Here is a 576,716-nt window from a genome sequence, read left to right as displayed (position 1 = left end):
TTCAGCCCTCGATATGCCTTACTGAAGTTGGTCACGTTCAGCTGGGGTTTAGTCTGGCCACAGTGCTCATGGGCTGGAGAAGGAAGACAATGAAGACAAAGCATGGCATTCTTACCGTGGCAAGGTTGAGGTAGCGCATTTGTTAGTTGAGGCTAAAACGACCTTTGCTACAAAAGTGTGCCACTTTGACTAAAATCATTCTGGAATGGTTCTTGATAATTAAATTGATGTCAGCCTCTGGTATGAACAATTTAATTTCATATGCTAAGACCAAAAGCAATCCATAAGAAGACCGCACAGGTCAGGATTCTTTATGATTGTTGTAATTGTCGTAATATAGTTCTGAATGTAAATTTGAAATCCAGGCTCTTTACTGCTGTCAGAATGACTGCCTGGGTCATCTTTTCTCTCTGACCTGGAATGTCCTGTCTGACGCTATGTTCTGCAGATTCAAGGACGTATCAAGGACTCAGCAGCAGTTGTTTTTTCATTGCTTTTTGGCTTTGGTGGGCAAAGCTGTAAGTTCTGTAAAGAGAAGTGAGAAGCATAACAGAAGGGCAGTGACCATTTAAGCATCCCCCAGCTGCACCGGGCACTTCATTCCCACTTCCACGCTGGGTTGCCTGCAGAAGCAATTTGAGTTAGAAACGATGTATCAAGAAAGACAGTTTGTTTCAATCTGGATCAGTTGGTAAGTCTGGTCCATTGCAGCATCACACACATAGATGCCTCAAAGGAGTGGGGGCACGGATGAGCAGGGAGTTGGAGCAACGGAATTGACACTGACACCAAAAGAAATGCGATATTACATCAATATCAAAGCCATATATATAATCAACAGATAACTGATTTTACATTTTGGGCCTTCACAGTGGTCTTTTATATACATATATTATTTAGCAATAGGGTTAATTACCTTGGTGTGTTTCAATCATAATCTTATGGAACACTTACGCAGCTTTCTTGTTTAAAATTTCATAGCTTCTCATGGCATAAGCAAAGACAGAAAAAGGGATGTGCTACTTATGCTGTTTGTAAATTTATTTTTAATTAGAATTCAGACATTTGAAGACAATAAAGATTAGACTGACAACAAAAAGGACTGATATTCTATTTGAAATAGTACTGATATTTAACAATCTTTATTTGTTTATGCATTACAGACATGATCCCAATCTTGCCATCTTGACTGATGTTTAAATATTTGTTCTGTGATTATTCTTTCTCATCTTAGGGCCATTTGGTGTACTATGTGTATATATATACCTCTTTTCATCCCATTCCACACCTATATTTCCTAAACACTTAGGAATGGTGAAATATAACTTTTAGGTTAAAGAAAAGCCTTTATTCAAATTATTTCTGCAATGCTCTAAATGTTATTTATATGAAGAAAATGATATTTCATAGGTACTTTATTATGCCAGAAATGGTTCCCACTGAATTCTTAGCTAAGAGATGTCCAGTAAATGTATCCTAACACAACACTTAATGAAGCTCACTGTTAGTGAAGCTCTGTTTTTCTTCACTTGCACAACCTGACATATTTGATGACTACATCTTTGTCTCCTTAAAGACTGCATGCTTATAATTATTATCATAGGTTATAAATCCTTATTGGGTACATGAACCTCGAAGAGATAGAATCACCATAAAATAATTGCTCTACAGATCTCCTTGTGGACCGCTCAGGTTTTAGCTGTACATTAACCTCCTCCACTCTTTCTCTGCCTGTAAAGCAACAGAAGAACCGATAGAGTGGTCACAGGAAACTGCAGTCAGCACACAGATGCTGTTTTCACAAGTAGTTTTGTAAGCATGATGAAAGTCAGAAGTAGCCAATACCATCATGCTGCAACAGAATCCTGATCTGTCCGAAATGGAGAACAAATTAGGCAAGAAGTATGCTGTAATGAGTGTAAAGTACTTTCATGAATACAAAATATAAGACTAATAATGTGTTTTACCTATTATTTTTTAAAAAACTGCTAGTAATGCAATAAATAAATGCATTTTGCTTGGCTTACAAATAGAAATAACACACCCTAAAAAAGGCAAATATTGAACAACAGCTTTGTAAATTGGGTTTTTCCCAAATGTATATAGGTTTTGTAAAAATATTGCTATAAGGTTGTAAGTATTTAGTTGTATTTCCTTTCCTAAACTACTTTAAGATGGAAGTAAGACTGAGTGACTCTATCATTAGTATAAGAGCAAATTACTGATTCTTTTATTCTTATTTTCTTCTACTGCCCATCACTAGAACCTCTGAAAATCAATCCTGCCTGCATTAGTGCCGTGCTAAGGGACCACCTTGACTTCTGGGGGTTATAGAAGCCAGAAGTACAGGAAGGAACAGCCTTGAAAGGTCTCAGGTATGGCTTAGTGACAAGTTTGGCCTAACAATTGTGAGGCTTTGCAGTACCTCAGCTACCTCAACACTGCCCAGTGTCATGAATAACAGGATGCCTTTGTTTGGAAGGCTTGGAAGTGATTATTGTTGAAGGGAGTATCAATTACAAATCTGGTTGCATTTTTTAAAATATCATTATTTTTATTTTCTTGGGTTTGTAATGATTTGATTTTGGATAATAACTTGCAGCAATGCTACATTATTTTACACTGCAAAGCAGAGTTATACAGTATGAAATAAAACATTTCAGTGTGGGTTTTTTTGTGGCTTGGGATTTTTTCTACTTTTTTAGACACAGTAGTCAGAAATCTAACTTTAGGGATACTAAGCAGGAATCACAAGCATTACGCTACTTTCTGCTACATCCTGTAGTTTGGAAGGAAGGGTACTTACTGATGCGCCAATACACTCCAAAGTAAACCAGAGTACACTGTAGGTTGTTTACGACAGGGGAGAATATTATTTTGTTGTTGTTGGTAGACAGTTGTAAATGACAGTGAACAGCAAGAATGTAGAATAAAAAAATCAAAAGTAAAAGCAACTGAATAAGTGGAGCTCACTAGCTACAAAGTAGAGGTATCTGGGAGCTATAAAGAGAAGGAAGAGATATCAGTGAAAAATAATTGAATGCAATAGTTTTTGGTATTACTGGAGATTATCAGGCTATTCACAGTGACAGCACTTTTGTATTTCTTTCATGTCAGGAGTTCTAAGTTCTTAGTCTACCAGTAACACACATAAGTGGCTAAAGCAATATATTCTTCCTGAAATCTATTTCATCAAATGCCAGCTCAACTGATCCATATCCTTGTTGATGCTGTTTTGCCAGCTGGCTTATTTATAAACTGTTTTTTATCATTCTATTTATCTGCCACTTTTGCACATTTCAGGAGGTTTCAATCACCATTAAGTAGGAAAAATATATTTTACTAAAGTATTTGAGAAGATAAATGGAGATATTTATAAAACAATTTCTCAAAAAACTCTGAGGAAACTGCCAGTGAAATGATATCTAGTTTAATTTGGAAAATGATGTTAGAAATGGGCACTAGATGTTTCTGATCTGTCATATTTTTATGAGGTGGATATTACTTGCTCTTTTTTCCTTTTTTTCATTTCTGGAAAGAACAGCTCTGCAAATTCAACCTTGTCTCAAAGCCAAGTTGTATTGTCTAAGATTCATTGTCACGAAGAGTTGTGCGATCACTGAGTTCAAATGTTTTTCTCCCATCTGTGTGTTTTTATACATAGCCCCACACTGATGTCTTAGAGTGGTATTTTGGGGGTTACATTTTTATACAGTGGTAGAACCACTCAAGATTTACACAAAGATTTCCTCCATAACATTGTGCCTAGCAAACAAAAAGAAGCAGACTTCTTCCTCTCACAGCATCTGTTGAGCAATACATTTTCACTGTGTTACAAGCATCTCTTTGTGAGGTTAATTTTAGTATGATTTTTAATATGATTTTGGTATGGTGTGCATGATCTATGTGTCTTTTATAAAAACCAGTTATACTACTAAAAAGGGGAATTGTATAAGTATCTGAAGTATTACACAATTTCTGAAGTAAAGGGGAAGGAGAGTAGAATGCTATCGGTCTAGTTGTAGTCTTTTGTTTGGTTCACTGCTGATAGCGTCAACAAACGTATTTCTTAACCACAAATGGGTAGTTAAATTACTTACTCTGGAACTTGCTGATTTTCCTTCAGTTGCGTATAGTGCCCTCCTGTGGCTCTTTCCTTTTCCTAATGCAGCTGACAAAAATGATAAGTAATGTTTTAACAGTTCTGTGCACTCAACTTTGTTACTGCACTTCTGTAACACATAATGTCTTTGATATTTGACGCATATAAACTGAAGTATGAAAACTGCCGTCAATAGCTTATTTACTACAGCAAGCTTCAAGCGTGGTTTTATACTCAAATTAAAACCTTGAGAGCAAAATCCCAATTATTAATTCCAATGCAGCCAGGTAATGACCCAGCCAGGACTCCTCCATTTTCAGCGAATGAGGAAATATGTCATTTAAGAGTTTCATTAGAAGCCCTTTTATTCAAGTTTGCTTAAACTAGCAACATGATAAATAGGAACGCTGAAACCTCTCAAATGCCAGATTACTTGATTGTTAGTAAATTATTATATTTAATTCCACTCAGTCTGTACCAAGTAAGTACCTGACCTGTCTGTATATAATACAATCTCTGAATAGCCTTGTAATGGAACAAATGAAAGGTCCAAACGTTTTTACAATTTATGAGCTATTTTCAAACTGAAAAGTCCTCCAAGTAGAATAATTTAGATTCAGAGTTGCTGCATTATAGAAGTTTTACAACTCAATGATCCTTAAATAGAGGTTGCAAATGTGATTTTACTCATCGATAATGTTACAGAACAAATATTTTTAGCAATAAATTTTGGGCAAAAAATAAAGGAAAGGAAAATTATCCAGGGCTGCCCATACATGCAGATGATTTACCTGCTTAACTAAAATGACACTTAAATAAGTTGGTGCCATTTTTTAATAATAAAGGAAAATACCACATTTGTAACTTTTTCTCAAGTGATCTCAGGTCCTGGGGAAGGACAGAACAAATCTGGGAGCTGAACTCAGCAGTTGATGGGTAACTAATAAATGTTTTTTGGGAAAGCTCAGCCTCTGTGTATTTTCCTATTTAATGAATAAAAAAGGTGTAGATTTAGTCCTAGTGTAAGTTGTGCAAGTTTAGTGTTAAGACTGTTATTTCGCATGTATTCAGCCTGCCATCTAGTGGACGTTACTGCAGTGACCGTTCATTTACCAGGAATAAGGGATATAAATGGGAAAAAAACCCCACACATTTTAAATTCTTCATAAACTTAAAAAAATCAAAGCTACAAGAATAATACTTTATTACTGTGGATATCTATAACCACAAAAGGTACGGTCGATCTATGCTTATATTTTGTACACCATCATATGAAGGACAAATGCCTCAATAAGAGTCTACATTAAAAACAGCTGTAATGAAATAAAGGTTCATTCCCAATTTCTTTTTTTTTTTGAGAAAAACATTATTTTAAAATTATTTTGATATTATATGCACCAATAATGCAGACTGAGTAACTCATTTAGTGAAAATTTAATATAACATGAATAATCCAGCATAAACCTTGTGCACAAACTAAAGAATGTGGTTGCAAGGGAAGGAGAGGCAGGTAACTTGTTCAGAATTTAGCAAATATTCTCTTTTCTACCTGAAAAAAAGGCTACAGGATCTGTTAATGTAAAAATGGGATTTGAAATTTGAAGGCAAAAAGAGCAGACAGTAACATGGAAGACATCTACAAATGCAAAGGTGGTAGTTAGGGATGCGGACTATTAACTGTCAGTTCAGATTGCAGTCTATTAAACAGCTTTTAAATAAAGCAGTAGAACACATAGTGGCATATTTCATATAGCGTTTATGTTCCCATGAGCCTGTGGGATTCCTAGTTTTGAACTGGAGTAATACAGTGTTAGATGTAGCATAAGCATAAACAAAAGAGATAGCTCCTGCCAAAAGGGTTTATTATGCAAGAGAAAACAAGTTAATATGAACAGACAGAGAAATGGAAGCATCAGACAGGAGAAAACAAATGCATATAAACAAAAGGGGAATTTCAGGAAATACTGTAATACTTGTTAGAATGATGAACAGACTTGATAGCGGATGTATTCATAGAAACACTAAATTTGTATACATGGTATGGCAAAGTTTTAAGGTGGCATACGTGCATACTACAAATTAACCTGTGTAGCTCACTACTGTAATCAAGAACTAATAAGAAATTGGTAGGAGTTTACTGAGAAGTTGACTTCTCCATAGGATCATTCTATGAACATTTCCAGAGTTTTCGTCTGTGTCCCCCATCTGTGACTCCACCAGCTACCACTGCCGAAAGGTAACACTCAGCTCAGGGTAAGAAGGATTCAAAATAGGTCTGGACATTTGCTGTCATCGAGAAATGTAGCAAGACATGGCTAAGGTTACTGAACACTCCATTAATTGACTAAGCTTTGTCAGACAGCAACTTCCTTAGCTGATATTCTTGGTCATGTCTGCCCAGCAGGCTTTATTCACCTTATGAACATCTGGGCTTCGGCAAGTAAGAGCCACCCCACTGCAGAGCTAACACTGAATTAATCTCTGATGCTTAAATCATGTATCCACTCATGTAACACATTGGTGTGTACACAGGTTTTCATGTTGTTCTGAGGGGATACATTAAAATTATCTCTTAATGGACTGTGGGAGAACCTCCCTCTTAGAGCCTCTTCTTTTAGATATGGAGGCAGTGCTATGGGAGTGATGGGTTGATTTTAGCCGCACATGCAGTAGAGCTCGCAACTTGCTCATCTCAGACACCTGCAATACTCCACTGCGTATTTTCAGGTGGTAATTCTCCTACCAGTCTTGACAGAGACTTGATGAAAACAGCATCCAGATTTTACAAAGTTTTGGGACTAAGGCATTGTTATTTCCCAAGTATATTTAAATCCGAGAACATTTTTAAAATACCTTACATAAAAAGCAATAATGTTCATATTCTTCCTCCTAACTTTGTTTCTGTAATTATGGTTCCCCAGCTGCAGTCTTCCAGAACAGTTTGCAGAAGAGATAAGGATTTGGTACCTAACTTAAAGTCTGTGGAAATTTGAAGTATTTATCCCTTCAGAAAATCAGCACCTGATTCTCCCATGCTGAACAGCCAAAATTATTAGATTTAAAAATACCATCCTTCCTGTATCTTTGTTTCAGTTTGCAGCAGTTAACTCAGGACAATGCTTCCTCATAGAACTGAAATTTAGAAAATATGTTCTGTGTAAAGTTTGGGTGCTGTACAGATAAGGATGCTATTCACTAATGCCATCTAACTTGTGATTTCTCATATGATCTTGTGCAATTAATACATTCAGACAGCATGATTAAATAGCATAATTTAATTGTGCCAGCATGTATGTTAACTTCTAAGAGTTTAATTTTACAAACTTGTTGCTGATGCTACCACTGAAAAAACAGCCTTCAGTCCCACAAAAAGAAAGCGCCACAGATACAATGTAACACTTGCAGAAAAGAGCAAGCAAAAAAAGCTGCAAGTTACAATCCCTCTCCCCTCAGCAAACAGAGTTAAACCAGAAAAGTAGAAAATTTAAGAGGTTTAGGTGAAAAATAGAAGAAGTTGAAGTGGTGTTTAAAATGTCTAGAAAGAGTTAACAAAACTAACTAAAAAAACCAGAGAAAACTGTTAAGGCTTAAGGAAAATGTTGTAAGCACAGGAAATTAAAGGGGGCAAGGGCTTTATTTGAAAAAAGGGAAAAGTTTAATACAAGTTTTGAGTGATTAGAACAGTGGAGATCTTTCCGAAATAAATGTCTGTTTTCCAGAAAATAATGTCTCTGTAGATACTGGTGCTGTATACTCCAAATGGATCAGGTTTTTTTAGCTTTAATAAAACATAAATATTGATGCAGAGACATTTCTGGAGAACCTCCTTAACATGCACAGGGTTTATGTAACACCTTTCATATTAACATGCTTTTCATTTTCCAGTAAAATTCTGTAGAATCATCTGTATCCTTGAAATTCCATTTGCCCTGGTTAATTTTGTCACTTAAGCATTTCTAGAAAACCTGCCTCAAATACTTTTCTCATTTGAAATTTACATTTTCAGAGTTGAAACATATTATTCCACTGTGACAGGAACAGCTATATTTAGCAGCAGGTATTAGGGGGGGGCTCATGTCTGGCCAGTATTAAGAAATATATTCACAGCACCACTCTGCTGTCATATTTAAAGTTGGTATTATACATGTTTTGAAACAACACACTTAACTTGCAGTTTATTTGAACTAGTTTGATTAGGTTTCCTTTATACTGGAGCCATGGACGCTATTAATCCCATCCTAATGTAGAAATCTAAAATGAGGTAAATAGCTTGCCTGCTTCTCTCTGCGTTAAGAGGGGGATCTCAAAAGACTAGCTCAGCTCTCGAAACCTACGTTGCAGCTGCAGAATTAACCTGCAAAAGAAAAAAAAAGAAAAAGCCACTGTAATATAGCTCATTACTTGAAAGCAAACGTCCTGAAAAACCTCTGCAGGGAATGGATGGAAAGGAGATTTCCAGAAACCATTCTGGGTGGTTATCACATTATAAACAATTTTGGGTTTTTTTTGATGCTCTTTGGCCGTATCTACACTCACAAATGTGATACAACGCATCCATAGAAAAGAACAGTTGGTGCTGAAGACTTGATATCCACACTACACAATTTTCAGATGTTATACTTCAGACTTTTGACGAACAGTTAATCGGCCAGATTACCTGCTGGTATAGTTGCCTCATAAGTTAGGACATTTTCTCACAATTGTCAACTGCCACACTGAGAGCCAGAAATATTCATATTTTTTTTTTCAAATTTAAGGTCAATTAGATGTGGTACTTTTTGAATATACATGCAATTAAGACATTTTGGAGTAGCATAATTATGTAAACCTGACACCTACATACAGTTTTACAAAGATACAGATATATGCACTACGATAACATTCTGTTCCATGTAGACTACAGAGTTACAGTCTTACGACTTTCCATTTGTTATTGGCTAAAAACTGCTTCACAGACAAAGCATCGTGGGCTGATGCACACTGACAATTTTCCATCTGAGGGTAAGAAAAGGTTCAAATAGAACCTGTGTCCAGTTGTACAGAAAGAAGCAATCGAGCTGAGCTTTGTCTCACTGTGACAAATTAGAACACGTTCTATAACCATCTCATTGTCTTTCCCCGCTCACTCTTGGTTCTGGAGCTATAGAGTTAGTCTCAGTCTTTTTGTATTGGACCTCATACACTATTTTGTCTCAAGAAGAGGCACTCACTTCTCTGTGAAAATGGAAGAAAGCATACTTTAGTACAGGCAGTGAGAAGTGATGAGAGCTGTGGGGCTCTGAGCAGCAGGTTAGCCCTGACTCACTGCAAGACCCACAGGTCTCTGCCCCATCAAGGCACTGGCCAGCTCTGACACAGACAGTATAGGTGCTCAGAGCATGCAAAGGATTAAAACTTCTTGTTCTACACAGTGATTTGACTGGGTTGTTTTTGAAATAATTTTTTTTTTGCTGCAGTTTCCCTCCAAGGAGCTGGCAAAGCTGGTGGCGAGGACCTGGCCTGGGTTGGTACCACCTGGCCACAGCACAGGGCCTTGCTTACTTGAGCAGCCACAGGAGAAGCGCTTTATCCCTGGTTGGACGTTCTTGCTGGGGCCATGGCCCAGTGATGAGACAAGGACAGCTCCACAGAAAAGAGTCGTTGAATGAATCACAGAATAGTTTGAGTTGGAAGTGACCTTAAAGAACATCCAGTTCCAACCCCCCTGCCATAGGCAGGGACATCCCACTAGGTCAGGAGCCCAAGGCCAATCCAACCTGGCCTTGAGTACCTCCAGGTACAGGGCACCCACAGCTTCCCTAGGCAACATGTGCCAGTGCCTCATTGCTCTCATCATGAAGATTTCTTCATAATGTCTAATCGAAATCTTCCCCTCCCAATTTAAAGCCATTCCCCCTCATCCTATTACTCCATGCCCTTGTAAAGAGTCCCTGCCCAGCTTCCCGCAGCCCCTCAGGCACCGGAGGGCGGCTCTAAGGTCTCCTCGACCCTTCTCCAGGCTCAACAACACCCGCGCCTCGGCCGGGCCCTGCAGGGATCGCCTTTGCAGGGCTGCCGTTCCTTGGGGAACAGGGAACACCCCACGCCCGGGCAGACAACCGCCCTCGGGCCGGCAGGACGCCCTCTTCAGCCCCGACCCGGGCGGCCAATGGCGGAACAACGCGTGCGGGGCCCGTCAGCACATGCGCCGAGCGGTCCCGGGACGGCGCGCCCCAAGGAATCGCGGCCGCCCGCGCTTGCCGTAGCCTGGGCCGTACCAACCGGCTCCGTGCGGCGGGGGGGGGGGGCGGCGCGGGCCGCGCGGCGAGGGCGCGCCGGGACCCACGGGGCCGCTGCCCGTCCCGTGTGAAGCGGGGCGAGCCCGGGGGCGGCGGGTGAGGCGGCGGCGGGGCCGGGGAGGCCGCGAGGTTCAGGCACGCCCCGGGTCGGCGGTGGCGGCGCCGGCGGAGGGGCGGGGCGCCAGTGGTGAGCGGCTCGGGTAATGGCCGCGCCGTGAGGACGGAGCGGGACGGGGAGCGCGGGAGGCCGGCGGACGGGCGGGCGGGCGGCGCGGACTCGGGCCCCTGGCCGACAGGTAAACCCCGCCCGGGCGGCCCCGCGCTGGGGAAGCCGCCGGGCTGGGGAGGCCGCGCCGTGCGGCAGCGCCGCCCGTCCTGCCAGCCGGCCTCGCCCCGCGGTGCCTCGGTCGGGGCCGCTCCGGGGCTGGCGAGCAGCGCTCGGGCCGCGGGGCAGCGGGGGCGCTGGTTCGGCGCGGGGGCCCAACCCGTGGGCTCCGCCGCGCCGGCTACGGCGCCTTGCTCGAGGCGGTTAAATAAGTGGGAAATTTGGGAAGTGTTTGGATGCTGGCCGAACCCGGGCGTTTATCTGTGCAAGAGTGTACGTTCGGGTTAGACTTTAGGAGGAAATTCTTCATAAGGAGAGTGGTGAGACACCAGCACATGCTGCCCAGGGAAGCTGTGGCTGCCCCATCACTGGAGGGGTTCAAGGCCAGGTTGGATGGGGCTTTGGGCAGCCTGATCTAGTGGGAGGTGTCCCTTCCCATGGCAGGGGTGGAACTGGATGATCTTTAAGGTCTCTTCCAACTCAAACCATTCTATGACAGTAGCACGTGCTAAAGAATCGGGCGATGGAACCAACGTCCTTTCATTATCCGCGTGCGTAAATGTGTTTAACCCATACCTGCGTACCTTGGGGCTTGTCAAACAGTAATGGTTTCCCACCCCCAGAACAGCACAAACCCTAGGGCAGATATTTTGCTGTGCTGTAGTTTTTACCACGGAGGTTCCTTGCATCACTTCAAGACATTTAGTACTCTGAGCTGGTGAGCTTGCACACTGAAGCACAGCAGACCCCCAGAATCCCAGCATCTTGCAGGAAAAGTTACACTGCATTTGTTAACATGCCTAGAAATAAAGTCTAAATTCAGATCGATGTGGAAGCTATAAGAGGAGGACAATAGACAGCAAGCACTGTCTTAAACTATTTAACTCCAGAATACCTTTGTGGGTATGTGGACGCATAGAGCTTTACTAATTATTAGGCTTTGGTGATGCTAAACGCAGGGTTACAGGTTCTGTGTGATGTGTTGTGGGGACGAATTTTTCTTCACTTTTCCTTCATCCCCTCAGCTTTGCTTATCTGTGAAGGAATGGTTCTTTTACCTGGCGGGGTACCAGGTGTCTCTCAGAGGGCAGCCTATAACATAACATTCAACAAAGTACAACTTTGTTACCACAAGAACTTCTTGGAATTCTTAAAATTTTGTTGGACCGTTGTTTTTTCTTGGGGTTAGCTGAAAATAATCTTGTGTTTTCCAGAAGAAGAAGAATATCAGAGCTTTTAGAAGGCTACAGCTTTTTTTTCCTCCCCCCCCCCCCCCCCCGGAAGTGAGCTCTGCTGCTCTTTACTTCTACTGAGGTTCACCTTTCTTTGAAATATGCATGAGTTTGTGTTTTTCAGCTTATTTTCTTTAATGGATATCTGTTTTCTTAGTTCTCATTGATTTTCTGTGTAGTAAGCTGCTACTGACATACATGTATTGAAGATGGTTTTTTTAGTTTCCAAAAGTGGTAATAACCATGTTGCAAATATAACAATTTAAATGTTTCTGCTGAACTGAAAGCCTTTATGCACCACTTATTGAGCTTTAGTTCTTCTTAAAAACGTTTACTGTTCATAAAACCTAGGATAATACCTTGATATTACTCAGTTGCTATTCAGGTTTCTTTATGAAATCAAAGCAAATGTGGGTTGGGTAATACATTGATTAAGTTTTAAACGGAAACTGTTGTGTTGCAGGTAGAGGAAGACACCCACTGCGGTTGCTGAATTCACAGCAGTTATGGAGCTTAGTTAGTTAGCCAGGGCGGCATTTTGTATGCATATGGTGTAGAAGTTGCATATGGTTATTTTTTTTCCTAAAGCTGACAAGAAAATATCCTGCAGTTTGAGAGAACTAATCTGCCTGAGAAAAATTAAGAGCAGTAGCAGTTAAGGTGGTAATCTGGTTGCTAAATAGTGTTTTAGCGTGATATTTGATTTTTTCCTTTAATAGAGGTGTAGCGCTCATGCTAAAAGTGTTTGTCACCAGGTTTCTTTTTCTCTTCTCACCTTGAAAATTAGGGAAGAGTCAGTTGTCCATCTATTTAAAATATAAATAGAGGTATTCTTTCCACTTTTTGTTTTAGTATTATGATGTCTATTTCTGAGCAGGAACTAGACTTGCTTTGTGCATGGAATGTCACACATCAGGTCCTTTCTAGATTAGGTGCGTAGGACAGAGAGAAACAGAAACAAAGAAGAGGCCTTCACAGTTGTGACTCAGGACCTCTTTTTATTTAATTTACCGTACTTTTTCCTAGTTCTAGTTCAGTAATCTAATGTTTTCCTTTCAATAAGTATGTTCTGGTATCTTTCATATGAAATTATTAACACAACTTCTGTATTTTCAAGCCATGTCTTATTTGCAAGAATTTAGTATTTGTCCCACTGCACAGTGTGAAAAGCTGCACAAGCTCTGCATAATGCTCTGTGTTTAGATGGATTTTCTTTTTGTCATCCTGATCAAAGCTTTTGGGGTTTGTGGCTTTTTAAATATAACACCAAATATGTCTCACGAAAGCTTGAGGTTAACATAGGCTACAAGCTGACAGTAACAATTTCAGATACCTTGATAACATGCCCAGTGTGTTCCTGCCTAGAATTATTTCAGAGACAGCTGAAACAGTCAGTGAACAACCAAAAATTTAAAGGAAAGTTGTTTTTTTTTCATATGGCTCTGTTAAATGGGCAGCTTGATGTGATGATGAATGAATCTGGGCTATGAGATAGATTGGTGTTATGTTATAGGCTGTTCCTGTTAAATCTCCATTCCGTAAGACGCAACATCAAGTCTGCATTCCGTAAGACTTAAAAATAAGGACTTGTGAGCCTGATTTTGGAGGATGGGGAAATGGAGGTGGATGTTCTTAGTGTTGCTATATCATGGTGATGCAATAATGTACAAAGTTTAAATTGAAAAACTCAAAGGAAATGTATTTTTTTTAAATAATTGTGCAATGTTGTCTGACATGTTTAATTTTACTACAGATTAACACTAAAGCCCCACAATGTCCTTGAAACCACGAGTAGTTGACTTTGATGAAACATGGAACAAACTTCTGACAACAATTAAAGCTGTTGTTATGTTGGATTATGTTGAAAGAGCAACGTGGAATGATCGCTTTTCGTATCCTTTAAGTGAAAATCAGACTGAATGCGTTTGTATGATGTGTCTAGTACGGAGTAGGCCCGTGTTGTATGAGAGTTACTGTGGTCTTGATCAGAAGCTTGTTGTAAGTTTGTCTCTATTATTAAGCCTGTTGGTCAGTGGATATGGTGAAAGGGATGGGAAATTCTGCATATTTGGGAGGTATCCTATGTGAAAATCACCACGGGAGTAGTAAGTAAACTGATCTCTGTTTTACTAATGTTTAATACATCTAATACTTGGCTAATGCTACACCTGTCCCCAAACTCCGTGCATAGAATTTCCCCTGTTCTGGTAATGAGTTTTTCTTGTATGCTTAAGTGTTTGCGTATCAGGGGAAACCGCTAAGACAGAGAATGCTCATCTTGAAATTTGTGAGTATGGGCGGTGGTGAGTTTGTTCTGTTTAAAGATCTCTTTGTGCTTTTAAGTGTACTGATGACTGCTGTGTTAAGCATTTCTAAAATGAGGGTTTATAGAAAAGCCTTCTTCCTTTCCCTCCACTGTTATTGCCTCTCTACTCCTCACAGTTAAGATATGTTTAAAAATACTCTTTCTAGCTATGACCATTCAGTCGTGCTATTCAAGTCACAGCTGCACGTATATTGTAGTGAGAGGTGTGCTATTTTACATCTAACATGGACTTGTAATTTTTTTACAAGATTTAATTTTCAGTGAATGTTTTTAAAAGAACTGTAACTGTTCTAGCTGGTTATGCTGTGCCCTGAGTCTGTGCATTCATTAGCCATGACAGTGTGGTGAATAAGTAAAGAGTTTTAGGAGGCTTTGGAGCTGTTCTACAGCAGTTTGACTGAGTTTGGTTTAATTCTGGGGAGAGTGTGAATGGTGTAGACTTATTTATTAATTTGCTAATTCTTCTCTGTGGAAAAAGAAGCTCCCGAGATGATTTTTACAACATTAGCTTTTTCTGTGTGCAGGAGCTAGACTCCAAAGTCTCATCTCTTTCTGAACATGTTAATGTTACCATTTCTCAGAATTGCTTTCCCGCATGCCTGTGTTTTCAGTGCGTGCACGTGTATAAATACGTATAAGAAAAAATTAGTTGCTTGTAGGCCTTTTGGAGCCTTGTTCTGTGGTACAATGATCTTTAGGGATCTCTTTAATTCTAAAAGTTTGTAATTAATTTTTTGGGGCATGACTCTTGACCCTCTCTTGGTGAGGTTGAAATTACTCCAAAATTTACAGACTTTTTGAATTAATTATTGTGCATGTATTTGCTGGCAAGTTGTGCTGTAGTAATTCTTTCTAAGCATTTTTTTTGAGAATTGCGTATTTCAGTCTCAACTAGTGGTTAACTTCAGTACCTTAAAGCTCTAAACATTTAAACAAGGGCACCTAAAATAGACTTAAATCTGAAATAATAATTGAATGATATATTGAATTTATTCCTCTTGTCACCTTACTTCACTTAGAACTTCTTATGTCTGCTGTTGATTATTTTTTGAGATTTACTCCAGTTGATTGAACATCAGAAAGGGAATGCTTATGAATAGCAGTCTTGTGAAGCAGTCTTCAAAGTCTTCAAATCATTTGGCATGTAATTCTTAAGACCTTACTTACTATCATCTCTTAATTATGTTCCTTGGAAAGTGGCACTACTAGTGCCTAATTTTGCATAGGCAATAGCCTCTTGGCTTATCCTTTATGTCTGAATGGCCTGAGGAGCTTGTGTGACTTGTAACTTCCAGCTTAAATGCTTAAATGTTGATTGTTTAGTACTTCTGCTACCTTTAACCAAGTTCTGTGTTTTAACACCAACTGCTCACTGAGTATTCAAGAGCTTGATGAAACTGGTAGTTCTATACAGCTGATTTGACAGCTTTTTCCAGGTTTTAAATATATAAAGAGTACTTATGTCTTCCTTATGCGTTTTCAGAAGATTTAGCATTTTAACGTTCGTCATCTTGTTCTTTGTTAGTCTTTTATTCTCTGTTAAATGCAATTTAATTGGAGTAATCCGTTTCTCAACATCTGCAAGATTTTAAAAGAAATGTCATATTAACTCTATTTTTCTTGCTGCTTAATAAGCACAATAAAAAGGTGACATGTGTTGAACTTTGTGTTAATGAAACTCATACAGATTATTTCATTGATTGTCGTATCACTTGATCTTTGTAGTCTCTCTAGTCAAAACAGTGATGTGGAAACAAAGGATGAGACGCAGCAAAGAGTCAAGGTTTCAGTCTGCAGCAGTGTATTCTAAGAAGTGTTTGCTTTCTCTTGAGTTGCTTGAGATAGCTTAAGATCAAATGGTGTATGCAGACTAAAAATGTTTTAGGGTTGAAGGGCTTGTACTGTGCATATTCGACTTCTAGAACTAATTTTTGCCTTGCTACTTCCCCAGAACTTGCTTGCCTTGAATACAATGTTTTCTTTGTAACTCTGGTAGTAATTTTGTTAAACATAGCATGTCTTTAAATATAGCTTATGTCTCAAACTCGAAATGCTAGAATGACAATGAGTTGGAGACCACAACTCTGTAAGAGTTAAAATCTTCTGGAAAAGATCACTTGAAAGACCATATGTCCCTTAATTTAAACTGCGAGTCACCTTGAGCCCCCTTTGACCTTCATATTTCCTTTAAGGTTCTCTGCAGAAGGAATGTTTCTGGAGTCGTTCCATTGTCTGGTAAATGAACGACAGTTATGTGTCCCTATCTGAGATATTATTTACAATAATTTGGTTATTATGATTGCTTTGTATAACTTTAAAGACTTCACTTCTAACTGTGCAGTAGGCTTGGTAGTTCTCTTTAAGAGGCTGGTCAGGCTTGATTAGAGAGTGGTAGTTCATGTGTACCTTGATAACTGTGCTTTAGCAGCAGAACTTTTTTGAACGGGTAGAACATCAGGATCTTCCTGTTGTTGTCTTGGGTTATACCCCAACCAAATAGGATGAGGGGTACTCAGGGAGGAAGGCAGCCATACTGCAAACAGAATTATTTTAGAAGTATGCAACATGGCCACTTACTTTTTTCCATTTTTCTGCATGTTTATTCTTGCTCCTTTAATTCCCATTTTAAAAGGATCCTACTATGAACCAGAAATTTATAAGTGTGTATCTTTAACATAAGAACCAGCCCAAAGAGAAGGAAGAGCAAATAAAGTTTGTATGATTATGATTGGTTTTGACTGTGAGTCCTCAAGTGCTCTGTGAATTTTGATTCTGTTACAAAGGGAGACTGGCAATCACAGAAATTTTCCAAAAGCTTTACTTCGGTCTTACAGAGAACTATTCAAAACCTTCTTTTAATATGTGGTCTTAACTTGTCCTCTGGGTTAAAAAAGCATCAATATTTGTGAGCTTTTATGGCCTTGGGTGCAATATTTTCTTGTTGATGGTAATTTTTTTTTTCTCTCCTTAGTTTGGAATTGCTTCAGTTTCCCTTTGCTGGGTAATGCCCCTCAAATACCAACTTCTGGAGCACATAAATTGCAAAAGGCTTCTGATGTTCTTGTTCTCAACACAGAGTGAAGACCTCTAAGCAGCAGTTTGGCTTCAGCTGCTTTTGACCTTTTTCACTTTGCAAAACTATGTGCTGAACTAAAAGGACAGATGGCTTTCACCATTAGAGATAAATTATTGAACAGTGAAGCCTTCTTCTTGATCTTCTAAGGGACAGCAGCACAGAAAAAATGTACTTTAAGTTTATGGAGTAAAATATCAGTGATGATTAGTGATTCATCTACCTTCAAAAGTTTTTGGTTTTTTTTAATTAAGAGATTCACATTTGCAGTATTCCACTTATATTTGGATTCTTTAGGTTAATAAGCTAGTACAGATTGAGCAAGAATATGAACTTTCTGTAACAAAGCTACTCTGTAATGTGTTTTTGAGACTCATGGTAGCTATTTTTTTTGTAGAAATCCAGAGAAACTTAGTATCCAGCAAGTAGAATTTTGTGTTGATTTTTGTGATTTGGTTCATAAAGGAAGTATGTTAGGTTACCTGTGGAAGTGCTTCTGTGATTAAACTGTTAGTTTAGTTTCAGCAAGTATGCAAATTGAGTGCCATGTGTCCAGGAAGAATACTAGATTCAGCTTTCTTCACTTGTAAGAAAATTTGAGTATTCTCTAGAATAAGCAAAGGCGTATGTGGAAGATGTGCATTTTCATGAATGGTTACAGATACTATTTTCATTCTTAAATAAGTTTATTACAACTAAAACTTATTTATAACAGTTGAGTCATCTGGACTCTTAGGGTACAGAGGCTAGAAAAATTCAGAAATATTTGTTTGCTGGTCTCATCAGGTAAGCTGCCATTATTATTTTCTTGTGCTGTTATGGTGAAGACTGCCTATTTCCTCTAACTTCAAGTCAGTTGTTCTTGTAGCAGATCTTTCAGTTTTGGTGTTTCAGGTAGTGTGTTGTGGATGTGAAGAGAAAGTAAGTCACATCCCCGTTGCTTGTGAGTAGTTACTCACATTCTTAACCTCATTACTGCTTTGTATGATCTGAGAAGAGACTCAATTTCAACTTTGGATGAAAGTTGCTTTTTGACTTTGGGATAATTATATAATAAACATAGATGGTAAATAAGTGGTGGAAGCTGTGTCATCGTGGGACCACCAGAAGTTCCAGGATCTTGGCTTTTGCATTCCCTCACCTTCCACTGCTTGAAATGATTATTGATAATGAAAACCTGGATTCTTCACAAATCAGGACTTAAACTAATTTCAGAAAATGAGCCATCTCATCTTTTGTGCTTTACTATAGACAAAAATGTAAGTTGGGGAAGGGGGAGAGAAAAAACGATTCTGTGAATCTTTAATGTTGTTGTTAAGTTTTCGCACTTTAAGTGGATACAAACCTTGACTCTGAGCCCAGAGACATTTATGCTTTGTGTGTGGCCTATCCTGAACCTCTTGGAGAGAGACTTTATACGGAAACTAAAATTTTTCTGGAAAATCACGTACGCCATTTGCACAAGGTAATCTCTACAGTGCCTGTTGGTGTTGTCTGTCCATTTTTGACTTGTGGAGGAGGATTTGTTTGTTTCATATGTATGGAGGTGTACTGATTTTATGAGAGTAAATCACAGATGACAGAGTTCCAGAGGCAGAATGTGTGTATGTATGTATCTGGTATATACAACAACATGTAGACAGGTACGTATGTCTATATGCAACACAAAATAAAAGTTTGCTTTTAAGCCAACAATGATGGTTTATATGAAATAGTCATTAGCTTGACAAGTAAGTTCTTTATTTGCTGTTGAATGCTTGTAATCAAACAAGTTACAGAAACATCTTTTTTTTCCAAGAGTGTTGTAGTTTGTTGTTAGTCTTCTGTTACAATGTAAAAGTATGTTCTTTAGTGTCCTGGAAACTGATTGTATATACTCTGCTAAAGAAAACTTGTGAAATACATGGGAAATAACAGAAATTCTTGGGAGGGAGGTAATAATGACAAATTATTTACTGTGACAAATAACAATTTTTGTGTACCTATATAGCTGTGAATTAACTTTTGTCTCATCAGCTAAGACAGCTGTTTTCAACAGAGTCAAGATTTATCATGTTGAATGTATAGGATGGATGGACACTGTCTCCTTGTTGAAATACAGGAGAAAAGATAAATAATTTAAATGAGATGTCCACTTTTCTTTGGTGTCTGTATAGGGAATGAAGAATTGCAAATTCTGGGTCGTACTGCTAAATGACTTAATGCTGGTTTTTGGCGTAGTTACCCATGTGATGGACAAGATAGGCTGGGCGTCTTAATGAGTAGTTCCAGTGGTTGCAGAGAGGATACTGCTGGTGCTTTGGTAGACTAAATCAGTTCACTGAACTGGCCGACAACTTGGCCAAAATAGTTCTTCCTCATTTATTTAGTGAACTCATTTAGGATAATCAGGCAGCTGCCAGCACAGTAGAGGCTGTGTGAAGTAATGGAAAGCATACATCCATTTTTTTAAATCAGCTGTCCACCATTTGTCTTTGTAATAATGTTGGAAAACCTTTACAAAATTCATCCTGCAGAGGAAAGCACTCTTGATTCTGTTTTGTCTACTGGCTTTCCTGTTTTACATTATTTTTGCATAGGCTTCTTTGCTGCTTGAGTCAGAGTTTAATCCTCTCTAGAGTTTGTAATTTTATAGTTGAATTCCTAAGATCTCATCTTCTTTCACAAATCATACTTATTTGTTTAAATTGTCAAGCTTAATCCTTTAACGTATGAATACATTTTGAGAAGTTCAGTACATCAGCAGCTTCTTAGATGATAATTTGCTTAAGTTCCAAAAGATTTGGGCCTAGATTTACGGAACTCAAGATGTGTTTAAGTTTGCACTTATCTATACTTTGTTTTATTCTAGAATTTTTGTAAGTGTAAGGGCTTGTCTAACAAGTAAGGCATACTGGTTTCAAGTGTTGTGTAGCTAGGCAACTCCTCCAGTGTGCATATGGCTGCATAAATTTAATATTGATCAGTGTCAGTGTCAGTGAGGGAACAGTTGTGTGAGTTACCTCGCCAGTAGGATGTGAGAATATGAACGAGGCAAGTACTTCTGTAAAGACAAATAGAAAATAATACATTATAGAGATAACTTAGATGTGGTCTTAATTTTGAATCTGTGATTATTATTCCAAAATGATAATGCTGTTACAGTTTTCTATGTATGTATGCTATTTTCATACTAATTTTAGCGGGGTGCGTGTGTCTTCATTCACAGAGAGTTCTGGAAGCTGAAGAACAAGTCCTGGTTATGTATCACAGATACTGGGAAGAGTATAGCAAAGGGGCAGACTATATGGACTGCTTATACAGGTAAGCTTTGCAAATGAGTTGTTAAACTTCTGAAATTATTGCAGTGATCTGCAGCTTAGGTCAAATAAAGTTGCCGACAGAGAGCAATAGCTGAATATGCCCCAGGTCAGTTACGGTAGCAGAACATGAGAAAAAAGGAGTAATGCTCCAACAGTTTTTTTTTCTGTGCGCTGCTCCTTACCACTAAAGTGATTATCTTAGATGATTCCTGCTATTCTTTCATTACTAATATATTCTGCCTCTTTTTTTCTCGATGTTGCAGTGCCAAATGTGTTGGTGCTAGTCAACCCTGCAGTGAAGTGGGAAAACACCTAGGATTATGAGCTACTTCAAAATACTTGTGTATTTCACAAGTGTATGGTTGAACCAGCATGGTTTGTTTCAAAGCTTAGCCATGTAACTTGGCAAAACCACCACTCTCCCTTCTAGAAGGGCTTTTCAGACAAGGCTCTATGCTCTTTGTGTTCTTTCTTTTGAGGGGAAAGTTTGAACTGCAGGATTTGGAGAGGGAGTGAAAATTTCTTCTTGCTGCTTTTCTGAAGTTCTCTTCAGAAACTGACGGACTGTATACAGGCAATCAATTTTACAGAACTTTTTTTCAGTAGACTGCAGCCAAGTCTATAAATAAAAATAATTAAACCTTGTGACTTCTATTGTTCTCTGAATTACGAGTGTCTTTCATTGGTACTAGCGATAGCTTAGCCCATTCATGAGTTGCTAGAGTTATAAATATATTGAGATGGCTTTGGATTTACTAGATTTGGATTTTAATTCCACTCTGACTTTGGAAAATTCTAGTGTCTATTATGCATGTGAAACCTAGCAGGTAGATATAACTTAGGAGACAGTTGTTAATATTACACTTACTTGATGGTATGATGCGAGGATTTGCAAAGGATTTCTAGACATTTATTATTACATTAGGAGATGTATGTTAAATCTTGTAGGATCTATTAAACTATTGCTAGTAGATTGGGAACAAATGTGATGGAGTCCATCGCGGGCTTGCAAACTTCGGTTCCATAATGTGTCACTGATTTGACTGGAGAATTGATATAGGGGAAAAAAACATACTATTAATATATTAATCTCACAGATTCTGCTTCGTATAACAGGTTTTCTAAGTGCTTGAGTGCTTCTGGTCATAAACTAAGAAACTAAAATATTTCTCTGGCAATGTGAACCTGTTTTTTTGTTTTATTTTAAACAAGCTAGGGCATTTTTTCCCAATGGGTTATTATGCACAGGAACCAATGCATGCATCTAAATAAGCTTAGTAGAGAGGTATTAATATATTATTGAAGCAAAGTTCTTAAAATCTGAAGTTATTTATTTCATGCTAGGTCTGCCTGTTACAGCTTTTCTTCCTGCTTTTTATATGATGTTTTGGTCCAAAAAATGTACTTTTTAGGTGTTCTATTGGAAATAATTTTGCTTCAATGTTATATTGTCTGTCTTTCTGTTGGAATTCTGAGTTTTGTCATGTACTATCCCATGCAAGTCTCTAAAGGGCTTGAGTTCAGTAATAAAATGTACATTATAGTGGGAACTAAAATACCCTGTCACATAAAGGCAAGAAGTAATTCAGCGCTTGTTTAGTAGAGTCATAATGACTTTGATGCTTAGAAACACATTGTTATGTGTTATGTTACATTTTTGGTTTTTCATTGCATGTTTTTGGTGTATGTACTTCTGAAGACCATAAGGAGTTATTCTGGGCTACTGAGATGTTTTGGGAGTATGGTCACTGTGTCTAGAATAGTAGTCTGTGATTAGAGTATTGTCCTTGGTTGATCTAACAAATACATGAAAGTTACCAGGTGACCTGTCACAATAATTAGCTACCCTTAGAATTTGAAATTAGCTTTTTCAGTTTTTTTTCCAAATTCCTTGTAAAATAACTTATCCTTTTATTTTGCGACTATTAGCTTGTGCTGGCACTTGGTTCTGGAAGTTGATAGTAAAAGTAGGGGAAGGGGAGAGGAAATGCAGGCAAATTTTGTTTGGGATTTGAGGCAGAGCAGGATGAAACTTGCCAGAAGTGATTCTGCCTTCCCTCCTCTTGTCACCCCCTTTTTCCTTGAATCGGATAGCTCTTTGCAGGGGTACTCGATCTAGGTTAAACTTGTCTATTTACTTGTGGCTACATTGGTTTTCAGATTAATAGGTTGCTTGATCTGGATTTGTTGAGAAGGCACGTACTGATGGAAGAGACTGTGTGAATGAGGAGAGCATAGGGCTTTTCTTTGTAGCAAGTTTAACAGGAAAAAGCAGCCTGAGAGCTGCTGGCTTTGTTCCTGTGGAGGGCTGGGAAATAGCATCAAGGAGCGTGCCTGCTTAAGGCTCCTGTGTGAACATCCAGAACAGCTGGAACAAGTTTTATGTGAAATGGCAGGCCTTTAGCAGTCTACACAGACTTGCATTTGAAATTTATGGTTATTGATGGTAGCAGAGCAGTTCACAGCACTCTGTAAGACTCTGGGGTCTGAAAGTAGGTTAGGCCACTGTATTCCAGTTTGTCACCACTGCGCTATCACTAGTCTTCCTTCTTTGAACGCTGTGGTATCCTACATTCTTTCAGGTTCACACATTTCTATAGCATGTTTCTCCTTTCCTTCTGTGCTTGTCATTTGCCTTTTGTCCCAAGCATTTAGACATTTCTTCTTTATAAGTGCAAATTCTTCTAATCTTTAAAATTTGTAATAAAAATGTTTGCTAGTTATCATGACCTGAGTAACGAATCATAACTGACAAGAATTGGCCCTGTAAATGTTGACAGTATTATTGTGTTTTAGTCAGAGAAATGTAAAATTATAAACAGCACAGGCAGAAGAAAATGCCTTTTCTTTAAAAGCACCTAATAGTCAGAAACATTTTTGTATTGTTAAAAATAAAAAAATTACCATCACTCTCATACTGATCAACTGCTTAGAATTTAGCTGTTATTTTACATATACTACTGTATTACTCATACATGTATGTGTTTAAAGGTTGGATTCTTACACAAGTATTGTGCGCAACAAGAAAATGCTGACAGTGATGTATCAGGCTGCTGTTTGATATCTCATTTATCGATTTTTAAATATATTTAAAAAATAGTTTAACTTTTGCTTGTTTTGATAAGAATATCTTTATTTCTGTAGGTACCTCAACACACAGTTTATTAAGAAGAACAAATTGACTGAAGCCGATCTTCAATATGGTTATGGAGGGGTGGATATGAATGAACCATTGATGGAAATAGGAGAGGTAGGTATCTCTGAAAGTGTGAGTGGATATAAACTGTATTTAGGAGTGCTTCAAGTCCAGCTTTCTCCTCTTTTGACTTTTCTATGTCACAGAATCTGGATAGCTAAGTACAGTAAATGATGTAAGCACTGAACTCTTTGTAAAATGAGATTATAGTTTTGATGTAGAAAAATATAGTGACAGGAGGGAGCAAATGTGAAAATTTTTGGAGAACCTCAGTTTAGAATGTGGTGATAGGTAACACTGCAAAATACCTTTGAAAAGCGATCACTGCTGTCTAGAAAAAATTTAGAAGAAGCAGTACTTTTGGTTTTGGAAACACCTGAAATATTACTTTTAGGCTTCTATTTCTTGATGTCACAAAGTGTAACAGTTTATTTTGAGAGTAGCCTTCTGTGATACTGCACATCTTATTTTCTAATATGGGCTGTTGTGTACTTATTTTGTGGCAATTTGGATGGAGTTTTTGAATGAAGAAAAAGACATTTTGTCACAAAATTATCATGTAGGGAGGGCTTATATTTAAAAAAAATTGAGGCAAGCATGAAGGTGCTGATACAATTACTAATGTACGTTGGAGAGGCTGAGAGCAATTTTTAAATATCTATAAAATGAAAGGAAGTCGGCTTTAGGACTACATTCTGAGATATGCCCTGTGTACTTAAGTTATGCTGAAGTGAAATAATCATTTCTGTGACTTCATGGCTGTTGTTACCATGAAATACAAGAAAGTAAGATGAAAAGACAATTTCACAGTTAAATTCTTTCAGATTTTTCAAAACAAAATGTTTCGGTATGTCTTTAAGAAGATTTTGAAAACACCTTTTCAGTTTGCATCAGAACAAACCTAAAATCCTGAATATAGTTGGGAAGAACTTTTCTTTTGAATGCTTGTCTGTGTATGTTTGCTTTGTCTGTATGTGTACACATTGCTAAATGGATTATCTGCCATTATCTGCAATGGTGTATTGGTTCTTTTCCTCTCCACTTAGTCTGTTTCTATACAAGGGAAGCAAACACTTCTTTTGGTTTGGAAAACTAGAGAAAACATTTTCTTAATGTCAGAGCCTGGCAGTGGCTACTCTTTGAGCTCTTGGATTTCGTTGATTTAAGTAGATCTCTGCTGCTTTAAGAGTAAGGAAAATTTGTGACGCATGAAGAAGCATCTTCTCTGCTTCTGACCCAGCTGCTGAAGACTGCACTGCCACTTGAAGTTGCTAATCCTGTGACAGGTTGGGAGTGGGCTGAAAAGAAACCAGAAACGTGGTATACTTTGACTCAAGGGGATTCAGGAAAGGAAATTCTTCTCTACTTGCAATGTCTCCAAGGCTTGCTAATCTGTGGCATCTGTAAAGGCTTGTCACAGCTTGGAAGTGTATATTGCTCCACTGTTTGTGATATTTTCAAAATGGCTTAAATGTTATTCCTTATTTTCTCAGAATGAGATTTAGCAGACTCTGTTCCCACAACTGTCGGAGGCAGTCTTTAACTCTGTGAGAATGACTGACTTATTTCAGCTGCTTTGGGGACTGGGAATAGGTCTGGGCTTGTTCTTGGATCTGAGTGATGCCGATGTGTTAATGAATTCTCTTCATTTCAGCATGCTGCTCCATTCAGAGGTATCACCTGAAATATGGTAGTGGCAACTTTTGTCCATAGCTTTCTGCCCTAGAATGTTTACCAAAGAACAACAAACATGAGATCTGAAAATTCAGCTCTTTTTGAGTATTCTGTTTTCCTCATGCTTATTGAATCATAAGTTGGATGGAAAGACAATGACTACATATTTTTTCACGCTTCTCAGAACTTGTTCCTAGGATGGTACATTCCTAGCTCATCATTTGGGTGGGTTATGGGGATGGTCAAGATTCTTAAACTGTAGCTGACAGCCTTTGGGTTTTGATGAAGATGTTCAGATGATTATATCTGGAATTTGACTAGTGAGGCTTTTATTATATCACTCCCCAAGACTCCTTCCATTTCTCTTTACTGAATGCTGTCTTTGTAATCTGTAGTACTGGGAGGTAAATTTTGGATCTTGAAGACAGTGAAGTTATTCTCTGTTCATTACTGGTGTAGAATTAGGTTTATGGCCGTTAATACTTTGCCCTGAAAAGAAATAGGGGCTTGAGTCCTACTCTTAAGGAGTTTGACACATTAAAATCGCAGCAGTTTTAAGCGAATTGGTTGCCCCAGTAACAAAAGTAGTTCACATTTCTTGACCTACAAGACACTTGCCAAGTTTATCAAGTCCTTCTTTTGAAAGCTTTTTCTCTTTTGTTATCGTTGCTGTTTAGGATTCTATGTTTTGTTCATTGGATTGCACTAGGGGCTTTGACACAAGTCTTTATTTCAGTTCTTCATCGATCTAGAATGTAAGGAATTATAATTTATCCCTTTTTATAGATGACTGAGATGATATGTCCTTTACAAGAGCAAACATGCTTATTTTACATACAGTTCTCTTCAGTCTCAGCGTGAAGTTACCGAAACAATGCTCAGTATTTATGGAAGCAGAACTATAATATACACTGAAATTCCCATCTCAGTGTCACTCCTGTGTGCTAATGAAACTTTGGGAGCTTTTCAATAATGTTAAACGAGTATGTGCTTGCTTAGTTCTTCTGGGGTGTGGAACAGTAGGTACGTACAAGAGACCTGAGGTGCGTATGTGATGTATATAGGTATGGCTTCAAACAGTTTATCATCCTGATAAGCATGCCAGACATACAGTAATTGTACTAGGAAAAACAGAGGATGAGATCAGCTGATGAAAGTAGTCTGTCAGTGCTTGCAAAAGATAATTTTTTTTTTCTGGCAATATATTATGAATGTATGATGAAGGATACTGCTTTTCTGAGTCGAGTTCCTATCTCCAGTTTCAGACTTCTGAGTTTTCAGTGACTCTGTGAGACCCCTGAGCTAGATAGTTAAGATGGTTTTTGCCCAATCATGGAGCAACAGATTCTGGAAAATGGGGAAACTGCTGTGTTATGTTTTATAAATTTAGGTGGAGAAGGTGCATCCCTCTTTTGAAGGAGAAGAGTCTCTTGAACAAATACTTCAAGTTGCTGGATTGACCTGTCTATAGTTCAGTTGACAAAAAAATTTCAGCAGCAACTTGAAGCTGTTTCAGATTAGTATGTGAGTGGGGCCATGCTGGAAACCGTGTTGTAGGGATCGTGTTGCAGGATGGAGTTGCTTGAGGGCATCCCCTTTGCCTCATAGTCACAAAAAGTGTCAGTCCTTTCTTTTTTATTTCTGATGTCTTAGGGAAACTTTTCCTCTACCTATTCTACTGCTCTACAAGGCAAGACAGTGAAAATCAAAGCAAACCTTTACCTCTTCTTTGAGCCTGCTTTTGATGCAGCTGAGTCAGCTCCCAGACTTCTGTACCCTATATGGGTACATGGATGATGGATAGCTGTGACAGAGCAAGACTATTCATTTCACAAAATGGAACAGATGGGATATCTGGTTGACAGCTAGATACCTGCTTTCAGTTAAGACATACCTAATCAATATTTTAATATTTACAGCTAAGGACCTGTTACTTGTTAGCTGTTACTGCTTTCCTAGCAGCAGTACTTCCTCTGTTCTCACTGATTTGGGCAGTTTAATTTTTCCCAGTCTACTACTCACTGGTAGATGTTTTTAGAGGTCTCAGACATGAGGGGGGTATTCCCCACATATGAGGGACCACACTGTTCCCTTTGGGCTTTAAATCTGATTTTGACTTGCATTTAAAAACTCCTGTGAACAATTGCAGTTGTGTTTTTAAAAACAACATGTTTTGGGAGCAATTACTTCATCCACAAGAGTTTGAGGTATTTGAATGTATTTGACTGATCCTTCTAATGATAAATGAGGATTACGGTGACCTATCCCTAATATAGAGATTATTTGGATGCCATTTAAGTCAAATATTAGATAGCTAACAACTTGGTTTAAGCATAGCTTGGAGATGCTCTGTGTGTTTCAAATGAGAGTTCTGTATTTTTTTACTGTGACCTCTGACAAACTGACCAAGAGGGATTCCATTTTGCCAGCTGAGGCTTTTTTTTTGCTGCTATTTTTAGAAATACCAGTGTCTGCACGCGTTAAAACACTTCAGGTAGATAGGTATGTTACTTGCCTGTTATTGTACAGGTGTTTTGTTTAAATGTGCACTCAAAACCTGCAGTCATAAGCAACTTGCTTAGGGACCTTACGTGCATTTGAGAATCCTTGATAGAGTGGAACTGAGGAATAAAACAGTCTTATTGGGTGTGTAGGAAGAATGCAGACTGGGAAGCACGTGTTCAGCCTCTGCCTGACTAGGAATTCTGTATCTGACACTACCAGTGCACAGATTAGTGTGATCTTCATGCAAATGCAGTCAAATGTCCAAGAAGAAAAATGCTAAGATATTAATACATTGACAAATTGGGGGGGGGGGGGGGGGGGGGCGGGAACGGATGCAAACAAAAGAATTAAAAAAGGAGAAAGAAGGTACCTAACAACTGAATTTTCAAAATCCTGCATGGAGAATTGTGTAGTCTTTGGTGTTGTTTTAGAGGTTCAGGAGTTTTTTGTATTTTTTATTGATGTAAACTTGTGTTGTTTCCTCACAGCTAGCTCTTGATATGTGGAGAAAATTAATGATTGAGCCACTGCAGGCCATACTTATTCGGATGCTCCTCCGAGAAATTAAAAAGTGAGTGCTTGATTATTTGTTTCTTTTACACAATGTGGGGTTATTGCACTTTTTTACTTTCAGAAGTCCGGAGACTTTGACCAGATTCTCTTATGGTTATTTTGAAGGTAGCTTCTTACCTAATGGTGTTCTATCGCTTTTTTTTTTCCCTTTTATTTCCATTGTAGCTACATGTTTGTGGCTTGCATGAGTGAAAAAAAGACTCTGAAAAGAAAACAGTTAAATTGCTACGCTCAGATTACAGTAAACCTTTATGTTTTGGCAACCATTATCAATGGGACTGGGGAGTAGTTAGAGTAATCTTTCGGGTCCCATAGGATGCCTTTGCCTTCTTTTCCACTGGATGCTGACTGCTTATGGCTTTTGTGTTGTCAGTAAACTTAAGGACCAGGATTTATGCAAAGATTCGCCAAAGCCAGAAAAGCCATGTTGCTTTGCATGGGACCCAAAATAATTCTTGCTTATCTGCCAGGAAGACCAATCTTCTGGGTTTCTGTTGTTCAGCTGACTGACTTTGCTTAACGTACTTGAATGAAATGGAAATATTTTTTTTTCCCCACTTTGAAGGGATTTACTGTTTTATTTCTGAATACCTTTGTTACTGTTAAACAGAGACCCTTGTAGTGACAGGATGTGGGGCTTTTTAAAGTTTTGATTTAAAACCTTTACACTGTTAGCTCCTAAAGGATCTTTTTATTTATTTATGAATAAATAGAGCATTTGAAATACACTACAGACCTTTTATGTAGATCTCAGTTCCATGACTTTCTATGCTTTCGCTGCTGTTTAGATTAGCTCTAGAGTTGCCTCATGACTGGTTTGGTTTTTTTTTTTTGAAGTGATTATGTGTCTGACTCAGGTCACCAGGCTATTGTAGGTAAGCTGAGAGTGTGAGGTAATTTGGCTGATAGAGGTTCCTTGAACATGCATTGGTCAGAAAAAAGCTCTATTTATAAGGCATTAAAAAACTGATTTTAATATTATAATTTTACTTTTCCTTCCTGAATTAAATTTTTGACAGCTGAATAACTGACGTGACGTTCCTCTCAGATGGTATTTTGGGAGCAAGGAAGCATTTGTTTGCTTTCAGTTGTTGAACTATGCTTCCTTTTGTAACCAGTGCTGATACTGCTTTATCCATGAGTTTACTATAACAATTTATTTTTACTAAATGAAGATTCCCTAATTCATGGTGAAGAAAATTCTGCTTTCTTACATCAAGCACAGTGACATCAAAGACTCATTTTAGTCAATCTGTGTATTTCACTGATGGGTGGGAGTGGAAATCTGTGTTAAAACTTCTTTCGGCAGACATCTGATGCCTCTTAAAAGTAACAGTATGTATTTACCTTGAGGGTGACTGCAGACTGCACAGCAATGTTTAGATCAAGACTGTCGCTGCCTCAGTGAGGTGTTAGATCTTGAGGCTATAACAAGTTGATGTTTCTTGTTATTAAACTATATGTAAATTTTTAAATAAAACTTGAGTTATGTAATGGTTGGGTCTGTTTTTTTTTTTTTTTCCCCAACTTTATTAAGGTTTCTTTGGTGTGATCTCAAAGAAGATAGTTGAACTCTGTTTCTCAAAATACACGTATTTGTATTACTTTTGTTATAACCCCTTGGTGATCTGCATATCATGTAATGAACTATAGAATAGAGAACTTATTATAGCTGTTCTTGATGGTACCATGAAATGTAGGGCTTGCTATGGGTATTCTGAGTTTGGCCTTTGCATGTGACTGTAGGCTTGTTGCCGTTCTTTGGTATGGTTCCAGTGATCAATATAGTTTGTAGGACGCAGTTTTAAAGACTTTGCAAACAGCTGTTAAGTGCCTTTTAGCATTGAGTTCAGCAATTAAGGTCTTTGGAAAAATAGATATCAATAAGTTACATCTATCAGAGATATGAAAATATGCATGGGAAGATTGTTGCCTAAAAATTCTAATACAACTACTAATGCATGTATATAATCAGAAATGTCTTGATTAGATGCTTTCTTAAATGTAGTGCTTAAGTGTGTGCACGGTTCAATTTCTTGAAATGTTTTACAAAAAAATTAAAAATTTAAATAGATGGGACAGTTGAACTTGTTATAACCAGAAGGTTTTGCATAGTATATAATGATATGTGAAGTTGATAACCAACTTTGTAGTCACCTGGTAGTGTATAAAAGTATGTTGGATTTTATTTTATCAATGTATTTAACTGGAATTTTAAGAAGACTTCTGACTAAAATCTTGAGCACATTGACTTTTTAGAAGCTATAAATATGTGCAATACACTATACGTTAAAACTAACAATAAACATTTTTGATACATGACAATAGAAAAAAATACAAGGAGTGACTTGTAGTTCAGCTGAACAAAATGGCTAAACTGATCTAAGTTTGCTGATGCCAAAAAGAGGCAGGCTGTGCTCTGCTACCTTTCTTGTGCTGAATTTGGTGCTCATCTAATCCCTTAGTGAACCAGCTCAATTGCTAATATGACAGAAAACCGTCTTGGCTAATATTTCTCCAGATAGTCGTGATGAATCAGTTCAGAAGAGAATTAGATGAGTGGCAAAGCAATGCAGGAGAGATACAGAGGCCTGTGACTAGCAGAAGGGAGCAGGATTAGCCCCCTTGAACAGCAGAGAATTATTAAACCTCTTAAGCCTGTCTTGTCTGACTGCACTCCTCTCAATGTAGAATTCTGAATATAACACACTTTCTTCCCCCTCCCTCTAGCCCAAGCACTCCTCCTACAAGGCAAGCTGAATCTCAACTTACGCATTTTTGTTTCAACACAACAGGAAGCCGACAAGATCTCAAATTGTGAGAAAATTAATCTATGAAATTCTTAAACAGAAGTTATTTGGAATTTATTCAGGTGCTATCTCAAATGTCAGTGTGATTAGTACAGACTAACCAGGAGAGGCTTCTCTGCTAAAGATAACTAACACTTTCTAACTGAACCTGTTCCTATCTAAGCTGATGAATTATTTATACCATTTGTTTGAAGGGAAGGCTATTGAAAGTTGTTAACTTTTTCAAAAGTGTTTTAATGGGCTCTTCTAGTTCACAGTGAGTTCTATAGTTGTTTGGTCTCAATAGGCCATTGGTCTGACACAGCAGAGCACTTATTTTGAATGATGGAAACTTCTTTTCATGAATACAATATTTATTATTATATTAAATACATTCTGTGGGGCTATAGTGGTACATTGTACAATACATGTTAAAACTCAGCTGTTGGCTTTAGTCTAAAGACGGGTACAACATAGAGATAATATAAACCACTACAGTTTTCTTGAGCTTGTATTTTGTATCTTTCTCCATTTCTTTGAAAAAAGAAACTCCATCATCCAAATTAGTGGAACCTGTGTTTATAACACTAGACCTTTCTATCCAGATTCCACACCAAGTCCCTCCTACTCTCCCAAGATGTCCTGTGATGGTCGTTCTTTGATCTGTGTGGTAGCTCCATGCATGCATATTGCTTGTTGATGACTGCCAAAGAGGAAAATACACACTTAATAGACTTCCACCCCAGTGGAGTTGCCAGTTTCTCTCATCAGTTTGGCGGATGCTCTCACTACTACAACTTTCATAAAAATCATCCTTGAAACTTTGGTCAAATTTTGTTGAAAGTAGCCATTTGCATTGCAAATTCTTGGAAGCTGAGTGCCACTAGTGTAAATAAAAGCCTGAAGATGCTGCCAGAGTAGACAAGACCATGTCCATGCTGTGTTCCTTTTTGCCTATTGTCTTCACGCCATCTGCCATCTTCTTTGAAAGCCTGTCTCCTTCTTTGCAGCTTTTCCGTGGAGCACTTGTCTCCTCTGCTCTTACAGCTTTTTCCTAATGATACATTGAATTTCAAATCCCCTCTGCCTGACCTTTGCTGTCCCTTCTCCTTCCACATCTATGTGGACTTAAAGGTCTGTGAAGTGGCCTGTGAACTAAGCAAAGGGAAGCTGGGCCTTCATCTGAAATTGGAGTAATGCTTCTTGTGTTTGTGTCATCAGTATCTTTCCAGGTCCAGATCCCCACAGGCTAGAGGCAGACTGGACCATCTTTTGACAGACCCCTGCTTTGTAATATGCTTAACTTTTAGCTATGTAGCTTCCTGCACTTCGTGACATGGTGCTGTGTACACAGGGCTGTGTGTATCCTGCAACTCACAATGCTCCTGAGCTCTTCCAGCATGGAGCTGGGTCCAGGTCCTGCTCTGGTGCTATACTTCTTCCTTTCAGTGACGTGATGCTGCCTCTGCTGTTGTATAACCAGACCCAGCAGAGGGGCCTTGGCAAGAATGCAGGGTGTGATTACATGTATGCAAACCCAGATTTATTCCATTGATTTAGCTACCAGAACTGAAGGAAACCTTCCTCTTCCCTGAGGTTAAAAAAAAAGAGACCATCCCTACTGGAGCAGTTAGGCATTAGTGAGCCCATTTGTAAGATGGGACCAAGCTAGGTAAGCCGTACAGTGACCACTCGCAGTCTGTTAGAGAGCTAGTTCTTTTCATCCATCACATGCTTAAGTTTTCAGGTCTTAGGACACAGTAGAATTTAAAAGCGATACATACAACTAACAGTGCTCTGAACATATGAGTATGATCTAGTGTATGTGATACAATGATTGATAGTGTGCATATCCTAGTAAACCTCCCTAGCTCATGGGCATCCTCTGGAGTTTTTATCCATTCTGAACCAATGACTGAAATTAGCAAAATTATTTCTCCTCCATTCTATCCCAGCCTAGATGAGTATGTGGTAATGTTTGAGTTTGAAGTATTTTTTTCTAGCTTTATTTTTTTTTTCCTTTTAATTTTTTAAAAATCACTCATGTAAATGATTGTCCTATACCAACACGAGTTTCTAACAGAACTTATTTTATCTTTTCGGTGCAGTCTGGATAAGGTAGAAGTTCTTGTTCTGTATACGTATATATGTGTGTACGTACATATTTAAGAAAGGAAAACTTTTGAAATTACAACTGCTGATGCTGAAGTGTAAATCAGTTTTAGTCCTATTTAACACGTTGGGAGTTAAGGAATATTTTTTACTTGTTTGTAAAGTGTATGTGAAAGGTGTGGGTTTTTAGGACAGTTCATGTTTTAAGAAAGTCTCTGCTGCTCTGAGTTTGGGTCTGCTATTTCCAGTTTTTGCAAAGGCCGTGAACTCTGATGTTTTTAGCATGCAAAACACTTGTTTTAACTACTTTTGTTTTCAACTGAATGGGATTAAAGAGAATATTTTCTTCACAAGAACGCAACTATTTGAAGCTAAGAACTTGACTGGAAAACACAAGGTTTTCCTTTTCCAGTGTATGATTAAAAATTGTAATAATGCACCAAGTATATTATTTGTTCCCCTTGACATCTGCATGTTGAATAGTAGATATTCAGAAAAGGAAATAGCATGCTGCTTGGTGTGATGCTGGCAAAACTATTCTTATTGGCAGGAGCAGGAATGTGAAGGTAGCCTATAATAAAGTCTACAAATGCATGGTGGAACTTATTGTAACTTTTAAAGTACTTGCTTAAAGTACGTAATTTTAAATATTTACCCTTAGCAAACACTTGGAAATATCATGACCTGCAAATGTTTTTGAATAGTTTACGAATTGCTATCTCAACAACTTACATATCTAGGAGAGGAAAGAGTGCATTTTTTTATTTTAAGATTAATCTTTGATTTTGCCAATTTAAGCAGAAGATTTAACTGGAAAATGTTTTCATCTGATTTTATTTCGTTTTACTGTCAGATGCGTTACACTGGATATCTACATTCTCATGAATGTTTGCTTTGCTTATTTCAGTGATCGCTGTGGAGAAGACCCAAACCAGAAAGTAATCCATGGGGTCATTAACTCCTTTGTTCATGTTGAACAGTATAAGAAAAAATTCCCCCTAAAGGTAGATATGCATTTCTGATTTATGTTTTTTAATTTGGAATGTCAATCTAGTGTATTATTTGTCTTTTAAAAAACCTCTCCCTTTTAGTTTTATCAGGAAATTTTTGAGTGTCCTTTTCTGAATGAAACAGGGGAGTATTATAAACAAGAAGCTTCAAATTTATTGCAAGAGTCAAATTGCTCACAATACATGGAGAAGGTAAGAGATTCTTTTGTACACATGCAGTAACGTAAATCTGATATCAATTTACTGATGATCCATGTTTCCCTGTACCATTCCCATAGTTGTTCTTTGTTGCATGGTTTCGTGTAGTTTAAACTAGGCTTTTTGGTGGCGTGGTTAATCAGAATAAAAACTACAAAACTTGCTTATGGATGGACTTTCAGCTCCAAAATATTTCATAATTAAAAAAAAAGAGAGAAAAACTAAAAAATACATTTTGGGTTGATCAGTAGTGCTTCCTCACTTACTTATTTTCCTTCTGTTTGTAGTAGCCTAAGATGAGAGTTTCAGCAATATGATGGTTAGAGAAGACTGTGGTAGAGTTGTTGCAGGACATTGTTAAATTACATACTCTGAGGTGCATTTTCTTTTGTTTTGCTTTGAGGTGTATGAAGTCAGATTGTGGTTAAATTACTTGTAATTCTTATGCCTTAGTTGAGAAAGCAACAATTAATACAAGACCAAGAGAGTTAGTCCTCTGTGCTATACTGTCCACACTACAAGATAGAAGAGTTAAGGAGAAGGCTGTGAGATTGCTTTTAACTGAAAAGAGCATAAACTAATTGTTGCACAGCTGAGAGGAGATTCAGGGACAGGCTGAGACTTCAATTAAACCAAAAGAAATGAAGATTCATTTTGTCTATCATTAGCAGTCTGCAGCTGCACTACTGTCCCTAGGCTTCCCTCATATTCTCTGGGTGTAAGTACTTTTATGTCAGTATTTGTATGATTTATTTTATGATAATCCCTATTTCCTTCATTGAAGTTACAAGGAGAGTTGTTACTAATAGCTGAGATGTACTCCTGTACTTTTGGAGTAGATGTTTACCTACAAGCAAATGGGTTTGGAACAGTAAAGTGATTCTTATAGTTATAAAATCAGGTACTGTGGTAAAACTTTCTCAGAAGGAATAAGAAGTTGGTAAGAGAAACTGAGGAAGACTAGCACAAAGTTGAAGGGAAGAAAACATTTTGAGAATTGATGAGTGCTGTTAGACGCGGCAGTGACTGAGCCTAGTCAGTACTCGGGAGCAGAAGGTTCCATTAATTCAGCAACAGCCTGATTCAAAAAAGCAAATTTGATTTTTCAGCCTCCTAGGCAAGTTCTTTGACTTTGTTACTTATTTGTGTGTCTCATTCTACATACGTATACTGTTGTGTATTTGTAGTTGTTAGTATTTGATCAGCTCTCAGTTTTAAAACTTGTCTGTAGGTTTTAGGTAGATTAAAAGATGAAGAAATGCGGTGTCGGAAATACTTACATCCCAGCTCATATGTTAAAGTGATTCATGAATGCCAACAGAGAATGGTAGCTGATCACTTGCAGTTTCTACATGCAGAATGTCACAATATTATCAGACAAGAGAAAAGAAGTGGTAAGTCTCCATGGTCACAAAAACATGAAGTGCTTTTTATTTTATTCATTTAGCATTGCAATTTTACTATCTTTATTCAATGATCTTTTATGTCCTTAAGCATTTTCAACTAATATCTTCATCTAGAAAGCCCAATTAAACCCTGAATGGCATTTTTTTTTTACTATGTAATTAATATCATTCTTCCAAATATATAGTCAAAACCTTCCTTTTACTATTAACAACCCTTCTTTCAGCCAATACTCTTTCTCTTTCCTTGTCTTAGTTGGCTTAAAAACACACTGAAGTCCTGTGTCCTGTAGAATTGATCATATTTTATACCTGTGATTTCATTTGTAAACCAATGGCTATGTCTTTACACATTTCTTCATCATCATTTGACAGATCAGGATTATAAAATATTTTGGCTTCTTTTCATAGCCACTTTTTATTGTCCTGAATCTTTTGTGATCTCTTTTCCCAAATCCTTTTTACAGAAGCAGATGCTCTCATAGTTATGATTAAAAAAAATCGTCCTTCCTGATGACTGCATACATCTTATTCTTGAAAGAATGCTTATTCTTGCATGGAAGATGCAAGAATAATGTGGAACAAATTATTTTTCACAATCAAGCTCAAGTTTTATCTAATAATTGTGTTACATTTCCAGGGAGTTTCACACATTTGAACAGAGATTAGCCCCCTTTTTGGAAAAATTAAAAAAAAAATTAAAAAAAATTTATTAAAATAGTTGAAGCTTATTTCCAGCATTCCTAACCAGAGAAAAATTTCAAGGCACCACTGGAGAAAAACAAAAAGTCAGGTTAAGAACATATCTAAACTCATTTTAGTCAGCTGCTACTAAGGGAGATTTAGGGATGCCAAGTGTTAAAATAAAGTGACACAATACTTTTCCATACTAGTCCACCTCTCCTCTTGATATCTCTTCTAAATAAGCAGTGTCAGACGAGTGAGGTAGTCACAATGGCACTGCTCAGTAAATACAGATATTAGCCTTACTCTTTCCTTTTTTTCTTTTGTCAGTGATCCGGTGTATGTTAATTTTTTTTTCAATACGGTTGGTCTTGTTTCAGTCTTTTAAGTTCTGTGTGAAATTTCGGTACTATAATAAGTGTTGATTTCTAGTGTTTCTAAGCATATTCTATAAAAATGTATCTCTGTTACAGACATGGCAAATATGTATACTCTACTTCGTGCTGTGTCAAGTGGTTTACCTCATATGATTCAGGAACTACAAAACCATATCCATGATGAGGGCCTTAGAGCAACCAGCAATCTTTCTCAGGAAAATGTGAGTTTCCTCAGGCAGCTGAAATTACCTATTTGATTAACATTCTTGATGAAATGTGTACCCTTTTCTTTTTAGTCTATTCTGTTTAATTTTGTCTATATGAAATTGGTTTGGAACATAATGAATAAATTGTAACTTCTAATCAGCACCCTTAGTTGTGCAACACATATCTATCCTGAGAGTTGATTGTTGTGATCTAACCACAAACAACTACAGCTAGTTATTTCTCATTGTTGCTCATTTAATGCTGTCATGGCAAGTAGGTTCTTTTGTTCTTTTGTTTGTATGTATTTTTTTCCTGAAGTTTTCTTAAGTCACTGGCATTTGCTGTTCCAGTATGTTAGGAACCACTGATTCCATTTAATTTACTTACGTGTTATTTGTAAAGATCTGACGTTCTGTCCCGATTTCAGTGTGGTGTTTTTGACTAATAGCTTTGCAGTCTCATATTTTTGTGTAATTTCTGAAAATACCACAGCTTAATTATTTTACTTAATTGCATTAAATTTTTTTCTGTTCATACGTGTTTAAATTACTCAATTCCATTCTTGTTCCTCTAGCGTTGCTGTTCAGAAACAAGCAAACAGGCTTTCATTTGGCTTTATATTTGTACATGTACACATCTTGCTGTCCAGATCTGTGCTTACTGTAGAATGGGGACTTTAGCTACCCAGTGATTCTGTCTGTAATAATACATTAATGCAAACTGTTGTAAATTCACTTTTTTATTGACTGCACAGGAGGAGTGCTTACTCTTCTGTGACTCTTGTGTGCAGTATAGTTTAGTAGTATAGTTTGCTTTCAAATTATTTGTAAGATTATTGAGCTTTTTCTTTTGAAGTAATAGTGTCTGCGCAGGGAAATGAATGCAGAAGATGATGAAAATTCACAGCCTTATGTAAATAAACTCAAAATGTGAAATACTTGCTCCACTGTGTGGATTAAGTACCTTGTCATCAAAACGTTTTTAATGTGTGACCTGAGGATGAACCAGGGGGGTTGTGTGATGCTGCTAGTGCACTGCGTACTCTTGTTTTGCTGCCTGCCAGCTTGTCTGCATAGGGACGCCTCTAATTCATGTTAGTCATTCCTATACAAAATGTTATGCTTAAGTGGGACACACTAAATTCGGTTGGTAGCTGTCCTGCGTAGGAAGGTTCAAAAGGTTCATCTGGATTTGCTGTCTCTCAAGTGGGGGTGTACAAGCAATTTACTTATTTCAGTAGCATTCAGACTCCATCGCTGGATTTATGTGTTAAAATTAATCATTTTTGAAAGGGCTAAGAAAGGATTTTAGAGTGTGATAGGAAAGATTAGATAGCGTGAGAGAAGTATAGATTGAAATCTATTTGATTGCGGGACTTTAAATAGACTTTATTTGCAAAACATGCTCAAGTATAGTAGTATTAGAGTACAACAATTCAGAATAAGTCCTCTCAAAGACTTAATCACTATGATTTTGACTTATCAAAAAGATAATGAGGAAAAAATGTACAACTAATGCAGATACGTTTGTGTGTAGATAATACTACTTTACGCAATAACTTGCTTTCTGTTTTATCTACCTTTTTTAGATGCCAACTCAGTTTGTGGAATCAGTTTTGGAAGTACATAGTAAATTCGTTCAACTCATCAACACTGTTTTGAATGGTGATCAACACTTTATGAGTGCTCTTGACAAGGTAATTTTTATTTACATAAATAAAAAAACCCACTAGAAAATAAAATATGGGACCCTGTTTCAGGCTCACCAAAATTCTTCAGGGCATCAACACTTTTTTAAAGATAAGAGTTCTTACACAGTTTTCCTAGTCTAGAAATTTAACAGACCAAAGACAGTCCAGTATTAGGGGAAAAGATATTGACAAAGGGAACCACTCTGATAATTTTCTTTTTCCCTGGAAAGCAAGAGCTTTCTTGTTGTCATAATTCAGAAGAATGTAGCTGACCCATTTAATGTAAATTTAAGTGCAGATAATACATAGACAGATTGTGGTTTGTGGGAAGTTTGGTAATTCTTACATGCATTCGAACTTGCACTTGTTTGCAGCCATAATGTTTGAACTCTGAATATTGATAGCACTGCTTACATAGAAGCTTTGTTTAGATTATTCCAAGTTAACTACAAAACATATCTGGAAAGTTACACTATTTCAATCGCTGTCACAATAGCTAACTTTTACCAGGAAAGATATGCACTTGAAGTTAAGTAGGCCTGTTTAGGGGAAGAGGCTTGCTGCTCTTTGTGTTTGAAATGCATAGCCATGAAGGTATTTAAGATAACAGTTCTGTGTATAATAATAATTATTATTATTAACAATTTCTGAAAACATGCATGGGCTTTTGTGGGGCTGAGTGGTTCCTGCTTAAAGAAGTACATTTTGTCTAATCTTTTGTTTAATTTCCCACTCTTTCCCATATATCCTTTTATCTTTTTCCTAGAGAGTACACTTGCTGCTTTCCTACTATAACTTCCTGTCACAGGATAACACATACATTTCGTTGCTCTTTTGTAGTCTTTACAGTAGTTGCACTTTGTAGTGAGGGTCATAGTCAAAGCTTTGATAATTTTCAGCCAGAGTTAGTCTGGAAAGACACACTGATGAAAATACCAGTGATAATCTTATAGCAGTTATGCATTTGTATTTGTGATATCGAGAAAAAAATCATTTAGTGTTTTAAAACAAACACTTCAGAACCTTAATATGTTTCTGTCTCATTTGCCATTGTCATGTACCAGAAGATGGAGTACTAAGAGATTGACAGCTACATTTGCTGGCACATAGGCAATGTACTTTTTCCTTAAAATACATCCATTCTTAACTTCAGTGAGCCTTATTACAGTACATATTTAAAAGCTTAATGTGCTGTCAGTTTTTCCTGGTGGAGATCAAAACTACTGTTGTTGCTTCCGGTATTACTGCAAAAGTCTGCTTTAAGCTTCAAAGAGTTTCATATTTCTTGTAAAGTCATGCATTCCTTTCTCACAGAGATTCTAGGGATCTGTTAGCAAGTATCAGAATATCAAGGCAGCATACAGGAATTAGTTGTCAGTTCTTTGTAGTAATAACAATAATTAATATGTTTTCCTTCCATAGAACAAACTATAATTCCTAGGAACTATGGTCATACAATTTTTTTTGATTCTGTATTAGTTTAAAAAGTTAATTTAAATGTCTAGTCTTGATAGTTCCGGTATCTTTGTTTACAATTTCTAGTTCTAAGCTGCCATTATCTCCTTCCTTTTTCCTCGTATTCAGGTTTTCTTCAGATACCATATTTTTTGTACTGTGCTGCTTTGGATTTCCACTTCGAACAATATTTTTTTTTTCCTCTTTAGTGTATCTAAAAATACAACAACCAAAAGATCTGTCCTTTCTTACTGTTGTGAACATACCATGTATGCCTTCCAGCTGAAGATACATGCTGTTGATGTAAGCTGCTGTTGATGGACTGCTGCTCAAATTTGCCTTATCTGCAATTATTCCTCAATTTCTTCCTGTCCATACTTTTGGAGCATACATATTGCTGTATACCAAATTCTTCATACTCTTAACGTTTAAGTTTGTAGTCAGAAATTCACTTGTTCTCCTTCTTTCTCCTATTAACTTCTGTTCCTCTACCCTTTCCACTTTTATTTAAATCTCAACTTAAGAATCTCAACGCACAGATTCTCACACAGCAGTAATTTGAACAGTTTTATTCATTGTTTATTTTTTTTTTAATCCCCTTTTGTGTAGTTCAGTTTTGTAGGGTCTCAGATGATCTTTGCCCTGGACATTTTGTTGATTTCTTCAAATTTCATAAAGGAAAGTTTTTAAGTAATTTATATTTTTTTTCTTTGCTCCGTATTCTGATGTAGGCTTTAACATCAGTAGTTAACTATAGGGAGCCCAAGTCGATCTGCAAAGCACCTGAGTTGGTAAGTGATATTTATATTATTGTAGAAAGTAAAAATATCTTTTTTAATACTATCAACTGAATTGCCATAGGGTCCATCACGTGAATATCCATTTCTCATACTGAGTCAGCATTACATGTGTATTTCAGGAGTAATAAATAACGTAATCCACATGCACATTTTGTCGTTGTGCAAAATTGGTGCGATTGCTGCTTTTGATATAGAATTTGTATTTTCTGTGCATGTAGTATGTATTCTTTACCTATGAATACAGCCCTTGTAACAGAATGTGAGACTACAGACTGTGACTTATTTCATGCTTTAACTTTTGTGTAGAAGTTTTGAATACCTTGGTATACACTTGTTCTCAAGCTTGACAAGTAGGTTTGGGTTTGTTTTTTCTTTTTTTAATTTGAGCTGGCCAAGTACTGTGACAACTTATTGAAGAAATCGGCAAAAGGAATGACAGAGAATGAAGTAGAAGACAAACTTACAAGTTTCATTACTGTTTTCAAATATATTGATGACAAAGATGTGTTCCAAAAGGTAACTTTTGATATTCAATAAATGTTAAAATGTCACATTTAAAGTATACTTGAAGAATGTGGTTATGCTTTTAAAAATACTCATATTTGGGTTTTTTTTAATACAGTTCTATGCCAGAATGTTGGCAAAAAGATTAATTCATGGTTTGTCTATGTCTATGGATTCTGAAGAAGCCATGATCAATAAACTAAAGGTAATGTGATATTCTTCTAATGCAGAATAAATTAACATAGCAGTATGTAGTGTTAAGAGGAAGCAGCAGAGGGCGCCAGAGATAACTTAGCAATCAGTAGAGCCTGTTTCCAATAGCTAAAAGGAAAAACTGATTTCTTGGTAGTCTATGAAAGATATATGGGCAAGTATGACTTAGGCATTTGAGATTTTTGTGAGATTTTGGGTAGTTTTGTTCAGTGTGTTCAAATAATTCATATTTACACTATAAAAGAACCAAGGACTTTCATAAACCAGCTCTATCTTTCAATTTTATATATTCGCTGTTCATATATTTATATTCACTGTTCATATAAATCAATGTATAGAAAATGAAACTAAGATAAATCTGATCATTTTTGCCTGTAGTGTTTGTTTTCTGTTGTAGGTAGTGTTCTCTGTAAATGTAACAGCACTTCTGCTGACTAGATGTTCATAATTTATTTATATAAATTTATTTAAGTAGAACTGTTTTCACTGTGAAACCTGTCACAATATTTCTTCACAGCAAGCCTGTGGATATGAATTTACCAGCAAGCTCCATCGAATGTATACAGACATGAGTGTTAGTGCTGATCTCAACAATAAATTCAACAACTTCATCAAAAACCAGGACACTATTATAGATTTGGGAATTAGTTTTCAGATATATGTTCTACAGGTACTAATATATATTTCCTTCTTATTGAGTTATTTGTACTAAATTTTTATATTTTCATAACAAGTGAACGCTTATTTTTAACTACAAATACTTCACATATGGAAACTGATACTCTGTGAGCACTGGGGCTCTTGATGTGGAGGATGAACTGTAGGAAAAAGTGGAGGGTGATGCACCTACATCAGAGCAGGGGCTGAGACCACAATGGCACACATGCTGTGTTACCGCAACTGCCATGAGGGTGGAAAGCAGGGACGTAGTTGTAGGAGACTCTGTACTGAGGGGGACAGAGGGTCCGATATGTCAAGCAGACTCCACTCACAGGGAAGTCTGCTGCCTCCCAGGTGCCTGCGTAATGGGTGTGACCAGGAAACTTCCCATCTTGGTGAGGCCTACAGATTACTGCCTGTTATTGCTGCTCCATGTGGGAGGGGATGAAGCCGCAGTACAAAGCTCAAGGAGGATTAAAAGAGATTTTAGGGCTTTGGGACGGCTGCTGAGAGCATCTGGGGCCCAAGTGCTTTTTCTTCCCTCCTTCCATTTGCAAGTGGTGACATTGTAAGGCTCAGATGGGTCCAGTCAATTAATACATGGCTCCGTGGCTGGTGTCAGTGCAACAGCTTTGGTTTGTTTGACAATGGGATGGCCTACACAGCACCAGGATTACAAGTATCGGATGGGAGCCACCTTTCTCAAAGCAGGAGGAGCGTCTTTGCCCAGGAGCTTGCAAGGCTTGTAGATAGGGCTTTAAACTGGATGTGAAGAGGGAGGGAGATAACATCGAGCTTGCCTATGACAGGCAGCAGGAAGACAGACAATGATTGAAGGGATGAGGTGCTGGTATGGGCCCTTCACCCGTGTCCAGGAGCATTCTGGGAATGCTGTGACGAGGCTGAAGTCCTGTGTAGATGAGTGGGAGGCTCATGAGTTAGTAGGTGTCAGGGAGGAAAGTTCTTCAAAACACCTCATAGGTAATAAAGGGTCCGCTAAGAAGGTGATACAACTGGCATCCCAGCTGAAGGGCCTCTGTACAAACACACGAAGCTTGAGGAATAAGCAGAAGGAGCTGGAAGCTACTGTGCTGCTAGAAAGCTATGATGTAGTTGCCATCACGGAAACTTGGTGGGATGAATCCCATGACTGTGGCTATCGGTGGCTACAGGCTGTTCAGAAGTGACAGACTGGGAAGGAGGGGTGGAGGCATTGCCCTCTATCTCAGGAAAGGGATAGAATGTGAAGAGCTGTTGTTGAAGAATAGCCACAAATAGATTGAAAGATTGTGGGTCAGAGTAAAACACAGAGGAACCAATGGAAACCTTGTGGTTGGTGTGTACTACAGGCCACCTGATCAAGGAGAGCCATCCGATGAAGCTTGCTTTCTCCAGCTACAGCAGGCTTCATGCTGTCAAGCTCTCATCCTCCTCGGGAAATTCAGTAACCCTGATGTATGCTTGAAAAGTAGCACTGCAAGCTGTAGGCAATCCAGGAGACTGCTGGAGTGCTTTGAGGATAATTTCTTAGGCCAACTAATAGAGACCCCAGCTGAGGGGATGCAATACTGGACCTGATGGCCACTAATACAAGCGAAGTCATCAGTCACATTAGAATTGGAGGCAGGTTGGACTGCAGTGATCACACGCTGGTGGAGTTTAAGGTCCTGAGAGTTATGGGACAGGAGTATAGTCAGGACCCTAAATTTCAGGAAAGCAGACTTCCAGCTATTCAAGGAGTTACTTGGTAGCACCCCTTGGGACATGGTCCTTGGGGACAAGGGAGCGGAACAGAGCTGGCAAATATTTAAGGATGCTTTCCATAAAGCACAGGACCTCTCAGTCCCCAGATGTAGGAAATCAGGCAGGAAAGGGAAGAGCCCAGTGTGTCTGAGTCGAGACCTGCTGGTCAAATTCGAGAAGTAGAGGGAACTGCACAGACAGCACAGGCAGGGACAGGGAACCAGGGAAGTGTATAGGGACGCTGCCTGATTGTGTAGGAATGAGGTGAGGAAGGCCAAGGCGCAGCTGGAGCTGAACTTGGCAAGGGAAGTGGAGACCAACAAGAAGGGCTTCTACAGATGTATCAATCAGAAGAGGAACGTTAAAGAGAAGGTACCTCCATTGATGGTTGAAAATGGTGACCTCTTATGAACAGAGGAGAAGGCTGAGGTATTTAAAAACTTTTGCCTCAGTCTTCACTGATAACCACTCTCCTGGACAGCAAAATGGTGACTGGGGGGTAGACCACCTCCCAGTGTAGGAGAGGATCAGGTTTGTGGCCACCTGAGGAACCTCAACATATGTAAGTCTATGAGACCTGATGAGATGCATCCCAGAGTCCTGAAGGAATTGGCAGATGTGATTGCCAAGCCACTCTCCATGATATTTGAAAAGTCATGGCAATCGGGAGAAGCCCCTGGTGACTGGAAGAAGTGTAACATTGTGCCCATTTTTAAAAAGGTTGGAAAAGATGACCCTGGGAACTACTGACCTGTCAGCCTCACCTCTGTGCCTGGGAAAATCATGAAACAGATCCTCCTAGAAGACATGCTAAAGCACATGGAGAGTTGATTAATTTGAACTAGATGGTCTTTAGGGTCCCTTCCAACCCAAACTATTCTATGATTCTGTGATTTTGGAATTATTTATTTTTCTAGCTTTTCTTTTTAAAATTAACTTGCTAGCACTCTGAACAATGGTGGTATAAAATGCCTTGTACTCTTGTCTTGAATTAATACCTCAATGCGGTGTGCATAATAAGTAGTGAAAAAAAGAGCAGTAAAACTCCTGATCTAAATTGAATGTCTTATGGCGTACTATATACTATACATCTGTTTAATACTGTTATTTTTTCTTTATGTATATGTTGTATGAAAACATTAATGCTTTTGTTTTTCCTGACACCTTTAGGCTGGTGCATGGCCTCTAACTCAGGCTCCTTCTTCTACATTTGCAATTCCTCAGGAACTGGAAAAAAGTGTACAGATGGTAGGTTAGTAGGAGGCTCCTTATAAACATGTGGAAAATGTACGGTAACTGCAGATAAAAGATGATCACTCTAACAGACAAAAACCTGAGCTGCTTCATTTTGTTTGTGAATCATGGCTATCCTGTTTCAAATTGATAGGAAATTTGGCAGGTCGCCCAAGTGGCATACTGAATTTATGTATGTATAATTTAACACATGAATATATGCATAGCTTTTCTTTATTTTTCACATCTCTCTCCTACAGTTCCAAATTGATGAGGGAGATAATGATTACAATCAGATGAAATAGCTTGATTCTTCGCTTTAAAACCAATTTCTGATATTTAGAAAAGAGAAGATTTTGTTTCTGAATTATTCTGAACATATTTAATAGCAGATTAAAATGGAGGTACAGGTTTCTTGACCCATGTTTCATAGGAGCAACTCAAAATCAAGCTTCGTGGAAACTTCTTTAAAGCTAATTTTATGAATTCTCAAAGCAGTAAAGGTTTTGCTTTGGCTAAACATTCTCTTTTTATGTGATTATTTCTGCTTCGTGGAGGTGGCATATTCTATTACTGTTGATTATATATTATTGTGTTCTAAATGTTATCTGTCCAATGGTTCTGTTAAAATGCAGAATATGTGTGTTGATCTTTGCTGCAGTGTATTTAATGGTGAAATACATTTGAGGCAATAAGTATGCCTAAGTAGACCTTGCTAAAATGTGTTTAGTAGTGAAGTACATTTTAGACAATACAAATTTTGTATTATTGGACATAACAGATCTTTTAAGCAGGTTTTATAGCTTGAATTGCTGTCTGATCTAAATTATAATGGCAAGTATCTATTTCTTAGGTGAAGAAACTTTTTAATACATTACTGCTACATACTAGAACTATTAATTCTGCTTTTATTTCTGCCAAGTGGTGCTTGGTTTTAGCAGTGTAATAGTTTTCAACCCATTCTATGGTCTCCACAGAAGGTGACTGATGACAATTTGCTGTTTATTTTGTGGGTTTAAAATAAGAGTATTGTCAGTTGGAAAGTGTTATGGACTTGGGTATCAGAAACAGCTCAGAGCCTTGGTTGCTTGCCTAACTTCACTGTTTTGCCAGTTTACTGGCTAACTTATTCACGTGCCACCTAGCTAGGAATGCTCTAAATTACATTCATAATTTCCTGAGGAAACAGAACATAACCTCGGGGAGTGTTTGAAAAATTGACAGTTTCTGTCTTTGCTGCCAAATTTGATCATTCGACCCGTGAAGAGAGAATTTTTACAGGATTCTGGCTGGGATTTAGAAAGAAAAAAACTTTTTGCTGTTGCTCTCTAAAGTATGGGAACTATAACTAGGCAAACTGTTTAGCAGCTTTTTCAGGCTCAGAGACTGCTGAATCAGTAAAAAAACCCAACGTTCTCTTACAACTGAGGTTTATCAGGCGCTTGCCAATATATGCAGTCTGATTGTTTTACTCCTGGTAGGGATAATATGTATATATTATATGTATTTATGTCAAATATGTATTTGAATTTTTCTGTTGCATTTTCAGCCAAATGTAAGTTATTTTTAGGGGACATCCAAGATAATGCCATAACTACTAAAAATGCCAGTAAAAAGCTCCTTTTTTATATTTCTTCGTAGGAGCAAAGTGATCGGACTCTTACAATACATTTGTTAAAATAAAATCTGATTTTTGTAAGTCTTGCTATAAACTTCCACTTTAGTCTTTGGAGAAGTTCTTCTTTTCCTTCATGTCAGAGTAACTTTTCTGCATCAGTTTAGCATGCAGAATAAATAAGCTGAAAGTGGTGTCCTCAGAAGATTTTTCTTTTTGAAAACCTTCGGGAATATGTTCTGTTATTCTTCTAAACCCAGTGCTTTGTTGCATTACCTAGGGCTTTTCTTATTTTCTCCCCACCGCTTGGCAGTTTCCAGGAATGACGGGATTGGTTGCTTGCAAGTAATATAAGATCATTTTGGTGCTTCCTTGTAAATTTTATTTTTCTTATCACAATCCACAGGTCTTTTATGTCCTTCCATCTCTTATTCTCTGGTGAAAACCACATTTAAATGTTCCTAAGTATAGCTTTGAAAGAACCTTCTATAAATTACATTCCTAGAGTCTTCTGGAACATGGTCTCACTTACAATAGCCAGATTTGTGCCCTTCAGTGCCTGATTTCAAACTGCGTAGCAAATTTTCACTTGCACAAAATTAATTAATTTCTTGGAGAGAGGAATTTTAAAGTGGTTTTTAAGGCCTTTTTTTTGTTTTCATATTCCTGTTCTGCTATATATCAGTGTATGTGTAATTTAAATATGAGAAAAAAACATTTTGCAGAATGACTGATGTAGCACTTCACATAATGACAAGAAATTGCTTTAAAAATAAAAAAAGGAAAAAAATTAGCGTTACTACTAATGCTAGTTTTGCTTATAAATTTTTTTAAAACACCGATTTTGAGAGGATGGTTACATTTTTGGGTGCTAGCACAACACTGAAGTGTTACTTCCAGAATCATAAATATGTGCTGCTTTGTGAAAATAGGTTTCGGAAGGTTTCGCTAGAAATTCGAGGATCTGTGGTTGCTTCTTGATTCTGAGATGTTTTCAAACTGTGTAGTTGTGTCTGGCCTGAAACCCATATTGGAAGGTGGCAAAAAATGTGCCCACTTTCAAGCTTGCTCTTTTTTAATTCCCCATAAAAATATGTTCAGGAATGTAAAATGAGATTCATCATGAAAGTCCATGTGTAGCTGACTGTGGGGAATACCTCTTAACTGGAAGTTCATGTTTTTTGAAGGATGTTCTTAAAAATATCAATAAAATGGATTTTCTGAATTTATTTTCAATAGGATGTCAAAGCTGTGGAATATAGAATGATTTTGCCAGGCTGAAAAAATAAAAATAAACGTGGGATTGGAAGGAACAGAATAGTAAAAATATTATTCTAATAAGAGTGATTGCTGAAACCTCCTAGAGATGCTTTTAAATTCAGTAGAGTTGATGATTATTTAGAACACTTTAACTACAGTATATTATGCTTTGAGAGTATAAATGTGTCAACAATCTTTTTGGTTTAGTCATCAACTGATAAGTTAATATGTTCAAGCAGTTTAGTAAATGACTGGTGTTCCATCCATCACCCATGTTCCAAGGGAAAATGCTATTATGGATTGATCTGTGATATTTGCATCCAACATGGTCATCATAAAACCAGTATTTCTTCGCTGAGGTGATAGCGTGATAATAAACTGTTTTAAGTAGTTACATGTGTGACTAATGGAAGCTCATTTTGTTTTGCAGTTTGAATTATTTTACAGTCAGCATTTTAGTGGGAGGAAGCTTACTTGGTTACATTATCTTTGTACAGGTAAAACTAAGTGCTTTGCTAAACTTTTGCTCTATACTACTGGCAATTACTTGTTAAAAATCCTTTTCAAATAACAACAGACTTCGGAGTTGGAACATTGTGATGCATAGGAAGTCAAGTAACTTATTTTGCATTATAAATTAATTTAGTATTTGCTGCTTAGTATTTCCAAAATTTGTGTTATAAACTTGCGTATGTTACCTATGATTTATTAAAACAGAGTTGTACGTTCTTGACAACAAAATGGCACCGCAGAACTGATGAGTTATTAACAGTTGCCCTGGAATTATTTCTGTAGTATCAGATGCCCTTTAGTTGAATGTTAAATTTTAAGAATGCATGTTATACTGTTTTACTCAGATATACCCCCCCATGTTTATGTATATAGCAATATTTGTTAAAAAATATCTTAGATATATAATATTGTAGCTTAGTTTAGTAGGTATCAGTCAATCGTATTTTATTTCAAGTGCTTTCAGTACCAGGTTTTAATGACTGTGCACCACAACATATTACATGGAAGTGAAAACCAGACTAGCATAAAATATAACGTAATGAAAATTTAATTCTCATAGTAGAAGGCTGCTCTTTAATCCAGGTCACTTTCACACAGAAAATCCAAATCTGCTTTCAGGCAGATTTCTTCAGTGCTTTTTTTGGCCTCTTTTTGCCTTCTTCTTTTTTTTTTTTTTATTGTAGGGAATTTAAAGAATACAAGAATATCATGAAAAACTTTACAGTACAAATATTTTGGTTTTAAAACTTTCCTTGGAACAACTTTCCTGTAATCACTATTGTGTGATCCTGTGTTTATTGAAGTTTATGCATTGCAATGTGTTGAGGACATTTGGAATTTTCTTTTTTTTATTACTATAACTTATATTGCATTATTCAAATTCAACACTGCGTGTTTCCTTTTTTCTTGAAAACACTACTGTTCTAGTATTCATAGTTAATCAGAATTATTTTTGTTGCAAGTCACATTCTGAATGTGTTAAGTTTACAGCGTCAGCTTTCATCTTCCATCTTCCCATTCCCAGTGTTAAATGCATACATAGGTGTGACTTGAATGTTTGGAAAGGTACAAGGAGCCCTAGTTGTTAGGCATCACATTACTTTTCAGCACATTCCATCAGTTTATAAATACTACTTGTGTCATTACAGGTGAAGTAAAAATGAATTATTTGTGCAAACCTTATGTAGCCATGGTCACAACATACCAAATGGCAGTGCTGCTTGCCTTCAACAACAGTGAAACTGTCAGTTACAAGGAGCTTCAGGACAGTACACAAATGAATGAGAAGGAGCTGACCAAAACCATCAAATCCTTACTTGATGTCAAAATGATCAACCATGACTCAGACAAGGTATGCAGTCGCGATATAAATGTTTCATGTCTTCAGTGTTGTGATTCTAATATTTGAGGGCTTTTTTAATACAAAAGAATCCGCTGTTTGTTTGGGGTTTTTTTTTCTGAACAGTTTTTTTCTTAACTGTATTATTGACCCTTGTGAGCAATTATAACTCAGCAGTGGACACAGGAAAACCAACAGATGTGATCTGTGAACTCTTATCATCCCATGAGTTTTATGGAATTCCAGTAATATCCGAGCTCTCTTGTCTGGTTAAGGCAAAGACTGGCATAGGTTCTGTTTCCAACTTTTCATCATCCTTCTACATCACCTACGTGAAGTCAGTTGCCCTTTTTTCCCATACTGTGAAGGGCACAGAAGTCTGGTATGTAAGAAACAGTACAGAAATACCTGTGCATATCCTACAAACTTTGGCATGTGCTTCCAGCTAGCCCAGAAAGCCTGTTATTCAGACAGTATCAGGCAGAAGAAGCTGAGATAAGCTGTTCATTTCACTTATGAGGAGAACTGGAAAGCTGCTTTGATAGCTCCTTTTTTTAACCAGGGAAATATAGGAAAATGAAAGTGAGATCACAAGATTGTGGGTTGCTTTTGTTTGTTTGCTCTTTTTTGAAAGAGAAGTAAAAAAAGAATAAAGGAACTTGGAAGAATTTTCATTAGTTCATTAGATTGATGCTTTTTGAGTTCATGCACAACACTGTTGTGGCTTATACTCAACCGTATAAGGAGAATAATGCTAAAATTTAACGTCAGCTTAAAGCCATTGATCTTTGCCCTTTCACAGTAATTTTTGTATACTATGTCTGGATATTATAAAATATATATATTTTAATAAAGAATATGTGTTGCCGAATATAAAATTAGAATTAATATTGTTTTGAGTAAATATTTAGGTAAGTATTGGTTGTGTTTGCTGAACTATTTGCACTGGAGGCAACCATGGTTTGACAAGATTCCGAAGCCCGGTAACTTTTTTCTGCTGGAAATTGGTAATACTTTACAGGCCCTTGCCTGGAAACTGCAAAGATCAGTCAGAGTATCCTCTTAGTCGAATGTAAAGGTGTTTGGACTGCAAACGGTGTTACCGTTTATTGCAAGAAATGATCTTTTCTGTGTGGAAGAGAATTAGGCTGCTGGGAGGAAAAAATGAGAAACATGCAGAAAGGCATGGAACTGTAGACGCTGTAGCTTGTCACCTGTTTCTTCTGTAACATAAAAAAAATTATTAGATGCTAGCCCTTAAGTTCTGGAAGGCAATGTTAGTAATAATTGTGAAAGCAATGACCCTCTCTCTTGAGGTTCTGCTGTAAATAAATGCAAATATTACTTTCTTTCCAGGGAGGAAATGAATGTAAATGGAGAGTGTTTACAACTAAAATGATCTTTGGAAGTATTAAAACAGAAATTGCTTTAATTGTATTGAATTGTTAACAAAATTCATGCATGTCAGAGTTCTTTATAGTGTTTTCTATAAGAGAGCTGATTTCTGGGTTAGTTAAACTGTGGCTTGAAAAATTGACCCGGTTCAAGTGACATCTTACAATTTCCAACTACAAATCTGAAATGTTTGTATGTATGTAAGCCCCTAACTGTGATATTTCAAAGTAAACTGCTATCATTTTTTGGTTCCGTTTTTGATTTTTTAAAAAGATATTTTATTGCAGGAAGATATAGAGGCAGAGTCTACTTTTTCATTAAATATGAACTTCAGCAGTAAACGAACAAAATTTAAAATTACTACATCAATGCAGAAAGACACACCACAGGCAAGTATTCATCAATGTTTCTAACTTAAACAACCTAGGAAGCTTATTTTTCTAAAATCAAATTTATTGTATTTTGGTATAAGCAGATGTTAGAGTCCCTACTGAAAGTTTACATTGCTGTAAAGGAATTGTCTAAGTTTAAAGCTGGGGAACTGTGTATTTCTTTGTTCTTAACATATAGGCAGGAGAAAACTGAATGGGGAATAAGAAAGTAGAAGAAAAAGTCAAAGAAGAGCTGTTCCTTTTGTACCAAGTGGGATTAACATTTAGCTTGTCTTATCTAATGAGGCTTTTGTTGATGGTGTTTATGAAAGCAACTTATTCCAGGAACAGCAGAATCAATCAACTGTTTTCCTATGGTTTTTGTGTCTTTTGGCAAATAAAATTAACTGTAGTGTTGATAATCCATGTTTCCTCTGTATCTCGTAAGACACAGGGTTCTGTACAAGAGACGTGTGCTGCCAAACTCAATACATTATAGTAAATTTGCCTGCCTGTCTCTAGCAAAAATGCTGGGTTTGGGTGTCTCTCTCCTACCTTCTTGCTGACTTTCATGAAATCTGTATTCTTCATTCATGGAAGTACTTTGCCTGAAATTGAACTTCGCCTAGATTTTTTTTTTTTATTAATTGATGACATTTAATAAAACAAGAGTATAGATTCAAGATACTTCTATGAAATGATTATTGATTTTACTATATTTTAAGCATTACTGTTCTTCCTATATCACAGGAGATGGAACAGACCAGAAGTGCTGTAGATGAAGACAGAAAAATGTATCTTCAAGCTGCTATAGTCCGTATCATGAAAGCACGTAAAGTGTTGCGACATAATGCTCTTATTCAGGAGGTAAGTTAAAATTCTCTTTTTAAGCATGATTTGATGAAAATCTTCAGCATAGTTGGGCAAAACATCTTATTGTGAAACTGCCATATCAAAACTAATAGCTAGGTGAAATTAGTGACAATTTCATTGGAATCTACTTTGAACTGTGATTTTGGAGCACTTGCTTCCTCAATCATGCTAATGTGTCTTAGCACTAAAGCATTAAATGCCGTTGTGTTTGCTCTTTCCTGTTGCCTGGTTCTAGGCTGATAGATGTTGTAGGCTGTAAGGTTCATTGGCAGAGCTATAGGTTCAATTGACAAGCCGAGTGTGGATTTTCTAGGTATGGAATTTCACCAGAAGCACTTAACCAATTTTGAGCTCTAAGCGTGATTTTATTCTAATTCATGGCTTGAATTTTAGAAGTTGTCCGAGTATGCAGACATGAACTTCTTGAACTCCTTGTTTCGTTAATCAGTACACTTATCTAGGTTTTTTAGACTCTAGATTAATGATCTGTGAACTGTCACAGACTCGGAAGGAAGTGCGATTTCTTTCCCCCACTTTCTCATATGTACTAGCTGCCTGCCTAATTGTATTTCTTATTCCAACCTAAACTTTTCTCCTACCAACCAGTTCCCAGTTTTAGTTTTCTCAGCGTTCCAAGGCATTCAATCTTCAGTCTAATCATTCTTCTGTCGCCTGAGACTCTGTGCATAGCCTCAGAGTGGGCTGATGGGAGAGGGAATAAAGGTTTCTGCTTTATTTGACCATTTTGAGCATGGAGATAGAGATCTCAGTCATTTTGAGATCTGCTGTGTGCTTGGTATCTTGTGGTGGAGGATACAGTTCACCACATCCACTACTTAATTTTTATTTCCTAAAAAATAAGTAGCTACAGAGAGCTTGGTGGCCCAGAACTTGCAATGTGAGGCAAGGTTAAAGGGTTTGGATACTGAAGTAGTGCTTGTACACAAATACTCTGAAAGCAAGCTTCATTTAAGAAATCTGGCTTTGAATACCTGAAAGATGAGGCAGTATAGGTTGTGATTATTCTCAAAATCTTTGACTGTTTTATTTCCTGTTAAATCACCTATGCAATTATGATGAAATCCTGTAAGAATTTACAGTTGAAACTAGAAAATGTTGCAAGAACGGTGGATATTTTGATAGTTATTCTACTAAGAAGAGAGTAAAGTTGGTGCTCCATTTATCTTTCACCTGCCACATCCACCAGTATTGGTTTTTTACCTTAGCTTTTAACTAAATTTATGACACTTTTGAAAATCATGTCCTTTATCATTTAGTCTTTAGTTCTCAATTTTGAATACTATTTATGTCCTAGGTGGAGTAGAACATTTAAAACTTAAAGTTAGGCTTCTAAATAATTTATATCTATGCTGCCTTATATTGTGGGGGCTCTCTCCTCAAGCAATAAGGTGAAGCAGTACAAAAATCCATTAGGGTTAATTTTCGCTTCTTCTTTGCACTCTGAATTTGTGCCAATCTCTATGCTGCCTCAGCTAAAATCTGGCTGGCACCTGAGCTAGATGATTGGACATCTTAGTTGTCTTCTCTGCAATCTGTGATATAGATGTGGTCTTCAGCATTTCAGAAATTATTGCCAGAATTTAGAGCAAATTGTGTGGAGAGAGATGTTTGTATACTTAATGCTTAAACATAAAGATGAAAATATGATATTAAGTAGAAATTGTACCTAGTTATGTCTGCATTGAGCTCAGTAAGTTGTTTTGCTTCATGTTTTTTGAATAAGACCAAACTGTCAGGGGCTCCAAGTTGAACAGCTTTCTAGACTGACCTGTATTAAAAAATGAATAGCCATTTCTATTAAACCTGTAGAGTATGCGTAACTAAACTCCTGGCTGTCCAGCTTCCTTTTTTTTAACCCTGCTAACCTGCTAAAATTTGTTAAACTGTCAAGAGTCTTTATTTCTCAAAACAATAATTTGTGATATTGTTACCAATTATGGTGATGTATATGCTTAGTTCTTATTCGTAAAATTTCTAGCCTAACTTCTTGAGCAGTAAGAATGAATGTTTTGAAAGGAAGTTTGTTTACTATGAATAGTTGGTATTTTCTCATCTCATTAATACTTTTTTCTGAGCTATAAGGGCACGATTATGTGTATGATTGGAAGACTCCTAGCCTTAATATGGTTAGCTCTGATTCTAACGATTAGACTATAGCACTGCTGTTTCGTTTACGGAGAGGTGTCCAAGAAAATACTCAAGGCCTACGTGTGTCAGCATGTGGTCTTTGCTCAGCTGTTAATTGCGTTAGATGTGCCCTGATAGTTTTACTTTTAGCTTCATGCTGCAGTCACTTGCAGGACAAGTTAGCTTTTCCCTTAAAATTAGTATGGAGCAGTGGGAGCAGTGGAGGGGAAAAGTCAATGCAGTTGTTCCCAGAAAAGTTTTTATTCTGACCATCTGGTATGTCTCTTGTTTGTATTATCTTTGGTAAAACAAAACGAAAACTGAAAAAAAACCCCTACCAATACAGATTTCTGTCTTTTGTTCTCTCTATCCTAAACAAATGCTTGAAGTAGGATGATGACAATCAGTTTGAGTGTAGGGCTGAAGTTAGTTGAAATCTGGGTCAGCTTGCTAGCAGCAAGTTTCTTCTCATTTATACTGTTACGGAACGTAGCAGACCCTTGGCCGCTAGCCTAACAAAACTCACCCTTTGGAGCTTTTTGTTTGTTTTGCTGAGTGAGCTCTACCTGGTGAGTTCTGTTGGCTCACAGAGGGCTCCAGCAAGCTCTAGAGCTGGGACAAAGCTAGCTATGAAAAGCTGTAAAGAAAATGGGAAATACAGCTGAAATAAAAACCACTTTCTTTACAGAACAAATGAAAAGCTATGGGCAAAATTGCTGACCTTACTTACCATTGCTAGAAAGTAGAGAGGAGAAAGTAATAGTAATTTTCTTTGCTACAGGTTGGCCACAAGATTAAAATATGAAAAATTTTCCAAGTTAATAGATATGCATGTTCTGTTACTACACACCATTTTCCCTTCTCTACAAGAGAATGGGCAAAACTGAGAACTATTAAGAGACTTCTAAAGTTTTGCCTGCAGCTGCAGCTTCTTCACAGTGCATATATAGATTTGTTTTTACAACAAATAATTTTTACTGTGTGTATTAAAAAGTTCAAGCATAGCCAGATGGAACTTGCCATGTCGTAGGGCTGTATTCAGTGGCTGAAGAGAGGCTCATCCTGATTGTCTCAAGTTGTATAGGAAAGGAGGTGAGTTGTAGGCGGATTCCACTTACACCTTCCAGGCAGCCGCGCAGTTCGACCTTCTGGCAGGACCAGATAAATAGCACTACATGGGCTGGAATGTAGACAAAAAAACAGAACAAATCCAGCTCACGTTTCCTGTCCTGACAGCTGCAACAGCAATGAAGTAGTGTAACTTAACTAAAGAATTACTAATTGGGCTGTGTCTTTAGTGATGAAAAGTGTCATCAAGGGCTTTTCAGCAAATTTCCTGAAAAAGTGGTGGTTTTTCTTACAAATTTGAGTGTTTAGTGTAGTAGAATCTCTGAGGATATGTTGCATTTTTAAGGTATTTAAACTGCTATTCAGGAATGAATAAGGTTGTCTTTATAGTTAGATTTTATTTGCTATGTACCTGTTTGCATCTTCTAAATATGTCTTTTTAATGCTATAAATAAAACACAGGTTTCACAAATCTTTATTAAATCATAGAATCACAGAATCGTTTAGATTGTAAAAGACATTTAAAATTATTAAGTCGAACGTAACCTAACAATGCCGAGTCCATCACTAAACCATGTCCCCAGGCATAACATCTGCATGTCTTCTATGTAGCTCCAGGGACAGTGACTCAACCACTTCCTGGGCAGCCTGTTCCAATGCTTGACAACCCTTTCAGTGAAGTTATTTATCCTAATATCCTGTCTAAGCCTCCTTTGGCACAGCCTGAGGTCGTTTCCTCTCTTCTTATTGTTTGTTACTTGGGAGAAGAGACCAAAATGCACCTTGCTACAGCCTCCCTTCAGGTAGTTGTGGAGTGTGATAAAGTCTCCCTGTCGGCCTCCTCTTCCCCGGACAGAACAGCTCCAGTTCCCTCAGCTTCTCCTCTCAAGACTTGTGCTCCAGAGCCTTGAGCAGTGTCGTCCTTGTCTGAACAGGCTTCAGCAGTTCAATATCTGTCTTCTTGTGAGGGGCCTGAAAGAACACAGTATTCGAGGTGCGGCCTCACCAGTGCCAAGTAGAGGGGGATGATCACTTCTCTAGTCGTGCTGGCCACGCTGTTTCTGATACGAGCCAGGATGCTATTGGCTTTCTTGGCCACCTGGGCACACTGCTGGTTCACGTTCAGCCAGCTGTTGATCAACAGCCTTTACTGCTGGGCAGCTTTGCAACCATTCATCCTCAAGCCTGTAGCTTTGCTTGGGTATGTTGTGACCCAAGCACGGGACCCAGCACTTGGCCCTGTCGAACCTCATACAGTTTGCCTTGGCCCATTAGTCCAGTTTGTCCAGATACCTCTGTAGAGCCTTACTTCCCTCAAGCAGTTCAGCACTCCCACACAACGTGGTGTAATCTGCAAACTCACTGAGGGTGCACTTGATCCCCTTGTCAATGAAAATGTCTTCTCTGTCTTTTTATGGTGCTAAACATGGTGATGGACAAGAAGAAAATTGCGTTCTGCTTTAGAGATAGTTTTGAAAAATACAATAAAGTGAAATTTAACCATTTATAATTGTACAAACTATTATGAAAATTAAGATTAACACATTTTTCAGGTGTTTAATTTCCAAGTAAGACTGAAGTAACTCAGCTAAATTTGGGGAGTCAATAAATTAAATATTCCAGAACAATGAAAGTACATAAACAGAAGTAAAAGAAACCTTGTCTAGGAAGAGAAGTCTGTTGGCAGAGCCAGCATGGAAAGGCACATATGTTTTTACAAAATTTTCACTTTGCTTAAACTATGATGATAATCAAGTGAAGAAATGTGTTAATGTTAGATTAATTTTTAACCTGAATGTTTGTGTTCGTCTGTACTATGACAAATAAAGCAAGCAAAAAGACTGAGAGATCTGGTTAATATGTAGGGAAGCTAACCAATTTGCTGAGCAGTCAGTTTAAGTGTCCTGATACTAACATATAGAGATGCTCTGTTGATAGTTATATGTAGTCATATATATTCCAAGTTTATTTAATCCTGTCTTTGAAAGAAAATTATGCTGAATTTCTCTTAAAGCCCTTAGTGAATGTTTTTATAGCATTTATAAATGTTGTAAATTAAAATAACACAAAAACATGTTGGTCTTTTGCAGGTAATTAGCCAATCAAGAGCTAGGTTTAACCCAAGTATCAGCATGATTAAGAAGTGTATTGAAGTTCTGATAGACAAACAGTACATAGAGCGAAGCCAAGCCTCTGCAGACGAATACAGTTATGTAGCATGATGTTGCTATCCTGCAGGTATGATTGTAAGGAGATCATTGCTGTCACTGTTTGGTGTGTTCCTGTGGGAAGAGGCAGGCCTGTGCCTCCATAATTGGTCACTTGGCAGCCCCTGTTTTTCTGCTGTTTACAACATCACCAGTGCCATGTCATGAGCGTCAATGAAAATGCCTATAGATATTTCAAGCTCATGTCATTATGACATTTCTTAAAACTTTACTAAAAGAATGAGTGAAGTATTGCTGAAATGTGGAAAATTGGTTGGGTACCATGCTTTTATTTTTCCCTCCCCTTTCACGTTTGCAGTTGATGTTTTTTAATGTATCTTAAGACAAAGTTAAAAAAAAAAAAAAAGCCTAAATATTGTAATATGACAGATAACCTAATAATTGTATCTACATTAAAATGTAAAAAAAATGATGATCATGATACTGCTGCTTGTCAAATAAAAAAATAAAGTTATATAATGTGTCTCGAATGATTGTAGAAATGGATATAGATTAATGTTCACAAATATTATTCAGACCTGGAAGAGTAAAAATAATGCTATGTGTTTGGGTTTTGAATAACTTCAGAAACAGATCTGACATAAGAACTTAATTTATATAAAGCTGAATAGCAAGTATGTAATGTTTCATGTGATTATAAAAAAAAATATTTATGGTTAGGTGCACATCTTGTTTTCTTGAGATTAGGCAAACTTACCTTCTTAGTGCCTGAAGGCCTACTCTGTGTCTGTTAATTTCACACTGCAGGAATATGTTACAAGAGAAAATAAACAGATATTTGAGGGGATTTAACCAGTGTAGTTCACAGTTAGTAGTGATTATCATGGACATCAAAGATATAATTCACTGACTTGTGAAACCACCCTATTAATGGGAAAGAATATAGCAGACTAGTAATTGAAAAATGTTTTCTCTCATCCATTAGGTAGAAGCACTACATGGATAGGTACCTATGTTTGTTTCTACATAAATCCATAGTGGGTATTTTTCTTGTTTTCCCTCCTAAGTCATATATGGTTGTATTTATTGTATTTTGTTTTCCTCTGCCCCAATTAGATTTCTACCTATTTGGGCAGGACAAGAATTCCATGAGCTATTTCATGTCCTGCATTGCTCATCAGGGATGGCGTGATGACTATTCACTCTCACATAAGCATAGTTTTAAAAGCTACTAATTCTACCACTGGAAGCAGTTGGAGTTTATGAGCATTAAGCATGTGAACACACTGATTACCTGCTGCAGAAAAGCTGCTTCCTCACAGTTATGCCTGCAGTTCTGCTAAATATTAAGTTAACTTTAAAAGTTCTATTTTTGCCAAATTTTATTTATGTGCATATAAAAATATATATGTAGATCTATATTATTTGCAATATTTTTTTAGATTATGTGATATTTCATCACCTACTGAAAGTCCACAGATTGAGAATTGATTTTAAAGGAAAAAGCCTTCTGAGGGGAGCTTTTTCCTTTTTTCTAGTTCCCCACTTTATGAAAGGTTTCTCTGACCTTCATAATGTTGTCTCTTCTTTCTTAAGTGACATTGCATTCATATGTCACCTGGAGGGTGTAGTAAACTTTCTATACTTAACTAGGAAATGCATCAAGAAGTGGTAATATGTTTTCCTTGTGTGGATTTTACTAAGGGTGAATAAAGGGCAATAAACAATTAAGGGCACTAAACACTTCTATATTTATGGTATTTTATCCCACTGCACTAAGATCTAGATTTTTAAAAATGCATTTATGTCTTAAAGAAATGGGTTTTTTAACTGATTGTAATATGGTGCAGTAGGTCTCTGTCTAAAGTGGTAGTTCAGAGCTGTATGTGTGTGTTGGGAGACAGCACACGTGCTTGTGGTGTCCCTAAGTGTATAGTGAATAGGAGATACGTTAACGTAGAGTGACTTCTAATCTATTTCAATGTGAAACGTTTCTGTGCTTTATAAAAAGTAAATAATTTCTTCTTATGACAAAAAATAGAATAGAGGGAATGTTGTATGACACAACAGAAAAAGGATTGCCTGGTTGAGTCATCAGATCCTTTCTCCAGAAAACAAACTAAGAGTAACACTAAAGCTTCTGGAAACAAATGTGTTTTACCATGTAAATTGTGTATGAGTCAACAGATTTTGAGCTTATTTCTTCATAAAAGGGTTAATAAAAGCTTTTTTTAAATATAGATTGCAGTAGCAAAATTTTAAGACCGAGTTTGAAAAACTCTAACAAATTTATTTTCAGAATCACTTCATAGACAAAACAAAAACTTTACTGCTCTAGCCTAAACGTGTACGGTTTTAGCATTACCTTATCTCTGAATTTTTGCATACCTATAACATGAAAAGTAATATTTTGTTATTTAGATAAGCATGCTGCTGAGTTGAGACATGTTTAGTGAGTTAAAAACATTCATATATTTCAGCACAGTTGGCATCCCAAGACAATGTCTTCCATAATTATACATAAACTCAATCTGTTCAGTGTTTCTTGGGAAATGTGGCTATAGCTGGGAAACATTTTGAATTATACTTCATAACTCACACCTTTCCCCCAAAGGAAAAAAACAGGGCAAGGATTCAGCCCTCTGTAGCTGGGTTAGCACACTGAAGTCATTGCTGGCACACAGTGATGCAGCTTATAGTGTAGTGCTACAACCTGGCAACTCAACACATCTGGCAAGTGTCATTTCAAAATACAAAGTGCTAATGGCTGTTAACAAGAGAGGCAAATTATGAAAAGAGAAGACATACAAAAATGCAATGCATTTTTAATTTTTCACTAGAGGAAACTGATGTAATTGTACGGATTTGGTTTGGGGTTTTTTTTGTCATAAGCCTGATAACATGGATGACTTGCTGGTTTATTTGGAAGCTTAATGGTTTCATACATCTCATACATTTCTAACATCAAAATGCATTTTAACTCTAGTATTGAATGTTGTTGATAATTCTAATGCTAACTGAAAATGTATTTCTCTGGTGTTTTAATTTGTCTTCAGTGTGATTATCTTATTCTAGGAAAGAAAAATGCATGTCTGTACTTCGGTGTGTCCATGCATACACTGGAGTTGGAGCTGTGAAGGGTTCTTAAATCGCCATAACATGAGAAACAGTTTTCAAAATGGAGAGAATCGTTACTTTTTGAGAAACCTTTTAATGAGTACATTCTAAATAAGGCGCAGAGTATGGAAATTGGTCAAAGGAGAAATACATTTGGTAAGCTGATATCTTTTAGCCATGCTTAGGAAGTTGTTTCTTATCCTTAAAAAAGCTAATTTTAAAAGCAAGTCTTAGAACATAGTCTTGGTTCTTGAGCAGAATAAATTCTTTGTACTCTAGGGCAAAATGTTAAGACTGTCCATGCTTTACAGGTAAGTTAAATACCTAGAATTAATTAAGGTGTTACGATTTATGAAAACATGTTCTCCAGAAGCAATTATTCTTGCACTGAGTATTTTCTCCTATTACAAACCTGAATTTACCCTTATTTGCTTACGCTAAGTTGTACTGCACTTCCTAGCTGATGATAAAACAGTGTTTTGCAAGGTGTCAGGTGAAAGGAGAGAAAGGATCAAAACATTGTCTGGGTATAATAATTCTAAAATAATGCAATACTTCACTAAGCTCAAGTATATGTGTGTGTAGTTTTAAAGAAGGAGAGTGGACAAATAGTGATAGTAAAAGTAACGGAATACCTGTAGCTTGGGCGTGCATTTCTTATTGTCTCCATTCTGTGGAATTTACAATTGCATAAATAAGGGAAGAAAATAACAGCCAACAGAAGGAAGGAGGTAGATGAAGAGGCAGACCAGCTAACCTCCCTTTTAGACGTACTGGAGTTGTAGTTTGGTTTTCTTTATCTTTGAATAGTTTAACTACGTGTGTGTTGATTAACAAGATTTCTATTTAGTTCTGTATTGATGATTACTTGTCACGTGTTTGAGGAAAAAGTGTGCTAGAAGAAGAAGCACTTTCAAAGAAGCAGTGCGTTTGACCTAGCTGTGTGTTGGTGCTGATCCCATCAACTGGCCCAGGAGCGTGCAGCGCAAGACTTGAAGGCTTCCATAGTCTCCCCAGCAAGTCCAGCCTTGCTTGTGCATCTGAGAAGGAAAGGACTTCTCTAAACCTGAGAAGTAGCATGAAGCAAGTCTAAAAGTACTGTTAGTCTCTTCTAAAATGGTTTTAGTTGTTTAGGGAAGTTTTGCCACTGTTCATTTCTACACCCTCTTTATGACCCTCTTGACTAAAAGCTATCAATGGCGATTTAAGCAAAACTGAAATCCTCACCCATTTGATTGCTTTGATTGGAGTAATGACAGCTTGCATTAACACTGTGACAAATTCCTCCTGCTCAGCTGGGGAAAGTAATGGATGTGTGCACTACCAGTCTATTATAATATCCAGTAAAAACTTTTTACACTTCAACCACTGGTAAACTTACTGTATATGAACCCTTTCTAGAGATTCTGAAGTAGCCAGAAGTCTCTGGTATTTCATGCTGAGGGCTATACTAACTTTGTTTGTCCTTCCTTCCATGCTTCCACTAAGATAAATAAAATCATACACTGATGCTTCTATAAATATCGCTTCCTCTAATCTTCTCTGATTTAGTGTTATGTACTAGGAACAGAAAATCATGTATTCTGGAACTACAGAATGTAAAGTAGGATGTAGCATTTCCCAATGTCCATATAGCCAAGGCATCAATTCTTTCAGTCTCACTCTTACCCAACCAAACGTTTGATATATTCATGTTTACAGGAGCAATGGATAAATAAGATTGTTAGGTGTGTTTTCATCTGAAAGAGGCCTTGTTCTTAGCATAATCATTGTATGGTAAACACTGTAATTATTACCTTTTGGTGGAAGCTACTGGTTCTGATATATGCCAAACTACTTTTTTTCCAGCAGCTGTCAACAGTAGCACTGTAGCTGCCAAGAGTTACTAAGGAGGAATGGTTTGGGGACAGTTTTGAAGCTTGGCAGGTTGTTGCCTATGTTTTAGTGTTGGTTATATCACGTATCATTGAGAAGCTCAACATGAGCCGGCAATGCATGCTCGCAGCTCAAAAGGCCAACCGCATCCTGGGCTGCATCAAAAGAAGTGTGGCCAGCAGGGCAAAGGAGGTGATTCTCCTCTCTTGTGAGACCTCACCTGGAGTATTTGTGTCCAGTTCTGGAATCCTCAACTTAAGAAGGAGATGGAGCTGTTGGAACAGGTCCAGAGGAGGACTACAAAGATGATGAGAGGAATGGAGCACCTCCCGTATGAGGACAGGCTGAGAGAGTTGGGCTTGTTCAGCCTGGAGAAGAGAAGGCTCAGAGGAGACCTTATAGCGACCTTTCAGTACCTGAAAGGGGCCTACAGGAAAGCTGGAGAGGGACTGTTTACGAAGGCTTTTAGTGATAGGACGTGGAGCAGTGGGTATAAACTGGAGAGGGGCAGATTTAGATGAGACATAAGGAGGTATTTCTTCACCATGAGAGTGGTGAGGCACTGGCACAGGCTGCCCAGGGAAGCTGTGGCTGCCCCATCTCTGGAGGTGTTCAGGGCCAGGTTGGATGGGGCCTTGGGCAGCCTGATCTAGTGGGAGGTGTCCTGGCCTGTGGCAGAGGGGTTGGAACTAGTTGATCTTTAGGGTTGCTTCCAACCAAAACTATTCTATGATTCTATGATCTGTAACTTACTAGGTATATATGATAAAAAGTGTAATAATACTTGGATGGTTTTTCACACTACATGGAACAGTTTTGGTTCAGTTTCATAAGTTGTACTTGCAGACTGTTTTTACGAACTCTGTGCATGGGCCCATTTTCCTTTCTTCTTTCTAGCCGCCAGCTTCATAGAATTCAACGCTGTCAAAACTTGAGTTTGAGAGAATAAAATAAAATACTTCTGAATCTCATGGTATTACATAGTCATCTTTATGACTACAAAGCCAGTTCAGAATGTTTTATGGGATTTGTTTTAAGCAAAGCCAGGCATTTGGCTCCTTCAGCATGGAGATGCACATGGAGAGCGGTGCTGCCTAGAGCTAATCAAGAGGAAACAGTCAGTGGAAGGGTATGAACAGTGTACTGATTCTTAGGCTTCAGAAGCTGATCCTGTCTCTGTACACAGGACCTAGTACATCACCTGTTCTCTTCAGGGTTTGTTCTGTTTTAAAGAGAGGCATAAGCACTGCCTAGCCTTCTTGAGTCTTTTTTCATTCTTTGCTTGACCAGGAGAGTACCCCACTCTGAACCAGTAAGGTAAGCAAGGTCTATTATCTCTCTTGGATGTGTACAAACTTAAATTGGCTTGAAGGCAGATCAGCCAAAAGGATGAACTTTTACCTGCTTTCCAAGTCTTTTTGTGTATTTTTCATTACACTATTCAAAGGACTAAAAAAACAGTAATTGGGACAGGAGATCTGTAACTTAGTCATGAAGGTTTTCCTGTGGGAGCTTGGGGCCGTGGGTTTGGGTTGCGGTCAGCGGGTTGGTACTGTAAAGATGAGCCATCTGCTTCTCAGCTCAGAAGAGGAGCAGCAATGGCCAGAGTTCTGTGTGCAAACTTCATCCTCTACTGATTACTAGTCATAGCTACAAATCTAGTTGCCAGTAATGAATGAGTATGTGAACATGTAAGTTTAGCGGCTGTCCCACCTGGAGACTCAGAAAGACTTGGAAATTAGGCTTTCAGAACTACCTTTTTTGGATTTGCATGTATGTTCTGCATAACTTCTCCAAAGCTGTGAAAATGAGTCATATGAATCTCACCTGTAGCCCCATCTCGGTGATTTCAGGTAATATTCTCTCCCTTCTCTTGAGTGTCTGCTGCCAAATGTTTTAGTGTACTGGTAATAGGGTATCTGAGCCTTACTGTAGCCACAAATTGAAGGGAATAGAGGTACACCCACAAAGCATGCACTGCTTAAAATCTGAGTCATGGCTGTGAATCAGAGATGTGCCTGTTGCAGCTGGTGAAAGAGATTTGGGAAGATGTAACATTCCTATTGAGAACAGCAGTAAGTAGTCTCATTTTGGACCAAGGAAACCTATCTGTGTGCAAGTAGTTTAGCCTTAAGAAACCCCTTTCCACTGAAAAGACCCTTCAAATTAATACCTGCCATCCATTTTTGAGTAAAGTAATGGAGAAGTTATAGTAGCTGCTTATCAGCCCTCTTTCCTCAGGGCAGTAGCATTATCTGTTTGCGATGCCCTCCCTCTTCCAGAGCACTGGGTAGTTAATTTTTCTTGTGTCACCAATTAAGACTGGTATTAACCTAGTGGTAAGGAGTGAGTGGGGACGTGTGTTCTGATCCTGATCAACAGTCTGGCAGTTGGGGCAAAAGAGTGTGGGGTTTTGCATGTGAACTGACAGACCCTCCTTATGCTTTCCCACACCCAGGCACAACCTTTGAAATGCAGACTTGACAGGCAGAGCTTGAATATCTGCTCCTTCCCTTCCTGGTGCAGCTCCTGTGAGCGTTAAGGGCTACGAGTCCAGACAAGCTTTGCTTTGCCAGCTGGTTCATAGGGGAAGGTAGTGCTGTTGTCACCCTGCTCGCAGGGGAGGAAGTGTTGGGAGTGAGATGGGTGGAAGGCACACTGCTAGAGGTGGCCTCCAGGCTGGTTGGGATTCATGGGCGGCAAAGGAGGACATGGTCTGCGTGGAATTAACTCTAATATAGGGACAAAGATGATAAACTATATATCAAAATGACAAGAAGCATGGGATTCAGTTCTTCCTAGTGTGTTATCTGAGGAGGCGTGGAAAACTGTAGGTTATGTGGGTCATGTGCAATGATAAAGGTGAAAATATGGCAGGTAAAATTGCGGCTTTACTCACAGGTACGCTTTTGCCTTTTTGATTGGTTTGTAAGTCCTATTATAAAAGAGAATAGAGACTTAGGAAAAGTATATCTTCAAGAAGTTTAGTTTGAAAGTTTTGTTGTGGGATGTTTAATTCACACATCCTGCTGATACAGACTCTGGGCTTTGCATCTTCCAGAATTTCCTTCCATGATATCTGTGATTGCTGTGGTGCTTTTCCACAAATCTAGCAGTGGTTTGATGGCTTAGCTCCAGACTATTATGTCGTTTCTCGTTGCTGGGGCTGTTTTTGCCCTACTCACTGCATGGAGCTTTTCTTTCTTGCCATACCCTTTTAGGCTTTGTTGCTCAGCTGTAAGTTTGTATGTAGCAATTACACCTTTTTTGTTAATTACCTGCTTATGAAGGTGTTTCTCAGGTTTCTACTCCTATAACAAGCAGTTTGGCCCAGCCTTCCTTACAACATGTTTTCATTATTAGCATACCCGCAAGAGCTCTGGGATACTTAAATGAGGTTTTCTTCAGGCATTTTTCGTATCTGTTAGATAGCTGTTTTGAAAATCAATTATAAAACTGAAAACAATCAAATTGAATCCTGCCCATGCAGAGTAGAGTTTTTGGTGCTACTCCTACAGAGTGATGCAAACCACCAATTCGTGCTTCACATGATAGAGTAATAGTTTGAAACTTTTTGTTGTCTGCAGAAATCCTTTAGGGGTGATTTTGTTCATTTTTGTGTTTGTCAAATGTGGTCCATTAAAATGCATGTGAAAACTGTCATTTAGCTTCATACTAGCTAAAGTGTGGACAGTGTAGTTAGCATTAATTCTGTATGAAACCATCGCCTGCAGAGATGGAAGAAGCGACCGTGACGGGATGTCTTGATACGCATCCTCTGCTGAGGCTACGAAGAATTACAGTATTAATGTTCAGTAACAACTGCTATGAAATCACCATTTGTAGGAGAGGTCCTTCCACTGTGTTGGTTTGGTTTCAGACTATAGGATTATTAATTTTTTCTCTCAATAGAATTGTTGGTTGATTGGGAAAATTCGTGAAGGTGGCAGAAAGCTGTCAAACCTGCTTTGGGCTGTTTGCAGCCTGTTCTTATGTTTTCTGAAGCTGCTGGTGTAGTGCGATTCCCCTGCTAGCTCTGCAGCAGCGTTGCTCTCTTTGGTTTAATTTCAGCTGTGTGGAAACATGAGCACTTTCTTTAAAATATATTGTTAAAGCACAATCTGTTTTTGCTGGAGACTTTCCATCCCCAGTGACTGTGGCGAGAGCATTGTGACAATACATTCCACTGGAAAAGTCAAACATTGTGAAGACAAAAAAATTCAGATGCCTAGTTTCTGCTTTGTTAGTATAAAGGTATTTGGGGTGCACGAGCCTGTTCTTAACAGCAGAGGCCCCACAGCAACCTTCTGCCAGCAGAGGTAGCAACCGCAGCTGATCTGGGCAGGGGGCCTTCCTCCTGCTGTCTCTCTGCTCCCTGCCCTCACCAGGTCCTCTGTTCTCGTCCCAGCAGCAGCAATCTCTTCTTCTTAACAATATATTTTAAGAGAGGAAATACTCTCCAGTGTGGAGTCAGAATTTAGGAGATGCTTTAAGCGAAGTGGGCTGTCTGTGGGATCCAGCAAGGAGAACAAGAGAGCTTAGAAGACATGGGTCATAAACAGAATGAAACTTGTGAACACACACCTGGGAGCTGGAAAGAGAGGGTCCGACTGGTGCCATGCTCTTATTATTTTGGGGTTGAGATTAAAAGTTAGGACCCTGCTGGGATGCATTTCTGCTGAGACAGCTGCAGCCTTTTAGCAAGTTTGGGTGGAGGGTAAAAAGGGGAAGGTGCTTTGAATCCAATCAAATGCCTTCTCTAAGCAAGTGTAGCACAGGTTGTAGAAAAATGTACCTCGTTTCTCTATTAGAATTCTGGGTGGAGGCAGCCTTCCTTCTCTCGGGAAGAGGATGCTTGAGGAGCACTGCAGCTTCTGAAAGGTATGGATCACCCTCTTGAAGACAAAGAGGGAGAGAAGTGCTGGGAAACAAGGTGGGTGTGAAGCTGTTCACAGCCAAATCACCTTTACAGGAGAAGGGCTCTAGAGGGGTGGGGAAAGATACAGTTTGGGGATTAAAGGGTGTATGAAATAGAAACATAGACAGATGCAGAGCTGGCAGTACAGAAATAATTGCTGTATTTTGATGTGTGGTGCATCAATTTTGCCGAAAATGGGAGAAAACTCTCACTTCTGATTCTTCAGTTGGGTAGTTTGTACACACCAGTAACAGGCAATGAATAAGAAACTTTGTGTTTGATGCCCCGGTAACTTCCTGCTCTCCTAATGTCCTCTCCTTGAGGTCCTGTCATCTACTTCCTCAACCCCAAATCGCCCTTTGAATTTTGAGTGGAGATGGTATGAGATTTTAAAGCCCTGTTGAAAATAACAGGCTCCTCAGTTGAGGGTGGTGCATGTGAGTGAAATATTGGATCTAAACTAGATTTGGGGTTGAAGCCAATAGTAAAAGAAATGAGAACTCCAGGTGCAGATGCCAAACTTTTGTTTCCAAGTTTCTTGAAATGGGTTAGCAGTGCAGGAGAGAACAGGAGAAGCCCTGAAGCAGAGGAACAGACCGGGAATGGAGCCAGGGAATCTGTGCCTGTCTTACCATTGAAAACAGGCTGTAATGAATCGTTATGGGGGGAGGAAGATGTGGCAGTAGTAAATAGGTATAATAAATCCCGTAGTTAGGAGGCTAGTGCTACATTGCTTAATGCCCCCTTATTGTTTTGAGATTTCTGTCTGAAATTATTTGCTTTTTCTTTTGTTTCTTTATGGGTTTGGGGTTTTTTCCCCAGTATTTGCGGCAGAAGCAAATATTAAGAAATATTTTTTAGATGCCTGGATCTTGTGATCTAGTTGGAATACACAGGACAAATTTGTGGTGAGAAAAGATAATGATTTTAACCATTTATGTTACAGAGGACTTGCTTTCCTAGGTTCATGTGCATTTTCAGCACACTAGCTGACACAGCTTTCAGCTGGTAAACCCTATTCACCAATATCTACGGAAAATCAACTTAGATACAAGGTTGCTGCTTGTGTGAAGGAGAGTGGTTAAGTAGTGCACCTCTTTAGTAGCATTATGAGCCTGTTGTTTGTAAACTCAAGGCCTAATCATTCAACATACAGGTAGAACAGCAGCTATATGTTTTGCAAACCTCTTTTGTTTTGCTTTTGCTAAGGAGAGGACTTTCATTCTGTCTAATAACATCTGAGAACGTTAATCTTTGAGATCTGAAGCAGAAAATAAGAGTTAGAACTTTTGAAATTAATTAAATATAAAATCCATTTAGTCAAGATGTTTATTTTTTCAAACTTAATAAAACCCCCTATCTCTGTTTCTTCAAAACATTAAAGACAGTAGTCCTGCTAGACTAACGTTCAGATATTGCTGAGAATTGCCTGTGGCCAGCTAATTATCCGCAATGATTACTGTGTCAGAACAATTATTAGTTATAATTTTTGACTGGGATTGCCATTTTCTTTAAACTTTACTTAATTGAACATGGATTTTGTGCTTTTTTTTACCATTATTGTGCATGAATGAGATGCAAAGTCTGGAGTCTGTGTTCTGATTGAGTAAGGTCAAAACCACAGATGTTTGTGTTCCCTGAAAAGTAGTTTTTAAAAAGATTATATGTATGGGTGCTCAGTACTTCCCAGTAAAATGCTGTCAGCATGATGTGGTAAACTTAATAGGAATTACTTTATACTCATCCTATCCAGGAATGTGTTGTGGAATAAAGGAGTTCTGGGTATACCCCATAGTGGGAAGTGCTGTGGATCTGGAGATGCATCTGGGAGGAGAAGTCAAGACTTGCCCCAGGTTGTCAAGAAACGGAAGTGTGCTTTCTGCCTGGCCTGATGAGGTCCTGAGTTCCTCTGTGCTTGGAATCATGGCTTCAGTAGCACCAGAGGATGCATTCTCGGATTAACCTTTAGCGAGGTGATTGTAGCGTGCCCCTAGGATGCTGGTCTGAACTGCCTTGGGCTCAGTAGAGGGAGCTGAGCCTGGGTCTTCTCCCTGAGTGTATGTTCTAACCACCAGGCTATTAAGTAAAGGGGGTAAGTGAGAAGGTTGCTGACTTCCTTTGGCTCTGTTTTAAAAGGAAGTATCTGCCATCAGTGCACGTTGTTGGGTGCCTAATCTTGTTGTGTGCTCCAAAAACACCTTTCAGATTGAGCCCCTTAGGGGACTTGAGCAGATTGCGGAGCCTGCTCGGGCTCCAGTCCTGAGCTGTTCAGCCCTGCTGAGACAGAGGCAGTTCTGGGCACGCACAGAGGTGAGACAGCACCTGGCCGGAACACCTGAAAATCAAAAAAAGTGAGGTGCCTCTGCGTGTGAACATTCAGGATCACAATTTTTGTCACTGTTGAATTTAGTTTGATGATATGGCATGATATTTTAATTTTGAATAAACCTTAGATTAATAAAGTTAATCCCCATCTCTGTGTGAAGCAGAGTTGTATTGTTTGGGTTTTTTCTTGATAACATGCAGCAAAAGCCTTGAACAAATTTTCTTGGGCAACACCACGGTTGGATTAGTGCCCTCATTCAGTCAGAGTGTGCAAAATACCAACTCTAGGGAGAGCTAAACTACAAAGCGGAGGAGATTTTGACAGTGCTAAATAGAGTGAAAGCACCAGTGGAAAAATATCTGAAATCCTCTTATACGATTATTAAAACAAAACCACACATTTGAAACCAGCAGTGTCTTAGACTGGGGTGGCACAGAGAACTGGCAAGAGAACAGCCTGTTCTAGCTGGATGCTTTGATATTAGTTGGAAGCTGTAACAAAGCAAGTATTTCAAGAGTCCTTGTAGGTCTGTGTGTGTGAGCTGACCGTGGGTGCTTTGACCCCTTCCTCCTTCCCACAGCCCCACTGATCCCAGCTACTTGGCAACTCCTTGCACTGCCCCTCTCTAGTCACCTGTTCTCACTTTCCTCGCTTCAGATTCTTAAGAAACTTCATGCTTGTCTCTTCTTCCCAACCCTTTTCCCCTGTATTTCTCGGCTATTTCACCCAAATACAGTTTTTCTTCTACAACTGCACAACTGTCTGTGCTATACATTTCCTTAAATTAACTAACTCTCATGCATCTTGTTTGCTTGTGCTGGGCTGTGTGTGCATGCACTTAGCATTGCCACGAGGCAGTGGTATGTTCATCTTCACTACAGTCTAGTCTGTGCTAGCATTAATGCAAACTTTATTAATAGAAATAGATTTAAAAAGATCTTATGGAGTGTGACCTGACCTTCTGACTTATCTTTGGTAGTTATTCAGTGGTACCTGCACCCCTTTGCAGCAAAAATAGAACCATTTTGGTTGGAAAAGACCTTTAAGATCATCGAGTTCAACCCTTAACTTAACACTGTCAAGTCCACCAGTAAACCTAAGTCCACCATGTCCCTAAGCACCTAAGTCCACCAGTCCACCATGTCCCTAAGCACCGTGTCTACATGTCTTTTAGATATCGTCAGGGATGGTGACTCAACCACTTCCCTGGACAGCCTGTTCCAATGCTTGGCAACCTTTTGGTGAAGTAATTTTTCCTAATATCCAATTTCAGCTGCCCCTGGTATGACTTCAGGCTATTTCCTCTCGTCCTGTAACTTGGAAGAAGAGACTACCACCCACCTCGCTACAACGTTGTTTCAGGCAGTTATAGTCAGTGACAAGGCCTCCCCTCAGCCCCCTTTTCTCCAGACTAAACAGGTCCAGTTCACTCAGCCTCTCCTCATAAGGCTTGTGCTCCATCCCCTTCACCACCTTCATTGCCCTACTTTGAACGGGCTCCAGCAGCTCCATGGCTTTCTTGTAGTGAGGGGCCCAAAACTGAAAACATCGTTTGAGATATGGCCTCACCAGTGCTGAGTACAGGGGAAGGATGACTTCCCTAGACCTGCTGGCCACGCTGTTTCTGATAGAAGCCAAGGTGCCGGTGGCCTTCTTGGCTACCTGGGCACACTGCTGGCTCATGTTCAGCCAACTGTCAACCACCAGCCCTACGTCCTTCTCTACCGGGCAGGTTTTCAGCCACTCTTCCACAAGCCTTTAGCACTGCTGAGGGCTGTTGTGGCACAAGTGTTGGACCTGATACCTGGCCTTGTTGAACACTGTACAATCAGCTTCTGCCTGTTGATCCAGCCTGTCCAGATCCCTGTGCAAAGCCTTCCTACCCTTGAGCAGATCAATACACCCCCAATACATGATGTTGTCTGCAAACTATATGAGGGAGCACTCAATCCCCTCATTCAGTTCATTGATATATTAAACAGAACCACCCCCAACACTGAGCCCTGGGGAATGTTGCTTGTCACCGACAACCACCTGGATTTAACTCCATTCACTACAACACTTTGGGTCAGACCGTCCAGACGCTTTTTCACTCGGTGAAGTGTATGCCTGTCCAATCAGCCAGTTTTCCAGAAGAATACTGTAAGAAGCTGTGTCAAAGGCTTTACTAAAGTCTGCATAGACAACATCCACAGCTTTTCCCTCATCCACTAAGCAGGTCACCTTGTCATAAAGGAGATCAGGTTAGTTAAGCAGGACCTGCCTTTCGTAAATCCATCCTGGCTGGGCCTGATCACCTGGTTATCCTATAAGTGCTGCGTGATGGTGTTCAAGATGATCTGCTCCATAACCTTCTCTGGCACCTAGGTCAGGCTGACAGGCCTGTCGTTCCCAGATCCTACTTCCAGCCCTTCTTGTATATGGGCATCACATTTGCTAATCTTCAGTCAACTGGGACCTCCCCAGCTAGCCAGGACTGCTAATAAATGATGGAAAGTGGCTTGGTGAGCACTTCCACCAGTTCTTTCATTACTCTTGGGGGGATCTCATCCAGCCCCATAGACATGGATGTCTCTAGGTGGAGTAACAGGTCACTAACCATTTCCTCTTGGATTATGGAGGCTCCATTCTGCTCCCTGTATTCCAGCTCAGGGGGCTGAGTACCCAGAGAAAAACTGGTCTTACTGTTAAAGACCGAGGTGAAGAAGACATTCAGTTCCTCCCCATTTTTACTCACCCTTTGTCACTACAATTCCCCTCGCATCCAATAAAGGCTGGAGATTCTCCCTAGCCCTCCTTTTGCTGCGTATATAATTAGTAGAAAGATGTTTTTTATTGTCCTTTACTCCAGGAGCCAGATTAAGTTCTAGTTGGGCTTCGGGTCTTCTAACTTTCTCCCTGCATAACCTCACAGCATCTTTGTAGTCCTCTTGAGTTGCCTGTCCCTTCTTCCAAAAGTCAGGAACTCCTTTTTTCCCTGAGTTCCAGCCAAAGCTCTCGTTCAGCCAGGCTGTGCTTTCTCCCTGCCAGCTTCTCTTTCAGCACATGAGGACAGCTTCCTCCTGTGCTTTAAGACCTCCTTCTTGAAGAATGTCCATCATTATTGTTAATGATAACATCAATAACAGTAGGCTCCCCAGTAGGAGACTAGAGCGCTGAAGTGATATGAAGCTGTCTGAGAACATGTGGTGGGGCAGCATAGTTTACGTTTTGGGCTGATCCAATGAACATTCATCTCCTTTCCACTGGCGTGTAAGGACCCTTGCAGGTGAGAAATTAATTATGAGTAAATTGCATCTAGTTCATGGAGCTGAGGCCAGTGATTATACTCAGGAGACATAATGAAATAAACATGCATAAAATTGCCTGAGAAAATGAAAACCTGTGTGAGAGGAGCTAAAGCAATAATAGAGAGAATGAAGATGAATAGCAGAATGAATACCATCAGATTTTCCAGGCCAGGCCCATACGCATTCTCTTTCACAAAAGGAAGCACATAAGTAGATGAGAGAGTTTTGCCTACGGCTTTAATCCAAATACTTATTAGGCAAATCACAAAGATTTAATCAGGAAAATCTACCAGATCCTGCAATATGAATGACCTTGTTCTGCTGAGTACCTGCTGGTGGCTTGGAGCATGGTGGCAGTTCCTGAGTGTCTTAGCTCCTCAAGATGTTTCCTTTTGCAGAAAGAAGCTGTGGTGGCTGCCCTAGCAGCTGGAAAAGGTGACAGTGAGTCAGACCTGGCCTCTAAGTATCAGCTGCCAGCACACAAAAAACCCCAGGAAACAAGTATGTTAGTTCTTGCTGCAGATGAAGACTGGTAGTACCTGAACCCATCCTGTTTCTGGAATTACTGGTAAAATAAGACTAATGCGAGCCAAAGCTCTTTCCCTGGCTTAGCTGTGGTAGGATTTCCTCCCAATGCAGTCCTGCCTGACAACTGCTGCTCTCCCGGTGCACAACGTGGCTCTGCTCTGGTGAATGTCAGCTGCAATAATGTAAGAGGTTGGCACCTGAGCCCAAACCAATTGGATAGAAGAGCTGTAGGACTGTAAGGGAACTCTGACCGTGTGCTGGTTTCAAGATTTAAAAGTATTTGAAGGCTGAATATAGAATCTTAGAATCATAGAATGGTTTGGGTTGGAAGGGATCCACCCTAAAGGTCACCTCCCACTAGATCAGGCTGCCCAAGGCCCCATGAACCTGGCCTTGAGCACCTTCAGGGATGGGGCAGCCACAACTTCCCTGGGCAACCTGTGCCAGTGCCTCACCACTCTCATGGTGAAGAATTTCTTCCTAATGTCTAGTCTAAATTTTCCCCTCTCCTGTTTATAGCCATTCCCTCTCACCCTGTCACTCCACACCCTTGTAAACAGTCCCTCTACAGCCTTCTTGTAGCCCCCTTCAAGTACTGGAAGATCACTCTAAGGTCTCCCTGGAGCCTTCTCCAGGTTGAACAACCCCAACTCTTTCAGCCTGTCCTCATATAGGAGGTGCTCCAGCCCTCTGATCATCCTTGTAGACCCATTCCAACAGTTTGATCTCCTTCGTATGTTGCGGATTCCAGAACTGAACACTTCAGGTGGGGTCTCACAAGAGTGGAGTAGAGGGGCAGAATCACCTCCCTTGCCTTGCTGGTCACGCTTCTTTTGATGCAGCCCAGGATGCAATTGGCCTTCTAGGCTGTGACCACACTTGCCAGATCATGTTGAGCCTCTCATCAACCAGCACTCCAAAGTCCTTCTCTGCAGGGCTGCTCTTAATTACATGATCCCCATCCTGTATTAAAACCGTGGATATAAGCAAGTGGGAAGACAATCTGGGGGTTTAAAAAACTTACAGTAAGAGATAGCAGGATGGACCTAAAGAAATTTCAAGCTGAATAGGAGGATGACTTTTCTTACCGTGATTTGTAACAAACTACGCAACAGCATCCCCGTGTTATGGGATACTTAAGAAATACAGATCAGAGAGGCATTTGGCAAGTGCAGAGTTCAGAGAACTAAGAAGACCACTGCCATTTCTAATTTCTTTTGATTGATATGCTGGGGGAGAACATCCACAGAGCTCTGGGGAGCTTTGTTCTTTGTCCTTTACAGATATTAAATACAAGAAGATCAAAAAGAAATTAGATTATTTGTCTTGAATGAGATTACACTTGTTGTGTGTCTCTTAATGAGCTGCAGAGTAGTTGCAGTTGTTTTATAGCCCTCAATTATTTTCTAAATCTCTCCTGAAAGCAAAGGCTTTCTGGTTTAATGATCTAGGTTTTGGTTTAGTGTGTAGCCAATTTATAAGTGTAAGCATTTTTGCATTTAATAACAAACTTTGAAACCTGTGTAGGAATTTTTAAGATTTTTATTTGTTGAATTAATGTATACTTTTATCTGGATAAATTTTCCATTATTTGAACAGCATATATAATCCTTTTTTGATGTTACGACATGTCATCCTTTAGAAGTCTGCAGCATAAATGTTTGCATCTAGCTACTCATCTTCTGTTCTTGCAGAGTCAACAGCAAGAAGCAGGTATTTTGTGGTTTCCTCTGAGCTATTCTGGCTCTTTTCAGAAAAGAAATGCTCCAGAGATGCTATTGACTCTATTAACTGGTTCTCTACCAACGTGAGAGGAATTTTGAGTGATTGGGTTACACAGATACCTACATTTATGTAGATGAATGCTGCTCTAGGAGCACGGCTGTGAGGAATTCTACAGCGGGGCATCAAGACTGGGCCCAAAATTTGTTAGGAAAAGACCTTGCAATTTCTCTGTCCTGAATTCGGTAATGCTTAGGGTTTGAATAAGAACAAGGAGCAGCTGCAGGAAATAGTTACTCGGGACGCTGTGAGAAGAGAGGGCTTATTTTGATAGACTTTGGTCATGGAGGTTGGACATCTGGGAAGAGAGTGCTGGGCTGACAGACATAACCTGTTCTTCACAGGGCTGAAGTCAGTAATCCTTCATGAAGCTCACACTGCTGGTGCCTCTGTTACTGCAAGATAAAACTCTGTTCTTAGTGCTAATTGAATAATGTAATTAGGATGAGGCCGTACTGGTGAACCTTTACCCTTTAAGGGGTTGGTTGTTAAAGAAAAGCGACACTCGCCATGCCAGATGCAGTGTAGCTGCGCTTTGCGAACCTGCCCAACCAGGGTTTGCTGTAGAGCAGGGCCACTGGATTGTACCTGCCTGTGGCTCTGGAGTGGGAAGGACAGTTTAGCAGGCAGAAATTAGGGAAGAGTTGGGAGCAGGGGAGAACATGAAAAAAGCCATACCTTTAAGTGGTGTGGAAATGATAAGTAGAGACTATATTCTCTCTCTCTTTTCATAAAACCTGTAGAATATCGAATGAAGGCAGCAGGAACCAGGATAAAACCAATAAATAACAAAATGAAATGGATTTTCGTAGAAGGGATAATTGAGTGGTTAGGGTTTGCCTAAAGGATGTTGTGACTGCTAAGAATCCTTGTGGCTCAGAAGGAAACTGGACAAGTTTATGGAAATCTATTATGGATTACTAATACCAAAGAGGTCACATCCAGCCCAAGAAGACCCTGAAAACGGCTGGAGGTAGGGAGAATATTGGTAGAAGGACAACACGGTCTTGCACTGTTCTTATACTTTGGGATAGTGCAAGAGGAGACAAGATGCTGGGTCAGATACACCTCAGTACTGACTTTTGCAACCACTTTTAAGTGTTCTTTCACTTTAAGTAAATTATATAATCTTCATTAACTCAGTAGCTTTTTTTTTTCCCCAGAGCAACCTTGCTTGTTCCTCATAGCACAGAACCATGTTTTCTTTTCCAGTCCTGTTATAATAGTGTGTTGTTTTGTTGGCTTTATTTATACTTATTTTGAAAAGAAGATATTAATCTTAGGGGAACAAAACTCATGAAACAACCTTATTAATGCCAAAACAATTCTGGGAGATCTGTTTTTGTACTTTAAAGATGCAAAAGTAAGTTTAACTTGCTGAGATCAGACTTTCATCCTGCTTTCCAGAATAAGCTATTAAGAGCTGTTTCTATTTCATTTTAAATTACTTAAAATGATCTTGGAAAACTTTTAGTATTTAATAATTATGAGTTTGTCCTAGAAGCTGATGAGCTTCAACTCCAAGAATGCACTGACATTGCTTATTATGCCTTGAATTAATGCCACAAAATATGCAAGACTTCCATTGTGGAAAGTGCAAAGAGGAACAATGGGTATAATACATTCAAGAAATACTTTATTTTTAGTTCTTCATTTAAGACAATAGAAAACTACTTGCAAGTACACTTTTAATGTTCCTCAGTTTTCTGAGAGTATTTTTTTTCTAACCCTTGGATGATATGATAGATGCCATTAGTCATGAAGAAGCACAGAGAGCTAAACAACTGGAAATAAACAGAGGTACTTTTATGATCGGCAGCTCTAGATGCAGGGGCTGATGCAAATCTGCAATGGATATAGGATCCAGTTAGGAAAGTTGTTACCTAGAGGCATATCCATCCGAAGGGAAGTTCCCTAAATCCAGTCTGTTTTGCCTATGAAGATAATGGGTGAGTGATCTCTCCTTATCCTTATCTCAACCCAAGAGTGACTCATTACATTTTCTCCCCCCTTCCAGCTGAGGAGGGAGAGTGATAGGGTAGCTTTGTGAGTACCTGGCATCCAACCAGGGTCAAGCCATGAAAAAAGCACTGCAGTCCCTGGGATGTATATTTTGGACATGCAAATGCTCTACAAAGTGTAAAATTCACCGACAAGTGAGATGCTTAAATCTCTGGTCAAGAATCTAAAAATTAGCATAGTCTCAGCAGTTTTGGCTTTCATCTTCCTCTGCTTCACATATTCATTGTGAAATGGGATAATGGTATCTGCTCAACTCAGAGTTATTGAGAAGAAAAGCACTCAGGTGATGTAGTAAAACATTCATAACATTTTCAGGCATAAATGTCTAGTATTGCACCTGGTGCAAAAGTGGGATAGTGCACTGCAAGTAAGGCCTGGGACTATGCAGTGGATGTCTGTTTGGTGAGCCAATGAGCATTCGTTGCAGCAGGACTCCTGAGACAAGATTACCATGTGGTTGTGCAATTTCAGCTCTACCTGCATTTGTCTTTTTTTTGGTGATGTTACAGCTACATTGTCTTTACTCTTTTACCTTCACAGAATGAAGATTTTATGGGCATTCAAAAATGGCACCTTGAAAAAAGCACCAGCTTTCCCATGGACACGTGTATGCAGAAGGCTTTGCTCAGTGAAGCCTTTAGGGATTTAAAATACGTCTTTAAAGTTGATGATGGTGCTCCCACCATTGCAATGGTAATGCATTGCTTTTAGCAGCAAGGGGAGCTCAATAAATGCTTAGGCAGTACAAGTATGATCCAAACCAGAAAGAAAGAAACCACAAAAAAGCCAGCTCAAGCATATACTTGTTATGAGTTAAAGGTTATCCTTAATGAGTGCGATGAGCCTGTGTCCTTGGTGGCAGCAGGTAATAACATATCAGTGATAACCAATATCTTGAGAAATTACCCCCTATGGAAGGAAGGGTTCTGAAGAGTACGCTTGCTAAACCATTATGTTGTCACCTGCTAGCACTTCCCTGTGCTTACTCCCACAAGTATTGTTATATTACTCTGTCTGGAAGTCAGGAAGGAGAAGCAAAGACATCTGCAAAACCAAACTGCTCTCCTGGAAAGCAAATGTTTATTTCTCTCTTTCCTGTTGCAGAACAATTTCTGCCTAGTTAGAAGTAGATGCTAAAATTAGCAGTGAATGTGTAGTGCGAGCTGATTAATCTTCAGGGTAGAATGCCTTCATCGTGGCAGCAGAAAGCCAAGGTGTAATTTGAGGCTGGCCGGTGTGATGCTGTGCTAGCCTGTGTCTCGGGAGTGCCCACAGGAACCTGCTGTTGAGAAACAAGAGCTGCTTCCAGTGCTGCTGTTTCTCCAGTCCCCTCAGCAGGGATATAAAGCCCCCAAGTGATGAAGGGTGAAAAGTTTATGCAGTTTGCAGTTCTATATCCGCATGTGTAAAGCTCCCATTCTCTTATTTGCTTTTGCGCAGTACTCAGTTTGTAAGTACTGAGCCAATTATCTATAGATTGCTGAAATTAGCTTTTGAGAAGATCTGACTTGTATTTTCTGCCACAAATAGACACGAGGCATAGTCAGCTGAGTATAGTACTGAAAGGATTTGGTTTGAATTAATACAAATTTTTGAACAGAAAAATTACCCTTTTTTCCAAACTGATGCTCCAGCAACAGCAGTCTGAATCAATGCACTAGAATGTTTCTATTCGTCTTCATAACTTTTGGACTAATATTCTTCCTGCTTTTGAAGCCTGTTTTGAAGCTGAGAGTATGCTGATTTTTTTATTCCTGATCAGAGTTTTTGAGTCCTGTTGTCAGGGCCGTGTGTACTATAAACTCCACTTCATACACTCTTCCCCTCTTTGAGGTACAATGGAAGGAGCATGGACCTGATGCCCAGGGATTTAACCTGATGGCAGTGATCGCCTTATGAGACCTGCTGTATTCTGCAGAGCTTGTACTTTCTCAGAGGCTTTGTTATTCTTCATCCAATTGTATCAGACAGGTTGACATCACAAAAAGGGATCTAAGTCCAAGAAATGAAATTGCTCAGTCCACTGAACCCTCATTTTAATTCCTCCTTGCCAGCCACCCACTGCTTTTGTGCCTCATTTTCTCATTTTGCTGCACAAGGCCAACAGGCTGAGGTTCAAGCTCAAATACAAACCAAAAAAAAACCCAAACCCTGTGAGCATTCCTAAGAAAAATTGCAAATCTGCTTAGGCAGGCTCCTAAAATCTCATCAGGATTTTCCCTGAGATATCAGGTATTTCTCTTGGCTGAAGTGATGCAGTCTGGACCAGGGGCACTGGGCTTCTCTGATCCATATTTTGCGGTTGAGTGCCTTTCTATCTGAAGCGCATCCTGCTTACTGACTGGTGAAGCACAAGTTCCTCACCAACGAAGTTTGGCACTGAGAAGCATCTGGGACAAACCCTTCAGAGCCTGTTCTGCTTAGCAGAGTGATGTTTCATTGTTTGGGAAAGGTGATAACTGTTGTCTGACTTCAGCTGAATTCAAAGGCAAACCAAGATGTTCTCTGTGTTTAGAAAAACAAAACAGCCCCCAAAAGCACTTAAGTAAACAACCTTGGAAATCTTACAGCAGATAAGGCATAGGAGGGCAATCCTCATGTGGGAGATCAGACCTCTTTGATATAATAAAAAAACCCCAAACCTCAGAAACTTTCTGTAGGTAGGGAGTATAGGTTTAGTGATTACTCAAAAATATTTAGTGTTTGAATTCTCTCAATATAATTCTACTTAGGCATCCCTGTGAAGCCTCAGAAGTCATAAAATGATCTTACATCAAATACAAATGGAAAGCAGAGAGTGCTATAATTCACATGCTCTTGCTTCAGTCGTGCTGTGTGAGATAAATTGGAATTCCTCAGCAGAGAATCTGAAGCTTGCAAATAAACTCATCTGAAGGTCTTGATACCCTGCAAAGGATTATTTAAACTATTCAAATTCAAAGATTTGTGATTAAGTTGAAGGCAAGTATGGTTGTCAGCTGAATAATTTATTTTCACTTAATTTGCCTCATGTTATCTCTAGATTGTACTTTTTTTCCAAGTTTGCTGCACTGCTGTGTATGGGTAACATAGAATCATTAGGTTGGAAAAGACTTTTGGCATCATCAACTCCAACCATACCTGTCCATCACTAAAGCATGTCCCCAAGCACCTCATCTACCTGCCTTTTGAACAGCTTAAGCGATGGTGACTCAACCACCTCCCTGGACAGCCTCTGCCTTTCTTGGTAACCCCTTCTCTGAAGAAATTTTTCCTAACGTCCAACCTAAACTTTTCCTGACACAGCTTAAGGCCATAACAGCTGTGGTGTAGTAGTTGCTGTACTGCAGGGTATAGCTTAAACTGTCATTTTTGGAACTCGGACTCCTGCAAGGGATAGTCAGCAGCTTAAAGCTTTGCTTGGTAGCTGGCGGCTTCTGTTTCAGTGCAAGAGCCACGCACCGTTACATACTTAGTGTTATTCAGCAATAACAGATGAGCTGCCAGAGAGGTGATATTGCAGGCTGTGGCTGGTTTATGGGCTTCAGGCTCTTCCCAAACTGCAATAGGCTGTGAAATACTTAATAATTTTGATATGCACTAGTGTTTTTAGATTTCAGCATAAGTAGTAAAAGAATATGCAGGCACATCCCTCTCTTGCTCCAGATTATCTACAGATGTAGAAATATCTTTGATTAATTTATACAAGGTTCTATTTTTAAAAAACCATCCACAGCAGTGTTTGTACACTGCAACCCATGTGCATATTGTTGGAAGCTTGTCCTTTGCGGTGTTTTCGTGTCCCAGTCCTCCTCTTGTTTCCAATTGGTGAGCTGAAGTAACATCCAGTGTAAAAGCACTCAGGAGGACCAATCCTGACTACCTCATGATCATTGTTCTTTTCCCTCTATTAATCATGGCTTTCACTGATCTTTTTATCAGTTAATCCAAGTGCTCCCTCTGGCTCCTCTTCTTAATGTCTTCCTACTACTGAAATCTGAGAGTCAAAACTGAGCTGCTGTTGTTGCTACCATTGCTGCCAACTTTTTAATGGGCGTCTAAAAGCTAGGATTGATCTTGAAATCTTCTGTCCCTCTAGAAGGTGTACACCAATCATGCATGCATTAAATAATTTTACGAATATTTCCAAGTTTCCTCCTCTTCTTTGTACCCAGAATACCAAAATCCTTATGTGTGGGTGCTGTCTTAATTCTTGTAACCTTCCTCCTGGCAAGATGGAGTTAAGTATGACTGCTAAGCTAGTCTTATCTCTTCGGCACCAAAAAGGGAACATTTTTTTCCTGCCTGCTCCCACTCTATTTCCTTCTCCTCCCTTGCCCCATTCTGTCACCCGTCAGATCCCAGCTTCAGGCTGGCAGCAAGCTCTCCACTTCTTGTTGCTGTATTAGTTTCCTGCCTCTTTAGTGAGTTGACTGTTTTGGTGGTGGGGTCCAATAAGCACAGAGCCAATGCAAAGCAAAAGGCGGCAGTGAGGAACAGGGAGGTGGGAAACTAGATGAATGTTTTCAGCACCGAGGGTTATGAGCACAGCTAGAGCCATCTAAATTTACCTTCAAGCTCCATCAACTTAATGGAGCCCTTGTGCAGTCCCTTCGGCATGTTTCCTTGCCTGTCACTTTGGGCACATTCCTTCATGATGTGTCTCGCTCATTTCAGCATATGATGTTTAAGTTTCTTGTCCACACCTTGAATGCCGTTCAGGGCTCTCCTCCATTCTGTTATCTTCTTCTGTCTTAACCTATAACCATCACTTTACCCTGTATACCTTCATTTTCCACCCATTTGGTTTTTTATTTTATTCAGGTATAGAGATGTGTGTATGTATATGTATGTGCACATTTATTTCATATTTGCCTCTATATGCAAAGATTTCTCCCTCAGCTTGTCAGCAAGATGAGAACCCTCTCCCAAAATATGTGTATTTTTAGTGAAACAATGAGTAACAACATTGTAGGATAAATGAAAGAAGCTACTACTTACAATTATTATGAGGAAAGAGTAAAAATTATTTTGTTTAAACAGTCACCGTCCTCAACTCTCTCATTTTAAACAGTCAGCTTTGTGCAACAGGAACTAAGTGCTGCATATATTTGTAGGGTCCATTACACAGTAGGGACCTAATTCTGATGATTGTACCCTAACAGAAACATTTCATAACAACAAATATAAGTGAAACAAGTGTAATAAAATAGCATCTGTCTTTGGTGCTTGGTGCTTAGGAGCAGAAAATCATTAAAAGAAAGTGTTTTCCGAAGTCCTTCCTTTCTGAAAGATTATTTTGTATTTTATTGGGTTTTGTGTGTAACATAGGCAGCAGTAGCCTATGCTGGTGGCAGTGGAGGTATTCCCTTTGGACACATTTTCAAAACAGAACTGCTGCAGGAATTCCAGCTGTCACCCTGCTCACGATGTGGCCTTTGCTGGCAATGCTCTGGAGAATATCTTTAGCTTTCCATTTCAAGAGAGGCGATGGTTGTCAAAGAAATCGCTAACTGATATCTTTCTCCATTGTTTGTTGCACACAATACATATTACCAGTGTGTATCACGGGTTGAAGCCATAGGTGGTTGTTGGGAAACTTAAGACGCCCACAAAGACTTTGAGAGAAAGCACTACAGGTACAGAAGGGAAGATGTGCAGCATTCAGATAAATTCAGTTTCAATTTGGCCTTTGTGACACGGCACAGCAGCACAAATATGGGCAGAAGATGTAGTATGAAAGTGTCCATTAGTAAACCTCATCTTCGAGGCTGGTGGTACTTCTGGGAAGGGACGATATCATCTTAATAGGTTGGCTGAGTTTCATGGCTATCTTTTGTATAGCTAAGCACAATATAGCATACGCTACCTAACAGTGGGGTTTTTCGTATGACTCTCACCAGGTCATACATACCGGGGGTGCGTATGTCAAATATTTCAAAACATTATCTTGTTGCCCTGAACAAGGTAGGAGTATAGTATCAGTAGGCAGCTGCTCAGCTACGGGGCCTGTGCCCTTTTCCTTGACGCCCTCCCTCGATAGTGTCTGCTATTTATTTCTGGTGCCTGTGCAATGTACTACTTTGCTCTTTCACTTTTTATAGCAATTCTGCTGCAGCTCTGATACTTAAGTTTGTGAAAGAAGGAAGTTTTGTAAGAGCAAGTAATACATTAAGACCAACTAATGTAAAACATTGTCAAGTTTTGCAGTATGCAAGCATTTCAGTAAGTCTGATGCTGATATTACTGGAAAACGTTAGTCCCAGTCTGCTTAAATATTTTTCCCAGCAGCAAAACATTACTAGGAGCGTTTCACCCTTCCAGAGCTATTCATTCCTACCCTATCCCTGAACTCATTATTCCCTTTGAATGGGACTATACTGTAAAATAAGTGAAATTCTGTAGGTTGCTTTAAAGTGAACAAACAAAAGAAGAAGTAATCTGTAATTGTGTCAGTTAATTAGCCCGTTTGTGGGAGATGAGATGTTAGCAGAGAAGTTTCAGTAAGACCAGAGGTGACAGATTGAGTCAGAGAAAGCATTTGATGAACAAGGTCAAATTGGCAGGAGATGAGATGTTGAGAAAATTGAGATGAGCATAAATCTGATGTCTCTATTTAATACTAAGTATAATAATAATAATAAATCAAAAATATTTTGCAAATCTTTCTTGAGGACTGGGAGAGGCCCTTTATCAAAGCGTAGACATTCTAAGCTGCAAGAGGGGAGTTTTAGATTGGATGTTAGGAAGAAACTTTTTGCTGTGAGGGTGGTGAGGGTTCAAAAGCAGGCTGGATCTGGCTTTGAGCAACCTGATCCAGCGGGATGTGTCCCTGCTCATGGCAAGGGTGTTGGAACTAGATAATCTTTAAGATCCCTTCTAATCCAAATCATTCTTTGATTCTATGATTGGGATTGAGATGTGAGAGGGAATTATTGTTCTGTAGTGGTAAATTAGAACTTTGAGTTTTTATTTATAATTCTTTTAAGTTCATTCTAGTATTGAAGCAGTCGGCAGGTTTCACCCACACTCTACAAGGACCTTTCGTACTCTGGATGATGTGCACCACATACTGGGTGTCTGGATATAAATTGTGATGGTTGAAGAATTAAGAACATTTTTTGTAGTTTTCCTGGCAAGATCCGTCTGTATTCAGTGCTCCACCTTTTTTTTGTTCCTCCCTTCTGGCACGTTTAAAAGACTTAGAAGTTTCTTAAAAGCTGTGAGATTGACTTCTGGAGAAAGATTTGTCAAGGATTACTTTCTTCTCTAATAGACCATAATTATTTTCCATTTGGATGCCAGTTTGAGGCAATAGTGTCTTGTTAATGGAAGATTTCTATGTGATGTTTGCTAGACAATGAGCCTAACATTTCTTGCGTTTCTTGTTTTCTATCAGTTTTAGTGATTTTTAAGCCAAAATACCAGTGTCAGAATACGCTAAGAGTCGAAAACGAAGTTTATTATCATTTGTTTGTTTGATGATTTATTGTTTCCTCCATTTCTACCCACCCAGAGTCAGTGGCTATCTAAATCTGGTCTAAAACTGAGACCTTCACAGCTGTGCAAACTGTGCACCAACCAACCGTTTAAGGTGGCCAGAAAGGAAAGCTGCTTAAAGAACAGAGGCTTTTTTTTCAGGTTTAAAAAAAAGTCATATTTAAAATTCTTTTGACCCTGCGTCATAGCATGAGCAGCTGTCACCACATATGAGTAGGAGCCTGAAGGATTAGAAGAAATCATTCACTGCAGAAAGGAAAGTTGTTATAGTGCTCTTAAGCCATTGTGTCTAATGGTGGGATCTCTGTCTAATTCCTTCATATCCTCCCTTGAGCTTTATGTCATCCGCAGCTCTCACCCTATCTACAAATTTTTCTGCCTCTATGGTTTGCTCACTGTCATGGAGATAATTCTGCTTTTCTAAAATGCTATGTTGTGGTAGTTATTTACAAAGCTCTAACACTGTCCATATTCAGAGCTCCGTTAAAAATCACAACCCCTCCCTGACTGACCTCTCCTATCCTGTGCTGCTGCATCTCTGCACCATGAATGCCTCAGGGCGAGGATCCCCGATCCCTTCCACCAAGCAGGACCCGTTCATCTCAGCCTGAGGGAGACCGAGACAAAGAGAAACAATTTGCAAGAATAAATATAATGCACAGAAAGTCAATGTGTTAAATATGTGGGGTGTGTAGCCTTTCAAAGGAGTTCTTAAATGTCATTAAATAAACTGTATTAATACAGGATGCATAATGCTAGTAATAGTATATCTTGCATCACAAGAGAAAGCCATAGCAGCTCAAGTAAATGGTTAAACTGTTACAGAGCAGTGAAAAATGTGTGTACCGTTATGGAAAACATATTAAAGCAAATTACCCTCCTAGATTCAATCCTTGTGCATATAGTTTTTGACTTCCAGGATGTAGCAAGTTACAGGGAAGAAATATTAAGTACATACGAGATAGGGAATGACAGACTTGAGAGGGAGCAAGTCTGATTCTGCATTGCTGGGTATGATGCTATTTTCTTGGTTTGATTCTTGTAAGTTAGCCACGATAATTTCTGTTTCCTTCCATACATTTTGTTAATAATGCTGATGGGTTTGTACTGGGGAATTTCACTGACTGCATAGGAGGAATGTTTCCTCAACATTTTCTTGTGAAGTTAGCAAAGATGTTTTTAATTTGAAAATTGCAGCTCAGAGACTACTGCTATTTCTGCTGCTGAAGTCAGATCATGACACTGGCTTTATCAGAGCACACCATATTCACAACTGAATCTTTCTTAGTTGTTAAGCAAAATAAAATGCAAAAACTAAAACAATTCAGATGCACACTGTAAGTATCACAGGATTCAGAATTGTCTGAGATGTTAACATTAATGACATTGACAGTTAATAATTTCATTAATAGTAGCAAAAGATGTTAATGCTTAAAATTATTTATTAATTAAGTTTTCTAATAGCTGACTAGCAATTTGGGTACTGTGCCTTTTAAAATCTGATCTTTAAAATATACATATATATTTAAAATCACCACTTTCATATTGTACCACCTTATTGACATTTTTCGTTCATCTGAGTTGTTGAGTATTAAAGATGTGGACACAAAATTCTCACCTAGTCAAATCTTACAGAGATTTGACATGGGTTCCCTGTCAATGCAAAGGCTTCCAGGGCAGAAACAGTAAATAATTGATCTGCTCATCTGCCTTCATGGACTGTCGTGCTCTGCTTCACCTGTCTGTGATTGATTGAATTCGCTGTGAAATGATGGCTGGAGTCAGCAAGCAGAGGTCGGGGAGCCCAGAGGAGGCAGTGGCAGCACCTGCCTCGGAATGGTCATACAATACCCTTGCTACGCAGGATGTTTTTGACACAAGTTAAAGGATCACAGTCACTAAAGACAGGAAAACTCATATGACAGATCAACAAATATCTACTTTTTTGTTGTTGTTTTAATGGCAAGCCAAAACAACTCCCTATTTAACCCTCAAGAAGTAAGCACCAAGCCAGTCAGCAAGTTTGCTTTAGCATCTCACCTAGATCTATGTGGCCATTTCAAAGTTCTTTTTTTCAAAACAACTTTGAGGAGGTCCTATGCTGCTCTCTGAGCAGCAGCAGGGCTGTCAAAGCAGCAGGCAGCAGACAAACTCAGGCTGGCATGGCCTTGCAAGCAATTTTCCTGCTGCTGCTGTGTTCACCGGCGTTGTTCCTTGGGGTCTGTTTCTGGAATATGAGAAGATGATGGTGCTTATTCACTGCTGGAGAGTATTTTCGTAACATGGATGAAGGGAGCAGCTGGTGCTTGCCTAGGTCCTTGTAAAATTTATTGGTGAGGGAGTGGCAGTGAAAAACAAGTTTCATGTTGAAGATTTGTTTCACAGAGTCCATATGTCTGCAATGCTTCGTTTAAGAAAATATTTGTATCCACCTTCACCTAGAGAAAATTGTCCTAATGTTGAATTGCTGTAGGTTTTGTGTGGTTATTTTAACCAAAAGAGTGCATTCTTCTCCAGGATTAATAAAAAAAGCTGAGCTTTAAAGGGAACTTTTTCGATTTTTTCAAGCAGATAAATTTGCAAATAATTTGAACAGACAAAATACATTGCCTACTTGTGGAGTTAATGGACTTGCTGATTACAAATGTATCACTGTATGGTTTACCAGTTATATCCAATGTAATATATATACTGTACAAATGACTTCATGGTTCTTCATGGTAAACAAACATCAGAAAAGAAGAGATATTAAGGCAGGAAACGTAGACGCTTAGATTGGAAATTGAGTTCAAGTTAATGGAAAGAAATAAACCTTAAACTATGAGACTATAAATTGTTGCTCAATTGAACTAAGTGAAAGAATCAAATCTTAGAAGTGGAAATGTTTGCCCAAGTCATTATTTTTTACATGATAAATGTAAGTATGTCATCTGGAGGTGACGTGAAAGGGGGTGTGAGAGGAGAGGATTTCACCTGGTGAGGAGGGACAGGAGCAGGGCCAGACAGCTGCAGTTAGCTAGGCATGCAAGAGGAATAATACAGCACTCCAAAATAATGCTAGTGTTTTGAAGGGTGGTTTTTACCCAAGGGCTGCTCATCTGGAAGAAGGGCCTAAGAGATTAATTTCTCTGTGCTGCTGCTTCATAGGGAGAAAATCCCACCCAACAACCAGTAACCACTAAGTCATATATGAAAAATCTATCAGCTTTTATGGAGTTCTCCAAATTTACCATAATATTGCTGTGCTCACAGTCTGGCTGCACAGCTCTCTCAGTTTATGTGAGTTAATCAAGAATTTTGCTGCAAATTGTAGTTATCAGTGATGCTTTTTACTGCTATAAGTAATATTGCCTTTTATTTCCCAGTGGAGGAAGGGAAGGTTTGCCTAATTTATTTAGCAGTCCATTTGGTGCATAGTCAATTCAAATTCAGGTTCTTAGGTTTTCCTTTGATTAGAAATTAAAGTAATACAGGCTACATATATTTGAGATACTATTTTTTATTTATGGAAATCATACTTAAAATTATGTTCTGTAGAAGACAGAAGGAATGTTCTCTAGAAGACAAGAGGTGGTTCTTTTTAACATCCGCTATACTACTTCCAGTATATATGGTCAATACTGTCTTTTGCAGCCTTCTTTCTGTGCTGAGTTAACGGCATTTATCTCATTGCATCCTGACTTTCCTGATGCTTTTTCTCCTTTTCCCAGAAACACCTCCACAAAGCCATAATTCCCATCTCCCTCTCACAGCCTTCCCTATTGCCACCAGTACCATCATATTTCTGCCCAGCGCAACACCTGCCCAGGATAATTGGCTAGTTTGTTCCTAAAAGAAACTTAGCATCTCCTTATTTTTATCCTGAATGAAGGCTGCTATGCTGCCCATATTCTGCCTCAGTCAGGTTTCTCTAAACCTTCGTAGTATTAAAAAAAAGTTGTATTTTTTTAAGGGGTTGCAGTGAAATTTTTTTGCCAATAATCATCAGCTACTCTGTGTTTAGCAGAAAAGGTACAGCAGAAAGATACAGCATTCTCAAGCCCTCCCTAGTTGAGTCCCTTAGGCAACACCTTCTCCTGTCATTCAGTCTGCTTTGCTTATGGTGCTGGAGAGCAGAGGGGAGCTCCGTGGCAGAAAGCACCTTTGGCAACCACCCCATCAGCAGCTGGGTGCTTGGTCCCAGCCTCAGTACTTGGGTTTGATGCAGCATGCACCAAAGCTATTTTTGTTGCTTTTCTACAAGTAGTGTTGGGGTTCCTTAGTCCACTCCAAATTCCTTACTGTTGTTACTGGTCATATGTAACAGGGAATATTGTAAGGACAAAATCCTGCCCAATTCAGAGGAGGCTTCCAGTGGCAAAACAGCAAAAGATTGTCTCCCTTCACCCCTAACGTCTCCACTGTGCATTTGATCATCTGCTAGCAGAAGCCCTCTGTTGTGTGCTATGAAACAGACGCACCATATCTAGGTCCATTTTGGAAGTGTGCAGCTGCATAGCAAAAATGGGAGGCAAAAAATGTGATGTTACAGGAAAACTAAGAAAAGTAATAATAAAGAAAGACAGAAAATCTAGTGAGAGAGGGAGGAATATTTTTATTTTTCCTGCAGTGTTTGCCTTAGAAGTTCATCAGAGTACAATTTACAGCAAACAGTGCAGTAAAAATGACACATAATAGTGTCAGAGGAGAAATTAAGTCTTACTGTGTAAGTCGGTCTGCAAAGGGATCTTAACAGGCTGGACCGCTGGGCCGAGGCCAATGGCATGAGGTTTAACAAGGCCAAATGCCGGGTCCTGCAGTTGGGGCACAACATCCCTGTGCAGTGCTACAGACTGGGGGAAGGGTGGCTGGAGAGCTGCACGGAGGAGAAAGACCTGAGAGCCAACTCAACATGAGCCAGCAGTGTGCCCAGGTGGCCAAGAAGGCCAATGGCATCTTGGCTCGTATCAGAAACGGTGTGACCAGCAGGTCCAGGGAGGTTATTCTGCCTCTGTACTCGGCACTGGTGAGACCACACCTGGAGTACTGTGTTCAGTTCTGGGCCCCTCCCCACAAGAAGGATGTTGAGGCTCTGGAGCGTGCCCAGAGAAGAGCAACAAAGCTGGTGAGGGGGCTGGAGAACAAGTCTTATGAGGAGCAGCTGAGAGAGCTGGGGTTGTTTAGCCTGGAGAAGAGGAGGCTGAGGGGAGACCTTATTACTCTCTACAACTACCTGAAAGGAGGTTGTGGAGAGGAGGGAGCTGGCCTCTTCTCCCAAGTGACTGAGGACAGGACAAGAGGGAATGGCCTGAAGCTTCGCCAGGTGAGGTTCAGGCTGGATATCAGAAAAAAATTCTTCACAGAAAGAGTCATCGGGCACTGGCAGAGGCTGCCCAGGGAGGTGGTCATGTTGCCTTCCCTGGAGGTGTTTAAGGAACAGATGGATGAAGTGCTTTGGGGCATGGTTTAAGGGAGTGTTAGGAATGGTTGGACTCGATGATCCAGTGGGTCCTTTCCAACCTGGTGATTCTATGATATAGAGCGGGAAAAATAATCTTTTCGGAAGACTCAAGGTAAGATGAGTATTAAAAGCATGACGGAAATCTTTCCCTGGTATTAAAAACTTGCAAAGGAGAAAGCCTTTTTAAGAAAGCGTGTTTGCTATCATGGATAAAAAGCAATAGAGAAGCCAGTGATACATGAGAAACGTTAAGAAAGAAAACCCAGCTGGCTAAAGAAACCACCCCACCAGCTGTAACAAGAAAGCTGTATGCACAGCATCCTCCTTTAGAAATAAGTCCCCACAGAGGGAGAATTTGTCATTAGATTCAGAAGATATTTAGTTTCTGTCTGGTATTAAAACTTACGTCATTTATGTTCGGTGAGGGTCTATCAAAGGCTTTATAATACTGTAGAAGTTTAGACAGAGTCATCTTGGGAGACAGAAGCTGCTTCATTTCATGCTTTCATTTCTCTAGTTAGTGAGACAGTTTCTGTATCTCCTTTCATGGAATAGGAAGGCAGTTCCTCACACTCATATCCCATCACAGCAAAATTAATATTTTATGTTCCAAAACTGCCAAATTATGTTGAAAAAGTAAATCTTTGTTGTAAGCTTGTAGCAATTCTCTAAGGTTTAAAGATCTTGTTGATGTCAGGCTTTTCACAGACTAATAGGAAGAAATAACGTAATAAAAATAATAAAAAAAAAAAGTTACAAGAAAACCAAATTTGACAAGGAGACTTAGCCAGAAATAGAGTCCTTGAAATTTATTTATGTTAGGTTCGCTAGAGTTTAGGCCCTTCAGCTTTATCTGCAATAGGTTGGGAAGACAGGCAGAGGCTGGGATCAGCCCCAGCAAGGCTGTGGCCACTCAAGTGGAGCCAGAGATGTCCCTTAACTCCACCATGCAGAGACGACACTGTGGGAGCAATGCAAGGTCCTGGAGAAACCTCTCCAGGGGAGGTGACATGAAGGGTACGAGTGGCTGTGTGTGGGCAGGCAACAGCGTGCAGCTGCATTGCCTGCAGTGAAGACTTCTGGAGAAAATCAGGGGAGGGGAGGGCGACAGTCAGAGTGAGAGAGACTCGGGCTCCATGAGGAGATAACAGCTGCAGGAAGGAAGAGGAGTTGAGCAGCCAGGTGCCAGCTGGAGCCGTGGGGAAAAGAAGGAGGCATGGAGTGTCGCCTTTGCCCCAGGAGCTGACCCCTGCTCTGAGGCAGCTGTTCTGGTAATGCTGAGCATTTGTCACAGCATCTGGCGGCAGCCAGGCTGTCACCACTTCACACACCCGGGCTGCTGAGTGTTAGCTGGCAGTGGTGCTCCTACAAAGAAAACCGAGGGGCTTGGAAAGTTTGATTTGTAATCCCACTTTAATGTAGCTCTTTTAATTACTGTGATAAGTCACTGCATTCCTAGAAATGTGCCATCACAAACACATGGTTATGAAGTGGCCTAATTCCTGTTGTTTGTTTTCCTCTATGAGATGGACAGTATTTTCCTGAATGAGAGACAGTCTTATCATCACAAGCTAAACCTTATTGCTCTGAGTCATAAACACAAACTTTGTCAGAGGTCTAAATAGAAAAAGAGGCAAAGATTTCACCTCCCAGGCCCTGGAGCAGAAGGTCACTGGACTGATGCTTGGTACGAGATGTCTATATCCAGTGTTAGCTCTGAGGTTTGCATATATAAATAATACAGTAACTGGGACTGTGCCCCAAGGATCTTCTTTTCTATGGTATTCTCTGCTTTTTATGAACACTAATCCAGACTCTTAATCAGGTTGCTTTGGTGGAAGAAATAAAATGAGTCGAACAATGCACTTTGGTGATGGCAGCAGATGGGCTGAACCTCAAGAGCCTGAAGGTTTTACTCTGTACTAGAAGGTCCTTTTTATCCTCTAGCACTGGAAGATCTGGAAACTTGGAAATATGTAATATCACACCACTCAGATAAATATTTAATGTGGTGCTGGAAGCTGCAAAGAAATACCGTCTAGAGGTTCACACTAAAAATATGCTCTCTTCTGTATTCTTTCCCAAAACATCTGCTGCTACTTCTGAAGTTCCGGTAATGAGCTAGATGGATATTGGTTCTTGACGCAACGCGGCTGTTTTCATGTTCTTATACACATGTATTGGCTTAATCTTGCTTGTTACAGCAGTATATTTCTAAATTGCTTATGAGGGGAAAAACGAGGAATGAGCAAAATGTGTGGTTTGGAAGACAATGAGCATCCAGCACAAAAGCTCTATGTAAACATCAACAGAAAGGATGTATGCAACAGAACAATGAATAAAACTGGGTAGTCAAAGTGCTTTTTGACTATGAAATATTATTTTATTCTTTTGCACCTAGTTGCTGATATGTGTTGTTACTTTGTAGTTTGTGCGACATCCTGTTTGCAGGTTCCTAGTATTAATCTGGTAAACAAGTAATCTGATTGCAGTACAGATTTTGAAATGTTGATGCTGGGAATAGAATTTCACTTTGAGTAAGTTTTTAGTGAACCAATTTAGAACTAATGACATTTGGAGGGTTTGGGTGAAGAAAGCATACTAGATCACAGCCATTGATGAAATTCAGCTGATGAGAAAGATGCTCAGTTTAGATTTGAATTTTAAATACAGAAACATGAATAATTGCCAGCATGTTCATTTATCTGTGCTATTTATTTATGGTAGTTTCAAGCATTTTAATAATTCATTAAAGTGAAAAATGCACATTTATGTTATGGCTTGCTAATTATCATGATGACCACTTCTTTTTCAGAATTTCCTGTGTACTATTGATTTCCCCAGGCAAAAAAGGATAAAGACGGCAGAATTTATCTGCAGTGACGTCACTCAACACATACATTAATCCACCTCCTCTAATATAATATAGTTGATTTATTTTTCCACAAAGACGATTCATTTGGTTCTAGGATGTTCCTCTCTCGGAAGAGTGTCCTGTAGGAATTTGGCTCTTGGATACCACTGATGATTTGCTACCTGCTGCTACCAACCCAGTGGGGGAGAGAGGGCAGAGCTACTCAGAGCTGCTCCGGGCAGATGCACGCCCAGGACGCTACTCATGAGCACCTTTTGGGTTTATAGCACTGTGAGACGCTCCCAGAGTGCAAAGGGAAAATATGATTTAGAAAATAACCTTGAGATTAGAGTGATATGAAAGTGATACTCACACCACCTTTCCAATCTCTGACTTACACTCTGCACTTTTGCTACGTCTAGCAAACTGTCCTACTGTTATACTTTGGAAAAAGCATTATTACAAGTTGGGGCAGGTTAGTTTAGGCAACACTCGCTTTAAGAAGTCATTGCCTTCAGACGCCCATGCACACGCCTACTTCTTTGTCCATACATAATTGTACATACATTAAGTTATTCTGAGTCCTAATTATTACATAAATTTGATAAATTTGAGTGAAATTGTGTGTAGATATTATATTTGGAAATTGGATTAATTTTTTTAAAGTTTAAAAACTGACTCGATAGAGGCTGATTTCACTTATAGCTTATTTCTGCATTTCACTCTTTCATCCACCTGCTGTGTCTTGTTGCGCTTATGGGACAGGAGCTGTTTCTCTGGAGTCTGGAAGGCTACCAGTGCAGTGGGGCTGCTAATCTTAATAGGAGCCCATAAGCACTAAGGGCTGCAGAGTGGAAGGCAGCCAAGGTAAGGACTGGGAGGAAAGCAGGGCACTTTCTGAACTCTCCCTGTCTTGTGTGCCAGACGTGTCCATGAGACTCAGGGACTCCCTATCACCTCTTCTCATTTCTCCTACCTCAATAGTCCCTTCAAATGAAAGTTATTCCCTATACTGCAAATTAGTTACAATACTTTGATGGTTGGTGTCACACTGTGGAGAAGGTCATCCTGATCTTACCTGCAATGGAAGAATATTCTCTATCTTCCATTTAATTCATGCTGAGAAGACATTTTTTCAGTGTAATAACTTAAATGAAAAGGCAATGATCTTGGAGCTTACAGCGCTTAAAATAAATCTCTGGCTCTGCCAGTGACTCACTCTGTGGCCCTAAATACCCCCAGATTGCAGCTTCCTCCTCTGTGAAAAGGGGAGATGAATACGTACTTGTGTTTAACTGCAGTGCTGATGCAAGACTTAATTAGCTACATTTGTTGAGAGCTCTGAAAATGTGGAAATGTCACTGCTCTTGATCATCTTGAATAGTCGATGGCTTGTCTTGTCAATGTATTACTGTTGGGCTCCCTCTTCATAAGCAAATAGGACACATAAAATCCTTTGGGTTTGTTTTTCTGCCTTGGCTGGCCTTGGCACACAGTTGAAGCTTGGTTGAATCTTTAGATGTCTAAGTAGGTAGACAGAAACTTGGTGGTTTCAGAAGGGAGGGTCACATCCCACCCGCTCCTGGGCACATCAGTTCCATGCTTCCTCTGGGGCCACGTTAGAGAAGGTGCTATGAGCGGCTGCCTCCTTAGCCTCAGGTTACATCTGCCTGCTCTACAACTACATTTTCTCATCTTCTGTTTTGTTAACAGGACAGCTCATTGGTGGAGGCTATTAAGAAATTATGGCTCCTCTGGCAGGACTTCAGCAAGCAGCTGTACCAGCAGAGCGCTGCCCAAACTTATAAAAACAAATCAGAGAGGAATGTCATCAGAGGAGAAAATCTTTCATGCCACTAACCAAGATCTTTCGAAGTATGAGCTTTTCAAACCTTTTTTTCTTGAAATGTAGCTGCTCAATGAATATCTGTGGGTGGGGCTTGTCCTGAGCTCCTTCTTCCTTGGGTATGAGCAACCCTTGGGGAAAACCCTTGCTCAGGGCTGGAGGGTTAGGCAGGCTGCAGAAGGAGGAGGACTCACTTCCCTGAGCTTGTCCTACCATGCTGCAGTCAAATTTGGTACAACCAGTCTGTAAAATGTTTCTTGCTGAACAATTAGGCCCAAACATGGTCAGTTCTTCCTCTAGGTTTATAGGAAGGAAGGAGCTAGAAATCTGAGGTTTTGATGCAGCTGTAGACCTTTGCATTTCTTCATACCTCCATTATGCAAGAGCCTAAATGCTATTTTTATTAGCTCATATTTCATATAGCCTATGCATTTCACATGCATTCCATGCAGTATATATATGCAGTTCATACATTACCCACAGCTTTAGTGTTGTTCATTAGTACAACGTTAAAGTCAGGCTCATTTGCAGAACAGGTGGAGTAAGTTTGTACAAGTCACAGAGGCTTTCAGTAGCTTTAAGTTTGCAGTCCACGGACCTCTGAGGTGCTACCACTAAGAAGAAGCAAGTGAAAAAAATTATTATCCATAGGCTCTAATTATCCATAGGCTTCACATTTTTATGGAGGGGTCAAAAGATCCATTGTTACTTTTGTGGTGGTCTACATACTGAATAGGATTGAAACCACTAAAGTTATCCTCAAGAAAGGTAAATGAACTGTGAGTATCACGCTATCAAGCACAGATGGTCCACGAAGAGAAACACGCAAAGAAGATGAAACAGTTAGAACCTAAAATTAATCTTTCTGTAGTTAGGCTCATGTAATTTTGTGGTCATTGAACTACAGAATAGAAAGAAAGGAGGAAAATGCCTGGGGACAAAACATAATTTTGGTGATTAGAGATTTTGGACTAATAAAAAAAGAAAAAGGTTAGTGTGCCCACCTAAATGTAAGTTGAGAAAATAAAATTTATTGGCTATTATATATATTTTGAAAAAATTAAAAGTAAATACACATATCTAGCTGTCTTGGAGGTTTTATTTAAGTGATAATAATGAGATCTGCTATTTTATACCGTTCTTTTTAAGTTGTATTAGCATGTCTGTACTTGAAAAATGTTGACAGCTTAGTTGAAAAATCTTGCTACTATTGGCCAACCTTTTGTCAGGTGCAACCTGATATCCAGTTTGAACATCTAGAAAAATATTAACCACACTCAGGCAGTAAAACAATATTGTTTTGTTTTGTTTTGTTTTGTTTCACTCTGTGACTAGCCTGCCACAGATAAGTCACTCAACCCTTCTTACCCATGTCTAAAATAAAACTTCTCTCAACAATGCACAAAGTGAAGCTTTGTACCTTGACCTGACAATTCCTCCATGGCACAGTGCTATGTGGCATGCACAAACGTCCATCTTCCAGCCACTGTGAAAGAGCAGGATGTTTATTCTTTCACATAACAGATCATCATTACTCAACTTTATTTTTACAAGACTGCAGTACTGTCGCTACTACCTCTCTTCTCTCCTCCCCAGCAGGCCACCATTCATTGCTGCCTTGCTGAAAATGAACTTTCCATTTCCACCTTCCCTGTATTGCCTTGATACTTTCTGGCTGCCCCTGCCCCCCTCCACCCCCAGCTTGCTCGTACGCAGCAGTTGTGGTGGGAGGTTGTATTAATTCAAGCTCCTCAAGCTGGAAAACTTTGGCAGAATGAATCACTTTGCTTTCTTATTACTGCAGTTAGATGCAAGCCGAAACTTGCCTTTTGCAAGGTAACTTTCATTTTGTTCCCTGCATTGTTTCTTTGGCCTCCAAAGCTGAGAGGTTTTTTTTTCCCTCTTCTGGCAGTTCCACTTGGATCAAAAAATGGGCTGAGTTGAATAGTTACTCATCTTTTAAACTAACCTGAAAGCTGCCTGAATTCAGGTTGCTGCTTAGGATATTTACTGTTTGCAGTTATCTGTATTTTAAACTTGCTGGACTCTTCTGGTTGACGTGAACAGTCAAGTTCAGTGCTGTGGGTTATTCCACTGTCTGATGAGAAACTGGTGATGAAATCAGGTGTGTCTGTGGTACAGTACTGTTTATTTATAATCAAAGGCTTGTTTTCCATTAGTATAGGGTAGATCTTAAGCAGCAGTATTTTCTCAGATCTAAATACTATTTCAGGCTCAGTAGGGCCTATTTGTATTGTTTTTTTCTAAGGGTCATACAATTTTATGCTCTTCTATAGTTAATTCTCTCAGCTTCATGAACTTTCCTTCCCTCTGTTAGACATATCAGACATCACAAAATAATGCTAAGGAAACTAATCCTTTTATGCCGGTCTCTGTGTTGGGTGGTGACATAAGTAATGAAAGCTGCTGATCAAAAAGTGGGGTTGCAGCTCTTCTTTGTATTCAGCCCACTTGATTACAGATGTTAACATGGTCAGATGGGAAATCATTGCAGTGCCAGGGAGAAGTGAGAGCAGGCAGATACAGGAGACAATGGGAGACCAAATTCTGTGTTCATGTTGCTTTTGACAGAGTTTTGGCCAGAGAGACAGACATCAAGAGGAAGAAGAAAACTGGTCTTATCAGCCTCAAGGATCACTGTTGTTCTCTGGATTGTAGTAGAAAAAGGAGATACTTGAGATAATAGATTGGGATTTTGGGCAGGGAGTTGTTCTGTGGTATTTTCTCAAGGAGAGCTGTGCTTTACCAGGTCTCTTTCAACATCAGGTGAGAATAAGGGGAAAAGCTTCTACAAAATGACTGTTGAAGAAGTCTGCGCTGGTGTAAATTGGAAGTGTGGATGGGATTAGGCAGCTCAGTGAACAAAGTGCTGGACTCTAAAGAAATGTTTGCCCCCCCTGGGGAGTGCAGGACTGCCTGGATCTGTTAGTTACTCCTTGGTAGACAGTATAATCCTCATAGCAGCTATTCAGATGTGAATATGAGACTTAGCCCAGTAATATGGTGACAGTGAGGCAAATTTTCCTGCAGTGTGAAGGCACATCAGGCTCACAATGCATCCATTCCATTCCACTGAGACACTAAAGCTCAGCTGGAAATGTATTACTGTTCAAGATCTTGTAAGCCAAGAGTGGTAGACTGAAGGCTTTGTCCTGGGCATACCTTTACTGAAAATTACTACTTACATTGTCTGCTATTACTGTTGAAACCTGTAGATCCAAAATGTCTTATGTTTCACATAGGTAAAGCTTTGACTGTCAATTCCAAATAGAGCCAAAGGCTGGGTGGTGTTGTTTGACTAGTGGAAGCTACAGAGCAAAATAACAATACATTCTCCTTCTGAACTTAAATAAAGCCCACAAAGTTCAGTGAAATAAAAATATACTGGATTTCATGTGTTTGTTTTAGGATTTCACTACAATTTTTAAAATACAGTGGGGCAAGCCAAGAAATAGAGTTTTAAGTAACTGGCAAGCATCTGGTTAGTTAGATAACACAACGTGGGTTTTTTCCTAAGCATTTCCAAAGTCCATAAAAACTACCAAATGTGTATTCATCTTCAAGGAAGCACAGCACAGGACTGTTGAGAGCTGTTTGTGCAGCACTTTCTAGTAACAAATTAATAGCTTCCCTGGTTTAATGCATAAGAGAACTTGTTAATTTGCATAGTTGCAATACCAAAGATATATTGAATAATTTTGTATACATGGAGGTGCTGACTCCACAGCAGAATAGGCAGACACCAGCAAAATGATGCTGTTGATCCTACTGCCTATACAGTACCTGTTCTGGGAGGAGAAAACTTTGCCCCGTCATTAGCACAGCAAAACCAGTGTGCTAATGATTATTAAATCAAAACTCTCCAGTCAAACCAGCAATGGTATTTTACATTGAATTACACAGGTATAAAGCACCACATAAGCGACACCTAGAGCAACATCTTCCATGTCTGGAAGTCTGGCACCTTTCACTATCACTAAAATTACCTCCAGCCTCCCATGAGCTAAGACTGTGCTTTAAAATTAGCTTCACCAGTGCCAGTGAGAAAATGTCTCCCGATGATGCTGACAACTGCAGACAAGTTTTTCGGTATTTTCAGAAATGAGGGGCAAATCCTGCCCGCTTCCACTTGTGCAGCCTCAGGGAATGCCCTCGCTCAGCCCATGCGTTTGGATATTCAGTTTTGTGTCCCTTCTGTGGGCACCATGATTAAAGGAGAGCTTTACCTTTTCTTCAGCAGATGAAGAAATCTGAGACCAAGGGGGACTTCGGCTTGCTGCGGGGGTGGTTATTTCTCAGCTCTGGTGATTAGTTGCCAGAAACATTCTAGAGGAGAAAACTGCCAGAGGAGAAAAAGGCTGTGCTAAAGAGGATGAACAGAAAGAGAAATCATGATGGAAAGACAGAGCGGCAAAGACAGCAAAATTAAGCTCCTTCAAGGGCTTAATGTACACAGCTCTCACATCTCTTGGCTGGGCATGTGTTTATCTTTGCATTAGAGATGAAAAGACTTCTTTTAGTAAGCAGCTGCGAATTATTGAAGATACCAAGAAAGAGTCTATGCAAAGAGGGGGCAGAAAAATAGAAAGAGAATATTACATAAGCAATTCAGAAAATCTGAAAAAAAGTCAAAGACAATAGATGCAGTTAAGATCAGATGAAACAGAGGAACATGCAACTAGAAAAGTCAGAAAGGGCCATCATACCCTAAAAGCTTGAGACACTAAAAAATGCAAGGAAGTATATTCATTTTGTAAGAATTAAGACTGCAATACAAAGCTGTCCTGTAAAGAGAGGCAGTATATATGAAACATTTCTTTGATGATCTGCAGGAATCCGAAGTTGCAGTTACCACAACAGAAGAAGAAGCTCAGATAATTGCTCTGTGCAAAAGAGTGCCTGGAAGTACAGAAGAAGGGCAAGATCTACGCAGGGTACCTGTTTCTTGTCTGAAGAAAATCTTACCTAGGTGCATTAGTAGAAAAGTCTGAACTAAGATGGAGAGGATGAGGTCAAACTGAAATGCCTCCGAAAAAATCACCCCCTGCACACTGCTTTCTGCTGAGGCTGTTATATACTAGGCTGGCAAAATTATACTGGCCAAGCAGCAGGCCTTGTGGCAGGCATATAATTCAAAGCAGATAATAGTAGGTTAAGTACCAACATAGATCACATAGAATCATAGAATTGTTTAGGTTGGAAATAGCCCTTAAGATCATTGATCAACTGTAAACCTAATGCTGCCAAGTCCTTCGCTAGACCATGTCCCTAAGCACCACATCTACACGTCTTAAATACCTCCAGGAACGGTGACTAAACCACTTCCCTGGGCAGCCTGTTTTAATACGTGACAACCCTTTTGGTGAAATAATTTTTCCTAATATCTAGTCTAAACCTCCCCTGGCACAACTTGAGGGTTGTACATAGTGCAACTTATACATAATGTATGAGCAGTCACATTGTGTATCTTACCCTTATGATTTAGCCTGTGCACATATATAGTCATTCAAATTAACCAGTTTGCTATGAAATTTTAAAATTATGTGACTGAGCTGAGTGAATTCAGTTCACTTCAATAAATCAAGTTATGAGTATCTGTATCATAAATTTTATGACAATTACAAAATTGTTCAAATTCTTTTTTTACAATTATTCACGCAGCAAAAAAATAGAACAAGCCTCAGAGAATAAGCAAAGGCAGAGGTAAAGAACACACACAAAAAAATACGCTAACAGTTCCTACCATGTCTAAACCAGGCTGAGATTTACAGATGGCAGGTGGTGAGGATTTAGTGTTTCAGAAAATTTGGAAAGATAGATTTGGAGGGATGACTATTAAGTATTTTTAACACCTTCTCTTTAGCCTGAACCATATAGTTGAAAGTTGTGTTAAAAGTTCCAGCCCGAACAGACTCTGTGTAATGACTCCCCGTACCGCTGAAATGAGCCGGGCTAAATATCAAAGCTATTAATCTCGGAAGACAAAACAGACAGCCCTCACAGATAGGAGGGTGACTCACAAAACAGGCAACCCAAAGCTGTAACCTACAATTGTTTTCTATCCTGCCATGGACAAGAAGAACTCAGCAACGTGAAAAGCTGTTCTGGAACTACTGTGGTTTTTTGGCCAGTATTTTGAAGTACTTTTCAGGTTGCCTTTGGACACCATGATCTAAACTGAAGTGATTCAGCCTGTGTCATCTGGCTATTTGCAACATGAGATCAGCAACCTCCAGAAGCAAGGTGGAGAAAACTCTCAAGCAAGGCTGAAACTGTTTCTCTCCAGCTTTAATGTACTGTATCCACCCCAGTTACACTTTGCAACAGTAAGAGCTGGGAAACATGCACTCTGCCCACATCTCTGCTCAGCAGTTTTAGACTTTAAAATCTATTTCAGGTGGCAAAAGTAAAGAGAAAGCAGCACCTGGTGCACTCTCACTTCAAGCTGTGAGCTGGAGCTGATATTGGATTCTGCAGGAGAAAAAACCTGAAAATTTCAGCAACATATTGATAAATCTTGCAAGGAAGAAAATGTGTTTGCAAAACCATCTGTCAAATGAATCACCTCTATCTACTATATTTATCAGTTTAACGAGTTAGCAAGAAATTGTTTTCCCTTACTATGAAAATAGTCATTTGACCCTAGAAGATTTTAATTATCAAACTCTTGCAACAGCCTACTGTAATTAAAGTCTTTGTTCGCTTACCTAGATTTCAGGTGAGGTTGTGCATTTGTAAATGCTGCGGTGTTAGAAAGGCAGCCAATTTTCCATTCCTTGAAAGTGGTTATAGTTTCTTTGGTTATAACACATATGCATACCAATATTCCATGTTTTATTTCCATTGTCTTTCTCTATTAAAAAAGTATCCTCTACTAGTGATTCACTGCACTTAAATTACATTGCAAGTTGATGAGTTTAAGTTCTGAAATAAGAAGTGGTGGTCCTTTGTAGCTCTTGGTTTTTTTCCAAAAGAGAAAATAAACTGTAGTAAGTATTATGGAGGCATATGTAATACACGTTTACCTGCATAAAGGAATAACTACTAAAAATGGGATAAGCTGAAATCCTAGAACAGGTGTTATGATGGATGTAAATGCAGTGTCAGTGGATTAGTGTGGAGCCACAGTGCAACTTCTGGCAAGTTAGAAGGCTCCTGAGTTCCCTGGCAGCAGGAAGGTTGGTAGAGTTAATCTTGCCTATCTAATCTATCTGGTTTGGTTTAGGTGCATTGAGTTACACTGCTTTAAATTCTGCTCTCAAGTCTAAACACCCCTGCAGAAGGGAGCAGGATCTGTGCTCATGTATGGTTCTGAAGACAACCAATCTGTAATTTTAATGCATGAGAAACCCTGCTTTTAAAATATGCTGCCAAGCATTTTCTCAAGTCCTGGAATGTCAGCTGCTGAAGGGCCTTTGTAGAGGATGTCTTTTTGCTCAGTGAAACAAGAGGAGACCTGAGTGCAGATCTTTTTTGGCACTGAGAAGTGGCTCTAAAGCTGCTCTGCTACTGCTTTCCACAGAAACGCTCCTGTGGTGTGCTGTAGTCCATGTATTAGTGTAGTCAACAACAGACTAAAGAAACAAAAGGTGATTTTATCAAGTGACTTGTTGCCACTGATTTCAGCTCTTCTTGCCTGTTGCACCTGGATGCACATGATGTCCTACCTGTGCCAAGTTGGCTTCATGTTGGAGAAGACAACTTGGTTTCAGTTACAGATTTTAGATCTTTGCAGACCAACTTAAACTGTTTGGCTTCTTCTGTGAAGAATTGAAACATCCTTATGCTGTAAAACACTGCACTGAGTTTTGGAAAACTTACTCATTTACTGTCATCATATTTTCCATCTTGAATAAAATAGATTACTGGCAGTATGTGACAATGTGTCATGTATTTTAGCTCTTAGAGATTCTCCTATTTCATTTGAGTCTTTTTTTTTTTTTTTTTTTTTACTGATTTCAGCAGCTGCAAATACTTTTAAGGAAGACATGAAGTAGGGAAGGCAATAAAAGCATGTGAGATGAAAGGAGAAATGGGATTGGGTAGGAAAAGAGAATAAAGTAGAGAAACAGGAGGAGAAGAAAGAAGATTTTGAGATTCATAAAGGAACATGGGAGAAAGCAAAGAGTGAAAAAGATCATGTGTTACTTGTCTCTGATTCTGATTTGTCTTATCGCATCTTCTCTAAGTAAGCAAAGAATGATATTAAAAGCGTTATCCAAAATTCAGCTATTTGCTTTTGCCATGTTCCTCTTTAAAGGGAGCTACAGATGCTCAGAGGTACTCAAGTCTGGTCATAGTGCGTATCTGGAATTTTTTTGAAGTTGTCAGAGTAGGTTTGGAGCAGCAGTGGAGGTGACTATGTGTATCCTGGTCATACTTCCTACAATATTACAAGGCACTGTGTAATTGATTCTCTGCCAGTCCTTCATGCTTTGAAACTTGACTACTGGCATATGCAACAGAAAAGGTGTTCTGTAGGTTTTATGGGACTTTGCTCAGGAGTAAATATTTATGTATGAGTGATGAATAGCGTGTGTTTTCAGCATGAGCAGCAGGAGTGCATTTAAATCCATGTGTAACAGGGATGAATGTGTTCCAAGTGCTTGTCTGTATTTATACCTCTCTAAATTCCTGACCAAACTGCAAACCCTCTGCTGCAATATCCTTACTCCATGCAGTTCTCCCTGTTACAATCAACACAGGGAGAAGCTGAGCAAAGGATATATTTCCCTTCATGCTTTATCAGTATTTTTCTGCAATCACCAAGATAGTTTATTATTGAAAGTTGTGACACTGTCTCATTCCCTTTCAGCCCAACAAGGATGAGAACAGGGCAAGAAATTAAACAGGGATCCCTAAAGAGGAACACCAGCTGAGAAATACATTCTTAATAAATTTATAAACCACATGAATAATTTGTATGGTAGAATATATGTTCTATCATGTTTTCATAGGCCTTTTGACTAATTTACCCTGTGGGTGTTCCTCTTCATGTCACAGGAAGGTATTTTTTCAGGAATGCTCATTGGTAGATAAAACCTGATTGTGGCAAATAATCTGGCATAGCTTCTCTTCAGCAAATCCGTTCCTCTGACAGTATCTGAATTAGTTCCAGCTCTGGCAAGTACTTGAGAAACAGAGCCCAGTACTGTAGCTCTGTGTTGATATTGTTTATTCATTATTTGAGTAGGGTAGATAAGGCCCTAAAGCCTGATCCAAAGCTCATGGAAGTCAGTGAAAAGACTCCACAACCCTTTTTAGTTGCTGGAATCTTGTATTTTGTGTTTCCATGTTTGGAAATCTGTGCCAGGAACTTCATCAATAACTAAAAGGCTGGAAGAAAAGCAAAGAGCAAACTTCTGGACAGGCAGAAGGAAGGAAAGGAGGAGGAAAACATCCCATAAATTCTCAGCAGAGACAAAATGTCACCAAGTAGCTTTTGTAGAAGGAGATTGAAAAGATAAGTAACCTCTGATAGTTTTAGGAAAGCACCAAGTTCCTAAAAGCCTTAAGAGAAAATAAAAGTGAACATCCTAGGATCTTAAAATAATTAATTCCACAAGTATTCCATAGTTCAGATTCTGTAAATGAATCACATACACTTCGACTTCTTGTGGTGGTCATAAATCCCCCAAGTTCTACCATATTTAACAGTTTTATTTTTACAGTTTCTAATGATAATTGCCGGTAATTGAAAAGTTGCTAAAAACTTAATTTTACCAATGACTGAACATCTAGAGCTGCCCTTTGAAATTGGTCAGGGATAAAATTCCAGATCTGTAAAAGTGCTTTTTCTTTGTCCTTGAAATTGTGTGGGGATTTTTCTGGTTTTGGCCACTGGCATTCATTATTCCACTTCTTCCTGCCATTCAGGAAGAACAGTAGGAAGATACTCCTGGAGAGGTTTAGGCTGGATATCAGAATAAATGTTCTTCACTCAGAGGGTGGTGGAGCACTGGAACAGGCTCCCCAGGGAAGCAGCAGTGGCACCCACTCTGACAACATTCAAGAAGCATTTGGACAACGCCTGCAGAAGCATGGTGTGAATGTTGGGGTTGTCCTATGCAGAGACAGGAGTTGGACTCAATAATCCTTGTGGATCCCTTCCAACTCAGTACATTCTATTATTCTATGATTCTTCCTTTTCCTTTTCTCTAGAAAGCCTGCTGAAACTATAACTGATATTGGATTTTTGGCATAACTGGGCTCACATACCCAAAGGAAACACATCTGTCACACTAGAGCCACGGGAGCCTGCAGAACAGCTGTAGTGGAAGGATATGAAAGAAGATGGCAGATCATTCTCCTCCCAGTGCAGTCAGTCTCTGTGGTGGCTCTCAGTCACTGTGGGCATAGAGCTGCAGACCCTCCATTGCTCTAAGCGCAAATAAACCAGCTCCAATATCTGACTTATATACATGTTGCAATACGGGGACATTCAGAACTTTACCTCTTTTGTTAAGGGACTATAAATCTATTCAACCCGTAGAATAAATACAGTATGTGGTACAAGAGGAGGGGCAGGGTAAAGCTGGCTGTGTGAATGTTTTTCTTATGACAATTTATAGCTCTGAGTATAGGTCTGTAGCACCCTCAGAAGACTCAAACAGTTTGGATATCTTGCAGCAGTGCCCCTTTCTGTGCTCCGGACACCCCCAGTATCTTCATTCCTTCTGTACAGGTCATGTTTTTTTTGCTTTTTAGACCTCTAATGATTTTGCTTCCTTCCCTGTAGATTATCTTCAAGTGCCCACACCAAGAAGTGACTTGCTATTCTAGCTCAGGCCTTCCCAGTTCTCAGCATAATGAAGCTATTACTTGATATATCTTAGAGAAAGCACTCCCCAATTAAACAGTTTGATGATGGTGGAAAACCACCAGAGAATTATTAAGAAAACTATTAAAAACCCTTGAACACAATTCTTATTAAAATAGCACAAGACCAGTATAGACACAGACAAAAAAAGTGGTAAATTCATCTATACTCATTCTTTAACCCCAAATGCTTTTTCGTTACCTGAAGTTGCTTGAGGCGCAAGTTGGAGGCCCTGGAAAGGTCAACGTTATTGTGGTTTTTCCTCAAAATTGTGCATTCTTCTTTGCTGCAAATTCTTCCTTCTGTTATACCACAAAGGAAGTTCTTGTCTTCCCAAATTTTGTGCGTCTGCATCTCCTAAGTCTGACACTAACACCTGTGTGATTCTATAATTACTTTTTAATGATTTGAGGACTTGCCATTCCCCAAATCCAAGGCTCTATGAGAAGTCATACAAAATAATTTTTCATCCAGCCTCATTTTTTTTCATGGCCAGAGCTAGCCACAATTACTTAATAAGCTTTAATGACTGCCTCACTCATAAAACAAGGTGTTAGGAACCACTGCCTTGCTTCTTTGTGGAAGTACTGTAAATATGCAGGAAAACATCATGAAAATGTAATCGCAGAGAAGTCAAATCACTCCTGTAGTTAAAATACTATCCATAGAAAGAGCTCAAATACTCACAGGCGTGTATGCTTTGATAAGACCAGAGTCTCAGTAAAATGTAAATGATTTAGAACTTTAGAAGTCAGATTTTTGAAGGTATGAAGAACAAAGTAAGACTTTTACATAACAATTGAGCAGAAGGAGAGTTACAACAGGTTGGTATCTTGAATCATCAAAACCTAGTAGTCTCTGGTATATTCTTTAAGTAACTTTTGCAAATGGGACTTTGATCTCATACCAGCTATGAGTTAATTTTTTTTTGTCTGCTTCATATAACTTAGCTACCCCAATTTTGTTTTAACTTTGGCTTCTATATAATTTTGATAACTTTTTTTAGACTCTATTTTTTTGAGGAATAATGCTCTTCAGTTTGACATTGGTCTTTCCACAGGTCTGAATTAACTTTACTTGGCTTAAGGACATATCTATATTTAAAATGGCTTGAACTTCAAACATACTGTACACTCAATCAGTGTTTTCTTGTCAGACTAGGGAATATCTGCATGTGATGAACATCCTGAATGCATACAGAATTGTTCCAGAACAATTTTTCCATCTAGAGTGTAAAGGCAGGATAAACTGTGGAACAGTTCTGGAAATCAGCAATGTTTGTCTGCCTCAGTAGTTTTAACATTCAGATAAAACTGACTTTTTGCAATCTGCCTTAGGTTGCAAGATTTTCACTCCCTGCATGTTTGCAGTGTCTACTAGGATTTCGGCTTGGTTGCTGTTTTGAACAGAACTTGAATATTAATCGTTAGGAACTGCAGGTGCTGATTCTCTCCATCCCATGCTCCATCTCCTACTTCTTCCTGCCAGACAGATAATTGCTTCTTCATGGAAATCTTCCAACAACGTACTGGTTAATAAATAAATTGTCAGGTTCTACAGTATATTAGCCCAGAAAAGCTCAACATTCAGAACTATATTTATGCCACCCATATTGCAACATGGTGTCCTCTCATTAAGTACATGGAAAGTAGTTGTAATTTTTGTAAACTAACAACTCCTGCCAATTTTTCTCCTGATTAGTATAATCCTTCTCTCATAATCTCTTATAATAATGTTTTATACTTCATTTGTCTTACATAACTAGACCTTGGACAATCTTGTAGCCTTGTTACTTTTGTTTGTTAAAGCTCATTTCTCATTCTAAGACATCAACAAACATGATACTTGGTAAATTGTATCTAAAACATTTTCAGAATGATGTATGCAGAGCTTGTGCATGTGTATCTTGTGGAAAAGGAGTTAAAATCTCTAAGGTCCTCATTCCTGTTAGTACTATCACTATTCATGCATGAGTTTTGAAGTTCTGGCCTTAAATCAGATCCTGGGATAAACTTGGTTTTTTTTGTACTTCACTATTGAAGTTTCCTGTTTTACACATTTAATAGAAAAACTGTCAATATTTCTTCCTAAACTGTTTTATGGTTTTGGGTTTGTTTTTTTTTTTTGTTCCCCCTCCCCACCCCCACCCCGGGAACTGTTAAAACTGCTGGGAAAATTGCCAAGAAACTTGCTCAAGACAGAAAGAGCAGAAATTAAATCACAGCAAAACATGAAAAACCTGTAGCAGTATCTGAACAGTGAAATAATTACTGTCAACCAGCAACTGTATCTAATATTAAGTTTTACAGCACTGTGGTAAAGATCCTGATGTGCAACATTACGTTTCAGCAGGTAAATGCAAATGGCAACTGAAGTATAACGTTGAACATTACAAAGACTATGCCACTGTAAAATTGCTTGTTAAAGACAGTCTTGGAAGACCCTCTACTGACTTCACATTTTTACAGCTGTTTCTGCAAGTTTCTCAGGTGATGTCTATTAAACCAAGGACTTATACCCCTTTCATCTTCCCAGTATGTTCCCAGATACTCCTGTGATCACCTACAAAGCACAGAAACAGCAGGTTAATGGAAATTTTCAACATTTTCCAACAATAAATATGATGAGTTATGGCCATAAAAATGTGGAGTGTACTCAGTTGTCTCAGTTATGAGATGTAAACTGTTTACTCAAGTTTTATTTTATTTCTACCTTTCTGAACCCTTGCACGTGGCTATCAATGGCTACAGGCTGTTCAGAAGGGAGAGACGGGGAAAAATGGGTTGGAGGTGTTGCCCTCTATCTTGGGAAAGGGGTAGAATGTGAAAAGTTGTCACTGAAGAGTAGCCAGGAACAGGTTGAAAGCTTGTGGGTCAGAAACAAATGGAAACTTTGTAGTTGGTGTACACTACAGGCCACCTGATCAAGGAGAGCCATTCAATGAAGCCTTCTTCCTCCAGCTGTGGGAGGCTTTTGTACACGCAAGCTCTCATCCTACTCGGGGACTTCAATTACCCTGACATATGCTGGAAAAGTAGCATGGCAAGCTGTAGGCAATCCAGGAGACTTCTGGAGTGCATTGAGGATAATTTCTTAGTCCAACTGATAGAGACCTCCAGCTGAGGGGATGCAATACTGGACCTGATGGCCACTAATACAAGCGAAGTCATCAGGATGGGAGGCAGGTTGGGCTGCAGTGATAACATGCTGGTGGAGTTTAAGGTCCAGAGGGATATGGGACAGGCGAGGAGTATAGCCAGGACCCTAAATATCAGGAAAGCAGACTTCCAGCTATTCAAGGAGTTACTTGGTAGGACCCCTTGGGACATGGTCCTTGGGGACAAGGCAGCGGAACAGAGCAGGCAAATATTTAAGGATGCTTTCCATAAAGCACAAGACTTCTCAGTCCCCAGATGTAGGAAATCAGGCAGGAAAGGGAAGAGCCCAGTGTGTCTGAGTCGAGACCTGCTGGTCAAACTCAAGAAGTAGAGGGAACCACACAGACAGCACAGGCAGGGACAGGGAACCAGGGAACTGTATAGGGACGCTGCTTGGTTGTGTAGGAATGAGGTGAGGAAGGCCAAGGTGCAACTGGAGATGAACTTGGCAAGGGGAGAGGAGACCAACAGGAAGGGTTTCTGCAGACGCATCAGTCAGAAGAGGAACGTTAAAGAGAAGGTACTTCCACTGATGGTTGAAAGTGACGACCTCTTATCAACAGATGAGGAGAAGGCTGAGGTATTTAACAACTTTTTTTTGCCTCAGTCTTCACTGATAACCGCTCTCCTCACCCCTCCTGGGTCATGGGACAGCAAGGTGCTGACTAGGGGGGTAAATCGCCTCCCACTGTAGGGGAGGATCAGGTTTGTGAACACCTGAGGAACCTGAACATATATAAGTCTATGGGACCTGATGAGATGCATCCCAGAGTCCTGAGGGAATTGGCAGATGTGGTTGCCAAGACACTCTCCATGATATTTGAAAAGTCACGGCAATCGGGAGAAGCCCCTGGTGACTGGAAGAAGTGTAACATTGTGCCTATTTTTAAAGAGGGTAGAAAAGATGACCCTGGGAACTACCGACCTGTCAGCCTCACCTCTGTGCCTGCGAAGATCATGGAAGAGATCCTCCTAGAAGACATGCTAAGGCACATGGAGGACAGGGAGGTGATTAATGGCAGCCAGCATGGCTTCACCGGGGGCAAGTCTTGTATGACCAATTTAGTGGCTTTCTATGATGGGGTAACCACAGCAGTGGACATGGGTAAACCAACGGATGTGATCTATCTGGATTTCTGTAAAGCCTTTGACATAGTCTCTCACAACATCCTTCTCTCCAAACTGGAGAGATGTGGATTTGAAGGGTGGATTGCTTGGTGGACAAGAAAATGTTTGGATGGTTGTATTCAGAGAGTAGTGGTCAATGGCTCAAAGTCCAGATGGAGATCCGTGACAAGTGGTGTCCCTCACTGGTCCGCACTGGGACCAGTGCTGTTTAGTATCTTCATCAACGATATTGACAATGAGATTGAGTGCGCCCTCAGCAAATTTGCAGATGACACCAATTTGAGTGGTGCAGTTGCCACAGTGGAAGGACAGGATGTCATCCAGAGGGACCTGAACAGGTTCGAGAAGTAGGCCTGTGAGCACTTCATGAGGTTCAACAAGGCCAAGTGCAAGGTCCTACATCTGGGTAGGGGCAATCCCCAATTTCAATATAGGATGGGGGATGATGTGATTGAGAGCTGTGCTGCAGAGAAGGACTTGGAAGTACTGGTTGATGAGAAGCTTGACACGAGCCGGCAATGTGCGTTCACTGCCTAGAAAGCCAACAATATCCTGGGCTGCATCAAAAGAAGAGTGGCCAGCAGGTCAAGGGAAGTGATTCTGCCCCTCTCTTACTATCTTGTGAGACTCCACCTGGAGTATTGTGTCCAGTTCTGGAATCCGCAACATAGGAAGGACATAGAACTGTTGGAATGGGTCCAGAGGAGGGCTACAGAGATAATCAGAGGAATGGAGCACCTCCCATATGAGGACGGGCCTTGTTCAGCCTGGAAAAGAGAAGTCTCTGAGGAGATCTTATAGCAAACTTCCAGTACCGGAAGGGGGCCTACAAGAAAGCTGGCAAGGGACTTTTTACAAGGGCATATAGAGATAGTACTAGGGGCAATGGGTAAAAACTGGAGAGGGCAGATTTAGATGAGACTTAAGGAAAAATGTCTTCACAATGAGAGTAGTGAGGCACTGGAACAGGTTGCCCAGGGAAGTTGTGGCTGCCCAATCCCTGGAAGTGTTCAAGGCCAGGTTGGATAGGGCTTTGGGCAGCCTGATCTAATGGGAGGTGTCCCTGCCCATGGTAGGGGGGTTGTAATTAGATGATCATGGGTATAAGCTGGAAAGGTGCAGATTTATACTGGACATTAGGAAGAATTTCTTCACCATGAAAGTGGTGAGACACTAGAGAAGGTTGCCAAGGGAAGTTGTGGCTGTCCCATTCCTGGAGGTGTTCAAGGCCAGGTTGGAAGGGGCCTTGGACAGCCTGATCTAGTGGGGCATGTCCCTGCAGATGGCAGGAGGTTGGAACTAGATGATCTTTAAGGTCCCTTCCAACCCACACTATGCTAAGATTCTATGATTCTTTGCTGCCTTCTTATTCTGCACAAGTGAGCACTGGGGATACGATAAAATATTATAACATGGCAGGTGTGCTTGTTTCCTGCTTTAAGACAGAAGTACTGTTCCTCACATAAAAATTCAGGTCCTTGTCTATATTATTAGTTCTGATGACCCAGGCAGATAACAGTAATAAAATTAACATCTAAGCTTAGAATTATCTGTAGGTCAATGGGTGGACCTTTTCATCTCTGATCTTGTGTGTGCCCAAAGCTTTCCAAAACTGCAATTAGTGTAAAAAAGTTCTATGGATTTCAGTGTAATTGGATGAGATACTCATGGGGCCAAACTAATATAATCTGACTCCTCAGTTTTCTTCACTGGAAACTGCTAACTAGAATGCACAGGGTTAGGAATGCCATTCTCACCTCACCTTTGACTTGTCTAGGCAATAATTTCACCTTTGATATTTTAAGAATATCTTTAACTTTGCTCCTTGACTGCGTACCTTGTGAACTGCAGATAGCTTTGCAGTTTGTACCGAGTTTGAAGTTCTCAAAGTTACTAATGCCATCGCTACGGGAACAACAGTGGACTGCCAGCTGAGACAGGCAGGTAGCATCAGAGGAGATGAGATGAGCTGCCCTGGGCAGTACTAGAAGGATGTTGATGTTATGTGCTACCAAGCTTAGCAGAAGTTCATGTCTCCGGTACTGTGCATAAGCTCAGGGGGGGGGGGAAAAAAAAAAAAGAAAAGGAAAAAAGCTCTCTCCCCCCTTTCTTTCCTTCAAACTCTGCCTTCACTCTGCAGTTGATTTTTTTCACCGTTCCCACCCAAAAGGAGTCTGCCCCTGTACTTGGCACTGGTGAGGCCGCACCTCGAATACTGTGTTCAGTTCTGGGCCCCTCACCACAAGAAGGATGTTGAGGCTCTGGAGCGTGTCCAGAGAAGAGCAACGAAGCTGGTGAAGGAGCTGGAGAACAAGTCTTACGAGGAGCGGCTGAGGGAACTGGGGTTGTTTAGCCTTGAGAAGAGGAGGCTGAGGGGAGACCTTTATTGCTCTGTACAACTACCTGAAAGGAGGTTGTGGAAAGGAGGAAGCTGGCCTCTTCTCCCAAGTGACAGGGGACAGGACAAAGGGGAATGGCCTCAAGCTCCCCCAGGGGAGGTTCAGGCTGGACATCAGAAAAAAATTTTTCACAGACAGGGTTATCGGACACTGGCAGAGGCTGCCCAGGGCGGTGGTGGAGTCACCATCCCAGGAGGTGTTTAGAAGACGTGTAGATGAGGTGCTCAGGGACATGGTTTCGTGGTTGATAGGAATGGTTGGACTCCAAGAGGTCTATTCCAAGCTAGTGACGATTCTATGTCGTCAGGCCACACTGAGAACCCGCGAGCTGTGCGGCTCCGTTGTCCCCAGTGAAACCCCTGAAAAGATGCGGGCGATACCCGCGACCCCCTTTGCCGCTGGCTCGGAGCAGGACACCGCTCAGCCACGGCGCTGCCGCTAAGGCGCCACTTTTCGCTCCGCGCTGGTTCCGTGGCTCTCGCAGGATCCCGAAGAACCCCGAGGACCGCCCGCTCCCCGGGAGGAAGCGCTACTTTCCCGTTGTCCCCGGTTCGAGGTGCGGCTCCGCGGGCGGCGGGCGGCGGCGCTGCTCGGCCCGGCCCCCGCCCCGCCCCGCGGCCCGAGCAGCGCCGCCGCCTCCGCCGGGGCCGGGCAGGTGGCCGCGGGCATGTGAGTGGCGAGCGGCCCGGGAAGGCAGCGCCGGCCCCGCCGCGGCCCAGAGGAGGAGGAGGAGGAGGGAGCGGAGGGACGCGGGGCCGCTTGGCTCCGCCGCCGAGCAGGATGAAAGTCACGGTGTGCTTCGGGAGGACGCGGGTGGTCGTGCCCTGCGGGGACGGGAACATGAAAGTTTTCAGCCTGATCCAGCAGGCGGTGACCCGGTACAAGAAGGCGATCGCCAAGGTGAGGGGCCGCCGCCAACATGGCGCGGGGGCCGGTCCGGGCGGGGGCCGCGGCCCTTTGTTCGCGGGGCGGGGAGCGGCCCCGGGGCTGCCCGGCCCCACAGGCCCCGCGGCGGCGGCGGCGGCGGCGAACCGCGGCCCGGGGGGGCGCCGGGCGGGCGGGCGGCTTGTTGGGCTTCGCTGCTTCCCCCTTCTTCAATTATTTATTTATTTCTCCCTTGTTGTTCCCAACAACTTTATAATCGGCTGGTTTGTCGGGACGGGGTGGTTGTTGCTGGCCGGGAGCTTGATCAGCGCCTTCCCCTCGGCTCTGCTCGGTGAGGGCGCTTTGCCCCCTCAGCCCCTCTGACACGCTTTGAGCTTCTGAACCTGGAAGTTTTTCCTTGGCAAAAGCTGACTCCCAGGCTCTCTGAAAACTGCAGTGGAAGGAATACTGCGAACAGTGGATTGATTGAAGTCCCAGAAAATTTTTAATGTCTGTATTCTCGGAGAGAATTATGGTTGCAGGAAGGAGAAAAGTAACCGACATTCCCATCGCCTCTCTGCTTGATGCATGAAGAACGTGGTTTTGGAGAGGACGAGTGCGTTCTCTCTGTATTTTTATCATTCCTCTTGCTACAACATTTGTGCTTGAAAAAAAAGAGTAGATGTGACCGTGGCTTCGTACCAGCTGTTACTTATATACGGCACATGGCAGTCTACCTGAGTGTAGGAGACTGGCTGAAGGCACTTTTCTAGTTAAGGTAAACCAGCGGACAGTAAAGCGTTTCCGTTGGGGGAGCACCGGATGCCCCTTTGGGCCATTCGAATGAGAAATGTTTGCAGAGTTTGTTCGTCCGTGTTACAACGTTAATAAAATTAATTATTCTGATGCATTGTGCTCTATAACTGTGGCACATGTAACTCATGTGGCACTGCACTGGACTGAGTCCTGGTTTCCAACAGTTTAATTGCTTTAAGGGATGGTAATTACATTATGCAGCATAATGTTAAAGCTGCAAGTGATTGCAGAGTGAGTACAGGAGAAACATACAAATCACTGGGAAGGGTTATGTGATTGCATGTGGTGTGGGTTTGTTCAGGAAAGAAGTGGCCCACCTGTGGAAACGTTGAAAAAGAATGTTACTCTTCTTTGAGTATGCCAGTGTACTTACTAAAGAGACAGTCTGTGGAGGTGCAGCCAAGCTTTGGTTCCTGGTCGCCCCAGTCCTGGGTTTAAAATGACAGAGTGTTTTTATTTATTAGTATTTTTATGGTGGTTATGCTATGTGCCGCTGGTATGGACTTGAGGTAGCTGTAATTAGTGAGATTGTTTCTATTACATGGAAATACTGTGGTTGAAAACACGGTAGCATAGTCTGTGGGCTTTCTCTGGGTGTTCTGTGCAGTCCCTACTGTCAAACTGAAGATTTTCTGCGGTGATGTTTAGGTAGGAAGGAGGTGGATCCTTAGTGTCTGGTAAGTAAATGAATAGTGCTGTTTGCTGTGTTGGCTGTGGAGTAACATAGTAATTTTATGGTTTCAATGGCAGAAATTCATAGATGACTGCCTTTTTATAGCACTAAAGTGGTTTCTTTCTATGTTACTGTAGCAAACAAGCAAATTACCTCTGAAAGAGACAAGACTGGGACAAAGTAATTCTTAGACTAGGAGGATCAAAGTATGTGTGCATTTAAGAAGCTATGATCTGGCAGCTGGTATCAAGCTGATACTGAAACCTACTTTAACACCACTGTTCTATTATGGAAGGAAAATGTATCTGGTGGAAGATTATTCAAAATATTTGAATTAAGTTTATGGTTTTCATACTTACAGGAAAACCAGCATTTCTCATCCTGCAAAAATGTGTGTCTGCTGCATGCAGCAGCTCCTTCAGGATAACTGCTTGAAGCCTCTGAGAACTGAGTTGTCAGCCCTTCTCAGATTACCTCCTGCTTTGTCATGGTTTCTAGGTTGTGATTAGCAATAAGTGATCTGCTTGGTGAGCACTCCTGACCTACCTGTGCAGTCGTGTTGAGGCAGCCTGGCATCATGCTTGTGGAGTGCTAGGAGACAGTAACTTCAGAATTTGACCTCAGTTTGAATTTTTCTGACTTGATATTATTTAGATTAAATAGACATGATGAGAATGAGAAAAAAAACCCAACAAAACTTACAGAAAATAATCTAGGTAATAGTAAGGTTCCTCCTCTATGTAAAATTTTAAGGCTTAAAAAAGCATATGGTAACCCAGCTAGTTAGGGCAGTTAGTTCTGAATCCATTTGTCTTTGATTAGGATTTGTAAATCTCGAAATCATTATGGATTAACACTGCTGTCAGTGGATTAAGTTATTAATATGACAGGCTGTGCTTGAAGCTTGGTCTGTATAGCATTTATAGGAAATCTTTCTTTTCCTTTGCTTTTAGTCTAAAAGATGCTTTGGCTCTGAAATGTGATCCATTTTTCTACAAGTTGTGTTTGTGGTGAGTGATCAAGCAAATGGTAAGAGACGTTTGAGAAGCTCACCTTGTTCAGAGCAGTTGGAGTCAGCAAGAATTGATCACTTTTATTGAAACCTTATTTGCGTGATGACATGCTAGTGATGCTGTGTTTGTGTGGCTGGACTGGTGCAGCCTCTGGCATGATTGCTGAGTGATTAGGCAGGGGGCAACTGGCTTGAGAAATGGTAGGTGTGTTTTCCAAACCCTGCTTGTCAAGGGGTTTGCAGGTTTTGTATTGCTCATGGCTTCCAAGCAGTTGATTTAATGATAAAAAAAACACTGGTGAGAAGGTAAGAGGGATTTTGAGGAGGGGAAGTCAGCCACACCTAAATGGTTTAATGGTAATGGTAGGAGAGGGTGGGCTGCCCCCAAAAAGGAGCAGAAAGACAGGCAGTTGAGCTGAAACATTGTTATCAAATGGTTGACTATAACCTAGTGTTAAAATGTGGAAAATTATTATAAAAATTATGTATCAAGTAACCTTTTATCAAAAAAAGAAATAGTTGCCCATCCCATAGCTTTGGTTTGATCTGGTTGTAACCAGAAACGTTTCTGACTTTTTTGGTGGCTTTCAGCTATTGCTGTAATTGTTGTGTGTTTTGAGTTTTTTTGGATATTGTAAGCATTTTGCCTTTTATCTTCTTTTTCTTGCAAATATAACTAAACATGCATAGGTGGTGAGTAGGTATAGTTTTTGCTTTTTATGTTTTAGCATTATCATGTTGTCTTTGTGTGATGTAAACAAGCACAGTAAACAAGGATGTGAAATAGGAGTAGGTACCTTTTACGGAGTTGTTCAGTCCCCACAGGAATCCTTCATCTCTTTATGATAGTTCAGTCTGATGTCCTGTGTGTCATGAGCCTGTAGTGATGTTCCTAGACCTTGTTTATAAGCCCGACTTTCTAGTTAAAAATGAGTAAATTAGCAGTTTTTCTGCTGAATCAAAAAGATTCTAAGATGACTCTTAAAAAGAGATCTTTCCTCTCCCCCTCACTAAATGCTGTGAGAGATGGAAGTGTTGGGGGGGGGTGGGGGTGTTGTGATATTGTATGGAACAATGCTTGAATTGTTAATTTGACAACTGTGGTGTGTTAATATTTATGAAAAGAAATTGTAATCTGCTCTGTGAGCGTGTTTGAAGGCAGTGTTTGAAGGCAGTTGCTGATAAGAGACCAGAACTCAAGGCAAACTGACTGTGTAAGCAAATGTAACAGGTGTCAAATGACGGTATTCTCACTTAATTTGTGCATAGGAAGGTCAGGCCACCCAGAGCTTAAAGCTCCAGCGCTTTGGTAGGTCTGACATTCATCAGTAGGGAAGCGTGAGAAGGGAAAATTGTAGTCTTAGCTGATGCATGAAACATCTTTTTTTGCTTTTGATTTTTTTTTTCCCCCAGTGCCAGCTAACTGGAATTTCTTAGATTATTTGTCCAAAAGTCAGCTCCCTGATTGGTACTCGGTTGTCTTCCAGGTAACACAACAGCAATTTTGATACTTCTTATGTTCTGCAGAGCAAACAGGTTTACAGTTGCTCGTGAATTGTGTCACTGGGGCATCATTCGTATACACGGGGGTGGGTGACTTTGAAAATCTGCTGACTTTACTTGTGTTTTGTGTTGGTCTTGGCACGTTACATGCTTGAGCCTGGCTGCTGTGTTTTGGGTACAGGCTTAGATGGTTACTCTACAGTGCCCATGCAGAGACTCTTCAGAATTGTAATGAAAACAGTCATGGTCAATAGGGGCTAAATTTAGTGTTGAAGTTTTATTTATTTATTTTATTTATTTTATTTATTTTATTAAAGTTTTATTTATTTATTTATTTTTTAAAATTGGATTTCCTTTTGTTATCTGTATAAATCTCGAGCCTTTTTTAAGTAGAAGGAAGTCTTATAGACTGTTTTCAGAGTGTGCAGGAACCTTCACCACCTCAAAAAGGCCCCCAAAGGAACCATAAACCAAAAAAATCCCTCATCCCTGCTGCTCAGTTGGTGGTTTACTTCCAGCTGACACTACCAGGATGAAGTCTCTGCTCCATGTTTGGTATTGGTTGGGCAGTATATCAGTGATTTACCTGAGGTCAGACAGGAGAACCTAGTTTCTGAAGGGTTGCTGGTACTTTTCTCAAGCCGGCCCTTGACCTCTTTGTTGATGTTGAGCTCCTGACAACAGCAGTGAAACCCAGCTGACTGGCAATGTCATTCTGCTGCATTTTGGTGAAAGCCAGGAATAGCGGTGGAAAGCTACTAATTGAAGGAAGAAAAGTATTGAAATGGGTCACAGTTGCTTTGGGTTTAGAAAGCTCTTGTGTGATCCTGCACGTTTGAGAGTTGATGGTGGAAACACAAGGCTAGGTCTTGCACATGGTGACTTAATTCTCTCCACTCATTATAGAAAGCTTCCTTTTGACCACTTCTCACCAACTCCCACTGTGTTTTCAGCTGTTTGGGTGTTTTCCTGGTGTTGTCCTCATCTGTCAGTACAAGTGACTTGCATTGCATAAGAAGTTGCAGAGTGAAGGTAGGAATGAACTTTTAGATTGTGTATGGAAGTGGCCGCTGAGGTTGCTTGCAAGAGGACTTCGCCGTTTAACAGTACTGTGCCCAAGGGGACATGTGGCTTGGCAGCCAGGGAGCTGCATAAGCTGTGCCATGCCCTGGAGAGGGCTTTGCTGCAGCCCCTGTCCACCAGGTTTCACCTGTGTTCGACCATCTGTGGTGCAAAGGAGGAGGAGGAGTGTCTTTGGGAGGCCCTAGAGCCATGCTTAGGGCTGTATCCCTGTTCTCTAAGAAAGCAGGCTAAATGCTTTTTGAATTATCTAGGGCTAATATGGAGAAAGATTGAATTCTTTAATATTTAGTAAGAGGAGCAGAAAAAGTGGACAACATGCAAGTCCTTCAGTTTTGATGTTTCTTTCAGTAAAGGGTATGTTTGGTACTGCCATGGTCAAGTGGTGTCAGCAGTACCTATCTTTAGCTGGCTGGGATACATCATTGCTTTCAGTTTGGTGTCATGTGGTTTCTTGATATTTTAGTGTTACTTAATGGTGATCAAAGTGAAGTTTGCGTTTGTGGAAGAGTGGCTTGAGAGTGATTTCCCTTGGAGCAAGCACAGTGTTTGGCTGCAGTGAGCAATCCCTGTAGCTCTGAGGAGATGGCTGGGGACAAGCCTGTGAAAGCGCTCAGTGTGTTGGGAGGACAGGTCCTGGAGGCACTTTAGTGTTTCGAGGGCTGCCATCACTTCTTCTTCTGGGCAACAGCCTTCTTCCAGTGGGAAACCCATCTGATTCTCATATCTTTTTACACTTTAACTTGGGTTACAATGGTCACAGATGTTTTAGTTCTGTTATAAAAACACCCCTGGAAGTAACACTTTCTCAGTTGTACCAGACTATGACATCTTTCAGTCGTGGCGTGTTTAATCTGGTAAAATAAGGTGGAGTAAATGGGGCAGAATTGTTAGTGATGTTAGTTATAGAGAATATGGTTCCTGTAGCTTTAAAACAATTTCCTGATTCTTCAAAGGAAAACAAACCTTTTCATCCAAGCATAAATTGAATGGATAAAACATGCAACAATGCTGAACCAATGCTTATGTATATTGAAAATAAAGTGGAATTCTTGTAACATCAATCCAGAGTATAGCACAGATGTTCTCACTCAGAAATATTTTGTGAACAGTAAGAAAATAAAAAGTGGAGCAAAAGGTATTAAAAAATTCTGCAAGATACTTTAGGGCATCTGTGCTTTATTTTTTTTTCTCCTTTTTAATATAAGTTATATGTTTTCCTTGTTTCTTTGAGGTCATTTTACTGTAATGCTCAGCAAGTCTGGTACTGGAAGACAGATAAAAAGCAGCAGAAAACCAAACTGCCTTTGAGCCAAGTTACGTAATCTGGGAGTGCTGTTTAAAAAAAACCAAGAAAGTAAAAAAAAATGCAGCAGCACAGATATACATAGTACTTGTCAAAATGACTAGTATTACTAGTGAAAGAGAAATGATCCAAACTCTAAATTCAGGAAAAAATAAATTAAAGTTAACTGTGAACTGGGTCTTTTTGGTTTTGTGTCTCCAGCTCGTCAGGACCTTTTGGTAACAGAGGCAGGGCTGGCAGAAGTCATATGACAGTGGGGAGAAAGGTGGTGTTCTGTAGGGGAGGAAAAAAGCATGGAATGTCCTTGGAGACTCGGGGAAGAAAACATTTTTGGGGTAATGCTAAGTGGATGTAAATCTGCTGCTTTTTCTTTCACATGAGAGGGGAAACAGAAGTTTGCATGGAAGCAAGACAGTAACGGAGTAAATTAAATACTGACAAATATAAAGAGCCGAATATGGGGAGAAACTGGTTAACTTGGTTCCCTTGAAGGTAACTGGTTAATTTAGGAAGAGGATGAAAAATTGACTTCAGTGGCACAACAGATGTCACCCAAAAGGATTTCTTTTTAGAAAGAAACCTGTGGAATTTATTGCAGGAAGCTTCCGTTTCTGGGCCCTAAGCATAGTGAAAGTAGTGGATCTCTGATTTGCTAGGGAAAATAGGCACTATTTTGAAAATGCGATGTCACATTTTTGGATGTACTTTCCACAGTCTCTCACACTCAGCCTGCTGCTGATGCAGCGAGATTTTTGAATCCTTTGGAGGAGGAGCGAGCTGGTACATTGTTAGCAGTTTCCTTTTTAAGTGGTCATGTTTATAGGATTTTAGTTCTGGGTATGCATGTCTTTACAGACTCGGAATGGCAATTTAAAATGTTTCTGGTGTTCTTGTTGTATTACTAATAGGAGAAAAAAAAAGTTACGTGGGTATAAACTGTTCTAGAGATAGGACTTTTGGGAGTGCCTGTATGTTTGTGTGTGCACCCACTTAAGTGTTTTCATTTGTTTGAAGAAATGTAGCCACACTTGCTAAATGAAACAGTAGTTTCACCTTACCCCATCTTTTTTGCATGTGCTTTCAAAGTTGTTGAGTTACTCTATCTTCCCCTTAGGCAAAGGCCACATAATGTTTTTTTTCTTCTCTGTTAGATGTCAGAAGCAATATCCTACTTGTGAGAAACTTGCGGAGATACACCTCTTTGTGCATATAATGAGAGGAATGACTTTGTTCCGTGTTCTCGGAGTCCTTCAGAAAAGGAAGGAGCAGGAGCAGAATTTAATGAAATAACAAAAATTACTTCTAGGGATCACAGGAGTGTCTCTGAGACCAAGTAGCCTGAAAGTTTTGTTGCTGTAACTACTTAAATAGTTTAAAAAAATATTAAAATTGGAAGCTTCAGAACCTTTAGCTTCTTTAATAAACCGCTAAGTGGAACAACAAGGCTTGATTTAATTTGGTCTCTCCAAGAACCTGTTGTACCAAAGGTTATTTGCATTTTTTTAAGTGTGCATTTGTTTGTGCTGTCAGTTTTTTCTCCCCTCTGCCTTCCTGTGAAGGTTGCTTTGCCTGCAGCTGTGAGCGCTGGGAAAGCGGCCAGCTACCGAGTACCAAAAGAAGAAGGATTTAGGCAGCTGGGCTGTGGTGGCTGGTCTGTGATGGCCAACCGTTCCTCGTGAATGAGCCTCTGGCTTCGGCACCGGGTGCAGTCTGTGAGGATAAAGAGGGAAATTATTTTAACCTGCTTGAATGTGGCTCCAAATTTTGGCAGTTACCAGGCTGGTGGAAGACTGCTGGCCTGAAGTGTGAGGCTTTTAAAATGTATTGTGCAATTGTAATAATTTAGCCAGCTGGAGAGCAGTGGTCTCCATATATCTCACTTGTTCTGCTAGGTGTTTCTGCCTTGTATTATAGAGAGATGAGTGCTGGTTAAGAGGTGTAATACTGCTGCTTTCCTGAGGGGAGCCTGGCCATCCATGGACATGGCTCCCCTGGGTGGGCTGCGGGGCTCCCGCAAGGTGCATGTGAAGAGGCTTGGTGCTTAGGCAGCAGCTCATGTTTGTATCTAGGTGAGGATGTGCACAAGTTAGTTGTTTATTGCTGATGAAGATGCTGCTTCTGTTGCCACAGTGTGGATCCAAGGTGGCTGGGGACAGGAGAAAGGAAAGGCCTCCTCATGAGACCCCCTGTCATTGTCCTCACTCAGTCAGAGCCCTGTTATCTGGGCATGGTGCAGGTTCAGACCATCATTACCAAATCTTATATTTGTATAGGCACTAAGAATACTAATTTGAGAATATAGTTTGATATTTTCTGCCCTTGCTGAGTTTCCTAAATGGCGGTTCTTATTGCTTTTCCTAGTTTTCCTTTAAGTGAGAAATGGCACATATAAATGTTGTCTGTAATAGTTATGGAAAATTTGAAGTCTAAATTAAGAAATTGCAAGCAAAAATGGACTGGGTGAAATAAGAGTTTTTAAATTTGGAGTTGTCTGTTGGCATAGGCTCTGTGTTGTAAAACAGCCACTGAATATGGTTTTGAATATCTATAACTGTGTGTATGCAAAATGTATGGTTTAGTGCTGCCATTTGTTTAAAGAGAAAATCTTTTGTATTTTCTAGGCTTAACTAATCTTGTCTAAGTAGAAAATGTTATGCTCTATATGTAAAACAGTGTATTTACATATTGATAGGACAAGGGGTAATGGTTTTAACTTGTGGTTCTATTAGGCAATGGAGTAGTATCGTTCTGTGCCCAGCAACCACTCAAGAACATAATGCTTTGGTAAACTCAAGCAGATGTTAATATGCGTGAAATGTTGGTGTAATCAGTGTCTTATAAATCTCTCCTTTATTGCTGTAGTTATTTGAAGCAAAATCCTGATGACCCTTTTGTTGCTTTGGTATTGCCACAAAATTGTTAGCTTGAAGCCCCTCCCCCCTCCCCTAAATAATGAGTATCCAGTGTTGTATCTTTTGGGGATTATAAAATATTTAGCTGAAAAGTTTCCTAGTTCTCACGCTGTCTCTGTGGAGTTCAGAAGTTTCCTTTGCTGGTAGAGTTCCCTAGCTGGGGAATAGGAGCTAGCTTGTACGAAAAGCTAATTTGTGCCTAGTTAAATATTCTTTTGATATTTGAATATGAAATAATTAGCTTGGATGTACTGCTGTTTACCTTTCAGCATTTGGAGATGTCTAAACAAGCTGCTGAAGGGAACTGTATCGTAAATCTACTTCTGAAATATTTCTTGAGGATCATATATTTAAGTCTGAGACTAACTCTGCTTTTTGTTGTGTTATTTTTCTGATGGCTGATGGTTGTTGGGAGAAGTGCTGAGCTACACGATGAAGGAAAGGTTTGGACAGTGGTTTGCTGTCTTCTTGCAGGTGGTGCTGGGCAGACAGAGCTATGTGGGAATCAGCTTTCTAAAAACGTTCTCAAGGTGGCTGTGTAATCGCTTATGCTTCTGGCTCTTTTTTTCTCTTTTCTTTTTTTTTTTTTTTTAAATGTAGTTCGATACTTACCATAGCCATCTACTGTACTTGAGCCAATTTTTAGGAAATGATCTATTTTGTTCTAAGTTACTTCCATTTCATAATTCAGTACTGGCTTGGTCTCAGAACAAAAGGAAAATGGGGATTTTTTTTTTCTTCTTTGTTTCATGTGAAAGTTATTAAACTACTTTGAATCTGTAAATCATAGTAGCTATTATAATTTTTTAAAATGTAGGTCCTGTTTTATGGGTGGTCTGTGTTTCCCTTTATTAGACTGTATTATGTCTGATTAGACAGTGTGTGAAGACTGCTCTAACTCTAGTTGCCTTCACAAATTGCTTCTCATTCAGTGTGCCAGTGTTTTGTTGCCTTCTGTTGCCTGCTTCCAAGACTGGTGTATGCCAAAGGCATTGTGAATAGAGATCCATTTTAAGACACAATGAGTACACATTTTTTCTTGATCACTTTTGGATATTAAAGTTGTGTGTCATGCTGAAATAAGCAAGTCTGATGACATTGCCAAGCTGTGTGGTGCAGTCGACACGCTGGGGGGAGGGGTTGGCATCCAGAGGGACCTTCTACTCTGCCCTCATGAGACCTCACCTGGAGTATTGCATTCAATCTGGAGTCCTCAGCATAAGAAGGGCATGGACCTGTCTGGAGGACTCCACAAAGATGACTGGGGGCTGGAGCACCTCTTCTATCAAGACAGGCTGAGGGTTGTTCAGCCTGGAGAAGAGAATGCTCTGGGGGTACCTTATAGCAGTCGTTCTGTACCTAAAAGGGCCCTACAGGAGGAAGGATGAGGAGGTACTTTGTACAGGAGCATGTTCTGGTAGGACAAGGGGTAGTGGCTTTAAGCTGAAAGAGGAGAGATTTGCATTAGATAGTAGGAAGAAATTTTTTACTGTGAGGGTGGTGAAGCACTGGAACAGGTTGCCCAGACTGGCTATGGCTGCCCCATCCCTGGTGGTGTTCAAGGCCGAATTGGATGAGAGTTTGAGCAACTTGATTGAGTGGAAGGTGTGCCTGCCCACAGCAGGGGGGTTGGATCTGGGTCATCTTTAAGGTCCTCACCAGCCTGAGCCATTCCATGAAAAAAACCCTGTTTTCTGTAATTAATTGCTGTTTTAGAAGAATGCTGTTTTTCATCTACAATTTTCCTGTTGCTTTTTCAAAAAAGCATGTTGTTCCTTTCTGAACTCAAGTAAGGACTGTAACAATTCACTTTGTGTTTTGTGTTATTCTGCACTGTAAGCTACAAGCAGCGATAGGGAGCAGCGGTCTGAAACCAGTTTATAATAAAGAACCCTTTCCTTTCATGGTATGCACTACTCAAAGCTGGCCTTGGGTGAAGACCACATGGCTTCAGGTTTGTAAACTGTGCCTAGATGCGATAAATAGGAGGGTCTGTTCTTTGCAATTGCAAATTGCATCAAGAGCAAATGGGAGTCAGCCTGGTGCTGCTCACCTATCAGCTTTGCATTGTGTGGGAAGCTGTAAAATCAAACAAGCAGCTAAAGATGCTGAGATTCATATATTGTAACTTTGTAGCTCTCTGAGTAAGTAGGCCTACACATGCAACATGATGTGCAAAACTGAAGTTGTGGAGTCCTCCCACCCTGACTCTTGCATCTTTATAAATAGTTTCTTCTGCACACCTGCCACCAGCCTCCTTCAGGAAGCAGATTGCAGCCTTGCAATTCAGGGCTCCTAACATCTGTTGGTGATATGCTAGCAGCAGCACAAGGCTTTTAGCGTCAATTGGCTCTGCTGTTTTTTTGGGGATGTTGTTGGGGAATGGAAAAACAAAATATCAGAGTAATTTTGAAATAAATGTAACTGTAAATGTAAGTGGAACTAATAAAATGTACCACTTTTATTTTTTTTAAGTATGGATTTTAATGCATATTATGCGCCCTATTGGAGAACTCCACCAATTAAAACTAGATCTGTGTTTTATTACTTCATAGGCCACTTCAAAGGTGATGATACTATTTAGCAAGCACTTCAGAATTTTTATAGCTGTGTCATGGCATAGGACCTGTCCATTTGGGAAGCCTTTGGAAATCAGCCAATAAAAATTCCCTTGTAATTCAAATGTTTAAAAGCATGTAGACTTTCCCTCTTTGTATCTTACACCATTGCTCTGGTCATTGCTGTGGACTTAAATTTCCAGAGCTGTGTCCAAACTTGCTGCTGCTGAGCTGTGCATGCTGTACAGGCATCAGCTCTGTTACTGCAAGGTGAGCAGAGGCTCTGATTTGAAGCATGGTTAGGCTGGCCTGGTGTGTTCTTCTCTAGCAGATTAATGGGTTTATAGCTTGTTTTCATTTTAGAATGCACTACTTCAAATTGCCTTTATTTTTAACATGGAGGTAAGATTGTTCATACAGGTTGTACAGATCATTAGTAAAGACCATATGTTTTGTGTCACTAGACAGCTAAAAGAGTTGCTAACTCGTCTGTAATTCAGAAATTGGAGTGTCTTTAATGTGACTTCAGTAATACTTTATTAAAAACTAATGAAGGGTACTTTTTTTGTGACAACTATCCCTTACTCCTTTTCAGCAAATTTCCAAGTGCACAGGAACCTGAGGAGTGTAAAGAGATGTATGTAGAAATGAATAAAGGAGACTATAAATGCTGTGGTTAGGATTTAAGAAAACAGTTGCGGTGTGTTTCAGTTCCTTTCAGAAGCATTGGCTGAAATCTGTGGTGAAGATACAGGAAATATCTAATTAGTTTTGCTTCACTGATGCTGTGATTTGAGAAAGGAAATGTATCTGTCTATGTCCTGCTTTTTCAGGTGTGAAATAGGGGTACAGAGTAGGCATGGGCTCCTTTTGAATCACGGCTCTCCCAACACAGCCCTCCCTTAACTGGGAAGCCCTATAGGTTCCAAATGGAGAACGGGAGCGCTCACCTGGGAGCAGTGTTGTGTATTCACGTGGCTCATTTTCTGTGGGGACCTCATTAACTGTGTTTTGCAACAGCATGGTGTTAATTGCAGCAAGCGGGTACTTACATAAAGTTCTTCTGTGTTTTTTCTCTGCATCTTTGTGTTACTTTAGGAAAGAGAAAACTACTTTGCTGTACCATTCGTCTGTGCTACAGCAAAGCAGTTTTAGACCCACCAGTTATGACAGTGTTCAATATCCAAACCAGGAGCATGGATATGGCTCTCCACTGCCTTCTCCTCTAATTTGGTAATTTTCTTCTGTGCTTCACCACCTTCACCTTTCAGAAACCAAATCTGCAAACAAATACTGTAGTGTGAGTTTGACAAGTGCGTACTTAACCACATGGAGAAGGGAGGCACAGCGGGTTGCTGGCTGGTCCAGGACCACACTTAGCAGTTCAGCATCAAGCTGGAAATAAAATGCCAATGTGCTGACTCCTTAGCTGCAAGACTATCTTTTCCCTCTAGTAAGGACGTGGTAAAATATTGCTGTATTTCATCCTTCTGCTTTCCTGTAGCTGTGCCTCTGTGTGAAAAGATGCCATGCTTCAGCAAGCTGTAAAGGGGATATCTTGTGGTAATAGGCTGTTGAAAAGAAAGTTTCTTCCTTTTGGAAAAAGTGTGCACTCTATCATGTTGAATTGCTTAATAATTTCTGTTTCTTATGTAATTTATTTCAATTTACTCATACTGTGGTTTAAACTTTTATATTGTAATCTGTACTTGGCAGTAAGGGTGTTGCTTTCAATATTGCATACTTGTATAAGTGTTTATAGTTTAGAATGAAAACTAAGCAAAATCTTATGGTTTACTCTAATGTAGCTATCTAAAGTGATTTATGAATAGTGGCTTCTAAAAAAATTTATTTAAAGCTAAGTGACATACTGAAGACAGAAGGAGACCTATCAGTGATATGTTTGGCTTAAATATGAGAAGTTTAGAGAAGGGAGAAAATTGGTGCCTGCTGGTGGAATTTAAATCTGATGTGGTGTGGTGGTTTTTTTTTTTTTATTCTTTCTCATTAAGTGCTGTAATTTTCTTTCAATACAGAAGTGTTGAGGTAGTCAGTAAGTGCTTTAATAGTGTCCACCTTATGCTGGTAAGAAAGAGTTGTCTGTGTGTGTACATGTTCGTTTTAGATTGATGGGGTTAATTGCCTCAGTCTCAACTTTGGTTGTAGACTACTGTGCTACTGATGCTGATTTAAAAGGAACTCAATCTACCAAAACTTTTTAATCCTTTCTGCATGCAGTGCTGAAGAAAGCAAGTTTCCCTTTGTAGAGGTAAGCTTTCATGATTATAATGTCATATTCAGGATCTCTATATTGGGGATAAGGAAACATGCAGAGCTGCAGAAGGGCTGGAGAGAGCGAACTGAATGCTTGCTGTGGTACATATTAAATAATAATAATGCTAAGCCCTGAAAACTGCTATATTGCAAATTATAATTCCACCCTAACCCAGCTTTTTAAAACGACTACTTGGAGTTTAGTATGTGGTGGTTTATTCTTTTCTGTTTTAAAAAACATGCTGTAGCACAACTGCAGTTTATTATTACCGCTTTTGTTGAAGCCTTTGGGTTCTGTTGACAGCTGTCATCGTTGTTTTATCTACAGCATTTCGCAAAAATGCAGCTGGTGGACTATGGAAATGGAAGCATTTACTAAATAATTCTAGATGACATTATAACCATTGTTCATTTTTTGTTTCTAGACTTTGTATTTTCAAGTGACTCTATGCCTTTGACAAACACGCCATTATTAGGCATGAGGACTTACAATGCGAAGTAATTTCTTGAAACTGGATAGACTGAGAGTTTTTGCTGAAACCTAGTAACAAATATTTCTAATGATTTACATGCATTATTTTATGTCTCTTGTGGCATAACACTTATTTTAGACATCTTTCTTCATTAGAGAGCCCCTGAGAAAAATAAAACTGCTTGTATTTAGATTTAGCAATACTGAAGTTAGGTGGTGATGCTTTGCTTCCTTTGCTGTCTTTGGAAAAAAGCTGTTTCTGACCTGTTCAGTGGAATTGCTTGTTCCTGGCTTTTTCATCAAAATTAATTGTGTTCTACTGATTTCTAGCCTCTGCTGTTTCTTTGGAGTTGTTTCTCGTTTGTGGTTGCTTGATGGTTGCTTGATGTTGCCTCCCCTTGTATGCACTGTGTGCACCTTGAAGGCTCTGGTTTAGAAGGTTTCCTGGTCCTCATGCATTACAGTTACATTATGATTTATTTCCATGATATCACTGAGGAAGTAGTATCTTAATTGCGGTCGTTGCTTCATCTACTGTGTCCTGCTGTAGAGGAAAGAAAGAGATAAAGAGATGGTCTGCAAGTGCTTATAAATAGCGTACGAACTTCTCACAAGCTTCTCTTACTTTCCTCAGTCAAATATTCATATATATATATATATATATTTTTTTTTTTTTTTTAGGCTGTCTTTGGGCAACTTTTTTGCTATCTTAAACTCAGGCTATTCCCTATACCACAGCAGTAATCAAGGAATTCTTTACTGCCTTATTAATCTTTCATCCTGATTTCTTGAGCTATTCCGTAAGATAACAAAACAAAAAGGGTGGCTGGTGTGCAGGAATGATTACAGCAATATGCTTTCTGTCCTGACGCTGTTATGCTCTTACGTGCCTCACTGTTCTCATACGCCTGAACTTACTGTGTGAGGAGGATACAGATGGACAGACTTTTCAGCTACCAGCAATACTGTCATGGGAACCCTGCAAATGCTACTGACTCAGGAGTTTTAACAAAAAGTTGAGTTTTATTGAAAGCAATTGAACTGCAGTGCATGATGGTGAATGAATATGTGTTGGTAGGACTCTGCCAGCTCAGATATTCTTTTCTGTTTACCCTGTGTTTTTTTTTTTTAGTGGGATATGTTTTCAAATGAAGTTTGTTCTGATAATAATTTAAAACAATTCTGGAAACGGAAATCTGTATCTGTTCTATCCCAGTATGCATTTATATTGAATTTGTACAGCATTAAATAACTTTAAACTCCTGTTTTTTTTTTTTTTTTTTATTATCAGCTAATGAAACTGTTTTTCATGTAAATGCTTTTACTAACGTTAAGAGGATGTACACTCAGCATTTCAGCAGTAACAGACAGAAAATGCATTGGATGAGATTATTGCCAAGCAAGCTGGATATAAATATCAATATTAGGAAAAAAAGCCCACCCAAATGAGCAATATGAAGGAGGGGAAATCATTTAGTTAGAAAAGTTAGTAGATAGTTGACTGTATTATACAATTATGTGCTTTTCACTGAAGTACGAAGCCTATGAAATCGGGTATGTTCACTGATTTACAAGTTGCTCAAACATGACTGTGAACTGAGTCAACTGAACTTCTTTCATAAGAGAAAGCAGCATATCCTGAGGATCAGGAACAGTGAAGGACACTCCTTTTTTGGATCTTATGTTTCCAGATGGAAGGAGAAATGTTCTCATTTTTCTCTGTCTTTTTTTCTTTTTTTTTTTTTTTTTCTGATTGTAGCTGTAGAGCTAACAAGAGGAGACTGTCTGCTTTCACAAACCAAGCATGCTTCCGTACAATAGTGTTATTTGCTTGCTGCTTTATCAGTTCAGGGCAAACTGTTCAATCTATCTTTTTACAGCACCTCCTTTTTATTACTTGCACTGAGTATGGGCTTGGTTGTTAACAGTCAGCTGGCTGTGTACAAAACAAAAATAGGAGTCATCCTAGATCTGTCGGCCATTGAAATATCTTATCTGCTTTTCTGTTTTAAAAAGCCTGTTTGCATTTTCCCCCCATATCTCATTTGCAAAGTGTAAAAACTGCAAATATCCTACAGTTCATGTTGCCTGAATGAATGGAGAAAACAGTCTGCTGTGTGTCTGGGATTTGGTATTTACATATTGAATCTGAAAGGTGGAGCACCTGAAAAAGGAAATTATATCAACCCAACTTCTGCTGTACTCAGTGAGAATGCCACACTTACTAAATATAAATATAAAACCACTTTTGAGTCTTGGGATGAGCATATATGACATCAATCCCCTGAGGGAATGATTGCTCTGTTGTGGTGTGTTGTGTGATCAGGGTCACACTTGGGTATAAACTGGGTGGAAGCACCCCAAAACCAGGAGAATTATGTCCAGGCAGAGGGATCTTCCAGTACAGCTCCTTGTTAAATAGTGGAGCTAATTTTTTAATGGTATACTTTTAGCATTATATGACTTGCAGTCTCTTCAGGTAGCAGCCTGGCGGTTGGGTACGTTTCATGTCATGAAAGCTATGTAGTGCAACTCCCCACCATGAGCAGAGCTGGCCTTTAACCCAAGGGTGACACTGTGCAGTTCCCAGTTACGAACAGGGCTGATGCTGTGGTTGTGGCTGGATTCCTCGAGGTTAGTGGTGTGCAGAGGCAGCAGGTAGTGGGGGTGGACAGGAGAGGCAGAAGGATCTATTTGTACTAAGCCATTACATGGCCTGTGTCTGTAAACGGGCTCTTTGAAGATGGTGAATGTCACTGATGTTACTTGCTTGGGTCACTCTGCAGTGACACCTGTGGAGGGAAACACTATATGGGTGATTGTGACATCCAAGGCCAGAGGGAGCCTTATGCTTTTTTAGCCTGTGTGTCATTGCTTTTTGTGGAGTCCCTGTGGGGTGAGAGCCCCTCCTGATCACCTTTCAAAGAGGTTCCTTGAAGATGGTTCTGCTGTGGTTGAAGGACCTCTGCTGAAATTGAAGCAAACACATTTCTAGGTAAATGCCCTGATGAGTGATTTTTTGTTTCCTTCTACTGAGGATGTGTAGTGTATTCCTAGTCTGTTTTCAGCCTTGTATTGAGTCTTGTGTTGAAGCCAATGCGATGGGTCTTTGCTTTTAAGGATGGCATACTGTTTGAACTTTTCTGGTGGCATTGGAGGTCCGTGTGAATAAAATTCTTCTCTGCCTATAGATACTTGCAAGCTCTGTGGTGGTGTTCATCCTTCCTTTTCTGGATAGTTTAAACAAAGTATCATCAGTATGAAACACTGAAAAGGATAATAAGGTAAAAGACTACGCAATGACTTCTCTTCAGATATAGCCTCACTATCTTTATTCAGGTTCTGGATAATCACAGGATAGAATTTCATTGGATTTCAGTTACAGGAACAGAGTCCATAATTAAGGAGTAAAGTGAATGGTCTTGAGGGTCAGGTTGCTGATGTTTTGAGGAATTACTTAAGTGACTGCTTGATTCTTGTTCAAGGCTTTCATTATTGTTTTTTTTTTCAGTTGTCATTTTCACACATACATGCAAAGGCCCTGCTGAAGTAGAGATTTGTTCCTGTCTTATCCAGGAACTGTTTGGGTTTTGTTATTAAAAGTCCCCGAAGTTTCTGCTCTGGGGATGTTTCCTGTGATGGAGAGCCTCCATGAGTGCCATTTCTTGTTAGGGTGGAGTGCTAGTGGTGCATGGAAATGCTTTGTTATTCAGGAGTCTGACTGCTCCACTGTACATGGTTGGGTTGGACATGCACTTTAGTTTTGGGGTGTGTTGGTGGTACTGGCATTGGCTGCTGTGGATAGCCTGCTTCCTCTCGGGGGTGAGGGCTGAGATTTTAGCCTTCCTGCTGGTCTTCGTGACATGATCCCTGTGAGAGGGCTGAATTGCACGAGTGTAAGAATCTGCAAGATGGCTTCCTCCTTTCTAGGGAAGAAATCCACAATGAAGTAAACCATTAGTTTTTCTTCAAAATTTTGTTTTCTGCAGTTCTGCTGAATTGCTGTTCATGCTCATGAGCAACGCATATGCTTTCTGCAGTGTCTCTGCCTCTGCAGGTTTGTGCCTACATATGTTAAAATTCTTCCTGTTTGAGAAAAGCCCTTTCACTGGTAACTGGAGCCAGTGATTCAGGTAGCTGTTTGTTTGCAAGGGCAAAAGAAAAACCGGTGGCAATCAGCTTTCACACAAGAAATAAATCTTTCTTAGCATTCACAAACATTGATGTCTCTAGGCTCTCACAAATGTGCAACACTTGCTGCCTTAGCAATACATGCCTCTTAAATGAGATAGGGAATGGAGCCAGCTGGCCCTGGGTTTGGGTTGGGAGATCTAAGAAATCACAGGTCTCATAACTCCACACACTCAAAAAGTCGATGCAATGATTGCTTTAGCATGTTTATTAATTATATATTTTAGATTTAGAATCTTGAGGAGTGAGTTTTTAAGATTTGCATTTGTGTAGCCTTGTGTATTGTCAACTGCCCTTCAGTACTCTCTAGAAACATATACTATTTCTCATTGTGTGGAAGCCACCTCAGATGCATGAGAAGCTGCCCTTACAGCGCTTCTCTGCAGCAAATGAGTAGTAATTGTAACAGAACAAGCTTTGAGATATTTGATTGAAATCAAGTACTGATATATCTCATGTTCTTTAAATCTCTCCCCCCCCGGTATATGATTTAGGCTAAAAATTTTTCATTTGCAGCAGTAAACATGGTTGTGAAGACCAAGCAAACTGTTGATTTTAACATGGGACATCTTATGTCTCCTGGACAGAGTCTTATTACAGAACATCCAAACTCCTTCTGCTATTGCTCTTACATAAAATTAATATTTGTCTCCCCAAAAGTCACTATTTTTAATATAATAATAATACCCCCAAAACTTTACTATCTTGTGATGCGTAGTATCTTTTTTTATTTAATGAAATTATACCAGACACCCAGTGAGCGCTCTGAACTTATGTAATGCAGAATGTGAATCATTGTGAAAGAAACCAAACCCGGTATCATTGCTGAGGGTAAATGCACTGCAGGTTAAAGGTGTACCTTTGCAATCAGAAGCCAACACTAGCTGAAACAGCGAATCATCTAGCACAATACACAAGTGAGACAGCGAGCCCTGTTTGGGTTAGTAGTGCATGTGTGGGCTCTGAGTGCAGTGGGGCTGTGTTGAAACTGCAGGTGTGTGTTGAGAGAATATGTTGAATTTACACATACAGTGATGTGAGAATGCATGCCAAGTTGTTTGTGAGTGGGAACAAAAAGCTCACATTGCCAGCAACAACATGAACGAGATGTTGAATTTTTCATTGAAAAGGTTTGTATTTGTCAGATTTAGCCATAGTGAGTGTTTGCCATTATGAGGTCTAATGTCAGTGTGTGAGGACTGTTGCATATCACTAGATGTGCATGCTGCCATCACCAAAGTGCTTATTTTTGTTTCACACTCCATACTGAGAATTAAAACCCAGTTTGGAAGAGTTTGGGAGAGTTACCTAGTTTGGCCTCTGTAACTGTCAGCTTCCCTAGGGTAGTTTAAGATGCTTTTGTAGCATAGTTTCTTACATTAGATGCCACCTTCTAGTACCTGAAAGGGCCCTACAGAAAACCTGGAGAGGGACTATTTATAAAGGCTTGTGATGATAGGATGAGGGGGAATGGGTATAAACTAGAGAAGGGCAGATTTAGACTAGACAATAGGAAGAATTTCTTCACCGTGAAAGTGGTGAGACACTGGAACAGGTCGCCCAGGGAAGTTGAGGCTGCCCCATCCCTGGAGGAGTTTGAGGCGAGGTTGGATGGGGCCTTGGGTAGCCTGATCTAGTGGGGCATGTCCCTGCCGATGGCAGGAGGTTGGAACTAGATGATCTTTAAGGTCCCTTCCAACCCAAAATATTACATGATTCTATGATTAAATGCTGTTGCTGTACACGGGGACTCTGCACAAAGCTCTGATTGCAGCTCTTTTTCTTATTGGTGTTAGAAATCCATATCCTCATGGTGAGAGAGGTTATTGTCACCTCCTTCATCCCAGCTAAGTTTGGTGTGTAGAGCAGAGTTCATGTAGCCTAACTGTTAATCCTACCAGATTGGTGTCTGCAGCTGGTCTGGGCACCACAGGATCCTTTAGGGGCAGTGCAGAGAAATACATCATTTTAAGATGTGATTCACATTTTCCCAAAGCAGCCATATGAAATAGCTCAGTTTTTAGTGTGGGAGCTGGCTGCAGCATGCCTGCAATTACTTAAGCACACATATTTCCAGCGCAGACAGTCCAGGTTGCTCCAGTGGATGCCATTCATTACGTATGTCCTCTTGGCAGAGGTCCCCTTTTTTGCTAGTGTCTGATCTTGCTGAGTGGCTGCTTGCTATGTGTGAAAGTAAGCACGTGCTTGGAAAAAACCCAAAACATCTCTCCGAAAATCTCTGCTGCTAGCTCATTGTGTGGTCATAGATAGGTTGCACTTTTTCTTTGCTTTGGATAACAATGTTTGCACCTTGCAGGATGTTTTGAGGGCTGGACAATGTCTGTATGAGACTGTACTTCTTATCTCGTTGCTGAAGTACAGACTTCTCTGTACTCTGAGGAGTGCTCGACTCCGTAGATCTGGACCATGTTGAGAAATCATTCTTTGTGTTTGTTCTTGGGAGGAATGATGGGGACTCCCCAGCTCCTCCCACTTGAGACATTTACTCCTATTTAATCAGTAATTAGATTTTTTTTTAAGGTCAGCCACTTACAGATCAAAATTTTTACAAAAATAATACATACTTTTTTTCTAAATAAGCTCAGAAAACTTTTCCAAACTAAATAGCTGTTAGTTCAGGTTTAAAAAAGGATCATAAGAACACATTCGTATTTGCCATCTATTTATCTTTTCTCTTTGTTGCTTTCCGGTTGCATAAAACTTTACAATGACTTTGTTAAGAATGGTAGAAGAAATGATTTTTAAATCGCTTATTTCAACCAAATAATATACTGAACTGAAGTGTGTTTCAAGATCTGCATCTGTACTCTTTCCACAACTTTGAAATCAGATAGCTAAGTGGTGATCACATAGAGTCAAATGGGTTTTACATCTGCCTTACTCTTACATATGAGATGTGATGAATAAATATTGGAAGCCCTAGAAAAAAGTGCAAGAGAAGTACCAGGCTTGTATAACCACTTTTGTGTAGTGAAAAGTGATGTTAATCAGATACGTAGGCATGTTACAGCAGATCTAGAAGCTGTTTGAAAAGAAATCAGGGCAATTGTTCCTTCTAATGTAAACATTTTGTAATTCTAATTAAAAGGTATAAGAAGAAAACAGTTGTTCTTGCAAGTACAGAGTTGTTCTATAGTATGTTGGGGGAAACAAAAGTGTATTGTTTTGCAATTCATATAATGTAATTTAAAAAATAAACTCCTTCTTAGTGGAATGCCCTTATGTATGTAGTCAGTGTCAGGTAACCCTAATCTATAGACAAACTGCTAGAAAGAAAAGCAGGTCTGTAAAATTGCAGGCTTTTACTTGCACTATTTTGGAGTAAAGTTGGAGCTAATGGCTTAGCAGTATTGGTAAATTTGGTAGTAAAACTTTTTACAGTGCTTTATAAGAGTTTAAGAAGGAAATCTTTCATTATATCTGTAATGTTTTGGCATAAATAGTATCATACAGTCAAGTTGTCAGCATGTGTTGAATTCAAAAAGCACTGGGAGGTGAAATATTCATTGCAGTCTTGAAGTGTAATGTTTCCGATTTGGGATGGACAGGCATTAGGAGTTTGGTGCCACTGCTACTGTTATTCTTGAATGGAGATTTTTGTAGTCCCTGTTGTTACGATATTTATTGCTTGCCCTTGCTCAGCAAAGTACTGAGAATTATTTCAGGGCTGTGAACCAGTCCCTTTCTGAGCCTACAGTTTACCACTGAGACAAAGTTTTTACTGCCTCTGAAACAAAGTTTTTACTGCCAGAGCTGTGTTATGTTGAAGTTACAAAGTCTGGAAGATGAAAATAGATTTCTGTTGGTTGCTTTGCAAGGCATGTCTTCATTTATGTGAGCAATGAAAAACCCTACTGCAACCTGGTGCTTGTTAAATCCTGTTAGAAAGCCTTTTCTCTCTCTTTTTTTTAAATTAAGAACCTCCCGTAAACTCCACCTTCTTTCTCAAGACTGGGTACTGGCATGTCTTATCAGGGACCTTTCTCTTTGGTTTTGTACTGCTTCTCATTGTAATCCTTCATAATTCCCCCTGTGTATCACTGATTTTATTATTATCATTATTATTAAATTTTTTTTTCACCCCCAGTGTGGGCCTTACCCAGTTTTTTTCCCCATGGGATTTAAGGATGCGTTTGTATATTGAGTTCATAGATGAAGTGTTTGAGCTGGTGGGCACTGAGCACGTGGGAATACAGCTGATATTTTAAAAGAAATTCTGCTCCTTAGTGCAGACAATCCCAGTGATCTTTACATTTCTTCATTGGTATCCATTTGGCTTTAATTCTGCTTTTGTCTTGGTGATCACTGGTGTTCGTAGTGGCATCTGAAATTAATTTACAGTATTGTTACTGTAGTCAATGAATATATATATGAATGACTGAAATTCATGTTTGTATTGTTACTGTTAAGTCAGAGGAGCTGCTTACATGATGCTGACAACATGGGTTTTTGAACTTGGAGCTCTTTGTGTCCTTAAAAAAGATGTTTCATAGCTGTGAGATCTTGTTTCTGTGGATCCATCAAATAAAAGTAAAAGTGACAAAGGTGCTGAAGTAAAGGTGACAAATCTGAATTAACAGTGTTTTTCCTCTAGGTACTGTGAATGAATACAAAGTACAATGAATGGCAGTTACTGTGAAACAGTAAATGTGGAGGTGGGGAGTTAGTGATTAAGTGCCAGAGAACCCGTTGGTACAGCTAAAAGCTGTTGAAGGGTGAAAGATGGTTTGCCATCTGCAGTGACCTGTGAAGCAGTCTGGATGGCATGTTGGATACTCAGGGTAAAAAACAAGTTACCTGCTGCTGCACAGAACTTGCTTAGTCAGGCCTTGCTAGCATAGAAGTTCACACCAGGTAAATCCTAAAATTCTGAGTTTGATACTTATGTCCTTGAAGTTTTTGATTTCTCAGATTATCCACTTCAGACATTTGTACAAATTTGAGGTTCTTGGAACTCTTGCTGTGCCAGCGATGCCAGGTTGATACAAGCAGGCTTTGAATGTCTTAAAGTTAATAGTGGTTTGAAATGAAGTATTCAAATAAGGAACTCCCAGCCTCAAAATGGACAGCTCTAAAATCTTTCGTATTCTGCATGGTAGATATTTAATATAGGTCACTAGGTGCTGGTATGCAAGTTAAAGGATTATTACTATCTAGCATTGTAAAAATATATACCAGTATCAATGCTGGCCAGAAGAAGAAATTCTTCCTTCCGGGGAAGATTTTTTAGGTGTATCTCTTTCAATTGCATTTCATTCTGACATTGCTTGTTTTACTGTAAATTAGAAAAATTATGGGGAGAAAAATGACTTGGGGTAACTCTCCAAAAAACATTAGGAGGAATTACATACTTGTGAGGGAGGTCAATGACAGTTGCGTGCTGTGGTTGTATGCTTCATTTGTCTCGTTTCCAGCATTTCCTCTTGATTCAGGGTGATCCTCTACCCTCTCAGTGCTCTAGCCTGGGTTTTGAGTTGGATTTCAAGAACACCTGTAAGCACTGCTATTACTTTGTAAAGTGGAGTGTGTTTTCAGAACCGGTAGGTAGCTGGGGCTGGGGGATCCTCCAGCTTTTAGCATTTTTTTGGTTTTTTTTATGATACCATGACTGTCAGTGAAGTCAACAGCAGGTCCAATTTTGATGCATTTGTCACCCTAAAGTCTTTTTTTGATCTTGAAACATGAAATGTAAGCTGGGAGCTTATTGCAGGTTAGGATGCTAAATTTCGTAGAAATAGCACTGCTTGCCTCCTCAGTACAAGAGAAATACAGAGAGAGGCTCTGCACCTGTCTCCCTGTGAGAGTCTCCCTGTGAGACTGCAGGGGTGTTGCTTGAGCAGAGGACGGCCTTCTGCTGAGAAGGGGTTGGAGTCAAAACAAAGAAAGGTTTCTTTGAGGTGAGGTAAGCAAGTGGTCGCTCCAGAAGAAGCTTTGGAAAATGTCAGCAGCAACAGCAATGGGGAAGAACCTGATGAGCAAGTAGGGTAGCTCCCAAATGGAGACGGGTAGGATGTTGTAGCCAGAGGCAGGAACTAATAAGGCCGAGAAGGATAATAATCCCTCTGGTAATGGTAACTAACACCTGTGCTGAACAGGGAATAAGGTTTGGTTATGGCCCTGCCAGCAACACTTTGAAGTGGACCAGAAACTCCTGTAGCCTTTGGACAAAATTTGTGAGAAAAAAAGTTATGAAAGATTTTTATTCTTAAAAGCGCATGGGGCAGGGCCGGGAGAGGAGAAGAGAGAGCAGTCTGCCGGTAAGGAGCAGAGCCAAAGAGGGATTAGTGCTGTGCATGAAGGAAAAGACAGCAACCAGGAAGGGACATATTTGAAAATTGCCAGTTTGTGAGTAATCATGGGAGAGCTGGAGGAAAGCGGAAGTGTACATGAATGTGACTTGGTGTTAAAGTTAACATGCAGTCAATTTATTGTCCTCCTTCATCTTTCGATGCTGATGCTGCCATCACTGTACTCAAAACCACAACCTAACCCTGAAAGACAACTCCCAAAGAAAGTCTGTCTTCCCCTGCAGCCAGCTTCTTGTTTCATTTAGTTCACATTCTAGTTGTTAGGGCATGAATAACACCAAATGCATGCAGGCAACATCTTTGTCTTTAAATACTTTCACGCTATTTTCCCCCTCCCCTATTTAATAGGAATGCTTGATGATCACATTCCTCTTTCTACACAAAGGGAAAATCGGGGCAGCAGGATGTTGGGACTCTATTTAAAATACTGTGCAACTACAGATCCCAGTGAAATCAACAGGAAGAATATGTAGAGGTTTTTTCAAGTCTAACCTGTGAACTATTAATCTGTAATTTTAAGAAACATTCTATCTGGAGTAAAAACTCCTGCTCTTGGGCCATCAGTGTCTTCTGCCTCTCTGCAGTACAGAAGTTAGTAGGTCTCCCCCCTCCCCCATAACATGCTCATGTCTACTCTTCTATGAATTATTGGCGTGTTCTCTGGTTAATTCTTTGATGACAAGGAAAAGAAGCTTGTATCTGATTTCAGTAGACAGCAGTTTCCCTGGGCTGAATATCTCATTGCCTTTGCATTGCTGCATTGTCTTGGCTTCAGTGATCCCTGCTTTTTGCTTTTTAAATCGATTTTAAAAAGAAAATGAAATCATGAAGGAGAGAGACAAGATGTTTTGTTCTGTTACAGGAATTGTTATCTAGATGATAAAGTCGAGAGCAGAAGGAGGACTGTACCTGTCTGCTTTTAAGGAAGAAGCAGAAGAGTTGAAAACAAGACTGGTTTAAAGGATAATAAATAGGATGGATATAATCCAAGTGAGGTAGAAGATGGATGTGTCTGCTTTGGGGAGGGAATGTCCTTACTATGATAATAGCAAACTGACTACAAGCCTTGATTTTGAGTAGTGATGGTGAGTTTACTGAAGTTTAGTCAGCACGCCCCCTTGGTTTTCCTGTTGAGCTGCTGTAGTAGGCAGAGATGGGCTGGAATCTCAGTGTTAAGCAAGACAGGAATAGTGAGGTAAAGGAGGAACAGAAAAGCTTGAGCTAAGTGAATCAGCTCATGTTGAATTGTGCCTTTATGCTGCATCAGAATGTGGAAGTCCCGCTTCATTTGAGCGAGAGACTTTTTCTTAATAGTGTGACCGAACTACCACACAGTCTCGAGAGAGGTAGGTGGTGGGTTGCACACATATTGATATTTTTTAATCTTTAACTGAGATTTCTGAGCTCCATCTGTGTGAGATGAACTCTGTCCCTGACTAAGATACCTGCAGGTATAGGATGATAAAGCGAGATGTGCGACTGCAGAAACTAGACTCTTCCACTGGGGTTTGTTTGTGCTGCTGCCTGCTAACCTCAACAAACGACAGGCAAGTGTTGTCAATAAGGGTTTGCAAAGAGGTCTACTGTGATGCAAATTCTGCTTTTTCTCGTGGTGGGTTGGTACTCACCTCTGTAGCCAATGCTTAGTAATGTGACTGCCCCTCTCAAAGGGAAGAAGTAGGGTTTCATTGTGCTGCCCTACTGGAATGTATACACAGCATCTGGAATGTGGGGGCTCTCCCTATCCTGTCCTGGTACTGTTATGCTTTGCTTTCCTCTCAATTGATTGCTCAGGTGTTTATTAACTTTATTTATTTATTTATTTATTTATTTATTTATTAGGGAGGTATTTAGCTGTGAACAATTCCATTGTTTCACTGTTACTGTTTTTTGGAGACAGTCCCACTATTTGATCACTCTTATGGTCTTCTGCTGTTGATGAAAAATTCCAAATTCAAGATCTTGCTAATTAAATATTTTAGTACAAAATATATTAAATATTTAAATATTTAAAATATTTCAGTATGAAATCAATTGTTGTAAAAGGGAAAAAAAGACTACTACTCACAGAGTGTGTTCTTTTTCCAATTACATTGAACTCTGCAGTAACCTCAGGTTGGGAGGAGGTTGCTATTTCAACCTCTGAAAAACTTCAGGAGGCACTTCTGAAAATAAACAAAAACTGATAAATCCTTTCCACAGAGTAATAAGTTTTGTTTTAGCAGAATTTTTGTTGTATATGAAGATTTGTAGTTGATTTCAGAAGCCTATTTTTATCCTGAGAAGGCAGATAGTATTAAGGTTACCTTCGCATGTGTTTTATTGCTTCGTTAGAGCACTGTGCCTGCAGTCTCAAATTTAATGAAAAATTACTTCTTCTAATGATGTTTTATATATGCCAAATTTTTCTCACTTGAGATTATAAAATTCGGGAGTATTACTCCAGATCTTCCAGTAGCATTATTCCCATTAAAAGCTGTAACAACAGAAGTTGCTAAGCATCCTGCCTGTTTTGTTGGAACAGAGTTATTTAGAGTTCCTGAGAGGTAATTCTTACTATATTTATACAGCAATGCGTTAAATGTACTTTGAAATGAAAAGCAGATATTCCCAAGTCTGCTGCTCAAATACTGTTCTTGCAGTGAAATAATATTTTTCTCCTAAATCTTCTGACACCTGGGCATAGCTGTGAAGTTAAAATAATAATAGTGAAAAACAGGTTAAAAATTAACTTCTTTCTGTCTAAATCAATGAAATAAAAAGTAATAATGAGAAAGCAAATTGTTTGCATGTACTTAAAAGTTTGCTATCAAGTAAATAGTGTGCTTCTAATGGAGGCAGGAATTTACAGAAAATGGAAGAGACTGCAGAATACATGTGGCTGTTGCGGAGTCCTTTTTGCAGTCTGTTGTAGAGAGTTTCTGGCACCGGTACTGAACACAGTCTGTGTTTCTGAGTGAGCTTCCTTTCTTATAGCTCTATGCTGGAGATGAGTGATGGACTGATGAGTAAAAATGTGCACTGAGGGATGTGGGGAAGGGAAGCCTGAGCCCAGTTCAGTGGAATGCACATTATTGATTCCTGTGAGAATAATTGATTAATCATAGGCATCTTAAAAAAAAAAAGGCTGAGCTTGTTTAAAATACAAGCTAGTAAGTCCAAAACTTAGTCGGGATGCAGTACAAGGCCCGTAAATGTAACTGTGGTGTGGAATGTAACTTCTGGTATGGAAGCACCAGACTTTTGATTAAAAGAATTAATTTTATCCTAAAGAAAGCACCTGGGGGGAACAGAAGGAAATTGGAAGAACAGAGGTAGAGCTTTATTGTCACCTTCTTTACATTTCCTTTATCTGTCCTTGCTGCCATACTTTAAGCTGCATTTGCAGTCTGCTGTTGATGTTCACAGCCCAGTGACTCTGGGTATGGATATTTACTGGGATTTTATTTACTTCTGTAGTAACTGCTGTTTACTTCTGCTTTGAAAGTTGTAGACCTATGAAAGAAAACATGATACCCAGCCTGGTTATTTATAAAATATATGTGGGGAAAAAAAAAGGTTTGCAGGAGTTTTTAAGAGCAGACATTAGTAGTGCCAGCAGCCAAAGTGCAGGCTGGGTGCTTGTGATGAGCTTCATGCGGACAGGAGCAGTACCCTTGCCCCACTGGATTTGTTGTTTGCTTTGAGTGACTGGACTGGAATGAAATCCATGAAATACTGCTGAAGGTGAAACCCAGTTTGCTATAGAGGATTTTTTTCTTTGTCATAACCAGTCAGCTAATTGAAGAATCCAGCCTACATTAGTTTTGGTGTTTGTCATTTTTGTCATGGTTTCTGTGTTACACGATGTAGCAGCTAAATTCTTGGGTATGGAACAGCTTTCTACACTGTGCAGCAGTAGCTGTGTTTTGATCCAGTCATAGCTACATTTCTGCAGGCAACCTTTGTTATTTTAAAGACTCGAATAAATGAGATTTTTTTTTTTTGTAAGCATCTTTGGAATGTAATTAGCTTTAAAACTTGTGTACACAGCAAAAGCCACATTAATAATACTCTAAAGTTGGAGAAAAGCAGACAAAGTATTTTATTTGCTTTGTCCACAGATTCACTTCCTGTCATTATAGAGTACTTGCTTAATTTCCTCTGAAACCTTAATTTGATGGAGCCTGTCATTTGACTGCCAATTTCACTGCTTTGACACTTTTAAAAAAATTTTTCCCTCCAGTGAGGTGTGCTTCAAATGCCTCTTTTTTTTTTGGAACAAATGTATCATTTTTTTAGATGTGTCTGCTTTTCTGATTTTGTTATGTTTTAATTTATTTTAATATTTTAAATGTTGCAATATCAGCAAATCAAGTTAGCAGAGCAGCTTAGTGATCTCCTGCAAATATTTTGCAAAATATGTCAGCTTTTTTTTTTGTGTGTGTATATAAGTCTGGTTTGCCAAGTGATCAAGTCTTCATCAAAGCTAGGCATCTTTTGAAGGACTCTGCCTGAAATGACACAGGTGCTGGAGCTTCTTTGGTATGTGTGTGGTGAATGCCAAAAGACTGCGGCATGTGTGACCAGGCTGGGCAGGTGGCATTGGCAGGGAGGGAATTTTGGAGCTCGGGTGGCTGGGGAACACTTTGTCTTAAGGATCGTTAAAATAACTGGGTGCGAAATAACTGTGTGTGTGATTGCTAAGTGAACTTCCTTAACGTGGAGGACTGCCTTCCTCCTCTGTATTTCATACCTTCCAGTAATTATATGTAAGGAGCTGGTTGTGGACGTGGATTCATGCTACAAGCCTCAACAGTATATTTTGCTGGGAGTTGCTTTTTATTGGGCTGTCCTCTAGTAAGCGACAGGGGTGCTGTGTGTAAAAACAGCAATGCAGTATTTGGGCAGTACATTTCTGAGTGTATTGAAGACCATTTGTGGCCTGATTTTTTGTGGTCACTTGGTTTATGGTGGGTGTGGCATCTGGGTATTTTCCTCTCTCAGAGGCAGAGAATACAGATCCATGATTTCTGGTATTGTATCTTTTCCTTGTTCCATGTGGTTGTACTCCTTGCTTAGCAGAGGGCTTGGAAAACCCTGCATAAACTAGCTTGCCTACATAAATGCCTGCCACAGCACCTCTAGGGATAAGTCACACACTGGCTGCGGGTCAACATTAGGTATATGGAGAGCCGCATCCTGGAGAGCTGTGTTCCATCCAGTGGAATTTCTGTGTTGTGATTTGAACTTTGATGATGATGCCATGCTGTCCTGAGCGGAATGTGTTTCTGAGTCTGGCCTGCCAGGTGCCTCCACCTCCCCTTCAACATCTGCACTGGGGCAGCCTAATTGCTGCTCCTTTTCCCTGTGTTTGTGGTCATCTGTGCCACCTGCTCCAGGAAGCTGACTTCTGCAGATGTGGGAACATAAATTACCCTCAATATGTCAGCATTAAAATTTTGTTTTGAAGACTGAACAGGTGAATACTATGTTCTTAAGTGTGCTTCATTCTCCCTTCTGCTTTCCAAAAGCAGCTCAGAGAAATCTGTATTTTGAATTAGAAAATTATTTTGGTCTAGTCTTTTTTTTAAACAAAAATTTTTCCAGTATTCATTCAAGCAAAGCAATCAAAATACTTTGATTGGTGTAAACAGGAGCAGAATAAGCAACAAAAATGTATATAAGAAAACCTGAATGGGTGGGTGGCTCAGACTTTTGTGATGATTTTTCTAGGGGCAGGCAGTACTGTTCTGCTGGGGAACATCCTGTGTCACCTCCAGTTGTTTCTGTCCCGTGTGTTTTAGCTGACCAAAACTTATGTAAATCCTTGATTTGACTCTGCTGTCCCCATAGTAATGTATGATATATCAGAGAGTTTTCTTTTAGTTGTCCTCTGATGTAAATTGAATCTGCTCTCATCTGGTGATGGAAGGAGTTAGAGAAGCTGATAAGCTGGCTCTTATATAGATATCTTGTGTATAATGACACACTTTGATTATGTGCCATCTGCCCTGCATCTCAGCATGGAACCTGCTTTATATAGCAAATTGACAGTTTTTCTCTCTACTTATCCCCTGGGTTAGGAATCCAATGTATTTCTGGACTTTGTTTATTTACTTTGCTTCCTGAGTGCTTCTTGTGTATTTGGAGGTTAAAATTTTGCAAATATTTGTTAACATTGACCCATTGTAAAGACACAGCATGCAGGAATTTTACTAGAATAAAACGCGTTCCTCTATGCCAAGTTAAAATGAGTATGAGCAAGAAAAACAATGCAGATATGCTATACACGTCTTGGCAGAAGGCAAGGGCTCTTATATACTATGTCTACCATCACTGCCTGAGCCTAGCAAAATATTCCTGTAGCATATGTATATGGCTTTTCAGGCAAATAGTAAGCAGAGTTTAGTGTGGCAGTCAAGCACAGGTTGAATCTTCCTGGAGTTGGGGGCAGTTTATCCTGACTTCAGTGCCATTTGAGCCAAACCAATTGTGTGGCTGCATATTTATCTTGGTCTCTTAGGGTAATCTCTTTTGGATTTAGTCTGCAATCAAAAGAGAATGTGAGAAATGGAAGTCTCAAGTAACCTTTCCCTGACTCGTTTTTGCCTTTAAGATTTGAAACAAGAAAGACTTACCTAGACAGAAATATTGCAGAGCTAAGTACAAGTTAATTGTGCAAACTCCTCTGCTATGCTTCTTTCTTGTGTTTGAGCTATATTGCGAAAATTTGAGGTGTGAGTTGTAGTTCAAAGACAGACTGTATATTTCAGTATTCAGCTGAAGTGATGATGAGTTTTCTTTTTTTTAAAGGATGGAGATCTGTTAGTAATGACAATTTTTTTTTCTTTTTAGAGGGATGTTTAGGGGAATGTTTACCTATTACAGTATTACATTTGATCTCATCCAATGTAGATACGCAGTCTGAAAGAATATTTTGTATGAGCTTGAGAGGTCTGTAAGTTTTTGAGTTGAAAGCAGTTTAAAATACTTTTTTTTCCTGAAGCTAAGTAAATTTTGAAACAACTATGGTTTTCAGTAGTGTAACCAGCTAGGGAACAACTTTTCTGTTGTGTGAAAATAAATAAGATTTCATTTTTTTTCTTCAGCATTTCCATGAAAGGGGCAGCTTTTGAAACAACTGTTTCCTAAAGTTCATGAGAGACCTCTGTTTCAGAGGGATGTCTCTGTGGGGCAGGATGCACAGCTGGGAGGTCCCACAGCACCACAGGGCTCTGCAGGGTGCTCCACAAGCTGCATCTCTTTCAACCCAGATGTGGATGTCTTGATCGCTGATGCTGGTGTCTCTTCTAGCAAATCTTCATATTGAAGGAAAGCTTTGCCAAAACTGGCATTTTTATTTCAAGTTTGGTTTTCACAAAGCTTGCATTTAAGAAAGCTTTCTCCTAATGGTGAGGGTTCCTTGTAGCTCTGTGCTGCCTAAAATATTTTTCTGCTTACAAATGGTAAAATTTTACTTTATTACTGATTTTTGTGTTGTACTTTGTCCTTCTAGAGAAGGGAAGGGAACTGCATTCCTAGTTTTACAAGCTGCAAGCTATGAACAGTGAAATAAAATGAGCCTTGTAGAAAATAGGAGGGGTAGTAGAGGTACAAGTCATCCAGCAAAACAAAATGTTATTAGGAGTAAATTTTGCTGTTCAGTGCAACCCTTATGATGAAATCCATGCACATGAACATGGAATAGAAGCTGGGCCTAGCTGAAGATGTTGCTCTAAATCAGTGTCTGATCCCTCCTCCTGCATTACTGTGTATGTGCTGTGTTTCTGGCCTCCGGCCTACTTTATGGCCATGCAATCTGTTACATCTATGGATATACACAATTTGGGTTTTAAATTGAGGAGTAAACAGAAAGGTTTCTTTTTTCTCCTTTCTGTTTAGGATTGATGCATAAAAATCCAGCAACATTTTCATTTCCTCCCCCTCTCTCTTGAATTTTGAAGGAATGTGGGACTGTGAATTGGAAATGCTGCTTACTTGGAAGATCACTAAGGCCCATGGCCAGCTTTATCTGTAGCTTGCAGATGGTAGATCTTGCTCTGTGTCTTACTGAAGTAGGGAAGTTCATGACCTCTCTGTATCTGAACAGCTCACTATATATAGACTAGGATTCCCTGGGAATTCTCATATCAGCCTGCCTGGTACAGCTGTGGAGCAGCTCAGTCCCCAGATGATAATTTAGGTGTCATCTGTAACTGACTTATGCCTGTAAATGCCTTGTCCCTTGTGCATTGGGGCATTCATGTGGATGCAGTTGGAGTCATAAGCCCATAGGAAAAAGCATGTAAAGGCAGCTGTAAGATTTTTGTGGTGATTTGAAGAATTCTCCGGAAGAAATCAAGCCCTCCGTACCTGGTAAATGAAAATGCATGTTCAAGCTCTGGAAGATTATTTTCTTTCACTTAATATTTTCAATTGTGTAAGCATTTGTAGTACTTACTTTCCCTTAATGAGTTAAAATACAGCATGACAGAAATCTGAGAATTCACATTCATTGTGGCAGATTTCCTCTTTAAGTATGATATTCTTGGCTTTAAGAACTGGAGAGTGGGTTTTATGTATACAAGATCGTTATTTTGATGCTTGCAAGCGTCTGTTAGTCCAGACATCTTGCTATTGAAAAAAGTGAGAGAGATTTTTAAAAAATATATTTTTATCCCAGTTATTGAAACTCTCATTGTATTTTTAACAATGCTGTTGCTATGAATGTAGAAGAGAAAGGACATAACAAAGGCTTGTTGATTTGCTAGAGGAAAACTTATGAAGTTTAATTAATTAACGTGAAGTCTTATGCAAAAATACATAGATGGAGGCTGCGGTTAGATGAAATGATTTAAAATTTTTGTTAGTTAGATTCATGCAGTACTGGCTGGGGAGCTGTTAGTGTGTGCTATCTAAAGAATATTGTTGAAACAGTCAGAAAGATGCCATCTTTTAACCTATTTCCATTCAGCAAGGTCTTATATTTTTTTCCCCTGCTGTGTGTTGCAGAAAAACAAACAGGTTTTTTTTGCTCTTCAGTGGAAGGCACTATCTTTATGTACATAACAGCAGCATTGGTTATACATGAATTGTTCAAAAGTCAGCAAGATATGCACCTTAGTCTTTCTGTGTTTTGGTGATGCACCAACTGCAGAAATCCCAGGTAAATCATACAAACAGGTTTTCTGAGAAAAGTTTGTGAAGTTTTTAAGAACCTGTTTTTTTTTTGTTGCAGCTCTTTAGACGAGGTTTGCTACTTGACCTCCTTAGTCTCAAATATACTTAATTTGTTTTGTTTCTTTAAAAGTTGCAATACTTGAGAAAAATAGTACTTTTCTGTGAATATATGAGCTGCACATACATTAATAGTAAGAGGTTTAGTCTAATAATTTTTGGGTTTAGTCAATCTTATGTGAAACTTATTTTTGCCATTAGTTATCATAAATTCTCGGATTCTATATGAGTGTGTGTCGGTGTGTATAATATAATTATGTTGTTACATTGAAAACATTTTCAAGCAAGTCAGGTTCTGAAAGCAGTAAAGAACTAGAAACTAGAGGTTTCAAACTCATGTTTGACCAAGGAGGAGATACTCTCTAATTTGTCTAGCAGAAGAGAAGAGAGATAATTATGTGGGTTTTGCAGGGCTTGAAGGTATAATTCTAGGTGGAATATTATGGTGCATTTGACCGTATTCCTACCATTGTTACTCTACACGCAGTTGCAGCCTGTTCTCTGTATGTTCTACCACAGTTGACTTTGTTTCAAAGATGGGAATTTCTAATTTAGACCATATTGTGAGTTATGACTGAGAACACTGGAGTGCCATATCATGCTTATATTAATCAAAACTTATAGAGATACAAACTGTGGTGCCCTGAGCTGGAAAAATTAAGCAGTATTCTATGTGATATACTCTCAGCTTGGCTGAGAAGACTTAAAGGTTTACCTTTTGTTCAAAATAGGGCTTGGCATTGCTTCACTGGTTTTAATGGTTATTTTTTGTTGCTTTCTTTTCTGGTCAAGAAGACTAGCTGGTTTTGCTTCTCTCTTAATCAAGTCTCCTGCTTAAATTTTGACGAGTGCAGACATGCTGGTAGAGATTTAAGCAATTTTGACAGATGTGTAATGGGTTAGAGTTCAGTGTGTTGCTGTTAGCTGTTCCCTGTTGCTGGAGGTGACAAGGGAGAAGATAACGAAGGAAGAAAAAGTAGAATTTTAATGCTACCCCTCATCTGCCTGTGTTAGTGAATTCATTTTCCGGGCTCAACTTGGCAAGCATTGCTCTTTTGGTAGGCACTAATGCAGCTATGTCTGTGAGGGTGTTGCAATATCAAGCTGGAAGGAATACTGGTGTAGTAAATGGAAGGGACATGCTCTTGAATCAGCTTTTTCCAATAGCTGTCGTCTGTGTTTTCTTTAATATCTTGGAAGTGCTCTCTGTTTCTACTGCTGGCCAAGCGTGGAAGCGATGGTGAGACATAAGTAAATGTGGATGATGATGATAAGGGTTAGACTGGAGAAGCTGGAGGAAGAGGGAAGATTGCAGTGCACGTGACAGCTGAGGGGGGCAGGGATTTCTTGGTATTTATACCAAATTCAGAAACTAGAAATGAGCTTAAAGGAGGAGTTTGAAAACAAAGAGAGTCATCGTAAAGGTTCAGGGTAAAGAGAGCAGTTAAGGTTTTTCCATTATGGGCTCTATTCACTACTCAAGTGTGGGAGTGGGATTTTGGTTTCCTCTTGTTAAACTGGGGCTAGCGTCATACTAAGACCAGACCTGAGCTTAGTTATTGATTTGAAGAAGAGGATTATTGTGGATTTGTGAGGAGAAACAGTGACTGAGGACCTCTGAACAAAATCTGGGAGGCAATTGAAATAGCAGAATTAAAATGTGGAGTTGGTAGAACGAAGCATTAGTTCTGTCTTTATTTTCATGGTGAGATCTCTAGTCTGCTCTGGTGCTAATTGCATTTCATCTTAAATGTGGTAATACCTGCAACACAGTCAGCAGGAGGAGGACAGTCGTGGTAAACCTAAGGTTACCTTAGGATAATTTTTTAAAAAAAGGTCTTTATCTCTAGAAGTTAAGAATACATTTGAAATAAAAACAGATAATCCTTGAGTTTAATATTTTTGATTTTCCCTCCTCACCCTAACGTGGATTGCTGTGTTGCAATTCCTGCTCTGGATTAGCAGTGATCAGAATCCTGAATTCAAAGAGACTGACAGATCCGTTTTATTTAACCTTATGAAATAATCATGATTATAATAGTTGAATTTATGTCGTGATTATTCTCAGAATTTCAGATAACCATTACGCATGTTTGGATGTGAGTGATTACACACTTAAATCAGTGCCACAGGAAGGCATTGAAATTACACTGCTTCAAAAAAAATTGGGCAGTTTGGAAAAGTAATAGCTAAATATTGTTGTTAAAAATTGTTCCCTAGAGATGAAGATAAGGCCTATTTTGGTTAAAGTATCTTGGAAAGTATTTAACAGATCAATTAACACACTACTATGATTATTTCCAGATTGCTTTTGCAGATGGTAACTGGAAAACAATTTTCTTTGGTGTGTTTGTCCTAGAGGCACTTGAGTGTGTGTTAAACAGATACTGATATGGGTGAGATGGAGTGGTGGTGGGCAGGGGTCCTCTGGCCTCATGATGATATTCTTGGGCAATGCGGGAGGCTTTTCCTATGAGCCATAATGCGCGTGTAAAGGGAGAGAGTATAGTTGTAGTCTTGAGAGTGTTTTTATAGGGCACAGTGAAAACTGCTGAAGTTTTCAGTCCCCCACTCTATTAGCAGGATTTCCCTCCAACATAAATGAGTAGAAATGCTCCGCATAGCTATTCTGGGTCCTAGGACTTGGTGTTGATCTGTAGGTGTTTTTCAGCATATGTTAGTTTGTCCCTTGTACTTGTGCCATATGCCAGCTTGATCCAACAGACATAGATGACACATTGCTTCTCCTGGAAATTAAGCTGGGAATTACTGTGCAGGCAGCAGGCAGAGCATTTCACACAGAAATGTGAGGTATCATATTTGACCTAAATTGAGATAAACTTTCCTGTGATTCACATAACTTGTGCATTCCTTCCACATGGTTCAGCAAAGCTGTTTATATTGCAGAGTCCTACTCACTAAGCCTTGACGTTGAAGATCTCAGAGGAATAACACAGTCATCAGAACAAAGATCTGCATTTCCTATTTTTTATTAACTTCGTCGTTTACAGGCTGTCAGAAATGTGAGGCACTCTACATAATGATGTTTTTACAACTCCCTCTGTATCTTAATCAATGTTTAGAATTTGCATACTATGAGATTAATCGACTATGGCCACTTGGGTGCATATATCAAAATTGATTGCTTCCATGTTTCATGGTACTTGATATTAATGGCTCCCAAATGGAAACATTATTTCCAGTACATTTGTGAAATAAATTTGACTCTTCATCTCATGTTGGATGTCACTAGGGTAGGCTACTATGTTTTTAGTCTTCTAAAACTTCCCTTGAAACATTTCGCTGGAGTCAGATTTTTTTTTTTTTTGTGTTTAATCAACATAGAACAATAATACACGTGTCAGTCTACAACATTTATGTCTGTGTATGTATAGACATGCATGTGGGTGGTTATTCCAGTAAAATCCATTACTCAAGTTTAAATCTGGTACTGAGTTTTAAGAGCTATCATAGTGGCTGAAAACAACAGTGAATACTTAAATCTAAGCAATACTGTAATGATGGGTGAAGGTCAGAGAGATGTTCTTGGAAGTAACAGAAAGCACTTCTCTCATCAAATTCACTCATGGTTCAATTGTCGAGCTCAAATCCAAAGATGTTCTTCATTTCTTCAGCATCATTGCCCAGATTTTGGTGTCCCTGCATAGAAGATTGTGCATCATTATACCCAGTCCATTTCACTTATGTATTCATGAGCTCTTGACTTGATTACTGTAATTCATCTCTCATCTGCAGTTAATATTAATAATTACAAGTTGTAAGTGATAAATTATTTTGTTGCATTATTTGTTGTATTTAAATGCAGATTTATGGAGTAATCTCTGTGTTACAGCAAAATACTCTGACAAGGACACTTTCTTTTTTTACCTTCCTTGCAGATTTAGCACACTTGGGAGTTTGTGGCAGTGGTCTGTAGATAGAGGTCTAGGACTCTTTTACAAGGAATAAATCCCATGTAAAAGTTTTGTTTTGCAGTTTTGGCAGGACAGTGTTATTCAGTACTCATAGAATGGGCATGAATGGGGGATTTTAGAGATACAAAATCACCCACTCAATATATTTTTCTCAAATATTTTATTTTTTTTACCCTACCAAACTGAACTTAATTGTGCACAGCATAAACAGTAGTCATGGCAAAAATATGTTGATCTTTGAAAATCAAATATAAAACTTTATCCTTAATTTTTTTTAATCTCAAAGTTGGTTGCCACATACATTCTAGTGGCAGCACAAAGTAATTTTTAATTTTTTCCAGGTGCCTGACTAGTAGCAGGGTGTGGCTTGGCAGATTGCTTGGGAGCCTCAAGCAGCCCTTTGGTGGTGGCACCTCCTGGTGGTTAGAGGGCTGTGTGCTGGGATGACATGTCACTGGAGTCATCAGTTTTGACAATGAGCAATGTTTTCAGTGCAGCAGGCAGCATCCTGTGCTGGGTCAACAGGTCACGGCCAGGAGGTGGAGGATGGGATCACCCACTCCCTTCTGCTCAGCATGCCTCAATACAGGCGCAGTTCTAGGATGTGCACAGGTCCTTTCCAACCTCAATTATTCCATGATGTATCGAGATGATGTACTATTAAATAGTTATTGGAAATACGCAGCACATAGGAAAGTTGATTTGCATTAGTTAGCGGTATAATTTCTCATGGATTGATACAGATCGCTTCAGGGTAAAGTTGATGAGTTTAAAAACACAAAATAAAGAGAATCCAGATTTCCGTGGTGCACAGAGGTAACGCATTGAAAGGAAGAATTTACATGTCCTAAGACACGTTATTTTGTCTAGGAAATTTTATGCTAGGAAAACATGAAGATTATTGGGTATCTCTAGAGTATATCTCGGACTGCTTTCCATATAGATTTAGGAAATCATCATATCTTTTCAGAAGAACAAGAGATTTGTATATTTTTTTTGACTGTTTATGCAAACTGCATTGTGGTTAACAGCCAAAGTAAATTTGCCATTTTTGAATAAAAACCTTTTGCTGTTTATAACAAGATCTGGTAGTTCTTCGATGCTTTTTTTTTTTGCGTGGCAGTAGTAATGGCAGCACAACTCTCTATGTAGTAGTGGTCCAATGGTTTATTGACTATAGTATTTCAATTTAGTGGCTTTTAGGAGAAATTCTGTTTCTTTTTTTTGGCTATCAGGCTTCTGTGGTGAGGACTGAAACAGACAGAGGGATGTGATAAATTTTAAGTAAATCACTGTTATTGCTGGAAGTGGACTTGCAGGTTGCATGCAAAAGCTAACATTGCTTTCTAGTTTGGAAACACCCTTTCCAACATTTCAGTGTCTCAGGAAGAGTGATACTGGCCAGATGTTCAGGTTTTGTCTTGGATGTATTTCTGTGAAGTTAAATCCCTTTTAGCAAGGCTAGGAAAGTATTGGTGAATGTAAAAGTTGAACAAAATGCTTCAATGATTAGACTTTTATGTTTTTCTCTCTTTCTCAATCGGTTTGTATTTGGGATCAGTATATACCTCTTAGTTGAAGACATTGTATATTTGGTGAAAATATTGAATCCCTGACCAAACTTTCTTATGAGGGAGGATCTGTAACCTTCCTGGATGTTGTTCCTATTTGTTGTTAATACATAATACCAAGAAATTATCTTTAGTATGCTACATCCCCAGTCCAAAAAGCAGTTTTAGAGGTTAGGAAACGAAAAGATGAAAGGCATGAGGCTTGTTTTCTACTGTACAGCATTCAGCTATTTGCCATAGTCTTCCATAGCCCTTTTTTTTTCTTGCCTTCGTGGGGCACAGGGCAAGGTAGAGTCAGCGTGCTCTGAAATTGGTATGAGGGAAGTGATTACAGATCAAGTATGGTCAGAAATGGAAAAAGTAACTGTCCCTTCAACTCATCACTTGGTGCTGTAAGAATTGTTAATATCAGTTGCTTTCTGAGGTCTACTGGGCCGCTTTCATTAATGTTAATTATTTTGCTGACTTTTGCTGGTGCAGAGATGGTGAATGTACTTCCATTCTATCATTACTGCCAGCTCTGCATGGTGCAATATCAGCGTTTGTAAGAGCGTAGTGGTCTTTGAAGCTGTTGTCCTCCCTCTCACACCTTGCTGCTATCATGGATTACACGGCAGGTCTTTGTGCTTGAAATTCAAGGAGAGAGGCGACGGGAAGTAAATACAATTCAAACCCAGGGACTTGTTCTTGCCGGCTTGTTAGGCTGTGGAACATAACTGGAATCCAGCTGACATTGTGAGTGTTCGTGGCTTCCCTTTGGCACTTGACTGCTTGTTTTGACTGTTCCTCCTCAGGGAAATGAATGAATTCACTGGCAAAATTTCAGATATATTAGTTTTTTATTAACCATTATTTTCCTTTCAGCTTTTGTTAACACGCCCAAGTGCCACATGGTGCTGAACAGACAAGTCTGGTACACACCCCAGCCTGATGATTTAGTTGGTTTTGATCTGTGTACTCTTTTGCCACAAAGGCTTTATCTGTTCTCAAAATACTTAAACTAGTGAAGATAACTACATGCATGGCCATGTAATGTTAAATTTCAGATGGTTTTAAGCGGAAACTAAAAATATATACTTACTTTTCATTTTGACTCATTTATAAATGAGAAGTTATCTTGACACTTGGATCTGCTTCTGCCCTTTCACCTATCCTGCTGGTGAGTGTTTTCCTTTGAGAGTTACACTGCAATCCCTGTGTACGACTGTCCAGTTGACAGTGTTTTTTTTAAATCATTTAAGGATCTGTATCCTGAAAAAGATATTAAAGCAAAAAGCTACAAATGATAACTAAATTTAAATAATTTCATTTTTAGAAAGTTGATCTCTGATAGGCACAGAGAGCTTTGGTGAGCCCAGCTTGGCAAAGCCAATCTGTTTCCCCAGATACTGCTCAATGGTAAGAAATACTTTTCCTATTTTGGCCTGAACAGATTAGAAAATAGAGGTGAGAGTGGGGAAGAAAATCTGATTTACTTGATTTAAAGATGTGTAACAAATTGTAGGGGCAACTATAGTTGGTCTGCACCCAGTTGAAAGCTGCAGTTGGGAATCCTGAGTTGTTACAGGCAGAACTAAGAAGTACAGATACCTTGGGGAACACTTGCTGTCCTCCCCTAGTATTGCTCTCTGGTTGGGCTTCAAACCAAACACAAGAAATCGCCCCCCTCCCCCCAATCCCACCCACAGGTATGTAGTTGTAGACATGCAGATAAAGTCTTTTTGATGCTTTGGGACATCCTCTTGATGGGCAGATAAGTCTGAATCACAGTGGTGGGCATAATTTATAAACACTAGGCATTGTAAGGCTGGCTTTTTAGGAGCCTGATTTTCTGCTTTGTGTTAAATAGGTAGTTTCTTCTGACTAAGAGTTTGTGGTGCACTTCTCTTGTGCAATATAGACAAAATATTTTGAAGAATAATCTTATATTTTGTGACCTTTTATGCTAAACATGTCGATATGTTTCTTGAAAAGGTGCATTTACAAAAAGCAAGACGCTTATTTGGAACTGAAGGATGAGAAATCTTCCTATGCTATTTATTAAGAATAGATTACAGTTTCCATTTCTAATTCAAGATACTGTTTTCCACACATGTCCTTGTTTCTATTATGTAGGAACATAAAATTTTTAGCCACAGAATATTCAATGCTGTTACTTAAAGGAATGTTCTCAGTTGTTCCTTGGTGCTTTTTAGAAGTCATGAAGTATGGAATAAACATAATATGGATGGCTGCATTCTTATTTTCTTTGTAATGTACTCTTGTTTCCACTGTCAGTGCTGGTGTTCACCTAGCAAATATTTATTTTCCATCATAGAGGACTTTGGAGCAGAAAATGTAGTGCTCATGAGTTTAAATTATAAATACCTATATAATCATAGTCAAGTAGAATACTTAAATGGGTGTACACAGGAAACAGGAGATCTGACTTGCTTAGACTTGAGCCGAGTGATGCAATATTTAAATGAAGATATTATAAATCAGATTTAGCATTATTTCTAGCCAATTGTATTCAATGAAGTGAACTTGCTTGTTCTTCTGCATGAACTAGTGACAGAGGCATCTATACAGCTTTTACAAAATAATTGCACATTGCTAATTTACACGTTGGTGGAGTAGTATTAGCTAATGGGTTTTCTATCAAAGCGCGTTTTTATATCTCTAAATGCATTGCAGATTTGGAGAGTGCAAACACACTTGTACACAATCATAGCAGGGAGATAATATACATGGCTTTGTTTTGTTCACAAAATGTGAAAATCTAGTTTTAATATACAAATTCAAATTTTGAAACAACAGCAAAGCATTCAACTCCAGAGTGTTTTCTTAAACCAGAAAAACTCTGAAGCAGGTTTCTTGAAAAGATTCTGAGTAATTTTTCATAGTATTTTTTTATCTTTACAGAAACTGACTTTTGTAGACTTGATACATTTTGTACTTCTGTTGTTTTATAACTAGAACACATTTTCACCCATGTGAGTGTTCTGTTGCCCATACCCTGAGTAGACCATCACTCTTCTGGATTAGTGTTGGAGCCAGTTCCTCATTTGTGAGATGTCACTTGAAAGCCCTGTGCTGCTACTGCGAGTGGGTGACCCCAAAGGTGTTTTGGGTGTCCAGTAAAGAAGTGATTAGACCAGCTTACTCTGCAGACCAAGTTGGGTAAGCTCCAGTAAACTCTGGTAATTGCAGATTTTCACTTTATGACTCAGTAGTAGGTCTAAATCAAAATAGTATTTTTGAATGCCTAAGCATTTTGAAAATACCTAGAGACTGTGTTGCTGCTATTGCATAAGGAATTATGGATATCTGTTCACTGGCTGCGATGGAGAAATAGAATCATAGAATCATTGTGGTTGGAAGAGACCTCTAAGATCATAGTCCAACCATCAGCCCAACACTACCATGCTTACTAAACCATGCCCCAAAGTGCCATATCTGCAGGCTTTTTGAACACCTCCAGGGATGGAGACTCCATCACTTCTCTGGACAGTCTATTCCAATGCTTGACCATAAAGACATTTTTTCTGATATCTTATCTAAACCTTCCCTTGTGCAACTTCAGGTCATTTCCTTTTGTCCTATCACGTGTTATTTGGGCAAAGAGACCAGCACCCATGTGTCCACAACTCAATCAGACTGTGCATACAGATACCCTTGTAACATCAATGTAGTAGTAATTGAATTAAAATCAGTGTTAAGTTTGGTCCAGTTTCTTTTGTGTTTAGCAAAAAGTGCGTATGAGCTGACAACCTGTGTTTGTTGTAGACAGAACACAGAACAGGAATTTCAATGCGCATTTATGCAGTTTGGGTGTTTCCATGTTGTTTCGTTAGTTAATACCAGTTGTTAGAATCTGGAACCATAAATGGCTGTGTATTTTATTAACTTGGTAAAATCACCATCGTCAACGTGGGTGTTTTTTGTTTAGGGTTTTTATTTTTTTTTTTTTTTTTTTTTAGCGTGGTGTAGCTAATCTCTACAAAATGTGAGTACTCTCCTCCCCCCTAGAGCTTGCTCAAGTCCCAAGTCCCCACCAAATCCTTGATTTAAGTGAAACCTTTAGTAGAGTAAAAGGGCCCCCAGAGAAGGACTGCTCTGTGAAGTTTGGAGAGAGCTGTAATGAAAAGTTTCGTTGTTATTTCATATTTACTTACCAAATCCTGCCAGAGTAAATTCTTGCCAAACTAGTTTTATATATTTCTTGTCTGGTCTTGCTAACGTATTGTTTTGTATCAGGACCTTGTCTGACAGGAAAAGCGACCAGAACAGTTCAGGCTATGGCACAATGAATAGGTGATGCCGGAAAAATGAAGTCTATCTGAAACTTCTTATGCAACATTGAGAAACTTTATAGGGAACTAATTAGCAAAAGTGGTGCAGCTTATATATCAAAGCTATTTTTAATGTAGACTGTACATACTGAAATAGCACAATAGAGATTTGGAAGTGGGCATTTCTACTATTGATTCTGTAATCATGCGTGTTTTCTTACATTTGCCTTGGAGGTGGGAACTAATGATGGTGGGAAGGAAAAAAATAACGATACGGGAATATATGAGTTGTTTCAGTTTGGGTGCTGTTTGTGTTCATGGATGTAGTCAAGTCACTGAGCCAATACTGCAATTATCTGTTTCTAATGTTTCCGTTCTTCAGTAAGAAGTTTAGGTGGTGCAAGCAAAATTGGTTGTGTGTGTCACATATGAGGGATGAGGTTCTCTTAAAGCCTGAGCTAGTTATTCCATTTCTGATTTGCAGCAAAACCTGGTTTATGGCTTTGAGTTGGAGTAATTGGCAGAGGAAGCCTGTATCAAGACCTTCAGAAGTGCAAGAAGCTTACTGGCTGGTCAGTTTGGCTGTGAATTTAAAGCCTTGGATCTTCTCAACTGTGTTTCGGTCTCTGGTGCACATACGAGAGGCAGAGGACATTTTTGTAAGGGGCTAGAGGCTGAAGAAGTGAAGTAATTTTAGTTTGAGAGCAGAGTTTACAAAGGCCCTTCTGAAGAAGGCTTCCCTTTAGAACTTGTTTGTTAAGAAACTTTGAAGGATTTCTGTTTTACACAGGAGGCTTTTTTCCAGCCCTGTCTGTAACTGTTAGTGGAGTATTCAAACTTCAAAGAAGGTTTAACCTGGTACTTGCATTATGTATGTTTATACAGATTAAATTTCTGTGCTGTGTAGCTATGTGTACACCTTTATACGTATGACAATATGAATAACATAGTACTATTTTGTAATTAGTCCTGAATTTTAGCTTTAGAAAAAAGAATACTGAATTGTCTCCTCTCCTCTGCTATGCTATGACAGTAAGTGCAGTTTGAAGAAAAGCCATCCACTAAGGATCCACTATATGTTTATATAATACATTTATTCTAAGCAAGTATTTAATGACATTTAATACTTACAGAAGTCAAAGAAAAAAAAATTCTGTAATTTAATTCCTGGCATGACTTAGCCTAATGACTCTAAAATGTAATTCTGAACACTGATTGTCATCCGATGATGATTTACAGCAGTATTTAAGGTGGATCTACTTATATAAACAATGAAGTTACACGATTATCACATTTCTCCAAAATATTTGACCTATGTGTATATATCTCATACAAAAAACCAGAGTTCTAGGACATAGAAACCAAAATGAATATGACTTTGTTATTTCATGCAGCATTGTGTCCAAGAATTCACACAGCATGTCCTCTCAAGATTTAAAAACGCATATGGATTTAGAGGAATTCTGTTCTCCCATTTCTTGACCCGTTCCGTCCTTTTAGAAATAAAATTATTTTCAAGTTCTTTAAGGGTGGAAGTTTTTTTGAGGGAGCTGGGGGTTCTTTTTGAGTTTGGGTGGGTGGATTTTTTTATTGTTAGGGTTTGTTTTCTCTTGATTTTTAGACACTGATACCTGAAAAGCTTTAGATTCTAGTTGTTATTTTTAGGAAGTCAGTAACTTTGCAAGATGATGCAAGTTTGAAGGCCCTCAAATTAATCACTTTCTGTAGTCGTGCCTGGTCTGTGAAAAGCAAGGAAGCTCTCTGCTGCTAGGCACTTAACAACAGCCTGGGGCATTGGCACTGCTATGGGGGCGTATTTGAGAAGCATGAAAAGACTATGTATCATGTTCAGGGTGTGTGTTTATAGTACAACTTTCCCCTGTTAGAAGACAGTGAGTTTTTTAAGAACAGGACCTTGAGTACTAAACAGCAGTCAAGTCATGTAGCAATACATGGAAGACACTTTGTGGATGTAACCTTATTCTGTTGGTTATGGTTTCCTTTTTATCAAAAGTAGTAATAATGATTATAAAGCCAGTCTTCCCAGTTACTGGTATACACATACATACTCACACAACCACACACGCACATATACGCATATGTATTTGTCCATATGTATATGTGTGTATATGTATCTTCTTTTAGTTAATATGTGGAAGGTGTTCTTCGTGTAAGATTTAGATATCCCATCTACCAACTCAACCAAAGCACAGATAGAAAGCCCTGTCATTTAAATATTGGTTTGTACCCTTTATAGCTGTCCTGTAATGTTTTGTGCCTTGTTGACTGCTGTCTGAGATACAAGCTGGAGAAGTGGGCCTGCGTGAACCTCATGAGGTTCAACAGAGCCAAGTGCAAGGTCCTACACCTGAGTTGGGGCAATCCGCAGTTTCTTTACAGAATCATAGAATCCCTAGGTTGGAAAAGACCTTTGAGATCATCAAGTCCAACAGGATGACAGATGATGTGATTAAGAGCACCCCTGTGGACAAGGACTTGGGGGTGTGAATGATGAGGAGCTTGACAAGATCTGGCAGTGTATGCTCGCAGCCCAGAAGGCTAACTGTATGCTGGGCTGCATCAAAAGAAATATTGCCAGCAGGGCAAGTGAGGTGTACCTCTCCTGCTACTTCGCTCTTGTGAGACCCCACCTGGAGTACTGTCTCCAGTTCTGGAATCCTCAACATAAGAAGGAGATGGAACTGTTGGAATGGGTCCAGAGGAGGGCTACAAAGATGATCAGAGGGCTGGAGTATCTCTGCTATGAAGACAGGCTGAGGGAGTTGGGGTTGTTCATCCCAAAGAAGAGAAGGCTCCAGGGAGATCTTATAGTGACTTTCTAGTACGTGAAAAGGGCGTACAAGAAAGCTGGGAAGGGACATTTTACAAAGGTGTGTAATGATAGGAAAAGGGGGAATGGCTTTAAATTGGAAGGAGGAAGATTTATTCTAGATATAAGGAAGAAATTCTACAGTATGAGAGTGGTGAGGCACTGGCACAGGTTGCCCAGGGAAGTTGTGGGTGCCCCCTCCCTGGAAATGTTCTAGGATGGGGCCTTGAGCAGCCTGATCTAGTGGGAGGTGTCCCTGCCCATGGCAGAGGGTTGGAGCTGGATGTTTTTTAAGGTCCCTTCCAACCCAGACCATTCTATGATTATTTTGAGAATGAGGTATTTTCCTTTTATATGCTATATATTCAGTAACACTGGGAATTCTGTTCCCCTACGTGTTAGTGATGGGACTGTGACTCATGCAGAACTGATAAAAGTGGGAAGAGTATGTGTCTTATCTGGGGTGATTTAAAAAAAGAACTTTGGCTTTGTCTCATTTTACATTTAGCTACAGGAATATGATCTAAATGTAGAGTGTTTGTAGGACTGCAGTGTTAACTGTATGGTGGAATAACCTTTTTCTGTTGGTACACGATATCTCATTTTCTTCTCCTTTTATGCAGGATCCAAACTACTGGATACAAGTACATCGACTGGAACACGGGGATGGTGGGATCTTAGATCTTGATGATATTCTTTGTGATGTAGCAGATGATAAAGACCGTGTAAGTACAAAAAGTTACAAAAGCATCTCAGTGTGCACTGCTCGTTGGCATGACAGCATTCTGTGTTTCCTGTGTGTGTCCAGAAGTGGGAGTAAATACAAACGTTTTAGTATTTTTATATAGCTTGTTTGACAGATATGAGAAGTCTTTTATTTTAATAGTTTTCAAAAAATACAGGAAATATATTATTGAAAGCATGGCTCTTCATCCTTTTTGGTTTTTTAAAAGTTCAAGTAAGAAAAGGAGGCTGAGCTGGAGGAATAAAAAAACCTCATAGAGTGAAACAGCAGTGTGAAAAAAATGAATCTGTGAGTTAAAGACTTTAGCTTCATGTTACCAGTTGAATATGTGAAAAATACACATTGTTTTTAAACTGCGGAGGGTTGGTGGATTATTTTTTTTAAATCTTTTTTTGGGGACGGATTTCTGATTATGCAGAACTTGGGGGAATAATTATACACTGCTGGAACTTGAGTCCTTTTACTCTTTTTTATTTAAGTAGAGATGAAGATTGCAGTCAGATAAGAGGATTTCGGTTATTGGCTGTTTGAGTTGTAGATACTTGAGTCTTTGAATTACATGTTCAAAAAGGATAAGGTAACCAGCAGTGTGGCAAACTGTTAAGGTCTGTGTCAACACCTCACTTTTCTCTGCAAAGCACATGTGTTTGCTGAAGCTTGTGAGAGCCTCTGAGCCCGATACAGACTTCAGTTTGGAAATGTGTTTCAGGGCCCTGCTCGCTTCACAGACGGGATCCTTAATTGCCTCTGTTGGAAGCAACAGGCACTCTGAAGGCTCCTTGAAAACTGGCCAAATGATGACTCCTAGGCTAATTTTTCAGAAATAAACACTTTGCCTGCAGTTATTTCTTGTGACAAAATTTAATTGGCATGGTTATTTCAACTAGGGCTTTGTAAAGAAAAAATGTGAGGAGTCTTGGGACATGGAGACTCCTCACTGTCTGAAATGTTGGGATTACTCAGGCTGTATAGAGTAACAGTGCTGAGTTTTCGGGAATTTCTTCCATAAAAATAGAGCCCATCTAAGATTTCACAGAAAGCTAATTAAAACCTCTATTTAGCTATCTCATATTGAAGTGCTCAGCTGCGTGATTAGTTTAGCTTTTGCTTGTAGGCCTCAAGGAGGCTGGTGCAAGTTGTTACTGTATATAAGTGAACACACATATATTTGCGCGTATGTGTGTATCTATACCAGGGTTTGTTTTTTTAAACTTATTTGAATCATGCACTTAGCTCCTCACATGCTCTTCCCTTCAGAAGAAATTTGAGTTCTGATGACTTCAAGACCTCATTCTTTGGCTGTTACCCTGCCTTGCTGCCTTCAAGTGCAGTAATTCCTCACAGTGAAACTCTGTGGGTGTTTTTATGTGTGTGACTAATAGATGAAAAACTCTGGCTGCAACTGAAGCAGGCAAAGTCATTATTACAGTATTGTTTTTGTATATAGATGGACAAGATACCTAGTAATTAGTAGTACTTATGTCTGCATTTGCCAAGCTTGTATCCTCTGATTCTGTGAATCTGGGACGTCTCTGCTGATAGCACTCATCAGTTAAATTTCCTTTTTTTAAAGGACCTTGTAGCATTGATCAGGAAGGTGCAATATAAACCTGTACTGTGATATGCTGCTTTATATCTTTCAATTAATCATTCTCACTTGACCTTCATGCTTGATTCTTTTCAAACACTGCAATCATTAGTCATTATTTTTCAGTTTCCTGTATTATATTTTATAGCTGACCTTCCTGGTTCTCTTTAGTTTTGGATTTTTGCATTTGATGCTTCCTCCATAGCAAGTGTCTCAACTAGTTAGCAGAACCTCATATAGGTCTTATTAATGCAAAGTTCTGAATGTGTCTCCAGTTAGTGATATTTTTTATATATATACACTCTTAAGCATATATTGTTAAATTTAAATGGATGATGTTGAAACATTTAATTACATTATTACTGAGGTCTGGAGGATTAGTTAGGGTCAAAATTAAACACTAGTCTACATGCTTTATTTTTCAATTTGGACAAAAATATATAGGATATTGCAAAACTGAACACTTAATATCTTTCTGTTCATTTTCATAAGAAAGTCCATTACGTTCCTGAAGACAAATACATTGTGCCATTTATACCTATCATCTCTACTTTTCAAAATCAGTTTACTCTTTTCATGTTTTTTCAGATATAAGGATCATTCCAACAGCAATAAACGTGATTTTTGTCTTTTTTTATGTTGCTTTTATGTCATAATTATTTGTACGATGTCATATAAGCAGAATACAGAATGCAAAGCATCTGAGGACCACCTTGTCCTCTTGTTTGCTTCATTGCTTGCTTGTTATAGTCAGCTATATTAGTAAAATGAAACTCTAAGTAATGTGAAGAACTCCTATTCCACCATCTCCATGGGGAAAATGTTCTATAACACATACAAAGACCCTTACAGGCAGCAGCTGTTCTGGATGGAATAAGTATCCTTGTGATGGTGTCCTTCATATTAAAATACATTGTGGGTGACTTTATTTAGCTTCTTCAGTCCCTATAGTTTGGTATTCTCTTGTCACTTACTAAACCAGAACGGATGAGTAAGTGTTAACCAGTTGCTCTCTGGAATAATTTGTCATGCTCAATGTTGTTCCCCCTTAAAAAAAAAGAGAAAAACATGAGACAAATTACGGGGAATAATTGATTTTTGTGAAGTTTTTTTTTTCCTTTCAAAAATGGCTTTTATTAAGCCTTTTAACACAGTTCATTGAGAAATCATATGATTCTATGAGTCTAAAGTGCATAATGCATTCTAACTTAGCATGGAACTTACATTCACGTTAAATGATATTGCTACCCATGAAGTTGCTGATGAAAATGTGCTTGGTGCAGTTAATTGTAGTAAAAGTATTAAAAAAAAAAAAAATGCTCACTTAGATAATTTTTTTCTTGGAAAACTTTTTTGTGATTCATAGATTGAAGTGCAAATTTTGTGTTTTATGGAAAGAGCTTTCAACAGAAACAGATAAGATTTTCTAATATTTATCCATCTCTCTTCCTCTCTTTTTACATGACTACAAATATCTTGTCTCGTCTTTGTTTTTGAAACATATTTGGCCAAAAGAAACATAAATCCGTTTTTAACTAGTGGCATTGATTCCAGTCGTAATTATGAGCATGTTTGGTACTGCTTGAAGAAACTGCTTGAAAAGCTTGGGGCAGATGAATGGCTAGTATGTCTTACTAGAAATAAAGGAGAAATAACTCCCTTCAACTCGCTTTTAGTCAACTGCATCACCTATTTAGATTATTTTAAACATACAGGTTTCTTGTGCGATTAATGTTTAGAACAATATTTTAGATAGGTTAACAAACTGATTTGTTTAGATTTCTGTTACTTGTAAAAGTAGCCCTTCATTTGAAGGCTCTCTGAAAACATATGTCAGTTTGACAAGTTTCCAGCTTGATGATCACATGCTTGATGATCTCAGTTCAGTTCTTGGTAGGCAGACGTTCTCAACAGCAAAAAAAAAACCCAATCAACTGAACAAAAAAGAAACCCCAACCACCCTTAGCTGTTTCTCCTGACAGGCTGAGGCACATAGATGCTTCAGAGATTCTCATACTTTGGGTGTAATATGAAAGTACTTTTTCAGGGATCTTGTAGACCCTTGTTTATCCATGGGGAAAGAAATCTCAGGACATTGTTGTGTAATTTCCCATTTCAAAAGTATGAATATAAGCTGCTTCAGTTGAATTCTCACTGAAATGGGCTCTTGTATTTTGCTCCATTAAAAAAAAAAAGTTTAATATGCAATTATATTTAATTTTTTCTTGACTAGTAATGCTCTGTGGCTCATTGAAAAGCTTTGGAGATAAAAATGTCTACGTGGTGTAGTTACATTTAGGAAAAATTAGAGGCTTTTCAGCCCAAGAGAAAAATAATCTGCCATTAAGAGTCATTGGTTTGGGTGAGCCCCTGTGCAAACAGGGCTAGTTGAAAACAATGTAGAATATTGAACCTCTTGGCATTTATTCACAATTTTTTTTCCCCAAATATATTAGTTTTTGGTAGCTTGGGAATTATCAACCTGAAAATGTAGAAGCATCAGCATCTTATGATTTCCTTCATCACTATTGTAATAAATGCAGCACTCTGGTTTTAAGAAATAATGAGGTATTTTGATATATGCTTAGAGTTACAGGCTAGGTTTTGTTCTCTAAACTAAGGAATGGGCTTTCATTACTTGACTTACTGTTTTCAAATACTCTGTCAGCAATTTGCCCTGCATAATTCATATTTCCACTCACTGAGTGCAGAGATAAGAAATGTAGGAACATAGTTTAGTGTTGTCTGGAGTGAAGTTTCACGCTTGCCACAGTGTGTGCGCACATAGTGTCAGTGTCCAGCCAAGGTCACTGTAAGATCAAGCTTGTGTGGGTGCTTCTTGCTGCTTAGACAGATTTTGAACCTCCTAGGAAGACACAGAAGAAGCTGCTTTTTGAGTGGAATACTGTTGGTGAGAATGGGCTGGAGATTAATTTCATAGGTCTGTGTTGAAATGTAGTTTGTAAACATCATGATCTAGAGTTGGCTGTGTTAAGTATCAAATTGCTGCTGAAATTCACTGTGATCAATTATACTTCATTTGCATCTGCTTTTAGAGACCTACAGAGACTAGTGAATTATGAATTTAATGCTGGCTTGCTTCTAGTGTGATGGGAGAAAGGCTTTGAGCAGCAGCTTCTCACAATATGAAGGCATATTAGGAGCTTTTCCCAGAGTAGCGGAAAGGAAATGAACTTTTGTGTGGTTTTTTTTTTTTGTGTGAAACATATGGTCAGTTCTAAATAATAACTGCTGTTTTGTTTACTTCCTCTTGGAAAGCACTGAGTTAGAGAGGCATGTGATGCACAAAATGTGGCTTTGGAAAGGATGACTGTGTTTTGTTTGTAACAAATGTTAACTTGAAACCAACACAAAAGTAAATCTATTTTGAGAAAATGCATGATATTGTTAAGGTTAAAGGCTAGCTCGGAACTGGACAGCTGTGATTACAATATCTTGCTGCTATTGATTTTTGTTCTGTCACCCTTATTTTTAGTGACAGTTCTGCAAGATTCCAGCTCTAAAGTAAATTCTGAGTAGACCACTGACAACATGATGGTGGTGCAAAGAGTGAGATGCTGGTTACCCTGCATGTGTTCTTCTTTCTAAAGTGTAAAAGAGCTTTTGAACTTGATGAAAGTTGCATAGATAAACTTGTGTTATCTTTAAATTTCCATCAGCACATAATCAGGGTACTAAAAGTAGTGGTGTTTGTTCTAAATTTGGGTGTCTCTCAGCCTCATTCAAGCAAACTTGCAGCTGAATTTACATTTCAGTTCTCTTTGACTCTGCAACTTAAGTCTAAAACCATGAACAGAGAAGAACAACAACTTTTTGTTGTACTCCTGAAGTTTGTTTCTGACATTGACGGATTAAAACCCTGTGTGAATGAAAGAACGTCTAGGTCCAGTGCAGCAAATCTGACAGCAAAAGCTAAAAAAGCAAAACAAAAAAAATTTAAATATGATTGTTAGTATTTACAATACTATGATTACTATGCCCTTCTTCCTTTTTCCTCAAACCTTTTCCATCATATTTAATTTCAAATACTGCCATGATTATTTCTGCCACAGCGTGCAGCTTCCCTCTTCTTGTTCTGTCACTGTCTTCCCTGTATCCCAGGAAAACAGGATGACCTTGAAACAATTTGTGGTTACTCATAAGTGACTTGGCAAAACACATTTTGAGCATAAGGCTTTCTTTTCTTGTAATGGCTTAAAATAACTACTTGAGCCTTTGAGCTTGGGAAAGTATTGATACTGGGAAAGAAACCCTTTGGATAACAATTCCATGATTATTTTCTGTTAAAAAAATGGAAGACCTTCAGTTTAACAAGGAGCTCTTGATGTCATCTAGTATTCTCCAGCATTTTTTATTTTAGTTATATTTTTAGAGATTGACACTTTGACATTCTCTGAAGATCTGTCTGACTGGTAAAAGCAGAATGTCTGTTTTAACCAGATTTTCTTTCATATTAACACTCTTGACTTACTATGATGATGATCACATGATTTTTAGAACTGTCTTGCTGATGGATTTAAAGTAGAAAATCAAAGTTTTTATGTAGTCTTTTATGTAGCTGCTATTTAATGAATACATTTTTTGAAATGACATATGCAAATATAAATATTATCTTTGGGCGAAGCATGGGATTAAAACGCTTGTAGTATTTCTGACAAGCTAAGTTTTAACTTCACAATATTTATGGATTAGACCAAAACCCATGGAAATGAGGAAATACTGGGCATGATATAGTAATCTGGAAATGTGCATTTTCCAGTTAGTAAGAGATGTTAGGTGTAACTACATGTTGCTTCCCATCTGTAACTCTGTTTTTCATCACTGTTTTTCATTTCAACACTGTTGTCCAAATTATTAATCTCATCATAATTTCCTTTTTTAGCTCTGTGTAGATAGCATTATTTTTTGTTTATTTTTGTGATAAACTTCCATATCCCCATTCCTTTCCTATATTACTGAAGTAGGAATTCTTAGTGCAATAATAGAACTGGGTAGGAGAGGAGTGGCATTTGTAAATTTGTGAATTAGTTTATGGAGTTCTGAAGAGCTGCAGGTAAATCTGATGTCTGAAAATCAAATAATTTGGTAAAACCTGTCCTGTGAGGAATAGCAGGCCCAGGCGTGAATATGATGTAGTTGGGAAGACCATGACAGTGCTCTGAAGACGGTCATGCCTCACAAACCCTTCTGGATTCTCAGTAGAAAGACAGACCTGGGCAACAGTGACTGGGTTAGGACAGTCAAAAACCCCACAAACTTGTCGTAGGATAAGAGAAAGGATGTTACAAATATGTAACTGATTAAAAGATGGAAAATGGAGCATGTATTGTTCAATGCATTTGCAACTGTTCTGAAAAAAGGGAAGAGGGATTTGAATAAAGGATTGACATTCCATTACCGTGTGTGAATCTGAATGTAGATGCTTATTATGAAGGGTTGTAGAAGCATTCTGTGATACAGAGGGAATAGACATGATGAATGAAATATAATTTTGGAAAATGTGATGTACTTTACAGAGAGACTCCTTTAGCTGAATGCAGAAAATAATGAGTTCTGAGCTGCCTATTAGATTTGGGAAAATGTTTTTTATTTTATAGTAGGCCTCAGGAAACATTGACTTACACTACAAGGTACAGGTATGTGAGACATAATAAGATCTAAGAAGGCTTCCAGCAACTTATGCTTGTGTGTCTCTCTGCCACAGGCTGTCCTCCCCATCCTGCCACTTGAACCCTTACAGGCTGTAGCACTCTTTGTACCCCATCTCTTAGCAGATTTATTCACTAAATGGCAGAAGATTCCTTGCCAAAATAACCAAATATTTTTCTGCTATTTCATGAGCATCATCATTCCACTGAAGGATTTGGCAAACTGAGGAGAAAAGGCAGAGGACTTCACTGCTGGAAGTGGCTGAGGTGTGAAGGAAGAAGTAAGAAGAGGGAGAGTGGGAACATGTGCAGGCTGAGACTTTCCCTTTCGGTTCAGCAAGGCTACTGGTGGCTGTGGAGCTGAGTTATTCCTGTGGTGAAGCAAGGGGCAAGGGACGGAGTGGGTGATGGGATCTTGCTGCTGTATGTGCTGGTAGTGAGCCCTCTGTTTCCTCCAGCTGCAAACAAAGAAACTAGAAAAGATGATGTAGAAATAGCAAAAGCACAGAGCAATTGCCAACATTGATTCCGGGTATAAATCAAAGGCTTCACTACCAGCAGTCCCTAAATGGACCAGGACACAGCCTTTAAAAGACGATAGAAGAAATGAACTGTGTGATAGTGTAAAGTCAGAGATGACACTGAGAAATCATTCTTTGTGTTTTTCAGTGCAAGATCTCGGGACATCAAATGAAACTGAATTTTTCATTAGTAAAGCAAATAATACCTTTCATTTTCAAATTTGACTTTTTTGAGTGCTGCGGATTCTTCTGTTTAGGTGAAATGAAAATAAATAAATTCCAGACCTTTTTCTCTATCTTTAAAGATTTTAAAGATGGCTGTCCTTTTCAATTTCCTTCATAATTTGCTTTTTGACATTTGGAAATCTTTTCATTATCTCTACTCATTCTTATTACGGTTCTTGCAGCTGTTTTAGGTCTATTGTGTTTTCTGTTTAAGTGAAATGTTTGGGTTTGTACCTGGTACTTGATACAAGGTCAGATGCTTTGTAATAAATTTTGTAAGTTTTTGTGTCTTTATTAGTCTTAATGGCTAATATTTATTCTTGTGCATATAAGCATGATTGGAGTATGTCATCTGCAAAAGGCTTTCACACTTTTTCTTTACCTTAATTTCTATGATATATCAGAATGCTTGTGACTTTTATCAAGAATGCTTTAAGAAGTTTTGGAGGACCTATTTTTCCTTGAGACATCATCGTTTAAAAGCATGCATAATGCTGAATTATCTGCTTATTTTCACCCTTCAAAAAGATGATGCTTGTAAATTGTGGGAACTGGTAATTTTAAGTGAGGTCTCAATTTGTGAGAAAGTTTAGATTAAAGAGGTTCTTTGGCAAAAACCACAGAGAGTGTTGAAATGATGATGGTCTCACAGTGTCTAATATTAGTAACACTGAAAGTCGATATGTGACTATGGATGATGGTTGCTACAGCATTACAAACTCATCACAATTAAGAGCTACTTCATCCTAAAAATATTTAGTAATGGATTTTTTCTAAGTCCTGTAATAATTACAGATTCCCTACATAGATGTAGCTGTAGCTAATATAAAGCAGTACTTTCTAATTCTTCACAGTGTAAATCGCCACAGAAATTTGCAGTGAATCTGGAATTAGACCATTATGGCTGAAAAATGCATTATATTCTGATAGCTTTTCATTAATTTTAGCCATATCACTTTTTCCTAGAGGCATATTACTCATCCTACAACAAAGGAAGAAATTGCAGAAAAGTTTGGTTATGGGAATTCATTAACCCGACCCTCTTACTCCTTGATATCGGCAGGTCTTAAAAGAAATGCTGTTCCAACTTCACAGATGTTTCCTAACAGAGATGATGGTGAGACTCATACACTAGAGGACTGACCCATATTAAAGCTTAATTATAGTAATGGATAATCCTGCAAGTATAAATTATTCATAGTTGTTTTGTATGTGAAAGTAGCATCATGAATAAATTAAGGAAAAGTTTCTGGAAAAGACTCATGACAATGGATTAAGTTTGTGAAAAGATAATTTTCCTCCTTGTCTTTTAACCCAAATTTAAACCTGACAGCATTGCACTTGCAGGTGTGTTCCTGTACACACAGCTTTGTGTTGAGGATCTGTTTTGTTTAATGGAAATCAATAACAAGTCTTGGGGCTCTACACCCTTGTAGTGTTCCTTGACTAATATGTTGTGCAAGGGAAACATTCCTACCTAAGTACAGTCCTGGTGCAAAAGTTGCAATCTCAGCTGTCTGATTCCCACACTGTCACTAGGATGAGAATTTGTTAGTGTTACCCTCTTATCTGTTGATACCAACAGGTCTTAAGATTACTGTAAGTTTATGGTTATTTCTGAGGAAGGATGATAAGACTTGCACATAGTCTTGGACTTTATTTTCCAGTTAGCTTAGTAGATAAAGTAACTCACAAGTCTTTAGTGTTAATAGTTTTTCTGACATAGAGAGAAGAAAGAATATTTGGATTAGGTTAAAACAGGGCTCCTAGTGAATGGAGCAGCTACCTCATACTAAAGGTTCCTTCAGCAAGTGCCTTGGATCCAAAGAGAAGAAAATGATGCTGTCATTTTCCAGGAGCTTTCACCAGTTTGATTTTTCAGACGCCTTCCTAGCAGTAGCTCAGAAAGGAAGGAGTTAAGAAGATGCTTTGAACCCAAAGTCTTCTGCTTCATCCCCACACCCTGTTGGTGTACTTCCACACCCTGTTGGTGTAGAGAACTACCTTCCGTTCACCTTTAGCGTGCTCAGCAGGATAGTCACTACATTTTTCAGATTAGCATCACTGCTGAAGCCTGTTTGAGTTTATACAGCAAGGAGTTCTTCCTGCTCTTCAATGACATACAGCATCGCAGGGCTGTCGGCTTTTTCATTTGTACGACCTGTTGGAAGAACTGAAATTATTCTTAGACGGGCTCTGTTCCTTGTAGACTGCTCCACTTCCTATAGGGTTGAAGATTGTTCACTGTAAGCTTGGTGGAAGCTTGATGGTACTGAGTTTTTTTTTTCCCTGGGACACTGTTTGCTTGAAGGTAACCATACTTTTGTGGATGAAATGGCAGACACACCTAAGAGGAAAATTACAAAGAAGTCGTCGTCTTTTTCTTATGATCGCCGGAGAGATTCAGTGAAAGTCAGGAGACAGTCTAAGTCTCTCAGCTTTAAGTCAGCTACACTGGGTGCTCAGAAAAGGCAGACACAGAAGAAGCAGGTTTGTATTTGGATATTTCTCAAAAACAGTCTTTCTTTCTTAAATTAAAAAAGAGATTGTAAAACTTGATGTGGTAATACAAAGCGGAAAACAATCTCTGCTGATTTGCAATATGAGTATGTATGTGTATACATACAGGCTTGTGTGCAGGTAAAGCTGGATTTTTTTTGCTGTAATATTTCTTAAGAGCTAGCTAAACTTGTGCTGTTAATTTTATTGGAAGAAGTCTGCATCTTTTCTGCTTTTAAGACATGTTTTATAATTTTTATTTTGTCTTAAGTTGCTCCTACAGTGTAATACGTGCCCAGCAAGCTTTTGGTAGTGTGTTGCCATGCTGAAAAACATGATGAGTACTGAAACTTTTGAATTTATTATTCAGATTACAACTGTTTTGCCGCTCTTCATTTTTATTTTTAATGTTTAAAGGTACCAGACTGAGAGCTTTAGGGAGTGAAATATTTCACTTATTCCAGAACAAGTAACACAAGTCAGCAGCAGCACCTGTTCTGGTGGGACCAGTTCTTAGGGTTAGAGGCCAACTTAATGCCTTGGCAGTGCTGCACTGCTGTAGTTAAAGACTTTCATAGGCAGGTCTTTATCTTTTGTAGTTGAAATCTAATTAAATGAAGTTTCTCCAAAGATGTAGTGCGCTGTAGTGAATGGGATAAACCCAAGTGAGTCAGTTGATGAAATGTCTTTGTATACTGATCTCCAATTTAATATAATATGAAAGGAGCACAGGATGACTATCGGCCATCTCTCACTCTGCATTTGTGTGCACTGAGTGCCTTTTTGAAGGTTTTAAAGGAACCTTTCAGGGAATTATTAATAAGCTGTGTAGAACATAAAGTATTTTAATACTTTGCAAGTAGTGTTTCCAAAAATGCTTTAAAATAAACTACATTTCCATTAGCAGTATAAGTGGATTTCTCACGTGCAAGTCATGTTTGAGCCCTGAGCACCACATCTGCTCCTGAATTTTGGAGGCAATATATCTATTCAGATTTAAGAGAAATTATTGTGTCCAGCACAAACTTTGATATTAGCTTAAGAACACAATGATTTTGATGTGTGTTTGTTTATATTTGATTTTATTTCTATTTCTGTTGTTAATTAAAGCTTAAATTGTCTATTTAAATAGCAAAATATTAACTAGTAGAGTACTAGGATATCCTGGCTTCAGTGTGTTTCTGTAGTGTTAATTAAAGTCATAACTGAAGACCCTTTGTTTGAAATGAGGGAGTATTCAAATAAATCAGGAATATCTTCAAAAGGGCACCAAGCTTAGTTTTACCCTTCTATTATGAGATGTAATTTGAGAAGTAAAAAATTATAAACCTAAATTTTACAGAGATGTAAAATACCAAATGGCATCTGTGAGCATTCATGTTCATGGAATCTAATTGGGAAATGGAAAGACTACTCAAGTTTAATGATTTCACTTGTAGGTGCAAATCACTGAATATCCCTGTATTTCAGTTGTTTTAGACTTTAGATTCTTGCAGCGTCTCATCTTTTGGATAGGTGCCATGGTTACTATGTGACCTCTAGTGGTCAATAAAAAATATGCTCAGTCGTCAAATTCAAGCTAATGCTTAAACAAGTTCTGAATGTGTATTCTTGTTGGCTTAGTTATTTAATCCTATAAATTCTATTTGTTATTGAAAAGAAAAAAGAATCCATCTGCTTCAACTTAATCTTTTATAGTGTCACTTCCAGAAAACGTTTTTTGCTAAAATCAGTATTCACACGGATGTGTGTCTGAATTTCAGTACTTGTAGATGCAGAATTATAGGAGTAGTTTTAAGAAACTTTTCCTACTTTAGTTTGGTTACAATACATTAGTGGGCGAAATAGCTAAAATGAAACACTGAACGAAGGCCTGTTTTGATCAACTAGCGTATTGGATAGATCTGAAGAAGGGCTTTTCTGCCTCAAGATTCTATTCCCCCTCCCCCACCCCCCAAATGCTCCAGTTAACTGTAAAAAATGTTAATTTTTCATACAAGCTTGTTCTTGTTTCAATCTGTAGATCATTATAATTGAGGCAAAACCATTCTTACCTCCTCCCTGCTTTCCCCTTTACCCCCTGCAACGGCAGCTTTTGCTTTGTGTTGGAAGTGCTGTTGAACACAAAACACTGTGACTGCTTTTGTTACTGTCATGCTTGTAAAATGCTGAAGAAAATTAATGACTTTGAAGATATCAGAATCTGACCTGTTTTTAACCAGCCAGATCTAACTCTGCTAGTACAGTGTAACTTCAGTGATAACCTGGTCTTGTTCAAGGCCTGAGTTATTGTGTGAACAGCCACTCAGTTACTGCAGCCGGAGAAATACTGCTGACAAATGCCTTCTTTGTTCTTTAAGTCTCTTTCTCCTGTTTTCTCTTTCTTTCTTTCTTTTTATTTTTAAGCATTTTTTCTAATGGATGCTTGACATCTGAGAATATTTAAAACTGTGCTTTGGTCTTTGCTGTTTTAGGAGACAATAGTAGGCTTCGCTGCTCACAATATATGTGGTTTTACTTGAGTAGTTCCCTGGAGGAACAAGACTCTGCCTCTGCTCATGTAGGCAGGCAAGCCAAAATTAGCTTTCTAAATGCTTTGGTAGATTGGTATCAATCAAATTCTATTAAAATAGTAATACTATACAAACTCCTTTCCTACTTCCTTGGGCTTTGTATCACTGACCTCCCTCTTCTGCTGAGTTTGATTTCTTTTTCCTCTTTGTGGTAAAGTTTCATTTTGATATTTTTTTTTCATGAAACAATAAGAGTTGTAAAATTACTGGTAAAATATTAATGAGAATCTGTGAATATTTTAAAGAGGCATTTGTCCCAGCTTCTGTATTTTAATATTATGGCTGTGTTTAAGGCAAATGGCTGCACTTCTCTTACTTTTCTGTTTTGTTTTCTTTAGCTTAGCTAACTTATTAGAAATTGAAAATCTTGAAGTGTTCAAATCCAACAGTTTCAATTATCCCATCTAATATAAAAATGAACCTCTTCCAAGGTAATCTTCAAGTTAGTTATTACTATGGATCATATTTTGTGTTCTCTTTATTTCCCTAGACCTATTTGTTCTGAGGTAGAAAATCTCATGGTAATTACTGTCACTGGCTGCTGATATTGTCCTATTAGTTGATCTGGATGGAAAAACACATTACAGAAATATATAGGCTATAACTTCTCAGGTGTATGAGTATTATGCAGCATAACCTGTGAAATGTTCGGTAGTTTCAAGTGAAGTGGCCCCTTTTTATACACTGAATGAAGAACAAATTCAATTATGTGAATTAAAACCTATAACTAAGTTTTAAGACAATTTGAGATCAAAATCCTTACATGAACGCATCCAGTGCTGCTTTTAGTTGTTGTGTGAGAGCCTCTCGAATCCTTTTTCTCTCCGTCATCACCAGCTGACTGATCAAGGTGACATGGTCTGGGGCCTCAGTGGATTAATTAAGATCTGAAACTGTTTTCCTGAAAACTACAAATGTTTTGGATACAAGTTTTTGGAACTTGGTAGAGTTTAAGGCTCAAGAGTATAAAGAGTTTGCAGAGACTGCAGATTTGTGGTTTGTTCCCATATATTCCTGTTTTTTTCCCATGGAGTGCTACAGAATTGATCTGAATATAGAGTTCTTTTCAACTCTATAATTCTGGAACCATGTGGGATGCACTGTCCGCTATCCCAGATGGAGAACGATACATACAAAGAGGGTGTTGTTAGAAAACCTTCAGATCCCCGTGTTTAAATATGACTCAGTTAATAGGAGTGCTCCAGATTCTTTGTTATGAGCATTGAAGAGCCTATAAGTTACGCTTTCTGCTTTCTTATTAGAAGGAAACACTGAGTGTGAAAATGGCTCTGGGAAGCTTGGGGCTGTGAGGTAAAGGGCTGGTCGAAGAGAGCAATGGTTTGTCACATTAAACTCTGCTAAGGAACATGGATAGCACATGTGCCAGGTGTAGTGCTACAGGCCTGTGACAGGTCTGGTGAGCAAAACCCATGGCACTGATACCAGCAAAGCAAATTAATGGTAATCTGTTAAGATACTTAAACAGTAAAGAAAAATTAGGGATGAGAAGAATCTCAAATAATTCATTTTTGGACATTATTTTTGAAACCGTGATCTGTGATTGCTTTTCTTCTATTGACTTTCTTCCTGTCTTTTGCAAGAGCTTGTTTTGAAATCCCTTGGGAATCCTGAATGTCTTCTCTGGGGAGAAGGAAATCAGCTTTAAGTGCAATCCCTCAGGATTTGTTGTGGAAATCTGATCCTATTTCTTCTAAAACAGAACGAGACAAGCATATAAAGAGAAAAAGCATGTGATGTGTGTATCAGAGCACTGGGAGATAAGAGTGTGTAGGTTCCTCTGGCAGTTGGGTTGTTAGAAGAAACTTGGCTTATCAAAACTCCTTCAGTCTGGAGCATGGCCAGCTGCTAACCGTGGTGGTTAGCTATTCTTGTTAAAACTGTGATTGTAGCAGGGTGAGGTCGGTTGTAGCCAGTGAAGTAGGCCCACCTCAAGTTAAACGCAGAGTAAAATCAGAGCACAGTGGTGCAGTAGTGAGAGACTTGTGCCCTGTGAGCCTTGAGTTTCTGCTTTCCATTTCTTACTGAGGCTTGTTTGTGGAGATTGTGATAGATGTGCGCATTAGAGTGCTTTCTACAGGAGTATAAACCATATGCCTCAGTGGCGTTTGCTGTGGTGGTGTTGGTTAATGTTCTCATCTCTGCTGATCTCCAGCGCTCTGGGACGCTAGTTGCCCTCTCCCAGAGGTGGCAGGTTCCTTCCCTTGGTGCGTGTCTTGGCAGCTAATATGGCATCACATATGGTCAGACCGTCTCAGGAATTATTTTGTTGTGGTGTTGAAATTACAGCATGTTGCCAGGAGCTTTTCAGATTTAATTTGTGATTTGTTTAATGCAATCAAAATATTAGGCTTTATTTTGACAATTTTACAAGTTTATCTGATCTAATGGAGCTATTATTTTTAATTCTGCCTGAGTAATTTTTGTTATATCTCATGTAAGAGTTAACACGATTAACCACACTTCTCGATACTGAAAGCTGTGGCTTCATGATGGATTTTAGCTGATCTAAGGACATGGTGCTGTGAAGAAGGGTGGCCTCATGCTGTCCCGACCATGGCCTTACTTTCTACTTCTCCCTGGAACCGGCATGAGGAGTTGTTCATTGTGCCAAGCAGGGTCTGTGTGCTGATCAGCCTGAAAACTATCCCTGCTAGAGAAAAAGAACAGTGGCAAGAAAAAAGGGGTAGAGAGAAAGGTCTCTGCTGTGAGGAGCAATCTGGAGGCCAGGAGCGGCTTCGCTGTCACCAGAGCCATGATTGTTAAGTCAGAGTATGCGTCTCCCTCAATAAGGCCAGGTGGGAATGGCTGTCGGGGCTCCAGCCTTACCAAGCTGAGGGAGAAATGGCAGATCAGGCAATTGATTTGCCAGTGCACAATGGCAGAGCGGGAAGGATGTGCAAAGGAAGGCAGGTCCTTGGTCTTGCTTGTGCCCACAGTGGGCTGATGGTGACCCGCAGAAGACTGGGTTAAGTTTGGCCATATGTAGTGTGCCGAGTTGATAGGTTCTGCACGTATTCACTAGACTTCTTACAGCTGGAAATACCCGCTCTGCCTTGGTTGAGGCTTTTGATCTGCTGTTGGAATGTAGGCATGCCACAAGGAAAGTAAGAAATGAAACAGTCACAGAATTGCAGAATAATTGAGGCTGGAAGGGACCTCTGGAGTCACCTAGTCCAACCTCTTGCTCCGAACAGGGCCAGTTTGCCCAGGGCCTGTGCAGTCTGGATCTGAGCACTTCCAAGAATGGAGACTGCACAGCCTGGCAAGGCACCTGCTTCAGTGTTTGCTGACAGGATGAAAAGGAGTTTCCAAAGCCAAATCTGAATTCCTGGTGTTGCAACCTAGTGTCAGTGTTGCTTCTCCTCTCACTACCAGTCACCTCCCAGAAGATCCCAGCTCTGTTTTCTCTTTGACCTTCCACTAGGCCATAGAAGACAACAACAAGCTTCCTTCTTAGCCTCCCCTTAAAACTGAACAATTCCAGCTCTCCTGACATCTCCTGTGGTCCAGCCCCCACTGTGCTGGTGGCCATGCTGGACATGCCAGCTACACTCCTGCGTCTCAGCCCAGTCTGTAGGCAGCTGCTGTCACCACAACGGCACACTCCTGACTCGCCTTCCAAGTGCTGCTCAGGAGGTGTCTGCCTGTCCTTTCCTACAAACCCGCCCAGCACCTAGCTGCCATCCAGCCAGTACTGCTGCACATGGATTATTCACTTAGAATTCTTCATGGCATGATTAGCAAGGAAGCAACATGCCTATTTAAATAAAATCCCTGCCTGACTCCTGCTGTCTTGTGTATATATTTTCCTTGCTGTTTACTTGCCATTTGTGTAGGATTATATCCTCAAAATGAGGAGGAGGATGCATTTCAAAATACACTGTTGTCAGCTACAATAATGCATTTCTAGGTTTATCTGTTCTATTACAAGTAGGAGGGTGGAACCCCAGAAATAAAAACTAGGTGACAAAAAAAAGAGAAAGAAAAAGGAATGCTTTCTGGACATACCTACTGGTAACGCTGCATTTCAGAATGGTCGTACTCCCAGCACTTCGGCAGAAACAGAAAAGTAGTGGTTTAGTACCCCTCAAAACTTGAAAGTGCCTTTTAGGTGCTCTGAGACTGTTTTTGTGGCAATGTCACTTGCATGGCCACAATTTGTTTTGTGGCCTTAGTTTGTACTATATAAGCAATATTTCGACGTGTTTTGAACAGTTACTGAAGTTCTGAGTGTATAGTCTTTGCTTTCATTTTAATACAATTAGAAAAAGTTATGGTTTAATGTTATGGAATTTGCTGATTTAAAATTATTTTGTCTCATTTCCAACTAATGAATTTGTCACTTTTGTAATAGCAACAGAGTTTTGCCCCCTGTTATTCTATGCAAGAGTGTGTGAGCATTTTGCTTTGCAGCAAGTTGATTTTAATGTTTCTTGACAAAAAGGAAGGAAAATTAATTTTAATTATCTGGAAATATGTCCCCTGGCTCAAAGAATAGTTCTCAGATAGGAAGCAAGCAGCATTTTGCTTTCTCAGCAATTTCTGTCACTTGAAGCGTGACTTGATCATGGAGGTAATAGCACATGGGGGAAATCCAGTGGGAGCTGTCTGTTTTCATATATGTTTCAGTTCAAGCACTTAGTTTCTTTTGATTTGTGGACTGTAACTTTCACTGACAGTATTAGCGGCATTTGGAAGAACAGACCCTGACAGATGACATCCATCTAACCAGCGGCTGCCTAATCTGGCTTCAGGTTGCTGATTGCATTATCTGAGTGATTTGAAGTACAGTAAATATTAATGACTGTTCATCTGTTATTTCAAATAAAGAGAAAGTAGTGAGAGAGTGATGATCACATTTCACGCTTCTGCTGTAACTAGCTTCTTGTCATTTGTGGTGATGACATCAACTGTCGCAACTGACAGCTTTTCTTCTACGGTGATTTCTTTGGGAAAACTCAATGTTATTTTGTTTTACTTTTCTCTCCCACAGCCTTCATTACCCTGCTTTTCAGTGTGGTCAGAAATACTGAGTTGTCTCATGTGGTGTCAGTTTAAACCTGAAAAATCAAGATCTTAGTTTAATTGTCAATCTTAGGAAAACTACTTTTCAAATGAATTACATATAATCAAGAAATTATTAATAAAGTTAAGAAAATACCAAAAGTCTTATATTACAGATTTATATCCAAGCACAGCCAGAACTTACTGTAGAAATTCAATGCTTTCAAATCTTTCCTTGAGCAGTTTCTGAAGCACAGGATAGTATTTATGACCAAAAGTTGGAAAGAAGTTAAAGGTACAGAACAGGATGGTTGTTGTGATTCTTCCTAATGACCAGGGTTTCAACTTATATCTGCCATATCTATTAAAATAGCTGGTTAGAAAGCTTACTATAAACTTAAGAACTCTTTACTTTTTTCCTGTGCTGATCATCTTTAAGATGTTATAGAGTTTTCATAACACGTTTTTCAAGTTCATCCGTTAATACTTTGAAATTACCCACAAAACAAAGCCCTCACAAAACCAAAGAAACCCCACAAAATTGTTTCTTGTTTGCTGAAAAAAGCCTCAAGGAAATGGAGGTAGCAATGACTCTACCATTTATTTGTGTTTCATTGCTTTCATTCTGGTTTTATTGAGAGCAGGATCAAACGTGAGGTGTCATAACTTCAAGCTTGTGAGAACTGCAGTGTCCCACAGCCTGTCACTTTGGAAATCACATATTTATTAAGGACTGTTCCAATTTTTAAAATATTGTAAACTTCAAACATTCCTATTAAGATTTCTTAGATTCTCTTCTTCAGTCCTTGCTTTACTGAATAATCTTCTCTTCCTCTAGTGGTACTTTCACATGTTAAGGCAGATTACATTAATTTCTTTCTTTTGAATATTAAGTCATTATTGTTGCACATTTTTCATCAAAAAGCTGTCATAAATCTGTCAGCTGTCAGCAGCAGAAGTCAGCTTTGAAAACTTATAAAATATTGCAATGCATTTTCATTAAAACAAGTTGTCAACTGAGAACATACTTCTTTTCTTGACACTGTCATGCTGCATTGATGAATGACAGCGGGCAGCCATGTTTCACGTTGTGGCATCAGTTGAGTACAATACCAGCTTTGCAGATGCAGGACTGAGACATCCGTCTTTTCCCTATCAGACTGCTGCACCTGTTTGCTTGGTGGGCAGGTGATGGAGCACTGACATCGGCAGTTGCCTGCAGACATGGATAGATTTGCATTAGGGGAAACAGTTGCATGATGATGGTGTAGTAGTTTTCTTGTCTTAGAATTACAATGATTTCCTGAATCATTAAAAATGTTAATGCTTGCTGTTACAAAGCAATTCGCTGAGCTATTGAGTACTGTGCATGTAAAAATATGTTTACTTACTGAACTGTAATAAATTCCTTTTTCTTCCTCCTTCCATTCTCTGTTAGAAGTTAGGTGGGATGAAGATAGACCCTAATGCAGATGAGTTAAATAACTTGAGTGTTGCCTTTGGCTTTGTATCTTGGAGTCAGATGACTTTTTAGTATTTAGACACCTGAGCAGCTACATTTGGATTACAGAACAGGCAATTAAACTTTTTCTTTCCTGTCATACATCTTAAAAGAATAATAGCTAACATCTACTTATTAGTAAAAATCCAAGAGTTTAGTCCTTTCGGATCATATAGTAGTGGTTTAGTAAACAAACTCTACAGTATACTATTTCATTCTTTCGATATGTAGCCATACTTGTTTAAATAGCTTGCAAGTTAAAGGTTTGTGACTGTAGGTAGCAAGGTCCAACCAGAGCAAGGCATTTCTGTCTCACCTTTTGCTTCCTGACTCTCTGCTCTCCATTCAGATACTGTCTTTTGAATGGCCATTGAATGCAAAAGGGGAATTTGCTTATAATATAAAGGATTACTCTGTAAATACATTATGGATGGTGTATGATGCTTAGTGGTGCAAAGATTGGGATGACCTCTTGATGTACCTGTTCATCCGTTTCCTTTTTATGGCTGCCAGAAAGCAACTACATTTTCATCTGTTAAAATAAAAAGCAGGCTGTTCTGTGTATGCTCACTTTTCTTTTATTGGGAGGAAAAGTGCTTGACTAGCTCTTCTTAAAGTATAGCTTTTATCTTATAGAAAGGTCAGTGTTTGCTTCAGATTTCCATAGGACTTTTTAGATAACATATGGGTATTTAATCCAGGTTAAAGAAATATTTGGAACTGCTTTTACTTCTTTTTAATCATTTCCAAGTGTAACAGCCTGGCGATAGGCAGCCCAGATAGAGGGCTATTTTTAAGTCACTCCTGAAGTTAAAAGATATGTATTGATGTACTCAGTGAATTTAAATGTTGGTAACTTTGCAGAGATTAACATATTAATAATTTGCTGCATTTTAGTAAACACTTCATTATTCTCATACCCCGAAATTGAAAAGCTGTTGTAGATTTGGACTTAGCTTGACTTAGCACTCATGCTGTTAAGATCAGTGTTTGATGGTTTGGACTCATAAAATGTAGCAGCTTTATCTCATACTTTGATCAACCGAAAAAAAATCTTTACATTTATGGATTTTGTTTCAGGTTTCTCTGTTGTAACCCTAAAATTGCACCATAGGAATCATAATATGAAGGAAAAAAATGCCCCTTTGAAAAATACTGGCTATATTAATTGCTCAAGCTGAGCCTGAATTTTTAACTGAATCTTTTTCTTTCAATTCGTTTTCAAATTTATTTTTCTGTCACTACTTATTTTCTCAATTCTACTGCTAGAAGAGCTGGTTTTATGGAGACTGAAGTGGAATTGCTGTTGCAGGAATTATTCTTGGAGCCATGACAAAATTAGTAAGGGAAGAAAAAAAAAAAGCAATATGGGGTTTGTTTTTTTTTTTTTTTGTTGATTTTACCTTCTGCTTCATTTTGTGTTTAGTTCAGTAGGTAAATCAATAGCAACATCTGTAACAGAGTGAATTAATTTAATGGAAGAAATTTGGGAGCAGTAAAAGTTAATTTAATGGAAGAAATTTGGGAGCAGTAAATAACAAGCTTTAGTGTAGGCAGAATTAAGGCAGTAACTTTTAAACTTTTTTTTTAATAAAAACTTTTAAGATGTTAGACGATTAAAGAAATTACAAAATAATTTCTAGATTTTTAAAAAAGACAACTCTGGTACAGGATATAAGCATGATTTACAGAAATCCCACTGATCTACCTGTGGTAAGCTGGAGATGCATTGCAAGTCCAAACATAATTTTTATTCAGTTTTGGAAAGAAGATCTCATCTATGTTGAAGCAGTTATATTTAATTATGTTCTGGTTAACATAAATAGACATTATGTGGGAGAAGATGAGTAAATGAATCTTTAGTTTTCTTAAGTTGCAGTTGAGCCTGTCCTTTCAAAGAGCAGCAGTGTTCAGTGAGACAGCGTGTGATAGCCTGGTTTGTTGAACGCATAGTAGCTCAGCTTGTTCAATAAAAAGCAATTTTGAGAGTGAAGCGTGAGTCACGGATTTTTGAAGGAGAGAAGGTAGACAGATTTCTCTCCTGGAGATGAGCCGAACAGCTGGAGGACTGGGGAAAAGTAATGTTTTGCCCCTCCTGTGGCTGTCTATGTTTTGGCTCTGTCACAAGCATCCTGTGTGACTGTGGGCAAGTCTATTTTGGAGAAATTGTTGGTATGACACACATCGATAATGATGAGAAGGAATGTGGTACAGCCAGCTCTGGTTTTGTTATACAATCCAACTGCATGTAAGCAGGAGCAGGTCAGAGTGGGCAAGGAACAAACATGAACGAAGACATTCCAGTTGGTTGCTCTCCTTGCATGCTGATGTTTTTATGAATCTGATTCTTTGAGGAGGGGTTTGACGTGTTTTATATCTTATAAGATAAGACATGTTTGTTAATTTACAAATCTCTGAGGGTTTTTCTCGTGTGATTAGAATGATCAATTTGATATTTTTTTCCTTGGATTTCTGGAAGGTGTTTGACAATGTCCGTCTCCAAAAGCTCTAGAGAAGACTTAACAACCATGGTATATGGGAGAAGTTTGTCTATAGATAAAGAAAAAAAAAATTAAAAGTAGGAAATAGAGGGTAAGGGTAAATATCAAAGCTTTATTGTCAACAGTAGAAGGTCACCAGCGGTTTCTTTACAGAGATAACTGCTTGAGACTTGTACTCTTGAACAGAACTGTAAATGAGCTATACAGGGAAGAAGGAGGTAGAAAACTGAGGGATGATCCTATGATGTTTAGGGTGGTAGAGACTGGCTCTGCCATGTTCTTTCATGTCTCATCCTCAGAAGATTGAGTGAGGGACATTACAATGGTAGATAGACCTAAGTTCAGTTAAACGTTGAGGGTTTGTAGGGTTTTCTCTCCCCTTTCCAATTTTATGTATGAAGCAGTGAGCTTTGAGATAGCTGTTATAACTAAGGACTGAGATCTTGTGCTTATAGTTGGTAGCTTAAAAAAAGTCTATGCTCAGTTGCATAGTATGGTGTATTTTTTTTTTTGACATCACAGATTGGTGCTTTGTAATGCTGATTTCTTTGTGTAGGTTTTCTGTAAAAAATATTTCATTTGCTAATGATACAGGAAGTTAAACGTATCTGATGTATCAGCATAGATAGATGAATATGTAAATTATGTGTCTATCTTGAAAAATGTAAATTTTACTTTCTACTTTTCTAAGATTGTACTTTTGAACCGGCTATAACTAGGGATTTTAAATGCTAGAGTGAAGATGTTACTTTTTTTTGTGGTTTTACAGGATAGGACAATATTCATCATACTTCTGTTAAAAGTGGCTAGTTTATATATTACTTATAAATTTATACCTATTTACAATGGTGTTTTTCATAGCAATTTTAAATTTTTTTCTGCTTGTATTGCAATCATAATTGTCATCAAGAAGATATAGAGATATTCCTACTGTTCAGTGATGTATCAGTGTGTAAATGTATTCACTGAGTGTAAATGTAAGCATTTGTTTGTATTCTGTCTATAACCTGACACGTGGAGTGCTTCTCTATCTCAGATGTTTATAGGGAGGATTCAATGAATAATAAAAGAGGACTGCAGTAACTGAGTTTTATTTTATGGAAACCTAGAAATAGCTGAAACAGGCCGGGGCACATTATTAGAATAATTTCATTGGCAACTCAATGAGAAGTACCTCCCTGTTCTTGCTGTGCATTTTGAACCCAGAATTTGCCTTGTCTGTAATGGTCAAAGCAATTCTTAATATTCATTCTTAAATTCTATTAAAACCTTTTCAGATAATCAGTTTTGCCTTGTTCAGGCACTCACAAATGGCATGGTAACACGTCAGTCTGAAGTGTCCCTCCTCGAAGGCTAACTTTAGTTGGTGTGAGGCTCCTGTGCCTGCTCTCTGGTGACAGGTTTCCGCTCTCAGTCCTCGTGGAGGAGCAGCCACATTCTGGCCTCCCTGAGCTGTGCTTTAGTGGAACCATTCCACTGCCCGGGAATGTAAGCTGGTTAGTGAGTGGAGATAAAATTAGCTTGTGCAAAAGCCTCTGCAGCCTTGTTTCCAGGTGCTGTTGGAGGTTCAATTTAAAGAATTGTCTTGGGTGCTTAAATACCTAAATCCCTTGATTCTGACAGTCCAGACACCTTACGCAGTGCCAGGAAGGTGTTTCTCGGAAAAGATTGTTGTAGCAGCACGCTGCTTGTCTGTGTGGCTGCCTCCCTCTCACACACCTTCCTGGTACTGAGCCTGGCCTCTGCGTGCTGTCTCACCTGCTCCTTTCCCTTGCCTTCGTCCCCGCTGGCAAAGGAGCCTGAGGAGCCCATGCAAAGCTGGGAGCTGGAATAAAACTGTTTTCATTAACAGCATGCAATTAAGAGGGGGATGATGCAGATCCTGGATTAAGGCTTCTGTCGCTCTGTGCCTTTTCTGTTGGCTCTCCAGTCAGGTTGCCTGTGTTTTGTGTTGTGCTTGAGTTCCAGCCAAAATAAGATGGTATCCAGCTGCCCCAGTTCATATTTCATCTCCTTTGGTGCTTCAATGTGTACCTGTTCCAGGATTGGATTCCTCCGGTTTGTCTTGTCAAATAAACGTCAGTATTTAACGAGGTTAGCTGGGTAAGAGTATTAGCCGAATTACCTGCCTCTCCGTGTTAACAATATGGCAGTTCACACGGGTTGTGCTGAGGGTGTTGCAGGTATCACTTAATTGGGAAAATTATATTTTCCACTTAAGTGGGTGCAGCTAAGTTGAAACGTGAGTGTGTTGAGCTGCTTAGATTAAATATTTCATTAAATCTACTGAAGTTACTTGAATAAAAATTGTCGGAATGAACCATTGCTTCAGATGTGCTTAGCAGCAACTGAAATGGGTACATGAACAAAAGTAAAATGTGGAATACAAAAAATTTACAAATAATGAAAGGGATGCCAGTTTATCTTATTCTTTACCCTTCAAAGTTTTAGTAATGGCATATTTTTATGTAGCGTTAATGAGTCCTGAAAGGACTCAGAGTTGAAGCTTATTGTCCTCCTTACTTTTATTTTGGTTTTCAATAAGCATAGGAACTGCTGCCAGGAGCCAGCAGTCTGTGTGGCAGGGAGCCGCTCTGGCCATTTCAGACTTCAGCGGCCTGAAGTCGTTCATAATGAATATTCTCTTTCTGTTCTCAGCATGTGTGTAATTAATGAAAGAAAGTATTTGAGAATGAACTACAGACAGGTACTGGTCATCATAGCCAGGTGTTTAATTATTGTCATTAGAAAGCACTTGGAAGTTCCTGGTGTGCACTTTTAGAAACATAACAGTAACTTAATCCCTTTGGATTTTGATGGATTTTTCCGTTGTATTAAAGGATAATTAAAATGATTAGATGAATTGTGTTGTAGCATTAATTTTCTGAACATCTTTATCAAGAAGAGGTAATAATTATGGGTTACTTTATGTTACATACATTGTACCCCTTTTAGTTTATTTTTTTCTGCAACTGTCCCAGAATTTAATTTGTTTACTTGAAAGCAAGTGTGAAAACTTGTGCATTTATAATTATATCTGCAGTAGCAATACTATTATGCTTTCACAAAGATATTTATTGCACAAAAAGGGTCTAGAATTAGGGTCAGTTATAATCATGTGCAAGAAAATACTGGGCTTACATGTAAAGCAGATGGCTTTCATTTTTCTTGGGGATAAGAGACAGCGTAGGTGAAAATAAATATTTCTGTGTGGACTTGGGGTTTTTTTATTAGATGACTCAGAGCAAAGAAGGTGGTTTCCAAAGAGTAACCCACTCATCGCTCTCTGAACGCTTTGAGCCCAGAGAACTTTCATTTTCTCATCTCCTTCTTAAAAAGACGTCTTTCCTTCCAGCGGCTTATTTGTTCTCTTTCCTGTTTCAGAGTGCTGTGTAAGATTGTGGAGACACGAGCTACCTCTTGTGTTCAATCCCTTTAATTACACTCATGAAGACCAAATCAGTGGAGAGCTGGTCGTTAGTATGCATTGGTGAAAATTAATAAATGTTAAGGAAATAAAAGACCTGAGTTCACTAACTCAGTTTTTTTTCCCTTTCTATTAAAATGTTGCAAAATCTGTAACTTACTGAGAGGTATTTAGGTCACTATAAAAAGTTGGATAAAGTAACTCTAGGTGCAGTTTTATGAGATGCATTTTTTAGTTCAATAAATAATAGTGTTTTGCAAATGCAAACACTTTGCAAAGTGATGGTGACTCGTGGATCCCCCTGGCATTTGGGAGAAACTTTCCCTTATATTTAAAGTATGTTTAGGGAGAATCTGGTCTACTAGTTTGTATTACTACTGTATTTGTTTTGCCTTAAAGGATTCAAATGTGATTAACTTATGTAGAAGGAATACATTTTATAATGCTACAGGCTTTTACAACATATTGTAGTATAATCGAAGCTATTGAAGTCAGATAATTACTTGAAAATTCAGTTTTTTTTTCTCTTTAGGAAGATGCTGTTACAGGACAGGGCTCTTCCACCCTCCTGATCTGGTGACTCCTAGACATTTCCCAGTACAGGCTTTGATATCCTTTATTAATTTTTGAATTGCTTCTTTCTACTTCTCCACTTATTCCAACCGTTGGAGAGAGAGCAGATGTATGACTCTGTTTTGAGACTGAAATTTAAAAAAGAATTTGAATTTTTATAACTTTTATGAGTCAAATACTACTAATTCTGAATGATTTGGGGTGATAATATTTTCATTGCAAAGGTAAGGTAATTCCATAGCTATGTGTATCTTGTTAATCAGCCAGTCTAAAGGGAAAAAATGCCACTTTATTCCGAAATTAGTTGTCTGCAGATCAGCATGGTATGGAAGCATGACTGGCATCAAGTGCAAATCTATTGCTTGAATTCTGACACTGTAGTTGGTACAAACCGGTAAAGCTGTAGGCTTGTGAAAGTTTAAAAAGAAATACTTGAGTATGGGGATGTGACAAAGTACTGCCCCCTGAATGTGTACAGCAACAGGTCACAGAAAACGGGAAATGTTCAGATGTTTGCCAAATTGCTGTGTTGGGGCTTCAACTTTTGTTCATCCACATGTGTGTAAACTTGAAGACAGGCTCTCAGTAACTGAGTTTTTTTTCAGTGAGTATGGAGTGCTGGCTGTAGGTGGGAATGCAAAATATTGACAGTGTGCAGGAAATGCCACAAGTATAGGGACTTCTGAGTGCTTGACTGCAGTCTCGTTCATAACAGTTTAAATTTTTTGAACACAGTAGTTCCTGTTTGTATACAAGATACACTTCTTGAGTGATAAAACAGTGATAACAGTGTCTTTGTTAATTATTTTACTCTACCTTTATCCTGCAATTTCTTTTTGCTTTTGAATGCTTTTACTTTCCTGTTGACAAGTAGCTGAAGAAAATTTTGCATTCTCTTAGTAGTTTAGTTGAGCTCTGAAATGTTTTTGTTACCTATCGTGTAGCAGAAATGTAAAGCAAAATACAAGTATTTCTGCATTTTCTCTTTCTGTGTATTTTAAAGCATGAGAGGTGCTTGTAGAGAGACACAAGGAATAGTTTGATTCCTATTTCAATAAGTTGTGTTCCATCAAGCACAGTGTTTACTTTTGAGGTGTCTCCCTTCTAGAGCTTTATTTTTTACAATATTTTATGTATTTCACAGATTTATAATGTCATGCTGTCTTGTATATGTTTCACATTGCCTTGGCTTATGCTTTAAGCATTATTATTTTTCTTAATAGAAATACACTCCTCTTACTTATGTTATCCCAAAATCTAGTGAACCCAGATGCCACTCTTTGGGAGTTTTGATTTTCTGGTAATTTGTATCCTTGGCTTGTATTGCACGGTTTGGGTGAAGGTGCTAAGGGATTGAGCTGTCTCGCATGTTAGGTTTGTCTGGATATAGTTTGCTTATGGGTTTCGCATGATTTGTTAGATGTGTGCAAGTTTTGCAGTTTGTTTGTGCACAAAATCCAGTGCAGATCCCTTATACAACTTGCACATGGACATTTATTTAGATGAGAGGAAAATGGCTTAATATTTGTTTTCAGCTGGGAAGTAGAAGCAGTGAGCTTCCCTCTGGTGCTGTTCTCCGAGCTCTGGAAGCACAGTGGAGAGATGCCTCATAAACTGGTCAGGTCGTACAACTGCTGATATTAATGCTGTTAAATGACACCAGTTTTGCAAATATATGTTTTCAAATATATAATTTTCAAATTTTTATTCACTGTGAACAATTTACACTTGAACATGGTTAGATATTCTCTTAAATACACTGCAACCTTAATGTTTTTCTTAATTTAAGAAATTCACTCGGGTTTTATTTTACTTTATTAATTATCTTGGTCTGAATTTAAGAGATTGAAGTGGGTGGTGGCTTTGTGCACGTAGCTCTGGTAGGGAGGCTCCTGGCCAAACCTCAGAGAAGGCATTTATGCTCCTATGAATCTGGCTGTCTCCAGTAAATGCTGCTGATCTCAAAGCACTATCTCTCCCTGGAAGCCAGTGCTTTTACTGTTGGGCGAGTAGATAAAGTCACATCAAACGGGGGGGGCAAGACATTGATTTTTATATGTGGGAAGCTACCGTTGCTTTTTTTTTTTTGCTTTCCCCACTTTAAGTTGTTTTATCTAATTCAGGATATTTCAAGTTGTTGTTCTAGACAGTCACTTAAATAAAAATAAACAATTTAAAATACATCATTAAAAAGTATGTTGTGCCCAAAATGGAGTTGATGATGTGTCCCAAGGGACCAGAAAATGAACCTTACGATATTATGGACAATTTAAAATGGGCAAATTTAATTATAGCAGGAGTGTGCAATTACCGAGTGAGGTATGTGAGACTTGGGAAATGTTCCCATCTAAATAATGACCAGAATGTGCTTGTTCTAATAATATTCCTTAACACATTTAGGGCCCTAGGATTACAACACGTTCAAGTTATTAGAAGACGATGATAATAGTGTGTTTTATTACCAAATTACTACCCTACTCTCTGAGGTATGAAGTGATATTAATGACCATTTTCAATAAGGAATAACATTTTGCAACATCAGTAGCATTTAACCATATTAAAATATGTTGTGTTGTGCAGTAAAGCCCTGAGGTACTCAGAAGAAAACTAAAGAGTTTAATTTTGAGATGCAATTGGGAAATTATTTGGAAGCTTTAGGGTAAAAATATATTAATGATGGGAGTTTTTTAACTAATTGCAATAAATAAAAAGATGCATGCGTATTACCTGGTTGTAATTTTGGTTTATAAAAATGTTGAAGTTCGTGCATGACCTACATTCTGCTTAGTGTGCTATGTGAAATTGCAATTAAGTGTCTGTTAAATCTAGAAATGAACCTATAAAAGAGTACACATATGCAAATGAATGCTGGCTGGGATGTATATTAACGGTATTTTTCAGAATGCAGGCATCTTTATAGAACAGGTGACAAGATAACATTCAGTTTCTCTGGTAACATATTCTTTTAATGAGAAGCTCTGCATTCATACAATTTACCAACACCCACTTTTACAGATTTGTCTGCCTCTTTTTCTGTAAATATTGCAGTATTTTATGCCAAGGTTAGATGCTCAGACTTGGTGGCATTATTGTCATTGATCTAATCAACTGTAACTCTCATACCATCTGGTTAAGTTACTATGTTAATTCCAAGTAAATAAGTTAATTCCAGTCACTCAGAACTGCCAAAGACAGAAAATTTTATGATGTCAAAATGTGTTTCTGAAGCTAAATAAATGCTCTGTAGATATCGTATGTTATGGAATCTTGTAAAAACTAAAAATGCATTTTCCTGTGGGAGCATCACTTTCACTCACTCAAAACAAATCTGAATTTTATTTAGAGCCATAAAAATATGGAAATCATGTTGTAGTTTTATAGTCAGTGTAAAATACCATAAAATATTTGTAAGTTACCATCTTGCAGCTGAGTCAACAATTGCAGAATTGCATATACTAATTGCGTATGATATCATTTTATATTATGCAAGGATTGTTAAATGGGTGCAATAGGGTACATTAAGGATTGGTTTGCAGCCATGAACTTGTATTTAGATGTGGAAGTGTCAAGAGTTGCAAAGCTTGCCAAGGATCTTTACAGAAATAATGGGCTGAACTTGCTGTCTGTTGTCTCAGAGCCTTAGTTCTCCTTAAAGATACAAAAGTTTAATCTATCCTTTAATTCTGTTCTACATAATGGGAGCCTCAGTTCTGCTCTCCTTTAATGTTCAAAGACCCTCATGCAAGTGCTGAAAATTCAATATGTTGCCTTTTAAAAATCCTTGGGATTGTTTGAAGCTAATGTTGGTTATGAGAGCATCATTCTCTTGATACTGTATGAGAACGTGTCTTCAAAAATTGAGGCATTTAGGGTTTAAACAAAAACCAGCGGCATGAAACTCTGGATTAAAATCACAACAATTGGGTGAAATTTTAAAAATAAACCCCTTAAATTTTAGTCAAGACTTGAATGAGCCCTGAGGCAGCTCCAATTTGATATTTATCCTTTTTTTTTTTTTGCCATACTGTTTTGAAAACAGTCTGTTTATGGTTCTTCCACAACTTGGGGCTACTCCAGCCATCACTCTATTGCTTACCTAAAAATTATTCCAGTATTTAAGATTAAAATAAAAAGTTTCATTCTAGTCATAAAAAGAAACTTTTTTAGACTATGTCAGGTAATAAAAGCCAGAGTCCCATGAGCCTTCAGGGCTTAGAGTGGTAGAGCACAGAAGAGGTGATGTGTGGTAGCTTTCATATTGTAGCATGGCCTTGGGAGTTGTTGTATCAAAATGAATGGAGTGATTTGAAAGTCTCTCAGGAAAAGGCTTAGTGTTTGGTGGCACAAAATGCAAATTCCTTGCCTGGTAACATGGCATGTAATGCAATTTGAGATGGAGTTTTAACTAGTTTTATGCATATAAACTTAAAAGCAATATAGAGACTTAAATATTAAGCTACTTATGTTGGTCGTGCGTTTTAGTATGGCGATTTTGACTGGCTATTGTTTAAGTAAAATCAAGGTGACATGTGGAGGAGCACATTTGGATTGAATGAGTCTTGTAAGCACTGAAAAAAACTTGGTATTGGTCAACAGTGGTAAATAAAATATGTTTGTTTTTCTGGTGGCAGAAACTCTTCCTTCCCATTCTGCATTGAGAAGTGCAGTCACCTGCCATGCCAAGCATAGGGAGGAGGTGTGGGCCATCTTCTCCTTACCAGCTGATAGGCCATGTTCAGCTAGGAACACACCCTGGTGAAAGTGTCTTAGTTTTTTATGTCCTCTAATGGCACAGAGGAAGTTCTGAGCTGAGTGGAGTGCAAAGTTCTGTTTCTTTTGTAAATGGGCCATTGGTGGCAAAGTCATCAATATGTTCATAAATGGTTTACAGAAATGGTATCAAGTTTTATTTGTCATTTTGTGATGGTTTGTCCAGTAAGAGCCTCAATTATCATTTAGGAATGCTCTGTGAATGCACAGGCAGTTATATGTCTGTCTGTATGTGTGCATAAGTATTTATATATCCGTGTTTATACAGACATTTGTAATGTATTCACTAGGACAGATCTCTGTGCTTATGTGTGTTCTAGCCTTACTTAAACTCTCTTGTTCCATGTGTCTTCAAAATCTTGTACTTTCCAAGTATCTAGATCCATCAGTGATTCAAGTGCAGATATCTAAATGAGAATATTGTCAATTTGAAAATCACATTTAGACTCAAATTTTATAAGTGTGTAAGAAGTAAAAGTATTAAACATTGTTTAAGCTGGAAGAATATTTTTAATGCATTTAGTTTGGCTGGCTTCGAATATAATGCATCATATCTCTGTGTACATGTTCTTCTCCATATTTCATATCAAAGAGGTGTAGTGGCAAAGGCTCTCTGTATTCAAACCAAGAGTTGAACCATAGCTTGACTGTATGAGGGAGGGATGATAGTGGTTGAGTTTAGACCTTTCTACGTATTTTTATGGTAGTCCCTCTTGTTCTGAGACAGCCCCAGTGTCTTCACAGGAGAATTCGCATGAAGTTAAAGAAAAAAAAAAAAAAGAGGAACTGCATTGTCTGTATGGGCTGAGTGCTCAGACGCCCCTCCTCTCTTCTTTCTGGGTCCAGAGAAAATGCTGTAAGATAACTGCGGATTTGACCAGAAAGTATCAGCTATTTATGTTCTAAAAGGAGAAGGAAGATGGTGGATTTAAGTCTGTGTAGAAATAAGGAGAAGATGGCTGCTTTGCCTAGGGACAGGGAGGAAGTAAGGGTTATAGAGGGAGAAGGGGCTGAAGCCCTTTCCTACCCAAACTCAGAAATGGAGACCAGAAGCAATTTGAAGAGTTCTTCCTTTTTTGAACTGTTCTTTTTATCCCTTGCCCATGGAGAGACAGAGCTGTGTGTTGGAGTTGTTCTTGGGCTTCCCCCACACAACAGGCAGTGTGGGAGACTGTGCAGTCAGAACGTGGGAGAGAGAATCTCCTTCCTATGGTCACTATATGCAGCATGGTGCTCTGGCTGCTGCCAAGGGATGCCCAGGGAGGCTTTCTGCTCACCCTGCTCTGCTGGAGGTCACAGCTGGAGAGGAGCAGCAGCCTGGTGTTGGTGAGGCTGGTCTGGACAACTATATTTCAACTAGCGTAGAAAAAGGATTTTGAGAAATAGAAATGTTTCATATAGTCTCAAAGTATGCCAGACAGAGATTTCTGAATTTCTTTCTTTATAAAATTCACATGTTCTTAGTTGTACTGCATCCAGCGCTGCTCTCACCACAGTCACTATTTAGACCCTGGGAGCACAAGCAGCCTGTTGTTGTTTAATTTACTAGAATAAATGTAATTCTTTAGTGCATTGTTGAAATTACTAGGTGCAGCCAGTAACACTAGATAGCTCACAAAGTGACATGTAAAGCTTTGGTCCAAAGCATATCTGTTTATTTTGGGTTGTTAGAAAATTCCTCTTGGTACACTGCATAAAATTATATCTGTTTAACATAAAATAGAGCTCTGGGTTTTGGGGCTGAAATGGTGACATTCTTCTCAAAATAACTGCTTGTGCATCTGATCTGCAAGCGCTGGATTTGGCAGTGTAGCTCTATTTCAGTCTGCGTGGAAGATGCACTAACTGTTCAGCAGAGGTCACTGTAAGTTTGTGGTTAAGGCATTTTAATGCTACTTATCAAAATGTAGTACTGAAAATATTAATATTATGACTAGGAAATTCTTGTGCCTGCTTTAGCTTTGAAATGAAACAGTATGAATTTTGAGAAAGGTCTTTTATGTGGAAGTAGAATGTGGAGGTGATTATAAGAGTTCAAGGAAGCCTGAATAGCCTTAAGAAATGTGGCATATACCCAGAAATTCATAGTGTTTGGTATTGCTTTTCAAGATTTTTCCAAACAATGACTTCTGTAGAAATGCCTTCTCCTCCAAAATGTGTCCCTCCTCCCTTCCCCAAAAAGCCAGGTATGTGTCTGCTCTTCCCTAGTGCAATTGCTTACACCTTCCTGGAGCCTTCTTGTCCTGCACTTGAAGGCCACAAAATTAAGTCCTGTTTGTTTTGTGCATTGCTAGAGACAGCACTGAAATTTTTCATAATTGAGTGACTGAATTAGTTTCTAAATGCATTGCATTTGCTGTTCTAAAAGCAACGTTGATCTCCTGCAACTGCTTTTCGGGTGAAACAGAAGTTTATTCTTCCAGAGACAATCAAGAACCCGTGTTCTGGACTACTGTTGTGGGAGTCCTCTTGCAGAGACGTACTGCATGCTCCTGGATGTGCAAATGTTGTGATCTCTCCGGTAATGAGACCAGCTGCAAATGACCAGGACACCTTTATCCCAATCTGTTATTCTTATAGCTGAATCTGATGTAACAGCTTCAGTTCTCTGACATTACTGTCTTCTCTCAACTGTTTGTCCCACTTGAATCACTTGTGTTGCTGCTTATATTTGCTACAAACAATGAATCTTCTAGCGGAAAGGACATCTATGAGCTCCATCTATTTTCCAAATTCCATACATTTAATCTGGTTCCATTCGTCATCACAGGAAGTTTTTTTTAAGCTGTATGGCAGCAAAATAACCTTTTGCTGCTATTCTCCTCTTGGACTTCGTACTTATCCTGCTGCTGTGTTGGGGGGAATCAATAGCAGACCTCATCATCTGCTGTTTGAGAATGTTTGTCCATTTTCAAACAAGGTAAAGCAGCCATAGAGCTTCTGAGAAATGCTGGTTTAAAGGTTTTTGTTTTCCTGCTACCAATTATCAGTTATAGCCCTCAAAAGTAGTTCTTGGGAGAAATCCTAAAAGTCACCCTTCTTCTAAAGAGAACTTCCGATTTCAATTAACCAGGAAGTTAATGAGATTTTTGAGTCTTTTGGATTTTTTTACTTGATCTTACTTCTTCAAGGGCTTGTGTAATCTTATTATGGAAATAGTGCCAACAGATGTTTACAATTTTGCATCCCCTGCAGATCTATCACTACATAGGCATGGGAGACTTTGGAAGCTGATTAGCAGAGAAAAGCAGGTGGAGTTAGCTTGTCACTAGGTGTTTGGATGGAACAAGAAGGAGATCAAATTTCATTCAGGAAAATACAGGAAGGAGGAGTAAATTTAAGCAAGGGCATTGTATGCTGGAAGTGGTGTTTGTGAAGTTTGCGCTAGGAGGATTCTCCTGTTGAAGCAGCAAATAGAGCCTTCTCCAAACATATATTCTCATTTTCTGCTATCCCTTTGTCCTTTTGCAACTACCTTTTGTGGTTGCACTGAGATGAGACTGAGGTGAAGTAAATGGGAAGCACCCAGCACTGTTAACCTTGCAATAAATCCTGGGTATATTTATTTGTGACTTTGGAAACAACCGATTTTGACAGTTGCCAGCAGTGGGAACTGTATTGTTAGTTATGCCTCTGTATGGTCTTGCATCTTTTCAGTTTTTAATCCAGTTTAGTCATGATTTACACTAACATATTTTGAAAGCCAAAAAACCTCCTTAGAGTTGGGGGCTGGGGCTGGAAGGACTCATAGTGGTTCGTGGCATTTGTGTGCTTCTCTTCCACGCTGTGGTGTGGAGTCTTTTGTGTATGCCTTACTCTCAAAGAGGCATCTGGGGCAGAGGTGGGTGGGGAAGGGGTCAATCTCTGCCACACAGGACAAAAAAATATGGCTCAGGCTTTGGCAAGGACTTGGGAATCCAGGTACAACCTGCAGTTAGAAGTAACCTGCTTGGGTTGGGCCTTGATGAGAGGACGGGAGGCTGCAGCCAGCAAAGTTGGAGATACAAGTCTCTCCCCTGTTTGAAGGAAACGGGTATCGAAAGGCAGATTTGTACAGCTGTGATGAGAGGAGGAGTACCAATGCCTCAAAACTGGTGTGAAGTTAATGTTTCCTTTATTCCCTTCTCAGCAGGATAATGAGGCAAAGTCAAATAAGCCAGAGTGCAATAGAAGTACTGGGTGAAAGATGGGTATAAACTTTGTAGTTTAAATTTGAAAAATATACAGCAGACTGTAGCTTTTTTTCTCTGCGATGCTGCTTCTCTGTGAATTTAGTGCCTACTGGATGGTCTTTGTGTCTTCAGAATGGAAAGATTTTGTTCTGACTGTCTTTTTTTTAAAAAAATCTCCCTTGCCGCCCAACCACAGCCCAAAGCAAACGTCGGTATTGCCTCCATGATGCCTTTGTGTGTGGTGGACAAGAGTGTATGCATATGATAGGCTGACTTGCGGATCTTGGATATGAAAAGGCAAGTGCTTTTTCATTAAAAAGCCCTAGTTCTCTGTTAAAAACTTAAAATAAAAGGATCGAAGGACTGGAAGCAGGCAGCAGCTCATCATGCAGTCTGAGCAGTGCTCACCTGCATGGCATGATGGGCTCACGCAGAGGAGATGCTCCTTTCAGTCTTTATCTTTCAGTCTTTGTCAGTCATCAGAACATTTTCAAATAATAAAACTCATTCCCAACTTTGTGATATAACTTCTTGTATCAGTTCTCTGGTCTGATTCCTGAAGTTGGTAAACAAAAGAGAACTCCCCACTTGTGCTGTATTTACAGAAAGTTGCCCTGATGTTGGGTTTTTCTCTATAAGGTTGATGAGAGATCACATTAGTTTAACCTTTTCATGCAAAGGTGTGGATGAGAGCATAGTGGCAGGAATATAATTTTAACACGTACTGTTGCGAAAATAAATGGAAAATATTTAATATATAATACTGGTTGTAAATAGCGTTCTGCTTGCTGGAACTGATAGCTATTGTGTGTATATTAGATACATACAAGATATGTGTTTTATGAAAAAAAAAGGTTTGTTACTATCTCATTGAAATGTTTTTCTTCAAGTTATTATAGTGATCTGGTATGCTTCTGGAGCCTTTTCAGGGCATATCTTAGTTTTAAGATAAATATGTAAGTAACAATAAAGAAAAACTTTGAAATTCTGCAATAGTTATGTACTTCAAAACACAAGGAGATGTCCAATGGCTTCCAGCTGCTGCTCTTTGCACTGGTACATGAAAAGTTGCTCCTAATCCCCTTCTCCTCCTCCTTTTCTTCTTTCAGAGAGTACTTGATTATTGTTATAGGTTTTGTCTCGCTTTGCTTGCAAATAGATTATGAATGGTAAAATTAAGACCCCACCACTCCAGGTATTTGGTATCCAGGTAGCTGCTTAGGATTCAGCTGAAGTGCAATTGGAAAAAATAATGAAGCAGCTTTCAAAGGAGGGAGACCTAATCCGCATGCTTGCTTCCTTCCTTCCCTGTCTGACAAACAGAATGTTTCTTTCAAAATAATTCCTTTAGTGGCCTGTGGTATGCAAAGTATTGACGTGGTGATGAACAGTGAATTGAATCTTTCATTTTATTTCTGCTTTGATTAGTTATTGACATTTTGGCTCTTTGTGACCCTCCACATATTAATATTTAATATGCTAAAGGACAGGGTACGTGAGATCTGTGCAGACCTTTGGGTTTCTTCCCAGCAATAACCTTGCTTAAGAAGAAGTATTGACCAATTCTTAGGACAATTAAAGGGGCATCTCCTCTGGATACCTGCTCCTATGCCTTCGATCAGGTTGGTTTTAGTTCTTTGTAGGTTAAGCTCGATGCTGGTGATACCACTGAATGCCTTCTACACCCTTTCAAAAGTAGACACGGAACTTGGGAGCAAGTTAAGCTCCAAGCAATTACATATGCTCCTTAGACAACCAAGTATTGCTTTGGTTGCTGATCTTCTGGAAGTATATCTTTGTGTATTTATATGTATATACAGAGATTTTGTAGCAGTTTGCAAGCAATATCTCAGCTTGTGCTTTGAAGCCAATTATGATCTTCTCTGAAATAGTCTTCTGAAAGAAGTTTTGGACAGAATTGGGGAATTTTATTGTAGAAATCGGGTAACTGTGTGAAAACTCTGCTTCCTAGCTCAGAGTATCACTAACTCTTTTTCTTGATTTAAAAGATAAGATTGCTTGACTGTAAATTTAATCTAGGCAAGGTCACTGTGAAAATTTGGAATCGGCTAACGTAAGCAAAGGAGAAATGTCTTTCTGGAGAGCACAATTTTACCTGCTGAAACTAATTTTCTCAGTGGAGAAATCAGTGGGTTTTGTTCTTTATTTCTCTTCTCTCCCTTTCTCTCCTGCTGTTTCTCACCTTACTGCATGTGTCTTGAAGCTTTCAAAACAATCATAACAGAAAAGTGGAGGTTCTCCTGCAATCATCGTACTCAACAAGGAAAACTGGCTGCTGTTACTGAGTGATTAATGTGAAATGAAAATTAAGATAGTAAATAGCTCAGCATCTAGGCTGGCTTGAGCCAGAGTGGTGTGTACTATGACAGTATTCTCTTAAAAAAACCTCAACATGCTAGATGATTTATAAAAGTTTCTGTCACACTACGAAATGTGTATATTTTTGGTGTGTTTGGTAGTGCTAAATGGTTTAGTTTTAAATGAGCTAGCTTATTTGCAGCCAGATTTATTTTTCCTCCTGCTGGCTCCTGTAATCAAACGTCATAACTGTGACTGTATAGCATCATAAACTTCTTGACAGTAATGAGTTGACTACTGCACTTCCTCTGGTCCCTGGGGTCTTGAAGCAGTTAGTGACATCAATGTAATAGACCATCTACCCTCTTCTTGGTGGGACCCACAGCTGTGAACCTTCAGCAGAAGGTGGAGATTCGTGTTCCTCCTTTGATTCTGCTGAGACACAGCAGTAGCCACATGTCCTGTGGCATGTCCTCCAGGCAGAGAAACACATACAGCAGGAGTAATACAACATTTTGGAGGTGTTTACAAAAATAACTGAGGAGCATAATTCAACATAAGGACTGAATTAGTGGAGATGAGAGCTGAGCAGATGGCTTAATACTAAGATTTATGAGTCACCTGAGATGCTAAACATTAAACACACACATATTTCTTCCTATTCTTAGGAATCTGTAATTTTTGCATTCCTCTAGTACCCTTATTTGGTGCCATCTGGTAATAAAATATTTTTGTTAAAGGTTTACAGCTGGAGGACTAATGAAAGGTTTCAGAAACTCCTTTCATTTGTGTTATTTGTGCTCATTAGGATATTACTACTGCCTTTAATCCTATGGCTAGCAGAAGAAGTCATATAAGGACGTACCTGCTTCGATGCGAAGCCAGGCAGCCTCAGTGCTGCTCATGGGTGTGTCAACTAACCTGGGTGCCAAGGATCAGATCTGCAAATCAGACTCCAAACCTCGTGACCTTGCAGCACTTTTTAATGCCAGTCTTAATTCAACAGAGAAGTCATTAGTTTTCTGTATGCGTTCTCCCTTCTTTTTTTTTTCTTTTTCATGGCACGGGTAGTTTGTTTTGGACAGGGTGTGGATCTATTTTCATTTTACTTGGCTGTGTGCCTTTCCCACCCAGCTACAAGAACAAGAGGGAACATATTTCAATTCAGAAGTTGGCAAAAATAATGGAGCAGCAAAATTCTACCCTTGGGAAAAGGGTAGATATTCTTTTAAGAATGTGAGAAAAGCACTAGGTTTTGCCTTACGGTACTAGAGTGGAAACTGATATCTTTCCACGGGATCTTTCATTAACACACGGAAGAACACAGAGAACACATGGGAAGTTTTACAGAAAAGTACTACTACTTGGAGAGAGTAGCAGCTTTTCTTTACTAGGGATTTGGGGCGTTTTGGATATTCCTTATGTATGTTCATATGGAGTTTTATAACTGGTGCTGGATGGTGTTTCTGGTTTTCTAAAAGTCACATTTCATCTTTACTACCTTTGTTCAGAAGCACTGACATCACTAAGAGAAATTATTTCAGTCTGGTATGGTTTAAATTGAAAAATTATTGATCAGTACTGTATATATCTGAGGAGGCATGAAAACAACGTGTATTGGAATAGCTTCTTATTTTCATATTCCAAGAGTAAACAGAAGAGGGTAGGTGATCCAATTGTGAAGCAGTAGAGAAACTTTAGTCTTGATCAGGGTGTGCAGTGGTTTATGCCGTTAATCAGTTCTTGATGGTAGTCAGCACCAGATACATGACTTGAACTGGCCACAGATCTGCTGTCACAGCTGGAGGGATCCCATCGGATAATATGCTGCAACTCAACAGGAGCTAAAGTATAGTGTGTGATGAGATAAACAGCAGCAGGAAAGTAACGTGGGGAGCAGCATATGAGGAACATGAGCAGCAGTCTCACATGCTGCATTCTGTACCAATGTGACTTTTTAGCAGTGTGGATCAAATAATATTCAAGTTAGTGCTTCTGTTGCAAAGTCGGTTAGGCTGCACTCCTTTACAAAGCGGGTAAGGCAGATGTGGGTGTTTGCAGTTCTTGAATTGAAGTTTGATGTGAAGAAAACTTTTTCTTTCAAAATTTGCATTATGAAATTTCTTAGTTTATCACACTAGGAGCTGTGACAATAGTGGTTGTATTAGTCCTAAGTGCCTGAGTGTGAGTGCTTGCTATGTAGCTGCCTAACAGATAGTGCAGAGAACAGCTGTCATGCTGTCTCTGACAATATCACATACTTCAGCAGCAATTTTTACATTGATTTCTAGTTTATTGATTGGAAATTGTGCAGTCTGCACTAGCGGGAAATCCCAGTAAGTGCAGCAGAGGTTGAGAAATAGTAGCTTGACTGCTAGGAAAGAGACCCTTCTGTGTCACTACAGAGGTCACCAAGGTGTGTAAAAATCTGTGAAGTGGCTGCTTTCTGGAGGTGTTGTTTTTTGCAATATTTAAGGTGTATTATACTGGCTGTGATATTTATATCTCCAGAAGAGTGCAATATTCTGATGTTTTAATATTGCTGTTCACAGTCAAGCTCTGCCATTATAATTTATAGGGTGCAGTCAATGAGATCAGCACTTTATAGAAATGAAGTTCCTGGTCAGAGGAGTTTTCATTCTGATTATGTAATTAACATGAATTGATTTATTAATTTGCAGATGAATGAAGATTAGCAAAATCATAATTAGCAAAAAAACTATTAAATTCTTCTATTTTATTTTTTCTTTTTTGCTATGCACAAACCTGGACTACATTACCTAATGAAACAGTTGTTTTGCTGCAAGAATTTATATTTACACACTGATTTTCCTGTATGGATAAAACTGTTCTTTATGCATGCATGCAAGTCAAAACAGCTCTAAAAATGAAGCAAAGCTAAATAATACACTGTGACTGGATAAATTTATGTGAATGAAATTTCAGGGAATGTAAATAATGTATAATGCATATATTGGTAAAACATTTAACATCTGTTTTATATTACTGGCAGTGACACCACTACAGTGGTTTCTTGAGGAACTTGAAATTGCTTACACAGTTATACAGCTTTAAGTTACTAGGCTGCTTGGGACTTAATTCTGGCTTTATTGAACATCTGTGGAGTAATTGTTTTTCTGTGATTTTTAATTCTTTCCCTATTTCCTTATGTGTGGTTTTTTTTTTTTTTTCATAGTGACAGTTGCAGTTAGGTTCCTAATTGCAGGGTTGTTGCAACTCTTCCTTCAGAGGCTTGCTAATGGCAGTAATTGATTAATAAGAAGCCGTGTTAAGGTGTTATTATATAACCACTGGAATGTGTCTTTCCATTTCATGGTCAGTGGCTCTTGTTGACCCCTCTGATTAGATCATAAATGCAGAAATGTCCTACTGGAGGTTCTTAGGTTCAGCTAAGGGCAGAAAAGATGCTTTTGGTGCTGTTTTATTGTCAGACCATATTCAAAAATAATGCTGAATTTTATTGATGCATTTCATGTCTAGGATATAATTTGTTCTTGGGGAGAATATTGCTCACAAAGATAATTTAGAATGTAGGCACAAAAGAATTTAATATTAACTCTCTGATTTCATGAACAGGTATTCCCACTTCTCTTTCCTAATATGTGATGCATATGTATAGATCATAGAATAGAATCATAGAATGGTTTGGGTTAGAAGGGACCTTACATCATCTAGTTCCAACCTCCCTGCTATGGGCAAGGACACCTCGCACTGGATCAAGTTGCTCAAAGCCTCATCCAGCCTGGTCTTGCACACCTTCAGGGATGGAGGGTTCATGACTTCTCTGGACAATGTGTATATAGATGTGTATATACACCTGAAAACTTAAGACTTAGGCAAAATTAGTCTTTGGGTATTGATTTTATTGTTTGTTTCTGTACTTCACACAGTCTCAAAACTCTCTACCTGCCTGCATAGATAATCCATGATTGCTTGTGTAGAATGTTAATAATTGCAATATATGATTAAAATAATAATTAAGTAACCAAAATGAGCACTTCTCATGAAGCAATGCTATAATTAAACCTCTACATGTATATTTTTAATTTCCATATAGTAGTTTATAAGTCTTTTTTCCTCCTTGGATGTAGTTTCTTGCAGCTGTGAAATGCAAACTACAAACCGCTTTTGACTTTGGCTAGTTGAGAGTTTAGTTCTGCTGCCCCAACCTCCGCTAATGCTGTAACGTATAGAAGTGTAGGGTATTACCTCAGTCTCACTTTGCATGCAGCTAAGCAGGTGATATCCACATGTATAACCAGTGTTTTACATGAAAGGAATGCTGTGAGTTACTGACTATGGGAGAGCATGAGTGTTGGCTGTTGGAGACTTTTCTGCCCCTTTCTACTGAATTGCATATATTTCACTTGCCCTGTTACAGCCTCTTCCATCTTGCCTTGCTTTTGTCTCTGTTCTTTTACCTGTATAGTTCTAGTTCCTTATTCTTCTTGCCCAGGACCTTTTGTTACCCTAACCCTTTGCTAGGCCTTGTCTTTGCCTTCCTTTCCACTGCTTTGAAAAGATTTCTGTCTTTTTTCGGCACTGCTGTCGTGAGCATCAGTTTGAGTCATTATTAGTAGAAGTGTCTGCTGTGCTTGGCATAAGAGCCAAATAAAATGAACATACCACTAACAAGCTGATGATCCTTAGGGGAAAGTTTGTAGTCTAAATTAAACAGGATACTAAAACTTGCTGTTCAATATAAAGAATCAATTTTTGTAGGTTCCCAGTGCAGATAGTTTATGGCAGCTAGCTGATTGTGTTCTTTTTGCTCATGCTCATTTTAACAGGGGATTTGTTCTGAAATATTTAACTGTTTAAAACTTGATTTTTCAGAAAACTTAAAACCCCTGCAAGATAAACCTGTTTGGTCTTCATGGCTTTTCTGAGCCAAAGTCAAATGAATTCAGGTTAGCTGGTTCCCGTGTTGCCATCCTGTCTAAACTTTCTTCAGGGCTAGAAAATTGATAAGTATCTGATAACTGCTGTGGAGACAAAACAGAAACATAAAGATTGTATGTTTTGTAATCATCCTGATTACTCTGAGCAGTACTATGCTGCAGGTTTTGCTAATCAAGATTAATTGTGATCTAGGCTACGTGAACTGCCATGTAGAGTGCATTGTAATTAAATAAAAGTATAATCATTTTAACATTGTGCCACTAATATGTATTTACAATAGGTAGTATTTTTGAAAAGAGCCTTATTCCCTACAGTGATTAGGAAGCTGAGTTATATTTTCTAACTGCACAGATGTTGTTAAAAGGTCATATTTCAGGCCATAAAGACTTATTATACTTGAGGTTGTACAGCAATAGAAAAATGGTTTGTGCATCTGTCTGTTGTGTGAGACATTAATGCTAAAAAAATCTGGAACAGTAGAGATTTATGGAAAACCTAACCTGTGTGTTTATATATGCTTTAAATATGTGGTAGGTAATTTATACTGGAGTATTGCTAACAAAAAAAATGGCTTTGACAGGTCTTTACAACTCAGAGGAAAAAAATATTTAACACAGTGTGTAGTAAGAGAATCTCCTCTGTTTCAGCTTTCTCAGCGTGAGTTGACAGGTCTTAACTCGACTTATTTCACATGGTATCTTTTGAATTTTTATCTAGAAGGGATTGTACAAATGCTTTTCTTGAGGCTTAATGAACAAAATATTCTGGGGTATATATGTTTTGGTTGTTTTGTGTAGGGGCCTCAATCTGTATTCCAGAATGTTCGATTGTGTATTCTGACAACTAGATATGTAATAAACTTAAATATTTCTTCTTTCCATAAAGAAAAAGGAACACATCCTTGGCAACCTTACAGAAGCATAAAATACTTAAGCATGTGAGTAGAATTCTGCATATGTGCAGGATGTTTTTTTGGGTGACTTTTCTCTCTGCTGGTACTGTTTCTGACTCTTGACCATTGCTTTTATTAGATATTGCTTTGCTGGGTGTCTGTGCTTCCATCCTTGTACCCCTGCAGGGATAATGGAGTATACTTGAGAAGATACTTTAAATACGCTGGCCGGGTGGGTGCTCTGCTCACAGGGGCTCGGCCACCCTACGTCTTCCTGCCTGGGCAGGATATTACTTAGAGAAGGTGGTTTATTGACCTTGTGCGCATTTGGTGTGAGCCGTGCTGGGGTTGAGAGTGTATCAAACACTTGCAGGGACATTGTATTGACGTTGGGGAGGAAAAAGCCGTGGTGTCATGAATAGAGCCGTCTTGCACGCTCAGCTGAGATCTTATCTGTGAGCACCAGATACAGCGGGCTCTTTCTAAATGTGATTTTCTTTTAGAAGATGTGCTTGTTAGAACTGAAGGAAATTAAATTCAAACGTGCTTTCAGATAATATTGAGTCAAGCAAATAAATGCATAAAAGCAAAGATGCTCTGACTGGCAGTGTTGGGGGTCTTTCCCCACCCAGCTCAGGCTGGCCTGGCTGCCACAGGTGCGGTGCCTTAGGTGTGGTCTGTGGGTCAGGTCTCACTCTGTGGGCTCCAGACAGCCGTCACTTGCCGCGCAGTCTTTAACTGACTGACCTATGAGAAAAAAATTGGTTAGGAGTCCTGTTTTTCTGCTTGAAGAGGAGGCTTTTTTTGAGCCAGATTCTGAGCAGCTCCTTGCAGTGCTGCCAGCCTTGGATGTCGTACTTGGGTGTGGATGCGGGGCAGCTCCCGGCCTCTCTGAACACCTCTGTTTGCAGCCTCAGACAAGTGATACAGCCCTCTGACCATCACTGGAGTCTGGGCAATGAAATGTACAGTATCTCAGAAAATACAACTTTTTTTACAAAAGCATCATTATAATTAAAAAATATAAAACGTGGATTTCTTTTTTAAACAATCAAAATAAGAACAACTCTATTTTTTGCATTTCTTAGGACTGGAAACAGGAAACAGAAACATTTTTTAAATGGATAATTTTAATTTCTTTGATGTCCATATACAAATGTAAATAATATGCTGTGTGTTAGACAGTACTGTACCTGCCAAATGTCCCAGCTCTTCTCCTTGGGAAAGAGCAGCTTCATGTGACCTCTAAAAGTGATCAAAATGATCGTATTTGGTGACTGACTTTGAGGAAGAGTTGCTCTAAATTAGGTGTGCCTCGAATGCTGCAGTGTCAGTAGCAGAGCTTTAAATAGGGGCAAATTTTTGTTCCATTCTTATTCCGGAGCCACTGAGTGGTTCAGAGTTGTGGATCACACAACTGAGGGAGGGTGCAGTACAAGATGGAAAGAAAAACCTCATCACTTTAAAACTGATTTGTTCAACCTACCACCACCACAGTATCAGAAAAATTGCCTTTTCTAAGCAAATGTGCAATGAATATTTATCTGACCATAATAAGTGAGGTACTGTTACTTTTCCAACAAAATATAATTAAAACACATGTTATTAAGTCTTAGCAGCTTTAGTTTTGCTCAAATTAATGGAACTGTGAACTTTATAATGATAGTTATAATGTGAACTGTGAACTTCATAATGATAGATAACTATTATTATCTGACACTTGGGTTCTTCTATGGCTTCTGTTTCGTCAGTAATGGTGGATGCTTTTGGAGGATACCCCTAAATTATGGGCAGTTCCTCTACTCATCATATGCCTGCTGTCTTCTTTTTTTAAAAGAAGGTTTCCATGCTTTTCTGTATCCGTAAAATAGGTGGTTTTCTCCCTGTAAACGTAGTTCAGTAAGGAGCTTGGACAGGGAACAGTTACATTGCTTGGCTATTTAAACTGAAATTAAACCTTGAGCATTGAATGCCTTGCCGAGTCTGAGTTTGAGTGGGATGAGATGATTGCAATAGAAGATGGATCCTTCTTGGCACTTTACCAGGCTTCCAGGCTTGTAGAGGTGTTGATAGTGTGTGCGGTTAGTTGAGGACTTTGAAAAAGAAGGGAGTAAATTTATCTTATTGGAAGATAAGACACTTTTTTTCCGCCTTTTGTCCTTGCTGAAGAAGACTAGGTAGTTGAGGGATGTGTCTCGAACTCATCTTAGCTCTACCTTATCTAAATTTTGGATTGTCAGAAAGTTGTACTATTACTAGTCAAAATAATACTTTTATGATAATAATAATTACGTATTATTGCTGAAAAAAATCAATTGTTTTCCAGCATCCTGTTACGACCATTGAGTTACTGATGTTTTTCATACATCTATTTAAGTTTTTGGCATTACAAGTGTCTTTATTCGACTTCCTTTTTATCAAGTGGATGGAAAAGAACTTGCCATTTCCTTACTCCTTGTCTTTAAATATATTTAATGATTTTTTTTTTCAATTGTTACTTTTTGCCTTGTATTTGAACTCATACTGTCTGTTTCCTTTGGGGCTTTTGAAACTCTAAGGAAATACTTGTTATTGCAAGAACAGCCTTAACTGAGCTTTACAAATGTGTGTACAATGAAACCTCTTCTATAGGATTCTGTTCCTACATTTGTTACATAGTTTCCTCTTCATGTTTAAAGAGATGATTATAGTGTCTATATGATATGTACATATATATTTTGTGTATATGTAGATACACACACATAGACACGCATATTCTAACTTAATGGTATTGTCTCTCAAATTCTTACATGAACTATCAGTTCCTTATTGTTCCCTGGAAGCTGATTTTCTTTTAAAGCTGAAGTCTTCCTAAGAGATGCAGGAAAATGAGATTACAGTTAGATTTCCACTAAGTAATCTATATGGATTGACTATTACTGAGGGCAGTTTTATTTCCTGAACAAAAGAGATGTGACTTTCTCTACTTCGGTTTATTACTTTAAGATTAATGTGACTAGTGTAAATCAGAAAGGCTTAATATGCCAAACGTACTGTATCTATTTAATACCTAAAAGAGATGTACTGGGACAAATGGCAACAAGGCATTTTGCAGAAGTTGTCATAATGCTGAAATCAAAAGTCTCTTTTATCTCTTTGTTAGGCTTTGATTTTTATGACCAGAAGAGGAGTTTGGGTCTTCAGAGACGGTTATTGCTTATTTAGGAAACTCGTATGTGATCTGACAGGGAGGCTCTATTTCAGTCATGAATTGGTTTTTACTGTTCCCTTCAGAGATGCTCTGCAACTTGCTATCAGTCCTTCTGGTATAGAGAACAGACTAAGGAAGTAAGTGAAGAAACCTTGGCAGTGCTAAGAGGTAAGCTGCAATAAGCACTTCAGTCTAATCTCAGAGGTCTGAAAAAAAGAAGCCAAATACACAAAATTACATATTGTGAGAAAAAAAAATATTGTTAATAGTAACGTTGCTTTGTGAGAATTGTTCTCAGTAAATTAAGCTTAAAAAATTGGAGTTTGAGTTTCCTGTGCAGACTATCAAAGGGGATTGGAGGAGGTCAGGTTTTAACAACAGCTGTCTTGTCCAGGTATTTATTTAGGCTGGAGACAACAGGACAGTTTTAGCAATACAGGACATCAGTTGTAGACAGTGGGCACAGAAGGGGCTGGTTTGGGGCTGAAATACCCTGACTCACCCCACTTTATCCTACTGAGCAGCTCTGAAACCACTAATGTGCTGGAACAAGTGTAGGAAGGAAGATGTGCTGGCAGTCTGGATGTATGTTTGACTAGAGAAGGAAACTGAGTAGTGAAAGAAGAAAAAAGCCATGAAGGAGGGGAGCAGTGGAAGGTAACAATAATAAAAAGTTAAAAGAAATGAATCTTGGCTTTCTCACAGAGCCGTGAGAAAGAACAGCAGTAGAGCATTTTCACAAAAACCTTCCATTTGTCAAAGGTGTTATTTTATTCTTCTCCCGTATCTCTATTTGGAGTGACAGCCTTATTCAAACTAACAAACCTGGATGAAAATTATCATTTATGAATCTTTGACTTACCTATTAATTTTCCTGTAATGGAAAACAGGCAAAAAGTCTCTTATTCCTCCTACTGCAGGTCTTTCAAGCCCTCTACTACTACAGAAAATGGTAGACTTTTTTCTTATATAAATCATTTTTGAGCGTATGGCTGTTAGCCAAGGAATCAGTGAACAAAACAGTGAATCACAAAAATTTGTTTTTACTAGTAATCCTTTTACAATGCATTTTTTTTTAATAGTCTGATTGAACAGTAATACCTAGTTGCATCAAGAGCATTTTGGATACAGACTCTTGATCTGGGGGGGCATGGTGTTTGGAAGGAATCTAGTAGTGTACTTCCTCCGTTTTGTTTTTTTTTTTAAGTGTGACCTGTGATGGTGACACATTACAGGGGCAAAAGAGCTGGTTCTTTGCATGTTTAACTTTTCAAAAAATTGTCTCATAGCAAAACATAAACACCGATTTGATTAAAGTATAACTAACAGTTGACAAAAGCATTTAAACAAGATCTATCTCAGATTAGAAAATGCAAAGAAATGGAAATCCTACTTTTCTCACCAATTTGTGAGTCAAGCTTGCTGTTAATTAACGTAGACAAACCTAACTTTATTGGTATTATTTCTTCACCCAGTTCCCCCGTAAGCTTTGTCAAGTAGTACTTTGGAGAAAGAATTTTAGAATTAGGTTGATCAACTCAGCTATATTGTTGTTTTAAAGAGGAAAGATTGTTTCAATGATTATTTTCTCTCCTAATTGATTTTTTTTTTCCTATCAAGGTCTTCTGCACTAGAAATGAATTGAGAACAATTCACTTTTTCTTTTAGAGAAGTGACAAGATTTAATCTCTAATTCCATTGAGGGGAGAACAAATTAATAGAAATTTTACTGAAAACACAGCACAACTAAAAATGATGACAGTTTTTGGTAAACACAAAACTAAACAAAGGCCATTCTATACTTTCCTGTGAAGAAATTCTCTACAGTGAGAGAACATCTACTACTGATTTTGAAGAGCTATTTCTGCATGGGTAATATAGACACAAGTTGCACGAATGTGAGAAATTAATAATAAAAACCTAGACATAGCTTTATTTTTGTTTCTTGTTCTTCAGAAGAAATATTAACAGGTGATTTTGGGATAATACATAACTGCTGCAGAAAATTCGGCTTTATTTTTCGAGCAGAGAAGTAGAAAGCATTTGTAATTTTAACAAAATACACTTTTTCATTCTTAACAATAGTCTTACCTGTCAGCTTTACCACAATATCATGTTTTTTCTTTTTATATGCATCATCCGTATATATTTTTCTATATTAGCCTTAAGTGAAGTTATTGGTAGTCTGTTTAGTTCTAAAGATGGATCCTCCCTCCATAGTGTATTCTAAAGGCTGGGAAACCGTCACTACTTCTGTCATCATTAGATGCTTTACTGAGGCTTGTAGCAAATGATGGTTATAGGTCTTTGGAAATGTTTTGTTCTTTTCCAGGTAGCTTACTTCAGAGTTTATACAGATTTTAGTTTTTTTTTTTAATCTTGTGATATAAGATCACTTATCTTCTATTTTTGTGTGTTTGAATTGTGCCTGTTTCCTCCAAGTGAATTCTGTTTGTATCACCTGAATCTTTGTTATACTCTCTTGATGCTGGTCATGTTACCATTTGCTGCATAACTCATTCACTGTATTTAAATACAACTTTTAGAAAAGGTCAAATGAAGATACTAGAAACCAGAAGATGTAGATATTGTTCTGATCTTTGTTTTACTGCCTTTTCAGTTACTATGACTGTAATTGTCCCCAGGCTTGGGGTACTGACGCCTCACTTCTTCTGTATTAGGATTTACTTTTTCACCTTGTTGTAGCCCGTGGCTGGACAGAAAGGTCTGATGTTCTCTCCTGTGCAACCTGAGTCTTGAATTGGGAACGTTAACAGGAATAGTCACAATATTTGACTTAATCGTTTTTATTCTTATTTTGGGTGTCTGCGTACACAGTAAATGGAGAACACTGAATAGGATAGAGTTCTTCAGTCACGTTATCCAGGAGTTCATCTGACAGCAGAAGGAGCCTTGGTTCAGACACCCGACTTAAGTACATATATTTTGGTTATGCTGATACCAATTACAAGTTAGCTTTTTCCTGGCCCAAGTGTATTTGGACTGTTACAAGGTTGTGGCTGGCAATACCTTGAGTTGACCACCAACTATTGAGCCTGTTAGCTTGCAGAAATAATTACGAATCCATGGTTTACTTTTACAGTCTGTTGTGCTCAACAGTGCTGGGACTGGTGATAAGTCTATCAGCTTTTATTTGGTCACTAACACAGTACCAGCATTAAGTTCTAAATGGCAGCCTCTGCGTTCTCTGTCTATGCTATCTCTGATAAAACATTAATCATTTCAAGGTTCCATTCAGACCCATTGATAGAAATTGCAAAATGTAATTTAGCTTTGAGAATAGAATTAATGTTTTATAATAACTCTAAGCTATTCTGTGATTTATTGGTTCCACTGCTTCAGGGTTTTTATAATCTAAATTGGTGATTACAGATGATACACAACATTGTGTATCATAAATAGGAATTATGTGTCTGGTGAAAACGATAATGGGTTTTTATACCTTGTATGTATATTAGTACATTCAGTAGTATATTAAAGCCTATTTTAGAACTGGAAGATAATTTTGCCTGCATATGGATCTTCCCAGCTCATTCAGTCAATGAATCTTCTATTTACTGGTTTTCTTCTCATTTGATAAATGTATATTGCATCAGAACAGCGTAAAATTAAAGGTACACCTGTGGAATCTCATTATCTCTGGTACACTCTCCTTTACAACATGCTGCTTATTTGTTCCTTTTGTTTGAGGGGGCAATTCAGGCTATGATACTGTTTTTGATTCTGAGGGAATTTTAGTCCAGTGATTGGTGATAAATGTATGTAACGGTTATGTCTGGGAGGGTTATTTTTGCATAGCGACGTCCACCATTGGAAGGCACGTTTGTAAACATGGAGAAGATAAAATGAATATCTTTGTGGACAGTAGAAGTTTTATATACTTTAATAAAAGTTTTAATATGTGTTGTTATTTTTCTCTCCTAACCCAAATTTCTGTCCTGGGGTGTCGATGGACAGTATTGGCTTGCTCTTTCTGTCATTGCTGGATTGGTAGGCTTTCTTAATCACTCCTAACAACCAGTGGTTTTGAAAGGCTCTTGCTGTCATAGAAATTTTAAGTATTGCAATAAAAGAAAATCATTGAGTCAGAGGATGGTTTGGGTTCAAAAGGCTTTTAAAGATCATCCAGTTCCAACCCTCCTGCCCTGGATAGGGGCATCTTTCACTACATCAAGTTGCTCAAAGCCCCATCAAACTTGACTTTGAATACTTCCAATGATGGGGTGTCCCCAACTTCTATGTTTCCTCTGTGATGACGTATCCATAATTTCTCTGAAAGATATTGTGATTGCTTTGATGAGTTAACTGGAACAAGTGGCTTGTAATGATGATCTGTAAATTCTTCCTATAAACCTTCAGTCATTTATTTAAATTTAAATCTTAGGAAGAACAGACATCAAAATACCCCAAATATTGCTTCTTTTTTTTTTCTTTTGTTCTTCATAATGTAAAGATATGCAATATAAGTAAATGTCAAGTTTAAGTACAATTAATGATATAGTGATTTTTGATAGAAATGAATTAAAATGTGAAACAAGATATTTCTTATCAAACAGTGCAAATCAGTTTGTATTTCTTATTTATGGTGTATATAGTTATTGAGAAACTCGCTTCAGACAAGGCTTTCAGTGAAAGAAGAAAGTAATTTATTATATTCCTCTTAGAATTTGTAAGGCAGTTGGCTTTCGTGATGGTGACCATTTATTATTATTTTTAGTATATAATTACTTAGAGAAAAATATAATTACAAAGAGAAATGGGTGCCAGCAGTAAATTGAATACCCCCCCCAACTGCTCAGTAACTCAATTAAGTTGAGAATTTCTTTAGCAAATATAGTGGTATTAATCAGGAGAGAATGCTTCAAGTAAAAAATTTGATTTTCTCAGTGGAAAAACTTTGCGTTATCAAAATCTTAAGGTCTCTTTCCTCCTTTCTCTCCCCATCATAAAATCCTCCTTTTGCAGTAAGGCTAAATCAGATTTGTCTGAAGCAATAATTGGTGATTATCTCCTAACTGCAAGATATAGTCGAGACTCTTTGGTTAATCCTATCTTTCTTGCTATCTATAGTGAGTCAGAGCAAGGCAAGGAATAGAGAACTTGAAATGTGATTTCGAAGGTCATTTTTCCTGTGAGGTGTAATTATGTCCAAGAGCTCTGCAAATTGTGGTGAGAATGGCAATCAGAACTCAGCAAAGAGAAATGGTTGGGGTGGAGAATGACTTCCTACCTTAGAGGAGATGTGTGTTCCTGTGGCACGTGTCACATTAAACAGGTGAGATTCTGACACATGGCTAAGGAGCCCTCCAGTCGAGTCATGAGGTTCAAAATGAACCCCCTTGCTTTCTAAATGCTCCTCAGAAGGGACATCTAGCTGTGTAGGGGTTCATTTCTAGTCCAGGACCTGGTCAGCGGTTTATGACTAAGGATTATGTGTGTGTGTGCTTACACGTGTTTTTGTCACAAGTCAGAATCTGATTGGCTGTGAGGGTCTCCTTAGAGACTGGTACTCACAGGTTTAAGACGTGCAGTTTGTGGCCCAAATGGGGCGGCGAGCAGCGCTTGCAGCAGAGCTGGTCAAAGGGACTGTTTCGCAGTGCTGGAGGTGGTATAGTTTAGTTCAAGTGACAGATTAAAACAATTTGAGGATTGCCTTGATAAATTCACTGCTGCATTAGCACATAAACACTTATACCTGGTTAACAGTTAGATATAAAGCAAGCTAACAGTAAAAATTGAGTTGGCAGTTATTTTCCCAGGGAAATATCAGACAGAGTCAGAGGGGTGGTTCTTACCAAGACATTTCTTCTTGGTGGAGGAAGAAAGGTCCAGGCCCATCGACACATCTGTCAGGTAAGGTGGTCATTTTTTCTTCCCCAAAGAAAAAGGTTTTCAGACATCAGTTTTATACCTTTTGAAAATCTGTTGGCACCTCTTGGTGAGGTGAGGACTGAGTCAATTAATATGTGCTGATTGGCTTTTGACAAGGACGCTTGTGTCATCAGAGGCAGAGATTCTGCTGTTTGCTATGCCTTTGTAGCTCGGTATGTACTTTTGGGGGTGTCTCTGTTTTTATCTGAAGTAACACCAGGCTGTGAGGCCTCCGACTCACTCCAGGTACCATTTAGTTGATATGAATGGGAGACTACCACCCAATCTCTCTGTTTTACCAGATGCAGTTGTCCGGTGCTGGCCATTCCCTTTGCCAGCATGGCAGGAGGGGGCCCAGGTTGTATCCTTTTAGTGTGCAAAAGTAGAAACTCTTGTGGAAAAGTTTTTAGTGTTTTATGAGATTTCTTGTGTGCTCTTGCATAATGTGTTCATTACTTGGACTAATGAAGTGTTAAAGATAAAATTTGCCTAATGGAAAGAATCCCTGTTTTATTCTGTACAGAAATTTAAAATGAGATGTGAGGATTATTTATGCTTGTGCAATAGTACACATTCTATTAAAAGCCTAGGTTTTGCTTCGCACTTGGGGAAGGGTTGATGTACACCAAAAACTTTCATTACATTATTATTATTTTTTTTAATGGTTTAGTCTAATAGAAATTCTCTGTCACTTCAAATTCAAACTTGCTTGTTTTATTCATGCTTCTTAGCATCACTTTGTTAAAAATAACAGTTTTTGTAGAAGTAAGCCTCTTCTGAGAGATGCTGAGAACCTTTCAGGTGACCTCTGGTGGAGCCAAGAGGATGATTTAGGTTATTTAGACTTTTATTAGCTAAGTCTAGAGATGGCTTCATTAGATGTTTTATGGGAAAATAAGTGTTTTAGAAGCCTAGTCACTAGCTTGTTCTTTCACTCTTACATACCGAGAATCCTCACTGCACCATTAGTGTCAGGTTTCTGACTCCTTGGCCGGATTCACCATTACAGTCAGAGCAATCCTATGCAGTGTGGGAAAAGAACGGCAAATGATAATGAGGTGGTGATTTCACAGTTTATTATTTCATTATGCGTCCTCTCTCTGCCTAGTCTGTATTGCTTTCAATTTTGAACAGTAGATCAGTATGATAAGTTAGATATCAATCTCCAGGTAATGTTGCATCACACTGACAACTGCAAAGGAACTTTTTCATTAATTACTGATATTTATGCCATATGTTCTTATAAAGTATTTTGTACAGTATTTTGATTTACTCTTTATGGATATCGTGGCGGAGGAAGATTTTTTAATGTGAATATGTGTTTTTAAAGTGAAAATATACATACTAGCTTTTCCCAGGGCTTTCCCATTTTCGATTCACCATACATTTGAAATCATATTTTCATGTTCTTACATCAGCAGAATGCTTTATTGTCCCTCATATTGCTAAAAGACACTAAAATCTCAACTACCTGGTAAAAATCTGTTACCTCTTCCAAAAAAGCAACTTGATGGTAGTAGGAAGATGTCTCTTCTATTTGTATAATACAGTAGACAGAATTTTTCAGGCCATTGACAAATCTCGTGTATGCAAAATGCATTTTTTAGCTGTTTGGTGGCTGTCCTTAAATCCTTTCTCTTAAGATATCAATTAGGCAAAAGCAAAGCCTCTAAAAAAAGCTGTAGCACGACATCTGTGATTTCAACGAATCTTGTGGTTCATGCATTTGGTGTGTTGCTTAAGAGTGTCTGGGATGCAGCCAAATGCAGAGACTCTAGGTCTGTAAGGTTAGCATAGAAACATTCACATCATCAAGGTTGTATTAAACAGTGAGCACTGAAGGGAGGTTGTGAGGAAAAAGAAGTATTTTTGGCTTGGAAAAATGTCAGAGACTCTTGTACTATAGTATTAAAATAAAATCACAATTTAATTTTTTAATAATTGCTTTTAACATTTTGAAACTAAATAACTTAATATTAACTTTTCCCCCTCTTCTTGAGGTAAGCCAATGTATAGATAAATGCATGATATACTGCAGCTCCTTAAAAACTTCAAGAACGTCAGCATTTTTTCCACATACGATCGTGGTCACTACGTAAACTTAATTACTAAGTTTACATTAGCATTCACTGAAGTCATCATATACTGCATGATCGTCAACACTTCACAAGTGAAAACACCAATGCAAAATAGTTTTAAACAAGTATTTGCAGCTGTTTTTCTTTTTGGCTGGGGGTTGGGTTATGGCAACAGATACAAAAAAATTCATTAACTTTTGTCCTTTCCTAAAGTATGGAAGGTGTAACTCAACAAGGGTCACAGGAACACTGCATGCAAGACGTGTGCTTGCTTTAGCACGTAATTTAATGTCATAATTTTCTGAATTCTATTTGTGAACAAAGATGGTAAAAGCTAAATAGTGGAGGTTAACATCTCGGTCTACTCACACTTACCCCGCATCTTGAAGATCTTGCTCTTAGCCATGTATTTGGCAGTGGCAAGCAATTCTCAAACAGCAGTGGGAGAGCTCTGACATCATACCTGAGATACTCTGACTGATGCTTGCACCCAGTTGGCTCTGACTGACACTGTGTGCACCCTGGTGTACTGGCATAAGAGTGAAAAATGGGTTTGCGTCTCTTTAATTTTCATATTCTTATCTTGTATTTCTTGCTTTCTTTACATGGGAGAAGATTTCTTCTAGAAAGTGCCCTAGCTACTGATAGTTTGGAATTTGTTTTCATTTTGTCTTGGATAATTTACAGTAGTAGAGAGGAGGCTGTAACTTAAGTGCAGTTAAGCACAGATTTTGTCCTTAAAAGAAAAAATATTAATAATTGATACATCTTATTTAGGCAAGTGCTATGACACTAATCATAATTTCTTATAATTTCTAGTAAGCAGGAAACTGTCAAATATTGGTTTATTTTCTGGAAAAATGTTATCTTTCTTGGGAGACATATTTAGCGCCAATTAAGCAATTATAATTAATGCTCTTCTAAAGAATGCGACTTTGTTTTGTTGAATTGTTGATTGAGAAGTTATACTGAGAATTGGTATGGGAAATCCTCCCCTTAACCACACAACACATAATTGTAAAAGACATGGGTGTATGTGTTCCGTGATTCTTACCTATTACACAGAATTCCAAATGGATGAACAAGGAACAGCAGGCAGATTTCTGACCTGTTACTGTACCTTGTAATCCCTACCTGTCTGTAAAATGAAATTTCTGAAAATAAGTAACCATTCTATAACTTCAAGCTAATTTTTTTTTTGTGTAAAATAACAGTGTGCTGCTTTCTGCCTTTTTATTTCCAGTACTATTGTGTGATGATTCATCTGACGGGTGAGGTCAAAGCAACTAATTTTCTGCTTATATAGGTTGTGGATTGGCTATTCAGAAGGGATAACAGGATTAAAGTTAGCTCTTTGGCCAAGAAGTGTTGCCATCTCTAGTTGTCTGCTTTCCAGTTTTGGGAATGGATAAGTTCTTGGATATTTTGTGCTGCAGAAGAGATGCATATGGAAAGAAAAATTACTTGTTTCCGTTGTTTAAAATCTGCATTCTTATTTCTTACATAGTTACTGAAGATATACTGAAATTTAATTGTTTGAATTTTCAGTTTGAAGTAATATAAGATTAAGTGGTTTTTTTATTGTGGTTTCTTTATGTTCCATTCAGAAATCAATGATGAGATGCCTTTTATTTTGGTTAGTCATTAGTATTCAAAGCTCTATCAGACTGCAGTTCCAACTTTTCACTTGTTTTTGTCACAGAAGATGACAAAGCAAGGTTGCTTAGAAACACTTAGCCACATTCGCAATGGGAGTTCTTAATCTGTTCTGGGTATTCACCTGCACATGCAGGGGAGAATATTGGGTTTCTCTACTGATTATGTTAATACATTGCGAGTTTGTTTTAGCAGTAGCGTGCTTAAACAGACATAAACATGCCTTTTCCTTCATTACATACAGTGAGAAAATGTAGAGTAAAATACCAACTGATTTAAAATGGTGATTTCAAAGTATGAGAGGCCTAATTTGCTTGTGTGCCCTCAAAAAGAAAGTTTTACTGTTGTTGGTTGAGTTAATGAAGGAATTGTCTTTTATCGACAAGTTACGTAAATTGGAGATTATTTCATGATCTATTTATAATAATTTTTTATAGGCTTCCAACTTCAGTGTTCAGTTCAAGAGAATATGTCTTCTTGACTACTAGCAGCAATTATATCTTCCCATATCTAGTGGAATTCTTGATCTTTTTAAGACGTGCCTAAAAATAAACAAAGTCACTCAAGTTATGCAATTTCTGATCTTTTAAACTGTGAGTGACTTAGCCTAGTTTTAGGCCAGCTGTAAGTGTACAGTAATGCACTAGAAAAGATAAATATAGGTTTTTATCACCCTAATGTCTAAGTGCTCCAATTATTACACCCATTAAATATGCTGGAAATGCATATGTTTCTTCTGTGAGTCTGGAATAGATTTTAGGATCTTTTCAAGGGACTTAAATATTTCTTAGCATTGAGGTCCTACCACTCTCATTAACACAAAAACTGTTGTATGGTGGGTCATTGATGTGTGACGCTGCTTTATCTTCCTCACTTTATGCTGAACTCATGCTCTTACATCCCAAAGAACAAGAAATCGGTTTATGAGTATAAGCGGCACAACAAAGTGTTTCTGTAAAGCCATAAAATGCTTACAGCTAGTTTATACAATAAAACAATAGACAATAATTCCTATAGCTATAGTGATGTCAGTCAAGTAGCAGACTGATAAAATGCTAATTGTAAATAAGCAGAAAGTAATTTAATTATCCCTTTAGTTTTCACTATGATTTTAATAAAAATTATACTCAAGTAATATAATTTATTAAAACACGTTACATGTGCTAATGAGTGAATTATTCTGGTCCCTGTAGACTTGGATATCTTTAAACTGTATCCTTGTCTCAATTTGTTACATACTTTAAGTAATTGAATCTGAATTTTCACATAGAAGACAGATATTTTGGGGAAAAATAAACGTCCCAAAACACCCTAATAACTTAATATTGGAATACATCCTTTGGAGTTGCTGCTGGGAAATATTTGGTAAAGCTTCTTTTTTTAGTTATTGAGATCATTGCACGGGACTTAAGAGGAACTGGTATATCTAGTGCTTTAACTTTATAGTGCCAGTATTGTCTCCCGTAGTTTCTTTTTAGATTAAGTGTGGGTCATACGGAGAACTGAAGATACCAGAACTGTCCTCCTGGTCTTTTTGCATTTTTCTTTTTTTCTCCACATTGCACAATCACAATCCCTTTTATATTTTTGTGTTGAACACTACTTCACATTGTGAAACAGACTTTGTTACAATCTTTTTAGTACATTGATTTCCTAGTCTGTACAGTTGGTTTCCTTTCCCTTCTCTTGCTACTGGCTGGTGGTTGTTGCAGCAGGTGACTCTGCAAAGACCACAGCTATGGACCAGGTGTGCTTGGTCTTCATAGCACTCTTCATGGCCAAAATATGCCAGCATTTATGTCTGCAGTTCTTAGTCTTTTGGTTTCTTATTAGGAGATAATATTTAGAAAATATAGGTAGGATGTACTCCTGTTGTGAGAATAGATGAGCCTATTAAAATGGCAGAGTGAAACATGCACTCTTAGATATGCTGTTATGGTGAAATTAAGATATTTGTAGCAGGCAAGGGGTATATGCTTGGTCAGTGAAAATGGCTTATCCGTTGAGTTGTAACTCACTTGCTGCAGCAGTCTAATCGTGCCCATGGCTAACATTACCCTTTCTGTAGCTGATGAGAAATGTTTGAGGTAAAATCTGAGATTTCTTCTTTCTGTTCTTTAGTTCTGCAAATATGCAAATTGTCTTTGTGCTTAGAGCAAGTGCTCCTTTTCAACTGAAATTTAGTTAGTTCCTTGTTTATAAGTGCAACTGACTCCTCACTACTTATTGGGCTACTTTGAATTCAGAGATGCTAAATTTTCCAGTGTTTGTAGTGCTTTGATCCTCCAAGAGCAGGAGGGCACTTGCCTTTTAGAAAAGAAATAAGGATTACAAATAATAGTAATTAATTCTTCATAGTACTCCTTCATATTGAGTATTTTTTCCAAATTAAAATGGAGCTAAATTGCAAATGGCTAACATTCTCTGCAGAAAGCAGACCTCAACCTAGCCCTTTGACTGTTAAAAGGAGGTGTATTTCATCTGTGAAGTATCACAAGATAAATTTCTGTCGCTTTTTTCAATAGAGAGCTATTTTAGGTTGTTCAGGTTATGTATGAAAACAATCCAGGATTAAAACCATCCATGTCATGAACTGCTAATAAAAATTCACTTAAAAACTGTGTTATGAATGCGCTCCCAGTAGAAAATACAAAACCTGCTAACATTAATAATAGAAATTCTCGAGGGAGAGTCTCTGTGTCAGGTAAGACACAGATAAGGGGGAGCAGAACTGAAAATATTCTCAAGAGTAAAGCCAAGAGGGAAGCAATTTGAAAACTCTCTCATTTTCTTCCGACTTTTTGTCTCTGTTTCTATATTCCGGTTCTGAGGTGAGTCCCAACAGAGGCTGCCCAGGAAAGTAGTTGAGTCACCATCCTGGAGGTATTTAAAAGACTTGTAGATTTGATGCTTAGGGATATGGTTTAGTGGTGGGCTTGGCAGTGTTAGATTTATGGTTGGACTTGATGATCTTAAAGGTCTTTTCCAACCTAAAGGTTTCTCAGTATGTGTGTGATTTTCCCAACTGCATTTTGTAAGAGCGGAGTGTGTTGCCCCAGCCTCTGCCTGCTTTCTTCAGGTTGCAGAGCGGAGAGTGTCTTTTTGCAGTGTTTGCCACAAACTGTTGGCACCATTTTACGCCGTTTGACACTGGATCTTGAGATCATGTATTGTAGGTTGATTGGATGGTAGGGGGAAGGATGGGATTGGCATGCTGTACTGATGAAAACAGAATTGGCCCTTAACAGATTACCGGCACTTCTTGTTTACCTGTTTTTTAGGGTGCAACTAAAGCTGCAGGGGGAAGGTTTGGATGACCGTGAATGATAGCTGTTATTCTTAACTCCCTTTACTCACCTTGATATATCTTTGGAGATTCAACCACCCAAAATTAGGATTCTATTTATGTTTCATGGCATAAAACATATGTTTCATACTTCTAGGAGGTAGGTGTCTTGCTCGCCTCTTGTCGACTCCCTTACTGATACCCATCAAAAAAATCTCCACACCAGGCATGTAATTTTGGTATGATGGTGGGTGATAACCAAGTTTCAGGAGCATTTTTAACATACTTTAATGAGATTTTGATATGCATTTGATTTTTCTTGGTCTCAGTTTCTAAAAGTTAGTACTTTGTTGTGAGTGTATTTGTGTAGTTCCTTATGACCGGAATGCTCACATATAGTAAAGGCATAATTTAATTCTAACGCTGACTTCTGGAGTAGTTTTAGTAAAGATAAATTTGGAGGCTTTTCGGTGTACTAAAATTAGAAGGTAGAAAGTTTTAGAGTCATGATTTTTTGGGACTTCCTCTGGAAGGTGGGTGGTACATTGAGATCTGTGTCAGGGTTTCAGGAATGAGGAGAAGGGTCCATTAATGAGAGCTCAAGGAACACTTTACAGTAGGAAATTTGTCTGTAGAGACTATGTTTCTCTCTCTTGCTGAAGATTAGAAATCAAAACAATCAGTTTTTAAGGTGGAAAGATTTTAAGGTCTTTAAAAAGTTTTGGAAAGGTTTAACAGATATCACAGAATCACTAGGTTGGAAAAGACCTCTTGGATCGTTGAGTCCAACCATTCCTATCAACCGCTAAACCGTGCCCCTGAGTATCTCATCCACCTGTCTTTTAAATACCTCCAGAGATAGTGACTCCACCACCTCCCTGGGAAGCCTCTGCCAGTGCCCAATGACCCTTTCCATGAAAAATTTTTTTCTGATGTCCAGCCTGAACCTCCCGTGCCACAGTTTGAGGCCATTCCCCCTTGTCCTGTCTCCTGTCACTTGGGAGAAGAGGCAAGCACCATCCTCTCTACAACCTCCTTTCAGTTAGTTGTAGAGAGCAATGAGGTCTCCCCTCAGCCTTCTCTTCTCAAGGCTAAACAACCCCAGCTGTCTCAGCCACTCCTCCTAAGACTTGTTCTCCAGCCCCCTCACCAGCTTCGTTGCTCTTTTCTGGACACACTCCAGAGCCTCAACATCCTTCTTGTGGGGAGAGGCCCAGAACTGAACACGGTAATCAAGATGTGGTCTCACCAGTGCCAAGTACAGGGGCAGAATAACCTCCCTGGACCTGCTGGTCACACCGTTTCTGATACAAGCCAAGATGCCATTGGCCTTCTTGGCCACCTGGGCACACTGCTGGCTCATGTTCAGTCGGATGTCAACCAACACCCCCAGGTCCTTCTCCTCTAGGCAGCTTTCTAGCCAGACTTCTCCTAGTCTTAGCACTGTGTAGGGCTGTTGTGCCCCAAGTGCAGGACCCGGCATTTGGCCTTGTTAAACCTCATCCCATTGGTCTTAGCCCAGCAGTCCAGCCTGTTCAGATCCCTTTGCAGAGCCTCCCTACCCTCCAGCAGATCCACACTTCCTCCCAGCTTATTGTCATCCGCAAACTTACTTAGGGTGCAATAGATCCGCTCATCCAGGTAATTGATAAAGACATTGAACAGAGCTGGACCCAGCACTGAGCCCGGGGGGACACCACTTGTGACCGGCCTCCAGCTAGAGTTAACTCCATTAACCACCACTCTCCGGGCAGGGCCATCCAGACAGTTTTTCATCCAGGAGAGTGTGCACCTGTCCAGGCCAGAGGCTGACAGTTTCCTAAGCAGAATGCTGTGAGAAACTGTGTCAAAGCTTTACTGAAGTCCAAGAAGACTAAATGCACAGCCTTTCCCTCATCCAGTAGTCGAGTCACTTTGTCATAGAAGGTGATCAGGTTAGTTTGGCAAAACCTGCCTTTCATGAACTCCTGTTGACTGGGCCTGATCACCCGATTCTCTTGCATGTGCTTCATGATAGCACTCAAGATCACCTGTTCCATGACTTTCCCCGGCACTGAGGTCAGGCTGACAGGCCTGTAGTTTCCCGAGTCCTCCCTGCAACCCTTCTTGTAGATATGTATAGCATCAGCCAGCCTTCAGTCAAGTTGAACTTCCCCAGTCAGCCAGGACTGCTGGAAGATGATGGAAAGTGGTTTGGCAAGCATATCCGCCAGCTCCCTCAAGACTCTTGAATGGATCCCACCCAGCCCTATAGACTTGGGAGTGTCTAATTAGGCAAGTAAGTCTCTAACCACTTCCTCTTGGAACATGGGAGCTTTGTTCTGCTCCTCTAACTCCTGGGTAATTTCAATGAATGTTTCTTGTGCAGAGATTATATAACTTGAAGAAAGTGTTGTAATGTTTAAATCTAGAGGGACTGATATTGTTGGGCAGAGATATTCACTGTCTTGAGCCCCTGAGTCTTGTATTTGTGCTACAGAACTTCGCATTAGCATGTGCACAGAAGTACCATCTTTTTTCTTTTTCTCTAATGCACGTGCTGGTTCACAAATGGAGCTTGTTTCCAGAGCACTAATTTGATGCCATTATCGGTCAATACACCAGTCTGAAGTGGCTTGTGTACTGCTGATACTTGGGAGCTTTGCTCTAACGAAGGCGGTGAACTATGCCTCTATGTAAAACACATACATCTTTTACTGCTGAAGAGTTATTTCATTCAGTTTGGTTTTTTGTGACATTTTTACACATTGATTTTGAGGAAAACCAGTCTTTGTTTCTGAACAAAGTTTTGTTTTATGAATAAAGCTTTGTTTCTGAGCAGTCTTTATTTCTGAAACAATATGTTGTTAATGATGTTTCCCCCCCCCCCCTTGTTATGGTGTGTATGTTTTTTTTCTTATCCCACTTGTCTAGCAGCATGGTAAACCTATCAAGTTTGCTGAAAAGTTCCTCATGACATGGAAAAAGGAATATTAACTTGTACATTTCCCTCTTGTATTTATTTTTCATTATAAGGAAGATTTATGATTGGTAATATGACCCTGTGCATTGAGCCACTTGCTGCCGAGCATGATTTCAGCACCTAAAGCAGTAGGAATGATTAGAATGCATGTTCTGCATTTTGATTTCCATCCTATAATGTTGACCTTTAGTTTATCTTCATCTTTGTAATGTTTGCCTTTCTCTGTGCTTAATGGGTGTGAGTGTTGTTTTTTCTTCCTATTGATAGTGTTTTCAGTAACTTCTTTGTTCACTGGGAGAGTTAAATGCTTTAAGCCTTGATTAAATGCCATGTTAGATGTTGAATTATTATTAATAAGCTCACTGCTCTAAAATCATTCTTAAATTATCAGTCTATTCTTTATGTTCCACTGGTATCATTGACTGTATTCGCTCTGCATTTCTGGGCTGTTCAGACTGCTTTGATTGCACAGAGTGAAATGGAAAACATTGTGAAAAGAAGGAATATTGATTTTTCTTCTACTTAAGCAGTGGTTTTCCAAGTGACAGAGCTCAATTATATTATATTTGTTATAGAACTATTTAACATATGCCTTTTTAGTGAAGTGATTCTGGCCGGTAATGTCCTGTATCTTAATTAAACCAATATTGTGAGGGCAGTTAGATAGAACATACGTTTCAAAATGTAAATGTCAAGTGTATTGTAGCAGGGCTTATCTGTTAAATACTGTGAGGTTACAGCCCGGATGAGGCTGCTGGGAGTAATAACAATTGTTCAGCCTTCTGTTGCTGTGTAATTAGATCATGACGTTGCCCACTTGATAACTACTGGAAAGTGCAAATTGTAGTAAGCTGGAAATGAGTGTATGAACATGGTATTTAAATTTTTAATTAGTGAGTTGGAGGAGGCCTGCAGGCTTCACACAGAAGCGTTGTCAGAAAATTCCACTTAATGTGAGGAAAAGGCCTGAGAGAGAAGTGTCTTTAGAATGTCAGAGACAGCTCAATCACTTAAAGGAATTAAAAGCACTTTTTAAAAACAGGTAAGAAGCTGGCAGTGTGTAGTTCAGTGATGATTTGTTTTTATGTAGAGTTTATGCTCTGTATATACTTAATTTTATGTCCTGAGGTATCCTGACCTTGCACTATGTGGGTATGTGTGGAGAGAATCAGAGATTAACCCATATACTACATAATGATACATTCATAGCCTGTTTTGGAAGCACTATATAGATTGAGTTAGGTGCGCTGCAGTTTCTGTATTGATCTAAAACCATAGCAAATAAAAAGGAAATTAAAATTAATTCTAATAGGTTCTCATTAACCTTGTGTTTCTGTGTTGATTTGTCCACGTTACAAGTGCTAAAAAGCATTTTGAGTCATTTTTTCCAGCTCTTTCTTTCCTTCCCCCAACCTCCCAAGTAACCATCAGCACTATCGGTGCCAGATATTATAAAGCAAATATACATACAAAGTGGAACGGTCACAGCTGCCAGCTGTAGCTGTGCCATGCAGATATTGATACAGAAAATGCCACCAAATAAGACTCTCTTAAGGCTCGTTTTGGAGTTTTAGAAAGCAAGCATCCTTTATCAGGCCTGGGCAACATGCGGAAGTGATCTCCATCAATCATGTGCAATGAGACAAAGGCTAGTTACAGAATATATTTCCTGCTTACATGCATATGTATAAACTTTCCCAGAAATCTTATGCATATTCTATTACTTTCTGAAGTCTAATTTTAATGTTATGGAACTTGCAACGGTCAAAACTCTTGATAATTTGGAGCTGGCTCCAGCTCTCTGCTTGACCTTGCCTTTGAGATAGGAAACTCCAAACAGAGGTGATTAGAGAAGAAGAGGCATCTGTTCAGCATGTATTATACTTCAGACAAGGTGTTACCATCTTCAAAGAACGAACAATGTCTGGAAAACACCGTTTTAAAGAAAACGTGCCATCAGAGGGATGTTCTGTCTAACTTTCAAAAAACCCACAACTGCTTAGACTAAACTTAACTGTACTTTAGCTTGAATCAAAACATTCCACTTTGAAATATTCCACTTCATGCAGTTTCAAAATATTCCACATATTGTGTCAATATGTCTCTGTATAGCCAGAAATACTTGAGCAGTTTGGGAAGAATATTCTTTCCAGTTTGTTTTGTATTTTGCATGTTTCTGTTTATATTAAATACTGTGGAGGGTTCCGAGTCTTAAAAACTGCTTGGGGCAGTCCTTGATGCTAAAGGTACCATAGGGGTGGTTTGTAGTGCCTTTTGGAAGTGTTTTCAAGTTTAGTAAAACAGTACTGGTATGATGTGCAATACAGTGCAAGAGTGTAACAGAAATAGTGCGCATCTTACACAGCAGCGCAGTTTTATATTCCAATTGTCTTTTCCCATCTTAGCCTAGACTATTTGACTAGTTTTAAATCTAGTCTATGGCAATTTAAACCTCTTTGAAGTTAGCAGAAGAAAGCAACTTCTCTGTGGTTGAGCAATCAAGATAAAAATATGACATGCTTTGTTTGAGGTTTTGCTGTCTTCTAGTCAACTTTTCAGCATCCCCTCCTAAGCGAGATTCCTACCAATGCCTTGCTACTCAGTGTGCACTTTGCGCTGGAAATGCAGCTCTGTAGAGGGAATATTTCTAAACAAACAGGTTACATGAAAGATATGTACAAATAGCTATGAAAGTCTGTGGATTGGCATGGTACTGATCCATATGAAGCAAAGGCGCCAACTCGGTTGACCTTTTTGTATGACAGGAGCTACCCATTGCCCTAGTGAACTTGGGTGAATTTTCTGCACATGTAGCATTCTGCATATTCACATATGTTGGAAGATTTTGCTTACTTATTTTTGTGAGTCATACTTTGTACAGCCAAGTCTTCTTAAGAGGAAGTCCTTTTCAGATGTTGAACTGAGTTCTGTCCTACAAAGTTGAAGTCCGAAAGACATGTCTTCTATAGCTTGATTCCACTGGCAGCAGTTGTGATCTTTGTTGTCTAGAAGCTCTTTAACACTTATGCCTTGATAACTGAAAGCAAGAAATGTTATTACCGTAATACTTGGTTAATTTCCTACAAAAACTTTCTGTTTTGTTGTAGTTGTCAATCTTGGCTCTACCCTTCTTGCTCAAATACTGCTGAGCTCATGTCCTGAGGACTTCAGCAGTCGCCGGCTCTGGGGGGAAGGGTAATGTGTAGCCTGGAAGGTTGTGAGAAGCAAGGCAAGGGGAGGGTGGAAAGGGTGTGGGTCCATACAAGTCCCTGTCCATATGGGAGTAGGGAGATGTTGGGCTGGGTATGAAGAGCTGTAATGAGTCAGGAGGAACAGAGTTGCTTATTGTATTTTTTTGGATGTATTCTTTCTAATCTGTAATTTTTATTTCTCATGAGCATTACTGAGGATACTGGACTTGTGATTCTGAAAATATTACAGTGTCTATTGGGCCTTTAAATTACAGTAGTTTGATTTTAGTGTTAATGTTAATGAAATTTTCTCTCCAGGGAGACTTTGGATGCTGAGAGTAAAGAACTAGTAAAGCACAAATTCACATCTCTCTTGATATGGGAGGATTAACATCCTGTCTGGAAAATTATAAAACCATAATTTATTATAAAGAGCTTGAGGGATGTGGTGTAGGCTTGGCTATTCAAGGAAATTGAGACTTAAGGTGGAAATGGTATTCAGCTCTGTTGAGGGTGCCAAGTAGAGTAAAAATTGGTCTCAGTCCATGAGATGAGGGCAGTATGCCCTAATGTTAGTATTGGCTCTTATCTATAAATATTCTTGTCTCAACTGTATGCAGGGTTTAACTGGGAAATGTTTGGTCATTATTTAGTCGGCACTCAAATGTGGAAATGAGCCAGTCTGAGTAAAACACAGAATGTTCTTTAGGGCATACTAGAAATGTGCCAAGCCTCATGTCTGACGGTGTCAGCAAGGCAGTTGTTTCAGCTGCCATTCACTCGTGGCCTTTTTGAAAAATTATGTAGAGATTGTTTCCAAATCAGCGTATAGACTTCAGGAGATGCTACTGTTTGGGTAATTGAACTCTTGCTTTTTGTTTGGTAATGATTTTGTAGTTGCGTGAACGTGTATTACTAGAAACGGTGGGTTTTGTTTCTCAAGCAGAGTGCTGGAACTTGGGATAACTGTGTCGCACACAGTCAGTCTTCATCTCTGTGTTCTTGTTCAGATGCCTGACTCACCTCTGTCTTATTTCTCTGTTTTATGAAACCCAGATGAAACCTTTTACTCCACAAAAAGTAGTACCAGGCTGAATCAATCTGTTTGCAATGTGCTAATCAGGCTCACGTGTGTCCCAGGAATGTGAAGTGTACAGACTGGCACTACGCTGCCTGCTCTTCATTATCTGTAATGCGTATTAACTGTATTTTACGTACAAAACCAGCTTTTCATACATATGGCTAACAGAACAGTTTATTTCTGAAAAACAGCTTAGCTGGTATTGGTACTTGATGAGTCTGACCTAGGAAGACTTGGCCAGGCCCAAAATAGAGTTTCTTTAGGCTTGTTTGTGCCTGTGACATCATTTAGGCAGACTGTAGGCTTCACTATAATGCCAAGTATAAAATGGCTTCTTGCTAAAAATTATTTTTGCATGGCTATTCATAACATTTCAAGTAAGAACTTTTTGCATTAATTTTCAGTGTATTCTTCTTAGAAAAGTTTCACATCTGTTAAATTGCATAGTTCCATTTTATATGCATATCATCCCTGAGAACAAGTACTTTCTTAAATTATATTAATGCAGCTTCTGAAAAGTTTTGGTTTTCCCCATTTTTATGATGTTTATATTGTGGTGGTGTCAGGCACTTTTTATATCTATTTGCAGACTTCTCCTGGATGGGAACTCTGAGGAATTCTTTTGGAGACACATTGTGCTTTCTTCTGGTTAATATGAGCTGAAAAACTTTATTTTTTCCTCGCAGATCTTAAAAAAGGCCTTAAGTTATTTGTGAAATAGCTCTCTGTTAACCTTCTTGAAAGGTTCTCTGCTTAAATTTAGCAGTGAATAAAATACATCGGCTTGGAGATAATGGCTCAAATTCTCTACTTTTTTTTTTAATGCACTTTGTAGGTATCCTATGAAATTTGGATTCTGCAGGCATTACAAACAACTTGAAGCTTGAAATGTTTGCACAGGATAAGAAATGTGGGGACCAAATTTCTGACGTGCTTGAGGTGCTGGTGTTGGAGTTGTGTTTTTCAAATTGTTGTTTTAGGAATGTGAAAGATGATGTACCAAATGAATAAAATGTAGGACTGGAATTGAATCCAGGTTCCCATGCTAGCTTTTACAGATTTCTGGAGTCACTTGCTTCGGCTCCTAGTCTTTGAAGCCCATTACAGAAACTGTCTTCTGTCATGAAACATTCGGTTGCCTTGGAATGCTAAATAATATAATTTGGACATTAGTGTGGAGATGCAAGTGTGCTGTCAAATAATTTAATATTGAAGCTTATCTGTTCAAGAGAGTGGGTAGATGGAACATGTATCTTAGTGGCTTCTCAGTCTCTGCCTGGCTTTCTGTCAATAGCAGTTCACATCTGTGTCCCATCAGTTCTACAATTATGAGGGAGCAAAAATAACTGTATTTGAGATATCTTCATTTATGACTTGTGTTGCAGTGGGCTCTGCCAGGATTTGCCACTTTGTGATTCACTGAAAATCAGAAGAAGACGAAGTAAATGGTTGTGTTTTTTTTTTTTTTTTTTTTTTTTTTTAAAAGATAATGCAAACAGCAATGCACAAATGTTGAGTTGTGGGGCCTTTCTGTACAAGCATTATTTTTTACTTTTAGAACATCTTTACACTTTCCTTAATTAGCAGAGATCTTTGGAGTGTCCTAGTGAAAATGCAGACTTCTTGGCAGTGAATTTATGCATGTTAACACTGCTTGATTTTCATAGTTCCTTTTTGGGGTCATGTTTAGAAGTGCTTCATAAACCATCAGGTCATCCAGGGCTGGAAGTGAAAACTCATTGTTTGAGACAATATTTCTCAAGTACTCGAGTGTTTCTGTAATTTTGCTAAAGCAAAAAATATCTGAAATTCTGCCATGGAGAGAATTTGGTATGCGAGAGGTGAAAATAGGGTAGTGTCTTAGTACATTGTTATAAGCGTACACGTGTATGTCAAGGATTTTAAAAAGTGTTTGATAATTACAGTATTGAAAAGGTCATAATATAGCAGTCTCCAAGCATGTAGCAAATATGTGCTTGTGCCAAAATGTATTGCTGCATATTTCCAAGTATTGGATTTATTGTTAGAGAAGGTGGACTTAGAATGAACTCTGCAAGATGCCTTACGGGAGGAAGCCAAGTACCTGAGAACTTTCAGAAGCACAGGATGAACGTAGTCTTCTGCAACACACACAAAGTTTAAAATCCTGTTCTGAAAGATGTTATATTCTTTTGACTGTTTTTTGTACATTATTGACAGAAAGCATAGAAAGGAGTTTATTGATGGAAAAATTAAAAGAAATTCTTTCATAAATTCACTACAGCGCTTTTGATGAATGTGACAGTGTTTGTCATGTGGATAATTTGTGTTGCTTCAATTTTTGACTGAAAAAAAGTAAATCTGGCGTTATACATAGTAAAATGTTGGAAGTATGTAATCAGAGACCAATTTTCTCCTTTTTGGCATATTAAAATAAAAAATTATTACATATTTTACATTCAAGTGTTATCAGAAATGGAGTTTCTTATAGGCTTTTTATTTCAATTTTTATCCCAAGAAAATGATCAGAGTGTGATAAGTAGCGAGTAGGGAGAATTATAATGAGGAGTGAGTAGAGGTATTGCATTTAAGTCTTTACAAGTAGCATATTCTATACTATTTTTTTCTTGAATGGCCCTGAAGTCAATATTTACCAACCTTAACCAGCTAGTAGGCAAAATCTCTGAGCGGTTAACAGGCTGTGGACCATATCATGCTTGACTCTCCTTGTTGGCTTCACTTTTAGCATCTTAACCTATGCTCTTAAGATCTTTGAAGGTCTCTTGAACAGTACATCGCTACAAGCTGTCTTTTGGGACACATAATGTGAATTACATATTGTCATGTAGCTTAGATGAGGATGATTACATGCTACTTTACTACAGATGCAGAGGTTTCCTGGATGCTGTCCATCTCCCTTGCACCCTATGGTATATTTGTTGTTCAACAATTGTGGTTTTCAGCCTTTGTTTTACGGCTCTCAAGATACTTTTTTCTTTGTAGATACCAAAGAACCATCGGTTTAATAAGAAACATTTTCAGTAATTATACACACTAATGCACTTCCTTTTATTGTGATATTAATGATACGTAACCACTACTGAATTTGTCAGTCCCAGTTAACCATAAAGATAAACTGTGATTTTTAGGAGAACATTTTGAAATATGAGCAAACTGAAAAAAAGACTGTTATTACGAATCATACTTGTCTGCAGAATTGTTATAAACCCCACTTAAATCCAATATATTAAATCACAATGTGGATCATCTGTGAACATTTCTAAATGGTATCCACATCTGTTATGTTTTTCTGCTAGTGACATTTCCTTCTGAAGTGCTTTTTTGTTGCTCATATGCACGCTTACAGTTTCAGTAAGTGAATGAGGTCAAGTTATATTGCTGTTCTGGGAGTCCTTTTTTTATGTGTTTATCTGCATTTTTTTGTGGATGAGTAAGTAACTGTTTTAAAGTATAGAATAACAGTTTAAAGTAAAGAGTGCAATTCTTCTGTTAGGTACCATAGGAAGCATATCCTTCTTGCAAAAGGCACCTGCTAGGTACGTGGAGAAACTGTGCTCATTCGTTTGTTGAGCTGTTCTTTCAGAGCTCTGCTGTGTTGATGACATACAAGGAGCAGCAGTCCTGTACTTCCCCCTCTTATGTTAAACCAAAATACATGAACCTGGCCGGTGTGCAGATTTTATTGCTGCATTATTTGTTTTAGATCTTAGTCCATTAGAAGCAGCCGAGCATTAATCAGGCACCGGTACATGCCAAGATGGTTGACTTCTGCCAAAGACTTGGACGTTTCTAATCTTCCATTGGAATTGTGGTTATGTTTTCCCTGGATGTAGAACAACAGACTTACAGACTTGAGAGAAGAACCTTTTGTGTGGGTGACTGAAGTTATTGCTTATATAAGGCCTTCAGACATTATTGACTTCTGGAAGTCACGCCTGTTTGGCACCAATATTGAAAGGCATCTGGACCATTAACCCCACCATCACAGTGTGTTTGAGCTACCTGCCCGTTTATTGCATTCTGTCCCTGCTGTTAGGTGGTGGGTTTGAAGACAACTAGGCTTCTCCTACATGTCTTTCCCCATTGTACTTTGCAGCACAGGGACTTGATGGTGGTCCTGACAGTTTTGCAGATTTGCAACCTTTTTGCTGCCACAGGTGTTTTCACAGTGGGAACCTGAGGTGAGGGAGCACCAGGTAATCCTGTAGTTGTAAGAAATGTTATTTTGTTGAGGAAGATGAACAGGACTTACACACCCTGTGTTAATGCATCACTTCTCAAGATCTAATTTTAACACAGATCATTAAAAATAAAATAACTTTTTACGTTAGTGGAAAACTGATGAGAGAAGGGATGATGTGTTCTGAAGCCTGTCTTTTCTCAGACTGTTTGAATTGGTCTTGCTCTATAAACCATGTTTCTTTAAATTTACATTAATAAAGACCCTCACACTGTAAAGTGTATATTCCTGGGTTTTTTTTTTTTGTTTGTCAGGAAGCATTTATATCAACTCTTCTGTTTTTCAGTGCAAATTGATTTACTTCTAGGGGAAATCAGTTGGGCCAGAGGTAAGCAAGTGGGAGAAAAAATTTATTTGGTGAGCTTTGATGAATATTGTATTGCTGTCCATGGCCTCAAGCAAACATCACTCAACTTAATAAGTCTCATTCAAGTTATCAAGTGGGATGTGGTTCAGTTTCCTGTTCTTTTTAGAGAGACACAGAGTTCAATGTGTGAAATTACATCTAAATTTAAGGTAAGATTCCTTGAAGAAAACCTATTTTTTCCTTTGGACTTTCAAACATTTCAAAATTATCTTGTATTTGTCCACTTTTCTTTTGTGTTTTGTGTAATATGCTGCTTTCACCCTGAATTGCTTGGCAGTTTTTTATTATTAAATCACAACATTGAGATGAAAATCAATTCTTTAACTGAAATAAATTTCTATCTGTGATACTTGTTTTTTTATTTTAATGCAACCCGTATTTTAAGATGAAAGAATAGTTGCTTTTTACCATGTTAAAAAAGACTTAATAATACCAGAGTCTGTGATATGTGGTAGTGTTAGTAATTGGCAAATAACATTTCAGCAGATACAAGAGTATTGTGAAATGAAATGTTTTCTTTTTAGCAGAATGACCGGACATATTATTTGCAGGAAGAGGGAGCAATAAAAAGCGGAGTAAAGGTGTATTAGTAACTTAGTCATCATTCCTAGAAACGTTACTATGTTTTATTGTGTGTAACAATCAGTACAACAGATTCCTATTTTCAGACTTTTTATTCTTGCCAATTTGTCCTATGTTTATCTGACATTTCAAATCTTTCATCCAGGAAGGATGGATATGTTCAAAAGGACTATGTGACTACTTTGTATCACTGGGATGTTCATTTGGCTTATTTGCCATGGAATACTGAAAACTTTTAAAATATTTCTCTTGAAGTTCCTTTCTCTGTTTATCTGTGATAACACAGCTTTAGTTGCTTTCTTGCAGATCTGCAGAAGACAACTTAACTAGCTAAGCTTATCGATTAGGGAATTTGAAAAAGTTCTTTCTTCTTTTTTTTAGGTAATTCTACATTTTTAAAAGGCAAAAAAACATAGCTGAGGAAAAAAAAGGCAAGAGATAAAATTCCCCATTCAATTTAAGATGGTGAAGCAACAGGAGAAAAACTGTGTTCTTTGGTGTTAGCTGAACATTTTCATCCAAGTGATTGTCTTTAGCCAAAGTAGATTGTTTTTTCATTTACACAGATACTTAGAATAGCTCAATTTCCTTTGAGATTTCCTCTTAAAAATGTGCACAAGGGACTTCTCTACACCTATACCTACTCCTGGTTATTTCTTACCTTTAAACACATTTATTCTGGAATAGGATGGATGCTTAGATTCTCTTTAACTTCAGCTGTAGAGTGGAAAGAGTAAAATAAAAACAAAAGCAAATGAATTTTCTAGAACAAGTGTCACACAAAGAGCTATTCAGAAACTCCTGTTGAGCTTTAAGTGGGCTCCTGTGTCAAATCTGAGAGCTAAAGAGCTCGACTACAGATGAAGGTTAATCAGTTTCTCTGAGTAAATGAAGCTGTTTGTATGTTTTATTACTTTACGATTGAAATACCAAATTGTTCTGTTTTGTGAAGGTGGGGGCACAAATTACATGCTCAAAATTGAGAGATTCTGAGATATGATACACAGTCGGTCTTTTTCAGGATTTTTTTTTGTTTATCTGAACAGTTTTTTGCCAGAAATTGAACAGCCTTTGTTGTAAGTAACAACCACCTTTTTGTTTTTTATTTTGTCCTTCTTCATCCCTTCTCTCTTGTTTCAAAGTGGTTCCTGTAAAACAGCACCAAAGTCACAACACTGGCTTATGCGAGTGATGGAGACTACTTTTAAGTTTTGCTGTTAGGATGTATGCAACAGGTATTTCTTCAGTGTCACAGAAAACTGAACACCCCCCTCAATCCCGAATGGATGTTCCCGCTTTGGCTGTCCCTCCTGCCCGGTGTCACAGCTTTTACTGACATTGACAAAACCTGCATGGGTGTGGATTTGATGAGTGAACGGTACAGTGGATAAGAAACTGGTTGGATGGTCGTATTGAAAGAGAGTGGTCAATAGCTCGAAGCCCAGATGGAGATCATGACAAGTGGTGCCCTTCAGGGGTCCATACTGGCACCTTATCAATGATATTGACAGCGAGATTGAGTGCACTCTCAGCAAGATTGCAGATGACACCAAGCTGAGTGGTGTATTTGCCACAGTGGAAGGACAGGATGTCGTACAGAGGGACCTGGACAGGCTGGAGAAGTGGGCCTCTGAGAACCTCATGAGGTACAACAAGGCCAAGTGCAAGGTCCTACACCAGGGTCGGGGCAACCTCTGTTTTCAGTACACTGTGGGAGATGATGTGTGTGAGAGCAGCCCTGTAGAGATAGACCGGGGGGTGCTGGTCGATGAGAAGCTTGACATGAGCTGGCAACGTGCGCTGGCAGCCCAGAAGGCCAACCATATCCCGGGCTGCATCAAAAGAAGCGTGGCCAGCAGGTCAAGGGAAGTGATTCTGCCTCTCTATTCCTCTCTTGGGAGACCTCATCTGGAATACTGTGTCCAGTTCTGGAATCCTCAACGTAAGAAGGATATGGAGGTGTTGGAATGGGTCCAGAGGAGGGCTACAAAGATGATCGGAGGGCTGGAGCACCTTCCCTATGAGGACAGGCTGAGAGAGTTGAGCTTGTTCAGGCTGGAGAACAGAAGGCTCCGAGGAGACCTTATAGTGAGGACCTTCCAGTACTTGAAGGGGGCCTACAGGAAAGCTGGGGAGGGACTATTCACAAAGGCTTGTGGGGATAGGACCGGGGGAATGGGTATAAAGGCAGGGGGCTTGGAACTAGATGATCTTAAAGGTCCCTTCCAGCCCTAGCTATTCTATCATTTTATGATTTGGGGGAATTCCATAGCAGAAGTAGGTTATTGTTGAGGTGGCATCCTCATGTTGTTCCACTTGTACTGAAAAGATCTTCCTGTAAATGTAAGAAAATTACTTAGGCCTTTCTGTGCATCCCTGTAGCGGTGTTTTCCTTAGACAACACCGATTTCCATTTACTCGTTGGCTTTCAATTGACTGTTGTTTTTATGGAGACTACTCTACACTTCCAGCAAAACTAACCGAATTATTTTTCAGTTTAACTTTTCAGAACTGCTTAATATGCAGACGTTCAGAGTCTTGTTTTGTATCTAACCCTTGACACGAGTTTAGGCCTTTCTTGAAAGGATAAGTACATAGCCAGGGGGCTCGTACATGTGACCGGTGAAGGAGAGCCCTGTTCTGCAGGGACTTCTCTGTCACTTCCCTTTGGAATCCTCTCATCCTGGAAGCTGGAGAAAGGAGTTGTGGCAAGGAGTGTTCCTTCCTTGTAAATTGTGTTTCTCATTGTCTTTGTGTGGCTGTTCTTGCTCTGAAATAGCCAGAAATCTCTTGTGGGGCACACTGCTGGGTGACCACACAACCTTGCGGCTCCTGCAGCCTCCATGCTCCTGTGGGAGCTGTGTAGGCTGGCATGTGCTCCACAGAGATGCAGGTTATCACTTGAAAATAATTCTAGCTCATGTCTTTAAATTGCTGTTGCAAACAGAGCTAGCCTGTAAGGAGAGAGATGCAGGGTGGTCTTCCTTCTGGTCTGTAAAAGGGCCAGAGGCTCTTGAGAAATGCTAATGACACCACTCCTTGCAGAGCTTTCTGAAGCCTGAAGACGTTTTTGAAACCAAACTCTGTCTCATTTTCAGGTGAGGAACTCACTGGTGCTGAGTGTTTACTTTACCATTAGACTGAGAGCACTGATCACTTCCCTGACCTGATAGGGTGAGCAGAAAGCTACGGAACACTGCGGTAGGGGGACCCTGCCTCAGGTGTGGGTGCAGCTTGGTGTTGTGTGGATTTGTGATCTGCACAGAGACTTCTCTTTGATGCAAACCAATGGCTGCTCTCATCCCTTGATATTTTTAATTAGATCTACTTGTAAGTATAATATTTTTCTGGTGAGAGGGACAAAAGAGAGTATTTTATTAGGTTACAGCTTAAAAGTGCCATCTATCATACTGCTCTGCCAAGATAGACTTATCAATTTTTTTAATATTCTTCTGTCTGGCCTGTGTTCTGAAACACTGTATAGCTTCAAAGACCCTGTTCTTGGTCCCATGGAGGCTCCTTCTAAGTTGAACGAGCAATCTAAATATAAAATAGGTTTGAAACAAGTCAGTTTATTAGTTGTATGTTGGTATATGTGAGGTCACCCTGTTATAGTCTGGGTGAGTAATGCCTTACTCATCTTGCTTTTTTGCTTCTCATGTGTAAGGTTTGAGGAAAAAAATATGAATTTTAAGTGGTTGTGAAAGCAGATTTTGCTGTCTTTGCACTCAATTCTGCCTTTTAATCTGTTTTCCTGCCATGGATGCATTCATGCAGTGGCACTGTTTGTAACTGCCACTATTTTGAAGCTGGATGTTGATTTTCCAGGTTCTTAGGCTGTCCCTGTCTTTTCTTCCAAGAAGCCTGCAGTGGAGGAAGCAGCTGTAACTGTGAGCGTGCCCGTCCCATGCAGTAAGCATATGGCTTCACCTGGGGATACGAGGAGGTCTGGAAATAAATGCCCTCATTCCCCTCCCCTAGAACTTTAGGGCCAAACACTGTATTATGTTCATAATGTAGAAGAAAACCGTCATGTGTTATTGTCAAATCAGTTTAAACGAATCTTTCATAAGTATTTATAGGAATCCTTGAGTAACATCTATGTTTCTTAAGAAACTAACTGCATTTTAAAAATGATTATAAATGTGTATTTCTAGGTAGTATTGGGGAAATATTGTTAACATCATTAGGTATGAGCTTCTGAGATCTAGTTTGTGTTTCTTTAATTTAATTTAAATTTTCCTGACTTGGCTCATTAGAATCCCTGAGAGAGATTTCCCTCAAAATTAATTATATCAATGGTTGAATTGCTTAAGCAACTTGGAGAACTCAGTTTTGAATAGTTTATAAGGAGCTGTTTAGCTAGTATGCTTGTGTTTGATAAAATGAGCTGTTATAAACTCTAAGATTCTCGTTCAAGATGGCTTTCACTAAGTAATGGCCTCTGACAAGGACCATGGAAATTACTATTGTACGTGTACTTTGTAATTGTCTTTTTGTAAGTTTAAGTGCTGAGTATTGGAAATAATAAAAAAAATAAAATTGTAGGTATGGTAATAAAATAGTCACAGATAAGATTCTGTGGAAATGGTTAATTTTTCTGAAAAGAAAAAAACGCAAAACTTAATAGGTCAAATAGTGATATTTCACCGCACTGTGAAAGAACTGCTCAGAAAGGCTAATTCAAGTTGTACTTTTCCAATTACTTAAAAAAGTGTCTATTAGAACTAATATATCTGTTAGGGTGAAGGGTTTTGCTGAATCTGTGCTTTCACAATTTTTACTTTGAAATTGAGTGAGAATTTGAATTTTCCCAGACCGTGCGGTTTGGGTGGGAAAATATACAATTTCTGTGGTTGTTTTTTCAATATCTTTAGTTACTTTTAGAGCACATTTCTTGTACATTTTTCCCTTAAAATCACCAAGGTAACATAAATATGAGGTTTGGGATTCTTATTTCATTCCTATCCCTCCCCCCTTGTTTTTGCAGCAATGTAGACCTATAAAAATGGCAATTGCACTGTATATGATAAAGTACCTGGTTTGAAAGGCATGATGCAATCACAATACCAGAACTTCTGGGGTTTATAGAAAGGCTCCTAATTGTGTCAGCGAAAGTGAACCTGTAAACCTTATTTGCAAAGTACTTTGATATATTTAAAAGGTTTTAAAATCTTATTTAGTTCCTTTTTTTTTTCCCAGAAAGGCGTATAAATACAACATAATATGATTTAACATAATGAAAACCAGAATCACTTAGAAAACAGAACATAATAGTGTTGTGCTCCTGCTGTTTTATTTTTACTTTAAAAAGTTAAAAGTGAAAAACTATTTATCACTTTGCAGAACAGGAGAAAACACTTCATAATCCTACTATTGCATGACTGAAAAACTTATATTTTCACAGGAGGAGGTGCCTCCATTTGTCCAAATGTGCCTTTTAAGTGCAGAGAAACTCATCAAAGTTCAGAGCAGCTCTTTATTGTTTTTGTCAGTGTTTCCATTCTGCACTAAGACTTTTGAGAAAGGCCAAGAGACTCTTCTTGGAAAAGGAGTAAAATTAATGCATTGCATATAACCTATGGTCTGGAGGTAACCAGACCTCTGAACCAAACCTGTGTAATTCGTCAGTGTTTATGAGAAGATGGGGTTGGATATGAATTCTCTTGGATTGTTAAGAGAACCACAACTGACTATATTTAAAGGTGAATATTGTGAACTTATAAGAAGTTCCCTCAAATGACTTTTGGCACCTGACTGACAATATCAGTCCTCACGCTCTTATCCAGGATTGTTTCAGAGCTTCTGTAACCCAGAAAGGGCAGCAGTGCAGTTTTAGATGTCACTTTATTGGTATAAATAATAGTCTTTAAATTTGAAAATAAATACAGCTTCTAAGGTTATCACTGAGATTTTCAGACATGCTGGATGTTCAGGCTTATTTGGAACATATTTTGAGGTTTATGTGGATCAGCTTGGTATAAATTGTTGTACAAAACGTAGGGAAAAACTTGTAAGGTATGTAATTTGAAATTTTTGCTTTGAAATGCAGTGCTTGAAAAGAATAGATTATTTCAAGAGTCTAGATTTAGATAATTTAAAAAAATATTTGTATGAAATACTTGTATTATAAATGTATGTTTATTTTTGGCTTAGAGAGTCTAAACACAAAGACAGTGTGTGTGGCTTAGGATATTCCTGAGCTGCAAGTCACTAGAGAATGGAGATAGGAAGTATTTTTGCCCTGTTCTTTTGGTGTCTTCTGTTGAAGGTTATTAGAGGCAGAATACTGGGATTGATGAGTTCAGTGTCTGTTTTTCACATGGTGAGGTTTTTTTGTTTTCTTTATTTTTCTCTCTTTGTTTCTTTCTTTAGTAAGTGCTTGGTTTTCTAGAAACATTGGAGAGTTACTTTTCCACATGGACCTAAATGTGTCTTTAGTGTACATAGAAGGTGTCAGTGGACTTATCTGCTCAAATGTCAACACGGCCTGCTGCTGAATGCTATTACATAGTTAATTTGTTTTAATGCCAGTTTTATGTGCATGCTGTCTAGGGATGTGATTTCATCATCACAGTATTGGTCCCTCTGGATGACTTTAGAAAGTAAGGATGCTTAGAGAAACCCTTTGGAGACAACTGTAATTTTGGCAGCTGCTGGCTGCACCGCGGGTGATGGGGACTGCCTGGCACCAGCCTCTGGCAGCCAGTTACAGTGAGGTGGCCCCATACCGTATGGGAACCTCTGCACCTCTAGTGGTACAATAAGTACGATTTTCAGTGCAGTTCTCCCACTGGTGTTCTGGGAGAGATGAGGCCTTACTGATCTTTGGTTTGCACCTTTTACTACCACTTAAGTGTGCAGGAAAAATATTTCCCTTTCCTTTTCTTCACTGCTGCACTGTAATTTTATATTTGCCAGTTATTATGTAGAGTAGATTATTCTGCCTAATTATAGGTGAACCTAGTTAAAGTAGGCAAGCTTAGTATATGAAAATGTCAGCTGTGGTAATTTTTGTTACTGTTGGCTTTTTTTAACTGTAGCAGGAAAGAGATTTGAAAGGTAACTGCTTTTGTTTAGTGCTTCTAGGTTTATCTGTCATATCACAAATCTTACTTGCTGTGGATTTACTGTGCACTGAAATGTCATTATGTGGTTGATTTAGTATATCATTTAATATATAAAATTTGAGGTAATATTATAAAGTTTTTTCTAAAGAAAAATAATTGCTCACTCATTTATCACTATTTTGACTAAAAGATCGTATCCCATGTCTCCTTAATTGAATCGTTAAGATATTTCAACACAGAAAAAAATCCCCACAACCCAAGCCTAACTCAACAAGCAAAAGAGGATAACGTAATTTTCCCATGAAAGCCTAGACAAGTGGAGAAAGTATTTTCCTCTTTCCCATTTTTAGCTTGTCTTCTGAACGTTGGGCTAATCACTTCTTGCCATGTTCAGACTATTTCATTTCAGTTCTGACAGTAATAACCATGTTTTATTTGGCCATCAGAGGCCCTGTAAGATGGACAGATAGTGTGTTCATTCTCTGTCCAGTGGGAAGAGAATACATTAACTCTCTAAAGTGAAACAAAAAGAATGAGAGCTTGTTAAGTTGATTTTAGGGAAAATAAAAGCAATATATTTATTTGTAGTGATATGTTGCAAGTTGTTGGTTAGATGGACACTGGTAATTCCCTGTGGATTTTATAAACCGAACTAAACACAACCATTTCTTTTTGTGAACGCAGACATCCACTTATTCTGGAGACACCTTTACTTGAGAGGCTTTCCTGTTCCCTGTATGTGAAGAGTTCATCCATGTTTTGGGAGATTTAAACTCTAATGGAGAGTCTGCAGTGAAATGCAGCCTTTAACATGGAAGTACACTTTCTGGGACATCTGGTGTAGAAAAACTGGCTGTTTCAAGCCCAACATGGTGTGTAACAAGTGGTAACTGCTTAGGCATTCTAAGACTGTTTAGTGTACTGCAAACTCTGAGGAGCCTGACGTGAGGATGAGGAGTAATTCATCCCAAGACTCCAGGAGTATCTGGTGTATGTGTGGAGGTGTGCTTGAGCAGTTACGTTTCAAGGCGTGTGGCTACATCTCCATCGTGGGCATGGCAGAGTGGCAGTAAGGCAAACATGTCCTTCTCAATGTTTGCTGGGTTGTGGCATGTGCTAGGTACAGTCTGGGTTTCTTTACTCTAATTTTTCTCTAGTTTTCTTGTTGTCGAGTTGCGGAGTGTCAGAATATGTTCCTGATTTCTTGCCCGGTGGCAGTGGCACAGGGAAGGGAATTGCTGACCATAAGTATTGCTTTGCTTCTTGTCACTCTCAGCTGCTCAAATCCCTTCTCCAACTGGGTCATCTAATTAGTCTAATATTTTTACTATGTCTTTAATGGAAAATAGTCTGTGCCTGGGATTTCCATGTGCGTGGAAAGGTTCATATCTCACAAGAGCAAAATAGACAGATCATTAATAATGGACGGGCAGATTTGGAATCCTAAATCTAAACAGCAAACCGCTTTTGCCATCTCTTATGGCTCCCAAAGGCCTGTGGTGGCAGCTCTGCCCTAGTTAAGATAAGAAATTATTTCCTTGTTGACTGTCAGAGTGTGACGGGGATACTAAGTGGAGTTATTCACTGAGGGAGGTAGAGTTATACTTTGTTGCATTACTAGGTTGTGTCTAAAATGACCTGCAAACAAAAACTGGGTTGTGTTCCTTGTAAATGCCTGTGGGCGGCTGTTTTAGCCAAGAGTAGCATGGGAGTCAATGGCTAAAAATCATATCATCAATTTATTCTCTGCTTGGGGACAATTTCAGAGAAACTGGGGCAGGCAGCCCCTTATTATTTTCAGCTTTTGTCTAGACTGCGTATCATTCCTGAGGGTTAGTATTGCTGCAGGTCACTCTTAGACCTGCAGGCAGTCAGTGATTATGGTTACATATGTCATGAGTGTGGTTTTGGTGACTATGAGGACTTTTAACAGGGTTTTTTCCTAACTCACTTTCAGTGTTTTAATTAAAATGATGCTGTAGCTTTCACATAGTCTTTTGTGTGACACCAATAAACTGAATGATTGCCTGTGTGACTAATGCAGCTGGACATTTGTCAAGACAATGTAAGATCTTTCCAGTATGCAAGAGTAAAGACGTCCGACCATCCAAATTTTTGTCTGTAGCCTATTCACTTTTTATTTGAGCACAGTCAAATCTCATTAGATTGTTGAATCAAAGATGTGAAAGTGACCTATCATGTCATTTTGATGCAGTCTGAACTACTGCTTCAAAATAAAAACCTGATCGTAGAATACATGGTGTTATGAACGCTTCATAACCTTTGTTTCTTGCTTTCAGATTAGCTTTGAATCATTAGCCTTGGTCTGGAAAGAAGCTGATGGACACCTTAACAGCAGTCACATCTGTCTCATAGATTACGTTTTTGTAGCCTTTTAGTCAGTTGTTCCTTGATATAGGCCACATGGTTATGATGACACACAAGGCTTAAAGTTACTATGGTTGTTCATCTTTGAACATATGTTCTATAGATTTGATGTTTCTTATGTGTTGTAAATGATGTTTGGTGGCAGGTCTCATATTTGTTAACATTTAATAGTTAAATAATTGGAAACACAGCTTTTTAGTGGAATTTTACTGTGGTTTTTTTTTTAATATACTCCTCTATTTCTCAAATACCTCTGCAGTTGAGCAGCATAAATGGATATTTATGTTCCCTAATTTTAGGCATCTGATTTCTGCTACAGTTAAGCTGATATCCTCATGTCTGTACAGCCTGTGAAAGACAGCTACACCCTTCAGAGAGCCATTCAGCTTCAGGCATGCTGAATTCCCCTGTCAGTATGCAGAGACTGGCTTCTCAAAACAAAAGTCAAAGATTGATGTCTTAAATTAAGGAGTGCTTCTCCAGGAAAAAATATTACTGAAAAGATGAAGTTCAGTCAATTCTTTTACGGTTTAATCTTAAGGTCAATTTGCAAAGTTAAGTCTGCTGCATGACAGGATCTGAGCGGAATGAGCTGAATGTGTAGAAGACTCTCTTTGATGCACAGGTTGTAGAAAGTATGTCTGGCTGCTGAATAGGAGCCAAGCAATTTAGTACTTGGTGCTCCTTGTCGGCTAGCTGTTCTGCTAACAGTCTTGCAAAATCCCAGACTTTGGGGTATCAGAAAAACATTTTACAGAATATATGTGAAATGCTCCTGCTTTAGGTTTAGCTGGCATTGATAACTGGGTTCTGGCAGGAGTGATTGATGTGTTGCGGAGAAGCAGTATAGCCTGAATATAGTTATAACTTGTATCTTTCAGGCATATGAAACCTTTTAGTTTGTAACTACGAGTAGTCCATGCCTTTTGGAGGTAGATGACTTAACTCGGAAAGTAACGTTTTATGCACAGTCTTTGTTTTCTTATTTGATGAATCTGACCTTGACAAAGATATGAGCAGGAGCTTAGAAAGGATCTCCATTCATCAGCAGTTGCTTTGGTCAGGTGTCCAACACCTAGCCCTCCTCTCTTTTTCCTTGTGCTGTGCCCTTGCTTGTGATGGTGTTGGCCATCTCTCCTTTCTTTCGTTCTAAACAAAGCATGTGCTGCTGGAGTTGGCAAATAAATGGCTGCACAGTGGAAATGTGTGAGCCTTCTGCCCTTCCTCTGGAGAATCAGGAGGCTTCTGTCTGGCTAGGAAGCCCAAGCCAACAGCTGGGGTCAACTAACATGCTTACTCTCTCAGACCAGAGAATTGCTTGGTAAGCTCTGTGCTGCCCACTGGCTCCATATAGCATAGTCCTCCAGAAGAGGTGGCCTGTGCTGAGCTTCAGTGGTTGTGGTGGACAGAGTTCCAGTTCTGGATTTTTCACCAACCAACCAACACCCATATTTTTGGAAGCAGGGCAGGTGGATGATACATTGATCTGAAATCTTTCATCTCAAATTCTAAGTCTTAAATTATTTTAGTATCAAAGGGGGCATAAAATAAGAGACGATCCAAGCTTTCCAAAGTTACTATTTAGGGTCTAGAGGAAGGAAGGAGGGAGCAGAAGCATCCCTTCAGGTTCCACCACCAAGTGCCTTTTGCCAACAGTGAAAGCTGTAGGTCTTTCCTTGTCTGACTGTGCTCTGCAGGTGAAATTTGCAAGGCGAATTTAGAAAACTGTAGTCTCTAGTTAAGTTTTTTTATTTTTTTATTTTTGTCATCCTCAGCTTCTTTAATTATAAAATATATGGGAATCTTACACTGAAGTGTTTTACTTCTATATTTATTTTAAGATTTTATAAAAAAAATTCATCAGTCTGTGCAAGTCTGGTTAAATTAACTTTTAAAATTCATTCTAATTGTCCCATAGGCACTTTTTTTGGGGTGTTTTTTTCATAGAATCATAGAATAGAATCAAAGAATGGTTTGGGTCATAATATCATCTAGTTCCAATCCCCCAGCCATAGCCAGGGGCACCTTGCACTGGATCATGTTGCTAAAAGCCTCATCCAACCTGGACTTGAACACCTCCAGGGGTGGGGCATCCATGACTTCCCTGGGCAACAAGTGCCTCACCACCTTCACAGTAAAGGGTTTCTTCCTAATATCCAATCTAAATCTACACTCTTTGAGCTTAAAACCATTACTCCTCCTCCTATCACTACACTCCCTGATAAAGAGCCCCTCCCCAGTTTTCCTGTAGACCCCCTTTAAGTACCGGAAGGCTTCTGTAAGATTTCCCTAGAGCCTTCTCTAGGCTGAACAAGCCCAACTCTCGCAGCCTGTCCTTGTATGGGAGGTGCTCCAGCCCTCGTCTGGGCTCACTCCAACAGATGTCTTTCCTGTGTTGAGGACCCCAGAACTGAACGCAGCACTCCAGGTGAGGTCTCATGAGAGCAGAGTAGAGGTGCTGAATCACTTCCCTTGACCTGCTTGTCACACTATTCTGATGCAGCCTAGGATATGGTTGGCTTTCTGAGCTGCAAATGCGCATTGCCATTTTTTTGATTCTTCTGTATTATCGGTTTTCTAGGATCAAAGTGAACACAATGAAAAGGCAAGCATGCTATTAAATACCCTTAATTATTTTGCCTTTCTCAATATAGTTTTATTTCACAGAATTTAGGGTGTGTTCTAAAATAACATTGGACTTGTATCTGAACATTAAAGCTCAAATTCAGGGCTTTCTCCTAGGAAATGTTTGCTGAAAGGTGAATGGAAAAGTACTTTGCTTTTAAGTGGAATTTATAAGGATTAGTGCAAATTAGATTCCATTGTACTTCCAATGTAATATTTAGAGCAGCCTGTATTAAACTATTTATTGCTTTTGCTCATAAGTCTCGAAAGTTATTTTTACTTTGTGGCAACTGATCCAAGCTGTTCCACACTTTCAAAAGATGAGCACGTTTTGCATTTCTTCACCCACCATTCTCTGTGATTTTCCACTTCTGTGCAATCAGTTGAGGGGATCAACCTCCTCCTCGCACAAAAACTGTGTGTATCCTTCTGGCCTGGGCATGTACCATAGTCCGAGGGCATGTTTAGAGAAGCATTAAGCTTGTCTTGCATTGAGGTGCATTATGGCAGGATGTGTCCTGTGTTCTTGCTCAGAAAAGCAATGCAAAACACCAAACAGAGTTCTTAAAAATGCTTGAACTCCTGAACACCTAATGATTCAGCTCTGCAGTGGACAAACACCGGGCCACAGTTTGTCCTAGTTATGAGTAACTTCACGTGCTGCTCCCAACTGTAGAAATTTGGATACTCAAGGAAGTGCCTTTGCTGAACCTTGAATTTTAAGGATGGGAGGGGAGTGGGACAGACACATAAATAGCTCTAAGTGGAGCCAAAGTTTGCTTGTGGGAGGGAGTTTTGGAACACCAAAGTGATATACCAAAGCCTTGATGGGATCTGCCTGGGCATCTTTAGTATGCAATTTGCTAAATTAGAACTGAAGGAATATAGCTGACAAAAGACCCAAAATAAGCTCATCAAATAACTTTCTTTGTGGATGAAGCATGCACAGAAATGCACATAGAGATTGCAGCTATCTGGAGTAACCACAGTAGCTTTTTCGGGGCAGAATTAAGTGGCCTCAGAAGAAACAACTGCCACGCCTGTTCCTCGGCACATCGTTTCCCAAATTTCATCTATAAATTAATGACTGGGTAATCCCTCCATGAAGAGGAAGGCCTGCTTTGTGTTTGTTGACTCTCAGATACACCACTGTTACCTTTTCCATGCTGGTAGCATGTGTAAAAGTGAGTCTAAATGCCTTAATTCCAGTGCCACATATTCTGTACGATCCTTCCAAGCTGATCTGAAAACCTGCACTCCTGTGTCCCATGACCGTGAATCTTCCCTTTGCTTTGGCATTGCTCCCTGTGCTGCCACCTCCTGTTCCCATCCTGGAGCCCTTTGTTACCTTTTAATGCCATCAATACACAAGCTTCCAGAGAAAAAAAGTTCATTACCTGTTCACTGACTGGTGTATGGAGATATCTGTGTTTTATATGAATGTTCACGCTCTTTTTCCTTTACGTAAATACACGCGTGTGCTTTTTTTCACTCTAGCAGTGTTGAGGAAGCAGTCTTTGAACAGGTATCTGAGATGATAAAATTTCTGTATTGAATGATACTAAGCTATCAGTGCCAAATAGAAATGACATGTGTGATAAATCTTTTTAAATCATGTTCTGTTACCGTGTAACTTCTCTTTTCCCTCTAGTTTGTGGGTTGATTCTTTTTTCCTCTTTTCCTCTTCTCTCTCTCTCTCTCTCTCTCTCTCTCCAGTATGTGTGAATGCGAAGACATGGCTGAGACAGTTTAGGTGGCATTTGCCTTTCTGACAAAGTTATTTATCTATTCCAGGGGCCAAAACTATCCTCAAAAACACCGAGTGATTCCCTCCCCCGCCTTTCCCACCTCAGAAATATTTGTACCGAAGCATCGTAATTAGTGGGAGTAAAACAGTGCTCTGGTTGGTTATGATTGCTTCTCAAGTTCTAGTAGCATTTCTGCTTCTGTGTCCTTAATATTATATTGAAGTTTGTGGAAAAATTGGCATTGCCTCTGCCAGGCTAAGGAGCATTTGCACTGCTGTGTAGTGGGAGCTGCAGTTTTTCCTGCATGATTTCAGAGGGAATTTAGTAAAATTCCAGTTTGGGCTGAGCTGTGATGCCTGTGGCCACGTGGTGCCGTTAGCTGGGGCAGCCACCTGTGCGTGTCCCCAGTATGACTACAGCAGTGTGACAGATTTACATTTCTTGTTTTAGGAAGTTATGCAGGTCTGCCTTTGAGGAGTAATCTCCTTTTCTTGTGCATTAATTATTCTGGAATTATGTCTAAAATGGAAGTATTACATATTTGAAACTTGGGGATTTATCATTTGGAGGTTTAAGGGACTTAGCATAGGATTGGAACCTCAAATATTCCATGTAAACTATCAGCATTTAAAATTTTGATTTAGATCGACTTAAGGCAAAATGCTTTATCAGTGATCTGTAAATTGCATAAGCTGCAACTACAAACAATAAAAATCTTCCTTTTCAGCCTTTACGCTTTTCATAAGGAATTTCATAATATGATAAAGAGGCCCATTGCAGGCCAGTGCTTTCAAATGTCTGCACGCACAGTTAGGTCCAAGCAAAGTGTGTTTCAGTGCCCTGTGGGGCCTTCTGTTTTAGTGGGAGATGTCACAGCTATTCTGTGTGTCTGAAACTTGGATCACTTTTAACAGGTCTGATCTTTACATCAGCCAGGTCCACAGTGTTTGATATTGTAAATAATAAGAAGAATGTGTAATGAAATGAGAATTTGTTTCCTGGAATTATTTTAATCTTTTGTTATATATAACAGTGCTGTGTGTCTGGAGCTAGTTAGCATCACCGTTTCTCAGAGAAAGATATATGGTATTTTACTAGTGCCCACAGTGTCCTAGTATATACAGAAAGGTGAATTTCAGATTATTAGAGCTGTTAGTAATGAATGGAAGAGGGAAAAAATGGAGAAATGTGACCTATGTTTTGCTATCTGCCCTCCTTACTTATGGTGCAGTCTGTAACACTGGAGCACAGCTGGAAAAGTTGGCAGCAGCAGATTAGCTCTGCCAGGGGTTGGGAAGAGGCTGGTCCGTAACCTGGACCATTGTAAACTGGTGGTGTTGGAGTTTCACCATGAGGAAGCTTCCCTTCCCCCTGCTTCTGGAAGCTGACCATTTTGCTATTATTCTCGTTCATCTGCTCAGTCAGACATGTGCACGTCCTGCGTGTTGCCTCGCTCCCGTTCTGTCATCTGTGCGCTTTGCATTTTTACGTTATATCCCATTTTGCTCTGTGCTCTCCCCGGGATGTTCAAGGTTTCCATCTCAGGAATTCCTGCCAAGTTCTGATCCTAGCTTCTGCTCCTGACATTATCCAGATGCTCTAATTTTGGGACCTTTGAAGTTGTGACTTTTCTGATCTCGTGTTTCTCTGAAATCCAAGTAACCTGAAGCACAGATATGATGGTGAAAGTGTTAATCTAATTGTTAAACAATAGTGAAGTCATTTTGACCACAAGAGTTTTTGTAATTGCTGGTATGCGCTGAATGCAAATTAATTCATTCTGCCTGGGATAGAGTTACTTTTGTGTAGCTGTGGCTAGATGGAGCTGTCAGAATGTATAAGGCGGTTTGATTTATGTGCAAAGGCTACACGCGTTAGACTTTCCCGGTATGTGCTATTAATTTTAGCTACTTATGGGGTTCGGTGTTGATGCCCTTTCACTGTTTTAGCGTAGATGATATAACGTTTAGTAATTACTTTGGAAAGTAACGAAATCATTTGGGATACAACAATTAGGCTGGGAGACTGTGAAATAAGGTTTGCTTTCAATGAGAGGCAAGATTATCTTAAAGCAAGGACATTTGAAAAAGTAAGGAATGCATAAATGTTTCTGCTCAAATGTGTAGGGTTTTTTATTTATGTAGGCAGAGTTGTTTTAATAAGGGAATGATCTCCAGTGAGGCAGGTAATTTAAAAGTGGTCTTGCACATCAGAAAAGGTGACCCCTAATGAAAAGCATAAAACCTATTCTCTTTAGAAGCTATGCTCTGATTTTCAGCCTGTGCCTTTTAATATTAATTACTAGGATGTTTTAATTAAAAGCAGATCTTGGAGGTATTATCTGCTTCCTCTGTTTAGTCCTTTTAAATGTTAATCACTTTTGACAGCATAATTTACCCAGCTACCTGTGCTCGCTTTATGCGATGCATCTGCTTTGTGTGGTGCCAGACTACAAACTGCACCCTGAAAAGGGTTTCCAAAAGTTCATATGATTGCAAAGATTGAGTCTGGTGGGAGAATTATAAAGAAAGAAGAATTAAATGAAGGCTTAATGAGGCAGTGAGTCAGGAAAATTTCAAGATGGCTGGAGCTTCCCAAGAAATGATTCTTACAGTGGAGGTAATCAGACCAAATTCACTTCTGTTTCTGCTAGAAGAAGTTTAGAGAAGACTGAGAGGTGAGATTGGAGATAGCCTTGGTGCCTACAGACTTTCCATCAAGGACGGTTTTTGAAGTGTGCGTAAAAGAACACTTAAAAAGAGAGAAAAGAAAACAAAAAATATTACCACCTCCAACCTCCCCCCACAACCTGAAAAAACACAAACCACCTTAATGCATCCAGTTGTATTATTACTCTCCATGGTGTTACTGCTATCCCCCTCTCACCTTCCTACCCTCTGCCCCTGACTGTTTTCCTCTTCCCTCCAGAACTGACCATGCTTATCCTTGCTATGCAAAGCAGAGCAAGCATCAAGCTGCCTTCAGCTGTGGCTATGGTTATGTTTTGCTTAAAAATATTTTAAGCTGGAAATATTTTAAAGCAGAGTAGTAATTTTTTTAATTAGCTGCACATCAGCAGAGAATCACCAAATCTTACTCAAACGAACATTAACGTAATAGAATATCTTACTATGCCGTAAGGATAGAAGCAGAGTGAGTGCTCCTTTGATTTGGTTTGATTATATTTTTCTGTGTAATTTGCTAAGAATTTTGGCAACAAAGTCCTCCCAAATACATGCTGGTTTTCAAGGACTTAGCCATTCCTCTCCCAGCTATTGAAACAGAAAAGAAACTTTTTGTATTAATGGTGTGGTGCAACACCATTAGAACACCTCAATGTTTTCGTATTTTTCAGGGTGTTTGAAAGGGAATGTTGGGTTATGAAAGACTTTTTTTTCTTAATTAGCAATAGTAAAAATTAAAAGTAACTACGAATGAATCAGAACAGCATTAGTTCAGTTAGCACTACTGAGAAGATTTTGTTTGTAGATTTAAAATAAACAATCCTTTGCTGCACAAGTCAAACAGCTTAGTTTATGTGATGTTTCTGAATGGAGCTTTTAGTAATCAGATTCCACACACGCTTTAACCTTGTGTGAAATTTAATGAAAAATACAGTTACTACTGAATATACTGTTTTGCCAGCTCAACAGAAGATGTTAAGTTCTGCATATTTTTGCATAATAAAGATGAGTGTTGACAGTGTAATGATCCATTTGGCACAGATAAAATCATGAATGGTTTTAATAACCTTACAACAATATTTAAATTCACTATGAGATATAATATAAATGCTTCAAATGGAGACAGACCTGCTGCCCTGGTATGGACCATCAGCTACTCAGAACCTTCATTTTTCTGAGTAGAGAAGAGGAGAAGTTGGGGCATCTACAGGATTGAAGGTGCCTGTTCCGAAGCTTTCAGTGCAGTCCTTTGTCCACAGGTTGAAGCCAATGTCTTTTGGCAATGCTTGTATCTCCTTCCCCAGGCTGGGTGATGTTTATATTGTGTTGCAAAATGCCCTCATGGATATGGGGTTGAGTCAAGGTAAAATGTAAGAATTATAGTGTGTTCCCAAATTTGGTAACTTGAAATGATTTTGTGCACAAATGTAATTGCTGGTTTGAGTCTTTCTGTTTTAAAAATGGTTTTTTTTGATTTCTCTAGGTGATATAGGGACATCAGTCCCAGTTCCCACAGTGATTTAGGGAATTCATTTTCAAAATGAGTTCAGCAAATAAGGCCGGGGTATTTGAAGCTTTCACACTAAATGAATTAGGAATATAATTTCCATCAAAAGTCCCTATTTATGTTCCCATCTTTTTGGTTATAATGCTTGACTGCTGCATCCCTGCGTCAAGAGAACACTGGAAGGTGGTGGAGGCTTCTGCACCAAGTAGTGAAGAATCATGGACTGATGCGAACTGTCATTAGAGTAATATGTACTGTCATTAGAGTAATATTAGAGATTATCTTTGCTGTTCATTTCTGCATTTCACAGAAACAAAAGCGCTTGACTTCCAGTGGCTGTGTTTTGGGGATGGAGGTGATGATATTAACCATTTAGTTCCCTTCTGAGGTCGGTCCTTACTCTTCAATTCTTCCTGCTGTGTTTTTTTTTTTTTCTTTCTCCTGTTGTTGTTTGTTTTTGTAAGCATTTGGAAGTCAGATTTGAAAAGTCACCAGTCAGCTTTTAAAAGCAGAGATTCAGAAATATCTTGGCATCTGTTTTCTAGTGATTTTATGGGGATAAAATGGGTGAGATGCCTTTCTGCAACCTTATCTGCCAAATTATTGCTGAAAATATGGCTCCAGATCATTTTGAATTTTTTTTTTTTTTGGCATTGGGAGCCCAGATTTTAGTGAAAGTCCCTGGGGCTTAATTGCTACGTCAGTTATTCTGTGGAAAATAAACGCAGGCCCTGTCTCCTCGTAGCAGCTTATGGTCTGTGGTAGTTGGATATCCAGCTGGATACGGATGCACTAGGCTATTTTTTCTTCATGCAAATATCACCATAATCATCTTGGTAGTAGAAAACTTACAAGTATTTAGGAAGAACTGTAGTATGGGAATTTTTGGATCCTCTTGCTTTTTAGACTGTTGGCCGTTATCTAATGGGTATCTTTTGCTTAAGACCAGAGTGTCTTATCTGACATAATTTCAAGTAATAATTCCAGTGAGTCAACTCCCCTGTGCCTGCAGGTTGCCACAGGAAGGGTAAACCTCCATGGATCTCCTGGTATGTCTCTTGCCATTAGCCTGGTTCAGTTGCACTGCTATCTTTTATTCTTTGTTTTGTAAGGATAGTCCTAGTAGACTCTAAGTTGCATTGTTTTCATTAGTGCTACATTTTAATATAATGTAAAATGTTAGTCACGAGGGAACAATCAGTTGTGTGCATTTAAGATTTTTTAGAACCTTATTTAAAGAAGGTGAGGCATGAATTATTGCTTAAACGTGCTGATTATTTTTGTCATTATGCACAAAATGAAGAATATTGTTATTGTTGTTTCAAAATGCCAAAGGTAAATGTCTTTCTGATGATTTGTAGATAATGAAGTTAGTTAAAAAAAAAATCCCTATCTTGCTGTTTTTAAGACCTGAAAAGTTTCTTGAGGGGAAGGGGAAGAATGTTATACAAAAGGCAAAAGGTACACACAGTTTTACCTTTTGAACAGACCTTGACAATGATTTAAAATAAGCCTAATTTAATAGGTATTGTATTGCACACCGAAGATAATTTAGGCTAATGTCAAGGACAAGTGTTATCTATTCCTTTGTTGTAGTGAGGTATTGAAATAATGAGTGGAACAGAAGGGAATCAGAAAATGTTTGAAGTTTTTCATCTGTGTCTAGATGGGTATTTTTAATCACATTCTCCTGGCTTTTGCATGCAAATTACACTGAACAGCAGACACTGTAGAAAATGAAGAGCTGTATTTTACAAAATCTATTTTCTTTAAGTTTAATAAGCTTGAAAAGTTTGGTCTGTGCTTTAACTAACTTAGGTACGTTTTTATACCTCAGTTGAAATTAAAATCTTAGAATTTCAATGCTGCTGTTTTGATCCTGTAACAGAGCAGCGGAAATGTAGTCTTTTTGGAGGTTTCCAAAACCAACTTTTTCTTGGTACTCAAAGGCTGTAGCTCCCACTGACAGATGAGACAACTGTTAAGATTTAATACATCTTTATTTCAGCAATGTATCTTGCTGTGTGACACCAGCCCCTCTAAATAACCCCAATGTCTGGATTACTTACTGCATAGCGTCACTGCTTAACTGTTGACCCCTGTAGCAGAAATAAAATACTGAACTCCTGTGGGATCCATGCTGTTGACTTGGAAATCTGCTGACCTGCAGAGTCATCCTGTACTGACAAGCTAGGCTGCATGGAGAACAAGCAGGGTGTCTTTTTGAGCCTTGTCCTCTTAGAAAAGGAGGCAGATTTTTCTAGTGCATGCTAAGAGTGTAAAATTGCTTCCGAAGTAACATTAACAACTTTGTCCTCAGTGTGGTTCACATATATTCATTTGTGCTGAGGGATCAAAAATGGAGGAGATTCACACACTCAGATGTGCCCCTGCGACTTTCCAATCATTGCACTCTCCCGTCTGATACCATGCTTTCTTTACGCACATCTTTAAAGCCAGGATAGGTATTTTATTTTTCTTCCTATTTCTTTTCAAAATGAGCTAAGGAGATACCATGGTAAATCATATATTGTGGTAATTTTGCAGAGTATGTTCTTAGCCTTGAACAAGAGGCTATTTTTACAAAAGGATTTTGGAAGAAATCTTTTCTGTATAAATTGAGGATTTAAGGAAATAACAGGGTAGCATTATGCTCTATATGCTTTCAAAGGAAGAGCTGGTGAAGAAGCTACCCATTACAAAAATCCTATGATAAAACCCCTATGATTGAAAAGCGTTCTAATTTCAGACAGAGGTGTTTTCCCCAACCGTTCTTATAGCCTAAAGGGGCACGGAATTAAGCATTTTGGTACCTGCTGCGTGGAAGGACTGTAGCAATGGAGGAAAGCAAACTTCTTTCTAAGTGTAATATCCTCATTTTTGCTCAGAAGCATCAAAGAAAAAGAAATATTGTTTAAAAGAAATGAAGATATTCTTATCCATACTCTTATTTTGGCAGTAATTTTGTGTTTAGTTGCAAACTCTGAATTCTCTTACTCCATAATCTTAATCATACCACTTTTGCAGTGAGATGCATCTGCAGTGTTTGTGCTTTTTGGATTTTGCATGGCTGACTCATCCTCCTAGAGATCAGTGCAGGGATGGCACTGCTCCCTCTTTGCTTGGGCTTAGCTTAACAGCTGTAGGTACCAGTGCCGATTAATGCACTCGATCATTAACTCCCTTGAGAAGGCTGGGATCATAGCTAATACATACTGCTAGTGAAGCCTTCCTTAGCATGGTTAAAGTTAACAGCAGAAATGCAGCATTCAGGATCATCAGTTAACATAATGAACTGGAACTTCTACCTGTTACTGGCCCCAGGTGAGTCTGCTCCACTGAAACAAAGTCCTTCCAAGTCCTTCTCCCATGTCTCTCACCATTATGAAATTTAGACTACTGCTGCATTTCTTTCCACCAGCAGTGCATTCCAGCCGTGTAGGACAGGGCTGCTGGGTTGTCTGCCTGTACAAGATGGCAAATATGGATGTTTTATTTGGCCGTGGAAGTTAGCTGGTGATGAAGTCCAAGATCCAGCTCTGGTGTTCAACTTGCTGTATCTATACAGTAGTTTTGACCAGGTGAGCAGATCAGAAGGACTTTGTGGAATAATCAGTTTGTCTGTGATCTGTATGCACTTTTGTCTGTCAGACTGCACACGTGGGCAGGCTCCTGGAGTTCCATTCCTTCAATGTGTTATGCAGAACCAGTATGTCTGGTATAATTAACATCTGAGGTCATGAAAAAGCAGATCCACTAACCTGATGGAAGGTCAGTGGCTACCTCTAGTAGCCCACTGCTCAGTTATTGTCTTATTTCTTGGTCTAAATCTTAACCTGACTTAACCCATGGAGGCCAAGTAGAGAGTAATTCAGACAGAATATACAAAAACTACTTTCCAGGCTACAGTAATCATGCTTGCTTATAGTCTGTTGCTCAGCAATAGAAAGGAGAAGGGAGAAAAAGTCTTTAAAATATATGTAATATTAAGCTATTATGTCTTAAATTTATTTTGAAATTTTAAATATACTTAAAAATATTTAATAGCCTGTGAACTTACACTACAGTACCTAAAACTGCATTTAATTCCTTCTGGGGGAAGATTAGATTGCAATTTAATATTCGTTCTAGAATTTCTCAGTTCAAAGTGATGTAGGAAATGAATAATCAAAAGCAATGTTTTAATAAAAAGCTTGTGTATTTACTTCAGAATCATTTCTGAGATTTAAAGAATGATAAAAGCAGAAGATTTTTAAACTATCGGTAAAATGAAAGTGTGCTTTGAATCAATCTGATCTTGCAAATATGATTTGACTTGGTATGTTATGTTGAGATTCGAAAGTGAAGTGCGTTTACCTAGCCGGGAGATGTGAGAATGACTTTAAAAAAGATGTATGATGTATTTTCCAGCAGTAGTTATTTTACGTCATGGGGTTTTGAGTGAGCACATTATATTCAGCAAAGGCAAATGTAGATTCCTATGTCCAGGCTGGAATGAACCCACAGAGCAGTGTGGGCTGGGGCCCCACTGCATAGGTAGGAATAGAACTGATAAAGACTACCAGCTCCATCCCAGGCTGTATTCGCAAGCCTGAAACCACCAGGTTGAGAGAAGTGGCGATTTTTCGCTGCTTCTGAAGTATTTTTGCCTCCACAGTACAAACAAGACATTACCATGATGGCCCAGCCGGAGGTCACCGGGATGAATTAGAGGCTGGAGACCACCACAGGGCAAGGGCGGTCTTCAGCACAGTATTCTCTCTGTAGCTGCTCTTTATAAGGTACAGCAAAGATGGAACTAGGCTATTCCCTGAGAGGTGCACAGAAGTAGTTTGGAGGGCAAATTGACACAAGCTGCAGCAAGGGAAGTTTCAACTTGATGCAGGGGAAAAACATATTCTTGAACCTGAGAGTGATCAAACAGTAGGAGAGGCTGTCTAAAGAGGTTGTGGAGCATCCATCCTCAAGGTTGTTCAAAATGCAACTAGATGAGGCCCTGATGAACCTCCTCTCGCTGACCCTGGTTTGAACAGAGGCTTGAACTAGGTGATCACCAGAGGTCTCTTGCAGTTCAGGTTATTGTGTGATTCTTTATGAGTTTATATTTACGTATAATTCACGGAAGAATTAATGCAAAATGTTAATGTGATTGTAGAATGTGACCCTTAAAATGTCCTTTTTATTTTTCCAAAAGCAATCATGTAGTAAAGTTATTAAGAAAATGTTGGTTGGTTGGCCCCCTTCTAGTGACATTACTTTGATACATCATTATGAAAAACTAGTTTTGGCTTCATGACTAAATTTCGTTAATTAGGACAGGTAAAGGCTTTCTTGAAATTATAAGGGTTTACTGTTTGTGTTAGAGATCATCTATAATTGAAACCGCGCTTGCCCTTTTTCTCCTTTTAAAACCTTGGGTGATCTATTTTCTGCATTCTTAGGTTGTAGATATAGCATAGAATGCCTCTTAGATGCTGCTGTTTTTCCTAATTGATCTTATTTTTTTTGTGTCTTTGGGCAGTAGTGCATTATTTGTGAAAACAGATTTTTTGCCTGTGTTTCCTCTTACCAGTTCATTGAAACGGTAGCTATATTTAAATGGGTTTTTAATGAGCCATGGAGAAAAGTGAAGATCAAGGAATAATAAGTATCTGGGTCTGCCATGGAGCTATTAAAGTCATTTTAGTAATCAGAAAGCCTACAAACTAAATTAATATTTAGTTACTTTCATATCTAAATAATAATTGGCTAGTCTGTCATTATTCTTTCAAATTTATGGTTTTTTTCCCTCCTATACTCCTCTGGTCATTGACAAGAACCTTGTGTTTCAGGGTGTTTTAGAGTCTGAGATGCTGTTAGCTGAGATTTGATTTATTCCTGGACCTTATTAAACAAGTACTCCTTGGTTCTGCATTGTAATGTGGACTGAGTAATGCACAGACTGCTTTGGTTACCCATGGTTATTGCCAAACCTTAAAAAGTTGCTGTAGAAATCTGCTTATATACTCTTTCGCTGTTCTTTGGTTGTGCTCATTGCAGAGAAGGGCATAGTCAGTTCTGGGGTGCTCGGTGGGTTCACTGTACAGGCTTGCTTAGGACTGGAAATTTTTTTTTGCTGAGAAAAGTATGAATGACGGTGATGCTTGTGTTTAAATTTTCTGCCAGCCTCCTCCATGTTCTCTTTCCAGATACTTGCTGCATGCAGCTGAATGTCTATGGCAGTGCTGTTCGAGTGACTGAAGTCTCTCATGTCAGCAGATCGGGCAGCTGTCTGAAAGTGTGTGCAGGCAGAGACCTCTACATAGGGGACTACAGGGCTGGGCTTAACTCTCTGCCATCGAGTTTTAAAGAAAATGCTTGAAGTGGCTATTTTAGGTGGACATATATTGACAAGACTAATTTAGATTTTACAATCTCGTTTGGACGATCAATATCTTTCCCTTGAAGGACCAAAATTTCCTGTGGAAAAGTTAGTTTACACTTAATACTGAACTAACTGAGAACCAGAATCCTTGCTAGCATGGGCACCTCACCAAGGATGGGTGTTGAGCTGCTCCATCCATTGGAGCTGCCTCAGAAGGGCTGTGCTTTGCGTTCTACTGGAAGTAGAAAAATAATCACTTGTGTGAAGGACAGTTTCATACTTGAATGGCCATCCTGCAGGAGATGTGCAGCATAAATGCCTGAAGAGCATAGCAGGTGTTAAAGGGAAGACCATACCTGGAAGCTGTTGTATCGGCCAGGAAGGAAAGTGCATGGCTCAGCCAGGGGAATCGAGACACTTCTGGTTGCTTAACAAATCAACTACCGAGCAACTGGTCACTGAAGAGCAGAACAAATTGGGAATGTCCTTGTATAAATTTATCTGATAAGCGTCCTTCTGGTAAGAAGAAACCAGATATTTAAAACGGCTCCTCATCATTAAAAAGGAGAAGTGATTTCTGTTTTAAATGGTGTTAAAAGGATTGGAGAGTGCAGAGGATGTGAGAACCAGAGGATTGCTGTCTTTGTAGCATGGAAACACAGCTGTAATGGTAACTGATGTTAAAATTAACAAATTTTGACCAGGAATATGCTTAGGAATATGCAAAATTCAAGTGATATTTTTGACAATTTTACTTGTCATAGTGCAGGGAAAAAATAGAGCAAAAGTTTCTAGCTTTATGAGTTTCTGTGAAATGGAGGATTTCTGTTTTTGTGGTTTTGTGCTGGAGAGAGATGACCCAATGGCACTGTTTGATAGTGCTGAATTGTTTTATATGGTTAGCACTTAATGGAAATGTAAACAACCATTACTGGTGCAAATAGTTTTTTAATCCAGTTAATTAACATTCAAGTACTTAATCTAGTCTATTAATTAAGGCTGCATATGTGTTTACTAATTTTTAATTACCTTAGAATAGACGGAAATTGTAATAATTAATGTTGGAATGCAGACTGCTGCTGATGTGTCAATACTAAAATAAATCGGTCTTCTTGCTTTTTATTTATTTAAGTAAATAGCAGCTGGTTAGTATGATGTGTTGATTCCTGGACAGAGTAATAGAGAAGCTCATCCTGGTATCTCTTTCAGTAAGAACTAAAGGTCAGAGCATAATTAATTCTGTACAACATGGTGTTGTGGGAAATCAGTCAGATGTGCTATAGAGAGCTGAATGCAGTGATGTGCTGGAACACCTTCCTTCTATCCTGAAGTCAAAGGCATCTCAGTAAAACTTTGTTTTGATAACTCAGACTGTAGAATAATTTCTTTGTAGGTTGTTTGCTTGATGAAGCTAGCATATTTAGCAAAAAGAATTAAATCATGTTGTTCTACGTTTTATGCTGTTTGATGGAGAAAGAGTATCAGCCAGAGAGAGGAGCATCAAGTTTAGTACTGGTTTTAAACCTTTAGTCTTAGATTTTCTTGTCTTCAAAGGATGATGGTAGCAATAAAACCACCTCTCACAATATACTAAGGATCATAAGCATACCTTTTACCACTGGGATAATTGTTGAGGTTTACTGCAGTTGTTTATTTTTTAAAAAATTGCTGTTGGTCTAACACTGGATGTTGTTGCTTTTTTAAAAAATTGTCTTCTGTTGATAATTAATGTAAGTTTACCTGTATTTCTTGCTCTGGAGTTTGAAAATAGGAGTATTTTGGTTTATGCCTACTGACCTTTTGAAAACTTACTCTGATTCTATTGCTGAAATGGAATGTATCTTTCCATAAGTTGTCAGTGGAACAAAGCTGCTGTCTTTATATTTGAAAGTGCTACTGATTATTTGAAACTTCATTTTTCTTGAAAAACTAGTGTACGCCTGCAACTGAGGATTCTTCCTGTGCCAGCTTACGTTGATGAAGAATGTGGATCTGTATTGAAACCTCCTTTTCATTGCTTTTGTCGTATTATAATTAAAAATGTAAACCTGGTGCTATATTAAGCCTATCACTTATTAGATTTTGTCTTGAGAAGACAGAGATTTGTTGCTACTTGATTTTATTTCCTATGTCCAGATTTTTAGTTCAGTGACTGAAAAATGCAAATTGCATGTCCTGTTACCTCAAGTGATTAAAACTGCTGTAACCTATTTAACTATGTTTTCATGTCTTTGATGCATTCAACTTCAAGTTCTTAGAAATGGGAGGTGGATATAACTTAAAATATTATTATAAGTGCTACTATTTTTTGTTTTTGCATTATTATTGTTGATATTTGATCTTTGATTGTGTTTTTTTTAAATGCATTTAAACAAGCCAAATGGCTCCAATTTTCACTGAATTTCATTGGAAGATCTTTTAAAGACCTAATAGTGATCTAGTATTGAACTGCTGATCAGCTAAGGTATTTTCTTTCTTCGTGCATTATTATGGTTTGTTTGGCCCTTCTGCTCATCTCTTCTGCATAAGCATGGATGGTATGATGAGTACCTGAGGTCATTGCAAGTGATGAGATCAAAAACTGAAGGACAGAGAGCAGGAGGCACAGTTCATGTCAGGTATTGACAGGAATCAGAGAATGATTCTGGAAAGGAGCATGCAGTCCATTGTATTTGAAACCAACACTGCGTGGTTGTGGTAACTTCAGTAATTTCCTTCTTATTAGGTCAACATGGAAGCAGTTTCACTACAGTAAATATGCTGTTGTTTCCAGAAAAGACAGTCACCTTTGTTTTCTACTCCCTTTGTAAATCTGATATTTAAAGCCTATAAAAATACCACAGGCTTACCATTGACTTTAAGGCTGATGAAAGCTGGTCTAGTAATCTGTGTTCCATACTCTGCCAAATTAAAACCAGCTCTCTGGCCTTTAAACATGACAGATATCTCACTGACAGGCCATTGGTTTTCCTGGCATAAAGCGGTGTTTATTGCTGTGGGTTCGTGATGGAAAGGATTCTTCGTAAGTCCAGTGACCTGCTGGTGTGGCTTTCCTCTAAGTAGCCAGGAGATGTCACTTCAGGTGTTTTTTGGTTTACTTCATATTCCTGTAGATATTGTAGTTGAGGTGTAATTTCTTCGCAAACTAGAGGTACAGAAGCATATAATTGCTTACCTCGAAGAATGTCCATTGGTTAAAATAAAGTGAATGGGAGAAATGAATGCTTGGTAGCTGAATGCAGTGAAGATATTTTGTCCATCCTTGTTTCCTGTAAGCTCACAGTCATCCGCAGAGTGGTATACCAAGCTCTAGAAATCAAGATCCAATGCTGTTTATTGACATTAAGTCTTTCAGCCCCAAAGACTTCCTAACTGATTATGAGGAATTGAGTGTACCTTCGTAATGCTGTTTTACAATGAACTTCCTAACCTACGCTCCTAACGCTAATTAGATTTGGAGAAGACTACCGTGGTTTGTGTTTCTTCACATGTTGTATGCAAAAATGTTACAACTTGGTTTGCTTTTTAATGAAACGGAAGCCTTTGAAGGTTTGATGCTGTCAAAACGGTGAATACCTGTGAAAATACGTAACATCAAAAGCTAAGCTGAAAATGAGCAACATTCGTTTTCAGATACTCTGAGGTGATAGGTTGTAGACTGGAGGCAACTTTTGGTAGAACATACATATATAGAGATTTAGATGCATGTACCTTTTTATATATATATTTGTGTGTGTATATATGTATATATATTAAAAATATATAAAATACTTGCAGCAGCATGCATTGAGTAATATTTTTCAGTCAGCCTCAAAGGAAAAGAATGTAATTCAGGGATTTATCTTGATGCATGCTGTGCAAAGGAGAAAAAGATTAGATGTTTCATGCCTAGAATTTTTAAATGCATAGTTTGTGTTTTGTTCTAATACCTTACACATCTTCTGTGGATTAATTTATTTGCAGTTGCTGGAGATTGGTAATTAGCTTGTTATAAAACAGATCGGAAAAGTGTTGTGAGTAAAGTGTGCTGCTTTTTAGAAATACCCTTCAATTTATCTAAGCATTGATATTTCACAACATGTTAGAAAATTAATTTTCCAATATTCTTGACCTACTGACATTTTAGATGTTGTCATGTCTCTCTTGTTGCTATCTTGTGGCTAGATTTCTCAAGCATAAAATAATGAATTGTATGGTAAAAATGCATTCTAGCTGCCTGCAGCTGCAGCCTGGTTTTCCTTCTGCTCCATACCTTTCAAATAGCACTGGAGACAGCATGGACTTTTTGGCTATTACCAGTTCATTCTTTCTGTTTTGTGCATGCCAGAGCCCAAATTTGCATTAAGTATGGAATTATTGGCAGAAGTTTGCTACTCTCTTTGCAATTTCAAAACTACTCATTAAAAAAAAGTTAATGTCTGAAAGTATTTTCATAAAGCTGAATTCCCGAATGGTTTCCACTTGGGTTTATAGTGGTGGTTTTCAATATTTTTATTGATGTTTGTGTAAGTTAGGTGTGAGTAAGGGACTAATATTAAAATCTGTAGGATGAGATGATGTCAAATTCACTGTAAAAAAAAAAAAAAAAGATAACTGCTTTGTTTCCTTTAAATTATGTAAAACTAAGTGTTGTTCTAACAAAATAAACAACTTGCAAAGACCAGTCAGTATAGGTTTAAGTTGATTTTTTCCATTTACCCTACCAATTTGGATAGAAGGATGTAATGCTTTCTTGGAAATGTCTTTCAAATATTACATTATATCTTAATTTATAGGCTGCTGAATGCTGTTCCTCATAGAACTTTTTTACCCATCTTGAAAATTGGGTTCTAAAATTAAATGTGCTCAAGAGGTGGCCTTTTCTCTTTCAGTAGGTCGCTGAAGATAAATTGGGATAAATTATTTGTTTCAAGTGAAAACATTCAGTCATGGTAGGAGAAATATCTCAGATTTACTGAAAAATACTGTGACATTTTTCCTATTTCCCTTTCAGTGGTAAACATAGATTTAGTAAATTCTTATTAAATTACTGACTTGTCCAAGTTTCAAATTAGTCTTGAGCTCTTAGGCTTGTCTTGGAGAATTCGATTGCAAACAAATACAGACGTATCTCTAAAAATTTTTCAAAAGAAATTTTGCTAGAGAAGCTCACAACTTATATGGTATTAATAGAGAATAGATTAATATATAGGGGAAAGTCATGGAACAGGTGATCTTGAGTGCTATCATGAAGCACATGCAAGAGAACCGGATGATCGGGCCCAGTCAACATGAGTTCATGAAAGGCAGGTCTTGCCAAACTAACCTGATCGCCTTCTATGACAAAGTGACTCGACTACTGGATGAGGGAAAGGCTGTGCATGTAGTCTTCTTGGACTTCAGTAAAGCTGTTGACACAGTTTCACACCATTCTGCTTCAGAAACTGTCCGCCTCTGGCCTGGACAGTCTCCTGGGTTGAAAACTAGTTGGATGGCCGGGCCTGGAGAGATGGTAAATGGAATTAACTCCAGCTGGTGGCCAGTTACAAGTGGTGTCCCCCAGGGCTCAGTGGGGGGTCCAGCTCTGTTCAGTGTCTGTATCAATGACCTGGATGAAGGCATTGAGTGCACACTTACCAAGTTTGCGGATGACACTAAGCTGGTGGAAGCATCGATCTGCTGGAGGGTAGGGAGGCTCTGCAAAGGGACCTGAACAGGCTGGACCACTGGGTTGAGACCAATGGCATGGGGTTTAACAAGGCCAAATGCCGGGTCCTGCACTTGGGGCACAACAACCCTACACAGTGCTACAGACTAGGAGAAGTCTGGCTAGAAAACTGCCTAGAGGAGAAGGACCTAGGGGTGTTGGTTGACATCCGACTGAACATGAGCCAGCAGTGTGCCCAGGTGGCCAAGAAGGCCAATGGCATCTTGGCTTGTATCAGAAACGGTGTGACCAGCAGGTCCAGGGAGGTTATTCTGCCCCTGTACTTGGCACTGGTGAGACCACATCTTGATTACCGTGTTCAGTTCTGGGCCTCTCCCCACAAGAAGGATGTTGAGGCTCTGGAGTGTGTCCAGAAAAGAGCAACGAAGCTGGTGAGGGGGCTAGAGAACAAGTCTTAGGAGGAGTGGCTGAGACAGCTGGGGTTGTTTAGCCTTGAGAAGAGAAGGCTGAGGGGAGACCTCATTGCTCTCTACAACTACCTGAAAGGAGGTTATGGAGAGGATGGTGCTTGTCTCTTCTCCCAAGTGACAGGAGACAAGACAAGGGGGAATTGCCTCAAGCTCTGCCAGGGGAGGTTCAGGCTGGATGTCAGGAAAAAAATTTTCATGGAGAGGGTCATTGGGCACTGGCAGAGGCTGCCCAGGGAGGTGGTCAAGTCACCTTCCCTGGAGGTGTTTAAGGGACGGGTGGACAAGGTGCTGAGGGGCATGGTTTAGGGAGTGTTAGGAATGGTTGGACTCGATGACCCAGTGGATCCCTTCCAACCTATTGATTCTATGTTTCTATAACAACTTGTATTGATTTTAACACTTTTGAGGGGCTTTTTGTTTTGCCTGTGGCTTTCAGCGTGTATTAACATAATTTATTATTGTATATTTTTCTTCTATAAAAATATGGTTTTGCTCATGATTTGACTTTGTGGTAATGATGTCTATAGAGGTATGAAAACAAAGGTGATAAATTCCAGTGCACAGGCATTTATCCGTGCTCACATAGTTTTCTGCCTTGCTGGGTAAGATGAAGTGGTTTGCCAGGGAAGGCGTGACCCTTCCTTTCCTTACTTGGTGTCATTGACTCTACAGTTCACAGTGATGGGTTCTGTGTCCCATCAGAGCTGTTGACACTTTGGACTGCCCAATTAATGGCTGCCTTTCCTTGGACTGATGATTTTGTGTCTAGGCATTGATCTGACTCTCTGCTGATAGATGTATCTTTCTCTTTGGTGGGGAGAAATGGTGAAATGCTGATCTACAATGGCACTTTGATGTTACTGTAAGTTTTTTTTTAACAGAAAATTAAATTCTCATTTGCAGCTCGTAGCTGTGTTTGATGAGCAAGATCCACACCATGGAGGTGATGGCACCAGTGCCAGCTCAACAGGCACACAAAGCCCAGAGATTTTTGGCAGTGAGCTTGGCTCCAATGCAGCATCAGCCTTCCAGCCTTACCAAGCAACAAGTGAAATTGAGGTCACCCCTTCAGTTCTTCGTGCAAGTAAGTAAATAGTATCTCGACGTGTTTCATCTTAATTTACAAAGATGCCAAGTGCTGTTACCCATTCATGCTGCTGGGATAATCATTCATTATCTGTCCTTATTGAAAGCTGATCATAATTGAGAAACTGCCTAAATGCTTGTTGCATGCAAGTAAACAAACCCTTCTGTTTTAATAAATTATTTATAAACTGCTTTTAGGAGCAATAAGCTCTTTCTATGCTGCCAGTTTAAAATTGCTGAAAATCACAGCGAAGTTTCAAAATGCAGTTGCTGCACAGTGTACTTTTCTGTTTGCCAGGTTATTCCATTTAATGAAGAAAAGGGTAAAATGCAACTAAAGATAGGGACACTTTCTACTGAATCTGTTAATGTTGCTAGGTTATGCTTGTCACCTCTCCCTAAAAACATCTGCTGATATGTGCATTTGCTGTGTTACAAAAATATACTTCTTTAAAAAACATAAACCATAGCGAGGAATACCCCTTGGTTTTGTTTGTATCGGCATGGGGAACATTTGTTGCAAACCCATGAAGCAGGATTTATATATCACATTTCTTGCTCAGGCAGGATCTTTGACTGTTTCAGCTCATTAAGAAGAAAAATCACACACCAAAAGTTATTGTGTAATTTTCATTGTTGTTAAAAGCACCATGCAAACAAGACAGTGTGGTAAAGCATTGTGCCCTCTTACCTGTAGTGTCTGTCATTTCGCTCATTGAACTTTTGAAGTAGTGACTCTGCTCTACAAATTTCTTAGCAGAATTTACTATCAGTCAGTCCTTCAATATTCTGTAGATATGGTGTTTTAAACAGCTCTTTGTAATTCCTAAAAGGTTACTTCTTTGTAGGTGTTCTTCTAATGGATAAAACCTATGCTCAAGTAATCAAGTAAAACGCAAATGGAAAAGTTACAACTCTATGAAGTTTGAGAAGTTTTGTACCAGAGTGTGTTCTGTAAATGTAAAGGAATCAATATTTACCAATTAGCTTATGTCAATTTGGAAACATGTGTTTTCAAGCTATGACTATAATTCATTATAACCCAGAATTAAAAGTTTAATTGCAGAATAAAGAAGTATTCTGGAATTTCAGGACCTTGCTATTCTGCTGTCACTAGGTCACTAGGGTCTGACACTGCTAAATGCAAGTCTCATTTCCATGCATAAGCCAAGAATGCTGTCCTCCTGGGTTCTCACCTCGGGCAGAGGTAGAGCAGACAAATACATACACATTTTCTTAGTAGTGTGATTATCTGGTGTATTATACGGTACATTGATGTTAATGCATCAAAATCACATAGGACAGATAAAATTCAGTGATGTATTGGACAGCTCACTTATCTTTGGTGTCATTCTGGAAAACACATGGAATACTTAGGTAGTTCACTGATTGCTAAAATGACAAAAAAATGCTTTGAGACCCTACAATACAAAGGTCTATAGAGATGCAGAAAACTTGCAGCTGTGAGTAAGAATTTTCTAGCTCTTTTGGCACTTTTTATGCCAATAAAATGAGCATGCAACAATAAAATGAGTGAAACAATTTGTTGTAAATATGTTGTAAGAAATCAGAGATGTTCTATCTAGCTAATTCCTTTTTAAAAAAAATGTTGACAGTTGGATATATTTTGTTTCTGAATGTTCCAAATCACAAGCACAGAATCCCAGTCCAGTAATATTATCCCCTATTAAAGATACCTATTTCAAGAATTTAATTTAAATATACATTGAAAATGGAAATAATATCCCTTTTGTATTTCCTTTCTAACTTGTGAAGTGAAGCATAGCATACAAATGGTATTCTCAGTATTTCAAATAATTATCTTCTTACTGTGTAAGTTCTATTCAGCAAATAAAACCCATCCAGTTTTGTGGTAGATGCAGATCCTGATTATTACATGTTGACAAGGTCATATATCTATTAATTGGATTGGAGATGGGATACAAAATTGCTGTAATTATTGTAATTTTCTAGCTAATTGCAGGGTTGGCGGTGAATATTTTACTTCTAACAAATGAAAAACAGTATTCCGTCTGAAATTGGTTTATAGCGTTTTAGACATTTTGTTTTACATTTCTGGTGCTTTTTGCTCACAAGCTGGGCTCTGTTTCTTAGTTCGCTTGCAGAAGCGTAGCTTTGTGCCATTCTGCTACCACTCACCTGCACCCGAGGGGTACAGAGCAGTCTCCAATCCGAGGCAGCATCTCAGCACATTAGGCTGGGGTTTAAGGGCCTGCTGAGATTTTCCTCTCTTTGTTCTGGTTGCCATGCTACCCCTTTTGTTTGTTTATAGATCATGCCATCGCTCCTCTCCCAGCAAGGGAAAGGTTAGCTAGATCAGGTCCAGCTGGAAAAGTAGTATTCATCTGAATTCCCTCTTTTCCCATGCACAAACACAGCCTGTACTTTGTACATGGGGGGTGTGGGTGTGTGTCCAATTGAATATTCACATCTAAATGTGGAAGCAAAAATGAGGCTGGCCCATACCTCCTATTTTGTTTTGCAATCTGAAAACACAGTTCATCCATACAAGCAGTTGATTTATTTGTGTTTCTTACCTAGCTCTTTTTCTTTTACTGCTGTTCTATTGCCCAAGTTAAACTTACTCTTGTTGTGTTTCATCAGCCAAGCTGCAATTTTTTTTTTCCTAAGCATACAGTACACAAGACGTTTTCTGTGTGTGTCTGCCTGCTTTCTGGGAAGAGGTTGGGAGCTCATTGCAGAAGATTGTTAAAGCAGACTGATGTTTATTCCCTGCTGAAATATAAACTGGAGGCGCAGGTGAAAATTGCCAAACCTAATGAGCAGTTTGGCAGATAAGACAGGATGTCAGGCGGTGACAGTTCAGCAGCGGGTGCACTGCCTGTGAACCAAGTTGTTTGTTTCACAGTACTGCATTTAAATATTGTAAATAAAATCCCTTTCCAGCTACATGAGATATTGTGAAAAGGGTCATCTCTTTGTCTGATTTTCCTTTTAAGTTATTTAGCTCTGTTGTATAACCAAGGGTGATCTTAGTTCTCGGTGTGATTATATGTTACATGTCTCTCTGACTATTTCAGCATTTACAGTTAAAAAGAATTTTGAATATATAAAATTATTTGGAAAAATGTGTTGAGAGAGCTTTAGAGGACTTGATTACTTTTGCTTGGTTGATTGGTTTTGTTTTATGACCCAAAGTAGAAAAGAGTAAGGGGACTGGGAGATGTTTCTTTCTTTAGCTGTCTAATGGGAGGGTGTTGAGAAGATTAAGCCAGACTCTTCTCACGTGGGCATGTTACTGCTGTAAGCAATAAACACAAATTGCAACAAGGGGAATGCCAGTTAGATATTAGGAAAAGAGTATTCACCTCAAGAGCGAAAGAGGCTGCTCAGAGAACTTGTGGCAACTCCATTCTTGAAGATGGGCAGAACTTGACTGAATGTGGCTCTGGGCAACCTGACCTAGCTCATTCTGTTTTGTGTGGAGGGGTTGGACAAAATGACCTCCAAAGATCTCATCCAGCCTTCAAAGCTATGGTGTAATTCTGTAACTCCAAATACAACTGAATGAACATAAATGAAGCTCTTATTTGTAAAAGCAAATGATGTTTGCAGTGAGGTATTTAGCTGACAGTTGTGCCAGCATGTTGTGGTTGCACAGCTTCCCAGCATGGTTTATACTGTTTTTTAGTAGTGGAACACAGAGCAGCTGACTGTGCCTTTTACAAGTTTGCTGCTTTTGTTCTCAGGATGTCCTTGGTAGGTGCATCAGTTCCTTAAGAATGAGATATGGAATAATTGTAAGGTTCTCCTAAAGGCTAGAGGATGAGCATCTGCCCAAGATGCTCGCGAGAGGAGTCTAACAAATTACTAAGAGCTAAGCAGAAAATGGTGCACTCCAGTGAGGTATTTGCTCAGGTGATCTGTATCATATAGCTTAATAGGACTCTTGGTATCAGTTTCATATTCTGGTCACAGGAGGAGACTATGAAAAAAAAGATTCATCTAGATAAGAATATTATGAAGCAAGTACATAGCTGGCTGTGAAGATGTACTAAAAGCACAGAGGAGCAAAGAACTTGCTGCAGCTTCGCATCTTTGCTTACCCAGCAGCATGACTGTTGCTGAAAGGTTCCCCACGTGCATGTGTGTTCTTACCCTGCCATCAGCACAAATTTATTCCTCACAGGTAAGAGCACACATGCAAACTTTCACGACCTTGCTTGCCTTTGAATTTGTGGATCTCTCTGTGCTTTCTGAGTAGTTTTTAGTAGTTCACTGACAAATTAGTAGGACATATCAAGTATTGTCCCTGAGGGCTCTCTTAGGTTAAGGACTGTTCAGTATTTTAATAAATCTGAACTGGAATGTAGAGCATTGCATGAAAAACTAAGATGGGTTTTCAAGCACTTTGGATGTCAAGGTTTCAGTTCAGTGTTCACTTCATACATTTATAAACTGTTTTGAAGTCAGTGACATGTGCACAGCCACTGCATCTAGAAAGGAAGAAGTAATTTTCGAGGCAATACTTTTGAAAGAGCTAAGTATAGAGTACTGTGAGAGGATCTGGACATTATAGTGAATTATTATACTGCATCCAGACATTATGCTCTTCCTTCAATGGATCAAAGGCAAATAAATGCTGTTGTGGGCTCCCTGAAGTAGCGGTGAGCAGGTGTCTTTAAGCTGGAGTGACCAGTTGTGGTGCCAGACTTGGAGAAATTGTAAACAAGTTGGAAGGAGCTGAAAGAGAGCAACAAGACTATAACCAAGCATTGGACAGATTGATTTACTTTGTTAAGAAAAGGTAAAAAGTGATAGGGTCCAAATCTTCAAATAGATTTTTTTTTTTCTTGTTCTCATGTCAGTTAAGAGAAGGGCAGTTGGCATTTCCTGGAAAAAAAGCCATTTTATGTATCCTGTAGGCCTAAAAAAATGTTTTTACACCTAATGTAACAAACAAGTCTCTGGGAATGATTCAGAACAGTGCTCTGTGGCTGCTGAGCGCTGTCTTGCGCTGTGCTGTAACACAAGTGAACTGACTGGTGGTGGCAGAACTGTCCTGTTCCTGGGCATTAGGTTGCTTTGTAGCCACGGGTGAGCCACTTCTTGCATCCAATGTAAATATGCATGTGCCTTTTCTTAGCATCTCACAATTCAAGTGTTAAAAACCCCCAATACTGAGCAAACCAGTAAAAGGTGTGAGTGCATAAATAAGTGTGAATTTCAAGTACTTTCAAATTGCTGTTTTAAATATGGCACTTCACTGATTTGATACAAGTATTTATCTAGAGTCCCAAATGCATATTCTGAGAATTAATTTGTTAATATTTCTAAGTGCCTTTGTTTAAAGCATTGGAGCATTGCATGTTAGTATGTTAGCAAAGAACAAAGGTGAGTTCATATTTGTTCTGGTTTCAAAAATGATGATGGTTTCAGCACTCTTTCCTACATATGGACATTAGAAACTTTTTCATTCTTGTTTGTTTCTCTTTCACTCCTTAGCTGCAAGTCGGCTTTATATATGGAAATAAAGTCATTTTCAAGTGTTGAAGAAGTAAGGAAGCAGGAGATTAGAAGAGGGAGGAAGGGAAAGATGGGTTCATCAAAACCCAGATGTTTGGAGCTTTCTCAGATGAAGTTATATCTAGGGTTAAATAGCTGCTTAAAAAAATGTAGAGAAAGTCATCCACATTATCATGAAAGTTGTGGCTTTATTAATGCTTGCTTGAAGTCAATGGGAGTTTTCTCAGTAACTCCACCGAGCTTTGGGTCAGGTCGGCTTTCTACAGTGGGTCTTCTTGGTCAGAAACCTTTATTGATGACTAGCCAGTGTTCAGGTGCCCATTGTTTCATTGCAGTTCCAGGAATGAACTCCAAAAGAGTTTCTAACCATCATTCTCACTTTTACTTGCTTGTCAGTTTCTCAGATATTTCCTTTACCCTGTTGGATAATAAGACCGGAACCTTGAACTGAGGCTTGCATCAAGCTGTTGACAGCTGAATAAGGAAGGTTTCTTATACATAGGGGTTTGAGAAAAAGATTCAGCAAAGTCTGTTTCTTCACCTTCTGGTGCTCTTGCTGTTCAGGAATTCTTATCACATTTATTCCTGTAGCTCTATCAAGGATGTGATTGTTTTAAAGCCAGAGTTATTGAATCAAAAAATCAGTACCAGGTGCTGCTTTCTTCCACGAGGCTAAATTTGTTCTTTCTACAGCACAGTTCTGACTTGAGTGATCTCCAGTTGGTGTTTTCCCCAAGTGTAGTGCTCTGCTGTTAATTTGGGATTGCTGAGCAATTTAAAAACCATGTGTTTTTGATGAGGCTGTGACACATTTGTGAAAACAAATGGGTTTTAAACTGCTTAAGTTTCTAAATTAACCTTTAATATCTTCAATCTTCTAAGCATACCATCAAGCAAAATACTGTAGCTTCTAGTATGATTAAAAAATCCCTGCAACCAATAAAGTAAAGAATTTTAGAGCTTACTGGATTTTCTAGAGGAAGCCTAAGTAATCATGGGGCATTTCAAGATATCATTCAATAAGATGAGGGCTTCTATCTTTGAATGCTGATAATAAACAGTAATAAAAAGAGAGTACTGTATCTGGTACCTGGTTGTATTTTTACCATAGGTAGAGCATGTAGTACAGAAAAGATAATAAGGAAGGGTTATGAAGATGTGAAGTATTGAATTTGAATAGTTTAAGAAGTCAGGTTTGAATATTAGTCTAAATTTGACATCTTAAATAGATTTAATGATCACTTGAACAAGAAGCTATTATGGAAATCACAGCTGTATTCTGAGCATGTTTCGATATGCATGCATGGTGGTGATGGTGTTGCTGGGTTTTGTTTTCCCCTTCATGAAATGAAAGGTACCTTTTTCCTTTATGGGATCTGTATTTTTATGTATTTAAAAATGTTATGCCATTTTATCCAATCAAACATGACAGAGCTGCACAAGTCCATTGTCTTGTCACATCATGGGTTTAATCCCATTATGATAAATCTGTTTGTTTATTGAAAGAGTGTCCTCATACATGTATCAATAAATGTAATAACTCTTTCTATACATAATTTCTTGATTACTCCTCTATTTCTTATTATTTCAAGAATATTACTATATAACAATGTTATTGTAAGCAAACAAGAAGGAGTACAGTAAAGGAAAAGAAACCTGAATCTGAAATGGGTAGGGAATCTGAAATGGGTAGGAATCTGAAATGCTTTTTTACAGTACAGGCAACTACCCTGTGGATTTTTTTTTTTACTTTGTGGGGGCATGTGTGCATAATACACTTCTTTTTTTTTTTTGTCCCAATATTTTCTAAAATCCTTGTGCATTATTTATAGGTACTTATTCTGAAATGTGATCAAAAGCATGATGCAAGACATCCTTAATATCCAGAACTACTAGTCTGTGAGAGTAACCTTGTATCCTGGTTGTGTTTTGCTTTGCTTTGAACCAACAGCGTTGATCTCTGAGGTGACTGGACTACTAACATCAATTAGTTGCAGACAGCTTGCCTACAGGAGAGGATGGAGAGTTTGTCAAATGTATTTAACCATTCACTCAGTCCTAAGAGGGGTAATCTTAGTGGAAGGGTGTTGTACGGCTAGTGAAGAGTGTGGTGGGGCTGGGGGCTCTGTGCCGTGCTGTCTGCAGGGTCGTGCTGTGTTTGATGCAACAGCTTAATGCTTGCAGCTGAACCCCCACCCACCCTGCACCCCAACAGGCAGGTGGCTGCTTTTGACAAGAAGTCCAAGGCTGTAAGATGTTATGCTTAAAGTATATCCTTAAATGCTTAAGATATATCCTTATGCTTAAAGTATATCCTTAATTAGGCTGAACTTGTTCTTCAGTGAGAGCACTGTTTGTGTTTGTTCTTAATTCACAAGGAATCTTCTTGCTCTCATCTTTATTGCATTTGCAGCACGTGAACTCACATATTCTCTTTTCAGGCGGGGATGTGTTTTGGAGTGAGACCATCTCTTTTTGGTGGTTACTGGGAGAAAGTTGCTTTAAATTCTGTCTTCTGACATGTTCTTTTTAAGGGGATGAAACAGGGACAGATGGCTGCTAGTTGAATAGGCTTGTTTTTTAGTTTGTTTTTTATTTACTCTCTCGTGTACTGAAAAGGATTGCAAGATGATACAGAAATAAAGTAGAGGATGAGAAATAACTTTCCATTAATTTATTGCCTTATTTAATACTTATAAAAAGAGAAAATTTGATCTTTCCCCTACCTACCTCATTGTAATCTTAAATGAATTGTGTAAGGAAGTTGACCTTCATCTCCAGAAATGCTGTTGGTTCATGTCAGGGGTGAATTAAGCATTCCGCATGAGAATCAAGCATATCTATTTACCAGAACTTTTTTACAGAGCTTTTGACTCAGGATAATGTGGAGGTGACAAGCCTGGCTTGAGTCCTTGATCCTGGTTTGAGATGAGCTGAGGCACAACCCTACCGCCTGCTCTCCGGTTGGCTCAGCTTCGTTCAGTGCAGCTCAGTGTCCCTGACTGGTCTGCAGGCAGGGTCTTCTTTTGTCAGATAGTGGCCACCTCACTGGGGGAGCTTTCACCACTCGAGCTGATGGTATAGCTTGGCTGTTTGGGATTAGAGGTGGACGTGAACTTGGGCTGTGTTTCTAGTCTGTTTCTTGCCTCCATTATGGATCTAGGTAATTGATTCTGTCAACATCTTTGGATTTATAGAAACTGGAAGTGATTGTCTATGTGGGAAGGGAGTTGGGGACTATGTGGGTTTACAAACAAAAGCAGAAAGCTGTGCTTAGGTTAAGATAAGATATTTTTACTTGTACTTGCATGCGTGCCGTAAAGGGCTGTACAAAGACTGTCTTATCAAGCTATCCTGTTAGCTTTTGGAAATTGTGTATGAGCTGGGACTAAGCTTCTCAAAGCAAAATTTGGTCAACTGTTAAAACCTTATCTAAAGAAGTTGAATTTAATTCAGGTCCCTGTAGAGCACTGTTCACAACTGGAGGAAAAATTGGGAGTCGTGGCAGTTGCTGGGCTGACACAATGTATGAGATTAATACCAACAGACTTCAAGTACTGCATCTGAGCTGAATACTCAAGGCAGTCAGGTTTCTTATTCCTGGAGAGGAATGGACACTTACGGTGAGTTAATCTGACCTGTTTTATAGCTTAGTTCAGGATGAGATGGAGTATGGCTCAGATTAGCTGCACTGGCCAATCTCCATTGATGAGAGAGAAACAGATGACCAGTTCTGAAGTATATGACAGTGTGATGTACAAATTATCATTCCCATGGCTTTTGCTAAGTCCCCTCTCGATATCTCTGCTTTTGGGCTTTTTGGAACCAAAATCTCAGAAATGTTATCTGCATATGAAAACTTCCTCCACCAAATATAAAAATGACGTTAGCTTCTTCTATTCCAACCCATTTTAAGATGTGTTATTTAAGGCTTTCATTAGAAGACAGAAGGATTTTAGGTCAAGCACTGCCTGCCTTTCATGATAATTTCCATCTGAAGGGTCTTGCACAGTAAAGTCTCTTCATGTTTTATTTAAAATTTTAGTTGGGCTCTTGACTCATCGAAAAATAAATAAAAATGAAGGGCTCCCTAGGAGTCCTGTGGTGGAAAAATTATGAAACTGCTTTTTCAAATGAACTGTGCGAAATTTATCCATGAGAAAGATCCATTAAGTGAGTAAATAAAGTTACTGCTCTCATTTGACGTAGTGGGCAATATTTCTGTGAGTATAGTACACGTAGATGATTTACCTCTACGTCTGTTTTAGTTCGCCTTTAAAATAATAAAACATAAGCGGACAAAGTCTTCCCGTAATTCTGTTTTACCATAGCTCTTTGCTGTGTTGCTTAAAACATAACATTACAGGGAAATAAGCATTTTTCCTTTGTTTTACCCACAAGGGCAGGGAGAAATCTATTTGGAGTTACTGCTGGTACTGAGATAGTATTTCTAGTTTGCACTTCAGCAATGACCAGAGGTGCGGGTGTGTAGCTGAGGGTTTGGGGAGAGGGGCTTGCCAGAGCAGTGGCTCCATGATGAACAGGGCTGTCTCCAGGAGCCAGAGGAGGAAGAAGAGGAGGAGAAGTCATGTGTGAGCAGTAATGGAGGGAAAGAAGAGGAAACGAGACTGTTTCAAAACGTAGCCCCAAAAAGTGAAGGGTGAAAAAGTTTCAATGAAATTGCAGCTGCAAATGTGCCTAGATGTTTGCTTATCACAGCTTGGTCTGCATATTTCTTGTGGTAGCTCAAGAGTATATCCGAAACTGTGTGTGACTCTTGGCAGTTCATCTATGCAGTAATATGTTGTGGTGGCAGCAAATCCAGAAAGCCCGTGGCAAATAGAAGTACCAAAGCAGTGCATGCTTGACCCATGCCCTTGGTGGTGCTGTGAGTGAACGGTTGGACTCACGCCGGTGCAGGCAGTGGGTTTGCTGCCTGGCCACAGGGTGTCTGTGCCTGGAAACATCTGCCAGGCTGCAGGCGGGGAAGTGGTACTCAGGGCAGTGGGTGCTTTGCCCAGCTCGGACCCAGCAGTCTGTTTGTTGCGCCACACGGCCACCCAGAAATGCACCCAGTGGGATGAGCTCACAGAGGAGCACAGTGTGTGTGCATACGGAACTCATTGGAGCTTTTATATTAGAATTTCCTTAAAGTTCTCAGTGGCTGTGAGTCTGTGGTGTTGTAATACTAATATTTATGCGCTATTTAACTGGTGTGACTGCTGGTGCACAAGCAAGCTTCTAGGAGTCTTACTGCTTTCTGCATCTCACCAGAATGAATTTGTGGATGTGAATTCATTGCATGGGATTCCTATTATGGGCTGAATTGAATATTAAATTACTCTTCAAACCCTCAAGGCAGTACATCAACTTCACTGGTACTGTGCAATTTGTACTGTGCTGTGTGTGCACCACATACCGGCTTTGGTTTCTGAATTCTCCCAGGGCTAGGGTTTTGCTCCAGTTATTTCCATTTTTCTTTTTCAAAGTTGGAATGTTTTACTAAGGGTAAAAAATATTTTTAATTCAGTATTTTAATCTATTTTCAAGTTATGGGCTTGTATTACCCCCTTCCCTCATCCAGGTTTCACCAGATATTTTAAATATTTTCTGAGTACATGTGTTTTCAAGGTTTTTCTGCAAATGCAATCATACTTAACAGGCACCGAGTCCTTGTGAATCAATGTTTTATTTTTCTCTACTTTATGCCTCCCAGATCTGGCAGATGCCTTGAGTTCTAGGACAAGAGATAGTGTTTTCTGCATGAAAGCAGATAAGATTGGTACATAGTTAGAATTTCCTCAGAAAGGAACGGAATTTCAGACCTCTGTGGGAGGAAAGCATTTCATTGACCACATGTTTTGTAGAAATTAGTAAGTTTAGTAAGTAATTAAATCCAATAATGCATCTCGTGCTGTATCAGAAGCAGTGGCTTTGGTAAGCAAATCTGTACAGACGTTTTCCCTTCATTTTTTATCCTTTTGTAAAAAGAAATGGAAGCAAGAGGCATATGTAACATGTAAAGAAAATATCGTGTTTGCTTGATCTTACCTTGGAAGAAGTTCTTGATCTTAAAGTCATAGTTTTAGCAAGATGGATGGTAATTTTAATTCATAGATAGATTTGCTTAATTCAGAGTTTAATTTTCACCTTGGCCAGCCAAATTAAATGTATTTGTTTGATTTAAGCCATAAATATTTTCTTACTTTTTTTTCACTTGTACTGCAATATAAATTCTGTGTTTACTTACTTGATTTTTCCCCACTACCTTTCTGTCATTTGCTTTAAGACATCTGAAGGATCGTTTTTAACAATGAAAAGTGAGGACATGTCAAAGATAGGGCTGCTGATTAAGGCTCTTTGTGTGTTTTATGCTTTCTGTCTGGAGTTATCAAGCTGCAGAACGTGAGATTCTCATCATGTGTGATGGGATGATGCTTTTACCCGCGAGAAGATTAGCTGGTGACTCGATGCTTCTTCCTTCTGTCTCCATTTGCTGACTTCCAGATTGAGAACTTAGTGCAGCTGTGTTAACTTGATGCTTTGTGGAAGCTTTAGAAAGGAGACAACCACTTCATATCAGCCTGAGATCAGAAATGGGGAGAAAAAAGATGAGCTACTGCCGGGAATGCTTACCTCCCTGGGGACAAATAAAAATACATAACTGTTTCCTTGATGTTAGTTTGCCATTTAAATAATTACCCTAGGAGCCATGTTAATGATATATGATTGTGAGAGAGAAGTGAGTAGGTTTTGACTGCCCTCCCTCCCTGCCATTCTTTCTCTTTGGAAATCTATCTGTAGAACCTCAGACCTGGTCTTTGCCAGAAACTGCACAAAACTGTTAAAGACATGAAAAGGAAGGATAATCCCACATGATTGCACTTTTGTTATTTCTCAAGTGTTAATCACAAAATGAAAAATGGTATTGTGTGTAATGTTAGATTTGTATAAGTGCATGATGACATTTCGAATTACCTTTCCTGAAACACAAACTGTGGCTGTCTCAGACATAGAAGATGTTCACTGAATTGCAGAGCTTTAAAAATGACAGTCCTGGGGCTGTGATGGATTCTCTGTTTCCTTCAGTCTTGAAATTAAAGTCAATATTTTTCTGTATTTTCAACAGAAGTTAAAAGACTGAATGCAGACATTATTGTACGGTGTACCTGGGCTTATATAGGTGTTTGACAGGATGATCACAGGGTGTCTTCGGGATTTGAGTTAGGAGGCTTGTTTGGAGTCTCGCTGTAGTGCTGCAGTCTGTGTAGCAAATAATTCGTCACATACTTGGGCTTGTGCTTTTCTCATTTGATATTCTTCTGTATTTTCTTTTGGTGCAGTTTTTCCACCTCTCTCTTTTTACGGTGTCCATTCCAGCTGGTTCTCTAGTCTTCCTACCCTTTCTGCCACAGCCTGTACCCCTGTAATGCCCCTTCCTCCTGGTTTCTCATTAATCCATACTGTGTTTTCTTTGTAGATGGAGAGAGTGGGGTTTTTTTTTGTTTCTTTTGTGTGGTTTTTTTTTTTTTTTTTAGGAAAAAAAGAAGTTTTTTGCATTTGTTTTTTGATTCAGCTCCTCCTTAGTATGAATTAACAAGGATGGACAGCATCTGGTTCCATCAGCATGGCTTGGGCTGGTGACTGAGCTGCTACCCAGGAAACTGAGGCTGTTAAAAATTCTGCATTAACTGTTGACGCTTTCTTGACCCTTTAACACAAACTGATCTGTTTTGGCTCAGCTACAAACTGGACACCTTGAGCCGCCCCCCCCCCCCCCCCCCCCCCCCCCGAGTATTTCTGTTCTTTACTGTACTTCATGGCCAACTGCTGGCAGAGCTGAACCATAAATATTCCTGAGACTGTATTTTGCAACAGTGGCTTCAAATGTGGTCTGACTTAATGAGTAGGAAAAAGCAGTGTATATCTCTGCCTGGATTAGGGGGCTTCACGCTGTTGTGGTGTGACTGCTTATTGTTGAACCTTCAATGCAGAAGATAGTTTACCTTACAGATGGGGTTTTTTTTGAAAGAAAAATAGGTTAAAGCTGTAAGCGACCACATAAATGCTAAGTATGATGACAAAATGAAAAAATAATGATAGGACGCTCTATAAGAAAAGCTATGCAAGAATGCCAGTGGGCCTAGGTCTTTATCCCTTTGCTTTTATAGCAAGAGACTAAAAATGCTTATGCAATATTAATTCAGGATATACAGTAAATTGGCATTTGGAAGCATTCAATTTTCTTCATAATTGTTTTCCATTCACTTGGCTGATTATTAGTAATTTCAGGGAATTAGAGATGATCCTTTTAGAAGTTTCTGGTGAACTCTTTAGAATTGTCAAACAATGACAAACCTGCCACTTAGGCAGCAATTTTCCCTCTTGCTCTCCTCACACTAATGCTAGATCGCCGTTTCGAAAAGCTAGACAAGCAAACTGCCATGTAGTAAATCAGTAGGAAATTTCTTTTCAGCCTCCTGCTGCCAAGTGAATCTTGATCCAAGAATTTTTGTGTTTGTTTTTTTTCATGCAAAGGCTTTTATCCTCCAGTCTGGGTCTTGGTAGCAAGATCTCTGAAAGTGTATTTTGTTAAAGAACTTAATACTATATTTTTGTGGATTAAGCTGTATTTCTTTAGTCATCTCCTGGTGACTCCTGCAAGAATGTCCAGAGTATGTGATGTCCAGATCTTTCCTTTTCCTCTGCTATAAAATCAAAAAGAAACAAAACTGTTTCCCCCTTGGGAAAGGGATCATAAAGTACCTTTCACCGAAAAAGTGATTTTCTGTCCTCTCTGGCTGCATCACGGAACTTCCTAAAGCACAAAGTGTGCGCAGGGACAAGAGCTGTAAACCTTCACCCAGAGAAGAGTATTGGGTGGGACGAGTATGCGAACAATTTCTTAGAGTAACTTTCAGATTTTGAACTAAGCAATTAAAAAAAACCCCAGAGGTGGTTTCCTGCTAGAAGCACATTGACTGCTTGATGCATACTGCAGAGAAGTTGATGATCAGTGAAAGACTATGGATGTTCTGCTTGCAGTCATTTGTACTACATCTTCCCGATGTTTATTCTGTGAATGTCCAGGTGCCACATACAAACCTCATAAGGATGGATGCATGGGTTGAAAAAATCAATATGCTAGGGAGGTCTTAAATCCAGAAAGCTTTCTAAATTCTAATATAAGATAAAAGAGATGATACCAAGACTTGTTCCCTAAAATCTATTTCTTTCTAGTGGGTTAAAGAAATAACTCATCAGCACAAGAGATGGCTCTCTTTTCCTGTGGCTTTCATTTAGTGGTTATGCAAGATAACTTTCTTCCTTTTGAGAAGCGGAAAATAATTGAATTGCATTTCACAGAAACTTTGTGAAGGGCTTGAGTTAAAAAACCTGCATTACAGCAATTTTTATTTTTGGCCATAACTAGCAGCATGTTACAGATCTGCAGCTACAACCTGGGTAGGGGAAGCCAGTGAATGCTGAGGATTGGTCACCATAGTGCGCTTAGAGTCATCCTTTACATCCTGACTGTGTCATCGAAGTTCAGCTTGGATGCTTTTGTCGAGAAAGGGTAGTTCCTCCTTTGCATCTCCATGTTGACAGGTGGATGGATATTGACCCTTCCACATTCCCCATTAAGTCCTCGATATATTTTCTCATTGACTGAGGTTGTTGTCCTTGACACTGCAGAGGATGTCTGTGTCTGAGGCACTCAGGGAGGTGACTACTTTGTCCATCATCCCACGTACAGGTAGCCCTGGCCATGGCCTCACGCGGACTAGGTGAACTGCTGAACCTTTGTTTCCTCAGTTTCTCTTCAGTCTATTCTTGATAGAGGTTTGTCATCATGTTATCTTTCTGCCCGCCGGCTTTAGAGAGAGCAAGATCTATGTAATGGTAGCACAAGGCACTTAACTGGGTTCAGGTCCAGAAGAAGGCATTTAGTTGCGAGATCAGTTGTAACAGCATTTTTGTTCTGCTCTGTGGAAAATGCAGTGTTTGAGGGGTTTTGCAGACTACTCTTCTCAAACTGACTACTTACAGGGCATTTCATGTATATCCTTTCCTGGGTTATTGATTTTCCTTTGAGTCTGTTGGGATTCCTCATGTTCAAGGAACAGCTTCCAATTATTCATGCTAATGGAAGAGGCCCAAGTATTATACGCTAGCTGTTCCCTCCTTATTTCAGTGTATCAATACATTTAGGGCTGAAGAACAATAAATAACTAATAATCTTCCTTGAAAATTGAAACAGAATTAAAACTCCTTAATGGTATAAAATGAAAAATAATCATCATAATTTAAAAAATATTAAAAAAAATAAAATTTGTCTGCCTCATGTTCCCTTCTTGCATGCAGATATTTGAAATTGTAGTAGCACATTCTAGGATGAGACAAGGAGGGATGCTTCTGGTGTGGAGACAGCTTGGAAAAGTTAGCTGCTGGGAACCTGACAAATTCTGGCATGAAGTAGATACCATAGTATTTCAGTAAATATCTTCTGTTAGTTCTGGCTGAAGCTGTTTCTCCTCTAAGAAAGATGATCTTAATCTCTAGGCTAGAACCAATCACAAATTATAATGAAAATTGGCAACTGCAAGCATGAAAAGTCATTGATCCAAAAATTCATAAACTGTCTTCATATAGTGAGATTTCTCCTTGAATTTCAGCTGAGGCTCTTTCTATTTGCTTATTCTTAGTTTTGAACTTTTAGGAATAATTTTTGACTCTCTTCAGCCTTGGCAAAGTGAAATAAAAAAAAAAAACCCAGGAGCGAGGGGTGTGTAATTAAGCATGCAGTGTAACCGCGTGTTTCCGGGGTTGTAAAAGGGAGGGGAAAAAAAAAAAAAAAGCAAAGGGTGGGAAAAAAAGTATGGGGGGAAGATAGATGTTTCCAAAATTTCTCCAAGATATGGAAATTTTTCTACATTTCAAGAAGAGAACAATTGAGGTTCCTGGTTGACTTTGTAAAGTACAGGTAAGGATAGACAGGAATACTCAACTTGATTTAATATGTTCAATGTGGTTCAAGCAGCAGCGACAATAACTGCTCATTATGCATGACTTAAAAAAAGGGAATATAGTTTATTATTATGATCTGTTTCTAGTAAAGAAAAGAATTAAAGATGTTTGTTGGTCTGTCACTCCTTGGAGAGCAGCAGATGTTCTGCTTTATTGTCCCTTTGTGGGCATTATCCAAACAATTTAACAACTTCCAATGTAGTCTAAATTTTCTTACTCCCTATTTGACTACTGGGAACACTGGAGTTTTCTGCAGAAGCTGATCTTTAACCTTGAGAGTTAATGAGAAGATTTCAGCATGTTGTGCTGATAGCTGGAGCTTCTTATTCCCTACTCATGTAAGGAAGGAAGAGCTTGTTTGGTTGTTAGGTTTGTGTAGTGCCCAGACTTCGCAGCTTCCCAGACTGTTCTCTGACCTACCCCCAGTGAAAGGTCAGGCACAGCATCACGTCTTTTGGCAGAGAGCCACACTATCTGCCCTCCCATGTCACAGGCATGGCAGCTCCACTGCCGTGCATCCCCTGTGGATGAGGAGGGTTGGTGGCATTTCATCTCATTACTTAAACACGCAAATACTTGATTTGTCTTCGGGGATTCCGGTTCAGACTTGTAGCTGAATGACAGAAAATAATATTTTTGAGGTCTTTATGCTCTGTGCTTTGCCTTTAAGCTGTATTAGTCCCTGCGTGCAGAAGAAGCTTCTGCTAAAAATGGCCTATCTGAGCAGATGGGATGGCATGACATGGCCTTTTCCTAGTTCTGCTTGAGATCTTTACTGCTTTTGGTCATCAGCAACAGATATGAGCTCAGCAAAATGCTAACTTACAGAGATTTGATAACACTTTAAATAAGAGAGTGTTTCATGAATTTACCAACATGTTTCTAATAATCCAAGTAAATGTTTCTGTCATGGAAACAAGAATAAGTGCCATTAAAATAGCAGAAGCTGTTAGTAATTTTTAATAGTTGTTCAGTACTATACTCACTCTATCTTATTGTAGATGTTGTAATTTATTTTTTTTTTGTGTCAGAAACTCAGTAGCGTGCATAGAGCCTGTTTCTTCCCACGTGTTCTTTTTACTTCAAATTTTGTGCATACAGCTATGACCATTTATAGCACGGATAACTTCTGAGTAAAACCTCCAGCCTTGAAATGATTGTAGTCAAATTTTACTGATTGTCTTAACTACTGATTGTCTTAGTTAAAAATCTATCTAAATAATTTCTTCGGTGAAGCTATATGCATTTGGGGTAATTCAGGTTCAGATCTACTTCCAGGTGTTGATACCCCAAAGCTGTTGCCTTCTTCAGCCTAAGAGTGGCCTGTGAGCTGGATGCAAGTGATCGTTTTTATATCTCAAAGAAAACCCAGCTGGTGTTTTCATGATTACTCTATTTCCCTGCAGTGGAGCGTGGCTGGAGCTGGTCATGCTTGCCCCAGCCTGCAGGTGAGAAAAGCTGGGTTGCCAGTGCCTGCCCAATGGTGAGGAGGTTCTCCACAGGAACATGGAGACAAGCCAGATTATCAGCCAAACACTTTCAAATATGGAGCATTCATCTGACGTCTGGCAAAGAAATACCTCTTCTCTCACTGTTTCAAATATAAATGAGGTAAACAACCATCATATATAACTTGTTTGTTCATGTAGTTAAGAAAAGAGTAGCATCCCTGCTGCCACCTGTTCTCATGTCCTGTCTACAAACGGGACTATTCCGTTATCTTCATTGATCCAGAAGTTTGGTTGTTTTTTTTCCTCCTTTTAAAACCCAATAGAAATGACGTAGATTTTAATTTCCTTGCTCTATGCCCAGGAAATGGCTGGTGGATAGGGTTTTCTTAAGTGGTTGAGAGCCACAGAGGCTATGCCGATGGGCATGGTGGAGGCTCTGCAGCCCTCTGGTCAGTGCAGGCCACTTGTTACCTTTTTGGAAAGTCAATTAGTGCTGTAATTTGTGAGACAGTGGATGAGGCATTAGGTTCTAATGGAGAGTAGGGGAGGAGGGAGATTCCTGTACCAGCTTTGTAAAGACTAGTGTAACAACAAATCTGTTGCTAATTACACACATACCTGCTGAATTGCAATTAAGCGTATTTAACTCTTTGGCATCAGGATATGATCCACATAGGAATTCCCACCTCACATATGAAGTGATGTAGTGATGTACAAGGCTGTGTTGGCAGCAGATGTGAAAGAAAGTTTATTCTAGGATAAGTCAGAAATGAATGTAGACTGACAAGCAATTCTGAAACCATAATATCTGGTACTGCAGAGTAATGGCATTCTACCCACCCCTTTTCCTCCTCATACAAAGGCACAGTGATGGCCTGGGGACCAGAGCAATGTCACATTGACAACCACAGCTGGTTTTCTCTGGTTGAAACTCGCTGATGAAGGAACCGTAACATGAATTATACACATTATATGATTTCTTCTTTTTCCCAACTGAGCTCTTCAAGTTACAATTTAAAGCCTATTGTTGCATCTGTGTTTTTTCCTTACTGTCCAGGAAAAAGTTACAAACTTCTTTCCCTACATGAGCCTTTCTGAGCCTCCCCAAAGCATTTAGACCATAAAAAATGCAGGGTTTTCACATCATTGCATTATGTTCACTAACAGGAACAATTTTACTCTTCAGTTTTAGGGGATTTTTTAAAGTTGTGGTAAGAAAAATGTGTGCTAACTTCTTTGCTATGTCTCAGAGTGGTGAGGCGTTATCGACTCAAAGCAGCTAGGAGCTTGCTCCTGTCACTGCAAACCCCAGCCTGCACTGCAAAGTGACTTGTCAATGAAGATGCAAAATACAGTGTCTTCATTATAGTGTAAGTAAATATCAATCAGAGCAATAGTGTGAAAATAGGTAAACAGGTAATCCACCAGGTTTTAAGGAAATCCGTGAAAAATGTGCCCAATAACCTGAGACTGCAGCTCATTAAAACATACTGAAACATAATTTTTTGACAAAGACGAGTAGAGCATTTGTAAGATCTGACATTTTTGTCTTTTCTTCTGGCATGCAAAGATATTTGCATTTTATAAAAAAGCCCGAAGAAAGGAGACGGAGAGGGTGTAGGTAATTAAATTTTAATTTTGATTTTAGAGATCTTTCTCTAATTAGCTTTAAAAGTCAGTGTCTAAGTAAATTGAGTTTCAAGGTGCAATCATCTTTTTCCTCCTGGATCTCAGGATTCAAAAGTAAGAAGAAAGAATATTAGCAGAAAGAGAAGGAAGGTTGTTATTTTAAAGGCCTTTCAAGGTAAGGATTTAACATTACCTCATTATTAAAATATAACTGTGGCAGGTTGATGTTTTCTTATTTCTGAATTTCAAAGTCATTGAGCAGTCATGGTTGAGAAAATGGAAAACTTGGATTCTATTAAAAGAAATTGAAAATGATACTAAGAAGTTTGGGACTTTTCTTCTTTCTTTTGCTTTGTAATAAAACTTTCTTTGATGGCTTGGTTTGATGGCTTTCTTTTCACTACCATCCGTTCTTCCAGAGATGATGCTACTTTTCTGTGAATTCTTTTTGATCACAGATATGCTAATATAGTGTGTTTTGTTTTTGTAAAGGTACACTAGCATGCAGTGGGTTTTTGTGTGTGTGCTTACACAGCCCGGTGAATTTTCTCTGCATTTATATGCTGGCTAGGGACATAGGCATGCCTATCAGATTCTGCGGGCTGAGTGGAGGAGTCCCACGACCTGCCTCATTCGTCTGCCAGATCACACTGTGTGTTTTTCAGTGCCATGATATGGCCTCTGCCCTGCTCCTGATGTGGCTACCTGACAGATCTCCAACAGCATGGGGCAGTGGTATGAGGAAAACAGAATAAACGTGATTTGTCATGATTTTAATATGACATTTTAAAGCTAAGAAATAAGAAAGCAAAGCACAGTATTGGATAACATTGAAAATATGTCTGTGAGGAAGTATATAAGCTGCTGTTTGGAGATGAATAGCTAGAAGAATAACTGAAAACAGTTGGAGTTGTATATGGAGCAGTTATAAATATCTGGAATTGTGTGAAGTTATCAATGATTTTTTTTTTTTTCCCCACTTTGGAAGAGGAATGGTAGTCTTGATGTTTAACCAAGTTCTGGATGTAGAGAAATTCACTTTAGAAACTGGAATTTTTAAGCATAAACACATTTTCAAGTAGAGAAATGCTAAGTATCTAAACCACATCATCTTGAACTTTCTTGAAATTCTGAAAGGGAGAGCTGTGAACACGAGATAACTGGCACATATAGGTGGATGATGCAAATGTTAAAGCATTTGATGGAAATAGAAGGGTCTTAGAAATTCCAAGTAATAAGAGCACAAACATTTCTGTGTGGTTTGAAGTAGTGTAGCCAGCAGGACTAGAGAAGTGATCATCCCCCTGTACTTAGTGCTGGTGAGGTTGCACCTTGAATGTTCTGTTCAATTTTGGGCCCCTTATTAAAAGAAAGACATTGAGGGGCTGGAGCTTGTCCAGAGAAGGGCAATGAAGCTGTTGAAGGGGCTGAAACCCAAGTCTCATGAGAAGCAGCCAAGGGATTTGAGCTGTTTAGTCTAGGGCAAAGGAGGCTGGGGGAGACTACCTGAAAGGAGGTTGTAGAGAGGTGGGTGTTGGTCTCTTCTTCCAACTAACAAGTGACAGGAAGAGCAGAAATGACCTCAAGTTACACCAGGGGAAGTTGAAATTGGATGTTAGGAAAAATGACTTCACTGAAAGGGTTGTCAAGCATTGGAACAGGCTGAGCAGGGAAGTCGTTGGGTCACCATCCTTGGAGGTATTTAGAAGATGTGTAGGTGTGGCGCTTAGGGACATGGTTTAGTAGTGGACTTGGTGATCTTAAAGGTCTTTTCCAACCTAAACAGTTCTGTGTTTCTGTCAAAAATCAGCACAGAAATCTTAAAAGTTTGAGGCAGTAGTCTAGAGGTTGTTGCCCAGGAGGGTGTAATGAGAATTCCTGTTATTTTTGGTTTTATTTAACATCTTTAAATCTCAGAAAAGCAGGACCGTAAATAGTATGCTAAGTGTCCAGATGTTGATAGACTAGGGAAGGAGAATAATATGAATGCAGGAAACATAAATAACCCAATAGAGGTGTAGTACACATACTGGAAACACACAATTTTATTTAGCCTGAATAAATCAAAGCTAGTGTATGAGAACATTGATCTAAACTGAACACACATTTTAATTAACAAGACAAAAATGCTTAAGTGAGGATATAGAAGAAGTTTTAGAATTTCTTTGGATGTTCTGGATTGATACGATACCAACATACGTGGTTATTGTTTACTGTGCATTAGTGTCAAAGTTTAAAAAGAGACAGGGAGAATACTTCTAAGAAAATATTGAGGGTATTTCATAAGAGAAATGTACTGTTCTGGGTGTCTTCTGGACAAGTGAAGATCACAATAATATTTATGGAAATGAACAGCAATAGAGAATTAAGAGAGGCAGAGGTGAAGTTATGTATGTGCTGGTAGCACTGTTTAGGGAAGAAATGCTGTAATTGCCTGTGATATATAAAAGGAAAAGATAATTTTGTCAGTGAAGGGAAGACAACAAGTAACAGTTGGATAAACTTCGGGAAAGTAATACAAAATTTGGAAAAAAATTCTGAATATTTTGACCAAGTTAAGAGTATTGACTTTGGGAAATGCTGCAGATTCTGTTATTAAATAACCCTTACTTATATCTGGAATGAATTCTAGGGGAGAGAAAAGTACTGCTCAGGGCCGCGAAGAGAGAGTTGTTGGTGTGTATATATATATCTTCTTCCTTTGCTGCATGTGCAAAAGGATCTTTCTGAAAAGGTCTGCAACTGATGGGAGCTTCACAGTGCTACTTGTTTCACATCTCTCCAGCATGCCTGCATTTGCTTCTGCAGGACTAGATGATGTGGTGGGCTGGGCAATCGTGCTTCACCTCTTGGAACTGCTTATATTTTTAGTACTTTTTCTTTTCTAATTCAAGATATCTACATGCAATGTGCGGTGTTTTGTAGAGAAGTACTGACTGATATTAGCTGCTGCTAGGGTTTAATGCAGTTTGTAGATAAGTTCTCAATCCGCTGTTCTTTGTCTCCAACTGTTTTTTTCTATCTGAAGAGAAGAAGCTTTGAAAACCTGTGTCCAGTTTACAACCACCTCAGTGGTCTTTGGAAGATAATGTTGTTTGGTGTCTAGAGGTTTGCAGGAATGAGAGTTGAACTCATTTGGGGCATTTGGGCTTTCAGAGGTCAGAAGGGATGTTTGACTCTTGCTGTGTCCAACTGAGTGCAACAAGGAACTGAACTGAACCTACTGAAATTGGAACCAGAGCTGAGGGAGCTGTGCTGGAGTCTGAAACTCAAAGCTAATCTAAATAATTTTTAAGAGATATTTCAGTTAAATATTGACATAGTCTAACTTGTAGTTTCAAGTACTTCAAACTGAAAGAAGCAGTCCAGCTTTCCTGAGCCCCAGAATGACCCTGAATCATCCTTTCTCTTGGATGATTCAGTGAGGATTTGAGCAGCATGATAACCTTATGGGTGACACAGGCAGTAAACCTGTTGAATCTCTGTCTCTCACCCCCAGACGAGTTTCTTGATTCTGAGGTAGGATCTGTGTGTGTCTTGTGAGTGCAGCACACCCTGATGTACATACATATCTATGGGCTTACTTTTAGGAGCTCTGTCCAACTTGAGCAGCTTTCTTGTCGAAAGTTACACTTTCCCACAGAGTTTTTTTGCTTTTACTGAATTGTTATTCTCCCAGAGAAGAGACTAGAGCGTGGTGAGAAAAAAAAAAAAAAGTGCTATTCAGGTCTGTTTGTCAGTCATGAGCCTGATGGTCTGTGAGGTGGCCAGAAATGATCATGAGCTCGCTTTTCATTTCTGTGCCTTAAGTACACTGCACACCAAATTGTGCAAACTGACAATAGTACTGAGGAGCTGAAGTGTCAGTTGGTATCTTCACAGAGTAAAATTATCTTGGCTGTGCTCTATAAATATATGTATGCATTTTTCTCGTCATGCCCTCCAAGCTGACATCTGAGAGGAAATTGGTATGGGAAGGTATATATCAGCTTTGCTTGGAGACACTACCATCCTTTGCAGTGACTGCCTGCATGCAGGTGACATTTGCAGCTTTATGAATGAAATTTGCCAGATCTTCAAATGCTTTAGCTTGTGAGCATATTTGAAAATCAGAGAAGGTGATGAACCTTTTAAAATAAAAATGGAATTGCTGGCAGGAAGGAAAGGTACAACCCTGTGTTCTTAACATTTAAAGATGCTTATAAAATGTATGTTGGCTGCTTTTATAATTTATATTGAAACTGCTGTTGCTTTTAATAAAATAAGACTTGCAGTCAGAATTTCATGATTACAAATGTGAGCATTTTGTTATCCAGCTTGGATTTATCCTACAGATAACCATTTCCTAGCAGAATTGTGGCTATATACATAACTTAATGGGATTCTCTGTCACACATAATTTGTTTTGAAGTTAGTATTGGACTCGTTGCAGAATACTTCAGTCCTTGCATGTAGCTAAAGAACTGAGTTAGTGGTAACTTTCATGATTTTTAATTTAATTTTCCTTAATTCTTAAACTTAAAACTTCCTATAATTCCTTATTAGATTTACCGTTTCAAGTGTTTATTTAAAAGGCACCTTAGCTGCAGAAGCAAATCAATATTTACAGTGCATTAGTGCCACAGAGAATTTGAAGCCTTGTGATTAGAGTTCATTGCTGTTTTATCCACTCTTCAAAGAAACCACAAACTTCAAACGGTATCAGCCATCATCCTGGAATCAGTGACATTGCATCAGTCCCATGCGTACTTCATCTTGTGGTTTAATTATTAAATTCCTTTCCTTTGATTTTCCTTTTAATATTTCAAAGTATATCCTCTTCAAATCTATATATTCAAGTAAATCAGAAGATTGTAGCCAACAATACATTAGTAGAAAACTGTATCCTTGTTTTGTTGTTGTTTAAATGGACAGTATCAAACCCAAGATAGGATGATCTCTCAGAATAGAATTGAAGAAAGAAATGCAAGACATTGTATTTACAACTTCTGGTTAGTATAGTGTGAATAAGATTTAATTGTTGGATTAATACCTGGACTTATATTGACTATTGCCAAGCACCATACACTAGGGTGAGCTCCGTGTGCTTGTCCCATTCCAGTAATGGAAAGGAAAGAAAACTTAAAATATGTTTAAATTTGTAGTTTGAATGGGAAGTACGTACATCAATTGCATTCAACTTGTTGTCTTTTATAATTTGCTTTGTTATGAGGTTTGGTTAGTAATACAAAACACTTTTCCTTATGTGTGAAACGATTTTCAGAGAAAGACTAGAATTTCATGGAGTGACTAAAATGACTCACATTGTATCTTTATATTGACAGAATGCCTTTTTTTTTTAAGATTTTGAAAAGTGTTCAATAAATGTCTGAAAATACCTCAATAATGAGCCTTGCTAAAATGAAACTAATCATATTAAAGGTGACTCATCAGCAAATAGATTCTGTAGAGAAACTTCTTATGTTAATGCAGAGCACCCCCCATACGAGGACAGGCTGAGAGAGATGGGTTAGTTCAGCCTAGAGAAGGCTCTGGGGAGACCTTATAGCAGCCTTCCAGTACTCAAGGGAGGCCTACAGGGAAGGTGGGGAGGGGCTCTTTATCAGGGAGTGCAGGGATAGGACACAGGGGTAATGATTTTTGCTGAGAGAGGGGAGATTTAGGTTAGATATTAGGAAGAAGTTTTTTACTGTGAGGGTGGAGGGGCACTGGCAAAGGTTGCCCAGACAAGTCATGGATGTCCCATCCCTAGAGATGCTCAAAGTTAGGTTGGATGAGGCCTTGAGAAACCTGATCCAGTGCAAGTGTCCCTGCCTATGGCAGGGGAATTTGAACTAGGTGACCTTTAAGGTCCCTTCAACCCAAACCATTCTATAATTCTAAAGTTTTCTCTAGAGCATATTAATATTTTGGAATTCTGTTGCATAATTAACTTTGTGTATTGTGAAGTGTCTCTGCTACTTAACATAGTGCAAACTGTCAGGTTTTCACTACAGAGCAAAAGGCAAGGCAGTGATAATCACTTGCTCGCCTCCAGAAGTGTTGACTTGAGTTGCAGTTTCTTCCTTTCTTTCTTTGTTGGCAATTCAACCTCTCTTCTTACAAAAGCTCACCCAACTGAACTTTAGTTTTGTCAAGTAGTTTGAAGAAAGGGTGTAAGAATACAAGAACATTTTGTTATCACTGTGCTTATATATAGCTGTAGGAGCATAAGGAGCGAGTGAACTCATGTTTGAAAATTGTAATTCTCTGTTGCAGGATGGGTAGTTAAAGCACACAGGATAGCACGCATGGGCTGCTACTTGCAACAAATATAGATTGGTATTTTTGTTAAGTGGCACTACATACTACAGAGCCACTTTCTTGCCCAGGCTAATCTAATAAATGAGAATGTGTATTCAAGGCTAAGCCAGCAGCACAGGCTCTGCTGCTCTTTATGGGTCACTTCATTTTGTGTTGTGGGACTGTGGCTGAGACTGCAGCTGTGGCCCCTATATTACAGAGATCTCTTGAGATTTGGGAGTGTACTTTATTACATTTACCATCTAGGGGGAAATGAGAGGCTTTACCTTCAACTGCTTCATGAAACTTGAGGTAGTTGAAGACAAGGCAATCAAAGACAAACCCTCTACTATGAGTTTATGAGTATATTCTGTGTAACCAAAATCGAAGTAGACTTAGACCATAAATCCTTTTCTGTGTAATTAAAGTGTTCTTTTCTAAAATATTCATAGATTCATAGAATGGTTTGGGTTGGAAGGAACCTCAAAGATCAACTACTTCCAGCCCCCTGCCATAAGCAGAGACACCTTCCACTGGATCAGGTTGCTCAAAGCCCCATCCGACCTGGCTTTGAATACCTCCGGGGATAGGACATCCATGATTTCTCTGGGCAGCCTGTGCCAGTGCCTCTCCACCCTCACAGTAAAAAACTTCTTCCTAATATCTAACCTAAATCTCCCCTCTCTCAGCAAAAATCATTGCCCCTGTGCCCTATCCCTGCACTCCCTGATAAAGAGCCCCTCCCCACCTTCCCTGTAGGCCTCCCTTGAGTACTGGAAGGCTGCTATAAGGTCTCCCCAGAGCCTTCTCTAGGCTGAACTAACCCATCTCTCTCAGCCTGTCCTCGTATGGGGGGTGCTCTGCATTAACATAAGAAGTTTTTCTACAGAATCTATTTGCTGATGAGTCACCTTTAATATGATTAGTTTCATTTTAGCAAGGCTCATTATTGAGATATATTCAGACATTTATTGAACACTTTTCAAAGTCTTAAAAAAAAAAAAAGGCATTCTGTCAATATAAAGATACAATGTGAGTCATTTTAGTCACTCCATGAAATTCTAGTCTTTCTCTGAAAATGGTTCTACACATAAGGAAAATGCCTCACCACCCTCACAGTGCAAATGCCTTCCTAATATTTAAGCTAAATCTCTCCTCTTTCAGCTTAAAACCATTCCCCATCATCCTGTCATGACACTTCATGATAAGGAGCCCCTCCTCAGCTTTCCTGAAGGCCCCCTTTGACTACTGGAAGGCTGCTTTAAGGTCTCCCTGGAGCCATCTCTTCTCTAGGCTGAACAAGCCCAACTCTCTCAGCCTGTCCTCATATGCGAGGCACTCCAGCTCTCTGATCATCTTCATGGCCCTCCTCTGGACTAGCTCCTTACAGGTCCATGTCTTTTTAATTTTTTTCTCTTCTTTTGATTACATCTAATTCTGCTATATGTATGTATAAAAATATGTAAAAATGTACATATCTGTCAAAGAAAACATTTTATTTGTTAGAAATTAACTTTTGTGGATATTTTTGTGATGAAAGTAACAATTAAAAAAAAGAATTTTCTAAGGAAAAAATAATAGTACAACTACTATGGGACCCTCCCCATTAATTAATACTCTTGTTATTCTTATGTATTAGAGTGGGCATGAAATAAAACGACGGTTTGTTGTTTCATGCTCTAACACTTATGCATAGCTCAGCAGCGTGGGTCATAACTATTAATTAAAGCCAAACAGACAAAATAAAACAACCAAAAACAACCAAGCCAAAAAACCTCACATAACTTTCTTTGCGTGGCCTGACTTAATGTATTTCTCACTGTCTTTATTATGCCATGAAAAATAAGAGTCTGTATTTTAATACTGGTGTACATAATATTGCAATAGAGTTATTATAAAACTTAACAGTAGCCACTTAAACTCCTGTCATTGTGTTTTCATACTAGTATTGTGAGATGTGCATCTTCAGCTTCCTTGGGAACTGTTTCATGAAAGCATTAAAAAATAGCCTTGTTTTCAGTCTCGGGTGTTGCCTAGTGTGCCTTTCCTAGTGACTCTGCTGTTTGTGTGTCATAGCTTTCACCTTTTCCTTATCCACTTTGTGTTCAAGGTTCCCAGTGCAGCAGTAAAGAGAAATACAACTGATAAATCATGTCCCCATGGTTCTGATGCCAAGCAGGAGAGTGTTAAGAGGTCACAAATACAGACTATGAAACTTCTCTTTGGGCAAGGAGACGATGGATATGTGGATATGTGTTGTAGGATAATAAATGAAATTGGAAAAAATTAAGTTGTATTTCAAGAGAAACTAATTTTAATGTGCCATCAAAGTTTCCAGAATGGATTTGACCTCTACATATATTTAAAAAATCTCTCTCTTTCCAATCAGCCTACCTGCCTGATGCATCGTTTATTACTAATGAAATATTTTTCTCTGGTCAGTCATGCCAGCTGAGAGGCTAAAGGGAACCAGGGTAAATCAGCACAGATCTTGTTTCAGCTGTCAGGAAGAGGCAAAAGAAGAATGCAGAATAGATAACACTTACTTGCATAAGTTTTTGAGAAATGAGTGGAGAGTGTATTTCAGAAGGTGAGGAGGCTGCGTTTTGCTGCAAAGAAGCTGTTGTGCTGGCAGTGCCCATGCTGCAGTCAAGGCAAGTGAGGTGGGGAATGCGTTACCCAGTCCACCCCTTAAAATTGTTACCAGGCTGTTGAATTTAGGCCTTTGATTGCCTGCTTTTTAAAATACCTGTAAGCCACCTGAGCCTCTTAGTTATTCAAGCTTATGCTGTTTTTTAATTTTACACGACAGCCGACAGCTAGTGGCAGTGCTCTGTTTGTGCTTGTAAAGCCCAGGAGCTGTGGTAGATACAAAGAGCTTAGTTTGATCCTTGTTTTCTCCTTGTGTGGCCAAGCAGTAAGGCTGTGGTTTTGAGGAAACAGACCTTGTCCTTGAGGAACTATGCTGAGGTCAATAACTCCTTACTCTGTGAAACCACATTTGGTCAAAACCACCCATCCAGAGCTTGAAAAAATATTTTTCTTATGTGAAAAACATTTTAAATCTAGATAGTGTTTATTTACTGTCTTGTTTTATTCTTCAGATATGCCTCTTCATGTCCGACGTAGTAGTGACCCTGCACTGATTGGCCTCTCAACCTCTGTAAGCGACACAAATTTTTCTTCAGAAGAGCCTTCAAGGAAAAACCCTACAAGGTGGTCCACAACAGCAGGCTTTCTCAAGCAGAACACTCCTGGTGTACCCAGTGCTCACGAAAGAAAGGTATCTTTCTTTCCTTCTCTTCATCCAATAGATGACAAACGTACATGAATCTTGGAATTGTTTTGTCCTTCTCTCACTTGCTCCTGGTTTAAACTTGTGTTTTATGACCTTGTCAACTAAACTTCATCAACAACAGGGGATTGTCTGAGTCACACGTCCTGCCCTCGGGAGAGTCTTGGTGATGCCCATGAGCAGGGATTCTAAAAAACCTTGATTTTGCTATTAACTGTATTTAAGTTCTGATTACTCATTACTCTGCAAAGCAAGGCTTAAATGTTGTCATGCATTGTCTTTGAATGCAAATAGATCATTTCTATAGTGATTTTTACTGATCTCCATAGGAATCCTAAGATGAATGAATAATCTGCATGCTGACAGCTGGTCTGGTCTGTCTTTCTGAAATGGCATTGCTAGTTTTTACTTTTTGTGGCACTAGTCAAGTACTACAAAACACGGATTGCAAATGCTGTCTCTCCTTGATAACATTCTTAAAACTAAAACAGTGAAATGCAGAGTGAGTATTTTTCTCCATTTATTCCATGTGATTTCAGTATCTCTCCGTGAATTGCATTATTAGCTAGGGAGGCCAGCGGGAAGCTCTCTTCTTAGTGCATTATTGAAAAAAATTTGGAAGAAATATTCCCTTTTGTACAACCCCCAGCATTGCCCATAATTTGGATGGTAACTTGCGAACAAATTCAAAAGGAAAAACTTATGCGTGTTTTCCAATATAAATGCATAATTTTTAAAGAGGGTGTCGCATTCAGTTACCATTTGGGCTGCATAGCACAAAATCCTGTTGGAAAATATGCAGCTTATTATAGCTAATTTTTTTCTTTATTATTATTAATTCTGCATAGAATAAATGCAAACTAGGACTCTGCAACCAGGACTCCCACACTGCAAATGAAGAAGTCTTTTCAAGCTGTTGATGTACTGAACTATCTTCAGTGGGCTCCTGATTATTTTTAAAAAGTGTAAAGGCACAAAGGTCATAGGCATCGAGGTCCACATTTTTTAGACCGTTGTCAGTTTAATGTGGTATTGTTAGGTCTCTGCTCAATCCGGATTTCAGGTAAGTAATGGTGTGTTTTCTGTCACTTGTACTGGTGTGACAAAGAAGTGCATGTCGTTTTGAAAAATATCTATGCTACTATTGTGATTTGGAGGAGAAAAACGATAATTAATCCATTTAAAATGTTAACATTTTCAGTTAATATTTCTGAAATCATAATGAGCCTGCACTTCGTTACTCCACACGTATAGATATGGAGGGCCATATAGAGCATAATCAGATTTCTTTGAGTGTCTGAAGTTAGCAGAAATTGGAGAGAATTGAACAGTAGCTAATCTTTCACACTAGTTGTCTTCCATCATTAGTTTTTCAGCATGTACTTACTCTTGATTTTTATGAAAACATTTCAAGTCTACTGAATCATGGTGACCAAACTGGAAAGGAATGCCTGTGAGCTCATGTGGTGATGGGAAGCAAGGCACAGGAGAACAATAAATCAAGATTGTGAAGAACTGACATAGGTTAGTTAGTACAATAGATGATAATATTTTTTTTTACCTTTTTTTTGCACACTCTGTACATTGGTTCTTTGAATAGAGCAGATCAGAGTGTGCCGTTTTCAATAGGTAAGATACAGTAAACAACTGGAATTAAATAATAATTGCTTGTGCAACATATGTTCTGAATTCATCCCGAGTTCATTTGTGCTAGACTGTATTTTTTGTGTTTTCAGCATATTGATTTTTTTGTGTGAGTCAAGATTTTGTAATGAATCCTGTTTCTCTTAGGAATAGATATTAAGGATTCTTCTTTCCTTTACCAGTATTAGCAGCAATTTCATTTGTAGTATTATTCTAAAGGGAATAATTTTGGAAGACTCACTCCCCAAAGTGCTAATGATGAATTTTCACTAATGTATTTTGATTATGTGAACAGGAACAAGTTCTCACTACTTTTCTTATGTTGGGTTGTTTTCTTCAGTTACTCAGATAATAAAAAATGGTGGCTGTGCCTTGTTTCAGACTGTTTTGTTGATTATAGGTGACACAGACATTTCAAGCAAAGCAAGGAGAACAATCTTAATTTTCTGTTCAGTGCATTGGGCTTCAGCACCCATATATCTCTTGTGGGCGGCTGGCACTACGTAATGTTTTCACTGCAGTTCTCTCTCTTGACAGCACAAGAACATATGTTCTTGGGCTAAGAATTGCAGCACAGTTGTAGATTAGCAACTTTGCCCCAGCAGTATCTTGCAGAAACAAGAAAAAGGTTTCTGGGAGAGTTGCCAAAAGCTTTATCCACCTACTGACTCTTAAGAAGTGACATTACTTTCAGCCCATCACCTCTAAAGAGAAATAATTGACAGGTAGAAACCCTGTCCAATTTTTTGAGGAATTAGCAGAGGGAAACTGTGTGTATCTGGCAGAAGGGATTTATTTCTCAGGGGCAAGTGAGAGAAACTTATTCATGTTTGTTTCATTTTGCGCAAGAAGAATTTGGAATGGCAGGAAAATGGGCAGATGCCCAAGATGAGATGAAATGAAGGGGTGGGAGTGTTGCCATGCTCTGAGGGCTGTGAAGAGCCAGGACATATGCCAGTAGTTCTAGGCAAAGAGAAAGGAAAGAGGGCACCGGTGAGGAAAGAAAATGTGGGATGTTTGAAGGGTTCTCTTGAAGAAAATGTAGTGCTACCTGCAGTTATTAGGATAGATGAAGCAGGACATGAGGCTCCCTCGTATCTGTCAGAAAAGAAGAGGAGAGAATGACCAGGGAGGGACAGAGTTTGATTTGAAGGGGCCTGAATGAGTCCTGCAAAGATTTGAATGTGTTTTGAACTTCAGATGAATTTCTGCTACAGTAACTAGGATGTTTTGACATGAAACCGTTGCACTAAAGTGGACGTTCTCTCGCATTCTTTTTTCATCTCATCTCATTGTAAAGAAACATTTATTATCAGGATATTACCGTATGCTCCATTTCCTTAGAATTGGAATCTTGATCATTTCTGGTTTCTGTATTCATCTGTAAGAGCAACTTGAAACCAGGTATTCTGTGTCCCAAAGTCTTTATTTGAGGAATTAACATTGTTATTGATTATTTACAAGTTTTTGTAGTGTCGGTAGCTGTACTCAGCTAGTTAATTCCTGACGTCTTGCTTCTGTATCCTTTCCATAAGTAATTAGGTCCTCTCATCTGTGCAAGTGTTCACAAAATTGGCTCATGATTATCAGCAGCTTTAGTAGATAAATTAACTTATCAGGATTTTATAAAAACTGAATATTAAAATCACTTTCAGGTACTTATTTTGTGTGAGAGACACATCTCTCTTGCCTAGCTACTCACGACTTGACTTATTCCTGTATCTTGCTACCTTGAGCCATTCTAATGAAACAAGAAGAAATCTCGTAGTAAAAGTATCTTTGCAAAGGCCTGGAGTAATACCTGATTTGCAAGCTGGAATTTTGTTTGAATTGTGTTGAACTGTGCAGCTGAACAGATTGTATGCAGCTGAAGCATATCATGTGTGCTTTTTTTCCACTGTAGTAAAACATTTTTTGATATTGTTGCTTTTTGAATAACTGTTAATTTGAATCACATTCTTAATAATTTAGTACCAAAGCCTATTGTCTTAACTAGTTGCCCTTTATAGGTGTGAGCAGCGTTAATAAAAGTCATGTTTCTTTTCTCTCAGATGTTTTTGTTGCTGTATTGGAAGTATATAAATGAAACAGACAGATATGTTGTATCTTATAATGACTGTGAAATAATTATCCCATATATTTGCAATGTGTTTTTTTAAAATTTATGTTTCCATTTGTGGTGAGGAATTACTTGTAATTACAAGTTACTTATCTGCCTTGATCCCGCTTCTCTGAAAGATGTGAAGCTTATCTAGTTAACCTGGCTTGCTTAATGCGGGGATATACCATGGCTAACTGGCTTATGAAAAATTTCCCACTGTGACTTTTCTGAATTTGATTCATGTATTGTTACATCAGAGATAACAGCATCAGTACGGCAGAAAGAAGTGAAAATCTACAGTAAGGAGACCTCAAGAGAGAGCAATGAAAGAGAGAAATTATTGTGCACGAGCTTCTGTGTCTCTTTTGCTCCTGGGTTCACCCACCTGGAGCAAAGCAAATGGCATACAATGTGCTCCATGGGGTAGATCAGCAGCAGCAAACATATAGCTGAGTGCACCTGGCACATAATTTTTTAAATTTAATTTTTCTTCTCTTTTTGCCTTTGCTATTTAGTCAGCAGCCAGGTTTGTTTTGCTTGTTTGTTTTTAGATAAGTTTGCCGATATATGTATTTTGAGGTTGAAAATAGCCGTGCCTTGTAGTCCCCCAGGGCTCAGTGCTGGGTCCAGTTCTGTTCGATATCTTTATCAATGACCTGGATGAAGGGATTGAATGTACCCTTGGTGAGTTTGCGAATGACACTAAGCTGGTAGAAAGTGTTGATCTGCTTGAGGGTAGGGAGGCTCTTCAGAGGGATCTGAACAGGCTGGATCGATGGGCTGAGACCAACGGGTGAGAGTCCTGCACTCGGGACGCAACAACCCCATGCAGTGCTACAGACTTGGGGAAGAGTGGCTGGATAGCTGCCTGGCAGAGAAGGACCTGAGAGTGTTGGTTGACAGCTGACTGAACATGAGCCAGGAGTGTGCCCAGGTGGCTGAAAGCCCAATGGCATCTTGGCTGGTATTGGAAACAGCATGGCCAGAAGGACCAGGGAAATGATTCTGCCACCGTACTCAGTACTGGTGAGGCACTTCGAATTCTGTGTTCAGTTTTGGGCCCCTCAGTACAAGAAAGACATTGAGCTCATGGAGTGTGTTCAGAGAAGGGTGACAAAGATGGTGAAGGGGCTGGAGAACAAGTCTTATGAGGAGCAGTGGAGGGAACTGAGGTTGTTAAGCCTTGAGAAGTGGAGACTGAGGGGAGACCTTATCACTTTCTACAACTACCTGAAAGAAGGTTGTGGAGAAGTGGGTGTTGGTGTCTTCACTCAAGGGGTAGGTGATAGGACGAGAGAGAACGGCCTCAAGCTGTACCAGGGGAGGTTCAGATTAGACATTAGGAAGAACTTCTTCACAGAAGGGGTTATAAAGCGCTGGCACAGGCTGCCTGCAGAGGTGATTTATTTGCCATCCCTGGAGGTATTTAAAAGATGGGTAGATGAAGTGCTTAGGGATATGATTTAGTAGTGGACAGGTACGGTTGGACTTGATTATCTCAAAACTCTTTTCTAACCTAGGAATTCTATGATTCTATTAATTATTTTTTAGGGTGTGGCTTTTTCCTACTTTGAAACCTAATCTTTTGGGGCTCTGTAAACTGCAGAGAAAGAATTTGAAACCATATGGGAGTGATGTAAGCCTTACCTAGTGTCAAATCCCTTACCAGTAAAGCGTTGTGTTTCCCATATCAATTCCTGCAGGTATTTGTGCTGTTCCTATGGGTTGAGACTTATAAGTAAAAATTTCAGATTGTTGGATTGTAGTTTTTTTTATTTGTGTGAAAGATGCAATGCTTTTCTAATCTTCTTTGTAAACAGAATGAAAAAAGGAATTATCTAATGAAATATGTCTAGATGGGAGAAAAGCATGTACGTATTATACGAAAAGCTTCAATGGTAATGGTATGTTGGTGTCAAAATCAGATTTAAAGTGAAAATTAGTTTCATTTAGTTTTGAGTCTTTTTAAACACTGCTTAGTGAAGTCTGCTTTATCACTGTCACTAAAGACATGGTATTTCAATAGATTTTAACTATGATTCAGGGGACTGAAGAGCCCTGTATTAGAACTATGCGTGTTAGTGTCATTTTATTTCTAGGGAGTCTGAATTGAAGAGTGTAAATTGATTAAATTGACTAGGGAAGACTGTGGACTGAAACACTCTGCATCCTTCTAGGAACAAGAGACTTAAGTGTTGCTGATGCTTCTTGGGAAGCTTTGTCTCTGCTTTGTATGCCTGCAGAAAAGAGGTAGTATGTACCAGATGAACAGTCTTGGTGAAGTGCTGTAATACAACAGTCAGCTAAAGAGAAATAGGGGATAAATGCAAAAAGCCTGACGTCTCTGCCATGACAGGTTTTAACCCCCCACATAAGGAATGCAGCTTTCTGCTTTCAAAATAATAATGTTTTAACCAGATGTTCTGAAGGATTCAATAGCCTTGAATATTTCTTCGTCCAGGTTTATTTCAGCGGGGCTTTTCTTTTTTCAGTGAGACAGTCATGATTCTTGTAATTTCAGATGTGATTCATGTAGACTGAGAGGAAGGAAGAATGAGAGCAAGTTATCTGCAGAGGATGAAATAGAATGTTTTAATGCAGAAAATGTTGGTATAGGAGAGAGGTTAATGGAAATTCAAAACCCAAAAGTTATATGCATCCGTTTTCTTTCTTTGTGATAGTAACTCGTTGCTGGCAGCTTGTCACATGATGCTGAAATAGTTTAGAGAATAGTACCTGATCAGACTGCAATAGAAAATAAACATACTGTGTGCTGTTTTTATCCTGGGCAGTGAGCAAAATTCATGACTTTCACAGAATCACAGAACAGCTGAGGTCGGAAGGTACCTCTGAACATCATCTAGTCCAGCCTTTCTGGTCAAAGCAGGGTCAGCTAGAGCAGGTTATTCAGGTCTGTGTCCAGTCGGGTTTTCAGTACATGCATCTCCAAGGGACATCCTCTTGCAGTGCTGGATCACCCTTATACTTAGAAAGTTGTTTCTTATGTTTTGATAGAATAACTTGTATTTCTTTATGTGCTCATTGCCTCTTGTGCTTTCACTGGATACCACAAAGAAGACTCTAACCTTCTTTGACAGAGCACCTCGTGATATTTTGGTGCAATGAAAAATAAAATATCTATGAAAGAACTCAAAATTCCTTACTTCCAAAATGTGAAAACAAGTACAATATTTATCATTACCATCATCAGGTTGGAAATAAGAGACACAAGGTAGTGGCCAATGTGCATCACTTGATACTATGCTATTCTGTTTGCTGAGTACTGTGTACACAGACAGGATTGAACTGTTTGCATCCAGTAGTCAGTTATAACCAGATGTGTTAAGGATCAGGAAAAAATCAAGAACAAAACCAACAAATCCAAAGTGAAGGTGTGATTTTTCTCCATCTCTGTTGTTGTTTTACCTCTTTTTGCTCCGAGTCATCTGTTTGTGAAAGATAATCTACCAAAATTTCCCTCTATCCCCCGAAAGAGACAGATTAGTAGTGCAAGACCCTAGAGCAATCTGTGAGCTGGTGAGGCTTTTTTCACTTCTGCTCTGAGGCTGAGCAAGTATGTTGATTACACTCAATCTTTGTTATTCCTTGGTAGTGAAGGAAGAATGTGTATTTTTCTGCCAGTGCTGTACTGTCGCATCTCGCTTTGTTTGATGGGTGAATGATGTTTGGTCCAAAGATCGGGGTACACAATGCTGCAACATGAGTTTGGAATGCCAGGGAGGGTCTGGGTGAACTAGTCTCTTACTGGTGACGATGGAGTGGTGGAACGTGCACAGGCTGTTTGTCTTTTCACTTCAGTAAATGGGGTGTACAGCACCTCTCTGTGAGAGGTGGTGAAAGCTATACTGAAACCAGAAATATCTCAAGTACATGGTATAGGATAATTGAAGTTGTAATGGATGGCTGACTTTTCCTCTGCCATTCATCTAAATGAATGTGTACTTTGCCAATTCCCATGTTTAAATGTTCATCTCCATTGCTTGTATATTTTTTATGTTCTTTCAGCTCTCCCTGGGTTTGAGGGATAAAAATTCTGGGCCTGAAAGAATAACTTGATAAAAGATAGGATAAGTTTCAAAAAAAAAGAAAGAAAAAGAAAATTGGAGTTTCAAGTTTACTGATTTTTGTTTGGTTGGTTTTTTTGGGTTTTTTTTTTTTTTTTACCTTTAGAAACACGTATGTTCACTGGTAATGGTTGGATCTGGGTTTTGACCTGCTTTTGTCTATTTAGTTGTAACCACGACTATGCATTTACAGTATACACTCGTGGTTCAGGAGTTTGTTCAGACTGATATGTTTGTCTGTCTTGTTTTCATCCTGTCAAGGTTGTGTATTGGTGCAAAGCAGATTTAGATTTTGGCTGGATGTGTAGATAGCAAGAATAAAGTTTAAAGTACAATCCAGGTTCCAGACTCTGCTTCCCTACAGAGCCCTGGCATGAGCCAGCGTGGTTCAAACAGTGATTGTTTCAGCCCTTTTTTGCTTTATTTGTTGTATTTTTAGGTCATGTTGCAATGAATACTTGGCACACAAGAAAAGTGGGAAAGATAACTAGGCAAAGTAGTCTCAGAATAAAATTCAGACCCAGTGTGGAACTAATCCATATGAAGGAGTAATATGGCTGGGGAAAAGATAGTGATCTTTAATTAGTGGGAAATTCAGCTCCAGTAAATACAGGATTCCAAACCTGGAATGCCTAGTCACCTTCTGGGGTTGTTTCTGTTATGACTAAATTTGGGGCTGAAACAGATGTCACTTAACGTAGTTTTCTTTCACAACCTGACAGAAAGGGGATGATCATTCTACACAACCACTCAGTTTTATTGCCATCTTATGAACGAGCTCTTCAGCTCTGATATACAGATGCCCAACTGAAGAGCGTTCCTGCTGAGCACACATGGGGAGGATGCCTGTGAGACTGCAAGTTGCCTAAGGTAATCGCGTTGCTGTAAAATCAGGAAAAAGAGAAACACACTGCTACAAGCCACCGGTCTAGTACCTATTTGGACTTTTCAATACAGAAAGGATTCTGGCCAAGGTCTGAAAGGAATTTGAAAGTCAATGAGGTGTCCCTTGTGGAGTCCCTTGTAGCTCTACAAGTGGAGTGTGGTGGTGTGAGTAAGCGCTGGTGGAGCAGAGGAGCGGCTGGCTGGCAGCAAGTGATGCCACAGCCACTTGTATGTGGATGGGGCACTCCCTTTGTGCTTCTGACCTTAAATCATCACTCTTCTACACACTTGTCAATGTAGTGAAGAAAGAGGGGAAAACAATTTAGTTAGTCTGAGAGGAAAGTACAGTTATCCGCTCACACTAGTTTTTTGTTTCAGGAATGCGTATGCAAGTTTTTAAACATAGAAACAGCCGGTTGTACCTTTCAGATTTTCATTGTATCAATATGGCCACCTGAAAACATCTACTGAGTGCTTGAAAGGATAGTAAAGATGGCTTATAAGATACTCTTCATTTCAAGATCTAAATAGAAGATCCTTGTAAAGTTTTCTAAACCCTAATGTTTCCTGTTTCCCTCAGCTCCACAAACATACTTGGTATTAACATTCTATTTGTTAAATCCTATCTTGAGAGCATACTTTTGAAATTAATTCTTTATCAGATCTTTTCCTCTCCTGCAATTTAATTTCTTGGTTCTCCCAAGGAATCAAATGAAGAGATGTTGACATTAAAAATAAACAACTTTACAATTGCTATTTCATGTAAATCCAAATTGACATAAAGCATTGTGTAACTTTGGGTACACACTTAAATATCTGGTGAAAATGGCAGGATTGTGTGTAATTACGTTATTGCACTTAAATGGATAGCCACGTAGATTCCTTAAAATGGCCCTTAAAGTGGCACAGGCAAGAGAGAACATTTTGCTTTAGTGAAAAAGAGTAGAAAGAGAAACTGGTTTCTAAATATATTTTGTACAGGAATCTGAACTGTAGCTTTGTGACATTTTAAATTAACTGGTTCATTTATTTTTCTTTAAAATGAAACTATGAAAAGCCATGCCTTTTTAGTTAGGAAGCTTATGGAAATAAAATCCAATTCCTGAATTATAATTACAGAATATCAACTGCCATATGTTATTTGTGTTGTTTTCCATTAACTTTTGTGAGGTTTTTATCATGAGATTAATAAGTAAAGAGTGAATGGAAGAAGCAGCTTCTTTCCTGTCAATAGGTTTTAGAAATAACAGAATACACTGCCTGGTAATTTCTGGCTTTGCATGTGTACATGCAGAGATCATGATATTTTTTGATTTTTCCATTGTAAACAAGAGAGATTTACATAATGTTCTGCATAGGCAGCCTCATGGGTTTTTTTGGTTTAATTTAGCCTATATGCTTTGACACTAAATATTTACATATAGCACCACATGCACAGAAAGCTGTCCATTCATCATGGCCCTTAGTTATTGTGCTTTTTTAAGGTCAGGCCTTGCTTGTCAATCAGAGGATAACTCTGGAAATCTCTGAACACAAAATGATAGAACTTTAGCAGAATATTGTCTTTTCAATTATCTTTCTCCTTGTAGGCATCTAATGAGCCATTGTCAATGCATAATACGTTAATTTCTTTCACCGAATTGTAGACATTTCTGCATAGAATAGAATAGACTATTTCAGTTGGAAGGGACCTACAGTGATCATCTAGTCCCATTGCCAGACCAGTTCAGGACCAACCAAAAGTTAAAGCATGTTAAGGGCATTGTCCAAATGCCTCTTAAACACTACACAAGTGTGGGGCATTGATCACCTACCTCTCTAGAAAGCCCGTTCCAGTGTTAGTCCAAGTTCTTGGTAAAGAGATTCTTAGAAATGTCTAGACTAAAACTCTCTTGGCACAACTTTGAACCATTCCCATGCTTCCTGTCACTAGATACCAAGGAGAAGAGCTCAGCACCACTCTACTTCCCCTCCTCAGGAAGCTGTAAAGAGCAATGAGGTTACTCCTTAGCCTCCTTTACTCCAGACTCAGAAAGCCTAGAGTCCTTAGCCACTCCTCATAGGACATTCCTCCTAGCTCTTTCACCAGCTTTCTTGCCCTCCTCTGGACACGCTCAAGGACCTGAACATTCTTCTTAAATTGTGGGGCCCAGAACCATATACAGTCTTCAAGATGAGGCCGCACAAGTGCTGAATGCAGTGGCATAATCACCTTATCTGACCACCTGGTTACACTGTGTTTGATGCCTTGATGCCCCCAAGGCCAAGGGTTGGCCTCTTTGATGCCAGGGCACCCTGCTGACTTATATTGAGCCTGCTGTCAACAAGCACACCCAGACCCCTTTCTACAGGGGTGCCTTCTAGCCACTCCTCTCCCAGTTTAAACGTGTGCCTGGCATTACTCTCTTAGGTACAGAATCCAGCATTTTAACCTATTAAATTTCAACCTATTAATCATAGCCCAATACTCCAATCAATCTAGATCCCTCTGGAAAGCCTTCTGTCCTTCACTAGAGTCAACTGCAACTGCCAGTTTGGTATCATCAGTAAACTTGCTAATGGTGCATTTAAATACTACATCCAGATTGTTGATAAATCTGAACAGAACTGGCCCTAGAATTGAACTCTGAGGAATGCTTCTGATGACTGGTCATCAGCCAGATGTAGCCCCATTTATTACAATCATTTCAGCTCTGCCCTTCAGCCAGTTCTTCACCCAGTGCACCGTAACTCCACTCATCCCTTAGCTGGATGACTTGTCCAGAAGGATACTGTGGGGGACAGTATCAAAAGCTTTACTAAAGTCCAGAAAGGATATATCAATTGCCTTCCCTTCATCCTCTAGGTGGGCAACCTTATCATAGAAGGTTGTCAAATTAGTTAAACAGGACTTTGATTTTGTGAACCCGTGTTGACTGTGCCTGATGGTTTAATTATTTTCTAAATGTCTTTCGTTAGTACCCAGTATCAACTTCACTATATTTTTCCAGGAACTGAGGTTAGACTAACAGGTTTATACTTCCCTGGATCTTCCCTCACATACTTTTTCCAGTTTGGAATAACATTGCCTAGCTTCCAGTCGTCAGAGACACAGACTCCCAAGACCTTTGGTAAATGCTAGAGAGGGATTGTACCACAACATCTGCTAGCTCCTTCAGAACTCTGGGATGAATCCCATGACTCTGTGGACTTGTGAGCATTCAGCTGATACAGCTGGTCTGTTACAATTTCAGCGTCCACAAACGGAAAGTCACTGTTCCTACGCTTGTGGTCCTCAGACTCAGGGGACCGTGCAGTGCAAGTTCTGTTAGTATTATTAAAGACTGACGTGAAAAGACTTAGGGTTAGTGATGCTGGTGGTCTGTAGGGGTACAACTGTGGGTAAAAATCATGAGTTTACACACTGACAGCTAGTAATTGAACTGCACAGGTCATGCTAATGCATCGTTTTATCTTCCAAGCTGCAGAGGCTTTGATGAGGAGCTTGTTACATATTGCATATCGTCTCAAATTAAAAGCACAGCAAAATCGCTTCGTTTTTCTTGTCCCCTTTCACCCAACCCTTCAGCAAAGCCTCGCAGGGACACCACACTGAACTAAATCTTAAGGTGTTACATTGTATGTCCTCATTAAAAATACTGCAAAATGCTGCTAAGTGTAGTAGTAATATTGTGACTTGGCAGTTTTAGTGTTTTATTGATCAGTTTCCATTTTGAATGTGATAAAGCTGACACAGCCCATGGTCCCCAAAGATGTTTGGGAAAGAAACTTTTTTTTAAAAAAATAGAGCGTTTAATTGTAACTGATGATGCGTGTCAGCCCCAGTCCCTGTAGGGCTTACAGCTGCAGCTCCAGAAGAAATGGGAATTTCCTGTGTGACCCTGATGGCTTCTATAACATGGAAATTTTTTCTTTATGGTATTGGAGATAAAAGTGACACACACCTTTTCCAGTCAGGAGTTGGGAGTATGTCTGTTAATACTACATCATGCTGAATAGAAATAAAGCTTTCTGGATGAACATTTGCATATTTTTGAAATAGCAAACAGTCTGCAGTTGGGTCAGCAAATCCCAGCGTCTAAGCTGCAGCAATGTGTTTTTCACTTCCACTTCTATGGAATCATAGAGACATAGAACAGTTGAGCTTGTGATATAGTTTATCACCATTGCTGTCTTTGAGTTAGTTCTGGCAGTAGTAGAAGTCAAGATCCCTGCATAGATGGGGTTCCAGGTAGCCAACAACATCTTAAAATTTCATTATGTAGCTGTTTGTGAGAAGGACCATTTCCAGCAGTGTTGAAAGTGCTGGTTTCTTTGCTCCTGGTCTGGCTTAATGCTTGCTCTCGTGCTGTCACCTGTGGGTTACAGGGATAGATGTTGGCCAAAAAGCAATGACAAAGAAAAGAATGGAGGACTTGTCTATGGCTGGTTGTTTTTCTGATGTTTCACTATTTGACTAATACCAACATGACTGTGTGTGATTGTAACTCTCATAAGGTATTTATTACACTCTGATAACAGCGCTGTTTTGTGCCTCTGAGCACCACTGAGCACCACAAGAAGTTACAGGAACCACATCTCTATCATTCCAGCTTTTACTTCTGCTATCAGAAAAATTGCTTAGTGACTTTGATGCCTTCTGTATGAAATGAAATTGTTTAGGTCATTGCAGGAGAAAAGCAATCTTCTATAAAAAAGGGCTACAGCAGGAGTATTTCAGTAGATGAGATGAATATACTCTTCTGATCAGCACAGACATCATTAGGAGTAAACTCCTTGCAGAAGTCTAGAAGTCTTGACGTTAGTGTAGATGCATGAAACAGAGGCCTAATTTAACTTTTTCCATTGTGTGCTGTGGCACACAAGACTTTTAACAGCATGAATTTCCAATCCCAGTATAAACTCCTAAGCATTAAGACTGTCCTGTATGATCCAGATCGTACTCTTAGCATTGGAATCATTGAAGAACAACACTTCCCTTGATGAACTTTTTTTCCTTCTTTCTTGCTTTTGCACAAAACTCCTCTGTATGGTAATGGATGCTGTGCAGACAGATTTTTGTGTACCATAGATAAAATTATCTTTTTAAAAAGTTTACATTGAAGATTGTAAACGTGAATCAATAAAAAATGGAATTATAAAGTACAGAAATACAGAAAACATCTTGTTGCATAGGAGGAAATTTCTATTCATTCAGGTAGGTGATAGTCTGTCAGGGAGTTATTGTTCAATGACAATAACTCGTGTACCAAAGGTATGGGGGGGTTCTGTGCATAAAATGATCTCTCATTATTTCTTTGTCCGATTTTGTTGTTATACCTTTCCACCATTTCAAACAAGAAAAACTGTTGTTTTGGCTTATAGGAACTGTGCCACTTCTGTCACTAGAGGAGAATTGAATAAGAGAAGCAGCAGGAAAAAATTGATTTGTACACAGTGTTCCCTGGCTTTTATGGCTCTGCTAAGGGACGGTTGTACAAAGCAATGACTGGCTTCCGCTGTCATTTTCTAAGCAAGAGACTGAGCAAGTCTCTGGTTTGCTGTGTGGTTAACCACACTGGGAAACTGTTTGTTTTTTTCTTTCAATTGCTGAAAGACACAAAATTCTTTCTCATTTGTGGTGGGGTAAACTAATTTATAATGGTGATTTGTGAAGTGGGTTACTTTTGCAGGCATATTTTTACAACGTTATCTTACGCTGGTTGAATTCAAGCTTTAATGTCTTTAAACGGAAGATTTATACTACAAAGTCTCTTTTAAGAAAAGAAGTTATCATCAATTCAGATTGCTTAAGTTTGCAGTATTTGGGAAAAGACTGCTCTTGCACAGGAAGCTTTTGAGAACTGTGCTGCATATCACAGCTACAGAAACCTGGATTTCTTACCAAAGCCTGTCATCCACTTATGAGAAATAAAGTTGTGAAGGACAGTTGTAAGGAAATTGATGCTATGGTCTATGTTTTAGAATATTGGACTAATACCGTGGCAGGCAAAAGAAGTATCAACACAGTAGATAGGGAAAGGAAATGCTTATGCTGATGGAATAAGTATTGATTAAAGAAGGGGGCAAAATCTGATGTGAGCTATACATTTGAAAAAAAGAAAAAAAAGTAATTTTTAGCTGCAAATGCGCACTGGCATTTGTTTATTTTTTTAGTGATTTTCAAGATTTCTAAAAGTGGTAGTATTGCAAAATATACAGGGCTACAATCTTATTTTATGAGAAAAATAGATTTTCTAAATTATCTGATTTGGCATGAGGATAGACAAACACTGACTGAAAAGAATGCCTTGCTGCTGAAGGGAGTGCACTTACAGTATTATTTATTATCCTCTTTTGAAAAGTGAAGCAGAATTTTAGCTCCATGTGTTATTTCAGTTGGAGGGAAGTGACCTAAGGAAGTTGCCAGTAATTCATTGACTTTGGGCTAACATACTTCCCATTATTAAGGATCTACCTCTGTGCTTTTATTGACTTGCAGTGATCGGAATAGGTGAGGACTAATCATCTGTAGAGGCTGAAAAATTTTTTTCAGTTTTGTGGGAAAGCTGTAAAGACAAACATCAATTAAAAAGAAAAAGCAATTTTTTTTTTTTTATTAGTTTCAGGGGGTAAACATATCTCCATCAGCATTATCTCCGTCTGCTGCGGTTTTACAAATGTGACTGTATTTTATACCTTCAGGCAAACCAAGCAAAGCATTATTATGTGGAATAATAGTCAAGGTTTGAACTCACTCGCAAGGTATACTAGTCTAAAGCAAAGTACCTGGAGCAGTGAGACAGCTTGGATTGTAAATTTGATTACATACAGAAACTTGGGAAAATTATGTAGTGGTCTTAGCTGTCAGTGGATGGACTGTTGCATGGTATATTTGCTTTTGGAGAGACCAAAACTAAGGAGCCTAATGCTCTCAAAACCTTTCTGTGAAGTCTGTGCAGTAGAGGTTTGAGGCTGCAAAAGAGAGGTAATGAAGAATAAGTGGCTGCTGGAGCTACAAACCCACCAAAGGCTTTGGTTGGACTTCACTGGCATTAAGGAAGGGGAGCTCTTGAAATTCAATGTCCAGGCAATCACATTGTCCTTGGCTCCAGCTGGACCTGCGTTCTCCTTTGTCAGTCCTCCTTTTGTATTCATAGAATCAGAGTGGTTTGGGTTGGAAGGGACTTTGAAGATTGGATCATCTAGTTCCAATCCTCCTGCCGTGGCCAGGGACATCTTGCACTGGATCATGTTGCTCAAAGCCTCATCCAACCTGACCTTGAACATCTCCAGGGATGGAGCATCCATGACTTCTTTGGGCTACCTGTTCCAGTGTCTCACCACCCTCACAGTAAAAAATTTCTTCCAAATATCTAATCTAAATCTCCCCTCTTTGAGTTTAAAACCATTATCCCTTGTCCTGTCACTACATTCCCTGATAAAAAGCCCCTTTTCCTGTAGGAAAAGATTTTTGGTTTAATAACCAGCTGCATTGGTAATGTGCAAGGACTGGTTGTTTTTTATAAGACACTTTTTTGTTTCTTTTGAACTAGAAAGATGAAAACTACAGAAGCCTACCACGAGATACTAGTAGCTGGTCTAACCAGTTTCAGAGAGACAATGCTCGTTCATCGTTAAGTGCCAGTCATCCCATGGTGGACAAGTGGCTGGAGAGGCAAGAACAGGTAATATATATGGGTATATATATTACTTTATCAATATAATCTTTATGCTACTCCAAGCTATTATGAAGAAGTGTATTTTATGTGATATTGACTCTAAGCATAATACAAGCACCAGCAGTATGCTGACAAAATTTGAATAGGATTCCTTCTGTTTCCAAAAAACAAGATATTTTAAGACTGAAATGGATAGCTGGAAATTATTTCGTTTTTGAATCATAAACATGTTTATGTAGTATATGGAGTGTTGCTGTTCTTCACAGCTGATACCAACAGGAGTATTTTAATTAGAGAGTATGATTTCGATGAACGTTTTGCCATTGAAAGCTAGTATTACTACAGAATAGTAAAATGTGGGTCAGGTTTGACATTGCACTTTAAATGCTTGTTATTCTTAACATTGTAAATTATATTAATTATAATATTGAAGACAGAGTTATCATATTTCTCTGGTGTACATTTATATGGCTTTGAATCTTGGGGTTTTTTGAGACACTAAGTAATTCCAACTTGGTTTTTTTTTTTTATTAATAAGCTGGTAGTCATAGAGGTTAAAGGTCTGAAATTAAAATTACCTATCAGTCACTTAATGTATTTGTATATATCTGAAATTTTCCCAAAAATGTCTTCAGATGTATAAGGAAAATGAATTTTTACTGTGGAGTCTGGAAATACAACAGGAAGCTCATATACAGGATAGTGCATATGTAGGATTTCTTTTTTATACAGTGTGACATGGAAGCATTGAGATTTTACAATGAATATAAATATAAAAATTTCATATTTTACAACAGGGCCTAAAACCAGAATTTGGTTTATACAGGCGAACTTCCAAATAAAATTTGCCATTTGACACAGTCCAGACTTCTTACACTGTGCCTTGTGAATGGAGGGGAAGGTTTAGAGTCCCAACACTGAGCTGGCGTCCTAGGACTGGTCTCCTTCACCTGCAAATCCCATAGTGATATTTGAAGTCCACTGTTGCCAAATTCTAGGATATTCCAGACATTCTTTATTTAACTCCATTCACAGTTAAAAAGGAGCTCAAGTAATATCACAGAATGTAAAAACAAAAAAAAAAAAACCCAAACCCTAAATATGAGCTATTAACTGTTTCTTTATCTCTTTATCTCTTTATCTGGTTTTTGGTCCTGGTGTATTTTCCTCTGCACATTTAATGACAGTGGTATTTCCATCACTGTTTTCATCTCAAAATATGTAGAGTCGGAGCAAATTAGTTTAGCTGCTGTCTCTGTATCTGCCTGTCTTGAAATGGAAAGTAGGTGCCCAGATTTGAAGCCGCTCCTGTGACGGTTCTACTGGTTTGATGTTTTCGAGGCATATTTCAGTGCATCATTAGATTTTTCACTGTAGACATTAATGAAACTGTTGTCTCAGCAAAATAAATTGTGTTAGGAATCTTAATAGTGATCGTCTTACAAAATGTTGAGTACAGGCATATTTTATGTTATGATGTTTATATTAAGTTTTGTGCTGATTTTGGTCTCTGAACAGCTTAACTAGGCCAATTTATTCACCAATTAGGTAAATAATTGGGCACTAGTGGTAGTCTGGAAGCATATTTACTACCCAAGTGAAGTGGCTGAAGCTGAAATTGCAAATAATATGTTTCTTCTGAGAAAGTTTTCTGGTTTTTGTTTTTGTTTGTTTGTAATGGTGTTTTTTTTTTGAGAGAGGGAGTTCATTCTTTAAATGTGTTAATGAATCTGCATGTACCTGGAAGACCAGGATCTTTTTGTGATTACATATCAGCAGGATAACTAATTAGACCAAAACCTGTTTAACAGGGCGTACACAGGAGAAGAAAGGCCATAGTGAGAGTGGGATGCAGTAAAGCTCTTCAGAGAGAGGGAAGGAGGGGCCTGGCAGGGTGTGGAGTAGCTGCAGACAGAGAGTATTCTACTCTTTTTTAGGTTTTAAACTCTTTATCAGTATCCTCTGTGGGCTTTTTGTTTTCCACTGGTTAAGCCTTTCACTTCTGTCAAGAAGAAACTGAAATGATAAGGTTGGTATCTGGCATAATCAATTAATTTAGCAACTTCCCATCCTGTTCATATGTTCCCCCGTGGATGCGCTGGAGCGGTCTGCGCACTCTGCCAGTATGGGCATAAAATGCAGCAGGCAGCAGGTCTGGCAGGGCAAGGCAGTGACAGTGCCAAAAGAAACCTGTAGGGCAGGGCCCATTGCAGATGCCAGGGGGATCATGGTCCTGGTCTAACCTGCCTTTATGGCTCTTTAGAGGAGACAGTAGTAAACACTAGATTAATCTTGCAGACTCCAGAGGCTTGTTGTTAGAGGAAGGCTCTTCTGGCTTGGATTGAGTTACTTCCCACAAAGCTTGCCTCACCTTTTCTTTTTGAATATCAAGTGAAAAAAAATTTCCAACATGATCTTTGTCAGCTTCTAAAATACATGAACATTCACTGGAATTGCACTTTAAGGAGTGAAAGTCTGATGTGCCAAAGAAGTGCAGTTATTTTTGTGTGGACAACGCCTTATTTTTCTATGAGCAGAATTGCAGAGTGAACTCTGCTTCTGCAGCATCACAGCCTGTTCTGCAGACGAAACTGCAAGAGAACTTGTTTCTAGGGAATCATTATAAATTGCTCTAGCAGAAACTAGTAAGGGCGCAGAATTGGATCTGTTCAAGTAGTTGTTAGAGAAATAGTTCTGTAAACTTGTCTAGGTTTTAGTGTCTAAAAATGGAGGAATGCCTGAAGCCCGTTAAAATTCCTGGTGGTAATTGCTTTTGCTCCTATCTGTTGTGCTTTACTAGGGCTCTGCTAAATTAACGTGATACATCAAAGAAATGGAAAAGATTAATTCTGCTTTCTGAGTCCTTTAAGGTATTGAGGTTGTATATGCTATTTAGCCGTAAACCTAAGGATTCTTCCCAGTTAGTTCCAGAACCCTTTATTTGTCCAGAGGACAAATGATCTGTATGTTTCTCAGAAAGTTTTGGTATTTCTCAAGTCCACAAAATAAGTTATGTGAAACTGTTGGTACTAAAGGATCGTTTCACCACTATAAAGCCAAAAATCCAAATACAGTTTCAGAATACTTCACTTAAAAATACAGTTTAGAATACTTCACTTAAAAAGTGAAGGATTGTATTTTGTACTCTTTCGCCCAATTATTTCATTGATTCTCTCCTATAGATTGTCAAATACTAGGAACAAAATTTACAATCTTTAATTTAATTCTGAACTATCTTAAAAAAGAAAAACTTGGGGTTTGTTCTTCACCTTGCTCTCCACTGCATTTTCTTTCCTCCCCCTCAGCAATCAAACTATGAGGACTAGTTAAAAAATCTGAAATGTATTCATATGTATGTTAATGTCACTTTTATTTGAGAAATCTTTTTTCTCAGTTCACCTCAAGACTTGCTCAGACCCTGTTCAAATCTGGACTCATGCTGTTTCATACCAGTGAGATGTGAAAAGGGAACATACGAAAGAGTTAAACTTTTCACAAATTCCTTAAGTTGAAGTACAAAGAAAGCTTCTCTTGGGTGGTCATTTTAGTTTCATTAGTCAAATATTGGAACTGGCACCAATCAAGACAACTTGAACTGAAATAGGATATTCCTCGCTCTGCTGGAGAAGCCTGTTTTGCAGAAGGATTATCAGACTCCAAGTGGTGCTGTGTGCTGGGGAGGGGTGCAAGAGCAGCAGGAGAGGGAAATTCTACAGCTGCCCTGCTTAATTATGAAGTAGTTGATCAGGTTTACGAATAGAATGAGATTGGTTCAATTAAAATGATATGCAAATACATATACATGTAACTATCGCGTATGTACCTGTGTTTGTCAGTACATGAAAGCAAGATAGGAGATGGAGTAAATTTCATGATTATTACCTAAGAACAGGTCTGATTCAAAAAATCCCGGTAGCTTTCTAGTATCGAGCAAAAAACAGAGATAACAGCAACTCAAATACATTCTGAAATAGGAAGAGAAGCGGGTTCCTGCTGCTGTCTTGAGTCAAAATGTGCTGTGTGGAACATTTACCCCAAGTTATTCTTGTTCATGACATCTGTCCATAGTAATCTGGTACCGTTTCTCTGCTTCTGTTTTCAACAAGATCAGATATGAAAGTAGCGTATGGTCTTATGCCTCCAGCTGCAGAGTACCTGCCTTCAGCCTGTATTTTCAGCAAAATAAGGCCAGCTCGTAATATGATTGAATATACTCTCTCAGAACACTGGGATGCTATAAATTAGTGCATTTTAATTCTGTCAGTTAAAAAAAAAATGCAGAGCTTCAGAGGTAGGTTGGTGAATTTAAACAATAATTGCCTGTGGATTCTCATACTCCTGCTTACCCATATTGTCAAATTTTTCATTTAACAAAAAACCACCTGCTTCTGTTCTGTGCTGTAATACAAGAATAGAAGGCAGAAATGCAGCTCATTTATTTTGTTTAGTTCTGAATGTTTTATAGTGGTATAGCTAATGTATATAAATATTTCTGTTACCATTGTGTTTCTCTTGTCTGACAAGTGTATTTTGGCTTTTGTTAGTAGGTTTTATTATGACTTCAACTACAGTGGGAAGGTCTAAAACAGCTGTATTTCATGGACTGGAGTTGGGGAAGCTTGGGGAATGGGGACTTATATCTCAAGCTCCTCACATGTAGAGAGTAAACTGCATTTAAAAAATATTGTCATTAATAAGGAGTTCTGCTTTAAGATATTCAAAAAAGATTCATTAGTTGGAGGAATCACTTTTAACTGATTCTCCATTACTCTGTGCAATACCAAGATGCTGTCTCATTGCTTTCCTTCCTGTCTAATTACACGTTATGATTTGTCTCTCATTGTAATGACCTTAATGAACACAGAACCATGACAGTGTATAAATTATAAAATAGAAAAATTATTTTAAAGCTTGTCATATTATTTAGAAAGGATTTCTAGCACAAAGATAGAGATACATATACGTATGAAGGTGTAAGCTTAATGCTAAGTCCTGTCTCTTTTTGGGAGGTCTTCAGTGGATGATCCCTTATGAAAAGAGGGTGGTCTGTGGCTGTAGCCAGGAGGCTGTCTGGGGTTTGTGAAACCAAGCAGGACTACTCTGAGGATGACCATGGGAGGAAAAAGCGTTTCCAGCTAGTGAACAAGGCCATGGCTCGTGGCTTGCTTGCTTTGGCAGGTAGAGCAATAGGACACAACTGAGAAAGGTATTGCTTGGCACCTGGCTTGGCTATGGCCTATAATTCAATACTATAATTATGGGCAGGTAAAAGCAATGACTAGTGCATTGAGGTTTATGCTTAAGGTTTATGCTAGTTAAAGAGTTGATCAGAAGACCACAGCGTGCCCCTGCAAGAGTTCAAAGCCTCCCCTATTGCATATCCATTTGCATATTCCACTTTTTTTTTTTTTTACCACTTGAAAGAGGAATTCTTGGCCAGGTGATCACACTGGCTTCATTCAATGAGGTTATCAACACTTGAGTGCTACAGCATTTGTTTCTTAATTTTGCACTATGAAGAAAATGAAAAGCTTTATCTGGCCCAAGAATATTTTTCTCTGAGCTGCTGCTGCTACGGATAACTATTTATTGACTATTTCCTATATTTCTTTGTATTGGGAAGATGTTAACTCCATCAGCTCAGGAATTCAAATGAAATGTAAGCTATGAAGTGCTGACTTGAGCATACCCTCTGCACGAGAAGGGGCATTTCTGTGTCAGCAAGGGCTGTGGTTTCATCTAGCTCTGAGCCAGTGAAATGCCCTTGTCTGGCTGCCAGAAGAGCATCTTGACTTCTTGGAGTCACTACTGAACACAGGTGTAATAATCTTTTTCTTTTTTTTTCTTTTTTTCTTTTTTTCTTTTTTTTTCTTTTTTTCTTTTTTTCTTTTTTTCTTTTTTCTTTTTCCTTTTTTTCTTCTTTCTTTTTTCTTTTTTATTTTTTATTTTTTCTTTTTTTTTTTTTTTTTTTTTTTTTTTTTTTTTGACTAATGTCTTGGAAAAAATACTTAGCACAATGAGGTCCAAAATGAGAAAATTATATCTAGGTGTTTATAATGTGGGTACCTACATAAAAATATCCAAACACCTGTGGTGTAGTACTGGAGTCCAGATCTCCAAAGAGTTGAGGCATGCATGTGGTCAGCTGGGTTGCTTCCAGGCTGGACCCCACTGAGCTGCCTCCAGCAGCTGAGGTTCTGGTGGTGGTGAGGTGCCCAGTTCCCACAGACACATCTCCACCTGGGAGTCTTGCTGGAGCTGGTTTTCTGTTACGTGTCAGAATGTTTAAAGAGGGAGATTGAATGGTAAAAGAATCTCTTATAAGGGGCGTTTTACCATGTTTTTCTGTAGTGAGTATCAGAATTACAGGTCCTATAGGTTTCAATCTGACTATGAACCTAACTGGCTTCAAATCTGGATTTCTAAATCTAAAGTTAATTTCCATATTTATAGGACAACTGATTTTTAGTTTCTAACTTCATCTATTTATTATTTTTATGTAGACGCTAAATTCCCACCCCCTAGAAGATTGTCATCTCTTCTGGATTCAGAAGAACCTCTGTATTCTTCTCTATAAAGCTTAGATATGAATATGCTTATAGACATTTATTAAATATTCTCTAAGTGTTTGTGTATAACCACAGGAACAGAGAAGAAACCTTACAGAGAAGGACTGATCTGTATACTGAATGCATCACTATGTACAGAGATAGAATAAAATTTCAAGTTACAGTATGTATTAGTTTTAATAAAATATTAACATGGAATTGAGGAGTCTGTTCACTTTTATGCAAAAAGTTTTATGGACATTTGTGGACATGACCTTAATTGTGTATTTTGGAGAGAGAATCTGCTTATTTATCTTGCAGTCGTGAACGGATTTGAAGTTGTTTTTCAGTGCTGAGGGTTTCAGTTTATATGAGGTAGGAGGTTGGAATAAACAGCTTTATTGCTCGGGGACAGCTGTAGCAGTGACGCCTTTATAAACAACGTTTCATGCTGGCATCTATCTTGTTCTGCTTTGAAAAATAATCTGTCATTTCATACTGTGCATTGAATAGGTGAGACAGTTCAGGGGGCTGCAGTTTACTTTCTGTTATTTACTGCTGTGTAGATATGAATTCACTGGCAGAACGTAGCAATATGTGTCCAGAATTTTTTTTTTTTAAAGTAACAAACCCAAGCCAAAACCAGAAAAGAGAGTTTTATAGAAAATCTCATGGGTTTTAATTGTTATAGAAAAACATATGCATCATATTCGGGTGTGTATCCTCACACTCAAACACTCTCACAGATGTGTGTACACATACAGGTAAGATGTGCTGGGATGAAATGTAAAGAATCATAGAAAAGCCCAGGCCAGAAGACACCTGGTCATCTAGTCCAGCCTTTTGTGGGAATTAAAACCTAGATGAGACTACCTAGCACCCTGTTCTTTTATGGAGATGCTGTAAGAAGCAGAACAGTATAATCTTGGGCGTTTTCTGACTGCTGTCTGTCCATGGTAGCAGGTTAGATAAGGATATCTGAAAATTCCTTACTAGGCCTGGAAAAGCGTAGCATCTAAAGGATATCTTAAGTCTTCCTTTCTTTCTTTCAAAACTTGTTTTCTTTCTTCGTGCTGTGAGAGGAGTGTATCTTCTCATATGTTTATTTTTCAGCGAGGCATACATCATGTATCCTGATGAGCAGTTTATAGTAGAAAATTTTTCTACTTTTTCCATAATTTGCTTGTAGCTACTTCCATGCTGTGTCCTCAGAAGCCTTGTGGGAATGTGGTATGAGTGAGTACTGCGCAGCCGCACATGACGTGGTGATAGCTGTGTGGGTCCCAGGAGCTCCGTGTAGCCCTGCCTGCATGGCTGAGAGCAGGGGCAGCGTGGAGGCAAGGTGGCCCCGAGATGGGAGGGTGAGCAATACTGAGCAGGAGCTGCAATTCCAGCGTGCCAAAGTAATGCAGAACTGAAATACATTAGTAAAATTAAAATTTGTCCTCATTCCCTCAGTGGGTAATACAGTTAATGAAAATAGATCTAACCAAATTAAGATAATTTATTTCATTAGTTTACAGCACTGTAAAACTTTTCAGGGCAGCACAGGCCTTCTGTACAAACTGAAATAGATGCAGTTCCGCTATTCACTTCAAAGACCACAAAGGTTAAAACTTTTAAGTGTATTAAAGCAATTCTGTTAATTGTGTCTATAGAGGATTCTACTTCGCCCTTGGTAAAGTATTCTTAATTTAGAATTCACATTATGCTCATTCTGTGTTCTAGCCTTTTAACCAAAGTGTAAATATGTAAGACATTACTTCTATTTTTGAGGCTTAAAAAGAATATCTGCGTTTCTGTTTCAGAAGGTGGTACTGATAGTACATTTTTCCCCCTCTATTTTGTGTTGTTCTCCTTTTCTCTGCTCTGCCTTTTTCTTCTTCCTGTGTACCTGCTTTGTGTTTTACAATATAGGTTTCTACAGGTCAGCAACAAATTCTCTGTAAAGAATGAGGTGACGTTGCTAAATCCTAGTTCCCCAAATCTCTTCTGTGTTTTCTGTAGTCTTGATGATTTCCTTTTTCATATTCTATTGGAAAGACACCATTCAAATTCAGGATGCTATCCCAAATATTGTCTTTTTTTCCCCCTATTCCTTTCTAATTATAAGAAGACGCGAGATTGAGAATTTGTTTGGTTTTATTGCCAAGCCAAACTTTTATAATTCTACATTAGAAGTCAGTCTGGCCCAGCTTAAGCTTCACATTAAATTAATTTGCATTTTAGAATTTGCTTGACTTGAAATGGGAAAATAAGTGCCTCCTTTTTATTTTTTTTAATAGTCTGATTTTCTTTCTGGTACATTTTTTCTTCTAAATGGCTAATGTTACTTATTTTAAAGCAATATTTCTATGATTAATTTGTAGTGGAAGTTGTCCTTTGTACAATAAAACAGAACGTTTTCTTTGGTCAGGAACATGGATATGAGGGCTCTTGGCTTCTCATTGTAGTTTTTACACAAGATTCAGGTAAATCACCGCTGAATCATGCAAGTCAGTTAATTCCAAACAGACCAGAAATAAAGTCAGAGTGGTTATTTTGGGCAAAGGAAAATGTCAGATTTAATCTGAATGGGAAACACATCTCATTTATTGAATAACAGCAGGATGGTTTTTATACTTTTTTCATTCTTTCAATTATCAGTTATGAAAAAGATGCTTTCAGAAAAGGGCCAAATTTTTCCTGTCTGTGGTGGAAGTGATTGTTAATTTGTCTTCCATTGATGGGAATAGGAAAAGCACTTATGCTTTAAAATCCTGTGTGGACAGGTCACTTTAATGACATGGCTGCACTTCGCTGTAAAGGGGAACGGTAATGTGTAACCTAGAATTAATAACTGTGTTATGTGGAAGTAATTTGTCTGAGGTTTTGTTTTATTTTGGGTTTTAAATTTAATCTCGATTTTATTGCCTAAGTATGAGCATTTCATTAGTGAATGTAGTACTCTCTGGCTGTATTAAGTGGTTACTGTAATTTATAGGATACTTTGAGATATGTCATGATTACTCATGAAGTGACACAGCAAGATTTAGTGAGTGCAGCAACTGAGTGAAAGGAATTACGTAATATGACCTAGTTGATGCAAAATACCATAAGATTTTAATTTATTTCATCAGTATAACTGGAAGAGAAAAAGAGATAATAGACCAGCCCTGGCAATTCATTCACTGACTGATTTGAAAATAAGTCCATTCTACATTTATCTTGAAACTATTTGGACCTGCATGTGAAATGCTCAACCTAAATAGTTTCCAGGACTGGGGAAGCGGGGGAGCAAGGAAAATAAAAATTTGATTGGTTAGGAAATCAGGATGTACAAAAAGTTATTTACTTCTGTATGTCTCAAATGCAAAATGGAAGAAACAACAGTTCCTCTCTTTTTTTTTTAAGTTTTATTTGATCTGATTTAATAAATAATTACGAAGTATTTCCCTAAGACCAAGCAACTAATTGCCAGCATCCTTGTGCTACTGATAGGGGCTTTTGCTGAATCCCTATGCTGAAGAAGGAAAACTGATTTGTAATTGATGAAGTTACTCAGTTTGAGGTGTGTTCCATGCTCAGGATACACAGAATTAAAACAAATGCCGCACAACTAGTATTTGCATGAGGAAGCAATCGACTGGAAACATGCGAAGCACTAGAACTTTTAATGAACAAAGGATTTCCTGTAATGTATTGCTGTAAAGATTTTACTTTGGAAATAAATATTCCTTTTAAGTTTTGATTTCTTGTATGTGATATTTTAAGAATAAAAATCGTTGCTCAGATTCCAGGTTAAGGTATCTTTCATGCCAGCTGCATATGATTAACTTCATTTGGATTGAAAATTTTTATGCTGCTTTTCCCAGCCGAGAGCTGACTATTGAGGAATTTGAGCAAAACCAGTTGGCTATTATTATTTTAGCTTATTTGCCATTTAAAATATTGTTTGTTTTCACTATTTAAAAAATAAAAGTAGGAGCAGCGTACATACTCGAGTCCAAAATGTAAAAATTAAAAGAATATCCTTTAGGAGTAAATGCCTGAGGAGTGAAGTATTGAGTATGAGCAACAACCTCTGGTGCTCTTAGTATTTCTTCAGAATACTGGGCAGGAAGCCAGCATACAATCACTTTGTATCAAAACTTAATTTCCTCTTCCTTTTGGATACGATCGTTTGTCTTCAAAAATCTTTACTTTCCCGATGTGTGGGAATTCATGATTGCTTATAATTTCAACTCATTTATCCAACGCACAGACTAAATTAAATGCCCCAAAAGAAAGCAGTCATATCTATGAGCATCTTTATTTAAAATTATTGAAAGTTACATTGAGTATTACATCACACCATTTGTATTTATCTAGATTTTCTAGGCAATAATTGTTACAACAAAGCACACATTTTGTAAAGCAAGCCGGTCAGTATTTCTTCCTTGTAGTTACACTTTGTCACTATATATAGCTTTCTCTTCATGAAGACTCTTTTAACTCATCCTCTCATCAAAACTGATGGATTTTGCTGGTGATTTGAAGGTCGGTAAAATTGGTCTCTGTGCAAAAGAAACATCTTATAATGTTATACTTCATTAGGATCGTGCGTATCATGGCATTCTGGGTAGGTGAAATTAATGGGACTCAAGGACTCTGCTATTTTTTCCCTAAATTATCAAATGTCAGTCTTACTGAAAAGCTAAGGATTGGAGAAAAGGCTTTTCAGCTCCTTACTGGTGTGTCAGGAGAGAGTGGGAAACACCAGGTTGTAAGCTGGGAAATGGGCAGGAAAAAAACGAAAGAAATTATTTTTTCTTATGTGACGTTCCTATCTCATTGCAGTTCCTGGATGACTTTTTCATTTTACAGCTATGTGTGCATGTAAATATAAAAAGAGGCAAAGCTGAAGAGAAGTTCTTCTCTCCATGCTGGGTCCCCAGGGGTTTGAGCGCACTGTGTCAGGCACGCTTTGACTTGTCCTACTCGAAAGCCAAACCTCAGAAACCTGGGGTGAATTCAGAGCAGCGCTTGCATCTGCAGCGTGCAGCTGGGACTCAGTTTTGTGCTGGTGGGAGGCATTTCGAAGCCGCCTCCTGGGCTGTCTCAGCACGGCAAACAGCAGCTGCTGAAGCCCTGCTGGCTTGCGCTGGCTGGAAGCTGGCGGGTGTCCTGAGGAGCAGTTATACCTTCCTGGCTCATCCGAATTTGGAGCCTCTATAGGGCACAAACCTTGCTTGATTCATGACAGCATCTTTCTGTTTGCCAGTTAATATGTAGCAAACTTACTCCTTTGTTTTTATAGTTCAGCATTCTTATGGCTCATCCTTATCTGTGTTAGAATTTAATAAATTATGTGACCATACCTGTGTACATATTAGAAATACAGAACGTTTCATTAAGTGCCCACTTTTAGGAGCAGTATTTGCTGTCTTTGATGACACATGCACGTGTCTTTGTGTGTATCTGTATGTTTAAATGCATCTGTCTATAACTTGTAACACTTATTTTATGACAAAAGTTGTTTTTGTAGCTATGTTCTTAAATACATTAATGTTGTGGAATTCTTTGACACCTTCCTGGTGTTATGCTTATCCTGATAAATTTAGTAATTGTTTTAGAGGAGAAAGTGCTCAAGTGTAAACTCGCATACTATAGAGGTAGTAAAGAAATAGAATTTTGTTTTCTTTGAATTTGACTTTGTTTTTTTTAGCCCCCCAAAGCAGTAGTTTTCATGGTTATATATTTATGGCTAGCTGGAAATTATGATGGTGTGTAAGGTGGGTGAAATTAATGGGTTATTAAAAATGTTATTATTAATAATTATGTTATGGGTTTGTTCAATCATGCATAGTAGTATCGGTTTAGTTAATTTAACGATCTGGAAAATTAGTCTTAAGTAATATGTTTTAAAAGTACTACTAATAATTATTTATTTCAAATTCTGATTTGAGGAAGATCTTTCAGGAAAGGCTGAACTTCAAGCATGTAGGTTCTACACATCAGTTCTCAGTTTTCCAATCTTAGATTGTTTTTCTTCCCTTCTTTTTAATACTGACAGACTGGACTAGGATAACATTTAGGTAATTTTGGTGATTGAAATCAAGGAGACCCTACGTAAGACTGGAGGTCAGCAAAGCTATTAGCATGGCAAAGTTTAACAATGGAGAATCTGGGAAGCATAGTCTTGCTTCCATCTCTAGTGAGAAACTTGAATATCCTTTCAAGAAGAATTGCTTCAGAAATGCTCAAATAACTAGATCATGCTCAGTCCTGTAGTATTATAAATCTGCAAATGGATTCTGTAAGTCACCTCTCTTATCTCATTTACACAGTTAATTTTTTTTTTCTGAAGACATTAATTTCACAGTGTTGGATAGTTTAATTTTCTTCCCTGCTATTTTAGTAGACTAGCAGTGCAGATATCGCTGTCTCTGACACATCATTTTTTCTCTGTATAATACAGTGTATTTTGTGGTTCTAGTGCAGCAATAGACTGGCCCAGAAATCACAGCCTGGGATTATTGTCTTTGTGTATCCTCAAGGAGTAATATTTTAAAGTCACTGCATCTGTTGGTACTTAAAAGCATGATTTTTACTTTTTATTTTTGCCAGTTTTTACCATCTGTGTGTCTGTTTTTTGGCTCCTTGATTTAATTTTTCAGTTTAATTTCTCAGTTGCACTGGATTTCTTTCTCTTTCTCACACATGCTCTTTTTGACTCATCCATGAACTGACATTAAAAAAAAAAGAAATTATTTATGGGAGTTGGCCTTCATAATTTCTTGGCCTTCATAATTTGGATTTTATGATGATACCTTTTTATTGAGTCTCTTCTAGTAAATGCATCTATCATTTTTGGAAGTGAATTAACTTTTATTAGACTTTGTTTAAGTTTTTAAAAATTAGTTTGGATTAAATTGAAGCATTTTGGCGGGAAAAGCTAGCTTGGTCCCATTAAACACATTCTAGTCTTTCATACTCATTTAGTTTTTAATACCCAAGAGGGAATAATTTTCTTGAGAAATCTGTGTTATAATCATAAACAGACATAATTCAGTAATTTTTTCATGAAACATTGGCTCAAGTTTTGGCACTAACAACTTGAAACTCACACAAGCAGGAACATTTTTGTTTGAATTCCAAGAAAAATACCAATGAAATATATTGAAGTAGAAACAAAATACATGTACAGTGTTTTACAGACTATTTTCAATAAAAAGCATGTATCTTCATCGATTGAATAAATGTCTCATGAATTCAGGCATGTTCTAGCATTTCAAGAATGTTCTGATAATATTAGTCATTTTATCTGCTTATCACTGAGAATTTTATTACAAAAATTACATTATGTAGGTATTTAATGGATGATGGTAACTGTATAGCACATCAAGTATTGTGCTTCTGCATGTGTTTATGAATATTGACAACTCCGCTGCTGCTCTGATCTTCTCCTTGACATATGTCTTTTGCTTCTAGCTTAAAAGGTAATACGTTCCTTAAGGTCGCATTTAATGGCTTTTTAAAAAAGCATTCTGGTTTATTTTTAACCTTTTTTAAATATGTTGTAATGGAGGATTTTAAAGTTTTTTTTTTACCTACTGGTGTACTTGCTTTTCCCACTAGAGTTTGGTTCTGCTTCCCTCTAGACTTTTTTTTTTTTTTCTGTTTTCTAATGAATATTTTGGTGAGTGCTGCACAAAACAATGAGTAAGAGTTACATTTAAATACCAGCACTAGCAGGTAAAAACATGTTTCTTTTGGAATACGTGGCTTCCATTATCCATAGCACTCTTTCTGTTTGTGTGAGCTGCTTTGAATTCTTTTTCTTAATGCTGTAGATTATCAAAATATCAAAAGGAATACTTTCTTCATTTGAGAAAGCATTTTTTGAAAGGAAACATTGCTGTGGAATTCTGAGGAGTAGAATAAATCCTCTTCTGTTCTTTCTACATATGCCTGTAGTTTTTCCTAAACGAACTCTGTAATCATTTTTTACTATCTTACAAAACTGGGAGAGGATGGTTTTATGGTGTGATTTGACCTTTCATTCCCTCTCTATTGCCATTGTGTTTTCCTGAAAACTTCTTTTTTGGAGGAAGAGGAGAGTTAGTGTCTTGTTTTCAAATCTTAGTTGCCATTAAGAAAACTTGGTGGGGTTTTCCAGTTTTGCTTACAGAGATTCACACAAACCCTGTTTGTGGTACCAAGAATGATTTAAATTCATTTTTTCGAAATTTGAGTTCTCAAATTTTCCCTGGCTCCAAGGCTTTTGTTACTTCCAGGTTTAGCTTCCTGATTTCCTGACAAATGGTCTGCTACTGTGACTAAAGAGGAAAACTGAATGCTTAAACCAGTACGCATTTTCCAATGTGCTGTACACTTTGATTCAATGCTGTAATAACATTCATACAGGAGTAGAGTTGGTTTAGGATTGATAATATGTGATCAAGAGACTACTGATCATTTGTTTTCATGTGGTTTGAATCTTAAAAAGTTGTATGATTTCAGTTGGGAGTATAAATTAAGAATAAAAAGTAGGATGGCTGTCACTACTACGGTTTGTTGTGCACGTGGCTACTTAGAAAGTGCCAGTGAAAATTATTGCCTCTGCTGTCTTTTTTTCTTGCCTTCCACATGGGAAGCAAATTGGTCTCATGTTCTCATGAGGTGGAGCTGTAATAGCATGTGAGCAGAAGTGTGCATGCATTAGTCTTTCCATAGTGTTGGTTTACTTTGGGCTGAGAGAATTCAAACAGCATTAAGAGAAGGGGATATGAAGTGCAGTGATGAGAGCAGTCCATCTGTTTCCAGCAGCATCCCCTCTGAACAGAAGCCTTGCTCCTATCTTGAATCTGAACTGACTGTGTAAGTCTAAGGATAACCTATATTTGAATGCCAGACACTTGGTTGTGTGTTACTATATATTTTAAAAGGCTTGTGGGAAGCTAGATGTAAGCTTTCATGTCAGATAGTTTTGCAGCTGAGTGGTACATTGAAATCACTGAGAATAGGAAGAGCTGGTTCAATTCATTTCCATCCCTTGTATCACAGTCATTTTCTGCAACGACGCATAAGGATTGATTACCATAGCAACAGTGTTTTAGCTTGTACTGCTGTGAATGTGGTTAATGATAATAGAATTATCTAGTCATTTTAAATCCTGTTATATTATTAGGTCATCTGAACCATCTTCTTGCTACGTATTGAGTTATTCCCTGTAGCTATCTTGTAGTTCTTTGTCCATACTACTTCTACATGTGTTGAGCAGTGGGAATTCAGCTTCTTCCCTTGGGAGGCTTTCACAATCCGCTGTATCACCCTATTAAGGGTTTTCTTCTGATATTTAGCCTCATTTCACCTCATTTCTCCCAGCTATATGGGTTTGTACCACATGGAAGTTTTGTTCTGAGCTTCTTCCCTATCCAGCATTTGCAATTAATCCTTCTTTACCTGCATCAGAATATAACAGCTCAGTATTTGTATGGTTCAGGTTTTTCTTATGGGGAAAAGCAGATTTCTAAATACATCATCTCTTTTTTTTCTTGACTACCTCATTTTGATAGGGAAGTGCCTAGTACTCGGGTACTATTTAGAGGACCTGAATGGCGTAGACAAAGAGCTTCGAGTTTTCCAGTGCTTAAACATGTTCACTTCAGCATATTCACCACTGGATTGCCGGTTCTTATGAGGATCACTGTCTTGCTCTGGCTGAAGTCTATAGTAGCGTGTGATGAGTGGGAAGATGTAGTTTTTTTCCTCATAAAAGGTGCCTCTCAAGCCTTGCCATAAGTCAGCAGAAGTAATGTCTCGGTCTGCCCTTCTTGTAAGACCAGTCTAAATGTGAATGGGCATACGTATCTCTGCTGTCCTGTATATATGCAGGTTGCACACTATCCTCTCTGTTATTTACTGTCTTTCTAAATGCTTTCGACCTACGTTGATTTTTGATCATGAACAGTTCCAGTCAAGTTCCAGTCATGTCCAAAAAGACATACAAGTGGAAATGCAGTTGTCCTGCTCTACTTCAGGCGCTGCAAAATCTGCGCTATGTGTAGGTTGGTCTGACCAGGAATTTGTTTAAAACAGGTAAAATAAAGTACTTTTCTATAAAGTGAGGCCATGGGTTACCTGCAGATACATTACAGCATTGTCATACTCTGTGTCTGTGTTCTCAAAAGCTGTTGTGGGTAGGGTAAATGAGGAGAAGAGTATTGGCATCTTCCCAGTAATCTGTTGTTCTCATGGCTACTTACACCTTTTGAGTAAATGCCTTCATTAATATTTGATGTCACAGAGTTGCCCATTTCTTATGTTTTTATTCATCTTCAGAAAAAATAAATACGTACTACATTAATATTCATCCATACTACCCCAAGAGGGTGGAACACTGGGAACTGCCAATTGAAATTACTTTCATAGCTAAATTTACTGCAAATATAGTTGATGCTGCAGCAAAAAAAAACAGGTATATCAAATCTACTTCGGTATTATCAACCAGTAATTCTTTAATTTATGGTAATTTTTGCTGAGTTTTTTTGAGAGGTGGTGCTACTTTTTCCAAGACTCTTCCCTTTGAGGCTTAGACTAGATTGCATTTCTGAGAATGCATTATCTTACATTTATTCAAGTTTCAATTTCCTCAGTCACTGGGCTTCTCAGTACATCAGGGTGAGATATATCTATATATATATATAGATATATATGGAAAGTCTCACAAAGCTCATTGATCATGTTTTAAAAGATTGTTTTAAACCTAAGTTGTATTTCACTGGCAAATTTCATCACTTTGTTTTTAACTTGCTCTTTCAGATTATTAATTCTTTAGGCAACGTTAACTTGCTGTCAGTCCTTTAGGAAAGTATTAGCTTTTCTATTTCAAAGATTGTTTTAAAGTCCTTTTGTTTCTGTGTGCATATACACTCTTTTTTTTTCCTCTCTTTTTTATTGCCTTCAATCTGGTTATATGTAAGGTTAGAAAGACAAGTGCATTTCATAAATTTTATGGTTTCCTGTTGTCCACATGATCTAGAATACGTATGTGCAAGATAGTTCTTCAAGTTTAGTTGTTTGTTCTATTTAATTAAATGAAACTGCAAAAAGATTATTAACTATTAAGGAACTATTCTGAGCCTGTAAGTAACTGAGGATAGACCACAAAGAAAAAAAAGATTGGGGAACTTGCAGTTTTAGTAAATGACAAATAACAGGTTTTAAACTAATCTGTTTATTTCTCCCCATATTTTCTTCAAATCACGTAATTCTGTGAGAATGCTATGAACTTCTGTTAATTTCAGTGAGAAACCACAGCCTTTGTCACAGAATTTTCTAGTTGCTCTATCTATTCAAGATTTGATTTTGTGATGATTAAGCAGATGATTTTCTCCTTCCCATATAGTCAGGAGTATCGATAAGCCAGTGTTTTCTGTGCTGAAACTTGGTGAGATTTGAGGAAATACTAAACACACTCCAGTCCTAACAGCATCAAACCTAATTTCCCAAGAATAAGTGAAAAGTCTGTTGGCGAATTACTTGCATATTATAATGGCTCTTGCACATTCGTCTGAAATAGCCAGAGCTGGTCATAACAAGATATTAGAATAGCTCAGCTGTTTAGGTGGAAAGTTGATGCATTTGGTGAAACGGGAAAGTGGAAGTGCCCAAAGATCCAGCCTAAGGATGGAGTAGAAGTCCTCAGAGCAATTTGATTTCTAAAGTTGCTTCTTCCTAAAACCCCAGCATTTGTTGTTCTTCACGTTTCTTTCATAGTTTGAAGAAAAAAAAAAAGGTTCAGAATGGTAGGATAATAGTACTTGCTTTCCCTGGTTTCATAGAAGTTATTTTTTCTCCTAGTTTCAGAAAATAAACAGTTTTTTTAAGGAGGCAAAGACTTGAGCAGCTCCATTAACTGACTCATCTGAGATTTGAATGTGTTTTATGGGAAATTGGTAATGAGTTCCTCTACATTTGGAACCCTTCAACTCAGCTTTAACTAGTTTATAACTGATTAAGTTAACTCAGAAAACCTCATGTCAAAACTGGAATGCTTAAATGTGAGGTTTAATAGTGTTTAAAATGCTATTGTTAACTTTAAAATAGTATGTATGTAGACATCTATGTATAAAATGCTATGGCTTTTTGATGAAGAAAGACTCTTAGGCACTTGCCTTTCTAATGTGTGTATGACTTCCATGCTTTCACTTTTTTTTTTATTTTGGGTGGGATGAATGGAGAGGAATTCAACCACAAAATATGTGGGTTTTTTTTTTCCTTCTGTTTATGCATGTTAGCTTTTAATGAACTCAGGAAGTGTAACTTAAAAGGATTGTTGTGCCTCTGTCTTAGTTTAGTTTCCTCTAAAGAAGATGGTGGAATTTGAGTAATTTGTATGAAGTTGTTTAGGTAACTATTTATGTGGTGGCAAATGAAGTTCTGCTGTAGATTAGAAACTGGCAGAGAGAAAAAACAAATTATGGAAAATAGGTCAACGATATACAAGGGCAAGAGGGATTTATTCCTGGAAAGCAAGCTCGTTTTGAAAGAGAAGGAGTGCTGAGATGGCGGTTTTAGTGAACAAGACACAATTATATAGATTAGTTAAAAAGAGGTAGGATTTTGAAGGAGGCAATAGAAGAGGGGTGAGATTGGATATAGAGCAGTGCAAGTTACTGAATATTGAAAAGAATGCCTTGAGCTGTATGCAAAATTGCAGATGAACAGTCCTTTTGAACAGCAGTCTGAGGCCACAGTGCTAGAGATATTTTAAGTCATCTCTGCTGCTGAAATAAGCAGTCTTGACCATACTTTGCTTCCTCCTTTGTGCCTCCCTAAGCTTTTATGAGGCTGTTAATTAGACTGAACTGGACCAGCCTGGGAAACCTAATCAATTAAAGTTGTTTTTATTAAACATTAATTTTAATTTAGATTTTCCGTGTAATGAAACAAATGCTTGAATAAGGAGAAAGGGAAAAGTGGACAGAGGGATCCAGTGAGGAACATGATTGTCTGGGGAGGGGAAGAGCTGACACTGTATCTTCCAACAGACCCCATTTGTTTGCATTTGCCTTGCAGGATAATGAAATATCAAGTTGAGATGTTATTGCGCGCAGCACAATGGAAATGCAATTGGTTGGAAATACTGCACTTCCATCACACGTGCTGAATTCAGTCCCTACTGCTCTGACTTTGGGTGAAAAAGGAAAGAACCAGAAAGTGAAATAAGGTCACTATCTGTGCAACAAATGGCACAAATGTTGTTTTTTGAAGTGAATTTGTTTTTATACAACTTGGAATTAATTTGCAGAGTGCTTCCGGAACTGTGGTTCTAGCTCATGTGGTGTCCTTTCTTCCTCAGTACATTTTAGACAAGAGGTCTTCTTTGGTGTCCCTGGATGGCATAGTGAGGTTGTGGTGATGATGCTGTTCAGCTGTTGATCACGGTTCATCATGTGTTGTGTGAGTTTTGCATAACAGGGAGTGGTGCACATCCTGATGTGGGCTTGTTGGGACCAAACCGCTCTGAGGGAATGGCTGCTTTCCCCAGCCTCTTCCCAGCTACCAACTTCCAGGCGTGATGGGGCCTGTGGTGCTGGCTGCTGCCCCTGCCAGGAATGACTTACTGACTGCAGTCATCAGTCTAGATGTTTTTTGGTGTTTTCAGAAATTTGATCAGTGCTATTTTATTTATAAAATGCCATTTTATTCTCTGTCATTTTTAGTTGAGTTCAGGAGTCTGTGTGAGTATTTTATGTTTTTGTGAAAATAGAGCTCTGTCTATCCCTGAGAGGTCATCCCAAACTGAAAGACTGGAGGTGAGTGTCAAAAGCATGGAAAGAAATTTTCTGTGCCTCAGTTTCCTCAAAGAAATAAAGAATTTGGAGAATAACTTTTAATTTTCTTCCTGAGGGTGTTCTGAAGCTAAAGTCATTATTGTCCACGGAGCATTTTTTGCCATACTGTGCTGGAGGGCACTACAGAAGTAGCAAGTACTATTTATTTTAAGTTTGATTTAATGCTTTTGATTAAAAAATTAACAAAATTGTCATAGACCAGATTGTAACCCTCTAGGCACTCAGAATGGAGCATTTGTAAGTGAAGCATTTGCTGAGAAGTCTGAAATTGTTGTTCAGTTGACTTCAGCAAAACAAACTGAGCAGAGAACAATGAAAAATGCTATAGTATTTTCTGTTATTAAAATGGTGAATTTGTTTGGTGCCTAAGGTAAAATCTATGTTGTGCAGAAGACCAAAAAAGAAAGTGCCACGGTATAACAGGGGAGCTCAATTGAAGCAATTTTAGTGGAGTTTCTCAGTGAGGAATGAGGTGAAAAGCAAGAAGTGCCACACACCGTATGATTTGGTAAAAGAAAAGTAAAAGATAAAACTGGAAAATGGTAAAATCTCATCACTTAAACTTTGCACAGGAGCCAAGAGCTGACTTGAGTACCTTGTGCCTCTGCAGTATGGCTGGGTGCCCTGTGTTACTGTCGCAGTGCGGGGGCTTCCTTGGGGATCTTCCTTGGGGATCTTCCTCCCTTAGCACGTGGAGCAGGGACCTTGCCTGGTTTTGTTCCTTTAAGGGAGGAAGAGACAAAATGGGAAGAATTAACTTTAAGCACTGCAAGTTCGGGATCCCTTAGCTCAGATGTGTTTGTCCATCTATGTGGTGTGTAACACAAAAGGTCTGGAAAACAGGTAAGTAGGTATTTCTTCTTTCCAGTAGTTGGAATTTAAACCAAAAAAAATCGTAAATCAAAACTGTATGTTAGCAAATCCTAGCAGATGCAAACCAAAGATAAATCCTTGTCTGAGAGGAAACTCATGTACTTTTCTTTAAGTAAAATGATAAAATAGTATAATAGTAATGTATTTTCTAGTTCCTTGGGCTAAAAATAAACAGGGTGATATATAGTAACAAACCCCAAAGCTTCTGAAAGTTGTGTTCCCTAAATACCTTGGAATTCAACGTTTAAGAATACATGCTAACTTTAAACTCCCACCAATGCAGGCACTTCTGTGTTATTGGGAAACAGATATTTTAATTAAATTTTTTAAAAAACAAGTCTTCAATAAGCTTTCTGATGTCATCTCTCAACAGTCCTGAGCCATGCTAAGAAAAATATCTGGAATTGAATTTTGTTATTAAGATGCCTGTGTGAGTAAAATGAAGTTTTGTGTGACAGAGAACAGAATGCTGTACTTTTAGCTTGCTTCTAAACTGACTCTTATGTTCAGTACTCGAGGGGATTGAACTGTTCTGTACTTGGCTGAAGGTAGTGAAATCCTCGTGTGCTGATACAGATCTGCAAATAAAGCAACAAGGGACTATTTCAGATTAAAAAAGAAAAAAAAAAGAAATGAAAAAAAGGATAAAAGAGGAATGAGACCTGTTTGAAAATTGCCTAACGACAAATTCAAGTTGCTAAATAAGAAATGATTTTTGTATCTTTAAAAAAAAAAGAAAGAAATCCTCAGAAGGACAAAACCCACTGTCTTTGAAAAGGTGAGGTGAATAATAATATATTCAGGAGCATTGCAGGGAAAATGTGAAATGATTTATGCAGAATTTTCCCCTTTCCTTTGTCTTGATATCAAGGGGAAACTGTGTGCTTCGTCTATAATACATCTCTGCAAAAGTCTTTCAGATCTCTAAACTTATAGGTGGAGGCATATGCATTTTCTGCAGGGGAAAAAAAAGAGTGTGTCCCAATTTCATGTCATTTCTGCTTTTAAAAGTTGTACTGGACTTAGACTTTTTTTTTTTAATATATATATATACAGAATAAGGTAACTTGTCAGATTAAAGGATAAAGTATTTAAAATTCTGTTGTTCTACATTAGTTCCATGCAGGTGAATGTAGTATGGATCTATTTATAGGTGAACTAATGGAAGTGCTTTACTTGACCTACTTTAGACTACTCAGTGGAAAAAATAAACATGCTGTAGTTGTAGCACTGCCATTTATTTTATTTTTTCTTACTTTAAGAACAAAATAATTTCTTTGCTGTTGTGACCTTCTAAATATATATGTATATTTAGAACTACATATATATATATATATATATATATGTATTTCCTGGATTCCATAGTAACACTTCATGTTAGAAGTATATTTTGGGTAGTTTTTTACTTCCATAAACTTCACCTTCTTTACGTAAAATGAATGTTAGTTTTTTGGTTTTTTGCCAGTCCTGAAATTGCAGGTCTGTATAATCTAGAATTTAAGAGTAGGAAAAACTCTGTTTCTTAAAAAATTAGACCTCATTTTGTGAAAATCACTCCTGCGATAATTCAAGTAATTCATCTTCGGCCAGTTCAGGGGCAACTTTCTCTATATGTGTGGGTATTACATGAATTAACCAGGAATGGTGGTGGTATGGGTAGATGCATCCATGTTTATCACTTACCATTTATTTTCTCTTTTGTTATGCTATATGAAGTCATCAATCAGAAGTGTGTTTGTTACATGACAAGTGCTACCTTCATGTTGGCTCACCGTGTGGGGGATGTCTCTGTAACTGAGATAATTCCTGCCTTATTCAATGTAACGGATGAAAGTGCCTGTGCAAAACCGCACCTGACCTTTGGGCTAAACTTTCCAGGGGAATTTTATTATACATTGACCCAACATTGTAGCCTCATTTCAAATAAAGCTGATAAGTATTTCTGTTAAAAATATTTTCCATGACTGACATAAAAGTATGATTATGAATCTGTATCTATTATGAACTCTAACATTTGTTTTACACTGGCAGAGCCAGGTGGTCTATATGTCATGACAGGAGTATAAAATTTCAGAGATTTGTACATGGAAATAGTCTGCAGATAAGCCTTCTTTAATACAAACAAAGAACATAAGACTTTTGACTGTGAAACAGATATGTTTTGGATCCTGAGGAAAAACAGAAAGCAGAATAAAAACTGTAACTACACAGTTACACAAAATGGACTCATTTTATTTTTAAGGCGACGATCAATTTGAGGTAATTTGATATAGTTGTAGATGGGTTATGAGATAAGCAGTTCTCTTTGTAATACAATGGACCCATCTGTAGTTTGTTATTGATCAGATCTTCAGAGAGCTCTTTAGACGCTTTGGTTAATGCTGAAAGTGCAGCAACCCATGTTGTGTATATTTCAAATATTTGGCACGCAAGAGATTAGTACTTTCTTGTTGCGTCTAATCTTTTAGTTGACTGTCTTGTTATCAAATTGCTTTTTAAAAACTTGTTTTATTTGCACTATTAGAGCTGGGATGCCCTGTTTGGTCATGCCAAACCTTTGCTGGCTGTTCCTGTTAGCTCTGGTTGGTTTTGCTTATGTGTCATTCTGAGTGACCTGCCTCAAAAATTCAGTATGCGATGGAATTTCTTGAGTTTTGTAATCCTTCAGATACTTAGCATCTAATAAAATATTTGAAAAATAGATTAGGGACTGCACTGTGATAAGAAAAGGGGGAGGGGTAGCTTATCTGCTATCTTTGAGCAAGAGAGGAGGTGTTTTGTGGCTCAGTATCTTGAGCTGCTGCTGAGACAGTTAAGATCTATTTTAATATTGCTGCTTTTCAAAGTGTCATAGCCAAGTGTCTTATCATGCAAACACGGAGTATTATCCACAACATATTAATAGAGAAATATGCTTTTAAGTGATTTTTGCCACTGTTGTATAGCAAGTCAGTGTAGGAATTAAGAAAGGACATAATTTTAAGTCTCTCTTTGCAATGAAAAACAGATCATCAAGATGTTATCAGGTTCAGTTTGGCAACCATGTAACCATTTGTCAATGAAGAGAATTTTAAGGCAGTGAATTATTATCATTATAATATTTTTTTATATGCTAGGAGTACTATGATGATGCATATTATTGGTAGACTTAAGTTGTTGCTAAATGGCTGACCATTAAATATTTGTGCTACAATAACACTTGAGTCTTCTTTAAAATGTCTCTTAAATATGATATGGTGGGAACAGGTACGTATTTTTTGATATTTGCCATCTGAAGAGGAACATCAGTGTATGGGTTTGTTACAGTAGCTGTCAGTTTACAGCACACCTCCTCCCTCTACCTCCCACCTTGGGCTGTCAGTCCTGGAAAGGTCACTGAAATGGCCTGGAGTGGGATGCCCTCAGCCTGGGAAAACAAGTATAGTGTTCACCACAACAGCAAATACAGCCTATGAAATATGTTTACAGTACACTTTGTGAAATACTTGAGAATAAGCATTACTTTAGACATTATCTTTCTCAGATTCTGTTTTGTGCTGTTTCCCTTGTGTGGGTTTGTAGAGTTGCTTACGTATTTGCAATTCCCCTCCTCCCTCCCCCCCCAAATATCCTTTCTCTGATGGTAGGCACAGACCATTTGGCTATATTAATTAACAAGCATGTTCGATCAACAACAAAAAAACCCCTGTGAGTTCTAATGCATTTCATGCTGTTTGTTGGCAAAGCTACCACTGTAAGGTCACATCAGATTTTCTTTACTGGAAGGAAGCAGAACCAGCAAAATGTCTCAAGTTAAATTCACTAGCAAGAAATCGTTTTGTCTAACCTACTAAAACTCTTCAAAAGCTTTCATAATCTTTAGTCCTGTCTGCAGCGCCTACTGTAAACAAGAATTACCTGCAGCATCATCTAGTAGAAAGGTTTTTTTTAGTGGAAGCTCTGTTAAATGGCCAAACAGTGTTTGTGTTGCACTCCTGCCATTAGCCTGGCTAGTGATAGAGGTGCATGCCACCAAAGTGTTACAGATTATAGGTGTGTGATTTCAGTGACATATCACAGGCTGAAGACTATGGAAAAATAATCGTGACTACAAAATAATTGAGATAGTACAGGCCTTGTCCAGTTTTTATTAGTGTTACAAGGCTATAAGTATGTTTTAAGGATTGAGTCGTTAGGCATGAAAAAATGGTAGATACCCAAAACTAATGCAGAGTCATGTAGTGTCAAAGGAAGGTCGTATCATTGGCTATTTGATGTTCTACTTTTTGGACAATAGGGAATCAAATCCATTTCTCTTTAAATCAGTAAAAACATTCCCTTTCAAGGTGCTGCACAACAGAAATAGTGCCATCATGAAGCCAACTAATTTTGAGGCTTAGCTTGATCAGTGTATTAAATGGGAAATAAGAGGTGATTGCCTGTGATAGCAGGGGATGAATTTGATATTCATCAGAGACCTGGGAAATCCCTTCTGTTCGTGCTTCTCTGTGTCTATATGGATGTCTGTTCACTGATTTGACTGAGCAAGGCGAATTTCATTTGAGAGTACTGAGGCATATAGAAACTGCATGAACATTGCTATTTCTGACTGTGGGATGACCATCCTGCATGAAAGTGTGAATAACATAGGAATGACTGAGATGTAACGAGAGTATTAAGAGTATACATGTATATATAAAAGATTAAATAATTTTTTGTGGCTTTTTTTATTAAAATGGATGATGATTTAATGTATGGTTTCTCTCTGTCCTCTCTCCCTCTCAATTACAGATAATAGCAGTTCATCTAGCACAGGGTTGATGTGAATTACAAAAGGCTCTTACCTAATTATTCGTGCATATATATGTTTGTGTTCAAGAGGGAGAAACCCTGTTGTTTTTTTTTTTTTTTTGTTCAATAACTTTTGGTTTTCCCCCGTGTGATCTTTCTAACTGCTCTTCAGATTTGATTGAAAATTGCCATTCTCTAGAGATTTGGCCAGTTAATCAAGAAGTGAGAACATTAGCACAAAAGCCTGATGCTGGTATATTTGTGCTAGTTAAGACAGAGGAAATAGGTCCCTTAGGAGTGGTTTCCTATCAAGTCTGATCATACAGAGAGAGAGAACCTACTTTATGTTGCAAGGACCAAACAAACATTCATAAAACACGGCTGCCAGGAGACTAATGGCAGATACATGTCTCTTCTTCCATAATCATTACAGAGAAATGCAGGAGAATAAAAGGGGAAAGATGAAGGGAAGGACGTATTTTAATAACATGAGCATTATTTTTGTTGTGTCCAGACTGGGGAGAAAAATGGCTTTTCTTTATTGATAATGTGTCCTTCTCTACATTAAAATCTAAAGTACCCGTTGGACATCATATATTGTTCCACTCTGTTTGGTGTTTACGCTATTTTCACTCACTAGGTTAGAATTAAAAAAAAATAAATGCTAGAAAACAAGCATGAATTCTTCTTCCAAAATGCAGAAGCTGTTTATTGAAAGGCTTTTATTTGAAGAGGGGTGTATGTCTGATACATTTGTTATATGTTGCTCACACTGGTAGCTCTGCCTGTTTACTGTGATGGTTGCAGTTGCTCACCATTTCCAGACTTTGCTTTGTTTTCCCTATGCTAATAAAATGCTGAGTGTTGTATAAGAACATCTACGTGGTATGAAAATGCTTTGCTGCAGTTACTCTGCAGACTAGTAAATACACAAGAAAATTTAATTATGTTTTAAAAGATGCTTCCTTTCTAATGCTCTTGTGTACCTGTGTCATCCTGTCTTTCTGCTGATTCCAGATCATTTTTTCATTAACAACTTCACAAGTTAGACAAAAATTTTGTTTGTGTACAATGCAAACAGATTTACAACAATCTACAGCTAACTTTCCCAGACTTTCTTTTTTTCACTGAATATGTTAAATCTTGGAATGTTTGAGCATGCTTTCCCAGGGAAGGGCACTGTGGTGTAGCTGAGCCAGTTGTGAAGCTGGCTTGCACCTGCTGTGGGGTGGGCCCCGATGGGGATGCCGAGCACTGAAACCCTGGCTGGCCTGGCTTTCTGTAATCCCTTTCCTGGCACTCAAGATAAGATGGAGGATTAAGGTCTCTAAATTGAGCGTAAGTTAACAATTAAGTCAGGGCAGGAAGATGCAGGTTTGGGAGAAGGAACCTGTGGTGGGTGTTAGAGATGCAGGTAGAGACACAGAGAAATGAATACAGCACTGCAGGTTGCAGAAGTGAACTAGGAGGGCATGCAGGAGGGAGATCAAGGGTGAAACTGTTGCACAGCTCCATGCACACATGTATTGCAATAACCTGTACTCACAGCTTCCTTTTCTTTAGTGTTGATTTGGATTTATTCAGTGCACAGGATAGTTACTGTTTACGTAACTGACCAGTCAGTTTTTTTTTCACTTGTGCTCTTGCGTTGATCAGTGTTGCTGACCTTGCTGTGGAATGCTCGAGCCATTTGAAAGCAGTGTTATGCTCTTTCATACAACCCTTATCACTAAAATACCCAGTCATTTTCTGGACAATAATGGGATAATTATTATATCCCTCTGAACACAAAAAAAAACAAACCTCCAAACCAAATGCAAACACCTTTACTCCTGTATTTTTCAGCTATTGGTAGAATGGAGATGTTGCTATCAAATTTGAGAGATGGGATTAAGTGTCCAGAGAAGACAGACTTATACAGAACTCTTACACGCCTTGAGAGCCCGTTTCCCATTGTGTTGGGCTGAAGTAGATTGTAATCAACACTTACTTTGTCCAGGCGCCTGGAAACAAACACTGCACAAATGAAATGTGTGGGAATTTAAGTGACTGGACTTAACTTTATTCAGGCTCCTTGGCTGCTAGTGAATTTTCTGGAAGTAATCATCTAAAGAAGCTGAGGGAATGTGAAGAGGTTCTGCTTATGCTTTTTGGGAGTTCATTACAAGTGTATCGAACAGCAGAGATGAGTGGGAAAGTCTTTATAGAGAGAAAATAAACTGTACAAGTTTGGGGGTTAGCTCAAGTCAGTTATTTCTGAGAAACATCTGCAGTAATATCTGTCAGGCTTCTCAGAGACTTTCTTGGTCTTCTAAATGTCCTTTTCCTTGGTTTACCTCGTGATAGCACATCCAGGTGGAATTTGCCTTTCAGAAGAAAGCTGCTTTCCAAATAAAGAAATAATTGCTTGATGCAGAGATTTTCACCGCTAGTTACTTTTCTTAGTAAATCAGAATTTTAAGTCCAATCCCTCTGCAGGTGTCCAATTTTTCTCTCTGTTCACTTCGATGTAAATCAAAACCTGTGTTATTCTGAGAAGAAAAGAGTGCCTGATTACTGTGATAATAAAGATTTTTAAAACGCTACATCATACATCAGTTGATTATGGCAGCAGTGCTTTCGTTAGGGTTGTGATTCCTCCTCAAAGCACCTATTTACAGGCATATGCTTGTTTTTGATACGGATCTGTCTGCTGTCCGGGAAAGCCAGACAGAGGCGTGTGGGGGCTGCAGTTTCTTAATTGCTTGGATAACTGACAGTGAGTCTGGTTCCAAAACTTGCTGTGTTTATAATTCGTGATACAAAAAGCACAAAAAGTAGATGGGACAGTGCCAGACAGCATCTGTTTTACATAGCTTTTGGGTTGCATTTTCTGGGGTGTTATATCATAATATTAAAAGATACAGTCTAGACAGGTGAGTTGGCCGCTGCCTTTGTCCTGGTTGCACTCAAAGTCAGGCAGGAGGGTGTGCATTCCCTTGGCTGAATGAAGCCTTGGACCACTAGGCAGGAATGAAAGGAAGAAAATGGGATGTGCAGGAAGTTGAAAGACTTAAGTGAGAGACTCAGGTGTCAGCTGACACTAGGAGAGTCTGGGAACAAGATAATATTCAGGACTGGGAAGTGGTGGGAAGAAGGATTTCCATAAGGATTTAGCTTGAGTTGTGCATGGCAGGCTGCATCTCAGGGCACTAAAAGTGAGTCTGTTGAGAGCAAGTGCAAAGGACTGCTGCCAGGAGCGAGTGGGACAAGGGGAAGTTTTTTTACAAACCTAATTTAAACTTGTCAAGGGAAAAACTTATGAGGCTGAAGCAAGGTAAAGGGTAGGACCCAGGTGGTATTAGATGAATGACGCATACATTGTGCTTATATAGATATCTGCTAACATGACACAGCATAAAGCCAGACAGCTTTTTGTTAGCAGAGCCATATCTACTGGTTGGGGGACTGTTATTTCTGTCTCTTCTTACCCGTGAATATATTTATTATATGTTTGCTTGAAAAGACCACGCATGGGAAATTGCCAAAAACATTGTATTAACAAAGTAACATCCATTTGCGATGACTTCTTAACGTAGCTGAGATTAAAAATTGTGTTTTCTCAGGAACTCTGATTTTAGACTAATAGCTAAAGATTTTAATTTAAGATTTAAATAGATTTTAGCTAATAGCTTCAGTGCAATATAAATATTTCTGTAGTTTTCTATGACCACTAGTGTCTCTAACTTCAAAACAAAAACCCCATGACAACGAGAGATGCTACATGAAACAGGGTGGAATGCTACTTTTTAAGATGAAACAACTGCAAATGTTCTGATTTTCCTACATATGCCTTTTTGCATGTAATGTTAGAATTGTCATGGGTGTTTGAATGTTCATTTATTTTTAACCTTTATTCGGTGGTACATGTAGAACTTTTGATGAACTCATTAAATATAGAAATATAAATACTATCTTATACCATAGTTACAAATTGTGCAGATTATCCTTTATTTTGGGTTTATAAGCAACTTTAACTGTATGGAAAATATTTTATTTTGAGTTCTTGTTTTCCTTTCATAATGCAGTTCTAGGCAGGTTCAAGATGCTGGTTAACCTTTGAAATGTATTACTTGCCTAGTGCTTAACAGAGATAGATGACGAAGAAGTGCATATTAAAGCCTCTCAAAATACAGGATCATTAATCTTCAAGTAGCTTGACTTCACGCAGCGTGCTGCTATCCAGGATGCACAAACCATATCTACAGCCCATGGAAACTTGATGCATCCAGCCTTCTGCTTTTGCAAATTCTCAGTGAAAATGTCAGTTGGACATTACCAGCTGCCTCTGCCTGCCTCAATATCTCTCCAGTAATTTAATATGTTGTTTGACTCTGTGTGATAGACTTATAACGTATCGCTCATTATGTTACTGACCTGATAGCTCTGGCTCTAGAATCTAAGTCCATGTTTGAAACTTCCTGTTCACATTTCATAATGTTTTCTGTTTGGTCACATGGGTAATTAAAAGCATAAACTTCTAATGAGTAATATGTGTATAAGGATGGTTTTAGCTCTTCTTACTGGTAGTCCTTGAATAACCTTGATCTAAATTTGAAAGTATAGCATTCATAAGTTTGACATTAAAATTATACATTTGGTGAATAATGTATGTACTTTTTGGAAAGTTAAATTAAAAATAAAATCAATTGGTTAGCATTAGAGCCTCACAAAACTCTTTGATGTCAGCCTCTTCTGACACACTATTAATAAAGACCTGTGATAAAATGTTTAAAGGGGTCTTGATACTTTATAGAATTAAACAAGCTGCATTTTTTAATGCTATTTTTAACTCTTTGCAAATGAGCGTCAGTGAGCTGCCCTGCGGGTTTAGGCAGGTGCCCAGTAACCTGCCATGAGAGAGCTTTTAAGGAGTTTGCCCAAACACTGCTGCCCATTGGCTAACTGTGTTCTTTTACTGGAGTACCTTCCTACCTTTTGAAAAAATGCTGTGATGGCTTCTGTAACAGTACTTTTACAGCTGTGGTAAAATTATGATCTAAAACTGACTAAACTACAAATATCATTAAAAAAATGTCTAAAGTGACAAAACCAATTTACAACAATTTCAGAGAGCAACAAAAAAAGATTGTTATAATTGTGGAAGCACTTAACTTCCACTGCACGTGGTAACCCCAGTAATCTGAACATGGTCAAATGGCATTATTAAATTGAGTTAACCTGTTAAACCTACTTTTAAATGTTTTTTGGTTTTTTTGTTTTTTTTTTCAAATGTCCAGGATGAAGATCGAACAGAGGAGGACAACAGCAGAGTTGAGCCTGTTGGACATGCAGACACTGGTTTGGAGAATGCGACCAATTTTTCTCTGGAGTAAGTTACTGGCAGAACACATTTTAATGATGAGTCTTGAGACTGAACATAGACTAGAAAAAAACCCAGAATAATATGAGTGATACTGCTCTTAAGAAAGTGGGGCAGTCTTTTTTAAGTCATGTGTCATTTTGGTTTTAAAAAATTTGCTTCGTGGACCATTTTTTAAGCAGATTTTAAACAGTTTAAAAAGCCTGTGTTAACGGTGAGCATCAGAACCTTGACATTTATAAGTGCTGATGCTACAGTAGATTTTCTGCCTCAAAGAAGATGCTTATTTGATGGAACTCTGAAAATGTGACAGAAAAAATAGGGTGAGTGCTAGCACAAATAGATCAACAGGCAAGAATTTCAAAGGGAAAATCTTAATTTCTGTCATCATTTACATCTACTGTGTGTGTGGGTCATATAAGTTGTGTGGTCAAAACACTCATACTTTGTGAATAGATTGAAACTGATGTTGCTTAGGTATAGGAAGCTCCTCCTGATTTTAAAAAAAAGTCAGTAAAGGCTACTTTATTTCATCATGAGATAGAGCGAGCTTTACCTTTTACATTTCATTGCAAAGAGCTGATCCATACCTTACTATGTAATTAGTGAGAAAATGTCTCTTCTGCCCTTAAATTAAATCTTGTAAACTGATTATATTTAAATTTTAAATAAAAATAAATATTCTGCTCCTATTATTTCAAAGTTAAATTATGAATTGGGTGCAGAGGGTTTAAATATTAGATAAAGATCATGGTGACATCTATTAGGCAATATATGCTGAGTTTTACTCCATTCCATTTACAAAATCTGTTACATTGTAAATTCTGAATGCTGTTTGCTAAATACAGTTTGCAGAACTTCTGTCAAATGTAATGCATCTTGGCATTGCCTTTAAGTAACTTATTGACTTTTCATCATATGCTACTTCATTCATTTCTGTTTTGATGTCATCCTTCTTTGTATGTATGTTTGAAGTAGTTGGCCCAAACTTCTGAGAAAACCAGGAAGAATAATTGAATTAATATTTCTTAGAAGGGATCATTTCCTTCTGTTTTCCAATTTACAGGGTTTAACATTTTAATTTGTGATGGATTTTTTTTAAGAAGTAATATCAGAAAAATGAGTGCCTAGATTTTAAGTATGTGTTTTGGAAAAAAGGAAAGTTACTGACTCAAGCAGTAGAACCGGTTAAACAGCGTAGGCTGGATATGAAAACTTACGACAGTGCCAGGTGAATCACACTGATTTTCACTTGTTCTCTTCCTCAGCCCTAAATTTTCTTTTACGCTAGTAGGAAAGTCAGAAAAAAGTTGATCATAAGGGGCCATAAGGATGCAGAGAGCAAAAGATTCCTCTTAGAGTACCTTTTAGAGGTCAAAGGTATTGCTTGATTCCCATGAGCTGCTTTGCACACTAGTCAATGAAAACGTAGCCTTAATATACAGTGAGAATGAACTGAAGTTAGCCTATACAGGAACTGGGACAGGGGACATTACCAAATGCTGCAATGCTGTCAGTCTTAAAACATTGGTCCAGGTCTGAAGAGTAACACATTTTTTGGCTGGTGTCTCTCAGCTCTCCTATTGTTCTAATACTTTCTGGAGCTAAATGATGGGAATAAGGAGTAACCTTCCATTTGTGCTGTTTAAAAAATGAACTGAAAAAAAACAGACATGAACTGAAACGTAGAATTGTAAAGAATAACTTAAAAATATATTTTAAAAAAATTAATGTGAAAGAAATATGAAGCAAACTGTAATGTTGGAATTTTGTGGGCTTCCTAACAATATGTGATCTGGTTATTCTCATATTCCAGATTAAGTGTTGCAAGCTTTTGTGATAGGCTACCATATGATCAAGAGTTTATTGAAGGAAGTAGAATAGCTTTTACTGCTATCGTAGGGCATTGTCTTACTCTTTGCTCTGTTTCTAGATTAAATTTGATTTGTACGCTTATGAGAACCAAACTTCTCATAGATCTGTGTGTGTGTATATAGATGTAGTGCCAGGAAATATGGCAAAGGCATAAGCCACAAATTTAGATTGTGGCTTTCATTCAGATCTGTCACTTCCAGATTTACTGAGAGATTTGGCCTTCATGTATTATTTTCTCAGTTGGGTATTTATAACTGTGGTTTATGGGCTGCATTCCACCTTCCCAGATGTGGGTATGTTTCAAACACATCAGTAGATTTGGTCCCAATGTATTTCTAGGATCTTTGCATGTCACTTTTTGAACCGCTACTTTCCTCTTTCTCTTTTTCCCTATCTACAGCAAAACAAGTATGTGAAAACTAGATGCATAGTTGCTTCAGGAGTATGACTGGTTGGTTTTGAATGTTATGGTTAGATCTTTTTTGGAAACTTTGCCTACAAAGCAGATATAGATACAGCCAGCTTCCAATAAAAGAAATGGAATTACAGTAAAAAAAACAAATGTGGTTTAGAACTAGAAGAATTTAACCAGTTAAAATTTTAATCCTATTTGATTAACGGGTGGTTATGTAAAAGCTAATGTTAAGGCTTAGAGTGGGCTCTCTGTAAGATGCACAAATAAAGCACGCTAATGCCGTGATCAGCTTATAGGCTTTTGAGGAAAAATTGTATGTGATTTAAGATATTTCTGCTCAGTGGACCAAAAAGTTAACTTAAAGTTTAAATTCCACTTAAGAATAAAGAAGAAATACACCGATATGCATGTGATGCTGATACTTACTTTAATGCAGCAAATTAAGTTTACAAAAAATTATTTGATTTTTTAAAAAAAAAAGTAATTTATCTATTTTTAATGATTGATCTCCTTTCATGCCATCAGATTAATCTTCAGGTACGTAGTGTTCAAAATGCTTTCATCATCATGACTTGATTTCTGGAATGATTATGTTTTTCTGTGTATGTTTGTGTGGGGTTTTTTGGCTCCTTCACAGTACATGTTCATATTCCCTCATTCATCATTGTCTCACAGTGATATGGTAAAGCTCGTAGAAGTCTCCAACGACGGCGGGCCTTTGGGAATCCATGTAGTGCCTTTCAGTGCCCGAGGTGGAAGGTAATGTATCGTGTAGGATTTTAATTGAATCATAACTTGCTGTGCTTGTCTTAGTTGTGTTAATTTCTTGTATTCTTTGCCTTCCGTAGCATATCGCATGTTTTTCAAAAGGCAGCCTCGCTGATTAAGAAAGGAAGAAATGTGAATTTACTGACTCTGTACTTGCAGTGGACTCTATTATGTTAGAGCTGTACTTAAAAGGAGTTAGAACTGTGGGGGTTTTATAGAGATTCTGTTGTAATCTTATGGGAAATCGAGGTTTAAGGATATTTCCTTTTGGACTTCTAAAAACTATGATCTGCTGCTTTAATTCAGATAGATACTTGTGCAAAGTTTCATTGCTGACTGTTTAGAGCCACAAATTCCCAAATAACAGCAGGAGTCTGAACCAGAGGCATCCTACGCCTGTGCTTGATAAGAGTGGGAGAGAAAACAATCATCATGCTTTCGATATTTAGTGTTGTCCCATCTGCTGGGGTTAAAAGGAAGTAGCAAAACCAGTTGAAACATTCTGGTTTTGGGGAAGGTGTGTCTCTTCTATTACATGACAGGCTGGAACTCCTGAAGTTGGATTGTTTATTAAAAAATGTGTTAAGAAAGTACTTTGCATTAAAAAAATACCATGTGCTGGATTATGTTAGTGAACGGAATGCATCAGCTCTGGTGCTTTCTTTGCTGAAGGAGAGTTTTAGCGTTTAGGGTCATGAACATAATCTCAGAAAAATACCTTAACTTTTGTAGTAATTAGTAGTAGATTTGAAGCATTTAAGTATGTTGAAAAAAAGTAGTTCTTCATCAGTATAGGCAAATTTTATTTTCCTGGTGCATATTTTAAGCATATACTGGATTTTTCCCTTTTAAAGGAAAAGGGGAAAAAATACAAATTTTAAAAAGTAATCTTTGATTATATGTGAAGGGGTGTTATGTTCCTCACATCTGTCAACCCAGCAGCAATTTCAGTTTAGTAATTAAGAGCAAACCAAACATGCTATATATATATATTTCTATAATATTAATATCCTCTTTTCAGAAATCATAAATGTGTATTTTTCCTTCTCTACCAGATACCTTCACAGGATTTTAAACACAAGATAAGAGCATTATTTGCAATTGTTACTTTAAACCCAATGCTTTCATAGCCATACTGACGTGTTATGAGAAAATGTAATTTATTTTAATTTAAGGCTACTTTTTCTGAGGACTACAAGTCTTAGGAATGAACTTCCATAAAGTGGCAAATCCTTCTCTTCATAATCTGAAATTTAGTAAATTCAGTGCGGGGATGGAAAGGGCATGGGTGAACGGTACTTCAAACATAAGCTTAGAAGTAAATCCCGTGAAGCTGGAAATGGTTGAAATGTTCACACAGTTATCTGGGATTTAGACAGAGTGAAGGCCAAGGAAAAGACCAGTTTAAGAATGTTGTCTGCCTACTAAGCATTTGTTTAATAAAACTCATGTTAGAAATACATAGTTTGACATTTTGAGTAAGAATTTTTACTTAAATAAAATTCACTTCCAGGATGTTAATGTGGTTGTCAAGTCTGAAGCAAAGCTTAAACTCTTTATACGTGATGGAAGCACGTAAGACGGAAAAGCCATAAACACAGAAATAAAATATCTCACTTCTTCTAAGGCGCTAGCTTTGTCAACAGCTATAAAGGTCTTTAAACTCTTTTTTTTGTCCTGAGTTTGGGATTGTATGATAAAATTTTATTATAGAAAAAACAATTTTAAATATAGAGTTTTAGATACAGGGCATACTTAAAAATAAAATTCTGTTACAAGGGAAATAATTTGTATATTGAAACTTATCTGCTTTTCTTCCTAATATTAGAATTCCTCTCATTAAGAAGTGGGTAGTACATGCAATTGCTGTCTGAGTTTTTTTGATTCCCCCCGCCACGCTCTCCCAAATAATCTCTCAGTGGGGAAAGATACTTGAGTCCATGTATTAAAAGTTGGAGGAGTAGTCAGTTGGAGAGGACCTTGGATATTTCCAAAACATTTCTCCCATGCTTGCTATGTTGTAGTGGAAGAAAAGCAGAATTCATTGTTCACTGTTGATGGTAATCACTCCTTCTGTACTGCTGCTTAACTGTCAGCTGGGCCCACATCTCTCCATGCTTTCAGTGAGGACAAAGACATCTTCTCCAGCTGCCTGCTGCATGGGCAGGTTAAAAAATGCACCCATCTTCAGTTTTGGAGCACTTGGTGGGAGTTTTTAATGTTTTTTTTTTTTTCCTCTTCTCTCTTCATCCTCCAGCTCTTTTGAGCAGAAAAGAGACACTTGGTTCTACTTGCGTGAGATTCAGAGGGAGAGCAGATGCTTGGCGGGGATCCTCTTCTGCTTACTTTTTTCTCACTTTAGCACATGGTTCTTTGTTCCTCCTCTGGCTGCAAAGCACACTGCTCCTAGCTATGGTGAGCTAACCTGTTTGAGCAGGGTTGTGCTCAGCAGAAACCTAAATATACAAAACTAAACACAGGACTCAGTGACGACTTTGAAGCATGTCCAAAAAAGAATATCTGATGCATTGTATAACTTAGTCCATTGGCCCACCATTGTTTTATATTAATATTTGCTTGGTGTTCAATTCCAGTAATGCTGTGTTTTCAATTATTTTTCTTCCAGTTCCTTGCTTTTGCTTTTGAAAATGTTACTTAATAGGCCGTGGCTATTAAAGAAATAATTTTAAAAAGTGAAAACATGTGAAAACATGCTAATATAGTTCTCCCTTTTCTCCCCTATGCAGTAAGCTGGGGGCTTCTCTGACCAAAAAAATCCCTCCTCCCACAAAGCGAACACCTCAAACCTCTAAGAATTATATGCCATAAGTACATGGTGTATTTATATTGTGGAAATATTTGACTTTTTCATGGTCTTTTGAGGGTTTATGTTTGGAATAACAATCTTTCTTCAATATTAACTTTTGATCTTGAACAAAATCTGTAAAGATCTCTATGTCACTTATATAGATGCCAGTAATTATTTCTGTTCCTTGTAAAACAGACTTTTTGTTAATGAAAAAAAAAATCTCTGTAATTCTCTGGGATATGTATTATTAATTTGCAGAGACATGGTCAAACTTTCTTCTACGGATATGCTTCCTTACTACCCTTCTGGTCTTTCTTCTAGAATTTTATGAGTCCTTTATTGGCCTTTTTGAGTATATGCTTTGGATGTGAGTTTCCTCACCTTATCAAAGATGGAGACGTGTACATATTCATCACCTTTTGGTTGTCAGCTTTTTCAGGATAATAGTTTTGTTTGGAAAATCTGTTTTGCAGTGGCAGAGATGCAGTGCTAAGCAGAATAGGAGGCATGAAAATGAAAGCAGAAGGAAAGAGAGATCAGAAAGTGTTTAGATGAAGAGTAGAGCAAAGAGGAAATGAGTGGCAGCAAAGCATAAAAGGAAAGAAAATTTTAAACCTGTGCAAAATTGACACCAATTCTTCCTTCTTAATTAGGTGCTCTGAAAGAAGATCAAGCACTTAAGAATAGCATTTGATCAGTCATGGCTGATGGGGGATGTTATGTTGATGCATATATTGGGTTGCACCGAGTTCTCCTGTGCAAACTTAGCAGTAATTATAGCATAATTTATTGTTAAATGGACTCTTCTACTTTTAAGAGTCTTTGAAATCTTCTCAGGCGCTGTACCCTTCCTGCTTGTCCAAAATCCTGCCATGTCTATCTTTGGAAAGAGATTCAGTTGACACAAGGAATAGATGAGATAACATCAGAAATCCCTGTGAATAATCATGTAGAAGTTATAGTCTCATAGTCCCAAGACTACTGTGAAGTCTGCTTAGTAAAACAGAACAGAAAAGGATTTGGATATTCATGTGAAAACACCATAAAAAACATCCGTTAATAAGTATCAGACACGTTTCTTTGATGCAGAGCAGTAAGTATGTAGGGCTCTGCCAGCTGTACTTTCTGTTGAAGCATGCCACAAAATCCGTGATAATCTGTACAGCTAAAACCTGGCAGCTAAAAAGATTTAATCTGTGTTTTTATGTTATATATCCTAAATGTCTTAAAAATATTAAGGAAATCTCATAAGAACGTGAAAAATAACAGGCTGAATGCTATTGCTTTTTTTTTTTTGTTTAAATTACAAATCTAACATTTCATTAAAAATATGAAAATCCTCAGATGAAGGTAGGTCTTGAAGTATACACAATCCCTGTACTAGAAAAAAAATTATAAGGGTTTTTTTTTTGGCTTTTAAAAGCCAGTGCCCTTCATTTTCTAGAGTTTATAAATTGCTTCATAATTCACCGTAAAAGGTTTTTTTGCTCAAGATACAAAGAAAACTAAAGTAATATCTAATGGCCATTGTACTGAGAGTCTTTAATACCACCTTCAAGGTGCCTGTCTAACAATTGTATTCTGTTTGATCATGTCGGAGGTATGTGTTAACTGCATCTTCATTTATTCTTCTGCGTTTCCAACCTTTTAAGTCTCAAAAGTAGCCATGTTTTTCAAAAACATATGCATTAGGAGAAGATTCCTTGTGGTGTGAATGTACTGAATTCAAGACTTTGCCTGATATCAGCCATTAGAAAGTTATGTAAACTTAATTTGAAGTAATATTCAAGCTAAAAGGCTGAGTAGTTACCAAAAGTTGGAAATTGGTTCCTGACTTCAGGCGTGAGAGCTGATAGAGTTATTTTAATGCCCCCGCAGCAGTGCAGTGACGTCAGTGTGGTGGGAAGGTCCTTCAGTGTGCAATTAGCGATGTGCAATGTCCAATTTAGCATTGATCAGCAGCGATAATTTAACTTGAAGAAACAAGCTGATTTTTCTCCTCTGACCTCAAAATCTCAGGAAATTTGTATCATGTTTATGTTCCTATAGAACTTCTCAGAGATCTTTCATCATGTGAAACTGCTACGCTCCTGCTTTTCAATCAATCCTAATTTTTGCTCCTTAATCTAGTTCTTGCCTTTTCATGTCAGTGACTTTACGTAAACATCTAAATTGGTTATTTTCTGTTCTGTCTGATTTGGTTATATTACAGTTAGCTCGCAGGTAATAGGTAAATAACTTCAGTATGTCTGTACGATGGATGGCGGTGGCTGAATCATATTCTAGGTGCTCAGTGTAATATTTTTATTACTTTCATAGTATTTACACTGTCAATTTTTATTAAGACAAATTATCATCATTCCCATACAGCTGGGTGGCATGTGAGAAGTTCACAGTTTCAAAGAACTACCCGGACTGACTTGGGCAATTTAGACGTCAATAAAACATTTGGTGCTTATTTCTAGTTTTGTCATTGGTTGTCATTTCTATTGAGAACTGAAATGTTAACACATGTAGCTGAGTTTATTTTAATAGCATAATTAAAGCACTGAACCTTGTGGAAATATAGTGGTGCAAATGCTAATATAATCTAAGCTGTTTACATTCACAGTTATGTATTTTTAAAAAAGCCAAGGAAGATAGAGTTCTGTGCTTTGATACTGTTTCCCTTCTGTCTCCACATAAACTAATGTTGTCAGCTAAAACAGAACAGGCACCCAATATCCATTTATAGTTATTGATTCTATAGGGTTACAGGCTTTCAAGTGTTTTGCAGATGTTTACACAATATTTAATCCCATTCTTTAATAAGTTATAGTTTAAGACCTTTGTAATGGAAGAACTTATGTTAGCAAATGTGGTGACTTACGTTTACTGGACAAGATTAAGTAAATTCAAATGCACCTGTATATTCATATGCCACATGGTTGTGTTTAAACAAATATCTATACTGACTTTTGTATTTTATACTAGGTTAGTTTACGGGCTTTAAAAATTTGTATGTTTTCCTAATCTAAGAAATGTGATATTGAAATTGTAGTAGAGCTACCTCTCTGCTTATCAGGATTAATGGTGGTGGCATATGGCAGGGAAAAAAAAAATCCAATTAGTTTTTAGGTTATTGCATATTTGCAATATCAGGTCTACTCTGTTTATCTCTAGTCACTGCAACAACAAACATGAATTCCCATAATGTCTTTTTTTTAGAGTCATATTCTTGCATCTAACCATAATATACAGAAGAAATGCTGTAGGAAATTGATAGGCTTTTGTTGCTAACATTTTCAAGACCATAACTTTCTGCAAGTTCTACGGCAGTTTACTCTGCTGTACAGAACTGTATTCAGGAAATTGTTTCTGGAACTGCCTCTAAAGGGGTCTTTTGACTTGTGTTTATGTTAAATAAATAAATAAATAAATTAAAAGGCACTGTGAGGACCCATGTTTCAAGTTTGACTCAGGCTGTTCATCCACCCTTGAATCTGTTCTCAGTAATTTTAGCTTTATACGCCTTGGTTAATCTAGCTCTAGCATTTGTTAAAAAGTAAAATCCTCATGAGCACCATATGTTGTGTCTGAGATGAGCAATCTTGCATTAATAGAAGTTGTAGCCTTTGTTTAATGAGATTATTTGCAATTTTGATTGGTAGTTTATTTACATTATTTTACTGTTGGTTAGGATTAGTAAAATTTTTACTAGATTTGAGAGCTTAAGTGAAGTAAATTTAAGAATGACGAACCATGCATGAAGATGCATCTTATGTTAATAATGTAACTTTAAAATGAGAAAGCAGTGTTTCAACAAAAATGCTCTTCAGAAACCATCGATAGAGCAATTATTTTGTATAAGCACGTGGAGACATTGGGATAAACTAATGATATTATTTTGTCTAGTGTATTATAGTGTTAACTTGGAGTGTTGTACTTTGTGTAGAATATGTTTTGATGTGTAACATATCAAACGTGACATATGTGACATATCAAATATCTGACATTTTTCATATTTAACTATAGGGAAGGCAGTTGTAGCAGTTATTGTGTATGCTTTCGTGCAAGCATTGCATGCACATCCAAATTCTGGATTGTCTTCGGGCATCGCAGACCGTCACACATGCATCAAAGTGCTGTCAAGCATGAAGTGAAAGAAGGGAAGAGTAGATACAATTCTTCTCCTCTTAAAATATATTGGTTATTTTCTCTTAAAGGTAGCATTGCCAATTTCATATATGCTTGCTATTTTTTCCCTATTTAGAGATATCCTCTTTAATAACTTCACTTTGAGGCTCAAAGACATTGTCTCCCCAGAGAAATTCAACAACTTACAAGTGAAAAAGTCACAAACTTGTTTGTAACCATCAGTTTTATATGTATGTAAACTATAATTCTGATAGAAACAGTGTAGTGAAGGCATACAAGTATTTTTCCTTTTTATCATTAAAGTCAATAACATTAGCTTTCGTGCTTTCTACAGCTAACAGGATATAAAATTTTATTTCTTATAATTATTTATCAGTTTTAAAATATCTGAGGCTGTGCTCAGAGCATATTTTACTGAACAGAAGGAAAAATTGAATTGAATCAATATTTTTAAGATTTATTTTGGTTTACTTCCCGTGACAACATGCCTTCATAATTATCAGCGTATTTTTGAACAATAAATGGAGCACAATGTGGTCATCAAGTCAGTGTGAGTCTAGTGTGGACTCGTAGGACTTTTTTTGTCATGCAGAGTGTTAGAAGATTGTGCGAAAGGCAAACAGAAAACCATCTAAGATACCTGGATGGTACAAGATATTTCACCATCTTGGTGATCAGAAAAAATAAATCCATGGAAGAAGTGTTTTCACTTTGGGAAATATGGAAAAATTGGTTTTGCTTTTTTAAAATTTTCATTTTCAGTGGGAGATGCTGGGTCATTGAAAGGAATCTACAAAAGGTGAAACTTTCGAAACCCAAAGAATATCAGCATGAGATGGGGAGGGACAGGACTAGGTACATACTTGTATGGATTGTGGTTTTCAAGTTTTTTTTTTCTGAAGTCACAGAATCACTAGGTTGGAAAAGACCTCCAGGACCATCGAGTCCAACCATTCCTATCAAATGGGTGTGTCCTAGAGAAATGGTAGTTTAGCTTTATGGAATCTTACTGTTCCTTGTACTCTCCAGTGTTATTGGAAAGAGGCAGATTGCTAATTGCAGCAGTTGAGCTAAAGCCCAGTCACAGTTAGCATCAGTGACTGTACCCAAATGGTCCATTGGGAACCAAATGAGGTGGAGAAGGTTTGCCTCTGATGGGAGCCCTGGACAGGTCAAACATGCAGAACATTAGGTATTTGCAAAATACTCTATATCAGATGGAAACAGAACAGTATCACTTAAATGTTAATGTCTGACTCAAACCTCATTTGACGATTTGTGTTGTCAAAATGCTTTATGTTGTTTTTCTCCTCACAGTCTGTTTACATGTATAGATCCTTTCAACATCATATCTTAATGTTTTTAGGTGGTTCCAAAATGGAAATAACTGCTAGGATTGTTTCTCTTACTCCATCATCTGCCTTGTAGGAGAAAATGTATGGGTGTTCTGTAAAATAAATGTCTTATTTGCATGTGTTTATGATAAATTTGTAAATGAATTTAAAGTAGAAGAAAGAAGTTAAGTTAATTTTGCTTTTCTAACCCTTTTGATGAAGTGCATTTTTGACTTTTGAGCACATGAGGAGTCCTTTTAAGCATCGACTGCTCATTTACTTTGAGGTACGTGTGAACTGAAGTGCTATGATCACTGAACGTTTCTTGCTAAAAGATGTATGTAGTCTTGCAATTCCTGCCACACAACCAAGTGTTTTCCACACTGTGCCTTGAAATGGCTTCTGAAAAAGTAGAGCTGTTGACTTGGATGATGTGAATTTGACCCACTGGTACATCCTGTGGGATTTCAAAGTAAAGCTGATCTTCTTTAAAGAAATCAAATGCAGGGTCAATGCAAGAATAATCCTGAAGATTGAATCCTTCTTCAAATCTAAAGTTCAGCTACAGAAATATAATTTCCATGCTATCCTACCAGTACCTCAGAAATCTACTCTTCGAGTTCCATTTTGTAATTTCAGGTTGAATATTTGTTTAACTTTTACCTCTAAATACATCCTTAAGATGACACTGAGAGTGAGCACTAGACAGAGATGACCAATTCATTGCACAGAGGCTATCAAGCATTAATGTCTTCAGTCATTACTGAGCTGGTAAATTTAAGGTAATACGCTAAATTAAAAATGGCATTTAAGTTTTCAATTTCCACTTTGCTGCTTAGTAAAAAAGTTAAGATTTTAAGAAGAAAAATATTTGGTTCACATGAAGTTCCTGAATCCTTTATCCATCCGTTCACTATAGGCTGATTATTATGTGAGTTGACCCCATGTTTAACTTGCACAAAAGCAGTAGTGATGGTTGTGATATTCTCTGCTAATTCAGAAATCCAAATTTTATGTAGAAGCTGTTCAACTTCAGTTAACTAACAGAAATGATGCTGGCTGTCACATGTGCGGTGCTTCTTGGGTCTTTTACTGCCCAGAAATCTCAGCCTTTTGCAGGACTGGATGTGCTGTCATCACACTGCCTGTTTGTTCTTACTTTTAAATGTTGTGTTTGTTTCATGGATAAGAGGTAATAATTCAGGTAATGTTTATAAATTATTTGGAACTACGGTATCCTGCTTCAGGGTAAAGATGGTTTAAAATTTAGTTTCTATAGTGATTACAATAAAATATTAGATTGGTAGGATTTCCTATGCTGCAGATTGAAAGAACAGTAATAACCTGTAATCTTAATATTCCAGAACCCTGGGGCTGCTAGTAAAGCGATTGGAGAAGGGTGGAAAAGCTGAACAAGAAAACCTGTTTCGTGAGAATGATTGTATTGTCAGGATTAATGATGGAGACCTTCGGAATAGGAGATTTGAACAGTAAGTATACCACATGCTATCTTGCAGTATTTAGTCTTTAACTCTGTGCCTTGCAGTAATTTGAGGAAGTAAAATATATAAGGAAAAATTGTCTGAGCTTACCTTTTTTAATAAAGAAAAGATACACTAAAGGACACTAATGTGTTTTAGTTAGCCAAACTACAAAAAATTCAGGATTATTATTTTCTTTAGAGTATATGCACTTCTCATTGGATTGTTTTTGCACATTATGGATTTTTTTTCCTTTGATAAGCTGTTTATCATGAAAGCCCCAGATAATTTTTGCTATTCCTACTTGCAATGCATCATGTTCAATATGTGGACAGCATGGAGACTTTATTTTTACCATTTTTAAAATATTTGTGGTTTTATATGTGTGAGAACTACAAGTGTTATATGCAGAAACTGTGGAGAAGTCTGAGAGGTAGTAAATATTTGTTCACTGGAAGCCTAGACTTGGTTGTGTCCTGAAATGGTAAATCAGAAAAACTTGTAAAAGTGAAATAAGATTGTAGTTCACACATAGATGATTTAAAGAGAAAGCAGAGAACAGGTATGCATAAAACAAGTGATTTCTAAGATGATAATATTGTTCTGAAAACTCTTAATGTGTTGAGGGCCAAGAAATGTTATTTAGGCTGACTGTCGTATACGTAATACACATTTGAACTGTGTTTTTTATGTCTTTAACCTGTTTTGCAACATGATCTTATAACATGGTAGAGAGCAGTTTGTCTCAGCTTGTTCTGAGATTCTGAATTAAAATTTGTTAAGTGTGGGAAGTGACTTCTTGGTTTTGTGTACTTAGGATCACAACCTGGAGCCTGATATCTGTGCAGGATTAAGCAATTTTTTACTACTTCTTAATGTATTCTGAAAGATTACTGACTTACAAAAAGTAAAGTGTAGACCAGACTTTTCGCAAGATTGCATATACTCTGAACAAATTATGGAAATACATCGTCTTTGTATAAAGTGTAATTTTCATTCTAATAATTCTGTTGTCACTGTCATTCCTGCATCTGAAGAAGCAATTATCAAGGTTCAAGACAAAAGGCCACTGCAGTCCTGCTAGAGAACTGTCTGCAATTCAAGATTGGTTAAAATTTTTGTTTTTCTGAATCCAGTATTGGGTACATTAGTTGTTAAGCACATTTAACCATTGTGTTACCCTAAGGCAATAAAACTTGACAAAAAGCGGACCAAGCAGGCTAGTGAACAGATTCAAGTTTTATAGTTTATGCTTGAGTGCAATGTGTCTGTCAGCCTGTGTTGTTTAATTAACATCAGTAATTATGCTTATAATGTCTTGTAGTTTGCCAGCCCTCATTTGCTAATATTCTGTTCATTCTGAAACCTAGAGCACAGCATATGTTTCGCCAAGCCATGCGTACGCCATTCATTTGGTTCCACGTGGTCCCTGCGGCAAATAAAGAGCAGTATGAACAGTTGTCCCAAAGCGAGAAGAACACGTACTATTCCAGCCGGTTCAGCCCTGATTCCCAGTATGCTGATGGCAAAAGTATTAACAATTCTGGACTTCACACGTTACAAAGAATGTCTCGAGCGGGTAACCAGTCCGATCAGACAGACTCCTACTCGCAGCTACCTCATAGTGTGAATTCATCAGGGAAACCACCTTCGGGCCTGGTACCATCACCTCAGAAAGTTCTCACCTCCACTGCAAACAGTGGGTATAACACCAAAAAGATAGGGAAGAGGCTCAGTATACAGCTGAGAAAAGGTAAGGCACTAGTGCACTCCTCATCTAGCACAAGGTATGGATGTGTAGTGCATGTACGTGTGTCCAGTGCCATGGTACTGGGCAGGACAGCTTGCAGTATCATGAGGGACGTGATGGGTTGATTTTTGAAGCCAAGGGGCTGAGTTGTCCCTGATAGCAGGCCCAGGAGTCCAGCTGTGCATTCGGTATGTGCAGTGTGTTTGCAAAAGGCCATTTTGAGGAGTACTTAACATTGTTTTCTGTCTCTCAACTAATAGAGAATTGCAGTAAGTGCTTCAAATTCTGATAGCCAAGACCCAGGGTGTGGTGAACTGTTTAATATAAATAAATAAGCAAAATTGGCCCATATTCTGTAATTTACAGTTATCATGACTTTTCAAATTGAGTAAGTGTGGTTTGGACATTAGATTTTGAGAGTGTGTTGAATCCAGTTGGTAAATTGGACTTTCAAATTTCCACCTAAAGCTTTTCTTTAATCCACTGGGATTTGAAAGTCTTTGTTTAAATGGTTGAGATGTAATGTGATACTTCCTATTTTAGCCCTTATGCTAATGTAATTTGAGTGGGGGTGAGACACTATTTAAGGACAGAAGAGAAAGCAGTGTGTGTTTATCTCAACATCTGTGTTGTATGTGCACGTGTAGATGCATTGGTACATCCACAGAATTTTTATGATGTTAAACGTGTTAAATGTGTTAACTGAGAAGATTTGGTATGTTTGTGTAGTTACCTTCTGCTTGCTTCTAAGGTAGTTTGAAGTATAAAAGATGACATTCAGATGCAAGTGTTTCTTAGCTTTTGGGAATTTTTTTGTTTTAAGGATAATACGTGTTGTAAGCTTTATGGTAGTAAAATGAGCATGTTTAGGGTTAGATACAATTTGATCTCTATCAGCAAGAGAAAGGTTTACATTACACAGCAAAAAGTTTACCCATATGACAGTATTCTTTGTGAACTCTAATATTTTCCCTTAGGATATTGTATGTGCATAGTGTTAATAATTTTTATTAATTAATCTTTTTATGGAAAGGCATTGAAAACAATGCATTGAATGGTGGAGATTTTACAGTTTCACAGGTAGCGGGCTACTTGTCACATTACCATTATACTTTCCTTTCTGTGAACTTCACATGAACCACCAGATTGCTTCTTTCTGGTTGCTGAATTTTAAGCTCTACAAACTTGGATGACATAAGGTTGAGTTGACAGTTTGCTTCTGTTGTTGATGCTCCTTCAAGGAATTCTTTAGGCCATCAGCTCAGATCAGCCTACTTGGAAAAACTTATTGTCATTGGCTGAATAAGGAGTCACTGTGCTTACAAGCATGCTCTCAGTCACTCCAGTGGTTTTTACCTGTTGTTTTCTCTGTGGAAGCTTGTAGAAATATCACTTGGATATTACATAAAAGAATTCTTATTGAGAAGTGGAAATAGACATTTCATATAATTTAAAATGAATATAGAATGTGGGAACACAATATCTTTGCGTAAAATAATTGTGGTGTTATAGCTGCTCATAAGATATGAGAATATAATTTTATGTGTTATGGATTATTTGACTGAGATGTGAGATTACATTTTTGTCCCCTTGCACTGGATACTGTTTCATAGATACGCTCCTCACTTCTATGAAGTGATTTGGCCTTGCTGGCACCAATATATTAGAAGGTTTTGGAATGAAGGAGATGCATGCTACTTGATAATGGAAAGTGATCTATAAGATAATTTAAAATCTAGTTCACACCGAAGAAGTTTGATGGCTCTTACACTAGTAAAAGCTTTGAAATCCATATCTAGAATGTATTTCAGACGTTTAGAGGAGATATCTGTTCCTAGCAGTTTGCTTATCTGCGAATAGTACTTAGGAAGAAATGGCAGATTTTAGGCAGATTATAGGCAGAAATTGTTTAGTGTAACTGTATTTTATGCTTGTGGATATATATAAAAAACCCCTGTGCATAAGGAAGGACACCTTTCTATCATTGATGTCTTTCATTTGTTAATATCCACTATAGAAAGAGGTATGTTCTCCCATTTTTGCTTTCATTTGATCACTCTGAGAACATTTATGTGGAGAAAGAAATGAAGCTACACACTTAAGCGTGGCCTCAAGTAGTTTGTTATAAATATGAGTGCAGTGGGGAGGTTGATTGTCTTTGATTATTTCTCATGAAGAATGTTGTAATAATACAGATTTTAGAGATATTTAACAACTGTGGCTAAAAAGACATCAGTAATTTCACCAGTTGCAATACTTACATTAAAAAACTCCTTGTGGGTTGCCACACAAGCATGTAAGACTTCATGTTGAAATTCACTTTTGATTTAACCTGTGCATTCTGCTTAATGATGTGGTATATGAGAATTAACTCTTTTTCAATAGAGGCAGACCTTCTTTATTACAGCTGTGTTTCTATATATTGCATGAGCTTTATTATGTAAAATAACATGGTAAGATAATCGTACAGTATGTGCTTCTGTAATTATGATTTCTTAATATTTATTGCTGTTTTGGCATTTTAAAATAACCTGAACTTTCATAGGATTTAGCTGTTTAATAAAGTCAGAAGAGAAGGTCAGTCATGTGTTTCAGTCAATGCAGAATGTTTGTTGGCTTTTCTAAATGAAAATGGATATCTATTTATCTTTCCTTAAAGGTCAGGGCCTGAACTTTTAGCATATAGATGTAGGGGTTATTGCGGATATTCTAATGCCATTAAGGCTGTGTAACAGTCTAGCTTAATAGCTCACACAAATTGAGATAGCACAAGACATGACAGTGAGCCTATATTTATATATTTTTTGGTGTAAGCTGATATGCAGCTAAGTATAAATAAAAAAAAAATAGTTCTTTACGGCGGCTATATAGAGGAAATAACACTGACATAATAGCCAGAGTGTTAGGACGAATTCTGACTTAATATACACCAGGACAATTCCAGAGTGTTTTTCCTTTGACTGCAAGCATGTGAGCCAATGCAATTGAGTGAAGTTTGGTCAGGCACTTATAAATATAAATAATATAACCAATTATACAACAAGTGATTCTAAGGCTTAGTCTTTGAGCACCAAGTAACTCGCAGCATTTATCCTAGTGCTCACCAACGTCTTTGAAAGGCTGCTTTTCAATTGGATACTGTATTCCTCAGATTTCATATGTACTGTTTTTGATACCACTGTACTAAGACAGGCCTGAAGTATTCAGCCTTTAAATTAGCTTCATTTTATTTGATTACCCTTAAGTGTAATACTCATTGCATTGGATCATTTCCATCTATATCTACACATTTCTCTAGCTGAATTAAATATATAATTCACTAGATAAAATGTCAAATCTCAGCTCTTGTTTTCTAAGTTGGTCCTAGTTCCAACAAATATTTTCCCTTTTATCTTGTCTGAAGTATTCAGTGGATCAGGGCTTCTGTCCACGTATCCCCTCTTCCAGAGAGCAACTTATCTACTGCCCGTGAGAATTACAATCAACTCTTCCATTTTGGCCCAGAGAATATTTGTCTCTTGCAAAATAGCGTAGCTTCCAGAGAAAGGAGTGAGTGACACAACTGCAGGATACCCTGCAGCAGGAAAGCTGTAGGAGTGACCAGGTCGGTTACAGGAAGGGCATAGCAGCTGTGTCCTAGAAGATGGAGAGGAAGGAGGTGCCTTTGTGCAGTGCAACAGAGAAAATGATTAAATTGTTGATATGAGGAGAATTAGGAGACTCATTGCTCTTCAGAGTTTCTTGTTGGATTCCTGTTTGGCTTGCTGGCCCTTCTGCTCCATCTTGCATACAGAGCTGAGCTTAAATGCTGCAAGTTCCACCAGGTGACTGGGCCTTCAGTGTTGTACGCTGGCACTCATCATTGCTGCAGCCCAGTTCCTTTCTGCAAGAAGTCATTGAAGACATGGAGGAGGTGCCGGGGTAGTTTGGGAGTATGATAATTTAAAATGTCATCATATTTGCTGTGGAGTAAAGCACCTATATGGATGATGACTTGTTTTACTTGGGTTTATACAGCAGAGTGCAGAAGACAGGACCCTGAACTTATCTGTGAGATATTCTCTATCATGTATTGAAACTGTACAGATTTACACGCATTTTTTATCATACTCTCCTGTTTTCCCACACAATTTCTTGAGCCAGACTTTGAACTGACCTTTTAAATTTTTATATAAAATTTCTTTTTAAGTGATATGTTCTCTTAGACTGCTCTTAGAATTCTTGTTCAGATGCAGTAGGGGTGTTTGTCACTTTTGAAATGAAGCATGTAGACTTCTAAATTCCTTAAGTGACCTTGAGAAATGAGGTTTAAAAGTGAAGCAAATAATTTAGGACACTATTAGCCTTTGAAGAAAAGTAAACAAAATTGTGTTACATCTTTACATTTTTTTAAAACACTTCTGATTGATATTTATTAGCAGGCTGCAGCAGAAAGGGAAGAACGTGTCCAATAGGAGGATCAAAGAGATCTTCTTGAGAGGTCTGAGCTTTGCTTGGTGAAAAAATTATTGTTCCAAATCACTCAGCTACATAAAAATAAGCATGCAATTAATTTGTCTTGATTTTGCATGTGGCTGCAGAAATTTTATAGGCAGCAGAGCAGTCAGGCTTTTAAGCAGTTATTTGCACATACAGTTGCCCTGATTACACTACACAAATTCTGAAAATATTGGGCTTAAACTATGAGCAGTAAACTGATTTTTCATGAAGTCTCTAAAATGGTCTTGGTTACTTAGTGAAGGCCCTGACAACAAGGAAGAACTTACCCTTAACCATCCTTTATTCCATCTGAGTTCACCCACATGGATTTTCTGTATTTGCGTTGCTCTGAAATGTTCTTTGCTTCTCTTGCATAGGTACTAACAAATGTGGTGCCAATTGTCTTGTCATCAAACATTTTCCATTGTTTTACAAATGATTTTTTAAAAAAAATAAAATTTAGGGGAGATGTGTATTGAAGTAGAGGAAAAAGAAGAGCACAATTTACTTCTAGCTCTGCTTGCAGTCCTGAAAGGGAAGATAGCTGTAAGAGATATATCATAAGAAGCAGGCAATGTAGGTATTTCAGATGTTCCTTATTGGGTGCCTGAACTGATGTCCTTTTAAGAATGACATGAAAGTACTGGAAGCAGTGCAGAGGTGATGCTTGCTTTTCATCTCATGTTCTGGCAGTGTTTCTACACAGCAGCACATTTTGCAGTTGAGAATTTAGACCTGTAGTTGGTGCTAGATGAGGAGCACATAATTTCGCATGCAGAAGAGCCTTAGAAAGACAGAAGTGTTATGTCAGACACATTTTTCTACAATCAGGGTGATAATCCTGGCATTATTGAGAAATGAGACACTTCTTCACTGGGAGATAACAGAAAACCCAGCCAGCTCTAGTAAGATTTACTAATTTTTTAAGCATACTATCAGTTTGTGATCCGGCTGATTCCAAATAAGATGATGATGTTAATGTTGAGCATGTGTTTAATGAACTTCTGTGAAAGTTTTTTGCCTCACCGCATCTTAATGCTACTAGAACTACATTCCTCTAAAACACCAACTGAAGCAGCAAATCTACTTTTCTGTTTGTGCAAGGTACTTCTTTTTATTCACTAGAATGACTTCGTCTTCGGTTCAGAGCTGGCTGAGCTCTTGAGGGTAATGCAACTTTAGAAGGGGTGTTCAGCATCACATTCAAGAGAAAAGGGGAGCTCTAACTTGCCGGGAGAGCTGCTGATTTATCAAAGAAGCCTAAGAATTTGAATTGCACAAATTAGTGGGTAATTTTTAAATGTTATTATCTCTTGGTTTAATTTGATCGTTGTAAGAGATGACAGCTATAGAGAGAGGAAAATCTTTCCTGCTCTCTTTCTTTATGAAATCTATAAGAGGTTAAGTTGAGAATAGCTCAAATAATCAAGACGTTGCAATGTAAAGCTCCTAGCTTTGAGTAGGGTGACTCCAATGTTTTCAGAAAAATGGAAATTCCTTCTGTTTTCTATCCTTGTTGTGGGTCTGCCTTTATGAATCCAGTTTCTCCCATGTTATTAATATAAGTCAGAGAGACTGGAGGAGCCTAAAGTATGTTTGCACAATTTCTTCATTATTATAATGCAGTTTTACACCCTAAGAACTGAAACCATTTTAGCAGCAGGAAGATATTAAGGCTTTATATGCATTTCTATATACAACTGAAATGCCTGGAGTAGAGATAACTAAGTGAGTTTTGTGTGTAAAAATAATAACAAAAAAACCTTAAAATCAAGCTAGTCACAGAAATCATATTTGTTTTTTTGGCCTTGGTTGAATGTATCCATTTATTTTCCAATTTATGAACTCCTAATACAATAAACACAGGAGCTCTGTTCTACAGCTAAAGGCAGCTCTAGTGAATGAATAGTAAAATGAAGCAGTGAAAAAAAAGGAAGATGACACCCAAAAGCTGCCTAATGCAAAGCTGTACAGAACGGCATAGCAAAGTGTAGCCCAGTTAAAGCTCCCTCTTTCCACAGAAACAAGTAATTAGAATTTTATTCTGCTAATATCTGGGTTCAGTGTGGATTTGTGGCATTCTGCTGGCTTTGGTAAAGCCTGAGATTTGACAGCAGAAAATGCCATCGTCCAAATTTATATCCTCTGTGCATTTGTAATATGAACATTTCAACTTCTGTTTTTTTCCATGAGGGTTTAAAGTGGAGTGTTTGAACCAGACGTCTGTAATGAAGCCGTAATCAGGCTATGGAGATTAAGCTTATTAATAATGAAATATTGTCCTGGGCATGCAGTCATGTTCTGATATTACTTTAGAAATTTTAGCAGACAAAACCTACACTCAAAGAACAGTATTCAACGTAGATCCTTAAAATAAGAAAAAGATATTTCCATAAAAAGCTGAGTTGTGTCTTGAAAGAACCGTACACCTATACAGATCATCTTCACATGTTGCAAGGACTTAAAGAGCTCTATGAACCTTTGAAGCATCATTAAAATTGTGAGGTCTCCAAAGTAAAATGTGGATGATATGAGATCTAATATTTTTTTCATGTCTGTGCAATAGCACTGATAAATTTTATATTAGCCTGAAAGTGAATGAAGACTTTCAAATTCAAATGCCAGTTCTTCAGCTATCTTGAATGCTGCAGACATATGAGGAAGGAGGGTGTGTCACAATAGTTAGCCTAGAGGAATTGATCCAAATTTCCTGAACAAAATGAGCTCCATATACTTCCTGTGGATACATGAGGACTTACATATTTTCAAGATGAAGATGGTAAAAGATTATATTCCTCCCAGCCCTGTCACCTGTGTCAGCTTTCTTCTAAACATGATTAGCATCTTGATAATAAAATACTTTGCTCTAAATTTTAATCAAATGTAATTGTGCAGATTTCTGAAATCTACATGTAGGCTAAGATTGACTCTATTGGACTCCTGCTTCCTTTTCTCATGTGTGAATATTAACCTGCTCGGTAAACGAGCAGACCTAGCAAATGAGCGTAGGGAGCAGTAAGACAGAAATTAATTCAGGCTTTAATTCAAATGGTTATATAGTCATGTGTTTGACATGGGTTGTATTCAGCTCTCCAGGGCTCAAAGCTGAGGACTGTTGCAAAAAGGTTTGGCTTCTGTCTGTTCCTGTGATTTTATGCAAAGGGATATTTTGTGCAGCTTTTAGGGACCACACCTGAGGTTGTTGTAGTAGATGAGGTTAAACGTAGGGTGGATGTGTGTGTGCTTAGCTGGTGAATTTGAAGTGTAGACATATCTTGACAACCTGAGATGTTTCAGATGGAGGTTGTAGATGCTGACACTCTGCTCAATAGCTGTCTATGTTCCAAGCTAGATTAAGTGCTCTGAGCAGACTTGGTGTGCAGTGTTGGGTTGCGTTTCAATGTAGGTTTTTAAAGGTTGCTGATGGCACTGGACAAATTGCATCAAAAATTGGATCACAAGTGAGCTTTGTGCTGAGTAGGGAAGGCTTCTGTTTGTCCTTGGCTTGTGAATCCCAGAGCTGTGGGATTCTAAGGTATGCTTCAATAACTAGTTATGGGCATAATTCATCTGAAATACAAGCGTCATTTGCCTTATTGTCTGGACCTGTCCTCTGGATTTCTCCAGGCCATCTTAAGCATCTCTGTTTTGCTTCAGTCAGTCTTAGCCAAGTGTAGTCAGTCACCTGCATGCACAGCAGGACCTCTGGAGTGGCAGCCTGCCTCTGCTCCCTGCCTGTGTGGCAGAAGGTGGGGTGGAAACCAGTGAGAGCTGGAGTGAAGCCCTGGGGCGGAGGAGTTGTTGACAGAAAACAGCTGGATCTTCCTCGGAGCAGAAGAAATGAGACCACTGAACTCCAGCTCTGTCTGTCACCTGCCAGTGCCCATAAGTGAGCTGATGAAGCCCTGTGGCCAGCAGTGTTAGCTGACTGCCATTGCTGAAAGAGTTGCAAAAGAGGATGAAAAGATCATTGATGAGATTCAGATTGACAAGGGGGAAGGCAGTGACAGGGTATCAGATATGTTTTGTTCTGATTCCTTGTCACTCAACTCGTCTGAAATAGAAAGTTAGAAATATGGCAATGACTTGAACAGTGAGTTGCAAGGAGGGCCTGCTGAGGCACCTGTGCCAGGACTCAGTGCTTCAGCTAAAGCAGTCCTAGATATGCCTTTTTTTTTCCTTTTTTCTTTTTCTTTTTTTATTTTTTATTTTTTTTGCCATGCAGTAGTTCTTGCATATGTGTTTTCATGGATTGTATCAGAGGTGTACATACATTCTGCTGAATAAAAAAAATGTCTAATGTAAAATATGCATTTTAACGAGTAGCGTTCTACATTCCTTATGCAGGTACGGAAGGCTTGGGATTTAGCATTACTTCAAGAGATGTCCCGATTGGTGGCTCTGCTCCAATTTATGTGAAAAACATCCTTCCGAGAGGTGCAGCTATTCAAGACGGGAGACTAAAAGCTGGAGACCGATTAATTGAGGTGATGAAGTGTTACGTGTTGTTTGTCTGTGTTTTGGCATGAGTCCACGCGCTAGTTCACTTCCAAAAGCTCTTAGGAGTTCATGTTATAGGAAAATGTTTCCTTCTTTTTTTTCTTCTTCTGTTTTTGTTTTTTTTTTTTTTTTTTTTTTTTTGTGTTTGAGTGGTTTTTGGGGTATTTTTGGTGCATTTTCAGTACACAGCTGTATTAAGAGCGGGACCCAAACATCCTACAAAAAGATGTGTTTACATGGCTTATGTGAATATAGTGCCATAGTCTTGCATTGCTGTTTAGGAAGGCAAAGCGATTGTTACCTAATAAGTGACAATAAATCAGCATGGAGTGACAGATTAGAAATTATTTGAGATGTTGCCAAGTTTGGAAGACAAAACTCTGAAAAAGATGTAGTGAATTAACTGAAAGGGACAATGTAAGAGGAGCATAGTGCTACAGAGAATCAAGGCCACTTTTCTCCTGGAGGGAGGATGTTCTCAAGGGAATTGAATTTCTCTTAGATAGGCGCACAGCAGAGATCTTCCTGCAAATCTAGCTGCAGTGATAGAAGACGTTACCACCCACAGCTCTTCATTACTGTCCCTAAGCCAAATGACACTGGAAGTACAGCTGAGACTAACTGCCTCTCAGTGTCCCAACTCCACTTTACTGCAAAATTGGCAAAGTCGTCTTGAATTGTTGCCGGAGGGTAGCCTTCTGTAATTACTGTCATTGCTGAATGTAATTCAAGGTAACCCAGATGACTTGGGTAGAAGGGGACTGAGAAGCACTTAAGATGACGCTTATGGCATCTCAGCAGCGTGAGCTGTGATCTCTTATGAGAGAAAGGAAAAAGATGGTTTGCCAACTTCCTCTGAGCACCATGCTCTCTCGCTTAAAGCCATTAGCTGCTTTGCCTTACATTTACAGAATGTTTCTGAACAGGCAAGCCTTAGACTCTGCCCTGTTTTGCTTTGGATTCTCCCTTACTCAAGTTAACTCATGCAGTGGGAAACGTACCTGTATGTATTCCATGCCTATCTGTCCTGGGAAGTGGTATGTGGAGGCCAAGGAATTGGATGGCTGAACAAAGGCAAATACCTCAAAATTATTTGGGGAAAAAATTATTTTCTACTTTTGACACAATTTGTTGTGCAAGGTATATCTCGAATATTTGTAACACCAAGGCATGTGGAAACAGGACCATTTTGTATCATACGTTGACTTTGCCAAAGAATTTTGATGCAGAAATTCTTGTAAAAAAACTGGTAGATGGTATTAGTTGGCTTTAGAGTATACTAGAGTGTACTGTTGCTGCTGAAAAGGAGGGAAATGTAGCTATCTTGCTTCTTATTTGTATTTATATGTAAAGAATGCATGTGTAATTAGATCTATTAAGTGGAAGCTATGCTGAGCCAATAAGTAGATTGCTTCAAGTGAGATTTTTTTTAATACTGTTTCATATGATTCATGTTGCTTTTCAGTATGAATTTGTACTGTTTTTCCTGTTTTACAGTATTATAAATTTCTAATACTTCCTTTGCCACAGGTGAATGGAGTTGATTTAACAGGCAAAACTCAAGAAGAAGTTGTGTCCTTGCTGCGAAGCACCAAAATGGGAGGGACCGTCAGCCTTCTAATATTTCGACAGGAAGAAACATTCCATCCAAGGGAACTGGTGCGTAAAATAGAGAGCAGCTAAGAGATTTAGATGAGTATGAGCAAATTATTTGATCTTGTCACCTGCTAGTAAACATGCGCGGCCAGCACTGAATGTACGAAACGAAAACTCTAATCTGCTTTATTTAGAACATTTTACATGAATGCTTTTTTATTCTCTTTGATATCTGATATTGGAATTAAATATTTTTTAATAATGTGTAAGTGAGAGTTTTGTTTTAAGTCAAAATGTTTATTATGGAAGAAGCTATTGGATGGACCTTATGTGGATGCATGCAGACAAGTAGATTATGTTATATCTTTCACAAGGAGTAATCTATGTTTGTAAGTCTGCCTTTTGTCTCACTACTTGCTCACTAAAATATTTCAGAGCATTTAGTATTGTGCCAAAGCAGGATATGTAAATAGGTTTTTATGAAAAAGTGGAATATTTAAGAAATAGTAGCAGTTTTTAAAATATAAATATAGTCTCTGTGGAATGGAAACCTTAAAGTTATTAATTTAGCAGGGTAATTCAGAAAATATTTCCGAGAACTTTACATGGAATAGAAATAAAATATTTCAGTGTCTCTTCTCCAGTTGCGTAGTATACAGATATTTCTCTGATAATTGATCAAGATGAGTTCTGTTATGAAAAGGTAGACTGTGAATATAGCAGTCTTACTTTGTTCTGTATTCAATTTAATTGAAGTTATTTATTATTTGTTTTATCGTAGCTATATATAGCTTGAAAAATAACTTATTTGGCTGCATTAGCATGAGAAGAAACACAAATATAAGTGACAAATATCAGTATAAAAAGTAGATTGATTCATTTTTCTATTGGATTTGTATTATTTTGAATGCAAAGAGAATGGATTTGTTCGGCCATTTCAATACTTTTAACATTCGCCTCTTAATTTTCAAAACTGCAATTACCCCTTGGAAGTCAAAGTACCGTGGAAGGTTGCAAACAAACCACACTTTTATCTTAGTATTCTTGGAACATAACTTCAGGTGCTGAAGTGAAAGTTGTCATAAAATGAAGAGAAATGAACAAATTGAAATCATATCATGCCCTACCTTATTGCTGGAACTGTGAAAATAATCTGTTTATAAGTTCCTATGATGTAATTTTCACTTCATTGCTATCTTACATAGAGATGAATGAAAATGCCTTTTAAGTTTTCTAAATAAACTTAAAAGTAATAAAATGTGTTAATTTTGTGTATATTATTTCTGTAGTAAAATGAGGAAGTTATAATGAATGGTTTAAAAGATATTAGATAATTGTAAACAAAGATACGATACCAGCAATGCAGAGATTTAGTAGTAATGCTTGATGTAGTTTTGAAAATAACAGGAAAACAACTACTTTAAATAAGTTTGACCTCAGTATCCTCCCTGGTGCTGTGCAGGCGTTACTTGGCTATTTTGGCAAACACCAGCACAGAGAAGCCAGATCTCCTTGTGGCTGTATCAGGTAGTAGGTGAGCGCTACGCTATTTAATCAGAGATTAGATCTGAACTGGTGTACTTTTGTTTATCTTCAGTTGAACAAATGACATTGTGAGGATCTGACAGTTCACGTGTGCGATGATCCTCTGTTGAACAAAGATTTGTTTGCGTTTTGGCATGAAGAACTGTTAGGTGTGCTCTGCTGACAGCTGTCAAAGAGCAGGAGCAGAATTGCTGGGAAAAGTGTTGAATTAAAACCCATCATAAGGGCTATTCTTTCTTCTCTGGCAAGAAATAAACCTGAGAAAAATAAAAAAAAGATGTCTTCAGCCCCTCATTGACTTACTAGCTTTATGTACCCAGAAAGAAAACACAAAATCAATATTGGAGGAGGGAGGGGAATGATCTGAAGTCATGCCAGTTCATCTTTTTCACATGCAGGCCTTAATTGGCCACTTACGAACAATTTGTCTTTGCATCCTTCCCCTATTTCCGTCATACTTTCTACATTTGTATGCTGTTATGCTTTAAATATTAACTGAGTGAGATATGTCCCAGAAACAATATGCATAAAATCATGTTATTTGATATTATCCATCTCATAAAGGACAGGACTTGCTGCTGCTTGCTTGGGAGCACTCGGTGTTAAAACTATTTTATGTGTGCAAACATTTGTACTGATAGTAATCCCAATAAAAGAGGTGTTTAGATTTTATGGTTTGGGTTATGGCTTGTTGAATGACTTTCGAAAAGTTACTTGTCCTTGGGTTTCTTTATAAGTAAAATGAAGATAATAAACTTTCAGGAGAGTTGTGGAGTTTAATGTCTTTGATGTATGTTGCATTTACTGTCTGGAGAGGACCTATGAAAATGTGTAGCTGTATCTAAAATTTACGGGAATGCTAAGCTGAGCCCATTTAGGTTACTATGGGATCTTTGTACCTTGTGTGGTCAGGTTGAGGGTACATGTGAGTGATGGAGAACCATCATCCAGTGCGGCAGATCATGGTAAAATTGACTAAAACATTGAAGCAGGGAATAAAATCAAATTGGCAGGAGTTACCTTGTCTAACTAGCGAGATCGGGAAGAACGATTATGCTTTTCCAGAATATCAGGCATTTTATTGCTTCCAGAGTTACTTAATGCCAGATAGGTAATATACTAGGGCTTGTCTGCATCAGTATGCAAGGTGGATTGTCTTCTACAAATCTTCCCTCCTTGCCCCTTTGTTAAAGGGATGAGGATTAGACTGGTTAAGCAGAGCTCCTGTTATACTGTGGTTACCTCACATAACCAAACATAACTTGCTGTGAAGGATTTTCTTAGAGCCTGCTGATGCCTATGTGAATCCACTGAAGCATTGTCTTGGGTTATTTAGCTTTTGAGCTAAATTCTCAGTGCAGCAGAGATTGGCTGGCAGAATTAGTAGCCTGTACCCTTCAAGTTAATACCCTGATTGGTACATGTAGGTCCTTTACATGTTCCTGGTAGTTGGCTCCTTCATCTTTTTTTTCCCATTGCTCATTGGCAGTAGGTTAAAGCCAACTGGATGTTTTTGTTACTACTTCACCACCACATTTTTCTACGTAATCATTTAAATCTCCTGCAAAACAGCCTAAAGCAAAAAATGTCCAGTAAACCCTAGCATTTCATTTTGACCCAGCTGAATGGAACACAATAGTTCGTTAGCACAAAAGTGATCATCCAGCCAGCAGTGACATGCCTCCTGGGTGCTCAAAGGGGTTTCAGTAGAGGTGGACATGGGCTTGGAAGAGCAATAGTTCCTTTCTTGTGTTTCCAGAATTGTCTGGGGGACGCAGAAAGGTTTTCCAATGATGTATGTTTGCCTTTTGTGTCCTGAGAGACAGGTGAGGAATGCAAAGTATAGTAGGATCCCATCTGCGGTGGTCTGAAAACATCCTCCTGTCCTTGGGATATCCAGTGCTGTATTTCTGGTTCATCCAAACACACTCAAAATGGGAATCCTTTGTTAAAATGAGAAAGGATGTTGTAAAAAACAGGTACGCGTTTGAAATATTTGGAAAGGTTCACCTGGACTGCTGAGGTCATTCTTTGAAGCCTTCAAAGCAGAAGGGAGAGAACATCTGTGAATGAAAACGTTCCACCAGCCAGAAAAAGGTGCAAGCAGCTGTGATTTTTCCTTGGCCAGAGAGCCACCTCCGTTATAGCCAGATAAAGTCAAGGACACTGGCCTAAGATCACTGGAGGTCCTTTTCATCCAGCTCACGTTTAGAGCTTGTGTAGACAAATCAGGGAGTGTGACAAGCACCCTTCATTTTTCCATTACTGCTTCATGTCAGATTTAGAGTTCTTTGTTATCCCCCTGCTGATAGATAGTACATGTCGTATGTAGTCGTGTTCTTATTTATTTTTTTTACTTCCTTTAGAATGCAGAACAAAGCCAGTCACAAATTCCAGAGGAAACGGTAAGAGCTTTGTCTTTTCCATACTGGAAGACTCCCAAATGTTTTTAAATTGATATGGCACTTCTCCATCAAAGTTTCACAGATCCTCCTTTCACCTTATATACTGTAGATGGCTCTCTCTAGCTTTACATTTTAAATGCACTTTTACTGTAATTTCAAATACTGTTTGAAAGTAATACACAAGTCAGTTGTTATATATGTTCAAGTGCTATTTGAAATTACACCTTTTATACACAGACAAAGGCCTTAAGTTGCAATGGTAAGAGCAGACTGGTAGCTTGGGTTACTTGTTGAAACTAATTGTTTAAATAGTGATTGTGTGACTGAAACCTGAGATACCAACATAGAAATTAGGGAGTTTGTATTTAAGTCTCAGTTGTGTCCTCATAGCAAACCTGTGTTTGTTAGTTGTTTTCAAGAAACTGTAGGGAAGTGGTACCAAGTTTAACCATTGGAAAGCTGTAACAGGTATGTGATGTGTCAGTGAGGCTGTATATTGAGGTTGTATACTGTTTATATACTCATTTTAGTCAGTGGAACAGTATCGGTTTTAGTGCATTTAATGCTAATATATGTAAAATTTTTTTCTAAAAGAAAAGGTTTGTTTTATGAAATATTAACATGAGATGTAACAGTAACATATTGCCTTAAATATATATTTTATCGTAGTTAAAAGCATACTTCAAGAAGCTCCATTAGGTACCTATTGCAAAATTAATTATTAAATTAGATTATGGAGAAATTAAGAGAATTCTTGCTGGGACTTGAAATTAGTTCGGCTGCTGAAAAACGGAAAAAGCTTGTCTAGATGATTCAGAATTCCTTACCAGCAGTGGAGAGATGGTGTCTGGGATAAAAAGAAAGTCAAGACTAGATAAAGAGATGTAAGGTACAGTCAATGTAACTGCTAAAATGGGCATTTGAGCTGAATGTAGCAATATTAAATTTTATCCCTCTGGCTTTTGATGTCCTTCTAGACTGAAAGTCATATGCATAAGGGTTGGGCAGAATCGTAGGTGTACCACTGTTTCAGATGTGCCTTGCAGTATTTTTTTATTGCATCTCATTAGAGCATGTATGTGTTTATCTTCTTTGTTTCTTACCATGTACTGCTAGTATACAAGGAGATCAAAGCCCAGGACAGTATTTCTGCCTATAATTGAAAACAATTGAGGATCATTTTGTTGGTGCATCCTTATAAAAGTGTCCAGGTTTTAGGAGTAGAAATTCTGCCCCAAAACCTCACTAAGATTATACAGATTACCAACAAGGTGTTTATATAAATCAATTGCTCATCTGTTGCAAAGTTTATATTTTGTAGCAAATTCCACGCTGAAAGCCTTTCTCTGCCATTTTTGGGAGCAACACCCTAACTTCATCCAAGGAAAGACTGAAAGAAGATAAACCTCTCTTATTTATTCTCTGTAGATGTGAGCTCAAAATTGGTTATTAACCAGGGGATTATGCAAAAGGGACAGAGAGAGTATTGGTTGCTAGGGATTTCTGAAAAAACAGCCAATAAGTCCTAACAATCCTTGGAAATAAGGAAGTGAATACAGAAACATGTGGAGATGTATTTGCTTAGTGAGGAATGAAGTAAGAAAGCTGGTCAATACAAAGCTGTCTATTTTGCATAATGTCTAGGGGTTTTCATTCATTACGGGATGGGATTTTTTTTGTTACATATTTAAAGGCTCAAAGCAACAGTGATCAATAGTAGGAACAGTACGTCTCTCTAAATTTGCCTAAACCTGAGTAGGAATAAAAAGTGGACTAATTGTGGAAGGTTTTGGTGTGTATTTGTAATGCACAATGATTTTGCACTTATCTCTCTTCTTCCAATCCACTTTGCTTTGGATAAGTGTGATACTCTAGTTCAAGAGAACTAATTTTCCTCAGCTGCACATTAATAATACGGTCATATTATTATTATTATCATCATCATCATCATCATTGTCATCGTCGTTGTCGTCGTCATCATCATCATCATCAGTTGTTGTTGTTGAAAGTACTTTTCATTGCTTTCCTTTATTCTCATTGGTTCCACCTCAGTCCTTACTCCTTCTCTGTCTACTTTTCAGGTCTTTGAGACTTCTCATCTTGCAATTTCTATTTCTGTGCCTGCTCTGATCTTTGTGGTGTTGGTTGTGAAGTTTTAGTCTCCCAAGTGTCAAGGAATTGATAGTAGAAAGCAAAGCAAACAAAAAAACAACAGCAAAAAAAGTATGATGAAAGTGATGAGGCTATAGAAATGAGACAGGTGAAATACAAGTGAAATACACTGGTTTTAGTTTAAAGGCAAAATGGTTGTGGTTTTGTTGTTACGTCTTTGTGCAGAGACAGAAGAAAAATGCACCTTTGAAATTAAAAAACATTAAAATCCTTGAGAATGAAAGGCCTGAAATAAAAATTGTATGTAGACCCCAAAGTATAAAGCCTAATTTATCAACACATTGTTACTATAAGTTGTTGCATTCATGCAACTGTTACTTTGAAATGTTTTACACTAATACTATGGCACTTGGATACATTACTTAGAATCTTCACAGATGTAATAAAAGAAAACCTTTTAAATTATTTTTTTCTTAATTTATTTGTGAGCTGAAGTCCTTGAAAGAGTTATTTCTTACTACTCATATAGGAAAGTGTATGACATCATGTTTTGCACACCATCACAGAATAGTCAATATTCTCTTTCTTGAACTTCCATGAGGAGATTCTGTGACTTGCCAGGCACATGGAATTTAGGCTTTTGTTTCCAGTTATGCGTAAGAAATACAAATTGCTAATGCAGCTTCAGTTTCTATCCAGTAACTGTGCCCTGGTGAAAACAGTACTGCTGTTGTTACCTTCTGTTTTGTTGATGAATGGAACAGGCGCTCCATTTACTCTTGAAGCAGGAAAATCTCCTGTATATTGGTTGAAAGATTATTTCACCCAGCCATGAGTTTGTGCCATTTGCCTAGCTGGTGACAACATGGAACAGATGCACCTATTTCTAAACATGGTGATTATTCGGAATGTAGGAGATTGACCGTAATATGAAAACTAGTAATTTATCATTATTACTTTTCTGTTTCTAAGCATAATTATCTTAATCTTATTGCAGAGCATTGAAATGAACTGTTAATTATGCTATGTAAAGCATCTGCCAATTATTTTTATTCATACTCTTTGAAAGTCAACAGTGTTTCAGTAATATTTTGCTTTTACAATTGTCATTCTCTGTTTTCTGAATTCAAACTGGCAAGTTAACTTTCACGTAAGCATAGTGTTAGGAAAATAATAATTATCATATATGTAAGGATTTTGTAGGGCGTGTTGTCTCTTTGCGAAAGGAGATTCAGGATTTCATTTCATGACTCTTGCACTCAGTAGCATGAGTGCAAGTTTTCTGTTCTCATTTGTTTTTCTGTCAAATTACTCTAAGTGAGCAGAATGTTATGAATTTTATTGAGTGCAGGATTCGTAACACTGACATAACAAAAATGGTTGGTGTGTTGGAACAATATATAAATGTTTAGCAGCCCTGATAGAAATTGCAAATGAGGTTGCTTTTTATTTTCTTCTGAACTGATACTCCTGTTATTATCAAAGTTTCATTTTGATCACTGTGTTTTTTCAGAATTCAAGGATAATGTCATGATTAAACCTGGCAGCATTTTGGGGTTCCGTGCTGCTCCACAGACTTTTCTGTATTTACAGCTTTTCTGTAATTTTAAATGAATTAATGCAAATTTATTTTCTATATGCTCTTTATTTGCAACTATTCTTGTTATGAATATGAGAGATATACTAGCGAATGCCTAGAAAGATGTAATTTATATTGATTAATGGATGGAAAGTTCTTGGAGCTTAGTCTTGTGGGGAAAAAAAACACTATTTATGTTGAGCTTTAAGATGGTGTTCTGAGTGTGTGTGTGCTATTAAATTACTTCAAGGTGTGTAGCCACTGTACGTATATCCATAGCTGTTTTTCAAATACTGTAAGTTAAATTTCCACTGCTTCATATTTAGCACTTAAACAGGACTTGAGCCTTTATAATAGCTTTGTGTCATTAAGTTCATGCAACTCTTCCTTCACACAAACCCTTCTTTAGAGAACAATTTAGGGCTTCATCAGTTTGTGTTGCTGCAGTTGTGTTGATGCAAATGTTTTGAAGTCGAGCCAAGATTGTTTGTTGACTAATATTGGCTTACACCACCAGCAATGCTGATATCATTAGATAATGATTTTATCAAAAAAGAAGTTTGATGATTAAGCTAGTGCTGTTATTTTTTTAAGCTAGTGCTCCATGGTATTCTGGAATACTGCAAATACCTGGTGCTTATCATTATTATATCTTTTTAGCTTCATGATGTGATGCACAAGGATGTTTACAATGCTTTTTTAAAACCATAGAATCATAGAATAGTTTGGATTGGGAGGGACCTTTAAAGGTCATCTTGTTCAAACCCCCTGCAGTGAGCAGAGACATCAAGTAGATTAGGTTACTCATAGCCCCACCCAACCTGACCTTGAATGTTTCCAGGCAGGGATGGGGCATCTATCACCTTGCTGGGCAACCTGTTCCAGTGTTTCTGCAGGATACTGTTGTGTTTAGAGTCTTTTACCACAGTAGGTACTCTGGCATTGAATAGCATGTTACGGAATCACACAGTTACAGAATGGTAGGGGTTGGAAGTGACCTCAGAAGATCATCTAGTCCAATCCCCTGCAAAAGCAGGTTCACCTGCAGCAGGTTGCACAGGAATGAACAGCAGGTTGAACAGCCAGGTTTTGAATATCTCCAGAGAAGGACATCAACAGCTCTGGGCAGCCTGTTCCAGTGCCTCTTCTGGGGCATTAATGAGTAGAGCTGAGGTGTTAATTCCTAGTGAATAATTAATGCAACAGTTGAGTGACTGTGTTTATGAATGCTCTTCGAGGAGTCTGAATTTCCTGTAATGTTCAATGGTAATAACAGATAAACTTCTGTGTAAAACTATGCTTGGGAATGATCCTCAGGCTCATAGTTTTGACTCTGTCATCTGCAGGTGATTCACCTGGGCTGCACTGTGCCATAACCAAGCCGGCTCTGTGCAGCACTACAGAACAGTTTTAGCCATTTTCTCAAAGCTTAGGTTGATAACATTTGCTGGCCGGTTACTGGTTTTGTGAAATGCAATGGGTCACCCTGAAGCCACTCTGGCGTGCACATCTTTATTCACTACTATTGTACTATTTCCTACACCAGCCTTATGTTATTTTGCATAATAAGAGTCAACTGTGTAAGGCATTTGCAATTCAAAAGACTGATACAGGATGTGAGACTGAAAGGGGACCCCAGGTCTTTTAGTTGGTCATCTCCTAGCACAGGCAATAGGGTCATCAGGTTCCTTCAAACACTTGGCCAAATTTGAGTGAGTGCGATGTTCACATTGTTGATTAAAATTTTTATTTAAACCTCTGAAAACTCATTGACTGTGTGCAAAGCTTGTTTTACTGCACTGTTGGGTTTAGACTCTTGGTGTTGATTCTTCCTTGATATTCAAATCCAGGGAAAATAGGGAGTTGAAGTCATTTGTCATAGGTGCCTGAAGGTCTGAAACAGAAGTAGGAGTAAGACGCAGGTCAGTCCCAGTGCTGTGCAGGGGCATTGCCTCATGTGGAACATGTTTCTTGCTGTGGACTTCTACTAAGGCATTATTTCCCTTTCAGCTTTGTTTTTCTGCTTGCTTTCCCAGACACTCTCTATCTGTTTCTTTAGTCTTTCAGGTTTTGTTTATCCAATAGGCCAGTGAGAGAAGTATAAAGACTTTTAGGAGCTGTGTCATTAGTGTGTTGGGCATTGAAGTTTTTCTTCAACAAGGGATAGTGCAGAGAGCTGTAGCTTTATAGGCTTCTTTGGCAAAACAAACACCTGCTGTGTATCTACTCCCCTTGGTTTTCACTTCTCTAGGACAAGCATCTTGTAAAGAAGTGGAGTTAGCATTACAATTGCATGTTTGTTTCAGAACTTACAGTAGGAGCACAAAGTTTGAGTAGGAACAACTTTGGAACAGAGTATATTGGCCTGAATTAAGTACAGGCATTATGGTAATGACGACAGATTGGTCCCTATTTGACATTATGAGATGCATAACCAACAAAATATTTTTAGTGGTCTGATCAGTTGATTTGAAATGTAGAAATCTAAACTGCTTAAACCAGTTTCTATGACAGCCCAGATCAGAGTGTTAGTATTGGGCAGAATAATGTTAGCACAGACAAGCAAAGGCCTTCTTATAGACATAAATAACATGTGGATGTACTTAAACATGGGCTTTTGCAAAGCTTTGATTTTCATACTAAATGAAAATCACATGCTAGAGTTTTTGTCCTTTGGAAAACATTTAATTTTTTCCTAAACCATTTTTTAATCCCTCAAAAACATTAAACTGAAGACATTTTGGAATGTGGAACATGTTTTTTTGATATTGAACTAAATCCTTAAAATGGATATAACTGGAAATGTAATGGGCCTGTTTTGCAGTATTTTCATGAGCTAGCATTTCTGCCTATATATGCGTACCAAAGTTAATCCACATATAATATGCAAAAAACTTTTTCTTGATGGGATTAAAATTAAAACAGACCACATTTCCCATAAAATCTCAGAATTAAAATGTAGGGTTTGATATTTAGCAGCTGCTGTTTGATTTGAAAAAGAGTGCAGTCTTTGCCAGATGTGACATATTAACTTAGCTAATATGAATAATGAGTCTCAATGTATATCTGCAAATAAGATTCAGTAGTGTTTATCTAACATATGTGAGATATTAAAAAAACTTAAACTAGGAAGAGTTAGAAAAAGAAGGCAAGCATAAGAATTTTGGTTGTTTCGTTCGCTTAAGCCCTATATAATTTTATAACTAAGCAAGTAGATAAAAGGGCTTGTATTTCAGGAGGAAACCGGCTTGGAGTGTGCATGTCGCTGTTGGGTCAGTAAGCAGACTTTTCTCTGACAGAGGTCCAGTTTTAAGTATGAATGTGCTGCCGTGGTTACATTTATCTTCAATGCCTACTCATGGCAGGATGCATCAACTCTCACTTGTGACTCCTCCAGAGGGGCCTGAACTGAAGTAGGACAGGTGTGTTACAGGCCACCTACATTGCTCTGTTTTCAGCACCCTATCTATATTTCCAGCAGTAACCTATCTATATTTTTTTAAGTACTAAACATTACCTGCCACAACACAGTTGTTAACCACAGGTGCTGTTTGGCTTCCTTAGAGCTGCTCGATTTACGTGTTCTCCATATGTATATGTAATGGCATACGATAAAAGTGAAAGTCATCATCTTTTGGTGTATCTCAGTTTAGAACGTGGTCTGATATCACAGCAAAGCCCCCCACCTAATCTGAAGAACAAAACACATTGAGTCATCTCTGACGTCAACAACTTTTTTGCACAATAGCTAAGTGAAAGCTCCTCTCTTTTGTGTCTATTATATGAGTTGTAAAATAGGACCTGTATTTTGTTATAATAATGCTGAAACAAATTTTATTGTTTTGCAATGTACGGGAGTTATGATTTCTTAGTATCATGGGTGCTTTGTGAGAAAGAATAATGACTTCTATATTAATATCTTATAAAGACTGAAAGTAACCTGGAGAGGCTGTGACATTCAGTTAAAAATCCCTATTATTGGAAGGAAGTATTGCAAAATACGGACTTTTTACTGTCCTAGCCTACAATTCTTAGACCTGGTGGGCGCTTAACATCCATAGGACTTCAAACTCATCTTTTAAGAGCTTCAGATTTTCAGTCTAGATAAATTCGCAATAGAGAAGATGCATTTGTGAGGTAAAAGATTGATAACTAAATAATAATTCAACAGAGGCTGGGAGGCTTAAGGCTGTGATATTAGAAAGCTGGACACAATAGAATTTGTGTGCAGGTAGAGTGAATAGTGTAGATGGGGTCACTGGGTTCGTTAGGTAGGGCTTGTGCTATAGTTACATAATTTATCATGTGAATTTCATCATTGTCTAAGAAGGGTGTGTCAGTACATGTACATGCATACATGTGTGCAGACAAGAGCCCTGTAAATGTTTTCATGTGTGTTACATACATAGCCTGGAAATTAAGGTTACCCTCTAATAATGTGGATGCAGAGCTTTATTAATTGCTTTTCTGACAGAGAAGAGGAGTGCTGTGGATTTTTGCTGAGGGTCCCGTGATTAACTTGTTTCTTTTCTCTATACATGATCATAAAGTAACTTGCAGACAGGTTTCAGTGACTTAATAGCTGCTGAGAAGACAGCATGTCTAAGCTTGCAAGAGAATGGTTGCTGGAGAGAATGCAGTCAGATTTGTAGCTGCAGCAAGCCACTTCGGAAGCTTGTCCCAGCTTGATTGAAAATTGCTTCCCCCATTAGGTGGGAGGAGGTTTTTCTTTGCTGTTAGGTTTCTTTTTTCACCCTTCTCATGCTGCTTACTCACCAGCTGAACCCTAGTGAGGTTTTGTAAAGAGAAATCTCAAGCGAGACATTTCTTCATAGTATTTAAAACATAAAAGGATAAGGAGGAGATGCTGTTACTAACATGATGAAATAGACTTATTGCACTTTTGGCACACAGGTCCATTTAAATGTTGTTTATAAAATTAAATCAGGTTTTATGATCAGATCAGAAACTGATGCTACATAGAAGAAAAAGAATTTCGCTCCTGTTTATGCGATGGCTTTTTTTAATCTCCATATGTATGAATGCATGGCCATAAGTTTGCTCCAATCACGAAGTTTATCTTTAAATTCATGGTATATTTGTGTTGTGGTTAAAAAGTGAAAAATTTATCTCAAATGTCGTTCAGCGTAAATCGATGCTAAGTATGAATTTGAAGCAAAAAAAGTCACCTACATATTTTATTATCAATCGAATTTTTATTACAGATTACATACTTGAGCAGCTTCATTCATTCATCCAACTGAAGATATTTCAGATGACCTTTTCCTCAGCAGACTCTCTCTGAACAGAATATTGTTCTGCTGTTAATTGTTTTGGACATAGTGTGTGCAAATTCTTAAGGGAGTTGAATTTTGTTGTTCAGGATTCACAGTACATCACTTTGCTTCCATGTTTACTGGTGGCCTGTCAAAGTATAGGAAGGAATAAATTTCTCCGGCAGATCAACTAATCATGAAAATAGTGTTAGGGTGTTTGATCGACATAGTGAACCTGTTAATTTAGATTATAGCAAGATCAAAAGGAAATTATTGCAATTAGGAAGATATTGTGTTCTCAGTTGAAATTTTTAAATGCTGCATTTTAGGTTTTTGTGCATTTTTATGCTGTCTTGCGGATGTATTAGAGGATCTCTATTTTTTTTTTTTACATTTAGATACCTAATATTCAACCCAATTTCAGTGCAAATTTTACCTTTTTAAAATACCTGATACTTAATCGATTGAGGAGAATCACTGCATGTAATATTCCTGTACTCTAAAGGGCTTTGAGGAACATAGGATTCAGCCTGTCTGAGGGGTTGGTTTGTTTGTGGTTTTTGGTTCAAAATTTTACAGTATCAGGCTAAAATCTTCCTCCTTATTTCTGTGAAAATTGATCATTTATGACACGCTTAGAGGATTGTATTCATGAAGCTGTATTCAGTATATCATATATAGTAAGACCTTCTTTGGTACTATGGTGTAGCACAAATGCTATAGTTGGTACTTTCATATCCATAGTCCTTGAATCTCAGTGCTTCAATTACTCTCAAAAGCCACATTTTTCTCCTAACTATTCTTAGAAAAAAATGTGGCATATAAAAAAGAAATGTTTGTTCTCTCTACTGCTTTCTTTTTTTGAAATCTACATTCAAGCATATGGTGCTGACAGATGACACGTAGATTCTAGAGGGCACAAAGCTTCTTGTGTCCCTAAAATTGTGGACGCAGGTGTGGTGGTGAAACACGCTGGCTTAGTTAAAAAAAGCTATGGATATCTGATCAAGTTCCTAAAGCAATTTAGCTTTAGCCCAGTAATGGTAATTTTTTTCTTTGGATGACTTGAGAAATTTTCTAATGGCTTCAATAATTCCGTTCCAGTGCTGAGGCTGCTATTTCTCATTTCTTCACTTGCATGATCTACTCACTCCCAGGCAGCTGCTACGGAGTAGTTTGCTTCAGATTTAGGCCTTGAATTTCACCTCCGCACTCTATAGCCAATATGAGCACTAGATCTTTCCCCTATTTACTACTGTAGAAAACAAGGAAGCAGAAGCCTCACATTAAGAACAGTGGAGAGCTGATAATGCAGCTCTTTGGTCTCACTGAAGAGAAGGAGCCTTAGAGGCCATTAACCAAGTCCTTGGGGATGCTTATGCTTTCTGAGATGCTCTCTCCAATTGACCCCTTGGCAGGCAGAAGTGCACCCAACAGGGATGGGCTGTGCAGGGAAGAGATTTAGTTCTCTTGCTGAAAGGGAGATGACTGTGGCTCAAGTTTTGGCACATTTTTTTTTAGAACATTAGAAAATACTGAGGGAAGGAGGAAATTGATTGTAAATTTATGATAACAGTAGTGAAGAAAAATCCAACAAGCTTACGTACTTCCTTGGATTACATCTTGCCTTGACTTTATCTTCTTTTTTGTCTTACAAGCTTTTATTCCTACTGTTTGTTAAGGAATATGAAAGTGATCAGCATGCGTCTGTCTTGGATTGTTTTATTCTGCAGCCACCTGACAAAACATGCACTGAAATATATGCTGTAACTAGTGCTTTTGTGACCCAAACAGGAAAATTATGCTTCTGGTTTTCCCAAAATTTGGGAAATATTTTTTAGATCCAGTATTTTTTCCACAGACACATCTTTCCATTCCCAACAGCACAGATCATGCTGTTCTGCATGGCTGAGAGATGTGTTTGAATAACGGGGTTCATAAGTGACCCAGCTTAGCTATGGCACTTAGGGAATGTTAGCTTTTTTTTTTAATTGATGAAGCATTATGCTTATGATGAACCATAATGAAGCATGGTTAGAGGCAAGCAAACAGTGTCTGATGCAAGGGGAGAGGTTGGTGAAAGTGTTAAGGTTTGTGCTTTTAACCAAGTGGGAAAAGACAGAGCTCCAGCTTTTCTTTCCTTGGCTGTTCTGTTTCTCTCAGCAGTCTGACTGCCTTCCCATGTGACGATTTCACATTGCATTTCTAGGTCAGTGATGATACAACTAGCGTGCTTCTTCCCAAATTGATATCTCAGTGTACTGTACTCCACATGGCTTTCACATCCATCTTTGACGTAGTCTGTGGTTGGATTTCAGAAGAGCTTGTCAGCTTTGCATTTCCTCAGGTTCTAAGAAACAGGGATGGCTCAGCAGGCACATGTTAATTTCTCATGTGTTTTGTTCTGCTCCAGGTTTCTGGGGGTAGGACAAAAATAGAAAGAGTGAGTTTTGCAGATAGATGAGAGCGGTGTGGGAAAAGTATAAAATCAGTGTCAGTAATGGAGGTGACGTGTTTGCTAATATTATGAAAAAAAACTGGCCAGATTAATTCTTTCAAAGAGGGACTTCCACCTGTTGGACATTACTGTGCATTCTGATAGATATTCTCTTACTCCTTCATGTGGGTGAGAAGAAAACAGCACAGATAGATTCATCAGCATATTTCTGGAGGCCAGACACTGCGCCTACTGCAGAACAGTCTTTAAGGGCATGAGTTTTTTTTTTTTTAATTGATAAAGTTATAACCCAAAGTGGTTATAATCACTTTGTTATAACTGAAAAATGGTCAGAGACAAGTGGACAATGTCTACCATAAGGAACTGGGCTGCTGTTCCTCCTTTAAGCAACCATCTCATGTGAGTAAGCACTGCTCCTCAGGGCCTGACCGTTTCCTTTCCTGGGTGCTGTGCCCATGTCTGCTGCCCCTGTGAATGCCACTGCTCCTAAGGGACACTCTAGGGCACCCACTTCCAGCCCACCACTACCCTGAGCTCAGCAGGAGGTGAAGCAAGAGGCTGGTCTCCTGCACATGCCTGGCTTTTGGATGCGGGGAAAGGTATCACCGAGCAGCTCTTTGCCAGGGACAACTGGCAGGTCTGGAACTATAATTCCAGTTGTGCAGAACCTGGGATTGTCCCAGCCAGGCTAAAACTGGGAGTCGAGGGCAGCAAGGAAATGAAGGTGTGGGTAAGATGATAGAGGTGAAGAGCAGAACTGGGAAAGACAGGAAAATTGGCACTCAGAGCTGGATTTAATGCTAAGCCTGGCAATAGCAGAGGGATGTACTGTTGCAGATCTCAGCTGTGTAATTTTCTGTTTTTCCTAACAGAGCTAGTTTTAAATGAAATGAGGTGAATGAGTAATTTTTGAATTTTAGTTTTCTTGTACCTAATTTCTCCCCATGACTGCAAAGCTACCACAGATGATGATGATATTGTAAAAATTCTGTAGGTTTGCAAGTAAAAATATATTTCTGATGCAGCTCTCTTTTGGATAATGAAATAGCAGCTTGCTTGTGAGTTGGTTTTAATGGCACATTCAATAATGACACAATTGAATTATTTTACTAGATAGAGAAGTTCTGAGACAAACATGATATTTCTGAATCTAGGCATCAGCTGGAGGTGATAGAAAATACACTGCTTGTGCATGTTTCTTCAAATAATTACTGTGGAAAATATTGTGGCATTGTTGTTAAAAGCAGGGTTTTTTAATGCTAATAGCTGTAGAGGGAAGAGAATTCCTAAATAGAAATGCTCTCCTATAATCCCATGCTAATCTTCCCAACAGAAAGCAGAAGAGGAGGAGCTTGTCCTCACACCTGATGGCACCAGGGAATTCCTGACATTTGAAGTTCCACTGAATGACTCTGGATCAGCTGGACTTGGTGTGAGTGTCAAAGGTAACCGGTCAAAAGAAAACCATGCCGATTTAGGAATCTTCGTCAAGTCCATTATTAACGGTGGAGCAGCATCCAAGGTAAGAGGGAACATCTGTGTACTTTGCTCTTCATTAGTTTTACATAATAAAGCAGTTTTGAAAATAGCCACAGATTCAAGAAGAATGAGATTGCTCTGTAAGTAGCTTTTTCTAATTATGCCATCAGAAGTAATATTTAGATTTCTACTCAGATTCACGTTTGCGTATCCCTGGATTTAAACAGCCCTTACAGATTCTCGGGAAGGATACGAGCTGTCTCTGGTACAGTTCAATTAGTATGCTATTTGTGCAGTCAAGTTATGACAATAGCTTGCAGTGCAAATCTATAACTGGAATAGACATTTCCTGCAATGGCTGCAATAGAAGCTTTTATAGCAGTGTTCATTTGGCCATAAACTATTAGAAATAAGTGTAGTTGCTTGATTATTTTTCCTTTGTTTTTATTTTTTCTTCTCTTCAGCAGATGAAACTTCTTTTGTGGCTGTTGTATGTAACTAGCTATAATCTTCCCTTTTCCAGGATGGCAGGCTTCGAGTGAATGATCAGCTAATAGCAGTAAATGGAGAATCGTTATTGGGCAAAACAAATCAAGATGCTATGGAAACCTTAAGGAGGTCCATGTCCACTGAAGGAAACAAGCGGGGAATGATTCAGCTTATTGTGGCAAGGCGAATAAGTAAATGCAATGAGGTAATGCTCTTTTGATATTGGGACTGGAATTTTCACTTCTAAGGTATTTGTGTTTATGGGAGATGTCATATTTCCTCTGAGACCTGGAAAATAATATTGGAGAAGCTAAAGAAAGAATTACAAAATTATCTGAATGCCAGTGTTAGACATGCTAACCTTATTACTGATCAATAAAGTTTTTCTTTTGAGTATTTTCATCAATGAATAACAGGAAACACTGAATAAAACTATATTGATTTTGTAATTGGATCCCAGTGTTTATGTGAGTTTTGTTCTTTGGAGTTTTTTGTTGGAAGTCTATTGAATCTTTCATTTATAGACAGTATTAACTGACTTGTTTCTTTGTCACTTTTGGTTGTTTTAAGAGTAGAGCTCTTACATTTCATTATTATATTTCATCTAAGCAATTTAAACTTCCATGTAAAGATTCTGCAAAACTTAATGGAAAGAGTTCTGTTATTTTGGATTTTAAATCTGTCATGTCTTGGCCTGCATTACAGAGATATATGAAATACTGAATTCAGGGCTATGTGGGGATTCTTTTTCTGGTATTATTTGCAATTTGTGTCCTCCAGTGCAAAGTGAATGTGTGATATTTTGAAACCTATTCATGATTTCTGGTAGTTTATCTTTTAGATTAATATAAATAATGCTATATTGTAGGACTATGTGGGCATGTGATACTGAGAAGGACTGCAGATGCTGTGTAGGACTGAATTAGACTTCAAAATGATTTTGACAAATTGCAGAAATCCACTGAGTTAAAGAGGGTGCAGTTGAATTGCGGGTCAGGGAAGCATCTGTTCTTAAGAAGTGTAAAAGTCATTCTGTAATTCTCATTAACACCGGTAAGGTCTTTTTGGGAATGTTATTTCTTGAGCATTATGCTTCAAAAATGATCTGCGGAAATTGGTTTAGTGTGGCTGATCTTGCCTAAAGAGAAAAGGAATAATTTCTTTTTTTTCATGCATAGAATTGATCTTTAAAAAATTCCAGTCCGTAGTGTATTATAAAATCATGTTTGAAAAAGACACTAGTGGAAGCGTTAAACTCCTCTGAATTAACTGCTTATACACAGCTTTAATACACATACAACACGTTTGTATATACACCCTGCTGGAAAGGCAGCTTGCATGCACGCGGTTTATCACTTGGTGTTGAAGGAATTCTGACCTTGTTATATTTGGTGAAGTCCTGTTATAGCCCTAGTTCTGAATTTGGACGTCAGACTGTCCTTTGTAAACTGTTCCTTATTCCTACTCAATTGCTGCTGCATTTTATATGTTACTATGTGAAAAGGGTGAAATATTTTAGACTATTTCTGTGTTTAGTATTTTTTTTCAAAATGAATGTAGAAGATATTCACTCTTCTCTTAGTGAAAGTCTTCTAGATGAAATGTTTCAAGACAGTGTAAATATGATGGAGCAAATCCAGCCATGATGAACCAAAGACATTTCTCCTTAAATCTGATAGAATTTTTGCTTGTTCAAGCTAAGAATAGTTTAGCGCCCACTTTTAGTTTTATTTATATTGCAGAAATCACATGGCAAAAATGGCACGGCTCAGGTCTATGGTATCTACTGTACATGTGCTCCAAGATGAAAGAACTGGTGTTAGAACCAGACTTTGATATGCTGAAATGTACTTGTAGAGGGAGAAGGATGGGGAGCTAGATCTGACTGGACCTACTTTACAGTTTTTTATGCATTTTCCTAACTCCTTAAGAGGCTGGTGAGATGAGCCATTATGATTTGGGAAAGTGATGATATGTAATTATTGCTGTAGTGATCATCTTTACAAAATAATTTTTGTAACTTTTTTCTCAGAAAATATTGCTTTCACGACATTTGTCCAAAGGAAATACAATGTCAATCCTGTTTGCATATTTTAATATGATTAAAGCACAACTTGCATGGGCATAAAGCTACTTACTTGCTGAGCTGACATTATTCAAGAAGCTGGTTTTTTGAAAGTCTTACAATGCTTAGACTTCAACAAATGAAAAGTGAAGAGAGATTTTTTTCCTTGGCATTTTGCAATTAAACCCTAGTTCCATGTTCAAGAATTGGAGAGATTTAAACTTTAGATATCATTAATCAGATATAATACTAATAAGCTATGATAACAGGATTTATGTATCTTGCATGAGTAATATATATGAATATAGTTTCTGTCAGCCTAAGCCCTAAGTAATGGATGCGTGAACTGAGACCCAGATGGACAGCAGCATCTAAGTGTACTATTAAACACACTAGTACAGAAGTTATCCCCTTAGAATAGTCCTGTAGCTGCCACCAGCCGAGTGTACAGTCTCAGCAAAGATTTTTGGTATTAGAATAAAAAATAAATGACATCTGACTGGCAGAAAATTTAGGAGCTTGCAGATTACAAGAAAAGCATAGGAAAGGCAGACCCTATCTTGTTAAATCCCACCTTATACCAGCACTGAATCATAGAATCATAGGTTGGAAAAGACCTTCAAGATCATTGAGTCCAACCATAAACCTAACACTGTCAAGTTCACCACTAACCCATGTCCCTAAAAGCGCCACATTTCCACATCTTTTAAATACCTCCAGGGATGGTGACTCAACCACTTTCCCAGGCAGCCTGTTCCAATGCTTGACAACTCTTTCAGTGAAGTAATTTTTCCTAATATCCAATTTCGCCCTCCCTTGGCACAACTTGAAACTGTTTCCTCTTACTCTGTCCCTTGTTACTTCATAGAAGAGACCAACACCCACTTTGCTACAACCTTCTTTCAGGTAGTTGTAGAGAATGATAAGGTTTCCTCAGCTTCCTTTTCTCCAGATTACACAGCCCCAGTTCCTCAGAAATAGGGGTTTAACTTTTTTTTCTTAAAGACAAAACAAAAAGTTTAACTTTTGAGGAAGTATTTTCCTGACGTTTTTGGTGCTTTTCTCTCTTTTTTGGTTCTCCAAAGGACTCACCATAAATTAACAACGTCAACAAAAATAGATCCTATTCAACTTGTTTCTTGCCACTGTTGATTCAGAGTTGTATGAGCCCACTTTATGAACAAAAATATAGCTTACACTGTTGTTAGACTTGCAGAACCACAGTTCAGTGGAACAAGTTAGGCTATATTTGTTATTGTGCACCACCACCAGCAGGGTTCATTCCGTACCATTCCAGTGGCATGGTCAGTCCTGCACTGCAGTGCGAGGACAGGGGTTGGTGCCCTGGGATTTCCTGCTGTGCCACAGAGCAACCACAAGCGTCTTGGAAGGGGGATACGTACAGAGGGTGATAATACCAATGCAAAAAAGAATTATGCTCAGTATCTGGGTAATAAAGACACTTGCTGTCTAAGTTTTCATAAAAACGACAGCAAAAACCTCAGAAAAATAACAATGTTTTCCCCCCCTGGCTTGAAGTCCAGTAATTGTTTACATTTGCAAAATCAAACTGACTTCTTTTGAGATAGGCAGTGCAGACTGCTTTTTTCTTCAGTAAAATAGAGTCTGAATTGGATTTCAAGAACGTTACTAGTATGAATACATTTCTTTTGTTTTTAATGTTCACTTTCATAGTCAGTCCTAAGAACTGCAGAGGAGGGAGAAATCATTTAGCTGCACGGTTCTGCAGAATGCCATTTCTCTGTGTTTCAGTTCAGCCCAGAATTTTCATGTGCATTTTGTATTTTGCTTGCTGTCTAGAAAAGAGGATGGCTCAAACCTTGCTGTCCTGGGTTAGAGAGGCAGGGACAGTTGCCTCCTGTCTGCTACAGAGCAGCTGTTTTTTTGTCAGAAAACTTTCTTAGGCTTCAGAAGTCAAATCCTGCTTAACTTGAGCATGAACTCTTTCAAAACTTCGTGAAGTGACCTCTGATGCTCTTTTTTATGACAGCATTATTCTCTGATTGTGGACTAAGCTTCCAAAGCAATTACTGTAACAGTGAAAATATACAAAAACACTGTAAGAGTGTTCTTTTGTCTTTGGAGGGGTAGTGAGGAGATCATTTACATCATCAGCTCTTGCATAACTGTGAACTCAAAAGACACCACAAACTTCCCAGGAGGTAGAAAGCATTTTTATGCTGTTGTGGTTTAACCAAACTGAAGAGTAGCCTGTAGAAAGAATTTTCATTGACTCACCAGGAGACAGAGTATAATCTATGCAGGTTTTGAAGTGATTTATCTTGTAGTAAATATTGATATAAACACACAATGAGTGGTAGTTATGAATGAATTTCAAGCCAAAACGGTGTGTCTGAGTTTGTCTCCCGTTTGCATTACGTCCACACAGAGTATGGTAATACAGTTAATTCAGTAAGCTGCACTATTGCAAACCTTGCAAAGCTTTGTTTAGTATCTCAGCCACTCCAGACAAAAATCCATATCTGATGGATGCTGTTAGATTAGTGTAACAAAAACATTTGGTTTAGGATTTGGATATATGTAAGGTTGCTTCCCGCTCTTTCAACAGTTAAATATGCTGTTCAAATCTATGTTTTGAACTTTCTGCCTTTCTCTCTGTGATCAGCATTGTATATGAATTCTGTAACTCTCCTTTGTAAGCACAGAGAGACTAGAAGGTGCATTTCCAAAGTTGTGTGGACAGGGGCAAAAATGGAGAGAATAACAACAGCGGTGCCTTGATATTCATATACAGCCAGTATTTAACACCCTGATTTTCAGAAGATGTAGCCATTAGCTTTTTGCATCTTTAATACAGGGTTGATGTTTTTGTAGTTACCAAGGAGCCCAAGATTTAAGGAGAAACAATGGGGTTCCTTGCACAGTGTTCTGATAATTAGTGCTATTATTATGATTAACCTGTATGGGCAAACAGCTGCTTTGTGGCCATAATGCATACACAGCGTTTAGGCACGACTGTCAGGCAGATCTGTGCAGCTGGCAGCAGTATGTGCTGATTCAAGAAAATGAAGGTAATTGTTACTTTAAGAATCCACCCTTTTTCAGTCCTGCAACCTGGACTGCTTAGAGGCACAGACTGCTCAGCTGCACTCTGTTCGTGTCACACGCAGGCAGCACTTGTCTGCCATTAAGAGAGAGACCATCACTGTTTTCCTCAAAATGAGACATTTCAAGGGTTTTTCTTGTCTGTCTCCCTTTTTTTTGACAGAAGTAGTGTCTTGCCAAACCTCCCTGAAACAAAGGTTTGCAAATGATTCACAGATCCCAAAATTTCTTTGTGCATGCCTGCTCATCTTTCCTCCAGTTGCTGAGTTGAAAATTGAGCATACCATGAAGTGGAGAAACAGTCATTAATCCAGACCATATAAGGACCTCATCAACTGTTTAAATAAATAGACTGGTAGGCAGATCAGCGAGAGAGACTTTACAAACGAGTGGCTTCATTATAAAAGAACAGAAACAAGCAAACATCTAATTTTTTTTTCCGGTATGTGTAGAAGTATAAAAGATTGATTCAGTATCATTTTTCCCTGTGTGCATTACCTGGTTACTTACTTTGAAACTGATATGACAGGGTTGGGTTTTTTTTTTCTTTTCTCACTAGATTAGTTTTGTGATGACATTCTGAAGTTCATTTAACTGTTGAAAAGGTTTTAGTATCTTCTCCAAACACAGGGATTTCACTGTTCACTCTCCTCTCTAAGTCATTGATAAAGCTGCTCCTGACTCTAAGCTGTTCCCAGCCCTAATTCCTGGGAGAACTTATAGCTGACTCTTCTCCACTCTGAAGACTGACCTTTGTTTCCAGTCCTTTAGCCAGATTTCAATCCAGAAAATGAAAACTTAGTCCAGTCCCAGGAAAAGTTAGCTTCTTTAAGGTCTTTGATGTGAAGCCTTGGTAAAGGCTTTTTGAAAATGCAAATATGTCATGTCCAATTCATTGCCTGAGAGCTTGTGGAACTTACTAGCACTTTGTGCTGCTCTAGCACACCAGCAAGGCAGGATTCCCACATGGATGTCTGTCTTCTCAATGGAACCAGGTTTGGCATTCTCAGTGATCTTACTCTTTATTGTAGATGCCACCATTTTATCCAGCAGGAGGTCAGACACCTGGTCTGTAATACCCAAGATGCCCTCTAAATATACAGGCAAACCACCAGTCCTCTGGCACCATGCGCATCAGTAACAGTATATTGAACATTTTGGCCAGCAGTTATGCAATTCCTCAGCCGAGTTCCTTCCGAATGCCATCCAGCCTGGGTGATATGTTAACTTCTCACCTATTAATTTGGTCTAATGCTCCTATGTTTTCTTCTGGCTGATCTCAGTCTTCTCCTTATTTGCTACGAAGAATGGGGTCAGGTATGGAAATCTCCCCAATATCTTCAGCAACAAAGGCTGAGGCGAAGAAATAGAGATATTTTGATGCAGACTTGTCCCTCAGTGTCCCTTTCACTCTTGCCACCAAGTGGTTCAGCTGATTCCCTGTGTACCTTCTCAAGTCTGATGTCTTTAGTAAACTTTTTACCTCCAGTCTGAGCATCCTCTGAAGGATACTGTTTGAATTCTTCCTTACCTAATTTTTTTTGGCTGTAATTTTACGTTTCTTTTTAACTATGACATGTCCTACATGAGTTTCTAATACAGTGCTAATTAATAGTCTGATTTGGGGCCTCTGGTGGTCTTTTTGGTGCAAGATTTCCAGTGTACTTAGGCAAACTTCATGTAGCAAACATCCCAAGAATATTATTAATAGTTAGTTGTTCTGAAAGCTTGCACATGGTTTTGTATTTTGTAGCATCATAGTGTCTTCTGTTCTGCACTTCAACCAGCTTCTCATCTAACTACGTTTTACAAAGCTTATATGAGTTCCCTCCCACTATTCTGAAAGCATTTTTTGTGTCCTGATTGCTTTTTTAATTTATCAGGAAAAGAATGCAGTATTTTTTAGAAACACTGTACTAATTTTACATTTACTGGTGCATGATTGCTGCATGTAAACCCAAACTGACCCTTTTTCTCGTTATTATATTTTTGCGTCTTACTAAGCCTGTCTCTAAAGCAGGATTCCCAACTTGGGTGGTAGCAAAGAAAAACATATATAATATTGGTAGTAGTATTGTGAAAGTATCTCTGTTGAGAAAGGAAGCTGAAGCATTTGGGACATCTTGGTCACAGTGCAGAGATAACAAAGGAAAAAGCCTGGAGAGTAATTCTGTGTGACAGAAAGAGCTTCAGTACCCTGCAATATGTGGTAAATTTGTGTACTGGCTTCTTTAAAATCTATAATGCTTGCATGCCAGTTTTTGGATAATTTACTTTTTGAAAGGAAAAAAGAGGTCTGATTATTGTTTCTTTTTTTTTTTTTTTTTTTTTTTTTTTAGAAAAAGTTTGTTTATTCTTTGAATATTTTGGCAATATGCTTATGCATAAACTTTTTTCAGATTTATGTGCATAACTTCAGATAAGAGGGATGGTGGTGTTTAAGTAAAAAGGACCGCATTAGTTGTCCTTTTATCATCTAGATAAGCAGCAGCTGGGCTAGTTAGTACAGACAGTGCTTTAGCAAACAGCTGGTTCTTATCTGAATGACAAAGGGCCAGGGTAGGGACCTTTTTATTTAAGAAAAGGAAGAAATTTTTTTGTTTCTATTTTTATTTTAAGAGAAAGGGAGCTACAGACAATCTGCAGCATGCAAGGTTTTATTGTACTTCTATGAAAATTTATTATACATCAGTGCTAGGACCCAGAGAGGGAACTCTCTTTTCATCCTGGAGAAGAGAAGGCTCAGAGGGATCTTACCAGTGTCTATAAATACCTGAGGAGGGGAGTAAAGAAGGCAGATCCAGACCCTTCTGAGGGGTGCCTACTGGCAGGACAAGAGTCAATGGGCACAAGCTGAAATTCAAGAAATCTCTAAACATAAGAAAAAAGTTTTCTTCTGAGATGATGGTCAACAACTGGCACAGGTTGCCAAGAGAGGTTGTGGAGTCTTCATTCTTGGAGGTATTCAGAATCCAACTGGACAAGGCACTGGGCAACCTGTTTATGCTGAGCCTGCTTTGAGTAAGAAGTTGGACTAGATAACTTCCAGAAGTGCCATCCAACCTCAGCTGCTCCATGTTTCTGAACTATCACTCCAAGATATGTTCCCACTAAGGGCAGTTATTGATAGAAATTATAGGGATCAGTTGCTGTCTAGCTTGCTTTCCTAGCCAGGCCTTTAATGAAGGTCAGGAATTTGTACATCTTCGTTTATATTACCTAGTCTTTATCAGTTAATCACATTAAATTATACCAGATAGCACTGACAACCGCTAAGGGAAGGAATTGGAATGTGTAATTCGAGCCTTTTATTAGAAATACATCAAAAAGCAGGTCTTTATGTGAACTGCTATCTTGCTTTGGACTGTTGGTTTCTTTGTCTTGCCAACAGCACAGTTTCCAAATTCAATGTATTTTCTCTTATGCAAGCTTACACTTTTATTTTTTTTTGTGAAAGGCAATTGTGTAATTCTTGTCTAGTTTTTGCTGTTTTATAAACACATTGTATCTTTTGTAAAATATTTGTGTAGTTGGCTGTTGATGCCTTTGTTTAAACCCATCTTTTGACATGCTAATTAGAAATGGAAAAAGTTTTCCCCATGAAAATGATAAAATACGTGATTCACTTCACAAAACACAGCCATCTAAGCACAGTACTCCTGCTCTTCCTTTTATTTACCCTGTTCTTTACTGCATAGCCAGGAGAGAATTTCTATTTCTTTGATTCAGAGCTTTCTTCCTGTTAGTATCTTTCTGAAAATCTCTGGAGACCTTCCTGCAAATGAGTTTGAAAGTTGATGGGTTGTCACATGAAGGAGGACTGTGTGATATGTCTCACTAAAAGCTGGACACTTGTTACATAAAGTCATCGATATAGCACTGGGAGAATGAATCCCAAAGCACTTTGGTATTTTCACACCTTTTTTAAAGGCAGTGAAACAAAGGTTAGTTTATCATTTAATGCCTCTATAGTGCAAGTTTAAGCTCTCAGTGTTGCTATGCTTTTTTTTTCCTTAGTGTTTCAGAATTTAACTTTTCTATTCTTTGTGAATTTAATGCCTTAGATTCCTTTATAACAGAGACTACAAATATTGTTTAATTTACTTTTCAGTAAAGCTGTCAGTTGTAATCTGCAATTTAAAAAAACTAATAAAACAAATCCTCATTTCACAATTTAGACCTTATTGAGTCTAATTCACTTGCACTGCAAGTTTATTATTCTCCTGCAGCTTGACGTGCCTCCAATTGTAATTGTGTTGACCCTCCGATGCAGTAAATCTCCACAGTGCTTATCAAACTGGGAGAGATAAGTCTACAATTTGAAACTTCATTAAATATCTCATTTATATTAAACACATGATGGCTTTGAACAGAAATAATAATTTCTACAGACTCTACGACCTCCCAGTCATGGTCTCCTCGACGTTGTAATACGGCATTTTGCAAACCTCCACCCTTCTATGCACTGGGCATTATGCCAGCACCTAAATGTCAGAAGTTGTTAGTCCATCGGACTGACTTCAAAGCCACTGCTGCGGAGACTGCAGCTGGATGCTTTGTAGCCCTTGAAGCAGATTTAAAAAAATCTTTCTACATTTCTTAGTCATCTGGGAATTGCGGGTGAAGTGATTAATAATGGGCAGCTGTTCAAAGAAAAAACAACGAACAAACATGTTGCTTGTTATTGTAATTCCTGAAACTATGAACTACTCCTCTCATGCTCATTTAGAGATGTACTGTGGAATAAGCGTTCCTGCTTCCCAGTGGCCTCAAAGAGTTTGCAGTGTGATCACTATCTAGCAGTATCTGGTCCCTGCTTTATTTTAACACATATAAAATATATGCTGTAAGATTTGTGTAAAGATATTGTTCTTGAGATTTAATGATACACTTCAATATGAAGAGGTGCGTTGGTGAGAACAGCTAATGCTTTCCTGTGTGAGTTCACATGATTACTCTGCAAAAAGCTTCTATTTTATAATATTTGTTTATTTATTTTAAAAAGAAGGATTCAGTTTGTTATGTTGAGGTGTATTGGTTTAATGGTTTCAGTGAAGCTCCTTTGGTAGATTTACTGAGTGCCAGCAGGGTGCCAGAGAACTTTAAGGGCAGGAAGGCTGGATGGTGCCAGGGCTGGGTGACAGTGGGGGGTCTGTCCCCATGGTGAGTGGCTGGGTGCTGACAAATTTGGCATCTGAGCTGACTGTCAGGTGCCTGAGCACGCGTTCTGCTCGGTCCCAAGGGCTCTGTTGGCAGTGGCAGGGGAGCTGCCTGTGCCTAGTGGTGGCTAAAAGCAGCTAGATAATATCCTGTTCTTTTCTTTCTTTGCCTTGCACAAGCGCTGCTTTCCACTGAGCTCTGATTCTCTGGGGCTCACTGAGGAAAAGTTGACATTTTTCCTCTCCTTTTGAAAAATCTGAGGAGCGTATGTAGGAAAACAAAGGAATGCCCAGCCTCTGCTAATGAAGGCTGAACTGGGACGTTGCTCAAGAGGAGCCTTCTAATGGAAGGCAGCTGGAGCAGGGAGCTGGCTGTGTGTGCACTTTTATCCCCTGTGCACATGGCCAAGGAGCCTGTCTCCATTGCTTTTTCCAGCACTTGCTTTGTCTGCCTCATAATGCCCTGGGAAGGAATGCCTGGAGTCGTCGTGGTCAGGGACTAGCAGCTCCAGAGGGTGAGGGCTGGGGTCAGGGGCACCTCTGGTCTCGCCAGTTCTTGATTGGGTGACTCTGCCTGAATGCTGCAGAAGTGCCAGGGATCAGGGAAGCTTCTAGACTGAATGAAGCATGTGAAGTTTCCATATACTGTGACCAGGAAAGGCAGAGCACAGAATTCATCTTGGGTAGAAAAAAATAAAATAAAATAAAATAAAATCTAACGTGAAGCCTGACTTCTTTTTTTCCCTTTCCCTGCTAACTACAAAATGTTTGAGCATTTACGTATTGGTTACTAATATGCGTGGTGGAGTTTCCTGGGGATTCTCATGATGATTATATTTGAAAGCAAATTGCGACACTTCAAAAAAGTGCCAGCAGCCCAATTCCAAATGGAGTTCGTGCTCCGTGCTCCTGACAGGAGCCTTATTCTGACAAGCTGTCAGTGTGGGAATGATGGCCCAGCTGTCTGCCCTATATGTTGAAAAAAACGCCCAAACTGTCTGTTTAAGAAATTATCCAGCAAAGAGACACCAAAATGCGATGTTTTCTTTCACCGCTTTTCTCCTGAAGGATTTGAAATTAGACAGGTCACCATGGGAGGTGCAGTGTAAAGTGGCTTAGAAAGTTGGTCATTAAGCAGAGCTGTCATTGCAAATTATATTTGTCCAGGGTGAGAAGTTCTAGCTCATTTGGTGCCCAGACAGGTCTAGGCCTTAGGCAAGTTGTTACAATTCCCCCATGCTGCTAAATGGACCCTGGGCGCTAATTTTCATCTCTCTTGTGTAGCTGGAGTCACCTGGAAGCCCCTCAGGGCCCGAGCTGCCCATTGAGACTCTGCTGGATGACCGGGAGCGAAGGATTTCCCACTCCCTCTACGGCGGGATTGAGGGTCTCAATGAGTCGCCCACAAGGAACGTGGCACTGAGTAGGATAATGGGTGAGTCAAATCATCTCTGCTAATCAGGGCGTGATTTTATTCCTCTCTGTGATTCATTGAAGGGTGTTTAATGTACTATGTGGAAAGCAAGGAACAGAGAGGTTGCACTGACCAACTTAAAACATGACTTAAAATTGTTTAAGGCAAGTTCTGGATAGTTAATATGAGAAAGAAAGTCAGTAAATGAAATTATAAAGTGAATTTTGTATACCATAGCAGGTTAATACAATAAATAATGGGAGCATCGAACATGGTTTTTCAGTATCTGACCTAGGACAATAGGTTATTGGTTGGTCTAATCTCCATGTAGAGTCTTCATTTGCATGAAAGTTAGTGAATTATGGCAATTTATAATTGATTTCAACATTTCTTCTTCTCTGTTTCAGTTGTACTAAAGTACAAAAATAAATAAGGCAAACTTGCATCCATTAATGCTTAGGGCATTTCATCAATCTGTTTCAATTTTTGCTTTGCAGGACACCTATTTTAAAACCTCATAACTAATTTTAAGCATCCCTTGTGTAGATTCTGGGCCACACCATCTGCATAGCCCCTGTGGATAATGAGGTTGTTAGCAGTTGCTCTGCGTCAGTTCAGCTTCCAGTGTACAGAGATAGGCGATGAAGACTTGCCTTGCCACAGGAGCGGTAGGATTTACTGACTGGAACGGGATTAGTTTGAAAAGATTTTCAAATTTAAACACAAAATCAGCTTGATTAAATAATACCTGACAGAAGATGCGACAGTTGCCTGCTTGACTTGCGAGTTTTAAACATAAGATATAGCCATTAAACCTGGGACTTTAAGTGTGCTTGACACACAGAGACTGTATTAGAAGATGCTTCAATAAAGTTGATATGGAGCAAGGCTGTACTTAGTTTTTAATTCCTGGTGATTTATCTTCACCTTAGAAAATTCAAATCCACAAAATAGGCTTTTCTTAGCCAATTGTTTCTACATATATTTCAATCTATTTGGGTGTTGTCGTGTTTTTTGTGTTTGTTTTTGCTTTTTGTTAATTTTTGTATTTTCAGGTTTGCTTTTTTTTTGGTAGTTGAGTAATGCTGTTGTTAAACTCTATGAAAATCCACAAATTTGCTATTTAAGATACTTTATCAGTTAAGGCTTTTATCTTTTTTTTTGTTCATTTGGACAACAGTAATTAGGAATAAATTGTATTCTGTCCTATCACATTACATTTCATGCAACTCAGAAGAAAAATTATAAACTTCAGAATCAAGAAATCATGGAACGTTTTCACTCAAAGTCGTATGCTCTAAAGAGAACAATTTTGAAGAACTAGATATTTATTGAAAAATTTAAGGACTGATAAAATCATTTGAAGTCTTTAGCACTACTCTTCTGTAGAAGAGACTACTTGTTGTGGTGTCGGGGCTTTAGATAAAACGCTTACAAAGCTCTGCCTTCTGCTTTTTCCACCAGTGTTACAGAGGATTTAGATGTAGAGCTCATATAAGCGTTAACGAGTTATCGCTTAAGCACCTTGTCCAGTGATGGGAAAAGAAACCCTGAGAGAGCCTGTGTGCATGTGTGTCAGCATTGCAATTGCAGTTTACTTCCACATCAAAGGAACACAGGACTTGCCATGCCAAATCGAACTACTGCTTAATCAGTCTGGGATCATCCCTTTAGCTGTAGCCAATAGCTGATTTTCAACAAAAGACCAAAAATCTTTCCAAAGCTCTTAAAATCAAATGCTTTTGAATACCTCTGCAATGCAGACGTAGGGAAAAAAAAAATTCATCCTATATTTGTAAATGTTTTATAACCTGAAGTTGGTGTTTTGTTTTCTTCTGGATCATTGGGGGTTTTTGTATTGTTCTCAGAAACCAGGAACTATGTGGAAAGTTGTTTGATTGTGACTTAAATCAATTGATGCTTTAGTTGAAAGCACATGGAAAATCAAATTATGCCTGAACCTCATAGTAAATGTGATCTAGTCAAGTGTAACTGAAAACCCGTCTTGTCCAGACTGGGTCATTCTGTTCTGCAGTCATGGTAGCTTCATGGAGCTGGCATGTTAAACCCAGTTTTTAGGTTAGCAGTAAGTTTTTTCTGGTATGCTATTTTTCTGAATGGAGCAGATACCAGGAAGTTAATAATGCATTGTTTACAATCTTTTGTGATATTATTGCATGCGTGCTTTCTTGCAGTGCCCTACAACAAAGAAGTACTGCTACCTGTTGGCAGAGATATGTACGGATGCTTTTGTCAGAGTAGCTGAAGTCTGTAAGACTGAATTATTTATAATGCAGTGGGCTGCCTGTCCTATTAGCGTGATAATGAGAAAAACTCAAAACTACTTTTATTTTCCTGGAATGTGTATGTGATGTTACAGACTCTTCCAGACTTTTCCCCTCTTGAAAATGGGCCTAAAGCAAGGATTAGTCCTAGGAATAGTCTGGTAAGAAAGATGGGAGGTCTGTGCCTCCCCATGCTGGTCCTGACCATGAAAACAAGCTGAAAGGAGTGCTTTATGCTGTGCTGATTCCTTTGAGTGCTCTCCCCGTATAGAGAAGCCCTCTGACTTACGGGCTCTCTTAATTGCCTGATGTCTTTTTATTTACCCCTCAATGGATTTAACTATGTGAACTTTAGTGCTTTCAGTGCCTTGTAGTTAGGAGGTCACAGTTCAGTTTTGTTTGTGAAGGAGTAGATCTTTCTGCTTCTTTTGCTATTGGATAAAACTGATGGATTTTGAGTTTTCTCCCTTCCTAAGTTAGACTTTTAAGGGTGTGGAAAATGCCTGCTCTTTTTGGTCATTGCTTAAAGTCAGAACAAAACTTTTAAGAGAGTTTTGTTTCTTTTACATATATCTCATGTAATTTTCAGGTATTTAAGATAATTTCCTTACTCTTTCAGTCCATAACTGACAGCGCGAACTGGTTGTCAGAGCCTTGCTGTGAGAATGAGAATAAAATGTCAATTTTAGAACATCATTTGAATTGTATAAAATAATGTTTGCTTACTCCACAAAGACTACATGAATCTTTGAATGTTTTGGACAATTCTTATGTTGATCTGCTTTTTTAGATTATTATTGCTGTTACAGTTTTTTTTTATGATTTTTCACTTGGTAATATTTTACTGCAAATTTCTGATGGAGAGGAGATAATACCATCTATATTCAGGGAATGATATTTTTGTTTTCATGTGGCGTTTTTTTATTTATACAGATTGGGTCTTCTCTAGTAAGAGATGGCTGTAGTGTTTGTTTATTTTTAATATTTTTGAAGTTGCATGTTGCTAGGACATTCAAATAACAACTGTGTTATGCTGGTTTGCGTGGCTCTATGGTTAAAAATTCAGATTTCTTCTGATAAGACATTTTGTGTATCATCCATTATGCTCCTGAGTTTGCAATACACAAATACGTATCTGCTGTCTCTATAAATTATTCAAGAAACAAGCTTAGTACCAACTCCTCTTTCATCTCGTTCTTCTAGTTGCTGATATTTTTTTTTATGAACACGATGGGGTTTGTTGCTAATGGTGACTAACCGGAGTTATTTATCAGGGGTTACAGAGAATAACCAATAGCTTGCAATGAAACTACTTTTCATCCTGAAAGGTTCCCTAGAACTTTGTAAAATTGATAGGTACTACATACAGGAAATACTTTGTTCTCTACTAAATAGTTGCTATCTTAAAGATAGTTTTGGAGGAAACACTACTGAGAAAATTAGCTAGTGATGTAGAGTGTATGTGTCAGTGAAATTAAAATAACCCTTTACAAGCAGAATGACGTTTCCTAGCCAGGAATCTCATCAGAACCATGGTGGTCTGCTACAATAGTACTTGACAGATCTGAGCACTCTCTTGGGATCCAAAGCCTGGATATAGTGGAAGACTTTTTTGTGTTTAGACACTCCCCGCACATGTATTCCCAATCCCACCTCTATTTAGCTTGGAAAATTAGATGATACAAGTACGTATGGGAAATTTTTGCCAAAATTCAGTATATTGCTGGGGACAAATATGCTGTTAGTGAAAAATAAATAAATAAATAAATATCTGGAGAAATTCTAGTTTCTTGATTGCACAATTCTCGGTATCCTCCTTTAGGAAGTCTCATCACTATTATTGTTATAATCAACACTATTTTCTTTTATTTTTATTTCTATTAGTTATTATTCTATTTATTACTTTGGTTAATACTTTGGTATTCATCACAGAGTAGCTGTTGTTGATTTCTTGTTCAGGTAAATTAGGACTCACTTGTCATGTCAGAGCAAGAAAGGCCCTCTACTTGTGGAAGAATTTTGAAGTGTACCATTGGTCTGGATCTTTCCTGGCTTAGTCCCAGACTGGACTCAGTGACAGATGGGAGTCTCAGGAACTGGATTCAGAAATGCATCTCTCCGAATCAGAGGCAGGCAGGCAGACAGATGAGGTCCTCACCACATGTTGGCCATTGAAGAAGAGGGCTTGGCCCTCATGATCCCTAAGCTTTATACTAATATGACTATATGGGATGGAACACTCTGGTCAGTTTTTGGTAACTGTTCTGTCCACTCTCCTGGCAGGTGTGACTCTTTTTTGCCTTTTGGCTTATGGCATTCTACCAACTCTAGGACAGTCTTGATTTACATAGGAAATGGGAATAAGTATAAACAATGGGCTTTCTACTTGCCAGTGCCCCATTACCTTGATGATAAACATTAGGCTATCATTTCTAGAGGCAGACATTGTCTGAAAAATGTATTAGTAACTTTCAGAAACTGAAGTTGTGTAGCAGAATCTTAGCTGACAAGTTAGAGAATTGGTTCTGCCTTAGCTCAAACCAGAATAGAATCCCACAATATCAAAATGCTTTGTGAGAGCACTCATAAAGTAATACTTGAGTTTGATGGTATTGTAAGGGTGTTCAACAGATTTCTTAGACTTTCCTTTCAAGAGAAAGCAATAGCAAAAGCAAAAACCCAAGCCAAATACAGTACCATGAGAGTGCAGTATGGTATGGGAGCTAACTTACAGCAGCAAGTAGATTAATCAAACTTCAGGGATATTAAAGATTTAAAAGGACCTAGAGTAGTTGGATTCTTCATGAGTAAGCCTGTTTATTTGAGCATGGTGTATGCTCAGCGTTGTTTTGAAGCACTTTATGTTGGTGGTTTAATGCAGGTCCAGATTATTTTCTGTTCTGTTGTAGGTCTATACTATTACAGATTTGAGGTGTTGCTGTTAATAATAGTTTTTCTTCTAAGCTGAAAGCCCTCATAGGCCTGGAGAGGAGCCATTTGGTACTGGAGCTCTGAGACTTCTATTTCTGCACAGACAGATGGGAACCTTTCTTTCTCCATCCTTTGCTGTGGTCCTCAGGCTATGCTTGTTTAGATTGTTAACTTGTTCAAGAACTCGAGACTCATTGTCCTGAGATGAGACACACTTGAAAGGGAGAATGTTTGCCCTTCCTTGTTACACTGTCCAAAATACTAAATAGTATTTCAGATTGCCTTGATGCAGGTGGTTTAATATCTGCAAAACTGAACTTGAAGCGTATTCAGAGTCCAGATTTCATAGCACTTCTAGCCCAAAGGAAAATTATTGTCTTGGAGAGGTTCGTAGACAGCCTGAGCAACGTCTCAGATTTGTAGATCAGTCAAATATACTGATGATTACTAGGTTTGAAGTTTCTTTGATGTTCTCCTATAATGTTTCTCACACCATTTGCAGAGTTGCTTTCTCCATGGGTATTTTCTCTCCACTTCAGCTGAGTTCTCTACAAAAGACGTATTGAGTCCATTGCTGAGGTCTGTCTAACAGTCTGTGGACAGTGAAGCCTTTCACCTGTTTTTAGCTCCGTCTGCAGTGAGAAGCATAGGCATGTCAGATGGGTTTTCTCCTTAATTTCAAAGCAACTATTAAAATGTCAGTCTTCACCCTTGTCAGACATAAAGAAAGGTAGTGAATAATTTAAAATGTTACTGAATTACTGCAGGCCCTTAAATGGGAAGTTCAGTCTGCTGAATGCCATAAGGTTATACCTTTTCTCAATCAATTCTTTGGAGAAGTTGTTAACTACAGAGTTAACAGTCTTGTGGGTTTAGAAAGAAGTACGTTACCAGGCTAAACGTTAAACTGTCCATCAAAAAAGATTTGCTAGGCAAAGAATCAGCTGTTATGCAAACTAAACACGTTAATTTCTGTTTGACAGTGATGAGATATTCACCATACAGTGCCTTTTTCTTCCAGCCACTTCTTCAGCCTTCTTCAATGGTCTCTTTTGAAGTCAGCCTTGCCCCCTCTGAAAAGCTCTACAAAATGTATTATCTAGTGCAGTGATGATTTTAGCCAGCTCTCAACCAAATTTAGTTTGCTTCGTTTTTAATAATTCCATGCAAGGGTAGTGATGGTCACTTTCCAGAAAAGAGAAAAAAATTCTTTTTTTCCTAATTCTACACAATTTTTCTGTAGCTGTAGGAAAAATAAAGTTTGAAACTATTTTATGTGTTCATGGCAGCAATTTATGTTATGGAAATAAAAATTTACTATGTTATTACTATATTATTACTGCAGTGCATCATAGTTTTAGAATAATTTAAAGTTTGTTGACAGATGAATGGTTGATTAAGCTAGTGCTTTTCTTCCTACAAGATGTGACTATATTATTAATTATTCTAGTGAGATAATACATTTCTAGGAAAAGAAATTCATGTGATGTCACGATCATTCATTGGAAATAATGTACTGATTGAGGACCAAACTTTTAAAATGACAAATATTTTAGAGTTGAGCATCAATATCCAGGAGGAAAAAACTGTTTTTAAAGATATTCTGTCAAATAAAAAATTCCATGCAGCTAATCGAAAGAATCACACTTAATAATTAGACATTACTTCAGATAACTGAATAATTTTCATCCAGATTTGCAAATCTTTATTTTCCTTAAAGCAAGTTTTATCTTAGTGTTTCTAGACACAGAAATAACCTCTCTTCATTCCAAGTTAAAGTTTTAAATAGTGATAGTTCTATATTTCCACTGTTAATAATAATAATATTATAATTATATAGATAATTCTGTATTTCCAAATACTACTATATAAACCCCATCCTCCCAATTCTGTATCTCATGCATGTATCCTGAAAAACAGATTTATTCAATTTAGTGCATAGTTATGTTATAGTTATGTTACAAAGCTTTGAAATGAAAATATTCTTTCTGACATTCTTTACAGCTTTTTAGTCTGTTTTGGTAGCATAAAGATTTCTATAGGTTTAAAAGTTGCTCTTGCTTTTTATGAAGCAGTTTGGGAATTGTCATACTTAAAATGATTGCTAGAAGATATAATTATGTGTATATATTTATCCTTATAAAAGCAGCAGTGGTAGTGGGTTTATAATATTTATATGCACATTAAAACTGTCTTCTGAAACAATGTTTTACTGGTTTGTAAGAATCCTCTAAATATCCTCTTTTAAGTGCTGCTCTCACAAATTAACCCAATGAAATCTGCTAGTGAATAAAGTGTAATGTTGAGTCTTTAGTATGTCTCAGCATTTTAACAACAGTGTTAAAACTTATTTGATTCTGATGGTAATAGAATTAGGGGTTTTTTTTTTCAGAATTTTGCATGTGTGCCTCCAGTTTTGTTTTTTTTTTTTTTTTAAGGAGGGAATGAAAATATGGAATCATTTAGCTTTAGCCCTGACTTGTCATCACCTTTCACAATTCTTACCTTTGTGGAGGCATTATTAAAGGGTTCCAAGTTCCCAATAGTCGTGAAACAAGTTTCAGGTTTCCTGAGGGCAAGATTGATCAGGAGAAATTATGAGCTTTGTTATTTCCTGTTGAACTCATCTGTTGTTTCTACCAAACAATTTGGTGCAAAAGAAGATACTGTCTTCTGGGACTGGTGCTTTCCAGTGGTTCCTAGTGATCTGAGAAAATGGGCACAGGTGGAAACACAGGAGGTTCCCTCTGAACATCATAAAACACTTTGTAAGTCTAAGGGTGGCAGCACTGGCAGAGGTTGCCTGGGAAGGTAGTGGAGTAGAAATACTCCAAAGCCATTTGGTCAGTTTGCTGGGCAGCTGGGTGAAGGCGTCCCAGCTTGATCGGGAGGGACTTGGACCAGGTGAGAGGTCCTTTCCAACCTCAGCGCTTCTATGACTCTGTGATCTTCTTGCAGTAGGCCACAGATATGGCTGGTGTATATTACTTTTCAGACCTCTGCACAGGAAGATGTGTATAGAGTGAAATATAGTTAATTTTATTTTCTGTGTTGTGTCACTCTTATGAGTAGCATTGCAGATTGGCAAAACATTTTATCAGCTGTGATTATGTAGTATTCAAGGCACTCTGCCATTATTTAGTTTTTGGGTGTTTTCTCCCTTTTATTGTTCAGGTAAATATCAGCTGTCTCCAACGGTGAACATGCCCCAAGATGACACTGTCATTATTGAAGATGACAGACTGTCGGTTCTCCCTCCTCATCTCTCTGACCAGTCGTCATCCAGTTCCCACGATGATGTTGGGTTTGGCACTGTTGATGCTGGTGGATGGGCTAAAGCTGCAATTAATGAGTCAACAGACTGGTAAGAGCATGGTTTAGTGGAAGGGAAAATGAGATGCAGTTGCGTCTTTTCCTTTAGTTTAATTTTTGGCTACTGCTAATATTAATCATTTTTTTCCACCCCAATCACATTTAGATTTCACTGTTTCCAAGCCGATAGTTGTTCCTGTTTCAGGAAGGAAGTCTGTACAGATAATTTGTTAGACTTTCTACTTCTGCTTGCAGGTTTGTGCTCTGTTAAAGCACATTTGTGGAAACGTTACTAATTGTTATTGAGACCAAATCAGGATGTAGCTTTGTTAATTTGATCTTTTAATATTAATTCAGTTGCCAACTGAGATAACTTTTTTGAAAAAAGAATTTGTAAAATTTAAACACTTGAGTTCATCAAAGATGAAAGAGTAATTCCAACTGGAAATTTTGGGTTAATTACCTCACTGTAAATATTTCTAAGTTTACAAAACAAATATTTTCTTTTTATATTCCAGCATATATCTAGGGGCCTATCAATACTTCTGTATACTTTTCTTGATTTTCCTAATAATGCACAGTAATTTTAAATCTACTTAGAGGTCAGAGCAGCTCTTTGTTTTGCCTTGGTGTTAATGCTTGTGCAACAAGAACTGTTTAAAGTGTCTTTATTATGCATGAAGAAATACCTTCCATATAATTTTATGATTTGTAATTATCACACAAAGGCCATGTACTGTAACAGCTGTACATTTAAAAATACAGAAAGTAATATTTCCAGATTTAAAATCATAGAAAGTCGCTTTATACATTTAATCTTTAGTAGAAGTAATTTCTGTGAATCTTAGGTTGACTCCCTAGTTACTTTTATACTAGTCTAGTTTAAGACTTAATGAAAAATGCATTGAGCTCCATTATTCACTTACTTAGTTTTTTGGCAAAGAAATACTGTTTATTGCTTAGTTAGTACAATTAATACAGATCTAAGATTTAATTCACAAGTCCTGTAATTATCTATAGTAATAGCAAAATAAAAGCCCACCCCTGCACACTGCCACTTCTTGAAGCTGGATAATTACCACAAATGGTGTGAAGTATATGACTTTTCGTGTTTTTCTTGTCTCTTGAGCCTGTTATGAATGTGTCAGCAGTAATAAAGCAGCAGTAGCACCTGCCAGCTGATATGCACCTGTCCAGGAATTGAGTTCTATATTTTAAGCACTGTTTTAATGATTGTTTAAAAAGGTAATTTTTTTCATCTTTGTTTGCATTTTTTTTAATGTTGCAACTCTTTTCTTGGACAAGTTATACCTGTAATTTGGGGCCTTGAAAAGTCCATCTATCTTTTATAAAAGCTTTTAGAGCTGAAAATCGGAGACATTTAAATAAAGCAGTAGTCGAGGTTGCACATAATAGCTTATTGCTGAGGGAATTTTTTAGCTGATTATGAACAAAATCAGCATGAAGTAAGAGCCTATTTGAAACCTGTAGACGCTTTTACATTTACAAGATACATTTACAATGTGTCTTGCTATTCATGTACTTCTTTGAAAATTAAAATAACAGTAAAGAAAACAGGGATTAGATATTGTGGAATTGATCATGGTTAAAACCTTTAAATGTGTATGAGAAATTGTAAAGGTCGTCAGATACAATTGCACTTAAAAGAGGAGATTGGTGCAGCACCTTACTATCTAATGTGTTCTATCAGTGAAAAAGTAAATAGCAGTAGAATTAGATTGTTGCATTAATTTCCTGCTACTAATGGATGAAGGAAGACTTGTAAAACGAAGGTGCATTGTATGATTTTGCTGGAAGGCATAAAGGGCAAAACTAAGAATATGGATGAAGGGTTATCCAAACAAGAATGGCAGCTGTTCTGAATCACAGAAGAAAATGCAAGCTTTTCCAGCCTCACAATATCTCCCTAATCCTTGATGAAAATGTTATGAAAACAAAGGGGCAATAAGACAGGATTAATAAGTGGAATTTTAATAACATTGAGGGTCAGAAGACGGTTACATTCTTTTAAGGATCAGCTGTCATTCCAGAAATCTTATTTGTTAAGTGTGCTAGAATAAAGTAAATTGGATTTGGCATTGTTTAATGACTTGCACAAAACTCACCTTCTGTCTTTTATTAATGTAGTTGAAAAATATTCAAATGAAGCATTTTTAAGGGCATTAGTTCCTCCTATGTGCTCATTGGCTTTTTCAGTTGTGAATCTTCATGGGGGCTTTTTGAATACTTCTAGGCAACGTACACACATTCAAACTCCTGTGATCTGCTCCTTCCTTAATTACTAAAGCACCCTTGAGTATCATAAGCAATAGAAAGAAACCAGGACATGAAAACTGATGACTCTATGTAGGGCTCAGATACTTGTATTGTAAAAAGGTATGAGATGTCTTGGTGTCAGAAAGTGGATAATTTTTGGTGCTAAGTAGCACTCTTATTATGCAGGGTACTATGCAAACATGTAATTAGGGGAAGTACGTGGAAGGTAGTTGTGATAAGGGCAGATAAGGGAGGCAGAGAGAAAGCCCCGAAAGGTGGTGTCAATGGAACTGCTGGGATCCAGTCTGCAGAATTCCTGGATGCTGACGCTGTTTCCAGACCTCACTGCTCTCTCGAGACCTGTGGTGCCCTTTTTGAGTTTTATTTAACTTTGGAGTTTTAGTCCGTTCTCAGGACTTCAAGTTGAATATATATGAGTGTGCTGTATTTACATGAAAATGATATTTAGCTTTATTCGAAGCTGCATATATATCTATGGATTGAGCAAGCCCGTATGAATAAAGGAGCATACAGCCAAAACAGTTAGAAATTAACCCTTTCTGAAGAAAGTGGCACAGGATAGATTTTGTTTGTTGAGATGAAGCTGATCATCTTTAACTAAGTTAGCTGTGTTACCTGATGTTTCTAGAGAAAATTCTCACTTGGTTGAAACGACATTTTTCTGTCCTTCAGAGACAGGGCTGGCTAGCAGTGAGCTAGAAACTCCTGTGTGGCCTTGGAAAAGCCATTCATGATCTGATTATGAAAGGTGTTGAAATGCTGTAAGTTCAGATGTGTTAGTTGGAGGACGTTTTTAGATTTAGGTGGTTCTTGTTCAGCTACGTGTTGTGCTGCCGTAAATGCTAGAAGTCTCGTCTGTTTTATCTTTCTATCATATGGAGATCATTTTTTCCCTATTTTGTGGGAATGAATGTGAGGACTGAAAAGTTATTTTTGTGTTCAGGCTCTGATTTATCAGTGCTTTCAAGCATATGCTTCAAAACGTTATGAAATTGTGCAGACATCTCTGAAATAGTTGCAGTAATTAAATGTAAAACATTATGAGCCTGAGCCAGAAACATTAAAGTCAAAAGGCACTTGACATTGACTTTATTCATATAAGCTCTGATCCTGTTCTCACTTAAGTATTATATGGTTGTCACATGCACATATCTTATTATTTGTAAATCTACCACTACTAGACTGAATTTCTTCTAGACTGCCTGGTAACGCGGATAGTGATTTTCATCCTTTATTGTACTTGATGCCTTTGGACACTTTTCCTTGACTGTCTTTGCTGTTGTGCATAATACCCAGGTGTTCCTTGATCAGAGATACTTCTATAAAGTCTAGTACATGGCATGCATAAATATGTGCATGTTACAGAATTTAAAAGTATAAATTGGTTTCTGCAGAAGTTCACTACCTGTTACTCACTAGGTATGAGATGTGCATTGTACTTAGCCCCTAAAGTAGAAAATAACTCTTTCAAAACATGTTACTGAACAGTAACTTACATGTATACAATATTTTGGATGGCTTATAGTTTATTTAGTGATCTCAGCTTTTTTATCTTGAAGTACAGCAAGAATCAAAGGATGGATTTGGAGAGATCTGTTTCCTATAAGATAGATAATAGCCTGACTCACTCAGCTGAGGTTATGCAAGAAACCCGCAGGAGAGACTGAAACTCGGTCCAGTTACCCCTGTTTCTGATTGTGGCGAATGCTTGCTCTGTGGACAAGTAATGAGTAAAAATATGTTTGTCTGCCATAGCCAGGTTAAAACCAGGAGATGCTATAAAAAATTTGCAAGCTATTTGACATACAGAGAGAAATTTTGATGCAAAGGCTTTAAATGAAGAAGTTTAAAGCTCTATGGGCTTCAAGTGGAACAGGTTCTCTCCTTTACTGAAAACATTTTGTGATGAAGATAAAATCTGATAATTTGCTATCAACAGAATATATTTGTGTCTCATTCTCCCTCAAATTATTCCGGTGTTAGGGTTGTACATTCTGATAGTATACATATAGTGGCCCAGATACGTATATCTTTCATTAAAGCTCATAAGTGAAATTCTTGATGCTTTTTAACTAGAATTGCTTAACGCAGTAAAAAAATCCATCATGTATGCAACTGTCTACTTGCACTGGTTTATTTAAAAATGTGCACTTAATTGTTGGTAGAAGTCATGTGGTAAATTAATGCTTTTCTCTGCAGAGTGAAAGGTTGTGTGATCTTGATAAGTGTTTGCATAATTTTTTTCCCTTCTTACAGCACTCTTAGTCCAGATGTTGATCCAGTACTTGCCTTCCAGCGAGAGGGTTTTGGACGCCAGAGCATGTCAGAAAAACGCACAAAGCAATTTTCAGATGCCAGTCAGTTGGAGTTCGTTAAAACACGAAAATCCAAAAGCATGGATCTAGGTAGTGAGTGATATTTTTTCAATTGTTTTATTTGAACCCGATTTTCATGTTGTAAGTATATAGATTTTGTAATTCCAAACACACTGTTTACATGCAGTACTGCTGCACACAGTATCTACTGGTGGGAAGTAAATTATTCTTAAGGTGAATGGCCAAATGGCCTGTGTATTGTTTATTCCACTTGTAAATGTCCATACATTTAAATACTGTAGCTCTCTGTAGATGTGGTCATACATAAACATTGAAAGTATTTATTAAAATGGAGGTAAAAAGTGCATTTACCAATCCACATAGAATAACAGCGTAGAACTGTACCATGCTGTAGTTGTGAGTAGACAGGATTATTCTCAGTTCATGATTATAATGCAATTAGCCTAAAAGGTCCTTCATAGTCTTTCATTTTGTAGATGGATTTTGAATAAGATATTGAAGATAGGAGTATTTTTTTTAAGAGTTCATTCAGAATTAGAACGTGGGGCTAGTCTGACATGTGGTTGAGACCCAAGTTTTAGTATTTATATCAGAAGCCCTGTAAAGTATCAGTGGCTAAGACAGGCAGTAGACTATAATAATCTTAACTGATAAAACAAGTGAGAATAAATAGTCACTAACCAGCCAATCTATTTTTCTGCCATTGAATTTAGATTCTGAAGTGCAGACTCTAGTAACATTAAACACAGAGTTTTAATTGTTTAAACACACGGAGTTCCCTACTCAGAATAATGAAAATGATTCATACCTTTACAATAATTGTGAATATCTTAACTTCAATCCTTAATTCACCAACTTCCTCATGAGACAGTAAGGTTGGTGGTCATGACTTGTCTTGACTAGTTGTGATGTGCTAACGTGTAAATAACATATTGTACCTGCCTGTGATGTGAAAATGACTGACATTGCATGAAGGTTACTAGTTTGCTGCCATTTCTACCCAGAATGTTTGCTTACTGTTGCAGTTTATTTGCATGAAGTATGACATTGCTAAGGTCCCCTAACTTGAAAAAAAAAAAATATGCAAAACAGAAGGAATGTTGGATGCATGTGGGGCATGGGCACTAACTGGGCTAACCATTATACATTTACCTTTTAACAGTAGCTGACGAGACTAAGCTCAGTACAATGGATGACCAGAAAACAGGTAAGAATTGACAGTAAGGCTGTTGCTATAGAAACCTTGGTCAAAGCAGCTTACCACAATTACAGAACTGCCAGTCAAATTGCATGAAAACATGAATATTCCAGTACTTGCATGGCTGCTTTCTATTGTTTTGAATAATCAAGTCGTACATAAAAAGAAAATTCTCTGCCGAGATAAGTATCTAGGGTAGGATAATTCAACCAGGTCATACATGTGACTATGAGGAGACACCTCTTCCTACACTTTGAACTCCTAAGTATTCACAGTTGTTTGGATTTTTGTCCTTTCAAAACAATCTCAGAAAATCTTCTCCCAGATTCAGAATCTAATGTACAGAGAGTTGATGTGCAAGAGCGGAATGTTTGGGTATTGCAGTGCTCACACAACTTGGAAATAATTAATTTAATTTGAAAACTGCTACCTTTGCCTTAAGTGGGCATCAGATACTTGTTGTGAGTTGAGTCGAAGATTATTAGTACAAGCTGATTTTCCTTTGGAGCTGAAACCCTAGTGTCATAACAGAACAAAAGAATATGTAAACAGAATCTTTTCCACATAGCACTGATTGTAACATTTCACACAATGATAATGAGAAATAGCTTTCAGAGCATATTTTTATTAGTAATTAAAATAATGCACCAACTGCAATTATGAACCCTTATGATCTATTAATATAAGTTAACTTTTGACCTTTGGGATGCTATTTTAATTGGGCTAGATTCAGGGGTCACTATAACATTACTTAGCTCTAATTAGGAAGAATTCACCTTTTTAACCCAAAAATATTACTTATTTTATCAGGATCTGGGGAGTAGGGATTCCATACAGAATTGACAATTAATATTTGACAACTGTATCTCTGTTTAACCTAACCACACTTTACAACATGGGTAGGAATACTGAAAAGCTGTAAGTAATCAAGTGATAAAATTATAATTTTTATTTAAATGCCTAAAACTTCTAGCTCTTAAAATGTTGCAGAATATGGCCACAGACTTGCAGCTTACAAATTGAGAGTAAGTACACAAAATGAAAATGTATGAATGTTTTGAAGGGCTAAAGCCATCAGAGTATGAATGGATGAATTGTATTGAAGATTTTAGTAAGAACAGTTCTTAGGTACCACCTTCAGCCCTGAACATTATTCGCTTAAAACGAAATTACCCATCAAGCTCAAAATTATTGTAATTATTTTTCATTTTCTTGGCGGCCTACCTGTTTGAATGGAAAGAGATTAGAATGGTGTAAAACCTATGTGGTTTAGTAAAGTGTGGTGCTCTAGGTTTTAAAAATGCTTAGGATTTTTGGTGGTCTCTGTGGAGTGTGTTATTAATTGAGTGTAGTTTTTCTCTGTGTGTAACACCTGAATTAAATTTAAAAAAAGTCAGATAACCAGTATGAAAGAGCATGATCATAACAATCTGGACTAAGCAGTTACATATTTTGTGTGCAGAAAGCTTAGTGGCTGGAGAAAAAGAAAACCACCTTTTACTGTACTTCTATTTTATTTATGTTTTGTGCTTTTAACCAGATTTGTATATAAGCACTGGATATCTCTTGTTACTGAAGATGGATGTTGTCATTAAACAAACTACTTACTGTAGTTTAGCTTAAAAATCATCTGGTTCTAAGAAAAAAAAATATGCGTCAAATCTGTGGTGAACTGTGTTTTAATGAACTCTAGAAACGAGAAAACTTCAGCATATATTTATTTTAGAAAAAATAAAACCAAACTTGCAGTTGTCTGACAGTGAAAGCTGAACTTAGTAGTACTGGCTGAAAAGAAGAGTGTAGAACTCACCAGCCCTAGTTACTATAATAGATTTTAAATTATTTTTCTTTCTATAGTTCATTTGAAGTGCCTAATCCTTGCAGTGTTTACAGTTCATCCTAGGGGTTAGATGTATATTCAGTAGCAATTGAGCATGAGTCATTTAGTGAGTCCCAGGCATGCTATATGTCGAGGTAATCATTTTTCCATGTACACATTGTGAAAATGAAAAAGAAAGAAAAAATTTAATAACATTTATTTAAATTGTTTATTTATCTATGTTTACCAGTACTTTTTAACTAAACTGTTTATTGAAGGGAACAAAATTTTGATGCACTTGCTTGCTCTATTCCTTCCCTGTTCTCCCCAGCCACAATGTTACTCTTTTGGTGTATGAATTGAACTAGAAATAGAATTTCTAGTGGAGCAGATGTTGATAAGCATGTAGACTCACTGCCAATGTCCTTTAAAGAAGAGTTTAGAAAGTAGACTTTGTGCCTTTGGAAAACTGGTTTAATCAAATTAGGGGAAGATTTTGGCAGCAGTTGCTGGTAGCAACTTTTAACAAAGAAACAAAATTGTCATTCTAAATAATTTAAAAGAAAGTGCTGATGAAAAAATATTCTGATAAACCCTTGGAAATCAATCACGGAAGAAACACTGAAATAAGCATCTTATATCCTTCGACACCATGCTCTTTGCTTTTGCAAATGGGCCAAGCAGATCTGTGGCAATGTGTAAATACTTAACACAAGATGAGAGAGGCACAATGAGTTGTTCAACGGCAACAGTACAGGGGAGAAACAAGGGGCTCGGCGTAGGGAGCACCACGTGGGCTTCATGTGATCTAATGTGCTGTGAAGTTATGTGGTGGGGGCTGTCTGTGCTGTGTGAGAGCAGATGCCACACGCTGGCCAGCAGAGTCATGCATGAGTAGAAGGTGGTTTGCATGGTCTGAAAGGCAAGGCTTGGCTGTTATCCTCAAGGTTTGGCCAGTTGGGGACATAGGGAGAGGGGATGCATGTGTGCGGGCAGGGGCTGTGTTTGGGGCGGTGGTTGGAGCATGCTACAAAGCCCTTGAGAGGTGGGTAGGGCTGTGGGGCGTGTAGAGCAAAGCCACTCAGCTGGTCGCGTAAGTGGAGCGTGCAGGGAGGCTGTGCACGTGGTGGCAGACAGAATAGAAGCATTGCTGATGTATGGAGACATGAATCTACCTGAAAGGATATTTCATAATAAAATTGTTGGAAAGGAAAGTTTTGATAAACTTCAAATTTTAAAAATGATAAAAGAATGCCTTTTATCCCTTAGTCATATAAAGCTGCTTTAGGTAGATGCATCTTTTTATCTTCTTTTTTTTCTGCTTTAAATTCTGGTGTCAAAATAGAAGTAGAACTTGTTCTGAGCAGATAACATTTCTGATGATTACCACTGGCCCTGTAAAGGCTGGAAGAAAATGCTGACATTTTGTACTTAGAAAACAAGGTTTTGATATGACCTATAAATTTTAAACAGAATCAATTTTAAAGAAAGTTTGCTGTTCCTCACCAGATTATGGGTAAGCAACTCACTTCGTAGCTGGTGAATTACAGTAATAAATTCTGAACTCACTCAAATTTACAGGGAGGTTTAGCTATTTATTTTAAAAATAGTAGATTTGCTATGAAGTGGCCATAGAAGATAGTGAAGGTATTAAAATATACATAGCTTTGTGATCATAGTGCTTAAATTACTCGAGAAGGACATTTCCCTCTTTCAAATTCTGCAACCTGTCCACATTTGTGTTCGTGGCCACCCGAGTTCAGTAAATATTCCTATCATTTCTGTAATCTATTATTAGTTTTACAGTTCTCAAGGAACATTAGGTCATATCCCATCTAGCTTTTCCTCTGGGAAAGCACGACTTACATAAATACAGTTCTCACAGAGTTCTGTATTGGGTGGCAGGAAATGGAATGTTTTTTAATGTCCTTTATGAACGTAAATGGGCACATAAATGCCTTCTTTATAATTACTGTTTACAAAAAGAGCCACTCAGTAATTAGGAAAAGATATATGAGCATTTTATTTCAAGGTTGCAAAGCGGAATCTGGAATAAGGAAGTTTACAGTAAGTTGCTATGTAAGAGGATACCCTTTCCTTTTGTATATGAAACTGAATCTGTCAAACAGCTGGTTTATATGAGATTGTCCTGTTTCCCCTTTTTTTTTTTTTTCCTTCAAATTGCATTAATTTTTCCTATCTCATGGACCAGTTTTGTTTTTAACAAAATACAGTCTCAAGAAGTAAAAAACTGAAATCTCGTTTATTGTGTACTGCAGGCACTAGTGCAGGAATAGCACATTTTGGCACATGGTAGAACACGAGGGGATAGTTTTATAGAGCACTGCCTAACTTTGAGTTCTTTTCCTTGGTAAAGAGAGTGTTATGTATAAATACTTGCCTTAGGCTTTAGCCCATATTCAGAAGTTTGGTGAACCTGGACTGCAGTTTGTTTGCACAGCTGGGAAGCCATCAACCCCCGTCCCAGCTGGCTGCTCTGGTTCACCTCAGCAGCTGTGCGGTACCCCCAGCCACCACCACGACCTTTGGTGCTCCAGCCCGTACAGACTGTGAGTGACAGGGGCTGCTTCTAGGAGATGTGAGTTCATCGAGATAAAATTCCTCATTTGTTGGGAAGGCTTTAATTCTGCCCAAGGTTTAAGCAGCAGGACACCAGGCTTCTGGGGGAACCAACCTGCACGAATTATGTAGACCTCTGAAACAGGGTTTTTGTTTTGTTTCTAATTACAAGTTCATCTCATCAATAAGGCAGCTGAAGGGGTATAGTTTGACGGCAGCTGTTTGATTTTATTTGATCTGAGGGATTGCTAAGACTTCTAATAGAAAAAGTAGAAAATGTTTCATTAGTAGAAAATGAAAGTGTTTTCTGCCTTGCACAGTCTCATACCAAGTTAACAAATGACATGGAGAAGACTTTGCTGTGTTGTTATTCAACACCCCTTCTGTAGGTCCAGCAACCTCCTTCCTCCCCATACAATAGTAGTAGTGGAAGAAGCTGGGTTTAGTAGTGTAGTGGTAGTTTTCTACAAACTACTTCTGCGCATACCTATCTCTCTTCTCCCTCCTAATATTTACCAGAATAGAGATTGACTCCAGTGCTTTGTATTATTCTGAGATAAATACTTTAAAAAGATAATTTTCCATTATTGCATTACTCACACCAGACCTTGATTACAACTGTATTTTTCATTGGTTTCGTATTCTTGAGGGTTCAGTTCTTGGCTCTGTCTCTCAGTGCTGACTAGCTTTGAAATTTCTCTTTCTGCACCTCTGTCAGTCGAAGGCAGTGGTATTAACAGAGTAACAGCCCACCACCTGGGACTGCAGTGGTGCCACAACACTCTTCTTGGTTCTGCTCCATTTGGGTAGAAAAAAAGTTGTGTTTCCATCTTCTAGGTGAGGGCTCTGGTCTCATAACTTTAGGAAATATGGCTATGATGATGCTAATGTCCGAACTCATCTTGCTCTCCAGCCCAAATCCTATGAAAAATCTAGCCAAGCCTATGCTGCGCTTTTGAATAAAATCACTTAAAATAAATGCAGTGATTTTTTTCCCCTTGACAGATTTCTCCCAGTTTTAAATATACCATGAGATCAAGTTGTGCAATTGTCAGCTGATTTGCACTGTGAATGTATCTAAAACCAGAGGGTAGACAGTCCACAAACTTGAGAAGAAGAGTCTGGATAGGGAAAAGGTATTGCAGAGTACTGTCTGGGGCTTCCTTGGCACACGTCTGAACGTGTTGCAGTGATAACAGCTGCCCTCAGCCCCAGCTGTAGTGCTGCCCAGGCGTCAACCTGGTGACTGCCAGAAATGTGCTTCTTTTCCAATTGGAGAACTAGTGTTGCCTGACTAAAATTGAGTCCTTTCCACAAATTATTTTTGACCAACTTCACAAAATCCCAGCAAGACAACTGAGGTTTCTCAGAAACATTTCATTATGAAATCCTCAGCAATTTGATGCAAGTCTTTAAAACTCGATTAAAAGCAAACAGCATGTTCCTTGAATCCAGACTGCTATGCAAGACTGTTACTCTGAACACAATAGGATTCATGCCCATAGTCTGCTCTCTATTTGTCAGTTGCTAGTACTAATGAAATATTCTGCTCAAAACAAAAATAATTAATAGTTTTGTTCGATGCCAGTAGATGTGTATCTCTGCTGGTTTTATGAGCCATGTTTTAAAGTCCCATAATTACTTTATCATTCAAATTGTTAAAATAATAGTAATGGATGTTGGTCTCTCTTCACTGCTTTGAAAAGCCAGACATTGCTAATGTTGTCGGTTTCATTGACTGTGACTTGACATACTCATTCACTTGTGAGACCAACAAATCTGCAGAGAATTCCCTACAGATTATTGAGAGATGATGTGAATAATGTTAAGTGTGTCCCCACAGACTTTCAGGATGGATATGCATAATCAAGCATGCAGTTCTCAGTACTAATTCTAATTACTTTTTTCCCCCTCCTCTAAATCACTAAGGTTCCCCAACCAGAGATGTGGGGCCTTCATTAGGTCTGAAGAAATCCAGCTCATTAGAAAGTCTGCAGACAGCTGTTGCTGAGGTGACTCTGAATGGTGATATTCCCTTCCACCGCCCGCGCCCGCGAATTATCCGAGGACGAGGCTGCAATGAAAGCTTCAGAGCTGCCATAGACAAGTCATATGATAAACCTGTAGCAGATGATGACGATGAAGGCATGGAAACTTGTAAGTAAATCATTACTGTACACAAGGAATGTTAATGACATAGGTTAATACCTTTAGAAACTGATTAAAAGTAGTAGAAGATAATTTTAGGATTTGAAAAGAATAGACATAACTTCTCTTCATCAATTCTTTTTTTTTGGCTTTTTCCTTTCATATGCATTAACAGATTGCAACACTCTGCAGCTTCCTGCCTTTCTAAAATAAGGAAATAAGATTATTAGGAATGTGTTTACGTAAGTTACTATGAAAATTTTCTGTAAGACAGCTAATTAATTTACTAATGCAAATTAGAAAAAAAATTTGCAGAAAGACAAAAACCCAATGAATTTTTGTTACAAAAATATGTGCATCTAACTTTGAAACTACATTTGTAGTTTCTCGGAGGAGGGAGGTGGGCAGAAATCACTGTCCTTTAATTAGAGTGAGTGAGGCTGACAGATCTAATAAAATATAAAGTTAATGATCAGCTATTACCCACTCTAATGGGTATTCATTTACATTTTCAGTTCTTTAACCTGAAGTATGACCCAACACGTGGAGAATGTCATTGACATAAAAGAATCACTTCAAAGCTAACCTTATCATTATTGAACTATGTAAGAATGGGCTGGTAAAATGACAACTCGTATTGAATGAAAATAGTATGAATGCTAAATTACTTCAATCAGAGATTGTATTAAAATCATTGAATTTTTAACCTTTGTGTTATACTACTTTCAAATTGTCACACACCAGCAGAATTTTTTTTAATCACCCTATGGCTAGTTAGAAGTTTATGAATGAAGATGATGGTGGGAAGATGGAAGTAGTAAAATATTAAGCCTGAATGCTGACAGAAAAGGCCTGAGATAAGATTTTTCTCTCTGCTCTTTTTCAAACTTTTTCATTTCAGAAAATCTGTTTCATAAGCATCACTCCCTGATATTCTTTTAAAAGCTGCTTGTGTCATCACTCGTTTAGTTTTTTAAAACTCTTTTTTTTAAAAAAAAAATTACCTGTTTCTAAAAGTGTTCTGAGACTGAAAGGGAGGTCATTTTGCCAGTCACTTTTCTCAAAGGTGGTTATGAACAGAATTAATTCTGCTCTGCTTTTCCAGCAACCTAGCAATTTTACACAGCAGAGAGGCTAAGTGCTCGTCTGGTGGTATTGGCTGTCAATCTGTTTCTGACCAGTAGGAGAATAGGTATGAGAAAATGCATAGTGAACCTGATCATTCACCTAGGCAGCGTGCCTGTGGTCTGTTGGGACATAAGACCATGTTTTCTCAAAGGCCTTATTTGGTGTGAGTCCATTGAGAATAATATCCTGTTTTGAGGATTAGATATCCAAGGCTCATCCAGAGTTACAGGTTGTTTAACTTCACACATTCAAAAATATAGCAAAAATGTTCTCATTAAATCTTTCTAGGTGAGTACAGTTTTATAAGATTACTGCAAGAGGTTTTAAGCTTCTCGATGCAATGCGCATAGAGTAGCAAGGAGTTATTTGCATTCTGTTGAGCTGTGTTTTAGTAGCTTTCGTATATTATAATAAAACATCTAAGAAGTAATTCAGAAATTTGCAGAGCTAGGTTAATAGAAGGAGATGAGTAGCAAAGCAAATATACTAAGTTGGTTGGACAGAATTGAGTCTTTTCTTCTCATGATGGTGGTGGGAGCTTAAGAGTTGGCCCAACCATATGTTGCCTGGGAGAAGAACAAAATGCTAGGTCCTCAGTCTGTCTTTCTGAAAATGTCTGCATCTGTCTTAGAACTGTAAGCACTGCAGTCTGCTCCACTTTGTGTAGATTATATGTGACCTCAGGTTCCAGAGAATTTACCAAATGGAGCCTTCAGCTGGACAAAGCCTGGGCACATATGAATATGTAGAAGTTAATTTAACAATCTGGTCATAATGTAACTAATGCCTTCCTGCTGCCATAATGACATTGCCTAAGTTTTTTTTTTTTAAATTGTATTTAATTATTCCATAATTATTTGAAATTAAAATGTGCCTTACTCTCATTAGAAAACTCAGGCAAACATGTTGGTGGTCAATTTGCTGATGCCCTTGAGGATCTATTTGTCATACTTGAATTTTTTTCTTCTGCAGGAATTTCAGTGCTAAAAGTACTTTTTTCTTCCTTCTTTGCAGTAGCGAATGATAGCATTGCAATATGTTGTATAGAAGAATTCTTAATGTGTCATCACCTCATTTACAAAAGCTGTAAAAATACAGGTAGCATACGTGGCAAAGAGACTGACTAACTTCTGAATGTATGTGCTGTCCTTGGAAAAAGTGCTATTAAATTACTAAATGTAGGATGAAAATCAGATAGCAATGACCAGTTCTGGGGTATTATTTTAAAAAGTGAGAAGGTGCGTGTGAGTTTTAATGGCTGTAAAGAAGCAACATTTGTGGAAAGGTGTGGGTGTTCCATTTTTCCTGCTTTTTTGTTTTCCTTGATACTTGAAATAGCTGACTGGAGGCACAATGTTTATCTTTAGCATCTTGAATGAGAACAAGGCATTTGGGTTTGGAGAAATCCACAAAGCTTTCTAATCTTTTGCTGAATCTTAATTGCTGGAATCTAGGGCTGTATTAAATATCGCAATAAGAGGCCTAGAAGCTTAGTGGCAAAATAGCTTCACATTAAGTAGCTTTGATTCCTCATGTGCATCTTTTCCTTTTTATGGTGTAATTAGGAGAATAGCTTCATAATACCTGTTTGTGTAGTTCTCCATAGTACAGTGTGGTTCATGAAATGACACTAGTTTTCAGGTTTAATTGATGTTTAAAGTATACTTCAATTTAATTTTTTTGGCTTCAGCACCCTGAATGGGAGGCAGGAGGTTGCTAGAAAGAAAGGAAATAACAGTACCAGAACAAATACATTCTGCTTTTTGCAGTAACCTGATGTCATTACTGCAACTCAACAAAAATTAGAAGTTCCGTTCAGCCTGGGCCTGAATTTTAATTGAGCAGCATTTGCATTTGTTCTAAACACTAGTAATTAGGTGTATGTTAGTTGCAGTATGACTGTGCTGCATAAAAGTGAAACAAATTTCTTCATGTTTTGTCCTTTTAAGTAAAACTGAAAATCTATTTACTCCAGTAGAGACACTAGTGTTTATTTCAGGAGAACAAGCATCCTAGTTCACAAGGCTCAGTCTAATTTATGTAGTTAATTGCAAGTCAACTGAATATGACAGACAAATATTTATTGAAGCACAAGTGTGGAAAAGAGACAATGTTGTCTCCATAGAATATGCAGAATAAATAATAAGCGGAAACATTGTTGTGACAGGTTGTTCAGCAACTCAGCATAGCACAGAGCGTTTAATACTAGTTTAGGATTAATTTAATGTTTTGTTAGATGAATGTGAACAACCATTGGTCAAGATTGAGTCATCTTTAAAAGTTTAGCAGTGAAGTACCAAGTAAGCATTTGACTTCAGAATTTGTCAGAAATTTAGTACTTTTTTTTACTAATTATATTCATTTGCAAATACGATCTTTTAAATGTCTAGTTGATTTTAACTGGAACAGATTGTAGCTATAAATTAGCATGCAAAAAATTAGCATTTCTTTTCCAAAGTGGTTTTCAACTACTCTTTTAATAATAACTAAATATCATCCGAGACATTGATTAAGAAACAGTGTGACCAAAAAAGTACGAGTACAGCTAGTACAGAGCATGTACAGGAAAGGTCCCTGAATTTTCTAAAATAGAGTTAAACTTGTGCCTACAATTGAGAAGCTGTATCATCCGCTTAACTCGTAGCGGTCATGAAGACAAGTTAATATGAAATACCAAGACTTGGCCTTTTTCATTTTTTCTTTTTTTTTTCTTTCTACTGTTTTGTACTTCAGAGTATGAGTTAAGGTTATAAAATAATTATTAATGTTGGTTTATTTGATGTTTTTCTTGAAATATATTTGTGTGATATTCCAGGATTGGAGAATATTTATAGAAATCTTGGGATACTCAGTGAATAAGTACTAAGTCTAACAGACAGGTCAGTGTATTGTAATGTTGATGAATAAATAGTATTTTGTAGGCAAGTGTCTGAGGGAGGGAACAGACTATATTAAATGACTTTTAGTCAGTGATTTGTAGACTTTTCACATTCAATAAATTACTTGTAAGGTGAATATGACTGGTGATTCAGAAAAGCAAGTTTATATTCTATAGTATATGTCTACAAGTATTACTTGCTACTGTTGGCCGTAGAAGAGTCACTGAGGTCTAGAAACAAGAACATTAGTAGAAATAGTAAAAAGTAGTAGTAAACATGGTAAACTAAAAAAAAAAAAATGGACATTTCCAAATCTTATTGACTACAAAAAAAATATATAGCAAAACAGTATTATTCAACTTCTACTGTCAAAAGTTGTGTGGAGTCTATGTTTATTAGAACTACAGGAGAAAGCATGAAGTATGCATCTGTGGTCCTAATGCTTTGTGGTGTCTGTTGGAAAATTTGGAGATGGTGTAGCCCTACTTTTAATGTGATGATATAAAATATTAGAGCTCCTGGGAGGTCACAGCTTCACTAGCCATGCGGTGTAGTTTTCTTGTCTTGGCTTTGAATCAAAATGGTTGTGGGATTCTGTTTCATGAGCTTGAAGTACTTTATTTCTTTCTCACTAAGCTACTTGCACAGTTTTCAAGTTTTGAATGGATAGTTTCTTTTGCTAATTTTTGTTTCAAACTTTCTGAAATGCATGTGCTTTCTTAAATCTAACCTTGTGTATACTTCAGTATACTCTGAGTCTTGGTCTTAGATTAGAAATGGAGAAGAAACATGTTATCTGCTCTTAAAGGATTTTATTTGTTCCTCTGAATTGAATCTCCCCACCTGAAGCTCCCTGGCTGCCCATCTCAACCACGAATAAAAATCATGGTGCATATTGTGTTTTAAACTGCTCCAGGAAATGAAGTATATGACACAACCATTATGTTACTTGCAGCAGAAGAAAAAGTTTGTTAAGGCTTGTGTTGAGGGTTAGCAGTCCTTAATGACATATTTTTATGAGAGTGTTACTAAGAATTTACTGACAAGGAATGCTGCACTGCTGTTGTTTCTTCTTGAAGATTTTTCTAAAGCTTTCCTCAGGTGATTTAAATACTGAAACTAAATGGGCCAATTAACATTACTTTACTAATCCTCTATTAATCCATATATTATTCAGATTACCCACAAAACATGAATCCTGTTTTACACAATGTTCTGTAAAGGTGAATTCCTTGCTTTTAAGAATTTAATAGTACAAAATGAACATTCCAGGAAATCCCCACGTGAGCAGGTACTGATTATGAAAAAAAAAAAAAGAGTATTTTGTGATTGTGCATATATCCTGCTTCAAAATACATTACACAATATACCCATAAGCCTGCCTTTGTTTGTTCTTATCTCACTCATGTTTCTTAATTTGTGCTTTCAGTGGAGGAAGACACAGAGGAGAGCTCAAGATCTGGTAGAGAATCTGTGTCCACAGCCAGTGACCAGCCATCCCACTCATTAGAGAGACAGATGAATGGAAGCCAAGATAAAGGTGACAGGAAAAAGGCTGGAAAGGAAAAGAAGAAAGATCGAGATAAAGAGAAGGATAAAATTAAGGCAAAGAAAGGAATGCTGAAAGGCTTAGGAGACATGTTCAGGTAGGTCATTTGCAATCAAATGTAAGAATGAATTCTTAAATGAAGTTTCATCCTTTAGATATTCACTTAAATTGTGACTGTTTGCTGAGGCCGTATTTTACTATACATATATGCACATAATATATGTAGGCTGATCTCTTAATTTTTGAGCCCTTAAATGTTGTCATGGAAGAGAAGCAGCTCAGAATGGAAGAGCAGGAGATAACTGGCAGGCTAAAGGGGCTGCAAAGATAGAAACGATTTTAAGCAACAAACTGCTTGGTCTTGGAAAGATTCTATGATGATGTCTAAGTTCACATATTCTTTGACAGGTCAAACAATTTTGAGTTTCATTTTTTTTTCTTACACCTTTCTGTTCCTAATACTGTACCCAAAGCTTGTGTGCTACAAAATGTATGTTTCTCTTTGCTTTACTGTTAAGACTGTTAATGGAGGCATGATACAAAAGAGATGAATCAGTTTGAAATTGAAAAACAGTGTGCTCCTCTCAAGGAAAACAGTATCTGAATTAATGTTGTGTGCTCTGAGAACCCACAATCTGGGGGAGGGGTCAAAGAAAGACCCGAGTTTTACTAAGCACTGAGTTTTTTTGAAAGGAGTCATCTTTTCAGCAGACATAAGTGTTCTGAAAGGGATGGACTGTTGAGGGACACCCTACTGTTCTTGGTAAATGTTGAAATATGAGAAACACTTTTGATCACTTGTGGGAAAGGGTGAGACTGCAAGAAAATGAGTCTTTGTTTTAGCTAGATAAAGCAAATAAATGTATTTCCAAGAAAAAAACAGTATTAAGGCAGTTTGTTTTCTTTTATATGTCCAGTGATTTATTAATTAATTTCGAAATGAGATACCAGCATTATTACCAGCAGTGTCATAGGAGATGATCCCACATATCAGACACGAGGAGAGCACTTCAGCTTGGTCCTCTTTGATTCCCACAAGGATGCCCTCATATTTTGGGTGTTTGCCTACCTCAATTCAAGCCTGGAGCAGAGAATTGCACCCCTTGCTGAGGATAGTGGAAGGTTAAAAATACAAAGTGCTGAATGGTTCTTTTCTACGGTCTTTGTCATTTTTATACAGTAGAAACAACAGTTCATATTGAGGCACTTTATACATGATAAATTCTGTAGGCTCAAAGCAGCTTATTGGGCAGCACTCACAAGTGCTATCTTGTGAGTTCAGTTAGAAGTTGTTTACAGCATCTAGAAAGGTTGGGCAGCTCCATGGTCCTTGGTTTCCTCCTGGGTAACATTCCCAGTACCCAGAAGACCTGTGAGACAGCTGCTTCATTTTGCAAGGTTTGGTACGCAGGCAAAGGGCTGATTTACAGAGGATACCATCCAAGGAGAGGAGCTGTCATGTTGCAGAGATCTAGGTTGGTGTCGGGCTTGTTGGCTCCTTTCTGCCCTCCAGCCTTAAAGCCTAATGTCCAGTCTTCCTGTGTAGTTTTGAGTGCTCTAGATAGAAATGAGTGTGAAAGTGGAAATTAATGTTTTTAATCAGCTACTCCCAGCTAAATAGGAAGTAACCTTGTCTGTATGCTCAGCATAACACTTCTGAAATATTTAATCTGGAAACAACAGTAATTTGACTCATAGGAAGATCTGATGATCGCTTTGCTGTTTGCTCTTCATAGCAGTCAACGTTTCCTTGAGTTACTTTTTTCCCCTTACTACCATTTCTCAGTGAACTTCACTTTTCAGTCTCCTCTTAATTAACATGGGAGCAGTGCTATCCGGATGCAATTGAAGACTCCTGGCTCTGTAAATTAGCTTGCACCTTGTCAGCCCACCCAAGAGAGGTACTTCTGACAAGCAGGAAAATGCTGATTGAAGGAATTAAGCATTATGCCTCATTTCTACTCAGTGCTTGATTTGCTTTGTTGACAGGCTTCTCAATGATGTTTGAGAGATGAGCTTTATTATGTCTGCAAGATAAGCTACTACTGCCTATAACATGCTTTGGTTTTCTGTACATCTGACATATATCATAGACATCAAGTAATCACCGAAAGAAGTTGTGCGATAGAAAATAATGATGGCAGTAACATTTAAAATTCAAGCCATGATCAAAGCATAATTGGATGCTTTGGTTTTGTTTGCAACATTATGATTTCTCTGTTGTTCTTCTTTTCTCCTTTTTCACTTTTTTCCTTCCTTTTTTTGGTGCTGTTATCTTAAAGTAATCTTTCTTATTAGTTTATATGGGCAAGAACACTTATAGGATGAAATTACTCTTAACTGACACTTTATTCCAATGTCTGTATTTAGCCAAGGGGCTTTTTATTGCCTTTATGCAAACTGGCAGCTCATAAAGCGGAGACTATGTGATGTATAAAAATAAGTCTCATTGCCTTCAGTTGAAATCTTAGGATTTGCTGCTGGGATCTTCATTAAACTGTATTGTGTGATGAAAACTCCCACTAGACAACCCTAAGTTACATTTATCCTTCAGCATCTCGTCATCATTTCCACAAAATCCCTGGATGATTCCAGTAGCATGTTAAAATCATAAGTAAACCTTTTAAGCACTTCCATTGTTTTACTGGTTGTATCAAACATAGTAAAAAGGATTGATGTAACAGTGAAGAACTGCAAAACACAGGGTAGAGCCCGCATGACTCTGACACGCACAACTCCTGTTATTTCCAGAGGACCTTTGCTGACATTGGGCTGTGGACAGTCTGAAAGTTCAGCCTTCTCATTGTGAAATAAATCTGTCTGAGCATTTGTGTATTTCTTTTTTCAAACTGACATTTCAGGGCAGAACAGAATAATTTATTTAAATTTGTCATTTGGCTGAGAAGTTTCTTCCTCTTCTCAGATGAATATAGGACAAAAGTAAACCTAAATGAATGTAATGAATAAAAATATTGGTCTATTGGAGGAGGTGCAGGTGCTGCAGAGCTTTGCTTACACATAAATTTATTTGTTTTACCTGCATAGTTGAATCACTCCTGTCCATCTTATCTCTTCAGTAGGTTCATGTGCCATGTCCCATGTCCTTAATTCCATACCAGGGAGAGGCTGTGCAGTTCCTCCACTGGGGGAGGGGGGGGCCTCGAGGGCCATTGCCAGCTGAGCAAGTAGTTTTTGGAAAGCCAATATGAAGTTCTGCTAGTTTCTGTGTTTCACTAAGGCAGTTTGAATAGGTGTGTTTCAAGATCAGAACATTATAAAAATCTGTATGCTTCTCCAAGTGTAATCTAAAATGTGTTTACTCACTTCTGAGCATGATTTTGTTTATATTTAATTAGAGATTTTGCTTCTTGGTAAAAATCAACCTGACAAAACCAATCAGTTGATAAATAAGTTGTAGTGCTGCCTTAAGAAAGAGGCTTCACAGTTTCAAACAGTGCATCTGTAATTAGTGCTGGTAGGGATACATTAATTTGATGGGCTTCTATGTTGTGCAATTCTTTGACGTTCCTCCTCTAAGAGGGAAAATAATATATGCCATCTTCTTTTCCCCTCCTCCTGCTCCTGTCATGTACAGGGTATTTTCATTATGAAATTGGGTGCCCTGGGGATATAAGATAGGAAGATTTGAGATTTGCAGGTTTTGGATGATGATGAAATGACACTGCTGTGGTGCAGCTGATCACTTAAGATACTTGTACTTCATTCATGCTTATTCTTAGTGTACAAGCTTGGACATAGTTTCTAGATGGGTAACTGGGACTGTGAACAAATAGTCAAAGGGAGTGATAGCTCACATCTTTCCCAGGCTTCCTCAAGACATATGTAATTTTCCTCTATGATATTCCTTGAACCATGAATCTGTAAGGCAGTGACATCACTGTTACTGTGCTGCTTTTTTGCAGAAATTATCTATCTCCTTTGCAAGGAAGTGGACAGCCATGCCCTTACTGGGGCGCTTTTATAAGAGAAGACTCATTGAACAATTTATGAAAGAGAAACTTTGTCTAGCAAGTGATCAGTTTCAGGAAATGATATATCTGAGGAATAACATCTTTGAAAGAAACTGAACTACCATGATGTTGAGAATAAGGAGGGAGAAAGAGCAACTTGGTTTCCAAAGTGAGGAAGGGAACACGGAGGCCAAGCTATCTAGTCATGTCTTGCTGAAAATATTGGCGGGACAGTCACTGCTTGATAGTAAAACAAGGAGACATCAATATGATTGGATAAAAATGGATCTGCAAATACAAAGGGTATATTTGAGTTTATGTAGGGAACTGCTGAGGACAGCAAAAGGTAGGTAGCATATACATTGTGTCTTAAGCTTGAGTTTAAGCAAGAAAATATCTGCATTGGTCTTGAAGGTTGCTTGTGAAATGGCTGTAATACAATTTGAAGCATCTGTGTCTAAGTATGTTATATGAAATAAGCAAATTTTCTGCTGTAGGAGTTAATACCTCAGTTCCATATAAACATAACTTTTCAATAGGGAACATAAGCACTGTACATTGAAATTCTTGGAACAAGACAGTATGTCTAAAATTAATCATGTAAATAAGTGTTTTAGTACTGGAGGCTGTGTATTTCAAGATCTGGCCTGTAATGGTGATGGAAATGTGAAGCTCTAGCATGTGATAACTAAACGTTGATTCTTCTCTTAGCTATTGTAGCATACAGGTGGGTAAATCAGTGCTCTGGATTGCCAATGCAAATGTAATATTTCCAGATTACAATTAAAATCTAATCCTAATTAGATTTCAGTACATTTAAAATGAGTACTGGGAGCTTTGCAGTGTACTGTCTTCCAGTTCTGTGAGAGAAAATAGATAATTTAGTTTGCCATCTCATTTAGCTGAAATCAGATATACTATTTTCTTTCCTCCCCACACAGCTGATTCCAAGGTTCATTGGACGTGTCCAGATTCATAAACATATTATTTGTAGCTTTGAATTACACATTTTAACCACATCAGCCATCTGAGACCTCTGACTGGGCATTTGGGAGAATAACCTACATGGATTTCTGTTGCTTTTTACATGACTTCCTTGTATTGCCTACTCTGGTTTTCATTTAAGTTTTCTCATTGTAATGTCTGTGAGGAGAAGAAAAGCAAATCACATGGGTTTATACCATTGATCTAATAATTACCTTCTTTCTCTTTGATTTAATAACAACATTCAGACTTTAAGCAGGCACATGACAGAAAGGTATCTGAGTTGCGTGAAATACTGTTGAATTATACCCTAATCAACAGGACTGGAAAGCACCTCAAACTCCATAAAATAAAATCTATGGCCTGATTTTCATCATTCAGTAGCTTAAGAAAAGCAATAATATCATTTTCCTTGGAAGAGTGACTAATAAGACTTCGTATTGGTAAATGACACTTACTGATGTATCGACTTAATAGAAAACATGGGAATGAGCTCCAAAAGTTGGATTTTTTTTTTTTTTTACTGCTCTGCTCATGGCATAAAACACCATAAATCTTGAGCCTTCGAACATAGAGGAGGAGGTCATTGCCTAAACACTTCTTGGTTGTATCATTTCAAACTTGGAAGCTTGTTGCTCACGCACTGAGTTGCACCTGGGTTTGCTAATGCTCACCTGAGAATGCTGCTGACAGCTTGTGGTGCTTGTGCTGAGACTTTCATCAGAAACCCAGAGCTGGGTCGTTGCACAGGTAAATGGAATCCAGGGCTATTTGTGCTCTGTTTTTTGCCTGCTACTACTATGGACCAGCTGGCATGACTATCATTAAGTCCACATCTGCTCTCTCCCTTCTGCCACCAGCTAGAAAATGTGTGACCTGGTACAATCCTAGATGCAGGGTCTAAGCATGATGCTTTTTCAAGCTTCAGAGAAGCACAGTCCCATCCTGGCTGTAAGGAGGATACAGCTAATGACACCTTCTTTTTTGCACTGCTCTGCGCTACCTTGTCCAGATCCATTTGCAAAGTTTCATCCAGCCTCTGGGATGCACAGAGTCAGAAAAGGCTTTCAAATTAAATCAGCTGTGCAGCAAATTGTCGTCTTTGGTGCAGACGATTACCCAGGACTTTTCTAAGCATTTTTCAAAGTAATTTCATGTTCTTCACTTCCTTCTTTCTTCTTTCCGATTAAAAGTAAATAAGGGATTGAAAGAGATAAGCTTGATTGAAAAAAGCTTTTCTGTTTTGGAAGGGCAAGCTGTGGCCATGCTCCTTCCTCTCTATGCTTTTTCACTTTCCTGTTTATTTCGATTTGGTGGAATCAGTTTCTTTGGGAAAACGTATGTTGCACTGCCTGCAGCTCCAAACACACCACCTTTTGACTAAGATGTCATTGGAGTGGAGGCATCGTCACATAATCTCTCAGAGATTTAAGGAATGCAGCTTCATTAAGTGGTTAGTACACTCTGTGACTTTTAAATAAAACACGGAAAGCAACGATATGCAATTGTGTGCTGGAGACCTGAAGTGAGAGATTAACATAATTGTATGTGGCTTTATAGTTTATCATTCTGACAGGAAGTAGGGCTTTGCTCTATGTACTCTTAATGCTGGATTTTCCCAGAGTAAATCTTGCACTTGTAAATCTGATGGGGGTATATCGTATGGGTTTTCTATATTTTTTTTTTTTCTTCTTCAATAGCATCAGAGCTTTTGTTGCTAACATCCAGAAATAAGTGTCAGGATGACCTGATACTAGAGATGAGTTCATAGTGGCTGCTAACATATTCTCCCGGTATTCTTCCTTTGCTTGTCACCGAGTTTAAATAGAGAACCTTTGACACCTACAGCACTGTCTCTGCCTGCAAAGCAAGTGAGGGAGGCAGGCGGTGTGACAGCTGAGCCCTCCGCCATCCTGCCCGATGTTCTGCAGCGCTTCTCTTCCAGGCCTGCCGGATGAATATAGAACACAAGTGTCAAGGATGACACCTACTTTATAATCTCTGCAAAGCAAGCTTTTTCAGAGAAGAATTGGTTGACATTTCAGAGATTCAAAGTCAATTTAGTTTTAGCTCATATAGAAATAGGATTTTTTCCACTGCCTGATGTGATAATTGAAGACTAACTAGGCAGTGTGCTAGTCCATAACAAAGTATAGTAAATAAATACTGTCTCAAGACATGAAGGATTTGTTAGATGAAAAGCTCTGTTAATGATTGTTTCATTATCTGTTGGAAATATTCTTTAGAGATGTAATTTGCTACTGATGGCACCTGTACATTGATATAAATTACAGGTGCTGTAGGTTATGTTTTTAAAACAGAGTCTTTTTGAAAATCCTTTTTAAAAATGGGAACAGGATGATGTCTTAGATGAACTTTAATGCAACTTAGTACATTTTTGTAGCTGCAGATGACATAGGCTATTAAGTCATAGTTATTTTAGGTACTTAAGTTGGCAGCTGCAGGACTGCTGATCCTTTTCTAAAAGGAAAAGCTCCGACTTACTACTGTTTCACTTCTTGGTAGCAACGATCTGTATTCATGATAAGTTGGCAGGCTGATGCCTTCTTTTAAGATTTCCACGTATTCTACTGTTGTGCAGAGAAATAATCATTAAAGACACAGTTATAAAACACTTCATTGAAAATGGCAAAATGGGTATGAACCAGTAATATTTCTGGAATAGAATATACCACAATCAAAATAGTCTGTGAGCCCCTGCATTTATCTGAATATAGTAAGAAAATAATAGGTATAATGCATACCCTTGTATTTCCACGAATGCAGTAAAAAAATAGTGGGTATAAGGCATTCAGAGGAGTTATATAGGTTTTTAGGTTGCTGTTTCAGGGAAAAATAAGAGGAACAGAAGTTTTGTAGAAAGAACAGCAGAGAAGGATGTATTAGAAAAACAATGACGATGAGGTATGCAAGTAGTATTTTCCCCACTTTGAATCTGTTGATGACTTCTGGAGGGGGGAAAAAGATAGAATTAAGACAAACTGAGGAGATATTGAAAATACTGCACTGACTCTTCTTGCTGCAGTTCCCGTTCACAGCAGTCCAGCTTCAATGTTTCATCAGCTGTGTCAAACCCAGTTGAGTTTCAAATATTTCTAGTGATGGAGACTCAGCAGCCTCTCTCGGCAGCCTGTTCCAGTGCTTAACCACTCTCCTGGTGAAAAGTGTCCTTGGTAAAGACGATAGGAACAAGATGCACTGAATAATCATTGGCATGGAAAAAACGAAATCAATCAACATGTACTTATCCTTCTCCTGAAGCAAGAACATGCGGATGTACTGTAAGATTGTAACCCAAAAAGTTGAAATTTTGAAGTATTTTTGTTATGTCATTACCCTCAGGGACTTACTGCCCTCACAGTTTCTCGAACACCAAGAATATAGGAAATAATGCAGCTAAGCAGGCATTTGTGACTGTGAGCCACCCATTGCATGCTAAACGTTACGGGAGAAGTTATCTATAAGCAGGTTATTTTTGCTGTGCTTCCAAGCCTTGTACACTAAATTGTCTTGAACTGGCATCTATTGGGCTTCATTGTCTGATTTTCAAAGCATAGATATCAAGTAAAGTCTCAGGCATTTGTAGTTGTCAGTCACAAAAGAAGAAACTTTATATTACTTTTGGAGGGGGAGAAAGCCTTATTTTTAATTCCCTCCATGGTTGGTAAATTCTCTAGGGTTTAGCACAAGAACAGGAGAATACAGCACACAGAGTTAAACGATACCTGGTAAATCCCTGCAGCACATTATTTTGTGTATAACAGTGGTCATTAGTAGATGCCAAGAGTGGGGTACCAGAACAGTGTAACACTAGAGCAGTTCTTTCCAGACCTGTATTCCAGGCTTTCAATGATGTGCTGCTCAAGGATTTCTTCAGGTGATGCCTGTGTGTTGAAGTACAAAGTAGTCGTGTCTGTATATTCCGTTCTTAGGAATTTGTCTGGTTACTGATGATTTAGTGTATATTTGCCTAATGCCAAAATACTAACATAATTTGTAGTGTATCATATACAAAAATGTCTTTCACAGATTTTGTAGAATTACTTTTGTCTCAAGGAGCTGCTTTTACATTACAAGTGAGAGGATGTGATTGCAATGCACTGCAGTAGATCTCACTCATTATGTCAGTATTTTATGGCACTCAGGTAAGCATGTTTGCAAAGCAGCAGTAAACCTTTTTCATGTGCAATAACATTTCAGCAGTTAATGTAGTATTCCACTGCGTATTAACTTTTACTGCTTCTGTGCAAACTTACAATAAGCAGGAGTGCAAGAAAAGGCTGTAGGAGTTTGTAAAATAGACCCTGCTGGAATGCGTTCAGTTCATGAACTAGTTTTACAGTGTATGTTTGGGCTAGCTGATGATGTGATTAACATTAAATTGTGAAATGTCTGCTTCTGCAGAAGATAAATTCCTAGTTTCTACACATCTTAACACTCTTTTCAGGGCTTTTTGATGTCACTCGTGTAGCTTCTTGTCCGAAAAGGAAAAATAACATAGTATGGTTTCATGGAACTACTTGGTGGTCTTATTTTTTAACAAATACACTAGCATGCTACTGATAGGTATGTTTTAAAGAGTGTGTGCTGTACATTGAAAGTATGTTGGTAATGCTGTATTGGTAGAGAAATTCTGTTAAAAATAACTATATCAGTAGATATATTAACTTCATAGACCCTACTTTGTCAATGTAATTCACAGAAAGTTAGTCCTTATGTTGTTTATGCTTGTAGTACAGACATTTCCGGGAGTTTGGCAAGTTGCTTAAGCTTTCAAGAAGAAACTATTTTCTCATTTTAAAAATAGGATAGCATCTTGTCCATGCTTTTGTCTCCAAGGACTGTGATGTCCTGTGGTGTTTCCTATGTTGTAGAAATATGTACATACACTATCTCAGGCTTCCAGATGCTGCTGTTGAGTTTAATTTGAAGATGAATGGATGATGGAAGGATGACTGAAAATGTGTGTAGATTTACTTTTTTTCTGCTATGCTGTTATAGGTAGTACTTAATAAGAAAATATCTAATCAGAAACAAATTTTATAGATTAGTTCTAAAAGTTCTGAAACAGAGGATTTAATAACAAAAATACATCTAGAATGTCAGCTGTATCAGCATAGCATTTTTTAGTATCACAGTAATGAAAGTAGTATATTTTTATACCAATAGCAAGTGCTTCTAGCGCATTCAACACCAGGTGTGCCAGCATTGTCTAGAATGCAAGTTGAATTGCTATTACACATTTCAACTGCAACATACCACAAATAAATCTCAACTATTTCATAATGTTATTATAGATGCTATCTTTTTCTTTAACCCATAGTGCTAAAATCCAGAAATTGAGAGCATGACATGCTGCCACAAGCAGGAGCTTTAGGTGTGGCATTACGGTTAAAGTGTATTTTTTTGTCTGATGTTGCTGAGCAGGTAACGATACCAGCAGTATCATCATCTGTAACTAGTAGGAGTCCTAATATAATCTGTGGAGCTCAAAATAATTTGCTAATTCCATTCGATTTTTATATCTGCAAACATAAGAAAACTGTTTGTGTAAGATATATGTGTGAAGACTCAGTGCTGTTTTCATCAGTGTTTTTAAAAGATTTACTTAAAAGACTCAGAAGAAATATTGAGATGGCATTGATAATTGCTGCATACTGTGTGCAGCACTAAGCATGAGTAGAGCTGATCTCATTTGGAGAAGAACATCTCAGGAGCCAGAAATCTTTGATGTCAAGATAGGATTTATTTTAAGCATCATCTGTCTGGTTTCCTACATAATTATAGACCCAGTAACTCACTTGTTATAATGCCTAAGCATGTACAAATGAGTACAAAACTGTCAGGGTGTGTGGGGCTTGTCCTGTTTTGAGATCTTCTGTGCTAGGAGCCTATTTACGTGGTGGTAGAATACCAAAAGGCTTGCCACCCCACACCCCTGGCCTTTAATTAGTCCAGTGCAGGTCCTGGTTTGTACACCTTTTCATATTTCAGTCTGAAATACATATCTGATCCCAACTTGGCCCTGAAATAATCAGGAGTACAAATCACAACTGATATAGTTATTTCAGCTGCAGTTACCGTGAAGAGAGTTAAAGCTCTAAGCACTGGCAGGTACAGGATGCATGGCATCTCCAGGGCTCCAGGTAGCTCTGGGCAAGCCCCTGCACCAGCTGCTGTGGGGACTTGCTGCCAAACTGGCTTCCCAGTGACGATCCAACTGAGTCTTGTTGCATCCACTCCAGAGACATTTTGTTCCGGTGCTGCTGCTGTGGTGAAAAGTCTCTCTCTTCATTTTCCACCCCAAAGATACTATGTATGTAAACTAAATTTTCATGCTGCAGGGCAGAATATCAGCTGATACAATAGGCAGAGGTATGTGAAGCCAGCAGTGGCATATTAATGTGTACTAATCAGAGCCTTGGCTCAGGCTAAGTCCTTTGCCTTAGCCCTGTCTTTGTAGCAAACTTTTGAAATAAAGTACTTGTTATTTTTTGCCCTCTGTTATTTATGATAAAGTAGATTCAAGGACATTCAATGCAGCTTAGTTGAGTTGTGCTCTAGAGCAACTTCTAAAAGTATTCTATTGCATTATTTATTTGTTCTCAAAAGTTCGGTTTTTATTCCCAAGGAGATTTAGGTGACACTGTGGAACCCTAAACTGTAACTCTAACTGGGACTCTAAACTATAACCTACAGCCACTAGCACTAGGCTACTGCAGCTCAGCAAAGGGAATTGCTGTTTGGAGTTGTAGGTATCCACTGAGAAGAGAATGGTAGCTACACGTTTGTCTGGAGTTTAAGGATATCTTGGTTAGGTTTGTCCCACATATCCTACAGCATTGTCTTTTGTCCTCTACTGGAAATTGTTTATGCCTTCCCTACCTTCTATAAGTGTAAATATGTGAATGAGGCTAAAGATACAGAGACATCACCTATTGCTTGATTTACCCTACAGAGATTATTTTCTAGACGTGCATCAACAAAGATTTTCAGTAATTGATGGAAAAAAGTGCTGACTGACATTTAAAATTTCTATGTAATGAGATCTGTAAGGAAATTTTAATCTTTGGAAAGTTCTGGATCAACTGCCAGTAGTTTAACTTTTTGTGTGTCTATGTTAACCTTTGCTGATTTTATACAGTATAAATTCAAAGCTGCAGGACTAAGTTGTTGTAATAATGTTACTGCAATTTCCTGGCCTAGCTAGGTGGTGTATTACATTTGTGTCCTTGTTTCTTTGACTGTTGCATGTGCTCATTGAGCATCTTTACTGATTTTCTTGTTGTAGCTCATCTTGACGTAATGCAGGCTAGTCTTATGATAAATGCAAGTGTTTCACTGGTAAAATGGAGTTATGAAACTCTTAGTATTACTGAGGTTTTTTTCCTCTTCTGCCAGGAAAGTGTTGAGGCAAATTTCCCTTGCAACTTCTCTTTTTCCTTTTTCTGATCTTTATTACCATCTCTTGAGTGCCAGTGAAATGGGTGGGTTTTTATGTTTCATTAGCATTTCTTATAAGGTCTGCCTTTAGACCAGTACCCATTTTCTAAATTGTACTTCTGTAGGGTTGGAAAAAATCATGGTAACCAGATGCAGTATTTGTCTGTGGCCTGGCAAAGTGTTAGATTTAACAAAAGAAGCTAATAGAAATGTTCAAATTGACCCTTCTCATCATGTGGACTTCTTGGAGCTCAATCAATCTCTCATTATTATCAGAGTTATTCACGCAGAGGCAGAAGTGCTAGTATTTCTCATAATCAGCCCTTGAGCCAGATGTAATTTGCAATTTTGAAGCATTGTATTTTGAAACAATAATGCATTAAAATGAACAGAGCAGGAATTAGAAGTATAGTTTGGGAGAGAACATGTTGAAGAGTAGCCATGGTTTAAACGTTCTCTCTAAGTGCTCTTAGTGGACACTGGTAATTAGAGGAACACAATGTACTATTATTAATAACCTAAATTGGTCCACAATTTTTTGAAGTAATCTGTGGAGTGGGACAAATGCAACAAGAGAAGTGTGCCCATCTTGCTGCGTGGTTGCAGGGCTGCAGTTGTCGGTGGGGAGCGCTGGGGTAAGGCTTTATAACTGGCTCAGTGCGGTGTGAGCAGGAGATGGTTGGACTTGGCACCCAGCACACTGAGGAGTGTTTTACCCTAACTCAGAAAAGAGAAATAGCTTACGTTATAGAAGAATAGCTACTTTGTACTTTAGACTGAAAACCAGTCAGGCAGCTGTTAACAGTAGGCTGCTATTGATGCTTAGAACTTGGGAATTTTTTTTTATCCCTATGTACAGTATTATATATTGCAAAGTAGAGCATTGTATGTCTACTTTTATGTATGTAGTCCGTGAAAAATGAGTTCGCATACTGAAGACCTTCACTCAGACTTTTTCAGGAGCCTGCTCTTTACTTTGTGAGTGAGACTTTGTGCAATTTGTATTTACAGTTTTTCAGTTACTGTTTAACATCTTGTAGCCCAGTAGCAAACAGGGCACGGGTGACTTGCTGGACAAGTTCTTTCTGAGAGAGGGGACAGGAGTGTTTGTAAGTACATTAAATGACAGTAATGAAAGGATATGTTGCCCATTAAGATTACATTATCTATTAGAAGACTGAATTAGCTTGGCTGCGTCACATGTACGAGCTACTGTCTTCACTATCAAATAGCACACACTTAGTGTATCAAATCTGAGGCACGTAACTTTGTGGTCAATAACTGCGCTCTTTTCTGAATCCATGCACAACATGAAAGAGTTTCTGCCACACAAACAAACTTTAAAATGCTTAGACTGTTATGAAACTTCCATTAAAATGTCATGTACTGCTTCCGTGCTTACTTTCATTACTGATGATTGCTAACATTGTATCTAAGTTGTATCTAAGCAGAAGCGCTTTTTTTAGTTCCTGATTTCTTTGGAGGTGCAGCAATCCAGAGTTTAATGGGTTATGGCTGACCACCGTGAAAATGAGTTATTTATGGTGACTTTTAGTACGTTGTGGTATTGCTTACTAAGTTGACTCGGCCCTACAACCGAAGAATCTCATCTGTTTCCTGACTTGCTGCTGTCTTTCCACAGCAAGTAAATTTTATAATTGTAAAATTATCCCCACTTCCTTTGAGCTACTCAGTCTGTTTTTATACTGAAATTCTTGGGATTAGTTGTTAGTTTTTTTCCTTCTTTCTTGTAATTTATTTATTTATTTATTTATTTATTTGAGCTGTCAATGGCCTCAGCTAGCTTTAGGCAGTCATGAGAGGCAATGCCAGAAGATTATCTTCTGTTTAGAAATTTGCAAACAGATGGTCTCACCATAAAAGAAATCTGTTTTTAAAAGTTCCACCATTTTACGCTAGAAGTAAATATTACAAATGCTTAAGTTGTGAAAAGAGAGTGACTTGGTGTGAATAATATTCTGCTTGTTGTGTCATGCCTTTCAGGAAATGTTATCAAAACTGTTTATGAAAATAATTGAATGAAACCTCATGACATGTCTCTTGCTTTGGCATCATACCCATATTCTGTGAAGTAAGGATACTAACTCACAAAGACAGACAGATTAAGTGGCTGGAAACGGTTACCGATCCCATATGTTGTTTCCACTTCTTTCCTGGAAGTTGTTGTGGGAATCAGCGATGACGTTATATATGAAATGTCGCGATTTATTTGCTGTCCTTGCTGTTGTTTTTACTAGCCTTAGTTTGGTGAGATGTACAAAAATCGCTACCTAGACTGTGCTAAAAAGTTGGTTTTAGTGTTTGGAAAATGAGATAGAGGATGGTGAGAGAAAATGTGTGAGTACGTTACAGAAGACCTTCATATTCTTTACAGTACTTAGGCACGTGGTGGCAACTTCAGAGGGGGCTGATAATTTGGAGTGATGAACACTTTGGTTCTATTGGTTTAAATTTCTGTGTTCATGACTGGGTCCATGAGTTTCTTTATTGCTTAAAGTCAAACGTTATTGCTCTAAAGAGTACAAGTTACCTTTCCAAAGATAGTCTCCATTTTTCTTTTGTAATGCCTCTTTCTTGGGTTGGGACAGCACAGTTCCCTGGAAACCCTCCTGGCAGGGGTCTTCAGCTGAATGTTGCACCATAAGGATTGCTGCTTTATCAGTTCTAACATAGGCAAAGAAACCCAGGGAAAATGGAAAGTTATGAATTTTCATTTTAACTATGCCTGCAGTCTCCTACATCAAAGTGCCTCACTCCTGTTGCCTGTACATGGGTATTTCTGTATCGTCTCAGAACAGTACTGCTGTTGAGTCACTCCAACAATTATTCTCTTCTGATAAATAGAATTTGATATACTAATTTGATTAGATGTGATAACTGGCTATTTCTAGAAATACATTGCAAATATGTAAATGTTTGCATTTACAAGCATATTTTTAAAGATGGCACTTGCAAACTTTTGCTTTGAAAGGAAGTTTTGTAAACCCTCAAGTCATCATTACTAGCAAGGGTAATTTTTGTTTGTGTGCTATGTTGAATCCTTGTTTATACTTATTAAATTTTATTTTAAGAACAAGATGTTTTTGCATGTCACAATCTTTTGCAAAATAAATCTTATGATTTTGCTAATACAGCAGTTTGAAAAAGATTACAGAAATCATTGCAAAATCTTTTGAGTAGCGTTAGGTTGTCCGTGTCTGAGTATTGTTAGCTACTATGGGGAAAGGAGCACGCTTTGAAGACAGAAAGCACTGATAGTATAGCTCAAGACACTTACCATTTGTTAATTTTTAATGATGGCCTTTTTTCTATTAAAGAACATAATGCTACTGAGCTTCTGTCTCAATCAATTTTTGTGGGTTTTTTTTCATTAATCAACTAATGCATGTTTCTTCTATAGCTCTTTATTCTAATGAAATATGTGGATGATTTGGTAGACGACAATGATCTCATCAGTAACGCATCAGAGTAAAATCCATTTAGGAGATTATATGTATATTATTTTTTTAGATCAAGGATGCTGATATATATTCTTTTAAACAGAAGCTATTTTTGAGGTGGGTTGTAAATGTGGAATTTCTATTGCTACCACTCACACGTCCTCCTTTCTTCATTTGTTCCGTCTATATATTTATTTAGGCAAAATCATTTAAATATTCTTTATGTCTACATGTGCATTTTATATACATTTCACATATTTTATATATATGTGGCATCATGTTGTAGCTTCAGCCTGTTCTTCAAATGTTCTGCTACACTGTCTTCTCTATTGAGCCTCGCACTGTTTATTTCTGGTGCACTGGCCCAAAGCCACTGAAGGCACTTGCTAGGCAGTGCTTCTCTGTCAAGTGCAGGAGGCTTTGGATTAGGCCACCTCGTAGCTGTTGACAGTTATTCAAGCAAGTAAGCCAGCTAGGGACTGGTAGAGAGGTTTGGGTATTCATTTTAGTTTGATTAAATTATCCAGAGTTCATGGGGTTTCCTATTTGCTGGTCAAGCTTTGGGCATATAGGTCTCTGTTCTCGTCTTTTTATTAATAATTATGATAAAATTACACGGTCTGAGGATGGTCCTTTCCTCTGATGTGACTTGGCTGTTATATTATAGAGAACATACTTTTAAAAAATGGCCCTTTTACATTTTTTTTTAATTTCTTAACTTACTGTGATTGCAATTGTTGGCTGAATTTGAGAATTAAGTCTGTGGATCTGTGAATATGACTTTGAGCATTTACATTTATCCTGAAACTTTCCCTAACCCTTAATGTAAAAAGGAGAATTAAGAAGCTATAAATTAAGTAGAACCCTGGAGTATCTTGGCAATTAGAGTGAACAAGATTTCAGCTGCTCTTCTTCATCAATTTCTCACACTCTTGGATAGACAGGGTATTTTTAATTTACAACCTGTATTTCAATTAGTCATAGAAGTTTTTTCTTGAAGCTTTTACTTATGCAGTTGCAGAGTAAAATTCAACTACTTTTTGGCTGTACTTTTAAACTGATGGGTTTAGATGACAGAGATACTGCATACACTGGCTGTTGCGTGAAGTAGTGTTCCTGTATTTATAAATGTTCTACTATTATAAAGAGATTATTCTATAACCATACAGTTTGCATTCTCATAGAAGTATTAAACTGCATCTATGAAGAATACATATATGAACAGAAAGATAATATTTTTTATTATTTGGGGTTTGGAGGAAAATGTGTGCTTTCTGTTGCTCTTTTTTTTCCACTTTGGGTAATCATATTCCGTGTGCTGCTTCTAAGGTTACAGACTGGGGTAGCAGGGCACAGGGCAGATTGGCCACAGGGCAGTGTTGTGCTGCTGTGGCTGCAGGTGCCGCATAGTATCTGCTGTAACTCAGGCTTTAGCATCTGAACTTTTTTCATCATGAATATGGTAACTTTTTGAAGCAGTAGTGTGCGCAATTTTGCTACACACCATGTGGTAGCTTGTGTCTGTGCTTTGGTATCTTAGGCACTGATTTAGGTAGGGCTTTTATAGCTCACACTTAAATTGTTGGCACTGAATGTAGCAGATGACAGGAGCTTGGAATTAGATTCCCAGGACAATCTGAACATCAGTGTCACAGATGCTCCTTTCTGCACCATTTTGTTTTTTAATTCTAATAGCAGTTCTTACCTTTGTTTTTAAATGCTGTTTCCCTTTTCACTAATGCAAGGAACACTGATGGTGCACAGAGCCTGAGTGGTGGAGCTCTCATTTCTGCTTCAGAAGGCAAGTTGTAATTTCATTTGCATTTGTAAGAACTGCAACAAGTATCCCAGCAGCCAGCCTAACGGCAGAGAGAATGAGACCATCACAGGTTCAGACAAGTGCCTGAAAATCTCCAGGTGCTCGAGGCATTTGCTAGTCAGCTGCATGCAGCACAGAGCGGTTCCTGCACCTGGGAAAAGAGCAGCCAGGACTGAGATCAAATCACTTGACAGCATCCTCAAGGCCATGTCCTTGCACAAGTCTGGAGTCTCTCGGACATGGATAGTGATTGCTGTTTTACAAGGAAGGTATCTTAACAATTGTGCTTTGGGAGTTTACCGCCTTAGGTTTTTATCATTAAGTGAGCAGCCTCTTCAGTGGGGAAGTTTATTATGTGGGTGTGCCAGGACATTCAATATATGCATTATGGAAGAAATACTATTGGAAGCAGTGAAGCAGTAAGGTTCCAGTGTTGCCATGGGTCACCAATGGGACATACATCCTAATTCCATCTTCCTCCCTTTTGAACATCTGAGCAGCAAAGAAGTAAGCTTTACAATGATGCAAATGCTGGTGGGTTGTGTGATATGAATTAATGTTCATGGGGCAAGTCAGGGACTATACCACTTGCACCTTTAAGAAAGTGAAACTTTTACAAAGGTAGGCCAGATCTTTTCCCTGAGCTGATGCATTCAAATTGGGGTCTTTTAAATACTGGGAGTAATTCTGGGGACCTGACCCAAGATTTGCTTCTTTTGACTATATCAGCTACTCCTGGCTGAGAAGGACTTTACCACTGGCTATGAGGAAGGCACAGGCTGGCTGTAGGGTGTACATTTGATGTTTTGAAAGGATATTGCAATGACAACATGAATTTCAGTAGTGCAAATACTCTTATTTTTATTTCTAAGTATCCTAGTTTACCTAATATTTATAAATCAGAGTAGGAAACATATACCTGAGGAAACTGGAAGGACTGGTGACTTTGACTAGTTTGATACCAGCATAGACACCACAGTACTGTTGAAGGAATGTTAACAGCTCACTTTATCACTGTGCCTTAGAATTGCTGAATGTCACTCTCCTGTAGTTAAACTTGGCTTGAATATGGATGTTAAATAATTTATAAATCTCTCTTATAAATTTGGTGGAGAGGATGCTGATTTGTCCTGGGGGCTTCTTCATGCCTATACATCATACTTCATGGAGCAATAACTTTTAAGAGAAATAAAAAGCAAGCACACTTACTGTTGGCAAAAGTAATCTTACGATAACCTTTGAATGTAGTTTGGAGTGTTGACTTCTCATACAGAAAAAAAAAAAGGGGTGTGTGCACACGTATGTATCCTCACCGCGTTTCTTTGAAACACTTTTCTCAGGTGTTTGGTGTAGCTTGGAAAATGTTTTCCCTTTGTTCGTTACCTCTACTATTGTAAGCTGAAGCTTAACAGAGATGCTGTTAGACTTGTGATCTCAGTGGAAAAGAGAAATCGGGAACTTGTGAACATTTTTGCATAGAGGTCTTACTAAAAGTATGCAGGCTTGTTCAGAGCCAGACTCACTTAGGGCAGCATATTTCCAAACTGTTTGGCAGCTCCTTGATTTATGAGTATCGTGGAGGCGCTTTCTGTGTGGGTGATCTTATTATGAAGCGGAAGCCACAGTGAGGGCGGGGGGAGGACGGCATTGATTGTTCCAGGTTTGAATGTAGGGATAGTGAAGTTAATGTTGCTGAACTTGTTACAGGCAGTGGTGATTATGGCAGATATATCCGATCTCTGCGGGTGACAAAATCCAGAGAAGGCAACTTTACAAGACCACGGTGGTTCATACTCTGCCAGGCTGTCCACTGCTGGGATGACCACAAAGCTTTTCAGGGAGTGGCACTGGAAAGTCTCTTGTCAGAGTGAGGACATTATAGCCACCCTTTGAAGTGCCTGGGAAAGGACCAGACATGTCTTCTTGGAGACTTTATCAGTACTGTCCCTGAAGGCAGAAGGAACGTTCGTTCTCATGATCAGAAGAAAACCCTGGAAGAGAAGAGGAGTTGTTGCCACAGCTTGCTCACAAGTCAAAGCAAATTTCTTACTAGGATTATTAGAAGTTTCCTGTGTACCTTTTTTTTTTAATAAGGTATTGATTTCAGTATTGTGATACTTGCAATGAATTGATTTCTGGTGGTAGAAATTTTATTTTGCTGCCAGAACCTGAAGGGTACTAATTAATATGATTTTTTTCTTTTTTTTAATCTGTATTTTTTATTCTTTTTTTTTTTTTTTAACCACTAGTTCTTTTCAAAAATGAACTGGCTACTCCAGAATTTGGTTCCTTTGCTTTGCTTGATGTTTTCAATGATCAAGAAAGGGCAGGATACAGAAGCAAATGCAGGCATCCCAGTGATGCCGTGCTACAGTACCACATATGTTATGTGTCTCCTTGCAGCTCTCTATGTTCTGTCAGTCAGACCCCTGCCACCCTCAGCACTCTCTGTGTATCAGGATAAAATGGCTTATTCCACTGGTTTTTTTCCAAAACTCCTCTCTCAGCTAGAGGGTTTAGGGCTATTTTAAATTGTTTCCTTTTTTCTGATGTGTGACACCCAGAACTTGATTTGAATCTCTTGTGTCATATATGTAAATGTTTTGTATAATGATTTTGACTACTCTCAAATAAATACGTGGATGTTTTAAAAGATACATGCTGGTGTTTCTCGTCACTGAATTTAATTTTGTCTGTTTTACACAGAACATCTTATGAAATGAGAGACTTTACTTAGTATTTTGTGTTTCTTAACCCTGTTACATCCTATGCCTTTCCATTTTCAGATAACTATTTATCAACAATTTTAGTTTTCATATCCCTGAATTACTTTGGAAATGAGCAATCTGGAAAATGTGGAGAACAGCCATGGACTTTAAAGTTTGTGTACATGCTCCTACACTGTACTTTTGTGTTGTTCTGTTTTTAAACAGCTGCCCTAAGAGCCCTAAACATGTTTATGCAGTATAATGATATCTCTTGACTGAGTGGTCAGAAATGAATCTTTCTGCTGTGTTGCTGTGTGGTATGTCTTCAACCCACCCCATGGCTTTGTTCTAGAATCAACAGGAACAAAAGGAAAAATATTATAAATGTCTGGTGAATTCTAAATGTTTTAAACTGTTTACTTTCATGGGTCAGAAGAAAGTTCTAAGAACATTTGCCGTGTCCTCTCCAACTATTGCTAGGCTTTGCACGTTTCAGTGCTTTCATTTCAGTTTTGATTTGAACCTGAGTGTGAAGTGTCACAGATGTCAGTCTGGTCTCATCTGAGCATTTGATTAAAAAAATAAAGATTTTCACTGCTTTTGGGTGATAGATGATCCCACATTTAATAGACATGTATTATAATAAGGTGCTGTTTAATTGATATGTGTTTTCCCTTCTGTCTTTAATAGAAAATTATTACATAAACTTTATTTAAGGGGTATATTTAAGTGTTCGTTTATTTCACTCTGCAAAAGTAATTCCTTTCAGAGTAGGTTTGAAATACCTAAGAAATACATGCAATTTTGTCCTAATAATAACTGCGTATCTCAAATGCCAAACTGTGCTCTCCCTGAAAGTTTAAAAGAAAACAGTGGAATGTTCAAATATGGGAGAAACCTGAAATACTTGAAATGTAGCCAGTAGAGGGTAAGAGGAGACGTGAACAGAGCAATCCCTGGGTTGGCAGCATCCCTCTCTGTCTGGGACAGCCTAGCCAGCTCCATCCCTCCATTCAGACTTCTTGCACTGGAACAACCTTGGAAGAAAAGAGTTACAAGTAATGAAGTTTGAAAAAAGCTTGGTGCATGGTGAAAAAAGAAATTAGTATTTTTGGATGGCATCCACTATGTGGTGAAGCCGCGCTCGTGGAGTGGGTGGTGCTGCGCTCTGGGCAGTTCTCAGACATATGGCGCTGGGTCTCTTGCAGTTCATTCGTGGAAGCCTTCACTTAATGTGAACTTGAGTTGCGTTCTTTGGCAGTGATAGTCTTGAGCAATTTCTAAAACATTGTTTCACTGTGTTTTAAAGAACAGTGACATCAAAATGCTGGCAGAAAAAAGGAGTGTAGTCTTATCATGGTTTTGTTTTGTTCAGCTCTTTAGTGAGGGATTGTATAAACTTTAAAGAAGAGTGCAATAGAAATAAAATTTTAAAAGACCTACACAAAACCCTCAAAAGCAGCCTGAAAATATTAAAAATTGAGATTCTGAGGTCATTGCACGTTCCCTTTCTGGTTTCTTAGCACAGCCCTCTTGGAGGACTGTCTTTGTCATAGGAAAAGGAAAATACAGTTTTGTTCATTTCACAAGTTAGATTCTTTTTTTGTGTGTTATTAACAGGTTTGGCAAACATCGCAAAGATGACAAGAGTGAGAAAACTGGTAAAATAAAAGTGCAGGAAGCTCTTACTTCAGAAGAGGAGAGAATACGAATGAAGCAAGAACAGGAGAGGTAGACTTCAGTATTTGCTTAAACCTTGATAGAGAGAGTTTGTTTTTTAAATTAAATAACTGAAGTTGAATTTTCACTGATGAAATTCCCAAATGTTTATATGTTTATATACTTTAACAAGACAAAGCTGCATTTATTTTGGACATCCACAGTTTCTTTGGCTGCGTTAAGCATCTTTTATAGACCCAGAGCTCCTTTCCTTATTGAGAAGGCTGAAGTAATAAAGTGAAATGTTTTCTCTATATTTTCTATAACTGATGTTATTGACATTTTCAGGAAACAAATATTTATATAGAATGAAGTACGTTTTGTATTTTTCTTCGAAGTCGTGCATATCTAGTTTTTTTCATTGATATATTTAGGAAACAAACTAAAAATTATACTCACCAGTGTCTTTGTCACTGGAGTTCAGTCTATTTATGTGTCATGCAGTCTGTTCATGGAATGATATGTATATTAAACTGCTAATTGTAAAAATGAGTGGTGAGTACCTCTACTTATCTTTTTCAGTTTCCCTTAACATTAAAAATCTATATAATATGTATGTCATATGTTCTTCTCGATATTTGTAACTGCTTCTCATCCTGTCTCTCATAGCCCTAGATATTTGGGGCCTAGACTCTGACATCTCAAATCAATTTAGTCATAACTTCGAAAGCTTAGGTCATAAATTAACTAGTATTCAGCGATGTGTGTGAAGACCTATTTTAGTAGACATCCCTTTAGTAAGGAAACAAACTTTAAAGGGTTATTTAAAGTTTGAATGCTGAATGGTAAATAGATTCAGGCGCATTTAGCAGTGAAAGTGAACTGTGAATTTGAATGATTTGTCTAAAAATTATGCTATAGCTCAACCATAAATTAAGGATCAATAGAAGTTTTATTGAGGGAAATTTTGCTGTCCTTGTGCAGGGAGTATGACTAATTAGTCCTTATGATACTTCTAACCATCATCTCTATGCACCTTGGTCTTCTGCAAGTAAGAAGTTTATAAATGATGGCTTCATCACTCTAAACAGCTCACAGGAATAGTAGAGCCACGATATCTCTTGTGTGGTCTCAATTGAACCTAAAATGCTTCGCTTTCATTTCTTTTGGGGTTGAGTGATTTACGTTACAGTTAAAACAGGCTAGGGGGTACACATTTATTAGTTATGGAAGATCAGCAGTAACTTGTTAAACTGCAGAAATTTCATAATTTGTGACCATCTGTTTGGATTACATGATGGGATTTTTTTTACCCTTTAACAGATATACCAGCGTAAATTGATGTAAACATTTATTCATATCTTTCTCCATCCATCCTGACAGTAAAAGCCGTCTGGATCACAGTGCTTGGTTGTTTTTAACCTGACAATGTTTTTTATTTTCTCCTTTTTAACAAAAGTGAAGCAGGGTTATTAATTTTTTTTCCTGCTTTTAAGCGTGAAGTGTTTTCAGATTAAATGGCAAAGGGAACTGAAGGAGATAAGTGAATTTGGGTACAAGAGTGTTTGTGCAGTCAACTTCCCTTTACGCATGGGCAGTCTGGCCGCTCTGTGGATAAACTCATGCCAGGGTGCAGAGCCGTTGGAAGCTGCCTTCGGTGCTTCAGCCAGCTCAGGGCAGGTGGAAGGTTAGCCACATGTGCACAGTGCTGATCCCTGCCTTAAATACACTCTGCTTAACTCAAGCTTGCCCAGCATGGAGGGTTTCTTATTAACCTTAGAATCAGCCATATGCATTTACTCAAGGAAGAAAGACTTGAGGTTTGAATTAGTAATGTTTGCTCTCTCTTCATTCTCTCTCTTTGTCTCTCTGTCTCTCTCAGTAAGAAGGGTGAGAGTAAAAACTGTCCGTGTGGTGATGTAAGAGAGGTTGCAATAGGCGCGCTGGGTACCAAGGTAGAATTATGAAATTATTTGTATAGCCCTCAATGCATGGAACAAATTCCTAATCCCTTTCCATCAAGTTATCCTAACCAATTTGAATCTTTCCTGGAATCTCACTCCTTGTGTGTCATAAAAACAATTTTATGTGTTCACTGAAACTGCAGAAAATGCATGTGCCAGAGCTTCGTAACAGCTTGATGTTATCATAACACAGGTCCTCCTCCTCCTGTTAATCTCTTTCCCTAACTGTGTATTTGCTCTCCTTTGTGTTGTAAGAGAATGCAAGTTCTTTGGGGTAGTGGCATGTACAACTAATAAAAGACAATAAAATAGCAACCAAATGTGTGAGGTGCTTCCTTATGTTTCTGAAAAATTCAGACGTTGATTTGGTCCATAGAGACAAAGTATTTTTTCAGTTATATTGCGGAGTTTCCTTTTGATCCTGTAAAATAATGGTGTTAGATACATGCTATTAATGAAAACTACTCTTGCAAATTAACTGAACAATCCCTCAAAATGCTTACTAGGAGACAGAGTAAAATGTACTGTCACTGTTGGTTCATAATGGCTGCTATTTTAACTTTGTTTTCTGTGGGGTTTTCTTCATCCTTGATGTTTTTAGCAGTACAATTCACTTGCTCTATTTTACTTGGTATTTGATACTATGGTCCTCTATAAAGATAATGATGCAATACTTTGGGGAAATAGGTTGGATTTAATGAATTTACTATGTATGAGAGGCTAGGAGCGAGAATCCTTAGGGGGTCAGAGAATGAATGGTCCATTAAAAAATCAATCATGCCCACAATTTTATGGAATTATTATGCCTTTACTTGATAATTTTAATAGTATTGTGCTTACAGTAGTATTTTCTTTAAAATCTTAAAAGTAGTGTTCATATTGATGATGAGACAAATAAGCAAATTAATATTCTTCAATTTACCATGATGAAAATGAATAAAATTGCCTGTAACATATTATTAATATTTCTTTACTGAGGAGCATATCTCTTAAGCTGTGTATGGTACATGTTTACTGACAATGTTAAAGTAATTTTCAACAAAATGCAATTATCGATTTGAAAATACAGACAGCTTTCAGTGAAATATAATACTGGAATGTCATCTGAGGAGACCCACCAATCTTACAAAAATTGCTTTAAAATGCTTACTGTTTGTAAATTCTCCACATTTTGGAGTAACGTTTCATCCCAGGTCATAGGACACTGTTCACATGTCACTGTCTTTACTGGTTTACTCCAGAAAAAGAAGTCTGCTCGCATTATTCTTGAGTATCTGCCAAGCACTGATCTGAAAATCAAGATGGGCTCTGGTGTGCTGTTAGAAAGAGTGCTTCTCTCCAGCAGTGTCACCAATCAAAACCTTAAGGCAAAACTAAGCAGTAGGTTTTCTCAACTTGGGCTTGTGTCTCCTGAGAAAGACACTATACTGAAGAGTCTTGAGGAAGTTGAATACGAGTTGAGTTCAATTAGCTCTGTTCCTGTGCCAGATCATAGCTGTTTTATATACATGCTAACTTGAATCCCCTCTTGCCATGCTGTCATTCTGTCCATCACCGGACTACTAAAACTTGAGATGCTACATTTACTCATATAGACTGAAAAAACAGCCCTGGGCCCTTCTTGATTTCATTATAGAAGGTCTTCTATCCATTCCAGATTCTCCTGATGCATCTGTGGTAGGCCCATCTTCCCGAGAGTAGTGTCTTGGATTTTACAGACTGGAGGTACATGGAGTAACCTGAGCTTTCAGAGATGCTTCAAACTACTTATAGTTTTACACAGACATTGCTATGTAAGATAGAATTAAAACATGATTTTGTAACTTTTGTCAGGGACTAAGAGGAATTAGTGTTACAGCCCAGTTAGTTTTCATATGGATGGTCACCTTCTGCTGTGCTACTGGATCTAAGCCTTTGGAAGACCACAGATCTTTAGAAATTGCCTACATCTGGTCTCTGAGGACCTCCCAGGGCAGAGTCTTCTTGATATGTAGCCTATGTGTCCATTGATATCCTGCAGCCTGATTGCCCTGAGATGTTTTCTGACTTCTTCAAGACCTTATAGTCTCTTTCTTAGGAGATGTGAAGAACTGTTCAGAAAACCTGCTGCTTTTGTGTTCTGTTTTTTATTGGTGGCCCTTGCTAGAAAGAGGCATCCCGCTAACAGCAGGGGTGATACCTTTGCGTCTCTCTGTTTCATCCTTGGATTTTTCCTCGGATTTCTTTTTCAGTGGTTTGTTTTGGTGTCCAGTCCATCCCCTGCCCCCAGCAGCTCTACATTCATTGCAAAATAAAACTTCAGCAAATCAAAAATCTTTGCGTGTGTGCAGCCCTTCTTCAGCTGGGGCATGTGCTGTTCTTGAAAGCCACCTGCCAAGGCCACGTGTGCCATCCCTGTGTTCAGCCTTGGGCTGGCTTCCTTTAGCAACCCAAGTGCTCCTCAATCCAAACAAATTTACTCATTGTACGTGGGTAGTGTATAATGGAGGAATGAAATAAACCTACTTCTTTGTGAAGTGTTTAAGAAATTCAGCTCTATCCACTGTGGTTCACTGCTAGATAATGCTTAAAAGATGAAAGCTGCAGTTCTAATGTAATTTTGTGATTCAGAGTACGTGATCCCAGATATGGGAGAGTAGTGCTTATGCATTAATCTGCCTCTAGAGGCACTTCCTCCTCTTGAAAGAAGAGTCTACAGGATATAGACTCTGGTTAATACACTGACTTAAAAGCTTTACTAATGTTATATAAATCTTTGGGTTTCTGTAACAACGTTTTTATCTTAGTATTGTATGCTTCCTCAACTTCCACTGAAATGGATGCAAAATTCGGTGCTTAAACCCCTGTGTTGCAAGGATCAGTCTTGAGGAGATAAGGAGAAACCGTTGGGAAGAGAATGAGAGCTGTTCTGGTGGAAGGGCTATGACAGAGGCTCCAGAAGCGCTGGGAGGATGCTGGAGCAGTCAGATGGGGGCTTTTGAAGCCAAGGACTTGCTCTGCTCTGAAAAAGCAGCTGTACAATTCCAGACTCTGCTATACTTGTTGGAGGACAATTAACACACAGCAGAGGAATACCACGTATGTACATACATAGGGTTATCACCTGGAAAAGAAACCTGCTTCTTTGCTTCTTTGCCCCCTTTCTGTTTTGGAAAAACATAACCTTTCGTCCCTTCAGCACACAAAGGGGATGGAATTGGCAAAAACCCACTGGTGCTGTCCCTGTGCCGGTGCCGGGAGGGGGAGCTGGAACGGCACCGGGCTCGGCTTCTAACGCCTGCCCGGGGAAAACACACTTCTGGTGGGGACCAAGGAGATGCTTTCGGTGTTGGGAGACCAGAGGCGATGCTGTGTCAGCTGCCAGACTGCAGCAGACGGAGCATCTCGGTCTTGCGGAGATGCCGTCTGGGAGAGGTGCGTCGTGGTTTTTTCTTTGCCTTGGCAGCCTTGCTCTTACCTTTGGAGATCAATCAATAACCCGAGTGTGAATGTAAACAAGGCTACAGTATCAGTCGGTGTCATTCACCTAATGATTTTTCCTAAAGTTAGAGTGAAACATTCTGTAGATTCATTAGTAGTTAAAATAACGTATATATTTTTTTCTTCCTGGAGGATTTGGTTATTCTATAAAATGCTTCCTGTATTATATGTTTCCTAAGGCTGTAAGGGCCTTATCTCCAACATATAATAAACTTCTCTTCATCTTTCTTTTGTGCCATTAAAGCCACAAGCCCTTTGTTGTAAAAGTATACTAATGAATAGAAATGTTACAACAAGAACAGAAGTCTTGTGTTTTCCCTTAATCATGCATCATCCATTTTAATTAGACGAAAGGGTGGTGAGTACTGTGACAAGAGTCTGGAATTAAAATCATTAATTGATGTCAAGCTGACGAGAGACTGCTAACATGAATTTACTGACAGCAGGAAAGAAATTAACCTTATTACTTTATTTAGTACATTGCGGCTATTTATTATATTTTCCTATGCAAGTTCAGTATGTTCTATTTGTGATGACAGAGAAAGACAAATAATTAATAAAACCTTCATAAAGTTTTATTACCTCCAATCAATGAAGTTTACATGAAAACCACATCAATAACTTACAAAAAACCAAACCCGCCACATCCTCCTAATCAATGTAACTCATCAAAACCGTTACAGCAATATTTTTGATATTTTAAATGGGTATAACATGCTATGCTTTCCAGCCAAGTAGAATTGCAAAAGTGATCTGATTTAAAACCATGCCTTAGTTTCTTAATGTCAGTGTTGCAAAAACTGAAACATATTTTCTCCAGCAGTGACATTGATTGGAATAAATGTCTGTTTTGATCATCACTGGAAGGTCAGCCTAACAAAGATGAGTTTTAATGTTAGGCATCTTTATTCTTTAGATGAAAGAGTACAACAGTGTCTTACAGAATGACAGCAGCATCCTATAGATAATTTGTGACCTAAAGGTCATAATAAAAGAATAGAGGGGAGGTCATCCTGTAGTAAAGGCCATCTGGAACTGTTAAAGTATCAGATGGAATAGGGGGCTGAACAGCAGGACACTCTTGGTGTCTTTCCAGATTTCCCAGAGAGACCATAATATTTTTATTGGAAAACCCCAACTTTTTCCCCTTAAGCAAAATATTTTCAACAAGCAGTTTCATCTTGCTTTTAGGAAAAAGACAATATACTGTGATAGGGAGAGAATTTTGTTTCTTATGTAGCCGAAGTGTTATTTGTGTCTTTAAAATAAAGCAAAGGTTCCGCTGTAGTTTTGCTCCTGCTGTATTTGATGCCACTTAACAGGTTTCACAAAAAATATTAGCTCTAAATCTGTTATTACTGCAAACGTTCAGACTGTAAGTATTTTCTAAAATTACTTATGTAATATCCTTTCTGATAGAACTTCCACTCATTTCTCAGACAATAAGAGATGTGAGAAAAAAATAGTCTGTGAATCAGAAAATCAGAGCAATGTGTTTCTTATTCTCAATTACTTTGAGATGGAATCTGCTTATCAAGGCATTTTACAGTTTCACTGAGATTTGTAGCATTGTTGTTGGCAGAGTTTTTTTACATAATGAATGAGGGTGCAAGCAGTGAAAACAAATCAATGGCAGTAATTTTTGTAAAAGAACACAGAAATGAAGCATGTGAACACTGAGCTTTGGAAAAACATCTCAGACCAGTTCCACTTCATAAAAATACTGACTTTGGGAGATAAGTAAATTGAAGCTTTTCTGGCGTAGTAGTTGCTGAGGTAGTTTTTTTAAACAAGCTTCCTCATATTCTTTAGCTACACATTGTAAATATTGAGATCTTAAGACATCATGCTGAAAGTGTATTTTCTCTGTTATGCCTCTACAGTGATTCAAGACATTTTACTGGGTAAGGTCCGTCCAAGTCCCTTGCCATACATTTAAAAATATCATTTACATGATAATGTACCTGATAATGAAAATTTATGAAGTTCTGAGTTAAAAATTCAGTTTAGGTGTCTTGTAGATCATATGGGCTCAGCAATCTCTCAAAAATCTTGGTTCTAAGTAAGAGCACTAGTATGTTTTCAGTTCTGAATGCCAAAATCTTTAGGATAAGTCAGCAGCATGTGTTCTGATGTCCCATAAACTCTGATGTTACAGGTAGAGTTGCTGTAGCAAATACTTGCTTGCTAATTAAAAAAAGCTGTATCATAATTACTAAATTACTGAACTTTTTGTTGCTGAGATGAACAGAACTGAAAACCCACCAGATTTTCCAGATTGCACTACAGGAATCTAACAGTAACATAAAGCACTAAACCACGCTTTTTCTAATTCTTAGATACAGCAGCAAGTATTTGACTAACCAGAAAAGCACCTAATGATACGGTAGATAGATTCCCCACCCCGCTCCTCCGCCCCCCAAGCTAGAAGTTTTATTTTGTAACTAATTACTAGAACAAATCTTTTAATGGGTTATGAGAAAGCTGGCTCTGTTTCTGGCCCAGGTTGTAGATTTATGCTCTCTCTCAGTACTGTGACCCAGCATGGTTTTAGAAGCGAATCCTGGGAGATGTTATGGGTGCTAGTTGTGGATCCTGAGCAAAGATGTTGACTTATAAGCTGTATTATCTATTGGTGGTTGTTGTGTTTGTTTTTTTTCTTTTCCTTTACTTTCAACTTCAGTGTATGAGATTCACGTAATCCATTGCTTTGTTGTGAGTTTTTTCATTGTATTTTTCTGACACCAGACTCTTTCATTTTCCAGCTTCAGGATTAGGCTACTTTATACATGGCATTCTACAAAGACAGAATAATGGAACTGAAATAGATCCAGCAGTGGAATTTCGTACCCGCTTTTGTTACTAGACGTTGGCTAGAGGAGCATAGATGCTGGATAGGCTCAGCTTAACCGAATGATTATAGTATTGTAGCTGGACCTCCAGTTACTGCCTGCACTATCTGGGAATGGCTTTTTTTGATGTATGGTATGATATATGGTACTGTTTGATATATATAATGCCTGTGTCATTTGTTTCTTACACATATGGTAACAGCTGCTTCTTATACATCTAACTGCGGAATTCAGATGTTACCCACCCGTGCTGCTTTCTGGCATTGTTCTCCATTTGGGGAAAAAAAAAATGGGTAAAGAAACTTTCCAAGAAATCCTGTGTGCTCTTAAATTGAGGAGGGGTGGAAGCAGAAGCTCTCCCAAGTTGTGTTCAGCAATAGCTGAACCTCATGATTTTCTTCCTTTCTACTTCAGTCCAACAAAATAACTAAATAGCAGATTAGAGCTAAATTAATCTAAAGCTCAGGGATCTGTTGTCATAGGTGTAGATTGCAGCTCTTCTGGCCAGTTTTGTAATGCAAAAGAAAAGCTAAATTCCATTTTGCTTACAGACAGCAATGATATTCTTTGATGCAACATGGTTCCCAGCAGGGTAACAGTCCCAGTTACCCATCTGGGTGATCTTCTGCTGCTGGGGTCACTGACCTTTGGATCAGACATGAAAATAAGGACAGAAAATTTCAGTCGTGGTTGTGTTTGTTTTGAAACGGGACTTTGCCTATGTACTTGATACATTTTGTGTTTGATTGATTTGCCTTTGGTTGAAACACATCCTTAAAGAACCAAAGCAGATATTCCCCTCCCCAAATGATGCAAAACAGTAACTGCAAAGTAGTCTCAAAGCTCCATTGAAATGTAAAGTGGTAATTTACAGATTTTTGAAAATCAAAATAAGCAAGGATTTTCACTTGTTTTCTCCATGATCCAAGAAACCAGATTTGAAATACTCTGCTGGTGGGATATAGCTTCGCTCTGGAAAGTCAAAGGGTGAATCCAGAAGGTCAGGGGATAAGGAAAGGTAGGAGTGAAATGTATGAGAGATTCCATCAAGTTGGAGGAAATAATTCTAATGTCTCCTTTAGTTTCATCAGTGTCACTTGGTGTCAAATTGGTGTTTGCACTTCACCTGCTTATATGTGTAATATTTACTTTCTCTCCTGTATTTTTTCATTTCTTTACATCTTCATTTGTATTTTGCTGCCTTCATTAATAGCCTTCTTTATAAAGTCCTTATGAAAATGAGCATGTTGTTCTCAGTGTATTAGGATACTTATAGTAATCACCTTTCCCCCTCCCCCCTCTCTTTTTTCAGCTGCAGCCCTCCTGGGTTGTAGCTTATTAAAGGTTTTTGAAATTCTCATGCATCTCTTCTGCATGGGGGATTTGAGGAGGGGGGAACTTCAGAGAAAGTAAGTGCTATCACATATTCTAATTGGTGGATAGGCAGTGATTGTTGAAGGAGGGAGTAAATTAAGACTATCTGGCTGTGTAGATTTATTTCTTTAGTTTTGAGGTGGTAACAGCTTTTTTTTTTCCTTTTTATATGTAGTCCCTGTTATGTTTCTCTGTTCTATAACCAATACATAGGAAATACACTTGTGTAAAATTACCTTCTAGTTGATCTTATTGAAGTTAATTCTATTTTTGAAATCTACTCTGTCTTACAAGAACATTTAAAGCGTTAATCCTTTCCTCCAAAGTACCTTCATTTGGATTTTCTGTGCACTTAGTACTGGCCTGTTTAGTAATGAAAAGTCTGAGTAAATTCAGAGAGAAATCTGTGTAGAAAATGTCTCTATCCATCCATCCATCTATCCAGCCAGCCAGCCAGCCAGCCAGCCAGCCAGCATGACTGTGAATTGCTGAGAGCTACTTTCTAGATACTCCGTAGGAACTGCCTGGTTCAACCCATGCATGCATGCATCCCATAGATGTTTCTTTTAGCTTGGGACACACTGTTTCAGCTCTGTTCACAAGGCTGTTTACTGTAAATTAGAAAGAAATCCAATTGTCTTGTCTCTTCTTGACAAATCTATGATGGCCACTGCTTGTCCCATTATCTTCTCTGTGCTTACCAATAGCTTGTTTCAAAGGGGATTGAAGTTAAACTGTTAAGTATATAATTCTCCTCCAAGGGATATTTGCCTTTTTCTAGTTTTTCAATACTTCAGTTGCCCTCAGCCGGTTCTCCTGGTTACTGAAAAAGGCCTGAGACGATGGTTGTGTGTGTTGGATGAAGTAGTTATTCTAGCTACTTCTTTTGCTGTTAGGTTGGAGATCTTTTTGCTGTTGGTGGCAGCATCAATTGTGCTGGCCACCTGCTTGCAATCAACCATTTTAGTGAAGACAGATGCAAAGAAAAAGAACTATTAAGCCTTAGGTCTCCTCAGCATCATCTGTCAATATCGTTGCCTCACTACTGAGCAGGGGAGTAACCTTTTCTTTGCTCTTCCTTTTACTGCTAATGCAATTACGCAATGATTTATTGTTGTCTTTAAAGCTCCCTGCTACTTTTATTTCACATTGTGCCTTGGCCTGTCCGATTTTCTCTCTATGCTTGTGCTTAAACATAGCAAAATGACCGCATTTACTGTGTTTGAGATCAGAGGATAGTCATACTTTAGCCAGCTAACCATACGTGTATGTACACATGAGGTAAGGCAGAAGTGTTACATTTTAATTTTAATAACTTGAAAAAGGTTGGCCTCCAGCCTTCTGTTTTAAAAAATTATATTTACATAGCACTATTTTCTGACTTTTTTAAAAAATATCTAAAGTTTTGAAAGAATAGAGGGACATATGCAGAAAAGGAGATGTCTTTCCTGTTTATAAGCTATCTCTGTTGCTGCCCTTGATTATCCATTGCCCACAGTGATTCTTTAGAGTTATTTTCCCATGAAAGCAGATGGCTTTGCTGAGAGATTGTTATAACTGTGATAACTGACTAGCTCTAATCATGATAAGAAAAGCTGTGTCATGCTGGTTCAGAGGGAAATCACAATAATGCCTATAATCAAGGTACCCTCATTAGAAGAGTAGTTGTCACAAAAATTCTGCTTGGGTCCAGACAAAGGTCAAAGAAAAATACAGGAGAGGACAAACTCCCATATCGACTTGGTTGCCAAAAATTAGAAAAAGTACCATTAAAGCCCTGAAGGCAGCTGAGGAGAGGGGGAGGAGGTAGAGCAAGACCTGGCTGAGTTGCTGGCGTGCTGTGCCTGCAAGGTATTTTTCACTAGCAAAGGAGGAGGGAACAAATTTGACAAGATTTGGCTACTGGCCAACATACCTCCTGACCTCTTTATTAGAAAATATATCTGGCAAAAATTGGACCAAATGTGTTCATCCGGTCTGACTAACTTAAACAAGCTGACTGGCTTTATAACGTGTCGTTGTTTTTCTCTGTTTTCAATCCATCATCCTGATGCATGCCAGTCCGATGGCAGAAGAACTGAGAGCTGGCAGTGGTGAATGGCTTGTCATTTAGCTTCTGTGCTTACACAATGCTGTTTCTGTCCTTAATAAACATTGTCAGCCGTCTCACATATGTGGAACTGCAAGTGTTCAATACTGATTTTGTAAATGAGTGAGCCTCGGTGGAAAAGATGATGTTGTGGATTATCACTTGGGCAATAGCTGAATCCTGGCAGCAGCAGGAGGATTAATTGAATTGACCAAGCAATTGCACATCAGAAGCAACAGCCGCCAACTTTTTTTCTGCTCTTAGGGGAGGACATTGCTGCCATTGCAACGGGAAACGTATTACACTAGCCATGAATATTCTTCCCATGGTGCATTCATCAATTAAGATAAGTAGGTGATATTTTGCAAGGATCTAAATCACTAATATGAAAAAATCCTTCTAAAGGAACTGAAGCTCCTGAGGGATTGGAAATACATTTATAGTTTCACGCCTAACACTACATGAAATTAGGGTCGATTTCTCTTCTTTTGCCAAATTCGCTTATTCACTTTTACTCACAATAGCTATGCCAGAACCACAAATTTGACTTCTCTGTTGCTGGAAAAAGTTAGAGTTTAGTTCAGACAGAATTGATGTAAACCTTTGGCTTAAGGCAGGATTGTGCTTTCAGACTGAAATGATTATTTAGTGTTCACATACGAGCTACATGGCTAAATGCCCTTTCTGATCCAGGGAGGGGTACTCAACACTGTTGGTAGAGCCTGGAAAAGGGTTTTGCTTCACCTTAAAATGGCCATGTTACGGATGTTCAACTGAACTGCTCTCTAGACTCTGCAGGCAGTTGCCTGATGTGACTGAATCCTAATCAGCACTTCTTGGAGTCCAAAACCTGTCAACACCTAAATTTAGGTACCTAGAAAGGTACTTGCCTTCATCTGGCAGCTGAATCTCACAGAGTTTTGAAGAAGGGAACGAGGTGGCAGCTGTTTGCTGGAGACAGCTGCACATAAGCTTTTCCCTTACTTTTGTGACCACCATTTTACATGCATAGGAATTGCTGTACAATGGATACGTCTATCATTGCTGGATTAGTTTGCAATGAAAAGCTCTTATAACAATTATAGGAAGTTATGCAGCTAACAATATTGTCATTTGAAGCAGTTATCATTAGCTTTTGAATTGAATGGCACACAAATGCATGAGGATAGTTTATACTTTACTGAACGTTATAATTTGAGTCTCAAAAGCACAACAGTAAGTTGTTGACGTTTTCAGTATTAACACTTCAGCAAGAAGGGTTTAGAAACTTCTTGGGATAGCTTTTGTGTTTTCCAAAGTTCAGTTTCATTTAAACACTGCAAAACTGATTAGCAGTTTTTGCAAAATTCTTTGAAGATGTAAAGAGTTATGGGAATGCTAAGCATTATTATTATTTTTAAACCCACACAAAATCCGTAGGGAGGCCATAAATCCTTAAAATTAGCTGATCTGAAATTTCAGACATATGCATTCTTATTGTGCCATGTCATGAGGGAGTACAATTCAATGAAGGCAGCTTAATCCACATATCCACGTTGTGAAACTGAAGCACTGTGGCCAAACACTTCTTCAGATTCTGAATTTCTATAGCATTGCTGATTACGGCTGAAGTACAGAGCAAATTTCACGTTCTTGCCCGTGCTGCACAGTGTATTTACATAATCATTTTAATCTTTCCTACAATGGTCTGCACTGGCATATCCTGTATGTATTCTTAGTATGGTATGTATTAATAAATTATTTAGGCCATATCATGTGTGTACAGGCGTGCATACGCGTGCTCTCACACACACACACACACACACACACACAAAAGGAGGGGAGTCAACATAGCAAAATAATGTAACATTTTTAATGTAACATTATTATTACATTATATATTATTATATGTTACTATTATATTATATATTATTAGATTTTATATATACTATTATATATTATTAAAGTTCTTATATAAAAATATAGTCAAACACTGTTATAATCACAACTGATAGCTGTTATTCTGGTCAATAATATATCTACATATTTTTCACAGGTCATTTGGTTCCTTCAGGTATGGAGCCTAAAGAAGGGAAGGCTCTGGGGGAACCTTATAGCAGTCTTCCAGTACTTAAACGGGGCCTATGGAAAAGCTGAGGAGGGGCTCTTTATCAGGGAATGCAGTGACAAGACGAAGGGTAGTACTTTTAAGCTGAAAGAGGGGAGATTTAGATTAGATATTAGGAAGAAATTTTTTACTGTGAAGGTGCTGAGGCAGATTGTTCAGAGAGGTCATGGATTCATCATCCTTGTGGCAGGAAGGTTGGAACTGGATGATCTTTAAGGTCCCTTCCAACCCAAACCACTCTATGATCGTATGATAATGTTTAAATGTGGTGTGTCCCAGAGAAGACAAAACCAAAGTGGTATTTTGCACAGTATTAAAAAATATGTTAAGTAATCAGAATACCTATACTTTTGTTGTGTGAAAGTGATAGGACTTGCACAAGAGTTTAAACTTAAAGCATGGAAAATTAGTTAAGAGAAAAATATCAGAATATTTTGAGTGCCAATATAGTCAGGTATCTTAAAAGTTTTGCTTTAGGGTTATCCTTAGTTAAATGTTACTTACTGCAAATAGTTACTGGGTACTTTGGTTATAATTAACAGTAAGAATTATAATGCATTTAGCCTCTGATTTTTAATACTATTTATGTGTATTAACACATTGTATTAGCAATAGCAGAAATATTCTAATTTTTTTTTCTGGTGGATATGAGCATACTTACTTGCATAACACTTAAATAATCAGTTCTTTCCCACTTGAACAGGAATAAGTATCCTTTGTTGAACCATGCATGGGAAAATCTTAATATTTGTGCTGTATCCAAACATATTAAATAACCAATAAGCAGATAGATGGGAAAAGTTGGTTAAAATGAGATAGGAGGACACTCATGTCTGCACCTGTGGACAGGGATGTGATATTCATGGTCAAAAGTTAGTTAAGCTCAAATTGGCATCAGTCAGTATTCCAGTATGTGATTAGACATTATGCATTGAAATTGAAATTAAAATTAAATCTACAAATGCTGAGGAAATTTCTGATTTCCTTTGCTTCTTCCATTCAGAGGACAAATATCAATAGACAAATGCATTTCCTCTACAGGGTAATTAATAGAGGGCTACAAATTGAAAGTGAAACCTGTGGAGAGAGGAATCAACAACCACAGGTCATTTTCAGGCATGTTTCTGCCTCTGTGTAGATATCTTCCAAGTGATTAAGGCTGTAACATTTCAGAACTATAGCTTTGGTGTATGGGACAATAAAAACATATATTTTAGTATCATAATATCATAGTATCATAATATAGTTAGGATTGGAAGGGACCTTAAAGATCACCTAGTTCCAACCCCCCCTGCCATGGGCAGGGACATCTCACTAAAGCAGGCTGCTTTAAATTTGCTTTAAATTTAACAGTTTAAATTTGAAATGGGGTTTGGATTTAAACCGGAATCCTGCTTCACTGAAAATTAAACAAAAAAACAATTTCAGCTTGATGCTGCTGAAATTGCAGAGGAATGTTGCTGCCAGCTGAGTAGTGTTACAATTTTCATTTCTATTTTTCCGTATTAAAATAAAAAGTAACCAGTAAAGAAAATAATTTTTTATTTGTAAAATGACCAAATTAAAAGTCTGTTTGTTTAAGTTAAACTTCCTCAGATTTTTTTCTTTTTTGTACGGTTGGTTTTTTTTCCACTGTGACTGAATATGAGTGAGAGTTGTGCTGCGCAAGCCAGTGATAGTGCACATTAAAAGAGGAATTATGCTGAGGTGTAACTCGGGGCGTGTAAGTGAACCACTGAAGCACCAATACAGATGTCACTGGCTATTGAAAGGAGTTCAACCAATCATTTGTATCCAAATCAATATCCTTAGTCAATACTTGTAGGATTTTGGAGGAAGATAAGTCTGCCTATCTGTGCCATCGTCCTATTGGTGTCATTTTTTATGGCAATATTTGTTAGCATAGAAATAACAGTTTGTTTGGGATTTAATTTGATGAAGACATGTATTTAGATGGTCAGGTGCCAGCTCAGGGCTATATTCACATGCTTGAACACAGACGTCTTGTGTCATTTGAGTTATCACAGTCTCTGAGATGGCAGATGTGACAAGGACTTACGGGAGTCCTTCTTGCCCAGCAGCTGGAGGTCCAGCAGGGTTACCTGGGGATGTCAAGTGGCCATATCTGCTTATGTTTGAGCAGCTGAATCAAGGCTGGAAATCCAAGCTCCCAAGGAAGATCTTAACAACTGCATCAAAAGTGTCTATAGAGTGACTGTTTTCATCCTAGGACACACTGACTAGCATGGCAGCTGTGTAACTCTGGAGTCTACTGTCTTACATCTCCCTGGGCTGTAAGGGGAATCTACAGATGTAGCTGGTGTGAGCTTACCTGCTGTGGGCATCTAAATCCGGAAGGCTTTATCTGCAGCTTGAATCCCACCCTTTGTGCATACCCTTTTCGTTTTGCAAAGATTAATCTTAAATAGAGCTAAGTTTAAATTTCAAAAAATGTCAAAGTTACCTAAATTTAAGGCTTTTCTATTTTCAAAAGAGGCAATTCTTGCTTTCAAAAGGGACAAAGGCTTTGAGTAGGCTACTGTCTTTCAAAGTTGGTGAAGAAGCTGACTTTGGAAATGGCATCTAACAGAAGTGCACAGAGCTGGAGTCTGAATGGATGGATGCTGTCACGCTGTAGCTGTGGCTGTACTAGATGGAAAAAGGAGCACATTTTACTAATGGAAGGGAGGAGACAGCTGAATGCCTCATTTTGCAATGATGACAGAGCATTAAATTGGTCTGGGGAGACCATGTGCATGTGTGTGTTGGGGGTTCAGTTCACTGTGCATGTGTGTGTGATACATCAAATTTTCCGAAATGCCAAAGAAACTTTGAAGAACAGATCAAATTTTAGTAATAGCTTTGTGTGCTTTTGAAAATATGACCTGTGCTCAATTTGTGTTTGTCAGGTTCCTAAATGTCTTCTAGTTTTATCTGTCACTTTTTATCATACAGCTAAAGAAGAGCACCTGGATACAATCCCTTAGAACAGCATCACCTTTCATTTGTAACTTTAACATAAGGCACGTTACTTTCTGAGCAGAAACTGCCTACTTTTTAGAGATGTCAGATTCAGTTTATTTACCTTTTAAATAAAACATGCACATTTTAAATGATTCATACATGAATCTACTTCTGCTATGTACTGGATGCATGCATACATAAATATCTATGTGTGTGTCCTATCCTTATGAAGCCTTAAATTCTGAAAGAAGTGTGATTTTTGTATTATTGGGCCAAGAAAGTGCATCAAAGTTCCTCTCTAAATACAGGCATTAGAACGATTAAACCTGTTAGGTTTTTATGGAGTACAAGATAATATGAATAATGCTAGGCCATTCTCAGACAGGTCAGGTAATAGCCAGGCATCCTAAGATGCATAGAAAAACAGGTAAATTCTGTTTACCAGCAGCTGTGGCTTGTCATTATTTAACAGAATAATGAAAGAAAAGACCGTGGATAATCAGACCTCTTCCTGAAAGACCAGTGTTGATTGTAGCATTGCTTCGATCTAGGCTTCAATATCCAAGGTAAACCTGAGACTCTGTGACAAACTGAAACTGAAAACAGCAGTGGTCTTCATTACAATTATTTACCTAAATTTTCTGCTAACTGCTACTTTCAAGTTACTGGGGTGAAAAAATTAGTTTCAGTCTTCTTTTACTTTTTCAGAATTCAAGCGAAAACTCGGGAATTCCGAGAGAGGCAAGCTCGTGAACGTGACTATGCAGAGATACAGGATTTTAACCGGATGTTTGGCTGTGATGCAGACTCAATGTATGCTGGGATTGCTTCCTATGACTCTTCTTCAAATAGTGGCACGATAACGCTGAACGCCCGACCACAGAGCCCGAGGGAAGGGCAGACAGTGGAAGCCTTGTATGCCCAAGTGAAGAAACCACGAAATTCAAAGTCTTCACCTGTAGACAGGTAGGCACCAGACATCAATTAATATGCTTTTTCAAAATCAACGCTTGTAATGCTTTTATCATGGGAGATGACTGTACATCAATTGGAAAGTCAGAACTGTGTTTTATTAATGACTTTGTAAAAGTCTTTATGCCGAAAAGTATTGAGCTCACACAAATCGGGCTGGAACAGAATGGGACGTGAAATTTGTTTCCTGCAGAGCAGCTGCTTTTCTTCTTCTTGTCAGGTGGTTCAGAATTTTGGAGTAACTATTTGGTATCATTCAGATTAGACTTAGAATTACAACGTCATCTGGTTTGTTTATCAGATATGAATGTGAAATACAACATTTCCAACCTATTCACAGCAGTTACAAAATCTCTGGAAAGCTCTTGTTTTTAGAGCGAAAGTGGGTTAAAGCTACCTGGATTGTAGTCCTACTGTAGTCCTGAACTTCAGTCTACGGGCTGAGATTTTTATTAAAATACAGACCAAGTGAGTCAACTCCAAGCTTGACTCATGGGTTATTTTTCTTCTTGGGCTGTAGTTTATGATTTGTACAATTCCTGTGGTTATGTTAACTGAACTGTTGTCATGTTTGGTTTTATGCTGAAGTTGGGTATAATTCTGGTTTCTGTTGATAGGGTTTGAGTTCATTTGAAAACCTGAAGCTAAAATAGGCATGTAAACCAAGATAAAGTAGAAATAACCAAAGGCAAAATTCACAGCTTTTGTATTTTAACAATGAAAATACATCTGTTTTCTTGGCTTACATCTATGAACTTGTAGTTCTGCATTTTCTCAGCTTTACAAAAACTAACACAAAAATCCTAGTGCAGGAGCTATGGTTAACTCATTCAGAGGTTATTAATTTAGCTCATAGTAAAACCACTCATTATTTTGTTCTCTACCTCATTCTCTCCAGAAGAGAAATAGTGGACTGTCAATTAAGTTAGTATGGCTACAGTGTTTGAGATCTGTATAGCTCTACACTAGCCTGATGTTCATCTTGCATTTTCTGTTCTAGGTGTTAATGGAGTAATTTACATTTGGCCTTAAGGAAAGGAACTATCTATAGAGTTCGGCTGTCTAAAACTCTTTTTAATTGAGGATTGAGACTGGTGTACTTAATCCTCCGCCAGATCTTTTTTTTTAAGGTCCTTTCCATAGTGGTAAAAATATAGCCTCTAACATGACAAACAAGGAGATTTCAGATGCATTGCTGAAGGCAGAAATTTTTACTAAAATTTAGTAGCCTTTTTATTCTCTCAATCCCACTGCTCTGCTGTATTGCACTGTATAAAAGGTCTACTTTTCATATTAAATAAATGTAATTTATATATTGTCGATATATACGTGCATTATTTTAGTGAAGGAAGAAAATATTTTTAAAAGACAATATTTTCACCTGTGGTCTTGAAATTTTATATTCCGTAGCCTTATATTGAGTGGCACTGGTATGTCCAAGGGCCTGACATTTCAGCACTTTTGTGCCTTTGGAAATCAGGATAGATTGGTTGGATACAGCTGCCACATGGTGAGTCTTACAGCTGGTTTTGGTAGACCAAAGACAGTGTTTCACATCTGAATTGAATGGCATCAATGTCACATCAACAAAAAAAATAAAGTTCTTTGATGCAAACCTGGCATGGTGAAATATAAGACCTGCGTGACCTAGCTAACTCTGTGTGATTGCTGATAAAAGAGCTGGGAGAAAGTGAGTGAAACTGAAGATAACAGAGTACCAGGGGAATCAGTTGTTAATCATAAGGGTAGGACTGAAGAGCAGTGTGGTAATTCTGCACATTCAGACTGCTCCTGACACACAGAGGGCTCCATCTATCACAGCTGGATCGTGCTGTGACAAAAACAAAGACCTGGTGCGCACAATAGGCTTAAGCATAATGAGGAAACAGAAGTTGAGGGCTAGAACTGGGACAAGAAGAGCCACTCCTAGTCCCATGATAAAGGGAGGACACATTCAGCAAGAAAAACCTGGGAAGAAATAGGCAATTCAGGTGGAAAAAATTATTATTTGCTGTAAATGTGTTTTGAGGTACCTGTTTGGATGTCTAAAGTATGAAGTTGCCTATTATATGGGGTTTTCTTTCCTCTCTCCTCACACCTTTGTTTAACAGCCTGATGGCAGAGCTGGTGAATCCCACCTGTCTGTGGGAGACCTTTTGGGGAATGTTGCAGCAACTTGCTCATTTTCAGCTTCAAATTTAACTCTCCCAGAAGTCAGGTCTGTACTTTGGGCCCAACACAGAGAGTGAGACGCCTGCTTTGGGCATGGAGGAGATACAACAGCTGTGAGGGAGCATCTTTCAGTCTTCCTTGAGGTGTATGAAGGACGTCCAGGAGCTTGACTCTGTGTAAGTTACAGCAGGAAAGCCTGGATTGTGGTTGAGCTGTCTTCCCAAGGCTGCACTGTGTTTTGCAGGCTTTTTCTGAGGTTTATTAAGAAAGTTTCATCTGAGCATCATTTTAAGAAATAGTTTTATCCGTATGGGCCAAAGACACTTGTTACCCGAGTTGTCTCCCTATCTAGCTTCTCAACCCATATTCATCACAACTCATTTCTTGCTGTCTTTTTCCAGCAGTGAGACCTTCCCTCTTCATTTGCCATCCCCCATGATGCCCTTATGCACACCAAGCATCCAAATGCACCCTCCCAAGGCTCTTCTCCAGGGAGCTCGCTTCTCTGTGGTCTCGTTTATCCTCGTAACACTACAAGAAATTTGAGGACAAATAGTTGATTACAGTTCTGCATCCTTAAAATATTGTTTACATTTAGTGTTCACGTGTAGTGAGCATTTTTTTCACTGTGTTTTACCCCTTTGCCCTGCCATCCTTTCCTTTCTTCTGGACATTTCAAAGATTACCTAAATAGAAACAGTTGCTTCCAGCCTTTGTGGATGGGAAGGGAAATTACTCCCAGCACATTACCCTTGTGCTCAACTGACAGGATTTGATAATGTCCACACAGTCTCAAGCTTTAGCACATTCATATTAAAAGCAACATTGTTTATATGGGAAATGTTATTTCTATTACAGTTAGGTGGTTAGTGCCAAATAAAATTTGACATTTAACTATGTCCAAAAGTTTATTTAAAAGTTTGTTACAAAGGAGCCTATAACAAAATGTCCCATAATAGTTTGCATACCATTGCTGAACGCTTCTGACAAACTTTTCCTTAACTTGCTAGAGAATTATTGTGCCTGTGTGTGAGGCCTTGTCAGGATTTGTTTTTCTTTAATATTCCTTCAACTTCTCTCTTATTTTCATCAACACACGCCACCAACTGATGTAAATTTCACTGTGTCATGGCATATGAATGAAAACAAAGTGGAGGACAAATATGTAACGGCTCATCAGAATAATGGACAATTTTACTTTATTTTTTGCAAGTTAAAGATATTATGGGACAGCTATTATAGTGCTTCAATGAATGATGATACTGTCAACCTGTCAAGCAGAGTTCCTCCAAGTTACATTATAACCTATCTTCAAACCAGTGTTAAAAACAGGCCTGTTTCTTCATTCTCCTTCTTAGATATATTTTGTATTTCCATGTATCCCAAGCACTGCGATTGTAGAGAGATAGTACAAAACAGTAAGAAAACCATAGTTATTCCTTACATAGCTTGTCTGTCCATTTCTCTTGTTAGAAAGTGGATTGTATAATGCCACAATACAGCAAAGGAGAAATAGATGTTCACTTACTCGTTGGTGACTTGCACATATGTATCTGCGTAAGTGGCATTGCTTTACCTATCTTACCAACAATGGCTATTAAAAAAAACCTCTGTAAACAGAAAATTTTACTCAAAAATATCCTCACAGGACTGGAAACTGTTTTAGAATTCCTTTAATGCAGGTTTATGTTGCTTGGGAGTTAGACCATTGATGAAAGTTTCTGGGATTTTGAGGGGTCTTGTTTGTTTGGTTTAGTTTTTCAGTGATAGTTATTATCTGATAAGTATGTAGTTGAAGTATGAGAGGTTCCTTATTTTCGGCTTCTTGCATAATGTTTGCATACGAGTAGCTCCTGTGAATCTTGAAACACTTTAAATTCCAGTTACAATAGTCATAGCAAATCTGTCCAGTAGCACTAAAAAAAAGTTGTTTTCTGTTGTTGATCCTAGAGGATTAAAGCCGATTCTCTTTCTTAACAGAAGAGGAGTTTATCTTTCAGAAGAAATGAAGTGGTAGCAATAAATAAATAAAAAAATAAAATAAGTTGGGAGACACTGGTGATCGGCATAGCTGAACGTACATCAGCTGCCCTTGTGATGTTTGCTCCATCCTGTGTATTGATAGCTTACAGAGACAGACTACTAAGAAGTTTTTCACTACTAGTGTTAAGAATGGAGTGAAGTTGAAGTGGAATGTATAATCTATGTTTATTTTACAGTTCAGGAATAAAGTGTCTCAAGAACTGTGTTCTTGTGCATAAATCTTTTAGGTTAGCTGAAAACTATCTAATATGTTTTGCATCATACAGAAGAGAAACTGCACTACTGATCAATGGTGTTTTTCATATAGATGACAATGATACTATACAGTGGGGTTTTATAGCGATCAGCTGACATCCATAGTTGAGCAGTATGTAGAAAGACAACTCCTAATGGACGTTTACTGGCTGTCACACTGTAATCATTTCTCACCAAGAGTGCATTGTCCCGAAATATAATTGAAATAAAATAGGCACTATGCTGCTGTAACTCTAAATAGCTTGAAAATAGTAGAGTAGCCTCCCCCAGCTTGCTAAGGACATTTTAATGGAAACATAAATACCATAATCATATGCTTTTTGCATGCATTTTGCCATTAAAAAGAAAAAATGTTCATTTTAGAAGGAAGACCTTTATGAACTGGGTTCTTTTCTATCAGAAGCGGAATCAAGTTATGTCAAAGGAATATTTGGGAACTGAAAATAACCCCACTTGCTTTATCTGTCATCTGTTCAGTGCGAAGAGGCAAGATGCTGTTTTTAAAGTCAGGCCACATACTTTGCTTGCTGCTTTTCTAGAATGAAAGGGAGAACATTTTATTTAGACGATAACTTTTATTTGCTCAGTAGTATCTTTGTGCTTAACTTGGCATGAGAGTAATGAATCATGGAATCTGGAAAGAAACACTCTAATATAATATAGGAATATGTAAAAAGTGAAATAAGCAGACCTTGTCTTTCTAGTGTGTGTAAAATAACTCTTAGGAATAGCAAAATGGGTCATGAAAGCTATGAAATACTATATTGCCATGCCTCGACAAATATTTGTTATAAAACCAAGGCGCTTGTGCAGCTATATTAAACTTCTTTATTAGTAGTGTCAGTCACAGGAGTGTTCTTAAGTCTGTGGGATCATTTATGCATAGGAATCTGAGCTTATTGCCAGGCCCACCAGAGATGGAGATAGGAGTTATTACTCAGGGTGATGCATCCTGTAAATGCTAGGATATTTCTTATTTCTTAAATGAAGAGAGGTTTTTGACAGTTCTGGAAGTTAACTTGAAGAGTGCTTCCATGAAAGGAAAGGCCACGGCACTGTACACCCTTCTAACCAATGACATTTAAAACCTGCAGAGCTGTGCAGAAGGCTAACAACTCAGGCTGAATAAGATTATGAGTAAACTCTTCTCTCCTACCTCTGTTTACTTCTGTTCACTGATGTGGAAATGTTTTCCTACGCTTGGATCCCTTGTTCTTCATTGTTTGTCACCCTATACCAGCAGAGCCCTATGGATCACTGTGCTGCCAGGTGAAGAGAATCTGACTTCAGGAAAGACTTTCCTGGCCTAGAAAATAGCACATATGCCATTATGGGATAATCAAACAGACTTTCCAAGACAACCTAGTGGAGAGCAGAGGGTTAATGAACTATTTGCAGTTCTTTAATGTGTAAAACTGAAAATAATACTTGGAAGTCACTGTGGTATTTTTCCTTTTCTGTCTATGATAACCCAGAGAAGGATTAGTTAGAGCCTCTATGAGACTCTTTGTGGGGTTTAATTTTACTTTAGCGCTAACATATTGGGTTTTTTTGTTCAGCTACCCTTCATCCTATAAGCCAGTAATCCTTGCCCCCAGGACTGCCTAAAAATTAGCTTGGTCTCTCATAGACCTCTGTATTTAGAACCCAATAGACACTGTTAGCACTGGCATTTTATTATCTTAGGTTGGTTGTTTTCTTTTGTTCTTCCATCTTGATAGAATATAAGACAAGTTTTAATATAAATTCATGAGGATTTATGTAGACTCCCTATTGTGAAAGTATGCAATTGCTCTCACTGTTTGGGTTACCACTTTGGTGGAATAAATGGCAGACTTACAGTGAACTCTATTCAGATCTCCCATTTTAATTACTTGAAAGTCCTGGTTTCTTTCTGAATAGATACCAAGCACTGATACTGTTGTGAGAACCACGTATTTCTCCATTTACCACAGCTGCAGACTCACTTAAACCCCGGTGTTTTTGCTTCCTCTCTCCTCCAGTCAGCTCGCCGTGTAATCTGAAGTGTGACAGCTATTTGTTTGTTTTTACAAAAGCAATCTGAGTTGATACGTCTACAAATGGTTGCAGTGGGAAAAAGCACAGAAAGATAAGAGAGAGATGAACTTCTCACTCCGGGTTACAGAAGGAGAGGGTGAAGTGAAGGCCCAATGGAACATGCCTTTAGTGCCATTATTATCAGTGACTGCTTATGAGCTCCCTTTGCTGGAAATTAGGACTATCCATTTAGGTTTGTGATTTTTAATTCTGTGAGTGCAGCTGCTGCTTATGATGAGAAACTATACTTTTTTCATCAGTGTAGATGAAACCTTCTCACTTTTCATCCATCTAAGGGTATGAGATATATCAGGATTTTAAATGCATTGTAACTGCATTATGTATATTTTTTGTTGCTATATTAGTGTAATTTGCACACAGCTATAGATCGACTGGGCATTTTGTTGCTTGGAGAAAAAAAGGAGAACAATCTTTACATTTTTCCAGATGGTAGAAGGCAGCATTTCATTAAAAAACAAAAACAAAAACAAAAAAACCCTTAAATTATCAATATCCTACTATGAAACAACACATGATGTAAAAAATTGAAAAGGCAGTGTTTCAGGCATCAAATGCTTATTGTATGGCTTAAGACTGCAGTCCAAAGAAACAGCTGTGTGTGTAACTTACACATCTTTATTTCCCACTAATGCTATCAATACAATTTGGAGTTCTTAATCCTGAGAAAATTATGGGGAATATTTGACTATACAAAGCTGACAAAGCAAAGGCTCTCCCATTCATTAAATGAAGTGCTTTGATCCTACCAGTGTAAACTGTTAAAATCTGTTCTTTGCTAGCCTGCTAACCAAAATTTGGATTGTGAACTGATGTTATGCAGTACTTGAACACCATCATTTAATCAGTTTAATTTGTTGCTGCTGTTGAATGTGGCCCTTTCTAAATAGAATTCAAATTTATGATTCTTCTATCTTTTATGTCTCTACAGTCAACCCATCTGTTCTTCTTTGGTGAAGGATTCATGCTTCTCCTTTCCAAGCAGTTAAAGAGCTGGGGGTTTTACATTTTAGAGTGGATTTTAGGACAGAGGTGCACAAACAGATCTTGGAGGGAGTGTTGTGTGTTCATTGAATCCTATCTCTCCGCTTGCTAAAACTAAATACAGAATTTGAAGTTAGATCTTTAAAGTAGTGTAGGTTAATGGATGAAAAGTAAAATAATTTTTGAATGTCTTTTCTTCTAATGTTGGAGAGTTTGGGATGTTTTTATTGTTCTTTTATTTTTTATGAATGGTTTCTCCCTCACAGCTGAGACAATCTATATTTGACAGCATTGTTTATTGTCATCACCAGCCTTGTTTGTTTGTGTGACTTAAAAATCATCCTGCTTACTGTTGAAGTTGTTTGTCACTGGCAGAAGAGGTAGAGTCTAGTTTTGGGGAGGAATCCTTTGCAGTAAATGTTAGGAAGGAAAATAACGTCACTACATATATGTGTACATAGGGGTCCGGTGGCTAATTCCTTTTAACTCTTGTAAAGTCATCGAATGAGTGCTTATGAACATACCACACTGGAAACCCTGGAAATTGAAAAATTGCTGAAAGATATCATTTCAGCTTGTTCTTGCTTAGAATATTGAAAATCAGTGTTTTTCCACTCATCACTCAGAAAACAACATCTATTCCTGGAGTGTTATACTTCATAGTGTATTGTTATAGAATTGTTTTGTAAGGTGTTTGAAATCTTGTTCCTTAAGGCTCAAACACTATCAAAGGTGAGATAGTAAAAGGTTTCTCGCATGACATATTTTATATGATTATGTATTTCTGAAAAATGTTGTTCTAACACCAAACTTATTTACTTGACATAATTCATTTTTTTTCCTTCCTTAAAATACTAGTGACATTTAAATAGCTCTTCAATCTGATGCATTCACAGAAATCATTCTTACACGATGGATATATGAAATGTTATTACAGTAAATAGATCACATATTTGTAATGGATAGGTAATTTCATCTGCCTAGAGTTGAGATGGTGATATAACATATAAGACTTAATTTATGAAAGAAAAAGCAAAGGAGCAGATTTTGCTTCATTTTAATTTTTCTGTATAGTTTTGTAACAATAACGCGTGGCACACCTGAGTTGCAGCACATTCTGTAATGAAATGTCTTCTGTGTGCAACAATTCAGTCTCAATTACAGCCTACATTCCGAGGTTTCCCTTTAAAAGGAAGCCGTTTAAGAACTGGGATGAAAAGAGAACGTGGAATTACTACTACCAACATTTTAAAAAGCAATTAGAATCTGTACAACTTCAAGGAATATGGGAACTAATGTCTCTCAGACATCTCATTTCCATTTAACTTTGGGAAGGAAATTTATTTGCAGAAGGCTGCAGTACTCGAAGTAACAGGCCTCCTAGGTAGCAGGAGCAATTGTCCTAAAAGTGCTTGGACCTGGCAAACAAAGGAGACAGAAAATAGTATCAGCCTTTATTTCCTGAGACATAGTTCATGGCTCATTAATAGTTGTAGTATATATTACTGACTATTGTACGCTGCAGAGAAAACAAGCAGAAGCTGCTTGTCATTACTTTGTAATTGTATTAGTATATGTAGTGTCAAAAAACAAAACAAAAAAAATGGAAAAAGAAAGAGGTTTAGCTATGTATTATTTTGCACATCATCCTAGACAGTGCTGTGTCTGCTTGCTTAAGATAAACGATGCATATTTGCTAAAATGTTATCAAACTAACCCACCCATTTCTAAGGATTGCTAAATGCCTATCAAGAAATGGAGGGATGCATTGAAGCTATTTTAATTAGCAAAGTGTGATTTAAAGGTTGCTAAAATCAAAAAGAGCTTATTCATTTTTCATCAATAATCATTTTCCTTAATATTTCATCAAAACCTGCTGATTTGGAGACCACCTTCTGGGCTTTGATTCATTATGACTGCAGACATAATTTAATTTTCCCCCCTTCCCTCATTCTGTGATATGCTCTTTCATCTTTGAGACATTGTTAAGATGTTTATAACATTCACAGATTTCTAATTGATCCAACTTTTTTAAAACTGTACTTAAGACAGAGGTGGCTTTTCTGTGGAAGCAATCTTCCATGCTTTTGCTTTTACTAATTTTCTTTTCAATCTTTGTGTCTGATAAGATAATCATTCTCAAATAGATGTGTTAAAAAATGTATGGAAGTCTGGAAAAAATATTAGGTGATAGAGAGAAATCAAGAGAGTTGGTACAGTCACTAAGATTGCACAGTCACTAAGTTAGGCCTTTGTAGTTCATCGAAAACTAACTCAGAAATAAAATGCTGCTGTAAGTAATATCTTTTTTTTTAATCTAAATCTTTGGAGGATCATGAAGAAAAGTAATTATGGGAATTTATACAAAGGCATTTTGTGAAAGGATGTACCATTAAAAGAATTTGCTCCTTTCCCTATAGTAATTTCTTGTCCCAAAATTAATTTGTGTTACTATTTTAAGTTGAAATTCATAAACTGTTCCTTCTGGGGAAGTCTCACTGTGGAGTGTATCCAGGAAACTTTCTGTTCAGGTACTGTGTTAGAACAACCAGTGGTTGCGTTGAAGCAGTCCAAGTGCTGTTGACTCTACCCTGAGCTTTTCCAGGGCTGACTGGAGAACACTCATAATCTTTATTTTCCATTGCTTGGAAAATCCATTTGGTGGATGCAATTGCTACTGTGCATGAACTGTGATTTAGGGCAGGACCATCTTTTTCTTTTCTGTTTAGAATTTCACAAATGTCTTCTATGTCTTGTTTAGATGATTGGAGCTATGTTGTTGTTTCTCCTCTTAAGCCACATTAATCAGTTCATGCAGACTGAATTTTGTTAGCTTTCATTAGTTACACTATTCTGATGTAGTTAAAATTGCTGCAGCTTAAGGTGTCAGAATTTAACAGAACAGATAAAACTGAGACAGCATTCAGTGTCAGGAATCATCCTACTTTATTGGAGCTCATGCTTATGATTCTTGATATTTCTTCTGAGACTCGGATGGCTGCCATCTTCTATGTAGCATGTCATATGTGAGTGTGTATCCACATTCAGTAGAGCACATGCACACGCGCAGAATAAGATACGGATACATGAGTGTGTTTAGCTATTGCTGAATTTTTATGTGTGCGTATTTATTTCTGTCTATATATATTCAGATTAAAAAAAATCTTCTCTAAAAATTACTCTGCTCCAGAGGAAGTGACCTCCAGAGCTCATCTACTCAACCCCCTGCTCAGAATTGTTTTGATCAAGTTGCTCAGGGCTGCAGTTGTATACTGAATATATCTGAGGCTGGAGATTTTATCCAGCTCCCTGGGCACCTTTTCCAGTATTTGACCAGTCTCGTGCTATCTAAAAAAAAAAAAAAAAAATCCCCAAAAGAAAACAGTAAAAGCTTCTGATATCGTAATTTCCTATGCTCTAGTTTGTGTCCTTTTTCTCTTATCCTGTTACCGTGCAATCCTGAGAAGAGTCAAGGAGGGTGGGGGCATGCTAAAAAAAAAGAGTAAAACTAATCACTTTCTGTGAGATTTGGAATATGAAACAACAGATTCATTTTTTTCATGCATCAAAAAGAATTTTTAGAATAATAAGGATTACCTTACAAAATAATACTTCATTGTTGAGCTTTTCCTACAATGATTGCCAAAGTTATTTGTTTTTTTTTTAAGTCACCTGTTGTATTTCCATATTTCAGAGTCACATTTAAGTATTTGGCTTGTTTCTCACATATTATTTTGGATACTTATGTTGTCTTTTTCTCCTCTATACTATTCAAAACTTGACAAAAAATTTGAGGACAAAGTGTAACTCTTCATTCCTCTTGAAATACAGGACACTATGTTTGCTCTTTTATTTCACAGGTTTTGTACCATATGTACAACATTCAGCTCCACTACAAACAGTGCATCTGAAAGTACCTTTAAAAAGACTCAGAGTTGTGTGTGCTGTTGGAATCCATATGCTCCTTACATGTTCTTGCATTTCAGTTCTGCCTGCAGAGAACTGCATTGCTGTCCTGCACGGGCAGGTTTTCTGCCTGGTGGGTCTTGCTGCTGTGATGGCCTTTGTTCTCCTGCTAAGAGTTTTTCAGTGTTTCTCTTTGAACACTGAGGTTCTGCAGCTCATCTGCACAATTTTCTGGACAAAAGAGATCGTGATTCCTGGAGAAATTATACTGTTTTAGCAGGGAATTCTGAAACAAAGTTTTCCAAACATTCAAAGCTCTGCTACCCTACATTTGTGAGCTAAAATTTGCAGATGGCAAGGGCTGTGGCGTGGCAGGAACTGAGCCCCACAAGACGTTTGTGCCTCCTGGGGAGCTGAAGGCCTGAAATAGAAGAGAGTGAGGGAGAAAATGAAGCAACTCTCCTGAGGAGATAAGGAGTGCTGCAGGACAGTAATCGGTGAGAGGAAGCCGCCTGCTGAGCTTGCTGTGATGAAGGGGAGCCAGGTAGCCTCTCACTCTTGGGGGAACGGGGAAATCAGCTACCCTCCTCGTAAGCACAGATGAGGCATAGGATGGTCTATCCAGGGTTATTGTTCATTTAGACAGTATATTTGCAAGGATCCTAAAGAACTTAATAATCTTTAATGGGGGCTTGCAGTCAATACGACGACCGTTTCACTCCACAGCTGATCTGACACCACTGCCTGCACTGACAAAGCAACAACCTGCACAGTGAATCACTGCTGCACTTTAATTGCATACAAATCAGGGCCAGGGAGCGGAGACAAGCCAGGAGAGTCTGGAAGGAGACTTTAAGTGAAAAAAGGTAATTACCTGAGCTGGAACATGGCCGGGGCACCAAGGTTAACACCTGTACGCTTGTGAGAAGAGCTTGGTGATATACTTCCAGAAACAATTTTCTACTGAGTTATAGAAAATACCTTGTTAGTAACTTGGTCTGACTCCCTCTGTAGAAGGAATTCCTACTGTGGTATATTCCATCACTTGTGTAGTGCACATTCAGTCATTTTGAAAAAGGGTTTGTCCACCAACTTTATGTGGAGAGATAGCCTATACTTTTTCTTTTATAGCTCACTTGAGAAGACAGTTGTCTGATATTTAACCTAAATTTTTATTTTATCACTTCCATGTTCTCTTGAATAGACTAGGGTCTAGGGTAGAAGGACACGAATTGTCTGAAATGCCCAGTGCCTACATGAGGTTGTCCCTTGAGATCCTAAGGAAACAGGAAAAATAATATTTTGATATGTGTTCCTTAGTCACAAAACCTGGTAAATTACCTGCTGCTGAGACCTCTGTTGTGTCTGGACTGCTGCAAAGGTGGAAGCTAGCTCAGGTATCACCATATCACACCACAGAAGAAACAAAGCTTTATCATCTTCCTTTCCTTATCTGTTTGCAGACAAATGCAGCGTCTCTCCTTTTGTGAGCTTGTTTTTTATATTTCACCCTCTTTCATTACTCCATCTTCAGTCAATCTATGTTCTCTGTGCAGAGCGCAGGAGTACTATCTGAAGCAACTCAACAGTCATATCCTCCAGTATTCTGCCTGAGCTACTCAACCATGCTTTTCACTGAGGAGGAATGGAGAGCAGATCTGCATGCTCCCTCCAGTCATACAAGAGCTCTGAGAAGTATTTTTCAATTATTTCTCAGTAAGATATTTATCTCATCTTAAAATCCCCCATACTTTCATCTGAAGATGGCTACTCTTGAATACCTATGTCTCTAGTAGTAAGAGAAATAAATTTTGGGTTGCTCTTGACCTTGTTTTTGATGAATGTTTTTCATTTGTAAGAAACCTACAGCATCTCACAAGGTTGTGCACAGTCTGTCCTAATTTTCTATTGCCTGTCAGTGTTACCTGAGCACCTCTTCAGAGGAGGTATGCAGCACATTTTGTCCATTTGCTCATGTGAGACTGAATGTGGACGTCTAAAAGGAAATGTTTCTTTCCTACAGGTTGAGCTGAGTCTTGGTAACTGTGGCTGCAATATTTGTATTCCTTACAGATGGGCACTGAAAAGGGCTTTTGCACATTCATCAGCTGGTTACACAATCTCTGCATGTTTAAGCTAGGTGGTTTAATATCTGATTTTTGTTGGTATTACTTTTTACAATCGATAGCATAGCGGTCGTTAAATATTTCAGTAACATTTATTATGAAAAAGAATTATTTTGTAATGTTAGAGGGAGATGTTGAAACTTCTATGTGATTTTAAAATTCATTGTGTAGCCAGACTGACAAATTGTGCCAGCGTACAGGGTATAAAAGTAGGTAAGAGAAGTTTAAAATCACAAGAGCAGAGGAAGACAGTTATATACAGTAAATAAACATCAGAAAGGATGACATGAGGGAAGTGGCTGGTGTGAGAGGAACATGTTAACATAGAAGAAAGTGAAAGTTAAAAGCATCAGGCTGAGGACTAGAGAATGAGGTTTTTGTGTCATAGGCAAAAAGAGCTCCCATACTGGACCTTGGAGATGACAAGAAGTGGGAATAAAGGTAGTTATAGTGGGAAAAGAAAGGTAATTACATTTCAGCACTCCTTAATCTACATCAGTAAGCTTCTTGGCACACAATTCACCAGAATACAACCAATTAAATTCTGCTGTAATACTTTTTTCCCTCTCATGAGCTTTCATCCAGGATTCACTTGAGATTAGGCAAAAACATCTGAGCTCATTTGTTCCCTCCTTGCAACTTCAGCAGTACTGCAGATACAAAAATGAAGCCTTGACTGCTGTATCCCATCATCTAAATGCAGCTGCTCTTCCCTTAGGGGTCACATCAGAACAGTTTAAAGAAGCGTGAAACAGCAGGACTCACAATGTAGGTGTTTAGGTTCTCGTGGCTCGGTCACATTACTATCTTGCTGTATCTGCAAGGGTGTTGCAAACTTGATTAAAAAAATTAATGATGAGAAACAAAGAGATGAGCAAAGAGAACAAAAGAAAAAAGTGAAGGGAGCGTGGAAGAAGTTTATTGCTTGCAAGTCATCCAATTATCCCTCAGAGCCCAAATCCCTTGTCTAATTGCTTGAGTTGATCCTTCAGGACTGAACGGATTAAATGAAATAGCAGGGCTGGTGGAAAGCAGCCTGTGGGAGGCATTTTGTGAATAGGTTTGCATGAACAGCAGAACAGAGTTTCTATTTGCGTCTGTTTGTCTGGGCCTTATGTTATCAAAAGAGAGCAAAGAATGAAAAATATGAGGGCTTTTGATTAGAAAATAGTCCCTTCAGCTCAGAATTGAGGCACTGGGGGGTGCTGGACAACCTTTCCTGATGCTTTTTATGCTGTGCTAGTCTGTATGGTATATCTCTCTCTGGGATCATAAACTCTTATTTTACACTATATTAAGTTCATTTGAAAAACTGAGGGAAAAGGAAAACTTTGCTAGAAACTGGAGTATGTCAGAATTGAGCTGGCGTCAAAACGAGAGCAAGCTGCAGCCCACATTGTTGTCTCACTGCAATTGCATGTGCCAAACTCTCAATGGCAGAAGACTGTCAAGCTTAATGTACCTTAAAGGACTTCTGTTTTAATACATTCCTCTACAAATACATTAGATAAGGAAGAGTCCTGTCTAATAGTCTAATATCTCATCCTGTCATGCAAAATGTCTCCTACATTATACCCTTCTAAACAACATCATCCCCTCTCCCCCCTCATGAGAGGGCTGTAAAAATTAAGAAGCGAAAGAAATCAAGAGTCTCCTGTAAAAAAAGTGGAAAGTGCAGGAAATCAGACATCTTCCAGTCTTGTTTCCTGTTGGCCAAAAACTCCGATTTTGCCCATTACAGTGCTCTGTGAAAGAGGACTTTCAGGACATAAACATATCCTCAAGCAGTGATGCTATCTTACTTTTATTTATACAATGCCGTTGAGTGTGGTGCAGCACTTTATAGAGTTTATAATAAGATCAGGTCGTTTCCCATAAAAATCTCACAGTTGTTATGTGAAATGTTAAGATGTAAGACAACACTTGAAGGAAAAGAGGCTACAGAAATGTTAGGTGGTTCATTTGGACGTCCTCAGGTGACATCCGGCCAAGAAATTAATTTCCTGAGAGAAACCTGCAGCAGAATGGAATCATTCTCTGAGTTGGAAGGAGCTTAGCAGGGAGGACAGAAAAATAAATGCTTTCTAAGCAGTCCTAAGTATGATTTATACCTGCTTACAACTTCCCTGCTTATACCTCAAATTTTAGTTAAGAATAGTGGTTTGGTTTTTTTTAATTCCTACTCAGTTATTTCATCAAAACGTTTTTCTAAGCCTGCTCTACGGTGAACACTGAAATGATTCATGCAGTTAGACCTTTCTGACTGAATAATTGATACATTTTGACAGGCTGAGTGTACAATGGATTACATTTGCTTCTCAGTACATATATGATGATTAACATAACTAGGTCTTACGTGTGCTCATCAAAGGGAGAAAGTGCCCCAAAGAGAATATTATTTGATGGTTCAATGAAGTGAACTTTGATACTGCACTTAGACTGTTGATAGCATTAAGATAGTCATGATGGTTTATGGATCTAACTGTCAAATTAGAAAATTTCACTGAGTTAGAGAGAAAATTGGGTGAAATGTAGAGAATTTTAAAAAACATCATTGACATGTTTAGATCCAAAATTCCTCATTCTAAATCCCAGTCTTAGCTCCTGGAGGATGAATGGGTATTTCTGAAATACCCTGATTTAATGTGTTTCCATCGGACCTAAATCTGCTGGGGTGTCCTAGCCAAAGCCATAGAAGTTCCAAAAAAAATAATTCAGAGCTTTAAAAAGGAGCTTATACGTACCTAAATTAGAAAGCTGAGCTATCTATATAGTCAAAAGAGAGAACTAGTATCCTCAGGAGGGCATCCAAGTGAGATAGCTTTAGGCAGAGTTGTAAATGCTCTCTACCCATACATATTAATCTTGCCCTGAGGTCATTTAGTTACCAAGTTGATAGGAACTCATTAAGTCCGAAGTCATCTAAACTTCCTTTCTGTGCATAGTGCAAATGGAAGTCCATTCATGAAGGGCTTGCCATCCATAGCTCTCCAGGGATGGTCTGTTTTGCTCTTATGATGTTGTATACCCCTGATGCCACAGTGAATGAGCACCACTTTTGCCTCTAGCTTTACAGTCTCAGAATGAGATGTGGAAATGCTGTGATTCTCATGAAATGGAGTCACTGTGGAGAATTTTCACACACAATTAGTATAGGTATTAACAGACAGAAATCCATATATAGCGCATACATAGAGATAGATACCTCCACAGGGTAAATCAAAGCAGTCTAGAAACATGCCTTTCTCTAATGTCTTTCTCAAAAATCTGGGTTTTATAACATACACACTGAAAACTGGACATGTGAATATCCCATGACAGGCAAATGCAATGTCTAAATGTGAATGTCTAAGGTGACTTAAATGTATCAATGTCTCCTGTATCTTACCAGCTACTTCTCTTTGATGGCTATTTAAATATTACAGAGTCAGAAACATGATTATCAACTTAGTAATTAACTGGGTTTTGGTTTTAAGAAAGATGTTGTTTCCATATTGTACTATACAAGTTGGTATGTTTCAGTGAAAATTATGCTTTAATTGTTGAATAATGTGTATTTGTAGATTTTGAGTAAATTCTGTTGTGCAGTCTCTACCTACTCAAACTCGAGTCTGAATAGCAGCATATAGTTTACAGGCATTCCCTCAGCAATTTCAGTTGCATATGGTAGCCCTAATTTGTGGCTGGACTTCCAAATGGCTGCCAGAGAAGAATTTGCCTTTCAGGGGCAAAATAGCTATTGTATGCAGTCATCTACTTCTACATATTCCATTAATAGCATTTATTCAAGCAAGTTGAGAACCTTTTTTGTAAAGTATTTTTAGAATCTATAAGACCATAAGAATTTTTGCTTTATGTAGACAATATAGTATATGATAGTTTGGGGGAGACATTGTTCAAAGAATGTATTGAAACAGCATATAAGAATTCTGATATCTCAGAAACTGTAAAATTGCTAAAGGAGTCATGGCATAGTGTAGACAATCCCTTAAAATGCAATAAGAGATTATTTTAAGATTTGTAATGGAATTTTTCTCACTTGATTATTATAATTGGCTCTATAAGTAACACATTTTAAATATTTTATGTTGGCAATGCCAGCATAACAAAGAACTTAACATGAGAGAAATGCAAATAGACTTTTTTTTCATTTCATATGCAATTATTAATGGAAAATTGGTTCATAAATGATTTTCAAAAGGGTACACATCTTTTCAAGAGTTGGTCTTTGCTGCTATCAGATTCTGAGAGCCACCCTGATATGATGTAATAGGTTTCTCAAAAGAAAGGAATAATCTATTCTGCCTATTAATACTGCACGGAGCAAAAATTTACAGCGGAAGTTTAAAAGGCATTCTTGTCTAGCAATAAGGAGAATGAAGCACTGGAAGCAAGATTGCCCATAGCTGTTATGGATTTCTCCAATATCAGAAATCTTTATGGTCAGATGAGGCTGGCATAACCAGCTATAGCTGATCCTCCTCAGAGCAGAAGATCTTCAGGTCCCTTCCAGCTCTGCTCTTCAGCTAGAGGAAAACATCTAAATTCACTGAGCATTTTTATGTTGACCGTTACATGATATTGTGTAGACTCCCTGATGGAAAGTTACCGATTCACATTACTATTTTTCTGCTAGTCATGTAGGATTAGGTGATCTTTTAGGAATATTTGTGCCAGTAAAATCATTTTTTGTGTCATGCTAGCATACTTACGTACTAGGTTTTGAAGGACATTTTTCTAGGGCTAAGGGGAAAAGAAAAGGAGAGCTGTTAGAGTTGATAGCATTATTGCAAGGACCCTTTGTGCTAAATAGTTCAAAAGGAGTAAATTATCTTAACGTAAATTCAGTACGTTATAGAAACTTGCAACAGAGCTAATGCTCTGTAAATTCATAAAGAATTTACTTTGCTAGAGAGGCAAATGTTTATGTTTTGTATGTCTGAAAAATAGAAGCTGTAACTGCTATGTTTAAACTCCTCTTATAAATATTTTTAAATAAGTATCTTGCTTTGGGTTCTGTAAGAAACACCTCATTATTACTGCAGTGGTCTTCAGGGTGCTTTTAATCAGAAAAATCATGTAAATTGTTAGAGTGGCTGGCAGCTAATAGACTTCAAGCTTTGGATGAATTATTTTGTGCTCATACAAGTAATAGGCATATTAACTCAGAGCATTTCATCATCAAATCTCTAATAGAAGTGAAACACATTGAATAGTGATACTTACCACTTGTAAAGTGCTTTACTACTCTGAAGCATTGCACAGACAATTGTTATTGAAACCCTGTGATCAGTAAGCTGTTATCTCTGTTTCAAGACAAAATATCAACCCAGCTAAAGTCTGTAATGCAAATTGCATTGACTGGAAGTGTGCATCAGAGAGGTTTCTTTACAGGCTTTTACTCTTCCCTGGATATTTGCTGGTGGTCACCATTAGAAGATAGGGAACAGATGGACCTTTTCTGTGATCCAGTCAAACTATTTTTTTTTCTTTTAAGGTGGAAAATTTGTCAGAACAAAACAAACAAACAAAAAGACGTAAATAAGAACTCTATAGTTTTGTGAACTTATTTGCATACACAATTTACCGGTTTCTTGAATCCAGTGGCAGGCACTTTGCAAAGCAAATAGGAATCTTTCAATTAGATGTAAATAAAAACTGAACAAGTCACCTGAGTTCTGCTTATAGAAAATCAAAGCCTACTTAATACAGTCAAAGGGATCTACAGTGTGATTTACCTCATCCTAAAGCAAATGGCTAAGTAGGTCAGCTAAATATGTCCTGTCTTCTTTATGTTAATTGACTAAGACTAATTACACAAATATAGTTGTCTTTATTCTATTAAGTGAATCCTACTCGCTGTCTGGCCCCTGGTACTCATGAAGTTGCTATTTAAACCTGGGACAATATGCCCTTTACTGACAGAAGTGAATAACAGTGACCTAAATCGGTGTGTAGTTACCATGCAAGTACTTACAATTTATTTGGGGTGGGGTGTGGATGACTCTTTTTATTTTGTTTTATCATTTCCACCACTAATGAAGACAGATGGTAGAAGGTGGTCATGGGTTTTCAAGGTGGCGCTGGAGACAACCACTTCCAGCATCCACAGTGAGAGTTTCCAGCAAGCTGTCTACTATTTATTAGCGCCTCACCTACTAGTGTAGCCCAGTTTAGGGCTGTGAAGGTTAATGGGAATTATGCAACTTGTGTACTAAACTTGTCTGGCCAAATATTGTTTGCCACAGTTTTCTGCCTGTTCTGTATTTAACTTTTCTAGCCTCTTTTTCAACTGCTTGCACCCCTTGATTATGTACTGTGCTGCATCAGAGAAATACTCTCGAGTCAAACATGCAGAAAGCGGGACATGCAAAAATATAAACCACAACTGAATCTTTTTCCCCTAAATTGGCTGTCAGAATGTTGCGCAGAGGCTGCAGTGAGAGGGTACTGCTGTGCATGGCTGCGTGTGCAAAGGGTGACATTTAACTGGGTGTGTTGCTGATCCTGCTGCTGGATTGCACTGAAAGATCAGACCTTATGTCGCACACATATTTTGTAGGAGAATATAAGTCATTTGTGCTGGTTTAGATTAAATTACATTCCATCAGTGCTCTAGATTTTATCATCACCAAAAGAAACATTCAAATCACCTGCCATTTAATGTCTCCTCTTCCTCCTCTTCTACTCAAGACTGAGAACAAATGTTGAATGAAGTTATTTTAAACTTATGTGTTTGAGACATATTAAACTCCATCTTTCTTGTCATAGGGTGTTTGAAGTTGTCTGCTTTGTCAATTATCAACACCTTGGCTTCTGCTGGACTTCCATGCAGCACTCTTCTGTTTCATTATAGAAAACTAAATTAGAATTGTGTGTTTTGCATATATTTTCTCTCTTTCTATGCAATCTTTCTCAGAAATGCAAGTGTTATGTTTTGAAGTATTCAGATTTTTAATCTTCAGCCTAAAATTTGTCTTTAGAATGTAGCTACAAGAAACATTTTCTTCTGGAACTCTGAAGTATCTCTTCAATAAAATACAGCCTATACCCCAATTACTTTCTCTTGATAATAACCTGTTACATATATTTATTTACTGCTTAGGAATCATTTTAGCATTCAGTTTGTTATTGTATTTTAAATAATGCATCTAACAGCAGGCAATGTTATTTTTCTTTTTCTTTCATGAGCTTTGTGCATCCACCCACTTCCTTTTTGCCATGATGAATTTCCTTTGTAGTTGATTATAGTGATTTTCTGGTTTGACATCCTTCAGACTCTGCCTACTAAATCAATATCATCTTTCAGTGAATGTTGTTATTGTGATGAACTTTTTTTCCCAAATTTAAAGAATACATCTGAAAAACCTAGGTGAAGATTTTTTATGATGTGTCAATTTATGTGTTCTTCATATGTTTGTTTCTCAGTCAAATCTAAATCAGTTTTTGTCTAAAGGTTTCTCATTTTCTACTCTTATAAATTGCTACAGTCCAATTTTTTGTTTCTCAGGCTGGCATTTATCTTTGTCGTGTAGCTGTCCACATTTTGAAGTATACAAATACCATAGACCTCTGATGTTCTTTCATTAAATGTATTTGAGGTATTGACCAGATTATGGAACTCATCAATTCCCTCTTAAGACACAAAATGCATCTCAAGTTCTGTGGAAGGAGGGAAGGAGGAGGAATCTTTGTTTGCTTACTTATCTGGGAAACTACAATCTGTTGCCAAAGCTGGTTATCATGAGCTTTGATTATAAATCAGCAAAGACAGTTGCTGAAAAACATAGTGAGAAAAATTGTATCTCGTTAGAGAAGAGTTCCTTTGACTTTGGAAGAGCAAAGGGACATCGCCAAGAGAATAGGAATGTGCGTTTTTTTTAATAGGTAGATAACTATGGATGTAGATATTCTAGTTTGCAGTGTTTGTTGTTATTGTTATTACAGTGTCACTGTCTCTCAAGACTTCTTTATGACCTGAGGGTCCTTTTCCCTTTAAGTTTAATTTTAATTGTGTTACATCTATATGTGTAGGCTTTTAGTATATGAAATTTTGTAAAATGTGCCTGTGTATGTGTTTGGCTTTAGCTGAGTGTTTGCTGGTTTGCTCATATAGTCTTCCCAACAGAAGGAAGGGTGAATTCTATACCGTTTTAGACATGCGTGATTAGTTGTAGCTACTAAGTGGTTTTGTCCTTGCAATTACATTTATCTGGTGGTTTCCCTTTCTCAAAACAAACCTTCAACATGGAATTATGAATTCAAAATTTCAGAAACTATACTGAAAAAGCTATTTATCCTATGAAGCTTCTTGACTGCAGCGACCTTGGAGGTTCCCCTGGCTTTGCAGTTTTTCCAGCTTGCTGAAGGATTTTGTGTACAGAGATATCACTGTTGTTGAGAAGGTGAACCTGAGGACATCACCACTGATGTTAATGTCTCTGTATAGAACCAGTTCCCATCCCCAGAGCTCTAATGCTCTTGCTTCTGTAAACAACTGAGCTGGTGTGGTGTTTCACAGCCACCAAAATAGAGGAATATTGTGTTGCCCTGCTGCTTTCTCCATTTCTGATGGTCTGACCTTCTCACAGTGCCAGCTCAGGGATCACAGGGCCATTTGCTGAGCCAAGTCTGCTCATTGACTGCACAGAAAGTTTCTACCCAAGTTAATTTTCTGCCAAGATAATGGCATCACTAGTCTCATGAAGAGCCTGGTGATTACCAGAGCTGGAGTTACGTGAACATGGTGTTAGGTTATGAGCATGGAGGTGGGAAAGGGAAGAAGTGGCCATGGAAGGGACATGACTGTATATTCCGAATGCTTGGATTGCATCACTCTTTTTTTTTTTTGTAAACTGGCAGCCTAGTACGAATTTGTTTCAAGCTGTGCTTTTCTCACTTTAACCTAGAAATATATAAAGTGCTACAAAGATGGGAGCCAGACCTGGCTTCTTTCTGTCATATTTCTGTGATATTTATGCTTATTTTTTTATGTTAATAGCTGGCCATTAAGTAAAATACAGAGGCATATTATTTCAATTCCTGTCAATTTGTCTTATGTTAAGGGTTTTATAGGTTTTTGATAGGATTTTCATTTTCTGTCATTACCGTAATTGACTAACCGTTCTATAAGGCTTGCCTCAGCCTTTCAATTTAAGAAGTCCATACTTAGGGCAATGTTTTCCAAATCAAATACGTAAATTTGGTCTGCCATACATTTTCTGTAATCCAGTAAGACTTATTTTCAATGACATAATACCCATGATTCTGAAACATGTATTTGGGGTTTTCTGTACTGAATTAACCCATTTTTATTTTGGTGCCTAAGAGAAGGTCTAAGTATTGGAAAACGTTGACCATATGGCATGCAAACATTGCTAGACCAAGATTAATAGACAGGGGCACGTGTTTTTTCTAGGAAGTAACATCAGGTGTTTTTAGCATTTGTGAAAGTGGATGACCTGAAAAGAGAAAATGAAGATCGCATAAGAAATACTGCAGTAACTAATCACAAATCTTCTTCCAATATTACAAATACTTGATACAATGCGCCAGCAGTAAAATGAAAATATGAGGATCAGATTTGACAGAATGACTAGAAACAAGCTGTGAGAATGATACAGAAGTTGCTAGATACTCCAGCCCAAGCAATATCAGTGACCCCAGTGGGAGAAGATATAAAGGGAAGCTTTTGGGCTCCTGAACCTGAGTTGCTCAGGCAAAGCAGATGCTTTTAGTTTCTCAGCTGGATTCTGCTTAGCATAGGCAATGTCTGTGGTGTAGATGTACAAGACCAATACTAAGTGGATGTAGTTGACATATTTTTCTTCTTTTATTGTAGTTGCTTGATGTCCTTTCCTCTTCTGTTTGAAGCAATGTTGTTTAGAGCAGAGCAGCAGTAGGTGAAATTGCATTTGTAATTTGAAAGCAATGCGATTAAGTTACCTGGCAAGAATTCAGTAGCCAGAGTTTGACACTTACAATAGTTTATTTTACAGGATTAGACAGATTTCTTTGTCATCTCTAGTGGTTGAAACAATTAAACACATTCCTTGCATGAACAGGAAAAGAACACTGACTATAGAGAGCATTTAAGTAACTCTTCGTTATTCTTTCATGTTATTCTTTAGTTTTGTATTTAGGAGGTTATGATCCACTTTATAAAGAAACACTGTTTTCAGAAATTGTAATTATTTCTTATATAAGTGTCTTTCTATTCTAATCAATTCATGCTCTGCCTTGCAACATCGTTGGCAAGAGCAAACATTAACATATTTCTTTCATGGTAATGAACAGAGTGGGACTCTGCAACACAACCATGAATGCAATGCTAATGTATTTTGAAGGTGAGACGTGGTGTATCAGCTACAACTGTGAGTCAGGGGGGTCCCTCACTCCAGATAATAAGTCTGTCAAAAATCCAAGAGCTTTTGAAGAGAAAAAGATGCTAAGAATTGGAGCAGTATACGTACCACCTTGGGTCCCCACGTCCTGGTACTCAAACTTCCCTGTGTTCAGGAAGTGCTCAGTGAGAGCTGAATTACCTTTTCTGTAATGGCTTTGTCTAGACATTACTGCTGTTTGGTCTTTGATTTAACGTGCGTATTGGAGAAGCACCATGCAGGTCGTCAGGCCCATGTGTGCTGGATGTAACTATGGCAAATAACTAATCTTGACCCCTCACTGCCTATAACTAAAGTACAGTTGCTGCCAATGGATGAGAAAAACAGAAGAAAGAGTAGAGCTAGAATAAGAGAGAGGGAAAAATGTCAGGTAGTTAAAATTTAGCAAAGTTCACTCAACAGAAGATTATAATAGCATGTTTTGTACTGAAGTATGGGCATCTATAAATAGGGATTCTATGTATTTTGTAATTATGGGGTGTGATTATGTGATGCATTTTTCTGTACAAGAGCATATTAGGCATTAGGTAATTGTGCAACAGTGATACCAAATCTGACATTAAAATTAGTGCTTTGAGATTTATACTTTTTTTTTTTTTTTTAAAAAGACCTTAAAACAGTAAGGCCTTCAGGTATGCGCAGTGTTTACTGACTTGTTAGGCATTAAGATGTTACTGTGCCCCTTCCTGAATCTACTCATTTTAAAAGCTTAACCCTTTGAAATATTCTGTTCAGCTCATTACTGTAGCAAGCTGTGACACTTAAACAAAACAAAGATAACATTCTCATATGAACAACCGATCACAAAAGATGCTGTCTTTCATCCTCGCTTCTGACCATCTGTTTAAAAAAGTCACAGGAAGCCAGTCTGTAATCTGTGGTTAAAAGTTTCAATTCACATGCATTTTTTGTGACACATACAAATAGGGTGCTGTAATAGTTTGTATTTCCTCTAAAGACTGGATGATTTGACCTTGACATCTGTCAAGTATACCCAGTCCTCGCACACAGAAAAAGGAGCAGGCGACTTTTTTGAAGCTCACATACGTGCTTATGATTTCAATTCCCTTAAAACCACCTTCCCCTGGTGTACTATGTATTTTACTGCTGCTTTAAACAATTCACATATATTTTAGTGTTATTTTCCTATGTGATAAAATTGTTTCATATAGTTTATATGCGCATTCTTTTCTTTTTGAATAATTTTGGTCTGAGAAGTAGTAGTTTTACACTGATTCCTCAATGCCTTCATCAGGTAGTCTTCAAACCTCGAGGGATGCTTTAATTAGTACCTTCTAGATAGAGGCTCATCAGATCTCAGGCAAAAGTTTTGCTTGAAATCCTGAAGCATGAAGCAAGAAGGAGAGAAAAATGTTATACAAAACTAGTCTGCAATACCTATTTAAAAAAAAAAAAAATGTGAGAGGCTTGTGTTAGTTTCTGTCATAGATGAGTGTTGTCTCTGCAGTGTTCTTCTCCATAGCATCATCACCAGGGTCGTTATAACTAACGTAAGATTAAATGCCTCGAATAATGGAATATCCACTCTCATACAGGGAAAATTCTTCCTATTAGAATGCGAGTGAACCACCTGATTCTTTTGCCAAGAGTGGCTGTATCTGACTTATATTACAAGTCAGCGTAAATACTTGCAAAGCTGCACCAAGCCCAGTAAAGTTGTTTGCAGGTTCAGTACTTAGATGTATACATTCTGCTCAGTTTAGTGTTTTGCTATGTGGGGAGCATTGTTTTCAACTTTCTTTATAGAGACAGGAGGGGGAAAGATGTCTGTAAATACTCTAGGCACATTCCAGGCAGTCGGAAGACAGCATCTTGACCCTAGAGAATGTTCACTTAAAATTGCTGGTCTTCAACAGTTCCTTTGACCACTTCTGTTTCAAGAATACTTGGTTTCTCTGATTTATGTGTTCATGTAAATTTTATTGATGGACTGTATTGACCCAGAAATCATAGGGCAGTTGTTGGCTTTTTTTATATACAACCATAGAAAAAATAAATATATTAAGTCTTAGGACAAATCTAAGATATTTCAAGAAGCAAATGCATTAAAAGACTGAAACTGATTCAACAGTGCTGTGATTTATGGATCACCAGTGGGAGGTGGCATGTTTAATAGTATGAAGAAGCATAAGGCTCTTATTGTCAGTGATAGTATTTGAAGTGTATTTTTCCTTTCTAAATTTGCAATCCATAGCTATGGCAACAAATAAATATAGCAGTCACATTTACAACATTGTTATTGTGGTTTACATTTGCTATAAAAGGTATGTTTTAAAATAATTCTCAGAAGATAGATTATAGCAGTTTTACATTAGGGTTAGCTTCCTAATAGGTCCTGAGAGTGAGAATGTGCAGCTTTTGCTGTTTACTAAAATGAGCCACTAAGTTTTCTAGACTTAGCGTAAATGCTGTGACTTGCATCAGGGATTAGATTTTCAAAGTATGCATGTGATTGTATTTGAAAGTACTCTGCCCTTTTTTTATATCAGTTATCTCAGGAATTCCATGGTTAACTACAGTTTGCCACAGCTATAAAGCAGGAGCTCCTATTTATTGGTCCAAGTACTATTTTTATGTTTGAACAAAACACCTATTGTTTTGCTTTGCTTATCAACAAGCACTACTGTTTTCAGCGAAGGTTACTTTTAATAATTAGGTTTTCTAGGGCCAAGAAGTCAACTATATCTTTAATGAGTTCAGTGACATCACTAGGGCTGCTTATGCTGCTTGGCAATAGTCTGCTTTGTGTGAGCAGATCACATTAGCTTTAAGAGGAGTAGCGCAGATGCCGAGGTCAGGGCATTGGTAAGTAAGAGATCTTTGAGTAAAATAAAGACCCAAAGCTAAAACTATCCAAGGCAAGGAAACAATGAACTGCTGTTTAGTAATATGTTAGCCACTCTTAAGTTATTTTTTTTTCATTTTTAAGTTTTTTCTGTGTATCCTCTCCCTGTAAAAGTTGGATGAGGACAAGGAGGATCCTCAAGGTCTGGGCAAAGAGTAGTAAAAAACCACAAAATATTCTGATGCTACGGCAGTACTGCCCTTTCTGCCATTTTTTATATTTCAGCACTCTAAACATAGTGGCACCTTTAGTCTATAAAGTCACTCATAATCAATTGCATCATCATTATTATTAATATTGTTATTATTGTTGTTGTTGTTATTATTAATATTATTGTGCTAGATTATATTTTTTTAATAACTGGTTGATAAAGCCCATATTTTGCAGTTGATCTGTGGTTTGGCATTGATATATGGAAGTATAATACAAAAAGACTATTGTTTATCTCCCCTTGAAAGATAGGATTGGCAGATTCTCACCCATTCCTACTTCAGCATATTCCTTTAAATTGTGTACAGAGGAAGAACAGGAACTGCTTCTTGTCTTGAATCAGAGAGAAGACGAAGAGGGGACAGAATTAGTACAGAGAAAATGGAAAGGAAGGCAATGAAAAAAGTCACTTATTGAAGAGAGTGAAAGACAGTAACGGCTGTTACCGCAGGTAGAGAAGATGCTGATGGAAAATAGCATGAACTGGAAATATTCTTCACCAAAACCACAGGGAGAAGTGGTGAAATAATATGTAGACATTTGTATGAGATTTGAAAATTGCACATCCCATCAGGCTGAGTAACATTCATCCATGTGTTGCGTATGGATGTAAATGTTAATTTTTTTCACACTGCTCGCCAGCTTGCTCCCATAGATTCAAAATGCAGCCTCTACTGGTTGTGTTAGAAGTAGCTGAGGAATAAACATGCCCAATTACCGAAATATGTCAGACAAAAAAGATTCCATACGTAGAATGCGTGAAAGGGAAAGATTGCTTTTCCCTCAAGGGGATTGGCAACAATAACAGTATGAAGTTAACTGCATGGATGTGTTCCAAGTAATTTTAAATCTTGAAACATCATATCACATTTTTTATATGATGGCTTTATCTCATTGCTAGGGCAAGGTACCTTTCCTGTTGAGGTGTAAAGCTATGAAAGCACTTAAATTCATCGCAAGACCTTACAGCTTGGAAGCTGCTTAATGGCGAATGCCTAAAAAACGAGGTGCCTAAACAGGAGAGGATGCTTCACATTTAATTTAGGATCCCTCGGGTGACTTGAGCTCTCCTTCTCTGCATGACCAAAACTGAGCTAATCCAAATAGCTTGACATTTCTCTGCCCACTCCCATCTGTGTGTGTGGAGCACATTGAGTATGTACTGTTGCAGCTGGAGGCCTCACACAATGTGTCATGGTGGCTGCTGAAACAAAGAGAAGCCAAGCTCTTCATCTAACACCAGAATGGGTATGGCAGCTTTTAGCAAATTAAAGGCGGGAATTCACTTCTCACCTTTTTGCACTGCTTTTCTCCCTTTGTTACAATTGTGCCACTATAGAGCAGAAAATTTCATGGTCCAGAAGAAGAAACTGTGAATCCTTTCCCTGGAGGTTATGGTGTCTTGCTGAGGATGTGCAGCTGTTTATGCTCTTGTCTTTCTTTATTCTGCCCAGTGACTCTTACTATAGGTTGTATAAATAGATCTCCAAACTGTTTAAACTATACCTTTTATTGCGTTAAGTCCCAGTTCTACAAAGCGACGGGGTGGCGGAACTGAAATTATTTCTCCTGTCATATAATGTCATGCTCACTTTTTCAGATGCTGTGGCCTCGTATATTTAGAGAAACAGCTGCTTTCTAGGGAATGGGTTGGAGGGCTGAGGAGGAAAATGTTTTCCTCTGCGCAGGTTTATAGGAGCTACTTCGCTGTGATTGATTGTGAGAGTCTAAGTGTCTGAACACCAAAACAAAGGCAGGAAGAAAAAGATGGGGGAAAAGGAAGACAAACTGAGATCTGAGAAAACAAATTGCTCAATAAATACAAGCCATAAGACCTCCTTTGGTCTGTGTGCAGCTTGCTCAGGTTTCCATGAGAAAATCTTGCCACATGTCTTTCCAGTAGGAAATGTTGGTACAAATTTTAATGCTGCAGGTAGAAGTGAGAGCTTGAGCACAGCACAAATGCTAACAGGTTGTTCTCTTCTGGCTCAGAGCTCTCGTCATATCAGTTGCTGTCTTCAGCCACTGCTTCTAGGTTAGTCCCCTCTATCCATCACAGAATCTCATGCCTTCCCATGAAAAGTTTGCAGTCAGTGCTTGCCACTCCCTGCAGAGCATCTTTGAGATGTCCTCTTGAAAAAGTTTCTCTTAATTAGCATTATTGACCTAAATGTGATATCGAAGGTAGTCACTTCAGTTATCCTAATGACCTCTTGGGATGCTTTCCTGAAACTTGTCATGCGTGAATGTTTTCCTGCTTGGCATCCTTTCCAGCCAGCCAGAACTCTCTATGCTCTGTCACTGACCTTGCTCTTGAGAGAAGCACCGTGCATGTCACGTGCCATGGGATTAGGACAAGCCGTTTCTGTGCTTGTGTCTTTTAGTATAGTATCCCAAATACTCAGTTTACAACTGTAAACAGTTGATTTACTGGACATCTTGTTGATGCCGTTATGTTCAAATAATATGTCAATGGGATAAATGAGGAGTTGGTCCAGCATTTAATGAGAGCTTAGTGCTTCACTGTAACTTCATATCTCCATGATTGTATTAACATTGATATGTTATCAGATGTTAAACAGTGTAGTATTGGCATCATAGGCTTTCTTCAAAGCCGGCTCATGACTGAGGCTGATGTTTTAACTCTAATGCAGGAATTCTGTTGCTAGAGAGACAAACCTCTTACCGCTGCAACATATGTGCAGTAAATTTGTGCCAACCTAGCAGACCGTAAATGTGCAGCAGCTATGAAATCCAATGAAAACTGAAATGCAGCTGTTTAATTGGTTTATTCTGTTTTGGAGTATCAGGAGCTTAGATCTTGAAAACTGGGGGATGGATCAACCTATACATTGCTGCTGAAAAGCAGCACTAAGAAAGTTGTTTACCAACTTTTCAGAAATATGCTGTCAAAAAGAAAACATATCTTAGATAAGTAGATAGGCATTGCATTAAGAAACCTCAGAAAAATGTAAATTAGGATTTGGCTTCCTTCTAGATAGAGTTCATTCCTTAAAGGTGTATCTCTTCGCTCAGAAGTATACACTAGAGGTTTATATTAAACCCCTTAATCACGTTTTACCACACATCTTGCCTTTATGTGTCCAGCTGCCCAGATAGTGTGGGCTCTCTGGTGAATGATTTGGTGCTGAGTTTGATGGATAATTTGATGTTAACTGTACAGCTTTGAGCTGGGAGAAGTTCGAATTTGTCCATATAAGCTGTGTGTCACGACACTTTTGCCTGCATATAATGCACCAAGTGCAGTTATGCAATGGAGGAGAACATCAAAGATGTTTTGAAGGTTGCAAATGGGTTTTATGAGTGAGAATCAGCCTTTTTTTTTGCTTCCAAAGATGAAAGTGCTCAATTTTTGCACACATAAAAAAAAAAGACTGTCAGATGTTTTAAATGTAAAAACTGCATAATGTGGCTTCTTGTCATATCTGTGGTTCCCTTGTGGATGAAAATTTTAATCAGATGGTTTTGTACTTTAAAGATTTTTCATTTGATTTACAACTTGCTGGAGTGGAGTAGCAGTAAGCAATCAGGGAGAATGCCATAGAGAGGACAAAAGGAAGGTGAAACACAGCGTTAATGATTTAGTTTCAATAACTTTAAAAGGTTTACCAGTCACTTTTAACCGTGTATCAGAAAAGAGAAAAGCACAAGAAGCAAGCTACTGCAGTGAATCACAAAAAGGTTTCTTTTAATTTGTTACTCATTTATCTAAGTCCAGATAGAAAGCAAAAAATGCATTTCTTAAAAAAAAGGGTCAGAAAGACAACTACCCATCAATTTGACTTAGTCCTTTCAGAAGAACTGCCTGCAGTTTCTCATGGGTCAATAAAGTCATGAAGTGATGGTGACTGTAGCTGTGAAAATCATGAAATCATAGAATGGTTTGAGTTGGAAAAGACCTTAAAGTTCACCTAGTTCCAACCGCCTTGCCATGGGCAGGGACACATCCCACTAGATCAGGCTGCTCAAGGCCCCATCCAGCCTGGCCTTGAACACCTCCTGCGATGGGGCAGCCACAACTTCCCTGGGCAATCTGTTCCAGTGTCTAACCACCCTCATTGTGAAGAATTTCTTAGTAATTTCTAGTCTAAATCTTCCTCTCTCCACTTTAAAGCCATTCCCCCTCATCCTATCACTACACGCCCTTTTAAAAAGTACTTCCCCAGCTCTCCTGTAGCCCCTTCAGGTACTGGAAAGCTGCTATAAGATCTCCTCGGAGCCTTCTCTTCTCCAGGCTGAACAAGTCCAACTCTCTCAGCCTGTCCTCATATAGGAGGTGCTCCATTCCTCTGATCATCTTTGTAGCCCTCCTCTGGACCCGTTCCAACAGTTCCATCTCCTTCTTATGCTGAGGATTCCAGAACTAGACACTATACTCCAGGTGAGGTCTCACAAGAGCAGAGTAGAGGGGCAGAATCACCTTCCTCGACCTGCTGTTTAGGTGTTATGTGGAAGAAGAAGTGTAGAAGTGTTATTAGTAGAATGTAGAAGTGTTATTAGTATTTCAGACTAGCCAAAGCAACATTTTAAGCATGCAGTGGGGTTTCAGTGCTTAAGCAGGCTAGGCATCTAAATGTTGTTGATCTCAGTGGGAATTAGATACCAACTCAAAGCCTCAAACACTTTAAAAAAAATAGGTAAACACCTATGTTCAGGTTTCTTCCCTGTTGGCTCACAAGGTCTGAATCTGTATCAGATCTCCTATGAGCCAGAGTCACATAAAAAGTGACATCTTCAAGATGATTATGTGGGAGTTTTAAAAAAAAGTCTCGTTTTGTTTTTGTTAGGAAGGATCAGGGCGTCATAAAAATTCATGTGGCATTTATATACATCACTCCTCAGCTGAACAGTTGTGCTTTGATATTTTGAACGTGTACATTTTAATTTTTTCTGCAAATGAGCTACATGTATTTCAGTTTTTGGCACAATACTTTGAAGCCATCTTGTAACTCTCTGTCTTCATTGTATTAGGCACTTTGTACAACACTGTTGAAACTGAAAGTGCTCCTAAGGTATTAAATGTGTGAGATTCGAGATAGGGAGCCCAAACTTTGGGATCTGCTCTGATCTAATTTCATAAATATAGTATAACACTTAAATGTTCAGATATCTGGGCTATACTTTGGATTATGGCATATTCTTGTATGTATATGCCAAATATGGCATAATCATAGTAATTTGTCAGCTAGAAGTTTCTCCATAATTTTTATACAACACACATAAAATACCTATTTGTATATCTTCTGTGTAACTCTTCTCTATGCAGCAAAATTTTAAAACTGTAGAGCATTAACTACTCCACTCAAAACTGCAAGATGTACTCTCTTTGTGGAGTAGACTTGTTACCATTTGCCAGCAAGATTCTGTACTTGCTTTTATTTTGCAATTTTACATTAGAGTTTGAAAGACTGAGCTCCCAGTGTACTTTTTTTGTTACATGTCAGGCAGAAATCATTTATTTGCATTGCAGAGATGATCAATGACTTCACTTGTAGGTGTAAAACAAATGCATGTGAAAACAGAGATGACTTCTTAATTTATATTGAGGAGCATCATGTAAGTGTGGAAAATAGCTAAGAAGAGAGTGCATGATGATTACATAATTTTCAGTGTTGCCCAACCTGATGAATGTAAAGAATCAGATTATTTTATTGTTTTTTAAATATATGAGCGGGTAAAATGAATTATTTCCAGCCTGTGGCATTGTTGATTGGCTAATTACTGTTTACTAGTATATCAGAATTGTTTCTCTGAGAGGAAGTTGAATGAGAAGTGAGGACAGAAAATTCACAGTTTAGTCCAGAAAATGGACAGGCTGCATTAAAATGAAGTTAAAATTACAAGCACTGAAACCTCCTCAACTGAAGATCTCTGTGAGCAGGTCACCAGGTTTAGAAATGTGCTCATGTTCTTAGCTGCTTTTTGCCATGTGTATTTTACTGAGATAGGGAAGTATGCTTGTTCTAATAGTGGTTTTTGTGGGATTAAAGTAAGGTCTTTCTGATTTGTTTGCATTTTAATGAGAATGTAATTTCTCAGTCTTACATCCATGTAAAACCCCCACACTGTCAGGTTTGTAAGGATATACATGAGTTTAAAAGGAATGGTAGTAAATTAGCATTTGCAATATAGTGCATCTTTGAAATGTGGACAGGGGGTAGGACAAGTCTGAAACCAAAATGGACTGGCATGCCATAAGTTTCTATTTGACGTGAACTAATTGAACCAAATTAGTGCTTTTTGTATTCATGGATAGTCTGTTTCCTCTGATTTTTATTATTTTTACTAAATTGCACCGTATTAGAAATGGCTGTAGTTGAGTCCATGAATTGTTGACAAAAGAATCTCTTCAGCTCTGCCTTTGATTATTTGTGGTATGCGGTTGATCTTTGGAATAGTATTCTATAGCTCCAGATTTTAGAGAAAAAGGATAAAACTTTTGTAGCAGAAAGAAGGGAAGTTTGAAGAAATTTAAGGCCAGCTATGCAAACACTTTCCATATGAGTCTTTGTCCAAGAGAGTTTTGTTCACAGAAAATGAACAAATAAGCCCGTAGATACCAAGTTGAATTTTTTAAAATTTTACTATAGGGAGCATCTGTGGATACTTTTTTTTTTTTCAAAATTTCCTCATCTGAGTTATGCGGTGTGTTGTAAGACTTCCAGTAGTTAGCTCCTTGCTTGTTAAGTAATGCATGAGTATCTAAATTATGATGGTGTCTTTGCTATTTCTTAATCTTAGCCTCAGCTCTATTGTTCTTTGAATCTTTGCTAAATTTATTTCCAAGGCACTAACTCATGGGAGCAGTCCCATGATTTCAAGTCGAAGGTTTGAAGTGGGCTTTTGTAACATTTTATTTATGGAGTTCATTTATTGACTTTTCTGCAATGCTCAGCACTGTGGTGTCTGAACACCTCATGGACACTAACTCATCGAGCATCTCAGCACTCCATTGCAGTTAGGGAAGTTTGATTTTATGGATGGGGAGATGAAGCACTTAAAAACTGTCTGGCACAAGTGCCCTGACACTTCGTGGCAGAGTTGAGGAAAGAACCTGTGCTCTCTGATTCCCACTCCAGCACTTTGAGTGAAAGACCATCTTTCCTCTCAAAGCAAGTTTGCACTTGTTTTCCAGTGACAAATAGGCTGTCAAAGTAGTTTAAAGGTCCGTCATGGTTGGAAGCCATCAACCGTGATTCCAAAGTTAACTGGGAGCTTACATTTCCCCTCTGCTGGCAATGGCCACTGCCCCTTGAATTGTGTGACACAATAAAACCCCCGGGGCTGCACCATGACTTCATTGTAGTTCACATGAAATTGAAAACTCTGAGTGTTTCGGGACATGGAACAGACACCAGTGAATTACATATATATGTATATGTCTATTTTTGCTGTGAAGTTCTTGATAACCCTGTGACAGGTGCATGGCTGGAGTGGGCTCGCGGGATGATGGGGAGACCAGCCTGTGTTTTGGCTGTGACAGGAGCACTGCCATCTGCCCAGGCTCTTTGCTGAGGCTTCCCCATGGTGTAGCTCTGACATGTGGGGCAAAACTCTGCATTCCTGCATTTTTTTCCTTCAAAAGGGAGCGTAGGTGTGCTGTCAGTGCAGTAGGGAGATGAGAAAAATGTCATCTGTTTAATTTCTTCCCTCTTGCTTTCTGAAGGAGAGCCTCTGTCAGGGTTTCTTATTACCAGATCTTAATTTATTGTCAGAGGTTGTATTATAGCAGCCTAGATACTGGATTTACTTGCAAAGAAACATGTAATTTTCATGTGCATTGAAAAAGAGAAAAAAAAGAAAGAGGAGGGAGCAATGTAATTGCCAAAAAAGAAAGAAGTGTTTCCATGTGGGAATATCATCAGAGTAAAGGAAGGGGATGTTGGGAAAATTATTCTCATCTTCAAAGTTTATTTTAGTTTGGTACATCTGTACAAATACAATTTACCTTTAAGTGTAATTGGCTGTTGCGTTAAGCTCCTTGTCCACTGTGAGGAAATCACCATTATAGCTTTCATATGGGAAGGAATTCAGGAGTGCCTTGTTTACATTGCTACCGTTTATAAAACATTTAAAGCAGCTATTCTGCTGAATAAACATTTGAGAGCCTGAAGGATAAGCATATCGCTTAAACTTCTTAAGACTAAACTTTCCAAACCATTTCCTGCCAGAGGGACCTAGCAGTAAAATTGCAAACTCTGTGCTCCAAGATGAGATAGGCAGAATTAGATTAAGCAGCTTACTGTTGACATGTCTATTGATCTGGGTTCAGCGCCGTTTCCTGTCTCTGCTAGCGGTTAGATTGCTGTATACAATAACACAGTGGCCTGGTTTATGTGAAATTGGGGGACTCCGAGCATCAATTACTCCAGGAAGGCAGTGGCACTGGGAGATAAGGTTAAGCCGCTCACAGTGTTTAAGACTGCTGAAACCCAAGCAACGTATTTGCTGTCTAAATTGCTGCTTATAAATTTGACAGTGTTCCATTTATGCTGTTGATTTTTTATTCCCCCTCTCCAAAGAGAGATCATCCTGTATTATTCTCTGCAGGTAGCAGTTTGGTTCTCATTATAAACATGCATTGTTCGTTAGTCTTCCCTTCCTATCAGTCCTTTGTTGAAAGTTCCTAAGCATCACCTGGATATTTGAATAGAAAATAGACAGGAGGGAGAAAGGCATGAAGTGTTATAGAAACTACTCATAATAAACTAACAAAATGTTCATGGTTGTATTGATTCTGGTGCTGCATTAAAGAAATTCTTTAGTATTTTTTTTCCTTCCTATCTGGGAACATGGCATTGAATAACAGTGGCAAAGAGGAAAGAAATCTGGTACCCTTGAATTTCTCATTTAGTCTTTTGTCTTCTTCATAAGCATTTCTCTCTTATGCCATGTTATTTTTTCATCTTTCTCAAAGACTGTTAAGAGAATCAGTTGAAAGCAAAATGATGCCTTTCACATTTAAAGAAGCCTGGAGAGAATTGTTTCAGGGTGCTGCCTGTGATGAACTCAACCTCTTCTTTTTTTTTTTTTTCCTCTGGAAGAGGGTCATGCAGAAGATTTTTTCCCCAGGGGTTATCTTTTAAGCCACTTTACAGGTGACTATTTCAGTTTTATGCCATACACATTGCCACTGTCTTAAATTCAGCCTTCAAAAAGAAATTCAGTTTTCCAATAGAAGTATTAGCAAAGTTAAGTCAGTTCTGACATAGCAATGGGAGATCTGTGCTGTGAAACTGATAAAAGGAAATATTTTAATGGTGACATTTGAGTTCGTTTATCACAACATTTTAGGGACTTGGTGGTACGTATTTTTATCTTTGAACAATCTATCAACAGTCTACTGCCATTAGAGGCAGTGGGGGAGGGTACTCCTTCCACAAAGAGCACAATGCTATAAAAGTCCAAAATGATACAGCAGCCGGCTGTGATAAACAGAAGTAGGAGTTCTAACTGGTATGCAACAAAAATGAAACTAAGTCTGTTTTTATTAATTTAATTTTTAAATAGCTTGACATGCTGTAATTAACATTGCCCTATGCTAAAATTACAACAACATCTTCTGTATATTGGCTCATACCTTGGTGCTATAACTGAATATAGGAATATTGGAAAGCTAACAGAACATATTTCAAACATGTTTTAGCATTTTGCTGGCATGTTTTTAGTTTTATTTTAATGAGTTGCTGATTGATGTTATCTTTGGCTTTTGTATATGTGTAGTACTAGAGTATTACCATCATCTGGGCACTAATAAATACTTCATATTACTTACAATTTTAAGTATCAATACAAAACCTATTCCAATTATTGCAAGTAGTCTCAACCGATGTCACTGACATTTATAATTCCATCCTCATCTAATTCTATTGTGCAGGTACATGTGTGATCTTTATGGGGAGTATCCACTTTCAGACACTGCACTGCCTCATCACAATAGGATTCTGTCATTTAGTGATTTAAATTACATCCTTTTATTTTGTTAACTCCTTTAATAAGTGTTTTAAACTGCCACCTTCTGCTCTTTCTTTCTTGCACCTTCTCCCTCCTGCAGAGTCTCCTCGCAGGCTTACTAATTCTTTGGGGTTTTCCTGACACCTTCCTGTCTGTCAGTCCTGTACAGTTAATCAAGAAAACCAGTGAGCATGCAGGGGTTAGCCTGGAGCAGGATTAATCGGGTTTGCTTTGACTTAATTGTGCCTATTGTTACAGGGGAAATAAGCACATAGGGCAGGAGGCCAGTGCTGCTGATTGCTTGAGAGGCTCAGCTTGCAATATGACGTACAATACGGTGTACAATCCTGGGGTGGCTTCTAGTTTTTAAGAATTTTTTTTCTAACATTTTTAGCCTAGAAGTAGATGAAAGTAATAACTTTAAAGTTGATAACCTTTTGCCCTGGGAAGAAAAACAAAGAGCACATGAATAATAAGTAAAGCAGATATTGTTTTGAACTGTTAAAAGTGGAACTGAATTGGTTGCACTATGACCACTCTCTGGAATATTTGTACATCTTCTGGCATAGCCATATAGTAAGAAGGAGCTATAGGAAAATGATGGGAAGGTGCACAAATCAGTATCTGAAGACATCAACCCCCCGCTGTGTTTTTAAGGACCAGTACAGCTTTATCACAGAGCACTATTGATTGTAATTTGACTCTTTTTCCACAAAAGCTCAGAAAAGTGTATACCATGTTTAAATGCTAAATTCCCACTGAAAGTGAACTCATGATACATGCAGAATAGTTGCATTAATTTTTACTTTGGTTAAAAAGAGAGCTAGGAATAAGGAGATTCAAACAAAATAAATCATATGGCTGTTGACTTGTATATGCTTGTCACTACAGACCTCTCCCTCTTCAGTTCTGTCTCTTTGGTGGTGTTGATATAAAAAAAACCCGAACTATTACAAAGTAAAATACTAAATAAGACATATAAAACCATTAAAATCCTGCAAAAGACAGTATAAACCCCACACAAATTAGTAAAGAATAGAAATGGTTTGCAAATGCTGTCAGATAAGCTTTTACCCAGTTGTGTATCAACAGAATACTACCAGTTCAGCCTTGTAGACTACGTTTTTATGCCAAATTTTTTCATAGTTCCTAAGTTCCCTGTTGTCTGTGTAAGATCTAGAAGCTATAACATCTTCAGCTGCATATGAAGTACCTGTAATAGTGTGATAAATAGCTCACATACACTGTGGGGTTGATGCACTTTCTTTGTTCACATCAGAATTATCTACATTGGTATAATTTCAAGATAACAGTAAGAAAAAAAAAATCCCATTACATTACATTATTATTTTCTGGTTTTTAATGTTGTTTTCCTAGCTCAGTATGAAGGGAATGAAATCTTTCTGAGGTTTTCCAGATGACAAACTCCCAAATGGTGTCAGGATTCTCAGCATTCAAAGGAATGTATTGTGAAAGGTAAACACTAATTTAATAAATCACTGGATTTTATCAAAGTAAGTCTAAAATTAATTTATAATTTTCTAAATACTGAAAAAAAGTCTCAAAAATAATTTACATTTTTGTCTTGTTAGTTTCATGTGACCACAGCTTTACATTCAATTAAAACCTTTCCCTTTCTCCTCAGTTAGGATCTCTCCCATATATTTTGATAGATCACTGTTTAATTATATACAACATTTTAAATCCATTTGCCATTTTCCCTGTTCTAAATAAACATTTAATTTTATTTAATGTTTGTTTTTAAACCTGTACTCAAGGCATTCTATAACTTTTAAATTATATTTAAAAAAAAAAAAAATCAGCTATTTTTTTTTTCCAGTTGAAACTGAATTGTTTCTCCAGAGGGCAATTTGGTGTTTTCAAAGTAATCTGACATACCTGGAAGACTGTCTCCATATGACAGTCTCTTCATGCTAACTTTGCACCCAGAGCTTTCGTGATGGAGTCATTTACAATTTCACTTCTTTGTTGATTACCCATTTCGTTACACTTTTTTTATAGAAACGGGGGTTTGCACTTTGCCACTGAAAAGTAGCACTAAGTTCACTGCACCCTATTTCTCTAATTTCTCCGTAATTCACCATGACCTTTCCCAAGATGGTATTTATTTGTAAAAGGTGAAGAGGAAGAATAATAAAAGTTTGCCCTTTCCAACTAAGTGACCAATGTTTTGTTTTAAATGTAGTGTTGCCTTGTAAATGCAGTTGTTAAAGACATAATTTTGTTATTCCTTTGTTCTACTGGATTCTTGAGTATTCTAGAACGTACCATAACAACAGTCTAAAGCTTGTAATATAGAAATTACGATCAGACTTATATGCAGTCTGTAATCATGTCACTGTCCTTGCAAGTGATACCATTGGTAATTTTCATTGCAGTACAGTTAAAACAATTACAGTAATTGTTTATTATTTTGTTCTCCTAAATTTATTTTAACATTTTCATCTTTAATGGATGACCTATAGGAGGATGAGAAGTTTTTCAAACCATTCTTTAATTTATTTTCATTCTTTAAAGTAAAATAAAATTCTATGAATAAAAGTGAGATATGCTATAAGAAAACTTTTTCGTTCTTGTATTTTCCTGAGGAAAACTTATTTTTGTAAAATACTTTCTGGAAGATCTGCAAGCTGGATTGCACAAGCAGTTATAAAGTGACATTCAATGAGGAAATAAAAGAGCTTTGCATTTACTGATTTCTCGCCTATACCACATGTTTTAACATGCATGGGTTTTGTTTTGCTATTTTAGGGTGGAGAAGCAGTAAATGCAAATATTCACATTTACGGGCACAGCAGACTCTAAATTCAGCTCTTTCTGAACATAAATTTGCAATCTCCCAAGTAGGAATGGAAGGTTCCCTGTGATGTGGCAGAAGCCACAGCACATAAGGCATCATCATACGCTGGATAGGCAGACATTCTCAATACGTCAGTCTTCTCCATGCTCAATTGGAAAAGCTATTAAGCAGTGACTGCAGGGCAGTGTTTTTACTTCTTCCATGTCTTGGCTTGTTTATGTTAAATCAGACTGCAGGAGGTCTGTTGCGTTTCTCTGGCAGTTACTGCAAGGCTTGCTGTGGCAAATTCTATTTATGACACTTTCTGTATCGTAAGTGCAGTGAATCTTGGCAGACAATCTGGAGAATTTCCCATCTTTGTACTTGCAGAGTATAATATCTCAGTAATAGTGTGACTGTGGTGACTCACTGTGAAGGTCCTAAGTTCAACTACCACAGTAGCCAAAAAATCTAGACACACTTTAATGGCTGGCATAACATTGAAAGTGTTTGCTTGACCACTGGACGTAAAATGTCAACTTGAAAGTCCTCTTGTTTTGTCTAGAGTATATTCAGATTGAAAGTAAAATCCAAGAGTGGCATTTTGGAGGTAGGTTAATGGCTTGTGGGCAGCATTTTTTTACCAATGTGATGGTCGTGTCTATTAAAAGGAAATAAATTTACATGTGTGTATTTTGGTACTGCAGCTATTCTCACTGATGCTGTCAATCATGCGATTATCCTACACAAATAACATATTGGTGATTATGTGGAGATCTAGGATTCCATAATGGTTCTGCACGAGTGTAGACAAGTTGTCAAAATTCATTTATCCATACAATAAATGTTGTTGTTTATTCCATTGTTAAATTAGGCTTTAAAATTAGGGTACAACTTTTCTTTATGCAAAAGTACTTCTTCCAGAGACCATTACAACTTTTGAGGAACTTATTTCATATTCTTTTACTGAATCTTAGCTTCTAACAACAAATGCAGTTTATTTATAGAGCGGAGTGACAGTAAGTTGTTGAGCTATGCTGAATAACTTTCCTGTGGGGGTTTTAGCATCTTCTGCTCATTTTCTTTTAAAAATCTGTATTTCCTGGTTAGACAGGGGGAAATTAGTCTGCCTAGTTATAAAACAAACCAAGTTGGGGTCTCAGAACCCTGTAATCTAAGTAAGAATTAATATTATATAGAAGGCTATAGAAAAGCCAGTGCTCATATGGCTGCTGGGTGAACAATAAGATTTGGTTGGGGGTGGGGTGTCTCTTGGCTTTTTGCTAGAATTCTGATGTTATTGATAAATGTGTACAGCTAGAGGAACCATGAGATAACTGGCACAAGAGCCCTAGATCTCTGGGCGGTTGCCTGGAGCATCTGCCCATAAGGCATGGCTCTCAAGCCGAGAACCCCAGCTCTGGCAACACCACAGACTTATTTACTATCTTACCATTAACTTCAACATAATGACAGAGTACATGGGTCTGCTCAGTTGCTCTGTGGAGGCTGCTGCAGCATGGACTAACCTTTTCCTGATTTCTCCCTTTTTTTTCCTTTTTTTTTTTTTTTAATGCCTTATCGTGTTTCCAGATTCTCATGCAGTTTCATGTGTCTGTCATTGGCATGGAAGAGTTGACAGCTGCTACATGATGGCAAGGCAAATGTATCCTTGCCTCCTTGCAGTCCTCCTACTTGTGACTCATAGTTTTTCTAAAGGAGAGTGAAAGGACTTTAAGGACAAAGAATTTCCTTTGGCACTTCGGTACAATTTTTCTTTCTCATAATAAGAACCATCAGAAAAATACATTTTGCAGCAGAAGACATACCTGCTTTTTAAGACTGATACCTATAGAGTAACATAATTAATGGGTGAGTCTGAAAGTGGTAGGTAGGCAAAAGAAGTGAAAAATTGCTCAGTCTTGTACTTCCGAGCTACTGACGCCAGTGACTTCAGTAACGAATGCCTATCATGCCAGAAATGTGAGCAACATGTGGACAGGGTTTGTTTCCATTGTAAAGAGATAGCATACTTAATTAATTTCATGAGGCCTCTAGGCTGCTGTTGACAAAATGTGCTTACACTACAAAGTTAGGTTGTGGGTTAAGGCTAGGGTTAGGGAAGCCTAGACTGCTCCCTAGACTCAAATTACTTTTAGCATTTTTTTTAATGATACAGATACAAGAGTTTTGCTTAATTACTCTTTGCTTTCTTAAGCAATCTTTCCCTTTAGTCACTGAAAGTTTTATTGCAACACCTTAATCTGATTATGAAAATTAATGGATTTGTGCTATCTTTTAATTTGCCAGAGTAAAATCTCCTTTTTTAAAAATTTTAACCAGATTAAAAATATGTAGTAGGGGAGCATTGTGAGTTTGAAAGTCAAAAATCTGGCAGTGTAAGGTGTTATACTATAAAGACAATGTATTAAAAAGTAATGTGTTACTGACCTGGTACAAATCAGCACGCAAAATTATTTTTCAAAATATTTAGCAGTTGAAAAAACTTAAGTAAAATTTAGGAAATGCATATCTTGAATTGCACAGGAATATGGAGGTTGTATAGAAAAGCACACAGGTGAAAAAGTCAGAAAAACACCCCATAAAATGGTCATGAAAGCCTGAAAACACACATTTTCTTTCTTACCGCTCCTATGTTTTGGCTTAGTTGAAGCAGAGTGTATAAAATGTGTCGTCCCTTCTACCATTAATTCAGAGCAGCCCTGCATTTAGGAGACTGGCTGCGTCCACAGTAACCCTGGTCTTTCACCTCCTTTGCATAAACCCTTCAGAGAAGGGAGTGTCCCCCAGTCCCACTGCAGAGGCAGCAGCTCTGGTTTGGAGGTCTTGTCCTCTCCAGGCCATCGCAGGGATGGGGTCACCGGGGGCTGCACAAAGCATATGCTTCTGCTGGCTTTGTGTTGAAGTCTTTCCGGGTGTAAGCTGTTTCTGATACTGTGCTGTGAGTTACTGACACCAATGATATGCTGAAAGCCAGATAAAATTATCGCTGTGGCAGACAGTAGGATTGGTGCATGTTTTAGCAAAACACGCCCACGATGCTTTCCTGAGACCACTTCTGCATTGTAGAATTTCCCAATGTGATTCCTTAGAAAGTTCAGCTGTAGCGCAGCATCTGTTCTGCCTTTTACATCTTTCTTTGCCTTTTCTAGCAAGTTCCTGATTTTATGTGTGTTATGGAGGCCCTGGGATGTAATGGAAGATGAGTTGGATGTGATGAAGAAATATACTAAGAGAGTTAAACTATGTGCAGTTTAAGGAATGAGAAGCCATTGGCCATCTTCATTCTGTGACTAGGTATGATTAGTACCAGCTAATTAGAGATACAGCTGGCAGCCAGGAGGACTGTGACTACGTGTGGAAATCATAGCTTTAAAAGAGTAAGAAAATGTGCTGAATGTAGGTGTGAAATTTCTGCAAACTTATTTGAACACATTTTATCATCTAAGAAATAATCCACAGATAGCATAGGACCTAAAAATGGTAGCATAAACTCTTGAGTTTGTACATGCGTGTTACACCATTTTTTCACTAACAGACCCATTGTTACCCCACGTTACCTGGCAAGGATTGAAGCCTATAAAAATTAGTAAACTAAATTTGGAGAAGAGCCAGAACATATCAGGGTGGTGATTTACTTTGCTATGAAACTAAATCCTTGTGGTAGGGGGGTGGGGTGTTCTATTTCCCATCTGTATACATCAAAAATTTGCTGGATTATTTTTGTTTTATACCTAATAGGTGAAAAAAAATTGTCATTTCTGAAAAATTCCATTCAATACTTATAAAGCTATTAAAATCAATTCCTAAATAAATTAAGAAAGTAACCATTCAAGATGTTTTTACAGAAAAAATATTTTCATTTAAAGTCAAAATGATGGATTTTCTTACTACCTTTTTTCGTTTTTCCTGTAAATTGTATGTAAATGAATGCAAATAAGCAGGCCTCACTACTAAGTTGCTTAGAAGTGTAAAAATGCATAAAATTAAGATGCTTAGACAGAGCTGTGCATCTCATTTATACAGAGAATGTTTAAAATTAAAGTCGATATTTCATCTAGAAGTGTTATTGTTTCAGGTCATGAAATGTTTTCTGTGCATTTCAGAGGAGGTGCATAGAAATTTTGTTATCTTCTGAAGGTCTGGTAGTATATGTGTGAGCTGGTCCTGTACCAGCCCACCTAAGAAAGAAAAAAAAAAAGAAAAAAAATCTAGAAAATAACTAACAGATTACTGCTGCCATTTTGAATATCTCCTATCAATGTATGGACTAAATTCCACCAGATTTTGTAACCTGTTGTCTGTCTAACTGTCCGTGTATTCAACGCTTCTGCAATAAATAAACCTGAAAATTAGTGGAAAGAAACCATGAAAACCAGAACCACAGAAACGTTTGTAGTTCAGACCTGCATAAAACCTGATTCTATAGCCAGCAGACTCCCCACCCAACTCTATTAGTGCTATACATCATGAGAAAGGAAAATTCTCTTTGATTTTCAATAAGATATCAGGCTTGAGTAATGCCTGTGGTGCTGCAAGCGATTAAGTACCTCTGTGCTATTTATACCTATGCAAACTAAATTGTAATTTTTTGTAGAATTACCATTTTTTTTTGTGCTGCCCAGACAAATTCAGCAAGTAGGACTCATTAGTGTGTAAAATGGAGTTAATCTATACTGAGTATAACCTGTCTTTGGATAGGTGACTGTATGTAAATCATCAATTCTGGTCATTAGTTTAGGCTGTTTGCATTTCCTTTGCTGTGTAAGCATAAGTATAAAATATTAACTAAACTTCCTTGGCAGAAGTGCCCCTTTACATCTGATACTTGATATGAAAAATATTTGCTCTTCTTGTAGACCTCCCATGTAATTTAGGGTGAGAGCTGTAGTGTATAGTCAAAACACCTCGTTGTAATTTCTATTTAAAACAAATTTCTGCAGCTCTAGAAGCAGGAAGCCGAGGTCTCTCTAGAAGGCCATTTGATGAGCACTTCTGAAATATTGGGAAAATTGCAGTGAATCTTTCAATGGTAGATTCCCTGACGACTGATCTTACAGATTTTTGATGTAATAGATGGTATTGCTTTAATTCAGTCCCTCAGTACAAATAATTATTAATCAATATGCACTCAGCTCTTACTTTAGAAGATAATTTTAACACATGATTTATTCTGAACATTTCAATTGAGCTACGTTTACAAGGAGAAAAATCAATTGGCTAGTGGCTTAAAGCACTTTAATTATCTGAAGAAATGTGTTCTTTTTTAGGCTTTGTTTTTGGGAGGGGAGACATACATTATGCCGTTGTGATAAAACTCTTCTGCTGGACACTACTTTGCTATCCTTATAAACACACTAATTCTCTATTTCAGGTTATTTTTTTCTTAGAAGCTTTCAGTTCAATACTGTAAACATACCAGGATTTCAACTTTGAAAATTAAATTGTATACAAAATGGAGGGGAAAAAAAGAGCTTTTTCCATATGAGAAAACAGTTGCAGGTTTTTTCTGAGTGTGTCAGCACACTTGTAATTTCTTTGTATGTTTGTTCATTCGTAGTGAGTGTAGCAGTGGAAAATTACAGTTAATTTGAAAGGATAACATGATGCCGGAACTTAGATAGAGATTTGAAACATTATAGGACAAAAGGTGAAATCATTAATTCATTTGCAGTGGATATTAAATTCCTGAAATATTCATTGCCCTCATTATATTCATATTTATGTGTTTTAATATGCCTGTAAATATTTTTTTGTGAGTCTGCAGCAGTATTTGTGCAGTGTCCATGAGCATGTCAATAGATCCTTTCAAAGTAATTTGCACTTGGACGGAGGCATAAGGTTATGGAGCCATCTGTCATCATGAAAAATCATTAGAATAAAGAGTGTGATATAATTTCATTCATGTTCCTGATATGTTTTGTTTCTTTCAACTACACCAATACAAACTCTTCTCTCAGATGCCCTTCATAGGCTTAACAAGGAAACTTGAAAAGTTTCTGTGCCCAGATACATCAAATCCCTGTAGATTCACAGTAAAATAAGACTATGGCTTACAGAGAGTACTGGGGCTCCTCTTTGGGATGGAAGGTGGTATGCCCTGGAAGTACATGAGTAGGAGTTTCTGTGTATGATTAACCAAAGGATCTCACATTCTTGATATGGCCTGGATTTAATGTTTGGCTTAATATACATTCTTTATTGTATTTCTTGCATTTCTCCCAAATTAGACAATGAACATATAATCATAAACAGCTGGTTTTCTGTTTAATGGGATTATTGTCATTGTTTCTGAGTTCTCAACAGTTTCCACAATACTGCAAGAGACCCAACAGTTTTCCCTTTGGAATCATATAGGAAATATTTTTGAATTTTTTGTCTATCAAAAGAGCTTTGTATCTTCAAGGGAGGAAAGTTCAGATTTTAGGACTCTATTTTGCTGGAAACACTCCTTAAGAAGACTCCTTGGAGGTTGTTAGTAATGTACTTGTAAGATTTTTAAAGAGTCAAATAATAAAGAGACAGCACTACAGTCTGAGGACCCAATTACAGAAACACTTGTACATATGTTTATTTTTAAGTCATTAAGTACTGTGCATATGGAGAACATCATGTCCTTAATTTCTGAGCCTTGATCTTCAAATGTAAGTGTTGTAGAAACACTGCTTTTGAACCTTATCCCATTAGATGCTGAGTGCCTTATTTGCTGTCTGAGCTAGTGAGAGATCTCCCTGCTCGACAGCTTGTAGCAGGTAACTGTTATCCAGACAATTAGAAACGAAGGGGTCATTTTGCTTTAGGGTGTAAAAATATTTTTTACTTGAGGTTAATTTCTACAGCTGACTAAACGACTGGGTCTGAATGACCTCCCAGAGGATGTCTTGAAAGGAATGTTATGGTGGTGTGTGTTTTCCTGCTAGGAGACTGTGACTGATGACCATACTTTAAATTATGTTTTAGATGAGGCAGATAGAAGCAATAACAATGTGAATATTAGAATAAATCTTTGCTCATTTCAAGTGGGTGATTAAAGTCTGTCAGTGGCTTGATTTGGGATCAAGATTTCTATAGGAGCAAGATAGGGGTCAGACTTTAGATATATTTGCTACTCTTGCTTGGTGTCTGACAGTCTGTGTGCTGTTGCCCCTCCTTCTGCAGAAATAACAGCTCTTTTGTTTTGTCTGTGACGATGCTTTTCATCTGAACTTTTGCCTTAGTATATCTAGCTAAATTTATTAAAGAGAATCCTGACCTGGTTTAAATCAACTGGATTTTTTGCATTCAATTCAGTTAATGGTCTTTCTATTTTCACTCAATATCCTTTGAGAAAAACAGCTTTGAAAAACCTGGGATGGGAAACTGTGCTATATACTCTGCCTTATAAGAAAACATAGATTAAGAAGATGTGTTCATATAGATAATAAGTAGGGGTTTTTAACTCGTCTGTTTTAACAATATCTGGTTTGGGAGACAATTATCTCCATCACCAGATAGTCTGTCTAATGGGTGTAGATAGTAAAGGTGATCACTTTTAGCCTATTTAGTTCAACTTCCAGCAGAAGTGAACTATTCAGGAAGTGTATTTAGAAAAGTCTATTTTTAAAGAGTTCTGACACTGGAACAAAGGACTGGAGATCATGATGATATGCTGGTAGGACTGCCACATGCAGAAGTACAATAGCGAGCACCTCTGGCTGTGGAGGAACTGTTGAAGCACTGTAAAATCTAGTTGGTGTGTGTGAAAGATCAAGCAGGTTAACTCCTGGGATTTTTTTCTATCAAGATACTTTCTTCCTTCCATTCTGTTGCCTGCTGTCTTCAGAGCACAGTGGTATGGAGGCTCTGCAGATTTAAAACATCTGTCTTTCCATCTCTAGTATACTACAGAAGGATAGCTTTCAAATTTAGCAGTCATAAAAGTTTTAGCTGACATGCTAGGCTGTCTTTGTTTTTAGGAATTTTTATCCTAAGTGAGGCTGCATACCTAAGTAGGTATGCCAATATTTTATATCAGATGACCCTTTTTTAAATTTTTCTTTGAAGGATGTTTGTAGCCATTATTATGGAATTCAGTTCCAGATAATTAAGTCAGAATTAGGGACCTAAATTTTTTTGTATTTCCCAACTTAATGTTGTCACCAGTGTTTGTATTCTCTTTTTGTGATGCATGAAAACAATGGCAAGCTTGGTATTATTGTAAGGAAATAGTTCATACTGTTACATTAACGTGAAATAGATTATTTTTTAAAATTGCATATAGTTAATAATGTACTTCTATAAGCCACTGGAATTTTCATATTGCAATGAGTTTGATGGATTTAGTTCATAGGGTACAAGTAGGTATGAACTAAAAATTCATATACATCTGAAGAAGTTTGCATTAAAACCAGGTCTTGAAATTAAACGATAAAGTTTATGTTTTCAGGTTATACAAGGCAAATGTAATTATAACGTCTTTATTGGTACTCACCACAGGCTTAAGCTTTCAGGTTCGAACTCACATGAAACTGTCTTAATTTATGAGCTATGATATGTTAGTGTTGGATAACCAGCTAGAAGATAAATCTGTACTTAATACAAATCTGTCTGAGTTGATAAGGTTGGATATAATTTATATAGAAAGTCTAGTTTTGTTGTGAGAAAAAGCAGGTTTATGTGACAACTTTAGATGCAAGCATGGTTACTGAACCTCGCTCACTGCATATATTTCCAGGAATATTTTTGTATTTTGCACAAAATACAAAAATAGTATTTGAGGATTTTATTTTCTTTCTTTTTTTTTTCATTTTATGCTTATTCACAGCAAGTGCGATGTTGTGCTCAAGTTTGGAGGTATCTATAGTTTATAGCCATTTTTCGTAATCTCTGTTTATATAGGGCTAAAGGTAACAGTTTTAAGCGGAAAGCAGGTAGATTTAGATTCAATACCAGGAAGGAATTTTTTACAGTGAGGGTGGTGAGGCACTGGAACAGGTTGCCCAGAGAAGCTGCAGATGCCCCATCCCTGGTAGTGTTCAAGGCCAGGTGGTATGAGGCTCTGGACAGCGTGATGTTCCATGGCAGGGCAGTTGGAACTAGATGATCTTTAAGGTTTCTTCCAACCCAAACCATTCTATGATTCTAACTAATTCTGCCATATTCAATAAAAGGAAGTTTCTGGGGGACAGTCTCAGATCACTGTTTACATCTGAGATCTTATCTGGTGGTGTTGAAAAAGGAGAAAAGAGCTCACTATGTCTGGTGATCATGTAGCGTAAAAGCAGCTGCAGATGACTCCGTCCTGTTGTGTTTTGGGAGTACAAGACCAGAGACTCATGGCTTATTTCAGCAAAGATCTTCTTCCCCTTTATTAACTTGGTGTAACATGAACCAGTCTCATAATTGATTAGCGTGGTATGCTATTCATAAGTGACATGCAATTAGCATACGCTAATAATAATAATCAATATTCAGCTGCAATGTCAGCATCCAAGCAGCTTAGACAATATCTGTTTGAGCAAGACATGCAATACACATTATATCCTTGCTTTAGAGAACACCGCTTAGCCAAAATTCTTGGTTAACGAAAGTTTGCTTATATCCCCCAGGGTTCTACAATGTGCAGACACTACTCAGCTTAGCTGAGCACAGTCCCTGTAAAGCTGGCATTTTGGAAGCCAGCTGGCATTTTTCTGTTGTATTCTGGGATTGAGAACATGAAACACAGCCTGTTTGGAAGGAAGGGAGTCCAGTGAGCCTTAGAAAAGCTGAGAAAATCTTTTCCTTTCTGATGAAATAAATCAGATTTTAGCTGAAGGTTTTGATGTCCCTCAGGATCTCTGACTAAGCATGAAGTTGGAGGTGTAGAAAGGTGTCACTATGGCATATCTGCAACTCTTTATATATCATGCACGTATATGTTTCCATATAAATACTAAGGTGTGGGTGAATATAACAGAAAAAACTAAGAATACATTTCTAAATATAATATTCTGCCAGAATATCAAGTCCCTTTCCCAAGAAGACCATAAGCTTCTTTGCACTGATAATTTATTTTAAAAAATTGATAACTCTGCTCCATGTTTCTGGTCTGCAAACTCCCCATTTTTTTGTAGAACCTCATTTTAAAAGTCAGATTTTGTTTCGGATTTAAGTCCTCGTTCCTTTCCACTAGTCAGTGTCCAAAATAATTTTTGTTTGTTCTTATTGCTCATGCCATGGTTCTATGGAGTGATTACTCTTCTGCAGTCAATAAAACAATTCCTTTTATTACCAAGCCTATTTTTTCCACTATTACCTTGACTTGAAGACTGAATTTGCTTCATTGTATCAGAGAGAATATTTTCTGACAGCTTTTGAGTACAGATCATTAAAAAATTACCAGTTTGAGATGTTGACTTTTGTCTCTTTCTTTGTCTCCTCCTATTTCAAAAATAGCTTATCACATCTTTCAACTTTCTAAATAATTAAATCTCCTTGAAAACTCATGCATATTCTGTGTTGGATAGAACAGGTTGTAATTAAGCAGAGTTATTAACGATTTTGTTGTTGATAAGTTTGGGCCCAATTCTGCTGTTGCAGTTATCAGTTGACTGTACTGGTCTGATCTTTCTCCATGGAAGTTACTGGTGTAAAACTGGAATAACAATAGAAAACTGTATCAAAATTGTGTTTGTTAGGTGGGTAGTAGGAGAGTTATGGTATCTTTAACTGCCCATTTCTTTATATTCAACACCTCCTATTCTGTAAATGATGAGATAGACAAGTGCTTTATTGTCACTTAACAATTGTCAGCTGATTCAGGAAATGAGCTATATTTACTCTTTTGGAATAAAACAGGAACATGGTACACTCTGGAGTGCATCAAAGTCCAAGCCATGCTAACGCTAAGACCAAAGGTCTGCTTAGGAGCTGTCTCTGTTGAGCAAAAGATATTTTAGGATGTTTTACCACTACTATCATTATCGAAAAAAGAGCCTCACCATTTCCTAGCTGCGTTGTTAATAGAAAGCTCTTAATAATAAGTTTCTAAGTAAACCTAGTGCATTTTGTTGTTTTGAGGTTTATCCATCAGCTACTGAAACCCTCCAGATATTTGCATTTTAAATTAGTTTATTTTTCTCTTTCTCACACGCCTATCCTTCCTTTACTTGATTTGCCTATATGAAGATGTTCCATAGTTGAAATTAGAGTGATGTTTTCCTGTGACAGTTTCAGTGATGATGTTTTGTTAGCAAAAAATTAAAAGCTAAACTGCTACTAATTATTACTACAGTGGCATCCCTCAGTTATATTTCACAGTTTTAAGGAGAAGTAAACCGACCTGAATCACTTCACTAGAGCTTTGCCTTTTACCTTATTTGAGCCTAAAATGATGTTCCCCTAAAAGATTGGAGAATCTGAGAAATTACACAGATTTCGTCCCCTCATAGTCATGTTTTTTACACTTTGTTTTTCTGACAAGGTAGATCCAGGGGACAAACCAGAATTACTGTATTCTTTTGAAAGAAGAGCTAGCTTTTATGCTGTAGAAATATGAGCTGTGATTAGAAGCGTGCGCTTATCCTGCAGATCAAAAAGGTAAACAGAGCTTCATTGTAACACTTGGGGCAATCTTTTCATTCTTAACTTACAGTACTGAACCCTGATGCACAAGCTAGTCTTCCACAGCTGTTTACTCAGTAGAGAGAGATGGTCTGAATTTTGCTTACCAAAAAGCTTGTTTTCTCCTTTATTAAGGGCAGCCTGCTGAGGAACCTGAATTGTCTAACCTGAGTCACATACATGTTCCCTCTTCTACATCGTGCTCTCCTTATCCTAAGGCAGTAAAAATAGTGTCAGTGTACTCAAGGCAATAGTGTGAGTGCTCCGGCTGTATCACTGTCAGGGCGGAGAGAGTCTATCAAAGCACCTCTGATGTTCACTTGAAAAGACTGACTTCCTACAATTTTAGAGGTATCTTGTTGATTGTGACATGCTGTTAAGTAGGAAAAAGCTGGATTGCAGTGCTTTGGGTCAGTTTCATTGCCCACTAAATTAAAACTTGCAGAGAATAGATGAACAGGAGAGGAAAGATCAAGATTAGGGGAGGAGAAGGAGAGACTGTGGAAGCTTCTAATCATTTTACCTAAATTGAAATCCATATGGTATTTTTAATTTTTTTTTAAATGCATTAGACAAAAAAAGAATCAGTTTCACTTTCATGAATTTATTTTTCTGCTACAGTGACCCGTAGGCTTGTATTCAATTATTTATAATGATGTATCAGTAGCTGTGGAGGGTTCAGACCTAATACGCTAGTGGCATTATCATATCAGCGTAGGAGCTTAAAAATGAGGTGGAATGAAACATTTTGAAGTAATGTTTTCATCTTTTCTATTAACCCTTAATAGCTTCAATTCCTTTGTGCAGATGTAGGGCTTTTTGAGTTGAATATGAGTTTTTAGAAGTTCATTCATTCCACAGATGCCTTATAAGGTTCTCAGGCACAAATTCATTAAAATGGCAAACTCTTTCCTCAAAATGTTGTATGTAAACATCACTTATCCATGTCTTGTCCATTATGGGTGGTTTGGCAGATATCTTTCTGATTCTTGATGTGTTTTGCAGTGAGTCAAGACGTAGTAAACCAGGCTAAGTCAGACCCCATTCTCAACTCCCTGTTCATGTTCCCTATGGGGAAATTCCCCTTCTGTATTTCTCTGAGCATTGCATCTCAGATGTATTCCAGTTTTAAGCAAAGATTTGGCCCTGTCATCTTTTTGATGCAATGTCTTACAGTGTTATCGGTGCTTGTCATCCCAAGATCATGAAGGTGCTTAAAAGAAGTCTTGAGATTAAAATTTTTCGGTTCTTTAAACTCACTTTATTGATTTTTGAGCCTTTAGAGATTTAGTGGCTTATGTTTGAAGGTTTTTGTGCACCAGCCATGTGAGTAGGTCTTACTTCAAGGGAGGAAAAATTATTTCTGAGCTGCACAACTGCAAGTCTTTTATTCTACCGATTTTTTCCCTGTATTTTCTAAACTGTCCCCAACAAGACACCATGAGCTCCCTTCCTATTATAGTCCCACTTGAAAGGAACCACCAATTGTACAAAGTTCAGCATGTCTAAAGCTATGTGGTAACCACGACAGGTAGGTTGATCAGCCAGCTGGCAGCTCCACCGCAGTGTCTCAGGGCTTAGTTATGACCGCATTTCCAATGAAGGGCTAAGGATTTCAGCTTCTGTCCTTGACCCAGATGGTAATTTACATAAAACTCTTAGGAACTTAATTATCTTTGAGACTTTTATACCTAATTTCAACTTCAATCAGCCTGTGGGTTCAAAAGTTACTAGAAAGCTCTTCATAGATTGAAATACGGACCAGTGCGATCATAAAACCTTCCTTTTCTTAGGCAACTAGATTAAAAATGTAAGGGACGTGTAATTCCTGTCAGTTGGTGCTTTGGGAAAATACATAAATGTCATAAGACTAGGGCCTAAATCATGAGACTTGAGTAACAGAACTATTATATGGTGCTCATAAACTGATGTAATTTTTCAGATACAAAATGTGTGAGCAGGCTGTGCAGTTACGAGAACATTTTTCCTGTTTACCATGGCAGACTATTGGCAGGAGGAAGCAAAAATGCCTATTACATAGGCACGATAAAACTATACTAACTAAGTGGAAACTGAGGTGGAAACCCCAGACAGAGGGCTCTCATTAGGAGAATAACAGCCTCAGCATTGCTAATCACTTCCTATTGGTGATTTTATAACCACAGAAAGCTCTGTGAGTTTAATTGCTGGAAGTACCTTTTTTATTTCTTTTAACAGCATCTAAAATTCATGCTCAGGGACACTAATCAATCAGGAAACAAATCTTTGCTCTGAATTAGACTTTGCAGGTGATGTAAAGAAAATTTAATTCTTTCCCACTTGGCCATGTGCAATACTTTTATCCTCTTGATGAAGGCAAAGTGAGAGTCTCCACTGAGCTCTTTTTCAGTACTGCTGGAGTTGACTGGTAAACCTGGGGTTCTAAAAAGTTGTGCAGGTGGCACGCTTTGCCCTTTAAACAAACTATATCACCTTTGTACTTGTTATTTTGCCTGAAAATACGTAACTGAACCTTTCCCAGAAGTGGAAGCAATAAACAATTTTACCACTTACACCGTCAGCAATTTTAAATGCTAATTGTATGTGCTAATGGATAAACATGGGGACTTTTCTAACAAGGACATAATTTATCTTGCTTTATCATTGTGTCCACAGTGCTCTAATTCTTACTTTTACTTTGTGTCTGTTGTGTGGTAACTTTATAGTTTTTCTACTGTGTGATGTATTTTCTACACTAGTGTGCAATTTTGCAGTACCTTCCTAGGTTTTCTGCTTGTTTCGTCCTGAACATGTGTCATGCCATTTGTCAAGTGATTTAATAGCATCCCTTGACCTTAAAAATAAAATAAAGCTAGATTAGTGTATAAAAATGTGAAAAACTAAAAGCAGCCTCTACAGCACCTTCTTTCACTTAATCGAAGAGCTATCAGACAGCATCATTCATTACTCACTGTTCCTGAAAGAGATAAAATGATGCAGTGTAAGTCTCCTTATTTATCATAACATTTGGTGTATAGAAAGACAGGACTAATTTTTGGTAGAGATGCTACTAAAGAAAGGTACAAAAAGAGTGATCTGTTACAGTGCTGAATTATGTATGATATACTGAACGTTAGCCAGAAACACTGACTTCTTAGTCCATTTAAAGCACCTGTACCAGTATTTTTGTGAAAGATACTCTTTATCACTGAACTGAGATCACATTTACATTAGTACTTAAATTCAGTGGAAAAAAACAATGTGGAATGAATATGACAGATGTACCATAAGAGCTTAAACACCTGCTTTCTGTTTAGTAATTTAAGAGATTTGGAAAGCACAAGCACAACGCAGACCTAGGGTGTGTGTGGTGAAAATAATTTCTCTTTAAGATTTTCAGTCATCACATTAAAAAAGTGATTGTTTTAAATGTTATTTGTAATATTGCGGGTTCTATTTTCTGCTGGTTTGAAACTGATAGTTGTCAGTAATATCTTTTAAAATTCGAGTAATTCCTCTATCATGTCGAGTGAAATATTGCAATGCTTGAATGTTAGGCTTTCCTAGCTCAGTATTTTTGCAGATGGGGGCTGCTCTATCTGCTCTTCCAAGAGGAAATTCTTTAGACATATTTGCAAGTGCGAGTCCAGAGTAGTGTCTCATAGGTCAATATATTGCCTCATGGAAGCATATTTCAGTTTGCCTTTCATGCTTTGTGCTTATTCCAGGCTGATCTGTAGATGAGAAATGAGAGCAGGAAATGTTAAGTGGAAAGGGGGAAATGATATGCTTACCATATCACTGATGTAACAAGAGATTGTAACATATAGTGCATAATTTTAAACAAGTGTACTCTGCTCTGTGTGCTTAAGTGTTTTTTTTTCTTAGAATCTGAGGGACCCTAGAGTAAAACCTGCTCAAATTCTTTGTATTCTTCAATTACAATTCCACCTTCACCTGCAACACACAGTTTTAAAGAAGGTTACATGGCCAAGTTCAACAAGTTTTGATCTGTCTGTGTGTCATCTTATTTTTCCAAGATTGCAGTCAATAAAAAATAGAGACGAGTTGCTTTGGGCTAGCTGTAGTCCCTAAGTTCCTGAGATAGCCAGGACAATGGCATGCTGTCCTCCCTGCTCTCCTCTCAGCATTGTACTCCCATGAAGAGGGAGTCTTGGGAAGTGCCAGCCAAATCAGTTTGCCTTGCCGAGTAGGCTGCCATGTTAGACAAAATTTCCAGTTTACTAACATCCAGCACAAAATGGAATAGAGCTAGAGATCTACCTGATGCCAGCTAGAAAGTTGTCCTAATGCAAAAGGGAGCTTCAAAGAGCTGCTTCAACTGGATAGACCTAATTGTGTGTATACACATATACAGCCAAACACATACAAGCTTTGAGGGAAGCAATTAGAGTGCATAATGAACAAAACATTTTAATGTATGTTTTTTGAAGTATTCCTTTCAGCCCTGTAGTTCCTTCCTTCCTCTAAAATAATACATATCTTTCTTTTTGTAATGAGCATGTGTTGTCATGCAAATTCCACGTCTATTAGCAAATCTTTCAATCAGGAGAAAAAATTAACTCTTACTTACCTTGCGACTACTATTGATTCATATATAGACGAAGTAAATAAAGAGGCAACTTGCACATCCGAGTGGTCTTGACTCCAAAAATACTATAGTGCATTTATCTGCTGTAGCTGGGAGCTCTGGGAGTAGTCCAAACTAGTTCATTTTCAGAAGGTAAAAGTGGGGGGTACACATCAGTTCACTAACTATTATACAGAGCTTACTTAGGCTCGTACCTATTGTTATAATCTTGCTTACAATTTGGGTTTCAATATCTCATTGAGGCTGCAGGCTGAGTTGGTCCCTGATGATGTCAGATACTGTTTGAACACAGTCTCATTTGAAACACAAGAGAATTAATGAATAATATTGAAATGCAGAGATAAAATTAGTAAACACCGAAGAACATGTGTTTATTCTCTTATTTCTGGCATCAAAATAATATAACAAAAAGCATTAAAATTAATTTCAGCCCCAAAGCTTCTCTGTGAATATTTTCCTATATCACCCCTACTGAAAGGTTAACATGGATTATATATATCTCTGTGGCAAAATACGTTCCATGTGCGAAAAAGAAAAATGATTTACTGGTCTTTTGAAATTACTTCATACTTTTCATCTGGAATTTCTTTGTAAGTTCCTCTCTGTATTGTTCAGTTTGGTATTTTTAGTCCATCTAATTTCAGTTTAAGGTGTCAGGTGAGAGAAAAAATAACCATATGTGTTGTAAATTATTCCAGAGGTTAATCGCCCTTATTGTGATAATATATACTGTTCTTTTAATAGACATCTATTTGAAAGTGTGGTGACAAGAACTGCAAATTACTTTCTTTTAACATTATCAACGTCACGTGCAGATACATGTGACTTTTCCATTCCTACATCGCACATCCAGATCCATGAATTCACAAAATATGCAAGTTCTGTGAGCCACTGTGCTATAATAAGACTCCATTTTCTGTTGTTTATTTATTAGGACTCCTGAGATATTTTTAGTTATCACTGCTGTCCAGGAATTTGTTCAGAGATATTTAGATGTTTAAATGTATCTTGAATCTGCTGCTCAGTCCTATTGGCTGTTTATAATGCACATCTCTAGGGTATCAGCAAAGATATTCCCACTAGGTATTGGTTCCTCATTTATAATTTCTTTTTCAGATTCTCATTGTTCTTTAAGATTTTTAATATATTACTTGTGTTGATTTTGTGCAATGTTACTTCTTCATCAGAGAGATAATAGGGAAAGATATTTATACTGAAATTAAAGCAAGTATTTTCAAAAGTTGTCTTTATCTACTGAACCTGTAATATCATCAAAAAAAGATATGAAATTTCCTAAAAATACCAATTTTCTGTTAAACAGTGTTGATTGGTATTAATCATGCTGCTACTCAGTGCAACTTTTAACATTATTTTCACAATTTTTCATTACAGCGATATCATATTGAAATGATCCCACTTATTTCCTCAAAATGTCTACATACTGTCTTTTTTTCTAGATTTTGGAATATCTTATGTATTACAATAGTTATTATAGGAAATCCTCAGACCATTCCTTAGATATTGTAAGGCAGAAACAATCTGGCCTTGCAGATTTTAAACCACTTAATTATAATTTTTTTATCTTTACTTGTGTCCTTATTTACTATTGAATTGACAATGATTTTTCTCCTCTAATATAAGAAAACAACGTTCATTGACATTACCAGTAATTTCTACCTAGTAGGGGACATGAAGATATTTTCCATTACATATATGTAACAGATGTGTCTGTTACTTACTTTAAAATTAAAATGAAATTGAATGATCACAGAATTCCCTTTTCTGTGCTTCCATGAGTTTGGGATCTGAGGGGTATTGCCATGGACTATTTAGCCCACAGTAGAAAGCCATGAGTGTATATTATGAAGTTTGAAATTAATGCTACCTCATCATAGTTTTTCTGTGTTCATTGTCAACCAGTAATGCAAAATTGATCCAAATAGATATAATTCATATCCTTAATAAAAGTATATGAACATCAAGAAAATGTTTCAAATGCATTTTTAAACTGTGCAGTTGAATGTTCAGGTACAATAGAATCTTATGTATTTCAAAATATATGTGCCTCATGTTGTGGGTATAGTTCGGTTTATTTTATTTTAAAATCCATTTGGGTGTGAAATTCTGCCTTTCTTTTTCCTTACGTCTTTAAAATTTTATTTTGACATTGGCAAACTGAATGTAAAAATGCCAACAGAATTCTCGTACTGTGTTGAGAAGCTTCTTAGCAGCCCAGGCAACTGTATACCAAGAGTTTGAAATGCTCGAGGCTCTTTTTTTTTTCTATTGAGCAGAGGCACTATTTGAAAAATCACAGCATAATTATTGCTTAGTTCTAAATAACAATCTAACGCGTTTGAAGTTTGCATCATAAATTCAACTCACTTTCTCTAATAAAATGACCAATATAAAATTTTCTCCTGGCCTAGGTTAGAAAATAACGTTATCGAATTCTTGCTTACATTGAAGAGTGTCTGGGTTTTGAAAAGGCGACACTTCCGTATTGCTTGGTTTGAAATAAATGGTTGTATGGTCTTGCTGTATTGAGAAAACAATCAAGGGATTACTAATACTTCTATTGCTCCTGGGTTTGTTACTTAAAAGAGAATCGTATCCATACTTTGCAACATTTTGCCAGTTTCCTTAAGGCTTTTTGCAGCATGCATTGATTATTGCTACTAATTGGAAAAGTAATTGAAACATGCCTGCCTCTTATGTTTTACAGCCATGCATTGTCGTTAGCAAAAGCTCTGCCCTCTGACCCCAGCAACTCTCAGGGGTCAAAATATATAATTACATTGGAGTACTGTATTTCATGACAAAGGCCGTACCAGTAGTATAGCTTAAACATTTTGGGGTTTTGCTAGTGAAAAGAATAGCTTATCAAGGAAAAGAATGACCTGCTAACTATATTTATCTTACACTTTGAGTAACTGCTGGCGAAATACAGAGCCCTGAGATGTGCTGTGTAAATATTTTATGAAGGAAGCTTCTCCAGCAGAGATGTTAATAATTTAAAATATGATGTACTACATACTGAGTTTTAGACATAGACATTTGGTAATAAATTTGTATTTTGTGTGAAAGCCTAGTAAATGACTCCCTTGCCACATATTTTGTGTTACAATTGTGTTTGCCTGCCTTCCTTCATAAATTATGCCTATGTATAAACATGTCACAATAAACTTGGATTTTTAAACCAGACATAATTTCAGGGGCCATTTAGAAAGTATTATAGGTCGCATCTAAAAAATATGTAGCCTCCAGGTCAATAGTGTGCGCCTCCAGGAAGCCAGTATTTAGTTGGAGTTGTACATTTGTTTTTGTTTTCCTATTGAAACTTCCTATGCAGCTAATAGGGTGAGACCTCAGAAGAACTGTCCCTTAGAAATGCAACTATTGTTTTTAAGTCAGATTTTATTCTGTTAAGCATGGCTGCAGTGAGCATCTTTGGTTCAATAGTAGTTGATTAGAAAAGTTGGACAGGAAATACGGGATTTACTTTGTAGAGGTTTTCTGCCTGCACCCCAGTCTGGGCGCATAACTCCTCTAGGCAGAGGGCATAAAATGAACTTTGTTTATGAAACTAATTTATGATGTTTTGCATACTATTTGAATGCTTTGGATTGTTTCAGAATAATGTTGTGGTAATAAATATTCACATTACATTTCCAATTTTCACAGGATTCATACTGGGGAAGCAAAGTAGATAAAACAATAAATCAGTGTAAGGAAGGCCTTATAAATGTGTTGGTCATATCTTTTAATTCTTCAGGATTAAAATTTCATTTGCCAATTCTGCTGTTTGCAATGTACTCTTATCTTTTTGTCCTTAGTTGCACTTGCTGTTTTATTATCCTATGTTTTTTTAATAGGAAATTAAGTCTCTGCTCTATGTAGAATTAACCAGAGAGAGCATCCAGAACAAGCAGCTATGTTCCAGAATGTCAGGATAGGTTTGTCATTTCATACATGCATGGTATTTATGACTGTAATATAATAAAATATTTAAAGTTCAGATAATATCTCTTCTGTACTGAATTTCAGAACATTTTCTGCCAGGTAGGAGTATTACATCTCAGCATTAACTCTGTCTCCCTGCATCAGATAATGCTACCTATTTGTATTTGTTAATGAGTGCAGACATTCATATTTTAGTACCTGATGGGGATGTAAGAGACAGAATATAGATTTTTGCCCCCTAAATTAGAAAATTATCTGAACGGATGGTTGATTAATAATCATTCTAAATTAAAGTGCTTTCATAAGCTACCATACAGAACCTCACTTTTAAGAAATCAATCTTTCAAAGCTGTCACTTATGTCACTGGTTAAGCATTTGTTGAGGAGGAAAGAGAATATTTGTCCTAATTCTGAGCTCCCGAAGCTGTGCCAAGAAAAAGGAAAAAAGAAAGTGATCCCGCTAATGCACTGTATTGCAACAGAGATTAAATTGATCAGTCTGCTTAGGTATTTCCAGTGTCCCTTGCTGTAATATCTGGGCTCTGTGATGATGTGCTGTGCAGTGCACTAATAGGTAAGAGAAAATATTGGAATAGCTAGCAATATATCTAATTCCACAGATGACTTTTACCATGGTGGATTTTTGAAATCTTAAGCCTGGTCCTTGAAAGAGATGAGATTTTGGTGAAATGCTAAAAAGAAAGGAGGGGCAAATTTCTCATCTTGCGTTAGCCTGTTTTGAGGATGCGATGGCTCTGAGCCTGCCCAGGGAACTTTCCCACAGGCGTTTATTGCAGCGCTGGGACTGAGACCGAGGGTGAGAGACAGTAATTTATAAGTACTGATCCTGGATCTGTCATCTCCTCTCTGAATGGTTTTAACACAGTATTCTGCCACAATTTCCTTTTCCTAATGAGCCAGCGAGGATGAATCAGTCAATGTTTGAACATATCTTTGAAAATGTTACAGGCTGTTCTTGTTTGACTTTCATTAAGGTCTTATTTTAATCTTAGAAGACAAGTCAAACACAAAAAATATTCAAAGTACTTCATATTTTGGCCAAAGCCAAGAAAGAAAGAAAGAAAGAAAGAAAGAGAGAGCAAAATCTTAAGTGCTTTTACTGAGCTCATGTCTCCTGGTCTGACTGACCTGGAGTACCTAATACTGAAGCTTCTTGCAAAGACTCTGATCCTGGGTCTTGCATGAGGCCCAGCACATGGTAAGGTAGGAATTTGTAGTTTTGCTGCAGGTAAACTTGCCATCATAATGCAAGTGTTCAATAAGCTGTAGTTACTGAATTTAAACACAGAGTCTCAGTTCTTAGAGTAATTCAAGGAGTTTTGGACACTGAGACCCAACAAATGCCATTTTTGACCTCTTAATAAATTATAAATACATGGCTTGGAGGCTCAGAGTGTAGATGCATGGCATTTCCTCTCTCTCAAAAACAGAGAAGCAAACTTCAGGAAAAAGTGCTCAACTGGGCAGCATTGTTCTTTGTTACTTTCTTCATCTGTAATTTCTTTTATTGCCTTTGGACATGCTGTAAACAAAAGTAAACAAACCCCAATCTGTCCTGTATCACATTAACTTGCAGGCTGCTCAGCAGTCCTCAAAGCCTCAGAAAAGTCATAACATTTCATTAATCATATCTAGCTTACTTTTCCCGTAGCTGCCCAGTTCCTATGCTGTTATGTTGAAAAAAAGCATGTGAAATTAACCTTTGGGTGTTTGACTTGTTGGTATCCCCAAGAGGAAGTTTAATGCAGACAATATCACAGGTTTTTGATTATATTTATTGTTCTGAATTTATATTGTATTTAATTAATCCCATGTTTCATGTCATCTTTTAGTCAGCTGAAAGGGCCAGGAATATTTTCACTCAGCAAGAGAAATGCTTGGAGAACAGGACCTTGATGTGAAGCTAAGGAGCTTAGTCACATCTCGGGAAGTGCTGATACTCCCTGTGCCACTGAAAAACACTGCTTGTGCACTTCAGACTTATACTCAGGGATGGGCTGCACACGCCTTTTGAAGTCAGGACACTTTCCTAAGGTCTTTTTGGCAGAAACCCGTATATGAAGGGGAAAGGTTTCTTTTCTTTATTGTGTGAAATGCAGTCCTTAAGGGGCCCATCTAGGCACTTAATGTAGCCTAAGTCTTGGTGATGCCTGAACTCATGACACGAGTTTCTTATGCTTTTGTTGTCTTTCGTAATGAGATTTTTATTTTTTTCCTTAGAGTATTTGTAACTTTTGAGCTGTTCCAAGCAAGCGGGTCAAAAAGGAGGACTCTTCTAAAGCGTTAAGCCTGAGGCTACAGGGAGTAGGGATTGGTGGGTTTTGCTGACCTTCTAGCTCCATATGCTGTAGTGAGACTTTCGCCTCCTTAAAAGGCAAAAATACCTTTTTGCACCTGCTAAGTTTTCAGACTAAAACCAAAGAGACACTCAGAAGTCAAACTTTTGTTATTTCCCTGTGTACTCAAAAGTTGAATGAAACAAACTTTCTATTAGCACTCCACTCCCAAAGATTTATTTCCTCCATTTACTTTTCCTTCTCTGCACACATGATTTCTTCAGGCTTTCTTCTCATTCTCATGTGCTTTTGGTTCCTCTCTACTTCTGCCTTCACTTGCCTGTGTCTGGTCCTCCCTCAGCTGAAACACTGGTCTTCATCTTCCTAGTCTCATTCTTGTAGTGCTGGAGTTCTTTATGTGTTTTGGAATATATGAGTTTGACTGGGTCAAAGTCCCCTTATATCCAGTAGAAAGAAAAGAGGCTCTGTAGATTGCACATCCTCTGGGATCCTTAGGTATTTAAAGTAATTTTTACACCTATATCTCATCATCTGAGTATATTGATTTCTCTCCCTAGATTAAAAACTGACAAGCTTTCACTCAGACATTTAACTTTAGATACCTGAAATGTGAGTGAGGTGATCGTTGCCATTATTTATTTTCCATTGCCACTTTGAAGGTCTTTGTTTCATTAGAGATTTTCTAAATCTCATTCTTCTCTTCATTTTTTCCACTATTTTCTCCAATAATACTGTCACATTTTCATTATCATATTCTCCTTTTCCCCTTCCAGGTTTGTGCATAAGTACTTCATCAGCCTTTAAATCTCCTGACATCTCCATAAACATATGTTTCTTCGTCTTACTTCCCTCTTAAATTTCCCTTAGCTCTCCTGTTATTTTAAAATTACTCTTGCAAAAATTTTCTCTTGTATGAGATCTCCACACTTCTTTATTTCTTTCCTAGATGATCTATAAAAGAAAATAAGGTCTGAGAGGTAGAGATGTCTTAGACAATGTCTTTCCTACTTTTGCATCTGCTAAAATACAATCGAGGAGTTCTCAGCCTATTTTCACCATTGTGCTCTCATACTCCCCATTCCCTCTCCCCAGCATCCTAGAACACTGCTAGGAATTTCCCAGCTCGATGGACTTACTTCCTGCAGAAGGCAAGCGTTGGATGCCATTAAAGGCAAAATCATGTATCTAACCCATGAAGAGCAGATATGTGCGTTGGCCTGCAGTAATAACCTAAACCCCCTAGAAATCTTTTCCTTTTACTCAGAAGCAGCTATTTTGTACTAATGTCATTAACATCTGCCTCCTGCAGTGGCCTAGTATTATTTAAAGTCTCTGACACATAAAACCAAAGTCTTTATTTGAGAGGGAGTAAGCAGGGGAAAAATATACTTTCCATCCAAAAAAAAACTTGCTCTATTACTATGTGTTCTTACTCGACAGTTTCTTTCCCTGATTTGAACCCCCATGGTAGCAGCAGCCACAGCACCTGCCTCTCCCAGGCTTCCCACAAGTGCTCTTAATTGGCTCTGCCTCACCCCCCTCCATCTGAGCTGCTCTTAGCTTGCTGCTGGAGAGCAAGGCGGGAGGCATCGCGTTCCTTTCTTGTTTCTCACCTCCCTTACATGCATTTTACTTGTACAAGACTCTCACCTAGTTGGAACAGAGGAGTGAAATGTCCTTGTGAAGGGATTAGATCTTAAACAAGTTTCTTCTTTTAAATTCTGCTTACCAGACTCCGAGCCTCGTGGTGCTCCATGCCATCTAAGATGAGGGTTGTAGTAATTTAATCGTAACACTCTCCTTTGCCCAACTTGGTCAATAACTGAATGATACGAAGGGTCAAGGTTTACAAACTGGTGAACCCTGCTCTTGGATACTATTGTTCTTCTACTTGCTTTTCCCATTGAAAAGTAATTGCTTTGCACACCAGAAATGATTGCAGAAGATTACACCTTTTAAAGCAGCCTCAGGATCTCGTTCTGAGGAAGAACACAGTCTGTAAAATGTTGCATGCCTTGCCCAGCAATTACTCACTTTGTTGTAGCTAATTTCAGAAAGCATGAATTGCTCATTATTTCTGAAGAGGGTTTGTTTTTGACCAGATGTACTGAAAGTGTGTGCTTTTCCAACAGATTTTTATATGGCTTCCACATAGTTATACAAATGAAAAATAAAATATTTTGTTTCCATTTCTCACATTCTTTTTTATAATTTACAATTTGATCCTTTTATGGTAAAATTTGTTGATGAACAAAATTTAATAAAACATTGGAAGTGTCTAAAACATAAGTTTTAATTGTGCCATATTAAAAGTATTTCATTGTGAAGATGTTAGTGTAACATATTATTGCTGTGATTCTATGATTCTAATATTACCATGTAGCATTGTTACTGTCTTCTGTAGCAACTCATTACTGAACATGATCTCTCATGAGACAATATATTCTTGCTTCTGGCTGAATTTTTGTGGTGTACCTCAGGATATACCTCATTGCAGTGGAAAAATCTAACCTGTATTGGACGATAGCCACAGAAAGCACTTCAATTGCTGTCCATGACAGCCTGTAGCAATCTGGGAGAGAGCAGAGGCAGTTGTTGAAGTGATCCCAAATCAAATATACAGTGTTCAGGTGAACTGAAATGAATGTTTTCACTTAGGGCATAATGAAGTATTTCGTTCTTGTAGATATTTTAGAACAATGTTTTTCACCATTTCCACCTCACGATTTTTTCCATAGCTCCTTCTTTTATGGAATAATTTAGTGTTCTGACTTTTCACCCAATCTGACTTTTGTAACCCATAGAAATTCCAATTTTTAACTGATTTTAGAAATCAGTGACCTTTTGTGCTTATTTCAGAGGCAGGAGTTATATTGAAAGCACTGTCTTTAGGAAGGTGGACTATTTGTCTATCCATATGAGCCTCAATATACTATATTATGAATACAATGTAATTTTAAGAACCTTGACTGGATTAAATTCCCTTAAATTACTAAAAATAACATAACTGAGGTTCTGTGAAGAGGCTGTTGTACTGTACTGAAATGCGGAGTATTCTGCCCTCTTGCATGCCTGTGTGAGAAAGTGAAGAAGAAAAGAGTTTCTCTTATTCTTTTCTACATGTTGTTCCTATTTGTGCTGCTGTGGGATGGTGATGACTGGCTCTTAGAGAATCACTGTGTTCCACAGGGAAATGGGCCAGATTGGAGATGTCCTCGGGTATGTTCAGCCACACGCGCTAAGAAACCACAAGTCAAGCTAATTCCATTCATCGCTGTCTTCTTAGATCCTGTCTGAAGAGGTCTGACCTCAGGGCCTGTGGCAAAGCAGGATTTTGAGAGAATGGTAGATTATTTGCTAGATATGTTCATTTAGAGAAGAGGCATCATTGAATCCTTCTGGGTGGAACTGGAATAGTTGTGACAGTATTTGTTTTACTATTGAAAGTGATTGGTCTGTCTTTCATGGAATATTAAAGAGAAAAGACGGACAATTTTAGAAGCAGGTATATTTGAACAGTGAAAAGACACAGTACGGTCAGATCCACAGTACTAGGAGAACAAGAAAATTGAATTGCAGCTAACTCGAAGGGACGATTGTGTTAACACTAGAAAAAAAACAGTGTCTGAAATGAATTTAGGAATAGGAGATTGTGAGATGGATGAATAGCTGAACAATCAACCACAGTGTGAGCAAATAACTTGCTGTTTTACACATCAAAAGCTGATTTTATTTTAAAAGATTTCAGTGTTTGCCCAAGATTTTCGACAGTCTCCCCATGTTGCAGGGTGGTTGTACGTGTGCTCACACATGTAAGGCATTGTGCATTTCCCACATAATTGTTGAGATCATCCCATTGGTTGGATCTGTAACCCCACACTCCAACATAATAAAAAGGGCATGAGTCTCCGCGGAAGTGGGAGACACAGACACACAACACCAAAAGAAGTTTATTTGTCTGCTCATAAAAATAAGCCTACATAAGCTCAATAGTTTTTTCATAATAGACATTATTAGGAACTGGCTGATCAGCAATACTACCCGCTTTCCTCTGGCATTGAATTTCCAAAAGATATAGCTTTTTCATTATCTTAAAAAAAAAAAATTGCCATGTATGTTTATAGGGTAAATCCCACTCCTTTAGTGCCCTCTTCAATATATAATTTTCTCTGTCAGCTCTTTCCACTACAGCATCAGATAACATGGATCTAAAAAGTAAATGCCTAAACCCAGAGTAACAGAAAGTTATAACATATAACTTTAAGTGTACCCTGTGCCTTACAGAATAATTTGATTTTCAATTAATACATAGAAGTAAAAGACAGATGGATAAAAAAATTACTAGAATTACATGTACCAGAATAAGCTTGATGTCCAGAGGAACAATGACTGACAGCAGCTGAGATCTGATTTATCTAGTAATGGGTATTAAACAGAAATTGAGGGGACAATGATTCCTGATTATGGAAAAAAGGCGGCAAAATACCTGCTGCTTCTCCCCTAGTTCTCTTATGGAAAGGGGAAGAAGCAGGCAGAACCCTTAAAAGGTGACATCTCGTGTGAAGTCTAATCTTGCTGGTTTGGCACTGAGGATAATTTTAATTTCCAACTCCCAATGACATTTACTATTCTGTATATAAAATCACCCTTAGCTTGTATTTTTTGACTACTGATGAGCTTTATTCCCTTACTTGCTGGATATTCCCAGCTCCTGTTGACTGCCAGGGGCACTGGGGACATTGCAGCAGTTAAAAAGCACTTCTCAAAACACATAAATGCAGGGGTGTGAGTGCTGATTCCTGTACACTGCTTGAAGTCAACTTCTAGCTAGGTTGGTTACCTGGGAAACAGCTGTCAGCACAGTGGAAAGGAATCTATTTAGTGTTGTGGATAGGTGATGGTTTTAAATAAAACAAGAAACCACCATTGCTTCATAGTCTTCTTATAACAACAGTATTGAAAATAACATAATTTTTGCCAGTTATTTTCGATTTGTGTGCTGCAAGTATGCCATAACTGATAATTATTAACTTGTTAACTGGTTTTATCTTCAGAGTTCTTCCAGAAGCATTAGGCTTTAGAGCACCCCTTCGATGAAGGTAAATATTGTTGAATATTTCAGATTGTGGTTCCTATAGTGGCAGCAGAAACAGGTTAAGAATAGCTTTTTCTAAAGTTTTCAGAATTAAGAATTCCTGGCCTGTGTTCTGCTCTCAGATTCACTGACCTGCATCACATCTCAAAGACAAAAGCAGAAAAGGCAGTGAAATGAAAAAGCTGGTTGTCTTGGCACCAGTTAACATGTGTTTCTGATTACCTAATGTTAATGGCACCATCAAAGCTCCAGTTGTTACCTGTACTTCTCTGCAGTTTTTGTCTTTTTAGAATGGGTTTCATGCTGCTGTTTTGGCAACAAAAGATTACCGCATCACTCTAAACCATATCAAATGTGTGTATAAGGTACATGTCTGTCTTCTGAGTTCATAAATTTCTGATTTAATTCTTGTTAATATTTCAATTTGAGATGGACTCTGAACATGTCCCCACCAAGTTGTTATCCTTATACCATCAGTTGTGCTGCCATAGTTTCCTTGCAGACTTACTTTCTTAGGTTACTCTTCTACTTTAAGCCAGACTTCCTTAAGGCTGCCAGAAGAGTTTAGTACACCCCTTCTACTGGTGTACAGTGGCCATGGGACACTATAGAGATGAGTTTCCATTGCAAAAGCCAGACTCCTGCCTTTTCCTCTGCCCCTTGTCATGTGTCCCTGCCAGTGCTAGTGCTCACAGAGGAATGAGGGAGATAATCTTCCTGAAAGCATATCCTGTAGAAGAAAAGAATAGAAAATAGACTGAAAAAAATAAGGTTTTTCCTTCAGCTCCCTGTGACTTCATGAGTGCTTTGTGGCCCAAAAGCTGAGATGGGAACATTCATCTGCAGAGGCAAGAATTCTCCACAGCAACCAGCGCTTACATCAGTTCAAACCAAGTGAGAAATGCACTGTAGTTGTCTTAGAATCCTAGCCTAAAGAAGTCCTGCAGTTATTTTACAATAATAATCTCCCAGTCATTTAATTGAATCCTCTAACTGAAGAATTAAGAAATTACCCTTCCCATGCATTACAGATAGTGAAATTCCAATTAACTGATGTGAACATCACATCAATTAGCTGATAGGTGTACACATAAAGTCAGACATAGTATGAATGTATTAAAATGCAGAAGGAGTTTCAGGTATTGTATAACGTATATATGTTTGGTTATGAGTAAATGTTTAGAAAGTGAGCATGGAAGAGATGTGAACTATTACATAGAAAGGAAGTCCCCAAGGACTTCATGAAGTGAAAGCAAATAATGTTTGTTCCTCTCCATGTCATGAAGTTCTGGGTTTTTTTGCAGAACTTTCTTTGGGAAAACTCCATTTAGTCTAACTGGTACTAATTGTTTACTCCATCGACTAGAAAATTATCATCTCAATTGACCATGTTTTCTTGTTTCAAGTTCTATTATTTCCCAAGCCTCCAAGATTAGAAAAGGTATCATATACTATTAGTATGGAACACCACTGCTCCATAGTGTTTCGTTTCCATTGCTAGTCTTGCTGATCAATACCCTCAAAACCACAATCCTTAGCTTAAGCTAAATATAATTGTCCTGTAGGAAAGATAGGACAGAAGGAAAAATATCCTGGAAGCTATTTGGAGGCAACTGAAGTTAGCTGAGAGCAGGCGGTGAGAAGAAATGATGCTGGGCAAACACAGTTTATCTCATGAGTTCATACTTCAGGGTTCTAGAAAGAAAGGTGCTTATCCCAAATACCATGTATATGGTTTTATTTTGGGATTTTTTTAAAAGCAATCTGGTAACAATATTATTGTCTCCATTATCCTTCGTGTGAAGAAAAAAAAGAAATTAAGCCTGCCTAAAGGAACAAGACTGTGTCTATTCCAGCAGAAGGTGAAGGCGAATTTAGTCCAGAGTTTTCTATGAGTAAAACAACATGGCATGAAAAGGTTCCTCCATGAAGCCACAGAGGAGGAAAAATTCATATGACTATAAGCATACGTTTATGTTAATTAAGAACGCATCTAGGGCTAGAGAGGCTTGATAAATGGATATTACTGTACAGAATATATATGATCACTCTTAAATATGTTGTGCCTGTAACTGCATATTACTATATGTTCCACACTATACTTAGCAAGTCTGTCTGTCAGAAAGCTCTAATTGCTTTATGTGTGAGAACATTAAGCTGCAATAAATTTATATACACAGCTGTTCCATTACTGCGGAACAAGTTTTATCTCCTAATAAATTGATGTTTCTTTTTAGTGTCAACTCAAACCAAAATTTACACCCGAGAAGGTGAACCTTAACATCACATAATTAGTTCAGTGACACCAGTGGTAATAGAGGGTACACACTGTACATCTCTTAAATGTATTGATAGAAGAAAGTTTTGACTTCTGTTAATTGTTTCTTGAAAGCTTAATTGTGATTAAGAGCAGCTTTAATTGGAAAAGGAAAAAGAAACATGACCTTTAAACATACACTGCAAATAGCACATCTGCATTTACAAGAAGTTGCACTGTAACATAAAAAAACCTAAAAGCCTTCTTTAAAATAGGGTGAGAGTTGCGGGGGAAGGGATTGTGGTTCTGTATGGAGTCACGTTTAGGTTAATGGAACAGAAGCTTAGACTACCCTGGACTTTTGATTAATTTTTAATTAATCTTCTGTAGAAGACTCTGATTTGAATTCAACTGGGTACTAATAAAGGAACCAATTCACCAAAGAGTTCACATAAATTTGACCTGCCATTATAAGGATTTAAATTAAAATGGCCGAAGTTTTGTTTGCTGCTCATTTTATGCCTGCTCTACATCAAGTGCAAGTAATTTACCAGGAGTGATAGAGCTGGGAAAAATGTGACCTGAATTGGGCATCAGTAATAGAGCCATGGCTGTAATATAAGACATGCCATTTGGTTTGTTTTAAATAAGTACCATGAGCTAATGACTTGCATTGTTCTCTCAATACAGGCTTTTACAGCCCTTGCAAAAGAAGCAATTACCTGTACACAAGGGGAAGTATAGTTGCTTATATGTAATCAGATAACCAGACTCCTGTCCCTGTCTTTGGTTGTCTTTGGTTCAGCTGACAGGAGAAGGAAAGGAGGAGGCCTGATGTGAATCTTGTGACTACGGTTGTTTTATTTGTGCCAATGGCTGAAAATTATAATGTCTGGGAAAAAAAATCCCCAAAATGGTTTTGGAGAGCTGCTTGTGCTTTTCAAAGTGGTAGTAAAAATAATGCAAGTGAAGGCTGCCCTTGGCTGCGCTGACTTCCTTGACTCCCCATTCTAGCGTGTGTAGGGGTGGTTGGAGTTCAGTACTGCCTGCTGTGAAGACAGGGAGGGGCTGAAGGGGCTCTTACAGGATTCTTCTTTAAACTCTAATGATGGATATTTAGCATCTATTTGACCTCAACATAGGAAAAATGAGCTTGTAGTTACTTCACTCACAGTGAATGAAGAGTGCCAGCTCTTTTCATAATCATGGTAGAGACCATCCCCATCTTGCATTCAGTCAGCCAGTAACCTAGTGAGCATCTTTGATGTGGCCCTTTCCATAAATCTGGGTGATATCTAAATCCCACAGAATTTTTGTGTCGTTTGTAAGGCGATTTTTCTCATTTGAGTACTCTGACTTCAAAAGTCGGCTTTGATAACTCATTCATCTTGTTTTAGATGTCTCCGGTGTAGTCCTGTAATACTTCAGTTCCCTTTGCAGTCAGTGGAGATGCCAGTTCTGATCACCTACCGCATACATTTGCTGTGAAAAAAGGACCATTTCAAAAATGTATGTGTGCTGCGTTGTGCAAGAGCAAATCTGTTCTTAAACTGTAAAATGTTTGGTTAAGGACCAAGTGTCTATAAGTGTCTATTGCTGATAGGATCCTGCTGTATGAGTAGTGCTTAATGATGCAGAAATCTGGTGAAAATAATGGAAAGTAAATAGCAGAAGGGCAGCAAAATCAGATCTTTGTGGGTCTTGCTTCCTAAAGATATTTATCATTCTTGTCTTACATAGCATCTAATTCCTGGTTTTGTTTTCCTTGAAAAGCAAATTACAGTGTAGCTCAAATGGGCAAATTCACAGGAATTGCGCTTAATCTGCAGCATAGCCTTATAAACTGCTCTCTGGAAGCCTTGCCTTACCTTTGTTAATTTAGAAAATTCCCATAGGTACTCATGAAGTTTCTGTTGCTTTTTGTAGGGTAGAAGAAATTTTCAGAGGAGACTTGGACTTCTACAAATGTCTTATGCAATGCCTTATGCAGCTGCCCTATTTACAGCTTCATGACAGTCACACGTGATGAAAAATACCATGTGACCTGTTACAATATAACCCCTGAATTACAGAGACAATACAACACTCTGAGTTTATTTCAGAGATTAATAATAAACAGTAGTGCAGTTTTGTGTTTGTTTCATTAGTCTGTCACTTAACAGCTCATTGCATTAATAAGGCTCATTGTATTGAAAAAGAATTAAAACAAATTTAATTTCAATCTTATTTTTAAGGTAATTGAAGAAGATACACTGAGCTTTTAAGCTCAAGAGGCAGAAAAATGCTTTAATACTTTTTTCAATAAATACATTTGTTTAAAAATAACATAATCTTCCATATAGACCTCTCAGACAGGTCAGCCTATTTGGTTTGTGAAGAGTGGTCAATGCCAGTAGAAACAAGTCTATAATTTGCATTAAATGGAACTGGCTCTGCAGTATTGCTTGTGTTATTTGCTTGTAATGTTTCATCTTGTCTTATGGGAGCATGAAAGAGCATTTTGTAGGTATGTATCAAATTCTTCAGGTCAGCTGGGTTCATAGTTATGCAGGCTCACTGCTCTGTAGCATCATTTTCTTCTGCTGGCAGGAGTAACTCTTTGGTGGAAATACCCAAAGGAGACTCTTACAGATGATGTGGAGAGCGTTAGAATGTCAGAGTACAACTTAGCCTTCTGTCATTTGTTTAATAATTATACAATTGCTGATGTTGTAACAATTAATTCATTTTCCTGGAGAGTAGTTATGTATGAACTTTAGATGGACTTATTAGCTGTTTCCCTGGAATATAAAGTGCTGCCATCAGTTGTTTGAAAAATTCCATTTTCATATGAATGTGGTTCTGTTATTCCTTCAGAGTTCTGAAATAAGAGAGGAAGGGAAAATATCTCAAATAATGAGTAACAATGGGAAACTTCTGGTTTGGGGGATTGTTTTTCATACACTTTTGTTTACTGTATAGATCAAATGCTTAGTGTGTCCTTTGACAAGTGCAGTCCGTTAAATGCTTTATTCATGAGCTGGGATCAAGGGATTGTCTCAGTTCTAGTCTGCTCTATGAAATAAGATAATACAAGCAATTTCTATTAAGTATTATGCTTTAGGAGAGTGGGGGAAAAAGAAGAAATTCTTTAATCTCTTTGATCAGATTTGAATGGCAGAGAAATCTTATGCATTAATGTTTAAAATTAGAGATTTTATCAGCAATCATTTTAGTAAGTAGAACTTGAGCTGCTGCACTGAATAAATATACTTCCTAGTATATGTAATGTGTTGATTTCCCTGGAGTTGCTCTTTAATTCATTGTAGAGAAAGAATGAAGAACTAGTAAATAACGAAAAGAAGAAACTGACTGATACTGCTGTAAGTGGACATTTGGAAATTGAAGTGCCACATATCTTTGTGGTAGACAAGGGATAATTTACCAGATTATTTTTATAGAAAACTTTTCAGAATCAATCCCTGAATTTCATACTGGCAATGAGAAGATTAGAGCTCAAAATTATTGCTTATTTCTTCCCCTAATACCTTTTCAAAATTCTTGGTCAGACTTTTGGATGCCCTTTGACTCTCAAAATTCAGTTGGATTCAATAGGTCTACACAGGTTTGTGCTAATTAAGGCTCAATCCTAGCACTGAACTTTAGAGCTCTATACGAGAACTGGCATTGCTGTTCTTCGGTTAGAATGGCATATGTGGGAATTTCCATTTCAGTGTTGCTTAGGAATTAGAAATCTCACTTTTTTAATAGCTTTCAGGAAATATTTTCTGGTTTCTATACAGAGACTCATGAAGTGAGCGCACGTCAGATGCTGTAACGGCAGCAGAAGGTTCTGGTTTGCGGCAGTGATTTTGCTGCTGGGCCTCCTGCCTAAAGTGTCTGAAATAGAATTACAGTAGAATTTATTAAATTTATTATTATGCTCTAGAAGAAAAGGCATTTTCATGCTTTTATGATCTGACTGAGGATCTGTACTATGTGACTAATGTATTATACTTTGGAATCTCTGGCCAGTACATGTTTGAATGGCAGTAACGCTTGCGACGCAGCTGTGCTTAACATCTTCAAAACTTTTTTTTAGCGCTTGCCACTTGGACTGAAATCCTCCTAATTAAAGATGTCAGAATAAAGCAGTATCTTAGAAATTCAACTGAAACTAGGTAATGATGACACAATAAAGTGATATCAGTTTGAGTATATTTTAACATGATGTCAAAACACATTTTCATCAAAATCCCAAGAGACACCATTATGGTGTCAAAATGAAACGTTATCAGCCTGAGACTACAAGAATAACAACATGAAATAATACCATTGTAACTTTGTAATGTAATGCCAATATCACGCAAAATAAATTAGACATACTAAGTGGAATTACTTACTATACATATTTCATGTCTTTCTATTTACTAAAAAACATATGGCAATTATGTTACTCAAAAAAGCCTTATAGCATTTGCATAGCATGTGCTGAAGTAATGTGAAAGTTGAGATACAAATTAGCCATACTGAGGAGATCTTAACTACAGAAGCTGTTATGTTGCAATCCTTGGCTTATCTCAGGGATGGCTATTCATGTCTGTATGTTTCAGAAACTAAAAATCTTACTTTTTTTTCTATAAATGAGAATTGCAAATAGTAGTATAACATACTCTGGAAAGAATCATTAAAATTACAGTAAATGAGAACCGGTTGTTTTATAGACTTTATACAGGTTCTCAAAAGCCAGTTTTTAAGGGAATCAATTGTCTGTGAATGTGTGAATGCAAACAGAGAGAAGCTGAGTGACTTACCCGTGAATAACTGATGGAGAGGCAGTTTTATTCTGATTCATTTTTCTGCCTAAGTATAAAACTGCTGGGTTATACTGCCGTACCAGTTAAACATCACCTTCTATCAGGCATTCCTGGTATTAGATTTTCTGAGGATGATTCCTTTTTCACCTACCATAAACCCAAGTTAGCCATCTAGAGTGGGATTTGTCTGTGCTAATATAGTCATCTAAATCTGCCTAAGACTGAGCTTTTCCCTCTACTTTTCTTTGTTGATGAAGAAAAATAATGTGTTCTCAAGGGTAATTAATTGCATCTTAGGACAGGTGTTCTGAGTTGTCCTCAGGAATAACTTATTTACTTGTATTTCCCTCAGCAAGTTGGGTAGTTTTAACTTTTAGATTACTAAAACTGTTCTAGAAAAATATGCCTTACCTTCTCCTGCTAAATAAATTAGTTTTCCTATAGCCTTTATCAGGCTAATTATCTTGGCAAATCACTGAAGTGATGTGACAAGTAAATATTGTATTTCTTCTGCAGCAAGAGAAGTACAAACTTTTGGGTATCTGAAATCCACACTTGGGTTGAGACTAGGCAGCCCAAGAGCAATAATTATTAGAATTCAGAATTTAATCCAGTGTTTTGAAACAAAACAAGACCTTCAGCAATTACTAAGCATCCTGCACAGTACCTCTTACAAAGAATTCCTGAGGAAAAGACATTTTTAACATTTCCAAGACAAAATATAAGTCAAACAATTTGAAAATACCTTATGTAGTAGCAGTTGAGTTCTAGCTGACTCACTAAACTGAGTTTTTTGATAACAGGTAAGTGCTGCTCTTTGCTGTCCTTGCCTGGAATTATTTTTTTAGTATAACTTCCCATTTTATGGCAATTTCTAGTTTTAAAGTTAATCAAAGAAGTCTGATAGCAATGTGTGATTAAGCCATCTATTTATTCAAATCTTCTTTTCTACAGTAAACTGTTGAAAGAATTTATCCAGAAATCAGTTATTTTGCAAAATATCATGTTAAGACTTTTTTAAATCTCCATATGCAAATAATATTTAATTTAAAATCTTAATTAGTTTTTGTGCTAATCAGTATAAATCTTAATGATCAGCTTCGTGAGATGGCAACAGCCATGTGAATTTAGGCACCAATTCAAGTAATCAATCTTAGCTTTGATTTTTGTTTTTTCTTAGTTGAGTAATATGGGAAACTGTGTACACAGACACTAAATGATGAATGCTTAACAGTAAACTCAAATTTCAAGTTTTATTTAGGGGTTTCAGATTATTTAGTGATAAAAATAAAACAGTGATTCCACACCTCTGTTTGTCACATAGGATTTCTGATCTATTACTGATGCTCCTAGTAAAGGGACTTTCCCTAAGTTTCAGATTTCGGAAACCACATGAAGCTTTGACCTAGCCTTGGTATCCTTAGGCCAGTAATTTTTTTCTGTTTGTTTTTAATGGACAATTTCTCATTTTGCACTTCGAAATTAGCCTATAGTTAGATTAAGGAATAAAGTAAAATCTATCAAAATATTATTTGGAGATTTATAATGCAGTAGTTCCTCTATCAAAGAACCAAAGTAATTATACTGTAATTTAGTGGCTGGTAGGGACTGTGGGAGCTATGTGAACTTTGTGTAATGTTTGGGCATTTTAAAAAGATGTCTTTGTATAGACATCTCTCTGTGTCTAGCAATGTACTGCTTGATGCTGTAGTTTTATTTGTACTTAAGCTGTTATTTTTTGTGAGGACAAGTGTTCACAAGAGTTAAAAATACTCCCTTGTATTTTGCTACTTGCAACACTCTGGTACCTATTTCCTAAGCATTTTCGGTGGTTGAAGAGAAATAAATAAACATAAGATTTTTTTTTTATTTCCCATAGAACTTATGTTGATGCAGTAAGCAAGACCGAAGTACCTTTTAAAGAGGTTTTTGTTGCATTGAAACAGAGCTAAATCTCACTGTTTATAAACACAACATAACGCTGCATTATTTGGAAGAAAAGGGTGGTATGTTACTTTTGATGAACCCTTCAAATCAAAGCACAACCTGGATCTTTTTTTTTTCCCTGTCTTTAGGTTTGGTTGTTGTCTGTTTTTTGGTTTGGTTTTTTTAATGTCTCTAGACTCCTTCTGTGAGAAGACACAGGGGCTTTTTCTCCACTCTCATCTTGGCTAGAGTTGGACTGTGAAGCAGATTTTATACTGCGGTGCCACATGGTAGTAGCTGAGTCATGTAAGGTGTGCTAGAGTCAGCTGGGTTATACCTACCTAACAACACTCACACTACGCAGGTGGTGTTGGCTATGACAGATGTTCCTTTTTGCAAATAGCTGCTGTGCTTTCAGAAGTGACTGTTCCCTAGCTGCTTGTTGCTGCCCCTCTGCTGAAGATTTCTGCCCTCATATCTCATCCAGAGAGGAGATCAGAGGGAGCATTCCCTAAATAGCTTCCAGCAAAGCAGCTGGATTATCTTAAACAGAGATGATGGCTGACATTGCCTGAAGCCCACTAGGAGTCTCTCCAATGATCCTTTCTACTGGCACGGGAATGGCCAGCTAGGTCCAGAAGAGGATTTCTTCTCTGTGGTCTTTGTTAGAAGCCTTTGTATTATTGTGCCAGACAATCCTCATGTTGACACAAAATAGTCTGTGATGTCTAATTGTGGACGTTCATCAGAGCTAACAGCACTGGAGCCATCATTGACTGTTCCAGCTACGATAGGACGTTAATTAGATGGTCAGAGCCTGCTTCTCCCCACCTGCCTTTGAAGTAATTTTGTATTTCATTTAGAATCACAAATGTAAATTTCTCCTTTCCTTAATCACCAGGACTTTTGTTTTGTTTTCTTTTCGTGATTTAATTTTTGCCATTTCCTTAACACTTTGTTAAGAAATTCACAGTTAGATGTCATGTGTTTTCTTTTAGGTTGCGTGTGGCATTCTCTTTTTTCTTTTTAACTTGGAAAATGCAATACCCTGTGTCAATGGCTGTAACAAGTTTTGTGTGGCTGAAAATTGGCTTGGCTTGTATCTGCAAAATCTAACAGCTCCAAAGTTAAGCTTAGCGTGTGTGATATCCCAGTAGCTGAGTATCAGTTCTCAGATGTTTATAGCAAGCTCCTAAAATCTCTGCTTTTCTTTTTAGTAGAAGAATTCCCCTGAAAAGTAACACTGGATTTCTGTCTCTGGTGTGCAGGCTCTGACAGGCTAATAAGGAAGAGTGATGGTGGCAATAAAAAGGGTCTTGGGTGCATTCTTCAGATTTCACTTATTGTAAAATGATGGCCCTGCTACAGAAGGGCCACGGAGGGACTCAGTGAAATGTGGCCTAGAGAGTTTGAAGAGACTGTTGCAGTGAAGTGACCTCCCTATCAGTTCCAGCCTTCCGCGTTGTTTACAGCCATCACATCCAAAGCAAGTGCCGAATTAAGAGCATTTGAGATTACCTTTTTAGCCCAGAGACTACAGATGTGTGGTTTTGATTTTTAATTATTTACTCTGTTGAAACTGGTATGAAATGATGAACAAATTGCAATATGAAAATTTGGAAATTAATTTCATTCACTAAATAAAGCGTGTTTGAGGACTTGTATGACTTATTTGTGGTATTGGAGTTGATGACTTCTACTGATAATGACATAGAACTTCCTGATGAACTGACTTTGCATGCATACATATTGACATAAATCCTAGGTTATAAGTCCTTGTTTTGATGGAATTAAAATTCTGAAGCTTGTAGCTATGTGTACAGGTAACATGTTAGATCTTGCCTGTCACATTAAGCCAATCATTGAATTTAGCTGCCTCTAAAACCCACAGACTTTAAAGGATATGTAATGCTCTGTGTTCGCTTAGCAAATATGAAATGGCAGGAGAGAAGGATTTTTATAACTTTGTGAAGAGTAGAAATAAGCCAGGATTGAAAGAGAAAAAAAAATCAGATAGAATGCGTATTCTTCAGCATGCAAGAAGCTGCCCTTGTTATAAACTAACTTTGCATGCATAATTAATTCAAGCAGCACATTCCATTTCTTACAGCTAGAAGTGAAATTGAATTCAGGTGTTTGGTGAACATATGGGGGTTTTACTGTGAATTTATGACCTGTGGTTTGAGTGTAAAACCCCAAGACATTAGCTGATAAAACTTAATGAAGCTTGCGCAGAGAAGCTATTTTTATTTGCATTTTTGTAATTGATGCATTTTTGGATATTTTTGCACCTCTCCCCCACCTTTTAATGCCTTATTCCAAATAATTTCTTTGACACTTAAGAGAAATGTAAGTAGTGTAGGACAAACCTTTATATGTCTCCTTTCAGGTGCAACAGCACCATGTTACAGGTATTTTTGTAGTCTAACAGATTTGATCCCTTGCTCAGATAATTTTTTTCTCTTACTGACTGTAGTAATACTGTAATTATACAATGGCTCTTTTATACGATGCCAGCTATAGTTGCTCCTGTTTGTGTACCATGCCTGCATGTGTTAATATTCATGTGTTCATGGGAAGTCTATTCCCTGTTATCCCAGAGAAGGACCATACGGAGTGCACACTGGAAGAAGAGGACCAACCAAATCAGTTATGCTAACATAAGCTTGAGGACTGGTATTTAGATGTAAGAAAATAAAACATAGAACAAAATAATAGGAAAAGACCAACCTAATCTGCCTGGCTGGTGGCAGGAAGGAGATGGTGCAAACTCTGCTACTGCCCAGCTGTCATCAACCCCACGGTATGCTGGCACACTCGTCTGAGTCACTGATGATTAACAAATCTATTTAAAGTGAACAGACCAGCAGAGCATGCATTGGAGTACGGTGCTATCTTTACACCTAGTAAAGGGCATGCTTTCATTTTATTTTATGTTCATGACTTTTTGCAACAGCTTGACAGTTTCTGCTTATCCACCTTCAAGGGCCATCCGAGACAGACAAATCCATCTGCTTGGAGTAAGCACCATGGCAAGAGGGTGCTCAAGTTTCAGCAAATGTTGCAGAAGCTTTTATATTAGATTATCACTGCTCCGCTTTCTGTTGGGCTGCTTTCATCCTGCTCAAGCCGTGAAGGAAGCAGACAATTTTGTAGACACTCAGCTAGTTCTCAACTTTGGCAAGGATACGTGCTGCCAACTAAGGCGCAGCTGCCAGAGCAGAGACATCATTAATCTTAAGTGGGACAGAATAAAGTCTTTTTCTCCTCCTCTTTACTCATAAACACAGGTAAATTGAAATTGAGCTTTGGATTTTTAATATGACATGAATAATCTGTTCAAATGGAAAGGAATTTATTTTATACAAATAGGTGACAGTTATTTGCCAGCTTGAAGTAAATAAGAACCCATCTGTGTTTTATAACTGCTATCCAGAGATCTAAGCAGCCGGTCAGACCAGCAAGTCCCTGGCAGCTCAAATCTGTGTTAAAAGATTTCAAGGTGTAAAGAACACTGTTTGCTTACTAACCTTTTCGGTATTCTAGTCCTGTTGCAACTGCCTGGTGATGTTGTTAAGGCCCCTTTCCATGATTTTTCAGGCCAATAATTTTTTTTTCAAAGCTTTAGTCATCCCTGTTCAGTAGCATGTTTGTATCTACTTTATCACACTGAAAATCTGTCTGTTTTGAAAGGATTACAACTGTACATCAGTGCATGACATCACACTGAGACATTGCTTAATGATCTGAGACTCTGATGGTCATTGCTGCTGCTGCTTGTTTCTGGAAATATGTGACAGCTCTGGTCTATCTGAGCCTTGCTTACAGTTGCATTTTTAGCCCATGCTGGCGGATGTTTTAAAGCAGTGCTCACGAAATAGCTGATGGTGAAATGTGCCATCTGTGGACGAAGGCAATGGGGTGCCAAGTAGACATGTGATGCAAGGAGGCCCAGAGGCTTTGCAGCCCAAGTTAACTTTGACCTTAAAAGCCTTTCCTTGATTTTTATTTCTTTTAAAAACATTTACTAATGAGAGCTTGCATCCAATGCTAGGAGGTGCTAATTGTCTTCCATAAGTTCACAGCCATCCTGTTATTAAGTAGGCATAGGGAAAAGCTGTCTGGGCAAGCTGTGGTTACTGTAAAGAGTTGTGATTCCAGTTTTGCTTAAAAGTTTAAAACTGGCATAGGTCAAATCTTCAATAAACTTTGGATGCTTTTAAGTCAAACTCCTACCTTCAGTCCTGAGTTCTTTCAAGTGAAGTTGCCTTCAGATTTTCTGCTCATTTAAATGAAAAACTTAAACAAAACATAGTGCATTTAATTAAACTTTTGAGGACTTGCACCATACATTTGCAAAAGTCAAAAGGGAATTAAGCAGCAGGAACACCTGCAGCCCTGCATCCTAGTAGTCTGTTGATATGACCCTACTTCTCTTCGATGAATTAATCCAATAAGTCAAAATTAATTCTGCTTTAGACTCACTAAGGACTCTTCACGCTGTATATAATTTGTTTAGATCTGTCCCAAGGGATAATGATACGTCTTTAAAGCGTTTCAGATAAAACAGAACATCTCAGAAATAAAGGAATAAAGTTGAGTTTGTACTTTTGACTCAAAATGTTATTTGTGACAGCTTGTTATTGTTATGTGACTTTTGCATTTCCCTTCTTCTGATAGTAGTAATTGTTGGCTGGGTGTCCAAAGAGCTACCAAGTGGGTATACCAAGTGTCCCCTGAGTGCAATGGGAGACACAAAAAACATAACAGAAAAGCACTGAGTATAAAATTAACTGGATGAAAAGAAACAGGAGAGAGCATGGCAAGCCAGGAGGGAGATGTGCAAGCCTCTGCTGGTGGGAGAGATAGGGCAACTGAATAATTTAACCTAGAGAATCAGAATAAGGTTGAAAGGAAAATGGAAATAAAACAAAGCCAACCTGAGATATAGTCTAAGCCCTCAAATAATCTTTTCTTGAAGGTATCTTAGCCCATCCCTTGTTGCCTGCCTTTTCCTCTTCTAAGTAAAAATGTTAGTAATAATAATAATAATAATAGTAATCAACTTTTTACTTGACCTCACTTTCTGTGTCTCACAGACTTTCTGAGCACAAAGAAATTTCAGTAGATACAGAAGTGGGTTTCTTTTTTAATTTAGCTCGCTCTTTTTCTGTAAAATAATCCTTTTTTTATGGTTCACATCTTTTGCAATTTTATAAATTCGGGTCATGTCACTTGCTTTTATGATAAAATAGAAATATTGTTAAAAGATTCATCTTCTTTGCCATTATCAAACCTTTTAATAACTTCTAATAACTTCTCTTAAAAATCAGTTCTACTTCTTTTTTCTTTACTTTTTTTTTTGTCATAAGTTCTTCTTAGGTCTAGAGACAAGTTAGTCATAAATCCCAGCATCGCCCTTGTCCTTCTTCTTCCATCTCTGCAGTATAAAGAGTGTCAAATTCTTGCATTTGCTGTTCAGGGCGAGGCATACATTATAGCTTCACGACATGGACGCTATGCATTTGTTTGCTATTCATTTGTTGAATGTAATTGTTTTAATGAACAACCACAAAATGTGTAGAGGTCTTCATATCTGTAAGAATCCTTCTAGGAGCCTGTTTGGGGTCTGGTAGACTGCGTCTGTTTCTTATAATGCACAGTGTTTAGTTCAGTACTTTTGGGGTTTACCTTCTGTTTTTCTTTGACACTGCAGAACTCCTCCAGTGTCACTTCTGCGCTTTGAGTCTGAAACAGCCTCGATTAAGGGAGGCTGATGATTTACTGATCATCTCGAGTGCTTCAAGGTGTCTATGTACGATGCTTTTCTAGTAATTTTGCACCAAAATTCAGTGGTATTTCTCTTTCAAATATATGTTCTTATACCTGAAATACTAACAGTTGCTGTATTTTGCTACATTTAGGTGCAACTTATCTTACAGAAAACACTGTCTGTGTAGAAAGTGTTGGACTACTTGTTTGTTAGATTAACAATACCAATTTTAAAAATCAACAGACCGTTTAGAAGTACTTTTATGGCTGGTGCTGGATTGTGATGATTGCATTTAAAATGTGCAGTGTACAGCAATGCATGGGGAAAAAACAAGTGGTTTTATGGTGAAGCAGGGCAGAATTTGACAATAAGGAATAAACTTACAAAACATAAAACTGCAAATGAGGATAAGCTATTCCACAAAATTAAGTTGAATTAAGTAACCAGAATTAGCAAAACACCTACAATGAAGTGGAAATTTTGAAAATGCCACAATGTTTCATTTCAACCTGTTCTAAATAAAGATTCCTTCAACTGTACTTTTCAAAATGGCAATTTGCACATAGAATTTGACCTGCCCTCCAAATAAATCTCCCATCTGCAAAAAAAAAAAAAGAAAAAAAAAACAAACAAGAAAGAAAGAAAACAATTTCCTAAATTCCTTCAATTTCAAAGGAAATTAAAAAACTTCAAACCTCTTAAAAAACCAGCCTTTGCTAGAGTGATGCTAATTTTACTGTTTGGCCAACCAAATAAGCACCGATAAGCTCCAGTTAAAGGCACTGAAAAGAGTGGGAGGTAACATCTCAAACACCTATGGCTTCCAATCCACAACACCTACCAGTCCCAAAACACATGGAAAACAGTCACAAATGGACTCCAGAATTGTCTTTTTTTCATACTAGAGAAGACACGGGATATAAATTTACTGTGTTTTATTGTACCCTTTGTCGAAGAACAGGAATCTGTGGAATTGCTTTCCGTTGTCTCCTGGTGGATTTCTCTTTTGAAACAAAGTAATAACGGACAGTTCCTCATCAGCTCTTTTGAAATAAACAATAAAATGCAGGGCTTAAGAAGGCCATAATAAGAGATTAAAATGCTTCTGGTTAGTCTTGAAATAACATATTTGTTTGTCAGGCTTCTTGTGATTCCCACTTTAACAGGTTTGAAATACGGTGGGGTCGTAGGGGTCAGGTGCAAGCTGCACAGCTGGAAAAATAGCAACAAGATTAATAAATATCCACTTTCCCTGTGCCCTGTAAAATAAGCCATTCCTGTGCATATTTAATTATGGTTTCATATAAACCTGTGCTGTGCAGAGCAGATTATCTGTGGCAGGCGTTGTGGAAAAAATGGATGGTTTTGAAGAATTCCAGGTTCTGGGTGTGATGTTTTGTAGCAGTATCTACAGGGCTGAGCCCTCTCCAGCCAACCAGCGCTGGCAGGGCATCAGCCAGTGTTTGGCTGCTGCCTAGATGCATTCCTGCATATGGCACTGTCAAATGGATTGCTTTTTACTGGCTCTCAAAGCTTTTAATGCTTTCAGACTGATCAGTTTAAAAGACTTGTTAAAAACAGAACTAAGGGATGACAGGCTCTTATTGATTGGGGAAAATAATCAAATTTTATATAGGCAGGGCCTTCAAATATTGCAATGAATTTAATGCAAATTAAGCTCTGACAGTACTACAGTTTATTGATTGGGAAAAAGTGTCTTTCATGTTTTTTTCAGTAGCATAGATCATTAGGACTTTTCTCTTAATTTCCCTTTATGTTAAGTCTGACACTAGCATATCTATTCCTCTTCAGTTTTAGGGGTAACATATACTGAAAAGATGTCAGTAACTTCTGATGACTTTTAGGAATAGTTTCATTTGTCTTATCCTTACACCATATGAGGTTTCTTTATAAGTCAAACAAATCATCTTTAAAAAAATAAAGATCTTTGTACTAAGTGCTTGGTAATTATTTTTTATCTGTACTCCTGCACTGCAGTAGCAGCCCCGTGCTAAGAAATTACAGCCATAGATGGCAATTCCTAACTATATTGATCATGTCCATTCTCCCTCTTCTAGCAACAGATCAACTCCTAACAACCATGATCGGATACAGCGCCTGAGACAAGAGTTTCAGCAAGCAAAGCAAGATGAGGACGTGGAAGACAGAAGACGTACTTACAGTTTTGAGCAGCCGTGGGTAAGTGTACAGAGCCGGTCAAATTTGGAAAGGTTGGCTGACTCCCACTGCCCCTGGGCTGGTCCGGAGCAGATTGATAGGGGTGCAGGGTGCTCTGCCTCCATACTTTTACCCTTCCTATTATCCCCAATTTTGGTTCATTGATGTTTATTTCATTTTTAAGCTTCTCCAGTCATCTGTCACATATGTATGTGGCATTGTTTAATCTGCATTTATGCCTTTGATTCTGCGAGTTACTACTTGGACTTTTTTGCCCCAAAGGTGATATCGATTATTCTGAAATTTCCAGGAAAATTGGAATAAAACTGAGAATAATTTAGGCAAAACATGTAACTTCGTAAACACATTTTTCTCTGAATCAATATCACTGTGATTATTTCTTTTCCTTTGGAAGAAGAGCTATGTATTTCCAAAGTAACAAAAGAGAGATATTCATAATAACATGCTTCACAATAGTACCCCTTTGCCACTTATATTAACCGAGACAGTTCTGGCTCAAGATACATGTCCTAATTGATCATTTAAATCCTGTTCAATCTGATTTAATAATGTGATAAAATTATGTAAATCCATGTGCTTATCTTGTTTAACATAATTGAATTAATCAGTGTTGCTTTTTAATCAATTACATGTCTTAAATTAGGATCCTTTAAATATGGGACAAATATGTTATTGCATTTTTGTATAAAATTCCACAATAAAGGCAGTGAACAATCTGCTTGCATTCCCCAAAAATGCAGAAGCTGTACGATGACAGCAGTAGAATCTCTCACAACTCCCTCCAAAGTTGTAGGCAGTGGGTTAGCATTACTTAGCATTACAACGCACCCAAGACTGAGGTGGAAATAGCCAAAGATCCCCATCTGTGTATATGAATTCATTGACAACAACCTAGGTAACATCGTAATGTATCTGACATCTTTGTTTGCCTATTGTAGTGGACACCAAAGATTTTTTTGACCTTTGTTGGGTCTTTGTATCCTTGTCCATCTTAAATTAATCAATTGGAATGTGGGGTATTTTTGATGTGCAACATAAAGAGCAACAAAGGTGGATGTATCCTTAAATGACCTAACACTGCTTAATGTACTGTATCAGGATATAGGCCTCACTTTTCTTATGTCAGAAAACCTCTAACCTTCTCTGAAATTGAATGAACAAAATAAACATCTTTTTTATGACCAGATGCTTTCAATATGATGTGATGAAGATAATGTGATAGCTCATCACAGTTATAGTGTAGCAGTTCAGGGGTGAAAAGGGGCTGGGTGTGGGAGGTACTTTCCATTACGCATATCAACTGCTGTTTAGTTTCCAAATGAGAGATTTGAACAGCATTCTTGGGAAAACTGTGTATGAGAAAAACTTGCACTCTTGAAGACTTGGGAACTTAACTTCTGAAGGTCATGGGCCAAATTTTTGTGTATCTAAATGCTATAGCAACTCTAGGCAAGCAACTTGGCTTTTATTATAGTTTCTTGTAGTGAGCAAGGAGGGAATTATTTGGATGACAGGCTGATTACCTTAGGAATGGAATAATTTCCTAAATTGTGGGTCAGAACACTGACCTTTCCTTTTTCTCTTATTCAAATAAATGAGATTTCTCTGTTTACTCCCCTTCTATAGATGATGCAAATGAGCTCAAATTGACATTCAGCTTAATGTATTAATATTAATTCTGAAGCTTATTGTTGCTTTTGTAGGAGCTGCTCTGTTATTAAAGATGTAGGTGACCAAATGTTTTATTTTAGATAAGTATTTTTTGAAAAAAAATGACCCAGACTATTTTTAAATTATATTTTTTTTTCCACTCTGTACTCTGTAGCCTTCCTAAACCACAATGTCTGGAAAGGATAAAGCAATGAACTCATTCGTTTCAGCAGTTCACAGTCATTTCAGTGTTAAAGAGCCTTGTCCCTCTCTCTTAAAGAGTTTATATTACTTTAATGTATTAGTCTAAAAAGTTGGACACCTTCTGAAAACTGATCTAGATGTATTATTAAATACTAGTGACACAAAAAAATGCAAAAGTGGTTTATAATACATACTCAGGAAAATACTTAGATACATTCGTCAACATCATTTCAGTCTTCTCTGTCAGTAAGCTGTTGGTTACAAACCACAGCAGTGAAAACTGCACCTGTATGTGGACCATTGTTGAAAAGTGTGTTTTCACCTGAGGGAGATGGTTTGTGCAGCCTACATAAACAAAAGGCTTTACAATCCAGAGAAGCCTCTGAGCTGCATGACAGCAGCCAACTCTAACTTGCTTTGGATAAAAAGAGAGGAAAAAAACACTCACAGAGAAGCCTTTGCTATGAGGTGATAAGTAGTTTGCATTTCTCATTAACAAGATGATGGGGAGGTTGAGGATTGGGAACAAAGTGCTGATGTGATGTGGGACTATTGGTTACTTTAAGGAAGTGTAAAGCAACACCAAGTTTGCAGTGTAAGTAATAGATACTGATGGAAATCTGGCAGCTCTGAGGATATTCAGAACTCAATAGCTCAGAACCCCGCTAATATATTATCAAAATGTTCCTGTGAACGTCACCAACTCAAATCTATATCAGACTATTAATGGTCTGTGACAGAAGAGTCCAGTTACCTGTGACAAATACCTTCAGTCTCCTCCACGAGTTGGAGGCAGATCTCTGTATTGTGGGGCACTACATCATGCTGGCTCTGAACGATACCCATGGTAGAGAGACCAATGCCTGACCCCATCTTTGGCTGTGACCGTCAGGTGAAGGTCATTTCTGTGTAGATGAGAAATGCGACAGAGCTAGACTTTTTTTGTCAGGCTGTGGTTGTCCTGCTAATAAACAAAATACTTGACTGCCTACGAGTGTTCATAGAGCATCAGGCAGCTTAACAAACACAAAAAGCGATAGCGCTGGAATGAAATGACACTGTCTATTATGAAGCATAACATTTCTGCTCAAGGCCATTTGAATGACACACTGTTAAGGTTTAATAACCAATTAACTGTTGCAACATCAAGCCATCTCTAAAACCCACTAGTTCTGCCAACGAGTAAAAGCTCTATGGATAAGATTTTTGCATTTGTTTATTTTAAGACAACTTTCTCAGGGTTCATTTTTTTTTCTCTTCCATGGCTTTTTTATTTTTCATGTTTCAAAGACAAAGTACAAGAGAGTTTCAAGGGCAATACTGTATGGCTGATGTTGCATGGGGAACAAAAATTAAAAATAACATAAAATATGATTAAGACATTTTAATCCTGCTGATGTTAATTCCAGTCAGAGTTTGCAGAAATGTGTATCTGGGCATATGGAATTGCATGGAATCACAGTATGTCTGCTAATATTTAAGGCCCTTGCTGTTGCTATGACATTTTTATACAAATGCAGTATTCTTTTGAGGCTGATTTTTCTGTTTGGCACCAAAGTTGAGTCTCTAGTTTTTGTTCTTTTCTCGGCAATATTGGGTCTGCTGAGGTTTAATCGTTGCCAGTCCTGGGTTTAGGAGATTTTGGTGGTAATTTGTTCCACATCTTGTATTTTGCCTAGTCACATCTTAATTAACAGATCCACACCTTCAATAACAAAATCACAGCATTGTAGCTCTAAATGTCATGGGAGTGAGCAATCTAATTAAAAAAAAAAAAAAAGACCATATTAAATCTATTGAAAACACTCCAACTGCTCGCCAGTCCTGCTTCTAGAAGCACAGCAACAATCGAAAAACCCCACAAAGATGCAGGAAGTACAAAAGTTGTCAATTTATTTCTTCATCTTTAATAAAAAAAAAAAAAAAATCAGTACTAAAAATGGAAAGTGGCAAATTCTGTTCAGAAAGACATTCTTCTCCAGTCATCCCAGGTCTGTTTGGGTGGTGGGAGAAAGTAGGCAGCAAGAGAGCAGCTGAGCAAACTCCACTTTAAATATTTAAAAGTCAAATAAAAAGGGTTTTTTTTTTTTCTAAAGATAACAGCTAACTCAGTCAAAATAAATATACTACCTGACTCGTGTGAGTAAAGCTTTAATTATGTGCACGAATTTGTGAAACGTAAATAACTGCATGATTTTCATAGAAGAAAGACTCCGGTGACCCTAATAATCTACTTAGACAAGGCTTGATAGATAAATGCTCAGAAAATGTAGGGACTATGCTTGTTTTTTCTGCTGTTTGTGAGTATGTAGATCTTGTCTCTAAGACAGATTAAAAGTTTCTTTTTTATATATTTATGGTACTCTTTTCTTAAACCTGTGTTCAAGTCTGTGACCTTTTCAAAGCCATAATGGATTCTAAGGAATTTAGAATTAATTTAGAAAAACAAAAGCCTGATTTTTGTCACCTTAACTTCAACTGTAACATATTAATTTTACCTGGAAATATTAATAATGGACTATATTCAAAGTAAACATTGTAAATTTTATATCAGACTGTAAATTATGTGGAATCACTAAACACATTAATGAGAAAGAAAAGTAGTATATTAATTCTTTCTGTAATGAATCCATTTCAAGAGTGTCTTTCAGGATATTTTATTCAAGACATTAGGCAATATCTGATGGAGCATTGCAATAGACAAAGAATACCTTACGATCTAAATTGTTGTTTCTCCTACCCCAATCTGTATCAGAGAGGAAATCAAGTTATGCAGGGCAGCCTCTCCACAGGTAGTTGCTCTTCAGTTGTGTAGTTAATATCCATTCTGTGTCAAACCTGGGAAAGGTTTAATGAAACACCTGCAATTTCTTGCCAGGACTTAAATTCTGACTTTGAAATTTTATATTTTAAACTATTTTTTCTCCCGCTACTTTCAATCTATTAATTTACAGAAAATAAAGATAGAAGTTTTTTTAAAGAAATTAGGTAATTTCAGTTTGTAAACAAATGTGTTTATAGCTCATAGGCATACAGTGCATGTAAATACCCCAGGCAGAATTTCAGGGCTCTCTGAGTGGATTGTTTCTACCATACAGAAGATCATCTTTCTTCTGCTGCTATACACACAATAGAAATCTTAGTCCCATACCACACCATTCAGCTTCCTCCATATACACCATAGACGGATACACAAAGGGATGAGATTTGCTTATTGAATCATGTTTGAATTAATATACACACCTGTTGGCAATTTTTAAGAGAAATGTTGCTATATGTTTTGTTCACCATAGCAACATAAACAAAAAGATGTAAAAATAGTTTTCAAGGACATCTCCCAGAACCATTGAATGTTTTTTATCACTCTAAATTTTGATATACACTCTTACTGGATTGTTGTCTGTGCCAAGTATGTATAAACTTAAAGCAGGCAAGGTCATTTCATCTTATCTATTTCTAACTAGTGCTGAACCATAAGAACCTCAGACTTTTGGGCAGCCCCATGTCTACCAACTTCCCAAGTGAAGTTGATACTTCTTGGTTAAACACAGACCTTAATTTGGAAAAAAATAGCACATGTATTTTAATATTAAATAATGGCCTTTTTCCTAACTGGGAAAATACTAAAGGACTTGTTCCTTTCGAAATCTCCCTATAAAATATTTCTTTTATCAGCACAAAAGTGTTCTATGAGTTTGAGTAAGCATTTCTCCCAGCTTTTCCCTATGGCAGTAGGATGTGAGGCAGGTGTGACACCTCAACTGGTGGAGCTCACGTCACCTGAACCGGTTGGATCTCCCTGAAACTCCAGTGCCCTGATAATCGCCACAATCTCCTTTCTCTAATTCTGTGGCAGCTTCGATCTGTGACAGCCCTGGAGTTAGACGTGCTGCCACTGTGAGCAGAAATGCCACTCTACAGGGAAGCAAACTGCATGAGCATCCACTGGTGTAGCCAGGAAAGAGAGGACGGATCTTTATCCCTGAAATGGGCTGCCATTTACTGCTGATAATGATCAGTGCAACATGAGCAATGGGGGTATGATCTCTGTGAAGTGAAAAAATGTTGGCATAAGATGAGAAATCTGTAAACTTAGCAGCTCTGCTTTTAAATTAAAGCCTCTTTGAGAACAGAGCTGTGTAATTTCATGTATCTTAAAGCACAGTTTTACGCACTGAATATTGTTTATCAGAGCTGAATGCCATAACTATCACTGCCACTTAAATGTACTGTGGAAGACATGAACATACCTTTATTTGTATAATGCAGCTTTGGTTGTTATCGTGGCCTTGACTGCATCCCGATTTAAAAGGTCAGTGCTTTTCATACATCTCATTGCAAACAAGGCCAGAGTGTATCAATCTGTACTGTGAAGACCGAGTTGTTGCCAGGTTTGTTGAATTATGTCAAGTTGTTATAATTGTACTTAGCATTGTGTTGATATCAGTGTTAAAATACACTGTTATGTGTATTTCTTGTATATGTATTTTTGTTGCCATTGAAAGATGTGGAAATAGTTCGACTTTTTGTTTTTCAATTACCTCCATTTTGTGCTAACATAAATGAGGTATGTATGTATATACATGTGTGTTTTTGTGTATACTTTATGTATGTATAAAAGTATACTTTGAGAATTGAGACAAAATTACCAATTAGCTTTGGAAAGCTAAACTTACTTATGATATAATTATTTTGGGGAGTTGATACTTTAATTAAAAGCATATTGAAAATGAAAATGATCATAACCATATATTAAGGGTGTTCACTATAGCCACCAAGGTTTTTAAAGAAAAAAAATTGAAAGAAAGGCCTTTTCATTAAAGTTATGGTTGAATGTACCTCTCTGTGTGTACATATGTTATGGAATATGTGATTATATACAGAGTATTTTTATGTCTCATTGCCATATTTTTGGCTGCTTGAAATCAGATAGCAGATCTTATTAAGTGAATAGCTTAGTGTAGATGTGAGCAATGTGCAGACAAGACTCTAAGTAAGTATCCTTTTTAGCTTAGTTATGTATTGCAAGTCCTTTTAATTTAGCAGGACATACAGGTAATCATACTTTCAGAAAATCAGATAATGGATTTTAGATGTTTTGCCTTCAAATTATAAATGTCATCCATTAGATGAAATTCTTTGTGAGCTACTGAGAATCCAGACCTGACTCCTCAGATCTAATCATTCTGGGCATGCGCTACAGGGGGCAGACAGGGGTGATAGACCCTGCTTCTATTTAGCCATTGATTCCTATGTGCATGGGAAAAAAAAAATCTCTGAAGTTGTGTTTTCATATTAGTCCATTCGTTGTCCAGTAGGGCTTTCAAAGCCATTGTCTCTTTAATAAAGGCTTTTGTGGTAACTTCGTCTCTCTGCACATGTGAGTGCGTGTACTTGCATTCATGCTTTCTACATGATGCACGTTAGCATCTTGCATAAACCTAAACTGAGAAGCAGCTAGATCTAGCTCCACCTGTTTGATAATTTAACTATTCCCTGTGCTGTAAAATGCTATAATATGTTATATTTACAGTGAATAGGAAAAAAAAAAAAAAAGTGGAACCTGTGAAATGAGGAGGTTGGCTCTAAAATCTTAGTTTAAATGTTTTTATTCCTTATGGAGAAGTTGAGATGGGAACTTCTAAGTTTTCCCCAGATTCTCCGTAAGCTGCTTAAAAGAAGTCTGGAGAGAATTCACAAATAAATCTTGTGATTTCTAGGTAATCACTTGCTTCCATAACCTGAGCCCTTCAATAAAATGCCAAATGTCAGAAGACTCTCAATAAAGTCAAGAAAGTTAGAAATGTTGACATATGCAATAACTGAAATGCTGCTCTGTATGTGTTGCCCTTATTTAATATAGTAGGAAATCTCCATGGGTGTTGTTAGTTTGGACATACATATGTACAGCTTATTCATCTCTTAGAAAATTTCCCACAAGGCTGACACGCGATTCTGTTTTCTCAACTTGTTGCTTCATCATACTGTTCCTAAAGCACTTTTCATTAGAAATGTAGTTTTACTGAGGTGTTTTACAAAGTAAATCTGTTCTGAAGTAGACATCAATGTTGCATTAAGGCTTCTCAAACAAGGTCTCTATTACTATATATTATAGTATTATTATATATATAATATATATATATAATTATTAATCTATTCAGATTTTTTTGCACAATAGTCTTCTTGTAATGGGAAAGGCGGTTGTTCACCAAATTGTATTTCTTAAATTTTTAGCCAAGACTAATGCCCTGTCTGAAGTGTATTGTTATTAAAAATTATGCTTCTAAAAGTTGTAAACCTGTTTCAAATCTGTTGTGTTTCAGGCTACCTGCAGGTACTTGACTGCGTAGTGAGACAAAGGAGAAGTTTTGTCACAAATGACAACTTTCTCATTTCTAAAACTTGTCTTCAGTGTACAAAGCTTTGAAAAGCCTTTTATCTTTCAGATATTTGTCAGACATTATGATATCTTTCTGCTGCAGAAATTATAATGGTGAAAAACAAAAGAGATACTCTTTTTTGAGGGAAGGCACAGATAAAAAGGCAAAAAGCGCTTTAACAAAAAACACAGGTCTGAGACATGTTGTTTTAATCCTAGGCTCAGCCAAGTGGTTATGTTCCCTAACCTCACAGTGATTAGATTTACATGGTTTGAATAGAACTGGTAATTCTAAGAGATAAAATAATATTCTGTACTTTGTTAGCTGAAACATTACTATTAAAACAACAACAAAGCCCAAAGCATTCTTTAACTTCTGTGGCACCCTATTTTGCAACTTGAAATCACAAAATCTGAAGAAAGTAATTGTGTAACATGAAAAATGATATCTCTACAAAGGTAAACTTTTTTTGTAGTCCGAAGTTTGAATTCAACCATTCTGCCAGATCTTGACCGTTAATGCTCTGTATTCGTGGAAAAGCCATCCATTTTCACATGCTCTTAGTACTGGACTCAAAGATTCAAATTGTCACCTCATTAAGATGTTATCCACAATCCTGCACAGAGATACAGGATTCCCAATTGCCCAGGAGAGACTTGCTGTAATTTATCTACTTAGTGATATCAAACCAGAAAATGTTTCCCTGTCTCTCCGAAAAGCATGAAGTGCATGTCTGGATCAAGAGCAAAATAGGAGGGCTCTACTAAGGGAGAGCATCATTTGATTGTGCTCGTGATGCTTGAAAGAGCTGCTGTGCTCCCTCTACCCTCAGATTCTCAGTGGGGTGTAAAACTTAACATTACCATGGCTGAAGATTTGTTCCATTGACTTAATTTAAATTTCAGTGTTACTATAAAACCCATTATGGAGCAATATTTTCCTCATACATCTCAGAAGCAGTAGGTCAGAAACACAATCTGTAGGACAGGCCACTGTTACGGGTCAAGACTTAACCTAATTATTATGGGAGCCTGAACTGTGTGTTGAAACAAATGCAACTGTATGTGTACAATAGCAATTTAAATAATAGCTATTTTGTTTAAGACATTTTAATTTTTCTTTTGTAGCCGAGTACCAAGACGTACTCACAGAGCGGCAGACACTCAGTATCGGTAGAGGTTCAAATGCAGCGGCAACGGCAAGAAGAAAGAGAGAGTTTCCAACAAGCTCAGCGGCAGTACAGCTCACTACCCAGGTATGGTAACTATCTGCAGCTATTCTGCATGTATGAGCCCAGAGCTAATTTCATTCATGGAAGGAAAATGTTGTGCTTAGTGCAAGCACTTTTGTTTAGCATTGATATAAGGTGGAATGTATTCAGTGTGGCAGAGGCATAAAATTTCTTAAGTAAGAGCATGTGGAAGCTGTTTATTTTAGAATTACTTCAGAGCTGATTTCAGCGGGATTTGATGACACTCAGCAAACAACAGTATTGAGACATTAAAACAAAGCTATTCTTTGTGGGACACCATCCAGTTTAATTTTCTGCAATTACAAAAGTCTCCTGAGCATGACACGGGTTGTCCCCTTTTGACATGTCAGAATATTTTTTTTCTGTTGCCTAATTCCTTACTGGATAGAAATTCTGTCTTTGTATTGCTGATAAGAGAAAACACTTAAAAGGAAAGAAAAAATCTCAAGACCTCAAACAAAAGAATATGAAACTGAGAAACTCTATCCAAAAAAATCAAGGGCTTCCAAGTTTCCAGTATATACAGTTATTTTAAGTTAATGGGTCATTAGCAATGGAATACTGAAAATTAATACACTTTTGTCTAAATAGATCTGTATTTTAAAAAATATTGCTTTTTCTAAAATTAACTGTTTGGGCAAAATTTTCTTAACATAATGTTTAGCTTCAAGAATTATTAGAATTTTACCCAACTTGTATTATGAATTAGATAGCTATCATAGTTAAGCATTCCGCAAATGGTCTTGGCATTTTCAAGTTTCAGTGGCAATGCTTAAATGGAGAGTCCTTTATATCAGAGGCTGATGTCAGTTTCCCTGGATTCTAGTTGTTTCTTCCAATGTGATTGTATTACTTTTTGTGTCCCATATGGAAATGGTGTGGAAAATATATTTTTGTGACATTTGTTTTATCAAGTATATCATAACTCTTTTTCTGAAACGAACAGAAACTTCATAATCAAACTTTTCTAATCATGAACTCTTATCTTACCAACATCTTTGAAAACAAAACAGATCTTTTGAAGTTTCACATGCTATAACACCTTTCAATGTAGATTTTTTTCTGATAAGTTTGGAAGATGGGAAAGGAAAATATTAAGTTACTGTGTTTTCTTAGATTGTTAGTTGGTCATTTTGAAAATCTTTATATTCCCTTAGCTTCTTATCTCTGTCTTCCCTCTGAAGTGACCACACCTATTAATGCCATATTGTTTTAACCCAAGGAATTCTCTTTCAATTTTGCCAGTCCTAGCAATCCACAAATCGAGTAGAAGAGCACAGATGCTAGTTTGAAGTTGAGAGGTTTATTTTAATTTTAAAACTATGATTTCCCTGTTCTGCTCAATCACTGGTAGCATTTAAAAATTGGAAATCAGTTGTAATGCGGTTCCAGTGGCAGAAATTAATACCTGTAAGGAGAAAATTAATCCACAAGAAATTTGGAAAATAGTGTTTTGGATCACAGAAATGCTTGTTTTGAAAAAAGTATCTGAGAACTTCACTCAATGTGGTTTTCAACATGAGAAATGACTAGTGAGGTAGCAATGCATGTTACTGACTAATTAATGATAATTTAATGACTTTGAGCACTCTGGGTATTTGAACTGTGCTTAGAGCAGACAGAATTTCAGGACCTTGGGCTAAAATTGGGTGCTGTATATACCACAATACTCCTATAGCAAGCTGGGACATCCAGTTCTCCAGGTTTACAAACTGTTCATAAGACTGTGATTGATCTTTTTAAGAAATCTTACTTTACTCTGAAACTTAGGTCCCAAGACTTATGTTGCAACTGTGGCTTTGTAATGATTAAAGTTTGTGCACTGGCTTTGTTCCTGAGCTTTGTTGCTTTTCATCTTGTATAGTCCCTAGGGGCCTCCTTTTTTTTTCCTTTTGTACATTTAAATCATCAGTACTGAAGACGAATAAACCCTTGAGTCAATTTTAAAGGATCTTCCCAGAAAAATAGTGAAAGTGGGCCAACTAATTTTGAAAAAGTACCAGAAAACAGTCAGTAAATTAAATCAGTTCAACTAGTCATCCTTGTCCCATGTGAAACTGTAAAAGCAATGTTTGACTCCAAGTTAATTTTCTAGTACTTAAATTTTATCTTACTCTAGATCAGAAACCTGACAGTTTCGTAGCCTACAGAGGTTTGTTCAATTTGCTCTTGTTCCAAGGAGTGATAAAACAGGGCTCAGAAACATTATTTCTTTGGCAAAGTTGGGTATGTGAATACCAAGAACAGCCATAAAAATTTGCATGAGACTTTACATTGCTATAATTTATGCTGTAATAATTTACATTCATCCTGAATTAAAATTTTCATCAAGAGGTCTCAAAATCTATTATGAAATAAGTTGGTTATGGTAATTTTCAAGTTATATGCATGGAAGGAAGATTGCAAAAACATTAGGTGACTTATTTTTACTAACGGCAGAAAAATTCTCCCAGTCTCCTGTCTCTCAGCTGTGTGTTCCTTGGATGAGGCCATGTTGAGTCATGTGTGTTGACATGAAAAAACAAGCCATATATAAACATCTAACTTATTTTCTTATGATTAATGTTACAATTTATTTTGTTTTACTGCTTGCTTCTCGTGCACTAATTTTAATCTCAAAAAGTATGTATCTCTTTTGCTGCAGCACAAAATTGTTGTATTTTATTACCAATCTTATTTTGAATTCATAAAAGCATCTAGTAGCTTGATAGTAAATTAAACCTTTTTCAAAACCTTAACCTGTCTTCAAAATAATCTGATTATTTATTTTGAAAAGAGATGAGAATTCGTAACTCCTATATGTGTGTATTTGATTTATTTATCTACCCAATGGAGCCAAAAACAGAACAAGAACACCTCTACCTTTTCTTTTACGAAAGCTATGGGAAACAGTCCTGATAGCATGAAATTCCTTAGTTCTGGAAATTGGAGAAAGAAACTCTCATCTGTGCTACTGCCTTTCAATAATGAGCTTTATCTTCTGACTTAGGCAGTGTTAGAACAAGTGTTTTAGCGATATGCCTGTTGTATTTCTAATAAGGTGTGAGTCTAGATTCAAATCTTTCAGGAGTGACTTTACACGTGCTGGCTGTTATCTGATTTTTCTGGAAGCAGAGCAACGTGTATGGTCTATCCTAGTCTGCAACTGAATTGTAGCAGCTTTTTCTGCAGACATGATGGTTATTGTAGCACTGGATGAGTTTTCATAGCATATTCCTCCTGGAGAGACCTAGAAATGCAATTCAACTCTTTAGGAAATATTCTTCCAAGAAAAGAGACAAAAAAAGCACCTTGGGGCAGAAAGAGAACGTGACTTCTGGAGAATTCTATAGCTGGGAGAAACCTGATGGCATTGTAGAAGTCTCTTCTTTCCAGGCACTGTTGTCAATAACAGTAGACTGGCCACCAGAACATTTGTCTTAAAAGCCTCTTCTATTTTTCTTTCCAGGCAAAGCAGAAAAAATGCCAGTTCTGTATCTCAAGACTCCTGGGAGCAGAGTTATTCTCCTGGCGAAGGGTTCCAGACTGCGAAGGAAAATCCCAGATACTCCAGCTACCAGGGATCGAGGAATGGCTATATGGGAGGACATGGCTTCAACGCCAGGGTAATGCTAGAAACACAAGAACTGCTCCGTCAAGAGCAGAGGCGGAAAGAACAACAACTGAAAAAAAAAACTTCTTCTGAAGGGCATAGCAATTATGACTCATATAAGAAAATACAGGACCCTAATTATACCCCTCCTAAAGGTCCTTTCAGGCAAGATGTACCACCCTCACCATCTCAGGTAGCCAGGCTGAACAGATTGCAAACACCAGAAAAGGGAAGACCGTTTTATTCTTGAAGTGAAGAAAATGAAGATCAACTTATCACGCAATAAGGAGTATTTTCATATAAAGACTAATATTTTGAAAACTTTTTAAACTGATGGTACTAAGGAATATATCCGTTGTCTGTTTCAGTGCCTTTAAAAATATGGGCAAAGCATTGGTGGGCCTTATATCTTTGCCGTTCTATCTCAAGTGTTGAATTCATGGAAGGATGTTCCATCATTTGACAATCATAGTGGAAGTGAGCAATGCCACCCCTGCATAATGAGTCCTGTAGCCCAGTCCAGTAGTTGTCAATGGCTTATTACTAGGATTTGTTGTAATGTGTTTTACTTTGCAGTGACCTATTACACCAACATGCAGATTTGTGGCATAATATTAATGAATTTGAGGTTGAAGGAAGCATTGACATGTCCTTTTTCATTTCTCTTGGGTCAGGAGGAGGGTTACATATCACTCTTGAGTGGATAAGGCTTAGCTCTACTCTAGATCACAGTCACAGTTCAAAGGTGTTTTATGGTGGAGTCATTACCAGTTTTTGTTGATCAATATTTAAGTGTCTATACGCTGAAAAACTATCCTTCTTCTGTTATGCACACATGCACACTTTTCCCCCTCTCTCCCCACTCTGAGAGCTTATTAAAAAAGCCTTTATCCTGACTCATGAGGAAAACAATATTAAGCTTTCGGTTAACCTGAGAATCCTGTTACAATTGCCTTATAATCTTAATGCACAGTCCATTACAAGTGAAATAACTGGAGAGAGGCTATTTATACAGTCATAGCCAAGACCTTGATAAATATATTTTACTATTTTATTAAAGATGGGAATTTATGAACAAACATACAACTGAGTTCTGCTTTGCTTTGTTTCTAAATGAATTTTGTCATGTGACAGCTGTGTCTAGGAAGAGAACTAGGGAGGGTGTCATCCCATGGTCATCTGACACACGGTTGTCTTTGGCAAATTTTGGAGATAGTTTAAGTAAGAGCAAAAGAAACCAAAATTTTTCTTTGGATCAAAAAACTGAAAAGAAAATAATTCCTTCTTTTTGTAATTTGTGAAGCTTTGTGGACAATTGCCTTGTACTTCTGTATCCTATGTTGTTGCATCATGATGCTACATTAAAAATAAACCTTTAAGTATATGAATAAGAGATAAGTGGAGACAAACTGTTACACATCATCCTGAAAACATGTCAGTATCCAAAAATAACTAAAGCAAAAATGATTGCTCTAGCAGTGAATAATATTTGAATGCACATATGGGATATGAGAATTTCTTTTGCAGCAGCTGTTTTTATGTTTGTTGGTCTGAACTTCATGTATTGTAAAAAATATAGCTGGGTTGCTGAAGTGCCTGCAAATCCTGATGTGAAAAGGCTTGAGAATGAATCTCAGCATATCATGTACAAAAAGGAAAGAGAGAAAGCAAGAAAGAAAAATCATGTATTGCGTGATTTTAAAAAATGCCTATTTTTTTTTTACTGGCACATTTTATTTTTTGCGCCAACTTGTTTCTAGAATATATGTGACATATCAGCACACATATCTGTGTCTTTTATGCCTATTTGTTAATGTTTTTTGTTGTTAATAATGTACTCCATGTTTAAAAGTTGTTACTAGTGTAAGAACAGTGACATTGGATGACAATAGCTCTTTTACGCAGAATTTACAAAACTGTATAAAACGGCTTTCCGTGTACATATGAAATTTAGAATAAAAGGCTGTTTCCATCCTCGTCTTGGTATTGCCTGTAGACCCTTATGAGAACTGCTACAGACATTGAGTTTAAAAAATATTTAACAGATGTTATTTTATCCTATTCCTAATGGTTTGCGTGTGTCTATCTGTGAGCTCTTATAAACATTGGCAAAGGGGAAAAAAAAAAAGAAAAGATTTATGGCCCAGCTGAACACCTGAAGACTATCCATAGAGGGGAAAAACTGCTGTCTAATGTCTTATGTTATTTTAGGCATGCTTGTGACATTTAAAAGGTGCATTCTTAAGACTAACTTCTGTGGCAAAAAATCTTTTGGGCCATAGCGTGGAGTGATCTCCCCAAGGGGAGTGCCCGCAGGAGCAGGGCACTGCTGTGCTCTAGCCAAACCTGGGCATGTGTGAGGAAGCCTCTTCTGCACCGAGTGCATTTTGGGCTCTGATGGGAGCCCTTCACAGGAATGTTGACATAGTGAAAAATGGAAGAAGGCAGATTTATGAATAAAGCAATATTTACATTTCCAGTGATACTCTGTTTCTCCCATTAGTACTGGAGCTGTGTCTGGTTTTTCTCTTCCCTCCATTCCTCCTCTTGTTGGATACTGCAGGAATGTCAATCATAATTCCATATATGCATGACATCAGGCTGTTACCATGGCAACAATAGTGTCAAATTATTTACTGTGACTTTAGTATGGGATCTCAAGGGGGAGAGCTCTCAAGGAGCTCCAAGGTGGACAGGCAGCCTTTGGTACCCAAACAAACTAAAAGAATGATATTGCAAAAGAGTTGTGAGTAGGGAAATAATTGCATTTGCAGTTTTGCAAGTCTCACTGTTTCATCTCCTGACTGCATTCCCAGATTACATAGTTTAGTGTTTCTATGGAATTATTTGGATAGTGAAATAATTGCAAGCACTAAAATATGCATCCACAAGAATGGAAAACAGGTTGAAGTCCTTATCAAAATAAGGTCTTTGATAAACTGTTGGAGGAAAAAGGGCATATGTTTGGAAAAAGTATGAAGTACAGGATGTTTTATGTGTGAAGATAGCATATGTTTAAGTTACCCTTCTATGAATCTCCTCTTCAAGGTGTTAACAATTTGCCATAATTTCATGTGTTCGTGAAAGAAGGCAGATGTTCTCTTTGGGCCATGTCTGTGTTATGTTAGCAAAGAATACTGGCTCCACCATCTTGTCTTCTCCCTGACATAGCATAGACAGGATTTCTGATATTAACTCCCACAAGTTGCAAAGGGCAATAAGGAAGTGGGAGGGAGATATTTTAATAGAAAATGACCTTTAGTTCTGCATAGTGAATAGACTCAAAAGTTAATTGAGCTAACTACATTACTGCAGTAATTTGTTTGTGGACGCATTACCATTATGACATTAACTCTGTAACTTTAGTGTATTTAAAGAATGGTCACAGGACAAACTGTAAGGGAGCTTACAACATCGAGGAGTGGGTGTAAGGCTTGCACATTTTTCTCTGTTGAAACTCCCAAAAAACATCTGCAAAGCCTGCTGTTTTTTTATCAAAATAGTGTGTTAATACCATTGAAATTCTGTGGGAAAGTTTAATATTACTAATGCAGAAGCCTTTCTGAAAAAAAAAAAAAAAACAAAACTACTTCTCTTCTTCTTATAGGGCCTCCTTGGAAACAAGAGTGCAACCCTACTGAGTTATTGCATGGGCCAGATAGTTTTAATATATGTCTTTGAGAACTCTGCCATCAAAACCAGCAAAAAATGGCGTAGAGCCCAGCTGAACATGGTTGGAAAGTACAATTGCCATTTATTGCTGGCAAACAGCAGGAAGAACAGCAAAACAAATTTTAAACGCATCATGACTGTAGATAAATCGCTGCCTTTCAAAGCTGTGCTGATGTTTCTCTCACGTTCGCTTTGTTTATGAGTGTCTGTAACATTGCATTTATCTGTGCTGGGGATGTTGAGAAGGGAAGGGATGAAACCTTGGCCAAACAGGGAAGAGATGTGCCAGATTAACGGTGTTGGCTAAACACAGGATGTTCTTGAGTAATTCAAGCCTTTGAACTTGCGTTGTTGAGACTTAAAGTGAATTTGGCTATTGCATGTCCTGGCTTGCAAGTCTCTTTTCGAAATATTTCCTAATTCTATTTGCTGTGCCTGACTGTTTCTACATCTATCTCTCCTGAGTCCTCAGTCTAGTTCATAGGAGTTATGAGAAATCTATCAGGAATGCAAACAGAGTAAAAAACCTCAGCTATTTTTTATGCTGCTGTTGTGTCCCACACCCTGGCCTTCCACACTAATCTTCAGCCCTAAGGTGGCAGAGAAGAGTGAGGGTGAGAAATCCAGCATGGAAGACTGGCTTTGTGAAAATAGGTTGTGTGTGTGCATGTACATGTGAGAGAGAGAGGCATCAATTGGATTCATTTGCTGTTAATTCATGTCCAGCTTGAAACCCTCTTCAAAATATCTTTAGCATTTCTTCTGAGCTTTTTCCATCTGTGCAGAAACCAGCTGATTATCTGATGCACATGATTATTGTTTCATGCCCTCTCATACATCTTTTCTATTTTGTATCAGCATCATATTCTCTCTTTTACATCTGCTGATTAATACTGTTGGTTTTATTTGTATCTGTAGACAACATGCAGTTCATTCATATCCTAGACTGATAGATATTTCTCTCATAACTTTGCAAACTTGATTTAATATTTTTCTGTCCTTGGGACTAGTGTTATCTTTTGTAATTTACACTTTATTCGCATCTAAAAAAATGAGACTGGAAGCTTGAATAGGGATTACACAAAAGCAGAGCAAAGCATATGGCTTTGATTTCTATTCTTTGTGCAGTACACGCTTCCCAGGCAGTTGTAGGGACTGGACAGAGTACTGTCTGAATGAGATGAAGAAAAACATCAAGCTCAGGAGCTTTGGAGGAGAAAAAAAAATAAGGGAAGTTTTGAAAATATTTATGCCCACTGCATGCTATCTACTGTGAAAAAACATAATAATTCCTTAGAAGTATCACTGTCTGTCTGAATAGCTGATGGTTTCAGAGCTCAGACAGACGTGACTGGTTTAAAGATGGCCAGATAGAAGAGGAATCTGCTTGTGCCATTCCAAAGGATGCCAGGACCCTCTTCCCTTGCAAATTGACTCACAAAACACTGTTTTCAGCTGCACATCTTACAGCAGCTAAGATCTGCAATGGGCTTACATTCACACATTGAGCTAAAAACTGCAGTGACATGTGTCAAAGAGAGGAATGACAGCTGTGTGTGATAGTAGCTTTGGTTATCTGATTTCAATCCACTTGTTTGTTGGAGTAATCTTTGTCTTAGGGAAATAAGGAAAGAAATTAAGACTGAAGGAGGGGAGTAAAATGAGAGCAGAAGGGTTCTCCACTTCCCTTCCACTATTTTACGATTACAGCCACCAGTAATTAGTAACCATTTTTCCCCTTTATGCCCCTTAGGCATAATAAGGGATAAACTAGTGGGCAGTAACCTCAGTGCAAAACACATGACCCTTCTAGAGATTCATTCCACACTTTAGCCTGTAAGATGTGAATTTACAACACAAGTAAAACGACTTCATTATCCCCATGTTATTTCCTCTGTGGGTTTCCCTAGGATGTATTTAGATTGTCAGTTCTTGAGACTAGGGACTGTGGTTAGTTTTTTTATCCTATATACAACTGAATGCTATTTTTGGCAGTAAGAGTTAGTAAATATTAAGGGGAGGGTTTCAGTGTGTAAGGAACTTTTTTTTTAAAAGCTGTTTTATATGGAATTTTTTTTTGCAACAGGTGCATCAGTGTCCAATTAGAGATGTATTCCTAGTTCTAGCAATATTCTCATTTATAGGTAAAGAGCATATTGCTGGAACCAGTAATAGCTGGGGACTTGCTACCTTTGTCAGTTAAAATGATGTCTTCTTTTACCTGAGGGGCTACTTCTTTAAAGCTTTTGTAGAGGGAGAGAGAAATCTTTTCCTCCTGTAAACAGGAAATACATTCCTATGGTCACTGTTGGAAGCTGAAGAACTATCTAATGGAATTTTAAGAGACTTCAAGGAGCTGCAGCCTTCAGCCAGGAGCTCAGAACAGTTATCACCTTCATGTTCAGCAAGCTGGAGAAGACATTAGTTGTCACTGTTCCACCATATATTTCTTATTCCCACTTACAACTTGCTGAAGCCTGAGACCGGCCTCTTCTAGATACCCATCACTTTTAAATCTTCCTTAGGGGCCAGCACAAAGCTTTGTAATATTTCAGCTGTAGCCAGGTTATTAAAAGCCAGTAGGGTCTTAGGAACAGGAATGCCTTTGCCTAAGACTTTGTGTCTAATGATGATGTATGTTTTGGTTCATTCTTCTAACCATCAGTTTATTCCTGTTCATGACACGTTCTACTTAGTTTTCTCAGTGTATGGTCCATTCAGGCTCTGCTGTGTGGTCCAGCCCAAACTGCAAGAATCGTTTTAATAAATGATTATAAATAATACGAGTGATAGTTCATTAATAGCTGATGCATTGTTTCGGAGCCTACAATGAAGATAAATTTATGCTAGAGGAACTACTTTTGCATTTGCAGAGGATGTTTAAGAAGTTTTCTCGCTAGTTTCTGAAGCTCGGCAAGGTTTAATCTAATCAACTGCAGCACAACAGGGACTGGAAATGGCAGTGTCTTGTTCTAGTGCCTGGTTGATGGTTTGCAAAAGTCTGTTTTAAAAAAAGTCAGTCTCTGGACTGAGTTCATTGTAACTTTCCACATATTGTTCCTTACTTTGAAAACTGTACAAAATCAGATTAAAAAGAGAAGCCACTAAATTATGCAACCTGTTGTTACCCAAAAACTCAGTTAATACCACAGCCAGCAGAGAAGAAATAATTTGTGTTTGAATATCCCAGTCTTTGTTTAAAAAATAATGCACAGAAAATTTTATAAATAGTAGTGTACAGAATTTTAGAATTGTTCATTCTTGGTTTTTTTAATGTCAGTTTGCATGAATAATTTTCTCATCTTTATGCAGAAATTTTCTGCATTTTTGTTGACTAAAATATTACTAATCTAATTTCCTATTAAAAAACTCATTTCCAGCATTGCAGAGCTGAAAGGTGCTACCAAGCATTTAGTCTTCAATTTACATACAACAAACCCTGTAATCTGATGGGGGATTTCACACAAGGGTGACTGCATGCAATTACACGGGCAAAGAAAAAATTTCATCCAAGGCTCTGCTCTACAGTAATTTCATCTGTTGGTCTCCTATTGAGGGTTCTTCTATTGTTAAATTGCTTATTGATATGGACTTAAGAGTAGAAAAGCCTACACAATATTTTCATACTAGGTTTTCAATGCTGTTTGCATTTTTTTCTTTTTTTTTTCTTTTTAATTATATTATGAGTTTGTAAAAACAGATTGGAATAATTCGTTTGAGTAAATGCTCATTGACAAGAAAACATTAAGCATTCTCCAGATGAAGCATCATTCGTGAAAGACAGAAGGATAATCCTAACATTACAACTCAAGTAAATTAGTTTTCAGATATATATCCCAGAATTGCATGAAGCTTTACCAATTCTTAATAGTGTCATAATAATATGCACTTTTAAATTAAGCCAGAAATCATCATTACAACAGCAAGAGGATTCACTGTTTGTGTTTATTAATGTGGGAATGTTGGAAGAGTATTTGATATTAAATGTCACAGACTACACTGATTGGAGCTAAACAACTGTAAAACTGATTGAGAAGATTTGTACAGATAAATACAGATGGCAAATACAGCTCTACAAGCTAACATGATGGAAGCACATCCTGATGTTATGCCTCTGCTGTTGCAAAACAAGCACAACCCTGTTGACCTGAGGCAGCCCCTTTGGAAGGGTATTAAGTGAAGACGTAGGACTCTGGACCATGGTGCACATGAGCCTGAAGCACATTTGGTCCTTCTGCATGCAAGGGAAACAATGGTATCTTAGCTGGCCCACGTCCTTCTCACTTTTGAAGACCCACACAACTTAGCTGTGTTTGTTCATAGGTGGATGAATGAGTTATGTTTTTCCTTAACTGCATGAAGATGAATGAAAAAATCTGCCCCATCACTCTGTGCCAACAGCATCATTGTAGTTTCTTCTGAAAAGCTTTGACTCAAAGCTGGTATCTCAGCGTCCTTGAAGACCAGGACAACTTTCCTCCAAACAGAGAGTGGGAGGAAAGCAGGGCAGGGAACTGCCTTGCTTTGTCTGTATCGTAGGCTGACCTTACCACAGAAGAAGCTGTTGCAATAATTTTATTTTAAATTAACTGTTACATTTCTCTTGAATTAACTGATATGCTGTGAATTTCATGTTAATCTCCTCTGCTGCAGAAGGATTAAGATGCAGGACTCAGGCTGGGAAGGAGCATCTGGAAATCTGACTTAGTGCTCTGCAGAAAGGTATATTACAGAGCAGCTGATCTATCTCCTGGTTGTACCACGTGTGTTCTCCCAGTCTACACTAGACCATAAATGAAATGTGGTTAAGGGTTTATGTCCCTATAAATACCGTGTATGTGTATTAAATGGTAAGTGATTTGCATTATTATGACATTTGATAGGTGGTATTTGGATCCAGCTGGTAAAGTTTCAACAAGGAGCTGGGAGACCAGCAACAGCCCTTCTATTGTCTTCAGCTGGCGTTCTGAGGCAGCAGTGAAAGCAATACAGCCAGCGATGCAGTAATCTAATACAGAATAGAGGCTGTTCCTTTTGTTAAACATCTTCTCCTAAAAATACTGGCAAGTACACATTGTTTCCTTGTCGGGTTTTTTTTTTTTTTTATCTCTTGAGAGATTTCAATTCCATTTACCCCACAGGCCAAAACCCTTCCCGAACGAGAGTTAGACAGCAAGGAGGATTACTAGAAATAGTGCAGACAATGACCAAAAGCCATCTTGCGTGCCTTTTCTTTCCAGCCAGCCACCTATCTTTCATTATCAAGGGAACGAATACCGTATCTGACTGCATAATCAAAATCCAGTGACCTGTCAGAGCAGGCAGTAAAATAAAGCTCTCTTGCTGTTTCGCTTTGACTAGGCTTCAGTTCTGGAACCCTTTTAACCCAGATTTTCTGACATATTGTAACTTGTAGGCATTTGAGGATGCAACCACTGAGCTAATACATTTTACATTGTGCCCTTATAATATATACGGTATATATAGTGTCAAGATTTCTGGTAAAATTGGAGCACCCTGATGCCAAAATAATAGCCTTTAATTAAAAGAGCTACAGCAAAGTGCTGTTGAACAATAGAAATCCCTGACCAATTTTTCCAGCAATTTTTCAGCCTGTGATATTTGCCAGCACATTCCTGATGAATGTCTAAGGTAAAAACGAATGCTCATGTGGATCTTGAATGCCATTCAACATATGGAAAGAACTGCTTACTTTTCTTTAAATACGGTCCCATGTAACCACCAATGAAAAACAACTTTTCATTTTTTCTTTTTCTTTTTTTTCCCCCCTCCCTAGTAATTTATTACAGGGCACTTAGAGGATTAGTGCTGGGCAAAAGTTCAGAGAAGGTCACATGAAATGCCAAAGAGGCATATACTCCTGTTACAAAGTCTAAGACTAAACTCTGTCCCTTAGAGCCAACTCTAGATTTTGTACAGAATGGAGGAGAGGCTGAATTTTAAAATGTTTTTCCATACAGTACCTTTCTCTTGTTCCCTCTTAGCTGAGACAAAAAAAAAAAAGGAGCACAGCTCAACACAGGCGTAATACTCCTTTTTGTGAATTGGTGAAGGAAAACAGTAGGGCTGGTTTCATACTTCCAGGATAACCATGCTACCAAATGAGGTCCCAAAGTGGGTGCCCTGGAAAGCCACACACATCTCTATAGTCTGTTTGTGTCGTGGGGGGGCTAGAAAGTAGGCAAATTTCTGAGTCCTCTCAAGGTCTTCTCAGAAGGTTGCAGTACAGAGATCCTCCATAGTCATTCCAGGTTTTACTTTTCCAGACTAAGTAGTAACTAATGTGCTGACCTATTTTAAAAGCTTTAGAGCATTTTTAGAGAGAATGATTAGGAAAAACCTTGTGGGATTCCTTTTTTATTTTTTTGCTTTTCCTTCCATTCACAAAGATGTTAGCGTGGTTCTTCACCCAAACATTTTGACCAAAGAGGATGAAAAATAGATCCTGTTGTAACACAGATTCTGAGGCTCCAAAAATGAGAAATTCTGTTTGTCCTATTTATTAGCAAAATGTGAAAGTTACAGCAGTCAGCCTATGAGTGTGGTATCAAACTCATCAGCAAGCAGCAAACTGCCTGATTGTATTGTGTTAACACAAGACCCAGATCTGTCTAAAAGCACTTGACAAATTCTGTCTTGGCATCAGGCCCTGGAGTCTTTAGTTATCATTTCTTTATCTTTGAAGTGAATGAGAATTTAAATTTTTAATACTGATAGCTTTCTAATTGGCTGATTCTTTGACTATTTTCAGATCAGGCTGTCCTCCTAGGCAAGCAGAATTGTATAGGCAAGATCTTCACAGCCAGAGATGCATCTCTACTTAGTGTGCAGAAGTAATATTTCCTAGACATCTATTTTGTGTGACAGAGAAGAATCACAACCTAGTGGAAGAAATTAATTTTTAATATTTTATTTCAAATTTTAAAGTCTACAGTTGCTGTATAATGAAAAATACTTGGAAGCAGGCATTTTAGGGGAAATGTACATGAATCAGAAGGATGCTTATTTTGTATTTTCACTTCCTGTGATCTTCAGAAAATGCTGACTGCAGCCAGCAATGTTGGCAACAGTCCTTTTTCACAGAACTCTTGAAGTATTGCACTACCTCATTGCCCGCAACAGCCAGCCAGGCTTTTAATAAATTAGTCCTGAATGTATAGATAGATTCTGGAGAGATTTTGAGGTCAGAAGAGACCACTATAATAATCTAGTGTATTAGCTAACTTCCTTTTTAACACCAACTGTAGAATTTCGCTCAATACTTCCTACTCAAACCCAGTAACTTGTGGATGTAATCAAGAAAATCTTTAAGAAAGACCTCCAGTTCATATTTAAGATTATAAGGGATGGAGAATTCACCACATCCTTTGGAAATTTCCTTAGTTTTTCATACTTGCACTGATAAAAATTTATGTTATCATCAGCTTGAAGTCTAACTTCATCTTTGATGATCTTGCTGAACCTTCGTTTTTGCTTATTTAAAAGCAGTATTACATAGATGTAATTTTGCACGCTGAACATACCATGCCTCAATAAGATTTGGGTGCCAAATGAGAAACTTTAGTATTGAGCCTCAGAAATTCTGAGCATAGAAAACATGAGTACCCAAATCATATGAGAGAGGGAAGGGAGACGGATGGAGGGTGAAACGCAGAATGATGTTATGTGCTGAATTTCCATCTACAAACTGGACAGAATCAACAACAAAGACCAATTTTGAAAACCCAACTTGTAAATACCATAGCTCAGAGTCAGAAACACATTTTCAAGACTGCGTGCTGTCAGGTTAACATTCTCTTGATGCGTCAATATCTCGGTTTTTAAATGTTGTTATGTTTCTGTAACAAAGCCAGTTTTGTTTCACAAAGAGATGTTTTTCAGACTATTAGCCAGGAGTGTGACCTAGAGATAATTCTTGATGCTACTTCTGTTCGGTATAAAATCATGATGCATTGTCACCTTGAACCTACCATCCTCTTGTAAAGGGCTTTAATGTTACTTTCACGTTGAACATATCTCATATCCTTTTGTAGTCAAATCACAGGATCTCACTGAAGATGTTTTCAAAGAAACTAATGTATTTGAAAGCTGAAAATTTAAATATCATTTGAAAAGGCAAGATAAATATTTTTATTGTACGATTTTTTTTTATTGAGGACAAAAAAGAAAGCAGGAACTTCAATTTCAAGATAAAAGTCTGTTGAGAAAGCTGAACCCAAAACTTCTACAACAAATCCATGCTTTTCCTTTTTTGCTGACAATCTTTTTCTCCACTTCTTCCCTCTAAACCTAGAGGGATATTTGCCATTGCAGTGATAAAATTGTGAGCAACATGGAGTTCAGTCATGCCAGGGAGAGAATATGATACATGTCAAGTTAATGTCAATTAAAAAAAAAAGGGAAAGAAAAAAAGAGGCACAGAGTGACTTTTTAAGTCTTTCACAGAGATCTTATCTATTCATAACCCAAATCAAAGCAACTCTGATTGCTTTATCAAGTGTAATATATAATTAAGGCAATTCAGTCCTAAGGTTTGGGGTTATCGCAGTTCTTTTGATTTGAGTTGCTGATTGTCTTAGTAAAAATGCTGGTTGGGAATTTTTTGACAGAGGTTTTCATCTTAAGGAAAAAAACAATCTGTCAAAAGGTAAACTTTCATGAGGACAAACCAGCCAGAATAATCAGTAGCCCAGGAGTTAGAGCACGCACAAGAGCATGAGGGTGTAATTCCCTGCTCTCAGCCAGAACCACTGGGTTGCTGTCTAGCTGAGCCTGCGCCACGCGCTCTCTCCTCATCTTTGTTTAAATTGTATTGCAATAAATGCACTGACTGCTGGGTTCTATATTCAGTCCCTCCCTGGCTGATTTTGATTTCGCCCTATATGGGAGTAACAAAGGTTTGAAATGCTAAGAAAGCTCTCTCCTGTGCTGCACATCCTAGCTTGGAGGTCTTTCCGAACTGCCCTGCCCTGAAGTTTGACCTCAGCAATTTTTTGGTTGTTCATTATACCAGAGATGTTGAACATACCTGAATTTCAGCATTTGTGTAACACCCATGAGATCGAAGGGGCTGTGCATATGCTTGCACTTCTCTGTACTCATAAACACCTTCATGAATTTGGGTGTGAACAGCACACAGGTTTTGGATACCATTATGGTGAGGTTGCGGACATTTTGAGGAAGGGACTGTGCTTGTCTGTGCGCACACAGACCACACTTAAAGCTGCACATTAGCAGGATACAGTTAGGCTGAAAGGTGTAAGCGGCTGCCAACAGGGATGTCCTGGCTCCAAAGAAAATAACAATCCTCGTTAAAAATAATGGGTGTGCCAAGTAATCGCCCAGGCAAAACGAACAAAGCAATCAAGCCCCTTTATGAGGTAAAAGCAGCTGGTGGCTGAGGAAACACCAGCGGCACTTGAGTGTAGATTTATGACACAAAAGCTTCAACAGCAAGGACCTGAAGGAGTTCCTTCTTCCCTCCCTCCATCCTCTTGCCCACAGTGCACTCACTGCCCCTCAGCTTACAGTCTCTACTCTGAGATCAGCTGGAAAAAAGGGGGGGAGGGGGCTAGCAATGGCTGGGCAGGACAGTGTCCCCCAAAGCTGTGGCTGCTACCAGCACCCATCAACTGAAATAACGTTGAAAACTGCAACCTTATTTTGTTCCATTGATTTATTTTTGCCTTTTTGATGGTTTAATATGGCGGTTTTTTTCATTGTGAATAAAAAGGAATAAAATCATGGAGTTTCTGTATTATCTTTAAAATAAAAACTTAGTGCCTCATAACACATTTATTGAATGTAATACTGAGAAACAGGAACTCATAAATTCCTATCCCAGCCATGCTGCTTTCTAGGCTGTGTGTGTCTTTATCTTGTGAAATCCATGCAGGGTGGGATTTACATTATCTAACTTCAGCGGTCTAAAAGTTAAGTGTCTAGGATAAGTTACCTATATAAACATATTCCTGAATCATCCGAGGGGGAACCACCTACAAAAAAATCCTGTATATCCTAAAAAAGGGTTCAAAACCAGGTGCTGAGACTGGCCCTAGACTTAAAGAAAACCTAGATGATTGGCAGCTGGTTTTTAGAGTACTGAAATTAGGTGTAATGGGTTCCACCCTTATAAGATCAAAATCTTCTCTCACTGAATTTTAAAACAAGATTGCTACGTAGTTCAGTAGGATAAGAATATGTCCTTTGCCTTTCTCTTTGAGAAAATTTCTTTCTCGTATTTTAAAAGTAAAGTCCCTGAAACACCAGATTCAGCCAAATACATCCTTCCATGTCCCATGGCACGCTACATTGAGAAGTGCTATACCTGCATAAAACTCTCCTTATCTACCTCACAAATCTGGTGCTTTGGAAATTTAATTAACATTTGTATAGTACTTGCTAAGTAGAAGACATGAAAACCTCTCTGTTTATCAATAACAGACACTCAAAAAAGTGAGCACTAAATGTTTAGTCCTAATCATACATGCTACTGCTGTATTATGGAGGAGATGAGAATTCCAACATAACTAACTCCCAACCTGACAAACCATGCAGGACCAGTCACAGAAATCACACAAATCTGGCAGGGCGCTGTCCTTCTGAAAAAAAATAACATTAAATATAGAGGTTTTTTCAAAAAAGTTATGTTAAAATGCCTGCCATCTGCTTTAAACTCACAAAAGCAAGGAAATCCGATATCTGAAAATCTCTCAAGTCATCCTATTGTGCCCCGTAGATGGAAAACCTATTTGCATCTAATAAAACAATGCATGCCAATTGAAATCTCATCTATATTGGCAAGTTGTGTAATTCTCTATAGCTATATACTAGATCCAGATGCTTTGGCAAGGGATATCTTCCTTCAGGAATACTGCTTGAGGGAGTCTGTATTGATTGCCTTTGCAATTATAGATCAGGCCACGGCAATCACTACAGACAGGGAAACATTTTGTGCCTGCACTGTACAGGCTTATTCTTACCTTTAAAAACAACCCAGAAAAGCCATCTATTTTTTCTGTCTGTATATTATTGGCAGTGCATCATAAAAAAGAGATTAAATGGGCTATTAAGAAAAATAACCAGTATGTCTTGTAGGCATTTCCAGTCTTCACATGAGGCATTCAAAAATTAAAGTAGTACAAGGATGATCCAGCCCAGAAGTCCAATAAATAACTGAAGATCAAGCACTGATTGTCATTAGTTACTTTCCTCGGCCCTTACTAATGACTCTGCGGCTGTCTAAGGCGATCAGCAGTCTGTCTGCCACTTCCAACAGAGGAAGAAATCTACAAGGGCACTGGTGGCTGTTGCTCCACCACACCCACAGTTGCCTTTGTGCTCAGAGTGTGTGACTAGACACAAGAAGGACTAATTTGTCTTAATTCAATTTGGTTAGATGTGGGCATCTTGTAGGTGGGCTTATATTTAACATTAAGCAAATTGACTTAGCACGAGCTTGTAGCTTCTCAGGCACATCTTAAACTGACAGAAGTAGTTTTTCCCAAAATAAAACCCATACTGTGGCTTCTTCTGGCACACCCAGAATATAGCAGTGTAAAGTCACATCTGGAGATATTAGTAATCATCTCTTCAGTTTTAGGTGGTACTTATGATATTAACTAGTTTTTTAACACTGTTTGAGATTTCAGTGTACAGACACAACAGGGCTGGCAGCGAGGAGATGTCTGCGGAACTGGTAGTTAATCTTAGCTTAACAGAGACACCCGAGGAAACTGGGTGATCATCTCTTGATGTTTCCTATCTGTTGTGTTCTCAGTCTAGTCTTCATTGATGATTTATTCAGTAATTCAGATGCATTCATTGAAGGCGATGAGTTTAGTGAACACGATTCCTTTAACTTTGCTCAGTGATTTTCTTTTTCAATAGTATAATTAGCATAACATGTTTAAAAGCTATCAACCTGACACTTTTGAATTATTTACCTTGAGTGAGTATGTGGCTGGCACAGGACAATTTTGCTCTAACTTGCAGGTTTCACAACAAAAAGCACAGGTTAAGAGTAGTGTTCCCAGTCTCAAAAGAATATAGTCATTGAAAAAATGGTAGGAGGAAAACAAAACCGAGATTGTTATCTCCTTCGCTTAGATAAAGACTGACTGAATTCTACAAATGATCACGGAATACACTGGATGCAGCTTATTAGCTTGATCTTTCTTATTTAATTGATGTTTGCTGTGAAAATACAGTTCAGCCAAGCAGGAGGAGGAAAAAGTGTGTTGTGCCACATTAATTTTGCTCATACAAGCACATAAATGGCCATGTGATAGTTCTGCAGGTTAATTTCATACTCCTGAGAGAGGCTAAGTCTGTTTTTTTTCCTTGTTAACACTTCACATTCATAAATAAAATTGAGTTTTCACGCTTTGCGAGATGGCCAAGAATCAATGAAAGACAGCTACTGCTGCTTGTCTTGACCACTCTGTCTTCATTTTCCCCTGTGCACATTTTAGGGAAGGCTAAATATTGTGTCCCTGTGTCTTGAACCCCCATTTTCTAAAATAGGAATGCTTTTCGGCTACAAAGATGGTTGTGGTGCCTTGTTCCAGAAAAAAAAAAACCCCACACAAATAGCAGCACAGAATCACAAAGGAACAGATCCAACAGTATTTAACATAAAGGAAGGTCTTTCAATTCACTTCAACATGCTTTAATCGGACTGGTATTGCCTTACTTCCTAGTATTGTTTTGAAGTATCCTTTACACTTAGAGATTAGAACTAAACCGTTCTCTCCCTCCCCCTTCACGTTTATGATCCAGGCTTTTGTAATAGTAGCATTTTCCTGCAACGTCTGCAGAATACCAATGAAATATTTCTTCCCATAGT

The 576,716-nt window shown here is 38.1% G+C and overlaps 2 protein-coding genes across 19 annotated transcripts; both read left to right on the top strand.

Moving 5' to 3' along the window:
- Positions 1 to 10,391: 10,391 nt before the first annotated feature.
- On the top strand, positions 10,392 to 62,404 carry CUL2 (cullin 2). 5 transcript variants are annotated; one of them, XM_054060631.1, is made up of 22 exons: positions 10,392 to 10,476; positions 13,691 to 13,829; positions 18,699 to 18,801; positions 20,545 to 20,639; positions 23,783 to 23,888; positions 28,502 to 28,584; positions 31,317 to 31,403; positions 34,395 to 34,491; positions 34,579 to 34,689; positions 35,927 to 36,089; positions 37,256 to 37,380; positions 38,955 to 39,062; positions 41,243 to 41,302; positions 41,699 to 41,827; positions 41,934 to 42,020; positions 42,546 to 42,698; positions 45,602 to 45,679; positions 48,970 to 49,036; positions 50,201 to 50,403; positions 52,074 to 52,175; positions 52,908 to 53,024; positions 58,337 to 62,404. In XM_054060631.1, exons 2-22 carry the CDS (start codon positions 13,711 to 13,713, stop codon positions 58,466 to 58,468), a joined length of 2,325 nt encoding a protein of 774 aa, XP_053916606.1. In that variant the 5' UTR covers positions 10,392 to 10,476; positions 13,691 to 13,710; the 3' UTR covers positions 58,469 to 62,404. The 5 variants fall into 5 exon arrangements, with proteins under 5 accessions (XP_053916606.1, XP_053916605.1, XP_053916604.1 ...); XM_054060630.1 differs by having other exon boundaries at positions 10,438 to 10,567; XM_054060629.1 differs by lacking the exon at positions 10,392 to 10,476 and adding an exon at positions 10,557 to 10,676.
- A 51,618-nt stretch (positions 62,405 to 114,022) lies between these two features.
- Positions 114,023 to 562,169, top strand: PARD3 (par-3 family cell polarity regulator). 14 transcript variants are annotated; one of them, XM_054058303.1, is made up of 25 exons: positions 114,024 to 114,316; positions 161,859 to 161,960; positions 265,090 to 265,270; positions 294,275 to 294,453; positions 310,716 to 310,847; positions 342,135 to 342,226; positions 345,183 to 345,266; positions 354,920 to 355,045; positions 356,407 to 356,789; positions 365,613 to 365,752; positions 367,296 to 367,424; positions 371,273 to 371,311; positions 384,070 to 384,258; positions 384,739 to 384,909; positions 396,300 to 396,450; positions 404,820 to 405,009; positions 409,512 to 409,663; positions 410,754 to 410,798; positions 417,118 to 417,345; positions 422,773 to 422,989; positions 444,920 to 445,030; positions 462,497 to 462,754; positions 546,978 to 547,098; positions 556,460 to 556,587; positions 560,033 to 562,168. In XM_054058303.1, exons 1-25 carry the CDS (start codon positions 114,197 to 114,199, stop codon positions 560,424 to 560,426), a joined length of 4,062 nt encoding a protein of 1,353 aa, XP_053914278.1. In that variant the 5' UTR covers positions 114,024 to 114,196; the 3' UTR covers positions 560,427 to 562,168. The 14 variants fall into 14 exon arrangements, with proteins under 14 accessions (XP_053914289.1, XP_053914278.1, XP_053914279.1 ...); XM_054058304.1 differs by having other exon boundaries at positions 409,512 to 409,660; positions 560,033 to 562,167; XM_054058305.1 differs by lacking the exon at positions 371,273 to 371,311.
- Positions 562,170 to 576,716: the final 14,547 nt, after the last annotated feature.

Source organism: Cuculus canorus, chromosome 2 (assembly GCF_017976375.1).
Source record: "Cuculus canorus isolate bCucCan1 chromosome 2, bCucCan1.pri, whole genome shotgun sequence".
Classification (NCBI taxonomy): Eukaryota; Metazoa; Chordata; class Aves; order Cuculiformes; family Cuculidae; genus Cuculus; species Cuculus canorus.
This window is presented reverse-complemented; position numbering and strand designations above follow the sequence as displayed.

Bases quoted from the DNA above. Each gene is read 5' to 3' on its own strand.
- CUL2 (XM_054060631.1), top strand. From the start codon at position 13,711: ATGTCCTTGAAACCACGAGTAGTTGACTTTGATGAAACATGGAACAAA. The intron at 28,585-31,316 runs GTGAGTGCTTGA...CCCTCCCTCTAG, and splicing joins CTCCTCCGAGAAATTAAAAA to CCCAAGCACTCCTCCTACAA. The intron at 41,303-41,698 runs GTAAGTGATATT...TTTTAATTTGAG, and splicing joins TCTGCAAAGCACCTGAGTTG to CTGGCCAAGTACTGTGACAA.
- PARD3 (XM_054058303.1), top strand. From the start codon at position 114,197: ATGAAAGTCACGGTGTGCTTCGGGAGGACGCGGGTGGTCGTGCCCTGC. The intron at 345,267-354,919 runs GTAATGTATCGT...TTAATATTCCAG, and splicing joins TTCAGTGCCCGAGGTGGAAG to AACCCTGGGGCTGCTAGTAA. The intron at 556,588-560,032 runs GTATGGTAACTA...TTTTCTTTCCAG, and splicing joins CAGTACAGCTCACTACCCAG to GCAAAGCAGAAAAAATGCCA.